This window comes from Ambystoma mexicanum, chromosome 4q, assembly GCF_040938575.1.
Source record: "Ambystoma mexicanum isolate Mex_15411 chromosome 4q, UKY_AmexF1_1, whole genome shotgun sequence".
NCBI classification, from domain to species: domain Eukaryota; kingdom Metazoa; phylum Chordata; class Amphibia; order Caudata; family Ambystomatidae; genus Ambystoma; species Ambystoma mexicanum.
The window spans coordinates 547,053,861-547,630,576 of NC_090928.1; positions in this window are offsets into that span (position 1 = coordinate 547,053,861).

The following is a 576,716-nucleotide window of genomic DNA, read 5'->3' on the forward strand; positions in this document are numbered from 1 at the left end:
TTCCAGAGAATGGGGAAAGCTCGGACAAACAATGATGAGAAGTTCCACACCAAGAGAAGTTGAGAGACAGATGGAGAAAGCTGAAGTTTTCAAGAGACAAAAGACTTTAGAGAATGAACAAACAGAGACAGCACAGACAAGCATGCCTGACCCAATGATGAAGAGGTCAAGCTTAAATCCTGCAACACAATCAAGTGCTAAGATACTGGAAGAATCAATATTGAAGATCATAAACAGAGTCAGAAAGAACCAGAGGTATAAAGAAAGACTTACCGGACTTTCTCCTACTCAAGTAATACCGACGAAAATGCCTGGATCATTGATGAAGATACCTGAGAATCCTCCAGCAAGAAGAAGCTATACAGATGTGTTTAAGGATGTGGTTATAGGTACCTACAGGAAGACCTTAAGAATTAGAAGGAGCATTGTTCCAGCACTGGTGATTCCAAAAGGTGACCTGAATATTGACAGTTTCCCGAAAGCAGATGCTCACATGAGGAATAAGAGAGCTGTGGAATTGATGAGCTGAATGAAGAGAGAAAATGACTTCTCTGCCAAATCAGAAAAAGCCTTTCATGCAATCCCATACATACACAGGTTGTTCAGATTGACCTCATCAGTATTCACGACAATCCTGATGCCAAGAGTTCAGATTGGAGCAAATAGTAAATGGTTGCAGATAACCAGATGGGAATTACTGCAGACCATCAATACAATGATAAAGGGATTCAACGTAATCAAGGAAGAGTTAAGAGTGATTCGACTAATGACTCTACAGAACCGATATGTCCTAGATATGATCACAGCTATGGATGGAGGTGCTTGTGCAAAAATCGGAGAATCATGTTGCACATTTATACCATCTCACAATGATGAAAATGGAACCTTAACAGAAACCATAGTAATGCTGACGAAACTACAGAATCAGATGATTGATGAAGCTGACGACGTTGTTGATGACAGTTGGTTTGGATCACTGTTTTCATGGGTTCCTCAATGGATGGCAAACACATTCAAGATCCTAGGACCCCCATTGGTGATGATATTGCTTGGATGCTGTGTTATCAAGATAATATTTTCTCAGTGCCAGAAAACTACAAAAAAGGCCATAGGGATGAAAATAATGATTGACGTCAAGTTAGGAGGGAAGCCCAAAGACCTGACTGATGAAGAAATAAGAGACTTTGTGAAGGCCAGTATTTTTGTACCAGAAGGAACAAAGTTTCGGCATCCGAAGAAACTTAGACAATATGTGGGAAAATTGATCTATTGCAATCAAAGTGAAGAATGTCAACTTATGACATGGAACAAAGATGAGCAGGATGTTTAAAGGGAGTCATAAAGATATGGACTCCAAAGGAAAATTTCTTCAGACCTAGATGTCCAGATCCAGGGGATGACAGAGAATTGAATGCAAGGAAAGAAGTAAGAGTGGTCGATGAATCGCCCAGAGGGGGGAGTGAAGAGGAAGGGCCAAGTATCAGCCGCACCCCAGCCACCCCCTTCGAAGTGCCAGGAACCTTTGTGCCAAAATATGTGACATATGAAGAACAGATAAACCAGCATAGAGCTGCAATTGGGCTCTGTCCAGTGCCTATCGGAAGAACAGCACCTATTGAAGTACCGGCACCTAAGCAAACCTGGACAGCAAGCTACCGACTGAGAAATCCATACCTAAAGACACAACAAAGGGATGTTTGTCAGAATGGAAATCCCAAAGAAACCAATAAGATACTTAAAGAAGATGACTGGTGACATCACGAGAGATCGGACTGACACACAGAGAGGGAATATGATGACCCAACAATGCTGATAAAGAGACGAAATGCAATGGATAAGTGACATCTTGGGCCTAAGGTGAAACAGGTGATTTCAAGATAAAGAAACTTATGCCATATGCACAATGAAGACATTAAGCCAGTTTAAACATGTACATGCACAGGTAACTGCAAGAAGCAAAGAAATCATGAAAGCTTGCTTATGCTTAATAGTAAAATAGATTGCGGCAAGTGCCAACTATACATATCTACCTCAAAAGCACTTTATAGATAGTGAAAATCCACTGTGCACATGAGCAGAATCGAATCGAGGTTACTAAAGGTCTCAAGAGGAGAGGGTCTCAGCTAACAATCCAAGAATTAAAGACGCAGAGAAATCCTTCAGAAATCCTGCTGAAGGTAACCATGAAAGGGAGCCAAGGTAGTGTCAGACTGGAATATGCTAGCAATGCCTACAATTTAAGAGAAGAATAACAAGAGTCTCCTTTTCAGCAAGGTCGAGATAAGCCGCAGATGGTAAACGACTGACAGAAGTAAATCAAATACACAAAATTGCACGAAGAAGAGGCCTATTTCACGGTGTCCTAGTCACGTGGCAAGGCAGGCCGAAAGGGATGAGACTGTCACGCCGACGCATGGAGCCTTATAGTACCCATCCTCCTTAACTTTCTCAGACCAGAGGCAGACTCATAGCCAAACTACAAGGCAGTAATTGACACAGTGCCACTAAGGTGATGAATGGCTGTAACATATATTGGAGGGAAGCTGGGGTAGAGACTTACTCCCTACACCTGGCCTCATTCTGCATGCTGCTAAGCGCAAATGGAAAAGTATGTGTGGGCTCAATGCCAACCCAATCATAGTGGACCATGTAATCTAGGGTCCTATTGAGAGTAGAGCCAATAGGACGTCGTACTTTTTGTTATGTTTACAGTGGTCAGTTTGAAGGAAGGGCTTAGTTGCCCTACTGACATCATTATCCAATCCGTTCTCCCCGTTACCATATACAGATATAGTACCTATATTAAAGTTACCTTCCTACAACCAATCAAGTTGCATGTTAGGTTTTTAAGATTACACGTCAGTGATGATGAGTTTTTGGTATAAATGATGTTGTTTTTCTGAAATGAGTTGGAATTGAAGCGAGAAGGAAGATCGAGCGGTTGGTGATGTTCATTGAACTCCCCGTTTTCTGTACTTGTCATTAAAAGGACTCCCTTTGCCAAACTATTGAGTTGTCATTATTATTTGATGCGAGAGTATGAATCTGCATCCCCATCTATCTCGAGGGTGCTGCTACTCATCTTAAAGGGCTGTTTGGAGATCCCCAGTCTTATGGGCCAGCTCAGACCATCCAGTTCAAGCTTGAAACATTTCTATGTGCACCAGAACCCCCAGCAGGCTCTCAAAGTGGCCTACAACCTGAAGTGTGGAGAGGATCAGGCACCAAGAGAGTGTGTGCAAGAACTGAAGAGGGCATTTGCCCAAACCTCTAGACGGGTGCGCATTAATAGTAGGGAGTTTATTAATACCTATTTTCATGCCCTCCCAAAATACATTATGATGCAACTGGATAGAGACTTCTACGATGAAAGGACCCTGGATTGGGTATTAGAATAGCCTACTCTGGATCTATGAAGTCCAAAAGCCAGTGGAAAATAAAATGTCCCCCAAAAATCCCAAACCACCCAACACCCCCTTTGCTGCCAAGGTGGCAGAGTTGAAGAACATCCCCATTTTGGACTTAGAAAAGGGGGACCTAAAAATACCCCTCCCGCTGACAAACCAACTGAGAGGCAAAGAAGACCCTCTGACCAGCACAAGTGGGTGGTAGCCAGGCAGGGTACCCCACAAATGTGTCACCTGACTCTGCCACTTACATTAGCCCGAGGTAGAAGGGGAACAGGCCCATCTTGGGTACGTATGGACTCCCGGGGGGGATCCAATCAGGTAAGTACGGCCCAGGAAACTTTCCACAAAACTTCCCTCCAAGCTTCTCACAAAACTTCCCTCAGGAGGGCAGTAATATTCCCCCATCCAGTTTAAGTTTCTTCCCCAGGTACCCTCCAAACCCCAACCATCAGAACAATCCTCCTCTCTCTTACTTTCAGGAGTCTAGACCCCCAAATCAGGGAGAAGGGAGACCAAGGATGGAGGGCTACCAGAGAAACCCTCAATACCCAAGCTACTCTGGGAAAAGGGACAGCTACCCTTCCCGAGAGCAGCAAAGGTTTGATCCTAGACCCCCCATATCAAACAGAGAGGATGTCAAAACTGGAGCGCCAGATCCAGAGCTTGACCCAAGCCCTGAGTAGCATGTTGAGGGCTCAGCAGAACCCTCATATGAACATGGCTGCCCAGAACAGCTCAAACCCAGGGGCTGGCACCCCGTAACAATGACATGGAGAAAGCCCCGACAACCAACATGTTCCAGAGGAGGAGGCCGGGGAAGGTGAATGCAAAGCCCTAGAGGAAACGTCCTTTCTCACTCATTAAATGCACCTAGAAACCTCTGAACCTGAACCAAAATCTCCTTCCCCCCAAAAGAAAACATTTTGTGGAGGAAGTCTGCATCCTCCAGTTTCAAGGGGAAGAATTCATGGAGGATTTAGGAAAGAAAGTCTTCTCTTTCAAGGACAGGGGAATTCCTCCCAAAGAAAAATGGGTCCCAAAAGGTAAGTTGGGGGCTGGCCCAGAACCATCAACCATGTCATCTCGAGGACTTGGAAATAAAAGAGGGATCCTCCCCGCAAACCAGTTCAAGTGACTGTCTCCAGGAAAGGGGGGACAGTACAGAATCAGGGTAAAAAGAGGATTCCCAAATCCCCCAAATCTCAGATGCCAAATTTTCTTTACAGATTCCTGGACTCAGACACAGAAAACTGCCCCAGATCACACCGTGTTAGAGTTCAAAATAAAGAAATTAACCGCCCAGCTGGCCCAAAATGCACATTTCCATTGCCCACTGGAGGAGAAAGAATGCAGGTTTTGTGACCCTGTTAGGGTACAAGGCCAGTGTGCATTTCCAGAGCTGGTGGACACAGGATCCCAAGCCACCCTTCTATCCAAAAAGGCATTTGATCAAATAAAGTCAGGAAGGGGGAGAGTCACCAAATTCCCCTCACACCTCATCCGCGACAACTCCAGAATTTTGATGGAAATGACATTCCCGTCGAGGGGTCTGCAGATCTGGAGATCAAAATTGGGTGATATAGAGTGAGACACCCGGTCATAATCGTCACTACAGAGGGCACACATTGTCTCCTAAGGAATGACCTCCTTCGGAGGTTGTCACCCCTAATAGACTATGTGAACACGGTCCTCTGGACCCAGAATAACCAGCCAATAAAACTGAAACAGAGCACCAACTATGTAAGCTTAAATAGCACATGATATATGGTTGAGCAGCAGTCTGACCAAATTGTATTCCACTTTAGGAACAACCAAATCCCCAACATAACTATAATCTCTGTAGGAGAACAGACTTGTGTTGGGAACTCTTCTCCGTTTTTGAAAATCAACCTTCCTCCCAGGTTCAAGTGGCATTCCACACTGGAAGGAAATACCCGCAAATTTTATAGTGATAGAGAATTTGAAGAAAACCCAAATCCCATGATAAAAGGTGGTGAAAAAACAGCCCAAAGCTTGGCTAATATTAAGAAAAAGGGTGAACAGCTGTTCCTCCCCAATGAGGTAAATGAGGGGGGGAGCATGTTCTCGTCAGAGTATGCCTGAATAATGGAAAGAGCTTCATCAGAGAAGCGTTATTCAGGAAATGCACAAAAGATCACACCATCCCTAATTTAAGTTGAATGATAGTTGGGAAATGGGTCTGGAAACTCCCAATTCTAAACATCTCCTGCCTAGCAGGTGCATGCTAAACATTTCCATTGGTGATAAAAGCATAGAGCATGATTGTTGGGTTGTGCAAGATGTCCCTTCTGCCTTCTACTTAGGCAGTGACATTCTCAATCGATTTGCAATTCATTTAGACTTAATTAATTACAAAAAAATGTCCCGATTGGGGGGTAACCCCATGGGCTTTGATGATCGTGAAAAAGCATTTTGGTCTGCTCAATTGCTGCCGTATGCAGTTGAAGTTCAAACTGAAGAAGAGGTCACCATCCCAGGACTGCTCCGACAATTCACCATCCCCCTAAAGATTAAGAGAGGATGGAAACTCCAAAACCCGGACACTTATGTAAATATTAATTTTCACCTCCAACAGCAGGGGTTGTATTTGAACCCGACACCACTAGTTGACTTAGAACATGACACTATATGAATATTGGTGGATAACAGCGACCCTAGGAGTATCACTCTTGGTGCTAACACCTTCATTGGAATCGCGGTTGATGCCCAACATTTCTCCATTAACATAGGGAATTAAATCATGGGACAGCTCCCCAATGACTACTCCAATAGTAACAAAGACTTACCTCCAGAAAAGATTTTCACCCGGCAAGGGGAGAATTTCTTGGTGTACTCTTCCTGCCCTTACGGGGGGGAAGAGGTGTCCTGCGACATCAGGAAGAATGAGATGGTATTTCAGGTCAACTGTGACTGCCTCTTGTACTTGAAACCTCCTGTCCAGGCCAACACCATCACGAAAGATCTCTCCATGCAACTGGAGGATACAGTGGAAATTGCCAAACCCGAGGTCTGTCCAGGCTCCAGGCAGATGGATGAAGAACTTATCAACCTTGCTGATGCCTGTGAGACCGAGGAGCAAAAGGAGAGGTTGAAACAGGTGTTTCTGGATTTTCAAGAAATCTTTTCTGTGGACTTGTACGACTGTGGTCGCACCGAGATACATTCTACATCCATACCCACGGACCTTGGGATGGGTCCCGTATTCGTGAAGCAGTATTGGTTGCCTCTCGTGTCTATGGAGTCACTCACGCAGATCATTAAGAACTTAGAGCCCTGTGGGATAATTCATCCAGTCCACAGTTACTTTAATAAGCTGGTACTGGGGATGCTAAAACCCAATGGCCAATGCAGACTATGCGCAGACCTTAGGGAGTTAAACAAACGGGTCCACATGTCCCGATGGCTTCTTCCCTACATTTTTCAAGGACTGGCCCAGATCCAAGGGTCAAAGGTGTATACCGCCATTGACCTGACCAATGGTTACTGGACAGTACCCATGGGTATAGTCGACCAGTACAAGCTGGCCTTTACCTTTGGGGGGCAGCAGTACACGTGGACCCGAACTCCCTTTGGATATATAAACTTTGGCAACAAATGTAAAATTTTTCTGCACAAGGCCATACCCGACTTGGGTGAAAGGGGATACCTAGCCTATGTAGATGATGTTCTGATTAAAAGCTCAACCGTGGAGGAATATATAGCAGAAATCTGCTATGTTCTGACCCAGTTGAAGGAAGCCGGAGCGAAACTGTCTTTCAAGAAGGCACAGTAGTGGAAGACCTGTGTGAAAGTCCTAGGGCATGAAATCACCCCTGAGGGTCTCAATCCCCAGGTAAAAAAGGTGGAAGCCTTATTAAAATTGAAAGACCCCACAACTCTGCGTGAATTAAGGAGCCTTCTTCGACTGACTAATTATAGTAGAAAGTTCATAGAGGACTACAAGGAGGTCACAAGACCACTATTCCATCTATTAAATACTGGGGTCAAGTGGGAGTGTGGTCCAGAGCAAGACGAGGCAGTGAAACAACTGAAGAGAAGCTTTTCACAAGCACCATGTTTAGCTTACCCTGTCAAAAACAAAAGTTCTTCTTGGTGACAGGGTTCTCAAATACTTGATTAACAGCAGTATTATACCAGAAACACGAGAAGGTCAACAAAGTCATCTACCATGCAAGTAAGACTTTGTCCTCTATGGAGGAAAAATTCAACGGTTGTGAGAAGGCACTCCTGGCAATGATCTGGGCATTGAAAAATTACCGCCCGTTCATCCAGGGGAGCACATCATTGTCGAGACTGGGCACCAGCCTTTGCAATATCCCCAAAGTGACAGAATCCGGTGGGGAACGGGAGTAATTCCAGAATTACTTCCTGGATTCTGTCCATGCAAGGCGTTCATATGGAGGTCAGATATGGCCAAAACAGGAAGAGTCCTCTTGCGCAAGGTTTGACTGACTTGCATGATTGTGCCCAAGAAAACTGTCTCGAGGATGAAAGGCTAGAACCCCAGACAACATGGAGGCATACCTGATTTCCCTGCACAAAGTCTATGAGGAAGACACGTGCCAGGGGATGCCCACAGTTCATGTGGACGGGTGTTCCTACCATGTTGATAACAACGGGGAAAAGGAACTGGTAGCTGATGCTGGGAATGCCTCGGTGAATGATGCCCTGGAGCCCCTTGCTGGGTACAAGATCGGCCCCTGAAGTAGTCAGGCAGCGGAGTTGATGGTGGTTCATCAGGCCATCCTCACTGCTGTGCAACACCAACTCCACGAACTAGTCATAATCACTGATTCAGATTATGTCAGGAATGGGTTTGTGGTGCACCTGATAAATTGGAAAAACTGAGGCATGCTGTGTGCAAACAACAAACCACTCAAGCATGGCACACTAATACAATCCATTGATGATCTGGTCACCTCTATTGAGATGACCCTCTACTGGAAGAGGAGCAAGGGCCATTCCAGAATAGAGGGACCAGACAAAACCGGCAATGACCTGGCTGACCAGTTGGTCAAAACCAGACCCATTAATGGGGATCTCAGAGATCTAGTCCCTGTTGGTGGAAATCCAGGTCGCTGTTGTCACCAGGTCCCAAACACTTGCTCAAAATGAACTCTCAACAGCCCAGTGGAGTAAGGGGATCCAGATGATGATTTGATTACAGCACAAAAAGGGGATCCGATTATTGGAAAATGTTATCAACACATTGAAGACCCTGTGAATTTTCCTCTGACCGAAACTGATTACATCAGGAAAGAGGATCTCTGGGTGTTTATGAAGTTTCCCAAAATGTTGCAGATCCAAGATGATTTGTTGGTTCGGAGATCCATCTCTGGACGTGATCACTGGGTGGTACCTTCCTCATTCTGAAGCTTGAGGTTAAGTCACACCCATGACACAGCCACAGCCGGTCATCAAGGGTTTCATACAACTTTGGAAATCTTGCGAGGGGTTGCATACTGGCGTCACATGGGTCAGGACCTCGATCAATACTTGAAGGGGTGTCTTGTGTGTGCCTCACACACCGGCACCCCTACAGAAAAGGGGGATGACACTGCCTTGGTCAGATTTACAAGTAGATTTCATCGGGCCTGTGCTTTGCTCCTCTAGAGGGAACAAATACATGTTAACTGTAACATGCTTGGTTACCAAATGGGTGGAATGTCTCCCAGCCCCAAATTGCAAGGCAGAAACAGCATCTGCTTTGATGATCACTTCTTCTCACGTTTCGGCCTTCCCCATAGGATTGAGTTGGACCGAGGAAGTCACTTTACCAGCTAGGTGATGACAAAGATGTGGGAGATACTTGGGGTAAAGAGAAAACTCCATATTGCCTACCACCGAGCCTCTAGTGGGGGAGTTGAGAGGTATAATAAAACAATTGTGGGCATCCTAAAGAAGTTCATGGCGGACTCCGGGCCCAGTTGGGACATCCGACTACCGCTTGTCTTGATGGCCATCAGGTCTACACCATCTTCTGCGACAAAAATGTCTCCATGCATGCTAATGACTGGACGAAAAATGGTGCTACCTCAGCATCTGCTCTACAGAGCGCTAGAGCAGACCCTGATTAAAGCGTTCACGAAATATGAATATATTGAGAATTTGAAAAAACACCTTCAGCATGCTTTTGCGTACGCTCAAAGAAATCTGGAAATATCGGCAGGGGGGATGAAAACCCACTACGATTTAAAGACCTCTAAGAAAGTATATCAAGTAGGAGACATGGTCTACTTGTACAATTTTCAAAGGAACCAGTCCAAGGAGCAGAAGTTCCTTCCCTCTGGGCGGAGCCCCTTTGAAATTGTATATAGAATATCACCTGTTGCCTATAAGAGCTGCAACCCTAAAGGAGAACAAATGGAAGAGAAATGACTGCACATCAATCAGTTGAAGAGCTATCACCCCAGGCAGAACTTGCGACTGATTGAAGAGCCCAGTGAGGGTAGAGCTCAGGAATCCTCCGAAGAGTAAAGGAAAGGAATTGGAACCCGTACAAAGAAAATCATACATTTACAGGGAGTAGAACAATTATTCTTATTTTGAGAAAATAAAGTGTCAATGTAAGGAAAAATGTGTGATTGAAGTATATAAGTAAGGAAAAAAAATGTGTATTTGAAATATATATCTTGTATGTGTCTCTCCTGCTGTTTTGTTGTCCATTTTCACGTCCATACCTGGGAAAATGGTATTAAATGAAATACTTAATCTCTCCGATTTTTTTGGCAGATGCATTAATTCCTTGCCTCTATAGGTGGGAGGAGCGGCCAGAAAGGGGTGGGGCCCAGGATCAACAACCTAACAGAAAAATAAAAATCTGAAGAGAGTGGGGGCAAACCAGTGCACCATTCCATCAGGACCAGGAATAGAGCAGACACACTATGATGGAGAGTCCTATAACCGACCCAGGAGCAGGCATGCTCTAAAGGAGATCCCTGGGACAAACCAAGGCCATCATAAAATTAACACCCCACTCTATCCTAGCTCTTCTCTCTAAATAAAGTTACCAAAGAGCTAGGATGGGGGATTTGGTGGGTTGAAATAGCCCTGAACGCTATACGTAAAGGCCGGAGTAAGTATGAGGGCTCCCCAAAATGAAAGGCCTGTTGTGAACTAACGTGGAAATAAGGCCTTGCAATTTCAGAGCGAAAAGGAGCAAATGTAGGCATCGAAACTTGGAGATGCCTAAACATTTCCATGGCGCTACCTAAAGGAAGAACACGAGAAAACAGTTGCAAAACATCTGAGAAAGCTGAGGCCATATTGTCAGAAACAACGGCATCCAGCATGTTAATAAAAATGACCAGATTGTGTGCAAGCCTGCATAGCAGAATGGAGCTTTTTATTATGACAGAAATCAATGCGTGCAAAAAAATCTGTTTTTCCCTTTATATTAAAAACATAGGGCCTCATCACGACTTTGGCGGTAACCCTTAAATCCGGCGGTCGTGCTATTACCGCTGGATTCAAGGGTCCGCCCAATCAGGACTTCGGCGGATTTCACCCCAGCTCTTGGCTGGGTGGAAATCCACTGAAAATTTGCACTATTACCGCCAATGGGAAATCCGCCGGTGGTAAGAGCACAAATTTTTACCATTGAGCCCAATGGGGAATGGGGCATTCCCGAATGGGCTCAATGGGGAATGGGGAATTACATTACCGCCGAACTCGTGATCCGGCGCTATTGGCGCCAGGGAGTTCGGCGTTAGGGCTAATAACGCCTGCGGTAATACCGCTGGCGTTACCGCCAAAGTCGTGATCAGGCCCATAGTCTTCAAAATGTTTGCAAAAGTGTAATAAAGCAATTGTACGTTTTGTCCATCATGAGCCCATCATGAGAAGAGACAATCATTCGCAGAATCTACATGGAGATTTTGAATTTCTGCCGAGTGAAAGCCATTCACGGCTGGAATTGACAAAGGACATTTCAATGATGCCTTAAAGGGATACTTTGAACTTTCCCATGTATAGCTAAGGTCTTTAAATATACATTATGTTGCCCTTCAGTGATCACTATTTTGCAGTTAACCACTATGCAAGGGTTTTACATGTGAAAACATGCTATTCTAAGAGTTGATTTAAATGTACAATGCTTGCAGCTGAGGCAGGTCGGAATCCAGGTTTCATTTCTTTGCTGTGAATCCCCCAAGTGTGAAACTAGATTCCAAGCTCCATTGTCAGGGGGATGGGTTGAGTTATTCTCCTGCTCCCCAAGTTTTATGACTAAAACCACATAGGCCCTCATAAAAACTGCCCATCAGCCCTTGAAGCTCTGTGCTGATCTAAACAAAAGCCTCCCTCTTGACGTCAGAGCCAAAACCAGATCTCTTCCAAGAATTAGGGTGGAGTCCAGAGTAGTTTCACAACAATTGCACAGAATAGGAGATATGCTGTCTAGGGGATAACCCTGGAAATATTAATTGTACACTATTTATGTTCGAATTTCTGAAATGCTGTTAGTGAGCAGCTTATGATGAGCCAAAAACGATTTTGGTGACACCAACATACCACAAGTTATGAGGAAAAACTTGATTATGGTCTCTGTGTAAATGTGAGAACCATAACAAGTAGTCCGCCCACCAAATGCCATATTTTTCATAGTTAGTATATAGTTATGGCTTAAAGAAGAAAATACTGTAGCTTCACACCAATAGGTTGCACAGACGTCAAACAAGGTTTATGCCATTCCCTGAAATATGAAGTATTACAAAATGCATATGTGTCATAATATGATGTGAAAGGGCATTTGTCATACAGCGAGATTTCCATGTGCAAAAACCAGACCCAGACCCTTGTCTAAGTTAGATGATGGATGCGATATCCTCACTTGGCTTCCCAAAACACGCCCACATTCTCTGGACCTATCGGCCCACAGATGGGAGGGAACCCTAGAACACTGCTCTATCAATTCGGCGAGAACTATGACAGAAATTGTGATGTCTCTTGCCTTATAAATAGGTCACTCCGCCTCAAATCAGAACTCTCCCTACAAGATCTCGAGGTGTGCAGCTGACCGAATTTGGAACCATAATTGCAGAGTGGGGCCTACAGCTTGGAGTGAAGCCAGGAGCTGGAGTAGCTGACTTGGGACAGAGAGAATCCTTGACTGACCCCTGGCTGTCCTGATGCTCCTTGGTGCACCATTCAGTCCTCCTTTGTAAGTATAGACATCCCCAGCAATAGATTAAATAAGCCCTATCTTTTCAGCATTGCCATAGAGATTCCCCCATTGAAGAACCCCCTATCTTCTTTGTTTGTGTAATTCAGTCATTTTCCAGTTGAAATATATTTCACTTGTCTGTGCATTGTGGTCATTGTTCCCAGTGAATACCTTTTGTGTTTGAGTAATTCAGTAATTTTCCCATAGAAAAATATTTCACTTGTCTGTGCATTGTAGTAATTGTTTTCCTTGAAAATCCGGTGTTTGCCCGTGCATTTCTGTCATTTCCCATTGAAGAATCTCCAGTTGCTTGTGTAGATCCCTAGTATATTTGTCAGTAAATCAATTAATTCCCACATTATTTCACGGTATTGAGAGAGTTAGAATTCGAAACTAACTCTCCCTTCCCAGTGTCTTGTGAGTCATTATAAGTATAAAGTTTTCCCCAAAGAATCAAATTCATTGTGAGCTAAAAACGAATTTGTCCATTTGTTTAAAAGGTTTTTTACCAAACAAATGTCTACTTGCATCTGTCATTTTAAACCCAAACCGTTTTTCCTATTGTGAGTAATCCCATTGCCCAGATCCTACCTGGTATGTGCCGCTGTCATGTTAACTGAAAACCGATTTTCCTATGTCAGTTCTCCATTGTTTAAAGTGTGTCTGTCATTTTCAGCCTTAGTAACAGTAACAGTCTAGTCTGTTCTGAAGCCCTATTTGCCTCCTAGTGCGCTTGTGTGCTGTCCCATAGCAGTTGTCCTAATGAAGTAAAAACCCATTTACCTGGTGCAGAAAACGAATTGTCCCATTCATTGCTGTTCCCATATTGTTTCTAAAAACCCCATTTAAAATCCAATTTTAACCTAATGTTCCCAGTTATTGCCACTTCCAGCCCAAGCTGACCCGCCTAGTGGAGGTCTAGGGGGAGGGGGGCTGAAGGTTGCTGGGACTCAAGAATCTTTTGTGTGCGCATGCACTTTCCTGTGGGTTGAATTCATTTACGTGGTGTTTTGAACTGTTGATTGTAGTTGTGAAATCAGTAAAGCAAATCCATGTGCCATCCATGTTTGAGTTGTCCTAGTGTCCCACTTGACTACGAATACTCTGAAGCTTGTGTTGCTACACCGTGGTGGCCCTTTTAACTGTTTATTAAATTTTCCATTAAATCATAAATTAATAAAATCTTCATTGACAACACACTGGCCTGGTTCCTGGTCTATTGAGACAAGGGGTGCTGGTGGAGGATGGGTGCGAGATGGGTTGGACGCCTCCTTACAATGAAGTGGGAGTGTAAAAATTAAAAGCAGGTTTATTGTGCACCTCATTCATTTGCAAGGGAAAGAGATCCCTGACTTGCTTGTGCTGCATAATATCTTGTGACATGAGGTTTTTGAAAGATGGATCTGGTCCTCATGCATCTATATATTGGTATCAGGTATTAATATCGCCACATATATGGTTGCCGTAAATAATATCGCTGGGAAAATGTTGTGGCGATATTATTTGGGTGACCATATATGTGGCGATAGGGGCAACAAAACATTTTTCTTTTTTTTTAAATGCATTTGGGGGTTGTGGGGGTGTCCCCTGCATGTTCCATGCAATAATGTCGCCACAAAAAACGACAATTTTTCGGCGATATTTTTGTATGGCGATATTTTTGTGGCGACATTATTACATGGAACTTATATATTTAGCTTTAAGGTACTGTGTATCTAGACAGAGAATACATCATTTGTCAGAGCTCTTGCAGTTACATATAAGAGGGAGCCTTGTGACGATCTGCTGCTCTGTGATGCAAAACACACTGCACGCTTTAGTTTTTGCATTTCTATGTTAGCCAGATTGCACAAATCATTTCCATCAGCCTTACATACCTGTTGTCTCTTCTTTGCTTCCCCTCTGCCTGGCAGAATAACTGCTTCTTCTCCCAATATATTTACTTTGATCTCTTAGGTGTCGCTTGCGACACCTACAAGCTGAAACTATTGCATTGGAGTACAGGTAGGGAGGAATGACATATGAGGAGGGACACAGAGTCTCTAAGTGTTGTTTGGTTATGTGCCCAACCATTGAGTGCCCATGGTTATGCTAATCCCTACTGCCATTCCCACCGATTCCTGCCTCTGCCCACCCAAAACAACTCCTCATTGGAACTCTTTGAGCTTGCTTAATCAAGTCTTACCATCAGGTTTTGCATTAAAAATGCCTGCCAATGTTTGTTCAAAGAAGTCTTCTGAGAGTCAATAATTTAGGGTGCGATTCATAGAAATTAGCACATTAATCCAGCAAGTGCTGTGTGCCTAGAATGACATTGTGTGAGCCTGCACACAGAATAAAGAATGCGAGCCCTGTGTATTCATAGAATTTGCTTCACAAAGTAACCATAAAGGCAAGTTGCACCCGGAACGCCCCCGACACACCCCCACGCAAAGCAAAAACAGCCAGAACAGCTACCTTTCAGTGCTCCCCCATGTGCAAATACATGCACCCTTCAAACAGTGCGTGGGGTCCCCGCAAGTGGGTCTGCATCTCGGGGACCCTGCGCGGGGTCCCCGTAACTGTTATCGGCACCCCAACAACATGCGTACGATGTATTGTAACTTGAGTAAAACTCTGTGTGCAACCCCCCATAAACCTGCGTAGGGGCACGCCTAAGTATGATCGGATCCCTGGCTGCGTACACGCACCACTAAATCTGACATGAAAATCCACCTCCACGCTGTAATACCTATGCGCAAGTGCACTTACACCTGCCTTTGGGTGGCGGAGAGAGGGAGGGATTTGCGTGGGCATTTCACAGGCGAGAGGGTGCGCGGTCACATCCATGAATACGCTTTGTCATGCGCATTTGTGGGTGTGCTATGGACTGCCTGCGGCCTGTCCCCCATAACGCCTACCTTTTCCCTTGTTCCTTCTCATTTGCCAAGTTTCGCCCCCTACTCAGCCCTCTGCGTAGGCCTCACCCACGCTCTGTGTGGTGTCTCATGCAAAGGCACTCGACCACTCGCGGAGACGTGCCGAAGCTTGCGCAAAGTCCATACAAGTTACGAAAAAGTGCTGCGCAGTTGATTGCATGAATCATCGAACAGGGTTTTGCACGCAGAATGGCGCGCAAAAGCCTGCATTTCCACGCAAATAATTCCATGAATCGAGGCTTTAATTGGAATTCTAACCACCCTACTGGTGTAATAAAAATGTCTTACCTGGCCTGCCTTCAGCAACTCGATTCATGAGCACTCTGCATGTCCTTCACTGAAGTCCTGTTTAAAACAAGCTTTGGCCATGCCAACATTTTTGGCTCGTGCATACGTTTTAAGCTTTTGCCAGGCACTGCTATTAGATGCCCAGGTACTCGCACCATTTTGCAATTGCTACCAACAATGGGTAGCTAATACCACTACAGCTGTGCCTGGTAAGTGTCTTTCCCATGCCTACATATAAGCCCAAACGTTTGGCACTGCCAATGCTTGTTATTTGAAGCAACAGCTTTAAATCCACCAGCTCAGCAAACAATTATTATCGGGTGTGCAAAAGATGGCGAAAAAGTACTGAAAAACAAAATCCGGACTTCAGCAATGCCAGGCCATCCAATTCTCTTGCACTCATTTTATTTTCACTTCTTTTCCCTTGATGAGACATGGCTGTCATCTTGCAATGATACAACTCTCCTGACATTGTTATTGTCTACTTGTGTGTGCCAGCTACAGAGACAATTAAGAAGGGCCGCTGGGGGTGGGGGGGTTGAAGCTACCCACGGAGCCACAAGGTTTATAGGTGCTAGGCAGGAGTGGCCGAGGCGTGACGGATCTCAATGGACGATTACCTGAAGCTGCAAATACACATTCTGGCTCAATCAGCATTTCAGTGACACAGAGGACAAATATTATATATTTGATGGGTTGAGAACCAACAAGCTTCTTCCCTCCCCAGCAATCACAAGGCACATATTTTATCCTCAGGTGGGAATGTCCACTGCTCCTTGACCCGCTTTCCTGCTGCCTCAACCCGGCACAGCTCATGTTCAACTCCTGGGTTGCAGCAAAAACCCCATTGCTTCTAGGCACATGCTCCCCATTACTTAAGCCACTGAAGAGAGGGGGCTGCTGCCATAATGAAGCTACACCAACCAATGCTTACACGTGTGATGCAAGAAACTAATCTGGCTGTCTGTCACAACAAGCCCAAATGTTCTCCAACTCAGGTCGCTGAGCAAAAGGTTAACACATTGGCAACCTTTTGATTGCAATATAACTACATTTTCATTGAGTAATTGTCACAGAGTTATTTCATAGCCCTCCTGTTGTTGACTCTGTCTCACGATTTGTCACACAGTTTTTTTTTTAATTCAATTTTATTAAGTTTTTATAAATACAAGTCACAAATTAGACATGCAATCAAGGAATCACAGTACAAGGTTGGAAATAGTTCCATTTGACACCTACATATAAAACCCTTATATTCTAACAACTTCGAACTGCAGATCTTCAAAATGACTTGCCGTTTTCCTTTTGACAAGAACATGTATGCCAACAAGCCACATGCCTATCCGGTTTTTATGTCGGGATACCGTGAGCGTTATCTCTCTAGCAGAGCTCGTGTGGTTACATACTGTATTAGATTGACTGTTTTGTCAGTTTCCTGCCTGCACTATGATAGCGGAAGCACTGGAGCTTTCAGTTGTTGCATTTATATGTCGGCCAGAGTGTGTGGATTATTTCAATAATCACCACCGCCCACTCACGTTTTCGCTTTATCTCCGCCAAGCTTATCAATTTAAATGGGCTTCTCTCATTGTTTTTAATTAAGGCAACCCATTTCATCCAGCCAACAAAAAGGTGATTATTAGCACTGCCTAAAAGCAAAGCAGTACAAGAGCACTGCTGGGCTTTCCAATGATGATATCCTCCTTTTCTATTAACCAATCAGACCCCAATCTAGCCGTGGTCAGCATCTTGGAATAGTGGGATATTTCTGACAGTATTATTGCATGTCTGTGTTCCATTCAAAGAGCCATTGAAGAAGAGGCGGCCGCACGGAGCAGAGCAGCAAGATGTGTGGGTACTAGGGCAGAGCAAAGAAAACATTCCAATTTTGCTGAAAAGTAGTGTCAGCAAGAGATACTGGCTACAGAGCCACAGCAGGGCCAAGAAGAGCAAGAACAGTGGTGCATGGACAAAATAATTTCACCTCTGAGGTACAGATACATTAGGACGAGGAGCGCTCATCTGCATAGGAGCCAAAGAGCTTCAGTTGCAAGCGCCCAGAAAAGTCTGATTGAGGTCACCTCTAATTTATGGGTGGAAGAGGAATTCCATGCAGTGTGCGATGATCAATCTGTGAGCAAAATGAGGACAGGCCAGGACCAAAAATCCTGTGTATCATCACATTGAAGAGCTCATAGGAAGTGGGAGGACAGACCAGCAGCCATTTGCACTAACAAGACAAAATGGCCCCGGAAGCCTATCGCAAATGATTATTTAATGTGGCAATAGAGGAGGCATCAGTACGAGCAAATGTTTAATCCCTGGGGAAACTACAGCGAGATCTGCTTTCTTCATATGATTTATTTGATGAGAAAATGGTGGCAAAATCGCACCTCCACAACTGCCATAAATAATTTAGCATTGCACACCTATTCCTATTCCCCCGCATCCACCCACCGATACAATAATAATCACCCACTCACCTACTCAAACTTTCTAAACTAAATGCCAGACCGATTGGCTTTTTCTAAATGTGGAGGCATATAATGTTAGCAACTTACTTGCTATACCGCTGTTATTAAAGAACCTCTCCTATTATTTTAAAATACATCATTCCAACGTACACAAAGGTTTTCAATGCAGAAAGAGTCATGCTCAAATTGCAGGCGAGTGAAATCTAAAAATACCTAAACTCTGAACATATTTCAAAGAGTGAAACTTGGATTCCGAGAAGAAACAAAATGCTCTCAATGTGTCCCTTTGGACATCGTGCTTCTATTACAGTGGAACATATCAGAACATCTTTCCTAGAAGATCACAACCAAAACAGCCTCTTAATTTAGTCTAAAGTCTAGTCACCAATTCATGGGAAATACATTGTAAGTGCGTCAGCCGAGCAGGCTACGCGCCCCAAATTCAAGTGACGCAGTTGTGTTGCATTTCAATGAGCTCTTCTCAGTGGTTTGTAAATCAGTGTATCTGTGGTCAGATCAGTTAATTTAAATGTGTAACGTGGTTTCATCGAAATACATGACTAAATGGTAATTTACCACCTTGCAATTTACTTCATGAGATAAAATAGGTATGCATACGTAGAGGGGCAGGGAGTATAGGAAGGTATAAAACGGTGGGGGGTGGTATTGTTAGGGGGTTGTGGGAAAGTATTTTATTCTAATTGTATTCTATTTATTTATTCGATATTTATGATGCGCCTGTACACAACTGTTTCGAGGTGCAACGCGACAGAGGGGGCAAAAACAGTAACAATTTACTCCACCTTGTAACATTGAGATCGCGCAAGTGGAGTAACGAGAAGTGCAGGGGAGAGGGGAAGAGGAGAAGTGCAGGCCAAGACGGGAGGGCCATAAGAAAGTGAGTGCGAGGGGGAGCCAGGGCAGGGCATAGAAGACGGGAAGGATGGACCAAGAGTGAAGTGCGAGGTAAGGGGCTGGAAGGGCTAGAAGGGTGCAGGCCCAGCCAGGATTGTGCGTGTGTAGAGCAAGTGGGAACCCCTCACAAAAAGTTGATTACCACAAAGTAAATTAAAACTATGTAGAACCAACGGAAGCAGGTGCAATGTGTGTGTTTTTGTGCAATTCATCTAGGCTGTGAGCCTGAGTTTGTTTCAGCATACGTAAAACTCCTCTTAAAAAAATGTGTTTTATATATATCTATTTTTTTTCGAATGATTGTGAATTGTTGGAGTGGAGAGTGCAGAGTGCAGTGCACCCAGTGGGTGAATAGAGGTTCAGGGTGGTTCTCCATTAAGATATATGGACAGATACAATTTATCAGTGGGCACCCGGGCACGACCAACTAACAGGGTAATTCATAGAATTTCGCTGAAAAGTGTCGCAAGCGGCTGGCGCAGAGTGTCCGCGTGCGATTGACTGCGCCAGGCACGTGCGCTAAAACCGATTTCCGCGCACAACGTATTCATGGATTTCATGCTCCCAAACCAGCCGTGGCGCAGAGTATCGCAGCGACCCTGCAGCAGCGCCAGTAACGCCCCCAAGAACGCCCTCGCGCAAGGAAAAGCCATCAAAATCGCTAAATCATCGCAAAGGGCTGCGCTAACCCTGGACCAGTTTACAGGGCTGCCAAACAAGGAACGCAAAGCGGGTAACGTGCATATCAGGGGTACGCGTGAAGTCATACACGCGATTAGCCAGGGTACGTGTATTACAGGGGAAAGCGGGAAGTTCAACACGCGATTGGCCAGGGTACGTGTATTACAGGGGTACGCGGGAAGTTTAACACGCGATTAGCCAGGGTAAGTGTATTACAGGGGTACGCGGGAAGTTTAACACGCGATTAGCCAGGGTACGTGTATTACAGGGGTACGCGGGAAGTTTAACACGCGATTGGCCAGGGTACGTGTATTACAGGGGTACGCGGGAAGTTATACACGCGATTAGCCAGGGTACGTGTATTACAGGGGTACGCGGGAAGTTTAACACGCGATTGGCCAGGGTACGTGTATTACAGGGGTACGCGGGAAGTTTAACACGCGATTAGGCAGGGTACGTGTATTACAGGGGTACGCGGGAAGTTTAACACGCGATTGGCCAGGGTACGTGTATTACAGGGGTACGCGGGAAGTTTAACACGCGATTAGCCAGGGTAAGTGTATTACAGGGGTACGTGGGAAGTTTAACACGCGATTAGCCAGGGTACGTGTATTACAGGGTTACGCGGGAAGTTTAACACGCGATTGGCCAGGGTACGTGTATTACAGGGGTACGCGGGAAGTTTAACACGCGATTAGCCAGGGTAAGTGTATTACAGGGGTACGCGGGAAGTTTAACACGCGATTAGCCAGGGTACGTGTATTACAGGGGTACGCGGGAAGTTTAACACGCGATTGGCCAGGGTACGTGTATTACAGGGGTACGCGGGAAGTTCAACACGCGATTGGCCAGGGTACGTGTATTACAGGGGTGCGTGGGAATCATCACACGCGATTAGGCTGGGTGGGTCCTCACAGGTGTTCCCTGTACACCCTCCACGGCCCCTGCAGGCAGCCTACAAAACAGGGGACTACCCTGCACACCTGCTCATGTCCCCCTGCACCCCCACCCCCCAGCAGTGCAGGGGCAGCCTCCACCAGGCCCCCACTCATGTCTCCCACCACCCCCACCCTCCCGCCACCAGGGGCAGCCTCCACCAGGCCCCCACCCATGTCTCCCACCACCCCCACCCCCCCGCCACCAGGGGCACTCTCCACCAAGCCCCCACCCATGTCTCCCACCACCCCCACCAGTGCAGGGGCACCCTCCACCAGGCCCCCACCCATGTCTCCCAACACCCCCACCCACCAGCACTGTGGGGCACGTGGCCAGCAGGCAGTCAGGCAGCAGCAGATGGCAGGTGGGAGCGTGCTCAGGGCTCTGGGGGGCAGTAATTTGGCCTCCTGGCCAGGAGCGTGGTCTCTCGTGTGTGAACGCGTGGACAGCCTGATAGGGAGTGAAATCCCACACGTCAGCAAAGGCCCTTAGCGCGTAAACCCGTCAACAGCATATGCGCGCCTATAGTCACCTGCACGTGCAGGAAATTGTTGCGTGACACGTCCCAGTGTCAAAGCGTGTGATTGGTGAAAATGGATGTACACGTAGAAGTGACAAAGCGTGTGATTGGTGAAAATGGATCTACACGCAGAAGTGACAAAGCGTGTGAATGGTGAAAATGGATCTACACGCAGAAGTGACAAAGCGTGTGATTGGTGAAAATGGATCTACACGCAGGAGTGACAAAGCGTGTGATTGGTGAACGTACACGCCGCGTAAGTGACGCTGTACGTGTGGGCCTGTATATAAGGTACATGTAGAACACCATTTCCTTGTACGTGCTTTTCGTGGAGAGCGAGTGGGTGAATTCTGTACTTCTTGTCGTTTCACACGCGATTTACTTCACAGCGTTTCCAGTTCGTATTCCCTGTTACCTCTGACAGCTTTTTCTCTTTTTTCTCTTTTACTGGTTTACCTGGGCCTGTTCCCTCAAACAGTGTCCCCTTCTACTGTTGTCCTGTCTTCTCAGACAGCGTACACATCTTCTTTTGGCGGGGGTTTAGCCAGCCAAACGCGCTCATTCTTCACGCTCTTTTACCTGGCAGACGGTGAGTCACGCACGTATCCAACTTCTGTGCTTGCCCCGTGTGTAGCCTACCCCTTCAGAGGTCATTCTAGGCTGTGTGTGACACGCATACGTTCATTCTTGTGTTACTGGGTGCCACAGCGTAGTGCAGGTTTTTCTTTCTGCACACGTGGTCTAGGAGGGGTTGCGTGCACGTCATCTCCCTTTTTTGGGCCTCCTGTGCGTTGCGTGACCCGTCATCTTTCCCCAGGGGTTACAATCAGCCGTGCTAGAGCACTAGGGTACAATTACCATCTGGTACCCAACCCCTTTGACCCCCAATTGCCCAGGACAATTGTCTACAGCCACTCCCATACGCACATTAATATCAGTGCCATGGCTGGGAGGCGAGGATTCCGTAAGGGTGGCAAAGGTGGAAGAGCCACAAGTGGTGGCCGTGGTGGATCCGGTAGGGGACGTGGTCGTAACTTGCAGGGTGAGCCTGTCCCCCCATGTGTGGAGGACCAGTCAAGGGCACCCATCATCCCCTCCCCCTCCTCCCCCTCCCCCCCTCCCGTTGAGGCTGAAGTGGCTGACACCATCCATGCTCAGCCCTTGTTGGACCAGCCCATTGTGGCACCAGACCTGGCTGACTCCATGGCTGACTTCCAGGTCAGCAGGGCTACGACACGTGCGCTGGTGCACGTTGATGCCATCATGCCACGTGGATCTGGGGCAGCAAGGTCATCTGCTGCACCAAGGAGGCAGGGCGGAGTGGCTGCAGGGGCAGCTGCGGCTCCATCCACCGCAGCCCTCACACACCCAGCCAGGACAGTGTCGGTCCTAGTCCATGCTGCTGACATTCCCCCTGACACCATCACACTAGAGCCAATGCCTGCACCAACTCCCATGCTGAGTGTGCAATCCCACACTCCTGATACAGAGTCCACCAGGGCTCCTGCCCCTAGTGTCCAGAGCGGCGCAGGACACTCAGGATCACCACCACCTTCCAAGCGGAAGAGGAAGAGTGCTCGTCCGGCACAGGCTGATGCCCCAGACACGGCTAAACAGTCCGGCCCGTCCAGGAAGCCCAGCTTCACGGATGACGAACTGAATGCACTTGTCGAGTATGTGTCCGGACATGACAACGAGATGGTCATTGTTGCAGGATCCAAGACCACACCTGCACAACGCCAGGCACACTGGCAGACCGTTGCGGACATCGTAAGTGCCCTTGGAATCGCGAGGCGCACAGCCAATGATTGCTATAAGCGCTGGAATGACCTAAAGCGCAGGGCAAAGAGTAAGCTGGCCTCAAGTCATGCCGCAACTCTAGTGACTGGAGGTGGGTCTCCAGTAGTAGACATGGAACTCACTCCACATGAGTCAGTCGCTGGGACCTACGTCACGGAGGAACAGATCCAAGGCGTGGGAGATCTGGCTGATAACGAGGCATTGTCCGGTGAGTGCACTTGCATGTGTGTGTCATCCATGTGCATGGTGTGTGTGTGAGGGCTTCTGTTTGGGTGCCAGGTGAGAGTGTGTGCGCCTCAGTCGTATGGGTCAGCCATGTGCTTCATGCAATACTTCCTGCGCAGCTGCATTTGGCCATAGCAGTATCCCTTCTGCCAACAGTAGACATCTAGCACAACTGCACGCCAGTTGCCCTTGAAGTGTCACCTTGACACAACATATTTGCTTATTTTTCACTGTTCATTCAGTCAGTTTGTTTGCATTCCACCACTTTCACTAGGCATGTCGCTGTCCACTAGTCACATGTCTGACATGGGTATGGTAAAGTGGAGTGACTTTGTTACCTGGATATCATTTGTACACACATGTCCCTGTGCAATTTGACCATTTCAGACTGGCAGCTCCAGGTGAAAAATCTGACCTGTTAGAATCAGAAAAGCCATTACATGCGGGAACTGGACTGAATGAATAGGTGCTGCCCTCCTCTCCATCTTCACTCAATAGCAATGGTACATGCCATCTGTGTGATGGCATGTGTGTTTCACCTGCCAATCACAGGCCAATGTGTGATGCCACTGCCAGGCAGCATGCAGAAAATTTGTTCATCTTCCATCTTGGTGTCATCAGTGTGTGCCATTTGCCTGCACTTCATACGCAGTGAGGGTGCATGCATGGGAGGGTTTTAGTCATGTGGGACATGTGTCAATCAAGTACTGGTTCTCTTGCTTCTCAGCCCTCAATGTGTGCCATGGTGCTAATGCCTGTTTCCATTACTTTGTTTTCATGTCTTTGCAGGGGAAGACGCACCTGATACTGCTGGGGTTGTGGAGATGGTGCAGACCCAGGAGGTGTCCCAGGGCCGACCAACCACCAGTGAGGGACGTGGTGTGGTGGTGGGGGAGAACCCACAAGTGCTGCAGGTCGTGCTCTCAAGGGGTGTCTCTGGCTGCACCTCCCCCGAGCTGTACTCAGGTGTTTATTCGGATGAGACCTACGTGCCGTCGCTGGTGAGTGTTCCAGGGAGGGATTCTGTTCTGTCTCACCCACCTGCACCAGGGTCAGTACCCTCCATGGGGATGTCAGTGTTGGCAGCTACGCCTTCGGTGGTTACGGATGCAGGGTCACACTCCGCGACATCTGATCCTGTTCCTGGGCCAGCAGATCAGAGGGGGAATGCAGTCCTGCAGCCTCAGGCAGTGCCGGCACAGCAAGGCGCAGTTCGCCTTGCCCCAGACAGGTGTGGTGCCCGCCGACGTGGTGGCCGTACGCCACCCGGCAATACCGCATGGGAGCAATCCATTTACGGTATGGCTACCCAACAGGCTGCATCATCCGAGATGATGGCTCAGGCCATGGATAGGGTGGCCACTTCCATTGTCCCCCCAGAAAGGCTGATGGAGCGACTAGAGCAGGCAACCGACTCCATCTGCCAGTCACACAGGGAGGACATGTTGGGGTCCAACAGGGACAGGCGGGCGGCACTGGCGACTCTGCAGGAGGCCATCTCCATTGAGTCCCAGGGCCACAGGGAAGCCCTGAGGCAGGAGCTCCTACACCTCAGGACGACTCTTGTTGAGCTTGAGGCTTCAACACACCAAAGGACAGAACAGCAGCTGGAGCGTCTCACCCGTACGCTCTCAGCTGAGATGCAGGCAACGAGGGCGGAGGTCCGGGCATCCCGTGAGTTGTTGCATGGGGACCTCCGCACACTCATCCAGACCTACCACACCCGCATGCTTGCAGCCATGGAGGAGCAGACTAGGGCCTTGCGTGGGCTGCCTCCCTCCGGAGGCAGCTGCACAGGGTGATAATAGCGACAGCAGTGATACTCCCACAATAGGGTAGCCGTGTGGGCCATGAGCCCATGGAGGTGTTTTATCTTCCCAGGATCCACGCAGGTGGGTTCTGGTGTGCATCCTGTCCTCGGACCTCCTGGGTGGCCTCCCCAACCCCCCCGGGCCCATCAATGGCCATTTTTGATTGTTTCTTTTTCATATTTTTATTTTGATTTCTTTTATTCCCAATTTTTTTGGGACGATCTGTTGGCTCCGATCTGTTGGCTCCGATCTGTTGGCTCCGATCTGTTGGCTCCGATCTGTTGGCTCCGATCTGTTGGCTCCGATCTGTTGGCTTCGATGTGTTGGCTTCCGTGGTTCCTGTGGGCATACGCTGCATTGTGGCTGGGCACATGCAGGCTTGTAATGTATTTGGTTCAGATGCTTGGGTTTGAGTCACACACACCCCTCCTGCTTCCCGTTTCCATGGGCTTGCAAAGGGTGTGCCCAAGTGACAGTGAATTACACAGTGACGTTGGACTCCCATGAGCTGTGTGGCCAGTCTGTAGTCAATACTGTGTATACATTCATAGTGCATATTGCTGTTGTGTTGTACACTGCATGTTGCATTGATGTGTAACTCTTCTTCTGTGTCTACCTCCCAATTTGCAGGTCCCTTCCTCAAGTCCACACAAGGACCTCTAGTCTGGCGATGGGGACCATGTTGGCAGCAGTGCACCTACAACTCTACATGGCGCCAACACTGCACAGTTGGTAGTGGTGGGAGTGCAGGCATTTCCAGGTGGTGAGACTACTAATATGTAACATTTTTGATGTCATGTTAATGGTACTACGTGCTCAAGTATGTTGTTGGTCCGGCATTGCTGTGAGCATTTCAGGTGTTGCAGGTTTCTAATAGTGCCACTGTACATAGTGAGAGTGATGTCATGTTGTGGGGATTACTTTGTTTACCTGCAATTAGCATGACATGGCACGGTGTGTCGTGTGGCAGTGCTGGGGTTGGGTTGGCTGACATGGCACTGTCCTCTTGTTGCATTTTGCAAGTGGGTATTCATTTTAGCTGCTTCAATGTGTAACTTCACAAAACTGCATTGGTGGTGTCTGTGTGGGTAGGGATGCACACATTGTGACACTTCCAGGTGAACAATCTCAGGCTGATATGGTATTCACGGTTCATTCTCCAGACATTCAGGATCAGTGTCAGGTTGAGTCATCATTGATTGTCAGATGGAATGTGCCAGGGCAGTGTGCACTCCACAGGGGTGTGATTTCTATGTGAAGTAATTAGCCACTAGCTGTGTACGGGCTGCCTCCCCCCATGCCCTTTCCCCTCCCATGCGCAGAGGCTGTGCATGTGGTTGGGGATGTGGGGCCACCACCATGTCCACGGCCAGGCCCCGGCGTGTTGCAACGTTGTGCAGGACACATGCTGCCACTATGATCCTGCACACTACTGGGGGAGCGTATAACAGCTGCCCGCCAGAACGGTCAAGGGAGCGAAAGCGTGACTTCAGCACTCCGAATGTGCGCTCCACTATGCCCCTGGTTGTAATGTGGGCTGTGTTAAATCTTACCTGGGGTGGCGTGGTGGGGTTCCGAATTGGCGTCATCATGTGGGGGCTGAGAGGGTAGGCACTGTCCCCTGTGGAGGTGGGGATTGGTATCATTGGTGAGGTTGTGACCTTGCTCAGTATCCAACATGCATGCATGTGCAGTGGCATACATACTCACCAAGCAGCCATGTATCGCCATGCCGCCCAACTTCTAGGTCCCGGCTTAGGGTGGACATTCGGTAAATGAAGCTGTCGTGGGTGGAGCCGGGATAGTTTGCATATACTGAGGTGATGATTCCCTTGGCATTACATGCTACCTGCACGTTGATGGAATGCCAGTGCTTGCAGTTCCTATAGATGTGCTCAGATGCCCTGGGGGGACGTAGAGCCACAAGGGTGCAGTCGATGGCACCTAGCACTTTGGGGAATCGTGCCACTGCGTAAAAATCCAGGGCGGCAGCATGCCTTTCTGCAGGTGTTCTGGGCAGGTATATGTGCCTGCGGACTGATGGGCGTGCAGTCATGATGTTCAAGACCTGGTGTAGGCAGCGTGACTGGGTGGCCTGTGACACCCCACCCACTATGGCACTTGTCCGCTGAAATGATCCAGTGGCTAAGAAGTGCAGTACATTGAGGACCTTCTCCAGGGGGCTGAGTGCTTGGGAGCACAGGGTGGGTGATGTGAGGTCATCCTCCCACTCACTCACCAGGTCCAGTATGATGTGTGGTGGAAACCTGTACCTCCCATACACCTGGTCATCAGGCATCCCGAAAAGGCTGGTTCTGGGTGTGAATATTCTGGCCCTGACTATCCTCCTCCTCCTCCTTTGGTAGCCCACTGCCACTGCTGCTAGGAACGGTATGTTCATCCTGGCGTCAGAGCTTGTTATTGTTAAAGTCCGCAATTTATGCTTAGCGCGTGTTCTAGGCGAGCGTGTGACCCGCGCACCCCTGGAATCCAGTTCCCAGTCCAATAGCGTGTGGAAATTCACACGCACCACGGGATACAGCGTGTGACCCGCGCACCCCTGGAATCCAGTTCCCAGTCCAATAGCGTGTGGAAATTCACACGCACCACGGGATACAGCGTGTGACCCGCGCACCCCTGGAATCCAGTTCCCAGTCCAATAGCGTGTGGAAATTCACACGCACCACGGGATACAGCGTGTGACCCGCGCACCCCTGGAATCCAGTTCCCAGTCCAATAGCGTGTGGAAATTCACACGCACCACGGGATACAGCGTGTGACCCGCGCACCCCTGGAATCCAGTTCCCAGTCCAATAGCGTGTGGAAATTCACACGCACCACGGGATACAGCGTGTGACCCGCGCACCCCTGGAATCCAGTTCCCAGTCCAATAGCGTGTGGAAATTCACATGCACCACGGGATACAGCGTGTGACCCGCGCACCCCTGGAATCCAGTTCCCAGTCCAATAGCGTGTGGAAATTCACACGCACCACGGGATACAGCGTGTGACCCGCGCACCCCTGGAATCCAGTTCCCAGTCCAATAGCATGCGGAAATTCACACGCACCACGTGATACAGGTTCGCTGACGTACTTGCGTGTGTAAGTGGCCGCGCACCCATTAAATACACGTACATAGGCCAATCGCGTGTACGCGCACTTTTGTCCAATTACACGCGATGACACTCTGACGTGCAGTATCTCCACGTGTGCCCCGTCATCACGTGCTGAGTGGGGAACACCCGTGCGGGTCACGTCACAGACGCGCTTACGCGCTGAGGGACTCTGGTCCAATAGAATCGCGTATGCGTGCTGACGCGCTTACGCGCTAAGGGCCTTTCCTCGGATTTCACGCTGACGTGCAGGATTTTCACGTGCCAAATCACTCCGTATCAAGCTGGCCACGCGAAAACACACGGAAGCCCACGCTCCTGCCCAGAAGGCCGAGTTACTGCCCCCCAGTGCCCCGAGCAGCCTCCCACGTGCCATCTGCTGCTGCCTGCCTGCCTGCTGCCACCGTGCCCTGCCATTTGGTGCCTGCACATCAGCCATCTGCAGGGGTCCAGTTGCTGTGTCCACCCCTGCTGGAACTGAAGACTCCCGACTGGTATTACATCGCTCCACAGCCCAGCCCCAGGACCCAGTTGCCCACCCACACCTGCCTCTGGGGTTGCCATGTCGGGCACTTCCACATCTGGCACCAGTGGCAACCCCAGGCCAGAGGGGCAGAGGGGCACCAGCTTCACTGTCACCGAAGTTGGTGTCCTGGTGGAGCATGTCCTGGGGCAGTATGATGCCCTCTTTGGATCGTCCCGCGCCAGCAAGGAAGGACGGCAGAGGATCTGGGCCGACTGTGTGGTTGCCATCAACGCGGAGGGGGTGGCAACCCGCGACGTCCTGAAGATCAAGAAGCGCTGGGAGGACTTGAGGTCCAGGACCCTTGTGAAGGCCCGACGCCTCGTGGAGGGGGGCCGGGGCCGCATGAGTTCCATCCAGATGAGGGTCCTGGAACGCGTACGCCCAGCGCTCCACGCCCAGATCCTTGAGAGGGAGGCCCGTCTGGAGTTGAGCGGTAAGTGTCCATGCATTACTGTGTGAGACAGGGCATGTTGCGGTGTGCTGGTTCTATGATACTTGCCTGTATGTGTGCCATAGGCCATGTATGCATGTATGTGTGCAGGGACATCATGGTAATGCATGTGCGACCAGTGATGTGTGATGCACATGGTTGTTGCATGTGTTGAAATGCCGCATGGGGAGCCCTATTCAGATTTTGAACATGAGAGCATGCCAGTCTCTGTACCTGGACATGGGTGGGGGTGAGGGATGGGTGCTGATGCCAGGTACATATATGGTAGCCATGTCTGTGTGCCTGACCTGCGTGTCTGTGACTTGTGCATGCCATGGATGCATGACACATGTGTGTGACAATGCACAGATTCAGTAAAGCAGCCAAATTACCCTTGTAACCGCTGTGTTTGGTGTGTTTGGGGCCAGATGGATGTGACTGAGGTGAAGTGTGTGCATGTGATGGGCATGAGGCATGATGCATGTGAGTTACATATCATTGAATGTTTCAAGAGTCCATTGGACATGCATGGAAATGTCCATGGCATGCACCATGCCTGTTACTGTGTGTGTTTTGCCTGGACTGACCCATGTGTTGTGGAGGGACATGATGGAAGTGTACTTTGACAGTGGTGCTCATCTGCTATTGCTTCCTGTCTAGGGGACCATTGTACAGTGCCCTGATGCTTGTGTTCTTTGTCTCCCTCTACGCAGCGGCTAGTGAAGAAGAGGGCGGAGACGGCGCTGTGGAGCAAGGCGGCGGGGATGCCCCCACGGCTGCAGCGGAAGAGGTGGGTGAGCCCCCACAGGGGCCTGCTACGGTGGGAGACGGTGAGGAGCCATCCAGGTTGGTGGTTTGCACAGAGGAGGAGGAGGCCGCCACTGGGACACACATGGGGCCTGGTGGGGGCATCCCTGCTGGTGCAAGTGGTGCAGTCCAGGGCCAGGGGCAGGAGGCAGCACAGGTCACCGTGGAGGGGCCTGTGCATGTCGCTGTCCCTGACCCTGTGAGTGCACCACCATGCACCAGCAGGGATGCCCCGTCCCAGGCCTGTCCGCAGGTAGAGGGGATGTCCATGTCACCTGACTCCCCTCCACCTGCGGACGTGGGAACCCCTGGCCGTGCGCAGAAGGTCCTGATTGGGGTCGCGATGCGCACGGCTGTGATTCGTGATGCCATGCGTGCTTCCCGGGAGGAGCACGCACGTCATCACGAAGTGCACCGTGCCGACGTGGCCCAATTGGGATCGGCCATGTTCGGGGGTTTCCTGCATGTGTTGGCCAATGTGGCGGCCCTCTCCTCCTCTGTGCAGGCTATCCACCAGTCGTTCTCCTTGCCGTCTTCCAGCCCAGATGCCACCAGGGCCCCCTGTGGACCTGCCCCGACCAATGCAGCCAGCTCGGTGGGGATCCCATCCCTGCCACAGTCGGGAGTCAGAGATCCAGCAGGGGTGGACACCAGACCAACTGGACCCCAGCAGATGGAGGATGTGACGGCATCATCGGGCAGGGCACGTGCACGACGGCGTCGGTGGTTTCCATCAGCATGGATGCCGTCGTGCTGGCACAGGCAGTTGCGTCGGAGGCAGCAGCAGGCTCAACGTGGGAGGCATCATGGCTCGGGGCCATCAACATCAGGGGTGCAGGCATCGGCCGGAGGGCAGGAGAACCCTGGAATGGGAGTGGCTTCCGTGTGGGAGAGGTTGTGCCAGCGGATAGGTGCGGAGCGGCAGCGGGCAGAGGAGGAACGGCTCACGATGGTCAGGGCGGAGGACTCCATGCGGAGGGCGCTGAGGCGGGCTGAGTGCCTCGAGGGTCTTCGCAGGGAGTTTGAGCTGGACACTGCGTTATCCCTGCGGGACCTCGGGGCCAGGGAACATGCCCGCCTCCAAGCCATTGACCAGGAGTTCGATGATGCCCTGGCCCATGACAACAACCAGTGAGCCGTCCGAATAGCCCGCTGCCTTTGTATATAGTTGTATAGTTAGGGTTAGATTTCCTTTGTTTTTTTGATTTTTTTTTGGTTGCGATTGGACAATGCACCACTTTTTTGTATATAGTTCACTTTTTAGTTAGTAGTCAGTTAGGTTTAATTTGGTAGGGCTCATGGACCCAGGATGATCTTCTTAATTGGCTTATTTTAATTTTTCAGAATTTTTTCTTGGACATTCATCTTGTTTTGTTTGATTTGCTTTGTGTTTTTTCTTATTTGCTGTTCAATACATATTATTTTTTTAATCTTCAATGTGTCGTATCATCTCATTGCTTTCAGGCATGTCATGTTGGGTGTTTTGTCATTCACTTGCAGCCATTGTGTGTGACAGACATGTGTTAAATTGCATTATTTACATTGGGGGTGTAACATGTAATTGCCTTTGATATGTGGGTGGGTGTGATAGTTGGTTGGGCCTTTTGGCAGGGGAGGATGGGCATTACGGACATGATTGGGGAATGTTGGGACCCAGGTGCAGGGGGGCATGGATTGGACATGGGTGGGGGCCTGCTGGCAGGTGCCCCACAGTGCTGGGGGGTGGGGGTGGTGGGTGACATGAGTGGGGGCCTGGTGGAGGGTGCCCCTGGTGGCTGGGGGTGGTGGGAGACATGAGTGGGGGCCTGGTGGAGGGTGACCCTGCACTGCTGGGGGGTGGGGGTGGTGGGTGACATGAGTGGGGGCCTGGTGGAGGGTGACCCTGCACTGCTGGGGTGTGGGGGTGGTGGGTGACATGAGTGGGGGCCTGGTGGAGGGTGACCCTGCACTGCTGGGGTGTGGGGGTGGTGGGTGACATGAGTGGGGGCCTGGTGGAGGGTGACCCTGGTGGCTGGGGGGTGGGGGTGGTGGGAGACATGAGTGGGGGCCTGGTGGAGGGTGACCCTGGTGGCTGGGGGGTGGGGGTGGTGGGAGACATGAGTTGGACATGGGTGGGGGCCTGCTGGCAGGTGCCCCACAGTGCTGGGGGGTGGGGGTGGTGGGGGACATGAGTTGGACATGGGTGGGGGCCTGCTGGCAGGTGCCCCACAGTGCTGGGGGGTGGGGGGGGGTGGGGGACATGAGTTGGACATGGGTGGGGGCCTGCTGGCAGGTGCCCCACAGTGCTGGGGTGTGGGGGTGGTGGGTGACATGAGTGGGGGCCTGGTGGAGGGTGACCCTGGTGGCTGGGGGGTGGGGGTGGTGGGAGACATGAGTTGGACATGGGTGGGGGCCTGCTGGCAGGTGCCCCACAGTGCTGGGGGGTGGGGGTGGTGGGAGACATGAGTGGGGGCCTGGTGGAGGGTGACCCTGCACTGCTGGGGGGTGGGGGTGGTGGGTGACATGAGTGGGGGCCTGGTGGAGGGTGCCCCTGGTGGCTGGGGGGTGGGGGTGGTGGGAGACATGAGTGGGGGCCTGGTGGAGGGTGACCCTGCACTGCTGGGGGGTGGGGGTGGTGGGTGACATGAGTGGGGGCCTGGTGGAGGGTGACCCTGCACTGCTGGGGTGTGGGGGTGGTGGGTGACATGAGTGGGGGCCTGGTGGAGGGTGACCCTGCACTGCTGGGGTGTGGGGGTGGTGGGTGACATGAGTGGGGGCCTGGTGGAGGGTGACCCTGCACTGCTGGGGTGTGGGGGTGGTGGGTGACATGAGTGGGGGCCTGGTGGAGGGTGACCCTGGTGGCTGGGTAGACATGAGTGGGGGCCTGGTGGAGGCTGCCCCTGGTGGCTGGGGGGTGGGGGTGGTGGGAGACATGAGTTGGACATGGGTGGGGGCCTGCTGGCAGGTGCCCCACAGTGCTGGGGGGTGGGGGTGGTGGGGGACATGAGTTGGACATGGGTGGGGGCCTGCTGGCAGGTGCCCCACAGTGCTGGGGGGTGGGGGGGGGTGGGGGACATGAGTTGGACATGGGTGGGGGCCTGCTGGCAGGTGCCCCACAGTGCTGGGGTGTGGGGGTGGTGGGTGACATGAGTGGGGGCCTGGTGGAGGGTGACCCTGGTGGCTGGGGGGTGGGGGTGGTGGGAGACATGAGTTGGACATGGGTGGGGCCTGCTGGCAGGTGCCCCACAGTGCTGGGGGGTGGGGGGGGTGGGGGACATGAGTTGGACATGGGTGGGGGCCTGCTGGCAGGTGCCCCACAGTGCTGGGGGGTGGGGGTGCAAGGGGACATGAGTTGGTGTTCATTAGTTCAAGGAGACATGTGCCTTTGCTGGGGGGCATGCCCATGGTGGGTGGGCTGCCTGCGGGACATGACCAGGGATGCAGGGTAGTCCCCTGTGGTGTGGGCTGCCTGCAGGGGCCGTGGAGGGTGTACAGGGTACACCTGGGAGGACCCACACTGTCAAATCACATGTGGAACTTCCCGCGCACCCCTGAAATACACGCGCCCAGGCTGTTCGCGTGTGGAACTTCCCGCGCACCCCTGAAATACACGCGCCCAGGCTGTTCGCGTGTGGAACTTCCCGCGCACCCCTGAAATACACGCGCCCAAGCTGTTCGCGTGTGGAACTTCCCGCGCACCCCTGAAATACACGCGCCCAGGCTGTTCGCGTGTGGAACTTCCCGCGCACCCCTGGAATACACGCGCCCAGGCTGTTCGCGTGTGGAACTTCCCGCGCACCCCTGAAATACACGCGCCCAGGCTGTTCGCGTGTGGAACTTCCCGCGCACCCCTGAAATACACGCGCCCAGGCTATTCGCGTGTGGAACTTCCCGCGCACCCCTGAAATACACGCGCCCAGGCTATTCGCGTGTGGAACTTCCCGCGCACCCCTGAAATACACGCGCCCAGGCTATTCGCGTGTGGAACTTCCCGCGCACCCCTGGAATACACGCGCCCAGGCTATTCGCGTGTGGAACTTCCCGCGCACCCCTGAAATACACGCGCCCAGGCTATTCGCGTGTGGAACTTCCCGCGCACCCCTGAAATACACGCGCCAAGGCTATTCGCGTGTGGAACTTCCCGCGCACCCCTGGAATACACGCGCCTAGGCTATTCGCGTGTGGAACTTCCCGCGCACCCCTGAAATACACGGGCCCAGGCTATTCGCGTGTGGAACTTCCCGTGCACCCCTGAAATACACGCGCCCAGGCTATTCGCGTGTGGAACTTCCCGCGCACCCCTGAAATACACGTAGCCCGCTCCCCCAGACCCGATCGCGTGTGAAACTTCACCCGAACCCCTGTGATGCACGTACCCTGCTGAAATCGCGTGTTAGACTTCCCGCGCACCCCGGTATACACGCACACGTATTTTTTGTCAGCGGGTGTCCGTGTTTGTGGGTACCCCTTTGCAATTCTTTTTTCCTGGAGGGCCACAGTATGGGACATTCATCATGGCAGTATATAGGTGCGATTTGTTGGCGCACCTTTTGGCGCACATTTCTTACAGCCGCAGAGACGCTACCGCCTGCTTTCTTGTGGCGGTCGTGTTTGTGCCTGTGCGCTGGTTTGAGCGTGCGCTTTTTTCCCCTATTCTATTCCATGAATACGTGTTGTAGGCGAGCGTGTGGGCGTTCCGCGCACTTGTGCCCTGTACTTCCCCCGTGACGCCCACGATTTGGCAAGTTGTTCCCCATTCCGAGTGTTACGCCCGTGTTCCGCCTACTTTTGTTGCGTGCGCCGCGCTATGTGCGATTTTCGCTGTGGCCTGTGCGATTTTCGCAGTGACCTGGCGCACGCTGTTAGATGGCCTGTGCGCCAACGTGCGCCGCGCACTTTTTATCGCACATCCGCTGGTTTCTCGCGCACGGCCTTCCATGAATCGACGTGCGCTGCTTTTCGTGCGATTTTCGCAATTGCACTGCGATTTTCGCTATTCCACTGCGAATCGCACGTTTTTGCCCACTTGCGCCGCGCTAATTATTCCATGAATCGGCCTCTAAGTCTTCAGGGATCAAGACTCGGTAGGATAGCTCAGGGGCAACTTGGTTCAAGACAACGTGGAGCAACACAGGTTCGATCCCTGGTTCGGCACGTAGAAACCTCTGGGTATTAAGCGCATTATAAATAACCAATAAAAAAAACATGAAATTAAAAAAACGGATAAGCGTAAAGGAGTAGTGCAAGAGCAAGACTGGCTGTTTTTATGGTGAGGTACAGGAGCTCCAGTTGATGGAGTCGGAAGTGAATGAAGGACGATCTGGAAGAGTGGATGAGAAGGTCCCAAAGCCTTCGAGGGGGCTCATATGGGAACAAACACACCTTCCCCCATGGCGAGACCTTCGAAAGAGTTGGATGCAGTAAAGGGGGTTTCACCATTTGAGAGACTGGTAGAGTGCAGTCACACCTTGAAGATCGACTCAACCTGGAAAAGAAGGTGGCTGCAGCCAGTTGAACAAGACCTTGTATTTGAGGGGCAATGTTTCTTTTCCTTGGAGCCCATGATACTTCAATTTTCATCATGAACAAGAGGTATCCCAAGTCTCTGCTTTTTTTAATGGGATGGGGGTACACAAGTATCGCTGAAATGATAAAACCCAAGTTGGGGCTCATTTATGTTTTTACATTTATTTGTTCGATTTTTTGATATTTCACAGATGCGCTTTGTGGATTCCCACAACAAACACTTTATCATTACCTCCCTTTTGAATGAAACAGTGGAAGGGCGAGCTGCGTAGAGCTGGGCAGAACTGCACCCATCAGGCACTGAGGTCAGCCTTTCTCAGGACGTCAAGGTACTAAGCCGGTGGGTTTCATGTCATTTCATCGCGGCATGTTTTTTTGCAGGGTTTTTTACCGCGATTTATTTTCTCGAAAAAACCCATTGAATTTTTGTAAAATTATTTTTGGGGGTTTCCTTCCACCAACCCCCCCCATTTTCTAAAAAATTCGCTGGGTTTTAAAAAAAAAATATTTGCGGTAAAAAGCCCCACGAAAAAACATCCCACGACGAAAGGACGTCGTACCATTTCACCAACTCCCTTTTTTCCAATCAGTGTTTTGCTGCAGGAGTTTTTCAATTTTGGGGTGGGTGCCCCCCAAACCGCCTTAATTTTTTTTTTCTATTTCCCTTCCCCCAACCCTTTATTTAACCTTTCGCACCACGGCAAAAACATTTCGATGGATATTTTCGGCAAAACACCAGTCGGAAAAACAGGTGTCGGCAAAAGGATGCAATACCAGCTGAAGGTGCTGTTGGCCCACGGGGGACAGCACCATCTTCCTTTGTGGGTCCAATAGCATAGCAATAGACTAGGTTTTGGCTAGACTTTTTCTCCAGGTCATTGACCATACTTGGAACTTGCCTTTACCAGTTCTGTAGTTGTGATTATCCGGGTGCTCATCTACAGCAAAACAGGGAAGGTGATATTCCCAATAAGTATTTCTCTTTTGAGATGCATCTTCAGGATGAATCGCAATGAAGTTAAATATAGCAGTTGTATTCTGTAGAAAAATTGGGGGTTTTGTTTCAGTTGTGTTTCTCTCTGCATGACTTTATGATAGGATATTATATGATAAGTCATGTATAACTCGCCTATACACAAGAGTTGATTATGATCCCCCTTTCATTGTGGTGGTTCGCAGCTAAATGTAAAATGTGGGTCTTGCAATAGGCATAGATTTTGTCACAATACTTTATACATACTTGAAAATGACCATCAAGAGGTGAGCAGCGGGGCCTGCTTCGTGAAAGTGATACTGATAATATTATGATTTTCATTTTGTTGCGAATTTAAGGATTTGTGAAAGCGTTTAGACATGTGTGGTTCTGTCATAATAGATGCGTGTGCACAAATGGCGTGCTCTTGTTAATTGTGAACACATATATCTGATTCATTACTTGCCAGAGAGAGGAGCGGATGTTACCTACATATCTCTCTTTTGAAGACTTTATTGAGTACTCTGGTGTGAATCACTCCATTAAAATATAGTTCCCGGTGTGTATTTCTGTCACAATTGTTAGTCATTGAATTGTACAGAATAGCCCATGCCCACAATTATCTTCTGAAGTGTACATGGGGCTGATTCATGGAATTATTTGCGCCGAAAAACGGAGTTGTGTGCGCCATTCTGCCCGCAAATCCCTGTTTAACAAATGGGGATTTGCGGGCAGAATGACTCACAAATCCCCATTTGTCGGCGCAAAAATTCCATGAATCAGCCCCCAAATCTCTTGGTGAGGATAGTTTTAGAATGCAATAGGTTTCCTTTTTACTTCCTTACTTTTCTTCAATACACTGGTTAGACGTTAAGGTGTATGCTTTCATACCCATAATGCTATGGCACAGCACTGCATTACTCTTCTCTTTGTACTGCCAAGCAGTAACAAAGTATACCACAAAATAAATATGTACAAATATTTTATTTTCAGTGAAAAAAGCTTTAGGTATGACAGAGTTAAGGTGATTTGATTCAACACAACAAAACCCTTGCAATCGAGCGGATGTGGGAAGTGATGACCATATTAACCTGCTAAACACACGATGGGTAGCTAATCAATGCCCTTTTTCTGTATGGGAAAATGAATGGGAGCAGGCAGAAAATAGCTTTTTTTTCTTAATAACTGTTTTAGCTTGTAACACATTTTCCCCAAAATGTACAGTTTGGGGGGCCCGAGACAACATTTTTGGGCAGAACTTTCATTTTAGACAAAGGTTATTAGCAATAGAATTTTAGGAAAGTCTATATACACAGACTTCACCTTAACTACAGGGTGGTGACAGCCGGTCTATATTTATGCCTCGTCCTAGTCCTGCTGGCACAACATATCCCATAGGGCTATATAAAGTCATGGGACCATTTTAAGCAATCTTAGTCCTTCACATTCCATAAGGTCCAGCAGCGGCATCCTTCTCTATCAGTATAAGAAATGTTGAAGACACATCTCCTGGGAAAAATATGTCCAAGGCTACACAGTGGAAGATTGCTTTTAAATGTATTAGCACAGTAATGGAAATTGATATTTTTTTACTTTGAAATCCCAGTAGCACCCGAGGGGGACGGTTTGGCGGGGGAGAGTGGCCTTCCTTATCCTCCAAAAAATCTGGAAAATAACTCAAGAGGGGGAGTTTCCTATAATGTTTATGTGAAATCTATTTGCAACATTTGATGAAAACACGTACACCCCAACATAAACATTATTTTTATTAAAAATGTTTGTGAGTGTGTTTTATTGGTTTATTTAACCAATACAATATTACACAGCCACAGTAGTGGCTGTGTAGTTATGGTTAAGTTGCTGTTTCCATAGGAAGAGCACTTTTTGGGCGGTTTAAAACTTTGCTCCCCCTGGACGAATCGTCACCAAACTTTACAAAAAAAGTATATGGGCCACTCTGAAGCTTGGCTGGAGTGAGGCGTGATGTGCGTCAGATTGTTCGGATGCACCCGACATCTTGGATCCGCCGACAGCGCGGTGGCGAACAGAGGCGAAATGCAGTTATCGGGAGTGTTTTGATGTGTTGGAGTGCTTGGGGAGGTTAAGTGAATAATAGATAGGTGAAATACTGTATTTGTTTAGGCGGCAGGTGCTAATGATGTATTCGCCATGCCTGCGCTGTCTGGGATGTTAGTAATGACTGAAAATGAGGGGTCTCATAAGGATAGTGTTTCCGTCCATGCTGTGCGCAGGCAAGTTGAAACTGTTCTAAGGACACGCGTGGTATAAGCGGACATAAAAATTGAGTACATGCCGTAGTTAAACATTTTGAATCTATCGGTGTGGTACTGAGTTATAAGCTGCCATGGGTGTGATATGCTGCGGTGGTTGTGGCCAGGGCCTAGAGTTTTGGGCACATGGCCATAGGCCGTAGGCCATACACCCAAGACTCTAGGCCCTGGCCACAACCACTGCAGCATATCACACTCATACATCACACCCATAGATTCGAATATCTCCGGCCATACACCCAAAACTCTAGGCTCTGGCCACAACCGACGCAGCATATCACAGCAATGGCTGAAGGCCATGCACCCAAGACCAAATTTATAAGTAGTGAAGTTACAAGCAACAATGGGTGTGATATGCTGTGGTGGTTGTGGCCAGGACCTAGAGTCTTGGGCGCATTGCCGAAGGCCATGTACCCAAGAACAAAGTTATAAGCACTGAAGTTATAAGCCACCATGGGTTTCCTATACTGCAGTGGTTGTGTCCAGGACCTAGAGTCTTGGGTGAATTGCAGAAGGTCATGCACCCAAGACCAAAGTTCTAAGTACTGAAGTTATAAGGCACAATGGGTGTGATATGCTGCAGTGGTTGTGGACAGGACCTACAGTCTTTCTCTGCTTCTGAGAATTACTTCTCAGAAGCATCGGAAATAGCACTGGATGAAGAACTGGCAGAGCACAGACTGTTCCGCAGAATGCAAATGTTCTTTGCATCAGTAATTGCATCGGTACAAACTTATATGAATGCAACGTGGCTGCAGATTACCCACTGGGAGCTGATGGTGAGGATCAACTCTACAGTAAATGGATTCAGCACAATAAAGGAAAAGCTCCGGGCAGTACGGTTGGTGGCGCTCCAGAATAGATATGTTCTGGATGTACTCAGAGCAATGGAAGGAGGAGTTTGCGCAAAAATAGGGAGTTCCTGTTGCACATTCCCACCTAACAATGACAAAGATAATGGCACGCAGACAGAAGTGTTAACTCAGCTATCTCAGAAGCTTGCCAAGATGCAGGAAGAAGCAAAGGGGACTGGAAAAGGACCAGAGCTGAATAGCATAAATATGGTCATGGATGCCGTCATGGCTATCAGACGGGATGAAGGTGATATTGGGAGAACTGATATTGGCCAAGGTGTCATAAATCACCAATGTATCAACTGAAAGGATACGGTAACCAAAAAAGGATACAATTTGGTAGGGCTCTTCCGGATCCTGTCATCAATTAGTAATGCCGAATTTAGTGCTCTCCAAAAACGTGACGCAAATTGTGAGCCCCTGTCAGTGATTATCACTGAAGGTAGACCAAAAAACTGGAATATATGCCGGATGAATAGATCAGCCAGACCAGCAGCTGTTGGTACACCAATACAGGGGATAAAAAGCGCCAATTTTGTAAAGTAGTCCACCACCACCCATATGGTATCGTAGCCTTTATTTCTTGGAAGTTCTACCACAAAATCCATAGATATCATGTCCCATGGTTTTTTAGGAACAGGTAGGGACTGGAGTAAACCCACTCGTTTGCCAGGAGTGTTCTTGCACTGACTGCATACAGAACATGTTGAAACATAATTTATAACATCTTTTGTTATAGACGGCCACCAACACCATCTTTTCAGCAACTCTAGAGTCTTCTTCTGTCCAGGATGGGCGGCAATCAAGGAATCATGACCCCAACTGAGGGCCTTGTTCTGAGTGGTACCAGTTGGTAGATAGAGTACTCCTTGTTTAAAAGGCAAACCATTGTATATATCAATATTCAATTCGTGAATCAATTGTGGATTTAGTTTCACCCACTCCTGTAACTCGTTTTTTAGGGAAGGTTGTGCAGAACAACTACATATCACGTGATCTGCCAACAACTTATTTTGCACCGATGGTTCTTCTGTCACCTCTTCACCGATGCGAGACAAAGCATCCGACTTGACATGTTGTCTGGCAGGGCGATAAGTAATTCGAAAATCGTATTGAGCAAAAAAGACATGCCATCTGGCCTGTCTAGCTGTAAGACATTTCATAGTTTTGAATGCCTGAAGATTTCTATGATCCGAATACACCAGCACCTGATGTTTGGCCCCAAAAAGATGATGTCACCATTCTTGGAAAGCATCCTTGATTGCAAGTAATTCACGCTCAGTGACAGTATAGTTTTGTTCATATGGGGTAAATTTACGTGAGAAGAAAACAACTGGATGCTCCTCCTTAGTTTCTGCACAAACTTGCGAGAGTACAGCTCCTGTAGCGACACTGGAAGTGTTTGCTTCAACGATAAACTGACAATCCGGATCAGGATGATGAAGTACAGGTGCAGTGGTAAATGCTTCCTTTAACCTCTCAAAAGAAGCTTGGGCATTCTGGTTCCAACAGAATGAAACTTTGGAACTAGTTAAAGCTGTCAATGGGGCCACTGTTTTGGAGAAAGAACAAATAAATCTGTGATAGAAATTCGCAAAACCTAGGAATGACTGTAATGACTTGACATTGTGTGGAACAGGCCAATTCAAAATGACCTTCACTTTGGAACGACTCATTTGAACACCTTGATTGGTAATGTCGTAACCCAGAAATTCCACTTCTTGTGTTTTAATGACACATTTCTCGGCTTTAACAAAAAGTTTGTTCTCTCTCAGTCTTTGTAAGACAGCTAACACGTGTTTAACATGTTCTGGAAAAGACGATGAATATATCAAAATGTCATCCAAGTAAATCACCACGAATTGGTCCATCATATCTCTGAAGATATCGTTCATGAAGAACTGAAATGTGGCGGGAGCGTTACAAAGACCAAAAGGCATCACTAAATATTCATAAAGGCCGTACCGCGTCTTAAAAGCAGTCTTCCATTCGTCTCCTTCGTGAATGCGAACCAGATTGTAAGCACCGCGCAAGTCCAATTTAGAGAAATACTTGGAAGTTCCTAATTGATCTAATAGAACATTAATCAGTGGTAAAGGATACTGATTCTTTATGGTGATGTCGTTAATAGCCCTGTAATCAATGCAAGGCCTTAGATCTCCTTCCTTCTTTGGAACAAAGAATAAAGGAGAGGCAGCCGGCGATTGAGATGGCCGTATAAATCCCATATCAAGAGCTTTATCGATGTATTCTTTCAAGACAACATCTTCTTTGGGAGTTAAAGAATAAACTCGACTAGTAGGAATTTTGGCTCCAGGAATTAATTCAATTGGACAATCATACTGCCTATGTGGAGGCAGCTGTTCTGCCTGACCTTTGTCAAACACATCAGCAAAATCTGCATATTCACTTGGTATATGTGTACCGCTCTGATGTACCACACTAATAGTGGAAATTCCCTCAATAGAGGCCAAAATATGTGATTTATTTGACACCACCTGACTGGTAAAGCAATGTTCGCTGCAAAAAACGGAAGGATATTGGATCAATCCCGTAACCCAGTCTACGGCGGGATTATGAAGAGTCAACCAATTAAGTCCCAGTAATATTTTGTATTGAGGAGCCGCAATGACATCGAAGACTATTTCCTCCGAATGACCATTTGATAAAGTCATCTGAATAGGTACAGTCTCCTGAGTTACCATACCAGAAATCAAGACCGATCCATCCACAGTATTAACAGTTTCAGGTTTGTTCTTGTCTATAAGGGGTATAGAAAATTTCTTGGCATATGTGATATCGATGTAATTATTAGTGGCTCCAGGGTCAACCATAGCCTTGGAAACCACGTTTTGATCATCGAAACGTAAAGTCATCTCAACATCTATCGTTGCATGCGCTGGAAATGTAATGGAGTCCGATGTAACACTCGACACAGGGACTCCTGCTACTGTCGAGTTTTGGCGTTTCCCGAAGGCTTATTTGGTTTTTTAGGACATGCCGCCAGTAAATGCTTAGATAAACCGCAATACATACATAAGTTATTTTTCCTTCGGTTCTCTCTTTCTGCTCTAGACAACCGGCCTCTCACCGCACCAATTTGCATTGGTTCAGGATCATTCGAAGAAGCTGCCGGTGTATCAGAACGAACCGGTGCATGAAGGAAAGGTTTTCTCTCTCCTTTGCAGGCAGTTCTTCGGGCATCAATTTGTAAAATTAAATCAAGAAATTCTGAAAAAACCTGTAGGAACCACTGGGACCGTGGACAAGGCATCTTTGAGTTCTTCTGAAAGACCCTTGTAGAAAACAGCCATCTTCTTGTCTTCCGGCCATTGGGTTTCGGCTGTTAATTGGTTGAATAGTGCAATGTAAGCCAACAGAGGTTGAGTGCCTTGTTGTAGATTCAGCAACTCCAGATCTGTGGCTTGAGTAGTGTAGCGCATATCAAAGACTTTGTTCATAGCAGCCAGAAGATCATCGCAATCGTACAACAAGGGGCTATTTGATTCCAATAAAGGATTTGCCCAAGCAGCAGCTGTACCCCCCAAATGGGAAAGCACAAATGCTGCTTTAGTAGTTAGATCGGGAAATGTATTAGGCCAGCAAAGGATATGAAGTCGACACTGATTAACAAAAGTTCTATAGGTTTTAGGATCACCTGTGAACCTTTCCGGGGGAGCCAAGGGAAACTGTGTGGGCATAACCACTTTAAGAGTTTCCTGTGATAATAATGGTGTTGTAGTCCCAGATCCAGATGCAGTGGCTACTGGAACCTGTGCTCCCTGAGGAGTGGCATGCATGGCATCTTGCATAACATCCATTCAATGCCGTAGCATGTCCTGTGCCGTAATCATTTCATTTCTCAAGTCAGCGATTAACTGAGTCAAAACAGTTAAAGGATCCGTACCCTCCATGGCTTCTGATTCTGTCATAAATCACCAATGTATCAACTGAAAGGATACGGTAACCAAAAAAGGATCCTATTTTCACACGACTTGATTGTAGGTAGGTCAAATTAGACCTTCCAAATGATACAACTCTCTGACTGAATGAAACAGGCAGAGAGATGGATCACTGGAAAGGGCGTGGGAAGTGTGTCGGAAGTATGCCTTATGGCAAAACTGAAGTAATCCACAAAAGTTTCTTGAAGAAAACCAGGAGTTGAACAAACGACAAAGGAAGGGAAGATTAGTAAGGGAGACTTATCCCGAACGGCATGAGGCTCTCGCTAGATACCGGGTTGGTGCACCACAGGATAGCGTCCAAAGTACTGTGCACAATCACCTTCCAATAGTTCATGAAATACTTCCTTTCCCACGAAGAACAAAATTAGAATTTCACCTGTTAACTGTCACAGGTACCAAAGGTTCAAAGTAGTTCAGAAAACAACATGCAGGATTGCACGCGATAGCATACACGCAGCAAGGGCCAGCCGCGCTTGCAGACAGCGTCTGTGTGGAGACTTAGCACGCGAACAGGATACATGCAGCTCCAGAATTAGCGTGTGGAGGAAACACGCTCAAAATAGGCCAAAGAAGTTGCTGAAGGGAATGCGAGAGTTTCCACGCTGCTTATATACGCACTGCCGTGATACACGTGACGGAACTAAGTCACGTGAAATTTAACGACGTGAAAAATGCAGACGTCGTTTTCCGGGCAATGCATCGAACAACCTCCATTTTGAGTAGAATGGTCTAGTGGTTCTATGGGCGTAACTCATTTTGTATGGAGAGGTTGTTCCTGGTCCAGAGATATGTCCAGCAGGCATGACACAAGGTGGCAATGTGCGTGGTAAAGATTTGCCTTACTCAGTGCCGAAAGACATAAGAAGAGACGATTGGAATGAAGGTCCTGATGGACGTGAACGTAGGAGGAGCAAAGAAGAAGATAGTGTAGGAAAGAGACAAGCTTAGGGACAGGATAGCAAACTGTCCATTATTCCAACTTGATGCAATGAAATTAGACAATCCATTCAACGTGAAGAACTAACTATGACGGAAAATGGGTGTGCTACAACCGGGAAGAAGTGTGCAGTTATATGCAATGGACCTTTGACGATCATTATTATGGAATAATCAGAGGAATTATGAAAATATGGCAGCCAAGATTAACTTATAGAGATGTGGTCAACAGGTTGACCAAATGGGGGACTGAAGAGAGGGTTCTGAGAGTCCTGAGACAACCCCTCCACACTCTGAAGTTCATGATGAGACGAAAGGCCAGAAATGTTCACAGACACCCATCTTATTTTGGACAGATCCCGAGTGCACCAATGATGGACAAGTATACTGAAAGGTACCCTCTCAGCCAGTCATACAGACTGACTGCAATGCAAATCTTTCCATGTGTGGGAGAAGAGCCCGTGATCGTGGACAGAGAAACCTATATAGACAGCCTCGACTAAACACTGAGAAGCCATGGTACTGACGTCATTAGTGACACCACGGTGTAGCAGCATTAGACGTGAAGAACACTCGCAGTCCTGCACTGCATCACACAAACACACACTCGTATACATGAAGAATATAAGCGCACAGTTCGAAAGCTAGAGGACAGATAGCTAGAGGACGTCTTGGTCCAGGGCCCTCAGGCTAATCTCCTCCTCTTTGTTAGATGCTTTCTGTGCCTTATCAACTTCCTTTCCTCTTCTGCTGTCCCTTCTTATCCCTCTCTGGCTCCTCTGCCACCTCCTTCCTCAGCCACCTCTTTGACACCTGCTAATGCTTCTCTGGGCACCCTGTTGCCTCCCTCCTCTGGCACCCCTCTGGCACTCCCTTCTTCCTCTCCGACTACCCTGTCTTCTCTTTCTTCCTTCTCTGCCCATCCTTGGGCACCTCCAACACTTCTGCACGGTGTATCTCTGGCCTGTACCCCTTCCCGGAAGTCCTTCAAAAGTGGCAACCTGCTCCACATCGCTACTCTCAACTCTCAACTCTCGTTCAGCTGTCAAACACTCCTCTGAAATATGCCATCTCCTGGAAGAGTTTCATTTGGATGTACTCGGTCTCACTGAGACTTGGTTGAAGGGCAGCTCTGTCACAAGTTTTGACACTCTTCTTCATGATGGCTACAAGATCCTCTCTGAATCCAGCACCAAGCATCCCGGCAGTGGTGTATCCTTGATTTTCTCAGAGTGGATACCTACTTCTATCATTCCAATGAAACACTACTCCTCCTTTGAATGCCTGGTCTGCAGGCTCTCCATCTCTCCTGGCCGCTCTCTCACTGTGAGCGGTATCTACAGGCCACCTGGCCAGGTCACCCTCTAGCTCTCTCAGTGGGCTGACCTCTCCTCCTCGCTCCTTGCCTCTACCTCCCAACTTCTCCTCAGAGACTTGAACATCCACCCGTTTGCTACCAGCCCTTCTTCAGTACTCTTTTGCAACCTATGCGATTCTCTCTCTCTCTCTCTTTCTCTCTCTCGCTCTCTATCTCTATTCTTCCCTCTGGCCTGACTCACTCTGCAGGGTATGCCCTGGATGTTCTGATCTCATCAAACCTCCCCTTCTCTAACCCTCTCACCACTCCTCTCTGTTGGAGTGATAACTTTTTCCTTTCTTCCCACTTCTCTTTCTCTTCCCTGCAGGTCAAGCCGACTCTAGCACTTCCCCCTAACTTCTCGGTCATCCAACCCATAAAGCGTGTGTCAGTTGAGGCTTTTGCTGCTACTTTCTCTCCTCCTCCTGCACCTTTGGCTGACTCACACCCTGACACAGCTCTCTCTAACCTTCATCTCTCTATCTCTAACACTCTGGATGCCCTTGCCCCTGTCATGAGGATCTGCTTGAAGCCCAAATCCAAGTGCAACTCTTGGTACGATTCTGACCTCGCTGTCCTTAAACGCAAGTGTAGGGCGGCAGAGAGGAAGTAGAGGGTCTCGGGCGCACCTTCTGACAAACTGGCCTGCTGCCTGCTCCAAAGACAGTACAGACTTTCTGTCCTCTCTAAGAAGAGAGCCTACATCCAAGCCTGCGTCTCTGTGACATCTAACAACTCAGCCAAACTTTTCAAAATCTGCAAGGAGCTGGCCAATCGTTCTGCAGTCTCTACCTCGCCTGTTCCATCCCAGGCCCTCTGCACAGCCCTGGCCTCTCATTTCACTACTAAAACTCAGGACATCCTGTCCGTCCTCTCTTCCTCTACCTCCTCCTCCTCCTCTACCACAAGGGCCCATCTAAGATGTCTCTCCTCCTCCTGTCTCCTCCTTTCCACTGTACACCCCTGATGTTTCTAGACAAGTCCGATCTATGAAAGTCCCATCAAAACAGGTTCTTATCCAGAACTATCAAGGACCACATCAACACACTTGCTCCAGCCTTGGTTGATTTCTGCAATCACTCCTTTGCCACTGGAACATTCCCCTTCCCCTTAAGCACTCTCTTGTGCACCCCATTCTAAAGAAGCCCTCGACCGATCCTTCATTCTCCGGCTAACTATCGCCCGATATCCATCTCTCCTTTCCTGGGCAAACACTTAGAAAAGCTGGCCATCTCCCAGCTTAATCTACATACTGAATCTGTTGGTTGCCTCCATGACCACCAGTCTGGCTTCAGAGTTGCCAGAAGCACGGAAACTACTGTCCTGAACACCCATGAACACTTGCTCTCCAATCTTGATTCTAATCTGCCTTCTGTCCTCAGTCTCCTTGATCTATCCTCTGATTTTGACACGGTAACCATGCCATCCTGCTCAATCATCTCCAGGACAATCTTTGTATAACTGATCAGGTCTGGGCCTGGTTGACCTTCTTTCTCACCGACCAACACTCTCTGGTCCAACTGGGTTCTTTCCTCTCTTCTAACTCTCTCTCTACTTGTGGTGTTCCCCTGGGGTCTAACCTCTCTCCCTGGTTCTTCAACCTGGCACCTCTTGCCCACTGCATCGCTACTTTCTGTTCCAATTTTCAATGTAATGTGAATGACACTCAGCTCTCATTCAGGCTCCCCTCAGTCACCTCTGCTTCTTCTCTCATATCAGACTGTCGGGACGCAATTCAGGAATGGTGTGCCACCAATGATCTCTGCCTTAATGCCAGTAAGACTGAGATCGTCCTCATTGGGACACCCGCTCCCTCCTTTCCTCTCACTCTCTCGCTGGCTGCCCAGTCTGGCCTTCTTCCTGTTTCTTCTTGTGAGCCTAAGAACCTTGGTGTCATCTTCGACTCCACCCTCTCCTTCTCTCCTCACATCTCTGACGTCTCTAAGAAGTCAAACTATCAGCTGTACCCCCTCAGAGGTATTATTCCTTTTCTCACTATCCCCCCCTGATGCTCACTGTCTCCAGGGGTCTGGTCCTCTCTAGGCTGGACTATTGCAACAGCCTCTTTCTAAATCGTCCTGCCTCTGCTCTTCGACCTTTACAACATATCCAGAACAGTACTGCAAGACTTGTCCTTGGCCTCAACGCTAGGGCTCAAATCTCTCCAGCTCTGAAATCTCTTCACTAGCTCCCTCTGGCTGCAAGGATCAACTTCAAAACCCTCTGCATTGTCCACAAGGCTTTCTTGGGTCTGGGACTGCTCTACCTCCAACTTTCTCTTCCAAAGCATCTTCCTTCTGGAGCTCTCTGCTCATCCACCTCCAACTCTCTGAGGGTCAGACACTTCTCCAAGCAGAGAGTTGTGGGCAGACCTATCTCCTCAGCTGGGGCCTCCCCCTGGAACAGCCTCCCTGCCTCTCTCAAACTTGAGCAGAACCACTTCCAGTACTGGAAGCAACTCAAGACATTCCTTTTCACTTCTGCTTTCTCTCTTCCACTCCTCTGCTGATGCACCCATCTGCTCTGCGCACTGGTCACCTGGTCACCCTCTGAACTCATGCCCAGACTCCTGCATGTCCAGCTGCCCTTGCACTGCCTTTGGGCTCCCTAGCACTTAAGGAGCTGTATCTGCAACCCTACAGTTCCTTCTTTCTGCACTTATGAGCAGCCCTCTGGCTGCACTTGTGAGTTAACTACACTTCTCCCTTCCCCTCCCCTCTGGCACTTTTCCCCTTCCCTCTTCCTCGCATGTGCGCAGTCTGAATGACACAAGGCCTAGTTAGATCATTATTTTGACCTCCCTTGTTTCCCCCTCCTTGTCTTGTCACACCTAGAATCACTTGTGTACCTGAGCGTTATAAATGCCACATCATATCATATCATATATATGCTGTCAATGCTTTTTATTATCTTTACACTAGCCAAATGCAGTAATGCAGAACTGCAAAGCACAAGACATCCTGAGAAAGCTTGCTGATGCTTAGAGCCAATAGCCAAGTGGATGCAGGTGTATATATGGAGCTTCATCGAACCACGTATAGCTACACTATAGCGAACATAGTATGATATGGACAATGTAGAAACCACATTATAAGGTTTCAGGAAAATTACAGCAGGCCTCAAGCCAGCAAGTATGAGATAAGGGGAAGCGGATTCAAGTTGCACAGATGAGCAAGACATGCAAAGACAAGCTCACAGCCAAGGTCATAGATATGAGGACACATTCTAATCTCTAGACGACAAGGGGAGCAGCTGAAGGAAAACAGAATAAATCCTCTTACTTGCGAGCTGCAGGGCTCAATTGTGTGGTCTCTAAACATGTAATGCAGCCAGACGGGACAATGGACAGTCTTCTGTGGTGGGAAAGGGGAGCTGATGCGAGAAAGACAGACGTAGACTGCAACAACAAATTCTCATAGGCAAAGGTGGTACACACAAGTTACAATACAGACACAATCGTTCATATCACCTTCGAGAGGTGCACAGCGAATTGAGGACTCAATTGAGTCCCAGGCCTGGTGGCATCAGCTCTACCTAATCACAGCTTAGAATCTCAGGGGTGGATGGCAAGGGGCAAGAACCAATGGTAATCCACTACTCTGCAACAATCTAATAGATAGTTTCTTGGGTATGGGACAGGCCAGCCACCTGACATGTAAGAGCCAGTAGAATAACACCATTAGGTGACCATATAGGTTATAGTGATCTCAATGCTCAATCCCTTTGGCTGTTAGGTTTTGGAGAAGGGCCCAAATGATGATGTAGAAATCCAACAAAACTGGCCTGCGCGCTGTGGAACTGCAGTTTGTACTTGCCGGTGACTGAATCCTCTGTTTGCCCTGTGGAGGGGGTTGGTACCTGGGAGTCACACCCAACAGTAGACTAGCAGGAGAGATATTTCATTTTCACAGAAGAAAAAGCTGTTAGTAATGCTGGAGATTATGTTCATGTTGAGTAATGGGATGATAGAGAGATGTGTTTTCAGTATGGAGGAAGTAAAAGAAACCTATTTTCTGGTGGACAAAGGCTTTCACACAGTCATCAACTCATGGGATAAAATGGCTTCATTGTTTACAGACCTTTCAAGATGGATACTCTGCCATAATCGAGAGATGTTTTGAGACTAGGCGACTTGCTGATCTGGTTGGATCTGAGGGAAGCCTTTCTGATGATCCCTATGGCAAGGGAGCACAGGAAATGTCTTCAGTATTCTTGGCTGGGCATTCATTGTCATCCCAGGTACACCTGTTTGGTCTAATCTCATTCTCTTGGTGTTTCGGTAACTATTAAAATTGGTGGCTGCATTCCTACAAGTACACAGAGTGATTGTTTGTTAGTATATGTGGACAATGTTTTAATCAAGTCCAGGATAAGGGATGGGGATTGATCCCATGTTTTTTGACAACCCATCTTCTCTAACAACCTGGGCTTTGGAGTCAATTAATGTCTGATTTCTAATAGACTACCCAAGTGCCAAGCTTTCTCTTTCACATACTAGGGTCAGGTTAATTTCCAGGGAGATATCCAGTGAACTCCTCAGACCCCAGTCATGTCAGTCAAGCTCTTGGCAAGGAAATGAGGTCTGTTATCTGCCTCAAGTTAAGCATTGTACAGCTTTACCCCACTAAAGGGCACTTCAATGTTTAACAAATAAAATCAGGCTCTGAAAAAAGTGTTATCCCACTCAAATTTGGCTCCACTTTCAAGAGACACAATAGTCAAGTTTCTTAGTGACTGGTGAGTGGAAAACATAGATGCATGGAAGTTGAGGAATTTCCTGTGTTGCAGTGTGACAAAGGTTCAAACTCCTGAGCAAGTCAGCGTGAATGCCTACAGGGTTTATGGGGTCCACTATAACTCCACTGGGATATAAACGAAAGGTGTACAGTTGCAGAGCTCAAACCAGATGCAGTTTTTGTACTTGAATATTTATAACACACTCAGGGTGGACTTAACTGTATAAAGGTGCAGCTGGAAAAAACAGAAGCTGACAAACCAAGTGACTAAAAAGGAGTGCACATACAAAATCCCTGAGTAAAAATAGAGAAAAGGGTCCACCTCTAATCCCATCTTCAAGTTATTTAAAAAGAAAGACCTTCAGTGCCTTCCGAAACAGCAACAGCGCCTCACAGGCCCTAATCTCTATAGAAATAGCATTTCAGAGTCTGGGGTCAAAAATTGCAAACATTCTGTCCCCTCTGCAAATGCATACTGATTGAGGAACCCTCAGCAACAGCTGGTCTTTAGATTTAAGCACTCTGGACAGTTGGTATCTGCAGATATTTTCACTCAGATAGCCTGGGGGCCAGAACATTTAAACATTTAAAAATATAGGGGCCTACTCTAAAGAACCTAGTGTCCCTATGAAGATAACATTTTTACTTTTATCTGACGATTCTCAAATCTATGTCCCCTTCTTTTCTTTTTCTGACCAATTTCATGCTTCTATTTCTGCCATTACTTTCTGGATTCCTGCTTGTTCTTCCTTCTCTTCACCTCATTGCTATCCATCCGCTCCTTCTATTTATTTCCCTTATGACTTTATCTCTCTTATACTCTGATATATTGTTGGTGTAATTTTTCATACCCTCTCTCTTTCTTTTCACATTTCTTGTCTTGGCTTTTCCTGCCGTTATCCACTGTACAACATCCACATGATTTGTCATTATTTTTTCAACTACCAAGATTCTTATTCTTACGCTAATATTTACTTGATTTGATTACTCTTACTGTCTCTTTGTTGGCCCTCTGATGTTGCTCTCTCTTCTGAATTTGATATTCAATTTGATATTTTGTATCCTTTTATTTCTCCCATCTTTTTTCTCTGTTTATCCCTTCCTCACCCGTCTTGATTGGCTTTCTTTTTCTATGTGAGTTCAGTTTCCCTACCTTTGTTTTGTTTGTAAATGTATCCCCCATATCGCTCTTGTGTCTCACTTCATTCCACGCTTACTGTCTCTGTTTCTTCAACTTCTCTTTTATTCGCCATCTCTCACTCTGATGCTCAGTTCAGTTTCTGCTCCTTCTCTCTTCTTGCTGCTCAACTCTGGAATTCCTTTCCCTATTCTCTTCATTCTGCCCTCATTTCTCTACACTCATCTCTTAAAACTCATCTTGACTCATCTTTTTTTTTCTTTTTTTTCTTCAAGTTACATTTATTCAAATAATATAAACATCAACAATAAAATGAATACAGTAAAATGAGTATATAGGATAACACTTTTAAAAGTACATAATATCAGCTCAATTCTCCGAAGGCTATGACAGAAAAAAATAAAAGGTGAAGAGAATAAAATATGAGAAATGCTGACAAAAGGAGATGAAAGAAGAAGAAGAAAAGAGAAAGAGAAATTGAAAAAAGAAATAAATAAACAAAACCCTGGAATATGAGGAATAACTAAACATAAAGATCATTAAATCCTCCCCAGATCATCTCATATTTATGAAGTTGATCTTTAGCATTAAAGGATACCTTCTCTCTCTTAGACAAGAGGGATAAACTTTGCAACCAATCATCAACACAAGGAGATGCGTCGCGTTTCCAAAATGTAAGAATATGTTTCTTAGCAAGAAGAAGGGCTCTATGTCACAAGTCTCTCCCCTTTTCACCTGCTTTTGTTGTTTGCTTGCGACCTTCTGGGATGTCTTCTTTCTCACAGTCTGGGATTTGTACAAACCCGAACGCTGGTCCTCGGATTTCAGCGTGAGGTTCGCTATTCAGTTTCCGGGAGCGTTCAGAAGTCCAGGATGGATACCAGGATGCAATGAAGTTACGCTTGGGGGCAAGGAACGCCGTGACCCGAGCGCGGAAGAATTCCAGGAAGATAGGTAGAGGAATGGGAGGAAGGATGGGGTTTCAAGGAACTGGGAACAAGGATTCAAAAGGGAGCCCCGAACAAACTCCGGCAACACACGTCCGACTACAACAAGCAGTAGCGCTGAGACACGCAGAGACACGCAGAGACACGCAGAGCCGCGGGGGCGTGTCTCTTTTGTAAAGCGTGCAGCATGGAACGTAGAGACTGACCAGGAGCATTCCGTTCTGAGCTGCCATGTTGGAAGGATCACTGCATTCAATCCTCTATGGGTCAGGGACCAGGAGGTCCAGAAGGGATGCAGACGACGGTTCATGACAGTATGCCTCCTCTGAAACCCAGCTCCTCCGGGCTTGCCCGAATGGATAAGATGGAATCTTCGAACCAGCCTGGGGGCATTCATGTTTGACATGGGTTCCCAGGTGCGCTCACTGGGAGGGTATCCTTTCCATTCAACCAAATATTGTAGTTGACCACGTCGGTATCTAGAGTCACAGATTCTGGAAACCTCGTATTCTAGTTGGTCATTTACAATCACAGGGGTAGATCTACGAGCTGTTCGAGATGACTGAATATATGGTTTTAGCAGAGAAGTATGGAATACTGGGTGGATCCTTTTCCAGGATTCTGGTAACGGAAGTCGAAAGGCCACTGGATTGATGATTTCTTGTATAGAAAAGGGACCGTAATACCTGGGAGCCAATTTATTTGGGCGTAGATGTCGAGGAAGGAGCTTCGAGGATAACCAGACTTTATCGCCTACAGAGAAGGAAGGTCCAGGTCTTCTTTTGGAGTCAGCATAACGTTTGACATTTCTTCGGGCCCTTTGTAGATGTTCCTTAACTTCTTTGTGTACTGTAATAAGGGTTTCAATCCAGGAATCTACCGCAGGCACTGGGGTAGGGTGTGGGAGTACAGAGGGTAGAACTGATGGATGGAATCCTTGACTACAGAAGAAGGGACTGGTCTTGATAGCTGAATGATCTGAATTGTTATAAGCGAATTCGGCCACAGGTATTAAGAGTGACCAATCATCCTGGACCTTGGTAGCGAAGCAACAAAGGTATTGTTCAAAAGTTTGGTTTACATGTTCAGTAGACCCATTGGTCTGTGGATGGTAGCCTGAAGACAAGGCACGTTGAATTCCTAGTATACAACATAATTGCTTCCAGAACTGAGATATGTACTGGGGTCCTTGGTCAGAAATGATCTTGGAAGGTAGCCCATGAAGCCGGAATATGTGTTCCAGGAAGATTCCGGCAAGGTCAGATGAGGATGGCAGTTTGAGGTGTAAAATGAGCCATATGAGCAAACAAATCAATAGTGACCATGATAGTCGTGTAGCCCCTGGAGGATGGTGGTAGCACGATAAAATCGGTGGCAATTATTTCCCAGGGTCTTGTTGGTATTGCTGGTTGGAGTAGGAGTCCTGCCGGCTTCCTATTACCATGTTTGTTCTGATTGCAAACTGCACATGTCTGGACATGGATCCTGGTATCATCCTTCATCTTCGGCCACCAAAACTGTCTTTGTATTAGATGGAGGGTGTTGGTAATCCCACAATGTCCCGAATGAAAGGTATCATGGCATAGGCTTGTGATCCTTTGTCTCAGTCCAGGAGTGGGAACGGCCAAGCGATTGTCCTTGAATAGATATCTGTCCTTTGTTGTGAGATTCCATCTATTACTTCTCTTAAACTCCTTCCAGGTTTCAGAGGATCGAGTTTGGCTCCGAATGCTCTCCAGGAGAGTGAGTGCTTGGGCAACAAAGATTGTGTGGGGAAACATCTTTGGTAAGGTCTAATCCTCAAGGGTTTCGTAATCTGGATGTCTGGATAAGGCATCGGCAACAATGTTATGTGTTCCGTGGATGTGATGGATTTGGAACTGGTATTGAGCAAAAAAGAAAGCCCAATGGGCTTGACGACTGTTTCTGCATTCTAGGGATTATAGAACCTGAAGATTCCGATGGTCCGTGCAAACTTGTACTGGGTGTTTAGCTTCCCGGGAGAAGATGACGCCAGTCAGTGAAGGCTTGACGGATGGCTAGTAGTTCCTTTTCCAAAACAGAGTAATGGGTTTCACTGGGAGTTAGAGTACGAGAAAGATAGGTGATGGGGTGTTCTAACTTGTCGTCCAACTCTTGTTTTAGAACTGCCCCAATGGCGTAGTTGGAAGCATCAGTCTCAACAAGAAAGGGTCAATCAATGTCAGGTTGGGCTAGGATGGGGGCTTGTGTGAACTCCGACTTCAAGCGTTGAAAGGCCGTTTCTTGGGTTGGGGTCCACAGGAAGGGGGTATCTTTCTTTAACAGTGAGACGATAGGGTGCACAATCTCTGAAAAGGTTGGTATACATTTCCGATAGAAGTTAGCAAGCCCTAGGAAGGATTGAATCTGTTGCACAGTAGTTGGAGTGGGCCTGGACAAAATGGAGTCTACTTTCGAGGAGTCCATTCCAATTCCTTTTGGACTGAGAACGAATCCGAGGTAGTGAACAGTTGATACATGGAAAAGGCACTTCTCGGGCTTGGCCAGGAGTTTATGCTCACGTAGACGTTGTAAGACTGCCTTCACATGCTCTTCATGTTTTAGATGGTCCTTTGAGTATATCAATATATCGTCTAGATATACGATGATGAAGAGGAACAACATATCAGAGAACACTCGGTCCATGAAACGTTGGAAAACCGCTGGGGCATTAGCAAGTTCGAAGGGCATAACCAGGTATTCAAAAGGGCCAAAGGGGGTTCTAAAGGCTGTTTTCCATTCGTCACCTTCCTTTATACAAATGAGATTGTAGGCACCCCTTAGGTCTAATTTTGTGAAGATTACTGCACCCCTGACTGCTTACAAGATATCCGAGATGAGGGTCAAGGGGTAGCGGTCCTTGAGAGTGCACTGATTAAGGCCACAGTAGTATAAACATGGTCTGAGCTCTTTGGTATCTTTCTTGGGAACAAAGAACAATGAAGCACCCGCTGGGGATTTAGATGGTCGTATGGTGCCATTTTCCAGGTTAGAATCCAGGTATTCCCGGAGGGCCCTTTTTTCAGGTTCTGATAATATAAACATCCTGCCGAAAGGAATCACTGCTGAAGGTTCAGTATCGATGGCACAATCCTCTGGCCTGTGAGGAGGGAGAGCTTGAACTATAGCAGTCGAAAAAACACATCAGAAAAGGCTTGCTAGGCCCTGGGAATCTGGATGATGTTAGAAACGGTGACTGGATTTTGTTGTCTCTCTTGCGGGTCTTCAGAAGGCTTCGGTAAGGTATCTAGGGACAAGCAGTGAGACATACAGTGTTCAGATCCAAGGAACAGGGAGCCTACTGCCCAATTGATGTAAGGGTTATGCCTTTGTAACCAGGGCATTCCAAGAACCATCGGATAATGGGCTGATTTTATAATGTCGAATTTGATCATTTCTCGATGGTGGTTTATAGAGAGTAGAATATCTTTAGTCTGAAGGGTTATGGGTCCTGAAGAAAGAGGTCTGCAATCAATGGCCTCTACCGGTTGCATTGTTACTCGGCTTTCATGTTGAATGTTGTGAGTAGTGACCCAATCATGATCTAGGACTACGCCCATAGCTCCGCAATCTACCAAAGCCAGGATGGGGTAGGATTCTGTCTTGGAAGGCGATAGAAAGGCCTGTAGAACCACAAGATTATTTTGTCCAGGAGAGTTCAAGGCAGGAATGGATGTCAAGCAAACATCTCTCTCCCGACACTGTGCCCCTTATAGGATCGGGAGCTGGCGTTTCCCCAACGCTGTGGAGGAGCAATAGGGAATTCTCTCACAAGGTGTTTATCGGAGGCACAATACATGCACAGACCAGTGTGGATCCGTTGCATCCTTTCTTGTGGGTTAATGGGTCCACGGAAAGCACCTAGTTGCATGGGTTCTGTGTCCGGGGTAGGAGAAACTGTGGGCTCTGATCTAGGCGGATGTTCTGTTGTGGTCTTTTGGAACCTTGATTTAGACTTCTTTTTCTCTGCCCTTCTTTCTTGGATTGGGAAGTCTATTTGTAAGGAAAGGTCCATAAGAGCCTGGAAGGAGCTTGGGCAGGCTACCCTAGCTAACTCATCTTTTATTTCTTCATTCAGACCTATTCGGAAGAGAATGAAGCTAGCTTCTGGCGACCAATCTGCTTCATTCACAAGCTGTTTGAAACGAGTCACATAAGTGAGCATATCCTGCGATCCTTGTTGAAACTCGAGCAGTCTTTCTTGAGCACTGTACACCTGTTCTGGGTGATCAAACATTTCCTTTAGAGCACTCACAAACCCATCATAATCATCCAGGGGAGCGTCGCCTGCATTAACTAGGGGGGCTGCCCAAGTCAATGCATTTCCAGTGAGGTGTGAGATCATAAAGCCCACCTTTGCTCTAGGAGTAGAGAAATAGTAGGGCTTGAAGGTGAAGTGTACTAAACATGAAATAAGGAAGACACAGAGAGTCTTGGAAGAACCATAATACTTGTCCACTATTCCTCCCAATAACACGTTTTCTTTAGTTGCAGAGTCTCGTGACAAAACTAGCTGTTTTAATGCAGCATTCTCAGCCTTGAGGTTCTGTACCTCCGTGGTTAGTTCCTGCATGCCTCGCATGAGGTCTTGAACAGCGGCTTCCATCTCTGTGTCTGTATCATGTTTTAGACGTCTCAATCTGTCACAAGGCTCTCCCCTTCTCACCTGCTTTTGTTGTTTGCTTGCGACCTTCTGGGATGTCTTGTTTCTCACGGTCCGTGATTTGTACATTGTATATTCAGTTTCCGGGAGCGTTCAGAAGTCCAAGATGGATGCCAGGATGCAATGAAGTTACGCTCTGAGGCACGGAACGCCATGACCAGAGCGCAGAAGAATTCCAGGAAGATAGGTAGAGGAATGGGAGGAAGGACGGGGTTTCAAGGAACTGGGAACAAGGACTCAAAAGGGAGCCCCGAACAAACTCCGGCAACATACGTCCGACTACAACAAGCGGTAGCGTTGAGATGCACAGAGCCGCAGGGGCATGTCTCTTTTGTAAAGCGTGCAGCATGGAACGTAGAGACTGACCAGGAGCGTTCCATTCCGAGCGGCCATGTTGGAAGGATCACTGCATTCAATCCCCTATGGGTCAGGGACCAGGAGGTCCAGAAGGGATGCAGGCGACGGTTCATGACACTCTATATATCCAAAACAATTTGCTGTTAGACAATTTAATACTTGAGGGGAATAGGCCTAACACACCAAAAGAGGGCCTTTTGGGAGAGATTGACCCAAAACCAAATCTATTCTCTGAAAAACAGCATCCCCGAATAATTGAATCTTTCTACACAACCACAACATATGGAACGTGGTACCCACATCTTTTTTACAGTTCAAACAAACATCTTCATTACACAGTTTTCAAAAGCCCATCTTCCAGGGGGACCTGTACAGGTAATGATTAATTCTCTGTTGCGTGTACCTTAGATCTAAGTCCATTTTATATGTAATCGGACCTAAGTATACTCGGTTCCATTCAGAATCCGACAATACAGAACCGAAATCTGAATCCCAATTTCCTCTACCACATTGTGCTGCCACTTAGGATGAAGGAGGAGTAACTAATTTGTATAAAGTAGATGCAGATACAGGCATGTTCTTTGAGAGGCAAAAAATTGTAGGCAGATCATGTAGTGCAGCATTCATAGGTGAGAAAAGTACAGCAAAGATGTCTTTCAGAACATTATAACAACCAATTTCATTTGGTTTCAGCTTGTACTTAAAACGCAAAAACTCAAAGTTCACCATATATTGACCATTATGGACTTGACCAATTTTCCAAATATTTACTTTTTGCCATGAAATCCACGAGAGCACATAGTTACCCTGCGTTACGGCCGGGTTCTTCCATAGACTGAAGTCTGCACATAGAAGGTATTCTCATCTCGAATCTCACTACTCCTACACCATTCCTTCACAACCTGCTTTATAAAAGGTGGAGTTCTACCAACCGGCAATCTTTTGTCTGCAAACAGAATAACATCCAGGGGTGTGGGCAAAACAGATTCCTTCTCTACTTTAGTCCAGCCTGCACTACTAGTTTGGTCAGCCAATAACCAATGATGTAGAGTCTGCAATTTAAATGCTGTGTGATACCGTTTTAAGTCTGGATAACCAAAACCACCTAGATGCACCGGTCTCAGAAGGACCTCTTTCGGGATTCTGGCACAACCTTATTCCCCAAACAAATCTATTCAAGGACTTGTCAATATTCAGTAACAGCGTATTTGAGAGTGGCAAAGAGAGCATACTAAATACAGATAGTAGTTTCCGGAGAAGGGACATTTTTACTACATTAACGTTACCCTATACGGTCAATTTTAATTTCTCCAATTTACAGCACATTCTATTTATTTCCTCAATTTTCAGGTGAATATTATTTACAAGCGGAGACTCGATATCTCTGCTGACATGAATGCCCACATACTTATGTCCTGAGTCTGCCCACACCTCACGGCCCACATCAAACAAACCCCTATGACATGAAAGGGATATGGGGAAAATAAGAGTCTTTGTGACAATTATTTTATAATTAGAGAAGCGACCAAATTCCTATAACATCAATAGAAGTTCCGGGTTAACAGGGTTCTGGATCCGAGATTAAGACTAAAAGATCATCCGCGTACAAAAGGACTTTTGAGACATAATCACTGAATGGAATACCATTATGCCTGGGTGATTTCTAAGCATGATGGCAAGAGGTTCAATAAATAAATCAAACAACAATGGAGATACGGGGTAGCCCTGTCGAGTCCCTTTCAGAATCCGGAAGCATTCGGATCAACAACATTAACATTCACAGCCACTTTTGCACCATCATATAGAGCACTAAAGAGTTTAAGGAATTGTGGTCCACAGTTTACTTTAAGCAAAACCTGATGTAAAAAAGCCCAACTTACTCTATCGAAATCCTTTTCCGCATCTATACTGACAGCTTCATATGCTTCTGCAGAATGTCTCTTCAGGTAGATAACATCTAGTAATTCTCGTAAGTTATCATCACTATTTCTTCCACTTATAAAACCTGTCTGATTTTTATGAACTAGTTTTGGGAGCAAGCCATTTGCAGGCCGATTCATGGAATTAATGTGCGCTGAAATTTTCGGCGCAGGCGTGCGAATCGCAGCGCAAGTGCGAAAATCGCATCAAAACCCGCGCACAGCGATTCATCGAAGTCCGTGCGCGTGTAAATCCCAGGATGTGCGCCAAAATTCTGCGTGGCGCACCCTGGCACACACGTCTCCAAACAGCGTGCGCTACGCGCACAGCGAAATCGCACATAGCGCAGCGCACACAACAAAAGTAGGCGGAACAGGGGGCGTGACATGCGGAATGGGGAACAACGCGTGAAAATGTGGGCGTCACGGGGGAAGTACAGGAGGCAAATGCGCGGAACGCCCACACACACGTTCAAAACACGTATTCATGGAATCGAACGGGGCTAACGCGTGCACCAACGAAGACGCGCTAATCCAGAAACACGTACGCCAGCAGAAAGCAGGCGTACGTGGACCCACGAGGCATAAAAGTGCGCGCAAACAACAAACAAGCTCAGACGCCAGGATGAATATACCGTTCGTAGCAGAAGTGGCCTTGGGATACCGCAGGAGGAGGAGGAGGATAGTCAGGCCCAGAATTTTTACACCCAGAACTAGCCTTTTTGGGATGCCTGATGACCAGGTTTATGGGAGGTACAGGTTTCCACCTCACATAATACTCGACCTGGTCAGTGAGTGGGAGGATGACCTCACATCACCCACCCTGTGCTCCCAAGCACTCAGCCCCCTGGAGAAGGTCCTCAATGTACTGCACTTCTTGGCCACTGGATCATTTCAGCAGACAACTGCTATAGTGGGGGGGGGGTGTCACAGGCCACGCAGTCATGCTGCCTACACCAGGTGTTGGCCATCATGACTGCACGCCCATCAGTCCGCAGGCACATATACCTGCCCAGAACACCTGCAGAAAGGTAGGCTGCCATCCAGGATTTTTACGGGGTGGCACAATTCCCCAAAGTGCTAGGTGCCATTGATTGCACCCATGTGGCTCTACGTCCCCCCAGGGCATCTGAGCACATCTACAGAAACCGCAAGCACTGGCATTCCATCAACGTCCAGGTAGTATGTGATGCCAAGGGAATCAGCACTCAGTATATGCCAACTATCCAGGGTCCACCCACGACAGTTTCATTTACAGAATGTCAACCCTAAACCGGGACCTAGAAGCTGGGCAGCATGGCGATACATGGCTGCTTGGTGAGTATAAATGCCTCTGCACATGCATGCATGTCACATACTGAGTAATGTCACAACCCCACTAATGATACCCATCATCACCTCTCCAGGGGACAGTGCCTACCCTCTGAGCACCCAAATGATGACGCCAATTCGGAACCCCACCCGAGGTAAGATATAACACAGCCCATATTGCAACCCGGGGCATAGTGGAGCGCACATTGGGAGTGCTCAAGTCACGCTTTGGCCCACCTTGACCATTCTGGTGGGCAGCTACTATACGCTCCCCCAGTAGTGTGCAGGATCATAGTGGCAGCATGTGTCCTGCACAACGTTGCAACACGACGGGGCCTGCCGGTGGACACGGTGGTGCCCCCACACCCCCAACCACATGCATGCCCGCTGTGCATGGGAAGGGAAAGGGCACGTGGTGAGGCAGCCGTACGCAGCTGGTGGCTAATTACTTCACCTAAAATCACAACCCTGCGGCGGTGTGCACACAGCCCTGGCACATACCAGCTGACAATCAATGATGATGACATAAGGGACAGTCAACTGTCACTACCATACCAGCCTGAGATTGGTCACCTGGATGTGCTACATTGTGTGCATCCCTACCTACTTAAAGACAACCAATGATGTGTGATAAAAAGGCACACATATTCATGCTGCATGAATGACTACCCCCTTGCAAAATACAACATGAAACTAGTGCCATGTCACCCAACCCCTCCCCATCTCAGCTACCCAACACACCATGGCATGTCATGCAATGTGAAAGCAACCAAATGAATGCACAACACATGGCACAAGTGTCACAAAGTGCACTGTCCGAAATGGAAACAGGCCACAGACACTATGTTCCCAGTAATCAATAAGAAACAGCACACATGAACAAATACTTACCAGCAACACAATACAGAAACACAGGATGAAACAGTGGCAAAATATGATAGTACAAAATCAAAGTAGTGCAAGTCTTACAACCTGAATATGCCAGCATATCGACCCCTTCCAACTGTACAGTGTTACTGCCACGCAAATGTCTAAGTGTACTGCATACAACATGAACTCCATCTGCAAAGTAGACGGCCTTGTGAAGACATGAGGAAGGAACCTGCAAATTAGGAGGAAGACATGGATGCACAAGCACATATCAATACACCATGCAGTGTACAAAACAACAACAATATCCACTAGGAATATCTACACAGTATTGACTACAGACTGCCCACACAGCTCATGGGAGCCCAACGTCACTGTGTAATTCACTGTCACTTGGTCACACCCTTTGCAAGCCCATGGAAACGGGAAGCAGGAGGGGTGTGTGTCTCACAAACCCAAGCATCTAACTCAAACTCAGGACAAGCCTGCATGTGCCCTGCCGGAATACAGTGGATGCCCACGGGAGCCACACAAGGCAACACACTTTAAAACAAAAAAAAAACCATGTGGGTGCCAGGGGGTGTGGGGGAGGCCACCCAGGAGGTTTGAGGACAGGGTGCACACCAACACCCACCTGCGTGGATGTTGCGGGAAAATAAAATACTTCCTTGGGCTCATGGCCTGCACGGCTATGCTATTGTGGGAGAACTGCTGTTGCTCTCCTCACCCTCTGCAGCTGCATCAGGAGGTGGTGGCACTATGGGAGGCAGCCCACGAAAAGCCCTAGTATGGTCCTCCATGGCAGCAAGCATGGGGGTCTGGAAGGTCTCATTCTGGAGGATTTATGTGCGGAGATGCCCATGCAGCACCTCACGGGTTGCCTGCATTTCTGCACGCATGGCCTCACGTGATGCCCGGATCTCCTCACATGTTGCCTGCATCTCAGCTGAGAGTGAACGTGTGAGCTGCTCCAGCTGCTGTTCTGCCCTAAAATTAGTGGAAGCCTCAAGGTGAACCAGAGTCTGCCTGAGGGTATGTAGTTCTTCCCTCAGGGCTTCCCTGTGGGCCTGGGACCCTATTGATATTGATTGACGAAGAGTCTCCAGTGCCGCCCGTCGGTCCCTGTTGGACTCCAACATGTCTTCCCTGTGTGATTGGCAAATGGAGTCCGTTGCCTGCTGTTGTTGCTCCATCTGCCTCTCAGGCGGCAGAATGGAAGTGGCCACCCTCTCCATTGCCTGAGCCATCATTTCTACTGATGCTGCCTGTTGGGTTGCAATGCCATACATGGAGTTTTCCCATACAGTATTGCCTGGTGGCGCACGGCCACCGCGTCGACGGGCACCACACCTGTTTGGGGCAAGGCGATCTGCACCTTGCTGGGCTGGCACTGCCTGAGGCGGCAGGACTGCATTCACCCTCTGATCTGCTGGCCCAGGAACAGGATCAGATGCTGTGGAGTGTGACCCTGCATCCATAACCGCCAAAGGCGGACCTACCAACACTGACATCCCCATAGAGGGTTCTACCCCTGGTCCAGGTGGGTTGGACAGAACAGTATCCCTGCCAGAAACACTTACCTGTGAGTGCACATAAGTCTCATCATCCGACTCAGCACCTGAATAGAGGTCTGGGGAGGTGCACCCAGAGGCACCCCTGGATAGTATGGTCTGCACTAACATTGGGTTTTCACCCACCACCACACCATGTCCCCCACTGGTGCCCGGTCGTGCCTGAGATTTCTCCTGGGTCTGCACCATCTCCTCAACCTCAACAGCACCAAGTGCAAAAACATGAAAGACAACAAATGGAAACAGGCATGAGCACCATAACACACACATAGGCCGTGACAAGCCAGAGATCCAGTACATGAATTACACATGTCCCACATGACTATAACCCTGCCATGCATGCACTGTCAAAGAGTTGGAAGTGGAGTCAAAAAGGCAGACACTGGGGAGAGCAATATGGATATGCAACACATTTGCAGCATGTTGGGTAGCACTGGCATCACACATCAGGCTTTGAGTGGCATGTCCAATACACATACATGACACATGCCACCACACAGATGTCATGTAGCATAGCCACGGTAAATTACAAAACTACAGCAATATGTCAGTGAATGAGTAATGTCACACATCCATGTCACATCGACATGATGCGAAGATTGATGCTGAATAGTGTTGCAAAATATGCATGTGCCACACACTGAAACACATCCAGTGTCCAATAACACAGTCATTGTGGGCCGATCAATGGTTGGTCCCTTTGACATCACAAGAAACACCTGTCATCTTCCACATGCAAACAGGCCCTTATGAAAATGTTCTGCAGGCCAAGACTCCATCGGCCTGAATGGTCTAATCATTAACATAACCATGTGAAAATAGTGTCCCAGTGTGGGCTGTGAACAATGACCGAAACATAACACATATGTCGCAATAGTGCAGAAAAATGTCTAGCAAAAAGGGGAGAGTGGAAACGATCTGCCTGAATGAACACTTACAAAATGTGAACTATGTAGTTGCAAGATGACAGTTCAAGGTAAAGTGCACTAATGTGTGCCTAATTGGCAACTGTGGGCAGAAGGGATACAGTCATACCCAAATCCAAGGCACGTGAATGTATGGGAGGAAGCAAATGGGTGACCCATAACACTCAGGAGTACACACCCTCACCTGTCACTGAATCAGAACCCGTCACCCAAACAACATACACATGGATTACACACACACGTGGCCACTCACCGGACAATGCTTCATAATCAGGTAGATCTCCCACACCTTGGATTTGTTCCTCTGTGACGAAGGTCCCAGCAACAGACTCATGTTCAGTGAGTTCGTTGTCCTCTTGTGGAGACCCACCGCCAGTCACCAGAGTAGCGGCATGATTTGAGGCCAGCTTGTTCTTTGCTCTGCGTTTCAGGTCATTCCACCGCTTGTAGCAATCATCAGCTGTGCGCCTCACAAATCCAAGGGCACTTATGCGGTCCGCGATAGTCTGCCAGTGTGCCCTACGTTGACCAGGTGTGGTCTTGCACCCTGCAGTCACCAACATTTCGTGGCTATGTGCCGACACATAGGTCACAAGTGCATCAAGTTCCGGGTCATTAAAGCTAGGCATCCTTGACGTGCCAGAGTGTGTAGCCGTGTCTGGGGTCTCAGCCTGTTGTGCCAGAGCACCCTTCTTCCTCTTCTTTAAAGGTAGAGCGGAGCCAGAGTGGCTTACGCCGCTCTGGTCAGTAGAGGCAGAAGCACCGGTGGACTGGGTAGTAGGAGTGTGGGATTGCACAATGACCATAGGTCTTGGTGCAGGCATTGGTTGCAGGATAATGTTGGCAGGGGGAACTTCAGTTTGATGGACCTGGACCGACACTGTCCTGGCTGGGAGAGTCAGAGCTGGGGCGGATGGAGCTGCATCTGCCCCTGCAGCCTCCCCACCCTGCATACTTGGGGCAGCAGATGACATAGCTGCCTCAGATCCACGTGGCTTGGTGACAACAACTTGCACTGCCACATGTGGCCTAGACTTGCTGACCTGGAAGTCAGCCTCAGAGTCATCCTGTGCCAGGTCAGGTGCCACAATGGGCTGGTCCGACAGGTGCTGAGCTGGGATGGTGTCAGCCACGTTTCCCTCAACCATGGGGGGGCATGGGTGTCCCTGATTGGTCCTCCAAACATGGGGGTATAGGGGTACCCTGCAAATCCCGGCCATGTCCCCTACCACGCCCACCACGTCCACCTCTTGAAGGTCGGCCACCTTTGCCTCCCTTACTGCTTGGTCGCCTCCCAACCATGGCACTGATGTTGTTGTGCATATGGAGTTCAGTAAACTATTGTCCTGGGCAATTGGGGGTCAAAGGGGTGGGGTACTAGATGGAATTCATACCCTAGTGCTCTAACAAGGTTGTCTGTGACCCCTGGGGGAAGATGACGGGTCACGCAATGCACAGGCAGCCCAAAATAAAAAAATAACGTGCATGCAACCCCTCGTAGACCACGTGCCTGAAATAATGAACCCGTACTACGCTGTGGCACCCAGAAAAACAAAAATAAGCGTACGCGTAATACACGCAGCCTACAATGACCTCTGAAGGGGTACACGACACACGGGGCAAGCACTGTTGTTAAATACATGCGCGACTCACCGTCTGCTTGGAAAAAGAACGTGAAAAATACGCACGTGTGCGCGTTGGCTACACCCCGCCAAAAGAAGAATTGTACGCTGTCTGAGGAGACAGGACAAAAGAAGATGTGAACGCTGTTTGAGGAAACAGGCCCAACAAAAAATCAGAAAAGAGCTGTCAGAGGTAACAGGGAGTACGAACTAGAAACGCTGTGAAGTAATCACGTGTGAACCGACAAGAAGTACAGATTTCACCCACTCGCTCTCCACGAAAAGCACATACAAGGAAATGGCATCCTACATGTAGCTTTTAAACCGGCCCACACGTACATGTCACATACGTGTGTACGCGGCCCCTTCCTCCAATTAAACGTGATGACACTCGGACGTGCAGTTTTTCCACGTGTGCTCTGTCATCGCGTGCTATGAGGGAAACGCCCGCGCGCGTAATGTAATTTACGTGCTTACGCGCTAAGGCCCTTTCCTCCAAGTACACGAGCTGACACTCAGACGTGCTTTTTTTGCACGTGTATGATGAACATACACCTGTGTTGAGGGAAACGGCCTTGCGCGTCATACGCGCTAAGGCCCTTTCCTCCAATGGCACAGTGACATGCAGTTTTCTCACGTGCTGAATCAGTATGCACCCGTGTTGTGGGAAACGCCCGCACACGTAATGTCACTTACGCGCTTACGCGCTAAGGGACTTTGGTCCAATGAAAACGCGTACGTGTGCTGACGCGCTTACGTGCTAAGGGCCTTTCCTCCAATTACACGCTGACGTGCAATCTTTTCACGTGCCAAATCACTCCGTATCAAGCTGGCCACGCGAAAACACACGGAAGACCACGCTCCTGCCCAGAAGGCCGATTTACTGCCCCCCAGAGCCCCGAGCATGCTCGCACCTGCCATCTGCTGCTGCCTGACTGCCTGCTGCCCACGTGCCCTTATATTTGCTGCCTGCACGTCTGCCAGGGGTGCAGTTGCTGTGACCACCCCTGCTGGAACCGAAGACTCCTGACTGGGATTCCATCGCTCCACAGCCCAGCCCCAGGACCCAGTTGCCCACCCACTCCTGCCTCTGGGTTGCCATGTCGGGCAGAACACCATCTGGCACCACTGGCAACCCCCAGTCAGAGAGGCAGGGGGCTACCAGCTTCAGTGCTAGGGAAGTTGGTGTCCTGGTGGAGCAAGTCTTGGGGCAGTATAATGCCCTCTTTGGAAGTTTACGCGCCAACTATGAAGGACAGACCAGGATCTGGATGGACATCGTGACTGCTATCAATGCGGAGGGGGTGGCAGTCCGCGACTTACATCATGTCAAGAAGCGCTGGGAGGACTTCAGGTCCAGGACCCTCAACAAGGCCCGGCGCCTCTCGAAGGTAGTGGATACCAAGGGGCGCCGGGGCCAGCTGTCGGACCACCAAATGAGGGTCCTGGAACGCATATTACCAGCGCTCTACGTCCAGATCCTTCAGAGGCAGACCCGTCTGGAGTCGAGCGGTAAGTGTACATGCATGGTGATTGGACGCTGTGCGTGTCGTGGTGTGCCAGTAGTGTGCAGGTTGCACATGTGTTTTTGTTGGGCCATGTAGGGATGTGTATGAACATGGGCGTGAGGCTGTGAAATGTGAGTCCTCTTATGTGTGAGACACATTGATGGTGTATGTGTTGGTAAGCATGCTGGGCAAATGCAGGTGTGGGAGCACACATGTTTGAATTTCTGTGTATGTACATTGGCATGGTTGTGGTATGGATGGTGGTTCATAATGCATGTATCTGCACTGTGTACATGTGCATGTGTGTGTATTTGACTAGTGTGCAACTGTGATGCAACATGGATGCACGTGGCACTGATATGTAGAAGGCTGAATGTCAGATGTGACATGTATGGCGATCTCATCACTGCGACAGTTGGAGGAGATGTAGACATGCATGTAAGTGTGGTGGCGTGTGTGCATGTCTGTCTAGTGCACTCCCAGTGTTTCATGTGATGTCAGGCTCACCTTTGGCTGTACATGCTGTTGTATGTGTATGGATGGTGCTGCCTGGTGCAATATTGCTGTGGAAATGCTTATGTGTGTGAGTAAAAATTACATGTGTGTCGTGGAGTGTGATGCCGTGTCTGAAGTTTGACAATGCCACTCATGTACAACTGTCATGTGTGTATCAGTCCAATGTACAGTGCCCTGATGCCTGTGTTCTATCTCTCCCTGTCTGCAGCCTCGACTGATGAAGAGGGCGGAGAGGGTGCTGTGGAGCACAGCGGCAGGGATCGCACCACCAGCCGGAGATGCAAGGCCCGGCTCCCCTCCCAGATTGTCATCTCGTCGGGAAGTGAGGAGTCTGGTGCCGCGTCCCAGGCCGCAGCTGCCGAGGTTAGGTCCAAGAGACGGAGGTTGGAGGTGGACTCCTCGGCAGCAGAAGGGGCAGCTGAGACCCCACAGGGTCCGACAGAGGAAGATGGCATGGAGTCATCCAGGTTGGTGGGGGGTTTGGTGGAGGAGGAGGCCATGGAAGGGACACACACCGGGTCTGGAGGTGAGGATTGCACTGGTGCTAGTGGTGCAGTGCTGGACCAGGGACAGGAGGCAGCACAGGTTGCCGCGGAGGTGCCTGTGTGCAATCCTGTCCCTGATCCTGTCACTGCATCATCTGGCACCAGCAGGGATGCCTACGTCCAGACCCGTTTTCAGGGAGGGGATGAGCGCACAACAACTGGCCTTCATCTCCCTGCGGACGTGGCTATCCGGGACCATGTTGAGCCTGTCCTGGCCGGGATAGCGTTGCATCAATGGGGCATGCGAGTTGACGTGCTGTCTTTTCGTGAAGAGACTGCACGTCATCTCGGGTGCCTCTTTGACCGCGTTGACCTGCTGGGACGGGTCACCAGTGCTGGATTCCTCTGTGTGCTGGGCTTTCTTGCAACCCCCTCCTCACCTGAACCCCCTACGCACCAGTCGTCCTCCATGCCATCTTCCCACCCATGTATCACCTGGGTACCCTGTGGAGCTGCCTCTGACCCTGCGGCTAGGCTGGTGGAGGACACATCCCTGCCACAGTCGGGAGTCGGACGTCCAGCAGGGGTGGCCACCTCAACAACTGCACCCCAGCCGGAGGAGGATGTGCAGGCAGCAAGAGCCAGGGCACAGGCAGAGGCACAGCAGCAGCAACAAGGTGGGAGCCATGATGGCTCGGGGCCTTCAACATCGGAGGGGCAGGCATCGGCCAGAGGGCAGGAGGACACAGGTCTGGAAGTGTCTTCCGTGTGGCAGCAGTTAGGCCATGCTATAGATGCAGAGCGGCAGCGGGCAGAAGAGGCACGGCTCACAATGGTCAGGGCGGAGAACTCCATGCGTAGGGCTCTGAGGCGGGCCGAGTGCCTCGAGGCAATTTGCAGGGAGTTGGAGGAGAACATGTCGTTGTCGTCTCTGCAAACCCTCGGGCCATGGAAGAGGACCGCCTCCAGGACATTGAGCAGGAGTTCGATGATGCCCTGGCCCGGGACATCCAAAAGTGAGCCGTCGGACTAGCCCGCTGCCATTGTAAATAGTTTTTAGAGTTAGGTTTCCTTTTCCATTTCCTTTTATTTGTGGTCAATGGACAATGCCACACACATTTGTATATAGTTTTATTTTAGGTAGTTTCTTATGTAGGTTTCATTTGTTTGGTTGGGCTCATGGACCCTTTACATCGTTGGACAATGGATTGATTTTATTTTGTAATTTTGCACATGGAATAATGGATTTTTATTTTGGACAATGTATTGTAAATAGTTGGACTATGGATTGATTTCTCTTTTTTATTTTTCATTATGAACATGAAACAATGGATATCTTTTTTTTACCTTTCCTTTGGATTTGCGTTGGTGGAGGGAAAGTTTGGACTGTTTTTCTTTCAAATTTCTTTGGATTGGTTATCATTTTCATTCACTCTTCTTTTTCACATGCTTTTCATTTCATGTTTGATATTTTGGTATGCTTTCATTATTTTATTTATTTATTTATGTACATAATACATTTTCTTATTTTAGTTCCATGTGTGGGATTAGCTCATTGGGTTGATGCATGTGAAAATGTGGGTTTACACAAGCAATGCCAACCAGTGTATGTGTGTGATGGACATGTGTTGATGTACATAGTTGAGTTTTGGTTTGTGTCTTGAGATAGGCATGTCAGTGTGGGGTGGATTGGGAAATCATTGCGTCTCAAGAATGGGGTGGCGTGATGTGGTTTTTTGGTGTAGAAGTGGGCCATGATTGTGCATCTTTATTTCGTGTAGGGGAGACATGAGTGGGACATGAGTGGGGGGCTGCTGGCAGGTGCCCCTGACTGGTGGGGGGTGGGGGTGCAAGGGGACATGAGTGGGGGCCTGCTGGAAGGTGCCCCTGACTGCTGGGGGGTGGGGGTGCAAGGGGACATGAGTGGGGGCCTGCTGGAAGGTGGCCCTGACTGCTGGGGTGTGGGGGTGCAAGGGGACATGGGTGGGGGCCTGCTGCAAGGTGCCCCTGACTGGTGGGGGGGTGGAGGTGCAAGGGGACATGAGTGGGGGCCTGCTGGCAGGTGCCCCTGACTGCTGGGGGGTGGGGGTGCAAGGGGACATGAGTGGGACATGAGTGGGGGGCTGCTGGAAGGTGCCCCTGACTGGTGGGGGGTGAGGGCGCAAGGGGACATGAGTGGGGGCCTGCTGGTAGGTTCCCCTGACTGCTGGGAGATGGGGGTGCAGGGGGACATGAGTTGGTGATTGGTAGTGCATGCTGACATGTGGCTTGGCTGGGGGGCATGCCCATGGTGGATGGGCTGCCTGCAGGACATGAACAGGGGTGCAGGGTCGTCCCCTGTGGTGTGGGCTGCCTGCAGGGGCCAATCGCGTCTGAAACTTCCCACGAACCCCTGTAATACACGTACCCCATTCGCACAGGGCCTTTCACGTGTGAAACTTCCCACTCCCCAGGAATACACGTACCCCACTCGCACAGGGCCAATCGCATGTGAAACTTCCCGCGCACCCCAGGAATACACGTACCCCACTCGCAAAGGGACAATCGCGTGTGATACTTCCCGCGAACCCCAGTAATACACATACCCCACTCGCACAAGCCCTTTCGCGTGTGAAACTTCCTGCGCACCCCAGGAATACACGTACCCCACTCGCACAGGGACAATCGCCTTTGATACTTCCTGCGAACCCCAGTAATACACGTACCCCACTCGCATAGGCCCTTTCGCATGTGAAACTTCCAGCGTACCCCAGGAATACACGTACCCCACTCGCACAGGGCCAATTGCGTGTGAAACTTCCCGTGCACCCCAGGAATACACATACCCCACTCGCACAGGGCCAATCGCATGTGAAACTTCCTGTGCACCCCAGGAATACACGTACCCCACTCGCACAGGCCCTTTCGCGTGTGAAACTTCCTGCGCACCCCAGGAATACACGTACCCCACTCGCACAGGGCCAATTGCGTGTGAAACTTCCCGCGCACCCCAGGAATACACGTACCCCACTCGCACAGGGCCAATCGCATGTGAAACTTCCCGCGCACCCCAGGAATACACGTACCCCACTCGCTCAGGCCTTTTCACGTGTGAAACTTCCCGCGCACCCCAGGAATACACGTACCCCACTCGCACAGGGCCAATCGCGTGTGAAACTTCCCGCGCACCCCAGGAATACACGTACCCCACTCACACAGGGCCAATCGCGTGTGATACTTCCCGCGAACCCCAGTAATACACGTACCCCACTCGCACAGGCCCTTTCACATGTGAAACTTCCCGCGCACCCCAGGAATACACATACCCCACTCGCACAGGGCCAATCGCGTGTGAAACTTCCCGCGCACCCCAGGAATACACGTACCCAACTCGCACAGGGCCAATCGCATGTGAAACTTCCCGTGCACCCCAGGAATACACGTGCCCCAGTTGCACAGGCCCTTTCGCGTGTGAAACTTCCCACGCACCCAGGAATACACGTACCCCACTCGCACAGGGCCAATCGCGTGTGAAACTTCCCGCGCACCCCAGGAATACACGTACCCCACTCGCACAGGGCCAATCATGTGTGATACTTCCCTCGAACCCCAGTAATACACGTACCCCACTCGCACAGGCCCTTTCACATGTGAAACTTCCCCCGCACCCCAGGAATACACGTACCCCACTCGCACAGGGCCAATCGCGTGTGAAACTTCCCGCGCACCCCAGGAATACATGTACCCCACTCGCACAGGGCGAATCGCGTGTTAAACTTCCTGCGCACCCCAGGAATGCACGTACCCCACTCGCACAGGGCCAATCGTGTGTGAAACGTCCTGGAAACCCCAGGAATGCACGTACCCCACTCGCACAGGGCCAATCGCGTGTGATACTTCCCGCGCACCCCAGGAATACAAGTCCCCATTCGCACAGGGCCCTTTCGCGTGCAAAACTTCCCGTGAAGCCCAGTAATACACGTTCCCCGCTTGCCGTGTGCTGTGTGGCAGACCTGTATACTGGTCCAGGGTTATCGCAGCCCTTTGCGCTGGATTGGGGATTTTGATGGCTTTTCCTTGCGCAAGGGGCGTTCTTGGGGTGTAACTGTGCACCACGTCTGGTTTTGGTAGCTAAAATCCATGAATACGCTGTGCGAGGAAATGGATTTTAGCGCACACGGCTGGCGCAGAGATTCGCACGCGCACACTGTGCACTGAATTCTATGAATGACCCCCTTAATCTTCTAGCAAATATTTTTGCTAAAAGCTTCACATCTACATTCAAGAGCGAAATCGGCCGATAGTTTTCGCATAGTGATGGGTTTTTACCTGGTTTCGGGATTACCGTTATTAATGCAGTTTGCATTGAATCAGCAACCTTTTTATTGTACAAGATCTGTATATATAATTGTGCTAGATAAGGTGCCAGAACTTAACTAAAGGTTTTATAAAATTCCAACGGAAATCCACCAAGACCAGGACATTTGCCATTTGACAATGTATTTATTGCAAATTCAATTTCCTACACTGATATTGGTGCATCAAGAGCTAATCTTTCAAGTTCATTTAGACAGGGCATATCAAAAGAACAAAGATAATTGTTAATTTCGGAGTCGGAAGCAGTTTTATCGTCCTTGTATAAGGAAGCATACTATTGTCTAAATTCTTCACACGTTTCCTCATTCTTCCTCTTTATTATTCCTCCCTTATCCACAACGAAATGTACCTGTCTATTATCCTCTCTCTTCTGTATGCGGTTCGACAACAAAGCTCCCGAGTTCTCACCCCGTTCCCAAAAAGCTTGTTGGGAATAAAATAGATGTATCTCTGCCCTATGGTGGAGCTCACAATCCGAGGCTTGCTTTGCCTGGGACAAAGCCAACATGTTCTCTCTGTTAGGGCTACCTTATTAGCATATTTCACTTGCCTTATATTCGTCCTCTAACTTGACCAAGACCTTCTCCCAATGGTGCTTCTTGTATGAAGCAAAACTAATACTTTTACCATGCAATGTTGCCTTCAATGCATCCCAAATTACAGCCATTGAGCCAACTGAATTCAAATTGTCCTTCATAAACAGTGATAGCTCTGTTTCTATATGTTTGACAAATTCTAGATCAGAAAGTAGTTGTACATTCAAATACCATTGTTTCCTAGATGTTGAACCACTTGTAGATTCATCCAGCGGCAACATAATAGCAGCATGGTCTGAAATTACTACATCACTGATCTCAGAATTACAAATATCTCCACACAAACCTCTACTAAAAAGGAAGAAGCCAATACGTGAAGATGAACCATGCACAATAGAATGAAAAGTATATGTTCTACTCTTCTTGCCAAATGTCATGTAAATCCCATTTATCCAGAAATCTTAAGAGACCTTTTCTTGCTTTAGCCTCAGCATAATAATTAGCCTGAGTGGTTTTGTCCATTTTCATATCAATTGTGGTATTAAAGTCTACTCCAACAGCAATTTCTGTACAACTTGGTTGTTCCAAGACTCCATCTAGTATTTCAAAGAAAGCAGCTAGGATATAGAACTGAAAGTGAGTGCGTTGATCCTGAGGGCAGATATGGTACCTTAACATTACAGGTTGAAAATAGATGCATAACAATTCTGTATATTTATTCACTCATCTTCTAACTATTAATATTGTTAAACCATGGGGAATGTGCTTATTCCAATTACTAGTATTATGGGATACCTCACCAGCAGGAATTGCATTCCTGCTTTCAGGAATTACTGTTATATAATCAGCAAGCATTCCATCTCCTTTGCCAGGCTGAAGTTATAATCACCCATTAGCCAGGGGTCACATTCCTTGTCTTGAGCCCTCTGGAGGCTCTGGCTTCTGCTGTCTGGTCTCTAGATCCAACCAGGATCTGAGATACTCCAATATGGAGGGGTTTGGCTTTCTTTTTTCCTTAAAATCTCATCTCTGACAGTGTCTGAGTTACAACCCTCAATATATTTATACAAAGGAAGTTTCTCTTACACACCGTTCACAAACTTCCATCACCTCTTACTTAGCCTCAAATCTAATTCTTTTTTCTTTTGTGAGGTTGTTCATTATTGTGTGTGGTATGGATGTGTTTGTAAGTACAACTGTAACAGAGGTGTGTGAGCATGAGTCTTGTGTACTCTAGGGAAGATTGTATAGTTATATAATTAAATGTTTTTTCTCATTTTGTTGTTCTTGACTGGGCATTTTTCAAATAATAAATGGAATTTGCATAACAAAATCTGGGACTTTATTGAAATATCTGGACTAGTTTCACATGAATGTGAAGAGCACATGGGTCCATGTAATAGGTGATGAAGGTTCTGAAATATGGGTACTATAAGCTTCCTTTGTATAGCTATATGGATTTTCAGCCACCGGGTCCATTATTCCTATGAGGCGACTCTCCTTTTTTATGTTATACCCTTCAGCAGGCTTTCTCCTCTCTCTCTCCCCCTCTTTATTTCTCTCTCTATCTCACTATTTTTCTCTCACTTTCTCTGCCTTGCCTCTCTCTCTTCCATTTCTGCTCTCTCCCATTATCTGAGATATAGCTATCAGCATGAAATGCTTTTTTTAAAAAAATGTCTCTTTCTCTTCCATGTTTGGTCTTCACCACATTTTGAGCTATAGCCCCCATGGGCTTTCAGAGTTACCTATGGGGCACTGATCCTTCCCCATTGTCTCTTTTCTGGGCCCTGGTTCTCTCCCTGTGTCAGTGTCAGTGTCTCTTTCACTCTGAGGCTATGATCTCTCTCTCCCAGGATCTTGCTTCCCCCAAGGTCTGGCTATCCCTCATTTGTAACCCAGAGTGCCCTTCACACCATGTAGGGGTTATGGAGCCCTGGTCTTCACAGTCTTTCCAGGCTCCTGACCACTCTGTAGACAATGTTGCTCCAAAGTGTAATTTGGGGGCCTTTACGGGTTTACATATCGTAGGTGGCTCCCCGCCAGCAAATTTTCTTAATTTTAATGCAGTTTGCAAAATTGCAGGATAAAAGGCAGAGCACACGTATGTACAGCACCTTTTGCCCTGTGAGTAAATGTTTAATTGTAATTGTATCTGTACACGCTGCCTGCCATACCATCATCGCAGGCAGCGTGCACAATGGATCCCAATGGATGCCTATGTGGTCTGCTTACTTTTTGCTGGTGCATAAAGTAGGTGGACACCATCAGCATCTTAAGCATATACGCCGCCATGATAATCCATGTCGAGAGTAAATGCTGGTCCAATACTCTCTGGAACCTACCGCCTGTTCAAGGCCACTACTGCTGTGGTAAATGCACAGCCTGCCAGTTCACAGAAACTACAAAAGTTTTCACACACAAAGACTTCACCTTAACCTTGCGAGATCACACCAATTGCAACACGAAGCAAGTGATCTACAACATTGTATTGAAAGCAGTGAAAACTAGAATTTGCGAGCACCGGTCATGCATAAAGAACAAGGTGCCAGACAAGACGCTAGTTGAACATTACATCAAGAAAAACCACACCAACATGGACATGAAATGGTGTGTCATTCAGAAAGTTAACATCACCAAGAGAGGTGGGGACACTGATAAAACTCTGACCCAACTAGAACAAAAATGGGTCCATAAACTACATACGGTGAAAGAGGGTTTAAACATCACGGTAGAGTGGAAGCATTTTTTATGAAATGATATTGTATTTCCTGCATACTGTTTTTACTTGACTACTACTTCAGAAAACGGCAATTGCCACGTAATTGTGATTGTGTTGTAATTTCTACTTATGCTTTTGTGGTACGAACACAAACCTCAACCCCATCAAGGGCACTTTTATACTCTGTGACCCTCCCAATGGACACTCCATCACTTTGGAAACATGCCCATCACCACTGTCAGACCATGACCAATCACATGTGACATAGGAGACACGTCACAGACATGACCGTTCGCCCACACCTAGTGCCTGTTTCTATGGGCACCATCATGTACATTTTCTACATCCATCTGCGGTGCCAGGTATCAAACGCACCCCTCGGCCGCCGTGATCTCCCATTATTTCTCATTTTCTTTGGGAATAGCTACACGTACTAAACATGGGCACTTGCTTGGGCACCTCCCTAAATGGCTGCCGCATATTTAAATGTGACCGTTAAAATGGTAACGACACACACTCGCAGCCACACTGCCTTTTAGAAGACGGTCCGCCGTATGATCGCACACCGCGGTTCCCTGCTCCCACTGAAGGTAAGCTTTTGCAGCACGCGCTCGAATACACCAACACTGAGGATTGCCATCACGGCTTCATCCGCACAGCATGTCTCACTGGTGAAGCCACCGCTCGCCATGGACTATGCTCATAGAAATCATTTACCATCACTGGACACCAGCCCCACATGTCCTCTCACGAGCAACACTAGTATCGTCCACATACTCCACTTACTCTCAGTGGCTAGATACACTGTCCACCCCTTTTAGAACACACTGTAAGAGCACACTGTACCACCTATTACCACCAGTGGAACCCATGACAACTGTTAAGTCACCGTTAAGGACAATCCTCGTTTGAGCACACAGCACCACCAAACACCACCAGCGGCACAGCGGACCGCAATTTAAGTCCTCATGACATGAGTTTTTATCTCTTTTTGACCCAGAGCAAGGACTCCATTCTTTGGACCGCTCCTTACACCATTACTACGATCTGTTGACTACTCGCCTCAGACCATATAGGTAAGACACTAGACCACACCACGTCTATTGTGCATTGTGGCTAGATACAGCCCCATTGAACATTCCCTTATCTGTTTGAACAGGAATGACCGCGTTTGTTTAAGATGAAGGTTCCATCTGACTGAAGTGTACTTGGACATTTCTATGCCTCAAGCCATTGTGCTTCTCGGACCCAGTAAACACCGGCATCCATTTTGCTCATAGTATGTATCTACATTTCCACTGTTAGACGGTTCGAACAACCCTTTCCTGACGCACTTTCCGTCTGTTTTATTCCAACGGCCACATAGGACACTCCGCTCCCAAGAAACTCTTGTCCTGATGAAGGCCTACACCATTAGAGCTCACCTCGCTCATCACAAAATGGCCGAAACACTGTTGTGTTGACATGTTATATATGTTGTTGTTCAACCCTTGATTGTGCCCACACCTAATGGGATTTGTATCAGATTATGAATCCATTAAACTATCTAGCTTCCTTCCCAAGGAACCTTTAGAGAGTGTTTAAACACTAGAATTTGGCTTTTCAAATATTGACCATTTGAATGATACAACCCAGGTACTATACTCTGTATATCTTAAATATAGAATGTCCTATGTTCCTAAAAATTCAAGTGTATTGTTGACACTTACTGCACTCAAAATAAATTGGAACTGCAGTTTACAGATTTTGTGATAATTCTGTGTCTACCAAAACATATGGTAACAGACCCAGGATTGAGTTGTTCGTTCGTCAACAGGGATATCTCCATGACCTTGCTCACTCGCATTGTTTGATGAGAGTAAATGCTGGACCATTTGTATGGTGGAGAGCAGGGGAGGTGGCGCAAATGCAATTTGTGCTCTGTCCCTCCTCTCTGTCATACAAATGAATGAAAATCAGCCATGGCATAAATGGATGGCGTTGAAGCCTTACACAAGGTTTTATGCCTTCCACTTAAGTTATGGTTCATTTGAACATGAGCTCCTCTAACTCTACTCAGCTCTCCTGGTCTTCCTTCTGGCTCTTGGGTCACAGTTCTTTCGTGTACATCTCCACTTCTATTTGAGCCTCGTTTGTAAGGCCTGATCCAGATGCCTTCTCTCTGGTTTGCTGAGGTGCTCTCGTAGTTTCCTGATGTGACCTGACTGGGAGTAAGGATTTTTAGTTCTGTACATTTATGGAATGGGGACTTGAGAGAGCTGGTGGACATTTTGAATGCAAGCCGTGACTTTTGGGAATTTGTTTGGTAGGCAGCCTGTTTGCCACTCTTCTTGATTTGCTGCTGTCTTTACAGGTAAAGGTGTTTCAGGTTGGGGAGTTTACAATCTCATCGACTTGATGCCCTCTCTTTTCCTGTGAATTTCGAGTTGGTGGTCCCAGTGTGGGCTTAACACAACATCAGTGTTTACTATACATAAGCCTTTCTGCTGAATGGATAGGATAGAGTGGCTTCCACTATGCTGTTCTGGCTTTGTTAAGGGATACTATTTGTTCATGAAGGGAGGGGTAGGATGTGTTTCCCCTCCCTCTGGCTGGTATATTTGGTTGACCTCAGCTCTGTTTTCCATTTTAAGTAATGGAAGGAGGCATGCATGGATATTGCGGGAGTGCTGGGGATTCTCGTTATGCTTGACACAGTCTTGGGATTTCCTATTTTAGGTTGGCTCAGGCAAATGGGTCCTGGTTACTCAAGGTCTCTCAGCAGATAAGGCGGCTGGGTAAACCACTGCAATAACCTACAGGGTTCTCGCCGCTCAGCAGGCTGCTTCTCCTGATCCCCAGGTTCCCTCTTGTGACTAAAGGAGGGGTATTGAACAATGTGACTTCAACACAAATAAGCACGATTCATTACATTATGGTAATAAATGGAGAGGGAGACAGACATGACATTCACTGCTCTTCATACAGAGGGGTGGGAGTTAGCTTCAACTTGACGCATTGCATATCAAGGGGGTGTTAGTTTCCTGTCCCTTGTGTTAGTTATGTGATCAGGCCTCTTCGCAGGCTTCCTTTCTTTAACTCTCATCAGTATGCGCTGCCACCACACAGAACTTTGGCAATAGAACAGGGCGGATCCATGGAGCCTTTGATATTTAATTAGGCTGGCCATGGCAGCAGGAAGGTGTTGCCTTCCCCCTTCTTGAGATGCTTTGATATACCCGTGGCTGTCACATTCCAGCTACATGTGACATGGAGGACTGTACCTGTAGGCAATACCGCCGGCGTTAATAGCGCCGAACATTCCCCATTGGGCCCAATGGGGAATGGGAAATTCCCGAATGGGACCAATGGGGAATGGGGACTTACCGTTCTGCCAAACCTGTGATCTGGCACTAAATGCTCCGGAGGGTTTGGCGGTAGAGCTAATAGCCGGTGTTAGCGCCCAACTCGTGATGAGGCCCTATGTGTTTGTTGTGCGACAAGCATAGGAAAATATGCGTGTATTAGCCCCACACATAGGTTCTGAGGTTGATCTACAACATTTCAAAAAAGCCCAGGCGAGCACACACGTCCTGTGAGGACGGTCAAATTCCTCACAGTTATTATAACCAATAGTTTGTCATTTGCATTTCTTCAGTGCAAAATACATCTCTGTGTTAAAACATAAGACACAAGATGTATGCATGGTGTTAGGCTGCATTCCACAAACTACTCATCTTGCTCCTACAGTATGTCACGTAATCCTTTTACTCAGAAGTCAAACTACAATAAGGGACCGTTAGAGTAAGTGGAACTAAATACATCTTTACTGAACACACATTCTTTGTACTTGTATGTCCAAGAACATTATCAAAACATTCCATTGTTTAGATCGTTAACCAGCCGTCAGCTAGCAGCATTAACAACCATTCTAGGAAGTGAGCTCCACCAATCAGGCAAGCATTTGTATGAATTTAATCGCAATGAAACACATGAAAACACTACTTAATAGTCAACCACACTAAATGACATCCTGATTCTTCCTCTCATTAGCATACTTTGTAGTCAGAAGCTTGATTGTAATACACACCTGTAGGAAATGGTGGCCGTTGACTTCCTCTATTGTAATTACTTCAGTTCCGGTGAAGACCCAAGCACCTCCGAAAAAGCTAGGATTTTAAACATCCGTATATCACCAGTACTGGATATTAGAATTTTGGAAGGTTCTCTTTCCCTGTCTGTGTTTAAACATTGGAATTTTGATGTAAACATAAACCATGACCAATCCCTTTCACCCCTTCACATCTCCTAATGTTATTTTACTGTAGTCATTAAAGGTTTGTTATCCTGTCGTTTGTTATCCTGTCTGAAAGGATGTGTTGTATACGTTATTCTGGATTGATTCTGTATATGTTGCCTAAGCATTTTGAACTATTGGGCGGGTAATCATGGGTTGAGACTGACAGAATGTGATTAATGTATACATGTCCTGGAAACTAAGACATGTACATCCATCGTGTTAAGTAAAAATGTATTAAAGTAAATTAAGGCAGCGTGATTATTTGAGGGTACTCCCTCCACAAACTAGCATTGACTTCTTGACATTGATTACTAGGGCAGAAGAGAATCCAGCCATACTAGTGTTAGCAACACATTTCTACTCTGGAATTGACTTACTATCATGATCCTAATCACTCTAATAATCCCAGGAATTGACAGAATATTTGCACCTCCTGATTTTGTAATATTTATCGACCCATCTGGTGATTCAATCTTTCTGATGAAAGCTTGTTGACAGTAATACAAGACAAGCAGTCAGATGAAAGTGTGGAGTCTGCATGCTATCTCTGAGCTACTGAGTATAACGTCCTCTAGTAATGACACCTTCTGTGAACAGTCATTGATGCCCTTTTCCTTTTAAAGTGGCCTATTGGGCTCATTGGGAGAAAGTAGAACACTACCTATCAGCACCCCTAGAAAAGGGTCCTTTGGCCTACATTCCTGAATATATGAAGGTTTAACAAACCTTTCAAGGACAGAACCAATGAGGAAGTTGGTTTCTCTGGTTAAAGAAGACATATTGTATCGAGCATGTAGGAAGCTAAGAGTCATTCATAAATCTTCTGTTGCACATTCCTTTTGCTATCAACTAGTTAACAATACAAGATATGTCCCTTCCTTACTTTCTCAGCTACAAAGACTCTCATTCTTTCTCCATTGTTCTCCTGACAGGTCTCCTGCTTTTCCCTTCTTCTTGGATTACTGGCTTACACTCTTTCTCCTTTGAATTCGGTATTCACATCAGGCATTTTTCTACTGTTAGAATGTGTCTTCCATCTAATATTTGCTAGCCTCTTTGGGCTGGCTCTCTTTCACTGCTCATCTTCAATTTCATTTTCTCTGCATTGTCTTTACTTATCAACGTGTTCTCGATCTTTATTATCTCTCTTCACTTGTCTCAGTTTACTTTCCACTTTGTTCTGTGTGCTCATCTTCATTATTTTGTGAAACTGTCCTCTTCATCGTGAAACTGAGTCTTGTTTCTGCTCTTTTTCTCTCCTTGCTCTTAAACTTTAGTATTCTCTTCCTTTCTCATTTTGCTCTGCCTCTGATATCTCCTCCTTTTGCTCTTATCTTAAAGAGTATCTTCATTATTCCTTTACATTTTAAGATTGTTACTTTATTCTAATAGCATTCTGTCTATACCGGCATTTTTGTTCCACTGTTGTTATATTATGTATGGTGCCCAGTTGTAAGTGCCTTATTAATTCAAATTAATAAATAGTGTTGTGCAGTTTCTTCGGTCGTAGTCCACTTAACATGGATTAACAATGATACATAGTTTTCATTATAACTACATGTATTGCCCATAAGCCCCAAAGATCAATGTGAAGGAAGAGTTGTCTCTAGAGTCACAGATGACATGAATGCATGCTTGGGGTGCATAGACTCAACCCTAAAAGCTATTCTGTCCCATAGCCATAAACCAGAGAGGAGATGCAAAGATAATGTTATAAATGCATGAGTTGCTTACTGATACACTTAAGAAAACAAATGATAGTCCCCAACTAATAAATATTGGGGGTTTCACAATATATGTATATCTTAATAGAAAATAGCTTTATTTGCGATTTAACTGTGTATCCGGATTAGGCTTTTGAAAATCTTTGCACATGTTTTGCGCCTCTTATTATGATGCTTTTTAAAAGTGCTGCTTTCTACAACCAGAGTGTTACTGGAATAGAGAACACATAAACTCTACATCAGTTCAATTGAGACATTCCACTTTCTGGGTGGGCTGCCTCTTAATTTATTGCTGTAAGAATGGCATATACATTTTAACAAAGTTGTATTTCCCGTTGCACTCTGTTACTTAATTTTAAATGCGGCCAGCCTGATATCTGCCACATGGAAAACCGAAATAAGGCATACAATAAATCTCATCATGAACACTATATTAACTTTGTGAAAACTAAAGATTTCCAGATGTGCCTGGGGCCATCTGCTTTCTTCTTTCTCAAGCGCTATTGTAATGGATAGAGGAGAAAGATGATTATACAAGAACACAGAAATGAAGAAGCTTAATCCCTCATGCATTTTAGGATGGCCATTTTAGAATTATTCTTGTCTCCTATATTTTTTTAGACTAGCACCGAGTTTAAACAATAAGTCTTTGAATTGACATTTTCAGAAACGTTATTTAACAACCATCAGTTGCACATCCGTTTTAATGTAAAGAAGAATACAGACAGCTCATGGTGCTTGTTCAGTCCATTAAACATATCATGGAGCTGTTACATCAATTGTGCTTCTCTCCGTCAGAGGATCAAGTCTTGCCATCCTCTTCTTGAATGCTTTGGAACATGTGCAATCCCAGAAAATCCTATTTCTTTTGAGCAGGATGTAGAATGATTGGTCACCAAATGTAGCCATAAGAAAGACACCACCCGTATAACTAGGCTTTTGTATGCACATTAATTCTCACTCTTAAAAGGTGAATCATCTTTACTGTATAAATTCTGGTACAGGCACAAATGATCACATAGGTTTGGGTTATGATTTGTTTAGCTTCTGATTTATAAAGTGTTATATTTCCCCATATGCATCTGGGTGCTATAAAGACCAACTCTGCATAGCCAAATAGAGATCAGAGCTTTGCTGCAGAAAAACACCCAAACTGTAGCTAGTGTACTATCTGAATGATGAATCTGGAAAGGATCCAGAATGAATGATGCAAAAGTAGGATGTAATGGGAGACAGTTGGTAAGATAGTGAAGGAGTGAGACTGAGGATATGATGCTGGTGGGCTTTATTGGAGTACAACTTGTGTCTGTCTGACAAATACGAGAAAAAGAAAACTTACCTGCTGGTGAGGGAGTTACTATAAATCTGGCGATGAGATGGAGGAGGCCCACTGGCCAGATCCACGAAAACATTGACATTCCCGGAGCATGTTGGGGACTGGTAGTGCACATCAGGGCAGGGAGCATTGAAGTTGAGCTGAGAGGTACCTGTGTGGTCCTCAAAACTGTTATTGTTGGAGGATAAAGAAACCACACCTAAATGAGCCAATGCTAGATGAAAGAACCTCGTGCAAGCCCACCCCACTGCATGATGTTGCCAGGAAACCAAAGGATGCCTCCCTCTCACAGGCAGCCCAGCACGTCGTGTAGGAGTTGCCTTGCTACCACCATGAATACAAGAGGATACTATGGCATGTGGTCAAACAGCCATTTTCTTTTTTTAAAAAAAAGAAGCATTTTAAGAACAAGAGGAATATTTAAGAAAGAGCCCAGTCTGTTGTAAAAAAGGAGAAAAGGGAAAGCAAGGAAAGAAAGAAGAGATACGCCTTTAGATTAGACTGTATTGAACAATCGAGGCACACTTCACAGTTGACACTACATTTGATAGGGGTGCCGGCAGGACACTTGGAAGTATGCTGCAGAACATTTCCCCAACACTGTCCTTTCTTTCATCTCCCAGGGAGTCAACTATGCCTTGGAAAAGGTGGTAGAAGTCCTCCAAGCATTGTGCTAATGATGTATGCAGGGTGAACTATAGCATAGAGAAAAATAGATCACTCTTAGTGACCTGTCTAGGAACTGCTGGAAAAGACACATTTGTTGATCTGCCTGACCTTAACACTGACTTGTCAGAGGAGCTGAATGAATATAAAAAATGCTTCACCAAACTAGATAAACACTACGAAGCAAAAAGGAGTGTCATAGTGGAACGATACAAGTTCGTCAAACGCACCCAATGAGAAGGTGAAATGGTAGAGCAATGTATAACAGCGCTAAGAGACTTGGCCAGAACCTGCAATTTTGGATCCCAAAGAGATGAAAGATTAAGGGATCCATTTATTTTTATTTGTTCATTTTTTTATTAGAACTTAACATGGTTTTCATATCAAGAACCTCTAGCCCTAGTCATTCAATCCATAAGCACTACATAAAACACGTTTCCAATATAAGGAAGAATAAAAACAACAAAAAAGCAAAAAGAAAATCAAAAAGACAAAGCAAGAAGTTAATTGTCTATGTCTTCTTCCAATCTTGTCATTTAGATAAGCTTTTCATTCTAGCTCCTTCATTCACAAAAGTCAGTTTCTCTATCCTTCTCCTTCATGAGCGACATTATCCATTTTCTGAAAGATTACTGTTAAAAATTGCGTCAGTACCAAATTTACTGACACCTTTTGTCCTTCGATTAGGGTCTGCCACCAGTCTGTGATGTGCCAGTTTTGATATTTTTTCCCTATGTCTCCAAGATGGCATTCTCGTTCTTTAGTCGACCCGGGCATCTCAAAATCAAGTGCTTTAGGGATTCAGTTATATCCAGTTAATCAAATAATCTGCATTTTTCCTTTCTCGCCTTTTTACCTCTTCTCTGTAGTATTTCTCCTGACGGTAATGTATTTAGGCAGAAGCGCATGTATATCGATCTTAAGTGCCAGTTTGGGAATAGCCTTAAGTACATTGGCAGGTCATTTCATTTTCTTGGTGAAGCCCAAAAGTCTTCACAATTTTTATACTTCCTTATCTCTTCTTGTGTCTCAATCCAATCTCGCATGAACATTTTCTTCTTAATTCTGTTCGGATTGGCACACAGGGATGCCTCGGTTTCATTTACGTCCAGCAATATATTTTGGCAGATTGTCTGCCATTCTGTGAGTGTTTGATCCGATTCTTCTTTCATTGCTTGTTTGATTGTCTCAAATCCTCCTTTCGGGTCTTCTCCAACATACTTGCAGTAAAACTGCAAGATTTTCCATTCTACCACCACTTTTAAGGAAGACAATGCCAACTCCATTCTGATTATTTGCACTAGTAAAGATTAGTTGCAATGCTAACCTCCAAAATATACCCTCCAGTCTTGACCATAGTTTCACTGGGAGAAAAAAAGATGTTTCCCGAACCATACGACAAGATAGGGACAACTTTCATTCAGTAGAAGTCCACTATTGGAATCAATGTGAATCGAAAATGTGCTTTTATTAGAATATTAGCCTGTCAAGGCAGATTAATACATTTTTCAGCAGTTGTTCTATTCTGGGGGCGTCCCCCTTGTTGTTGTTTATACATACTCCCAGGTACTTAATCGAGGTTACTTCCTGTATTTTTTTACCCTTCAGGAACCAAGTGAAATTACTTCTATTTCATCTATTTGTTGCCTTCATTGTTAAAATCCTTGATTTATCAGGATTGATCACCAGATTATTTGCACTAATATATATATGAAGAGCATCCAACTGATGTTGTAACCCTGTTGGCATCTGGTCTATCAGTACGATGTCATCTGCATAGAGTAGAAGTCCAATTGATGTTCCTGCTGATTTGGATGAAAATGCACACGTTTGCTCAAATGCATCCTCAATATCAGATATAAAAGGATTAAACATCTCCAGTGCCAATGGGAAGCCTTGTTTCAATCCAGTTCTTGTGGTATGTATTCCGATAAATCTCCTCATTTATCACGCCGTACTCTGATACCTGTGTTTGTATAGAGATCTTTGATGTTATCTAAGATCTCCAACGTGCAGTCCCAGTTGGTCAATTTTCCACACAGTTGTGTTCTTCTTATGGTGTCAAAAGCTTTATAAAGGTTAATGAAAGCCACATAGAATTTACTTACTTTGTCCATTACAGCTCTAGCTTTTAGTAAGTTGATCAGGAAGACGTTTAGAGCTGTTCCTCTCTCCTTTACAAAACCTGATTGCCACTGATCTTGGTGGCCTGCGGTTGAACTCCATTTTGTGAGTGCTTTTACCACAATTGCTGCAAAGATCTTCCCACCCACATCTAACAGGGCTATGGGACGATAGTTTACAGGGTTTGTTCTCAGCCCTTTTTTAGAAATTGGGACTATGACTGCCTCCTTCCAGGAGGTCGGGATTTTTTCCACTTCCAAAATGTATTTAAATAACTGATGGAAGAATGTAGCCCATTCCAACCGATGATTCTTCAATATTTCGTATGTTAGCCTGTCCGGATCTGGGGCTCTTGAATTTTTAAGATGTGTGATGATGTACACAATTGTATCAATAGCGATGTCTAAGAGTGTTTTTTTCCTTTGATGTTGCAGGCTTCCTATTCTCAACTCATCCCTCAGGTTCCTGCATTTTTCTGTAGAAAGCTTGCCATGTGGATGCCATTATGGGGTTAGCCATCAATGCTGTTTCCGGTGCCTCCATTTGATTAATAATATTCCACATTTCTGCTGTGTTTTTATTCTTCACCTTAAACAACATTGCTTGAGAGTCTTGGTTCAACATTGTTTTTTTATGGAGAAAGAGCCAATTCCTGTACTTTTGTTTCAGTCTATGGATGTCAGACAACTTGTCTTGTTGGTTCCTCATTTTGGCTTTAGTGATGTTTTTTCTTGGAATTTTCTTTCTCATTGCAATCTCCTTGTCATAAACATGCCGATGGCTCATCGTTAGCTTAGAACCCTCCATCTTTTGGATTGATTTAAAGATGTTTAACAAGGGGACGTAATCAATCCCCTCAAGGTCCTCCTGATTTTTCTTGAAGATGATTAAGTCTATTAAATTGTTGTTCAGCTCAGGTAGCTTGTCGGATCTTATTCTTAATTTGTTTCTTCCTGGATTAATCACCAATCTTGCATTGTATCTTTTAATTTCTTTATTATCCAAGTTGTTAAATGTTATTTTTAGCAAGTTGTGGTTGTTGGTACTACTTACAAAGAGTTAACGTTGTCCAAGAAGTTAGATGAAGTACAAATGTATTCCAAGGTGACAGTGATGCCCCCCCCAACCCCTTGCCAGGTTGGCACACCCGGCATGTCTCCTAGGGTATTCCCATTTAATGTCACACAATCTCTTCCTTTTATCATTCTCTGCCGCCTTGTACCACGTTTTAGTTTTTCTGATGCCACTATTAGATCATAATCTTGATTCTTGTTTGCACCCTCTGGGCATGTACAATTCAAATCACCAGCCATAATGATAAATGGGTCTTTCCAATTTTATCTTTGTTCATCTAATATTGTTACCATTTCGTCTGGTAAATTATTGTTTATTATGTCCATCGGGTTCCAATATATGTTGATTATTGTGATCACTCATTTTTTTACCATTTCCCATCTTTATCTCTGTTTCAAGACTTATCAATTGAATATAAGGGGTTTGATTCCGGCTTTCCAAAAGTGTCCATTTCAGGTTGTTGTGGAGGGCCACTAACTGTCCTGACTTGGGTCTTCCTTTCAAGCCTTTGATTGCGGGGTTAAAGAAGATACCATACCTTTCTATTAGGTGTGCTTCTGTTAACCATAATTCCTGCAGACAAATTACCATGGGTTTAAGGTTTGCTAGATCACCTCGTTTTAATAGATGTTTAAAACCCCTTGTATTCCAACTAATTAAAGTCCATGAATCTTCTAGTGATTGTTCTTGGCATTATTTATGTGTTTTTTTTTCCTCTACCAGTTTTGCCAACCATTTCCATTTTAAGTCATCCCCTTGATTGTCTTTGCGTGTGTTTCTCCTATTTATCTCTTTTTTCGTTTTCCTCACATTTCTATTATCAAATCTGGACCTAGTTTCTGAGTTGTTGTTTTTTCTGTGGTACCCTGTTTCACGGCTGATTCTTTTCTTTTATGGGCTCTTTTCTCCTTTAACTCTTGTCTGGATTCGCACAGGTCAAATCCCATTGGCCTAAGATGGTGCGCTTCTTCTAGTAATAGTTGTTTCACAAGTCTTGAAACGGTGTATAAACATAAGTTGTCTGTCCGTGATTCCTCTGTGAACTCCACTATTGCTAAATCATTCAAGGTTATTAAAGGTAGAGCCGGAATGTGATGTAGTAGTCTAACTAACTCAATCGGTTTAAGATCAGACCGTCGTCGTAGTGTAGGGTCCCTTCTAGATTAAGCCCCTGTAATGGGTTATCTTGATTCCTTGTGTCCAGGACTAGTGAATGGTCCACTTCCTCCTCATCTTCGTTGTTTTTATTTCTTCTTGTTGATTGACCCAGGGTCCCTGACGTTCCTTTTTTTTGTTTATTTGCACTAAGGATTGAAGCTTCCCTTGCATTATCTTTTCTTGTTCTTGGATTCACTTTATCTCTTGGACAATCTTTTGTTAGTTTTGCAACTTTGAAATCCGGGTCATGCGGTTTTGTATTTCAGAGTTCACTAATGTCTGTATGTAATTGCCGTTCTGTTGTCTCTCCGTCATGCATGACCTCAGGATCTGTATCCGATTCTTGGTCCTCACTAGAGTCAGAGTTAGTGTCCACACAAACGTGGTCCCACCCAGGGCCTCTGTTAACTTTTGTGTTGCGTATTTCTTGTGTTTCTTATTTCTGACACCGGGTAGATTGACATGTCCATCAATTCAATCTGGCCCATCGATTGAACTTTAGCAGACCACATCTTTTATCAACTGCCCTTTTTTAAATTCCTTGGCTTTTTCTGGGTCTTTTCTTGTCACTTAAGTCACTTCCTTTGGCATGGTCACATTTTTGATAAAAGTTGTGCTTTTGTTTGACTTTTGTTTAGTCTCTATCATTTGGTTTTTGGGTTTTTTGTTTGACTTTTTATTTGTTTGCATATTTTTGTTCCCTTTGTTCCCCGGGTGCTTGTCCTATTCGGTTGTTGTCCCCTTTTTGTGAAGATTTTACAGATGTTTTCTCCCTCCATGCTGTCCTCTTTCTCTAAGACAACCTCTGTCGTTTCTTGTCGGGGCTCTTTGTCCTTGCCGTTTTGCGGCACCCCACCTGCACAGGCGGTTGCTGCCCTGCAGCCACTACTTGAGTTTTCTCTGGCTTACCTACAGTACCTCCTTTGCTAACTAACTCCTCTAACTCCTTTTAGATGTTTCTAGTTCCTGGTCTTGTCCCAGGTCTACTTGCAGTGCCTGGTTCCGTTGGTTCCCATTCACCTCTTGCTGTGTTTTTTCTTTTACTTGGTCTCTTGGTCCGTAGTTATCCTAGTCCCTTTCACTTATTTGAATTATCGATAGGGGTTGTGTCTTATATAATTCCTCAAATCCCTTCCCAGCTTCATTTTCTGATGGGCAATGTTTTCCCGCCATACTTTTTCTATTAATTTTTTCCTTCATGATTGGTTCCAAAATATCATGTAGTAGTTGGGCCACTCTGGCGGCAGTGTTGTCCATGTTTCCTAGTACAGAGGAAAAGAATCCTTCTACAAATATCATTTTCGAGTGGACCATGGCCAACATTGTTGTTTGATAATTTATTTAGTTTAGCCGCCACTTCTTCATATCACTTCATGAAGGGGGCTAAGAGCGCAGTCATAGGTGGTACAAGTAGAAAGTTGTCTTCCATTTTGTTCTGGTCAAGACTTAGTTCTCTTATGTTCCTTCTATCTCCCATTTCTCCTTTTTCAATTAGCTAATTTAAGGTCATGTTATTCCAATGTTGAGCTACCGTGTTGTCCCTGATTAGACCTGTGTTGTTGGCAATACAATGGCTGCTGAATTTTTCCGGTTGCTCTTTTTCTCTTACACCCCTTTGCAAGTTTTGCGCAGTATTTTTCAGAGTCAAGGGGGTGATTACATGTTGTGGGTTTTCTATCTCTCAATCATTGGTTTCAATGTTTCTAGAAGTCTCTAATAATAATTCATCCAAGATCTCTGACTCTGTTTCTTTCCAAATGTTCCTGTGGAGTGTTCATGTGTGTCGTAAATGTCTTGTTTGCACTATCACGTGCCTCATTTGCATGGAAAACAAACCTCTTAGTCGACATTGAGTCTGTGAGACTTCTCGGTTTCCAGATAGATTGAGATGATCTTGGGAATTCTGCTGGGCACTCATTTGTAGCTTTTGTCCGTTTTTCCTGGTTTCCCTGTTGAGAAAACTTTTGTCTGGACTTTTGGTGTGTTACTGGTCTGTCCTTTCCTTTCCTACTCCTACCTTCCCGGGTGATCGGTCGACACTGTCATGTATATTTTTCCTTTTTGTGGCTATCGCCATTTACTTCGGTGTGGGAGTAAACATTTTTGGTCTAATAGGAGGTATGATTCGTTCCTCCCTAGTACTTAGATGTTTGTTGGTACTTTGCGTAATTTCATTCTCATCGCCGTCCTGAGTCAAGGAGGGTTTTTCATTCTCTATGTGAGTCATACACGGTTCATGTAGTCCCTTGTATCCCTGAGTTGTTCGCTCCGTGTCTGGATTAAGTGGGCTATTCTTTGCGCTTCCTACTGGGTTTATGTCTAGTTGCATGCTACTTGAGTTTTTTTTGTTCTGCTCTGTTGATAAGCCGGTGGCAATGTCTCCTTTAAGATTTAATTCTTCCTCACTCAGGGCAAGGGTATTTATGTACGATTTCATGGACGAGTCGATTGTTACATTAAGTTTTTGAAGGAGCATGCAGCGGGGGCAGAGCAGTCCGTTGCTGGTGCCATGGAAAGGGATAAAAAGCTGTAGTTCTCTCATTAACCTGTAGTTTTTGTCTCCTCTACGCAGTTATCTACTGCAATTTAACAAATGCTCACGGAGAAACAGCAAAACTGATTAGTGATCCTTCACAGAGTACGGCACACCGGACACTCTGCCAACACTCTGCCACGCTTCGCTCAAGCCAAAGTTTTTTTAAGGTGAGCATGCAGTGGGGGCGCAGCAGTCCATTGCTGGTGCCGTGGAAATGGATAAAAGACTGTAATTCTCTCGTCAGCCTGTAGTTTTTGTCTCCTCCACGCAGTTATGTACTGCAAGTCAAACAAATCCTCACGTAGAAACAGCAAAACTGTTTAGTGATCCTTCACAGAGTACGGCACACCAGACACTCTGTCAACACTCCACCACGCTTCGCTCAAGCTGAGGTTTTCAAGGTGAGCGTGCAGGGGTGGCGGACCAGTCTGTTGCCAGTGTTGTGGAAATGGATAAAAGACTGTAGTTCTCTCATCAGCCTGTAGTTTTTGTCTCCTCCACGCAGTTATCTACTGCAAGACAAACAAATCCTCAGATAGAAACAGCAAAACTGTTTAGTGATCCTTCACAGAGTACGGCACACCGGACACTCTGCCAACACTCCGCCACGCTTCACTCAAGCCGAAGTTTTATTAAGGTGAGCATGCAGCGGGGGCGGAGCAGTCCGTTGCTGGTGCTGTGGAAATGGATAAAAGACTGTAGTTCTCTCGTCAGCCTGTAGTTTTTGTCTCCTCCATGCAGTTATCTACTGCAAGTCAAACAAATGCTCACGGAGAAACAGCAAAACTGTTTAGTGATCCTTCACAGAGTACGGCACACCGGACACTCTGACAACACTCTGCCACGCTTCGCTCAAGCGCAAAGTTTTTTTAAGGTGAGCATGCAGTGGGGGCGGAGCAGTCCATTGCTGGTGCCGTGAAAATGGATAAAAGACTGTAATTCTCTCGTCAGCCTGTAGTTTTTGTCTCCTCCATGCAGTTATGTACTGCAAGTCAAACAAATCCTCACGTAGAAACAGCAAAACTGTTTAGTGATCCTTCACAGAGTACGGCACACCAGACACTCTGTCAACACTCCGCCACGCTTTGCTCAAGCCGAGGTTTTCAAGGTGAGCGTGCAGGGGTGGCGGACCAGTCTGTTGCCAGTGTTGTGGAAATGGATAAAAGACTGTAGTTCTCTCATCAGCCTTTAATTTTTGTCTCCTCCACGCAGTTATCTACTGCAAGACAAACGAATCCTCAGATAGAAACAGCAAAACTGTTTAGTGATCCTTCACAGAGTACGACACACCGGACACTCTGCCAACACTCCGCCACGCTTCGCTCAAGCCGAAGTTTTATTAAGGTGAGCATGCAGCGGGGGCGGAGCAGTCCGTTGCTGGTGCTGTGGAAATGGATAAAAGACTGTAGTTCTCTCGTCAGCCTGTAGTTTTTGTCTCCTCCATGCAGTTATCTACTGCAAGTCAAACAAATCCTCACGTAGAAACAGCAAAACTGTTTAGTGATCCTTCACAGAGTACGGCACACCAGACACTCTGCCAACACTATGCCACGCTTCGCTCAAGCCGAGGTTTTTCAAGGTGAGCGTGCAGCGGGGGCGGAGCAGTCTGTTGCCGGCGCTGTGGAAATGGATAAAAGACTGTAGTTCTCTCGTCAGCCTGTAGTTTTTGTCTCCTCCACGCAGTTTTCTACTGCAAGCCAAACAAATCCTCACATAGAAACAGCAAAACTGTTTAGAGATCCTTTACAGAGTACGACACACCGGACACTCTGCCAACACTCCGCCACGCTTCGCTCAAGCTGAAGTTTTATTAAGGTGAGCATGCAGCGGGGGCGGAGCAGTCCGTTGCCGGTGCTGTGGAAATGGATAAAATACTGTAGTTCTCTCGTCAGCCTGTAGTTTTTGTCTCCTCCATGCAGTTATCTACTGCAAGTCAAATTAATCCTCACGTAAAAGAAGCAAAACTGTTTAGAGATCCTTTACAGAGTACGGCACACCGGACACTCTGCTACCACTCTGCCACGTTTTGCTCAAGCTGATGTTTTTTTAAGGTGAGCATGCAGCGGGGGCGGAGCAGTCCGTTGCTGGTGCCGTGGAAATGGATAAAAGACTGTAGTTCTCTCGTCAGCCTGTAGTTTTTGTCTCCTCCACGCAGTTATCTACTGCAAGTCAAACAAATCCCCTTAGGAGCAGTTCTGAAAAAACTGGAAGAGAAAGGACTATTGCTGAGCAAAGACAAGTCCAAAGGACAAAGACCAACTACGGGCCCGTTACGACGGTGCCTTTCCTTCTGAAGATATTTGACAGAGTAGCGTACCTTCAGATACAACAATGTCTGGAAACAAATCATCTCCTTGGCACCCGCCAATCAGTTTTCAGGCCACAACATGACACTGAATCTGCACTGATTGACTTACAAACATAAATTGAGGCACTTACTCCTCCTTCACCTGTGAGCCGCCTTTGACTTGGTGGACCAGGAAGTCCTTTGTAAACACCTTGCCTCAGTGGCTCATTCCTCCAAGCATGCAGTAGCTTGGGTACAATCATTCCTTAACAATAGAACTATGCAAGTCTTTTCCCCCTCAGACTCAGCAGATCCTATCTCCATAACTTGTGGTGTTCCACAAGGATCATGCGTTTCACCCACCATGTACAACATCTTCACGAAGCCATTGTTTGACAAATTGGACAAACTGGGTGTCACCTACACTAACTATGCAGATGACACCCAGATCCTCAAACCCCTTTCGGGGCAATAACATCACTGACACGGCTCTTGTGAACAAAATCTACCTCCTCATTCAGGCATGGATGGCCACACATGGCCTCTGCCTGAATGACGATAAGACTGAACTTCTAATATTAGGAACCTCGGCCAACCTCAAAAAACTTAACAATGATTACTCCTCCTTCAACATTGATGGCAACTCTATCAAGATTGTAAAGGAAGTAAAAATGCATGGATTCTACCGTGACTCTACTCTAGCCATGAGCAAACAAGTCAATTCTTTAGCGTCAGCATATACATGAAAATAAATCAGGGCCTGCAGACCTTATCTATCCTCAACCATCTATCCTCAACCAGCTGCATCATCTTAGCGAATGCCCTCATACTTTCAAGTTTGGATTACTGTAATGCTCTTTACTTGGGGGCTAACAAGTACATCTTAAACAAGATCCAAACGCTACAAAATAATGCCCTAAGAACGGCACTAAATATCCCAAATAAAGATCACATATCTGTGATTAGAAGACAAAACCACTGGCTGATAATCAAGGACAGAATCCTGCTAAAAACAACTTCCCTGACCCACAAATTCCTTAATAATGCTGCACTACGGTACCTCGCCGATCGGATAGCCAAGAAAACAACCACTCGCCTGACTAGGTCTTCCAACTCATGCTGCCTCAGAGTACCACATTTCAATCTAGCCAAATTGAGCGGCAGAAGTTTCCCAGTTATGGCAGCCCAAACATGGAACTCACTCCACTACTCACTCCGGGTTGATCAAACCTACCCTAGCTTCAGACGCAACATACAGAAATGGATCAGAACCAATGACGCTCACCCTAGGACCTAAAGTTAAACAACATACTAAGCCTCTATACTAAGTATCTGTTATCATAAATCCTGCAACTGAAACTACATCCTATATTGCTCTCGACAATGTAATTGTATATATCTGTATGTATATATCCTCAATGTTTACCTGCAATTTATGAACCATGATTTGTGTATTGTGAATATCTCCATCTTTGTACCTGTAATACTATGACTGCAACTCTATGGGCCTCATTACACGGATGGCGGTAAGGATTTACTGGTACCGGTAAAATACCGGTACCAGTTAATCCTTACCGCCTTACTACGAGGTCCCTTTGCGGGTTGGGGGATTTAACGCCTGCTTTTTGCAGGCGTTAAAAACCAACCCGCAAAGGGACCCAGGGAGCTAATTACGGTACCGCAATTTGCCGTACCGTAATTAGCGCCTTCCCCATTCCTATTGAGCCCTATGGGACAAAAATGGGAATGGGGAAGGGCAATGGCGGAAGGGGGAATTACCGCCCCGCCAACCTTGGAATGGGGCGGTAATTCCTCTTTCCGCCAAGGCGGTGCCGGTATTTTACCGGCATGAACCATAGCGCTAATAGCGCCATGGTTCTCCGCCATCCGTGTAATGAGGCCCTATGTATCCCAAGCCTAAAGCCTCCTTGTACTGCTTGCACCCAGTTACCTTTGGGTTTGGTGCGCCATACAAAAAATAATAAACAAACAAACAAACAAACAAACAAACAAACAAACAAGTGCAGTTTCAACAAGATAGTATATTGAATTTGGGTCCTAACATTTTGAAGAAGGGTATTGAGCCAAGAAAGGATCTGGTGAATACAATAAATGGGGTACCTAAACTGAAAAATAAAGACCAATTGTGTACTTTCAAAAGGATGGCCGAATACTGTTCCAAGTTTATAGAAAAATGTGCTGCCAAAGCAATAAACATTAAATTGTTGCTAAAGAGTAAAGCGAAATTTGATAGGAAGGAAGATTACAAAATGGAGTTTACAGCACTGAAGGAAAAATTGGATCTCACCCGATCACTAAAAACATATGATGTTGCCAGTAATAATGGTCTGGGTCCGGTTCCGATGCAAGTAGAAGAAGGGTAAGAATGAGTAGTGGATTTTGGGAACCCAAGGGTGCAGAGAGGAACTATTCAATGATTAAAAAGGAACTGTTAGCAATCAAACGGACGATTGAAACGTTTAGGAGATTTTGATGGTGTACCATGTTTGTAGTCCTGCACCAATCAAAAACCCTTGACAGATTCCACTAGGATTAGAAGATGGGTCATATCACTCCAAAAATATATGTTTGTTCCAGGGAAGGAAATATAACAGCAAATAGTTTGTCTTGTATGAAAGTGACTCAATTGCATGAACATAATGTGTATTGGACAGGGGATGGTTATGAAAGATGAATGGGAGTGTGGTATGAATGAAGATGAAACGCTGCAGAGAGAAAAGAATGGTATTTCATAAGCTGGTACAGTGAGGAAAGAGACATTGGTAGGTATCAATCTTGAGGGATTGTGGTCAGTTAGGGGTGAGCTTCATGCGGTGGGAGACAATGGGGTTTATTACAAGTTTGGTGGTATGCTTCCGGCAAATTCAGCTCGATACCACCAAACAGTAATACTGTTACCACCACTTGGTCTGCCATAATTACTGTCAGATTACAAGTGGCGTTAAGTGTATGGTATTCCCCATTTCATGGAGTCCAGTGGACTCCATGGGGGAATTGCTGGTAATACCGGCATTATTTGGGGCTGGGGTGGCAGAATTACTGGCAGCTCAGAGCTGCAGGAATTCTGGCTACCCCACCACCAAACTTGTATTATGCCGGTGCGGATATGTGCCGGTAAACTTTATTACTGGTATGTTATTTCTGCACTGGCATACATATAATGAGGCCCAATGTGTTGATAGGAGACAGATTGATTCCACCTTCAAATGTTAAGGACAAGGTACTACATGTGGCTCATGAAGGACATCAAGGAATCGCCAAAACCAAAAAACAAATAAGGGCAGATTATTTGTGGCCAGGTTACAATATGCAAGTTGAATGGGCATTACAGAATTGTGTTGAGTGTGAAGAGAGTGAGAAAGGGTTGAAGACCAGAGAGGTGCCGATGACAGAGATGTCTGTGCCACGACTGGGAATGGGTTGGTATGGATATAGTAGGGCCGGTGGAGAGCCATGGGTTTCTCATTTCTTTTTAGCATTAAAAGATATTCTGACAAGGTTGATAGAGGTAGAAACTATTAGAAGTATTACCAACCACACTACAATTACATTTTCTCAAGACTTTTTTAAGAGAGAAGCATATCCTACAACAAAAATTACAGACAATGAAGTGCAGTTTAATTCCATGGATATTAGGAAATATTTGTCTAAAAATAGCCTAATACACAAATGTGGTTCCATCTATCATCCCCAAACTAATGGAATGGTTGACAGATCAAACAAAGTCATAAATTATAGTAACAGGTGGGCATGGGTGAATGGTCAGGACTGGAAACAGGCAGGTCAGGAGAGAGAGTTAATGCTCACACCTTCTAACCTCATTGTTCCACAGGAGTATCTCCTTTTGAGATGAGTAGGGGTAGGAAGCCTAACAGAATGCTATGTCCACCCTGGTTACAGAAAGTGAAATGCGCATATATTTACTGGGATAGTTGCAAAGAAAGGGCCAAGGAGAAGCAAAGAGAAAATAAAAAGATGTATGATGAAAGGAAAAATACAACAAAGATTATTTTAAAGGTGTTAGAGAGGGTGAGGATTAGGCTACTGGTAGCATTGCAAAAGGGATCATTCAAGTGGTCGTAAGCACAAAAGTGTGTCAGCTAATGTATAGGGAAATGTGTACAGAAGATGGAAGAGTGTGGAATTTAAACAGAGTGAGCTTGTGTGTGGGGGAAATAGGCAAGAATGTTAATAATATTTAAATACGTGATAGTGGTTTGGTTACATAAAGAAACCTTACACAATACAAACAAGTAATACCTTATAATACAATAGTTCATTAATAGTTCATAAAATATCACAATGTTGCATTTGAACCAGAAATCATGCAAAATATAATAAATCAAATAATGTATTTTCAATACACAATCCATCAAATTACAAAACTCATTTTCTAGCACAACCTAAAACTTTTCATTAATTATCACTAATGTTCCACTCATGTGTTTATCCCCCTTTTAGGCTCAGAGAATTCTTTGTCATTAACAAAATGTCTCCCGACTTACTAAAATGTCCTTCAAGAAGGCTAAAAGAGCTGCCGAGCATGAAAGTAATCTAACACTCATCAGACTATTCCATAATATTTCTGGGCAAACCGCCTCTGTAGAAACCACAAAGCGAGAGAGGTAAAACAGGCTCCTGGAATTAAGTGCTTCACATTTCAACAGCAAAGTATATAAAGTTTAATTTCTTTCTACTTTAATAACCTGCTAGTATAATTACGTAACCCAATACTAGGACCCATGACCTCAACGGTGGGGTAACAATTGAATCGCAATCTAATTAAGCCATTGCTAAATGATTGTAATAATGACTTGCAAATATAAGACAATGGTTGATTCGTTTGATGGGAATGCTCAGTCCATAATGTTAAACCATTAAACAATAATAAATGATGTAAATGCTGTAAAGACTCTTTCCTACCCAAAGCCGAGAGTCTTTTCTTAATAGTCAGTAGATTCATATCACACAACTATTCTAGTTCCTTCAAGTATTAGTCACATTTCTCTATAAACATGGTTAAGACGGCACTAAGTCTGATCAAAGTAGCTGCAATTTCGTAAGAATGTTTGGTTGTTCACTGTTATGAAACTTGAAGAGTAATTGTGTATTTTGCCATTTATAATATAAGCACCAGGATCGTAGTCCTAATTCTAACCTAATGGCCTCAATTGGACAGTGCAGAGGAAGATCAAAAACCTTTTGCCAAACCGTCCTTTCCATTACATGTAAACTTTGTGTTCATGGATTTAGGAAGTAATTCACAACCATACAGAATTGCTGGAGTGACCTTTGCCCTATAAAACGCCAGCAAAGGTTTTATTTCAACCAAAGCTTTATTAGAGCATGAATATCGACAAGTACAGTAACATTACATTTGCATAGATCGCTTTAAATAAGCTCAGTAGTATCCAACATTTCTAACAGTAATTGCTTCAAACCCCCCTCCCTGATCTAACACTGCCCCCGACTAGTCTAGGGATGACAGAACCCTATGTCCTCCCCTCTTTGGATCCGTCCTCTTCCTCTCGTAACATCCCAAGAGTCCTCAGTCTCTTTGGGATGTATAGGCGGGTATAATCCTTAAGCGCATGGGTAAGAAAGAGCGACCAAACTTTGCTAAATCTCTCCAGCATACCATGTACTATTGCCATCATTTTTTCCACACTATTAGTCTCCTAAATTGCGTAGTACCATTGTAAAATGGATGGTGGGTCCTTCTGCTTCCACTGTTTAGCTATGCAGCGTCTAGCACTCATTAATAGGTTTGCTCACAGAGTTCCAGCTCTCCCTCTCAGCCGATGATCCCCACTCAGCGGAATGTTCAGGGGTGCCATAGCTCTATCCATCTCTATGTCAACTCCAAGTATCCCAACCACCTTTGACTTTACCTCCTACCAGAAATGTTTGAGCTGTGGGCACCCTCACCAGATATGTTCTGCTGTTCCCTCCTCCCCAAAGCCCCTCCAGCACAGTGGTGAGTGTGAGTTGTACATTTTATGGAGTTTCTCTGGGGTGTAGTACCACCTGTGTAGCATTTTATATTGTAGCTCCTGCATCCTATTAAGGCGTTTCCCCATTCCTTATCTGTGAATACCCTTCCCAAAGCGCACTCTCATTTCGTCCTCATTGGCCAATTCTCCCGCCCCCCATTGTCTACAGGTTCTTGTAGATGGCCGATATCGGACACCTATTATTTTCAGCAGATGCCGTCAATTTTTCCCATTTCATCCATTCCCTTGTGTCCCATTCCATTATCGTTGGAGCACCCGTGCAGTGTTTTAACTGCTGATAGACATAGAAGTCCTCCTTCTCCATGTCGTATTCCCTACAACAATTTTCAAATGATTTGAGTTGTGTCCCCTCTTAGAGGTCTCCAAGCTCCCTTGCCCCTCCTGCTATCCACCGTTTGAATTTATGGTAATCCATTCCCGACAGGAAAGCAGGATTACGAAAGATGGTGGTTCATGGCGATGGCCACAGCACCAGCCTGCACTTCTTATTCAAGTGGTCCCAGATCGTCAAGGTGTTCCTTGTGATTGGGTTTTCCAGAAGCCCTTCCGGCCTGTCCTCCTATCTCATCCATGGTATTTTCCAAAGAAATTCTCCTGCCACTGCCTGCTCCATACCTACCCAAAATATTTGGTTATCCTCCCTACCCCACTCTGCCATGGCTCTCAGTTGTGCTGCCTGGGAGTATTTCAGCACATTGGGACAGCCCACACCCTCTGGCATTTACCTCTGTTTCACCCTATACATGGTTTAGTCCCATTCCATGTGAAGCCCATAATGTACTGCTGGATCTCCTTCATCATTTTAAGGGGTAAGATGATCGCCTGGAAGAGTCATATAGCAGATGGGGAAGTATGTTCATTTTCACAATGGCGATCCTTCCAAACTATGACACATACAGCCCCTTCCACCTTGTAAGGTCTGCTTTTATTTGTTTCACTTATGGTGGGTAGTTTGCCCCAACTATCTGTTTTATAGTGCTTGTCAAGTTCACACCCAGATACCTAACAGGGCCCGTCGCCCACCTGGATGGGGTATTGCTCTCTAAACATTCCCACTCTTTCTCCCCAACCGATAGATTTAAGATCTCAGACTTGGAGTAGTTCACTTTGGATCCAGACACCTCAGAGAAGGCCCTTATCGCTCCTATTATTGCTGGCTGTGATGTATCCGGTTTGGTGACCATGAGAACCACATTGTCAGTGAACAAGCTGATTTTGTGGTATGAGTTTTCCCATTTAATCCCCTGCACCTCCCTGTTCTCTCTTATCTGCTGCACAAAGGGCTCCATTACTAGCACGAAGCGTAAGGGGGAGAGTGGACACCCTTGTTTTGTTCACCGGCTGATTGAGAATGGGTTGGTCAGCCCCCATTCACTTTGAACTTGGCTTGGGGATTCTGGTAGTTTGCTTGGACCATTCTCAATTAGTTTGGTCCTAACCCCACCTTGCTCAGTGTTTGGCTCATGTAACCCCAGTTAACAAGATCAAACACCTTCTTAGCATCTAGCTAAGTAGGCAGGTGGGTGTAGAGCCTCCCTCCCTCGCAGCCTTGTCAATTATGTGAATAACCCTCTTTATGTTATCAAATGTGTTCTGCCCCTGGATGGACCCTGACTGATCTTGCGCTATTAGGCTAGGAAGTACCCCTTCTAACCTAGCTGTCAACACCCTTGTATACAGTTTGGCATCTACATTAATAAGTGCTATCGGGTGGTATGAGGAACCCAGGTGCCAGTTCTTTCCTGGCTTCGGGATAAGAGTGATGTGCACCATTTCCATTGATAATGAATACCCCCGCCAGCCCCTTGGATAATAGTTGATTAAATGTTGTGTAGAACGGCGCGGTTAGCCCGTCCTCCCCTCAGACTTTTGTGTGGTTTCAGCCGCACTATCGCCTGTTGCACCTCCTCTCACCTTATGGGCTCCTCTAAATGCTCTCTTTGCTCAAAGGAAAGTTGTGTTCTTGTCCATCTTGCCAAGTATGCTTTCTGCCCTTCCTTATCGGATGGTTCCTCTCTGTATAGATCGGTGAGGAATTTGTGGAGGATCTTGCGTTTATCTCTTTCTGTGCCCACCACTTTGCCCCTTTTATCCTCCAAGGTGGCTATGAATGCCCTCTGTTCTCTGACCCTTAGTTATCTCGTTACACCTTCTCTACCTTATTCCCATGCTCATAAAATGTCTACCTACTCCTCAAGAGGGTGCTCTTCACTGACCTATTAATCAGCAGCTTAAGTTGCCCCCTCGCTTTGGGCCAATTACCTAGCAACCTTTTTTGTAACCCTCTCCTTGTGGGCTGCCTCCTGTTCCTGTATCTCTTTTTCTAGGCCCAGCTCTGCCTCCCTCCTCTTCTCCCGTAACCGCTTTGATGCTTCTATGAGGTGATTCTTAATCTTAAGTTTTAATGCGTCCCATCACTCTCCCAGTGCTCCTCTCTTTTCCGCACCCTCCTCCATGAACCTGCAGATCTCGGCCTCCACCTGCTGTCTTATTTTTTGATCCGTTGGGAGGTATTTTTCCAATCGCCACCCCTTGAGTCCACCCCGGATACCCTCTCCCTCCCACTTCAGTGTAACCGGTACATGGACTGAGATTGTCATGCTCCATTTGTGGACCCTCCTGGCTGCTTGGATTGCACTCTGCGTTGCCATGATGCAATCTATCCGGGAGTATATTTTGTGAGTTAGCAAGTAGAAAGAGTAATCCCTATCCTATGGGCAGTGTGTCTGCCATGTATCTTTAAGACCTGCTGCGTCAATTTTCTCCCTTATCTGTTTAGATATTGTTCCTGTTGCGTGTCCCCTCACCCTGCCAGACCTATCCATAATCGGGTCTGTAGCTAGGTTATAATCTCCGGTCGCTATCAACTCACTCTCCCCAAACCTGCCCAATTCTGCCAGAAATGCCTTCAGAAACCCTTTCTGCCCCTGGTTGTGAGTGTATACAGATGCCCATGTGTACATTTGACATCCCAGCTTCCCCTTTATCAATACAAATCTCCCCTCAGAGTCTCATTTCACCTTGCCCCTTCGATCTTCAGTGACTTGTGGAAGAGAATGTCCACCCCTGCCCTTTTGCTTCCAGCAACTGCATGGTATTGAAGTGGATAATCCCTGTTATAGAGGTTACCTGCCTCCTCCCATCAAATGTGTCTCCTGAAGGCAGACTATGCCTGCTCCCTGTATTTTAATCTCTTGCAGGACCGTAACTCTCTTGTGTGGACTGTTCAGCCCCCTTACATTCGAAGAGTCTAACCTATACATCTGTCCTTACTTGCAAATGCTCCTTCATCATCGGACACTTTTCCCTCCCCGACCAAGTCCTGCTTACTCTGTTGTACCTGGCTACCCTCTAAACTAGTAATGTATCCCAAACTCATAACTATCTTTGGATCCTTCGTCCAGGTTCTCAACGTGAACCCCTTATATGAACATTGTGCAATGCTCACTCCCCCACCCATCTTTGTCCCTTCCCCCCTCCTGCATTAGTCTTTACTTTCCCTATTGGTAGACTTGCAGGCACCCATGATACAGAACCCTCCTGGATCCATCTGTTTACTTCATGCCTACTTCCCCTTTTTTGAGCTCCACCACTGATCGCTATTTTGCTCTGCTTCCGACGCTCCCCCTTGCTTCCTCTCCTCATTGTCCTCCATAGAGTCTCGTGGGCACACGCCCAATGCCCTCAGGGAATCCTCCACCTGAGAGACAGTCTTTTCCTCATTCCCCATGCAAAACTGAAGCCTTGTCAGGAAGAGCCATCAGTAACTCATCTTCTTCTTATTAAGTTCCTCTGTGAGTGCTTTAAACAACCTTCTCCTCGCCAGTGTGGACTGAGATAGTTTGTTGTACAAAAAATGTTGCTTTCCCTCAGCTGAATTTTTCCCTTCCCTCTGGCCGCACTCATGAGCCATGTTTTGTCCTTGAAGCTGTGCATTTTCATTAGAACATCCCGGGGTCTTGCTCCTGGGTCTGCTCTCTGGCTGCCCACTCTATGCCCTCTTTCAATCTCCAGCAAAGGGTTTAATGAAAAGAACCTATACCTGACACTTCTTGCCCACCGCATTGCCGCTCCCTGCCCCAACTTGCAGTGCTATGCAAATGACACTCATCTAATTTTCAGGCTTCCTTCGGCCACCTCTTCTCTGTCTCTCATCTCTGACTGTCTGTCTGATATCCACGAGGGGTGTGCCGCCAATGATCTCTGCCTTAATGCCAGTAAGACTGAGATTATCCTCATCGGCACACCCGCTCCCTCCTTTCCTGTCGCTCTCTGGCCAGCCTCTCCTGGCCATCCTCCTGCTCCTACCTGCGAGGCTAAAAACGTCAGGGTCATCTTGGACTCCACACTCTCCTTCTCTCCTCACATCTCAGACGTCTCTAAGAAGTCACACTACCAGCTGCACCTCATCAGAGGTATTCTACATTCCCCCAGAAGCTCACTGTCTCCAGAGCTCTAGTTCACTCTAGGCTGGACTACTGCAACAGCCTCTTTCTAAATCTGCCTGCATCTACTCTCTGCCCTCTGCAACTCATCCAGAACAGGACTGCGAGACTTGTCCTTGGCCTCAAGCCCAGGGATCGAATCTCTCCAGGACAGAAATCTCTGCACTGGCTCCGAGTGGCTGCGAGGATCAAGTTCAAAACCCTCTGCATTGTCCACAAGGCCTTCTGGGGCCTGCAGCCTCAATGCCTTCAACTCTCTCTTCCTAAATATCTTCCCTTTTGAGCTCTTCGCTCTTCTGCCTCCAACTCCCTTAGGACCAGTCACTTCTCCAAGCAACAATTTGGTGGTAGATCTCTTTCTTCAGCTAGGGCCTCCCTCTGGAACAGCCTCCCTGCCTCCCTGAAACTTGAGGAGAACCATATGTGGTTCCGGAAGCACCTAAAAACATTTCTCTTTGCTTCTGCCTTTTCTCCTTCTCTCCACTGCTGACCTCCTGGCTGAAACTGGATCTGCACTGGTTATCTGGCCACCCTCTGTTCCTGGGCCCAGGTTCCTCCCCTGCCAGTCACACACACATGCACTACCTGCCTGGCAACCCCCGCACTTGGGGACTGTTTCTGTATCCCTACAGTCCCACTATCAGCACTTTACACCTGATGCCTGCACTTAACTTTGCACTTGCCACCTGCTGGCCGTTATCTTACCTAGTGTTATTATTCTATGCCATGTACTGCACTGTCCCTTCCTCCCTCCCCCCACACTTTCCCCTTCCCTCATCCCATGCACTTGAGGGATATGAATGACACCTGGCCTAGTAGGATCGGTGTCTGCCCTCCCTTTGTTCCCCTCCCTTGCCTCGTCGCGCCTTGAATCACTTGTGTATAGGCGCGTTATAAATGCCACATCATATCATATCAAGCAAAACTTTTGTTGAATGACCATCATTTATGTAAGAAATACTTCAATTTTCACATTCATCCTGCTTTTAATATTCTGAATATAGTTGCAAGATAGAAACAGATATCCCAAGTAAATAAGAGAAGGAGAACGCCTAATGGTTTGCACAGCAATTGTCATTTTTAAATTCCTTTCGGACATTATAACAAAGGACAGTAGATTAAGCTGGATTAACCAGCAGCCCATTTGAAGACAATTAAGTAAGGCTCAAATTCAGTATCCTCTGCAAGCCTATGGGAGTGGTATCCATAAGCAGGATATCATCCACATAGGTGAGCCATCCGAGTTCCCAAGTATCAAATCTAGGAGGAAATAGTGATTCTTGATTAGAATTGTGGGGGCAATGTGAAATGTACAAGTTAAATAAAATGGGGCATAAACACATCCTTTGGCGCAATCCAAGATTAACAGTAACATCACATGAAAGGAGTCCCTCTGCATTCAGTCTAACCGTAAGAATATTTTTAGAATGAAATAAAATCAACATAGAAAGTAAACCTTTAGGGATCCCCCAGTCTTTAAGCTTTGCCCACAACCATCCTCTGTCCACTTGATCGAAAGTGGATGAGAGGTCCAAGCTCGATGCATATAGAATACCTTGTTTGTTCATCTTAGCATTACATTGCAAAAGTGAAATTAAAATTCCAATAGTGGTATGTCAATGGGATGGTTGAAAAAGGGATGGACAGTGAAAGAGGGATGGATGGAGCTGATGCAGGTACATGTTATGACTGTTTAGAGAAGGGTGGTGACCGTTTGAGTGGAATGCCATGCAGTAAAAAAAGTCAGATACAATTGGATGATTATCTTGTGTACGGATGAAGGGGAGATGTGTAGTATCTGAATGCTGGATTCGGAAAGGATCCATAATGCATGATGTAAAAGTAGAATGGAATCAGAGACAGTTGGTTCTAGAGCAAAGGAGTAAGAGGGATGATATGATGCTGGTAGGGTTTATTGGAGCATAACCTGTATCTGACAAATAGAAGATGAAGAAAACATACCTGCTAGTGTTGAGGAGTTACTAAAACCAGGTTTGTACCTATTTTGTGGAAGACAATGGGGTAATTCCGAGTCGGGCGGTAGGGGATACCGGGCACCGGTAAGGAGACCGGTGCCGGTAATCCCCTACTGCCCGATTCCGAGGTCCCCTATCGGGAACCGTAAGGGACGTGTGGTTGGAAAACACGTCCCTTACGGGTCCCGCTAAGGGATCAGGGCGCAAATAATGGGCTTGCCAATCGCGAGCCCGTTATTTGCGCCCTCCCCATTCCCATTGAGCCCTATGGGGGCTCAAATGGGAATGGGGAATGGTTGGTTCAATGGGGACTTACCAGTCCCTCCAGGGTAGGAATGGACCGGTAAGTCCCCAACGAACCAAACCGGAGTCAGTACCGGTATGGGAGGCAGCCATGGAGCTAATTGCTCCATGGCTACCACCATACTCGGAATGACCCCCAATATGTTAATCGCAGAAACTGATTTGTCCAAGTTATGCATTCCATAGGTAATTGGAAAGGTAGGAAAACGTATTCCTCCTAAGTGCAAGCCTTTGAAATGGGGGATACATGACAGTTTGGCTCTTTGGATAAACGATCCTTTTTAGGGGCCTATTTTAGAAATGTAATTCTAGTCATAGAAAACCAGGAACCAACTTCTGTAATGTGCAGTGGACCAGGTGTGGAGCCATGAATTATGGTATTCTGACTACAGGAATCCAATGCAACTGGCACAAGGGTTATGAGATATGATCATTTATTCTCAGGAAAGAATAAGACGAGATGACACATTATGGATACGCTGAAGGCAGTTTGTTTGCTGTTTTGGCAGTCAAAAAATGAGGGAGTTTCAGTAATCAAGGTAGCAAGGAACCAACACTTTTACCAGGCAATTCTTTATCCAACAGAGAGTATGCAAACAAAGGGGGGTCTGGGAATCTCTCTACCAGCACAAACACAGCCCAATGACCTGTTCTTGGGTGAATAACCCCTGGGAGAGACTCTACCAAGTCTTTAGCTCACTGTCCTTTTCACAGAGAAGAAATTTCCCCGCATATCAGCCTTTGTCCTGCCCAGGGGCAGTCCAGCGCCGAAATGCTAGGCAATTCTCCTCTGAACAAGAGTACCATCAGTAACCCCATACACTTGTTTCAGCCTTGTTGGGCATCATCAGTGAGGTGAAACTGTTGCCTCTCTAAGAACAGTGAGCAAGGGGTCCACGTCTGGATTGCCCTGTTAACTTAGGGTGAAACCCAAAGTTAATGTATGCAAACAAAGGGGGGTCTGGGAATCTCTCTACCAGCACGAACACAGCCCAATGACCTGTTCTTGGATGAAAAACCCCTGGGAGAGACTCTACCAAGTCTTTAGCTCACTGTCCTTTTCACAGAGAAGAAATTTCCCTGCATATCAGCCTTTGTCCTGCCCAGGGGCAGTCCAGCGCCGAAATGCTAGGCAATTCTCCTCTGAACAAGAGTACCATCAGTAACCCCATACACGTGTTTCAGCCTTGTTGGGCATCATCAGTGAGGTGAAACTGTTGCCTCTCTAAGAACAGTGAGCAAGGGGTCCACGTCTGGATTGCCCTGTTAACTTAGGGTGAAACCCAAAGTTAATGTATGCAAACAAAGGGGGGTCTGGGAATCTCTCTACCAGCACCAACACTGCCCAATGACCTGTTCTTGGGTGACTAACCCCTGGGAGAGACTCTACCAAGTCTTTAGCTCACTGTCCTTTTCACAGAGAAGAAATTTCCCCGCATAACAGCCTTTGTCCTGCCCTGGGGCAGTCCAGCGCCGAAATGCTAGGCAATTCTCCTCTGAACAAGAGTACCATCAGTAACCCCATACACGTGTTTCAGCCTTGTTGGGCATCATCAGTGAGGTGAAACTGTTGCCTCTCTAAGAACAGTGAGCAAGGGGTCCACATCTGGATTGCCATGTTAACTTAGGGTGAAACCCAAAGTTAATGTATGCAAAGAAAGGGGGGTCTGGGAATCTCTCTACCAGCACGAACACAGCCCAATGACCTGTTCTTGGGTGAATAACCCCTGGGATAGACTTTACCAAGTCTTTAGCTCACTGTCCATTTCACAGAGAAGAAATTTCCCCGCATATCAGCCTTTGTCCAGCCCAGGGGCAGTCCAGCGCCAAAATGCTAGGCAATTCTCCTCTGAACAAGAGTACCATCAGTAACCCCATACACGTGTTTCAGCCTTGTTGGGCATCATCAGTGAGGTGAAACTGTTGCCTCTCTAAGAACAGTGAGCAAGGGGTCCACGTCTGGATTGCCCTGTTAACTTAGGGTGAAACCCAAAGTTAATGTATGCAAACAAAGGGGGGTCTGGGAATCTCTCTACCAGCACGAACACAGCCCAATGACCTGTTCTTGGGTGAATAACCCCTGGGAGAGACTCTACCAAGTCTTTAGCTCACTGTCCTTTTCACAGAGAAGAAATTTCCCCGCATATCAGCCTTTGTCCTGCCCAGGGGCAGTCCAGCGCCGAAATGCTAGGCAATTCTCCTCTGAACAAGAGTACCATCAGTAACCCCATACACGTGTTTCAGCCTTGTTGGGCATCATCAGTGAGGTGAAACTGTTGCCTCTCTAAGAACAGTGAGCAAGGGGTCCACGTCTGGATTGCCCTGTTAACTTAGGGTGAAACCCAAAGTTAATGTATGCAAACAAAGGGGGGTCTGGGAATCTCTCTACCAGCACGAACACAGCCCAATGACCTGTTCTTGGGTGAATAACCCCTGGGAGAAACTCTACCAAGTCTTTAGCTCATTGTCCTTTTCACAGAGAAGTAATTTCAAAGTTGAAGAGAGCTAGAAAAAGCAACTTCTCACCAGACGGTTTAGTTGAGGATTTAAGGATAGGTATGAATCTAGTATAAATCCCAACTTAAAAAGCAAAGAAGCCAGAGTAGGACATAGACCAAACTAATCAGGTCACATATTCTGACATCAAAAGCTGGATATCTGGCCTAAAATAAACATTTAATCATTTGAGTGGTTGAAATTTAGTCTGTTTATTTAATGCATTCTTGCACCCTACTCTTCAAAGAAATTCTTGCACATCACTGATGAATACACTCAACCTACTTCTACCCCTCCACAGTCCACCCTCTCTTGTTGCCTCTACCCATCTTTGCTACTCCCACTCCCCCGGTTGCATCGACTGTGTACAGCACTCTAACGCTTCCAAGTTAGGATAGTTCTGTATAAATCCGATATATATATATATATATATATATATATATATATATATATATATATATATATATATATATATATATATATATATATGTATATATATATATATATATCCATGCAAATTCGAAGTGTAAATCTGTGTTCAGACCCTCTTCTCTTCTTAGGAGGATATGGATATTGTTTGTGAAGATAATAGTTAAATAGTAGCAAAGAACAACTAGATCCTGAGGGAATTCTTCTTGGCAATATGGCAATGTTTGATTCAAATGCTAAGGCCACTGAATGTGTCCTACCAGTCAGATAGGATAGTATCCAATTTAACAGGGTTCGTTTACACCAGTTGCGTGGAGATGGTTAAGGAGGATTGCGTAGTGTCAGCGTGGCCAATAGATATAATATGATCAAAGCCATGGCACCATAAACACTCATTCTGTGCCATTTCATACTACTACAAACCCAACCTTAACACTGACTTCAACAATGATATTGATGTAACCTGCCTGATGCTTGAAAAAAGTGTTAAGGTAGGATTTGTAATGGTAATAATGTGGGAATAACATTGATAAGGTACACACGCTCACTGTATACCACTACAAATTCCACCTTGAAACTCAGATGTATAAACACTCACTCCATACCATGGATTTGTAGAGGTATGGAGTGAGTGATTATAATTTTGAGTTTTATGGTTCAGTGAGTGTTTGTACCTTATCTATGCTATTCACACTCTTTGTAGACTTTAACCTCAGATGTATAAACACTCACTCCATACCATGGATTTGTAGAGGTATGGAGTGAGTGATTATAATTTTGAGTTTTATGGTTCAGTGAGTGTTTGTACCTTATCTATGCTATTCACACTCTTTGTAGACTTTAACCGTTTATGAAATTAACCTTAACTCTTTGTCTAAAATTTTTTCATATTAACTTTCAGTATAGTGTATGAGTGTATGTGGTATAAGGGTATGCAGTCTGAGTGTTTGACTATATCAGAGGATGAGAATATAATGTATAAGCTATACGATTTACATTTCTGCAATTTTCATTTTGTATACGTATCATTTTAACATATAAAAAATGTGCACATAATGTACCTTTGATACATGTACATGTGAAGTTTGTGTAAAAAATGACCGTTAATTTAGCGCATGTATTATAGTCCCTCTATATGTAGGCAACTTGCTGGCATAAGTGTGTGTTGAAAATGCATATGTTGAGGTGAGTTTGTACATTAAGAGTGTATTGCGTAAGGCATATGAGTGTTTGTTGTTTAAGGTCTTGTGTATAAATATTTTACAGTTTTTACACAATTGCCATCTCCAATACATTCCATATACATATTAAAAATTTGTCTTGTGAGTAAATGTGGTGTAAATGTATTCACCATAAGTGTGTTTGCTGTAAGTGTGTGTGATATATGTTTGTGTGCCATTAAAGAAGTGTCTGTCGCAAGTGCATGTGTCATCAGCAATGTGCCCTAAGTTTGTGTATTTACTCTTAGAGTGTGTGTTATAAGCGTATGTGTATGGTAAGTGTGCATGTAGTAAGAGCATGTGTGGTAAAAGCGTGTTTTATAACTGGGCACTGTGTGTGTTATAGGAGCGAGTTATGTAAGTGTGGTTCTAACTGCGTGTGTCTAATGTGTGTGTGTCATTTACGCATGTTGTAGGATGTTTTAGTCAGCCAACAACTAGTTGAGGGAATTTTCCACCCACCCAAAATCCACCCACCCAAAATCAGGCACGCAACATTTTTTATTTATTTAATAAAGTTATTTTATGAACCCGAGACATGCCAGTTTAACAGCATAGATTCCCCATAGCATCCCACCCCTTTCATCACAAGAAACGTACAGGTTTGCAGAAAAGGTCTATTTATTAACAATAGAAATATTTAAGTAAATTGAAATATAAACACACTATACATCTATAAAACACCAATGTCAATGGGTACCACATTGAAGAATGATCAATACACTGGTCAATTCAATTGTCAATTCTACACTTACTTGAATATGTACTTTAGTAGAAACACCTCATCAAATGAACATTTGGTTTACTCTTTTGCACATTCACTGTGAGTTGAAGAGTGAATCAGGGTTCAGGATAAGGCTTTCATTTGATGAAAACAAAATTAAATGAGAACATCCCGCCTATCTAAATCTTGCTGTTAATTCGGAATAAATACCTCCTCTTTACCAGATCCATGTGATATTTTTGAAAAATGTTATCTTTTATTTGGTGGTCCCTCCAAGCCCCCTATTTACCTGTGTCTATAACCCCGCCCAAACCCCTTCCCCACCCATTTTACACCTTTACCCCACCCTCAATATGAAGTGATCTTAAAAAATCGGTGGGCCTCATTACACGGATGGCATTAGGGATTTACCTGTACCGGTAAAATACCGGTACCGGTAAATCCCTACCGCCTTACTACGAGGTCCCTTAGCAGGTTGGGGGATTTAATGCCTGCTTTTTGCAGGCGTTAAAATCCAACCCGCTAAGGGACCTCTGAGCTAATTACGGCACCGCAAAATTGCGGTGCCGTAATTAGCGCCTTCCCCATTCCCATAGAGCCCTATGGGGCAGAAATGGGAATGGGGAAGGGCAATGGTGGAAGGGGGATTTACCGCCCCTCCAACCTTGGAATGGGTCGGTAAATCCCCTTTCCACCAAGGCGGTGCCGGTATTTTACCGGCATGAGCCATGGCGCTAATAGCGCCATGGCTCACCGCCTTACGTGTAATGAGGCCCTGTGTGTTTTTGGCATTTTTTTAGAGAAGTGTTCTTTTAACTTAAAATATCTCCAACTGTCTGCATGGGTTTTTATTCCTGTGGCTTTCTTCCTGGGTGGTGATGGATTGGGGTCCCAGATGACATTGTCATCGCAGCTGCTACTGTTGTCATGGTTAGACATGTTGAAATGTCCAACGAGGGAGGAAAATGTAAAACAACAAAAACGACAACACTAAAAAGACAATGGGCCTCATTACGAGCATGGTGGTAGCCTTGATTGCCCATTCGCGGGTGGCTGTATTGCCGGGCTCCCGATACCCATTCTGCCCCATAGGGCAGAATGGGGGTGGGGAGCATGGTTGCACCAGCACCGTTGATTGTGGTGCCGGTGCAATCACCAATTCTGCTCGCGGGTGCCACACAGCCCGCCAGGTAAGACCTGGCAGGCTGTCAGGAACGTGCAAGCAGAACTCGTAATGCAGCGGGACGGTATGAACGGTGCCGGTGCCTTACCGGCACCGTTCATACCATCACCGCCAGGTTCCTAATGAGGCCCACTTTCACAAAAAATGAAAACATTTTTTAAAAAAAGAAAAAAGTAAATAAAAAATAGACAAAAAGAACAAATCACAAGACAAGGGAAAAGAGTATTAGGTTAAAAGTGGGTAAAAAGGAGGAGCAATTAAAGGGCTAAAGCGCCAAAGTTCTTGCAGTTTCTTGGTAAACCTTTGACTAACAAGCACCAGTAGCAATGATCAATATAACCTTATTTATGTTGTGGGTGGGGTGATTATTCACAGCTATATCTGCCGTGCACCCTGATTGGTCACTTTTCAGACATGTGGATTTCGTCATACGTATGGGCATAGCCACGTCAATAAACCACAATGTGTGATTGGAACGTTTTTTTGATGCGGATAGTAGTGACATGTAGGCGTGCAGCCGCAGTGTGTGTCACACGGGATGGACGTAGCCGCGTCTATACAAAGCAATGGGTGATTGGTCTGTTTATTGATGTGGCCACGAGCCATGTGTAGGCATGAAACCGCAGCGCATTATATGATTGGCTGGAACTACAGGCCAACGATAGTTAGCTGCGTCGACGAAGACTGATGTCCTTTTGGGTAATTTCGTTGCACGACATGGGCATAGCGGCGTCAATACACTGCAGCATGTGATTGGGTCATTAGTTGACGTGGATAGGTGTGCGACCGCAGCCCATGATCCGACTGGCTGTCAAAAACAGGCACAAAGCTGCATAGCAGTGTCAACGTAGCTTTCAAAGTGATTGGGCACATTTTCTCATTGACTCAGGCAATTGGTAAATAATTTAGGCACGCACACACGCCATTGCGCTTGGGCATACCTCTGTGTATGGAAAACACATTCCAGTTGGCTATTCCCCAAGCACTTCCTTCCTGTTTTCTGTCATTGCTTTAAGCAAGCCCCCTTTCCCTACTACTAAAGTATTGGTCCTGTCCGAGCCGTTGGAGTTGGTTACACTAGTGGTGGATGGGCCTTGGCTGTTTCCCCCACAAAAACTATTGTAACGCGGTATTTGGTAATGAAGATGCAACAAGCAGGTCCCCCAGAGGCTACGCGGCTTAAAAGCAGAATCTGTAATTGCAGGTGGGCTGTTCCAGTAGAGCCTAGGGACTACCGCAGGGCACAGAGTTATTTACAGGTATTTGGTATAAACAACATTGAAGACGGGCCACTAGTCTGAGTCCCCTACATATAAATCTCCTTTGAAGAACTTGAGACCGCAATTGGCAAGAGGGTGCCTTTGGTTGTTTGGCTCCTCTGGGGTTGTGAAGGGATAGGCTTGGGGATGCTTCCATCGTTGGCAGTAGCATATGCCGGGAAATAAGTAGGAAGTGACCCTGGCAAGGTGCCACCAACCTTCAACCTCCAAAGATAACCGTCTGCAAAAATACTGGACCGGGGGGACTCACGATCACTTCTCCAATACAGATTTATCAACAGGCTCTCGAAGTGGGGATACAGAAATCAACATGGAGATGGCGAGCTCCAAAGAAGATCTAGAGAGGTGCTTTCAAGACTTCCAAGGGAAATGTACTGCCTCTTTCCAGTCCCAGTTTACTGCTTTCACTACAGAAATTAAACAAATGATGATGGAATTCAAGAAAGATCTTACAGCGTTGGGGGAAGAACAGACTCAAATGAGCAAGCAATACAAGAACTTATCCAGGATAATAAACAGTCAGATGAAACCTTGGGACATTTGGCTAGAACTGCACATAACCTGGAAACACATTGCGAAGGCCTGGAGAATAGGTTCCAGAGGTTGAATGTATGCATCAGGAATCTTCCGGAAATGGTCAGAGACCCAGATCTACGGGAAGTGATCACAAGTATATTCATGGATTTACTGGGGGAAGACGGAACCTGGAGCTACCTTTGGACAGTGTTCACAGAACAGGCCAGAAGACACAGGTTCCAGGGGTGTGCCGAAGGGATGTGCAGGTGGCATGTACACAATACTCCCAGAAGGACCAGATCTTCAGAGCAGCCAGGAAGGTGGATCTGATAACATATAATGGGGAAAAAATTCAGTTCTATCAAGATCTCTCACAAATGACTCTTCAAAAGTGCAGGGATATGCATTTCGTAGTGAAGACGCTACAAGCAAGCAATATAAAATACAAATGGACCTTCCCCTTTGCTTTGGTTTTCGCAATCGATGGTAAACAACACAGGATTACCACATTGGAAGAGGGAGTTTCCTTACTCCAGCTAGAAGAGGAGAATCACTTATGGCAGGCAGGGGCAGAAAGTTCACCCCCTAGCCGGGCGATGAGATATTCAGAATGGTCAAGTGGGGATCGCAGGAGCAGACACGGCAGGAACTTATTCAAGGACTCAAGGAGTGTTCACCTTCAAGGCCCACCAGCTAAAGACAATGTAAAGGGGATCAGAAATGCCTGCAAGACGTGCAAATGGACTTTTGTGACAACTGCTCTTTACACATGGAGACAGAGCGCATCCTTTGGAATTTAATAGAGGAGTTTAGTTCGGGGCTATAGGATGCTCCACAGTGGATCCTGGGTGAGCATGGTGTTTCACCACAGAAGGCCAGGCCCGGAGGACAGACTAGGTATGATGGTTCATTCTCAGGGTGGGAGGGCGAAGTTGGGGTTTGAGAGGGAAGTTGGGGAAGTTGGGGGGATGGGTTGTGCAGGGTTTGGGAGGGCCTCCTTTGGGAAGTGTGGTGGATGTTCTCTGCACAGGGTCAAAGAAGAGGGGTTTATTCCAATGAATCTAGTGGGTATGGTCCAAAGTATGGTGAGCAAACCACTATGGCCTGGTTTTCAAATGCTTAATGCTTAATATTCAGCGGTTGAATACCCCAGATAAAAGCCAGAAGTTGGATGGGTTTCTGTCCCACCATAGGCCTGATCTATTGGATCTTCAAGAAACCCATATCAACCAGCAGGATAAACTTAGGTTTCGATTGTGGCACTACCCACAAATATTCCAAGCAAATACACAAGGGAAAGTGGTGGGGGGTTATATCGTTCAGAACTGGGACTCACGCCAAAATCATTAACACACGGGCGGAAAAGGGTGGCATGTACCTTTTTATATCCCTGAAAATCGGGGTGACCACACTTACAGTAGCCACAATATATGCCCCCAACATAGGACAAGAGGGATTTCTGAAATCTACCCTTACAGACTTGGAAAGGTTCACCTCTGGGGAAAGGCTGGGTGAATTTAACTTAGCGTGGGACCCACGGCAGGATAGAAGTTCCGTCATTCAGTATAGGCATCTCCCCCCTTCTCAGGGACTCAAACAAAAAAATGACCAATTAGCACTAAGCAATGTGAGGCTTTTACTTAAAAACAATATTTCCACTTCTCATATGTACACAGGTCCTTCTCACGGATTGACTATATATGGTCCTCCACCACCCTTCTAGGCAATGTGAGACAAATTGAGACACACCCGATTGCATTAACGGATCATGCTCCGATTTCACTAGTAATTGATCTCCCACAAACAAAGCGAGGGATGTGGTCCTGGAAGTTCTCCTGGGAACTAATGATGTGTCCGGGCATTAGGGATAAAATAGAGGGGAACATTAGAGAATTGTTCACTACCCATTCCACTGCGGAGGTAGCAGAGCATGAAGTATGGGATGCTTTTAACGCTACTTTTAGGGGGAATTGATTGCAGAAGGGGCTCTTCAACAAAAACAGAAGCAGGTTCTAGGGAGAGCTGAAGCAGATCATGGGTAAAATGGTAACGGACACGGGGCAGCAATCAGAACGGCTCTCAGTAACATCTAGGGTAAATTGAATCTACTGCAGACGAAAAGGGCAGAGAAAGGTTTGCTCTATACAAAACAAAGATACTATGTGCAGGCCAACAAAGCTGATCGCCTAGTAGCCAGACAATTCAGACAGAAAGCCACTTCTCAAGTGATTCAGGGCATCAAAGATTCCGGGGGAATGTTAATTACAGCAACCTCCCCAAATCGCATCACATTTCCATGCCTTCTATTCCTCCCTCTACAAAACAGATTGCCCAGACACCAAGTTACAAAGGGAATATATATCATTAGACCAATTACTGCAACTGGCAATGGCTGAAAGAGATAAGCTTGAGGTTGTTATAATGCAGGAAGAGGTGTCAGAAGTTAGTAGAGACCTTCCATTAAACAAAGCTCCAGGCCCGGATGGGTACCCATCGATATTCTATAAAACATCCCGAAATGTTCTAGCGCTGCAATTAACTAAACTATTTAATCTCTTTGGCGATTCTCGGTGTATATCCCCTATGATGGAAGAAGTTTAAATTGTCTTTTTCCCGAAACTCAATAAAGATCTGACAAACTGTTGGTCATATCACCCTATTCCTCTGATAAACATAGATGCCAAGATTTACACAATAATATTGGCTGATTGGTTAGAAGATGTCTTCCCTTCTTTGGTTCACTCGGACTAGTCGGGGTTCATAAAACACTGACAAACCAATGACAAAATAAGGCGAGCCTACCATTTGTTGTAAAAGTTGAAAAAAAATGACTCCCGGCAGTGTTCCCATCACTTGATGCGGAAAAAGCATTTGACCGTGTTGAATTGTCCTTCCTTTTCCGTACTCTAGAGGTGATGGGGTTTGACCCACGATTTCTGGATAAACTCTGGGTGAATTATAACATTCCGGAAGTTAGAATCCTCATCAACGCTCAATTGACTTCACTGATTTCACTATATCGAGGCTCTAAACAAGGCTGTTCTTTGTCACCCTTTCTCTATGCCCTTCACCTCAAACCCTTACTAGCCTCAATTAGAGACGCAGATTCCATTCATGGGATTCCATTCGAGGGTGATACACACAAGGTCATGGCTTATGCTGATGACATGTTGCTTTTAGTTACAGACCCGGAGGTCTCATTATCAGCAGTCATGAGAGAGCTGGAAGTATTTGGTAAAGTGGCAGGGCTGAAAAGAAATATTACGAAATCAGAGGTATTAAATTATCCCTGTCACCTGCGGAGCTAGAGAAGGTGAAAAAGAACTCAAAATGTACATGGGCACAAGGAAATATTAAATTGTTAGGGGTGAATCGTACACATTCAATGCATGATTTATATAAGGCTAATTTTCCCCTGCTATTAGATGACATTAAGCGTCAGTTAGCCAAATGGGGTCCACTCTCGTCATGGCTAGAGAGGATTCATTCAGTTAAAATGGAGGTTCTTTCCAAATGTGTTAAATTTGTTTCAAGCTTTGTTTCCGCTTTAATGCCCCGTTTTATTGCATACCACATAGATTAATAACTGCGTATATTTGGAATAAGCATTACGGACGTTAATGATCCTGATGAGTAAAGGGGGACTGGGTCCCCCATATTTAATTAAATATTATCAAGCAGCCAACTTGCAGGTATTACGAGATTGGATGGCAGCTAGCTCGGAAAAAAGATGGGTACAGATGGAAAAGGTGGTGGGAGGCCCATATTTGGTGGAGATAATGTGGTTGCCAAAGCAAGATAAGCCCCAGAACATGCACGAAAGCTAGATCACGAATTTGGTGAAAGCAGTTGGGCTGCACTAAACTGTGAGACTTGTTCCAGGGGGCAGATCGCAATTCATTTGATCGATGCAAAAGAGATTTAGGCCTCACTGGGTGCAATATTATCAGGTCCATTACTGGATAATGGCCCCCTGAACAGGAAGGTTGCCACTAGGCTGTTACTCCCTTTTGAGAAATGTTGACTATCAAACCCAGGGGATAGGCCTCGCATTTCTAATATATATAAGCTGCTACATGATAAGGTTCCCATTGGACAACTGGGATATCAACATAAATGGCAACGGATGCTGGGGGCCCTGTATCACAGGATGAATGGGAAAGATTCTGGGGGACATACCTAAGCTCTCCCATTCACTACAGATAAGGGAATTTTGGTATAAGATTATGATGCTGTGGCATTATTCCCCAGATAAGTTGTGTAAGATTAAAGTGGTGGCCTCGGGCAGATGCTGGTGGGGGTGCGGAAGCAAATGAGACTGGATCCATGTTTGTCAAAGCTGCCCGAAGTTGAAAGAGTATTGGGTGATGATTGATACTTATATGGCAAGCATGTTTGACACCCAACCCCAGAGGCTACTCAAAGATTGCTTGCTAAGTGTTGCCATGAAGGAACATCGACGGTGGCCCAGATACAAGTGCAAAACCTGTACTATTCTGCAAATTGCGGCCCTTCTGGTGGTGGCCCAAAAATGGAAAGCTAAAGAACCACCGCTAGTCCAAGATTGGTTTGTAAAAACGTGGAACTTTGTGTCATTGGAATGGATCACTTACGCTATGCGGGGAGACCAATCTAAATTTACAAGTGACTGGGAGCTGATTTTGAAGTTTCTTCATGAGGAGTCTAATAAACGCCTTTGCCGCCACACACTTAGAATACTGGGCATTACGTGAACTGGTGCTGTCCTGGAATTATCGACTGTGCAATGGGGGGGAAGTTGGGTTGGTTGTGGGGGGACAAGGGGAGAGCGGGCTGGGAGAGGCTGAGCTGGTTGGGGGAGTTGTTTTTTTTCTTTTTATGCATAACTTAAAATGCCAATAAAAAAAAGAATACTTCTTTTCAAGTTGATATGCGTCCTTTTTTTGGCCACCGACACACTTTTGAAGCTAATGACAATGTTATATAAACTACTATAAAACAAACAAAAAATGTCCACTGTGTAATGACACAATACAGTGCACGACATTTCTGAAAATGTCTATACTGCAAATAGCAGATCTTTCAACATTGCACAAACTAAAACTTAAACTAGGCTATTTTCATTTTTGAATTGAGTTGGAATACTGTTTTAAAATGATGTGTATGTCCTTATTCTGGTCAGCGACACACATAACAAGTAAAACACAATAGGCCTCATTACGAGTTGGGCGGTATCCCCAGCGGTATTACCGCCGAAGCTATTAGCATTACTGCCAAAACCCCTGGTGCTATTAGCACCGGATCACGGGTTTGGCAGAACGGTAAGTCTGCATTCCACATTGGGCCCATTTGGGAATTCCCCATTCCCCATTGAATTTTCGGCGCCGGTGGTATTAGCATGGCGGTAATAGAACCAAAAATCATCAAAATCACGACGGATTTGCCCCAAGCTCAGAGCTGGGGTAAATCTTGCCAAGCCTGTGATTTGGCGGACCCTTAAATGCGGCGGCAATAGCATTACCACTGCATTTAAGGGTTACCGCCAAACTCATGATGAGGCAGAATATGTTAAATCTTTCCCTAAAACTCATGTTAGTAGTTAGATATCATTTATTTCAGAAACATTGTACTTCTTCTTTTTGTATCTACATGTTACTGTTTACTTGTTTCATATGTAAACAGTCATGAACTTCTACACTCCCTAACACTCAAAGTAATGTACATGGAACCACTTATGTAACCTAGTACTTATAGGGAACACTTCTACATATTTAAATATACACTGTTTTACATAATGAAACAGAAGTTGAAGATTGCAGAATGTTTTTTCTTCTAATTTATGTAATCTTCAGAATGTTATCGCTACATTTGTTTCATACTAATTTTAAAATATATCCTAGTAACAATCTATCTTCTACTTTACATAAAACACTATTCTTCAATTTTAAAGTTTTATTCTGCATGTTTATATTTACAAAGAATAAAAAACAAATATTTTAAAACATTGGTTCTAACAACATTAAGTAAGCATTCTTTAAACTCTTTGGCAATCTAGTTTGGTGTGTGACTATAAAGTCATTACAGACAAGCCAATCTACTTCTGTACACACCCATGTTGTGAAATATCCACAGTGAATGGATGCCCCCTCATGAAATAATATTGCACACATCTTACAAAATTCATTACTTATGTGTTAATTTTTCTACCATCTTCACTGTATCTTTGAAACATAATCAATAGATACTTATAAAAACTAGATTTTGCATTGTAGATTGTACATTACAACTACAGTTAGTGCATTGTTAATTTCCACTTGCTATAGCTACTACATTTCCGGTGGACACTGCTGAATGTGGACTGTGTGGTTTTTCATCTACAGATATTTTTAAGAAATTACATTTCCACACATAGTGGCTTGTCTGCTGCAGAAGCTTTTTCTTGAACCAGTGGTGCAATTTGAAACAACATACACAAAGCTGCATCAGAATAACATTCAACTCCTATTTCATTACTAAATCTACAATAGGAGTATGTCATACTGGAATGACTTTCCATCTCTGTCAGATTGTCTTGTTTTTTACTCTTAAAAGGAATGATTTTATTTGAATGTAGTTTCACCAATTCCTTATGTTTCCTGGCTCAGTGCTTAGTAGGCACAGATATAAGATTCAGGTGAGGAGCATACATTACACATAACATATTATATTCTTCAATGCAAGAAGTGTAAGCAGTCACTTTTCTTTCATCAAAGTTTATTAAAAATAAACCTTCAATATTTTTAACACGTGGCAGAGCTACATATGACATTCCTTCTTTGAACACTGTATGAGCAATGTCAATAAGGGCTGATTCTAAAGCCAAGCCATGTGATTTATGAACAGTAATTGCATATGCAGAGCACAATGGAAATTGGGCTCTTTTCACAAAGGCATCCTTAAAAAACATGAAACGTGCAGAGGTCCAAGAAATCAAATGAGTTTCTTCTACACAATCAAACTTAACTTCAACATGTTCAAAATTTGTACTGTGAGTAAAAGTGTGAAATGCAATCACTCTTCTGATTGCTCCTTTATCCAACTCTAATGGCATAACATGACCATCTAAAACATGACACGATTTTACCTCCACAATATTTTGCTTCTCTGACAGCAGCATTGTAATATTGAACTTGTTACACAGCAAAGCAACTAAAAACATGTTTCTTTCCTGAAGAGTCAACATGACATCAGACGCAGTGCAATCTGCATGAAACGTGTGAAATCAGTATTCCCTTTAAGACTGCTTTCATATTCTCCTCAAGAACACTTATACACATGTCATTAAGCATTTCTGCATACTCTAAGTCAGCAGATTGCCTCATATTAATTGGAAATTCCGTGAATTCAAAACAATCCAAAGGTTAAAATGATCAATACTTCCTATAGTTTCTTTACTATCCTTACATTGCAGCATCTTGAAAACTGGTTTTCACACAAGTTCATTATTACAAGTGTCCAAAAACAAGTACATGTTTACCTCCAGACAAAACGTTGTAGTCAGTCTTCAAAACCTCTTGCATTCACAAGTGAATAAAAGCTGGCATCAAGTTAGACACCATGCTTACTTTATCTACAATCAAGGTATTCAATGTTCTTAGAACCTTTCCTACTTCTTGTGCTGCACTTGACACACGGTTTTGATACTCTAGTTTGTTGTCATGCTCCACTGCTAGCATCAACAGTTGGTGTAAAGTAACACCTCCTACAATGAATGTTGCTAAACCTGTTGGAACAGTTGCAATACATAACAAAGTACAATCAGTTACATTTTGGATCATAGCTCTTATTCCATGAATTAAAAAAAGATGTCCTTGTTCCTGCTTGTCCACTAACATACATCAATAGAGGTTTCTATTAGACACAAGAACATTCATGCTTGTCATGCTATTAACCATGGAAGGACCTATCTTTGATTTTATAATAAACTTATTTTTTCTCTATATTAGGTTTATTAACTATTTCATCATACTTTGCACCTGCAGCTTTAGTTTGTTGCATTGCACCTTCTACTTCTTCCATGGCAACCTCTACATCAGTTTGAATAATTGGCTCACCAAGGACATTTTGACTTCCTGCTGCAGAATCTGCTGCCCTCAGGAGTCTCTTTTGCCACTTCAGCTGTCAAACGTTCTTCTTGACATAGTTCTTTCTCCAGTAACTTTCTCCATTAACTGCAATTACAGCTCACATTTTGGATATTTAATTAGGCTTTTTTTTTTTTAGCAAAAAGTGATTCTTCTAATATTTCTAAACTTCCAAGCAAATCAGTCTCTGCCTGCCTTGGGAAGAACAACTCAAAAGACAGAAATGAAATAATTCCTTTTTCTCTGCAGTTTGGCATGTGGTTGAGGAGACTTGCCTTCTGATACCTCACTAAACAACCAGTACATCCATCAACTTTAAACCATCCTCTGCCACTGTTTGCTTCAATATTTTGATATGATTAGTGTTGTGATACGTATAATTATTATAATTATAATTGTCCTATTATAATGTGCTTAGTACCAGATTGTTTTTTAAGCATGGGATTGTGATTCGAGCCCATGTTGCGTTGCCTTGCTTCCAAGACAAATGCGTTGCCCCTGATCTATCCCCCGTCACCATCATATAAACCATTATCCTCCAACTCTAGAGATCGATTTGGATAATATGTATCAATCAAGTTGGTTTTCAAAATCTCTGTACTGTCAGGCCCTGTTTCAACTAACTGCGGAATTTCACTCAAAGGCTTCAGTACCCGATTTTTAGTACTAGGGGGGCTCAGACGAAAGCTTTGACGCTTCTGACTAAGACTTTCATCTGCTGATAAGTCTGCTCATACTTCAGCTCCATTGCTCGTTTCAGCTTTTGTTATGTATGCTGTAACATAAGGAGCAACAGCTGTAATATCATCAGCAATACACTGTACATCAGTATTTGTGTTCCAAATCTGAACAATGACAGGATTGAAATCATTAATTAATTGTTATTTCTTATCTTTGATGGGTATTGATGGGTATTGATGGGTATTGCTTGGTGACTTACCAGTAACATTGTGTCGAACAGATGACATCAAACTATTCACTCAACCAAATGGTGTAACAGGCCTCAGAAAGCCAAATCTGCACTGAGTGTAGTACTTGTCTTTACTTTAGTTTTTTCTCTGAAAGTACTTACCACATGAGTGCCTTTGAATCTTTCCACCTTCTTCCGTAGATCACATGCTGAGCAGGAATGGAATAAGTAACAGGTTTTTCTATAAACTCCACCAGCACACAGCCATCACTTTCTTTACCAAACTGAGGAACATCTTCAATCCACAACAGCATATGTATATGTGGAGCCCCATGTGCCTGGTACTCTTTCCTCCAAAAGAAATGTTCCACAGTTCCTAGTGGACCATATTCCTTATTACATATAAAGTGTAACATGGCTAGAAATTTGTGATGGAAGAACTGTGATACATTTACAGGGTCCATAGAACACAATTCTCCTAGTGTCATGTGTTCTATGTCTTCTTTTCTGTGGATTGCTTTCACAAATACACTCTGCAAGATCATCCCAACCAACTTAAAGTCACAAACCAAGTTGGAGAGCCCAAGTTTCTGATCATGCATCTAACCTCTGAGTGTCTCCTTTTCCAATATTCCTTGGTTCCTCTCCTTGTGGCAAGAATTTTTCTTTCACCTGTTGTAGCATATCATATGCAGAAAGAATTCAAAATCTTGTTCCGTCTGAGGTATATGAGCAACAGCATAACTTAATGTTGATTATTCACTTTCATATAATAAGTGAAAAATATATTCTACATTGGTGAGGAATCGAGAAACTTCAGAATACATTCATGTACAACAATATTCTGAAGAAGAAATTAGAAACTTCCGATCATCCAATCTGCCTCCTTTTCGAGTAGGAAAAAGCATATGGAAACAACAAACTTCTAACGTCTGTTCCCAGACACTGATTTGTGAAACTTTCATTGCTTTCATTTGATGCAATTCTAAACCCTCGCCCATGACTTCACTTGAGTGTGGAGGATGAATAGTGTAATGTTCATACAAACTATTCCCTTTTGCAACAGATAGACATTGGAACTGACCTTCACAGCTGTTGTTTGTTGTCATGGCTACAGTATGCCAGGTAATACAAAAGCTTTTTGGGGTTTCAGGTCGAAAGCACCAGGTAAATGTTTTCTGAAAAAATGTGAAGTAAAGTGAAGCAGCTGAATTCACAGTCGCTAAGGCCGCATAGTTTGCATTTCAGCTTTTCTGCAGTAATCTATCTAATGCCCTTGCTTCTTTTTCTATAGTTATGGCCTGGCAAATCCCAGAGTTTGTGCATAATCTGTCACTTCATATGTGCATCCTGTATCATGAATTCTTAGACTATGAAACAAATGGTCACTATGATCTATAACATTATTTCGTGTTTCAGTCAGGCATAGCATCTTAAAAATGTCCTGATCCAACCACAAATGCATCAGAAACTGACAAGTTCAGTTGCCACCCATTGAAACTTTACTTTGCTCATCTTATTTACACTACATGAGTTGCTCAACACCATACCAGGTTACTCCAGCACTCAAAGTCAAGTTCAACATGGGGCATTATTTAATAATAGTGCAGCACTTGCTCTCTAATCTAATCATTGTATTATGTATCTCAGCTATGCTCAAATTCCTCACCAACAATATATATGAAATTGAGTCTAGCATTTCTGTCACAGATTTGAAAGTATATTCCACCAATGCATTTCATCCAGAACACTACGGCTAGTATTGTTTTCAGCACCATGTCATGCACATGAGACCAATCTATGTGCTAGACACAACAAAATGTTCATACTCATTCATAGAGAATAAACAGCAACCATATTTGGCACGTTCACAATCTGTTTGAAAATTGTGTGCTTGGAAATTACAGTGACCCACTTTGGTAGCATACTGTAAAATAGCATATGTTGTTAAACAATGCACAGACATAGGAAGCAGTAAAAATGAATGGGGTTGTATAGTAACTCCTATCATCAAACAAGTACAATACCTCTACCCTTGAAAAATATTGCACCTGTGTATGTGCTTTGTAGTTGGATGTCAAACTCTTCCCTCTAACCCTATATTAGTGACTCTTCATTGTGTCAGAGTTGTGGAAGTCCTTGAGTTTGGCCTTAAATATGACAAGTCCCATGATGGATTACACCTGCTAATTTATATGGAAAGTCTATCAACATTGGTAGGTTCCCAGTACACATACATTCTCTTGAAAAGTGGTTAGACAATTATACATTGAGGTTATGGCTACAGTATGCCAGGTACTTCAAAACCCTTTTGGGATTTCTGGCCAAATGCACCAGGTAAATGACATCTAAGAAATTATGAACCAAAGTGAAGGAGGTGAAAGCAGAGTGGCTCATGCCTCATACTTTGTATTTGAGCTTTTCATCAGTAATCCATCAAATACCCTTGCCTCCATGTGTATACGTATGACATTAAAAATCCCATTGTTTGTCAATATAGTTCACTTCATATGTGCATGCTTTATCATAAATTCTTAAGTTGAAAAATAAATGTTCACTGTAGCCCATAAGATCAGCACACTTTTCATTCAGAAAAATGTACTCTACCAATCACACATGCATCACAACTTGACCAACTCAGTGCTCACCCATTGAAAGTCTACTTTGCTCATCTTATTTATGCTATATGATATATACAATACCATACCAGATTATTACAGCACTCAGACCAGAGCTTTATATCGGGCATTTGTTAACAATGCAGCACTTGCTACATAATGTCTGATCCATGGTACAACATTTTGAGGTGGTTATCATTTGGGTTATACATTAAATGCTTCTTCAAGTGAGGATATTCATTTGATTTACATGGTTGAGCTGAACCTGAAAGACATAGTGAATACCTGTGCCTTAGTAGGTAATGTCTATGCAGCAGAAATGGTGAGGAATCTGCTTTCAAACTCTATGGGTAATTCGACTACAAGGTAACATTGAATACGTGCTAGCATCCAATTTCGCCCCACATTTCAAAGAATAAAAGATCCATTCTCAACCATATATCTCAGGCATGGTGGGCTCATATGCAGGCAATTCTTCTTAAAATTATTCTACTCATAGTGTTCTAGATGCAATACAGTGATGCACCATACTTTCAAATCTGTCACAGAAATGCTAGACTCAATTTCACATGCATGTATTTTTGGTGATGAAACTGAGCATAGCTGAGATACATACAATAACAATTAGATTAGAGAGCAAATGCAGCACTGTTAAAAGATGCCCCATGTATAACTCTTTCCTTAGATGACTTATTCATTTCTTTTACCAAAGAGAAATGAAACGGTGCTCCCTGTCAAAAATATTTCTCCACAATTTGACTATAAACCTCTCATTTCAAAAACACCCTCTAAAATAATGGGATAGAATCAGAAAAACATTCCGAGTCAATGCTTTGAAAGCACATAATCAATGACCCTCATCATCACTATTATTCTCATTCTCAAAATTATCAAAATCTCCACAGTCTTCTGAAAATGAAATTCCTCACCTTCAGAAATTGGCTCAACTTTTCAAATATCCAATGAAACAATTGAAATAGCCCCAGAAGTAGCACAATATCTTAAAACCACACCTCACTCTCAAGTAATAAACATTCCCTATATAGAAAACCTCTTAAAATTATGATGCAATATAATATGTTGTTTTATTGGCAGATATAAACATCACTCAAAAAAGTACTTTGTCTGATAGGTTCAAAAGTAGAACAGCATCTGAGGTACTTGACATCCTATTGGCAAGTGCCGACCAAACAAACAATAAACAACCAATTAGAAACGAAATACAAGATATTCCACCTTCTCTCCTTATGTAATCTTCCTCCATTGCTTATTCTAATATCGGAGGTGACAAGCAGTTTTTTTTCTATCACAGTACAATGGAAAACTACATGGAATGGCTGCCGGTCAATTATCCTATAGATGAAGAAATTAAAAAAGAAGATGCTCAAGAGAAGGAACCAGAAGAAAATACACAACATTCAGGATGTTGTCCATTCTTTATATTCATGTGCAATGTGACTAACAAATATCAGTCACCAAACTTATATAGTGTATCTAACTACTTTTAAATGTGTATGCAACCAACAACATGTTTTAAGTGTATTATCATATCTTTAATTGTTTATAAATATTTCAAATATTTTTAAACTGATGAAGAAGTCATTCAAGTATCACGAAGTATCACAAAGAATTCAACAAGAAGCACCTCAAGAACTTCCCATGAAACTAATCATGGATACATTAAAAGAAATAAAATAACTATTTGTTAAAAAAGAAGTACAATAAATTAAAAAGGACATTGAAAATGTAAGACAAATCGTGGACATTAATAATCCACATAATTGGGCTAAAGGAGACGATGTGTTCAAAGTAAAAGAAAAAGGAAACCCACAACCACATTTCCCCCAAATAAACCTTTTTTTAATAAACTTTGTTTGCATACTTATTTAACTGTTTAAAGTATGTACAGGTATATGCATTATTAATTTATTAATGAATAAAAACTATTACAAATATAACAATAACTGTTTACAAAATCTTCAATCAATATATCTTAAAATAATTCACACGACGACTGCCCACACATATATGTATACATTTTTTGTTAAAGACATTTCTATAGCTGAGGCTACGCAACAAATGTTAGCTGCGTCTGCACAGGTGGATGTGGGATAGATGTGGGTAAACAACCCCAGTCGTTGCTGTTCCTACACGCGATCCCGAATAGACCACGCACACCCCTTTTCTATGTAGTCGTGGCTATATGATATGATGTGGCATTTATAACACGCCTGTACACAAGTGTTTCTAGGCGCGACAAGACAGGTAAGAGGAAACAAGGGAGGATAAAATAACAATCTTATTAGGCCTTGTGTCATTCAGATTGTGAAAGTGTGGGGAATAGGGAAGGGGAGAAGTGCCATGGGGGAGGGGAATGGGGCAAGTGCAGTTAACTCACAAGTGCAGCTAGCGGGTGGCTCATGAATGCAGAGAGAAGGGACTGTAGGGTTGCAGATACAGACCATTAAGTGCTGGGGAGCCCGAGGCAGTGCGAGGGCAACTGGACATGCAGGAGCCTGGACCCGAGTTCATAGGGTGACCAGGTGACCAGTGCGCAGAGCAGTCAGGTGCATCAGCAGGGGAGAGGAAGAGAGGAAGCAGAAGCTAAAAGGATGGTCTCGAGTTGCTTCCGGAACCGGAGGTGGTTCTGCTTAAGTTTGAGACAGGCAGGGAGGCTGTTCCAGAGGAAGGCCCCAGCCGAGGAGATAGATCTGCCCGCCAACTCTCTGCTTGTAGAAGAGTCTGATCCTCTGAGTGTTGGAGGTGGATGAGCGGAGACCTCAAGAAGGAAGATGTTTTGGAAGAGAAGGTTGGGGTTAGAGCAGTCCCAGGCCCCAGAAAGGCTTGTGGACAATGCAAAGGGTCTTGAAGTTGATCCTTGCAGCCAAAGGGAGCCAGCAAAGAGATTTTAGTGCTGGAGAGATACAATCCCTGTGCTTGAGGCCAAGGACAAGTTTCGCAGTCCTGTTCTGGATAAGTTGTAAAGGTCGAAGAGTAGCGGCAGGAAGATTTAGAAAGAGGCTGTTGGAATAGTCCAGCCTAGAGAGGACCAGAGCTCTGGAGACAGTGAGCATCTGGTGGAAAGTGAGAAAAGGAAGAATACCTCTGAGGAGGTGCAGCTGATAGTTTGACTCCTTAGAGACGTCGGAGATGTGAGTAGAGAAGGAGAGGGCGGAGTTAAAAGATGACACCAAGTTTTTTAGCCTCACAGGAAGGAGCAGGAAGAGGGCCCAGAGAGGAAAGGAGGGTGTCCCAATGAGGAGGATCTCAGTCTTACTGGCATTAAGGCAGAGATCATTGGTGGTACACCATTCCTGAATTGGAGACAGACAGTCTAGTAGGAGAGAAGAAGCAGAGGTTGCTAAGGGGAGCCTGAAAGAGAGCTGAGTATCATCAGCATAACATTGAAAATTTGAGCAGAACGCAGCGATGTGGTGGGCAATCGGTGCCCGGTAGTGCTTGAAGAGCCAGGGAGAGAGGTTAGACCCCTGGGGAACACCACAAGTAGAGATAGTTATAGAAGAGAGGAAAGACCCCACTTGGACCTGAGAGGTTTGGTCGGTGAGACAGGAGGTCAACCAGGCAAGGGCCTGATCAGTAATACCAAGGTTGTCCCGGAGACGATTGAGCGGGATGGCATGGTTGACCATGCCAAAGGCAGAGGATAGATCAAGGAGTATGAGGACAGAAGGGATATTGGGGTCAGGATTGGAGAGCAAGCCTTCATGTGTGTTCAAGAGAGCAGTTTCCACGCTTCTGGCAGCTCTGCAGCCAGATTGGTGGTCATGGAGGCAACCAACAGATTCAGTATGTAGATTAAGCTGGGAGATGGCCAGCTTTTCCAAGAGTTTTCCCAGGAAAAAAGGGATGAGATTGGGCATTAGTTAGCCAGAGAGGAAGGATCGGATGAGGACTTCTTTAGAAGGGGGTGCACAAGAGAATGCTTAAGGGGAGAGGGGAAGGTTGCAGTGGCAAAGGAGTGATTGCAGAAATCGGTCAAGGCTGGAGCAAGAGTGTTCATGTGGTTCTTGATAGCTCTTGATGAGCAAGGGGGAACCTGCTTTGATGAGACTTTCATAGATCACACTTGTCTAGAAACATTGTCAGGGGTGACGAGGGAAAAGGAGGAGAAAGGAAGACGAGAGACAGCCTCAGATGGGCCAGGAGCGGTAGAGGAGGATTAAGAGGAGGTAGTGGAAGAGAAGGTGGACAGGATATCCTGAGTTTTAGTAGAGAAATAAGAGGACAAGGCCATGCAGAGGGCCTGGGAGTGAACAGGAGAGGTAGAGACTGCAGCAGGATTGGCCAGCTCCTTGCAGATTTTGAAAAGTTTGTCCGAGTTGTTAGATGCCGCAGAGATGAGGGCTTGAATGTAGGCTTTCTTTTAGAGAGGACAGGGAGTCTGCACTACCTTTGGAGCAGGCGACAGGCCAGTTTGTCAGGGGGTGCACCCAAGGGCCTCCAATTCCTCTCTGCCACCCTACACTTGCATTTAAGGGCGGCGAGGTCAGAATGTTAGAGATAGAGAGAGAGAGAGAGAGAGAGAGAGAGAGAGAGAGAGAGACTTTTAATTTACATAGCTCGTGCTCTAGCAGCAATGGATGTACTGTAAATCTTTTCACATGCACTCATATGTACAGCATAGAGCTACGCAACTGAGATAGTAGTGTTTTGTTCACTTTGGACACTTGGTGTCATGTCAGGTGGTGCCCTGCGAATATATAAGAGGTGTATCCAGTATCTTAGCCCCTTCACCTTTACTGCGACGGGGGTAGAAAACATGACCTTGTAGGGCCCATGGACCCTGGGGTTGTTCCATTTTTGCACAAAACAGCTGACATAGACTAGTTCCCCCAGCAACAGTGGTTGACCGGGTGCAGCGTCAGTTTGTGGGGCAGTTGATGTTTGTGTGTTTTCTGTGTTTGGTAGAGACATTTTTTTAGCATTGCATCTTATTGCACATGTCAGTTGGGACAGGTACGGTTTGAATTTCTCCCCCAGGATTGCTGATGTTCTGTGAACATTTGATGCTCTCCTCACAGGTGATGGGGTGTCTGCATGCGCCAGACGGTCCCTATTTTGTAGGGGGACAGGTGGTGGTCCTTACTAGGCTGTGTGAGCAGATGGAACAGGACCAGGGGTAGGCAATACACCCAATTATTTTTTAGTGTGTTGCATACATTTCAGAGTTTGCTCTTGAGGAGGCCATTGATTTGTTTCACCATCCCATTCACTTGTGGGTGGTAAATGGAACACATATGATGTTTGATCCCTAAAAGGGCTGTTATTTCTTTGAAAAGCTAATTGAAAAAATGGGTGTCATTATCTGATCTTAAACCGTCACACACTCCCCAGCAGGGGAAGACCTCTCTGACGAGGAATTTTGCAGCACACTTGGCATCTGAGAGGGCACATCCACCAGCTTCAACCCATCTCGATAATGAACACACCACCACAATCAAATATCATGCCCCATTGCATCATTCTCCTATGTCTGGATAGCCAATGTGCAGCTCACGGAATGGACCCATGGGGCGGGGCAACGTCCCTCTTAGTGTTCTTATTGTCATGCCTGTACTAAACACTTGACAGGTTGTACATTGGGCCACCATCGTTGAGAGGTGCTGCTGTAGATGATTTGGGATAAACCAATCTTCTTGAATGTCTGCTGCAATGTGTTGCTTAGAGCTACGGGATGGGTAATGTAAGCTTCCCTGTACTCTGTTGTCTCCATAAGAGATCGGTGGGTGCTTGCATGCACCCTAGGTTGAGCCATATTTCCTGTTCTTCTGGTGGTGCCGTTCGCTGCAGCTCGGTTATTTGTGCAATAGGGAGAGATGTGCATTCATCTGTGTCTTGCCTGGCCTTTACTGTGGTTATAACGTATTTAGCAGAGGATGGCATTGAGAGATATGCTGCAGCTTTTGCTGCCGCGTCGACGGCTGCTTTTCCTAATATTTCATCTGTGTTATGGGTATGTGCTGTGCATTTGATGACCGCCACCACCAAAGGTTCTGCTAGTGTGGAAATTAGCGTGTTGAGCAGGGGGGCATGTTGCACTGGTGACAAAGAAAAAAAAGAAGATTCAACATTGGAACCCTCCCGTTGCCTGCGCACAATCCAAATGCTGGTCAGGCCAGCTAATCTTGTTTTGGAAGACTTAGCATTGTATAGATTAAAGTAAACATGTTAGGCAAAAAAGGATTTCATGACAAGAGAATATTTTTTATAGAAAAATATATATTCTTTGATTTACAGGCAAGAAGTAAATGTACACAGTAAAGCAAAGATGTAAATCCGTTCTCTGTGGCTGACGCTTTTCAAGGAATCTTTCCTCTTCTTCAAGAGCCTAAACGGACTGTAGAAAAGATATTACATAAGCAAGTTGTGTCAAAACAAATAACGACAAGTGAATATTCCTAACAACAATGCAATGTGTATGGAAAACATAATCATCATTCTTCATAGAAAATCCAAAGTTATTAACAATGGTAACTGTACATATGTATACATGCAGACTCTCCAACATTGTTTAAAATTGGTGGTGTTTACGAGTTGCACAGTGGGTCTCATTACGAATGTGACAGTAAAGTGACAATGGTGCCGGTATTGCTACGGGTACCGTTGTTACCGTGCCGCCACATTACGAGGTCTGCTCGCGGGTGCGGCTCTGCACGCCTGGTCAAACCAGGCATGCAGAGCGGCAACCGCAAGCAGAACTCGTGATTGCACCAGCACCGTTATCAACGGTGCGGCGGCCATGCTCTCCACCCCCATTGTGCCCTATTGGGCAGAATGGGGATCAGGAGCCCGGCCATACCGGCACCCGTGAATGGGCAATTACCGGCCCATTCAACTCGTAATGGGCCGGTAATGAACCGGTGTCGGTAGCGAGTTTGGCGGTAGCTGTGCCCTTAATAAGGGCACGGCTACCGTCAAACTCGTAATGATGCCCATTCTCTACCGAACTCCTTAACACTGAGTCAACATCATGGAAATGTGTATGCTCAATGGCAATTGGTAACAACAGTCACCAAAAGTGATCCTATGGAGCAGGGTCCTAGATACAAATCATCTCATCAAGTGTTTTGCCAAGAGTAAAACACAGAACCATCGTGGTTAAATCCATCAAAGAGACTATCACAAAGTCAAAAAAGAGGACTACCTTATGTAGAGTGTTGGCTAGAAACACTCTTGTTTTAAATCCAGATACGGTGGGCGTAGAAAAAGACCATAACAATTGCTTGTACTTCTCATCCAGTTTGAGGTAGCACCTACAAAGAAAATTCACTGGGTTTGAGTAACTTAGAGACAGAGAAGTCAAATATAAAAATCAAATACAGTGGATAAGAAAAGAGTTCAAGTGGGACAGGCACGCATAAATAAGAATCAGATGATCAGATCGAAAAAAAGTAGAGTGAAGAAAAAGCAATACACATATAAACGTAAGAAAAACGTTTGTATAGTTAATGCTGGAAAATATGAATAACGATCTATAGATTCTAGAACACTGGGCAGCGGTAAATACGCTTACCTCAAAATTGATATAGCGCCACGAGGATTCAAATCCAGTTTAAAACAAGGAAACTGGTGGTGGAGCAAGATGGCGTCTGGAGGACGTTAAGTCACTGAGTTCTAGTGAAGAAAGTAATACAGGGGGAACCAGATGTATATTACATGGCCACGGTAGTGGCCATGTAGTTATGGTTAAGTTGCTGTTTCCATGGGAAGAACACTTTTTGGGAGGCTTATAACTTCGCTCTCCCTGGACGGATCCTCACCAAACTTTGCAAACAATGTATTTGGGTCACTCTGATTTTTTTGCAAAGTTTGGTGAGGATTCGTCCAGGGGGGGCAAAGTTATAGGGGGGTCCCAAAACTTTTTTTTTCCCATAGACTGAATGGGAAACAAATGTTGCTCGCATCTACAGCCCAAACCGCTGGATGGATTTTCACCAAATTTGGACCAGGAGCAGCGGCTTGGTCCCGAAACCGTGCTTTTGCAAATTTGGTGAAAATCCGTCCAGTAGTTTTTTTTTAAAATGACCAAAAAGTAGGTAAAAAAAATTAGTGATATCTGTGTTCGGTCCGCGGACGGACTTCCATGTTCGCTCCGCGGACAGTGTCCTGATTGGCCAATCGGCTTGCGTGATGTTCGCGGACATGCAACGCGTTCGCTGATTGGAAGGCGTGGAGCGTGAAGCGTGTCAGATTTTCGGTAGCGCCCGCCATCTTGGATTCGAGGTCGTCCGCGGACAGCGCATTGAAACTTTGTTCAAAATTTGTATTTAGTAGAGTGTGTTGGTGTGTAGGAGTGTTTGGGGAGAGTGGGAGTGTATGAGATAGGATGAAAGTTGTGTTTTTTATGTGTTAGATGTTCTTTTTGTGTTCGATTTGTCTGCGGACATCACGGGTGTTCTGAAATGTTCTAAATAAACTGAATGGGGAGTGTTCTGAGGACTCAATATGTGTCCGTTTTGTTCGCAAGCAAACTGAAACTGTTCTAAGAACACTCGCAGTGTCCTGAAATGTTCGCAAATGAACAAAATGGGGGTGTCCTGAGGACGTTGTCCATATTGTTCGTTGTCAAGTTGAATATCTTCTAAGAACACTCGCGGTGTCCTGAATTGTTTGCAAATACACAAAATGGGGGTGTTCTGAAGATGTTGTCGAACACTTGCTGTGTCCTGAAATGTTCGCAAATATGAATGGGGTTGTGGCTGACAAGTTGAATGTGTTCTAAGAACACTCACGGTGTCCTGAAATGTTCGCAAATAAACAAAATGGGGGTGTCCTGAGGACGCTGTCCTTATTGTTCTCTGTCAAGTTGAATGTGTTCTTAGAACACTCATGGTGTCCTGAAATGTTTGCAAATAAACGAAATGGGGGTGTTCTGAGGACACTGTCCGTATTGTTCGTTGTCAAGTTGAATGTGTTCTAAGAACACTCGGAGTGTCCTGAAATGTTCGCAAATAAACAAGATGGTGGTGTTCTGAAGACGCTTCTAAGAACACTTGCGGTGTCCGGGGAATGTTCATAGGGGGTGTCCTGAGGACCCTGTCCGTATTGTTCTCTGTCAAGTTGAGTGTGTTCTAAGAACACTCGCGGTGTCCTGAAATGTTCGCAAATAAACAAAATGGGGGTGTTCTGAAGATGTTTCTAAGAACACTACCGGTGTCCTGGAATGTTCGTAGGGGGTGTCCTGAAGGCGTAGTCCGTATTGTTCGCTGGCAAGTTGAATGTGTTCTAAGAACACTCGCAGTGTCCTGAAATGTTCGCAAATAAACAAAATGGGGGTGTCCTGAGGACACTGTCCGTATTGTTCTCTGTCAAGTTGAATGTGTTCTAAGAACACTCGCGGTGTCCTGAAATGTTTGCAAATAAACAAAATGGGGGTGCCCTGAGGACACTGTCCGTATTGTTCATTGTCAAGTTGAAAGTGTTCTAAGAACTATCGCGGTGTCCTGAAATGTTCGCAAATAAACAAATTGGGGGTGTCCTGAGGACGCTGTCCGTATTGTTCTCTGTCAAGTTGAATGTGTTCTAAGAACACTCGCGGTGTCCTGAAATGTTCGCAAATAAACAAAATGGGGGTGTCCTGAGGACACTGTCCGTATTGTTCATTGTCAAGTTGAAAGTGTTCTAAGAACTATCGCGTTGTTCTGAAATGTTTGTAGGGGGTGTCCTGAAAACGCTGTCCGTATTGTTTACTGGCAAGTTGAAAGTGTTCTAAGAACACTCGTAATGTCCGCGGACATTAAAAGTTTCCATAGACCATAGTTGAAATGTTTGACTCTATGGATGTGATATGCTGCGGTGGTTGTTGCCAGGGCATAGAGTCTTGGGTGCATGGCCATTTGGCCATCACATTCATATTTGCTTATAACTTTGGGTGAAAAACAAATGTACAAGGAACAAAGGTATTAGATACTATGGATGTGATATGCTGCTATGGTTCTCCTTATTAATGTATACTTACTGTTTGGTCTAGTAACGGGAGTCCATGTTTTTCTTGTTAATTTCTGTGATAAAAGAAAATAGCATGTTAGTATTAGTATTTTGTAATGACTTATTACATTGTATAATCAATATACTTTTTTTTTTGGACCCTCATATTTAGTAGATTACAAATCAGAGTACTGTGCAATTTGCTCAGTTTCTATATTTGTTGCTAAAATCATTGGGTCTGTGGGAGAAAAAGCCTTTTTCTGTTATGCTACAGTTTACGTGTTTGTTTGTTTTCAGTGTTCACTTGTTGTTTCTGGCAAATGCTTAATACTTTGGCTTGTTGTATTTTTTTTGGAGCAGTAACATATTATTTATTTGTTTTGATATTATACAATTTTGGAGCAGTTAGATACCAATTGGCGTATTCTAACTGTCTATTTTTTTTATATATTTTAGTGGTATTGATTTATCTATTTGGATATTGTTAAATTTTGGGACAGTTAGATACCAATTGGCGTATTCTAACTGTGTATTTTTTGGTCTAATTTAGTGGTATTCATTTATCTGATTAGTTGTTGTAGAATTGTTGAGCAGTTAGATAGCTTTTGGAGTATTCTAACAGATTATATTTTTTTAACACAAGTTTACTTAGGGTTTAAATACAGTTTAGTTATCAAATTTTGGTTTTAAGAACATCAAATAAGCGTTTGTAAGATTTGCTGGTAATCTCTGCTTTAGAGTAATGGTACTATCATTACATTCAAACCATCCACATTTCTTTTTTATATAAGCAGTGTAGTGCCCTGAATTGGTTGTGGCGCCTGCGTGGTAGATTATACCTATTGTTGTGAAGGTTTTCTTACCAAGTGATATTTGACCATGTGTGAATCCAGTCAGCTTGCAGTTGTTTTTGGTACGATCTGCATTGTAACGTAGAAGCATTAGTATTATGTATTTACTATGTGTTGTATTACTAACGTGGAGCGATTATCTGAATTGCAGGTAGAGCATAATCTACTATGATTTGCATTTTGTACAAGTCGCTGAAATGGAATGGATTCACAATTTGGTATTGATATATATATGAAGCGTTCATTGGGGATTTCCTCTTGTGTCACATTGTTGCAGAGAGTGCATGTATGTTTCCACATGTATGAAATCTGCAAGATTTCAATTATAGGTATCTTTTTGTTTTCCAGTACTTGTAGTAAGTACATTAGAAATTCTTGTGGATCTTCCTGTGAATTTATAGTGAATTTCACCATTCCAGCACAGTAGTCCAATTGTTGTCTTATTCCAAAAACACTATACGTGTTGTCAGGATTGTTTGCTGCATTTCTGTGAAGTACTAACATTTGCAAACACAATGGGTTTGTACTGTGTAAGTAAATGTTGTCAACAATTGGTGGTAATTGAACTAGAATATTCATTGCTACATTTGCATAGCAACTTACACCAACTATATTTGAGAATTTAAATGGTCCAGGTAGTTCTGTATCTAACTACTTTTTTTTGGAGTTTGTCTTCCTTCTTTAAAGAAGTACTTGGTTTACTTTCCCTAATTGATTCTTTTTTGCTTGTGGTACTTGATGAAGTATTAGTTTCTTTTACTCTCTTTGGAGGATTAGCAGTGACATCCTGTTGCATTTCTGTTTGATTTATTTTTCTTTTATAACGTTTTACTTTTTGTGGAACAGAATATGTGTTTAGGTGGGGGGTGTATAGTGAGCGAAGTCTATTGTATTCTAAAATGCAAGGAATATCAGCGTTTATTTTACTTGCATCAAAGTTAATTAGAAATAGACCGTCAAGTGTACGTAAGCGTGATAGTGCTACATAACTCGTGGCTTCTTTAAAGACTGTGTTACCAATATCTATCATTGCTTTGTCTAGGGTAAGACCTTGTGATTTATGAATCGTGACTGCGTATGTAAGAGTTAGAGAAAACTGTTCTCTGCGTACATACATATCTTTGAAGAGAAGGAATCTAGCTGTTGAGCGTCCTATCCTTTTTACTTCTGAAAGTTTGTCAAAGAGTATATTGACAAACTGAATTTTGTTGTCGCGTGTATGTACGTTTAAGCATTACTCTGCAATTTAAGGATAATTTTAATATCTTTTCTAAGCCTGCTGTGTTTGAGATTGATTTTTCTAAACTATTTAGTCTTGTTGTGGCTTGGTCACACATGGGTAGTGTCATACCATGTACATCTAGTTTGTCTGTGGCGCTAATTTCATTGATTGGTTGCATTTCTTTACTTAGCATGATTTCATTAAATTTGAAACAGCTTGCAAGAGTTGGCATTAAGGCCATACAATTGACATTTTTGTGGGCTAATTGTTCCACAACATCTGTAGCACATGCATTATCGCCATAAAGTGCATCAATATGCCAGGTTTTCAATATTGCTTCTGCTTCTTTAGAAAGTATACCAACTCTGATACTTTTTAAAATGTTGGCATAAGTGAGATCTGCAGATTGCTGCATGTTTTCTGTTAATTCTCTGTATTGGAAATGTTGCCAAAGGTTGACATTTCCAATACTGCCAACAGTTTTATGGCAGAGTTTGTGTCCTAATGTTTTAAAAATAGGCTCACCTTTTACTGGTGTTAATTGAAGCAGATCTCCAAAAACAATAATGTGTTTTCCTGCAAGGAGCTCTTCATAGTCTGTTTTGAGTACTTCTTGTAATCTGAGGTGAATCAAAGCTAACATTATTAATAAGTGTGCAACTCCATCACATAAAGTTGCTAGTTCTCTTTCAAAGAGTAGGTGGAATATGTATTCCACATTTTGTCTAAATCTGGGATCTTCAGAATACATCCGTAATGAGCGGTATTCTGAAGCTGATATTTGAATAGGTCTATCATCATACCTTCCCCCTTTGCCAGTAGGAAAGAGTAGAGGAAAAGCACGTGCTTCTATACTTTTTTCCCATATGCTGATTGGCGATCCTTTTGTGTGACGCATTTGGTAAGTTTCCAGTGCATCTTCTACGGTGTCATTACAGTGCAAAGGATGAATTGTATAATGGTCTAAGGTATTTGATTTTGTAGCAGGATCTAGTAGCTCAAATTGACCAACTTCTTGTGTTTCTTGAATTATTTCAGTTGTATCTTTCAAGTTTTCTTCAATATTAATTTCTTTGTAATATTCATTATTCTCTTTAAGATATTGGAAGGCTTGTCTAACTTTATATAAATCTACCAGCTGTTGCCATAATTTTTTATCTTTTGTAGGTACTCCATTTACTAAGATGATTAAAGATTGCTGCATTGGACGTTGCCCTCCTAGAGTATGCACATTTTCTTTTAGATCTAATGGTAAATAAACTACTTATCCACGAATGCCTTTTACCAATTCAGAAGGAGGTAATTTTGCTGTTTTTGGTTGAAGGCGTATTATTGCTTGAAATGGGTGTACTGTTTGAATTATGATGCTCTCATATAAATTGTTGTAGAGGTTTTGGTACTGGGTTTAATTCCACATTATTTGTGATAGCACGTGAAGGAGTTTGGTTGTTGTCAAGTTTTGTAGTGCAGTAACTGCAAAGTATTAAGGGCTCAGTTATTTCATATTTGTTTTCTGCTACAAGTTAGAGATCTAATTCAAACCATTTAGAATCTTCATTGTCTTCTATTTTGTATGATAGATCTACATATTTTGTGTTACTTTTATAAAATGTTCTACGGCAACATACACATACATGGTTTGGTACTTCAGCTGATGTACTTTATAATTTTAGTATTTCTTTTTTGTATGTGTTTAGCAAAAAATTGCCATGTGTAGAATTGTTGCTTAATTGGTTTAAAGCTATTTCATCCTGTAAATGGCTTTCACTTCCAAAATATTTTTTCTGGATATAGTGAATTTCTTCAAGTGGGTCTTTTGCTGTACCATGTAGAAGGATGTTATTTAACTTTGCTAGTGCTAAAACAGGACTTTTAGCATAGTACAGTTTATAGACTAGATTTCTTATAGTTGAATGATGTGTTGATATCCTTTTGATATCATGGAAAGTGGTTTTACAAGTAGGTCCTGTAATGCAGGCCAATGAATGTCCTTGTAGTCCTGTGTACTTGCGCACTGGACAGGTATCCAAATTTTGCAGTAATTTAATTTTGATTTTGTCTTTGTTTTTTACATATGTATTGAGGAATTGGCGTAAAGATTTGAAACATTGTTTGGGAATGTTACACATTGACGTGCATGGCCATTTGTACACTAGACGTTCTGATTCAGTTGAATGGAGGGGTAACTCTAAGTTTTCAGGGCATATTTTTGTAAGGAGTACTTCTTGTTCCATTATGGTATTATTCACTTTTTCATAACCTCGACCACTGCTATGTATGGCAATTGTATTTGTTTGCTTTTGTTTGTACGCTTCTTCATTAAAATATGGTTCTGTGATCGTAGTGTGATTCCATTCACCTCCGCAGATACTTAAGAAGTTCTTTCTGTTGACATTTCACTTATTGAGAAGTCTTTTTTTGTAATTTAGTTATTAGTTTTGTTAGTGGTTTCATTTTGTTTAACAGTAAAACAAATAACTTTCTTTTCAGAAGAATTGCACTGTCCATCAACGCTTCTAAGATTAATTTCCTACGATAGGTTTTAAGCATTGAACCTGATTTCTCTCCTGTTTTTATAAGATTTTGAAGGACTTTGTGACGGTACATTTTGGCTAAAATACTTTTCTTGGTATGCTTACTTTGCACTATATTAAAATTTGAAGAAGTAGTTTTATCTGTAGTGATAGCTGATTTTCTGTTAATTGTTTTTTGGTTTGTTTTACATTTTGATAGAGTAGGCAAAGTTTTTGTACTTGAAACTTCTTGTGTTTCACTAAATGACTGTATTAGCTGTTTCGTTTCAACTTTTTTTACAAAGTCTGCTAGAGATGGATGCTTATGTTGGCCACTTTTATTTTCATGTGCTCTGCTTTTGCGTTGCTTTCTACGGATTTGACTTTTGGTAGGCATTCTTTAGGGTCTGTTGAAAAAAATAAAGAAGATATGGATTGGGGTGTTCTAGAATGTATGTGTGCTGTGTGCATGAGTGTTTGAGTAAGATGATAAAGATGTATGTAATGGTGTGTGATTGTGCATTGGGAACTACAACTAGTAGGGATAGGTATTCTTGAATTTATGTGTTACTAAACTGGGGTTCATATGACAAAAAAAGTAAGCTAGTGGTGTGGAAAAGTGCAAATAGTAAATCTAATGTATACAATTAAAACAGTTGTTTGTTCTATAATATGAAAATTGTAGCGGTTCAGTTGGGTAATTTGTGTGTCGAAAAATAGAAATTTGTGGGCCATTCTGGCTGTAAATCGCTGTTTAAGACATGGTGATTTTTGGACAAAATTGTACACAATCTCTATTTTTAGGCACCAAAATAGCTGTATTAATGTTATAGTATGTTTGATTAATAATACAAATATTATGGTGATATTCTACTTACTTTTTTCTTAAATTATCAGGTAACTTCTTAGTTCTTCTTTGTTCTTCGAATTCGGCTGCTTCTTTTCAGTAGACTGGTCTTCACTGCAATTGTAAAAGCTTCAAATTAGTAACTTTGTTTGTATATAGCGCTGTTTTTAATTTAGATATTGTTTTTTTTAATTGAAATCCTCAGTGCCTTCTTTAAAACCATTAAACTAATTTATTTACATAAGATACATTGCATCAGTTCAGTACATATGATATGTTCTTAATGAACAAATTGTATTGAATGACTAACTGTAGAAAAAAAATACCTTTACTATGTCTTGTGAAATTTATAATATACCAGTGAATATATCTATTTCTGTAAGTAAGCTGTTCTAGGTAATAGCGCCTCAATGTCATGTCTAAATTAAAGTAATTAAGTAAATAAATAAATAAAAACAAAAAAATATGAAATTGTATAAGTATTTTTTTAAAGATTTAAACATAGATTGTGCTTGCATGCAATTTTGTTTGAATATATGTAGTCTATATATTTCATTTAAAAAATGTTAGTTTAACATGATTTGAGTGTGTGTGTATAAAGAAAGTAAATAGTATAAAGGTTTATAAGTGATAGTTGATTTTAGGATATTGAAAAAAATACATTAAAATCATTTTACAGATTACACAAGCTAAAAGTATGTTTGAACATGTGTTCATCTACTGTACAGAAAATATGCATACCTGAAGTTTGTGTTCATGCATATGGATATGCATGGAGCTGCAAGTAGAAATCTTGGAGACTTGTACAGTATTTCTGGTAGATGGTGCTTGCCAATGATATGACACTTGTACTCAGAGAGATTCACAGTACATTTGCAGTGCTGATCTACGATGATGCAGTTAGATCTAGAGGTCTTGAATGTGATTGGTGCACGGTCATGAGGGAATGGCAGAGAGAGTGAAGTGGAAATGGTAGAAGGGCTGTTCATATTACGATATGTCCGCGGACATGGCGGTAGTTCGCAGACATCGGGAGTTACGTCCGGGGATTTTTGGGTTCAGAAGTCATGCAAATGAGAATAAGCACTGAAAGGGATTGGTCAGGAAAGTTTAGTGGGTGTGTTGTGCCAGGAGAGAGTTTTTCAGATACTCTTTTTGCTGAGAGAAAAAAAGATAGCTATGGCTGTGTGTTTCAGAAAACAGATTGTTTGGATTTTGGGAGAATCGTGGATACATTGGTTGAAGGTGCATGCAGAAAGCTGTGGAGTAGCTGTAGATCTTCGATTCCCACATGTGGAAGTACACTGGCATGGAGTACGTGGAATGAAGTGGTTGGACTTGCTACCTCTCTGTGCTACTTTGGAGACAGAGCAACATCCAGACATAATTGTAATTCATTGTGGAGGAAACAGTTTAGGACATGTGACTGGAACTTTTTTGCAATTTGCTATGAAAGAAGGACTTGGGAAGGTCATGGACATGTTTCCTATTTCTCAAGTGATGTTTTCACGGATTGCGAAGAGACAAATGTGGCTTCGTTCTTCTTCATTTGGTCCACAAGTGGAAAAAGCAAGGCGCAATGTTAATAAGGCTGTTTGTGACTTTCTAAGAGATTTTGGCATGTCCTCTTTTCACAATGAAAATATTATGTTTCGTAGTACATACATTTTTCGCAGAGATGGAGTCCATCTTACTTATGCTGGCAATCAGATTTTTCTGAGAAATGGTCAAAATGCATTGTGACCTTTTTTGGAATTACAACAACCATTTTGAAGTAGGTGTTAAGCATTTATAATTTTGACCTACAAACACCACCCAAAGCCTCTTTTCAGAGCCACCACTTCTTCCCAGAGAAAATTGCAATGTTTGTGATGGGGTAGCAACCCAATTTTTTAAATGTTTGTGAACTGTCCGCGGACTTCTAAAAAATACAAAGGGCCCTGCTTCATTTATTTTCACTTCTATTTTTTAACTGTGAAAGGCGGCTCTGAAAAGAGCCTTATTTTTTTGGGGATTTTTGATATTTTGTATTTTTTTTGGTTTTTTATACACGACACACTAGGAGAGGGGGGGACACCAACCACAGGGATAAGAAAGGGCGAGCTGAGAGAGGAAGATGTAGAGTGGGTTTTATTTGGGTAGTGAGAAGATCTTCTCGTGCTCTGAGTCGATAGTCTCAAAAGCACTACGAAGTCACTCCCCCTTGCAGAGTACTGTGTCACAGTACATACATACAACTGTGACCCTCGAAAGGTAAGGGTCATCAGCATTCTGTATGGTCTGTGAGGCAGCTTGAGGAAGACGCTGTCCCACAGAGGTGGTCCTTGTGCTGACAGGATCAGAAACAGAGGATGAAGTAGAGGAAATCAACCTGCGACGTTCTTCGCAAGGTAGAACCCTGCGAATAGCCCCAGAGTGAAATGACCTCAGGTGTCGCTTCATAGTAGTGGTCCCAAAGCTGTACTTACCATGCTTCCCACGACTGAGTATCATTTTGCACTCATTGCAGGTAACACGGTTTGCACGAGCCTTAGGAACAACACCATGAATGGTAAATAACCGCCACACCCAAGACACACGTCTAGTGCGGGTAGTAGGGTTTTCCTCTACCTCATTCTCATCATCCTCTTCTTCCTCCTCCGCATCCTCACTCCTGTTCCCCTCTTCAGGCCCTTGGGGAAGTGGTGGTGGTGGAGGGGTTGGGGGTGGTGCTGAAGCAGGTGCAGCACCAGGTGGCAGTTCTGCAGCCAGGGATGCCATCTCGATGGTGTAATCAGCAAGTTGCTGGAGAAATAGCTGTGCTCTGAAGAATAGCTAGAAACACAATGAGAATAAGATATAGGGCGTGGTCTTTTATAGGGGTGCTTGTGCGCGGTTCGCAGACATGCGCGCTGTCCGCGGACAGATGGAACACAAAAAAAAGTTTGAAAAGTTTCAAAAGGTATGTAGAAACTCAGGATTACTATGTGGGACTTGTGCCATGGTGAGATTTTATTGAAAAATATTATGGATTAATTGAAAATGTACTTTTAATTTGTTCGGGGACCCGAACAGTGTCCTCATTCAGAACACACGATCAGCGTGGGCGCAGTCATATGATCCGTTCGCGAACAAGTCCGCGAAGGAAGCGCATGTCCGCAGGACACCAAATGCACAGAGATTGGCTAGCGCATGCGTGTTGATGTTCTATGGACACTGTTCGGGTCCTGAACTAATTAACATTGCGTCACACGTGAAACGAACATTTCAGGACACTGCGTGTGTTCTTAGAACAGTTTAAATTTGCTAGCGAACAGTAAGGACAGATATACTGTTCTTCAGGACATGTTCAATTTCGTTTATGTACAAACATTTCAGGACACCAATTGTTTTCTTAGAACATTTTCAAGTTGCTAGCGAACAGTACGGACAGGTATAGTGTTCTTTAAGACACCTCCATTTTCGTTTAATTACGAACAATTCAGGACACCGTGTGTGTTCTTAGAACAGTTTGAACTTGCTAGCGAACACTACGGACAGATATAGTGTTCTTTAGGACACTTTAATTTTTTTTTTTTACAAACATTTCAGGACACCGCGTGTGTTCTTAGAATAGTTTCATCTTGCTAGCGAACAGTACGAACAGGTATAGTGTTCTTCAGGACACCTCCATTTTTGTTTATTTACGAACATTTCAGGACACCGTGTGTGTTCTTAGAACAGTTTCAACTTGGTAGCGCACAGTACGGACAGGTATAGTGTTCTTCAGGACACCTCCATTTTCGTTTATTTACGAACATTTTAGAACACCTGCACTGTCCGCGGACACATACATTGTTTTTTTAAAAAAAATGAAACTATTTACAACACAATATAAAAATTAAACTTTATTTAACATATATTAATAATTTATGACAGAGAAGGTGAGGCAGAAACAGAAACAAAAACAGGAGAATTAGGGGTTTCATCATGATTGTTATTAGGTGAAGAAGGGATGGAAGTCTCATCAAAACGTTTTGGGTTATGGAGAGGGTTTGGGGATAATTGACTGGGATATGGTGAGGGGGGACAAGTACATGTGGGGCAATGGTATGACGTTTTTGTTTTAAAATGATCTTCAACAAAAGTTTTCAAATTATTAAAATTGGTCAACAATAAATCAATTTTTTCTTTTATGCTGTCAAGCGTGTTTTCCATAACAGCTTCTTCAGAGGTAGTTTCTATTTTGTTATGCTCTGTACAAAAAGAATATGTATATGTTAAATGTATACAAAATAATAATAATTAAATGGTTTATATTATAAAGTGTTTACCATTAGTTTCACTATCTTGTGACATTTCTTCATGTGGGAAATGTTCCTCCATTCCAGAGTACTAGACATTTCTATGAGAGCAAAAAAAAAAAGATAATATATTTTTTTATCTAATACAGAAAGTTTATAAATATATGAATAAAATTAAGTGCACTTACTATTTCAGGTAAAATATGTCCTGTGTACTCAGTGGGTCTTCTCTTCTTCTCAGTTCTGTTGTGTTTGTGAGGTTATTATGTTGGAAGCCAATTTATTTTCTTGTGGTATGTTCCATTTTAGAACATAGTGTATTTAAATGAATGGTTAGTGTGTTGTATATATGGGTTACATTTCTTATGTATTAGTACATATAATGTGCTTTGTGCTTTTTTTTGAATTTGTTAAATGTTCCTATGTTATGATATAATAATCAAACATACCCCCCCAGAGTTTTTTAGGTAGTGGTACTGTTCTTCGAACATGTCCGCGAACATTAAATGAGTTTGCGGACATCAAGTACAGTAGAAGAGATTCAGTCAGTTCCATATGATATGTATATAAAGTGAAAGTCATTATTGTTAAGTTGCACTACTAAAAACCTACGAAATTCAATGAAAAAACTTTGTTAAAGGGACGTTATGGTTAAGTTGCACTACTAAAAACCTATGAAATTCAGTGAAAAAACTTTGTTAAAGGGACGTTATGGTTAAGTTGCGCTACTAAAAACCTATGAAATTCAGTGAAAAAATGTTGTCAAAGGGACGTTATGGTTCCAAGTAAAACCGAAAAACCCTTGAAATTCGCCAGTTATGGTAAGCTAAGCAACCATAACTCACGCCACCACCGTGCACTGCTAAGATTAACACCCAGGACATCAAAGATGACATCACAAATGTAATTGATGACATCACTGATGACATCACATGTGTATGTACTTTTCATGAAATATGTGTACAAGGGATTCTTATTATAATGTTGCGAAAAAAGTGTCAAGGATCATTGCAATAAATATCATACCCTAATTAGTGCATTGAACGATGCATTGACATAAAAAGCTTTCTGTTATGGGGTTCTATCTAGTATACTAAACATAGCATTGTGTGCAGCGTACAAGATGAAGGTATAATATTCGTAATGTTAATATGTTGAATAATGAAATGATAATTGTTTTCTTAATAGATTTTTGTGTACTTTGAAATATGTAATAAGTAGCTAATAAAACCCATGTATTATATAATTGCTTTACTATAGACAAAACACAAAGACACAAGAACACATACCAATATGGGTATATACAGGCAAAGTGAAGTTAGCAAAAAAGCACAAGTAGTAGCAGAAACAATTCATAACTTGACTGATTATTTTCATGCAAATAAATGATTGCTCTGTTTCAAAGCTGCTATTTACCCTATGTATATGTATCACTTGATGTGATTGGACCCACAGGGAAAGTACAGCCATAAAAAAAAACAACAGAACTATCAGGAAGTGCTCATAAGTCTATTGATTATCTTTATGCACAAAAAGGATTGCTGTCTTTCAAGCTTGTGTCTTCCCGTATTTATATGTTTCATATGATGTGACTGGACTCTAAGGGAATTACTGTAAGAACCTACTTGAAGGATACGTCTACCTATAAAATAACATTTTTAGTTTTTGACTGTTACTGAAGAAAACCATGTGGCCTAGACAGGTCAGCAAAAGAAAAAAGAGCGAGCCATACATGTGATGTCATCAGTGATGTCATCAATGACATTTGTGTTGTCATCTTTGATATCCTGGGTGTTAGTCCTAGCAGTGCACAGTGGTGGCGCGAGTTATGGTTGCTTAGCTTACCATAACTGGCGTATTTCAAGGGTTTTTCGGTTTTACTTGGAACCACAACGTCCCTTTGACAAAGTTTTCTCACTGAATTTCATAGGTTTTTAGTAGCGCAACTTAACCATAACGTCCCTTTAACAAAGTTTTTTCACTGAATATATATATATATATCAATACATGCACAAGTCTGCAGATGGATGGATCATTTAAAGTGTCTAAAGAATTAGTATAAAACCTACCTCTAGTTGAATAGTCACATGGTCACAGAGAAATATATAATCTGGACGAGATCAATCCCTTTATGTGGGGTGAATCACTGAAGGTCCACAATCGCGTGGTGGCAGTGGATTGGATAACTCGGTGAAGCTGTCACTATAGGAAAGATAGAGGCAACATGAATTCAGACACAGAACTTTAGAGAGGGTCACTAGTGTCTGAGGTCAGGGGGAAGCAACATATCTGCAGGCGCGGTAAAGCAAAAGTGAAATTAGGTTTGCATGTGCTAATGAGTGTCTGAATCCATAGAAACGCTGAGCACCATTTTAGAATGGTTAAATGGTACGACGGGGACTAGAAATGAAAAGGGACTGAGAGGCCCCTGGTGCCTCTCCCAAGAATGTGGCCATTTTGAAATATGATATGAAGCATTACAAAAAGTAATCACGAGCTCGCCCATGGTCTCGGGAATAGTTTAAGAAAAAAAGTGTAGAAATGACGACCGAAAAAAAAACAGAACGCTGTGGGCTGAATAGCTAAATGCAAAAATATTAAATATGGGCCAGGAACCCCATGGAATGTAATATATGCGTTAACATAGATGCCAAGCTGTCAAAAGAAGCCACATAGTCTAAGGCTCAAGGTGATGAGGAGAAAAGAGTAGTATTAATAGAAATGAGAAAGAGTGATTAAGAGAAAAAGAGATGGAAGGAAAATATGTGCAACCGCGGCTTGGTATGCAGTGTAACTATGGCATCCCAATAAGATGTGCAAATGTTCAGTGGGTGGTAAAAAAACAGGTTATACCAAGATGACTCACGTGTTTCTAGGATGCAGATTGATACAATACATAATCTTGACATAACGAGAGCTAAATTACGTATGATGGACCAAGTCAAAGGATTGCATCAGAAAGGCTCACATTTGTACAGTGCCTACAGTGGTCAGTTAGCTCAAAAAAAAATTTCTAGGATGCAGATTGATACAATACATAATCATGATCTAATAAAAGCTAAATAATGTATGCTGTACCAAGTTGAAAGATTACATCAGAAAAGACTCACATGTGTACAGTAGTTCAGTTAGCACAAAAACATAATTACAAGGTGATAAATATTTCATTGTATTTTAAGTCTTACAACAAACATATCTGGTGAATGCTGATTGATTCTCATGCGGTGAAATAGATATTCAAATATATTCTCAGATATACAACAGCCTGGTATGATGACGTATCAATAGATACATAAACAATAAATGATGTTAAACCAATGGTCACTGTAGCAAGTTAAATGTGGCAAAATGAAATAAAATGTTGCCACTGGGCAACTAGTTCAGGTATGAGCTATAGGTACTAACCAAGTGAGAAAGCAACTAAGAGAGAGTTAACCCATACTGTGTATTATTTACAGTGATACAGTCCTGCCTATCTCTTACATAAGAAATCACAAAAATCAATTTCAAGAACATTCTCCGTTCAAGCCCTTTGGTTGAACGGTATCCAACATATGGATCGACTGGAGCTCCCTTTGAAGGAGAAGGGAGTGATAGTTACCTCCCCTTTGTGGACATTCAACGACCTCAATAATCTGAAACTTGATTTGGGCTATTGTGTGATGTTGTTCTACAAAGTGTCTGGCCACTGGTGAGTGCTGGTTTTTGCACCGTATGTTCGATTTGTGCTCTGTCCACCTTTCTTTTGCAGGTCTTGTTGTCTGACCAATGTACAGTTTTCCACAAGGACATTTAATCATGTAAATCACTCCTGAGGTCATGCAGGTTGAGTAATGTCTAAGGTTGATCTTCTTACCAGTATGTGGGTGAGAGACCACATTGTCCTTGATAAAATGTGCCCTTCTTTTGTGTAGTTGTTTCTCCTTCAATGGTTTCTCGTCTCTTACCGTTTTATCTCTAAGGTTTCTCCCTCTCTTGAAACACAACATTGTAGCTTTTGGGAACAATCTAAGACGTATGGGATAATTGTGAAGGATGTTCCAGTGTTTTTTTATGGTTTTGCTAATTTGGAAGGTTTGCAGGAAAACTTTGAGATGAACAGGAGAGGAGTCTCTTTCTCCTGGACCTTAGGTTTCATAAATTGTACTCTTGTAACCTCTGAGGATCTTGCCCTTGCTTCACTAAGGATATTGTCCAGGTAACCCCTTTTGCTAAATGTATACACAATTGCAGAAAATTCAATGTCAAGACCTTCTGGATCAGATATAATTCGTTTTAATCTTAGTATCTGGCTATATGGTAAAATCTTCAACATGGCCCTAGGGTGGAAACTGGAATAGTGAAGACAATTGTTAGCATCAGTAGGTTTGTGATAAACTGAGGTGATAATTTACCATTGTTGATTTCAGGGCTCACATCCAGAAAGTGAAGTGTGGGTCTTCCAATCTCCATAGTGAATTTTATCCTCGGATGGACTGCATTAAAGGAATGGTTCGCCCAAAAATGTTTATTTAAAAAATAGATAGGCAACATAAAATAAAACGATTGGCGTTTTTTTTTTTCGAAGTCCCTATGTAAAATTTTGAGCAATTCAAGCTCAAAAATTGAAAAAGCAAGCACATGGGCGCATCCATTTTGTGAAATGGCTGCCCGCCTGTGCTGGCTTTTGCGGCACTAATGAAGGAAAAGCAAGCCAGCTGTAATAAACAAAAGCTACCACTGGTATCCGGGACTTGGAGGACGCGGACCAGAGACTACAGGCAGAAAAGCTGCAGCTGCATCTCGGTAAGTGCTATTTTTTAAATAAAAATAAACCTAGCTGCGTTATTTTTTTTTAAGTTTTCCGGGCTGGAGGAGCCAGCGTACAGCACCAATGAAGGAAAAGACACCCAGTGGTAGCTTTTGTTTACTACAGCTGGCTGGCTTTTCCTTCATTAGTGCCACAAAAGCCAAAGCGAGCACAGCAGCGAGCATCCATTTCACAAAATGGATGCCCCCATGTGCTATCTTTGAGCTTGAATTGCTCAAAATTTTACATAGGGACTTCGAAGAAAAAAACGCCAATCGTTTTTTTTTATGTTGCCTATGTATTTTTTAACTACAAATTTTTGGGCGAACCATTCCTTTAAGGTAAATCAGGAAAGATGACAGTCTTCCTCAGTCCCACACCAAATTCTGAAGATATCATTGATATATTGTTTCTAAATGAAAATATTTTGAGACCAAACAAGTTGGTCAAGTACATGGTCCTTTTCAAATTTAAAGAGCCAGTTGCTCTCACTGCGCTTGCAAATCGTCTCTAGTGCACTGTGTAGTGCTAAAAAACATGTGCTAGACCACCTTGGTCAGTGCATGTGTTAGCTGCCGTGCAGATGAAGGGTATATCTAATTTTAATTGGTCTTCTCTGTATTGGCAGGTGCAGGTTTAAAAACAAGAAAGAGCTTTCTTCAATGGGTTTCTCTCTTGAGGTTGTTCACCTAAATGATGAAAGGGACCACTAGGTATGTGGTCTGGGGGTCCTTTATCGGAACGAGTTGGACCTGTGCAGATGGTGCTATGCACTAGGTCTAGTCGTTCTGTAGCCGACCGGTTTCTGTGGAGCACTGTGGGTGTGCTACATTCATCAGGGCTAGGTAGGGGGAAGCTAGATGTGTGCCCACTGTAATTCATCTACAATGGCGTAGTCTGCAATACTTGTAGATCTCTCCCTCTAGGGATGACAGGAGGGAGGGGAGAGAGATAAAGCATGGATAAATATCCAATTCTACACCTCAACTGTAGCTAGTTACCAGAACACTGCATAGTGAAAGTAATAAACAATGAACCAGAGGCTTACCTTCTCCATGTGGTGTAAATGCTCTCCACTGGGGGGGGGGGGGGTTGAGGCAGCCCGGAACCTGGTGGCCAAATAACAGTAATTACTGTCATGTATCGATGCCAGCGTGCATCTTGAAAGCGACAATGCTCTTAATGCAACTATAAATAGTGATAACCAAATTGTGTTAATAACACTCTCAAGGTGCACGCATAGCCACTTTCTAGTGGTTCTAGAAAGTACATTTACAACATGGAAATATCCCCTCAGAGGTGCGAGGGTCCGCGTGCCTGCCTGGCGCTGTCTGGCCTTGGCCGCGGCCTCTGCTGTGGGTAACTCGTGGTGATTGGTTCTGCCAATGCACTTGTGGTTGCCAGTTGCCTCTTCCTTTGTTCTTCGCTTTTCCTTGACCTTTTGGAAAGAAATTGCAACAGTTGAAATGTGATATATATCATCACATGCCCATGCAACAAGCGATATGTAAGCATGACTACACGCCCGATAAAAACACGTCTTGCGGAGCACAGATCCTGCATACGTACGAAGAAGATCATAGCACCCATGGTGGAACATTTTGTGGCATTAAAACACACCCCTTCAGATTTCACATGGACAATAATCAAGAAAATGGCCACTCCAACAAGAGGAGGGAATATACACAACCTGCTCTTCAGACGAGAACAACTTTGGATTTTTCGCCTCCAAACTGATAAGTCTGGACTTAATGAAGCCACCAGCTGGCAAACACTGGCCATGCTGTAACTCCAGTCACATTGAGCCCATGTGTTGTCCCACAGAACTATGAATCTACCAATTGTATGTGGAACTATGGGGAGAATGTTTGAATTCCTTTGCTCCCCATACCAAACTATCAGTACCTTTGTTCCAACTGGTACACTGGGTACACTTGTTGACAATTGCTGCTAAACCCTGTGCACACAGGGTGTTGGCGGGCACACTGGTGGACTCAGCCCGGAGTGCGTACCCGTTTTTGCACCAAGCGCACCAACTGGCATGTTTGACTTTGATACATCACTCAACGTTGTGGACTTCCACTCACATACATATGGGGGGGCCCACACACCATGGCGCCTGGCTCGCGGCCCGCGACGCCTGGCCCCGTGATGGCCGCCTCCTCCCGCATGGGGGCGGCCATCTTGGAGTCGGGCGCACGTGACCGCGCTACCCAGGGCGCCACGGTTACAATAAAAGTAGGATGATGCGGGCCGTGGCGAACCAACACTACGCGCGTGGCCCGCAGGACCACCCGAGACCCTTGCTCCAGGTAAGCGGCCCCACCGGGGCTCCCGCGGCTAGCCACTCCCCCACACATGGGGTCGAGAGGCAGGCAAGCGGACCATCGCACCTCTGAGGGGATATTTCCATGTTGCAAATGTACTTTCTAGAACCAAGCTGCAACGCGCTATGCGTGCACCTTGACAGTGTTATTAACACAATTTGGTTATCACTAATTATAATTGCATTAAGAGCATTGTCGCTTTCAAGATGCACGCTGGCATCGATACATGACAGTAATTACTGTTATTTGGCCCCCAGGTTCCTGGCTGCCTCAACCCCGCCCGTGGAGAGCATTTACACCACATGGAGAGGGTAAGCCTCTGGTTCATTGTTTATTACTTTCACTATGCAGTGTTCTGGTAACTAGCTAAAGTTGAGGTGTAGAATTGGATATTTATCCGTGCTTTATCTCTCTCCCCTCCCTCCTCTCATCCCTACAGGGAGAGATCTACAAGTATTGCAGACTACGCTGCTGTATACGAATTACAGTGGGTACACATCTATCTGCCCCCTACCTAGCCCTGATGAATGTGGCACACCCGCAGTGCTCCACAGAAACCGGTCGGCTACAGAACGACTAGACCTAGTGCATAGCACCATCTGCACAGGTCCAACTCGTTCCGATAAAGGACCCCCAGACCACATACCTAGGGGTCCCTTTCATCTTTTAGGTGAACAACCTCCAGAGAGAAACCCATTGAAGAAAGCTCTTTCTTGTTTTTACACCTGCACCTGCCAATACAGAGAAGACCAATTAAAATTAGATATACCCTTCATCTGCACGGCAGCTAACACATGCACTGACCAAGGTGGTCTAGCATGTGTTTTTTAGCACTACACCGTGCACCAGAGACGATTTGCAAGCGCAGTGAGAGCAACTGGCTCTTTGAAATCCGTCCCAGTCGAAAGAACTGTGTTTCTTTAGTTTGACTACGAGTTTGGGCAACACACAGTTCGATACCCCTGAAACAGTCCTCTTTGTTTTGCTTAGTCCTTTTCAAATTAAAACATGAAAGCATTGACATGCGAAGGTGCCATGGAAGACCCCATAGAAGTGCCCGATGCTTGCAAATAGTAGTTCCCTTGAAAACGGAAATAACTGTTGTATGATATGATATGATATTTTATTCGTAACGCGCTCATATAAAAGTGTTACAGAGCACGACAATGCTCTAGAGTATCAGGTTAAGCAATTCTAGGACAAATTGGCCGTTGCCTCTGAGGCCAGATGTGTTTAGTAGAAGCCATTCGATTGACTCTAAACCCTCATCATGGGGAATGGATGTGTACAAACTACACACGTATAAACTGAATAGGATGCAATCGGAGCTCAATGCTGTAATGTCCTTTAAGCAGTTGAGGAAGTCTGTTGTATCTTTAAGATATGTTGAAGAGTTCTGGATCTGGGGTTGTAACAGTTTGTCTACGTAAATTGCAAGGGGATCAAAAATACTCTTGGTACCAGCAACTATTGGTCTGAGGGGAGGATTCAATCTGTCCTTATGAATCTTGGGAAGACCATAGAAGACAGGAGTAATGGGATGTTTATTGAGTAAAAACTCATAGGTTTTATTATCTAGGGCCTTTTCCACCATCCCAGTGATTAAAGTCCTAATCGCAACAAGGGGGTCCCTGTCCAATATGATGTATCTGTTGTCATCAATAAGTAGATCTAAACATTTTTTGATGTAGAAGGGGGTGTCAATAATAATGATGGCTCCCTCTTTGTCTGCAGGTTTAATAGTTAAGTCTTCATCCTTAGCCAAATTCTCAATATGTTCAAGTTGACTGTTCTTAATATTCAGAGGGGTGTTCCTTTGATAGTTGATCATACTTAGATCTGCAAGTACAATTTTCTCAAAAAGGTTCAAAACAGAGTTCTGAACCTGAGGGTCGAAAACACTTTTGGGACGCATTTGTAATGTGTCAACAATTGGAGTCTGTGATTCCGTAAGGGGTTGTGATTCAAAGAAAATCTTGAGCCTGACTTTCCTAAGGAGTCTATGGAGACAAACCTTTTCATCAAAGAGGGATGTGTTGCATGTGGAAACAAAGCACAATCCTCTGTTGAGTGTGTCTAGTTGGCCGCTTGTGAGTGTTTTACAAGAAATGTTGATAACTAAAGTCTCACAATTTACTTGTTCTTTTTCTTTGTTTGTTTTTTTGCCTCTCCTGGCTTTTCTCTTATACCTAAAAAATCCCCGGTTTTAACGGGTTCACTGGATAACTCTGATGTTGGATCAATTGTTAGGTTAAACTCACCCACTATACTCTGGTCATTGGGTTGTTGTGGTCCTGACTTCTGAATAGGTCCCCCAATACTGCTGTTGCTACTATTACCTGAATTGGATGAACCTGTTTGTTGTGGTATCCCTCTGTTAGATTTCTCTGATGATAAAACTCCTGCCAATTGTACGCAATGGGCCTCATTAGGACTCCGGTGCTAAACCATGGTGCTATTAGCACCATGGTCCATGCCGGAGTCTGCCATGGCGGAATGGGGAATTACCACCCCATTCCGAGGTTGGTGGGGCGGTAATTCCCCATGCCGCCATGGCTCTTCCCCATTCCCATTTTTGCCCCATAAGGCTCAATGGGAATGGGGAAGGCGGTAATTCCGGTACCGCAAATTGCAGTATCGTAATTAGCACCAAGGTCCCTTTGCGGGTCCCTATTTTAACGGCTGATAAAACCAGCCGTTAAGGTCTGGTCCCGCAAAGGGACCTCGTAATTAGGTGCTAAGTGTTTAACGGCGCCGCAGCCTTTTACGGCGCCATTAAACACTTAGCGCCTGGGTCATAATGAGGCCCAATGTCGTTAAGATAACCAAACGTGTCGCGTTTTAACTTTTGGAGCTTTCTCTGTTCAATGTCAGATTTACAACTAGATAGTTTGGTGTTGATTTCTTCAAGTAGATCAGTGAGCTCCTGAGCTGATTTGAACTTAGATAGTTGAGATTTGAGGGTTGTGATGTCAGTGTCAATAGTGGTAAGTGGCTTAGAGAGTTCCTCTATTGTTAAAAGAATGAGATCTAATGAGCACGTGTTAAGGATCTGATCCCACTTTGAAACAAAAACTTTGTTCTCATTACATAAGGTGGGTTTTAGATAGACCCTGAGACCTCTGGGAATTTTCTGGGTTTTATAGTATTCTACAAGCGTATATGCATGGAGTTGCTGAGAAATCTCACGTCGTATGAGTTTCTCTAGTTTATATATAAGCTTGTCTGGATAGTCTTGACTTTGGAGAGCTTTATCAGTAGCTTTAATTAGAGACAGAATACGATTTGCTTCCTCAGTACTGAAGGCTAACGTAGTAGCGTGTTTGTCAGTAAGTTTGTTAATTCTCGAAAATGACATTATGATAGAACTGATGTTTTAGTGGGTGCTACCAATAATGTGTGCCACACTAGCGAGCTAGTGAACAAAACAAGTGAAAGAGATAGTGGTGCACTTCGAATGATTATTGTTTGGATTCTTAAATGACTTAGGAATTAAAGGAAAAATGTAAAGATGTGGGGAGGAGCTGTGATCTTGGCACAAAATCACCACATAATAAACAGAAAAAAAGAACTTTCAATATTGGAATCCTCCCGTCCCCTGCACACTATCCAAATGCTGGTTAGGCCAGCTAATCTTGTTTTGGAAGACTTAGAATTGCATAGATTTAAGTAAACATGTTAGAAAAAAAGTATTTCATGACAGTGTTAAGAGCTATTCCTCATAGAAAGCCAACATGTGTTTGCCTTTACTCACTCTGGCCTTCAGCATGTATGGATCAATGCATAGACACACCTTGCCTATGAGATGGACCATCCTAAATACTACACTTAGTTCTAACAATGTATTTCTACCAAACCTGAACCTTCAAGTAACCTCTCATTACTAAAACCGTTCAGCAGGAGTGATAATAAGACTTGTGCAGACAATGGATGTGTTGATAGTGAACATAGGAGCATAGAGAAGCTTGGAGTGTGGGACAGAGTGAACTAAGCAGACAGAGAATGGAATATTTATCAAGGAGACATTCGGGAGGGGAGGCTGGGGGGGTTAGAAATGTAGATGGGTCCATAACACGTTCACAATTAACCACTGCAGGTGAATGCTTAGGAGAAGTACTCCTGGCCTCTACCACTCAACTCCTCCTCCTCGGTGACCTAAATATACATTTAGACTCTCCTTGCTCCGCCTCTGTACTCTTCCGTGACCTCTGCAACTCCCTCTCCCTGTCCATCCTCCCCTCTGGCCCGACTCACTCTGCAGGGCACACACTCGATGTCTTGATCTCCTCTGACCTCCCCCTATCATCCCTCTGACCACTCCTCTCTCCTGGAGCGATCACTCCCTCCCTCCTGCCATCTCATCTCTCCCTCTCTTCCCCCCAAGGCAAGCCTACCCCAACATTGCCACCTACCTTCTCAGACATCCGGCCCATAATGCGTGTGTCAGTTGAGGCTTTTGCCGCCACTTTCTCTCCCCCCCGCCACCTTTGGCTGTCTCTCATCCTGACAAAGCCCTGCCTCTGCTCTACTCTTCAATTTCTGGTACACTTGATGTTCTTGCCCCTGTCATGAGGATCCGTTTGAAGTCCAAAGCCAAGTGCAATTCCTGGTATGACTCTGACCTAGCTACACTTAAACTTAAGTGTAGGGCAGCTGAGAGGAAATGGAGGACTTCCTGTTCATCTTCTGACAAACTGGCCTGTCGCCTGCTACAAAGGCAATACCGACTCTCTGTCCTCACCAAGAAGAGAGTCCACATTCAAGCTCGTGTCTCTGCGGCATATAACAACTCGGCCGAACTCTTAAAAATCTGCAAGGAGCTGGCCAACCCTGCTGCAGTCTCTACCCCTCCTGTTTCCTCCCAGGCTCTTTGCAATGCCCTTGCCTCTCACTTCATTTCAAAAACCCAGGACATCTTGTCCACCCAGGTTCATCCCTGTTCCTCTAAAACCATCAATGACCACATTGACACCCTCGCTCCGGCCCTTGCTGATTTTTGCAACCACTCCTTTGCCTCTGGATCCTTCCCCTCCCCTCTGAAGCACTCCTTTGTGCATCCTCTTCTCAAGAAACCCACAGCTGATCCTTCTTGTCCAGCTAACTATCGCCCAATTTCCATTACTCCCTTTCTTGGCACACTCCTGGAAAAGTTGGCCACCTCTCAGCTTAACCTTCATTCCAATTCTGTTGGCTGTCTCCATGACCACCAGTCTGGCTTCAGAGTTGCCAGAAGCACGGATACTGCTCTCCTAAACATCCGTGAAGATCTGCTCACCAACCTTGACTCTAACATTCCCTCTGTCCTCATCCTCCTCGATCTCTCTTCTGCCTTCAACACGGTCAACCATACCATCCTGCTCAACCGTCTCCGTGAAAACTTGGGTATCACAGATCAGGCTCTGGCCTGGCTGACCTCTTTCCTCTCAGATCGACCCTCCCAGGTCCAACTTGGGTCCTTCCTTTCATCTATCTTCCTCTCTACCTGTGGTGTTTCCCAGGGGTCTAACCTCTCGCCCTGGCTTTTCAACCAATACCTGGCAACTCTCGCCCACTGCATTACCATTTTCTGTTCAAATTTCCAGTGCTACGCTGACAACACTCAACTCATTTTCAGGCTGCCCTCTGCCACCTCCTCTCCCTCTCTCATCTCTGATTGCCTAACTGCCATTCAAGATTGGTGTGCCGCCAATGATCTTTGTCTGAATGCCAGCAAGACGGAAATCCTCCTCATCGGCACACCTTCACCATCCTTTCCCCTCACTCTCTGGCCAGCCTCCCTTGGCCCTCCTCCTACCCCCACCTGCGAGGCTAAGAACCTCGGGGGTATCTTTGACTCCGCCCTTTCCTTCTCCGCCCACATCTCTGAGGTCTCTAAAAAGTCAAATTTCCGACTGCACCTCCTCAGAGGTACTCTGCCTTTCCTCTCCTTCCTCCAGAAGCTCATGGTATCTCAAGCTCTGGTTCTCTCTAGCTTGGACTATTGTAACAGCCTCTTTCTAAATCTACCTGCCTCTACTCTCCGCCCTCTGCAACTAATCCAGAAACAGGACTGCAAGATTTGTCCTTGGCTTCAAGCCCTGGGATCGTATCTCTCCAGCTCTGAAATCTTTTCACTGGCTCCCAGTGGATGCAAGGATTACATTAAAAACCCTCTGCATTGTCCACAAGGCTTTCTGGGGCCTGGGTCCAAAATACCTTCAGCTATCCCTACACAAATACCTCCCCTCTCAAGCTCTTCGCTCCTCTACCTCCAACTCACTCAGGGTCAGTCGTTTTTCTAAGAAACGAGCTGGAGGTAGATCTCTGTCTTTGGCTGGGGCCTCCCTCTGGAACAGCCTCCCTGCCACTCTAAAACTTGAGGAGAACCATCTCCGGTTCTGGAAGCACCTCAAGACCTTCCTCTTTTCTTCTGCCTTCGCTCCCCCTCTCCCCTGCTGATCTGTTCTCTCTTGGCACCGTGCACCTGGCCACCCTCTGTCTTTTGGGCCCAGGTACCTGCTCATCCTGTCACCCTCCAGCACTACCTCCGGGCCACCCCTTGCATTGGGGTCTGTGTCTGTACCCATACATCCCCCCCTTTTCTTCCTGCACTTATAGGACCTACCCTGTCTGCTGCCTTAAACCTAGCACTTGCAAATTGCTGGCTGCATTACCACTGTTTGTTGCCTTTATTATTTATTTATTGTTATTTATCTGTTTCTCCTCTGCTTCGCAGTTTCCACCTCTCCCCACTTCCATGCACTTTTCCCCTCCCCCCTATCCCATGCACTTGCATGTTCTCAATGTCACTGGGCCTAGTAAGATCGCTGTTTTGTTCTCCCCTGTTCCCCTCCCTTGCCTTGTCGTGCTCTGAAACACTTGTGTACGAGCGCGATAGAAATAAAATATCAATCAATCAATCAATGTCGTTGATGATTTCAGCAGCATCTCACAAGCAGTCTTAACGAATCTCATACTGAACATCACTATTTCAGGTCAAAAGATCAAATGGGACATTTCCTGAGGAAAAATGCAAGCTTACCTGAATGACCAGCTGATATTGATTCATGATTACGTTCAGACACACGTCCTGGCCAGAGGTGCTGAATAAAGATTCTGGAGTCCCGGCAGTGTTCTAGCCCTGAATAAACACTGGGCAGTTTAACAACTGGACCTGTGACAATGCAACAATGAGGTGCTCCTTCAACATGTATAAGCTGGTTTGAGGAACATAGGCTCCAACATCTCGGATAACGGCAGGAATCTGGGCCAGACATACATGGCTATGGCTGGTGCATCGTGACGTCTCCGAAATCCATGCTCAGTGAGGAACTGATCGCTATGTGGTGAGAATTCCCGAAGTGAAGGAAGTCTTGTGGCTCAGAACTGGAAATGGCTGGACATTGTGCCAAAACAACACCTGCAAATTCAGTGTATGGAGAATGTAAAGCCACATATTGCCAATTGAAGGCCTTGCGCTTCATTACGAACCTGGCGGTACGCTGAAAACGGTCCCGCTAAGCTTACCGGCACTGTTGTCACCGTACCGCCATACTACGAGTTGTGCTCGCGGGTCTCGCTCTGCTAGCCAGGTCGGTCCTGGCGGGCATTGCGGCACCCGCGAGCACAACTCGTGGATGCACCGCCCCGTTATGAGCGGTGCCGGTGCATCTGAGCTCCCCATTCCCATTCAGCTCTATGGGGCCAAATGGGTATAGGGAGGCCCTTATTACCGGCACCCGCGAATGGGCAATTACTGGGTCCCTCAAACTCAATATTACCCGGTAATTGCCCATTCGCGGGTGCCAGTAAAATCACGGGTTTGGCGGCAGCCGTGCCTGTCTTACAGGCACGGCTGCCGCCAAACTCATAATGAGGCCCCATATCTGTTGGAAGGGGACTGCCAAATATAGCTCAAATGTTCCTCAAGAATGATGGCTGCATGCATCAAAAGGAAATGTTAGAAATTGATGAGTGAAAGTATAAAATGCATTGAAACACAAGGTTACGTTTACCTGGCCCTCTATTATCCCTCATTGCTTCCAGAATGTGTTAAAAACTTTGCCAAACATGCAAAGACTATCGGAAAGTAAGAAAGAACTGTGTGTGATCAAAGCCACCTCTAAATGTGAAAGAAATGCCTTTGAATTAGCATGTCACCCAGTGGCCCTGTGTACGATACCCATATTCAATTATGGAAATTACAAATAAAAATAAATGGTCATAGTTAATTAGAGCAGTGACTGCCATTGGACTCACTTTTCCAGTTTGCTAATGGTGCTGCTGTTATAAAAGCCTTGAGAACTCTTTGTATACCAATAATGAAACAATGCTTCCAATTAAGCTTTATAGAAATAGCCCGAAGTGCAGTACCAGGAGTTATGAGTTTTAAAAACCACATTTACGGCCTGAACGCAGTGAGAGTGTTTAACATGGTCCTCAAGGCCCATGACTCCGAGTACAGCCCGAGGGCGTCTTCTTTAAAGCTATGTCCCAGGGTAGAGGGGGGTAAAAAAAATGCAATCTGACTGGAGTGGTTGCAAGAAACTGGCTAGTTTCCAGCACCCATGTACAATGTAATGTGGAGGGAGGGAGGAGGTTTAAATCCCAGCCAGGTTGCAAGTGGCGGCAGTTAAAGTGGAGACCAGAACATATCTGCCAGGTGCGGCCTGGCAAAACTTGTGTACAAGATCTGGGTAAGGTAAGGGGGGTAAGGGAATTAATTGTGCCCACCCTGCATCTGTCAGGTGTGGACTGGGAGAGGTGGGGAGCGATGCTGGTAGCAGGGCACTCAGAGTGGCACTCCCGTGAGACAGGGAACCCACTTTGAGACCCCTCCCGCTCTGCACGCCGCTCCCGTGAATAGACGGAGCACTGTGCCGAGAGGCCTGCAGAGCTGGAGAAAGAGCTTTTGGCAGACGAGTGTGCCAGTGACGTGCTGACAGTCGTGTTGCTGCTCTGGCTTCAGTGCTTTCAGCCTGGTGCTCCCTCTCAACATGAGAGCTCAGAGCCCTGATGCCAGCGGAATGATGCACCCTCCCCCAAATTGTCCAATTTCCAAGCCATACAACATTTCTGACCCTTACTGGCTTGTATGACCTGGAAATTGGCCAATGGAGGACATGATGTTACTTAATAGTGTAGACATTATTATTTCTGATACTAACAGTGAAGTCAGTGAAGATGACAACATATTGATTGAGATGCAAAGGGTAATGAAGATTATTATTCTTGATGAACCTGTCTTCATATTCTTAATGAAATTGTTCTTATTTAAGTTGGAGAAAAAAAACACAAATGCACCCACACTCTCTCTAGTTATGCAATAACATAGTAATGAAGTTTCAAATTACACAATTTGTTTTAGGGAATAAAGGTACGATGAGACCCGGGAGGAGTTTTCTGAATAAAGACAAACAATGAGGAAATAGAATATTTATGTAGGTTGTGCCAAAAGCACAAAGGGGGAATTGTCATAGGTAACCGTATTTTATTTCTGATGAGCTGCTTTTGTACATGAGACATGGGCCCTCATTACGACCCTGGCGTTAAGGGATTACTGGTACCGGTAAGGGTACCGGTACCGGTAATCCCTTAACGCCTGGTTACGAGGTCCCTTTGCGGGTCCTGACCTTAACGGCTGGTCTGTACCAGCCGTTAAAGTAAGGACCCACAAAGGGACCTTGAAGGTGAAAGGGGTACCGTAATTACTGCCTTCCCCATTCCCATTGAGCCCTATGGGGTAAAAATGGGAATGGGGAAGGGCCAATGGTAAATGGGGAATTACCGCCCCGCCAACCTTGGAATGGGGCGGTAATTCCCCATGTCAGCATGGCGGATCCCGTAAATTACCGACGTTAACCATGGCGCTAATAGCGCCATTGGTTAATGCCAGGGTCTTAATGAGGGCCATGGACAGAGCAGAACTGCAGACATTACTGGCCAGTGACTGGTTGGATGCAAATCAGAGCCCATAACAGGGTGGTTACGCCCAGCGACATGCCCATAATGTCACATGAAACTATGCTTAGCTGTCTGGGAAATGGAATCAGAGTCACATGGACACTATGGGCCTCATTACGACCCTGGCGGTAAGTTACCGCCAGGGCCGTGACTTTACCGCCATGGTGCTAACTACGTTAACGCCATGGCGGTAAGGGGATTTACCGCCCCATTCCGACCTTGGCGGGGCGGTAAATCCCCAATCCCCATTTACCCTTCCCCATTCCCATTTTTGCCCCATAGGGCATAATGGGAGTGGGGAAGGCGTTAATTACGCCACCGTAAATTACGGTGGCGTAATTAACACCAAGTTCCCTTACCGCCATGGTTTTTTACACCCGCTAAAAGCAGGTGTAAATACCGCCATGGCGGAAAGGGAACTCGTAATTGGCGGTAAGGGGTCGGCGCAGCTAACGCTGGCGCTAACCCCTTACCGCCAGGGTCGTAATGAGGCCCATATGTATATGGTCAGTTCTTGTTACATGTATTCCAAATATCCGCTGGTGGCAGTGGTTTTACCATGTGGTTGAGCTATGGTGGCATAAAGCAATGCTCAGCCATATCAAAGGATGCTCTGTTAGGAAATTCATTGTTAGTGTAACTGACTAAATGTATCATAGTGGCTCTTCTGCATAAGGTTTATTGTATAACACTCTATAAGGCCTTGTGTTTCTGTCCTTGGGGGACACACTTCTGGCGCCTGGATTCTATGCCAGTTGCCCTGTCAATTTCTGCAGAGCTGTATGGTGATAGATGTGGGTTTCTACATCATAAAACCAACCGATTCCTATGTCAAAGTCAAACCAAACTGCCCACCACTGTGTGTTCTGTATACGGGAATCAATTGAAATACAACCTGAGTTCCTCAAATGTAATGTCATTCTTGTCCTTTGCAACATCAGACCACATTCTTCCAACTGCATAAACGATGATAGTTGTTTTGTTACTTCACTTGGCAGGGTACTAGCTGTTGTGACACACTTAATGTAATGCCTACAGTAAATATTATTTCCAAGAAAGATCATACATTACCCATATCAGATAGTTTGGCTGTCCATGCTATGGTTCCAGTTTCCTATGGGTCAATTTGCATCCCACGAATAGAAAGACATGCTTGGCCAAAGAACTGTATCTCCATCTTATTGTCTATGGACATGTCTTTCTTCCGAATAACGCCATTGTTTTAGAGTGTTTGGCAATCATTGCCAAGTGCAATAGAAATTCCCCAGGAATTACCACCGAACTGATAATGAGCACCACTATATGGAAATCTGGACTGCAGAATACCACTAGGGGTAGCAAGTTGTGGGGTTAGGCTTCACAAACATGACTTCAAAATAATACTTAAACCAGGCAAGGAATTTAATCCAGCAGTTATAGTATCAAGCCGTGTGTTAGAAACAAAGATGGCACACGTGTCATTGACAGAGGAATCCATCAACGTAATCACTGAAGCAATGCCAAAGAGACCCGTTTCTCTGTACTGGTAGTCGACCACACAAAAAGCATTCTACTTCATGCAAAATACTGGAACCACATTTGATACAAAGGTTGATACAAATACTTAACTGTGGCAGGCTTCAGGAAGGTACAGACTAGGTGCATCCGCTGGTCTTAAAGAATGATCAGGAAGCATTCAACATGGTCATTCCTAAAAGACTGCAACCAAATATTGAAATCACTCATGACTCAAGAGAGCTATCATAGAATGTAAGCAACCAAAAGCCAAAGAAGGAACACTATTCGGTGCCGTTTACAAGGCAATCAGCCTCATTACGAGTGTGCCAGAAAGATTCACAAGTCCGGCGGCAGCTTGCCGGTTTTTCTGACACGGCTACCGCCAGACTTGTGATGAGGACCAATATGTGGTAATGAACAGTAAGGGTCTGCCATTTATAACAATCTACTAGCAAACCCGAAATACCATATCTGCTACTCATGTCAGGACAATAAGAAGGGGTGTGACAGAATGTGTCCATTGATTACTTTGGACCGTCAACATATGACAAACATCAATTGGACCATTATTTGAATTTTTTATTACAGCATGAAATTCTTCCCATGGTTGCAAGTGCTGTTATTCCCCATTTTCTCTTGTTGCAGCATACCATCCTTGGCCCAGGCTTAGTAGGTTCTATGTGAAAATGTCCCTGGGAAATGTCGCCAGGTAGGTGATTTGTTTCCCTGCACGCCGAAAAGCCTTCCCCCACTTATTTGGATGGGTATTAATTACTATTCTAACTCCAGTCCTAGAATATTTGGGGAAAGTTATTCATTTTCGTGGGAGTGCAAATATGGGGACATGTCACCCCCAGGCGACTCTTTCCCAGACAACTTTATCACTGGATACTGCTTGATAGCCACAGAGTTAACATTCTGGAGTTTGATCTAAGGTACAAAATATAGAGATGCCCATAAAAATAACGAACTGACATTCCAGGATTGCTTGTGTATGTCTCATGCATCCAACATTATAATACCCATGACATTTCAATTTTCCAAATGTGCCTTGAAAATGCAACCCAAATATCACAGTATTTAAGGACACAGCCTCCTCTTCTACGTTTCACCTAACAGGACTGATATGAACCCATGTTATCACAAAGCATTCTTCCATCATTACATCATTCCCTTCATTTCTTTGTAGCATCTATTTCCCACGTTCCCAACCTCGTAACTTCCCCTTGCCCATTTTCCATTCTCCAGAAGACTGAGGTCTGGTTACCTCCACAGAGAAGCCTATTTCCTCTTAAACTATTCCAATTGTGATTTGGAGCAGCTTAAAAAACTGTTACTGTAACATAACTTAACATTTCAATCATCTTAAACAAAAACCAGCCCTTTTTTCCAAGGAAGATTAATTCACCCTCTTCACCCGACACGTGACGATTGCTCATTAGAAAATAACACTGCTGTGGCCTCAATTCAATGGCTTTGTTGTGAGGTTTTGCATGAATGAAAAGTGTCCTTCAGATCTGATGCTGCACCAAAATCCTTTTAGAAAGCCACCTCAAATGCCAGCAGCTTTTCCTGAAGGTCATGAACGTACCTGGGCCCGAGGAACCAACAACTTCAAGAAAGTGCGGCTGATGATGGTTAAGAGAGCGGAAGCACAGAAGAAGTGGTAGCCAACCAGATACCAACGTGCACCACCTGATGTCCCATAAAATTGATTGAAAAGGTCTAGGACTAATATGTGGGGAAGGTGTACAGTAATCCATGAAACCTGTGGATGGGACAACAGCCTGGTGCAGTTCTTTTCTACTCCTTGGATTGTCCGTATCACATGCTCATTGCTCCAGCGGCGAGGAGAGTTTAAGCACAAACTGACACTGTGAAGCTTAGGCTCAGATGTGTGGAAACAGGATACGCCAATCCTTCAGATTCAAAGTGCAATGCAGTACAGGGTGAACAGTCTATCAAGTTCACTGCATCCATGTCTCTTTTTTTAAAGTGCTTTCGCTTCATGAGGTCTACAAGCATATCAGTATTTCCACCATTTCTATGACCAGGCTTGAAAACTGTATCAAGAGTACATCTCTGTAAGCCAACTTGAGCTGTGCAGAAGAGCATCCAGCATGGAAGGAGTGCGGGTTGAACCATGGGGGAAAGCCCTGTTTTCTAGGTGGGGAAATAGAGTTCTCCCATCTTCCTAGGCTTCCATGTCCAACTCTGCTAATACCAATATACTATGGATTGGTTGCAGCTGGAGAATGTGTAACATGGACCTAAGGGTTTTCCCAGAACTGATCCCAGCAAGCGCACCTGAACAAATCCATTAAGAGTTTGAGCAGTGCTTCCCCTTAGAGGTTTTCTAATATTATGGGCTGAAATCATGCATTTCGTAGCAAACCTTTTTAAAAAATTGCATGATAATATAGAATGTGCACTCCGGTCTGCAGGGCCACGTGACACACTCCCATAGCTGCCAGGTCAGCAGCTGTATACACGAGCATTTTGAAACACATATTGATGCTGGCAGTTCCCATCGAAACACCATGAGGTCTCCCTCAACAATAAATGCCAACATTGCCCCTCTTTCAGTAGGTTCTGCCCAAATTAGATCATAGAGCCTGTCACCCTTTTATGCTTTTTGTGTCCAAAGAAAGTAATGAGATTGGTTACTAAAATACATGCCAGTATTGCTACTTTTAAACACATTTCCATGCATCTAGTACACAAAGGGCCTCATTACACGGTAGGTGGTAAACCATGGCCCTATTACCGGTACCACCTTGGAGGAAAGGGGAATTACTGCCCTATTCCAAGGTTGGGAAGGCGGTAATTCCTCCTTCCTCCATTGCCCTTCCCCATTCCCATTTTTGCCCCATAGGGCATAATGGGAATGGGGAAGGCGCTAATTACGGTACCACCAATTGCGGTACCGTAATTAGCACCCCGGTTCCTTTGCGGGTTTGTTTTTTAACGCCTGCTAAAAGCAGGCGTTAATGTACCAACCCGCAAAGGGACCTCGTAGTAAGGCGGTAAGGGTTTACCGGTACCGGTAAAATACCGGTCACGGTAAACCCTTACCGCCTACCGTGTAATGAGGCTCAAAGAAATCATGAGGCCTGTCTCAACAATATATGCCTGTGCTTCCCAACTTTCATGCTACCAGTGCCCAAACCAAATCCTGCATTATGTCTAAATATATTCCCACACTGTCCCTAGCTCTGCATCATGTTACACTCAGTGACCAAAGATTGCACTGTTGTCCCAAATACACATAAACACACACATATGTACACACATAAATGAATGCAAGCATGCATGCAAACACATGTTTTTAAACAAAAAATAGTCCATGGGCGCCCCTCTGTGAGAACGAACACGGCCCAATGACCTGTTCTTTGGGATGGTACCCACTCGAGAATCTGCAGCCACACTTTAGCTCACTGTAGCTTTCACAGAAGGGAAATACCCATTTGCATATCAGTCTTTGTCCCGCCCACATGGGCATTCCAGCACCAAAATGCTATGGCAATTCCCTCCTGAACAAGAGTACCAACAGCAACCCCATACACGTGTTTCAGCCTAAGTTTCCTAGGGTCATCCAGACGTGGACCTCTTGCTCACTGTGCTCCGAGAGGCACAGCTCCACCTCACTGATGAGGCCCAACAAGGTTGAAATATGTGTATGGGGTTGCTGTTGGTACTCTTGTTCAGAAGAGAATTGCCATAGCATTTCGGTGCTGGTATGCCCATGTGGGAAACCCCTGCATTATTTTAAAGGGAGCGGGGGACACCCCCACAACACTTGCTCCCAGAAACCCCAAATATTATCCCCAATAAAAATATTGCCTATTGCTGTTCCTGATGACCATATATACTGCAATATTTTTGTTGGGGATAATATTACGTGATACCGACAAAGGACAGTGCTTTGCCAAAGGTGATTCCTACATTTTGCGTCTAGCATGACAACATTGGAAAGGTATATAGCATGCTGTGGCCAACCATGTTGATTCTAGTGGAGAGGTCTGGAGGATTAGGTTGCAAGCATGGCAACTAGGGTGTATTCACTCTTCTGCAAGGACAGAAGCCAGGCTAGAAGTCGCTAACGGTATGGTGGTGTTAAAGGTGCTGTGAGGGTTGAGTTGTCACTGATGCTGCTGGAATCTTTGCTAAGCAGTGAAGGCTGGAGACTGGCCTTGTTTGTGAAGGATGTCTGGTCTAGATTTTTAGAAACAGTCTTACTATGCCATTTTTAAGGTCTTTTTCGGATTTCACTGACTGATAGGCAGACATGTCTGAAACTTTCCATGATTACTGCTGAGCAGACTGGCCCAGATTGTTGATTCTCAATTGCAAAAATCAGTATCTTGCACAGATGGTGTAAAGTGGCAGATGCCTTTGGCAATTCATACAGTGGAGACCTCTGTGGATTTTCAGGGGTACCTGAGCTGCTGGGGGTGCTTTACCTATTGTGCAGCAATTGAGTATGGTAATGTTAATGTTTATTTATAAAACGCCTATACACAAGGCAGTGTTTGAAAGCACTAATTTCAGCTGGTAGAACGCTAGCCATGGAGGAGGCCATTTTGCCACAAGCAGATGTAATGAGGTCAACACATAGTCAATATGAAAGGGAGTGGTGGGAGAGTCAAATGACTGATGGGTTCACTTGTGGAAATCCAGAAGTTCCTTACATTAGATTTCTGCTTCCATGATGCAGGTTGAAAAGTATTCTTTGTGAGCAGGCAGTTTTATTTTTGTAGCCACAATAGCGGATGCGAGAAGTCAGATGGGCTTGAGGTAGCCTGATTTAACTAGCATCTTTTGGTATGACATAGCATGTATTTATTCATGATATCTGTACCAGACGGTTCCAGTGTTTATGATGGATGGGGTATTTTTTGGCTCAGACTCCCTTTGTATGATAAAGCAGACAAAGGTTTGGTCAGAGTAAGAGAGAAACTGGCAGTATGTAAATTATCAGGATGCAGAAGGAAAAAAGGGTTTTGTGTTTTTGGTCTCGAGTCAAAAGCCATAGCATTTCAGAGACTTGATACATTATTCTTGAAAGCATAAGAGTGCGGTCAACATTCCAGACCAGGAGCACATGTCCTTAAAGTGGCTGGAGCATAAGAATTTGGTGGGTTTTGCATTTGAATAATCCTGCTTGCCAGAAGGCGATCTCCACTTCAGAGGAACTGCTTTAATTGCCAGTAGATATTACAACTTTTGTTGTTTTGAGATTTAAATAATTCAGAGCTTCTTGACGTGATCAATCTTTCATAATTCCTATGGCCAACAGTTCCATGTGCCTGAGTAGTACTAGACAAAATGGAGCAAAGGTTATCAGTAAAACAACTGCCCACAACAAAGCAAGTGGGTCAACGATGCCTATGCTAACTATTCACTCTTGATAACTTTTGAGTAGCTTTACCCTTTGTTGGCTGCAAAGACGGCTGAAAACATTAGCTGTAAGAAACCTTGAGACAATGGCCCTGATTCACAGAACGTTTTCCTATGGGATTGTGCCATTATAAAACACTTCCATGAATCAGGCCCTATATATGTTACTTTTAAGAAGAGTCCTTTGCACACTTCTGGAAGGGATTTTCAATCTGCAGCCATCAATAACGAATAAGAAAGAGAGGGTTATGGGTGTTCCTGGACTGGCAGAACATTGACAGCAAAAACCCATGGAAGTTAAGAGGCGGTTCAACGTTTTCAAATTCTAGTGAGAAGAGAACCTTAAAGTAGTTGAATTGTGACAATCATCTCTTTTACTTCAAGTGAAGTGAATGAGCCAATGTGTTTCAGAGACTATAGCATTCAAACAGTTACCCACGGATATCACCTGGGTTCCCCATGAATTTATAGCATTTGGTTCATGGTCTGATGATGATAATGGCGAGGCTAGTAAAATAGCACACTCAGTCAATTGTCTGGCGTTTTACTTCCCCAGACTTGTGTGGCCCCATGGGGATGCATGCTGGGGTACTGCAGCTTTAAATGTGTATAGGGTCCACTCCTGCACCTACCCGCACATTCAGAGCTGTTAGCGCATACTCCAGGGGGTGCTATGCTTCTGTGTGCATGTGCGGGAACCAGGAAGCTCTCCCTGCTTACTGGTTCTTGGTCATGTTGGACGGGAGCAGGAGAGCTGTCACGGGATCCTGATCTCCTGATGGTGGCGGAGTGGATTTTGGACCATGACTGCAGGTAAAAAAAAATTCTATGTGAATATGTGCGTGGCTGCGTGTGTAGGGATGAGTGTATGTTTGGGTGTGCGTCTGAATGAAAGAGTGTATGTTGCGTGGGTGCGCGTGTGAATGTGCATGTGTATTAATGCTGAATGAATGAGTGTGGTTGGTTGCATGCCAAATGCACCCCCCCCCTGCCCCTTCCCCTGCGCCTCCAAATCAGAGGCCCACCCAACAGCGCAGGGAGCGGGCTTCTGATTTGGGGGCAGGGGTGCATTTTTTACTGGGCATCATCGTTAAAGCAAACATAATTGTTGTTACGTGGCTAGACGGGACTACATTGCTGCAGCCAGCGTGGTTACGTGTTCTTCCTGTGCATGGCATATTTCACTGGGCATGAAGGATAAACTAAACATGATGACATTTCTTATTTACACTGGGCTACGTTGGTGCATCTAATCTGGATATATTTTCTAACTGGAGCCTGGCATGTTTTACTGGCAATGCCATGTATTTTTGCAGACTGCATAGACACGCATGGCCACAGCATATATTGTGGACAAAGTCATCATGAAAATGAGTTGGAACATGCTCTGTGGAGGAATTGATTCTAATAGAGTTTTACATGTGTTACCCTACAAAACCAAATCTAAAATGTGTGGATGTTGACTCAATTTCCCACAGAAAGTATGTTGCAAAATGCACCATTTTAACCCATTATTTTGAAGGTGTTCTCAGTGGAAAACCCTGAAATCTACTTGGTTGGTCAGACTCCCTCGCTATGCTCGGTCTCTTGGGCTTTTCCGTGGGAAAGTTTTATACCCGTCCAATTAAAATCTTCCCCAGTTGCCACTGGTGAAAACAACACATATTTTTGTATCACTTAGAAGCGGGAGAAATCTAGTACGATGCACAGTTTAAAGGTGTAATATATCATTTTCTTATTTTTATGATGATGCTTATTAGTATTACATGTTTTCGCAAAAATTGTGCTTTTTCTGAGCTGATGCAATTGGGGTGTGGCTGGCATCGTGAAGTTTCTTGAGCTCCTTACAACTTAATGAACGTTTCTCTTGGAAGCAAGACAATGCGGCACAACCATACCTGCCTACACTTCCTAAAGAAAAACCTGGAGGATGGCCCCATCGGACGCTCCCACCCCCCTTTCCCAGAGCCAGCCTGCCCACACACACCCCCCACCTTTTATTTGTTTAAACAAAAATCAACGCTCTCTGTATTCAACCGAGCGTGAAAGGAATAGATTCACGGTTAAGCCACAAGCGCTAAAAACATGTACGATGTTGACTCGAATGATGCTTTATTGTGGTGGGGGGGCTGGATTTTATTACGCACAATCAGGCCTGTATTCTGACAGAGGGTTGTAGAGGTGCACAAATGGACGCACTTGCTGTGTCTTACTTAACAAAATGCCTGCACTGTAAACCCAATCTACTTGTTTGTGCAGTTCCCACTGAGAGTGCAAGCAGGATGGGTAAATCCCGGAGATTCCAGCGTAAAAACCCAGAGTCTCCGGGATAAACGCAGAGATTAGGCAGGTATGGATGCAGCACAGGTTTGAATCCCGACCCCGCACTTAGGAAGCACTCGCTGGTATTGAGCGCGTTATAAATGAGCAATAAAATAACACTTTGGGATCTTATGTGTTTTGGAAGTTGTGTTTTGCACGCATTGAAGCACTGCTGTAGTCATAGCCGGTGGCAAGGTTTGCGTTGCCCCATGTGAGGGGAACCCCGCCCCCAGCACCTTTACAATAGGCCAGAATGGAGGACAGTGGGCTAAAATGGGGCCCACTGCAGGCGACACCCCATGACAGCTGCCTAGGGCTGCCTTTATGCGGCACTAGCGCCGGTTGTTTTCTGAGTATGACTTTGCTAAAGCAAGTCCTCTGCACACATTCCTTTTAAACAGTGATTAGTGGACCTGCATGGTGTTGAAAATCACACGATCCATTAGCCCATTGAATTACCAGCGAAAGTTTGATTTTTGTTCCGAATATATGGCGCACTCCAGGAAACCCCATATCTAATCTTTCGAAAGGTGAGATATTTGTGATTTAATTTTGTACGCGACCCAGACATGCAAGGCACCCTCTTGGCGGCTTCTTGTCTCGCTTTCAGCCCCGTGGAGAACGTGCATCCTGCCCTCGCCGGGAAACCGGCATCAGCGTTGCTGTTTAGATGCAGGGCACCTTGAATGCTCATTGTAAAGTGCAGCGAGCGTCACAAACAGGGGCAATTAGATCCTTTGTCAAACAAGGGAGGAAACGAACATAGAAGAGGTGCCCTCGACCTATTTCGATGAGATAGTTGACACGTTTCTTCAAGCAGGCGTTTCCTGCCACTGGGCATTCTTCTGAACAAACGCTGCGCCCCAAGACAAACACGTCTGAAACCAGACAATTAGCATCTCATTAGAGCGGCCTTCACGTAATAACCAAAGGCCCTGCTCTGATGGCTATTGTTTTGGGATGCTGGATTCCGGAAGATCTACACAAGTCTTTGGGCCTCATTACGAGTATGGAGGTAGCCATGGTGCTACTAGTGCCATGGCTGCCTCCATACCGGGCTCCAATACCGAGGTCTGTGAATGGGGAATTACAGGGTCATTCCGACCTTGGAGGGCTCGGTAATTCCTCATGCACAGAACCATTCCCCATTCCCATTTGAGTCCCATAGGGCTCAATGGGAACAGGGATGGAGCAATTAACAGGCCCGTTATTAGCTCCTTGGTCCCCTCGCGGGACCCGGAGAGAACGTTTGGTTTTACCAGACATTTGTTTTGGGTCCCGCTAGGGCACCTCGTAATCAGGCATCCCGTAATGAACGGTGCCGGACCTGTACCGGCACCGTTCTTTACAGGACCGCCAGGGTCGTAATGAGGCCCTTTGTGTAACGTAATGTGTGAACAGGAAAAGTGTGTCACACGGTATAAGGTCACCAATGCATTGTATGACACTGAAGATAGGGGTAGGTGATTTTACCTACATTTAAAGCCAAATGCTGGGAAGCAAAGGTTTTTGAATATAAGATGTAGGGGGTCATTCCGAGTTTGGAGGTAGCCATGGTGCTATTAGCACAATGGCTGCCTCCAAACCCGGGTCTGGGCCCGGTCTGGCTGAATGGGGATTTACCGGGTCATTCCGACCTTGGGGGACCCGGTAAGTCCCCATTCAGTAAACCATTCCCCATTCCCATTTGAGCCCCCATAGGGCTATTAGGGAATGGGGAAGGCGCTAATTATGGGCCAGCAAATAGCAGGCCTGTTATTAGCGCCCTGGCCCCTTAGCGGGACTTGCAAAGGACGTGTGGTCAGACCACACGTCCTTTGCGGGTCCAGCTAAGGGACCTCGGAATAGGGCATTAAGGGTTTACCGGCACTGGCATCCTTACCGGTGCTGGTAAACTCTTACCGCCCAACTCGGAAAGAAGCCCATAGTTCAGAATTTGGTCGCATTAAATGCAATTACGTTCACATCACCTAGTGTCAAACTAAAGAAGCCACTCATCTTTATGAGGGAAGGAGCACAGAAGTTGTGACGCAATGACTACTACTCTGCTGGAGTACCGAGATGAGTACTAACTAAAGCCCCTATTCGGCTCCACACGACTAATAAACCAGCAGGGATCACAGTCATGAAGGTGAAACAAGTAGGGGTGTACCGAATAGTACATTTACTATTCAGCCAAATACCGAATAGTTAGCCAAAATATTCAATATTTAACTCTTAGAAGTTTCTGTTCAGGGACCATTTCTGTGTTGTCGCGCACACGTATTGTGTGTTCATGTATGTGTGTACAGGAGCTAATAGGTAGGCCGTGGTGTGTGCTTTGATTATGATTACATCTGAGATAAGTGAATTGAGGCAGTAATCCCAGAACGTTTTAGTTTTAAGTATGAATCCTTCTTTGTGAGCAAGTGGCTGATGTGGAAGAACCAGTGTTGAAAGGCAGAAAGGTGCTAACACTTCTGTGTTCCCCAATGGAAGTGACGGTCAGGCGGGCTCTGCAAACGTAGCTTGTAAGGTGAGTTCTGTAAGCCCCCTAAATGTAATATATGAAAGTATATATTGCTGTCTTATTAGACTGCCGACTAGCAATATTGGTAGATGCTTGGGGCCCCCTTGAGTCTCAAGGCCTCTTCCATTTGAAAGTGCTGAAAGGCCCTGACGCCGTCACTGATTATATGCCATGTTTTGCTTGACCTCAAAATGGAAACATCTTTTGGTGCGCATCACTTTACCTTACTGTGCCTTGATTTCTAACTATGCACGTTTGGATGCCATGCTTCGTGTCCTGATCGCGCCCCTATATTTGCAATACCCTGGAACCTTGGTCCTTCACCACAACCCCTTCTATGCACACCAGCGCACGTGATAAGATAATTACTGCCCTAGCTAGTACACCTGTTCGCCACAATTTGTGCTGCTGATTCTTGGGCCAGCCTAAAGCTGTGCCAAACACAAAATAAATATCGATATGTCCGTTTTCATGTGGATTTCTGGATTAAATTATGTGGCAGGAACCGGGCACACGATCCGCAGACATTACGGAATGCTGCATGGTGGCTGTGTTACTTGTGTGCCCCGTTAGAGAGATTGCCTACCAATTAATGTGTTTGAAACGTAACTACGTCACGAGATAGTGTTGACTATTGCTTGCAAACCAACAGCATCCCGGTTACAGCTGTGCCCATAACAGCGAATGTGTCTATCCACTCGCCGTACTTGCCTCCCCACGTCCGTCCATTTAGCTACATATGGACGTTTTAAATGTGTGAGATACTTTTAAGCACAACACGTTGAAATGTAATCTGCAGTTAATCAGATTTTAACATGGTGCGTGCAATATAAAAATACAAATTTCACGTTTTGTACACAGTATTAAAAGGTGGACACTTACCTGATGCCGCCTCGATGACCATCTTTCCTCGATCCTCTTCTGGTCGTCTTCTCCCGGTAGCGGTGCTGTTCCAATGCTTCCGGGTATTTGTCCCTGCAGCAGCCAGTAAACCAACTGCTTACTGGCTGCTGTTGCTTTCCCACGGTTTTACTTTCTAGGATTGGCTATCATCTCTCACACCGAGAGAAGATAGCTAATCATAGAAAGAGGGCTAAAAAAACCCACTTTTTTTTTTGTTGCTTTGGCTTCGAGTAAATATTCCAGAAACATTCGGCCGAAGCCGAATAAGTGTTTTTCTGCTGAAATTCGGCCGAATACTTACTCGAAGCCGAAGTTCGGTACACCCCTAGAAACAAGGCACAACATGAATGGCAGAACCGGCCTCAGCTCTGACAGTGCCCAGGGCAGAGGACAGAGGTGGACTGGCCTATGGGGAACTCTGGAGATTTCCCAGTGGGCTTCTGCACCCTGGGCCTCTTTTGTGTGGTATTTCCAAATGTTCTCTTAGGAAAACCATTGGGCTTGCTGAAAATGTGTCATACGGGGCCACTTTGAACATTATTTCCAGGGCCTCTTTTGGTCCCAAGTAATTATTTCCAGGGCCTCTTTTAGTACCCAGTCCACCCCTGGCAGAGGAGTAGACAAGGTGGGGCGTGAGTGAGCAAAGCACTCCCAAAATCTGTAAATGACCACTCAGCATTCAGCACTGTTTGGGCATTTACAGATGTCACAGCTGAGCAGCAGGGGTCGCTCTCGGTCTCCTGTGCTCCGTGTTTGTCAGGAACCAGGGAACTCTCCCTGCCTCCCAGTGCTGGACAATGACACATAGGCCACCCCAGTCAATGGGAGCGCACCTCTTCCCATGCAAACTGGATGTGACCCCTGCGAATCGGAGGCTGACCCACCCATTGTTGGAACAAAGATGTCTGACGCTGGTGGCAGTCCGTGGTTAATTTTCCCAGATTGTGGTCATGTGCATGCTGGTAACATATTTTGGGTGCACCACTGTCATAGAAGTGGTTTAAAGTGGAATTGATATACAGTGTGGGCTTTGGAAAAGAAGCATCACAAAAGAAATTGCGCCATTTTAAAACTATTATGTTGAACATTTCCTTTGATCGGAGGCCAACTGCCAGCTCTGCCCCTCTAAACGCTGCTTCTCAGAACTCCTCCCCTCCTCCAAACTTCACCCCCAGCCCTTGTGGGACCCCCCTCCAAATGCTTTCCATTTCCACCACTGCTGGTTCCTATATGCATGGAGTGCAGACGCTGGAAGCCTTTCGGAGCAGCTGAGGAGGTGGTGTTGTGTCAAGGCTCAAGGGAATCAGCTAAAATAACAACAAACATTTTTGTTTGTGTGTATGTAAGGGTGGACTGGTCCATAGGGAACTCGGTTACGGTCTAGAATGTTCACCCAACTTATGAATTCAAGGTTATCTTTAGACCCAGGCCAAAGGAAGAACATATCAATATATCTGTTCCAGTCATATATGCCTGAAAAGATTAGATATGGCATATATGTATGTGGTTTTAAATCAATAAACGTATACATTGGCAATACTGGGTGCCATTGTGGTATCCATACCAGTTCCTCCTATTTGATGGTAAAACTGTTTGAGAGGGCTATTTTAGTACAAAAAACGAATTCCTTAGATGCCTCTCTGGGGGCGGGGTTTCTTGTCCAAGGTTCTGAGACAATCCTCATGGTTTCTAATTCAGGAATGTTAGTATAGAGTGACTCAATATCCATAGTCACCAGGAGCAAGTCCTGCGTGTCTATTTGTAAGTTCTCTTGTCTAGTTATTCATTTGAGTGGTGTCTTTTATTGTATGGATTTATATAGCGCCCTTTGCCCAGTTGTATGTCCTCAAAGCGCTTTATGGTTGGAAGGCCCTAAGTGACCGCAGTCCATGTGTAGGAGGTCTTAATTAAAAGATGCATGTGGGCATTTTTGCCGCTTTTGGACTGTGCTGACTAGGTTCCAGGAGGACGCCCAGAGGTCTGGCACATGGGTGGGCGCTGTTGGTGGTTTAGGAGAGTGCCAGTGCTGAAAATACGATGTGTGCCAAGCTAGATAACATTTATTTTGTTGATTGTCGCTAATGGCAGAGGTGTTGAGATGTGTCGGAGGGTTTGTGTGCTGCTAGACAGGAATATCATAGCCATAGCTCCATTCTAAGGTGTATGGATCGGTGGCTGTACTTGGGGCCTGTGTCCAGATGTAGTGTATGGTATATGTACCGCACGCTTGGATGGAGTTCGACTGCAGTCTCTGTCCAATGGTGTTTGGAAGGCCCAAAAGGAAGAAGGAAAAAACACTTTTCGATGGCATATTAACTCTGAAATATTGGAGTGGTGGATACCTACCCCTATTTGGGCATACGAACCATGAATAATCCCCCAAAGGGTTTCTACTATGAAATGGTAGAGTCCAAAGTAACTAAGAAATGGAACATCTTAAGAAAATATATGTTAAGTAGGGGCGGATATTCGATAGAAGGATATCTTCAAGTTTATAAAAGTTGCATTATCCCTGGGGCACTTTATGCACTGGTATCAGTGTAGGGAAAATATATTGATTCCCCGTTTGTTAAGGAACTTATCCTTACCCCAAAGTGGGGCTCTGAGGAATCTGGGCTTTGAAGTTGAATCCAGAATGTTCATGGAGCTGGCTCACTCGGAGTTGAAAGGCAACCAACCTAAGGAAAATATCCCTTTAGGACATTTGGTTGGGCAATGAGAGGGCTGTAGTGCAACCCAAATCAGAAAATGCACAGGAAACTGATATTGATTGGGCTGCAGTAATCTCGACCCTGTGGCAGAAACTGGTTCCATAAGCAGGGAATGGGAGACGGCAGAAATATTGATCTCTGTGTGAAGACATGGAACACTAGAGGAAACCAAAACTTAATTCGTAACCCTACCTGTCTCCGGTACTTTAGAGAGGGCAATATCGTCTGCCTACAGGAGACATGGATGACCTCTACCCCTATCTTGGTTGGTTACCGGACCTATGATCAATTAGCCAATAGAAATGTGGGAGGTAGACCATCAGGGGGTCTCCTGACGGCTGTTGGAAATACCGTAGGTTTTAGTGGAACTATCTTAGTGGACCTTCCTTTTGGGGCACTGGGGGTAGATCTTATCGCTGGTGATGGTGCCCTAAGGTTGTTAGTAATACATATCTATTGGCATAGTGGAATGTCACCTGTGGAGGTATTTGTACTACATGTGTGTAGTGTAATAACTGAATGGGCCCTTGAAAATGAGAATGGTCCAATTCTAGTAGCTGGAGATCTGAATGCAGACTGTGAATTCGAATATTACCCATGGTAAAAATGCAATATGGACATGGAACAAAGGGGTCAATCTAAAAAAAAAACAATTGGGAAAATCTTGGTATGTGGGGTTGGGAAATGCTGGCCTCTTACCTTTGGTGGGTAAACTGCCTGGCATACCTGGCGGCGAAGAGAGAGCTCCTCAATGTTAGATTATATTTTCCTTGATGATTACTTAAGGAATAGATGGACTTCAATGATTGGAGTGATCGTGCTATTCTAACTGCTCACTTTGATTATATACTGCATCTCCAGGTGGCAGTCAGCATGTCTGGAAATGCTGTCTGGAAATGCTGTCAGATGGACCCCCACTAATATTGATGCTTTAAACTAAACCAAACTTTATGGACCTCACTTAACAAAACCACTTTGGAACGGAAGCTGAACAACTTTAATGCACCTGAGATTAAATCCCTGATTGACTCTGCGGTTAGGGGTATAGGGCCACGACCAAACAGAAGAGTGCCTAGTTCACGACACACATCTATGGTTTTAACCAGGAACTAGCCCCTGCTAAAACCTGCGTGAGAAAGGAGACACAGAGAATTAAGAACCTAAAACTTGACGAGGCATTGCAGAATAACAGCATAGGCTGATTAAACAAAAATATAGAAACTTTTGCAAAGCCATAAAAAATAGTCTCTTACAACGAGATGCTGAACTCATGCTACAGATTCTGACAAGGGTTCATGTGGGTGCATTTTGGTCAATTGTGAATGGCCAAGATATCAATCATGCCATTTCACAACTGAATCCGATTTCAGAATAAGAATGGCTAGAGTTCTTTGGTAACAGATTTGGGGCCAAGTCTATATCCGGGGAGGAAGGGGGAATTTAGGAGACAGCCTGGTCAATTGTATTAGGGACAGATGGGTGCCCACCCATGAGATCAATACAGTTATAGATCTGATCTTAAAGTGTAAAAGGTTGGGTGCCCCAGGGCCCAACGGCTTTACAAATAAAACATTTAAATCAGACCCAAACCTTTGGGCTAACCTACTTTTCTATGGGCCTCAACACGAGTTGGGCGGTAACGCCAGTGCTATTAGCGCCGGATCACGGGTTTGGCAGAAGGGTTATTGCCCATTCCCCATTGGGCCCATTCGGGAATTCCTCATTCCCCATTGGGCCCAATGGGGAAAATTCGCGCTATTACCGCCGGCGGATTTCCCGCCAGTGGTAATCGTGCCGAAAATCAGCAATTTTGCCGCGGATTTCCCCCCAGCTAAGAGCTGGGGGGAAATCCGCCAAAGCTATGATCTGGAGGACCCTTAAATGCGGCGGTAATAGCGCTACCGCCGCATTTAAGGGTTACCGCCAGACTCGTGATAAGGCCCTATATATTTAAGGAGATTCTTATGACTGGGATTTGCCCTCCATCTTGGAGCACAGCTCATGTTATCCCAATCTTCAAGTGAGGTAACAGGTCAGTTCCAAAGAAATATCGACCTATTTCTTCGGTCGACGCAGATTGTAAAATCTTCTCTGCACTACTGCTATCACATTTGGAAGACTGGGAAAAGCGATTTCATCTGCTCAGCATATTCCAGACAGGCTTCTGCAAGGGCCATTCCACAAATATCAGTGGAATTGCTGTGAAATGCATTCTGGATGCTGCATGGAGGAGGGCGAAGGGTTATACTTTCATGGCGTCGATCGACCTCTCTGCGGCATTCGATTGCGTTGATCGCAGTAAACTGTGGAACAAACTGGCCCTATGGGGATTACCAAGGGGACTTTTCAGTCTTGTCGAGGGTGTCTATAAGAATGCTGGTATTCGGGTTCGACCTAGCCAGAAAGGTGATATATCAACTAGAATTCAAACGCACTTTGGGGTGAGACAAGGTTGTGTACCGGCACCCTGGATCTTTAATCAATATCTGTCAGATGTGGCAGAAAGTTTGACTAAAGAGGGGTTGTTGTCCCCAAGATTAGGCCTAAGTAAAATCGTATGGTTGGCCTATGGGGACGACTTTTAGTTGTTTGATTGTTCCAGGGTGGGTTTGTAGTGCCTTTTGGAAACTTTTGCAAAATATGCGAAAGAAAACAGCCTTGTTATTAACCTGAATAAAATTAAAATCCATGCATTCACAAAGGCACAAGATAAGAACCTGCACCCTACCTGGAGCTTGGAGGGAAGTAGGGTGGGCATTTCCCCTAGTGCCACTTATTTGGGCTACCATGTTGGCACACACAAGGGTGCTAACACTCAGTTGGAAATTGTCACGAACAAAGCTAAGCGTTTGGAAAATCAGATATTGAAAATTGAGCGTAAATATGGCAGATTCTCTATAAAACCAGTTCTTATGTTCTTTGAGGGGAAGATAGTCCCTAAACTGCTATATGGAGTAGAACTGTGTACTGATGTAATATTGAACAAGCTGAATCAAATAGAAGGTGGTATCTGGAGACGGAGCATCGGTATTCCCAACGCCGTGCCCCTAACTGCTATTCGTTATGAGTTGGGTTACATCTCAGTCTGGGTTCGCGTACAGTGGAGGATGCTCACTCTATATGCTAAAATTAAGGTGCCTACCATAAAAACCTTATGTGAGCTGGTAGGGTATAACATTAACACCTCTGGGTCTCTGCTGCAATTTAGTCATAACTGTTAGAATATTCTTCGAAGTATAGATTCAAACCTGGAAACTTTAATTAACAACCCGATGTTAACTGATAAAAGGTTGTTAGATAAGATTTGGATCTTTGCGATAAAAACCTTCGATTCATAAAGTTCTATGAGTTAACTATCACATGAGCATAAGAAACTAGGATCGATCCCTCTCCAAAACCCTATCTCTTTTTCCAAATTGACACCATCGTGGTTTGCTGCTGAGGTTACGCTGGAATATCCTTCCAACTAACGAGATTCTATTAAGAAGGAACCAAATAGTTAAAAAAGCAAGCCTCTGTAGGTCCTGGCACTTAGAATTTGACACTGGCACTAAACATCTTGTTCTGAACTGTGTAGAGTTGAATGATCTGAGGAGCTCTATTCTGGGTACATTGAAGGATTCTTATTCTTGGTACTCCATGGACATAGGGCCTCATTACATGGACGGCGGTAAGGGTTAACGGTCACCGTTAATGGCAACGGTGACCGTTAACCCTTACCGCCGTACTACGAGGTCCCTTTGCGGGTTGGAGGATTTAACGCCTGCTTCTTGCAGGCGTTAAAATCCAACCCGCTTAGGGACCTCGGAGCTAATTACGGCAACCGTAATTTACGGTGCCGTAATTAGCGCCTTCCCCATCCCCATTATGCCCTATGGGGCAAAAATGGGAATGGGGAAGGGCAATGGCGGAAAGGGGATTTACCGCCCCTCCAACCTTGGAATGCGGCGGTAAATCCCCTTTCCGCCCAGGCGGTGCCGGTATTTTACCGGCATGAGCCATGGCGCTAATAGCGCCATGGCTCACCGCCTACCATGTAATGAGGCCCATAGTCTGGAAACGCTGCCTAAATGTTCAAAACACGCAAGAAGGTCTGGCACGCTCAGGCTTCCTTAAGGGAATTAAACTAAACTGATTTAGAGAGTTCTTGGGAAAATCATACCATACTGTCTCAAGTACCTCCTTTTTTTCTGGTTTTATGGACTACTATGTGCATATATTTAACATTATTTATTTTACCTATGATGTAGATAGGAATTATATTTCTCTTTTAGCTAGGTTGATTTTTGTTAATTTCTGATGTTTGTCTTTGATTATCTTTATGTAAAATATTTTCTAAGGTTTATCTATTTTTTAAGATTTGGAAAGGCTTGAATACACCAATTACAATTAAAAAATATGCATCATTTGGGGGAACTTGAAGGAAAGCTGTGGAGACCTCTGCTGGGCCTTCCAGAGTCCACCCTGATAGAGGCTGTAAGGTGTGAATTGGGACTAACTTTGTTGGAAACTTTGTGGAAAATACGGTGTTGTAAACTCTACCCCCTCTACCTCGGAGTCCACGCTTACCAACTGAATAAACTTCAAAGGGCCCAAAACGCTGCAGCCAAACTGCTACTCACGCTTGGCCCGAGAGGCCACATCTCCCCAGCCCTTAAGACTCTGCACTGGCTTCCAGTGGCCCGAAGTGTGACTTTCAAAACCTTGTGCATTTCTCATCGAGCATTGCATAAAACCAGACCTCAATATCTTCAAGACAAGCTAAAACCCTATCACCCTCCACATCCTCTAAGATCAAGCTCAGCCGGCCTCCTAGTCATACCTAAAACAAACTCAGTCAGATTAGGCGGATCATCATTCTCAGCTTTGGCCCCCACGCTTTGGAACGCACTCCCACCCCACATCCGCCTAACTGAAGATCTATGTCCTTCCGCAAACTACTGAAAACTTGGCTCTTCCCCTAAAACTAACCCGTACGCAAACTAACCAAAACAGAATAACAGCAGCTCAATGACACCAATCCAACAAACTACTAGATCCTGAATAACAATAAGATAAATAACAATACAACATCAAGATCCATGTGAGAAATCGACAACTAATAACCGCTAATGTAAACTATAAGGACAGACAGAATAGAACGAGTAAAGTAGACTAAAGCAGTGAAGTGGATAAAAAGAATAAACTGTACGGAAACAGTAATGAAGTTTAAATTAATGAAATGGATGTAATGAGTGCAATGGACAAAATGAAAAAACGAACGAAATGAATAAAGAGAAGAGGATGGAAAGATGAATACAAGAGACTGATGAGTACACAGACTGATGATTCCGACTGTATGAGTACATGGCATAAATGGAAAGTACAGAATAGAAGATTCAAGTACATGAGAGGAGAGCAGTGCATGAAATAGATAGAGAGCACGGAACAGATCCAGTGCGTATGACAAGTGACATGGCCTGAATCGATAATGCATGATGAACGAACGAAGAAACGAAGTGAATGGAGCAGATGAAATTGTTAGAATGGATGAAGCGCGTGGAACGGATTAGCGAGCTGAACGGATGAACGCGTTGAGCAGATGAGTGCGTAGATTGGATAAGTGTATAGAACGGATGAGTGTATAGAATGGACGAGTGTGTAGAGTGGATGAGTGTGTAGAGCGCAGGAGTGTGTAGAGCGCAGGAGTATAGAGCGGATGAGTATAGAGCGGATGAGTATAGAGCGGATGAGCATGTAGAACGCAGGAGCAGATGAATGTGCTGACCGGATGAGTGTATAGAGCGGATGAGTGTATAGAGCGGATGAGTGTATAGAGCGGATGAGTATAGAGCGGATGAGCATGTAGAACGCAGGAGCAGATGAATGTGCTGACCGCATGAGTGTATAGAGCGGATGAGTGTATAGAGCGGATGAGTGTATAGAGCGGTTGAGTGTGTATGAGCGAACAACTGTAGAACTGATGAGTGCATAAAGCAGATGAGTTCGTGGAAAGAACGACTGCGCGGAGCATGATGGGTGTGCGGAGCATGATGGGTGCGCAGAGCATGATGGGTGCGCAGCGCATGATGGTAGCGCAGAGCATGATGGGTGCGCACAGCATTATGGGGTGTGCAGAGCGGAGGAGTGCACAAGGAACGGAGGAGTGTGTAGAGCAGACGAGTGTATAGAGCAGACAATTGTGTAAGAGGAGGGGTGCGTAAGAGGAGGGGTGCATAAGAGGAGGGGTGCGTAAGAGGAGGGGTGCGTAAGAGAGGAGGGGTGCATAGAGCGAGTGGATGCGTAGAGCGGGTGTATGCGTAGAGCGTGCGAGGGCATAAAGCGGACTAGTCAATAGAAAAGACAAGTGCATAGGGCGCATGAATGCATAATGCGGATGAGTTGCGTAGAGGGGATTAGTTGCATAGAGGGGATGAGTTGCGTAGAAGGGGTGAGTTGTGTAGAGGGGGTGAGTTGCGTAGAGGGGGTGAATTGCATAGAGGGGGTGAGTTGTGTAGACGGGGTGAGTTGAGTAGAGTTGGTGAGTTGTGTAGAGGGGATGAGTTGCATAGAGCAGACAGAGCGGGTGAAGTATGTGGATGGAATGGGTGACGTATATGGATGGATGTTTATATGTGAGAGCATGTCTGTAAGTGCAAACATGAATGAATGCAGTGTGAATGGTGTACATGTGTGAGTGTGTGTGGGTGGAAGAGAATGCAGTGTGATGGTTCTGGGTGCTCCTATGAATGACAGACAAGTTGTATAGGTGCGCGACTGGTGGGTGAATGTGTATGAATGTGTATGAATGTGTATGTATATATCTGTGTGTGTGTGTATCTGTGTGCATGTGTATCTATGAGTATGTGTATGTGTATGTGTGTGTGTAGCTCTGTATCTGTGTATGTCAGTGCCTGTGTGTGTGTGTGTCTGTGTGTGTGTATCTGTGTATGTGAGGGTGGGTCCCAGGGAGGGACATTGCAGTATGACATTTTCTTTATAGGGGCATGCCTTGTTTTATTGGCATTTTTGGGCAAAGCAAAGCAAACTTGGGTGTTGTTACGTGACAGAGGTGTTGGGTTGGGTAGGATACTTCAATGGGGCTGACTGTGTCCTACTGTGCCATGGAAGTTTGTGCTCACATTAAGGGCAAAGCCAACATAATGAGAATTCTTACATGGAGGAGATGGCATGTTTACTTACTGACATTTTTAGTTTGGCTATTACGTGTCCCTTCAGCACCATCAATAAGCCAAAACTATTGCGTTACAGTGTAGACAGGCATACATGACAAATGAGGAGGGACACAAAGATTGTAGGTGTTGTTCGGTTCTTCGCCCACCCATCGACTGCCCATGGCAATGTAAATCCTTATTGCCATTCCCACCCAGTTCCTGCCCCTCACTGACCAAAGCACCGCCTCATGTGAACTCTTTGAGCTTGCTTTAATCAAGCCTTATCATCAAACTTTGCACTCAAAATACTTGCCTGTGTTTTTTCAAAGCAGTCTTCTGAGAGTTAATCACTTAATTGGAGTTGTAAACACGCTACTCATGTAATTCAAATGTCTTAACCAGGTCTCCCTTCGGCCACTCTATTTATAATCACTGCATGTCCTGTGCCCCTGTTAAATACAAGCAATGGCAAAGCCAACCGTTTTGGCTTGTTTATAAGTATCATGCATTTTCCAGGCACTGCTATTAGATGCCCAGGAACTCGCACCATCTTGCATCTGCTACCATCAACAGCAAGTTAATACCATTATGGCACTGCCTGGCAAGTGCCTTTCCCATGCCTACACAAAAGTCCAAACTGTTGTCATTGCAATTGCTTGTTTTTACTGGTATTAAGGTCAAAGGCAACACAATAAGTGTTCTTACAAGAGGGGGCATTTGGGCAGCCAGCAAGGCCTGCAAGGCAATGTTTTCTCACTGTGGCATGGCATTTTGCTACTGGCATTAGACATCAAATACAACATATTGAGTGTTCTTATATGAGGGTGGAATTTGAGCAGCCAGAGAGGACAGGTTTTCCTACGATGGCCTGGCCTTTCTTTACTGTTATTAATGCATAGCCAACAGAGGTATGTTATTATGTAGAAATACTGACATATATTGGTAGAGCCAGCATGACTATGTTTTGCTATAGTATCATTACTGGCATTATGGTAAAACCAAACATGACTATTTTCTTGAGTGGGGAATGCTGCCATATATAGGTGTGCCAGAATGAACATGTTTGGGCACAATTAGTATGAACATGTTTTTTACACTTACAGATTAGTAGCATACAATGAGCAAGGGCATTATGAAACTGCATTGGAAAATGCTCCTGTGTACTGTTGGTAACTTGGCATCTAATGGAATCTTTCCTGTCCTACCCTACTAAACCAATTGTAAACTGTGTGGCTTTTTACCTAATTTATGGTGGAAACCGTAATGTAAAACGCATCATTTTAACCGATAGTTTAAAACAATTCTTGGGGAGAATGGCCCTGGATCCCTCTTGATTGGTTTGCTCTCCCACACCACATTTGGTGACTCCTGCTAATTCAGCCAGGGACGGAACAGGCCCCCTTCCCGCTACGGGCTCCCATTGGGGTGGGCTCTATCACATTATCTCCAGGGCCACTTGTTACATAATCCTCTGTATGCTTCTGCATGCCCCATGAGTGTCAGAACATTGAACTTTTACACAGAGGATACATTTTAACAATAGCAGCCACGAGAAAGATGTAGTCAGATGCAGCGCACAGATAAGTAGCCACATTAAAAAGGCATAATACCCCAGCATAGAGAGAATACTCAGATTGGCGATCTCACTAAATGTAAAAGTGATCAAGCATGTACATAGATTGTATGGATTGTGGATATAAATTATAAGCTTTGGATTTCAAGTGGCATTGTTATTAGTCAGCAAAGAAACACATTACTTGGTGGTGTGCAATATATCAAGGGTCACCATTATTTTATTCATTGCAACACCGTAGCCAGTTAAACCATGAGTGAGACTTTTTTTAAGAGCATCCCCTCAGAACTTAATTAATTGCTCGTAGGGGCTGACGATTTTCAAACATTTACAGACTGGCAATTGTGACAGGTTAGGTAAAACAATATTAAATGAATTGTCCAGGATTACACATGTTGGTTAAGAGATGAAGATGAGATGTGAGTCTAATCTGCTATTTCTGCACTTGACCGCATTGTTGCACAGTTCTTATCATAGAGCAAGATGCAATTATTTGAGAATGTTTCACTTTCATGAACTAAAATAATACCCTATTGTTTAAAGAACGGACTAGAAAAATACACAAATAACATGGTAACCCAACATGACAAAGTCTAAAAGCAAAACTTTATAGAAGCATTTTATGTAATAGGGCAACGATTATAGCTCCATTTTCACTATCACAAAGGCATAAGTATAAAAACACCACAATATTAAGTGATGTCAACTAAAAAAGTTTCATCTGGTATTTTCAATTGTATTTTAAAGCTTTGATCAACACACAGAATTGAGGACTGTTATTTATGATGTGCAGATGTACCTTTGAAATTTTATAAGAAAGTAGACTGTTTTTTTGCCAAATGTGCAGGCCTGAAAATATGCTCACCAGAGGCCTGTGATATTTGTTCGTCTCTATTCTCTTTAAAACCCATTCTACTCAAATGACCTACATAAAAAGAAAAATCAGGCAAAATGATAGATAACACTACCAGTAAGTGAGATAGCAAACCGTTTCACGCAACACAGCACAGTTCTATACAGTGACATAGATGATTTGTCCAGGATCACTGTATAGTCCGCTGGCAAAGCCCGGATATCATCTTCAACGCTTATGTTCTAGTGTCTCGAATTTGACTATCTAATTGCCTCTCCCTACTCGCAATGTATGCTCCTCATTGGGGGGATGGATGCCAGTTTTAACAATCCTCATCTGGAGGATCAATGCTATAGACCAGGGGTGCACAACTGATTTTGACAGAGGGCCGAAAGTACCTTACATGAGGGCTATAGTGGGCCGAAAAGTAAATGTGGGCGGGGCGGTAGGTGGGGCGTGGCAGGAGGCTTTTTAAACCCCCAATTTGTACTAAACACATGGAAAAAGAATGTTTTTGAGGGATAACGATTTTTATTTGCATTTCAAACTTACAATTTGTACTACACATTTTCCATTGTTATAATTTATTTCTATTTAGTTATTGTATCTCGCCTGTTTAATTAACTTATATATATTTTATTGACCCTAGATTGGACATGCCATTATTTTGGACAGCTACAGTTTGCTTTTTGGGCTGCCCAAGAGGAGTATGGCCTTTGTTGAGTCAGGTTTCCTCAAAAAGCCAAAGATGAACATTTCCTAACTGTGCCTGTTTTAGCTTTATTATTGGGTTCACTCTCGGAGTGCAACACTATGCCCCATGTCCCTCACTCCCAACCAAACGCTATGCCCCATGGCCCCTTTACACCCAACCAAACATTATGCCCCATGGCACCCTCACCCCCAACTAAACACTATGCCCCATGGCCCCCTCACCCCCAACCAAACACTATAACCCAGGGCCCATTTACCCCCAACCAAACACTATGCCCCATGGCCCCCTCACCCCCAACCAAACACTATGCCCAATGGCCCCCTCACCCCCAACCAAACACTATGCCCCAGTTTCCCTTTACCCCCAACCAAACACTATGCCCCATGGCCCCCTCACCCCCAACCAAACACTATGCCCCATGGCCCCCTCACCCCCAACCAAACTTTATGCCCCAGGGTCCCCTTACCCCCAACCAAACACTATGCCCCATGGCCCCCTCACCCCCAACCAAACACTATGCCCCATGTCCCTCACCCCAACCAAACACTATGCCCCATGGCCCCCTTACACCCAACCAAACATTATGGCCCACGGCACCCTCACCCCAACCAAACATTATGCCCCATGGCACCCTCACCCCCAACCAAACACTATGCCCCATGGCCCCCTCACCCCCAACCAAACACTATGCCCCATGGCCCCCTCACCCCCAACCAAACACTATGCCCCAGGGCCCCCTCACCCCTAACCAAACACTATGCCCCATGTCCCTCACCCCCAAACAAACACTATGCCCCAGGGCCCCCTTACCCCCAACCAAACACTATGCCCCATGTCCCTCACCCCCAACCAAACACTATGCCCCAAGGCCCCCTTACCCCCAACCAAACACTATGCCCCATGACCCCCTCGCACCCAACCAAACACTATGCCCCATGGCCCCCTCACCCCCAACCAAACACTATGCCCCAACTCAGCAAACACACAAACATGCACCCATAAAGACCTGAACCCCCCACCCCCCAACTCCAAACCCCCCACTCCCCACCTCAGCACACACACTCTCAAGCATGCACCCATACATACCTGAACCCCCCACCCCCGACTCAACACACACACAAACATGCACCCATACAGACCCGAACCCCCCCGTCCCCCCAACTCCAATCCCCCGACCCACCAACTCAGCACACACACTCTCAAGCATGCACCCATACAGACCCGAACCCCCCAGCCCCCGACTCAGCACACACACAAACATGCACCCATACAGACCCGAACCCCCCACCCCCCCAAATCAGCACACTCTCAAACAAGCACCCATACAGACCCGAACCCCCCACCTCCCCAACTCCAAACTCCCCACCCCCAAATCAGCACACACAAACCAGCACCCATACAGACCCGAACCCCCACCCCCCAACTCAGCACACACACAAACATGCACCCATACAGACCCGAACCCCCCACCCCCCAACTCCAAACCCCCCACCCCCCAAATCAGCACACACACACACACACAAGCACCCATACAGACCTGAACCCCCACCCCCCAACTCAGCAGACTCTCAAACATACAAACATACAGACCCAAACCCCCACCCCCCAACTCAGAACACACACACTCAAGCATGCACCCATACAGACCCGAAACCCACCCCCCAAATCAGCACACACACAGACCCGAACCCCCCACCCCCCAACTCAGCACACAAAAAACATTAATATCAAAACATTCATACACATCCGACACAGATCCGACACCCCACACCCCGCATCTCAACATACACACAAAATACATTGAAATCCAAACATTCATACACATCCGACACCCCCCCACCCCAGCATCTCTACATACACACAAAATACATTCAAATCCAAACATTCATACACATCCGACACACATCCAACCCCTGCATCTCAACATACACACAAAATACATTCAAATCCAAACATTCATACACATCCGACACACATCCGACCCCCGCATCTCAACATACACACAAAATACATTCAAATCCAAACATTCATACACATCCAACACCCCCCACCCCCGCATCTCTACATACACACAAAATACATTCAAGTCCAAACATTCATACACATCCGACACACATCCAACCCCCGCATCTCAACATACACACAAAATACATTCAAATCCAAACATTCATACACCTCCGACACACATCCGACCCCCTCATCGCAACATACACACACAAACATAAAGCAAAACAGACCCGACACACAAACACAAACAGACCACTTACCGGAGACGTGCTGGAAGGCAGGCAGGTAAGCGGCAGGTAAGCTGGAACGCTGGAATCGTACTACGGCTGGCGTGGTCCAAGGCTGAAATGCCTTCCGGCATCAAGCCTTATGGACCTCGCCAGCCGTAGTGCTGGCCCTCCATTGGTGCAGCACACAAGCATTACGTGGCTCGTAGGAGCGATGTGGTGCATGTGTGCTGAGCCAATGAGGGCCAGTGTTTTGTCCGGCCCGGAAGACAACAAAGACTTTCCTAATGGAGGGCGGCCGTGGGCCGCCCTCCATTAGGAAAGTCTTTGTGCCTCGCGGGCCGGACAAAAGAGCATGGCGGGCCGCAACTGGCCCGCGGGCCGTATGTTGTGCACCCATGCTATAGACCAACACCAGACTGATGCTATGTTACTTTTTATAATTAGCTCTAACTGATACAGTTATATTGCTGTACAGCACACAGTAAGTGTTAATATCACAAAAGTATATATACACGCAATTGGCCTTGCTGGAATTTGGTACTGTGATCTGGCATATAAACACACATCTCTGTAATGAGTTCTTAACAAATTCAGCTATCCGTTGAGCAATCATGACACTCAAATGTATCAATGTGCATTTCAACTTTTGGTATGACACGTGATCTACATATTCTCCACAGAAGGGTGAAAACACTGAAGGAGTTGTGCTATTGTGAATGGATAAACTGTGTGTACCATAGTAAACCCAAAACATTATATGATGTATTCATCAGAGCAGAATGTAATTGTCAGCATCAGCCTGGCTGCAGGTTTGGCACCTCAACTGTGCACCATCAAATATCTTGGTATGTGTTATTTCAGTTTTGTAAAGCAATGGGCACTGACCGCTTTCAATCAGGCAGCCATGTGTGTCCCACACCCCCACAGGATGGGTGTCCAGGGCACGTGTCACTTTTGCCCCCCCCCCCCCATAAAGAAATCTCAGTATTTTCGCCAAATTAGAAAAAAATTGGGTAGCTGTACAAATATTTATTTTTTTGTTTTAATTTAAATCCCTCCAGCAGTTTTTAAAAACATTGATGGAGAAGGGGCTGTCCCCAGTCCAAAAAACGTTTTATGGGGCATTGCAACACTGAGGCTTTTCAGAAATAACAAGCTGACATTTCATTTAGCTTCATGAGAGTTATTCCTGCAGCAAACCTGGAGAAAGAGGGTAATTGGGCAAGTTCAGGAACTAATTGAACAGTTGGAGGAAGGCGGGGGACATAATAATGGGAGGGGTGCATATGTAGAGTGGAAGTGTGGATGGGGAATACTTTTCAATTCTCAAGCAGTTAGACATTACCACAGTAAATACATGTAAGCGATATTCAATCAACCCTACAGCTAAGTCAATGCCTAGTCTGGGATGCTGAGGAAAACCCTTATTGATGTATTTTTATGTCCAGTTCAGTACTCTGGATGACAACCCTTGTATAACACACCCCTCTCAGAATCCCCCTGACCCAACTGAGCCAAGAAGTAGGTTTGTTTTGCAGATTAAAAGGTTTATTTGGACAATTCAACAATATATATCCATCACACTTTTATAATATATTAATATCTGATAGTACACTGAGACATATGATGTGGATCCACAATGGGTAATGTTACAGTGGTACACTTGATTACTTAGGAGTAGTATAGAGGATGAGGTAGCTGAAAATGCTTTATGGTTTCAAGGAAATGCAATGAGGAATAAAATGCAGTACAGAAATACTTGATATGATTTTAGCAAAAGATAAGATAATCAATTTTTCTCTGGCAATTCACCCCCCCTCCCCTATGCAATGTAAGAAATGGAAGGAGATGGAAAGAGGAGCACACAGTTCTCAGGAATGCAATCAAATGCAAAACAAAATTCAGTTCCCCCCCAGCAAGCTTAGAGGAAACAGGTAGGAGTTTGAAACACAGGCCCAAAATGCTTTTTAAATGTGATGGCAATGGATGGGAAAATGTGCCAACTGATTTTAATTCCCTCTAGAGATTCAGGGTGAGTGGGAGATGCGTGTTGGTATTAGTTCAGGCTCACTTTAGCAATGCTCTATGAGCTATTACCAAGTTGCAAACAGATTTTAACAAAAGAAAGAATGGAGCTGCTATTTTGACAAGTGGAGAAATTGAGCCAAAATCGCAAATTGCAGTAAATTTCGCGAGTGCGTAAATTGGGATTGCGGAAAAAGGATTAGGAAGTCGGTTCTAGGTTCATTGGAAAGCCTAGAATCACAACTTTAAAATGAAAGTTAAATTTCGTTCCTAGTCCAAACGGTTCCAGAGATACGGACAATTTAATAAAGGTAGATTTTCAGATTTAAAGTAAAACTCAAAATGACAGGTGACAGCTTGCAGCTGCAGAATTGACAGGTGACAGTTGTGCAGCTTTAAAAATGACAGATGACACGATTTCTAGGAGGCTGTTCTACTTAGGTTAAAATAGTTTGGATTAGATTATTTTAACTAAGAGATTGGGTTCTGCACAGTTCTGGCGGTACTCACAATATATTTTGGGCAGGAATGGGCCTCGCCACGGATCTGGTCAGGTTTTGGACCGGACTCCAGTTCTGGTCTCGGCACTTCACAGCGATCTGGGTCTCTGGTTCTGCTCACAGCGGTCTGGGTCAGCTCTCTGGATACAGCGGCCCGGTCTCTGGCAATTGTTCTTGGCAAAGAATTCAAACAGCTCGCCCGGCTGTGGAATAGTTTGCAAATGATTTTAAGGATGCTGAGGCCTGCTGAGAAGAGTTCTCAGTTTGTGGGTTTAGGCCCTTGCTTTAAGTTCTGAAGTAAAGTTCTGGTCTTTGGAGATTGATGGATGTGAAGTCTGGAGTCTCCCGGCAGAGCGTCCCGCAGAAAATGGAATTGAATCTCCCTACCTGTCCCAGCAGTCTCTTTTTATGTGTTTTGGAAGTGGGTGTGTGCGTGGCATAACTGAGCCTGCCCCTCTCTACTTGTCATTGACCCAATTCTCCCCTCTCCCATGATTGGGGAATTGGGTTGTGAGTCAGAGTGATGAGGTCTGTTTATGGTCAGAGGAACCTCCCCTTGTCAAATTGCACACAAATCTATTTCTGATCCAAATACATATTTATCTATGTACCATTTCTCTCATATTGTAGGTCCAGTTAACATATTTTCTGTAGCACCAAACCATCCGATCCCTGTCTTTGTACGATGTTGTGTCCACTGATGACAGAATTCTTCCCTTTTCATCCAGATAACGACCTCTAAACCTTTCCAGATTTTACACAAATGTGCACCAGGTATATGGGTTTCAGATGATAAAGTGTCAGATTTTTAACATGCAGACATTTGGAGTAACAACCTTTTTTTCCGCTACTATCCCCAGGAACGTACCACAGGGTCCTAACACCTCTTAAAATGTGCACCGTAAAATCACAAGAATAATGATATTAATTATATAATTTTGAGCAGTCCGCACTATGCGTTATCTATCTTTTTAAAATTATGCTCTGGTCAAAAAGGGGTGTGGCTTCCCACATCACAGGGTGGAATAACTGGTTTATCCACTTCCCCCAAGCTCAGCTGCTAGCAGAGGCACTGCCCCTCCCAGTTTCCCCCAAGAGGAAGCCACTTTACGGCCCCCCCAATATAACATTTGCCTGAGCCAAAGAAGGCCCATTGTTCAATTTCCTGCAGTCCCCAGCTGCCACTCCCCTTTCAATCAACAGGGCCATGTGACCTCATTTATGTGGGGCAGCAGAATGCAGCCAGGCCTGGGAACACAGCTGTCGATCCAGTTTCAACTCCTGTCAGGGGTAGTTGTCAGGCAGAATCCAGTTTCATTACGCCAGGTTTCAGCTAAATGTCACTTTTTGTTCCCAGTTTTCTACATTCAAATCAAACTGACAATTTTTACACTTGCAGCTAGAATGCTGATTCTCAGTTCAAAACGATGACATTTCAACAGTTACAAACTATGTGACACTCAAAAGTAGGTCCCTCATTTAATTTAAACATTTCGATTTTAGTGGTTTTCAGTTCAGTTTAACTTAAGCTGCTGACCTCCACAGCTCAGCCAGTTTTGTTATGAACATGGTTTTGGGCTCTTTTTCTTTCCAGATTTTGCATGTACACAAAACTTCATTCTGCCAAATGCCTGCTGGTGTTCAGTGAGATTTTTGAATATCCTGCAATGTTTGAAAATAGGCATTTTGAGCTTGCATTCAGAGAAATCAAGGTGATTTCAAAGGGCTTTTTAAGCTAACAGGCACTGCTGTTTTTCCTTTGGCACACATTCCACTCATGGCACCCCAGGCCCATCATGCTCGCACTGGTGGGTGGGAGGTTAGGCAACCATTTTGTTGTGCGCACAAACTGCATGGTTCTCCTATTCTGGCGTGAATGTGGGCGGTGATAGCTCATCCGCACATCCACCCTGTCTATTGATATAGTTTGTTCTGGGATAGAATAATGGGCGGCGACAGCTCATCCCCACATCTACCCAGTCTATTGATTCAACATGGGTCAAAACCCTTGACAAATCCCCCTGCCTGACTGCGCTTTGAGTCAAGTCGAGGGGAAGTCGGGTGCAAAGGAGGTTTTGAGCCGTTGCGCTGGTATGTCCGCATTATCTACTTTCAATTCTGTAGATGGCACAGTTCAGCATCTTTTCCTCCACCCAGTTGGATCGATCGGTTCTCCTCGCCGGTCCTGATGGGAATATTGGGTGGTACCCTGGGCCCCTCGGGTCTCTGCTCCCGGTCCCCGGATCGTCCTCCTTGGCCAGTCTCCAGGTTTCTTTCTCCTAGGACGACAAAGGAAAGCGGCAATACCTATTCGTAGACATTTCTTCCCCACCATTGATATAGTGGGGTGGCATATACATTTTATAGTCAAAACATTTGCGTTCTTATTTTAACAAAAAACAAGATACAATTATAAGACATTCTTTTTTCCAAATCATAATATTTTAGAGACTATATGTGGGATATTTTAGGGTTGGAATTGAATTACTCTGGAGCGGTCCCCTCTGGTATTGCAGAGGACTCCTCCAGTTGTTGCAGAGTGTGCCTGGGATGGCAACACTTTAGCTGATTTATATGTACCCACTTGTCTTCCCCCTCTGCCGAACTGCCTTTGGGGATGCGGATCTTGAATGCAACAGGGGAGATCTTGTCTATAATTTCAAACAGTCCCTTCCATGTAGGCAAGAATTTTCGCAGTTTGGCCTGGTTCCTTTGGAAATTATATAGATAGACCCGATCACCCACCTTATATTCCTTTCGGGTAGTTTTCAAATCATAGTGGGTCTTCATGCTCTCGGCTGATCTTTCTAGATTCTGCTGAGCATACACAAAAACATGTTGAAGGTGTTTCCTTAAATTCTCCACATACTCATGAGTTGTGGAGGCATTTATAAGTGTCTGCTCTTGGGTCCTGTAGAGCAAATGCTGGGGAAGCACCATCTTGCGCCCCGTCATCAACTCAAATGGTGACATTTTGGTTGCAGATGAAGGGGTAGATCTGATGGCCATTAGGACCAGAGGTAATCGGATATCCCAACTTGGCCCAGATTCTTTCACAAACTTTTTTAATATGCTCACAATTGTCCGGTTGTAGCGTTCTACTGCACCAGAAGAAGCTGGCCTGTAAGCAATGTGTAGCTTCCTTTTCACCCCCAGTATCTCCCACATCTTTGTCATTACTTCACTGGTGAAGTGGCTACCCCTTTCTGACTCAATCCTTTGAGGTAGACCAAACCGAGATAAGATGTGGTTAATCATCAGGGCAGCTGCTGTTTCTGCCTTGCAGTTTGGGGCTGGGAGACATTCTACCCACTTGGTAAACAAGCATGTAACGGTCAACATGTACTTGTTTCCTCTAGACGAGCGGATTACAGGGCCTACAAAGTCGGTTTGCAAATCTGACCATGGCAGTGTCATCCCCCTCTTTTGGAGAGGCGCACGGTGTGTGAGGGATGATGGCTGAAATTGTGCACACACAAGACACCCCTTCAAGTATTGGTCGAGGTCTTGCCCCATGTGTGGCCAATATGCAACCTCTCTTAAGATTTCCAGTGTTGGGTGAAACCCCCTATGACCGGCGGTGGCCGCATCCTGGGCATGACTTAACATCAGGCTTTGGAATGAGGTAGGAACCACCCACTGATCATGGCCAGCTTGGGATTTCCTTACCAAAAAACTGTCTTGGATTCCGAACCTTTTTGGACATTTCATCAACACTCTAAGGTCCTCCTTCCCAATGTAATCGGTATCCGTCAGAGGAAAGTTCTCAGGGTCCTCAATGTGTTGGTAAAACTTACCAATTATTCGATCCCCCTTCTAAGCTGTAATCAAATCAACATCAGGGGTCTCCTTACTCCATTGTGCAGTTGAAAGATCATTGTGAGCATTGGTCTGGGACCTAGTGATGGCAGTGACCTGGATTTCCCCCAACAGGGACTCTGTTTCTATTAGATCTCCTAGGATGGCCCCGGTTTTGGCCAGCTGATCAGCTAAGTCACTTCCAGTTTTGTCTGGTCCCTCTACTTTGGAATGACCTTTGATCTTTTTCCAGTATATGGTCATCCCATTCGATGTGACCAGATCATCTATATTTTGGATTAACTTCCCATGTTTCAGGGGTTTGTTATTAGCACATAACATGCCTCTGGTTTTCCAATTAACCAGGTGCTCCACGAACCCGTTCCGTACATAATCCGAATCTGTGATTATAACCAGTTCGTGGAGTTGATGTTGGACAGCAGTGAGGATGGCCTGATGCACAGCCATCAATTTTGCCACCTGACTACTTCGGGGACCAATTTTGTATCCAGCGGAGCGTCCTGGAAACTCCCTCACCCATGCATTCCCTACGCCGGCCACCAGTTCTTTCTCCCCGTTGTTGTCAACATGGTAAGAGCATCCATCCACATAGACAGTGGGCATTCCCTCACACTTGTCTTCTTCAAAGACTTTGTGTGGGGAATTAAGGTATGCCTCCATGTTGTCCTTGGTTTTTAGACTTTCGTCCTCGAGACAGTTTTCACTGGCACAATCATGCAAGTCAGCCAGACCTTGCGTGAGGGGACTCTTCTTGTTTTGGCCATATCTGACCTCTACAGGAAAGCCTTGCATTGACAGAATCCGGGAAGTAATTCGGGAATTACTCACATTCCCGGCCCGGATTCTGTCACTTTGGAGATATTGCAGAGGCTGGTGTGGAGTCTCCACTATGATGTGTTCCCCCTGGATAAACAGGCGGTAATTCTTCAATGCACATACCGTTGTCAGGAGTGCCTTCTCACAAACTTTGAATTTTTCCTCCACAGAGGATAAAGTTTTGCTTGCATAGGAGATTACTTTATTGACCTTGTCATGCTTTTGGTATAATACTGCCGTCAAGCACGTATTAGAGAACCCTGTCTCCAGGAAGAATTCCTTATTTCTGACAGGGTAAGCTAGGCAAGGCGCTGTTGAGAGGCTTCTCTTGAGTTGTCTTACTGCCTCGGATTGTTCTGGACCCCATTCCCACTTGACCCCCCCTTCAAGAGATGAATCAGGGGTCTAGTGATCTCTGCGTAGCCTTCAATTAACTTTCTGCTGTAATTAGTCAGTCCAAGGAGGCTCCTTAGTTCCCGCAGAGTTGTGGGATCCTTCAGTTTCTGAAGTGCTTCCACTTTCTTTTCCTGGGGACAGAGACCCTGAGGAGTAATCTCATGCCCTAAGAAATTAACACGGGTTCTACACCACTGTGCTTTCTGAAAGGAAAGTTTTTCTCCGGCGGCCCTCAACTGTGTCAGAACATAACGGATCTCCGCTATGTGTTCCTCCACCGATGAACTTTTGATGAGGACATCATCTACATAAGCCAGGTTACCCCTCGCACCCAGGTCGGGCATGGCCTTATGTAGGAAAATGTTGAGGTATCCGAAGGGAGTCCGGGTCCATGTGTACTGCTGGCCCCCAAAGGTAAAAGCCAGTTTGTATCTGTCCTCCCTACTGACAGGCACGGTCCAGTATCCATTGGTCAGGTCTATTGATGTGAATACCTGTGACCCCTGAATCTGGGCCAGCCCTTGGTCAATGTAGGGCAGAGGCCATCGGGAAGTATGGACCCGTTTGTTGAGCTCCCTAAGGTCGGCGTAGAGTCTCCACTGGCCGTTTGGCTTCAATATTCCCAGCACCGGATTATTGAAGGTACTGTGTACTGGACAGATTATTCCCCGGGACTCAAGGTTCTTAATTATTTCAGTAAGGGACTCCATGGATGCGAGAGGCAAACGATGTTGCTTCACAAACACTGGAGTCATTCCAGGGTCCGTGGGAATTGTTGTGGTGTGGATGTCGGTGCGACCACAGTCATATGAGTCTACCGCAAAGAGATCTTGGAAATCCAAGAAAACTTGTTTCAACTTTTGCTTCTGTTCCAGAGTCACACAGGCCTCAGCTAGGTTGACTCTCTCTTCCACCATCTGCCTGAAGCCTGGAAAGACTTCTGGTTTGGCTATCTCAGCGGCCTCCTCCAGCTGGGTGGAGAAGTCCCTGGTCAGAGTGCTGATTTGGACTGGAGGCTTCAGGTGGGAAAGGCAGCCCTCATGGACCTGGGAAATCACCTCATCCCTCCTGAGGTCACAAGTCACATCTTCCTTACCATAAGGGCAAGAAGTGTACACCAGGATGTTCCCCCCATGCCGGGTGAAAATCCTGTCTGGTGTTGTATTGTCATCACTGTCACTGTCAAAACAGTCCTTGGGGATTGGTCCTAAAAGTTCATTTCCTGGATCAATGGAAAAATGTCAGTCATCAACCGCCATTCCAATAATGGTGCCTGCGGCTAGAGTAATACTCTTTAAGTCGCTGTTATCCACCTCTATTGGAATGGTGTCATGTTCTATGTTGACTAATGGTGTTGGGTTTACCCACAACTCTTGCTATTGGAGAGAAGCACTTAGATGAATATAAGCATCAGGGTTTTTCAATTTTTGTCCTCTTTTACCTTTCACTTCCAGGGAGAATTGTCGGGTCCTTTCTGGGATGGTGACTTCCTCTTTAAGCTGAACTTCAACTGCATAAGGTAGCAATTGAGCTGACCTAAATGCTTTTTCTTGATCATCAAAGCCCGTGGGATTATCCACTAATCGGGACCAAGCTTTGAAGTTTATTAGGTCCAAACTAATGGCGAAGCGATTGAGAATGTCACTGCCTAAGTAAAAGGCGGCAGTGTCGCCTTTTACGACCCAACAATTATGGACTATGCTCTTGTTGCCAATGGAGATTTTGAGCATACACCTGCTTGGCAGGAGATGTTTTGAATTGGGGGCTTCCAGGTCCATTTCCCATGTGTCAGTTTGAATGTGGGAATGGCTGGATCTATTGGGAGTTGGCGAAACATGGCTTCGCTGATGAAGCTCTTACCGTTGTTCACACACACTCGGGCGAGAACAGAGTCCTTCCCATCATTTAACTGAACAGGGATGAACAACTGCTCTCCAATTTGCTGAATATCAGCCAGGCTCTGAGATGATTTCACCTCTTTCTGGACTGTAGGAGTGGGAGTGTCTGATTGTGGATTGGTAAGGAATTTCACAGTGTTTCCTTCCAGTGTGGAATACCACCTTAAACTGGAAGGAAGGTTGATTTTCAGAAATAGAGAGGACCCCCCATCACCAGTCCATTGTCCTACTGCTATTACTGTCACATCTGGAATCTGGCTATTCTGGAAGTGAAATTCGACTTGGTCAGATTTTTGTTCAACCATGTGGCAGGTGCCATTTAAACTAACATGGTTGACACTCTGTTTTAATTTTATTGGTCGGCTAGTCTGGGTCCAGAGGACCTTGTTTACGCAATCTATTAGGGGTGACAACCTTCTCAGGAGGTTGTTCCCTAGTAAACAAGGGGTGCCCTCTGGAGTCACTACTATGACCGGGTGTTTCACCTTGTGTCGCCCAATTTTGATGTCCAAATCTGCAGTCCCCTCGACAGGAATTTCCTTCCCGTCAAAGTTCTGCAGTTGTCCAGGAAGAGAGGTGAGAGGAATACGGTAATTCTCCCTCCTTCCTGTATTTAGTTCATCAAAGGCCCTTTTGGACAGAAGGGTAGCTTGGGATCCAGTGTCCACCAGTGCCAAAATTGTACCCTGCCCCTGTACTTGTACCGGGGCATAATATCTTCCCTCCTTCTCCTCAAGGGGGCACAGATAATGCACATTTTTGGACAACTGGTGGGCTAACTTTCTGGTTTTATACATTGCTAGCGAAGAGATTTGGGCAGAATTCTGTGAAGAGCCTGGGGAATCTGAAAGGAAAAGTTGGCAACTGGAGATCAGAGCCATTGTGGGTTCCCCTGGTTCCGGTTCTGGGCCGCCCCCCCCTTTTTGGAGGCAGTCACCAGGATGGGTTTGAACCAGGGGATTTCGGTATTGTGGGTTCTGGGGTGAGATGATGGGCGGCGGTAGCTCAGTCTCCATATCTCCCCAGTCTGGATTAGAATCCCTTGGGATCCATTTTTCTTTGGGAGGAGTTCCCCCATCTCTAAAGGAGAAGATCCTTTTCCCAGGATCCTCTGAGGATTCCTCTCCCTCAAATTGGAAGAACTGTACCTCCTCAACAAACTGGGCCTGTTTGGGTACTTTGTTCCTCCTACCCCCCTCTGCTCCTTTGGAGGCAGACTTTCAGGGGCATGAGATTTTGTTTCCGGTTCCTGGTTTTCCAGGGGCTGTTTACAAGTTGGGAAGGAAGCTTCCTCCAAGGCTTTACACCCCCCTTCCCCTTGTGCCTCCTCCCTGGGAACCGGTGGGTTATCGGGGTGCTGCCCCCGTCATTGTTCTGGAGCACCAGGCCCAGAGTTTGGGGCATTCTGCGGTGGCATGCTCATCTGAGGGTTCTGTTGAGCCCTCAGTATGTGACCCAGATGCCGTGCCATATTTTGGACCTGGCGCTCAAGTTGTGAAACCCGCTCAGGCTGATACGGGGCTCTATTTTCTCCCCTGAGCTGATCCCGGGAAGGGTAGCTATCCCTTCTCTGGTAGTACCCCTGGTTGGGAAGATTTTGGTACACCTCCACCCTTGGCCTCCCCTCTCCCAGATTAGGTTGTCTGGGCTCAGGGAATTGGGGAAAGAAGGATGGATGATTTTGGGGCTGGAAATTGGGTGGATACCTTGGGAAAAAGTTCTGCCCAGGATTTGGTGAATTTCTGCCCTCCTGGGGAAAGTTAGGAGGGAAGTTCCCTGGGTCAGGTGCTTGGCTGGATCCCCCCCTTGGGCTGGAGGAGTCCACACATAACCCATGATTGGTCGGTTTCCCTTGTAGCGGGGACTTACATAGTCAGGGGGGAGTGGGGGACCCCATTTGTGGGACTACCTCCTCGACTCCCTGTCTGTGACTGGCCCGAGGGCCTTCTGGGCTGTGAATTATTTGGTGCAGGCAGGTTTTTGGGCTCCCCCATCTCCAAATCTAAAATGGGGGCAACCTTTACCTCTGCCACCTTGGCAGCAGCAGGGGTGCTGTTGGTTTTGGGGTTTTTCGGCGCGTTATTTTTATTTACAATGGGCTTCTGCACCTCATAGATCCGGGTATCCTGTTCAATGACCCAGTCTAAAGATCTTTTCTCATGAAAATCTCTCACGAGCTGGGTCATTATGTATTTGGGTAAGGCATGGAAAAACGTATTGATAAATTCTCTACTATCCGTGCGCACCCTTCTGGTGGTCTTCGCAAAAGCACGCTTTAATTCTTGCACAAACACTTGTCGGGCCTGATCCTCCCCACATTGCAAATTGTAGGCTGCCTTGCGAGCCTCTTGAGGATTTCTGTGCCCAGAAAAATGTTTCAAGATTGCCGCCCTGTATGTGGACCACCTTGAATGGTTTTGATCCTCCAGCCCTGCAAAGAAACTGGAGTATTCTGGTGAGAAGGTCCATTTGACGTACTGGATGCAGCCACTGCTGTCCTTCAAATGGAAAGTCTCCATCATTTGCTCATAGAGCTCCAAGTGTTCCCAAACAGAATACTTGGCGTTCTTATGATAAGGCGTGATGACACTCCTTATTGCCTTTATTTGTTTCAATGGGTCCTTAAGCAAGGCTCTTTTTGCCTTATTGGCCTTTTTGGTTCGGGTCACCCTCGTCCATTCATCCTCTGATTTCGAAGCACTGCTCCCAGAGGTGCCCGTCTGATCTTCCAGGTTTTCCCGGATTCTGCGAGCCTGGGAATGGCTGGCAGAATGTGGGGACCTGGTCTCCTGTGTCCTGTAACGCTCAGAGGAGTCTTCAGATCCCTCCTTGCTGCCAGGATTTGATGGGTGTCCCCTCTTCTGACCTAGCTGGGCAGAGGTTTTCAGGATGCCCTTAATGGGCCTACTCTCCTGGGGTTCCCCACTAAATTGCACTGTGCTTGGGTGCCCATACCTGGATGCCCGCCCCTCCATTCCTGGGTGGTACTGGCCTATGAGCCCAATACTTTTGGCTGGATAGTAATCTGCCATTCCTGTGGCCCTGTGCTCATGCGCGCCAGGGGACATGGGGGTGGCAGAGTCCAGGGACTGGGAGAGATGAAGGCCTCTGGTACCAGGGCTCCTGAGGTTATGCTCAGGCGAACCTCGTCTCTATCAGCCCCTGCTCCCTGTTGCAATGCAAGAGCCTGCGCTTTCAGTTCCTCAGTTAAGGCCTTACTAGACTCTATCCGTCTCTCCTGCATGGCTACCTGTTGCTGGAGCCTATCATTGTGCTGACAGAGAGCCTCATTTTCTCTCTGTGCCTCCTGATTGGTCCTGGAGTACTGGGACAGTCTCTGCTGCAGGAGGGTTACCTCCTCAGTCCCATCCCTACTGGCCTGCTCCTTTCTTGCCAGAGCCTCCTCCACCCTCCTGATGTGATCTAGCAAGCCCACCCAGCCCCTGGAGGGCCAAGTGATTTTCTTCAGTTTTTCTTTTTAAATGGCAGACTCCTGGCCTAAGGTATCCCTTTCCTGACCAAGAGCCTGCATTTGTGACGCCAGGTCGTCCCTCTGCCTTTGAAAGGCACCAGCTTTCTGGCGTTCTTCATCAAACTCTGCCTGGGTATCCAGGTCTTTCAAAATCAATTTATTGCTTTCCTCTTTATCTCTGTCTAGTTGGATTTGCAGGGTGGCTACCTGCTCTGTGCATGCCCTGTTGAAATTGATCTGTTGCTCCAGCTTTTTCTGACTCTGCAGTAAGGAGTCCAAACTGTCTTGGTGCTCCTTCTGCAAAGCCAGAATTCTGGTATCCTGGTCTGTCTTTTCCTGTTGCAGTATATCCATGTCCTCTTTTATTTTACTGATATACTGCCTACTATCATTTTCTGACTCCTGGCTCCTCTGCAGCCTCTGCTCAGAAGAGACCAGGTCAGATTGGGCCTTTTCTAACACCATCTGTTGCCTATTTGCCAGATCTTGGCCTTCAGCACATTTGTCCTGCATGGCTCCCATATATAGATACAAATATGCCGCTATCCTGGCAATCTTATTGTGTTTATCTTTGGCCTTAGAGGCCATATATAATTCACTCAGGGCCACATGTAATGGACCCTGATCTCTCCATATATCTGACCCTGTTTCAGTGACCTGTTGCGCGATTGCCTGCAACCAGACCGTTTGGTCCTGATGAGTCCACTCACCTCTCACAAATAGCTTATGTAAGAAGCGCTCTCTGGCTATTTTCATATCTACCAAGGTCGTCATTGTGGAATTTGAGTACCTTCCTGACAAAGAAGTTTGTATTTTATTTCGCAAAACAGACCATGCAGGGTTGTTTGCTGAAAGGCTGGGCACTTACCCCATCCACATTCTTTGTTATGAGTGTCTTGGTGGAGTGAATGGCCTGAATGGCTGTGAGCCTGACTGGCTGCCTGCCTGCTTGAATGCCCTTCTGTATGATTGGTTGACTGAGCTTGGCTCAGCCTGATTGAATGGGGACCAGATGTGTATAACAGGGGACCTCTGATTTACTAATTTGTTCAGAAGCTGAAGTCGAAGCCGTAGCAAGAAGAAGCTATTCCTTGAAGTCCAGCTGGAGGAGAAGTCGGCTGCTACATTTTCTTTGTGTAATCCAAAAGCTGCCATGTTCTTCCAATGACTGATCCAGAGAAGAGCTGCGAAGGAGACCTCTGCCTGAGCTACGAGGGACCATTGTGAAACCTGCTACTCTTCATCCTAAGTGCCCCGGAAGCCAGTCCTGTGTGCCTGCTGTCCGGGGATGGGGTCTTTGTGAGCCCTGAAAAGAAGTGCTCAGACATCTTGAGACAAAGAAGTCCCCCAGCGTCCGAAGGAGCGTTCGTGACCACTGGAAGCCTGTTGCTGTCTACCTCCCAGCAGAGGGGGTACCCTGGCATAGGGCTGCTGGACACCTGGAGCTGCGAAAGTTCCAAACTGCCTACAAATACTTCAAGCAACATCCTTGCCATTATCACTGACCACTTTTTCCCACCGAAAAGGTCCACGGTCGCTGGGTGCCAAGGAAGGTAGGTTTCCCATCATCAAAATCCAACAAAGACATCCCGAGGGTCCAGGCTTGGTGAGGGTCTGTGATATACTCCAGTGGTTGAGTCCAGTTCACCAGAAGCCATCCAGAGGTCCGTGCTGTGGCATAGAAGAACAGAAAGGTGGAACACCACGATATTCTGAAACCTGACACCAAAAGTGACCTATGCACCGGTCATCACCAGAAGTCATCAATGGGTTCCAGGAATCCTACTCTCATCTGCCAAGCCTTTAAGGAGCCCACAGCAAGTTTCATCTTCCTAGGATTTCTACGGTCGGAGGAATCATCGACCAAGGGAGAGCACTGCAAAGAGCCAAATTGCTGCACTTCAAAAAGACTTTGGTTCCATTTTTCTTCTTGGACTCAGCATCCCAGTGGCTCCTTTTTCCAAGGGGGGGAGGGGGTTCCATCCTCAAAGGGAATCATAGAGTGAAACTGAGAAACTCTGCCACTTCGCCTGCTGCCAAGGCACCAAAGGTCATGCGATGAGGAAGAGCATATTCTAGCCTCAGGAGTTATCCAGGCGTCTCATATAGTATTCAGTGATTTTAACTAAACAAATTACAGAGAATACTTAACAACACAAATTTTACAACGGAACAATATTGAATTTTTTATTAAAATGTATATGATGGTGGGGTAAGAGGTTAAAACAGGTGGGGAGGGGTTTGGGGTAGGTTGAAAACCATAGGGGAACAGGGGTTTGGAGGGAATCCTCCCAAAATAAAAATAAAAAAAGCATTTGATCTTTTTTGTTATAAAATTTTCCTTATTACAGCATTCTTTGTAATTTAATTCGTTAAAATCACTTGTAACCATCCAAGATTTGTCTTGGATCCTATTCTGCTGCAGCCTCTCAGGTACTTTGGAGTGGTAGAACCTTTAAGAAGAAAGCAGAGGATTATTGAACATTTTTGGACTGAGCTGTAGAAGACAAGATACGTTGCTCCCTAACTTTTCCATTATAGGTTGCCCAGGTGGGGGCATCCTCACACAGAATTGTGCATCTAGTCTAAAGAAAGTATTCTGCCATAGTTCATAACTAATCCACCTTTCTTCCCTATTCTATACCGTTACACCTCACTTAAGAAGTCACATGCCTATTTAAAGGTGTCTGCAGTTGGTGCATTTATCACTGAATGTAAGTATTGTGTGGTACCACATATAGTGTATATATTTGCCATTCTTTGAATAGTATTGCCAAAGTGCAAAGTGTAATTATTTATATGTATATATTTTGGTAGCGACCTTATTTTATATAAAAAAGCTGTGTTATCACTTACAATAGTGAATGGACATTCCTTAATGGGTGCTTGGGGTTCAATGCACTTAAGAACCTGCCTGCATCATCTCCTGAGAGCGTAAGTCTTGGTTGCACGTCCATTCTACCATATTGTTATTGTTATTTGGCATTTATATAGTGCTTTAGATGTCATTGGTATGATCTCAAAGCGCTTGCAGGTTGAACTCTCTTGGGGACCGTAGTCCAGGTCAGTTGAGAGAGTAGCGTAGCATAGGGTGCTTGGGTGTGCTCAGTATGTGAGCAGCTGATGGCATTGCCTGATGGTAGCCGCATCCTAACATTAGGTGCAGTGGTATTTAGAGATCAGTTGAATGTTTGCAGTCTGATGGTTGGTCTCCAAGACTGCATTCTGGTGGCATTAGGCCTGTGTAGGACGTTTATGTGAGCAGCTACGCCAATTTTCCCATGGAGTATAGCTGCATTCTAGCAGGATGTTGAGGTGTTCATGGAGTACTGTTCGTATGTGAGCAGCTAGACTGAAATTGATCGAGGGGTCTAGCTGTGCTCTATTGTGTGCTGGAGTAAAGTAGAGAGTGAGCATAGTGGTAGGAGAGGTGAGTGTTTGGCGTGGTTGTTTTATTCTTACAAGCCCACTGTTCCAGGATTACATTCTGGATCTGGATGATCTGGTAGTGGTTGTCCTCTTGCTTCGCGGTAGCTACACTCTGAGGTAGATTCACAGCTAGGAGCAAAGTAAGATATGTTTGCCCGGTCCTAGGGTCATTATTCTTAGGCTCAGCACTATGCATCTCGGGAGCACGGTTTCCGGGTCACTGGTGGTGAATTATGGTGGGTTGCAGGATAGGATTATGCAGTATAGTTAGTTATAGGGCAGGAGCTATCTCATGCCAATGAAATCACATCAAGCTCATTTTCCCAGCCTCGGGTTGTGGTTAAGGGTGGGTTGCAGGGTAGATTTAGGCAAGATATTTGGTTGCAAGACAGGAGTTATTTCATTTTGCACCAACGTAGTCACATCAAGGCAGTGACGTTAAATGACAGGCTGGATGGAGGCAGTGTAGCGTCTGGGTGTTCTAGCACTTAGGAGGGATCGTATCTTAGTATGTAGTTGAGACAAGGTACGGAGTGAAAGGGTATTATTAGCTTGATTATGTGAGAGGTTGCTAGGCCTGTGTAGTAGACTCAGGAAGCCGAGAGTCTGTAATTACATATCTTAGCGCCAGCAGGACGCTAAGGTTGCCATCTGTGGTATCCATTTCCTAATTCTGTCTTGGTGACCTATTGGTCACCTTCTGTGGTCTCTTTGCTCGGTATTTCCTCAAGCATTTGTCCTCAGGCTGTAATTACTTTCCAATGTCATGTCATTGAAGTCGCGGTCCATGATGTTTGTAAGTGATTTCAATCCGGCACATGCCCAAGTCACGCCCAGCGTGTAGTGCACAATTGAAACCCTTATTTATTATATCTATAAGTTCAATATGTTGAACGATATACCACTCATATCATACCCTTCTCCTGGAACACCCCCGGTCACACTGAACCAGGAATCAGGCTAGTTTTGAAAGGTAAATATTTATTATGTATTTAGAATTTAATCACAATATATTTTAATAGGTAAACAACAATCAACAATGGGGTGACGGAACACTGAATAGTATCTTTAATGCACTAGGAATCAAATAATGAGCACAAAAACAATTGCAGCACAGAAAAGAATACTTTTGAGTTGGTTTGGTATAGATGGCGCTATTATTAGGGATTCCCCCTGTAAAACCCCTCAACCCCCCAATAGGCAGTTAAATAGATGTGAGGAGAGAGCAGGTATTCAGGAATAGTACATATCAAAAAGAATATCACTCCCACCTTCCCCCTTCAAACACAAGAGAAAAACGGAATTGACATTTCAGCTGCAGGATGGCTTTGAAATTGTCTTTAGAATTGACTGGGCAAAATAAACAAATGTGGACAAAAATGTTTAAATGATCATAAATTCCTATGGGAGCCACTTTTCCTTATGTGATATTCACTATAATGGGTGAATTGCACTGTTATGCACTGCGGTTTTGGATTCTATTGATAGCTATGGATGTTAGATACAAGTAGGAGTTGGAATTTCGCTTCTATCATAAAAACTGAGAAAGTTAAAAAGGTTTTAGTAAAAGACATTTTGTAAAATAGATGCGAGAATGGAAAACAGAAATTCGGTTTTTAGTTTGACAGATAGGTTTTCTTATGCTATATTGAAGACTACAAAAAGGAGAATGCCACACAGGAAGGTCATTCACGGCTGCTCATAACAATTCATGTGTGATACTCTAGTTTCCGTTTGGTTTGGGAATTACTTTTCTTAATCAATCAATAAGACGTTAGGGTTTAGGAACACAGATGAGAAAAGAGTCAGCGCAAAGATAGTTCTAGCAATAATATGGTTCTGAATTAAAAATGGGATGGGTTTGAGATTGGTATCATACAATGCAGATATATTAGGGTCACTGTTCTTCCTATTAATACTCACAGAATAAGTTATTAAATTGGACCGTCGTTCTGGTCATGGATTGGATCTGGTCTAGGAAGAACAGCACATCAGGCATAGGATTGGATCAGCTAGGCCGGTCCCCGGATTTGCACAGGATCTGTCTTTCATATTTGTGGATATTTCAATCAGCTGGATAGTGAATTCCTCAGGCAAGCATTGTGGAAGCAAGCCAGAGAATTTCAGGATACTGGTTCAGAAGGCCTTCTCACACCACAGCGCTTCACTGGGTTGCAAGAATAAGTTTGAGGATTAGGCCTGGCAGAAATCAATAGTTCTCTACTGCTTTGCAAGAGTGTTGACATCTGGATCTGGAAGGATATTAAAGCTGGATGTAGAATGCTTTGCCGGATCAGGAAGTGAGTGCATCAGTGAGTCGCTATGTGTTGTCAGCTGTCTCTATTTATCCTTTAAAATGACAGCACAATATGGGAGTATTGGCTGGCTTAACTAAGCCTGCCCCTGCAAGCTGGGATTGGATCAAAACCTAATCTCCGCCTTGCACCTAAGTGATTGGATTAAGGCCAGATGATGTCACATTTTATGGTTTGCTTTACAGTTCTTAGAAACCTCCCTTTAGCTACTAGTACCAAAATCGGATTTCATCCTAAATACATATTCTACATTGGTCACCTTTACACAAATCACACACAAAGATGCCATATTTTATGTAGTAGCTGCTCATCAAAATCCAGCAGTTGTGGGATCTTGTTTCATCTTTCTACAGAATTTTGTCCTTTTCGCCATGAACACCTTTTCCAAATGTTCTGCCAATTACCACAAATGTGCGAGTTCAACATGGGGATGTGTGTGTACATTTTCACAATTCTAGTATTAACACATTTCACATAAAACCACATATATTGCCATTCCTGTCCCGGACATGTTAAACGGTTCTGCTGCCTCTTAAAACGTGCAGCCAAAAATTAGACTAACAGATATGTCCTTGGTATATTTTTCACCACTTTGAATCACAAGTTATGAGTCTTTAAACATTGTTCTTTGTTCATGCTTAACAGCAAATGGTCCTGCCCCTTTGTCTCTTCCTGCAGTCCAAGAACAGCCCCATTCCTTTGGGAGTTCCTTCCAGGAGCAGTTTACGACCCCTTTCACACCTCCCTTTCCTGCGCTGAAGCTCTGCCATTGTTCCTTCTTTTTCTGGAGACAAAAGTCTGGGCTAACCCGCAATTAGTATCTCCCAGTGAATTTCTGCTGAGAGGATTTTCAGCTCCCTCTGGGAGAAACCTGCTTTTCCAGTTCTTGCAGCTCAGCCAGGCTAATTTATTCTTAATTAAAATCCAGCAAAACCAAGCTTATTGCATCAAATCACATACATACATTACTTTCTTAGCTTTCATTCTGTGGGATCAAAAACACAACTAAGATCTGTGTTCCTTTTAGCAACCATCCTTTTTATGTTTGCTAAGCCGACAGACTTTTAGTTTAATACTTGGAAGTTTCATCAGGGGCTCCTCTGACAGCTGTCATCCACAGGTAGCCCAAGGTACTGCACACAGATTTTGCCAGGGGCTGTCAGTTTACAGACAATCCAGTTTTTCTGAAGAAATGTTTTGCTCTTCACATTTAGGACTTTGTAGGTTCGCAATGCTTCTTAAGATTACATGAATTTTAGCGCCAAGCAAGATTTTGGATGTGGAGAAGTGTTGTGTTATAGGCATTTTGGAGTTTTTAGCACCAAAGCAAATGTCGTTTGTAGGCACATTTTTGAGTTTTAATTGCAAAGTACTGCTTCTCCCTCTGCACTCTGTTTGCTGGTTACGGAGCCCACTGGCACATTTTTCTGCAGTGTGTGCTTTATCCCACCACATATGCAACATGGGTGGCAGGTTGTGTAGTCTTGGTTGTGTAAAATGTGTGGAAGGAGTGAGTTCCAGAGAGTTGGAGTAAATGTTGAGAAGGCAGACCCTCCAATGCTAGCTGATTTGGAGGCTGGAGTCACTAGTAAGAGGGCAGTGTTTGATTTTAGGGTGTGTGATGGGAGGTATGGTTTAATTTTCTCTTGCAGGTACGTTGGGCCGGTCTTGTGCACTGCTCAGTGGGTAATGCCTAGGGTTTGGAAAGTGGCCCTTCGTCCGACCGGGAGCCAGTGAAGGGTGCGGAGAGCGGGGTAAATGTGATCCCTGTGTCCCAGAGCAAGAAGGAGTTTGCTGGTCACGGTGCACACTGGCACATTTTTCTGCAGTGTGTGCTCTATCCCACCACATATGCACCATGGGTGGCAGGTTGTGCATCCATTCTTTTTGTGTGTTGCAGGACGCATTTTTTGTAGGTTTTTGACACGCACAAGAGTTTTGCCGCCATTGTTGCTGCTTCTTGCACCATAACTAGCAGGGTGATGCTGCATAGCATAGCGGAGTGGGTCAATGCATCCCACAGAGCCCCCCCTCCTGACTTGGTTTTGACCTCCCATCAAGGGGAAGTCGGGAGATTGGGATGTTCTTTTCTGTCTATGTGGAGAAATTCAGTCACTTCTCCCTTCAGTGCTTGAGGCGACCCGCTCTCCTTGCTGGTTCTGGTGGGGACTATTGCTGGTTCTGGTTCGGAGTATGGAGTGGCACGCCGGGCTCCTTAGGTCTTTCCTCCCGGTCCCCGAGTGATCGTCCTTGGTGATTCTTGGGATGATTCTTAGTTCAAATGCTAGAAAATAGAACATGGCATGGTTATGGAAATGTTCCCACTACTGTGTCCACAAGACATCTGGGAATGTCAGCAGTGGGAAAGACACTTGCATTGATTAGAATTGGCAATATTCCCCATCTATGTTCCCTAATGGTCTTAACACTCTTCTCACACATAAACATTCATAATTCATTTATGTCTCCGGATTTTCCCCCTCTGGGTTTCCGGTCAGCTCCTCTATTTATTGCAAAGTATGCCTGGGATGGCAACTCTTTAGCTGGTTTATGTGGATCCACTTGTCTTCCCCTTCTCTCAAACTGCCCTTGGGGATGCGGATTCAGTAGGTGACTGGTGAAATTCTGTCCACATTTTCAAAAGGAACCTGGCATGTTGGGAGGAATTTGCGCTCTTTGGCTTGGTTCCTTTGGAAATTGTACAAGTAGACCCGGTCTCCTACTTGATATTCCTTTTTAGTTGTCTTAAGGTCATAGTGAGTCTTCATACTGTCTGCAAATCTTTCTAGATTCCCCTGAGCATAGGCAAAAGCATGTTAAAGGTGTTGTCTTAGATTCTCAACATACTAATGAGTTGTGGAGGCATTTATCAAGGTCTGTTCTTGGGTTCTGTGGAGCAGATGCTGGGGTAGCACCATCCTTCATCCAGTCATCAGCTCAAATGGAGACATTTTTGTTGCAGAAGAAGGGGTAGATCTGATGGCCATCAGAACAAGGGGTAATCGAATATCCCAACTTGGCCCAGAATCTGCCACAAACTTTTTTAATATGCTCACAATAGCATTATTGTACCTCTCAACTCAACCACGAGAGGACAGCCGGTAAGCAATGTGTAGTTTCCTTTTGACCCCAAGTATCTCCCACATCTTTGTCATCACTTCGCTAGCGAAGTGGCTACCTCAGTCTGACTCAATCCTTTGGGGTAGTCCAAAACGCGAGAGGATGTGATTGATCATCAGGGCAGCTGCTGTTTCTGCCTTGCAATTTGGGGCCAGGAGAATTTCCACCCATTTAGTGAACAAACATGTTACGGTCCACATGTACGTGTTCCTCCTAGAGGAGCGAATCATGGGCCCGATAAAATCGACTTGCAAATCTGACCAAGGCAGTGTCATCGCCCTCTTTTGGAGGGGAAAACGATGTCTGAGCAATGTTGGCTGAAATTGTGCACACACAAGACACCCCTTCAAGTATTGGTCAAGGTCCTACCCCATGTGTGGCCAGTATGTAACCTCTCGCAAGATTTCTAATGTGGCCGCATCATGGGTGTGACTAAGCATCAGGCTTTGAAATGAGGTAGGGACAACCCACTGGTCCTGGCCAGATATCGATCTCCTCACCAGCAAACCGTCTTGGATTCAGGACATTTTTGGACACTTCATCAACACTCTGAGGTCCTCTTTCCCAATGTAATAGGTATCCGTCAGGGAAAGTTCTCAGGGTCTTCAATGTGTTGATAAAACGTATCTATTATTGGATCCCCTTTTGAGCCGTAATCAAATCAGCACTTGGGGTCTCCTTACTCAATTGTGCAGGTGAGAGTTCATTGTGAGCATTTGTCTGGGACCTACTGATAGCTGTGACCTGGATTTCCCCCAACAGCGACTCGATCTCAAGTAGATCCCCTTGGATGGCTCCGGTTTTGGCCATTTGATCAGCTAGGTCATTTCCAGTTTTGTCTGGTCCCTCCACTTTAGAATGACCCTTAATCTTTTTCCAGTAGATGGTCATCCCATTCGAGGTGACCATATCATCAATATTTTGTATTAAGTTTCCGTGTTTTAATGGTTTATTATTAGCACATAGAATGCCCCTGGTTTTCCAGTTAACCAGGTGCTCCACAAACCCGTTCCATACATACTCTGAATCAGTGATTATGACCAGTTCGTGGAGTTGGTGTTGGACAGCAGTGAGGATGGCTTGATGCACAGCCATCAGCTCTGCCACTTGACTACTTCAGGGACCGATTTCGTACCCAGCGGAAGGTTCTGGGGCATCATCCAACCATGCAATCCCTACGCTGGCCACAAGTTCCTCTTCCCTGTTGTTGTCAACATGGTAGGAGCACCCATCCACATAGACAGAGGGCATTCCCTCACACGTGTCTTCTTCATAGACTTTGTGTGGGGAATTAAGGTATGCCTCCATGTTGTCCTTGATTTTAAGACTTTCATCCTCGAGATAGTTTTCTCTAGCACTATAATGCAAGTCAGTCAGACCTTGTGTGATGTGACTCTTCTTGTTTTAGCCATATCTGACCTCCACAGGAAAGCCTTGAATTGACAGAATCCAGGAAGTAATTCAGGAATTCCTCACATTTCTGGCCCGGATTCTGTCACTTTGAAGATATTGCAGAGGCTGTTGTGGAGTCTGCACTATGATGTGTTCCCCCTGGATAAACGGGCGGTAATTCTTCAATGCCCACACCGTTGCCAGGAGTGCCTTCTCACAATCGTTGAATTTTTCCTCCATGGAGGATAAAGTCTTACTTGCATAGGAGATTACTTTATTTACCTTGTCATGCTTTTAATATAATACTGCAGTCAAGCATGCATTTGAGAACTCTGTCACCAAGAAGAACTACTTGTTTTTGACAGGGTGAGCTAGGCAAGGCGCTTGTGAGAGGCTTCTTTTGAGTTGTCTTATTGCCTCGGCTTGTTCTGGACCCCACTATCACTTGACCCCCCCTTCAACAGATGGATCAGGAGTCTTGTGATTTCTGCATTGTCCTCAATGAACTTTCTGATGTAATTAGTTAGTCCAAGGAGGCTCCTTAGTTCCTGCAAAGTTGTGAGGTATTTTATTTTCTGGAGTGCTTCTACTTTCTTTTCCTGGGGACAGGGACCCTCAGGAGTTATCTCATGCCCCAAGAAATTGACACGGGTCCTGCACCACTGTGCCTTTTGGAAAGAGAGTTTTGCTCAGGCAGTAATCAACTGTGCCAGAACAACATAACGGATCTCTGCAATGTGTTCCTCCACAGTTGAGCTTTTGATTAGAACATCATCTACATAGGCCAGGCTACCCCTTTCACCCAAGTCGGGCATGGCCTTATGCAGAAAGATGTTAAATTAATTGCCAGAGTTGATGTATCCGAAGGGAGTCTGGGTCCAAGTGTACTGCTGCCCCCAAAGGTAAAGGCCAGCTTGTATTGGTCCTCCCTACTGACAGGTACAGTCCAGTATACGTTGGTCAGGTCAATGGCAGTGTATACCTTTAACCCCTGGATCTCGGCCAGCCCTTAGTCAATGTAGGAAAGAGGCCATCGGGAAGTATGGACCCGTTTGTTGAGCTCCCTTAGGTCAGCACAGAGTCTCCACTGGCCGTTTGGTTTCAAAATCCCCACCTCCGGATTATTGAGGGTGCTGTGGACTGGACGAATTATCCCACGGGACTCAAGGTTCTTAATTATTTCAGTAAGGGACTCCAATGATGTGAAAGGCAAGCAATATTGCTTCACAAACACTGTAGGTATGCCAGGGTCCGTGGGAATTGTTGTTGTGTGGATGTCGGTACAACCACAGCCATATGAGTCCACCGAAAAAGAGATCTTGAAAATCTAAGAAAACTTGTTTACATTTTTGCTTTTGCTCCAGAGTCTCACAGGCATCAGCTAGGTTGACTCTCTCTTCATCCATCTGCCTGAAGCCCAGAAAGACTTCTGGTTTGGCTATCTCAGCGGCCTCCTCCAGCTGGGTGGAGAAGTCCCTGGTCATAGTACTGACTTGGACTTATGGCTTCAGGTGGGGAAGGCAGTCCTGGTGGACTTGAAAGATCACCTCATCCCTCCTGAAGTCAGAGGTCACATCTTCCTTACCATAAGGGCAGCGGGAGTAAACCAGGAACTTCCCCACATGCCGGGTGAAGATCCTGTCTGGCGTTGTGTCATCGTCGCTATCACTGTCAAAACAGTCCTTGGAGATTGATCCTAACAGTTCGTTACCTAAATCTGTGGAAACATGTCGGTCATCAACCGCCATTCCAATAATGGTGCCTGCGCCCAGAGTGATACTCTTTAGGTTGCTGTTATCCACCTCTATTGAAACGGTGTAGTGTTCTATGTTGACTAGTGGTGTTGGGTTAACCCAAACCCTTGCTGTTGGAAATGAGCATTAAGATGAACATAGGCATCAGGATTTTTCAGTTTCTGTGCTCTTTTAATTTTGACTTCCAGTGAGAATTATCGGGTCCATTCTGGGATGGTGACTTCCTCTCCAATCTGAATTTCAACTGCATATGGCAGCAGTTGAGCTGACCGAAATGCTTTCTCTGGGTCATTAAAGTCCATGGGATTACCCGCTAATCGGGACCATGCTTTGAAGTTTATTAGGTCCAAACTAATGGCAAAGCGATTGAGAATGTCACTGCCTAAATAAAATGCAGCAGGGACATCTTGCATGACCCAACAATTATGGACTATGCTCTTGTTGCGTATGGAGATTTTGAGCATACACCTGCTAGGCAGGAGATGTTTTAATTGGGTGTTTCCAGGTCCTTTTCCCATTTGTCTAAAAGTTTAAATGTGGGAATGGTTGGATCTTTTGGGAGTTTTTCGGAACATGGCTTCGCTGATGAAGCTCTTACCGTTGTTCACACACACTCGGGCGAGAACAGAGTCCTTCCCCTCATTTAACTGAATAGGGATGAACAACTGCTCTCCAATTATCTGAATGTCAACCAAGCTTTGAGCTGGTTTCTCATAATTTTGGACTACGGGAGTGGGATTTTCTGATTGCGAATTTGTATAGAATTTCACAGTGTTCCCTTCCAGTGTGGAAAGCCAGTTAAGACTGGAAGGAAGGTTGATTTTCAGAAATAGAGAGGACTTCCCATCACCAGTTTGTTGTCCTACTGCAATTACTGTCATGTCAGGGATTTGGTTATTTTGGAAATGGAATTCAATTTGGTCAGGTTTTTGCTCAACCATGTGGAATGTGCCATTTAAACTAACATGGTTGACACTATGTTTTAATTTTATTGGTCGGTTAGTTTGGGTTCAGAGGACCTTGTTTACACAATCTATGAGGGGAGACAATCTACGCAGGATGTCATTCCCTAGTAAACATGGTGTGCCCTCTGGAGTCCCAACTATGACCGGGTGCTTCACGTTATGTCACCCAATTCTAATGTCTAAATCCGCAGTCCCCTTGACAGGAATTTCATTCCCATCGAAGTTCTGCAGTTGTCCAGGAAGAGGGGTGAGAGGGATTTGGTATTTCTCCCCCCTTCCCGAATTTAACTGATAAAAGGCTCTTTTTGACAGAAGGGTGGCTTGGGATCCAGTGTCCACCAGTGCCAAAAAATACATTGCCCCTGTATTTGGACTGGGACATAAAATCTTCCCTCCTTTTCCTCAAGGGGCCAAAGATAATGCACATTTTTGGCCAATTGGTGGGTTAATTTCTTTGCTCTGGATTCTGATAGAGGGGTGAGTTGGGCAGAATTTTGTTTGGGATCTTGGGAATCTGTAAGAAAAAGGTGACAGTTCGATATGGGGGAAGATTTGGGCTCCCCTGGTTCTGATTCTGGGCTGTCCCCCCCTTTTTGGAGGCAGTCACCAGGATTGGTTTGAACCAGGTGATTTTCTTGCTGGTCATTCTGGGGTTTAATATTGGGCGATTTTAACTCGGTCACCACATCTACCCAGTCTTGATCAGGATCTCTTGGGACCCATTTGTCCTTGGGAGGAGTTCCCCATCCCTGAAGGAGAAGATCCTTTTCCCAGAATCCTCTGATGACCCCTCTCTTTCAAATTGGAAGATTTGAACCTCCTCCTCAAAATGGGCCTTTTTAGGGTCTTTATTTCTCCTTCCCGCCTTCTGTTCCTTAGGTTGCAGACTTTTGGGGGCAGGAGATTTTGGTTCCGGTTCCTGGGTTTCCAGGGGCTTTCCACAAGTGGGGAAGGCAGCTTCCTCTAAGGCTTTACACGTCCCTTCCCCCTTTGACTCCTCCCTGGGAACCGGTGGGTTGTCAGGGTTCTCTCCCCGTCAATGCTCTGGAGCACCAGACCCTTGATTTGAGGAGTTCTGAGTCACCATGTTCAGATGAGGGTTTTGCTGTGCTCTCAGCATGCGACCCAGATCCTTTGGCAAGTTCTGGACCTGGCGCTCTCGTTCGGACACCCGCTCTGGCTGGTACGGGGTCCTCTGGTCTACCCTTAGTTGATCATGGGAAGGATAACTGTCCCCTCTCCCATAATACCCTTGGTTGGGATAGTTTTGATACCCCTCCACCCTTGGCCTCCCCTCTCCCGGATCGGTCTGTCTGGGCTCAGGAAGGTGGGGAAAGAAAAAAAGGTTGTTTTGGGGGTTGGTGTTTGGCGGGTACTGGGGAAAGTAACTCAACCCGGGATTTGGGGGATTACTGCCCTCTTGGGGAAAGTTAGGAGAGAAGTTTCCTGGGTTGGCTACTGCCTGGTTGGGTCCCCCCTTGGTCTGGGGGAGTCCACACATAGCCCAGGATGGGTCTATTGCCCTTGTAACGGGGGCTGATGTATTCAGGGGAGTTAGGGGTCCCATTTGTGGGGTTGCCTCCCTGATTCCCTGTTTGGGATTGGCCCGAGGGCCTTCTGGGTCTTTGATTGGTAGGATTTTGCACAGGAATGTTTTAGGCCCCCCCCCCATCTCCAGATCTAAAATGGGGGCAACCTTCACCTCCACCACCATAGCAGCAGCAGGGGTGTTGGTTGGTTTTGGGCTTTTATTGGCACTTTTATTTTCTACTGGATTCTGCACTTCGTAGATGCAAGTTGCTTGTTCAATGACCCAGTCTAGTGATCTTTTCTCATGAAAGTCCCTCATCAGCTGGGTCATAATGTATTTAGGGAGGGCATGAAAGAAGGTATTGATAAATTCCCTACTGTCTGTGCGCACACTCCTGGTGGTCTGTGCAAAGGCACGTTTCAGCTCTTGGACAAATTCTTGTGGGCCTGGTCTTCCCCACATTTCAGATTGTAGGCCACCTTGCGGGCCTCTTGAGGGTTTCTGTGTATTGAGAAATGCTTTAAGATGGCCGCCCTCTAGGTGGACCATCTGGAATGGTTCTGATCCTCCAGCCCCGCAAAGAAGCTGGAGTATTCAGGTGAAAATGTCCACTTGACACACTGAATATAGCTTTGGCTGTCCTTCAGGTGGAAAGTCTCCATCATTTGCTCAAACAATTTGAGGTGCTCCCAAACTGAATATTTGGCATTTTTATGGTAGGGCTTTTTGATGCCCCTAATAGCCTTGATTTGCTTCAGGGGATCTTTCAGTAGGGCCTTCTTAATTTTGTTGTCCTTTTTAGTTCTGGTCACCCTGGCCCACTCATTCTCTGACTCAGAGGAACTGCTACCGGGTGTGTCCATCTGATCCTCTAGGCTCTCCCTGATTCTGCAGGCTTGGGAATGGCTGGCAGAATGTGGGGCCTAGTCCCTTGAAACCTGTGGCGCTCAGAAGAGTCTTCCTTGCTCCCAGGATTTGCTGAGTACCCCCCACTCTGTCCTAGCTGGGAAGATGTTTTTAATATGCTCTTTGTGGGCCTAGTCTCATGGAATTCCCCACCAAATGTGACCGACTGATCTCTTGGTAGGTGATATTTTTGAGGATCCAGTTCTCTGATTCTCCCCTCACTGGAGTCTCCCTGATCAGAGAGGCTGGGTCTAATATTTGGGAACCTGTACATAGATGCCCGCCCATCCATTTCTGGGAGGTGCTTATCTGTCAGTCCCATATCTCCCATTATGTTGAAGTCTACCATCCCCGTGACCCTTGGTTCATATGGGCCAGTGGACATGAGGGTGGCAGAGTCCATGGAACTGAAGGGATTGAAGTCCCTGATGCCAGGGGTCCTGAGGCTATGCTCAAGGGTTTCTCTTTCCCATCTTGCCTCATCTCTTTCCACCCCTACTCCCTGATGACATGCACATATCTAACCCTTTTGTTCCTCTATTAAGGCCTTACAGGTCTCTATGATTTGTTCTTGCATGGCTATCTGTTTGTGGAGCCTGTCATTTCTTTCACAGAGAGCCTCGTTGTCTCTCTGTGCTTCCTGCCTGCATTGGGAGTATTGGGCCAATTTCTGCTGCAGGAGACTCACCTCATGAGTTTGGTCCTTATTAGTCTGAATGCTCTTTGCCCAAGCATCCTCCACCAGCCTGGTGTGCTCTAACAGCTTTTCATAATCAGTTTTGATTTCCCAAAATTCCTGATGGGCCAGCTTACTTTCCTCCAACTTTGTTTTTAAATGGCTGACTTCCTGGCCTAAGGCATCCCTCTCCTGACTTAGAGTCGCCCTCTGCTCAGCCAGGTCATCCCTCTGTTTTTTAAAGGCACCAGCTTTCTGGCGCTCCTCATCAAACTCTGCTTGGGATTCTAGGTCTTTGATAATTCATTTATTATTTTCCTCTTTTAAGGATTCTAGGCGGTTTTGCAGGGTGACTATCTGTTCGGCACAGACTATTATAATTCAGTTGCTGCTCCAGCTTTTGTTGACTCTGTTGTAGAGAATCCAACCTATCTTGGCACTCTTTTTGCATTGTCTGTACCTGGGCATCTTGCTCTACATTCTTTTGCAGTAGGAGAGCCAGATCTTCTTGGAGTTTGGTGGCATACTGCCTAGCCTCTGTTTCAGATTCTTTGCTATCTTGGAGCCTTTGCTCTGCAGAGTCCAGATTGCTCTGTATTTTCTGCAGTGCTTCGCCTTGCCTCTTGGTCAAATCTACATGGTCTGCGTACTTTTCCTCTATGACTCCTATGTGGAGGTACAGGTAGGCTGCTATTTTGGCAATTTTGCATTGCTCCGCTTTTATTTTGGGGGTTATATACAATTCGCTAAGTGCTTGATGTAATGGACCCTTGTCCTGTCAGGTATCAAGGTTGATTTCAGTGATATGCTGTTTTATTCCCTGCAGCCATACCTGTTCGTCCTGTTCTGGCCATTCACCCCTGACAAACAATTTGTGCAGACAGTGTTCCCTAGCAATATTAATTTCCACTGGGGTCGCCATTCCGGAAATATTAATTTCCTTCTGACTTTCTCAGGGTTCTCTTATTTTTGCAAACAGGCCCAATATCTTTGAGTATTTCTTTTGAGGGGTGCTTGTACAGTGTAGCACAGTATGGTAACCCAACAAGGTGCATGTACCCCATCAGCTAGCACGCTGTGTTAGACTGTCACGAGTGGTATGTTAAATTCAGGATCCCGGACGAGCCCCCAAGCTGTAAGTGATTTCAATCCGGCACACACCCAAGTCACTCCCATCGTGTAGTGCACAATTGAAATCTGTATTTATTTTATCTAAAAGTTCAATATTCTGAACGATATGCCACTCATATCACACCCTTCTCCTGGAACCCCCCCTCCCCGGTCACACTGAACCAGGAATCAGGCTAGTTTGCAAAGGTAAATATTTATTATGAATTTAGAATTTAATCACAAGATATTTTAATATGTAAACAACAATCACCAATGGGGTGACGGAACACTGAATAGTATCTTTAATGCACCAGGTATCAAATAATGAGCACAAAAATAATTGCAGCACAGAAAAGAATACATTTGAGTTGGTTTGGTATAGATGGCACTATTGTTAGGGGTTCCCCCTGTAACACCCCTCAAACCCCCAATAAGTAATTTTATAGATGTCAGGAGAGAGCAGGTATTCAGGAATAGCACAAATCAAACAGAATATCACTACCACCTTCCCTCTTCAAACACAAGAGAAAAACGACATTGACTTTTCAGCTGTCAGCATGGCTTTGAAATTGCCTTTAGAATTGACTGGGCAAAAACACCAAATGTGGTGCACATTTTTTAAATTATCATAAATTCCTATGTGAGTTGCTTTGAACAGTTGCACACAATCACAAACAGTGATTTAGTCAAAAGAAACCATTTAAAATCTCAAAGTCCAAGTTGGAAGCAGTTGAAAGCTAATTCACATGTGTAAAAACCTTTCAGAATTTCAATGCACGGCAAACTTTTCCATATGCTATATTCACTATAATGGGTGAATCACGCTGTTATGCACTGTGGTTCTATGGATAACTAAGGATGGTAGATACAAGTAGGAGTTGACATTTCGCTTCTATCATATAAACTGAGGAAGTTATAGAGGTTTTAGTAAAAGACGTTTTTGTAAAATAGGAGCAAGAATGGAAAACAGAAATTAGGGGTTAGAAATGACAGATAGGTTTTCTTATGCTATATTAAAGACTTCAAAAAGGAGAATGCCACACAGGAAGGTCATTCATGGCCGCTCATAACAATTCATGTGTGATACTCTAGTTTCCGTTTGGTTGGGAATTACTTTTCTTAATCAATCAATAAGAAGTTGGGGTTTAGGAACACAGATGAGAAAAGAGTCAGTGCAAAGATAGTTCTGGCAATACTATGGTTCTGAATTAAAAATGGGATGGGTTTGAGACAGGGATCATACAATGCAGATATATTAGGGTCACTTTTCTTCCTATTAATACTCACAGAATAAGTTATTAAATTGGACTGTCAGTTCTGGTCATGGATTGGATCTGTTCTATGAAGAACAGCAGCACATCAGGCACGGGATTGGATCAGCTAGTCCGGTCCCTGGATTTGCACAGGATCTGTCCGTCTTATTTGTGGCTATTTCAATCAGCTGGATAGCGAATTCCTCAGGCAAGCCTTGTGGTAGCAAGCCAGAGAATTTCAGTATACTGGTTCAAAGGGCCTTCTAACACCACAGCGCTTCACTGAGTTGCAAGAATAAGTTTGAGGATTAGGCCTTGCAGAAATCAATAGTTCTCTACTGCTTTGCAAGAGTCTTGGCATCTGGCTCAGGAAGGATGTTAAAGGTGGATGTAGAATGCTGGATCAGAGTGCTTCGCCGGAATCGGGAAGTGAGTGGATCAGTGAGCCCCTATGTGTTGTCAGCTGTCTCTATTTATCCTTTAAAATGTCATCACAAAATGGGAGTATGGGCCAGCTTAACTAAGCTTGCCCCTGCACGCTGGGATTGGATCAAAACCTAATCTCCACCTTGCGCCTAAGTGATTGGATTAAGGCCGTATGATTTCACATTTTATGGTTTGCTTTACAGTTCTTAGAAACCTCCCTTTAGCTACTATTTCCAAAATCGGATTTCATCCTAAATACATATTTCTACATTGGTCACCTTTGCACAAATCACGCACAAAGATGCCATATTTTATGTAGTAGTTGCTCATCAAAAGCAAGCAGCTGTGGGATCTTGTTTCACCTTTTTACAGATTTATGTCCTTTTTGCCATGAACACCTTTTCCAAATTTTCTGCAAATTACCACAAATGTGCACGTTCAACATGGGGATGTGTGTGTAAATTTTCACAATTCTAGTATTGACACATTTCACATAAAACCACATATATTGCCATTCCTGTCCAGAACATGTTACACGGTTCTGCTGCCTCTTAAAACGTGCAGCCAAAAATTAGACTAACAGATATGTCCTCAGTATATTTTTCACAACTTTGAATCACAAGTTATGAGTCTTTAATAATTGTTCTTTGTTCATGCTTAACAGCAAATGGTCCTTCCCCTTTATCTCTCCCTGCAGTCCAGGAACAGACCCCTTCCTTTGGGAGTTCCTTCCAGGAGCAGTTTACGACCCCTTTCACACCTCTGTGTCCTGAGCTGAAGCTCTGCCATTGTTCCTTCTCTTTCTGTAGACAAAAGTCTGGGATAACCCGCAATTAGTATCTCCCAGTGAGTTTCTACTGAGAGGATTTTCAGCTCCCGCTGGGAGAAACCGGCTTTTCCAGTTCTTGGAGCTCAGCCAGGCTAATCTATTCTTAATTAAAATCCAGCAAAACCAAACTTATTGCATCAAATCACGTAAATACATTACTTTCTTAGCTTTCAATCTGTGGGATCAAAAACACAACTAAGATCTGTGTTCCTTTTAGCAACCATCCTTTTTATGTTTGCTAAGTCGGCAGACTTTTAGTTTAATACTTTGAAGTTTCATCAGGGGCTCCTGTGACATCTGTCATCTACAGGTAGCCCAAGGTACTGCACACAGATTTTGACAGGGGCCGTCAGTTTACAGACAATCCAGTTTTTCTGAAGAAATGTTTTGCTCTTCACATTTAGGACTTTGTATGTTCGCAATGCTTCATAAGATTACATGAATTTTAGTGCCGAGCAAGATTTTGGATGTGGATAGTGTTGTGTTATAAGCATTTTGGAGTTTTTAGCACCAAAGCAAATGTCATTTGTAGGCACATTTTTGAGTTTCAATTGCAAAGTGCTGCTTCTCCCTCTGCACTCTGTTTGCTGGTCACGGAGCCCACTGGCACATTTTTCTGCAGTGTGTGCTTTATCCCACCACATATGCAACATGGGTGACAGGTTGTGTAGTCTTGGTTGTGTCAAATGTGTGGATGGAGTGAGTTCCACAGAGTTGGAGTAAATGTTGAGAAGGCAGACCCTCCAATGCTGGCTGATTTGGAGGCTGGAGTCACTAGTAAGAGGGTAGTGCTTGATTTTAGGGTGTGTGATGGGAGGTATGGTTTAATTTTCTCTTGTAGGTACGTTGGGCCGGTCTTGTGCACTGCTCAGTGGGTAATGCCTAGGCTTTGGAAAGTGGCCCTTCGTCCGACCGGGAGCCAGTGAAGGGTGCGGAGAGCGGGGCAAATGTGATCCCTGTGTCCCAGAGCAAGAAGGAGTTTGGCGGCAGCCATTTGGGCTCTTTGGAGTTTGTTAAGTTGTTATGCCAGTGCTGCCAGGTATTACGAATTGGCACAGTCCAGTCTCGACATAACAATGGACATAATAGCGGCGAGTCTGTTGGGATAGATGAGGTAATGGAAAATGCGTCTTAGGAGTCTAAGGTGGCAGTGACAGGATTTCGATACATTATTGATCTGACGGGAGAGGGTTAGGCCTGAGTCCATAGTGCAGCCAATGTTTTTGACTATTTTTGCTATTTTGGAGTGAGTGTGGGAGGTGTCAAGCAAGGTGGGCCGTGCGAGTGGTTGCGGGAGAAGTACAGTATTGCCGCACCCCGTGTTCTCAGTTTTATGTGGGTTCAGAAGGAGGTGGTTTCTTGTCATCCATCAGTCAATATCACTGAGGCAAGCTTCAAGGTTGGGACGTGGGTTGGAGCTTGTTTTGGGAATTCCTAGGATAATCTGGGTATTGTCAGCATAGTTGTAGCAGGTGAGGTTGTGTGCGTGGAAGATTCCTGGTAGAGTGGTCAGATGAGAGGTTGAAAAAAAAAGCAGAGGGGCAGGTGCTTTGGGGTACTCCAGTATTCACGGTGCGAGCGGTTGATACAAAAGGCAGGAGGAAAGTGATTTGCTTCCTGTTGTTGAGGAAGGAGGCAATCTATTTGAGTGCCGAGCCTCCTATTCCTACGGAGCGGGCATGGTCAAGGAGGATAGAATGGTTAACGGTGTAAACGGCTGCTGAGATATCAAGGCGAATCAGTGTTGCACAACCCTCTGAGTCTGCTGCGACCTTCAGATCATCCCAGATCGAGATCAGATTGGTTTCTGTTCCATGTTTCGGCCTGAAGCCTGATTGAGCGGGGTCGAGTAGTTTGTTGGATTCTACAAAGCAGTTGAGCTGATAATATGCAGCACGGTCAATGAGTTTCATGAGAAATCGGGTTTTGGAGATCGGCCTGTAAATCTTAGTGTGAAGGGGGTCGAGAGATGCCTTTTTTAGAAGCGGTTTGACATGCGCTATTTTAAAGTCCTCTGAAAAGATGCCAGAGGTGAGGGAGTGGTTTAGTATGGACCTTGCTTGTTCTCCTGCGCACGTAGAGGAGAATATTTCTTTCAGAATAGAGGTGGGACAGGGGTCAAGGGAGGATCATGAGAGTCTGCTGCCGGATAGTAGATCTAGGAACTTGTCTCTCAAGATGGGGTGGAAAGAATCGAAGGCTGGCATTGAGGTAGTCAGGGCAATGGAATCAGGAGGGGCAGGTGTGGGGCGGGAATGAGGGTGGAGAGTTTGTTATTAAGTGTTGCCGTCCTGTCTAGTGGTGTGTTTTAGAAATGCAGCGAGAGGTAGTCGCAGAGCGTTTGCCTGTGTGTGGTTTGGGCAGAGGTGCAGGTGAGTTTCACGAATTCATAGAGGATCTTGTGGATTTCTTTGCTGATGCTGCAACAGTTCAGGATTTGTTTATTGTAATAGGCCTTTTTGGCCTTTCGGATCTCAGATTTATAATTACGGTGGTGGTGGGCGAACATGGATCTACTGAGAGTGGATTTAGATGTTCGCCATTTGTGCTCAAGAACGAACATATAGAGAATCTTGGCTGGGGTTGCTCTGTGCCTTTTTTTGTTATTTTTTTTGTACATGGTTCAATACAAAAGTAGAACCTGTACAAAAATCTATTTACAACAAAATCAATTAAAACAAAACTTCATTTAGCAAATTTCATAAATCAAAAGTACACAATACAAAACAAAAGAGTTCTGATGACAGAAGAATTAAATCAATTGATGTCATATAGTACTAGTTCCTTTTCTATATATTTGCAGAAGGAAACTAGGACATATATTAGAGGCTTGTGATTTCCTTGCATCATTCTTGCCCATAAAGAATTGAGGCAGTCATCATAATCTATATTTACAAATTTCATCAATAAAATCGTTCTCTTGGTTTTAAAATAAGGACAGAATAAAATCAAGTGTTTCAGTGTCTCCTTTGGTTCTGTGCAAGTTGGAAAACGACATTTTTCACAAATTATTACATCATTCGCTTTGTTCCAATATTTGGTCCTTTCACGTGTATGATATAAATTAAATTTGAACCATAAGAAGGCCCTTCTAAAATGATTGCAGGGAAAAAAGTCAATATAGTGATATCTAGGGACACGTTTTTTTGTTTGAGCAGAGTATTCCTTATGCATTTTGTATTTCTCTATTTGTTCGAGAGTTATTCACCAATCTTTCTCAAAATATTTTTTCTTGGCGTACCCTGGACGAAAATGGACATCATCAACTGTAAGACTAGCATCAATCAATATTGCTTGCATACTAGACTGACATTCGGTAATTGAAAGGATGTTAGTCATTTCAAGGTTAGAATTCATATCAATGTAAAGGCAATTAGTAGGCGGAAGCATATTCTTGCATAATTTATTAGCTATATGAATTTCCTACACGTGGATAAAGTAACTAGCCCCAATGTATGTCTCATTATAGAGTTAGGTACAGACATAGGAAAATACATAGCAGATTTTAACAGGGTTCTTTGCAAGCGATCTAAAAATATACTCATATCGCAAAGACAAATGTCAAGAGAGTATAATAATACACTTTCAATCTTGAGCGTAAGAAAGTCAATCAAGGGTACTAGCGAAAATGTACAATATTTTGTGTAAATCATTTTCAATTGAGAGAGTAAAGGTCTGCTCTTACGCTGTAATAGACCGATCCAAGCATTGATCGAGGTTTCTTCTGATAGGTAATAAACGAGATGGTATCCGGTCATATTTTCGAATACACATTTTTGAAACACCATTATGTCGAAAACATTTTGGCGAATCATTTTTTTCGAATATCTTTTTTTTATTTTAGATGTTTTTTTTGTTTTGTTTGGTAAGTAAAAAAAAGTGTTAAAAACGGTGGTTTGGGGGAACCCTCCCATTTTAAACATTAAATAATAAAAAAAAATCAAACATTTTTTTTTTCGCCAAAATTGCGTCGACATAATGGCATTCGAAGATATGCCATTCGAAAATATCGCTGTAAACCAAACGAGATAGATCGTATTTGTGATCAAGGGGATCAAGGTCTTCATGAGCTGCCACTGATAGCCTCTATTCTTATTAGGGGACCCACATTTCATAATGGATGTTTTGGTGGGTTTCGGAGATAGATTATGCGTGCTTGCAAATTCCTCAAACAGCTGTAGTTTTACTTAAAGACTTACCAGAGTGGGGTGAAAGATGATGATATCATCAGCAAATGCAAGCCATTGGAGGCGTAGGATGGCAAGTTTTACTGAAAATAATTTTTTAGTACTCCAAGTGTAATCTATGTCAGACATATAATGGTTGAAAAATGTGGCTTTGAGATTGCAACCCTGCTTTAGACCTAAATAGGTCATTATAGGGATGGTAGTTCCCCCATCAGCTGAGATCTTTATCTTATTGTTTGTGTGTAGTTTAATGAACCAGTATAGTAAAACTGGCGGAATTCCCATTTTTGACATTTTTGCCCAAAGGAGGTTACGAACTACATTATCAAATGTTGACGACATATCAATTAGTGCAGTGTAAACAGGATAAAATTGTTTAGGTTTCGCACCAGCTATTACATGTGCCATTATTGTGGCATTTAGTGAAGTACTCATACCTTTGCGAAAGCCAGTTTGATATTTCGAATAGAGACCTTGGCCTCAATTAATTTTTCCAGATCGTGCTGGAGCAGGATTGAAAAAAGCTTCGCTTCAGTGTCAATCAGCGAGATGGGCCAATATTTCACCGGTAGGGAGGGATCCACTTTCTTAAAAATTTGAATAATGTTTGAAGTCAACCAAGAGGAAGGAATTTTCCCGATCTAATTATGGTCTGAAATTTCGTTTTTAGAATTAGAGCCCACAAGTCTGGATCGGTCTTGTACACACATGGGGGAAGCGCATCAGGCCCTGCTGATTTTGAATAGGTCAGTTTAGATATAGCCCATTTAATGTCGTCGAGCGACCAGTAAAACCAGTGCATCTTGCTATAACATAAAGACACTTCAGGTTTCTTCCTGAACCTATTAGGAAGCAGAAATTTAGATGCAATATAGTCACACCATATGTGTTCTGAGATACAATTTCGCATTGACAATGATAGCTGGCTGTCGGCACTTTTTATGGTACACCAGATGGTTCTAGTGGTGTCCAGTCAAAGGATCGAAAACAAAACTGTTTTTTTTTGGCTTCCGTATAGGCAAAAACTGTGGTTTTTTCGGGTGGAGCCCCCCAAAAAAATAAAAAATAAAAATTTGACCTTTTTTTCAGTCCTTTTGACTCGAAAGTATTGTCATTCGATCCCTTGTATTCGATCCTTTCACCTACAACCGTTTCTAGTATCATGTCTAGATATTACTCTTATTAGGGAGCAATTAGTTTTATTATACTTCATAATGCAAGCGTGTCTTAATTTCTGTTTATACGTAAGCAGAATATGCCTGCACAGAAATTGATAGGTCGCCGAGTCAGCAATTTTGATTCTCAGTTGCCTAAGCGCTTTATTTTTTTCGCGTTTTAAGATCTTGCAAGTAGGATCAAAATGTTGAGGATGTGTCTTATTCTGATACTTAGAGCTAAAATGAACCAAACCCCTTTTTCTTATTGTTGAACATTGCTCTGCCATGTCCGTGATCGATTTGGTTTTCTCATATTTAATCATATTTATGGGCCTCATTACGACCCTTGCGCTCCCGGAATGAAGGGGTTTGGTACGGGACGGCCCCCCTCATTCCAGGAGCACGTATTACGAGGTTCCCTTCACGGGACCCGGATGAGACGTCTGGTAAAAGCAGACGTGTTTTCTGAGTCCCGCGAGGGGAAGAGGGAGGTAACGACGGGACACTTATAATGTGCCCGTTGTTACCTCCATCCCCATTCCCATTGAGCCCTATGGGGACTCAATTGGGAATGTGGAATGGTTCCTGCAAGGAGGACTTATCGGGTCCTCCTATGTCGGAATGACCCAGTAAGTCCCTATTGCAGGAACCCGGTAAAGAAGCCCGGTTTGGAGGCAGCCATGGAGCTAGTATCTCCATGGCTGCCTCCAAACTTGTAATGAGGCCCAATATGTATTGAGACATAGTCAACAAATTGTTTACAGAGTCCAGAGCTCCATCTAAGCAATAATTGGTGGCGATGTACTTCAGGAAAAGCTAGAGAAGGATCTAGATGTAATAAGGAACATTCTAATTTCAGTGAGGTGGATAATTGAGCGTGGTCCCCATGGAGTATCGGACTGATCAATAAAGGAGTGGCAAGAGCTAAGATGTTGTGCGTTAGAAATATAATGTCAATCATCGAGACGTTAGAGCCATAATTCCATGTAATTTCAGGGCTCATGTCTCTTATTTCTACCATATCCATATCCCAGTTCTGAAAGTATGATTTCCACTGGGCCCCCCCTCTCATGCGGGAGGATGGATTAGACTTTTTGTCCCCTATCGCAAATCTTTTTCCAAAATCAGAATTGAAGTCACCTCCAATTATTATATCAAGAGCTCGATGTTCATTCAATAGAGTTTCAAGACACTTATCAATTTCATCAAATATATCAATGATTAACGCATTGACAGGGTTCCAATATACAGTAATTATAAGAATGGTACGATGTTTAATCCTATTCGTGGTCAACAGTATGCCCAAAAGGTTGGAAGCCTCCCACACAAGTTTGGTTTGTACTTTCAGGGAGTTCTTAACCGCAATAGCAAGTCCGCCAGAAGGACATCCCTGAATGAGTCGTGCGGCAGGCGAGCAGTACGTAGTGTAGCCAGGCAAGAGAAGGGCATTAAGTTTCATAGTTTCCTGCAAGAGTATTATTCAAGGAAGGCTGACAGGAGAAAGCATATTAAACCATTTAATTAACTTATGGAAACCACATGAATTCCAGGAAAGAATCTTAATTCCGTTAACTTGCAATGGCTATATCGTGCATGGTGATGCTTTAAGAGTTAGAATTGAGTTTAACATTGGTTCCAGCCAGGGGAAACCATTAGTATTAGCTACTAAATTCAATAATTAATGAACTGCAGGATTGCCGTCTCTAGCAACATTGCAGGCTTGAGAATACGTGTCAAGATTGGCAGCAGCAAGCGGACAAGAATGTGAGAGAAACTCCTACGCAGAGGCCTCGTCAGCAAAAGTCGTTAAAATTAATCCTTGATCTTTAATTTCAGCACGACTGAACCAAAGGAATTTCATAATCGACTCTGAAGTGAGATAACATATGGCCCTGTAATTGTTTTTGCTTGCGATACTCTCAATAATCACGTGACCGCATTGTGTCTGAAGAAAGGCGCGATGCGGGTAGGCCATTATTCTTGTACAGCTTTGGTTACGTTGCATCCGCGTAGTATTTCATTATTTTCTATGCTTTTCTTCTTTTTTATTTTTCTGGTGTTATGTATTCTATAATTCCTCAATGACCACCATTAGGTCATACAAATACTTGGTTTGCCCAATAGGGCCCTCAATACCTTGATTGCAGAGTTATTTTTGACCTACCCGCATCGCGCCTTTCTTCAGACACGATGCGGTCACATGGTTATTTAAATAACCGTTTCCTTAGCAACGCCACAACACAGCGATGCACAGCGGCGATCGGACGGCTTTTCAGACGGCCGCGCTGCTTACACAGGTACTCCTGCGTTCTGGTACGATTGCTTTTGGCAATATTAACTTCCTCGAATCCATTCAGGCAACTGATTAATTTAACCTTTATGTTTCCAGAATGCCACTTGTTCATTGTCCTCTAATGGACTGCATGTGCTTTTGAAATCAACATGCCTGTTATTGCAAAAGCTATCATTGGCTACACACCATTGTAGAGGTACTTTTTGACCCTTTATTTTCTTAGCACCAACCTATTTTCGTTTTCTGTTCACTCACTGCATTTTCCCTGTTGTTTTTTCACCAAAATGCACTTCTACGTTATTTTCAACATCCCTTCACCCTGGTATGTGTTTTGAATTTTCATTTTATGGTCATTTTTGATGGTTTTGTTTCTCCTTTTTTGCATTTGTATTTGTGTGATTTCATTACATTATTATGTTATTACATTTTTACCATTTAGACTTGCCCTGACGAAGGAGTTCTTATACTCCGAAATGCATTGGCATATAAAGTCGATACTCACCAAGAGATGTGTAGCCGCATCCTCACTTAGATTACATTAGTGTTCGGTTGTCATTACCTGTTTGTTGATAAATCCTTATTCAACACATCTCAAACTTGGATTCTCTCTGAGCATTATTTTGAAGTTCGATATAAGTAGTTACTTTGAACACAGTAACATTTTGGAAGAAGATTTTACTAATTGCATAACCCAGATTGGGTACAACGGAGAGCGGCTGCGTGACTAAGTCGGCCAAACTTAGTCTTTTGCTCCAGTCTCAACGCTAGGGAAAGAATTAGGTGCCATAAGATTGGAAAACGTTTCCACAGAAATTGCGCCCTCGTGTATGGCTTTTCTCAATATTTCCAAAGTATCAGCACGATTATTGTTAGGGTGATTACTGATTGGAACTTCAGGAAGAGCCTTACTTGTCCCTGGACCGTGTAAATTGATTATTTAAGTTAGAAATCAGAGGACAAGTCAAGATCCCCAACTGGCTTGTTGCATTGCCGGTTGTTAGATGGGCATGATCATTAGATAGGACCCTGACTTTACTCCCTCCATTGACTACAATTGGTCTTTTGTTATCAAGTGGGACAGAAGGCTTATCAATAGCCGGAACAGCGAGAGGATCGTCCAAACATGCTTCACTATAGGATGGATGCACCGTTCGTGTTTATGCCAAACTGCGAGGGATCAGTGGTTGCGCGGCTCCTTCCACACACAGGAAAGTAACTGTTGAAGTTTGATTTCAGTGCTTTTATGGGCGGGTCACACCCTTGGATTTTCAAATCAGCACTTTTTGAAGCCCCATTAGAACTGAGGAGGAGTTTCTTAGGGGGTTTGGAAACGGGGATATTATTCAAAGTTGAAATATGAATATTCTCCACTAAATCAATTACTGAAGCTTTTTTACTTTTAGAAAGTGCAGATACACAGGAATTAATCTTTGGAATAGAAATTAAAGCTTTCTGGCTCTCTTTGGTCAGTTGGTTTAGATCTATGTGGTCTTCATCAGTAATTTCTGCTGAGAGTACTGGATTAGAAACAGCAGGGGCCTCGCTAGCCAAGGCCCGTGTGTTATCGAGGTTCATCGTGGTCTTTTTGCCGTTTAGGAGTGTAATCACGGGATAAGAAATAACCAACCTCATGCCTTGAGAAAAACCTAAGGTTGAAACACGTGGTGGCACTGAAAGTACAACAAGCAGCTTAAAAACTCAGCCTGAAGAAATTTTACACTAAGATGCATGTCACACAAGTGACAAATATTATCTGACAAAACGTGCAATTGGCCTTCTGGCACAATAAACACATATTCTCAAAACCCAACAATGGTGTCAACTATCATTGATGAGTGAACCTCGAGCACTAAAAATTGAAATAGGTGAACACCGGATCCAGCGCCACTGTACAACAGGGTTCCAATCCCCCCAGAAAAGTATACCTTTGCTAAACTGGGACTGCAGGAGCCCTGTCCCTTGGAACCCTATACACAGGCAGCAGGAAAGATAACAACAAGCAGAAAAATATCTATCACTTATGGATAAATCGAAGTGCATATGCTGGCACAGAGATCCACAGTTCCGTTAAGCTCCAAATGCGCAACTTAACATATAACCTTAAACACGGACCTGGAAGTCACTCTATGCCGGGTGCCATCACATTTCCGAATCCTTTTATGAAAGGCCTTTTTAGTCAAGTTCTTACTCCACATTAGCACCCTGAGTGTGGTGCAAGCCAATCAAGCTGCCGAGGATGGTTTGATGACAATAACAATTTACCATTCACGTCTCCACAAAGTGCACTTATAGCAGGATAATGGCGGGCTAATTGCTCTGCTCAGGCCCTTAACTTGGGTGGCCTTGCTGTTACCAGCAGGGTCAGACGGCGGTGACAGGTTATGTCACCTCAGAATTCGCCAAATCCAATATAGGCCCATTAAATAATGAGCAGTAACACCCTTCAAGTATTAGGTATTGAGTGAGGCGCCATTTTATTTTTCTAGATAGTCAATAATTGTTTGCCTGAATCACGTTGGAGAACACTTGGCCAATAAACAATTACAACTTACTCCGAAAAAAAGACACTTGCACAAGAGTGCTGTTTCCGATGTACTTTCAAGGGTACACACAAGACCTACACAAGGACATTGCCCAGGATCAAGACAGCGACGTGTGCGTCTGCAGAATGACACATGATAGAAAGAATCCACAAGCGCAGAAGTACTTGACCTGCGCGATAAGTATTTTATCTTAGACGTCACCGAACAATTCACTTCACTCCTTCAGAACAGGTCGTGCTCTGTGTGACGGCTTGTTATCTTGCAGCACCGAGTTCTTTTAAACAACTGAGTGCTTGTTTTGCAAGAGCGTGGAAAACAAAACCTGCCGAACAGCACCGAGCCACAAAAACAACTCAAAAAATAGTCTGTTGACACAAAATGGCCATGCTCAGGAGGGAAAAGAAAACACGAGGCATAATTGTGTCTAGTGTGTTCGCCGGTGACGTCCTGAGATGAACATTCATCGTCGCAGTTAATCCAGGAATATCAGCGCTCCTGTAATTACAGGCGCACAAAGGCTACCCATTATTTGTTTTCTTAGCAACACAGATTTTTCCATTATCTGGCACTGCCTTGACGATTACATAGGTGGCACAAAGAGAGAGAATGCACGTGAATTCTTGCAAAGGAGGGGAGGTGAGGAGGGGACTCTAACCCAACAAAGATAGCAACAGAATGCATGAATGAACAAAGGAGGACCTACATTCCCCAAGTTTTAACCAGAACGATGGCATGAACGATCTCTTTATTTGATCCCCGCAAGGCCGCACAATGCGCCTATAATTTGGCAGTGCACCACAGAGTGGATCAAACATGTGAGAGACCTGCCACACACTGAAGGGCCTATCCTACTGAACAGAAAGCCTGTGTGCTCTGCGAGCACTGATGGCTGGTCACAAGACGGGAGCTGAAGCAGGACATAATACGTTGTTTTTCTCCTCAGCCCGAAATACCCGGTCATTCTCTTTCCCGCATTTTTTCGACCCTCTGCCCCCTCCTTGCTCATTTATGTTCTTCTGCTGATCTCTTAGGGGACTAGACTCTGGGAGTGCATGCTCTAATGAATGCAGGCAAGTAGCAGTCTGGAAACCGATTCAAGCAGGGCCATGATAAAGGCGACACCAAGCCTCCAGGCCAGCCATTTTTCACACTACTCGAACCCCACCACGGCCAGTGAACTGCAGATCTATTTCGAACTTTGTCCACATATGGAGAAAAAAAATGCAAATACATGAATGGGTATCAAGAAGAATCAGAACCCGTGCATCACAGCTACTGCCTTGATTATGTTGTGCGAAATAGCTGTGACTTGCTGGGTTCCTTGTAAGAACGATGGGCACGATTGCGGCTATGCATGAAACATTTCAAATTCAAATATAAAAAAAGAAAAAATAGAAGCAAAACACAAGGTTAGGTCACAGGGCCATTATAATAAGGATATGTCGTGATTTTACCGACCATGTTTTTTCCATTTTTTTTAATCAAAACAATTCCATTGAAAAACACAGATTTTTAAAAATATACATATGGGGGGTGGTAAGTGGTTAAAACGGGTGGGAAGGCGTTTGGGGGTGGAGTTTAAAATCAAATGGAAACGAGGTGTTTGGGGGTGAACTCCTAAATATAAAAAAAATACAAAATGTGGTGATTTTATTCGTTAACACATGATCGAAAACATGTTTTCGGGAAAATCACAGTGAACCCATTATACGTTGTAACACTGCCACAGGCACATAAGCAATGCTGCCCAATGAATAACTCGTTATTGGAAACAACATGCTGGGAAAAGGTGCCGGAAAGCAAATGAATGAATATGCCACACAAACACTGTCCTTACCCATTGATCCTTACTCACTTGTGTACCCTGTTTCTCTCTTACCCAATTGTCATTCATCTATCTCTCCCCACAAACTTTGATGCCCTACTGCCATTCTCTTCCAGTATGCCATTCATGCCCTTGTACACTCAAGTAAGGGTTTAAGCAACGTTTCAAAGCAGACCTGAGTTTTAATTATCCAGCCCCAACCTTTTCCATTGTAATGCCCCTACCCAATACACCCTGATGCAGACATCAGCATTCTTAGGTGAGAAACCTGATTAAGCACTTAGTGAGACCAAAGGTTTCATCCTGCATATAATGTCCCAGGTAGTGCATATGTATTTAAAGGCCCTACAGCATGGTTATCCAACTCCGGGCCTTGAGGGTCACAATCCTGATGGGTTTTCACGCTATCCCTCATTAATATTCATGAGGAAAACTGTGCCTACATTTAGGGTCATTGTATGCACATTTATCTTATAAATATTAATAAGGGGTATCCTGAAAACCCAGCATGGATCCGTGCCTGAGTCCTGGAGTTGGACAACCCTGCCCTAGAGTTTGGAGATACATTCAGGTCAAACTAATCCCTTTGGGAAATATAATTCAGGAAGTAGGGGCCTACCTTAGCCCATGAGTGTCCTGCCACCCATGCTACCCAAGCCCATGAGTGCCCTGCCACCTGTGCTACCTAAGCCCATCAGTGCCCTGCCACCCGTGCTATCCAAGTCTGTGAGTGCTCTGCCACCTGCTCTGTGTCTTGAAAGACCTGCAATCCCAGACCGGAATACATGATCACTACTTCTCCCTTCTCAGAAACCCTAAGATTATACAACCTGAGCTCTAGCACATCCCGGCACCCCGTTGATCTCCAACAGCTCTCTGACCCTATCACAATCAACCTCAGACTGCTTAGGCTACCGAGTCGGACCTCGCAACCACCACCACCCGAACACCTTCCCCCTACCATGGGTCCACATGCCAACCCATCGCCTCCTACTGCCCAGAACAAAACACTTTTTTGCGCCCTTATAAACATCAGATCCCTGGTAGCCATGCTATAGAAGCTCAAGACCTCATCATCAACAACCAAATAGACCTACTAGCCATCACAGAATCTTGGCTACATAGTGCCTCGGGCCCTATGGTGGGCTTGGGTAGCTCATGTGGCAGGGCACTCATGGGCTTTGGTAGCACGGGAGGCATTGCCATTCCCCCCACCTTCCCGATCCACATAACCAACTGTTCCTTGACTATAGCGCACTGTTGCATCTATAGTTAAGCCCCCATATACTTGAACCATTGGATCACAAAGAAACAACACCGTTGCTCACTCTGCTCCTCTGACCAGCTTACCCTAGCTGTTCCTCATTTTAAACTAGCTAGAGCAGGAGGGTTTCGTTTCAGCACCACAGCCCCTGTCCTGTGGAACTCCTTACCTACACACTTAAGAAATTAGCCCTCCTAATCAGCATTCAAGCGACTATGAAAACTTGGTTATTCAATAAGTATGACGAACACTTTAACCATGAACTTTCTCTCATTTTGCCCATACTACTTCTTACTAACCAGTGTGGTCTGGAGTGGACCTTTCAGGACTAGTGTGATGCCATTAGTTCTAGATCATGGCTAAATGGAAGACAACTATCAACATGGCAGAAAATAATGTTTTTATCTTCCTTATAAGGCATCATAATCTACATGTGGCATCAGCCCACATGATTTTCCACCCACTCCAACTTGGAGTGCTGACCTCATCTGACTAGGTGACTAACTATTTGCTCTACTAGGACCTGTCTGTGGTTGAAGAGTCTCTTCATGGACATGCCTATCCTGCTACATGGGGTGGATGTAGCAAGATCGCTTCCACCAATCGTGTGCTCTGGCCTCAGTATATTCATTTTGAAGTAATTGGGCATATTCTGAGAACTTTAGTTCTGCTAGAGAACATGAGGGGAAAGGCTCAATTAAGAAGAAGAGATTCAAAATTGGCCCAGAGAAGGGGGTGCCATTGTGTATGTTGTGGACCCTCAATAGGAATAGATTCATTTTAGGAGCCACATGATTTGGACGTTTTATCCTGATCTCCTATTTGTCCCGGGTTTTGGGGTGGCTTTGCTTTGAGAAGAGAAGCCAAAGCCAAAGACACCGAACACTAGAATTTATGGTACACCACTGACCTCTGCCTTTACACACACAGAAAAGAGTAGCTGAAGCTGCTTGGCAAAAGACCCTACCACTACACACAAAGCATCTTTCTCTGACATCATCACTAAATACAAGCAAAGTATTCACACAGCTAAAGACACCACCTACAGCAACAGAATCACAAACGCACAGTTCAGTGCATGAGAACTATTCGTTATCCTGCGTGAACTAGAAGCCTCCATCCTTCCCCCATCGCTAGTGGTAAAAGACAACACGTGGTGCATTAATATCCAAGACACTTTCGCGGGGAAAATCATGCAGTTCCAAGCCAAAATCACCACTAAGTGCTCCTGCACTACAGCAGCCGACCCACTACCTCTTCAACTAGAAACAAACACAAACACCCCCGCTTCCAATTTCATCCCATTTAATCCCGACCTGGCCACCACAATCAATGGCATCAAACTGTCCTGATGTAAAGGAGACACCTGCCCAGCATCCCTCAGAAAAGACTGTGCTGAGCCTCTCCTCCAACTAATCTCGGCCATCACAAAATATTGCTTTGCAACACGCTATGTTTCAACCACCCTTAAGAAATCTTGTATCTCACGCCTACTCAAAAAGCCCTTCCTAGACCCAACAATCCCCACGAATTACCAGCCCTTCACTACAGTTCACTTCTATCTGAAAACGAATGATAGAGTGTCCTACCTCTAGATTCGAGACTTCCACAAATCCAACCAAATTCTAGGCACCCGGCAAAGAGGCTTCTGCCCCAGACATGGCACGTGGAAGCTCTCCTGAACCCCAAAAAACAGCTGGATGATGCAATTGATGCTGAAAAGCTCTCCCTCCTTCTCCTTCCTGCCCTGTGCTAAACCCTTCCTTCAGTCTAACACCCCGCACTTACTCTCCCACTTTTATGCAATCTCGCCGTGCCCAAGCTAATTCCTGTCCAAGCCTGCAAGCAACTGAAGCCCACAAAGGTGCACTTGCGCCCTGTCACCTACCAGCCCATAAACCTATGAGTGCCCTGCCTCCCGCACAACCCAAGCCCATGAGTGCCCTGCCACCTGCGCTACCCAAGCCCACTAGTGCCCTGCCTCCTGCGCTACCTCAGCCCATGAGTGCCCTGCCTCCTGCATTACCTAAGCACATGAATGCCCTGCCACCCATTCTACCGAAGCCCATGAGTGTCCTGCCACCCATGCTACCCAAGTCCACGAGTGCCCAGCCTCCTGCGCTACGTAGACCCATGAGTGCCCTGCCACCTGCACTACCTAAGCCCATCAGCGCCCTGCCACCCTTGCTATCCAAGTCTGTGAGTGCCCTGGCACGTGCTCTGTGCCTTGAAAGACCTGCAACCCCAGACCGGAACACATGATCACTACTTCAATCCCTCAGAAACCCTAGGATTATACAACCTGAGCTCCAGAACATCCCGGCACCCCGTTGATCCCCAACAGCTCTCCTACCCTATCACAGTTAACCTCAGACTGCTTAGACTATCAAGCCGGTCCTCGCAACCACCACCACCTGAACACCTTCCTCCTTCCATGCATCCACACGCCAACCCATCGCCTCCTACTGCCCAGAACAAACCACTTTATTGCACCCTTATCAACATCAGATGCCTGGACGCCCATGATATAGAAGCTCATGACCTCATCATCAACAACCAAATTGACCTACTAGCCATCGCAGAATCTTGGCTACATAGTGCCTCAGGCCCTATGGTGGGTTTGGGTAGCTCTGGTGGCAGGGCACTAATGGGCTTTGGTAGTACGGGAGGCATTGCCATTCCCCTCGACTACCCGATCCACAGACCCAACTGTACTTTGACTATAGAGCACCATTGCATCTACAATGAAGCCCTTGTATACTTGAACCATTGGATCACAAAGAAACAACACTGTTGTTAACTCTGCTCCTCTGACCAGCTTACCCTAGATGTTCCATGTTTTAAACTAGCCAGAGCAGGAGAGGTTCTGAAGAGTGAAAAAGGGATGATCCCTTCCCACGATTCTCATCCAGACCATGGCCTAGGACGTCACAACTCAAGCACCCACCGCGAGAGGAATTCGACCCACTCACAGCCAACAAAGACATCAAAATCCACTGTGGCCACGCCTCACACAACCAAGGAGGATGGCCATCAATCAAACTATGTGCCGGAACCTCAGATGGAGCTGACATCGACCGTATGGATCAACTCTATTAGACAGCAACCACTAATACCGCCATCGTTAGAGATGCCATGATGACATAGCCAGCGGACAAAAACACACGTGCCACCAAGCACATAGTCATAAACACACCAATCCATACGAAGAACATACTAAGCACTATGACATAGAGGACGACTTACACACACACATGCATCGTTGTTATGTTTCACATAGGCCGGCTACAGCACAGCAGAAACGCAAGACGCCAGAAGAGCTTGTGTACATGTTTGCAGACGCTTCCTCGCCACTAAAAACCATGAAGATGTAACCACTGTATATGGACTAATGCATATGAATCTCCATCGCCCCTCACAGCCCCTATATTATGGACGATGTACCACCACCCATGGGCCAGGCCGTGGTAGGCCGCAAAACTAGAGTGTCCAGGCCGGAGCAGTTCAGATGAAGCTGCAAGGTGCTGATCGTGCAGAACAAGGCCCCGACAAGAGCCCCCAGCCAAGGCCGCAATGTTGCAATCTACATGCTGCGCTCCCCGAGCCAAGGTTACACCTGCCACTGCTAAACGCTTCCTGAGCCGAAATACAAATCAAATGCACATAATTCTGCTCCAGCAACGGTCCCGCAACACGTGACCAGGCCAGCCTGATATAATGCCAAACTCCAGGGACCAGAGAACCGCTGGGGACTCACGTCTGCGACACAGACTGCAACACTGAAGTGACAAATCGGACACCAATAGCGATGGGAAAGACATGCACACCAGCTAATAGTCAGACCTGTCCATTGTCTGCCACTGACACATAGTTATATTTTATTTGCCAGCACCAGGTACATCGCGAGCTGGGAACATCGATGGTCCCAGGCTTGGGGGCTCGCGAGTGAACCAATCCGAATATGAGGGGCATACAGATGACGCCATTATAGCTTAGCCAATCGCTAATCGTCCCCATGTAACATTTCACTTCTAGCGATTATCAGGGATGACCCAAGAGTGCCACCTGACCCTTTCTCATCCACTAACTATCTTTCCTATATGTATCTATACCAACCCCACCACTTGGAGAGCCAATCCAATGTGGCGTTAGGTTTGGGGGCTAGCTCTCCCAGGTGACGTACATAACTGTGTCATACAGCTAGAAAAAGGGCCTGCAAGCCCGCCAAGAGCGAGTGGTCTCTCGGATGCCTATGACCTGTGAGCCCATCTCTGCCTGTTTTGTGTAATAAACAGCAGTAACTCGTTGCACTTGTGTGTGCTTCATACTCTGTTGGGACGCGGGAGGAGTTGGGGCCTCCTCAACCCCGCAGGTGTGCGGACGGCCCTGCCGGCCCCTGGGAAAAACACCCAGACAAGTTGGAGGCACTGCTGAGATCTGCTGAGACTGGATGAGATCACAGCGAGGCCGCTTGCATCAAGGTGGCCCGGCAACACGGCCCCCTCTGCCATTACCCCCTTGGGAGGACTACAGGACCATTGCAGAACTGCAAGATGACCGGACAGTGCAATCCGGAGATTGGCCGTCGGGAGCCGAATTGAGAAGTATCACGCCCGCAGTTGGCGAGTGTCCAGACGTGGTCCAGACGAGGGGAGGCGGCGAGCTGATTGGGAGGGGTGCCCACAGTCGAGCGGCACCAGCAGGCGAGAACTTGATGTGAGTATGGCACACACAACCAGCAATACAATGTTGTGTGGGAGGTGGGAGGAACGGTAAACGGGGTGGCGGGTGGCTATTACAGGGTGTTAAGAAAAGATTTTGTCCATCGAGTGATGATCGGTGTGTAAGGTGTAGCGGGGACTGGCACGAGGGCCATCCCCGCTAGTGTTACATGTTGGCTGGGTGGGGCTTCAAGCTCCCACGTGTGACTAGCGGATCGCGCCGAGTGGTCGAGATCATGGACATCTGTATAAGTGGATGTGGCATTCCTATGAGTTGGCGTTGTAGGTCAATGAATAGATGGAGATTCCTATTGATCGAGTTTTTTAACTCTGTGAATAGATGATGTATTCCTGCAGGAGGTAGTTAGATTGTTTCTCAGTGCGGAAGATAATTGGCTGGTTAAGCTCCCCTGGAGAGGGGGCGTATTACACGCAAGGTGACGCAGCGTGCACTGTCCAATTATAATAACGTAGAAAATTGATGGATACTCCACTCCAGGCATGGTGGGAAGACAGCTGTGGGGATAACGGGGAACACGTTTGTAAAATATGGTGCGCATTTATTCTTTGTTGTAATTGTACATACCAGAGATTCTTTGATGTAGTTGGTGACGTCACCAATAGGGCTTGTATAGGATACTGAGCTATTCTTCCTCCAAGAGTGATTGGGGATCGGGGCATGAATACGCGGTAAAGGAGGGGTGAAGTGGGAGAGGCGGCCATGCATGGAGAATGCCAGCATGTGCCCAACAACGAGGGTGGGAGGGAGAGCAGAAGAGCGTACACTGTGCAGACAGTAAGGATGGAGGAGAAGGAGAGGGAGTTAAAAGTGTGTTGCAGGTGCGCCAAGTAGTGGCGGCACAGGAAAGGCAGGGCAGCTCAGAAGCAAGCTATGCGGGGCATGAAGCCGCAGGGGGCTGGTGTGCCATGGGTCGAAGGGGGCCCTAGCTCCGGAAGGAGAAGCATAAAAGAAGGTGACACTGCTGTAGGAATAACGAGGGCGGCGGCGCTCAGAACAAAAGCATTGTAATAAAAATTGTTTTCCTTGCAGTGGAAAATCAGAAGACCCCAGTTTACGGGGCCAGGTAACGGTGGGGCTGAAAAAGTAAAGTTTTAAAGATGTCTACATATTATGGGATAGAGGCAGGGTATAGGTCCAGCACCTTAACAACACCACTCCAACATATCTGCGCAACACTAACACTGCACAGAGACAAAACAGTAAAGCACAGCATCAAATGGACACAAGGGTCAGATAACAAAATAAGGATACCATGGCCACCCAACGGCAGTTTTGATATGACCACCCAACATTCACTACTAGCGTATTTACATAACACATACAAGGGGAAGAAGTTGGCGAGCCACCTAGAAGTTTTTGACCTCTGGAAAATGTTGCAGGGGTGTGCACTAGGGGTACCAGGGATGTTCACACTGCAGGGAGTACAAGAAGAAAAGGTGAGTGGAGAGGGCGGGTGCAGAGAGCCCAGGAAAACACCCAGTGCTGAGGAGAGTGAGGAAGAATCAGAAGAATTGTTCGCGGTCGCAGAGGTGAATAAGGAAAGTGAGGAAGTGACATCCACAAATAAAGAGATAAAGAAAGAAACAGAGGGGCTATATCTGTTGAAAGAGTTGAGGGAAGCAACACGAGCACAACTAACAGCAGCTGAGGGATATTCCAACCCTGCATACAGCCCACCACCCAACGCGCCAGCAGACAGTTACCAAACGGGGGTGAGCGCCAGGAGTGCAGCGGATATGAAACAAACACAGGTAGGCACCGGAGGCGGAAAAAGGGTGCAGCTAGACTTAGCAAGCATAGGACCAGATGAATGGATAGCAGCACAGGTGCTTCTGAAGCTGCGAGGGACCTTAACTGGGGAGGAGGAAGAAGCGGTAAAGAAGGCGAGTAAAGAAGAGACAGAATACAGATAGAAGGGGTGCGAGGTATGCTAGAGGCAAGGTTAGCAGAATTGAGGGAAACACGGAGCGCGCTGATCGAACAGTTTGAGCAGGAAGAGCAGAAAAGGAGGGAGAGGGGGAAGGGAAGCAAGGGGGACAAGGCAGGGGTAAAACAGCAAGAGGAAGAACAGAAGAAACAAGACGAAGACTGCATAAGGGCGATCGCAGAAAGGGTGGCACCATGGAGCAGCGGGAGGCTAGGTGAAAAGAAGAGGAGCGAGAAGAAAATAACAGAGAAAGGGGAAAATGGTGGAAGAAGATTATATCAGAAAGCGCACGAAAATATGAAGAGGGGAGGGTTATAGAAAGTATACTGGCAAAAAAGGGTGGAATATGGGGCAACAAAGAGGAAGAAGAGAAGATACTAGGACAGATGAGTGATGCAATAATGAATGAGCTTTGTAGAGTGCGAACGGAAGTAGGTGGTGAAGCAGGTAAGCAAAACAATACAGCGCAAGGAGAGATACGCAAGGAACGCAGGGCCAAGATTCGTGTTTCCGCCAAAACATACACGAGTAGCAATAATGGAGTAGCGACAACACCGCAGGAAGGGGGCACAGAAACAAAAGGTGAGTACACAGACATAGGGCCTCATTACGAGTTGGGTGCAAAGGGATACCGGGCACCGGTAAGGACACTGGTGGCGGTAATCCCTTTGCGCCCTATTCTGAGGTCCCTTAGCGGGTCCCTTCCTTAACGCCTGGTTTTACCAGGTGTTAAGGACGGGACCCGTTAAGGGACTTTAGAGCTAATAACGGTACCGCAATTTGCGCTACCGTTATTAGCGCCTTCCCATTGAGCCCTATGGAGCTCAAATGGGAAAGTGGAATGGCTTTTTCAATGGGGACTTACCGGTCCCGCAAAGGTCGGAATAGACCGGTAAGTCCCCATTGAACGAGGGTGGACTCGTACCGGTATTGGAGGTAGTCATGGCGCTAATAGTGCCATGATTACCTCCAAACTCGGAATGAGGCCCATAGACTTAGGGACCGTTACAGTAGCAGGAAAATGCCAAGGCCCAGGATTGACAATTTCAGATGAGTTCTGCAGTGAGGAAGAGGAGGGATTGTGTGGAGGACGAAGAGATGGAAGCAGGTAGGGGTTAAGCAAATTATACATAACACGCACAGACTGCGGGTCATCGTGGAAATGTGAGATGCGGGAAGAAGAAAACACAAAGAAGGAAAAGAAAAGGCAACTAAAAGGGAGAACGCCACGGCCACTGACACCGCCAGCGCAGCACACGCCATATGTTAATAGACTCAGAGACCTCCCAGGACGCTGAATGGAGGAGCTAACTGATACACACAGGGAGGGTCACGGGGGTCAGCAGAGAAGGAACAAAAGCATAGGAGGTGATAGAGTAACACAACACATTACTGATTTTATTGAACAACTTTCTGACACGGAAGAGGACAGCAAATACATTCACACATCCCCAAACAGACGTATGCCAGGGGAAGTAAAGGAGTACACTCTAATACCATTACTAGAGAGTGGGGGAGCAAGGCCACAATATGTCCCATGGAAACATGCAGACAAGGAAAACATCAAATGCAGACTCCCATCGCTGAGCGGAGGGGCCGGAAAATGGATATATGAAATGGAAAAACAAACTGCAGGGCAAAAGCTGGCGGTTGGAGATGTAAAGGGGTTGCTAATATCAATATCGGGTGACGCAGCAGATGACATTTGGAAGAGGGTGGGATTCCCAGGAGTAACTATAAGTGACATATCACATGATGGGGCGCCATTCGCAAATTGCAGACACGCAGGCGCTGAGGTTGCAGTACCCAGACACTTCAGACATAGGAGCAATAACGTCGCGCAAAATTCATGAGAATGAAGATCCTGTTGATTGCATCCAGGAAATTCAGGATAAGTGGCCCCTCGAAACGCGGGAACCGTGGGACAAAACACTAGCAATTATTTACCATATATTGATTCAAGGTCTCCCAGAGCAAGTACAGAGACAATTAAAGAAATTAGTAGGGATGGAAGCTAAGGCATGGCCCGAGATACAGCTCACAATAGCGCATTGTAGACTATGGCAAGAAAAGATGAAACAGAAGGAAGAAGATAGAAAGGCAGAGGAAGCGAAACTGGTCCAAAGGGAACTGTCCAAATATGCCATGGAAGTTGCACTGATCACGGGCCCCACACCTGCCACACTGACACAAGACACTACACAGCAACAAACAGCATCACTACAGCAGGCACAAATGACGGCATTCGGCACAGAAAATGGCACCACCCCCACCATACACAGCACAACACCCAACACAAATGGGAGGTGAATACACCCAAATTGGAAATGGGTACACGAACAACTACAGGGGGAGGGAGGATACATGAGAGGGCGGGGATTAGGGCCAGCAGTAACACTGCAAGGGGGAGGGTTCCGAGGACAGAACCAATACAGGCAGCAGGGATACTACGACAGTACTGGTGGGATATCCATGGCAAGCTCAGGAACCATCAACGTGCTGGACATGCGGCATGATAGGACACATGGCACGCACATGCAGAGTAAAACTGACACAAGCAGGTTGGGGAGAGCAAGGGCAACAGGCTTACAATGGGGGACAACAATTGTACCAACAACAACAGCTGCAGCAGGGGACAGAAACACTAATAAAACAGCAAGCACCACCACCACCGCCTCAGCAACCACTACAAACATACACACAACCACAGCAGCAACCACAACAAACAGCAACGGCACAACAACAACACGTCCAGGCAGCACAACAGCTCACACAAATACAAGACAACAAATTACTACCCACAGACACGCCAATACAACATACGCAACTGGGGAGGGTGACAATACTGGGTCACAACCCATACACAGGAGTGGACAGTCACTGTATCCACAATACGACAGCCCACAGACGTCTTTGATGTGTCCCATCCTATCGGTAACACCTAACCCTGCGGAGGAACCACGCATAAAGGTGGCGATAGGTGACAAGACATTTTCCTTCCTAGTTGACACAGGGGCCACTAGGTCCTGTATTAGAGAGGGGAAGTTCAACTTTTCAAGCGAAGCTATGCACACTCAAGGATTCTCTGTGGCTCGAGGACTGGATCCTTTCACTGATGACAGCTCCTTATCTGTTGGAGATCACGACCTGTCTCTACCACTGCTATACTCAAAGCAGTCACCAGTAAACATACTAGGGCGAGACATAATGAGCAGGTTGAACATGACTATATCCTTTCCCGATAAGGGAATAGTGTGCTCCACACCAGGTATCAACATGCTCACAGCACGACACATACTTCAGGCTTACTGTGGCAAAACAGTAGCGAGGGTAGAGCCAGTTGATGGGGACCTCTTCCAATATGGCACGGACATGGCACTAGCATGGCTACCAGGAATTGAGGGCGCAGTGTGGAGCAGACCAGCAGCTTACCTTTTCAGACCAGAAACACTGACAAGTGAAGGAGAAGGGGCTATATTATCAGTAAACATAGAAAGCATTGTGGCAACCACAGACTACATTGCAGTTCACGCACAGGATAGGGAGGGGAAAGCATGGAGAGCAGTAATAGCACTGGCAGAAGGATGCAGGCTAACACAGGTGTCAGATGAGGAACTGTTCTCAGACGAAGCAGGAGACGGGGAAATGGTGTTCCAAATGAACGTCTACATTTGGATAAGAGTGACATACAAGGAGGGTAGCACAAAAAATAGCAATGGCACTAGAAGCACCTGCCACTACCCAGGTACCCTTCTACGAGGAAGATTTAGCTGCAGTAACCGCCTCTTTATGGACCACTAGTCCATATGACGTAGGCTGCATAAAGAGCATTGGAGGAGTAAAAATAAAGCTAAAGAAAAGTGCAATGCTGCCCATGGTAAACAGTATCCACTATCCAAAGAAGCTGATGAAGGGATCTATGAAACAATAACTGCCCTAGTGGATAGAGGGATATTGGTACCATCAGAATCACCATGCAACACTGATGTGTATCCAGTGTGCAAGGCAAAAGGAGGGTCATGGCGTTTTATACAAGATTTGAGGCCCCTAAACCATATTGTAGAGGCAGAATACCCCATAGCAGCTAACCCAGCTACTATACTGTGCGGGATACCAGCAGAGGCGTCACATTTCACTGTGATCGACCTCAAGAACGCCTTCTTCTCAATACCTCTACACCCTGATTCACAAGACTTAACAAGTTTCACATACCACAACACAAAGTGGAAACACACTAGACCACCACAAGGGTACTGCAAGTCACCGTCGCTCTTTAACAGAGTAATACAAATGGACCTGGGAAACATTGAAATGGAAAGCACAGTACTACAATATGTAGATGACATCATCATCTGCAGCACCACCGAGGAGAAGTGCAGAAGGGACTCTGTAAAGATGCTCACTCTACTGGCTGAGAAAGGATACAAGGTTCACAAGGGGAAGCTACAGTACTGTCAAGAACAGGTGCTCTATATTGGGCACATTATTTCACAAAAGGAAGGAACATTGCACCACAAAGGGCACAAGCAATAACAAACACACAACAGCCGCAGACAATAAGAGAATTGCAGCAGTTTTTGGGCCTTTGCAACTACTGCAGGGCATGGGTCTTTGACTACAGCCCATACATAGGACCATTGCCCGAGGCTCTTGGAGAAGCACAGAGGAGAGAAAAGAAGTTGGAATGGACAAGAGAAATGACAGAGTCATTCAATGAGTTAAAACACGCCATCTCAACTGCACCAGTATTAGCTACCCCCAACTATGAAGAACAATTATACATATTTTCACATTGTGATACTGCAGTGATGAAAGCAGTACCGACACGAAAAACAAGCATGGGACATAATCTAGTGGCATTTTACAGTGGCCATTTAGATCCTGTAATGATGGGTCATTTCCTGTGAGAACAGAGCCTAGCCGCAGCAGCATTTGCGGTACAAAAATCCTCCTCAACAACAATGGGATGCCCCACAACACTATACGTGGAGCACGCTCTCTTTGCAATACTAAATAAGCCAAAATCCATACTGACCACACAAAGAGCTACAGGTTACGAGATAATACTGTTCAGACCGGAGCTCAAAATAGTAAGATGCCTTAATATTAACCCAGCACAATTTATAGCAGAAGTAGTGGAAGATGGAGAGTATGCACATGACTGCACACAGGCTATTGAAATGTAATCAAGCACCAGGAAGGTGGAAGTAAATGCCCTAGAGGGGGGAGAGATCATGTACATAGATGGGTCATCAACAACTGACCAAGGCGATGGGATAAGAAGAACAGGAGCAGCAGTAGTACGTTTGAGGGAAGACTGGTCCTACGTGTACAATTACCACAACATTATTCAGCGCAAGCAGCGGGGCTAGTAGCACTCATCTTAGCCTTAGAAGAAAGCAATGAGAAAAGAGTAACTATATATTCTGACAGTGCATATGTCACATCAACAGTACACTCAGGACTAATGAAATGGCAAAGAAGGGGATTCAGAAGAGCAGACGGTACCCCGGTACAACATGCTCTCCTACTGGCTGAACTAATTGAAGTAATTAATTACCCAGAAGAGGTAGCATTGATAAAATGTCAGGCTCACACTAACGGGGATGCCCCAATATCAAGAGGTAACGAAACAGCAGTTGCACATGTGAAACATGCTGCGTATTTTGGTGAGACATGGGCACTCCCATAAAAACAAAAAAATAAGGCGGGTAGATAGATGTTGATGAAGGATGTGTACACACACATCCCAGAGACACAGATCATGGAATTACAGGCAGCAGCACCAATGGCAGAAAAGGAACTATGGCTTAAAAGAGGATGCACCATGTCCCCCACAGATGCATTATGGCAACAGAATAATACCGGAAAGGTTGTGATGCCCCTGGCACTATTGAAAACAGCCATGACCCAATTACACTGTCCCGCACATACAGGGAAAGAAGTAATTGCTGCACGAATAAAATAATCATGGTCCTGTCCAGAGCTAAACTCACAAGTTGCAAATTTCATTAGCAACTGCCTCACATGCCAGCAATTTACGGCTGGCCACATACTACAATTGATCAAAGGTACAATACCCCGGCCTGAAGGACCCTTCATGCACTTACACATTGACTACATTGACATGACAAGGCTACAGATACATGATTGTAGTAGTATGCCCATTTTCAAGGTGGATCGAGGCTGGTCCCTGCTCCCATGCAGACGCGTTCACAGCAGCCAAATTTCTGGTGAGGGAGGTCTTCCCAAGGTGGGGGGTATGCAAAGTATTACAGTCAGACAATTGCCCACACTTTGCCAATGAACTGTTCCAGCACTTAACTGCCCTCTTGGGAATAAAACATAAGTTTGCATGCGCATATCACCCACAAGCAAGCAGCGTCTGCGAGCACCTCAATGGCCTCCTAAAAGAAGAAATAGCAAAGATCCAACAAATAACAAAAAAGAGTTGGCTATACTGCCTCCCTTTGGCCTTATTTGAGTTGAGAAATAGGCCAAGGTCGGATCACCACCTCACACCCCACGAGGTGGTGACCGGACATCAAATACACCTCCCACTAACACCACCATCAAGGGCCACAACTGACTGTCATGCCACAAGTACTGTTTTTGGTGAAGAAATGCATGAGTATGTCTCTTCCTTGGTTACTAGTGCTGCTTTTATCTCTCAACAGATCGAACGACACAGGGCGGGTCAAAGAACAATCAGCAAAGAGAAGCAACCAACAAGGAACAAGAACAACCAGTACAGTGGACAGTAAAAGAAGGAGACCAGGTTCTCCTACAGAACTTCTGCAGAAGTTGGAACAACCCTTGATTTACAGGTCCGTACTTGGTGGACAAAGTAGCCCCTAGAGCGGCGAAACTGATGGGAAAGTATGTGTGGACACACATCCACGACATTAAGCACTACAAAGCACAGCGCCACCCTCACCTCAGCAAAGGGGCCAACGCTTCAGCAACGACAGCTGACAACAACAACGAAAAAGTGCAGACAGTAGATACCCCAAAGGACATAACCGACCAATCACCCATATCCCACCCTATGATCACGAGATCCCAAACAAAAGCATATGAGCTAGCCAAAAATTAACTCCCACGACCACCAATTGATTAAGAACATTGTCAAACAGCTTGCAAAATACACCACACTGTGTAAACACATGCATGTTTTCTTCTCTTTTTGTCTCGCACATGCAGGTATTGCGTATTGCTACTGTGTATATAAGAAAGATAAGAAACATACGTCATTGCCCAGGAGTAAATGCTACCCGTGGACGATAACACCCCAGAAGCACTATCACACCAGTTATATACATTATAAAAAGGCCAAAATACTTGAGAAGAAGAAGAATACGCATATATTATAATGCATTCCTTATGATAATCGTTCAATCATTTCCACATCTCCATGCAGCACTACCCACCCTAAGAGATAGGACGGTAAGGAAAGCGTGGGAGCAGCTCCCTGCCTGGGCATTGAACGATTATTTGATAAGCAGGGCTTGACTAAAAGATACTAACAAAATAACGCATACTTTCAGAGATTTTCAGGCGGGCACCTATATCATCTAAAGTAAAGAACCTGCAAGACTGCAGCAAAGGTAAGAGAGATATGCCAGTGGTATTAGCAACTGTAATAAAAATGTTAGGGATATTCTTTACCACTGGTCTGATTACTGCCGCTGTCTGGTAGGCCTACTGTGATTTTTATGTGATAGCATCTCCCTCTTCTAACACCTCCCCTAGCATGGCTGCAACGAGCACAGCGTCAGGTGGTACAAGTAGTACGGGGCCCAACATAAAGAGGGATTAGCTTAGTGTTTCTATTGATGTACATGGGTGGACACATATCTTACAGAATCATCACACGTCTCTAACAACATGTGGTACAAGCACATGTCCAAGATTGGCAAGGATACAACTAAGGACAACTGCTATGTGTGCTCGTTGATCCCATACGCCATGAGCACCTCAAGAATGTTTGTAGCAACTGAAGTACCTGCAACAACTGCCAAATGCTTGTTGTATCTAGCAGTGTTCCAAACACGTGGGCGATTCCAAGGGAAAAGAGCTACACTAAGATGGAAATCAAGGTCAATGTACCCCTATGAAGATAACTTCATTAAAACACAACCAATGTATGATGAATCATGGCAACTGACCAAAGGGTTCAATTACATAACAGAGGGACCCAACAAAGGAGAGACAGAACCAGTTACACTGAATTACCTACCATGCGAGTGGTACACAAAAGAAGTTGCTGGAGAACCAGGGTGCTGGGAAAGGCCTCTAATATTAATATATGGTAATGTATACACCAAAGATGGATGGGTGGACGGAGTTGTGGGAAGCAAAATATTGACTTTGGCAAAGTCTCCGGTGATGACGGTGCAAGTAGAAAATGACAAATGCTACAACGAATGACCAAAGAGTGCAGCACTGGTGACATGGTTAGATAAAGAGGAGGAACCTATAACAATACTTCCACTCACTGCGCCCACACTGTGTTACCAGCATGATTGAGAAGTAGATGTTGGAGTAAATGAAGGTTGCAAGAGAACAATAAAGATTCCTGAGGGGGGTGCAGGAACAGCAATTCTGATGGATCACTATTGGGCCTGTGGGTCGAAGGCATACCACAGCCCGCCACCGTTGTGGAATGGAGTGTGCACAATGGTACACATCAACGTACCATCACTGATAGTACCACAGAAAAAACGTTAACATGGAGAACTTCCCTAAAATGGATGAAGGGAATAAAAGGAAGAAATGGTCACTAAAGATGGGAGGAGGAAAGAAACTGAATTACACTGCCCATCTATCAAGAGTAAAAAGACAAGGAGAACCACTGACATGGAACTACCTGTGGGGGAAAGTCATATACTGCCCTAAGTGACATCCCACCAGCACATAGACTATTTAGCAGAGCCGCTATGTTCTTTTCATCCATCATACATCAAGGGGTGCAGGCATATGCAAATGCGAAGTGGCTTCATATCACTAGGTGGGAACTAATGATGACAAAAAATTCAGCGGTTAACGGATTCAACGCAATAAAGGAAGAACTAAGGGCGATCAGGATGGTGGCCCTATTGAACAGATATGTGCTGGATTGCCTAACAGCAATGGAAGGAGGGGTTTGCGCAAAAATTGGACGTTCATGTTGCATGTTTATTCCTGCCAACGACAAGGACAACAGCACGCTATCTGAGGCAGTGTCACAGCTGGCCAAGATGCACGCCAAGATTGAAGAAAGATGGCAGTTGGTTCTCTTACATCTGGTCCTGGATGCCATCTTGGTTCTCAGATGGTCTTGAAGTTATGGCAGGATGCATAATATTAGGGATGGCGTTTGTGACAGGGATAAAAGTATGGAAGGAAAGGTCCAAACATACTGCTGAAGAAATTATTGGTATGCACGTCCTAATGCCAGCTGAAGATGACAAACATACAAACGCCATCATTAAGGAACGTGAACAGCTGCGCCAGCAGATAGTAGAAGCAGACTTGTACCCTCCATCAATAAAGTTTGAGAACCCAAGGAACCCGAAAAGCTACGTTGGGAAATGGGTTTATTGCAAACCCGGTGGCGGATGTGTTTATATGTATTGGTCATTTGAAGATCATGTGGACCGGTACGGGCACCTGGCCGGAATAACGAAGGTATGGCGAGTACGAGAAGGCAAGAGAGTGGATAATTTTGTGGTTGACAAGTCGACCAGAGGGGGCACTGAAGAGGGAAAATGGGACGATCCCTTCCCCCGATTCTCACCCAGACCATGGACTAGGACGTCACGACCAAAGCACCCACTCACAGCCACTCCAGACGTCAAGACCCACTGTGGCCACGCCCCACACAATCAAAGAGGCTGCCCATCAATCAAACCCCGTGCCGCCACCTCAGACCTCAGATGGAACCGACATCGTCCGTATGGATCAACTCGATTAGACAGCAACCACTAGTACCGCCATCATTAGAGATGCCATGACGACATAGCCAGCGAACAAGAACACACGTGCCACCAAGCACATAGTCATACACACACCAATCCACAAGAAGAACATACTCAGCGCTATGACGTAGAGGACCACTTGCACACACACATGCATCGTTGTTATGTTTCAAATAGGCCGGCTACAGCACCGTAGAAACGCAAGACGCCAGAAGAGCTCGTGTACATGCTTGCAGACGCTTCCTCACCACTAAAAACCATGAAGATGTAACCACTGTATATGGACTAATGCATATGAATCTCTATCGCCCCTCGCGACCCCTATATTATGGACGATGTACTGCCAACCATGAGCCAGGCCATGGTAGGCCGCAAAACTAGAGTGTCCAGGCCGGAGCAGTTCAGATGAAGCTGCAAGGTGCTGATCGCACAGAACAAGGCCCTGACAAGAGCCCCCAGCCAAGGCCACAATGTTGCAATCTACATGCCACGCTCCCCGCGCCAATGTTACACCTTCCACTGCTAAACGCTTTCCGAGCCAAAATACAAATCAAATGCTCATAATTCTGCTCCAGCCACGGTCCTGCAACACATGACCAGGCCAGCCTGATCTGATGCCAAGCTCCAGGGACCAGAGAAGCGCTTGGGTCTCACGTCTGGGACACAGACTGCAACAATGAAGTGACAAATCGGCAAATCGGACACCAATAGCGATGGGAAAGACATGCACACCAGCTAACAGTCAGACCTGTCCATTGTCTGCCACTGACACATAGGCATACTTTGTTGCCAGCACAAGGTACATCTTGAGCTGGGAACAACGATAGTCCCAGGCTTGGGGGCACACGAGTGAACCAAGCAGACTACAAGGGGCACACCACTGACGCCATTATAGCTTAGCCAATCGCTAATCGTCCCCATGTAACATTTAACTTGTAGCGATTATCAGGGATGACCCAACAGTACCACCTGACCCTTTCTCAACCACTAACTATCTTTCCTATATGTATTTATACTAACCCCACCACTCGGAGAGCCAATCGATGGTGGCGTTAGGTTTGGGGGCTAGCTTTCCCAGGTGACGTACATAACCGCGTCATACAGCTAGAAAAACGGCCTGCGAGCCCACCAAGAGCGAGTGGTCTCTCGGATGCCTATGACCCCATCCCTGTCTGTTTTGTGTAATAAACAGCAGTAACTCGTTGCTCTTGTGTGTGCCTCATACTCTGTTGGGACGTGGGAGGAGTTGGGGCCTCCCCAACCCCAGAGGTCCGAGGACGGCCCTGCCGGCCCCCGGAAAAACACCCCGTAAATTTGTTTCAGAACCACAGCCCCTGCCCTGTTGAACTCCTTACCTCCTCACTTAAGGAATGAGCCCTCCTACTCAACATACAAGCGACTGTTGAAAACCTGGTTATTCAATAAGTATAACTAACACTTTAACCATGAACTTTCTCTTACTTTGCTCATACTACTTCTTACTAACTTAATGATCTGTAACGTTTTTACTCTGTTACTACCTTGTACAAATGCTGTGATAGCTGTAGGCCTTGGGATTACACAAATGTTAAAATACAAATAAATTAATTCCATCTACAAAACCATTCAAACATGGATGGCCCTGCACAGCCTCTGTTTGAACATAGAAAAGATAAAACTACTGCTGATACGAGTCCCAGGGCGCCTTGGAAAATGTATTAACAATTCAAATCCTTCACCATTGATGGCCATAACATCCCTGACACCCTCGCAGAAAAAAAACTGGGATCCAACCTGGATGCCACCCTTAACATGTCACGGCAGGCCAACCACATTGCCTCAACTTCAGCGTATGCCACAAAGCTTATCAACGTCAGTAAGACATTCCTCTACACAGAAAATCACCTTACTGTCACCCAAGCACTTATTGGCTCCAAGTTGGATTATTGTAACTCATTACCTTGTGGCACCTAGGCAAAAAACTGAAATAAACTGCAAGTTACACAGAAGAGAGCCCTACCGGCAGCTCCCTTCATTGGTTCCCGGTTAGAGGGAGAATAAAATTCAAGACCCTCTCCGTCACCCACCAGTGCCTATCCAGCCACGCACCCACATACCTCACCCGGAAGATGAAAAGACACGCCCCCATGAGATCTCAGCCCTCTGCCTACAAAAATTGCCTGACTAAATGAAGATAAAACCGCGAAAGAGCCAGAGGCTCCAGCTACTCAGTCTGCATGGATACCCTCTGGAACAACCTTCTCCCACACACCTGCGTGCTGAACCACCCTACTCTGTGTTCAGAAAGAAAATGAAAATGTACCTCCAGGGACGTAATTTCACCAAAATGCCATGGTTAGCGGAAGTGACCTCACACAACCCTTGATCACTGGAATTTGTGGTAGACCGTAGGGATTCCCACAGCGACCGCCCCTACCACATGAGGACTGGACGTAGAATCCCCGGCAAAATACATACCATTGAGAGGGTTCATTACTGTGTATTAAAGAATTTAGAGCAGCGCAGGGAAATCAGCATACTCAAATAGCATCCCGTACTCATTACCTCATACATGCAAACAAACATTCTGAACAGCATGCCATGGAGATAGGAAAGATAGACACATTACAACAAAGCATTAATTGTGGCACAATGAAATCAACCACCACTTTATGTGCTGTGGTCAAACATTTATACACTGTACACAAGCTTTTAGGCACAAGGATATTGTCAAGTGACCGAGGACACCGAGATGGAATGTCTTGTGATGATCATAACTGAGACAGTGGCAGAAAAATACATGCTATAACTGCAACTTGCAAAAAGAAAAATACATAGGGCCTCATTACACGGTAGGTGGTAAGGGAATAACAGTACCGGTAAGCGATTACCGGTACCGCTAAATTCCCTATCTAATTACGACCCTGACTTGCCGTTATTAGCGCAACCGGTAAGTACGGTGCCACTAATAGCGGCAAGTCCGTGGGCACGCGACCCCCAGGTCGGAAATAGCGGCATGGCGCTAATAGCATCCCATCACAAGCTAGGCGGACATGGCAATAGCAGCATGGGAAAGACCCCAAAAACCCCTTACCTGCCACAGGTGGACACATCCAGCACAGGTGGAGGCGATGGAGACTGTGGCAGCAGAAAAGAGCACACCACACCCCTTCCCACACCCCTTCGCACACAAAAATGCTTCCAATACTGCCAGCATTACATGGGCTAGAGGACATGATTGCAGTGCGGCAGCACCAACAACAGGCAGCACAGAGGAGACGCAGGAGGAGGAGGAAAAGGAGTAGGGCAAGACAGGTGCAGCAAGCACCACCAGGGCGCCCAGAAATACCACAGAGCCAGCCACCAATCTCCAGGATCCAAGCCAGTCCATTGAACCAGACACCTGAGCACATACAAACCCTGTACCGTCTGCACTGGGATACCATCACCATCATCGTGGATAAGATACATGACGACAGCGTGAGACTCATAAACATCAGAACTGCAATCCCCCCTCTAGTGCAGGTGTTGACTGTGCTCCACTCCCTGGCCACAGGCTCGCAGCAGCATAATGTGTGGCAGATGCATGGCATCACACATACCAGTATTCCCATGCACGCCGAACCAGGTACACAATGCCCTCCTGAAGCTTGGACATGAACACATATTCCTGCCACGGACTGCCCAGGAGATTGCAAACACCAAATTATGCATCTATTCACTTGCAACCATCCCAAGTAACATCGGGCCAGCAACTGTACCCATGTAGAATTGGTGGTACCACATCACAATGAAGTAGTCCACAGAAACAGAAAATATTTTCACCCAATCATTTTCCAAATGGCATGTGATGCAAATAAAACAATCACACATTGTTGCGCCAGACATCCCGGATCAACGCATGATTCAATGGTCCTGCAGAACTCAACCATACCAAGCAACATGGAGCGACAAGCTGGCCAACGATTGTGGCAACTTGGTGAGTAGCAGGCCATGCACAGGGTGGTGTGATTGGGGGGGAGAGAACGATACACCAACTGTGAATTGTCTGGCGTACGTGGGGCAAATGGTCATACAGATGTACTTCAATGTCCATTGGGGACTTCACAATGTACTTGATAAGACCCCGCATGGAATGCGAAGCTGCACAACATTGCATACATTCCAACATTTCAAAGATGACACATCTGTCCACACCCACATTTCACATCATGCCACACCACATAATACACAAATCATCATCTTGCCCTCAGGACAGTCATACAGAATTTGGGCAGCACAACATCATTGCCGCAATGTGCCCTAGAATGCATGCAAAGGAATCACCCCTAGCCATGGCACCTGACCACAAACCCATAGCACCACTGAAGTGATGCCCCGCAGCACAGCAACATGGATGTAGGGATGGCTGCACACTGGCATAGCGGTACAAAATTTGCCTGGGCCCAAGGACACCTGAGGCCTGGCCTCAGCCAGGACATTTCCATTACTTGCGGAGGCATGTTTCGGGCATGTCGACTTGCATGGTTGAGCCCAGCTTTGTACATTGCAGTCACGCAGATTGTCTGCATGCATGCTGTCAGTTGTGACTTCCAATCACAATGCAAAGAAGACATGTGTGACATGTACAGTCCACAGCAGGGTGGCCGGTAACAGGTACCCATTCTTCACCCCATACAGGCAAAGCCGCCTATCCCCTGAAGAGGTAGCACCTAACCTCTGTATGGAACCCACAGAACCAGCAAGAAGAGGACAACAACATTGCACATACCCGTACCTGCGTCGTGATGGAGCAGGCATTCGGCCTCTACAACACACAGCTCCGGTGCCTAAGCGTGCCAGGTGAGGCTCTCCTGTACGGCCATGACAAAGTGCCGAAGATAACCATGGCATGTGTGATGCCGGACTAAATTTTCATCAGACGGAATGTGCCTATGCCACCTGACATGCAAGCGCCAGATGAGGTTGATGTGGATGGTGATGAGGATGGGTCAAAAGGCCCACAAGGACATGCAAGTGGCAATGTCCAGGAGGGGCACGATGTGCGTCAGCATCTGATGTATCAGATTCCATGACATCCAAGGTACAACTATCATGGATGCAGATGGGTATTACTGCCCTGATGCATGTGGTCAGTCCCACAAAGAACCATCTCCCCAATACAGTACACACACACAATGATGAATACCAAGCCTGTGTTTCAACTTTTCAACAATGTATTGTGGACAAAAGAAAAAAATTAAGTGCATGGCCCCAACTGTGCAAACGACTTTACCCCCCTCGCCCCACAACACTCCCAAGAACACCCTTACCCCCCTCCCCCCACAACACTCCCAAGAACACCCTTACCCCCCTACCCCCACAACACTCCCAAGAACACCCTTACCCCCCTCCCCCCACAAAACCCCCATGTGAGCCTCATGGTGTGTACGTGTCCTTCTCCACATGTGCCACCTAATCCTTGCTGGCCCTAATTGTCAGTGCCTCCTCCGCCATTTGGTGGTTGGGATGTGGTGCGCCTCAGGTTGTGCAGAGACCGGCGTAGGGGGCAAGTTTGCCGGGAACTCCCAGAGGAGGTGGTGCCAGGTTCATCCTGTGTTGTGAGTGGCCATCGGCGCTCAATCGCATCCGCTATACGGATCATGGCCTGCCTGAGTTGGGCCATTTCATTGCAGATCCTGTTGGTGCATGCCTCCATGCCCTCCCTTGTCTGCTGTGCATACAAACTGAGGTCCACCCTCAGACGGCCTGCCTCAGCCACATGCTGCCCTACTAGCCCAGTGATCTCTGCCTGCCTCTGGATGATGGATGAGAGGTCATGTTGCATGCTAGGTGCTGGTGGGATGACTGCTGCGCCTTGATCCATGGCACTGGCAACAGGTGAGAATACCTGGGGGCTCCATGCCCCCCTTCCAGGGTGGGGGTGGGTGATCCTCCATGGCTACCCGGACCTGATGACAACCTTGGGTTTGCCAGAATGGAGCGTGTTGGTCTGGGGGTCTGGCTTTGATCCACAATGCCATGTGCTTCCTCCTCGTCCGAAAGTGGGGCAGTGGCTGCTGCCTCACCAGTTGAACTGGTGGCAGCAGAGTGCGTGCCCTCCATGCTGGTTTCACTTGCAGGGAGACACACTACCATGGGTGCTACGATGGCAGCAGGCATGGCCTCAGGCTGCGTGGAACTGGTGCTCCTGCTGCCTTTGTCCCTCTGGTCATGGTCACTCCTCTCGGTTCCCCTTGAGGCTGTGGCGGTGTCCCCTGTGGCATCTCACCTGGGTTTTTTGGTGGATTTTCTGTGTGTGATCCTGTAGGGGTGAGAAATGGGGATATTCATCATTTATGATTCGACCTGCCTTATGCTGAATGCTTACGTCATGCCGCTCTATGCATTTGGGCCTCTTTATTGTGGATTCAGGTAATGGGGATGTTGGGTGGGTCATGCATGAATTGGTCTGTGTTGCACGTGTATGTGGTGATGAATGCATGTATGTATGTGGCTGGATGCATGGCATTAATATGGACACATATTTGGGGGGCCCCTCACACTTCACTCTGCATTTTTTGATGTATACACTCACCTCCATCGGACGAAGTGGCCACGCCATGCTCCATTTCTCCAACACCCTCTATGGATTCCACTCCAATTGTGGATGCACAGGTCTCCTCCCACTCACAGAGTTTAATAGGCGATTTGCTGCCTCCTCCTGTGCCCATAGCCAGGTTGCGGTTTGCTGCCAGTATGTTCCTGACACGGAGCCGGAGGTCATCCCACCTCTTACGACAGTCTTTAACTGTGCGGGTGGTGGTGCCCACCACACTGACCTTGTTGGCAACCTCTGCCCAGATTGCCTTCTTCTTGAGGATGGTCTCCCGCCACATGTCGTTGCTGAAGACCACATGTGCATTTGCCGCTAGTGTCTCGGTCAGCATTATGAGCTCCTCATTGCAGAATTTTTCCTTACGTTGCCGCTCTGTAGATTTTTTTTATGGCCTTGGGCATCTTTAGGCTGTCCTGGAAGGATTTTTGTCCGAGTTTCCTTGGGCATCTTTAGGCTGTCCTGAAAGGATTTTTGTCTGAGTTTCCTGGATGCGGAGGATGGCAATGGATTGTGTTTTTAAAGATGGCCGCCGTGCTCTTTCCTGTTCCTGTGCGATGACGCTATTTCCGCTTCTGCGTTTTTACGGTGACCACTAATAGCAGTGACCGCAATTTGCATGCAGTAAGAAGGCGAAGGTGCTATTAGCAATTTGGTCGAATCCGTTAATGGACTTTTTGGGGGCTTTTACGACATGGCGGTAGGAGGATTACCGGCATGGAGCCATGCTCGTGTCCGCGTACTCGTAATAGTCCGCAATTTGCGGGCTCTTGCGAGGGCGGAGACGCAAATAACGCCATGCCGGTAAATGCCTTTTTATACCTCACAACGTGTAATGAGGGCCATAGTCCGAAATGGATGGTTATTCTACTCTAAATGCTTTTTGGAAGTTTGTCTGCCTTGTGAATTTGAGGTGATTAAAACAGACTAAATTAGTGACTCACCCCCTGAAGTGTGCCTGAAATAAACCTTTAGGGAGTTTAACAATTATTGTATAGAATTCCAGAAAGACAAATTATTTGTTATTCCTATTCTTTCTTATTTAGGGTCACTGCTCAAAGTGTTATACATATGAACCCTTTGTTTTTTTTTTACGAGGCAAGAACAAGAAAGCCTGCCGCTCCAGAAACAAAGAGCCACATGATGCCTGCCATGGCCCAGGAGCTTCCATTTAATATATATAAATATATATTTTAATTTTTTTAGGGGTAGTAAGGGAGATCACAGGGGAAGCAAGGGAGACCTCAGGGGTTGCAGGTGTGACCCCTGGTGACCCAAAATGACTTCCCTGTGTACCTCTTCAACTAACTATTGCACTTAGCACTCACAGTCTCACATCTTCTATATTGTAACTAGCACCTAGATGCCCACGGGTTTTGCACACTGCTATAAATGTACAAATAAATAAAATAGGTGAGGATTCACCAGGGGATACCAGGTAGGCAATGATATGATAGGTTATTTATAAGGCGCTTAATACCCAGAGGTCCATAAGCGCGGACCCAGGGATCAAACTTGTGTTGCTCCATGTCGTCTTGCTTCCAAGACAAGCACATTGCCCCTGAGCTATCCTTCTGAGACAATCATATGGACCAGAGTGCGGGGAGAGCACTTTTTATATGTGTGCAGCTGTGGTAGAGGTGTGAGGAACATGGTACAATTAGGAGACAAGGACACATCTGCATTGGTCAGGTGGCCAGATGCTCATCTGAAATGTCGAGTGAGGTGGAGACAGGTGACAGATTGTTTGAGGTGGGCAGAGCTTGACTGAATTTGTGGGGGAGGGGGCTTTGAAGCACAGGGTTAGCCTGCCAGGGATACCTGGCTTTGAAAGGCTTTGCAAAGCAAACAGTTTATTATGTCACTTTCTCCTTTTGCTTATGATGAATTTTGGACAGAGAGTACTATTAGGGAACCTCTTTAGTGTCCTGTCCTCACACAAGTTAAATATGGCAAGTGCTTCTGGCAGGAAAACATCTCTGAGCTAATATGGCAGAAATAATCAAGAGCTTTTATGTAGCAGAGCAGAAGGAAAATGGTAGGATTCTCCAGATCCTGGAAAGGAATGCTTGTATCTGGGCACATGGTGCAGTATGGGAGCAAGGGAACCTGAATGTTGAAGGGTTAGGTGTGGGCCTCATTTGTGGGCTGTAGCGCAATGTCGTTTAGGAGGACCTGGATGCCACATTGTTCTCAGTGTGTCAATTAAAAATGTGGGCTCAATGTTTTTTGCATATGTAAAACTTTGATGAGCGAATTTGGAGTAACCTCGCGGACCGCAGGAATTACAGCGAAGAGCGAGCAATTGGAAGGATGTTTTAGCAGGAAAGATGCGGTACATTTACATAGCTTTTTCTAAAAGTGCTGATAAGTTTGGAAGGTTTTATCATCCTCAGATACATTTGTTTTGGAGTGTAGGAACGTAGAATGCAGATCTGGATGTAGGTGGTGTTAACATGAACTTATATGATCTTTGATTGATTGATCTCTCTGGCACCCAGATAGATGTACTTTTTCCATTCAAGGAGAGCGACGTGGAGCAGGATCCATACTGTGAGGGACAGGAGTGAGGGGGAGAACGCCTGAGTAGCTCCTTAGCAAAGACCAAGTTTTTAAAAGGAGGTGCCTAGGAGTCGAGAGTCGTTAGGCATATGTTTTGTTTCTGATCTACTCAGGCGTAGTGATTGAGCACATAGAAAGCGTACAACTCCAAAGGAACCGGGAAGGATTTTATTCAACTCATCATTGCCTAATTTAATGTGATATCAGCTGTTCCAGGCATAACTTATATTTAGAATTTACTCTTACACCAACATGGGCTGCTTATGATCATCATAGTTTTGGTACAGCTGTGAATAGCCTACACTCAACCCCTGTGCTGCAGAGACTCGTCTGTCGCTGCAGTTGCTAAATGGGCACCTGTGACCTCTGAACCTGCTCTGTGCCACTGGTAGGGCAGGCACTCAAGATCAGGAGACTGATCCTGCAAGGCAGAAGTACACATTATGCTTTTCACATAGAACTTATGAAAGGGGAATCTAATAAACAGAGTTCCCTTTCATAACAATGAAACAAAAAGCCAGGGCTTTCACACCCTTGGGAGATGACAATTCATCACAATGCATGCATACATATGTGTTTTTTGGGTTAGTTTGGAGTTTGCATCAGGAACATAATGTATAGATGTAATGATGGCATATATTTAGTATTTGACATGGTATAGGACTAAATTATCGAGTTAAAATTACCGACCCCACCAAAAGACCTAAAAAGCATACCACCAAAAGTTTGAACTGCTAAAAGTTCAAACATTTAGTGGTATGTATGTTTTGGTGGGGTCGGTAAAAAAGAAAAGAAATAGGCTGCAGGGGCTGCAGGGGTGTCCCCCGCAACACCCTGCTCACCATGCTTTACAGAATAGTGAGTGGGGGCTGCGGGGGATACCCCTGCAGCTGAACCGGGAAAAATAAAACTGACCTTTTAAATGCGGTCATTTCCGTCGTGGGAAATTTACCCGCGGTTCAATCACATAGATCCTGTGACATCAAAGTGATATACAGGGGCACATTAGGCATGACAATGGTTTACATTGGCAATGCTAGCTTGTATTTTGGCCACCACTTTATCAAGTTGTTTTACAATGGAAATGCTGGCATATATTTTAGGGAGAGATTCATGAAAGGAATTTACAGTGGCAATGCTCACATATATTGTGGGAGCAGATTCATGAAAGTGATGTACAGTGGCAGTACTGACATATTGGGGATGCCCCAACAAATTGATTTAAAGGGAGACAGAGAGAAAGAGAGTGAGAGAGAGAGAGAGAGAGAGAGAGAGAGAGAGAGGAAGGGTACAAGGAGGAAAATGAATAGAGGATTAAAATGAAGAAAGTTGGCTGCCAGTGATAATTGGATGTCTTGCAGACAGTCACAGAGAGAGAAAGGAAAGAAAAGAATCAGAGAAGGATAATAATTTGATATTTATGTTGCACTTTGATCCAAAGCGCTTTACATAGCACATATTTACATACATTATTATCCAATCAATTTTGGTACTCACTTTATCCACCTCAGAAGGAAGAAAGGCTGAGTCAACCTTGACGGGATTTGCACCTGCGACCTGCAGATCAAACACTGAACACAGCAACGAGTGCTTGTCCCACTGAGCTATCATAGAGAGAAAGAAGCAAGACAGATTTGAGAGCAATCTGCGTAGCAATGATAAGAAAAATCATAAACTGCAATGATAGAGGAGAGTGGGATGGTATAAGAGAAAAAAGAGGGGTCCAAGGACAGAGCCTTGATTTACACCAATGGAAGGGCAATAGTTGGGGAAGTAACGTCAGCCCAATTAGAATGAAAACAACTGAGTGCTGTGTTTTGGAGACCTCTGTGTGAGAGAGTGGAAAGAAGAACTGAGTGATCAACAATATTGAATGCTGCTGAAAGATCAAGTAAATTCAAAAGAGGATGGTTTAGTACAAGGAACAAAAATAAGAGGATTTGTCGCATATAGCAGTGCTGTCTCAGTTGTCTCAGTTGAATGTTTAGGACAGAAACCAGATTGATGAGGGGCAGTGAACAATACTGATTAAGATATGCAGAGACCTAAAAATAGACAAGTTGTTCTAAATGTTTAGAGTTAAATGGAAGAAGAGAGCTAGAGCAATAATTACAGAGGAGCGAGGGATCAAGTGTCATTTTGTTAAGACATGGAAGAATATGAGCAAGTTTGAAGTTGACAGGAATGTTTGCAGAGGATAGAGAGTTGTTACAGAGAGTAGATTTTGGGAATAAGTGCAAACAAGATAGGATCAAAAAGCAGAGCAGTGGGATGAGCACAAGTTAAGTATTTAGAGAAATCTGACTTAGAGAAGGGAGAAGGCAGTCATAGTAGACAGAGAAGATATTTGAGTTACAGTAGATTTAGATAAATGGGTATTAAGAAAAGAGGTATAAATATGAGAAACATTTGAGGTGAAATATTTAGCAAGAGCAGAAGTAGTAAGAAAGGAGGAGAGTGGAGGAATAGGGAGGAACAAGAATATGGCTAAGGGGCTGGAAAAAGTGACAATGTTGATGAGGAAAAAGTGAGAAGACGATTAGCTAGTATTGTCTTTTAGGAGATAATAATAATGAGTCATAAGAAATGTGACGAGAAAACAGAATGCCAAGATCATGTAGAGATTGATTCTTCTTCCATCACTATTTAGCTTGACACAGGGATTGTGGGAAGAGCAGAGAGCAGGGGATATCCAAGATTGAGGCAGTCTGTGAGTAGGTGAAATGGTAGAAAGATGGTAGAGTAGGTCGAGAGTTGAACATAAGGAAGTATAAAGTGCAGATGAAGATAAATCAACTGTAAGATTACAGAATTGGTCAAGCTAAGGAAGGGGCGGTAATAGAAAAGAAATAAAGAGAAGAGGATCTACAAGTCAAGTTTGTGGCGGGGAGGGAATGAGGAAGAAGGAGGAAGAAAATAGAAGGAAAGCATGATCAGAGGAGTATACTGAAGTAGCCAAAACAGGAGAGAAAAAAGGACTAATGGAGAAAATAAGATCAATGGATGAAGCAGATGAGTGAGAAGGTGGAGTAGAAATGTGAGTACGGTGATAAGAGCAAAGCAAAGAGAGCGGTGGATTGGAAGCATCAGTAGATGAGAGGTGGAGATTAAAGTCCCCAAGAAGAATGAAAGGAAAATCATGTGGCATTCAAAAGTAGAGGATCATGATAGATTAGACAGAGAAGGAGAGAGAAGCTATGATGAGTGATTAACAATACCCACACTGCTGCCCCATGTGCCAAGGCAGGGAGTATTCAAGAAAGAAGTGCAGAAAAAAGTAAGTACAGCAAGGACCACAGAATAAGCAGGAGTTAGCCAAGTTTCTGTAAAGCAAATATATTGCACATTAAGATGGAGAAATAGGTCAAGAATTGAGTGAGTCTTGTTGCAGATTTAACATACGTTCCATAGGACAGCAGAGTGAGTAGGTAATGTTTGAGATATGAAAGAATGGAAGGTGGAATAGGTACGATTATTGATGTAATCAAAGAATGTGATATACAGTGGTAACACTGGCTTATGTTGTGGGCACAGCTTCAAGAATGTGATTATTAGTGGAAATGCTGGCTTATAGTGTCAGTGGAAATTCATGAACAGGGGTTACGTTGGCAATCTTGGCATCCAATGTGGGGCAACTTGAAAAAGTGAACTACAGTGTAAATGATGCCTATTCTCTGGCCTTAGCTTTATAAATATGATATACAGTGGCAATGCCAGCATATATTGTGTTCACAGCATCATGCATTTGACATGCAGTGACAATACTGGAATCAAAATGCTAGCATACATTACGGGTACCGAATCATGAAAGCAATGTAAAATGGCAATACTGTCATATATTGTGGATGCAGGCATCATGATAATTTTGCAAAATGTTCTTGTGTACAGTTGGTGACCTGCTACCTATTGGATCTATTGTAAATTGAATGGCTTTTACCCCATTTTATGAGGTAGGTGTTAAGCCATGAACACAAAATAATCACAAGCTGTCACTGACCTCTAATTGTTTACAAAGCAGGTGCCTCCCGCCCCCCGCACCACAGGAGACACCCATCTTCCATGGTATCAAATGCTTTCTCTGCCACTATCGAAGGAATGCAGACCTCATAAAGTATATCTGAAGAAGCAAGCAGAAAGTTGAATGTGGCGGGCTGCAGAGAAAAGGTAGCGGCAAAGACTTTGGATGAATGCATGCTTGTGATTGCGAGCTGAGCTTATTCTAACTTTGTTGAACTTTCACAGAAGTACTGGAACACAGAGTCAGAAAACAGACCAAATGTAAATTGTCTGAATGTTCTGCAAGGTACAACATACTTCAATGTATTGATTAAATTAAATTTCTGCTGAGACCAAAGAAGTGTATTAGCAAAAAAGTGATTGGTGGACGGTTTTGAAAGAATCTGAACCACAAGCACCGCTCTGGGCAACCTTCCACACCACCATTTTTTAGTCTCTCTGTGCCATTACAAAATAGGCCAACAATACGCAAAACAGTCAGGTACTGTCACCAATGATAGCAGCCCACCCCGAACCGCTAGACAAAGTCCCCTCAGCATGGACACACAAGCAACCCCAGACATGTTTAGGCCTTCTTGAACCAAAGAACTCAGCTTGGGAAACTGACCTTATGCTGACTAAAGAAAGAACACGATGGGGTGCACACTTCCCTTCACCTGACAGGGCCAGTGGAGCTACATACATTCAAGAATCCCCTGCCCAATAGGAGACCTTTCTGCCTGGAGACTACAAGGATCCCACATTAGACTCTAAGATCACTGGAAATCAATGGAGACCTAGGCCTGTGGTTGTACTCCAAGACTGTCACCACTAACAGCTCTCTGTGATGGCCTCTACTATACTCATGGGTGATACCAACATCCCAAATATGTTTAAATCACACCAACTGTTCCTGAGATCCGCAATACTGACCACTCCCTCTAGTCCCCTTACACAGTCACCTAGCTCACCTCTAAGGAAACTCTCTTGGCCTTAAATGCCTCTCTTCCTTTACTTATCTGCCCACACCCTCCATTGACCCCTCTCCCTCCTTACTACAATTGTCTTTCTATGTTTGTTTCCCCTGGAGGCCACCTGCCCTACAACTCCTCTATTGCTAAATGGATAGTTTAAGCCTGTCTCTCTAGTGCCTTACCTAGCAGAAGACAGGCATCCCTGCCAAGAACTCTCTCATTATTGAACAGATAATTCCTGGCTTAACTCAGCACTTGCCTCTCCTTTGAAGCACACTATGCCAATTTCACCATCACAGGATCCTGATCCCACCTCCAAAAAAATGGATTGCCCCGATATTTAACAAATGTGGATGGCCGTGGAGCTGCAAATACGTTACTGGTGGAATGCTGCCTATTCAACACTTCCTTCCTCCTTCAAGCAATCCATTCCTGCATTCTCCACTTCCAAATCTACAAACTATAGCAGCCTACTTCATCTCTCAGTTCCCAGCCAGTCGAGCTCTCCTGTACCCTCAAAGCTGTGCTTCCTCCATCTACAATAATTCTCTTTCTTCTCATGACTTGGTCTCCCACTTCTTGTTCAAAATGTCTGATTTAAGAAATACTTGCCTGCCTTTCTTTCCCTTCATATTCCTTCCTCATGAGCCCTTCCTCATGTTACCTCACTCTGTTCTGTCTGCACTCTTGTCCTCCAACAACCCCAACTGACCTGGCACCCTCCCTCCAGGCCAGGTTGCCAACATACCGTGTACTGCAGTATACCTTTGTGCACCTAAGCCTAGGAATTGGCAGCCTTTACCTGCTTCTTTATCTCTGTTCCTCTCTTTAACCTATTGTTTACCTATGGGATCTTCCCAGTCTGCCCCAATGTGGCTATCATCCTTTCAAACTGACAAGATTCAACTGCTATCTCTGCAAATCTCAGCCAGCTACCTTCTCATCACTACTCTATAATTCTGGAGCCTGTGGTGTTCAACCTTTCTACCTGAAGCTTGACAAACTATGCGACCCTCCAATCTGCGTTCTGCCACAAGCACTCCACTAAAACATCAATCAACTATGTCTTCAACCTCTTCACATCTGTTCATCACTTGACAACTTCTCCAGCCTTATCCTTCACAATCTTTCTTTTCTGCTCTCTCTCTCTCTCTCTAGATGACCTTGGTTTCCACAAAACTGGTCTCACCTGGATAGTGTCTTGCCTCTCTTATTATTCTTCCTCCATCTCCCCGAAACACTGGCAAATTCTCTGCCTCCTCATAGCCCAGCAGGAGTTCATGAAGAGTCTGTTATTGGACCTTTACATTTTTCTCATTATACCTCCTCAATGAGTTAGATTATTGCCTCATTCATCCTCTTCTACCACTCATTCACAGATGACATTTAAATGCTCTTCTCCATTCCCTCTTCACACCTAACTTGTCCTTGCATATCCTTAGTGTCTTTTTACCATCCACCACAAAAGGGCGCTTCAATAATTAATGTTCAACTTTTCGCAAACAGAGGCCATCTGCCTCACAGCTGCTAATGCATTGCAAATACATCTCTGCTGGTTGTCATGAGCAATGGTTCTCCATGCCGCACCAATAACTCAGCAAATTCCTTGCTCTTATCTTCAAGACCATGAGATGCCCCTCTAGTCAAGCCACTTCTGTATCCCACTTCTCCCCAACTCAAGTGAGTCTCTTCTATCCAAAACCCTGTTAAATTATACAAACCTAGAACTGCTACAATCAGTGGCTTAGATGACCATACGGAACTAGTTGATTCCATTGAAACCTAATATTACACTTATGCCTCATGCCTAGATTTGGAGCAGAATAACCTTTGGGATGAGCACCTCAATGAGGCTGCAAGCTGTTGAAAGAGGAGATCTGGGACAGTCTGGCAACTTCAGCACACGCGCTCTGGAATGATCTAGATGAGAGTAAATACATGGAGGCAAGTAATTGCATTCATGCTGGAATGGCTTTGGGCCTAACTGTGAATGGTTCCTTTGGCAGTGTGATGCTGTGCAACAAGCCTAGGACCACTGCACTGCTTAACCTATACCTTTGCCTGACAACATCCTATCCCAAATAGTAGTATTTACAGGTGGACCAATCTCTCCTGAAACCATCCTCTTCCTCTGTGATCATGAGGAGCGGTCTGTGCCAAAGGTCATGTAAAATCACACCACCCTCCTCCTTTATGGGCGTCAGGTGACATTTTCTATTTTTAAATATGATCCCTTTATGTGGCAGTCCTTCAGCCATGTTTTTTCACTTGGTGTTCCACTTTGGTTTGATTAGTGCTGGCACACTGCAGGATTATCTTCCCATCAAATTTAAATGTATAATGTTGCCTTTTGATGCAACACAAAATTGGCATGTACAATCCAACACTATTGTGATTAGCCCATTCAAAACATCTTTCTTGGAAGCAGTACAGTAGAGTGCCTTAGTAAGTTCACATAGACACACAGTGGCGTAGAAGATGCATAAAATCTGGAGGGGACAGGGGACACCTTGGGGACTTCACTTTTTTAATTTATTTATTCTGTTTTAGTCAAAGAACTCTACTTTTCACAAAATTAAAATAGCAGTACGTGTTAAATTACATATATCATCACTGTATAAAACAAGAGAAAAGTAGAAAAGAAAACAGAAGAACATTGAGAAAAAGAAAAGCAGTTCAGAGTATAAAATCCTTTAATTTGGCATCTCACTTCAGAAGGCTCAGTTCACGTAAAAATGTTTACCATTTTGCAGGTCAAAAGGCTTTCATGGCTTGAGCATGGCTGGTCCCAAAATGATTTGGTGTCCACCCACCATTCCTTGTCCACAAATCTCACAAACCTTTTAACCCTCTTAACGGGGACTTTGCTGCAGACATAAACCACATGCATGTTTTGGTCAGCTTTTCTCCCCCAACTGTTACGTTCACCTGGCTCCCACAGGGGCGTCGGTCAGACCCGGACAGCTGCGGTCTCCACCCACGTGATGCGTAGTGCAGCGATGACTGACTGGATCTGCCCTCCTAATCTTGTCTGCTTAACCCATAGAAATATTCTCCTGCAAGTGGAGAGATGGATTTAGCCACTTGTGGATGCAATTGATGGCACCCCCACAGTCGTCCCCAACTAATCACCTCCGAAATGCCCTCACAGCAATCTCACCTTATATTCTTGAAAGATGAGCTCTCCATCCTGCGTGGATTTGCAGGGGCGCGTCGATTCCAGTTACTTCACTGGTTTGAAGCTCGGGAGAGTTCCGGAGAGTATTGACTCTGAGGTTCCTGGTGAGGACCAGTAAGTATTAAGTTCATAGAATTCAATATGTCTGATGTTCACTCTTGTTCCCTCTTCCTTTCTTGTCTTGCAGCTGGCTCGTGAAAAGATGCTCTTGTGGCAGCTGGTGGCACTCAGGTAAGAGTCTGTATTATCGGCGCTGTCCGGTAAATGTTGCACGAGGAAAATGTGTTGTTTTGTCTCTCTTTACAGATGCAGCACGTGAAAATATGGAGAGTCACAAAAGGATGCCTCCGGTGGTAAATCAGGTAAGTCTATGGTGGTAAGAATTATATTTGTTGGTTCCCTCGGCTCACCTTGTGGTTTTCCTTTGTCTCCTAGGTGCCGAAGTTCGGCGAAGAAATGATGGAGGCAGCGCCGACCCAAAGGATGCTGTGAAGACTGGTGAGTATGGCGCGGCGCTGCAGCTGGAGGTGCGGTGCGTGCAGAAATGATGTTCTTTGCAGCTCCGGAGACAAGATGGATCCAGAATCAGGCGTGGAATAGAAATAAGTTTGTTTTCTAACCTTGTCCCTTTCTTTCCTCTTTGTTTTAGGAGCTCCGGATTCGAGGCGGGCGTGGCAGAAGACTGGATGCAGGCTGCAGGCACGGTGAGTGTTACGCTGCTGGATGCAGAATAACGCGAAGCGTGTGTTGCTGGTTGGGTGTGGTTTAAATAGCCTCAAAAGTAGTCCCAGGTAAGAAGTCCCTAGAACCACACCTGAGTAAAAAATAGTCCCTGTAGAAAAATAGTCCCTTTCAGGCTTCATGTTGGATTGGAGTCATTTGCAGTATGGTCTGCCTGAGATAAGTAATGACTATGAGCCTGGCGCCTTTGGCTCCAGGACTGATTCCTACTATGAGCCTGGTGCCTAAGGCGCCAGGACTGAACCCAGATAGCCCCTAGCCAGGGCTGCTGAGATTTTACTAAATGTCTAGATGCCTGCTCCCGGGGCTGATGGGCTTGGTCCGGATGCCATAGGGAAGGATTAGTAAACAATCCAACTGTACAGAAAATGTATGGGATAATAGATTATAATTTATTTGAGTAATAAGTAAAAGAGTTACAGGCTCCAAAATGCAGTGTAATGGAAATGGAAATTATTTTAATCTTGAACACTGACGCCAACATTGAAAACCCCCTAGCAAAGGAGGATTGCAGGGCATGTTGTGGTGGTCAGATAAATCAACTTTTTTCATGTGGAGGCAATGGTGTTGTGTTTTTACCACTTTTGCCTTGGTAACTAGGGTGGCCAACCATCCCGTATTTTTCATGACTGTCCCGATTTAATATGTTGTGTCCGACAAATGTCCTGGCTTGTGCCATCAGGATGAAAGCCTTCCCTCTCACTCACACTCTCTTGTGACATTTGAAGATCAGGGCAGTAGAGCAGCTCAACGATATGTGAAACATCTCTTAGCACAATTGGAGGCTAACTGAAGTTGAGAAAGCAGTGACCAATGCATTTCGGTGCAACTAAGCACCATCTTCAGGGCTGTACATTTTACTGCATATATCATCATAAGTTTGTCGAAGTGTATTTAAGGAATATTCATTCAAAGAAATATATATATATATTGTTTCAAAACAGGATAGGAACATCCATGTTCAAACAGAATAATAAACATACCAGTACGTGCCAATAGTGTGCAAACTGGATGTCATCAACGTTGCAGGGTTGGAAAAAAGGAGAAATTATAAAAATTACAATCAATCTTAATATCCCGAAGATACCATTCCAATCTATTCCTATAAGCATGTGGATGTATCTATGAGGATCCTACCTATATCTACTCCTTTTTGTCCGACATGCGCCACGTGTTGTTCATATCTTCGAATGCCGACAAAACTCAGGCATTGAAATGGAAGCGGCACCTATATTTAGTAAATATGTCAGTAAATCTGCGAGCTATCTGTTGCTATTCATTGTGTCTAAGTACGCTGCAGAGTCTTACCTCTCCGACTCCGAGCCGTTCATCTGTGAGTGAAACAGCGAGGACACGCGGCATCACTTTGTTTTTGAATGTTGTCATGGTGATACTGCGAGGGGTCGCGCTCCTGCAGTGCTGCAGGAGTACGTACACCTCGCGTCCCACCCTCCCATAGCAATGGGAGGGTGGGACTGTTCCCATGACAACGCCTCTGTGGGGAGATATGCGAAGAAGTGTCTACGGCTAGCCAACAAAATGTAAATAGTAGTTCTACTTGTGCTGATCTCTGTTTAAGGGATCAGGTGGATGTGCATGAAAACTGATTCATATTCACTCCAACAATATACCAAACATGCTGCATTTCATAGTGATTCTTATCGGCTCTCACAATATGGCAAAGAAACTCGCTGTCACGTGTATAGGCATTATGCGCTTAGACAATGATCTCAAAATATATAATAAATGGCATTAACAGTTAATTCGAGAGCTGTTAAAGGAATAAAGGGTCCTCAGTATTTCTTTGTATTGCAAATACAATACTGCAGTCTACGCATATTTCATTTGAATCTCGTAGGTTTGGTTTTGCAAATGTCATACTGTATTCTTCACATGTTTCAGTCATCCAATTGGCATTCTGCAATGTAGACATGCTTTAGATAATGACTTTTAAATAGGCATTCAGTTCTGGTCTCGCACTCTCTTATAAAACATGAAACCTGCCTTTCTTCATCACTTGGTCTATTCTGAGTCAATAAATGGCCATTTTAAGGTGATTGATTTTATAGATAGCACATGTAGTTGATCTCCTCATTCAATCCTTTGGGTAGCAGTGAGCTCATTCTGTCTATCCAGAATGTTCCCCTTTGGTCTAGTATTTTCTGGATATTTTCATATGGATCTCTTTTTTTCACAACTTCCAAAATCATAAACTTTATTTTTGCCAGGTTATGCTTTTTTTCTTGCCAGTGTCTGGCTACTGCTGAATTCCCATTATGGTTGCGTATGCATGATCTGTGTTTGTTCCACCTGGTTTTGGCCACCCTCTGAGATTGTCCTATATAGTACAGGCCACATGGACATCCAATTGCATAAATGATACTTTGTGAATCACAGGTGGCATAGCTTTTAAGTCTAATTATTTCTCCTGTATGTGGATGGCTAACTGATTCCCCCTTCTGGATGTATCCACAGTTACTGCAATTTAGGCAAGGGTAAGTTCCAGTTCTGTCTGCACTTTTCTTTTTCTGTGGAGGTCTTGTGTTTACAAGCCTGTCCTTAAGGTTCTGACTCTGTTGATAAGCAAATGTGGGAAAGTCTTTGAAGAGATGTTCAACTCTCTGGTCACATGTAACTGTCTTCCAGTTTCTCTTAATGATTTCTTTTATTCGGTTACTTTGTCTCAAATATCTTGATAAATAAACCAGGGGTGGTGTTATATCTGCTTTATCTTTAGGCTTAAATAGATCTTCTCTCTTTTGAGTTTCTGCTTGCACCTCTGCTGTCTTTACTTCTTCTGTCGAGTATCTTCGATCAATGAACTTTTTGCCCATCTCAGCGACCTCATTTTCGTAATCTGCTGTGTCATTAATGATCTTTTTCACCCGTAGCATTTGACTATATGGTAAGTTTTTGATGAAACTGGGTTGATGAAAACGTGCAGGGTGATTCATGGAATTAATGTGCGCTGAAAATTTCCATGCAAGCATGCGAAAGCGTGCGAATCGCAGCGCAAGTGCGAAAATTGCAGCGAAACCCGCGCACAGTCCGCGCGCGTGTAAATCCATGGATGTGCGCTAAAATCCTGCGTGGCGCACGCTGGCGCACACGTCTTCAAATAGCGAAAGCGCACATAGCGCAGCACACACAACAAAAGTAGGCGTAACACAGGGCGTAACACGCGGAATGGGGAACAACGCCTGAAAATGTGGGCGTCATGGGGGAAGTACAGGAGGCAAATGTGTGGAACGCCCACACGCGCACCCACAACACATATTCATGGAATCGAATTGGGCTAACTCGTGTGCCAAAAAAGACGCGCTAATCCAGAAACACGTACACCAGCAGGAAGCAGGCATACGTGGACCCACGCAGCATAAACGTGCACGCAAACAACAAACAAGCTCAGATGCTAAGATGAATATACCGTTCCTCGCAGCAGTGGTCGTGGGATACCGCAGGAGGAGGAGGAGGATAGTCAGGGCCAGAATTTTTACACCCAGAACCAGCCTTTTTGGGATGCCTGATGACCAGGTGTATGGGAGGTACAGGTTTCCACCTCACATAATACTCGACCTGGTGAGTGAGTGGGAGGATGACCTCACATCACCCACCCTGTGCTCCCAAGCCCTGAGCCCCTTGGAAAAGGTGCTCAATGTACTGCACTTCTTGGCCACTGGTTCATTTCAGCGGACAAGTGCCATAGTGGGGGGGGGGGTGTCACAGGCCATGCAGTCACGCTGCCTGCACCAGGTGTTGGCCATCATGACTGCACGCCCATCAGTCCGCAGGCACATATACCTGCCCAGAACACCTGCAGAAAGGCAGGCTGTCATCCAGGATTTTTACAGGGTGGCACACTTCCCCAAAGTGCTAGGTGCCATTGACTGCACCCATGTGGCTCTACGTCCTCCCAGGGCAACTGAGCACATCTACAGAAACCGCAAGCACTGGCATTCCATCAACGTGTAGGTAGTATGTGATGCCAAGGGAATCATCACCTCAGTATATGCCAACTATCCAGGGTCCACCCATGACAGTTTCATTTACAGAATGTCAACCCTAAACCGGGACCTAGAAGCTGGGCGGCATGGCGATACATGGTTGCTTGTTGAGTATAAATGCCCCTGCACATGCATGCATGTCAGATACTGAGTAATGTCACACCCCCACTAATGATACCCATCATCACCTCCCCAGGGGACAGTGCCTACCCTCTGAGCACCCACATGATGACGGCAATTCGGAACCCCACAACACCACCCGAGGTAAGATACAACACAGCCCATATTGCAACCCGGGGCATAGTGGAGCGCACATTCGGAGTGCTCAAGTCACGCTTTCGCTCCTTTGACCGCTCTGGTGGGCAGCTGCTATACGTGTCCCTAGTAGTGTGCAGGATCATAGTGGTAGATGTGTCCTGCACAACATTGCAACACGCCGGGGCCTGCCGGTGGACATGGTGGTGCCCCCACATCCCCAACCACAAGCACGGCCGCTGCGCATGGGAGGGGAAAGGGCATCTGGTGAGGCAGTCCGTATGTAGCTGGTGGCTAATTACTTCACCTAAAAGCACACCCCTGTAGAGTACACACAGCCCTGGCACATACCAGCTGACAATCAATGATGATGACATAAGGGACAGTCAACTGTCACAACCATACCACCCTGAGATTGGTCACCTGGAAGTGTTACATTGTGTGCATCCCTACCTACCCAAAGACAACCAATGATGTGTCACAAAAAGACACACATTTATGCTGCAAGAATGACTACCCCCTTGCAAAATACAACATGAAAATAGCGCCATATCACCCAACCCCTCCCCGTCTCCGCCACCAAACACACCATGGCATGTCCTGCAATGTGAAAGCAACAAAGGAATGCACAACACATGACACAAGTGTCACAAAGTGCACTGTCCCAAATGGAAACAGGCCACAGACAATATGCTCCCAGCCCAGTAATCAATAACAAACAGCACACATGACCAAATACTTACCAGCAACACAATACAGCAACACAGCATGAAACATTGCCAAAATACGACAGTACAAACTCAAAGTAATGTAATTCATACAACCTCAATAAGCCAGCACATCGACCACTTCCAACTCCAGAGTGTTGCTGTAAGGCAAATGTGTCAGTGTACTGCATACAAAATGAACTGCATCTGCAAAGGAGACGGCCTTGTGAAGACATGAAGAAGGTACCTGCGGATAAGGAGGAAGACATGGATGCACAAGCACATATCAATACACCATGCAGTGTTCAATACACAAACAAACCCCACTAGGGATGTACACACAGGTATGACTACAGACTGCCCACACAGCTCATGGGAGCCCAATGTCACTGTGTAAGTCACTGTCACTTGGTCACACCCTTTGCAAGCTGATGGAAATGGGAAGCAGGAGGGGTGTGTGTGTCAGGAACCCAAGCATCTAACCCAAACACAGGACAAGCCTGCATGTGCCCAGCCGGAATACACAGTGGATGCCCACGGGAGCCACACAAGGCAACACACTGTAAAAAAATTTAAAAAATAAGTAAAATCAAAAATGGCCATTTGGGGGACAGGGGGGGAGGCCACACAGGAGGTCTGAGGACAGGGCGCACACCAACACCTACCTGTGTGGATGTTGTGAAAAAAAAACACCTCCATTGGCTCATGGCCTGCACGGCTATGCTACTGTGGGAGAAGTGCTGCTGTTGCTCTCATCACCCTCTGCTGCTGCATCAGGAGGTGGTGGTGCTATGGGGGGCAGCTCACGCAAAGCCCTGGTATGGTCCTCGATGGCAGAAATCATGCGGGTGTAGAAGATCTCGTTCTGGAGGATGATAGTACGGAGATCCCCATGCAGCACCTGATGGGTTGCCTGCATTTCTGCACGCATGGCCTCCTGTGATGCCCGGATCTCCTCCCGAGTTGCCTGCAGCTCGGCTGAGAGCGAACGTGTGAACCGCTCCAGCTGCTGTTCTGTCTCAAATTTGTGGAAGCCTCAAGTTCAACAAGAGTCTCCCTGAGGTTATGGAGTTCTACTCTCAGGGCTTCCCTGTGGCCCTGTGACTCTATAGAAATGGCTTCCCGCAGAGTCTCCAGTGCCGCCGGTGCCGCCGGTCGGTCCCTGTTGGATGCCAACATGTCTTCCCTGTGAATTGCAAAAGGAGTCTGTTGCCTGCTGTTGTTGCTCCATCTGCCTTTCAGGGGGGATAATGGAAGTGGTCACCCTCTCCATTGCCTGAGCCATCATTTCAACTGATGCTGCCTGCTGGGTTGCCATACCGTACATGGAGTTTTCCCATACAGTATTGCCCGGTGGCGTACGGCCACCTCATCGGCGGGCACCACACCTGCTCGGGGCAAGGCGATCTGCACCTTGCTGTGCTGGCACTGCCTGAGGCTGCAGGACTGCATTCCCCCTCTGATCTGCTGGCCCAGGAACAGGATCAGATGTTGTGGAGTGTGACCCTGCATCCGTAACCGCCAAAGGCGGACTTACCAACACTGACATCCCCATAGAGGGTTCTACCCCGGGTGCAGGTGGGTTGGACAGAACAGAATCTCTTCCAGAAACACTCACCTGCGTCGGCACATAAGTCTCATCATCCGATTCAGCACCTGACTAGAGGTCTGGGGAGGTGCACCCAGAGACACCCCTGGACAGTATGGTCTGCAGTAAGATTGGGTTTTTACCCACCACTACACCACGTCCCCCACTGGTGCCCGGTCATGCCTGAGATTCCTCCTGGGCCTCCATTGGCTCATGGCCTGCACGGCTACGCTACTGTGGGAGAAGTGCTGCTGTCGCTCTCATCACCCTCTGCTGCTGCATCAGGAGGTGGTGGTGCTATGGGAGGCAGCCCACGCAAAGCCCTGGTATGGTCCTCCATGGCAGCAAGCATGCGGGTGTGGAAGGTCTCGTTCTGGAGGATGATAGTACGGAGATCCCCATGCAGCACCTGACGGGTTGCCTGCATTTCTGCACGCATGGCCTCCTGTGATGCCCGGATCTCCTCCCGATTTGCCTGCAGCTCGGCTGAGAGCGAACGTGTGAGACGCTCCAGCTGCTGTTCTGTCTCAAATTTGTGGAAGCCTCAAGTTCAACAAGAGTCTCCCTGAGGTTATGGAGTTCTACTCTCAGGGCTTCCCTGTGGCCCTGTGACTCTATAGAAATGGCTTCCCGCAGAGTCTCCAGTGCCGCCGGTCGGTCCCTGTTGGATGCCAACATGTCTTCCCTGTGAATTGCAAATGGAGTCTGTTGCCTGCTGTTGTTGCTCCATCTGCCTTTCAGGGGGGATAATGGAAGTGGTCACCCTCTCCATTGCCTGAGCCATCATTTCAACTGATGCTGCCTGTTGGGTTGCCATACCGTACATGGAGTTTTCCCATACAGTATTGCCCGGTGGCATACGGCCACCTCATCGGCGGGCACCACACCTGCTCGGGGCAAGGCGATCTGCACCTTGCTGTGCTGGCACTGCCTGAGGCTGCAGGACTGCATTCCCTCTCTGATCTGCTGGCCCAGGAACAGGATCAGATGTTGTGGAGTGTGACCCTGCATCCGTAACCGCCAAAGGCGGACTTACCAACACTGACATCCCCATAGAGGGTTCTACCCAGGGTGCAGGTGGGTTGGACAGAACAGAATCTCTGCCAGAAACACTCACCTGCGTCGGCACATAAGTCTCATCATCCGATTCAGCATCTGACTAGAGGTCTGGGGAGGTGCACCCAGAGACACCCCTTGACAGTATGGTCTGCAGTAAGATTGGGTTTTCACCCACCACTACACCACGTCCCCCACTGGTGCCCGGTCATGCCTGAGATTCCTCCTGGGTCTGCACCATCTCCTCAACCTCAACAGCATCAAGTGTGTCATCACCTGCAAAAACATAAAAGACAAAAAATGGAAACAGGCATTAGCACCATAGCACACACATAGGCCTGACAAGTCAGAGATCCAGTATATGATTTACACATGTCCCACATGACTATAACCCTGGCATGCATGCACTGTCACTCAGTTGGAAGGGGAGGCAAAAAGCAGACACTGATGACACCAAGATGGAAAAGCAACACATTTGCTGCATGCTGGGTAGCACTGGCATCATACATTAGCCTGTGAGTGGCATGTCCAATACACATACATGACACATGCCAGCACACAGATGACAAGTACAGCCATATGTCAGTGAATGAGTACTGTCAGCCATCCATGTGAGATGGACATGATGAGCTGAAAAATTCTACATGGTATGACAAAATACACATGTTCCACTCACTGCAACACATCCAGTGTACATGAATACAGTGATTGCAGGCAGATGTACACATCAATGGTTGGTCACTTAAACTTCACAGGAAACAACTATCATGTACCACATACAAACAGGCACCAAAAATCAATGTGAGCAGGCCAATACTCAATCAGCCTGAATGGTCTAATAATTCACATAACAAGGTAACAAATGTGGGCCAATGTGGGGTGTAATCAATGACAGAAGCATGTCACATATGTGACAATAGGGCTGAAAAATGTGTTGCAAAAGTGGGAGAATTAAAACAATCAGCCTGAATGAACACTGAAAAATTCTGAACAATGTTGTTGCAAGTTGACAGTTCAAGGGCAACTGCGGTAATGTGGCGCTAAATGGCTACTGTGGGCAGAAGGGATACTGTCATACCCAAATCCAAGGCCAGTGAACGTTTTGGAGGAAGCACATGGGTGACCCATACCACTCAGGTGCATACACCCTCACCTGGCACTCAATCAGAACCCGTCACCCACACAACATACACATGGATTACACACACATGCACGGGCACTCACCGGACAATGCCTCGTAATCTGGTAGGTCTCCCACACCTTGGATCTGTTCCTCTGTGATGAAGGTTCCAGCAACAGACTCATGTTCAGTGAGTTGGTTGTCCTCTTGTGGAGACCCACCGCCAGTCACCAAAGTAGAAGCATGATTTGAGGCCAGCTTGTTCTTTTCTCTGCGTTTCAGGTCATTCCACCGCTTGTAGCAATCATCAGCTGAGCTCCTCACAAATCCAAGGGCACTAATGATGTCCGCGATGGTCTGCCAGTGTGCCTTACATTGACCAGGTGTGGTCTTGCACCCTGCAGTCACCACCATTTTGCGGCTATGTGCCGACAGATAGGCCACTAGTGCATCAAGTTCGGCGTCATTAAAGCTAGGCTTCCTTGATGTGCCGGAGTGTGTAGCCGTGTCTGGGGTCTCAGCCTGTAGTGCCAGAGCACCCTTCTTCCTCTTTTTAAAAGGTGGTGCGGATCCTGAGTGGCTTACGCCGCTCTGGTCAGTAGGGGCAGAAGCGCCGGTGGACTGGGCACTAGGAGTGTGCAAATGCACAATGACTATAGGTCTTGGTGCAGGCATTGGCTGCAGGGTGATGTTGGCAGGGACAACGTCTGTTTGATGGACCGGGGCCGACACTGTCCCAGCTGGGAGACTCAGAGTTGGGGTGGATAGAGCTGCAGCTGCCCCTAAAGCCTCCCCACCCTGCCTACTTGGGGCAGCAGATGACATAGCTGCCCCAGATCCACATGGCCTGGTGACACCAACTTGCACCGCCACATGTGGCGTAGACTTGCTGACCTGGAAGTCAGCCTGGGAGTCATCCTGTGCCGGTTCAGGTGCCACAATGGGCTGGTCCAACAAGGGCTGAGCTGGGATGGTGTCAGCTACGTTTCCCACAACCATGGGGGGGCGCATGGGCATCCCTGATTGCTCCTCCACACATGGGGGTCTAGGGACACCCTGCAAATCCTGGCCACGTCCCCTACCGTGCCCACCACGCCCACCTTTTGGAGGTCGGCCACCTTTGCCTCCCTTACCGCTTGGTCGCCTCCCAACCATGGCACTGATGTTGTTGTGCGTATGGGAGTAGCAGTAAACGATTGTACTGGGCAATTGGGGGTGAAAGGGATAGGGTACTAGATGGAATTCATACCGTAGTGCTCTAGCAAGGCTCTCTGTGACCCCTGGGGGAAGATGACGGGTCACGCAATGCACAGGCACCCCAAAAACAAAAAATAACATGCACGCAACCCCTCGTAGACCACGTGCGTGGAAAAATGAACCTGCACTACGCTGTGGCACCCAGAAACACAAAAATAAGCGTACGCGTGTTACACGCAGCCTACAATGACCTCTGAAGGGGTACGCGATACACGGGGCAAGCACAGTTGGTAAATACGTGCGCGACTCACCGTCTGCCTGGGAAAAGAACGTGAAAAAGACGCACGTGGGCAACACCCCCGCCAAAAGAAGAATTGTACGCTGTCTGAGGAGACAGGACAAAAGAAGTGAACGCTGTTTGAGGAAACAGGCCCAAAAAAAAAATGAACGCTGTCAGAGGTAACAGGGAGTACGAACTTGAAACGCTGTGAAGTAATCGCATGTGAACCGACAAGAAGTACAGAATTCACCCACTCGCTCTCCATGAAAAGCACGTACAAGGAAATGGCGTCCTACACGTACCTTTTAACCTGGCCCACATGTACAACTTCACTTACGCGTGTACGCGCAAAGGCCCTTTCCTACAATTACACGAGCTGACACTCGGACGTGCAGTTTTTGCACGTGTACGATGAACATGCACCCGTGTTGAGGGAAACGCCCTTGCGCGTCACGTCACAGACGTGTAGGCCCTTTCCTCGGATTGCACGCATTCACACGCAGACGTGTATTTTTTTCACGCGCACTGAACCACTATGCCCACGTCATGAGGGAAACGCCCGCGCGTGTAACGTCACAGATGCGCTTACGCGCTAAGGGCCTTTACTCGAATTACATGTAGACGTGCAAGAATTTTCACATGCCAAATGACTCCGTATAAAGCTGGCCACGCAACAACACATGGAAGACCATGCTCCTGCCCAGAAGGCCGAATTACTCCCCCCGAGAACCCCAAGCATGCTCCCACCTGCCATCTGCTGCTTCCTGCCTGCCTGCTGCCCATGTGCCCTGCTATTTGGTGCCTGCACGTCAGCTAGGCTTCCAGTTGCTGTGTCCACACCTGCTGGAACAGAAGACTCCCGACTGGGATACCATCGCTCCACAGCCCAGCCTCAGTACCCAGTTGCCCACCCACGCCTGCCTCGGGGATCGCCATGTCGGGGCAAACACCATCTGAGACCACTGGCGACCCCCAGCCAGAGAGGCAGAGGGCCACCAGCTTCAGTGTGAAGGAAGTTGGTGTCCTGGTGGAGCATGTCCTGGGGCATTTTGATGCCCTCTTCAGAACATCACGCGCCAACAAGGAAGGACAAGAGAGGATCTGGGACGACGTAGTGGTTGCCATCAACATGGAAGGGGTGGCAACTCGTGACATCAAACACGTCAAGAAGCGCTGGGAGGACTTCAGGTCCAATACCCTCTACAAGGCCCGGCGCCTCACGGAGGGGGGCCGGGTCAGCATGAGTGACATCCAGATGAGGGTCCTGGAAGCGTATGCCCAGCGCTCCACGCCCAGATCCTTCGGAGGAAGACCCGTCTGGAGTTGAGCGGTAAGTGGCCAAGCATTGGTGTGTGAGACAGGGCATGTTGCAGTGTACTGGTGGTCTGATACTTGCCTGTATGCGTGACATAGGCCATGTATGGATGTGTGTGTGCAGGGACATCATGGTCATGCATGTGAGACCAGTAATGTGTGAACCACATGGTTGGTACATGTGTTACAATGCAACATGGGGAGCTGTATGCCAAATGCACACATGAAAGCATGCCAGTCTCTGTTACTGGACCTGGAGGGGGTGTGAGGGATGAGTGCTGCTGTCATGTACATGTATGGTGCACATATGTGTGTGTCTGAGAAGTGTGTGTGTGACTTTGAAACGCCATAGATGCATGATACATGTCTGTGATGATGTGTACATTCACTCATGCAGTGTGGTCACCATAGTATGCACTGTGTCTATCCACTGTGTCTGTGGTGTACAAGCCATGATGCATGACCCTCCGGTGATGTGTGTGCATGGGATCAGTGTGAGCCATGATGCATGTGAGTTTGAAGGCGCCATTTTCGTTAATAGAGGCCCTTGTACATGGTTGCCGATGTTGATTGCAGGCGCCGTGCCTGTTTCTGCATGTGTGTTGCATGCATTCACCCATGTGTCGTGGAGGGACAGGATGGAAGTGATGTTTGACAGTGCCACTTATATGTTATTGCTTCCTGTCTAGGGGAATATTGTACTGTACTCTGATGCTTGTGTTCTATGTCTCCCTCTACGCAGTGTCAAGTGAAGAAGCGGGCGGAGACGGCGCTGTGGAGCCAAGCAGCGGGGATGCCTTCACCGGGCGGCGACGCAAGGCCCAGCCACCCTCCCAGGACTTGCCATCTTCCGGGAGCGAGGGGGCTGGTGCCGCATCTGCCACTACGGCTGTGGCGGAAGGGCCGGGTGAGCCTCCACAGGGGCTTGCAATGGCGGAAGACGGTGTGGAGACATCCAGGTTGGTGGTCTCCACAGAGGAGGAGGAGCCCGCTACTGAGCCGCACATGGGGCCCGGTTGGGGTAGTACCACTGGTGCAAGTGGTGCAGTCCAGGGCCAGGGTCAGGAGGCAGCACAGGTTACCGTGGATGTGCCTGTGCATTTCGCTGTCCTTGACCCTGTGACTGCACCACCATGCACCAGCAGGGATGCCTCGTCCCAGGCCCATACGCAGGTAGGGGAGAGTGCCATGTCATCTGTCTCTCCACTACCTGCGGACGAGGGGTCCGATGAATGTATGGGTTCCATCCTGATTGGTGTCGCGTTGTGCACGCATGACATTCGTGATGACGTGCGTTCTACCTGGGCGGAGAATGCACGCCATCATGAACAGCAGCGTTGCGACGTGGCACTGTTGGGAGGGGCCCTGGTCGCTTGGTTCCTACATGTGACGCGCACTCTGGCGGACCTCTCCTCCTCTATGGAGAGTATGCACCAGTCGTTCTCCCTGTCGTCTTCCAGCCCAGATTCCACCAGGGCCCCCTGTGGACCTGGCCTGACCAACACAGCCAGCTTGGTGGAGATCCCATCCCTGCCACAGTCGGGAGATGGCGGTCCAGCAGGGGTGGACACCACAACTGGAGACCAGCTGATGGAGGATGTGCAGGCATCATCGGACAGGGCACATGGACAGCAGCAGCAGCATGAGCAGGCTCTAGGTGGGAGCAACGATGGCTCGGGGCCATCGACATCAGGGGGGCCGGCATCGGCCAGAGGGCAGGAGGACCCTGGAATGGGTGTGTCTTCCGTGTGGCTGCGGTTGGGCCAGCGTATAGGTGCGGAGCGGCGGCGGGCGGAAGAAGAGCGGCTCACCATGGTCAGGGCGGAGTTCTCCATGCGTCGGGCGTTGAGGTGGGCAGAGTGCCTCGAGGCAACTCGCAGGGAGTTGGAACAGGCCATGAGTGCCTCCCTGCGATATCTCAGAGCCAGAACAGAGGCCCGCCTCCAGCAAATAGACATGGAGTTCGATGATGCCCTGGCCGAAAACATCACTGAGTGAGCCGCAGGACTTGCCCGTCGCCATTGTAAATAGTTTATAGTGTTAGGTTTCCTTTTTTTTTATTTTGGGCCTTTTGGACTATGCCCCACACTTTTGTATATAGTTTTTCTGTTAGGTAGGTTATTAGATAGGTTTAATTTGTTTCGTTGGGCTCATGGACCCTTGAAAATTGGATTGTACATAGTTGGATGTTGGATTTATTTGGACATTTTAATTTCATTTCACCATGGATCAATGGATTTACCTTTTTGCGTTTCATTTGGATTTGGTTTGATGGACAGAGAATTTTGGCCATTTCTCTTTTGGATTACTTGGTTTTTTTTGAGGAATTATATTTTTTTATTTGGACATGCATTTCATTTCATTTTTGCCATTATTTTATGCTTTAAGTACTTTCAATTGGTTTTCTTGTTAATACATTTTGATCTTTTACTTCAATGTGTGGGATTCACTCATTGGGTTCATGCATGTTGACATGTGGGTTTACTCAATCAATGGCAACCTATGTGTGTGTGTGTGTGTGTGTGTGTGTGTGTGTGTGTGTGTGTGTGTGTGTGTGTGTGTGTGTGTGTGAGATGGACATGTGTTGATGTACATAGTTGACTTTTGGTTTGTGTCATGAGATGGGCATGTCACTGCTGGGTGGGTGAGTGGGTGGGGGGACATGAGTGGGACATGAGTGGGGGCCTGCTAGCAGGTGACCCTCACTGATGGGGGTGGGGGTGCAGGGGGACATGAGTGGGACATGAGTGGGGGCCTGCTGGCAGGTGACCCTCACTGCTGGGGGGTGGGGGTGCAGGGGGACATGAGTGGGGGCCTGCTGGCAGGTGACCCTCACTGATGGGGGTGGGGGTGCTGGGGGACATGAGTGGGGGCCAGCTGGCAGGTGACCCTCACTGCTGGGGGGTGAGGGTGCAGAGGTACATGAGTGGGACATGAGTGGGGGCCTGCTGGCAGGTGACCCTCACTGATGGGGGTGGGGGTGCAGGGGGACATGAGTGGGACATGAGTGGGGGCCTGCTGGCAGGTGACCCTCACTGATGGGGGGTGGGGGTGCAGGGGGACATGAGTGGGACATGAGTGGGGGCCTGCTGGCAGGTGACCCTCACTGATGGGGGGTGGGGGTGCAGGGGACATGAGTGGGGGCCTGCTGGCAGGTGATACTCACTGCTGGGGGTGCAGGGGGACATGAGTGGGACATGAGTGGGGGCCTGCTGGCAGGTGACCGTCAATGATGGGGGGTGGGGGTGCTGGGGGACATGGGTGGGGGCCTGCTGGCAGGTGACCCTCACTGCTGGGGGGTGGGGGTACAAGGGGACATGAGTGGGACATGAGTGGGGGCCTGCTGGCAGGTACCCATCACTGCTGGGGGGTGGGGGTGCTGGCAGACATGAGTTGGTGGTCACTAGTGCAAGGTGATATGTGGCCTGGCTGGGGGCATGCCCATTGTGGATGGACTGCCTGTGGGACATGACAAGGGGTGCTGGGTAGTCCCCTGTGGTGTGGTTTGCCTGCATGGTCCGTGGAGGGGTTAGAGGGCACACCTGTGAGAACCCACACTGCCAATTGATGTGTGGGACTCCCCGCGCACCCCCCTGGATACACGTACCCCGCTCTGACAGCAAAAGCACGTGTGGAACTTCCCCCATACCGCGTTATCCACGTAACCCGCTCGCACAGGGCCAATCGTGTGTGAAACTTCCCACGCACCCCAGTAATCCACATACCCCACTCGCACAGGGCCAATCACGTGTTAAACTTCCAGCGCACCCCAGAAATCCACGTACCCCGCTCGCACAGGGCCAATCATGTGTGAAACTTCCTGCGCACCCCAGTAATCCACGTACCTCACTCGCACAGGGCCGATCACATGTGAAACTTCCCATACACCCCAGTGATCCACGTACCCTGCACACACAGGGCCAATCACGTGTTGAACTTCCCGCGCACCCTAGTTATCCACGTACCCCGCTCGCACAGGGCCAATCTCGTGTGAAACTTCCCGCGCACACCAATAATCCACGTACCCCGCTCGCAAAGGCCCAATCGCATGTGAGACTTCCCGTGCACCCCAGTTATCCATGTACCCCGCTCGCACAGGCCCAATCACGTGTGAAACTTCCCACGCACCCCAGTTATCCACATACCCCGCTCGCACAGGGCCAAACGCGTGTGAAAATTCCCGCGCACCACAGTAATCCACGTACCCTGCTCACACAGGCCCAATCGCGTGTGAGACTTCCCACGCACCCCATTTATCCACGTACCCCACTCGCACAGGCCCAATCGTGTGTGAAACTTCCAGCGCACCCCAGTTATCCACGTACCCCGCTCGCACAGGCCCAATCGCGTGTGAAACTTCCTATGCACCCCAGTAATCCACGTACCCCGCTCGCACAGGCCCAATCGCGTGTGAGACTACCCGCACAGCGGGGTACATGTATTCAGAGGGGTGCGCGGGGAGTTTTACAGGCGCTTTCGAGGTTGTGAGCCTGCACGCCATGTATGGGATTTGTGCGCTGTATATGGCGCACGGGGAGTAGTTGGGGGCGTAACTGGCACTGCTGCAGGGTCACTGCGCCACTCTGCGCCACAGCTGGTTTTGGATGCTGGTTTTGGATGTTAAAATCCATGAATACGCTGTGCGCAGAAATGGATTTTAGCGCACGCGGCTGGCGCAGGAAGTTGCACGTGCACACTGTGTGCCAGCCGCGTGTGCGACTTGTGCACATAATTCTATGAATTACCCCCTGTGAAGAAGATTATTTAGATCTGTGCTCTTACGGAATATGGTTGTTTTGTACTCTGTATCTTTCGTGGTGATTTTGACATCAAAAAATGTATGGTCTTCTGTGAATATTCATGTGTAAATTGAATCCTTGGGTCTATTGCATTGAAATATCCTAGGAATTCTAACAGTTGTGCTTCCGTGTTTATCCAGACTCCGGAAATGTTGTCTATATACCTGATCCAGATAGCCAGCTCTTGTTTCCAAATCGGATGCTGTAGGACGTGTTCTGTTTCGAATTTATGCATGAAAGCATTTGCAAAGGATGGAGCCATGGTTGCCCCCATGGCGGTGCATGCAACTTGCAGATAATATTGTTCTTTAAAGCGGAATTATGAGTTCTCTCCTATGAATTCTAGTAATGCTAAGATAAATTCTTTTTGAGCTGGTATCTCCCCTTCCTGTAACAATATCCATTCCACTGCTTCTCTTCCCAAATTGTGAGGAATTGATATATAAAGACTTTTAACATCTATTGTAAACATGATATGGTTGGGATTGAATTGTGCTCTGTTTAAGTATTTCAGAAAATGAGTTGAGTCTTTTATGTAGGTGCTGGTTTTTTAATCGATGGCTGAAGAAAGAAGTCTATATACTTTCCTAATGGCTCAAGAATGCTGTTGATGCCCGCCACTATTGGTCTTCCTGGTGGTTTACACAGATCTTTATGCACTTTAGGGAATGTGTAGAAATGGGGTATTTGTTAGGATGTACAGTGCATCCATGTTTATATGCTAATTTACAAGTGTCTAACATTTCCTACACTGTGTCTGCTGTCACCTAGTAACCATAGAACACAGAACTGCATCTTATGGTGAGGGTTCTACTGTGGGCCAGTGAGGGAGCAGGGCCCTAGTGGGACGGTTGCGTCCCTCCTGTTGGGGGTCGTCTTATGTTATGAGCTGAACCTTATCTCCAATAAAGGTTCCCATCATTTATCTACCGGACCTCTCAAGCCTGCTCATTTGACATAACATTTGGCGACAAGGATTTCGAGCGGGCCCTGAGGACGACCCCCGGCACAGCTGAAGAGTCTGGACGTGAGCCAGCTGCGGAGTGAGGCCTGGCAAACCTGGAGAGGGCCCCTGTTTGAGCATAATTGACGGACCAGCACAGACCCAGCAGCCTTGTGTGGAGCACTGGCTGGGCGGCCTCCGCAAGTGCTTTGGGAGATCCCGAAGGCCTTTTCGTGGTCTGCTCCCGCGGAAGGTGAATGCCCTGCAGTTTATTGGGTCCCCGGGCTGAGACAGCGGAGCTAGGGTTGACGTGTTGGTGTACTGTACTTTGCGTACATTGCCGCCCTGCACCCAGAGAGGGGCGAGTGAAACAGCTGAGAGACAGTTGGCGTTCCAGCGCCATTTAAGTGAGTAAACCTCTGAACGCTCGGCGTGCTCGCACGCAAGACAGCTGCTTACCTTGCACGCGCCTTGTTTCCTCGCGCGTCCCCGAGGTCGCCATTCCCCCTGGTCCTTGTGCGACTCTGTGCATCCCTGTGATGTCATCGCGCATTCAAGGAAAGCACCTAAAGGTGTGGCGGCCATTTTGTTTGGCCGCCGTTTCCATAGTGATCTGCTCCGATCCGCTCAGCTGATCAGTGATACGGCAGTTTGTTGACAATATTACACGCCGCAATTGTTTTGAGGGGAAGGAGCGCAGAGTCCCGGAGTGGCAACTGTTGACTCCTGTGTTCAGATGCTCCTTGGTGAGTACATTGGAAATGCACTGGGGGAGCTAACATTGAACTCAGCATTGCAGGACTGATAATGAGTGGGAAATCTAGCTGAGTGAAACCACAGTGCTGGTAGCTATTACAAATTCACTTTATATCTGCAATATTTGGAGTGAAACATGGTGAATGTGCCTGCACCTGTATTTTTTCTTGCAGTTCCAGGTGATCCCAGGGTTAGATGGGTGGACTGGAAAGAGGGATTCAACAAGTATGCGTTGGCGGTGTTTGGAGCTAACTACTCCAATGAGCGCAAGGAGGAACTGTTATTTCACTGTTTGGGAACTGCAGGCCAAGAGGTCTTAAAAAGATTGCCAGAACCCTCTGATATTGTAGATGCTGGTCCATATGAAAAGACATTAGCAAAATTGGACAGGCATTTTAGAGTGGAGGAGAACATCATATTGGAAAGATATAAATTCGCCACGAGGGAGCAAAAGAATGGTGAAAGTATTGAGGATTTTGTCACCGCTCTGAGGGGTCTAGCGGTAAAATGCAAATTTACACACTGTCAGGATGTGCATCTAAGAGACCAATTAATGATTAAATGTTCCAATGACAGTATTAGGAAGGAACTATGGAAAGAGAGGAATCCCACTTTGGATCGAGCAATTGAGATAGCGAAAACGGTGGAACATACCGACAAGTGCATTAAGGTTCTTCAGTCAGATACTGTGAACAATGGTGAAAAAAGGTGAAGAGAATAGACCTGCAGCCGGCAGGGGGTGGTGTTACCACAGTGGGATTTGTATCGAGTATACAATTTAGAGTGCTTTTCTACACTTTAGGATAACTAACCACAAAGCTTAGCACTAAAAAGCAACTTGCAAAAACATGTCTACTATGGAAGTGTACAGTCAAGAATCCTTGTCAGGTGAAAATACTGAGAGTTTACTAGCTCTCTGTAGGCAAGAGAATCTTTCTGTAAGAGGCAAGAAGTTAGAACTGATAGCGAGATTGCTGGAAAACCAAAGTCCGGGTACTGGTTCAGAGGAACCAACTTCTCCAGCAAATGTAGATAACAGTGATGGCGTTGCTCTAAATCATAATTCTGATGATAGTGATGAAGAGGCTGAAGAGGAAGGAGAGGCTAACGAAACTGTCTCCCCTGCTCCTCTACCTGCCTTACCAGCTGTACCTACGGGGCCCATACCAGGTCCCACATGTAAGCCTGCTTATTTTGAACTTGAAAAAATGAAGCTCGAATTAGAATACAAACGGTTCTTGGCTCATTCTGAAAGAAACCAAGAGCTCGAGTTCAGACGGATGAATGCCCAGGCTGAGCAGAAGCAAGCTGAGTTAAGGCTCAGGGAAATAGATCTTAATCACGAGTTAGAGATGAAAAAGTTGTCTGTGGAAAGTGCTTCTCTCTCCTCTGGTTCCTCTAGGAGCTCCAGTCCCAAAAGACCCCGGATGCCGAAGGAATTAGTGGGTATGTATGAACCGAGATTGGATGTGTTGGATTGGTTAAAACTGTTTGAGTACAATCATGGGCTCCAGGACATCACCGGGAATGATTTACTTCCCTGGTTGTTCTCTAGGCTCCCCCCTGTTGCGACTGATGTGGTAATGGAGCTGGGGGAGGCGGATAAGACGGATTACGAAAGTGTGAAACTAGCTTTGATAGCTAGATTTGGGAAGACCCCCTTCCCAGTATCTTAAGAGGTTTAGAACCCTCAAAAAGCATGATGGTACCCCTTGGGCTACCTGGCTGAGTGAAGGGTTGAAAAACTTAGAGGGATGGATTAAGGGTTACAAAGTGAACACTTATGAGGGTATGAAGAATCTTTATATGTTGGAGTCGATTTATGATGCCTGTTCTCCTGAGCTCAGAGAGCACTTGGCTGATTCGAAGGAATTGGATTCCCGGAAGCTAGCTAAGGCTGCTGACTTATGGGTGGCCAACAGGGCTACTCATAAGGATTCTGGGGCAACTCAGAAAAAGGATGAGGGAAAACAGCCTAAAAAAGACTCAAAAGAGAATTCGAATAACTCAAATTCCAAAGAGGGCCCCAAACAAAACCAGAAGGGTAAGCCACAAGGAAAACTGTAGCAGAATAGTGTGTCTTCTGGTGCCAAACCGGAAGGAGGCCAGAACAAGCCACCATTCCAGAAAGCATTCGGTAAATGCTTTGTTTGTGGCTCGACTGACCACGTGAAAGGAGATCCCAGATGTAAGGGTAAACCTTCAGGGGTCCAGCTTGTCTCCTTAGCCTTCGCACCAGAGGAGGAAGTCCAAATGGCAAGTGGAAACTTTCTACTGCTAACTGATGAACCTAAAGAGTATTATAAGGACAGTGTCCAGGTGAATGGTCAGGAGACTACTGCCATTAGGGACACTGGGGCCAGCATAACTGTGGTGGATAAATCATTTTTTCAGGCTGAGGATGTTTCTAAGGCACCCAAACGCCTCACCAAGTTAGCTGGAGGGCCTGTGCAGATGCTTCCCCAATTACCAGTTCTCATCCAGTGTAATGACATGACTGTGAAGATACCTGTCAGCATACAGAGTGAGGTACCAGGACGCGTACTGTTGGGTAACGATTTGAAAACTCTCAGAGTTGTATCGCATACTCCCAGACCTCCTAGTAAACGGTTACAGGAGCTAACCAGACCTGCAAGAGAGAGGACCATGCGCGGTACTCTCCAGGAGATGATGAAGAAAGAGATCACTCCTGCTCCACTGGAATTGTCGGCCGCTGTCTCAAAGAAATCAGAAGTGAAAGGGAAACCTAAGACTTCTACCCGGAAACCAGCAGCCAGCATTTCGGTCGCGCCAACAAGGACTTCCCCGCGGTTGTCCAAAGTTACACCCGTAACTCCACCTCCAGCTGAGGCTGAGAGGGAGGTACAACCCTGTGTGGTAGAGTTAGACTCTGAGGAAGAGCTAATGGAAGGCCAGGAACTCATTGGAGATCTGGATCCTGTTGACGATCCTGAGCTGCAGTCTTTACTGGCAGAAGGTGGACCCAGCAGGGCAGACTTCAGTAAGGGGCAGAGAGAATGTCCAACTCTGGAAGGTCTTCGCCATCAGGCAGAAGCTCAGGCTGAAGGGCAAGAGCCTGGGAAATACAGGTTGCACTGGGAAGATGGCCTCTTCTACAGTGAACCGACCGAGTCTGCACCTGGAGACTACAAGTGGCTTGTAGTAGCCCAAGAGAATAGACCACAGTTCTTGCAGTTAGCCCACGAGATTCCTTTGGCTGGTCACTTGAGTTTCAAGAAGACTAAGGAAAGGCTCTCTCTCTACTTCTATTGGCCGGAGATGGGGGCCGAAGTGGAAAAACACTGCAGGAGCTGCCACACCTGCCAGACCTCTGGTAAGGTTGGCTCCAAGAATGTGGCACCTTTAGTGCCTCTCCCAGTTGTGGGAGTCCCATTTGAGAGAGTAGGGATTGACATTGTTGGTCCCCTTGATCCTCCAACCTCCTCAGGCCATGCTACTAGGTATCCTGAGGCAATTCCTATGAGGACTGTTACAGCTCCGGCTGTGGCTAAGGCCCTCCTTGGTATTTTTACCAGGGTCGGGTTTTCTAAGGAAGTAATCTCTGACAGGGGGTCAAACTTTATGTCCACTACATGAAAGCCATGTGGAAAACCTGTGGAGTTACTTACAAGTTCTCAACAGCTTAACACCCACAAACCAAGGGGTTGGTAGAACGGTTCAACCGAACCATGAAGAGCATGATAGGTGCTTTAGAGGAACCCCTTAAGCGTAAGTGGGACCTTCTACTGCCATGCCTTCTATTTCCTTATAGAGAAGTCCCTCAGGAGGGAGTAGGTTATTCTCCCTTCGAGCTTCTCTATGGTCATCCCTTCAGAGGTCCATTGGCCCTGATTAAGGAGGGGTTGGAGAGTGCTCCTTCCCCCAAGCCAGTCAGAGTGACTGACTATGTGATAGGTCTCCGGAGGAGAATGTCACACATGATGACAGAAGCAAGCGATAACTTGAAAGCTGGACAAGCATTGGTCAAGCACTGGCACAATCAAAAGGCTAACATGGTTGAGTTCGCTCAAGACCAGCTCGTTCTCGTTATGATCCCAACAAGGCAGAGGGACTTGCAAGACAAATGGATGGGACCCTTCAGAGTTGTGGGTAAACTCGGAGAGGTCAACTATCTGGTGGACTTGGGCAATCCCAAGGAGGCTCCGACAGACTTCCACACCAACCGACTCAAAGCGTATGTATCCCGACCTGATGTAGGAGCGTTGCTTCTAGCATCATCCGAGGAAGAAGAAGAGAGTGAAGCTCTTCCGGATCTCCTCAGAGGCTTACCTTTAGACGAAAAAATTGAAGGAGTAAATCTCTCCTCCAATCTGACACCCGAGCAGCAAGTAGAGTGCAAATCTATGTTGAATCAGTTTGCCTCTCTGTTCTCGCTTTCATCAGGCTTGTCCCCTTGGGGCCAGCATGACATACTCACTGGTGACTGTCAGCCAGTCAAAAGCAGAGGATACCGAATGTCAGAAAACGTACGAACCCACATCAAAGGTGAGGTCAGCAAGATGCTTGATCTCGGGGTAATAGAGCCCTCTACTAGTCCATGGTCTAGCCCAGTTGTGTTAGTACCAAAGGCCGGATTTAAAGAGCTTAGATTCTGCGTGGATTATAGAGCTCTTAATGCAGTCACCAAGACTGATGCGCACCCTTTGCCAAAAACAGATGAGTTGGTGGATAAACTTGGCGCCGCCAAGTTCCTCAGCACATTTGACTTGACATCAGGCTATTGGCAAATAGCCCTGACAAACCATGCCAAGGAGAAAACTGCATTTTCTACCCCCGTTGGCTTATACCAGTTTAAGGTAATGCCTTTCGGATTGAAGAATGCACCTGCTAAATTTCAACGGATGGTAAACCAGGTTCTGAATGGTATGGAGGACTTCTGCATGGCACACTTGGATGACATAGCAGTGTTCAGCAATTCCTGGGAAGACCATGTAACCCACCTGAGAGATGTTTTGCAGTCTCTTGGACGAGCCAATCTGACCATAAAGACGAGTAAATGCCAAATTGGACAGAGTAAGGTAGTCCATCTTGGACATGAGGTAGGAGGTGGAGAAATAAGGCCTTTGCTGAGTAAGATTGAAGCTGTGCAAAATTGGACAACACCTACTACTCAAACCCAAGTGAGAGCCTTCCTAGGCCTCACTGGGTATTACAGGAATTTCATAGAGAACTATGGGACCATAGCTTCTCCACTGAATGTCATCTCCTCGCCCAAATTTCCTAAAAAGGTTAGATGGAACGAGGAGTGCAATCAGGCTTTTGAAAACCTGAAAAAGGCTCTTTGCCAAGCCCCAGTACTCAGAGCTCCTGATTACCGCCAACACTTCATTGTGCAGACAGATGCTTCAAATGTAGGAATAGGTGCCGTACTCAGTCAACTGGATGGGAAAGGTAGGGAGCACCCCGTTTGCTTCATCAGCCGCAAGCTCAAGGATCCTGAAACAAGGTGGGCAACAATCGAAAGAGAGTGCTTTGCTATCGTGTGGGCTCTGAAGAAGTTTAGGCCGTAATTGTATGGTTCTACTTTTGTCATTCAGACTGACCACCAACCCTTGAGATGGTTAATGCAAATGAAAGGGGAAAACCCAAAACTATTGAGATGGTCGATCTGCCTGCAAGGGTTTGATTTCACCATTGAGCACAGGTCAGGGTGTCACCACCAAAATGCTGATGGTCTCTCTAGGATGTATGTCATCGACTAGAGGTATGAGATTCATCCAGGAGTGGATTAAATCCTCCTGTCCCTTAGTCTGGGGGGGCGAGTGTTAGGGAGAATTCTCTGTTTAGGCTGAATTTCCTAATCTAGTGAGTCCCCCAGCAGCTTTGCTGGATTTCTGGAGTTTGTTTTTTTCATCCTGCCAAGAGTGAGACTCTTTTTCGCCCACTCTTGGACATGAATGTGTGTAATTCCTTTGAATGTCAATGTGTTTTTTGGGCTATGGGGTCTTTTACTCCATAGGGTCTCATATGTTTTGCTTTGTGTGTTACATCGCACCCGCCGTGCCGTAGCACTGGGGCATCCTAGCGGACCTCCATCATAGACTCCATACCCGGGGACTGACTACTGTCTCCCTGGGCATGTAAAGTCACCATTGGCTTTACTAGACCTAAATTTACTAACAGTACTAGTACAAACCATCCTATTGTGGACGTACTAGTAGGGGTAATTCGATTACTCCTGGGTCTGTTATTCGAGGGGGCACTGTCCCATCCCCCCTCGTCGAGTTTTGGCTGGTGGCAGTGGAAACTACTTGTTATATTCGACCCCGAATATAACCCTATGGGATTCTTCCCATTGTTGGAGATTAATACTTTTTCTCGTTAATCTCTAACATACCACCGGTTTACTTATCTTAAATAAGTCTATCGGATGGTATTTTCTGCCAGAAGTCGGTTTTTAAAATGGCGTCTGTGTTCGTCTCTGTGACACCTAAACCAAAGGTTGAGCCCTTTGTTCCACTTTTGGCGGGCTTCTGTACAGAGACCCTCCAAAGTGGTGCCATTCTGTCTGGGTTACCACAGGGGTGTGGGAGGGGGTTTAGGCACCCTGGACTGAGTTGCCTTGCCAACTCCGGTCGCACTCTGGTGTGATTGGCCCAAGTGGTGAGCCTCCCCGCTCACCACTTAGCGTGTTTTGATTGACAGCTAGGCTGAATGAATGGGGGTTTTCTGCATAAAAGCAGGGCTTTTGGGACTGGATCTTCAGAAGTCGCCACAGGACCTAAGAATCCAACAAGGGTAAAGCTGAGCCGACCTGTAACGGCGACACCTCCGGTGGAGCCCGGCTGAACCGACTCACCACTTCCCGACGACAGAGGAGATCTCGCTGCCGGAGAGTCTCTTCCCCTGACTGGTGGGAACAACCAGTCACCTTTGCTTTTTCTTCGCTCCAGGACGCAGTGGTCGAATTGCCCGTGCAGAGCACCTCGGCAACCGGATAGCCACTACCCCTGTACCGCGACCAAAAGGTGGTGCCTTGTGACAGAGCACTCCGCGGCTGGTCTCTTCCCTGGTGGTGCACTGAACCTCAACTTTCCTTCGACGACGAGATCATCTCTTCTCTTGGCAAAGACCCGACGTGCATCCACCACGAGGAACAACTGCCCCCGCCGGAGCTGTCTCTCCACAAACAAGGTACCGTGTCCGCCTGGCTTCACTTTCTGCCGGATCGAGTGAGGTGTCTTAATCCTCGCCTTTCCATTGGGTCGCCTCCAAGCGAGAACGGTGATGGAACGAACGTTCCAGTATAGGTTAACTCCCCACAGTGTCACAGGTGTGACTCCATTCGAGATCTTGAGAGGAAGAAAACCAACTACCGAATTATGTCCAGGTTGGATGGGCAAGTCAAAAATGGTGGGTGTGGATCTAGAGAGTGTGAAAAGGAAAATTTTTGAATCTGGAATTAGATCCAAGGAGAGGTATGATCAGAAGAATTGTTGTAGGGAATTAAAGGTCAAAGAGGGTGATTGGATTAAAGTCAAACTCCCCAACAAAGTTCGTAAAGGAGCCTCATTGTTTTCTGAACCCAAACAAGTTGTGAAGGATTTGGGTTTGTCAGTGTTGGTTAAGGGAGGAGGTATTTGGAATAAGGAAAGGGTGGCTCTGTTATATCAATCTTAATATTTCAGTTGGTTGCATGCAGGAACCTTCACATGCAAGGACTTTGCCAATCATTTGACGGGATACCTTATTACTGGATTCCATATGTATTGTTCTCTATGTAGATAGGATGTGCAGTGCATCCATGTTTATATGCTAATTCACAAGTGTGTAACATTTACTTTACAGGTTACAATGTTGGTGGGTATCACCCACAAAGTTGCTTATTGTGTTTAAGGAGGAGCGGTGTTAGGATGTACAGTGCATCCATGTTTATATGCTAATTTACAAGTGTCTAACATTTCCTACACTGTGTCTGCTGTCACCTAGTAACCATAGAACACAGAACTGCATCTTATGGTGAGGGTTCTACTGTGGGCCAGTGAGGGAGCAGGACCCTAGTGGGACGGTTGTGTCCCTCCTGGTGGGGGTCGTCTTATGTTATGAGCTGAACCTTATCTCCAATAAAGGTTCCCATCATTTATCTACTGAACGTCTCAAGCCTGCTCATTTGACATAACAGTATTCATGGGAGTTATTGGTCAGAAACTTCTTTGTGTTGTGATTAATCCATTTTAACTCTTCTGCTTTCTCTAATAGTTCTTCAAGGTTAGTTTTAATCTCGCTTGTTGGATCTAAATCTAGTTTTTCCTATGTGTTAATTTCATTAATTTGTCTTTCACACTCCTGTTCATAGTCAACAGTGTTAAGTAACTAATCCTCTGCCTTTATCTGCTGATCTTATAGTGACAGATTCGTCGCTGCATAGGTTGTTGATAAGTTGCAGTTCATGTGGTTTCATATTGCGACGTCCTGTGGGATGTTTTTACCCATGCATCCAAGCCCTACCATAAAACTGTGCAGTACTGGCATGGAAAACATCACGATGGCCTAAACTCCCCAGAGAGTGCACAGGGAAAACATGAAGAATAGGCTGCCACCCATTTTTGCCTATGTTGTGAGCAGAGGAGGGCACTGCCTAAAACCACCATTGGGCTACACACACAGGAGCCTGAAACCATTGGGAATGGCAATGCTGATTGCCAAAAAAAGCAACTCAGAACTGTGGGGAATTAATTTTCTTAATCCCAAAAATGGTTGCATTACCAGTACTCACCACTATCAGAAAGCCGGCGTTTTAAAACTACCAGACTTTTGTGTAAAACTGAACAAACGAAACAAAACCAGACCAAGGAAAGACTTGCTAAGAGGTGGAAGAATGCAAAACTATATTCTGAAATGACTTGAAGGAAGTAATTATTTAATGTATAGGTACAAATTGTCAGTTTAATTTTAATGTAGAAAACTGGGAACAAAAAGTGACATTTAGCTGAAACCTGGCTTAGTGAAACTGGATTCTGCCTGACAACTACCCCCGACAGGAGAAACCTGTTCAGCCACTCTTCCCAGGCCTAGCTGCATCCTGCTGCCCCTTGCCAAAAGGAGTTGTCACCTCTCTGATTAGATTAGGGGTGGAGCACACGGGAACTGGAAAGAACAGAACAATGCAACTTCCTTGACTCAGGCAAATGTTATATTGGGGGCGTCGTAAAATAGCTTCCTCTTGGGAGAAACTGGGGGGCAGCTGTGCCTCTGTGAACAAGCTGGCTTGGGGGAAGTGGATAAACCAGTTATTCCACCATGTGATGTGGGAAGCCACACCCCTTTTTGACCAGAGCATAATTTTAAAAAGATAGATAACTCATAGTGCGGACTTGTCAGAATTATATAAGTAATATCATTATTTTTGTGATTTTTCTGTGAACATTTTAAGAGGCGTTAGGATCCTGTGGTGTATTCTGGGGGGTTGCTAGCGGAAAATAGGGTCTCACTCCAAATGTATGCATGTTAAAAATCTGACACTTTATCATCTGTAACCCATATCCCTGGTGCACATTTGTGTAAAATCTGGAAAGGTTTAGAGGTTGTTATCTGGATGAAAAGGGGAGAATTCTGTCATCAGTGGACACAACATCATACAAAGACAGGGATCGGATGGTTTGGCGCTACAGAAAATATGTTAACTGGACCTATAATATTAGAAAAATGGTACATAGATAAATATGTATTTGGGTCAGAAATAGATTTGTGTGCAATCTGACAAGGGGAGGTTCCTCTGACCATAAAACCTACAGCATCACTCTGACTCACATTTCCTTCCCCCAATCAAGGGAGAGAGGAGGAATTGGCCAATGATAAGTGAGAGGGGCAGGTTTAGTTATGACCAACACAGACACCCACTTTCTAAAACACATAAAAAGAGACTGCTGGGACAGGTAGAGAGATTCAATTCCATTTGCTGCGGAGCATGCTGAGCGATGACTTCACATCCAGAGATCCAACACTTAGACTTCCAAGCTAAACAGAGACTACAGAACTTTGAACCAAGAAGGCCCACTGCAAGCAAAAGTATTTGTCAGCAGGCCTCAAATCATTTGCAAACTATTCCACAGCCGGGCGAGCTGTCTGAATTATTTTGCCAAGAACTCTTGCCAGTACCCAGAAAGCAGTGTTACATCCAGAATCCACTTGATCCGGACCGGAAAGCAGAGCAGTATCCAGAACCAGAGGCCGCTGAATCCAGAGAGGCTAGACCAGCAGAGCAGAGCTGACCCAGATCGCTGTGAGCAGAACCGGTGCCTGATTGACCCGCCGAGCAGACAGAACCGCAGCCGGACGTGTTGACCAGATCCATGATGAGGCCTAGTTCAAATTTATATTGTGAGTACCTAGCAGAACTGTGCAGAACCAATCTCTTAGTTAAAATAATCTAATCCAAACTATTTTAACCTAAGTAGAACAGCCTCCTAGAAATCGTGTCATCTGTCATTTGTAAAGCTGCACAACTGTCACCTGTCAATTCTGAAGCTGCAAGCTGTCACCTGTCATTTTGAGTTTTACTTTAAATCCGAAAATCTACCTCTATTTAATCGTCCGTATCTCTGGAACCGTTTGGGCTAGGAACGAGATTTAACTTTCCTCTGAAAGCTTAGAAGCTTTCCAACAAACCTAGAACCGACCTCCTAGTCCTTATACTTTTACCGCAATCGCGAGACACGCACTCACGAAATTTACCGCGATTTGCGATTTTCCTCAATTTCTCCACTTGTCAAAATAGCAGCTCCATTCTTTCTTTTGTTAAAATCCGTTTGCAACTTGGTAATATCTCATAAAGCATTGCTAAAGTGAGCCTGAACTAATACCAACACGCATCTCCCACTCACCCTGAATCTCTAGAGGGAATTAAAATCAGTTGGCACATTTTCCCATCGATTGCCATCACATTTAAAAAGCATTTTGGGCCTGTGTTTCAAATTCCTACCTGTTTCGTCTAAGCTTGCTCAGGGGGAACTGAATTTCGTATTGAATTTGATTGCATTCCTGAGAACTGTGTGCTCCTCTTTCCATCTCCTTCCATTTCTTACATTGCATAGTGGAGGGGGGTGAATTGTCAGAGAAAAAGTAATTATCTTATCTTTTGCTAAAATCATATCAAGTATTTCTGTACTGCATTTTATTCCTCATTGCTTTTTCCTTGAAATCATAAAAGTATTTTTGCTACTTTATCCATCCTATACTAACTCCTCATTGATTGTAAAGAAGTGTGCTAGTGCCAGATTACCCATTTAATTCTCAAATAAACCTTTTAATTTGTAAAACAAACCTACTTCTTGTAGATTTCTAAGAGGGGTGTGTTATACAAGGGTGGTCTAAGAGGGATTCTAAGAGGGGGGTGTTATACAAGAGTGGTCATCCAGAGTGCTGAACCAGACATAAAAATACATTAATAAGGGTTTTCCTCAGCATCCCATACTAGGCATTGACTTGGCTGTAGTGTTGATTGAATATCGCTTACAAAAGTGGGGGCTCGAGCCGGGATATTCTGGGTTAGATTTACCATTTGTGCAGATTAATACAGTGTGCCAACTGACCAGATACACATATCCGGTTAGATCACCACGCTGTTTTACACTGTGAAAGCATCCCTCAAAGGAACGCTCTAAGGAAACGGTCTGTTTTGCAAAATAAAATACAAACTTCTGTAAGTCAGGAAGGAACTCAAATTCCAGATTGATGACCTTGCTATATATGAAAATAGCCAGAGAGCACTTCTTACATAAGCTATTTGTGAGAGGTGAGTGGACTCATCAGGACCAAACGGTCTGGTTGCAGGCAATCGCGCAACAGGTCACTGAAACAGGGTCGGATACATGGAGAGATCAGGGTCCATTACATGTGGCCCTGAGTGAATTATACATGGCTCCTAACATTAAAGATGAACACGACAAGATGGTTAGGATAGCGGCATATTTGTATCTATATATGGGAGCCATGCAGGACAAATGTGCTGAAGGCCAAGATCTGGCAAGTAGGCAACAGCTGGCGTTAGAAAAGGCCCAATCTGACCTGATCTCTTCTGAGCAGAGGCTGCAGAGGAGCCAGGAGTCAGAAAATGATAGTAGGCAGTATATCATTAAAATAAAAGAGGACATGGATAGACTGCAACAGGAGAAGGCTGACCAGGATACCAGATTTCTGACCTTGCAGAAGGAGTACCAAGAAGGTTTGGACTCCCTACTGCAGAGCCAGAAAAAGCTGCAGCAACAATTAGATTTCAATAGGGCATGTGCTGAACAGGTAGTCACCCTGCAAAGCCACCTAGATAGGGAAAAAGAGGAAAGCAATAAATTGATTCTGAAGGACCTGGATACCCAGGCAGAGTTTGATCAGGAGCGCCAGAAAGCTAGTGCCTTCCAAAGGCAAAGGGACGACCTGGCGGCACAGATGCAGGCTCTTAGTCAGGAAAGGGATACCTTAGGCCATGAAGTCTGCCACTTAAAAAGGAAAATGGAAGAAAATCACCTAGCCCTCCAGGGACTGGGTGACCTCCAAAAAGAACACCAGAACTTGTTAGAGCACACAAGGAGGGTGGAGGAGGCTCTGGCAAGAAAGGAGCAGGCTAGTAGGGATGGGACTGAGGAGGTAACCCTCCTGCAGCAAAGACTGGCCCAGTACTCCAGGACCAATCAGGAGGCACAGAGAGAAAATGAGGCTCTCTGTCAGCACAATGATAGGCTCCAGCAACAGGAAGCCATGCAGGAGAGACTGATAGAGTCTAGTAAGGCCTTAACTGAGGAACTGAAAGTGCAGGCTCTTACATTGCAACAGGAAGCAGGGGCAGATAGGTTCGCTGGGAAAGAGAAACTCCTGAGCATAACCTCAGGAGCCCTAGTACCAGAGGCTTTCATTGCTCCCAGTCCCTGGACTCTGCCACCCCCATGTCCCCTCGCGCACATAAGCCCAGGGCCACGGGGATGGCAGATTACTGTCCAGCTAGAAGTATGGGGCTCATAGGCCAGTACCTCCTAGGAATGGATGGGCGGGTATCCGGGTATGGGCACCAAAGCACAGTGCAATTTAGTGGGGAACCCCAGGAGAGTAGGCCCATTAAGGGCATCCTGAAAACCACTGCCCAGTTAGGTCAGTGGGGGGATACCCAGCAAATCCTGGTAGCAAGGAGGGATCTGAAAACTCCTCTGAGTGTCACAGGACACAGGAGACCAGGTCCCCACATTCTGCCAGCCATTCCCAGGCTCGCAGAATCTGGGAAAACCTGGAAGATCAGACGGGCACCCCTGGGAGCAGTGCTTCTGAGTCAGAGGATGAATGGACCAGGGTTACCCGAACCAAAAAGGCCAATAAGGCAAAAAGGGCCTTGCTTAAGGACCCATTGAAACAAATAAAGGCAATCAGGAGTGTCATCACTCCTTATCATAAGAACGCCAAGTATTCCGTTTGGGAACACTTGGAGGTCTATGAGCAAATGATGGAGACTTTCCATTTGAAGGACAGCAGTAGCTGCATCATGTACGTCATATGGACATTCTCCCCAGAATACTCCAGTTTCTTTGCGGGGCTGGAGGATCAAAACCATTCAAGGTGGTCCACATACAGGGCGGCCATCTTGAAACATTTTTCTGTGCACAGAAATCCTCAAGAGGCTCACAAGGCAGCCTACAATTTGCAATGTGGGGAGGATCAGGCCCCACAAGAGTTTGTGCAAGAATTAAAGCGTGCTTTTGCGCAGACCACCAGAAGGGTGCGCACGGATAGCAGAGAATTTATCAATACGTTTTTCCATGCCTTACCCAAATACATAATGACCCAGCTCGTGAGAGATTTTCATGAGAAAAGATCTTTAGACTGGGTCAGTGAACAGGCTACCCAGATCTATGAGGTGCAGAAGCCTATCGAAAATAAAAATGACGTGCCGAAAAACCCCAAAACCAACAGCACCCCTGCTGCTGCCAAGGTGGCAGAGGTAAAGGTTGCCCCCGTTTTAGATTTGGAGATGGGGGGGCCTAAAAACCTGCCTGCACCAAATAATTCACAGCCCAGCGGGCCCTCGGGCCAGTCACAGACAGGGAGTCGAGGAGGTAGTCCCACAAATGGGGTCCCCCGCCCCCCTGACTATGTAAGTCCCCGCTACAAGGGAAACCGACCAATCCTGGGTTATGTGTGGACTCCTCCAGCCCAAGGGGGGGATCCAGCCAAGCACCTGACCCGGAAAACTTCCCTCCTAACTTCCCCCAGGAGGGCAGAAATTCACCAAATCCTGGGCAGAACTTTTTCCCCAGGTATCCACCCAATTTCCAGCCCCAAAATCATCCATCCTTCTTTCCCCAATTCCCTGAGCCCAGACAACCTAATCCGGGAAAGTGGAGGCCAAGGGTAGAGGGGTACCAAAATCTTCCCAACCAGGGGTACTACCAGAGAAGGGATAGCTACCCTTCAAGGGATCAGCCCAGGGGAGAAAATAGAGCCCCGTGTCAGCCTGAGCGGGTTTCACAACTTGAGCGCCAGGTCCAAAATATGGCACGAGATCTGGGTCACATACTGAGGGCTCAACAGAACCCTCAGATGAGCATGCCACCGCAGAATGCCCCAAACTCTGGACCTGGTGCTCCAGAACAATGATGGGGGCAGCACCCCGATAACCCACCGGTTCCCAGGGAGGAGGCACAAGGGGAAGGGGGGTGTAAAGCCTTGGAGGAAGCTTCCTTCCCAACTTGTAAACAGCCCCTGGAAAACCAGGAACCGGAAACAAAATCTCCTGCCCCTGAAAGTCTGCCACCCAAGGAGCAGAGAGGAGGTAGGAGAAACAAAGTACCCAAACAGACCCAGTGTGTGGAGGAGGTACATATCTTCCAATTTGAGGGAGAGGGATCCTCAGAGGATCCTGGGGAAAGGATCTTCTTTAGAGATGGGGGAACTCCTCCCAAGGAAAAATGGGTCCCAAGGGACGCCAATTCAGACTGGGGAGATGTGGAGACTGAGCTACCGCCGCCCATCATCTCATCCCAGAACCCACAATACCGAAATTCCCTGGTTCAAACCCATCCTGGTGACTGCCTCCAAAAAGGGGGGGTGGCCCAGAACCGGAACCAGGGGAACCCACAATGGCTCTGATCTCCAGTTGCCAACTTTTTCTTTCAGATTCCCAAGACTCTCCACAGAATTCTGCCCAAATCTCTTCTCTCGCCATGTCCAAAACCAGAAAGTTAGCCCACCAGTTGTCCAAAAATGTGCATTATCTGTGTCCCCTTGAGGAGAAGGAGGGAAGATACTATGCCCCGGTACAAGTACAGGGGCAGGGTACAATTTTGGCACTGGTGGACACTGGATCCCAAGCTACCCTTCTGTCCAAAAGGGCCTTTGAGGAACTAAATGCAGGAAGGTGGGAGAATTACCGTATTCCTCTCACCTCTCTTCCTGGACAACTGCAGAACTTTGACGGGAAGGAAATTCCTGTCGAGGCGACTGTAGATTTGGACATCAAAATCGGGCGACACAAGGTGAAACACCCGGTCATAGTAGTGACTCCAGAGGGCACCCCTTGTTTACTAGGGAATGACCTCCTGAGAAGGTTGTCACCCCTAATAGATTGCGTAAACAAGGTCCTCTGGACCCAGACTAGTCAACCATGTTAGTTTAAACAGCACCTGCCACATGGTTGAACAAAAATCTGACCAAGTAGAATTTCACTTCCAGAACAACCAAACTCCAGACGTGACAGTAATAGCAGTAGGACAACAGACTGGTGATTGGGGGTCCTCTCTATTTCTGAAAATCAACCTTGCCTTCCAGTTTAAGGTGGTATTCTACACTGGAAGGAAACACTCTGAAATTCTTCACCAATCCACAATCAGAAACTCCCACTCCTATAGTCCAGAAAGATGTGAAATCAGCTCAGAGCCTGGCTGATATTCAGCAAATTGGAGATCAGTTGTTCATCCCTGTTCAGTTAAATGATGGGAAGGACTCTGTTCTCGCTCGAGTGTGTGTGAACAACGGTAAGAGCTTCATCAGCGAAGCCATGTTCCGCCAACTCCCACAAGATCCAGCCATTCCCACATTCAAACTGATAGACAAATGGGAAATGGACCTGGAAGCACCTAATTCCAAACATCTCCTGCCAAGCAGGTGTATGCTCAAAATCTCCATTGGCAACAAGAGCATAGTCCATAATTGTTGGGTCGTGCAAGGTGTCACTGCCGCCTTTTACTTAGGCAGTGACATTCTCAATCGCTTTGCCATTAGTTTGGACCTAACAAACTTCAAAGCTTGGTCCCGATTAGCGGATAATCCCATGGGTTTTGAGGATCCAGAAAAAGCTTTTAGGTCAGCTCAATTGCTACCTTATGCAGTTGAAATTCAGATCAAAGAGGAAGTCACCATCCCAGAAAGGACCCGACAATTCTCCCTGGGAGTGAAAGCTAAAAGAGGACAAAAATGCAAAACCGTGATGCTTATATTCATCTAAATGTTTCTCTCCAACAGCAAGGGTTAGGGGTAAACCCAACACCATTAGTCAACATAGAACATGTCACCATTCCAATAGAGGTGGATAACAGCGACTTACAGAGTATTACTCTAGCCGCAGGCACCACTATTGGAATGGCGGTTGATGACCGACATTTCTCCATTGATTTAGGAATTTAACTGTTAGGACCAATCCCCAAGGACTGTTTTGACAGTGACAGTGAGGACAATACAACACCAGACAGGATTTTTACCCGGCATGGGGGGATCTTCCTGGTGTACACTTCTTGCCCTTATGGTAAGGAAGATGTGACTTGTGACTTCAGGAGGGATGAGGTGATTTTCCAGGTCCATGAGGGCTGACTTTCCCACCTGAAGCCTCCAGTCCAAATCAGCACTCTGACCAGGGACTTCTCCACCCAGCTGGTGGAGGCTGCTGAGATAGCCAAACCAGAAATCTTTCCAGGCTTCAGGCAGATGGTGGAAGAGAGAGTCAACCTAGCTGATGCCTGTGTGACTCTGGAACAGAAGCAAAAGTTGAAACAAGTTTTCTTGGATTTCCAAGATATCTTTGCGGTAGACTCATATGACCGTGGTTGCACCGACATCCACACCACAACAATTCCCACGGACCCTGGAATGACTCCAGTGTTTGTGAAGCAATATCGCTTGCCTCTCGCATCCATGGAGTCCCTTACTGAAATAATTAAGAACCTTGAGTCCCGGGGAATAATCCGTTCAGTCCACAGCACTTTCAATAATCTGGTGCTGGGAATATTGAAACCAAACGGCCAGTGGAGACTCTGCGCCGACCTTAGGGAGCTCAACAAACGGGTCCATACTTCCCGATGGCCTCTTCCATACATTGACCAAGGGCTGGCCCAGATCCAGGGGTCACAGGTATTCACTGCAATAGACCTGACCAATGGGTACTGGACCGTGCCTGTCAGTAGGGAGGACCAATACAAACTGGCTTTTACCTTTGGGTTCCAGCAGTACACATGGACCCGGACTCCCTTCGGATACCTCAACTCCGGCAATGAATTCAACATTTTCTTACATAATGCCATGCCCGACCTGGGTGCAAGGGGTAACCTGGCTTATGTAGATGATGTCCTCATCAAAAGTTCATCTGTGGAGGAACACATAGCGGAGATCCGTTATGTTCTGACACAGTTGAGGGCCGCCGGAGCAAAACTTTCCTTCCAGAAAGCACAGTGGTGTAGAACCAGTGTTAATTTCTTGGGGCATGAGATTACTCCTCAGGGCCTCTGTCCCCAAGAAAAGAAAGTGGAAGCACTTCAGGAGCTGAAAGACCCCACAACTCTGCAGGAACTAAGGAGCCTCCTTGAACTGACTAATTACAGCAGAAAGTTCATTGAAGGCTATGCAGAGATCACTAGACCCCTGATTCATCTCTTGAAGGGGGGTCAAGTGGTAATGGGGTCCAGAACAATCCAAGGCGGTAAGACAACTCAAAAGAAGCTTCTCACAAGCGCCTTGCCTAGCTTACCCTGTCAGAAACAAGGAGTTCTTCCTGGAGAAGGGGTTCTCGAATACATGCTTGATTGCAGTATTATACCAAAAGCATGACAAGGTCAATAAAGTAATCTCCTATGCGAGCAAAACTTTATCCTCTGTGGAGGAAAAATTCAACGATTGTGAGAAGGCACTCCTGGCAACGGTGTGGGCATTGAAGAATTACCGCCCGTTTATCCAGGGGCTAACTCCTCATTGATTGTAAAGAAGTGTGCTAGTGCCAGATTACCCATTTAATTCTCAAATAAACCTTTTAATTTGTAAAACAAACCTACTTCTTGTAGATTTCTAAGAGGGGGGTGTTATACAAGGGTGGTCTAAGAGGGATTCTAAGAGGGGGGTGTTATACAAGAGTGGTCATCCAGAGTGCTGAACCAGACATAAAAATACATTAATAAGGGTTTTCCTCAGCATCCCATACTAGGCATTGACTTGGCTGTAGTGTTGATTGAATATCGCTTACAAAAGTGGGGGCTCGAGCCGGGATATTCTGGGTTAGATTTACCATTTGTGCAGATTAATACAGTGTGCCAACTGACCAGATACACATATCCGGTTAGATCACCACGCTGTTTTACACTGTGAAAGCATCCCTCAAATGAACGCTCTAAGGAAACGGTCTGTTTTGCAAAATAAAATACAAACTTCTGTAAGTCAGGAAGGAACTCAAATTCCAGAATGATGACCTTGCTATATATGAAAATAGCCAGAGAGCACTTCTTACATAAGCTATTTGTGAGAGGTGAGTGGACTCATCAGGACCAAACGGTCTGGTTGCAGGCAATCGCGCAACAGGTCACTGAAACAGGGTCGGATACATGGAGAGATCAGGGTCCATTACATGTGGCCCTGAGTGAATTATACATGGCTCCTAACGTTAAAGATGAACACGACAAGATGGTTAGGATAGCGGCATATTTGTATCTATATATGGGAGCCATGCAGGACAAATGTGCTGAAGGCCAAGATCTGGCAAGTAGGCAACAGCTGGCGTTAGAAAAGGCCCAATCTGACCTGATCTCTTCTGAGCAGAGGCTGCAGAGGAGCCAGGAGTCAGAAAATGATAGTAGGCAGTATATCATTAAAATAAAAGAGGACATGGATAGACTGCAACAGGAGAAGGCTGACCAGGATACCAGATTTCTGACCTTGCAGAAGGAGTACCAAGAAGGTTTGGACTCCCTACTGCAGAGCCAGAAAAAGCTGCAGCAACAATTAGATTTCAATAGGGCATGTGCTGAACAGGTAGTCACCCTGCAAAGCCACCTAGATAGGGAAAAAGAGGAAAGCAATAAATTGATTCTGAAGGACCTGGATACCCAGGCAGAGTTTGATCAGGAGCGCCAGAAAGCTAGTGCCTTCCAAAGGCAAAGGGACGACCTGGCGGCACAGATGCAGGCTCTTAGTCAGGAAAGGGATACCTTAGGCCATGAAGTCTGCCACTTAAAAAGGAAAATGGAAGAAAATCACCTAGCCCTCCAGGGACTGGGTGACCTCCAAAAAGAACACCAGAACTTGTTAGAGCACACAAGGAGGGTGGAGGAGGCTCTGGCAAGAAAGGAGCAGGCTAGTAGGGATGGGACTGAGGAGGTAACCCTCCTGCAGCAAAGACTGGCCCAGTACTCCAGGACCAATCAGGAGGCACAGAGAGAAAATGAGGCTATCTGTCAGCACAATGATAGGCTCCAGCAACAGGTAGCCATGCAGGAGAGACTGATAGAGTCTAGTAAGGCCTTAACTGAGGAACTGAAAGTGCAGGCTCTTACATTGCAACAGGAAGCAGGGGCAGATAGGTTCGCTGGGAAAGAGAAACTCCTGAGCATAACCTCAGGAGCCCTAGTACCAGAGGCTTTCATTGCTCCCAGTCCCTGGACTCTGCCACCCCCATGTCCCCTCGCGCACATAAGCCCAGGGCCACGGGGATGGCAGATTACTGTCCAGCTAGAAGTATGGGGCTCATAGGCCAGTACCTCCTAGGAATGGATGGGCGGGTATCCGGGTATGGGCACCAAAGCACAGTGCAATTTAGTGGGGAACCCCAGGAGAGTAGGCCCATTAAGGGCATCCTGAAAACCACTGTCCAGTTAGGTCAGTGGGGGGATACCCAGCAAATCCTGGTAGCAAGGAGGGATCTGAAAACTCCTCTGAGTGTCACAGGACACAGGAGACCAGGTCCCCACATTCTGCCAGCCATTCCCAGGCTCGCAGAATCTGGGAAAACCTGGAAGATCAGACGGGCACCCCTGGGAGCAGTGCTTCTGAGTCAGAGGATGAATGGACCAGGGTTACCCGAACCAAAAAGGCCAATAAGGCAAAAAGGGCCTTGCTTAAGGACCCATTGAAACAAATAAAGGCAATCAGGAGTGTCATCACTCCTTATCATAAGAACGCCAAGTATTCCGTTTGGGAACACTTGGAGGTCTATGAGCAAATGATGGAGACTTTCCATTTGAAGGACAGCAGTAGCTGCATCATGTACGTCATATGGACATTCTCCCCAGAATACTCCAGTTTCTTTGCGGGGCTGGAGGATCAAAACCATTCAAGGTGGTCCACATACAGGGCGGCCATCTTGAAACATTTTTCTGTGCACAGAAATCCTCAAGAGGCTCACAAGGCAGCCTACAATTTGCAATGTGGGGAGGATCAGGCCCCACAAGAGTTTGTGCAAGAATTAAAGCGTGCTTTTGCGCAGACCACCAGAAGGGTGCGCACGGATAGCAGAGAATTTATCAATGCGTTTTTCCATGCCTTACCCAAATACATAAAGACCCAGCTCGTGAGAGATTTTCATGAGAAAAGATCTTTAGACTGGGTCATTGAACAGGCTACCCAGATCTATGAGGTGCAGAAGCCTATCGAAAATAAAAATGACGCGCCGAAAAACCCCAAAACCAACAGCACCCCTGCTGCTGCCAAGGTGGCAGAGGTAAAGGTTGCCCCCGTTTTAGATTTGGGGATGGGGGGGCCTAAAAACCTGCCTGCACCAAATAATTCACAGCCCAGCGGGCCCTCGGGCCAGTCACAGACAGGGAGTCGAGGAGGTAGTCCCACAAATGGGGTCCCCCGCCCCCCTGACTATGTAAGTCCCCGCTACAAGGGAAACCGACCAATCCTGGGTTATGTGTGGACTCCTCCAGCCCAAGGGGGGGATCCAGCCAAGCACCTGACCCGGGAAACTTCCCTCCTAACTTCCCCCAGGAGGGCAGAAATTCACCAAATCCTGGGCAGAACTTTTTCCCCAGGTATCCACCCAATTTCCAGCCCCAAAATCATCCATCCTTCTTTACCCAAGTCCCTGAGCCCAGACAACCTAATCCAGGAGAGTGGAGGCCAAGGGTAGAGGGGTACCAAAATCTTCCCAACCAGGGGTACTACCAGAGAAGGGATAGCTACCCTTCCCGGGATCAGCCCAGGGGAGAAAATAGAGCCCCGTGTCAGCCTGAGCGGGTTTCACAACTTGAGCGCCAGGTCCAAAATATGGCACGAGATCTGGGTCACATACTGAGGGCTCAACAGAACCCTCAGATGAGCATGCCACCGCAGAATGCCCCAAACTCTGGACCTGGTGCTCCAGAACAATGATGGGGGCAGCACCCCGATAACCCACCGGTTCCCAGGGAGGAGGCACAAGGGGAAGGGGGGTGTAAAGCCTTGGAGGAAGCTTCCTTCCCAACTTGTAAACAGCCCCTGGAAAACCAGGAACCGGAAACAAAATCTCCTGCCCCTGAAAGTCTGCCACCCAAGGAGCAGAGAGGAGGTAGGAGAAACAAAGTACCCAAACAGACCCAGTGTGTGGAGGAGGTACATATCTTCCAATTTGAGGGAGAGGGATCCTCAGAGGATCCTGGGGAAAGGATCTTCTTTAGATATGGGGGAACTCCTCCCAAGGAAAAATGGGTCCCAAGGGACACCAATTCAGACTGGGGAGATGTGGAGACTGAGCTACCGCCGCCCATCATCTCATCCCAGAACCCACAATACCGAAATCCCCTGGTTCAAACCCATCCTGGTGACTGCCTCCAAAAAGGGGGGGGTGGCCCAGAACCGGAACCAGGGGAACCCACAATGGCTCTGATCTCCAGTTGCCAACTTTTTCTTTCAGATTCCCAAGACTCTCCACAGAATTCTGCCCAAATCTCTTCTCTCGCCATGTCCAAAACCAGAAAGTTAGCCCACCAGTTGTCCAAAAATGTGCATTATCTGTGTCCCCTTGAGGAGAAGGAGGGAAGATACTATGCCCCGGTACAAGTACAGGGGCAGGGTACAATTTTGGCACTGGTGGACACTGGATCCCAAGCTACCCTTCTGTCCAAAAGGGCCTTTGAGGAACTAAATGCAGGAAGGTGGGAGAATTACCGTATTCCTCTCACCTCTCTTCCTGGACAACTGCAGAACTTTGACGGGAAGGAAATTCCTGTCGAGGCGACTGTAGATTTGGACATCAAAATCGGGCGACACAAGGTGAAACACCCGGTCATAGTAGTGACTCCAGAGGGCACCCCTTGTTTACTAGGGAATGACCTCCTGAGAAGGTTGTCACCCCTAATAGATTGCGTAAACAAGGTCCTCTGGACCCAGACTAGCCAACCAATAAAATTAAAACAGAGTGTCAACCATGTTAGTTTAAACAGCACCTGCCACATGGTTGAACAAAAATCTGACCAAGTAGAATTTCACTTCCAGAACAACCAAACTCCAGACGTGACAGTAATAGCAGTAGGACAACAGACTGGTGATTGGGGGTCCTCTCTATTTCTGAAAATCAACCTTGCCTTCCAGTTTAAGGTGGTATTCTACACTGGAAGGAAACACTCTGAAATTCTTCACCAATCCACAATCAGAAACTCCCACTCCTATAGTCCAGAAAGATGTGAAATCAGCTCAGAGCCTGGCTGATATTCAGCAAATTGGAGATCAGTTGTTCATCCCTGTTCAGTTAAATGATGGGAAGGACTCTGTTCTCGCTCGAGTGTGTGTGAACAACGGTAAGAGCTTCATCAGCGAAGCCATGTTCCGCCAACTCCCACAAGATCCAGCCATTCCCACATTCAAACTGATAGACAAATGGGAAATGGACCTGGAAGCACCTAATTCCAAACATCTCCTGCCAAGCAGGTGTATGCTCAAAATCTCCATTGGCAACAAGAGCATAGTCCATAATTGTTGGGTCGTGCAAGATGTCACTGCCGCCTTTTACTTAGGCAGTGACATTCTCAATCGCTTTGCCATTAGTTTGGACCTAACAAACTTCAAAGCTTGGTCCCGATTAGCGGATAATCCCATGGGTTTTGAGGATCCAGAAAAAGCTTTTAGGTCAGCTCAATTGCTACCTTATGCAGTTGAAATTCAGATCAAAGAGGAAGTCACCATCCCAGAAAGGACCCGACAATTCTCCCTGGGAGTGAAAGCTAAAAGAGGACAAAAATGCAAAACCGTGATGCTTATATTCATCTAAATGTTTCTCTCCAACAGCAAGGGTTAGGGGTAAACCCAACACCATTAGTCAACATAGAACATGACACCATTCCAATAGAGGTGGATAACAGCGACTTACAGAGTATTACTCTAGCCGCAGGCACCACTATTGGAATGGCGGTTGATGACCGACATTTCTCCATTGATTTAGGAATTTAACTGTTAGGACCAATCCCCAAGGACTGTTTTGACAGTGACAGTGAGGACAATACAACACCAGACAGGATTTTTACCCGGCATGGGGGGATCTTCCTGGTGTACACTTCTTGCCCTTATGGTAAGGAAGATGTGACTTGTGACTTCCGGAGGGATGAGGTGATTTTCCAGGTCCATGAGGGCTGACTTTCCCACCTGAAGCCTCCAGTCCAAATCAGCACTCTGACCAGGGACTTCTCCACCCAGCTGGTGGAGGCTGCTGAGATAGCCAAACCAGAAGTCTTTCCAGGCTTCAGGCAGAAGGTGGAAGAGAGAGTCAACCTAGCTGATGCCTGTGTGACTCTGGAACAGAAGCAAAAGTTGAAACAAGTTTTCTTGTATTTCCAAGATATCTTTGCGGTAGACTCATATGACCGTGGTTGCACCGACATCCACACCACAACAATTCCCACGGACCCTGGAATGACTCCAGTGTTTGTGAAGCAATATCGCTTGCCTCTCGCATCCATGGAGTCCCTTACTGAAATAATTAAGAACCTTGAGTCCCGGGGAATAATCCGTTCAGTCCACAGCACTTTCAATAATCTGGTGCTGGGAATATTGAAACCAAACGGCCAGTGGAGACTCTGCGCCGACCTTAGGGAGCTCAACAAACGGGTCCATACTTCCCGATGGCCTCTTCCATACATTGACCAAGGGCTGGCCCAGATCCAGGGGTCACAGGTATTCACTGCAATAGACCTGACCAATGGGTACTGGACCGTGCCTGTCAGTAGGGAGGACCAATACAAACTGGCTTTTACCTTTGGGTTCCAGCAGTACACATGGACCCGGACTCCCTTCGGATACCTCAACTCCGGCAATGAATTCAACATTTTCTTACATAATGCCATGCCCGACCTGGGTGCAAGGGGTAACCTGGCTTATGTAGATGATGTCCTCATCAAAAGTTCATCTGTGGAGGAACACATAGCGGAGATCCGTTATGTTCTGACACAGTTGAGGGCCGCCGGAGCAAAACTTTCCTTCCAGAAAGCACAGTGGTGTAGAACCAGTGTTAATTTCTTGGGGCATGAGATTACTCCTCAGGGCCTCTGTCCCCAAGAAAAGAAAGTGGAAGCACTTCAGAAGCTGAAAGACCCCACAACTCTGCAGGAACTAAGGAGCCTCCTTGGACTGACTAATTACAGCAGAAAGTTCATTGAAGGCTACGCAGAGATCACTAGACCCCTGATTCATCTCTTGAAGGGGGCCAAGTGGTAATGGGGTCCAGAACAATCCAAGGCGGTAAGACAACTCAAAAGAAGCCTCTCACAAGCGCCTTGCCTAGCTTACCCTGTCAGAAACAAGGAGTTCTTCCTGGAGACGGGGTTCTCGAATACATGCTTGATGGCAGTATTATACCAAAAGCATGACAAGGTCAATAAAGTAATCTCCTATGCGAGCAAAACTTTATCCTCTGTGGAGGAAAAATTCAACGATTGTGAGAAGGCACTCCTGGCAACGGTGTGGGCATTGAAGAATTACCGCCCGTTTATCCAGGGGGAACACATCATAGTGGAGACTCCACACCAGCCTCTGCAATATCTCCAAAGTGACAGAATCCGGGCCGGAAATGTGAGTAATTCCCGAATTACTTCCTGGATTCTGCCAATGCAAGACTTTCCTGTGGAGGTCAGATATGGCCAAAACAAGAAGAGTCCCCTCGTGCAAGGTCTGGCTGACTTGCATGATTGTGCCAGAGAAAACAGTCTCGAGGACGAAAGTCTAAAAATCAGGGACAACATGGAGGCATACCTTAATTCCCCACACAAAGTCTTTGAAGAAGACAAGTGTGAGGGAATGCCCACTGTCTATGTGGATGGATGCTCTTACCATGTTGACAACAACGGGGAGAAAGAACTGGTGGCCGGCATAGGGAATGCATGGGTGAAGGAGTTTCCAGAACCCTCCGCTGGATTCAAAATTGGTCTCCGAAGTAGTCAGGTCACAGAATTGATGGCTGTGCATCAGGCCATCCTCACTGCTGTCCAACATCAACTCCACAAACTGGTCATAATCACAGATTCGTATTATGTACGGAACGGGTTCGTGGAGCACCTGGTTAACTGGAAAACCAGAGGCATGTTATGCGCTAATAACAAACCCTTGAAACATGGGAAGTTAATCCAAAATATTGATGATCTGGTCACATCGAATGGGATGACCATCTACTGGAAAAAGATCAAGGGTCATTCCAAAGTAGAGGGACCAGACAAAACTGGAAATGACTTAGCTGATCAGCTGGCCAAAACCGGGGCCATCCAAGGGGATCTAATAGAAATAGAGTCCCTATTGGGGGAAATCCAGGTCACTGCTATCACTAGGTTCCAGACAAATGCTCACAATGATCTTTCAACTGCACAATGGAGTAAGGAGACCCCTGATGCTGATTTAATTACAGCTCAGAAGGGGGATCCAATTATTGGTATGTTTTACCAACACCTTGAGGACCCTGAGAACTTTCCCCTGACGGATACCGATTACATTGGGAAAGAGGACCTAAGAGTGTTGATGAAATGTCCAAAAATGTTCCGAATCCAAGACGGTTTGTTGGTAAGGAAATCCCAAGCTGGCCATGATCAGTGGGTGGTTCCTACCTCATTCCGAAGCCTGATGTTAAGTCACGCCCATGATGCGGCCACCGCCAGTCATAGGGGGTTTCACACAACACTGGAAATCTTAAGAGAGGTTGCATACTGGCCACACATGGGGCAGGACCTCAACCAATACTTGAAGGGGTGTCTTGTGTGTGCACAATATCAGCCATCATCCCTCACACACCGTGCGCCTCTCCAAAAGAGGGGGATGACACTGCCATGGTCAGATTTGCAAATCGACTTTGTAGGCCCTGTGATTCGCTCGACTAGAGGAAACAAGTACATGTTGACCGTTACATGCTTGTTTACCAAGTGGGTGAAATGTCTCCCGGCCCCAAATTGCAAGGCAGAAACAGCAGCTGCCCTGATGATTAACCACATCTTTTCCCGTTTTGGTCTACCTCAAAGGATTGAGTCAGACAGAGGTAGCCACTTCACCAGTGAAGTAATGACAAAGATGTGGGAGAACCTGGGGGTCAAAAGAAAGCTACATATTGCTTACCGGCCAGCTTCTTCTGGCGAAGTAGAGAGATACAACCGAACCATTATGAGCATCTTAAAAAAGCTTGTGGCAGATTCTGGGCCAAGTTGGGATATCTGATTACCTCTGGTCCTAATGGCCATCAGATCTACCCCTTCATCTGCAACTAAAATGTCACCATTTGAGTTGATGACTGGATGCAAGATGGTGCTTCCCCAGCATTTGCTCTACAGAACCCAAGAGCAAACGTTGATAAATGCCTCCAGAACTCATGAGTATGTGGAGAATTTAAGGAAACACCTTCAGCATGCTTTTGCCTATGCTCAGCGGAATCTAGAAAGATCAGCCGAGAGCATGAAGACTCACTATGATTTAAAAACTACCCGAAAGGAATATAAGGTGGGTGATTGGGTCTATCTATACAATTTCCAAAGGAACCAGGCCAAACAGCGAAAATTCTTGCCTACATGAATGGGACCGTTTGAAATTATAGACAAGATCTCCCCTGTTGCCCATAAGATCTGCACCCCCAAAGGCAGTCTGGCGGAAGGGGAAGACAAGTGGGTACATATAAATCAGCTAAAGTGTTGCCATCCCAGGCACACTCTGCAACAACTGGAGGAATCCACTGGAATCCCAGAGGGGGCCGCTCCAGAGTAATTCAGTTCCAACTCTAAAATATTCCACATATAGCATATAAAATTCTGTGATCCTTATATATATATATGTTCTTGTCTCCTAATTAAAAAAAAAAGAAAATGTATATGTTCATATCTTCTGATTCATAAGATGTATATGTTCGCCACACCATTAATAGTGGTGAAGAAATGTCTACGAATAGGTATTGCCGCTTTGCTTTATCATCCTAGGAGAAATGAAACCATGGAGACTGACCAAGGAGGACGACCGGGGACCGGGAGCAGAGACCCGAGGGGCCCGGGGTACCGCCCAATCCTCCCATCAGGACCAGCAAGGAGAACTGATTGATCGACTGGAGGGAGGAAAAGATGCTGAACTCTGCCATCCATGGAATTGGAAGAAGAGGAGGCGAACATCCCAGATCTTGCGAGTTCCATCAGTGAAAGGACAGAATGGCCATCACAAGAGGGGGGGCTTGTGGGATGTCTTTACCCATGCATCCAAGCCCTACCATAAAACTGTGCAGTACTGGCATGGAAAACATCATGATAGCCAGAACTCCCCAGAGAGTGCACAGGGAAAACATGAAGAATAGGCTGCCACCCATTTTTGCCTATGTTGTGAGCACAGGAGGGCACTGCCTAAAACCACCATTGGGCTACACACACAGTAGCCTGAAACCATTGGGAATGGCAATGCTGATTGCCAAAAAAAGCAACTCAGAATGGTGGGGAATTAATTTTCTTAATCCCAAAAATGGTTGCATTACCAGTACTCACCACTATCAGAAAGCCGGTGTTTTAAAACCACCAGACTTTTGTGTAAAACTGAACAAATGAAACAAAACCAGACCAAGGAAAGACTTGCTAAGAGGTGGAAGAATGTAAAACTATATTCTGAAATGACTTGAAGGAAGTAATTATTTAATGTATAGGTACAAATTGTCAGTTTGATTTGAATGTAGAAAATTGGGAACAAAAAGTGACATTTAGCTGAAACCTGGCTTAATGAAACTGGATTCTGCCTGACAACTACCCCCGACAGGAGCAACCTGTTCAGCCACTCTTCCCAGGCCTAGCTGCATCCTGCTGCCCCTTGCCAAAAGGAGTTGTCACCTCTCTGATTAGATTAGGGGTGGAGCACACGGGATCTGGAAAGAACAGAACAATGCAACTTCCTTGACTCAGGCAAATGTTATATTCGGGGCGTCGTAAAATAGCTTCCTCTTGGGAGAAACTGGGGGGCAGCTGTGCCTCTGTGAACAAGCTGGCTTGGGGGAAGTGGATAAACCAGTTATTCCACCATGTGATGTGGGAAGCCACACCCCTTTTTGACCAGAGCATGATTTTAAAAAGATAGATAACTCATAGTGCGGACTTGTCAGAATTATATAAGTAATACCATTATTTTTGTGATTTTTCTGTGAACATTTTAAGAGGTGTTAGGACCCTGTGGTGTATTGTGGGGGGTTGCTAGCGGAAAATAGGGTCTCACTCCAAAAATCAGACACTTTTTCATCTGTAACCCATATCCCTGCTGCACATTTGTGTAAAATCTGGAAAGGTTTAGAGGTCGTTATCTGGATGAAAAGGGGAGAATTCTGTCATCAGTGGACACGACATCGTACAAAGACAGGGATCAGATGGTTTGGTGCTACAGAAAATATGTTAACTGGACCTATAATATTAGAAAAATGGTACATAGATAAATATGTATTTGGGTCAGAAATAGATTTGTGTGCAATCTGACAAGGGGAGGTTCCTCTGACCATAAAACCTACAGCATCACTCTGACTCACATTTCCTTCCCCCAATCAAGGGAGAGAGGAGGAATTGGCCAATGATAAGTGAGAGGGGCAGGTTTAGTTATGACCAACAAAACACATAAAAAGAGACTGCTGGGACAGGTAGAGAGATTCAATTCCATTTGCTGCGGAGCATGCTGACCAACAACTTCACATCCAGAGATCCAACACTTAGACTTCCAAGCTAAACAGAGACTACAGAACTTTGAACCAAGAAGGCCCACTGCAAGCAAAAATATTTGTCAGCAGGCCTCAAATCATTTGCAAACTATTCCACAGCCGGGCGAGCTGTCTGAATTCTTTTGCCAAGAACTTTTGCCAGTAACCAGAAAGCAGTGTTACATCCAGAATCCACTTGATCCGGACCAGAAAGCAGAGCAGTATCCAGAACCAGAGGCCGCTGAATCCAGAGAGGCTAGACCAGCAGAGCAGAGCTGACCCAGATCGCTGTGAGCAGAACCGGTGCCTGATTGACCCGCCGAGCAGACAGAACCGCAGCCGGACGTGTTGACCAGATCCGTGACGAGGCCTAGTTCAAATTTATATTGTGAGTACCTAGCAGAACTGTGCAGAACCAATCTCTTAGTTAAAATAATCTAATCCAAACTATTTTAACCTAAGTAGAACAGCCTCCTAGAAATCGTGTCATCTGTCATTTGTAAAGCTGCAAAACTGTCACCTGTCAATTCTGAAGCTGCAAGCTGTCACCTGTCATTTGAGTTTTACTTTAAATCCGAAAATCTACCTTTATTTAATCGTCCGTATCTCTGGAACCGTTTGGGCTAGGAACGAGACACGCACTCGCGAAATTTACTGCGATTTGCGATTTTGGCTCAATTTCTCCACTTGTCAAAATAGCAGCTCCATTCTTTCTTTTGTTAAAATCCGTTTGCAACTTGGTAATAGCTCATAGAGCATTGCTAAAGTGAGCCTGAACTAATACCAACATGCATCTCCCACTCACCCTGAATCTCTAGAGGGAATTAAAATCAGTTGGCACATTTTCCCATCCATTGCCATCACATTTAAAAAGCATTTTGGGCCTGTGTCTCAAACCTCTACCTTTTTCCTCTATGCTTGCTGGGGGGGAACTGAATTTCGTATTGAATTTGATTACATTCCTGAGAACTGTGTGCTCCTCTTTCCATCTCCTTCCATTTCTTATATTGCATAGGGGAGGGGGGTGAATTGTCAGAGAAAAAGTGATTAACTTATCTTTTGCTAAAATGATATCAAGTATTTCTGTACTGCATTTTATTCCTCATTGCTTTTCCCTTGAAATCATAAAAGTATTTTTGCTACTTTATCCATCCTATACTAACTCCTCATTGATTGTAAAGAAGTGTGCTAGTGCCAGATTACCCATTGTTGATCAACATCATATGTCTAAGTTTACTATCAGATATTAATTTATTATAAAGTGTGATATATATCTATTGTTTAAATTCTCAAATACACCTTTTAATTTGCAAAACAAACCTACTTCTTGGCTCAGTGGTGTCACGGGGATTCTAAGAGGGGGTGCTATACAAGGGTGGTCATCCAGAGTACTGAACCAGACATAAAAATACATTAATAAGGGTTTTCCTCAGCATCCCAGACTAGGCATTGACTTGGCTGTAGTGTTGATTGAATATCGCTTACAGTCCTGACTGTTTGAATTTTATCTTTTCAAGAACTCTCGTGACCTGCTTCCGAAAAATATCCACTGACGGAATTGTGATCAGTGGAGTGAAGTTACTTTTGCTTCTGAATTCTCTGAAGCCGGAATTGTCTGTTCTTTCTCTATGTTCATTCTCTAGTTCACTAAAGAATACATTCATTTTCTGTACCAATTTGTACAATTCTATCTTTGTGTCAAACAGATTACTGTTGTATGTAGGGACAAAACTCAGCCCTTTTTGTAAGGTTTGTTTTTCTTTCTCTGTCAAAAGCCAGGAAGAGAGGTTAATTACTAAGTTTTCTTCTGTTGTAGCATCATTTCAGTCCTTCTCTTTGTTTTTCTCTTCCCCCTTCTTGTTCTCCTCTGCCTCTTTCTAAAAAAAGGCGATGTTCCTTTGGTGCTGCTGTTGTTTCTGCCCTTGAAGTGCTGGGGGTGTTTTCTTGTTCTTGATTTTCTCATTCCCTCTCTGTATCGGTTCCAGAACTTGACGTCTCACTAGTGTTGTTTTCTTTGGTTTTTCTCATTGGAGGTCCATATTTGTCCATCCAGCTATAGACTTCATCATTCAAATAATCACGTGTCTCTTTTAAATTTTCTGATTTTCTTTGATTCTAATTCGGTTTTGTATCCAACTAATTTGGTGTTAATATCTTCTAGGAATGCATCTACTTCCTCTCTGTTCAGGGTTGTTACTAGTTCTTTCTCTATCTCTTGGATTTAGATGTTTAGATCCTTGAGGTTATTGACAAGTTCTTGAATGGTAAGAAGAATTAAGTCTAGAGAGCACGTATTCAAAATATCTTCCCACATTTTGACAAATTCTTTGCTTTCTTTGCACAAGGTAGGACGCAGCTGTATACGTAGTCCTCTGGGTATCCGTTGGCTTCTGTGGTATTTCCCAAAGGTGATTACGTGTAGCTTCCGGCTGATAAAGTTAAAACCATACTTATTTGTAATGCTGACTATGCAATTTAAGTACTTTTCAAAGTATGTCAATAACAAATATTATTTAAACACATGAAACCTAAAAAACTATTTACAGCTTTGAAAATATTAAGGGGCACCAACAAATCAGTTTCACCACTTAACCAACATGTGTTATCTTGGGCACGTGTTCACCACTTAACCAGCGTGTGTGATCTTGGGCAAATTACCTAATCTTTGCCTTATCTACAGTCCCTGGAATGGATTCAGTTCACAACTTATGCTATTGTTTATCTTGTCATAAAGCCCCCTCATGGTTTACTTAACCATAAAGTTGCACCACAGGTAATAATACTGACCATTCTTATATCTCACACCACATACATTGTTTCTTTGTTTCCTCATGGTAACTACTTGGTATGTCACTTCCCATGGTACTCCTACGTATGAAAGACTGGAGACACTTCTTGAAGTGGCCTTTTCTGTGATGTCAATATCTAAATTAGGAGGTTTGTGTTTACTTTGGCGTACAGGCCTTGGAGATCCCTGTATCAGTCATGGATAGGAATGTAACCAGTCTGTGCCCTGTATGCACATTGGTTCCACAGACTTTTTAGTGCTGTGTGTTTGTTAACATGACATTTACCACAAATGTTTTAACAAAACATTCGATGAGGATTGTAGATGGGCATGAATGGCAACATTCCCTCTGGCAGATCCTGGAGCAAGCACCTGCTACAGTGGCCCTGGCAGCAACAGCAGCCAAGACCTGCAACAGGGCCGCCTGCTATCCCCAGCATCAAGCACCTCTCACAGTACCCCCTGCTAGCCCCAGCAGCCAGCACCCATCACAGTGTCCCGGGCAGCAACAACAATAGCACCTGCCACAGTGCCCCCTGGCAGCTTCAGCAGCCATCACCGATCACCATGCCCCTGGAAGCTCCATCCTCCAGAAACTGACACAGTGCTCTCTGGCAGCTCCAGCAGCTAGCGCCTGACAGTGCCCACTGCCACCTTCATCAGCCAGTGCCTGCCACAGCGCCCCTTGAATGTCCAGCATCCATTGCCTGACACAGTGCCCTCTGGCAGCAACTGCAGCCAAGACCTGCCACCGTGCACACTGGCAATTCCTGGAGAAAACACAAGACCAAAGTGCCCCCTGCCAGAAACAGCAGCCAAGACCTGCCAAAGTGTTCTATGACAGCGCCAGCAGCCAGCACCCGTCACAGTGCCCCCTAGTATTCCCCGGGAGCCAGCACCCATCAGAGTGCCCCCCTACTATTCCCCAGGAGCCAGCATCTGCCACAGTGCCCCCTGGCAGCAACAGCAGTCAGCACCTGACACAGTAGCTCTAGCAGCTCCAGCAGCCAAAACCTGCCACGGTGCTCCCTGGCAGCTCAGCACCCAAGGCCTGCCAAAGAGCCCCTAGCAGCTTCAGCTGCCAAGACTTGCCACAGTGCCCCATGGCAGCAACAGCATCCAGCACCTGCCACAGTGCCCTCTGTTAGCTCTGCAGCCAAGAACAGCCACAGTGCCCCTGGCAGCACCAGCAGCCAAGACCTGCCACAGTGCCATCGGCAGATCCAATAGCCAAGAGCTGCCACAGTACCCCGTGGCAGCAACAGTAGCCAGCACCTGCCACAGTGCTCTCAATAGCTCCAGCAGCCAAGACCTGCCACAAGTGAAGGGCTGCTTACTTTCATTGGACATTCTCTTTGAAGATGCAGAGGAGCTAGCGAGTGATGAAACAAGTTTATGCAAAGCCAGTTGGTATGACTTTCTGAATGTGTATGTTGGGGATTCTCAGTGATATAAAGGCATGGAAGGGGCACAGGGGTTACCGTGCTGAATACCTCCCCACAGAAGAAACAGTGGGAGTAAGCTAAACGAGCACTGTGGGAACAAGGAACCCTGGGGAACATGGGCAATGGGAGGGCTGCCTAGAGCACTGGCAAAGCTGATGGGGCACAGGAGGGCACATGGCGTTCCCATGACAATGCAACAGGTACTGGAGGTGCAAAGACTGCTGTGGTACAAGGGCACTGGATATACAAGAAACACTGTGAAGCCAAGAGCACAGGGGTGGAATAGGAGAAGCAACTGTACTGGAGGGCACAAGGGGCACTGGGGGAGCAATGGGCAAAGGGGGATCTTGACTTACCTTAGGTAGCTCTTAGCTGTCGAGTCTTTGTCTCTCTATCCCTCCTCGATAACGCCGTCAGCTGAGGCCGGCACAGCCTTCAAGTTCTCAGCCAGCACGACGAGAGCATGTGCCTATGCCTGGTTCAGGATGCTCCCTTCGTTCTGGAAGAAAATGCAGGGTGAGGCTGCGCAGAAGTGCACAGTGCAGGGGCACGTGCATTTGTTCCCCGGCGGCCCAAGCACATTCCAAAATTGCAGGCGCGCGGCATGCATGAGCGAGCTGCGAGCAAATAAATATACCTTTAGCCTGCAGACAGTCTGCAGAAGAGCTTTTACATTTGCACGCAGTGATGGCAGCAGCAGCCTACAGATGTTTGCAACTGCAGACAGTGCAGTGCACTGAACTAGGTGTGTGCACAACCCAACCCAACAAACACTTTTAGTCTGGTGGGGTATAAATGAAGAACACTGCCCCAGTGCCTGCCCACTAATGAAGGACACTGCCTGAGTGCCTGCCCATTAATGAAGAACACTGCCCAAGTGCCTGCCCACTAATGAAGAACACTGCCCCAATACCTGCCCACTAATGAACGAACACTGCCCCAATGCCTGTCCACTAATGAAGAACACTGCCACAGTGCCTGCCCACTAATGAAGAACACGGCCCAAACTCCTGCCCACTAATGAAGAACACTGCCATAATGCCTGCCCTCTAATGAAGAACACTGCCCCAAAGCCTGCCCACTAATGAAGAGCACTGCCCCTATGACTGCCCACCAGTGCTTAAAGTGGGCCAGGGCCTGACGGGGCCGGGCCCCGGCAGTCTCCAAAAAGTGAGACTGAGCCGGGGCCCTGCCGGGGCCCCCTGATCCCACCAAGCCACGGCGGGTGCATCTCCCGCCACGGACACGACGGGAGATGAGCCGCCGGCCGCCCATCAAGAGGTCAGGCATGGCAGAGTCAGGCAAGTCTGTGACTGACAGATTTGCCAGCCAGTCACAGCTTGAGCGATGCTGTGACTGGCTGACACTTCTGCCAGTCACAGCTGCCTGCTGCAGTGCTGCCGGAAGAGCACCTTGGAAACTAACTTCCTCTGGCAACCCCTTGCGAGGGTTACCAGAGGAAGTTAGAGTCCGGGAGGGTTCGACATATTTTACCTGCATTGCCACTGGATTCTGCAACGACGACCACCATCCGAGGCACGCACGCACGCATTTTCTTTCATTTATTTTCCTTTTTAACAAACAGCAGAAAATTTGGAACGGAGAAAATAAATGAAAGAAAATGCGTGCAAGCCTCGCGCGCATTTTCTTTCATTTATTGTCCTTGTTCCAAACATTCTGCTCTTTGTTCTCTCGCACAACATTGTTCTCTCGCACAATGCGAGGGAACAAACAGCAGAATGTTTGGAACAAGGAAAATAAATGAAAGAAAATGCGTGCGAACATTTATTTTCTTTGTTCCAAACTTTCTACTGTTTGTTCCCTCGCATGCGAGAAGGATCGCATACTTGCCAACATTCTGTGACCAAAAAGATGTGTACGATTTTTCAAGTTTCAAAAATAATAATTCCCATAACAATGACATCACAGGGAAATACAAAACATGCAAACAGCACAACATGGAAAGATGTTGAAATGTAAAAATTGAATAATTGTGAATGGTAACTTAACACCAAATTGTCAGCAGATGCTGTGTGATGGTGTTACACTCTGCCACTTGCTTTCACTGGTGGTTCACCTAAGAGTTGTCCCGGCAAGAGTGCTGGTCAGAGTCAAGTAGCGGTCAGTTCAGTGGATTGGTCTGAGTCCAATTAAAGTAATCACCTACCAGTCCACTGTATAGACAGACCAATGTGTTGCATGCTTTGTCCTGAAGCCTGCCTTAGAGTCACAAAAATTCCATGCCACCACTGTAAAAAGCAGTAGGATCTGTCACTGAAGTCTGTAGGCGGTAGGCCCCGCCCACTAATTAGCCCACGCCCATCATGTCTTAGGCCTCGCCCCCAAATGAGGGCCCCCCTCAGTTTCTTACCCCACTTAAAGCACTGCTGCCCACTAATAAAGAACACTGCCCCAGTGCCTGCCCACTAATGAAGAACACTGCACCAATGTCTGCCCACTAATGAGGAACACTGTCACAATGCCTACCGACTAATGAAGAACACTGCCCCAATGCCTGCCCACTAATGTAGAGATTGGACCAGATGCCAACGGATGGGGTCCATGTGAGTATTTCATCATGGAAGGAGCTCCTTGTGGGGCACTGAGTGGACCCAGCCTGTGGACCTGACCTTCTGATTAGACTTCTGTTGCAGATGGTCCTATTTCCCTGTTTTTGACTTAGTCCTCATAGGAACCCAGGCAAATTGCAGTCGCTTTGCTGTCACTGGAACGGTGGAGGCTCTTTTTCATGGGCTGCAATTTTGCAGCTTTTCCATCTAATCTTCCCCATTACCTTGTGTTATTTTTTCTTTTTCAGCGTGTGGATCATGTACCTCTTGAGTGTGTCTTGCCTTTCATCCACGCTGCCGAAGGTGAGGCGAGGGATACCACTTGGGTCAGTTGGAAAGCCTCAGCAATAACACTCTCCCTGAAAAGTTGGGATTTTGTACAGGGAGGAGGATGGGTAGTCCCTACTCAGGAGCTCACTTTCCCCGTGTGTCCTCTTCCAATGTATACATTAAATAGATTCATAAAAAGATTATCCTCTGTATTCAGTTTGGCTTCAGAGATAAACCAACATACACTTTTATACTGGGGGGGAAAAATGCCATTCTATCCCCCCATTTAAAATTGTGGGGGGGGGATTTGTCCCTCCTGTGCCCCCCATGTCCTACACCCATGCGGACACAAACTTGTGTATCATGCTATTTGCACTGCACTGTTCCTGCATCCAAATCATTAAGTGACTGTGGGCCAAATACACAATACATGCATGCCCATTCAACTTATTACAAATAAGAATAAAACAATTTATTAAGAGCAAAGCTTTGGAAGAGGTAGCCCCGAACAGGTTGAATGCAAGAGACCCCATGTTAATCAGACCGTCCCAGACGAGATAGAGAAAAGACTTAGACATGTTTAACCCATGTTACATGACCACCAATAACCACAAAGAAACGTTGTAACCATTAGCTTCAAAGTATTTAATTAGTGAAATATTTCTGGTAAAGTAACCCCTACTGTACAGGTCACACAATTCCGAGATGACTTGCAAAATCCTTATATTGCACAATGTTAGGTGGGGGGGGGGGATATTCCATATACTTCACGGTCACAGCAGCATCATCTTTAACAGTTGGGGCCTGATTCAAAAAGTACTTTTTCCAACGGGATTGCGCCATTATAAAATGCTCCTGTGAATCAGGCCCTTGTCGATGATGTGTTACATGAATGTAGAATCTAAAGATGAAAAAAGAAACCAATATATGACTTGCAGTGTGATATCAACAACATATTTTCACCATTTCAATACAAAAAACATTTAAAAGCTAGCAATGTGATTTGGAATAAGTGATATCGTACACACATATTCCACGCCTAAGCCCAGTGGTATACTAAATAAATATATAACCATGGATGTCTTCAAATTCATCAAGCAATGATCGTGAATTGACAAACCAATGAATTCAAAAGAAATGAATCTGAAGAGCTTTCATTGCTTTCAATAGGTGCTTTAGTAGCAGTCGAAATTCTGTCATGCCATTCACACAGAGTGCTAACTCTGGAGCAGTCACTAGGATGTCAGAACTCAACTGTAATAAGAGTAGTGTTGTCAATCCTAGAATATTACCGATGTTGCAGGCTTCCATGTATTATAGGGACTATAGTTCTAATGGTTTGTGCATTTAAGGCTCTTGTTAGGGGCATCCATGTACCTTTTGGTCACTTACGAGGGTTACAGCCTGCAGGCTGAGATGATGAAAGTTTGGGACCTTAACGTGTCTAGACTGCCAGCTTGTGCAGAACCAGGTGTTATGCATAATGTTACTATGACATAAGTCATTTATAACGCGCCTGTACACAAGCGTTTCTAGGTGCGACAAGACAAGGAGGGGGAAACAGAAGGAGGAGTACACATTGATATTACTAAGCCTTGTGTCACTCAGATCATGCAAGTGCTGGGATGAGGGATTGGAGAAATGCCGGGCGGTGGGGGAGAGAAGTGCAGGTAGCACAATAAGTGCTGCCTGAGGGTGGCTCATAAGTGCAGAGAGAAGGGACTGTAGGGTTTAGAAACAGACCCTTAAGTGCTGGGGGAGCCCGGAGGCAGTGCGAGGGCAGCTGGACATGCAGGAGTCTGGGCCCGAGTTCAGTGGGTGGCCAGGGGACCAGTACATAGAGCAGTCAGGGACAACAGCAGGGGAGAGGAAGAGAGAAAGCGGAAGCAAAGAGGAATGTCTTGAGTTGTTTCCGGAACCAGAGGTGGTTCTGCTCAAGTTTGAGAGAGGCAGGAAGGCTGTTCCAGAGGGAGGCCCCAACTGAGGAAAGAGACATGTCACCCACTCTCTGCTTGGAGAAGGGTCTGACTCTCAGAGAGTTGGAGGTGGGTGAGCGGAGAGCTTGAGAAGGAAGATGTTTAGAAAGAGAAAGTTGGACGTAATGTATGCCCCAAAAAACCTTGTGGACGATGCAACAGGTCTTGAACTTGATCCTTGCAGCCACAGGGAGCCAGTTTCAGAGCTGGAGAGATACGATCCCTGTGCTTGAGGCCAAGGACAAGTCTTGCAGTCCTGTTCTGGATATGTTGTAAAGGTCGGAGAGTAAACACAGGCAGATTTTGAAAGAGGCTGTTGAAATAGTCCAACCTAGAGAGGACCAGTGCTCTGGAGACAGTGAGCTTCTGGGGGAAAGTAAGAAAAGGCAGAATACCTCAGAGGAGGTGCAGCTGATAGTGTGACTTCTTATAGATGTCAGAGATGTGAGGAGAGAAGGAGAGGGTAGAGTTGAAGATGACACCAAGGTTCTTAGCCTCACAGGAAGGAGCAGGAAGATGGCACAGGGTCGGTGACCAGAGAAAGAGAGAGAGAGGAAAGGAGGGAGCAGGTGTCCTGATTAGGAGGATCTCGGTCTTACTGGCATTAAGGCGGATATCATTGGTGGCACATCATTCCTGAATTGTGGCCAGACAGTCTAGTATGAGAAAAGTAGAAGAGTTGGCTGAGGGGAGCCTGAAGGAGAGCTGGGTTTCATCCGCATAACTCTGAAAGTTAGAGCAGAATGTAGCGATGCAGTTGGCAACAGGTGCCAGGTAGCGGTTGAAAAGCCAGGGTGAAAGGTTACACCCTTGGGGAACACCACAAGTAGAGAGAAAGATAGAACAGAGGAAAGAACCCAGTTGGACCAGAGAGGGTCGGTCAGGGAGAAAGGAGGTCAACCAGGCCAGTGCCTGACCAGTGATAGCCTGGTTGGTTGTCACAGAGGATAGATCAAAGAGAATGAGGACAGAATGAAGATTAGAGTCAAGATTACAGAACAAGTCTTCACAGGTGTTCAGGAGAGCAATTTCCATGCTTCTGGCAGCTCTGAAGCCGGACTGGTGGTCCTAGAGACAACCAACAGATTCAGTATGCAGATTTAGCTGGGAGATGGACAGCTTTTCCAGGAGTTTGCCCAGGAAAGGAGTGATGGAGATTGGGCGATAGTTAGCCAGAGAGGAAGGATAGGCAGAGGGCTTCCTTAAAATGGGGTGTACACTGGAGTGCTTAAGGGGGAGAGGAAGGTTCTAGTGGCAAAGGAGTGATTGCAGAAATCGGCCAATGCTACAGCAAGGGAGTCAATGTGGTCTGTGCTGGTTCTGGATGAGTAGGGGAGAACCTGCTTTGACAAGACTTTCATAGATAAGACTTGTCTAGAAACATTGTCAGCGATGACCAGGGAAAAGGAGGAGGAGAAACAGCTGAAGAGGGGCCAGGGGTGGTAGAAGAAGAGGAAGAGGAGGTAGAGGAAGAGAGAGTGGGAGGGACTGCCAGAGTTTTAGTGGTGAAATGGGAAGCCAGGGCTGTGCAGAGGGCATGGGAGGGAACAGGAGTGGTAGAGACTGCAACAGGATTGGCCAGCTCCTTGCAGATTTTCAAATGTTCAGCTGAGTTGTTAGATCCCACAGAGACGCGGGCTTGGGTGTAGGCTATTTTCTTAGAGAGAACACAGAGTTTGTACTGCTTTTGGAGCAGACAGCAGGCCAGTTTGTCAGAGGGTGCATCTGATGCCCTTAACTTCATCTCAGCCACCCTACACTTGTATTTAAGGGTGACAAGGTTGGACTTGGATGTGGGCTTCAAATGGATCCTCATGACACGGCAAGGACGTTGAGTGTTACAGATAGATAGATGAAGGTTAGATAGGGCTGTGTCAGAGTGTGAGTCAGCCAAAGGTTTAGGAGGAGGAGAGAAAGTAGCAGTGAACGTCACAACGGACTCACGCTTCATGAGCCAGAGGACCCAGGTAGGTGGCAGTGATGGGACCAGCGTGACCTGAGGGGTAGAGAGAGAGAGATGGAAGGAAAGGAGAAAGTGGTCACTCCAAGAGAGAAGAGTGGTGAGAGGGTTAGAGAGAGGTATGTCTGAGGAGATCAGAACATCCAGGGTGTGCCCTGCAGTGAGTCGGCCATAGGGAAGAATAGAGAGAGAGAGAGAGAGAGTTGCAGAAGTTGCGAAAGAGCCCGGAAATCAGGGCTAGTAGCATCCAGGTGGATGTTCAGGTCTCTAAGGAGGAGAGGTTGAGAGGTAGAGGCAAGTAGGGAGGAGGGAAGGTCAGCCCACTCAGAGAGGAAGAGGGTGACCTGACCAGGCAGTCTGTAGATAGTGGCCACAGTGAGGGAGAGGCCACGAAAGATAGAGAGCCCACAGAACAGGCATTCAAGGAGGAGCAGTCCTGCATTGGAATGACAGAAGCAGGAATCCATTTAGGGACAATCAAGGCTATACCCCCACCGGGACAGTTGGCTCTGAGTTCAGATAGGATCTTGTACCAATCGGGAAAGAGAGTTTCAAAATGTATGATATAGCTTGCCATAAACAGAGTCTCTGTGAGACTGAATACATCTAACTCAAGTTCTTTCAGGAGATGGCAAGTGTCAGAGGAATGTTTGACACCAGAGTGAGAGTTGAGAGTTGTGATGTGAAACTGGTTGTCACCTTTGAAGCACGTTCGTGCAGGGGTATAGGCCAGAGGTACGCCCTACAGAAGTGTAGAAGGAGCCAGAGGGTGGGCAGAGGATGAAGGAAGAGATGGCAGGGTAGTTAGAGAGTAAGTAGTGAGTGCTAGAGAAGTGGCAGAGAAAGGAGGCAACAGGGTAGCCAAAGAAGCAGTAGAGGGTGCCATAGAGGTGGCTGAAGAAGGAGGAGGCAGAGGAGCAGAGGGTGCTGGAGAGGTGGTGGAGGAAGGAGTAGGCAGAGGAACTAGAGAGGCATAAGTAGGGATAGCAGGAGATGAAAGGAAGTTGATAAGGTGCAGGAAGCGTCTATTAAAATGAAGGAAATTGGCCTGAGGGCCCTGGATCAAGATAGTGTCATTTAAGTAGACATTATGATGTTCTTAGAGGAGTTGAAGGGGGCCAGGAGAGCCTTGCACTGGGTGCCGCCATTAATGGGAAAATAGGAAAAAGGAGAGAGAACGGAGACCATATGGGGGGCCCATAGGCCTGGAGAGAGAACAACAAAGAGGATGTTTGTAAGGGTCTGTCTGGAGTAAGCACTGGTGTAGGTATCAGCGATAGGGAGGCCTGGGTTGGAGTCCAGAATGTCCCTTTTGAGCTTCTTCCTGCCAGACGTAGTGAGAGGGATAGGATAGTCGATAAAATAGCAGTTAGAGAAGATAGGGGAGGCAGAGAGCAAGAGGGGGAGGAGACCAAGCCGGGGGATGGGGTTTAGCACTGGTTGCAGACAGCAGGGAGGCAGAAGGGGTTGACACAACAGGGAGGGGAGCACAACACAAAACAAGAAACACTTCCTACGAAATCAGATGCAATACAGAACGATCAACAAAGTACAATACACAACAAGGAACCAAGAAGTAAAGAATGCAGGCAATACAATACAATGTAATGCCAAAATAGTAGAGAACAATACAATGTCAATACGCTCAACAAAGTACAATACTATCAACAAAGCGCAGTACAAAACATGGAACTTAGAAGTAAAGAATGCAGGCAATGCAATGCAAAACCATAGAATACAACACAATGTCAATACAGTAGAGAATAAAACAGCGACATTGTCAAAGTACAGTACAAAAACCCAACCCACCAAGGCACAGTGTACAACTGAAGAACCTAGAAGTAGATGAATACAGGGAATGCAAAGATACAGTAGTGAAACAAAACAATGGATTGGTCAGGGAAATACCATGCAAGGGGCAGTAACAAAACAATAGGTCAGAAAGCGAAGGTGTGAAAGATGTGAGAGGAAGGTTTGGAAACGCTGGGAATGGAGGCGTGGACATGATGCGGGGTCCTAGGATGTGAGGGAGCGCATGCAGTCTAAGTTGCGAGGGAGCACACGCAGCCTAAGTTATGGTGCAGCCTGATGTGAGGGAGCACATGCGGCATAATATGTGGTGTGGCCAGATGCAAGGGAGTACACGCAGCCTGAGATGCAGGGAGCGCATATGGCCTGAGTTGAGAGGGAGCACATCTGACCTAAGGAGCGCACAGGGACTAAATTGTGAGGGAGCGCAAGTGGTCTAAGTGTGATGCAGTCTGATGCGAGGGAGCGCACGCAGCTTGAGAAGCAGGGAGCGCATGCAGCTCAAGTTGCGAGGGAATGCACATAGTCAGGGGAGAAGCGAGCGCATGGGGGGTGCAGGAACCAATTGCAGGGGGAATGCATGTGCAGAGGAAGAGGGGCGAAAGGTCAGAGGGTGGTGCGTCGAGTGTAGCAGTGCTAACGCTCCCGCACATTCTTAGCTTGTAGATGCTGAAAGGAGGGTGAAGTCGTCCATGCTCACAATCTGTGCCGCTAACCCAATCCCGCCAAACACCTGCGTCGCTGAACACTGCAGCCTTGTCCTGTGAGGACTTTGCCACAGCGGGCCCGAACCTCTGTTCTTAAGGGCTCAGAAGCGTGGACGTAGCATAGCATGCTACATGCATTCAGACAGCATCTCCTGCACACCTGCGTTGCTCAACACTGCAGTCTTGTCCTATGAGGGCTTTTCCACAGAGGGTCTGAACCTCAGTTCTTAAAGGCTCGGAAGCATGGACGTAGTGTAGCATGCTACATGTAATCGGGGAGCATCTCCTGCACACCTGCGCTGCTCAACACTGCAGTCTTGTCCTACGAGGGCTTTTCCACAGAGGGTCTGAACCTCAGTTCTTAAAGACTTGGAAGCATGAACATAGTGTAGCGTGCTACATGTAATTCGACAGCATCTCCTGCACACCTGCATTGCACACCACCGCAGACTTGTCCTGCGAGTGCTTTGCCGCAGAGGGTCCGAAACTCAGTTCTTAAAGGCTCGGAAGCGTGGACTTAGCCTATCGTGCTACATGTAATTGGGCCGCGTACCCTGCGCACCTGCATTGCTCAACACTGCAGACTTGTCCGGTGAGGGCTTTGCAGCAGAGGATCCGAACCTTGGTTCTAAAGTCTCAGACGTGTGGATGTAGCGTAGCATGCTATGTGTAATTGGTCAGCATCTCCTGCGCACCTCAGTCGCTCAACACCACGGCCTTGTCCTGCGAGAGCTTTGCCGCAGAGGGTTCCGAGCCTCGGTTCTTAAAGGCTTGGAAGCGTGGATGTCGCATAGCGTGCTACATGTAATCAGGCCACGTCTTCTGCACACCTGCATTGCTCAACACTTTGCCCTTGTCCTGCAAGTCCTTTGCTGCAGAGGGCCCAAACCTCAGTTTTTAAAGGCTTGAAAGTGTTGACATTGCATAGCATGCTGCATGTAATCAGGCAGTGTCTCTTGCGCTCCTGCATCGCTCAACACCACGGCCTTGTCCTGCAGGGCTTTGCCACAGATGATCCGAACCTCAGTCCTTAAAGGCTCGGAATCAGGGACGTAGCACATTGTGCTATGTGTAATTGGGCAGCTGCGTCGCAAAACACTGCAGCCTTGTCCTGCGAGGGCTTTGCCGCAGAGGGTCTGAACCTCAGTTCTTAAAGGGTCGGAAGCGTGGACGTAGCGTAGCATGCTACTTGTAATTGGGCAGCGTCTTCTGTGCACCTGCATCACTCAACACAGTGGCCTTGTCCTGCGACGATACATAGCATTTTGAATGAAATTCTTTGCTCAACTTGAAGCCAGGATACAAATTTTAAGGAGTGAGTTGTATAACACTGTTTCTTTTAATTCAGACCAAATTTGCTTTTTAGCTTTATGAGTTTTGGAATCTGTTTCTTGGGGAGCCTGACATAAATGGAATTGCAATAATGTAGGCAAGACGGAGTGAGGCTCCTAATGAGTTCCCCTCAATGGTTGGATGTTTCAGAGAAAAAGATGGTGGTTTATGCCTTTAGCAACCACAGTGACATGGATGTCTAAGGAAAGAGTCAAGTCAAAATTAATGACCAGTTTTCTCCTTCTCAGTTGTTCAGTTGGGAAGGTAAGTGTTATGGTGGCAAGGGAGGGGACACATCAGAGTGACTTCCCACATAAAGCATCTCTGCCTTCAAACCATTTAAAAAATAATTCTCTACTTCATCCCAAATAAAAGTTGTTGAGGCAGGTGTAGATTATGGAAAGGTTACCACATACATTCTTTGACCTAATGGGTATCTGGGTATTGTCCACAAACATTTGAAATATATATCTGCCATTGTCTAGGAACTGGGTCAATGAGTGTCGGTAAGGGGGAGATGGATGATGCTACTTGATTGGGAATTGCCTACCTGGGCTTGTTGACTTCAGACTTTTTTCCATTCCAGTGCCATTTCAGAGTTTTCTGCCAATGTGTGCATTGTAAGAGTAGAATCAGATTGTCAGCTGTTTCATATGCTACGACAATGGTACAGAAAGATTAATGCACTTGGTAGATCTTCGTTAAGAGCTGTTAGAATGTATTCCCAGATATCAATGGGGATTTATTACATTCCTCTAAACGATCCTAACTATTCTTGCCTGTTGTGCAGGGGTAAATTGCCTCAAAGAATTCCTGTTAAAGAATACAAGGTTTAAGATTGGGCAGTAGTTTTCGAGGCCCATATGACATGCTGTTTTGTGGAGCAGGATTACAATGGAATGCTACGGGGGGGTGGGGTGGCAGACACCTTGTCATATAGGAGGCAGCTCTGTGATGGCCAATAACATTGTGTCGAGAAATGCCTTGATTTCTGACACTGTGTATGGATTCATCCATGGATTACATTTCAAAATTGCAAAGGTTACCACCAGCATGTATCCGGAGCTCATTATACAAAAGGACACAAAGGAAATATGTTCCCAAGGAGCACACTTCTCCACATTCATGGAGATTGTGTTGTAGATCTTCAACATTTTTGAAGCAAAACGTTCCAGCAAATCTTCCCAATATTCTGCTGAGCCTGCTGGGTTTTCCTTCAGTCTAATAATTCCCAGTGCATTTGAAAGAGCTTAGATGTTATGTTTTCTACATTCTGGTTATGATTTGTTAAGTAAGGAGGGCAGGAGCCCAGCCTCTCGAGAGCCCAGGAGTGGCTCCCACAACCCACAGCCCAGCCGTGCCTCGGATTGCCTCTGCACCGTGGACTCCACAAGGGTGAGGCTTCCACTAGCTGGACTGGACCAGCAATCTATCGGTATGCGCACTAAGCATACTTACCCTGATTTCATTTCTTGCCTCGAAAGGCACCGCTTTGCAGGCACCGCCTGACCTCATCCATTTTCTTCCGCCTGACTCCAAGATGGCGGGCGCATCGCGGCACCAGAGCGAGGCTCTGGCCGCGTGGCCTCGTTGTTAGACAACCAAAGCTCTTTTATATTTCTTCTTCCGCCGTCAGTCGGAAACGCCGGCCACCGACGAGGGCCCACACAAAGGCCCCTGTTTGCCCCCTGTTCACTCCATGGTGCTCCAAGAAGCAGAATAGGAGCTACGGCCTACCTTGCTCTACAACTCGCGGATACACTAGCGCAAGGCACCACAACTTATAAGGTAACTTTGCAAAGGATGGTCACTCTCTAACTTTTTGCGAACATTATTGTCAACAATCACAAAGACTCTGCCTAGTCTCGCTCTAATTAATGTTCATATCTACCGATTCTACATCACGCGTGTGACACGTGTTAGATCTGACCTGCTTGCTAAACTGTATCTTTGCCTAAGTACTAAATCTGTGTTAGAGTTGCACTATGTTCTCATGATTTCCGGCCAGACTTACACCCATTGTCGTATTGTTCACTCAGCTTTTAGACACGTTCAAATCTATATGTATCTAGACATGCTGCCTGCTCTCGAGCCCAGTCATATCTAGTCATACTGTTCAATCTTGAATTTAGATGTCGCCTAGTTTTACCTAGACATGCTGCCTGCTCTCGAGCCCAGTCATATTTAGTCATACTGTTCAATCTTGAATTTAGATGTCGCCTAGTTTTACCTAGGCATGCTGCCTGCTCTCGAGTCTAGTCATATCGAGTCATACTGTTCAAACTTGATTCCAGGAGTATTAAGCCAACTTGTTTTATCTCAAACTCTTAGATCTTTGACCTATTGCCTCATCAAATAGACAAGCACTAAGCCTGCTAGTACGACACAATTTTAGATAGCAACCTAGTGCTCTACCTCACTGTGCAGCCTCTTTCCTAGGCTCAGGGGGCTAGCACATGCTGCCCTACTAGCACCTATTCAGTCAAGAACTCACTTTAAACAGTATTTAGAATGTGTCTACCTACCATAAGTTTACACGCCTTCGCCCCCATCCTCCTAAACCTCGCTACTTATTGTAAGATGGCACCACAAGTGTCCAACATGCCCCTTCCTTCTATGCTCACCAACCAGATTCCACCCCATACAGACTCAGCCTACCTTTAGCTACCACCCAGTCTCCCTCATACTACCACAGACAGGAACCTAGGACTCAGAGCTAGACTAGCCAAAATCTATGAGCCACTGGCCCGCTCGCTGCCTACCCTACACAAATCCTCAAAGCAGTTGCCCCAACTTAGCCCCAACACTAAAACCTCCAACTCATATCTTAACCTCACTTCCAGTCCCATACTCACACACCCCTGCCAGAGTACACCTGGACTAACTCAAGATAAACGCCACACAAGCACCATTGAAAATACAACTACCACCATAAAGATAGTCAGCCTTAAAATCAAGGGAGCCCTGATCAACGCCAGATCCTTAGTAGCACATGCCATAGAAATAGCAGACTTGATCCTTAAAGACGACTTAGACTTCCTCGCTATTACCGAGACCTGGTTACACCCTGCAGCAGGCCCTATGATCATGCTAGCAGTCCCAGACAAGTACACTAACCTGAGGCAAGATCGCCCTAATTCCAGAGGAGGAGGTGTCGCCATTATAATAATTAATAATAATAATAATAATTTGGCACTTATATAGCGCTACGAACCCTCAGGTATCTGAGCACTGCTTATTATTACCCACGGTGTGTGGTGCTCATTTATCGACCTCGGAAGGATGAAAGGCTGAGTTTGGCCCCGCCGGGATTCGAATCTGCGTTTGCAGGCTCTGCACGGATGTCAAAGCGAGCGATCTACTCGCTGTGCCACTTGACCGGCTATTATACATAAACTCAGCCTACCTATGAGACTTGCTACACCCACCAATGTCCAATCCTGTGAAAACTTATCAGTCAAAGTTCCACTCAATAATACTCAAACCCTCACCATCCACCTGATTTACCGTCCACCAGGTCGATGAAGACCTCAACGCCATTCTAACTAGCAATCTCAAAACCTCATCTCAAGTCCTCACCTTGGGGGACTTTAACCTAGGCTATAACGACCCAGCAGACCCAATATCTAATTCTATAGTCACCAACCTTGCTGAACTAGGCTTCGTGCAAAGAAGCATGGCCCCCACTCACTCGAAAGGTAGAATACTTGATTGGGTGGCTGAACACAATTGTGTAGCAAACATCACCAATATCTCACCTCTAATCTGGACCGACCATCACCTAGTCTCGTTCTGGTTAACTACCGACAGACCTACACCTCCACCCATCACAACAGCACCACCCACTCTCACCAGAAACAAGAAAAACATCACAGCAGAAAGACTCATCCCAAACCTACTCCCCAAACTTGATACACTCTTGGACAACACAAACCCAGAGATCCTAGTTGAGGAATATAACAAAGCCATGGCCACAGCACTGGACCTCATCGCCCCTCTCAAACTCAGACCGAGCAAATAGAAATCACACCTTAACAAATGGTATACACCATTCCTCAAAAACTTGAGGCAACAAAAGAGAAATTGCGAGTCTACATGGAAAAAATGTCCCTCAGCTGCTAACAAACTCAATCTATCCAAAATAACTGCACTCTATAAAAAAGAAATATACATGGCCAAACGAACTTCCTTTGACTCTCGCATATCGTCAGTCAAGTCCAATATGAAAGAACTCTTTTCCATTCTCAAAGAAGTTGAAACCCCCATACTACCCCTTGAGACCTGCACCAAAGATAAAAACTAGTGCTCAGAAATTCAGAATGCCCTGGCCAACAAGATCAAGACCCTTCAATCCAAAATCTCTAGCAAGAAAGCTACCTTAAAAGACCTGCCCCCTCCCAAAAAACCGGACAAGTGCACAACCACAGACCCCACCCGTTTCAAATTTTCCTAAGTCAATACTCTCGATGTAGAAAAAATCATCTTGTCCTTGAAACCTTCTAATTGCCAGGGAGCCCTCTGCCCAGCACAGCTCATCAAAGACGCTGCTCGCGATCTCTCACCCTTCATCACGAAACTGATCAATGCCTCTTTCACCACTGGCTCCGTCCCCACTAATCTAAAACAATCCTGGGTACTTCCTTTACTAAAAAAAACCTACCCTCAACCCAGCCATACCTACCAATTACCGACCCATAACGACTGTTCCCTTCCTACTAAAAATCCTAGACAAGGTCTCCTACGTTCAAATACAGAAGCACCTGGAAGAACACAACCTCTTAGGATCCAGACAATCAGGGTTCCGCTCTCAACATGGAACTGAGACTGCACTCATCGACCTGAAAGCTCAGATTGATACACTCAGGGACAAAGGACAAGTTGCCTTGCTCCTCCTCCTTGACCTCTCTGCAGCTTTCGATTTGGTCGACCACTCTGTCCTATGCTCACATCTCCACACAGCAGCACACTTCTCTCCTGAGGCCATTTCATGGATCACCTCATTCCTTAACGGAAGAACTATGAGGGTCTTCTCCCCCACAGCTGCAGCAGACCCCATACCTATCACCTGCGGTGTACCACAGGGCTCTTGCGTCTCCCCTACATTGTACAACATATTTACCAAGCCCCTTTTCGATGATCTGGATCATCTCTGTATCACCTAAACTAATTATGCAGATGATACTCAGATCCTCCTTCCGCTTTCTGGAGATTATGGAACGGATTTGGCCTTGCTAAATAGGGTGTACATCATCATCCAGGCATGGATGGCCACTCATGGACTATGCCTGAATGATGAGAAAACGGAGCTTATCATTATGGGTACAACGCACAGTCTAATGAAACTTAGTCCGGCCTACAACTCCTTCAAGACAGATAGGAACAACATAAAGGTTGGACAGGAGGTTAAAACATTGGGTTTCTACTTAGACTCTAACCTCTCCTTCAAAAGACAACTGAGCTCACTGGCATCTTCATCTGCATATACGTACAAATTAATCCGTGCAGCTAAACCTTTTCTGTCAGACACTAGCTGTCTCACACTTGCTAGAGCCCTTATACTATCCTGCCTTGACTATTGTAACGCCCTTTACCTGGGAACCTCCAAGGCTACCACTAGCAAGTTACAAACTCTCCAGAACAATGCCCTGAGGGCAGCCTTAGGCATCCCCAGAAGAGAGCACATCTCAGGACTCAGCCTACTGAACTACTGGCTCCCCACCAGAGATAAAATTCTCCTAAAGACGGCTTCACTTACTTACAAATCCCTCAACAACGCCGCCCCGATCTACTTGATTAACAGATTCCATAGACAAGCTTCCGCGAGACCCCTCAGAACTGCTTACAAAGACTGCCTGTCTGTCCCAAACTACAAACTTGCCACCATAGGAGGTTACAGTTTCCCGGTAAAAGCAGCCAAATTATGGAACTCTTTTCCTCCCAACCTCAGAGTAGACATGCCCTACCTGAACTTCTGCTCTAAGGACTACCAGTTTTCTTGGTTGAAACTGAAGGACTACCAAGACAACTAAGTGCCAAGTCTATCCTGATGCGATCCCCACACTGTGTAACTTCGTGTGCCACTTTTTACATTTGTATACACCCTATATATTGCTTGCTTTCCTCTGCTGCTTTGTACATTCTCCCGTTGCTAATTTGTACTTTTGACACCTTGTAACCAAGCTTCGCATATTCTTGTAAATGCTGCGCCCTGATACCCCTGGGTACAATTGCACATTATAAATAATAAACTAAACTAAACTAAAATAAACTAAGCTCTCCTGCCCCTTCTGACTTCACAGTGGAAATGTCTTATTTGGATCTTACATATAAGGATTTCCCCCTTGAAGAGAGACATTTTTGCCATCTGGAAGCAATGGCGCAGCCAGAGTATTTCAGGTTGCTGAGGTAATCATTTAAACATATTTAAAAATAGTGCACCCCCATTTTGAACTATGCCGCAGCATAGGTTGCACCACATTTGAGTTTTGCCTCTATATATTTTTAACATTGCTATTTAATTTAGCCACACTAGAGCTGCAAGTAGCTGCTTTTGAATTTAGCCATACTAGAATTGTAACCTTCTGCTTTTGAATGCAGCTGTGCTTGAATTGCAACCCACTGCTTTTGAATTTATCCACACTAGAATTGTACTGAGTTAGTTAAGGCTGCTTTTAAATTAAGCCACATTAGAATTGCACCACACTGTTTTTGTATTTAGCCACACTCGAATTGTACTCATTGCATTTGAATTTAGCCACACTAGAATTGTGCTGAGTTAGTTAATGCTGCTTCTGACTTCAGCTGCACTAGAATTGCAAGATGCTGCTTATGAATTTAGCCACACTACAATTGAAATCCTCTGCTTTCGAATTTAGCCACAATAGAACCATAGTGATTTGGCATCCGTTGCTTTTGAAGCTAGCCACATTTGAATTGTACTGATTTATTTGTTTAGATGTAGTTTAGATGTGCCACTCTGCAAAGTAAACACCAGGATCAAAGCAAACACAGGACAATGTAGAAGGAAGAACAGACAATAAAACTACTCAGCACCCAAAGATCACCTGAAATTAACTAACCACCCCTTCCCATCTCCACAGCCTCACACCTCTCACACATGCCCAAAGAGCTAGTGAAACCTACCAAAAAATGTGCAAACTGCACCCCCCCTCTAATCATACTACATACCCAATACCTGCAAACAACAAACAACTCACACACTGGACGCCACCCTTATGGAAACAAGTCCAGTGCACACAACAAAGCACATCCAGAAAGCTCTCACGTACATACACGTACACCAGTTCCTCCTGGTGCTGCACTCATCAACAGATGATCACAACCTCTATCATATCCCTCTCGCCCTCACTAACCAACCCTACCCAATATTCTTACAAAGTCACATGAGAGCCTGGAGGCCATGCAAAGGGCAGCAGTGCATGGTATAAATCAACATAACCTAACATATTTTGCTGATTTGCCATTTAGCTTCTTCTTTTTCCATTGCCCATTTTCCAAAAGGTCTGGTGTAGATATGATATTTGATAAAAAAAGATTGAAGGAGTTGTCATCAGGGTTTTGTCCAGTACAGGCATCAATACAATATTAGTGAAATCTTATATGTAAATCAGCTTGGGCTATATTCTTAATTGGGCTGACCGAGAAAGAGAACGAGTTTGATGGTTTGTTGAGCCCAAGGAGTGGGCGTTGTTTGAACACCTTAACATGTGCAGATAACATTGAGCAGTGGGTCCTTGTGAGGTGTTGTTTCGCCAAGTTATTTGTTACTTGTCTAAAGATGGCACTATTACCAAAAGGTTTCTCAGTGCGCAACCAAGTTGTTGGTGATTTTCCTATATGTATTTGCTTGTATGCATGTAGATAAGGCTTAGAGTTTGACTAACCTTTTGAGTGGAAAGGTTAAGCAGACTGAACTTTCCTTAGAGAAGTATTCTTTTGCCTTTAAATTGTGAGTGTTGGGCTATGTCAAGGATTTAATCAAATAAGGAATGATTGTATCCAGGTTTGGTGAAATGTTCAAAAGATTTGCCCGTCATCAGTGTTAGGTCAATACACCGAAAGTTATTTGAATGTACTAAAGCCACCCCTTTGCCACATCTGGCTGCTCTCCTTTTGACCTTTGTTTTGAGTGGTGGCAGCAATAGGTTGTCCATGGTTAAAAGTGACCTATCAGAGAACCTAATCTCTGTGATGCTGGAAAAGTGAGTCCTTTGCAGATCGATAATGTCATGAAGATGTGTTTGGATGGTGATGGGGTCTATTTTGAAAAAATGGTGTCAGAAGTATGTGGGGTTAGTTGCGTTGGAGGTCATGATTTCCATGCAGGATATACAGAAATGTACTGTAATCAATTGGATGAGAGTGGTGTAGGGCCCTGCTGGTGTTTTTGTATGGTGAGTTCCAAAGTTTGAGAAGAGCTTCAGAGCTTCCGTGAAGTGTGAAGTGAATGATGTTGCAGACTTTGAATGATGTTGAGAATGGCTCTAGCGTATTTATACAGGTAGACATTCCATAAATGTGCTTCAGAAGGTTTTGCCGGTGTTATCCCTGCAGGTTTGTGATCATACTGCATTTCCCAACGCAAGGAAAACAACTTTCTTCCAGAGTTGTTACTTGAAGTATAAATTAAGATCTAGGTTGATGGCATCAGTCTGCAGTGGGAAAGTCAACATGTGGTGTTTAGTTGAAGTCCTAGATTCAAGCTGCTGCACTGTGTAGTCACCTGGCATTGTGAGTTTGGTGATACTCTGTAGGTTAGGGTCCCCTTTTGTGGTTGGAAGGTGGGAATCTCCTGATGGTGTAAGATTGTGGGGAGGTTATTTTGGTTATTGATCAGTTAGCATATTTGCCGAAAAGGTGGCCAAAGCTTGTCACATTAGTCTCAGTAGGTATTAAGATCATTCTAGTGTTAACGAGCCTAATGGAGCATTGAAATGGCCTTTCAAAGTCCAACTAAACACCCCTTTGTCTCAGACATGTTAGAGATAACGGAAAGAAGTTGGAAAAGGTTTCTATCCATATTGTGACATCATAGTCATACAACCTGGCTTGGTTGTAAAATATGTTGTTCTCCAATTGAAAGCCTGATCTGCCACCAATGTTTTTGGATTGCTGCACATAAATGATGTGTTCAGTCTTGTCTTGGAATTTTTGGATGCTAACTGTGAAACAACAAGTCGATCTTGACTGCAGATTTGAGATTTTGCAACCGTGATGGTGGTGTTGGTTGCATTGTCGAATTTCTAATTTGTAGCAGGGAAGTGGTTGAGGTTGACAAATGTTTAAGATGCCTGATGGGGGAAAAGTAGAGCTTTTCTGGGTTGTGTGAGTAGAATTGGGTGAAAAAGGCATTGGAATAACGACCAGAAAGCAGGTGGACTAGTGGGAAGGCCTAAGCTGGAGAAGGCGTGATGAACAATATGACTGTCACTGTCTGAGCGGGTTACACCTGTGAGTGGTCAAACATATCCTTTGTAGCAAGAGAAACTAACTGGCAACATGGTTGTAACAAGGTTGGAAACTGTTACCTCAAATTAAGTTGGTGCATCTCTTGGAGGTGAGCTGTGTCTTCTGTGAAGGTTTAGTTCTTATGGTGTCCACCCAAGTTAAAAGTTTAAAATGTAGGCAGTGTGGTCAATAGTTCTTTTAAAAAAAATAGGGCTATAGCTGCTCTTCTGTATATTGCTATGGTAGATGGAAAAATGTGTTAAAGTAGAGGTAAACAAGTGTTGTTTGATTGTGAAGTATAGTAAATAGGTAAATAATAGGTTTCCTCAGTTATGGTATGCTGTCTCACAGGAGCTTTAAAATTGTTCATTGTAAATGGCACGGTTTACAAGTATGGGACTTAGTTGCACATTTGGCAAGCTTGCCATGTTAAATACTGATTGACAAAGCAGGAGTCTTTTTTACCATGTGTGTGGTGCAGCTTTGAGAAAATCACTCAACGGATATGGTGAACGGAATGTGAAAAGGGGGACTAACCAAACAGTTGGCCTAGATTGCTGGAGAGTAGTCATTTATTTGTATAATGCTCAAAATGGGGAGTAACTGAAACTAAGTTGCTCCAGTCATTTCTGAGGATCACAACTGGGCTGACAGCCATGATCCACTCCTGGATTAAATGCTGAGGATGGGGGAACTGAGGTGAGGTCATTTTTACCTCAATTACTTAGCTGTTATACTTAACTATTTCCTCAAATAACATATGCAGTTTTATCTGTTACAATTTGACAGACAACACACCACTGAACTATTAAAGACTGTACTCATACATGTGGGAGACATACCCTGAGCCTTTTACAAAGCAAGCAATTTAGACATTTCTATTTCAGATCTGTACATGAGTTCTCTTCTGCGTTTGTTACAGTTAAGCTGCCAAATTGAAGAGTAACTCACCTTTTGGGTTAGCACAGTTTCATGAAGTCAGGTGGACTCCACCTAGGATGGATCTCATGAACTCAGTTCACAAGGTTTATTCAGGATTGTGTACAGTACTGGCCAACTCAACAAGGGTCAGACTAGCAAAGGAGTTTATCCGAAAGTCTCCCAGGCCTCTCCCCAGTGTCATCCACTGTTTCTTGTACAAAGTTGCTCTGTAGAACATTGTCACGGTGGGTGTGTGCTCTTATCGTGGTGGCTACTGGGTGAAGAGCTTTTCCGAAATTCCTCAATTATTTTGTTGCAGCAAGATATTATTCTGACAGATAGAGGAAGACAATTCAAGCCTATCTGTTGTCTGGGAGAAGCTGGAGGAGGAACGCACATGTGGAAGAACACTGAGGAGGTTTGACGGAAGACAGTTCAAAGGCTAGGGACACAGTTTAGTGCACAATGAACAGGTACAAGTGAGTAGTGGCTCAGCAAAAAGAAGAGTAACACTGGGTAAGGAGGCTATAGATTCAGGACCTTACGGAAGGGATGTGAAGCAGATCCCTGTTTAGCACTTAAATATCCAGCAGACTGCCCCACCTCTAGGAGATGCTGTTAACCTACATAAGAAAGATATGTAAATTCTGAGTTTAAATTCTCTTCTCTTTAAAGGCCAGCAGTGGCTGCATGAGCCATGTGGTGGTTACCTTTCTCAAACCCCCAGTGTTGTAGGGGGTCAGTGGATCCTCTTTATACCATCTCCAGGCCGCACATCATGTTGCGGGCAGTGGGGCCAAGCCACCCTAGTCTCCCAAACACACAACTTAAGGGGTAAGCAGGAAACATTGTCACACCAATCTTTTGGAGTGTTCACATCTGCCCATTAGATATTCAGGGGGCTTTGTGCCTCAGTGTAATGGAACATTATTGTAGGTAAACTGGGGTTGAGTTTGAGCTGGCTTCATGAAATTAATTCTTCCAATTGATTGGGTCAGATGCATAGTCACTTTTGTGTGTCTTTATTGTCACATTTAGGTTTGAAAATAATGTGGGTGTCATATGCATATCATGTCAGGTTGTGTTTACATATGATTCGCATCAGCTGAACTATGCTGAGGATTTGGATGTGAGGATGGATCATTACAGCATATCAAAGGTGCCAGTGTTTGGTGCTGATTAGGAACGTGGAACTTGTGTGATCTCTGTCCTATGGACTAAGGCAGTCATCTGGAGTGCTGGGCTGGTAAAATCAACTTTTCCTGTATTTATGTAACGATTTTGATGCTGATATGCATTCTTCAGCAGGTTATCCCAGATTGACAATTGCTTCCTATTGGCCCCATATATGGTATCTTTCTGTGTGCTTGCAGATCTGGTAACATACTATCCATTGCTGTACTTTAGCAATGTGGACAATGTTGCATATATATGGCTAGAGTTTGGTTTCTCCTAGATGTATGTGTGACAGATTTCCATCTGCTAGGAGGAATCTCCCAGATGTTTTGGAAATGTGGGAGCTCTAGTAAATCTAAAGAAAATTATATATGCTAAACAGACTTGCTTTCAGGCAGTGCTCTGTGTTTTAGACACTGGTGTTGGTGGGTTTTTACCCAGATTGGCTCATCAGACATTGGGTGTATAATTGAACGCACCAACATGTGTACACTTTCTGATTGCCATCAGTAATTGGCATGAAAGCAGTGGGTAGGCCACACATTACATAACATTTCTAGAACCAAAGTTATATAAGGGCCCAATTCATAGAATGCAGTGCAGAAGTAGCACAAACGCTGTGCGACGAGAAGGAGCGTGCACTACGTGTGCACCAGCTGTGGCCCAAACCATTATTTGCGTGGCACACGTATTCATGGATTTTCTGAGGCATCAGTAGCCATGGCGCAATGAACATAAAGCAGCGCCAGTAATGCCCCAACACGCCCTGTGCGCAGGACAAAGGCAGTGAAATGCCTATTATGGCGCAAGGCCCTGCGCCATTCGTGGGTCAGCACACAGCCCCCCCATCGTAATTGCGTGAAAAATCAGAGCGTTCCCTGGTGGCACCATCCATATCACATGGAAAGGGCTGCGCGTACACTGTCCGCACCCCAGCGTAATCGTGTACCCCGCTCGCACCACCCAAATTGCGTGGAAAGGGCCGCGTGTACCCCGTCCACACCCCAGCATAATCGCGTACCCTGCTCGCAACAGCAAAATCACGTGGGAAGGCCCGCGTGTACCCCATCCGCACACCAGTGAAATCGCGTACCCCGCTCGCACCAGCCAAATCTCGTGTGAAGGCCCACGCGTACCCCGTCCGCACCAGCCAAATCTCGTGTGAAGGCCCACGCGTACCCCGTCCGCACGCCAGCGTAATCACACCACATGCCCCTCTTCAACCGTGACCATACCCCGCAGGCAGCCCACACCACATGTGACCCCTATCAACTGTGGCCATACCTGGCAGGCAGCCCACACCACATGGCCCCCCAACACCTGTGAAAATACACCACAGGCAGCCTACACCCCGTCCGCACCCCAGCGTAATCACGTACCCTGCTCACACCATCGAAATCCTGTTGGAAGGGCTGAATGTACCCCGTCCGCACCCCAACGTAATTGCGTCCCCCACTCGCACCAGCCAAATCGTGTGGGAAGGCCCACACGTGCCCTGCGATACATGACCAACTCGCTGGAAACAGCCACCACCTCACAGGACAGGCATACGCCAGCAGTGGACCCTACCCCACAGCCAGCCCACACCACATGGGACCCCCACCATCACCTGTGAACATACCCCGCAGGCAGCCCACACCACATGGCCCCCCGTCAACCATGAACATAACCCGCAGGCAGCCCACACCACATGGGACCCCCATCACCTTGAACATACCCTGCAGGCAGCCCACACCACTTGGGAGCTCCATCAACCGTGACAATACCCGGCAGGCAGTCCACACCACATGGGACCCCCACCATCACCTGTGAACATACCCCACAGGCAGCATCACCACATGGGACCCCCACCATCACCTGTGAACATACCCGCAGGCAGCCCACACCACATGGCCCCCCATCAGCTGTGAACATACCCCACAGGTAGCCCACACCACATGGCCCCCCGTCAACCGTGACCATACCCCGCAGGCAGCGCACACCACATGGGAGCCCCATCAACCGTGACAATACCCGGCAGGCAGTCCACACCACATGGCCCCCCATCACCAATGAACATACACCGCAGGTAGCCCACACCACATGGGGCCCCCATCACCTGTGAACATACCCCGCAGGCAGCCCACACCACATGGGACCCCCATCACCCATGAACATACCCTGCAGGCAGCCCACACCACTTGGGACCCCCACCATCACCTGTGAACATGCCCCACAGGCAGCCCACACCACATGGGACACTCACCATCACCTGTGAACATACCCGCAGGCAGCCCACACCACATGGCCCCCCATCAGCTGTGAACATACCCCACAGGCAGCCCACACCACATGGCCCCCCATCAACCGTGACCATACCCCGCAGGCAGCGCACACCACATGGGAGCCCCATCAACCGTGACAATACCCGGCAGACAGTCCACACCACATGGCCCCCCATCACCAATGAACATACACCGCAGGTAGCCCACACCACATGGGACCTCCACCATCACCTCTGAACATACCACACAGGCAGCCCGCACCACATGGCCCCCCATCACCTGTGAACATACCCTGCAGGCAGCCCAAACCACATGGCCCCCCCATCAACTGCGACCATACCCTGCAAGCAGCCCACACCACAATGGACCCCCGTCAACCATGACCATACCCGGCAAGCAGCCCTGACCACATCGCCCCCCATCACCTGTGAACATACCCCGCAGGCAGCCCACACCACATGGCCCCCCCATGACCTGTGAACATACCCTGCAGGCAGACCAAACCACATGGCCCCCCATCTACTGTGACCATACACCGCAGGTAGCCCACACCACATGGGGTCCCCATCACCTGTGAACATACCCCGCAGTCAGCCCACGCCACATGGGACCCCCATCATCTGTGAACATACCCCACAGGTAGCCCATACCACATGGCCCTCTCCATCAATTGTGAACATACCCCCTGGGCAACCCACACCACATGGGACCCCCGTCAACCGTGACCATACGCCGCAGGCAGCCCACACCACATGGGACCCCCACCATCACCTGTGAACATACACCGTAGGCAGCCCACACCACATGAGACCCCCATCACGTGTGAACATACCCCGCAGGCAGCCCATACCACATGGCCCCCTGATCAACTGTGAACATACCCCCGCAGGCAGCCCACAGCACATGGCCCCCCCATCACCCGTGATCATACCCTGCAGGCAGGCCCTGCCTCATGTCCCCACCCCCCACCTGTGATGGCAACCTGCTGGCAGGCCCCACCTCATGTCCCACCCCCCACCCCAAAACACATTGGACCAACATACAATCATGCACACTAAAATGCCACCACACACTGCACCCCCCTGCTGCACCTTACCACACATCCATTGGTCATGCTCCCTAGTACATGCCCCATGGCATGTGAATCCTAATATCATACATGCATGCATGTGTGCACACACATGAACAACATTGGTGAACATCAGGGACACGCAAATGAGTCATGGAGGAGTGAAACATGCACCAAACCATTGAGACCAGACACCACTTAGATTTCAATGCCAAAAAATATATTAGAAAACATGTATCTAAGTCACACACAGTAAAAACATCAAATTAAACCTGCATGAACGAAATCAAAAACCAAAAGAAAGCCCAAATCAATGTGATGTAAAATATTAAACACTCAAAAATGTGGTCTATGTCCATTAACGTATGTACAAATGAAATCACATAACATGAGAAAACCATTCCTTCATGGTGAAAAAAACTGTTCAAATAAAATCCAAATATATACAAAGATCCAGGGTCCATGGTCTCAAAACATGTAGAAACATCCTTAAAATCCTATCCAAAAATAACTATATACAAAATGCAGAGCAAAGTCCAGGAACCCCCAAAAAAATGAAAGAAATAATGAAACCTACTCCTAAAGAACTATATACAAAGGCAGCAGGCTAGTCCACTTCCTCACCATGTTCATAGTTTCCGCCAGGGCATCATCGAGCACTGCGTTCACTTCCACTAAGCGGGCCTCTGCTTCCCCCTCGAGGGCTTGCAGGGACTCCTCCATGCTCCTCTCGAACTCCCTGTAAGTCTCCTTGAGGACCTCTGCCCGCCTCTCTGCCCGACAAAGTGAATTCTCCGCCCTGGCCATGGTGTGTCGCACCTCCTGTGCCTGCTGCCACTCTGCCCCGATTTGCTGGCCCAAACGCTCCAACACGGAAGACATCCTTTTCGTAAGGACCACGTTTGCCTCCTGCCCAATGGCTGATACCTGCCCCTCTGATGATGAATGCCCCGAGTTCTGTTGCCCCCTCCCCTGAGCCTGCTGCTGCCAAAATGCCCGGTGCCTGCGCCACAAGGACAGCCTCCGGGATCATGACACCACCCGGGGCCGTCGTGCATGTGACCTGCTGCTTGGCGCCTGCACTTCCTCCATTGCCATATCTCCTGTTGCAGCAGTGACCACCTCTGCTGATCCTCCTTCGACTCCCGACTGTGGCAGGGATGTGATATCCACCAGAGTGGCTGCCGGGGTTGGGACAGGTACACAGGGGGCCCTGGTGGTATCTGGGCCAGAAGACAGCAGGGAGGATGACTGGCGCACAGAGGAGGCAGAGGAGGAGGGGGTTGCAGCAGTGGCCAGCACATGTACACAATTTGTGACCAGGAACTGAGGTAGTCAGTTCATGAGGCAACAGACCTCAGTGTGATGATGTGCAAGCCCCCGATTGGAAGCCTGCATATCATCACGAATGGTGCCTGTATGCCTCGCGATACCGGCTAGCAACGGTTCCACCATGTCATGAATTAACAACATCCGCAGGTAGTGGTAGATCCGTTTGCATGGATACATCTGCCACCTGCGGATATGTCCGGCCTGAGGCATGCCCGTAGGTGCATACTGGTGCAGTCACAGTTTCAGGGACAAGATCAGTCACAGGCCCCTCCACTGTGACCTGCACTGCCTCCAGCCCCTGATCGTGGACTGCACCAGTCACACCTATTCATCACCCCTGCCGGGCCCCATGTGATGTGGCCTCCTCCTCTTCCACCACCACCACCAACATGGATGACTCCCCACTGTCTTCAGCATCGGATTGCCCCTGTGTAGGCTCACCTGTCCCTCCCACTGCCGAGGATCCCACAACCAACTTCACCCTCTAGGGCCTCCCCTCAGCAGTTCCCGCCGTTGTTGCGGACGCGGCACCAGTGTCCTCAGTCCCGGAAGATGACGGTACCTGGGAGGATGACTGGGCCCTGCGTCTGTGCCTGGTGGAGGTATCCCTGCTGCGGTGCTCCACAGCGCCTTCTCCGCCCTCTTCTTCCATCGTCGCTGTGAATAGGGAAACATAGAACACAAACATCAGGCTACTGAACATATGTGTGTATGTGTGTTTGTCACAATGCAAATGTACATCAGTGACACTGTCAAAGGTCACAACCATCATCACCCACCACTACACACAGGGAAGTGCCATTCACACACATTCACAAACATGTTTGTCATTCACAACAGACATTCACATCCTTGGACAAGGCACCGACACAAGATCATAATTGTGTATTCAGCTCACACACATCATGGGACATACACATCTCATTCACAGACATTACCGGACAGTCATGAGGCAGGCCATGGAGCTATCACGTCACAGTGCACTCGAGGTCAAATTGGTAGCCTGAGGCAATCACAAATCAAGAACTCAAGTAACATACAACCCGGAGTGTTGGTCAGTCACACACTCACTGCTCAGACACACACACATGTACACCATGCATGTCCAGGATGGTGACATAAGCACCCATTTGTCACACCTCTCGCATGCCCCAGTCCAGACACAGGTATGCAAACATGTGCGTGTTGTTACATGCCGGTGCGCATCCCGCATTGCAACACAGACACCATTGATGTGGGACATGCTTGAATGGACTCACATGCCTCACTGTCAGGGACATGCACACAGACATCTGTACAGGGGGCATGCAGACATAAGGCCAAGGTGCACACTTTAGCCACACATCAACATGCATATGCACTATGGTGGACAAGAACACATGAACACTAACCAGTTGACTCCAGATGGAGCACCAACTCCAAGACCTGGGGGTACAGCGCTGGGTAGAAGCACTCCAGGACCCTCATCTCGTCAGTGGTCAACCGGCCCCGGTGCCTCGCTCGATCATCGATCAGTGCTTGTCGAAATGTTGGTAGTTGCGGGGTGCCGCCCCCTCCACATTGATAGCACCCATGATGTCCACGCAGATCTTCTTCTGTCCTTCTCTGCTGACTTGCGATGGGCCATGGAAGTGTGCCTCATGATTCGCCAGGACTTGCTCCACCAGGATGCCACCTTCCGTTGGTGAGAAGCTGACAGCCCTCTGCCTCTTTGCCGGGGGGGGGTTGCCACTTGCTTCAGATGGTGTTGTGTCAGACATGGCAACCCCTGAGGCAGGTGTGGGTGGGCAAGGTGGTATGGCAGTCGGAAGTCTTCAGGATCAGCAGAGGTGGTCACAGCAGATGGCTCGTAGGTGGCAGCTCGGGGCAGTTGTAGGCAGGTAAATTGGCTGATATGCAGGAGCGTGGGTCTTCCATGTTACTCGCGTAGCCTGCCTGAAACAGAGTGACTCCACATGTGAGGAAACAGTGCGTTAGCGCGGAATCAGAGGAAAGGCCTAAGCATGTAAGTTACGTGACATGCGATGAACGTTGGGCGTTGGCGTTCAGGATCGGGATAAAGGTGTGCGTAGGACAACATGACAATGTACGTGCATTTTGTGGCAGACGGACGCGTGAGCTTCGGAGTATTTTGGGGTCCCACGCAAATTGTTCACTACTGCTCGAGTGCGTACTTCTTCTTTTGGCGGGGGAATTGCCTACGAGCATGTAATTTATTTTTCTTTCTACAAGGCAGAAGGTGAATCGCGCAGGCATTTTTTATACTGTGGTTGCCCCTTTGTGTCGAGTACCCCATTTTTGAGGTCATAGTACCCTACGTGTTCCTCGCGTATGCATTTTATGTGTTGCTGGGTGCCACAGCTTACCACGGGACATTTTTTCTACACACGTGGGCTACCGAGGGGTTGCGTATATGTCTATTTTTATTTTTAGGGTGCCTGAGTGTTGCATGACCCGTTATCTTTTCACCAGGGGTTACATAGAGCCTTGCTGGAGCACAGTGGTACGTTTTCCATCACGTACCCTGCCCCCTCACTCCAATTGCCCCAGACAATTGTTAGCTGCACCTCCCATTGCGCTAGTCCATCAGTGCCATGACTGGGAGGGCAACAAGTGGGAATGGAGGCAAAGGTGGGTGACCTGGCAGAGGTGGCCAAGGTGACCGAGCTGGCTGAGGTGGCCGTGGTGGTCGAGATGGCTTAGGTGGATGTGGTGGGAAAGATGTCTGAGGTGTCCAGGCCTGTGCAGGGAGAGCTATTCCCCGCAGCGAACAGGGTCTGGGAGATGCAGCTGATGGTCATATCCCGAGCAGCCAGGGCCACACACCAGCAGTGTCATCTGCTGTCCAGGGCAGCCAGGGTGTGGAAACTGCAGGGGCAGCTGTGGCTACCACCACCCAGGCCCAGGGTCACCCAGCCCGGACTGTAGTGGTTCCGGCACAGGGCCAGAATGACTCAATGGCCAATTTCCATGTCCTGAAGGCCAAGACACATGCAGTGCAAGGGCCTGGCACTGGCACACAGGGATCCAGAGCAGTGTTGACATCTGCTGTACACACCGGCCAGGGTCAGGAAGCTGCAGGGGCAGCTGTAGCATACGCCACCCTGGCTCAGGGTCACCCAACCAGGACTGGATTAGACCCGGCCCAGTGTGACTCAGGGGCCAATTCCCTTGTCACTAAGGCCAAGACACTTGCGGCGCAGGGTCCTGGCAACAGCACCCAGCTACCGATACCTGCAAGCAGACCATCTATCGATACATTAGTGGCTGATGCCATAGGCCAGTCCGCCACTACTCCAGTCCCTACTGACCCGAGCGGTAAAAGCCATTCAGGGTCTGCATCACCTCGCAAGAAGCAGAAGCATGCTTCAGCGGTACAGGCTGCGACCCCAGACACGGTACAGGAGTCCCACACATCGAGAAAGAGTAGTTTTCGTGATCAGGAACTGGACATGCTCATGGACTATGTGTTGGAACATGGCCGTGACATGCTCATGGACTATGTGTTGGAACATGGCCGTGACATGCTGGTGCAGGCAGGGAGCACACATACGTGATTTTGTTGTAGTGGAGCAGATCCAAGGCGTGGGAGACCTGCCAATATATGAGTCAATGTCCGGTGAGTGGTGATGCGTGTGTGTCCAGGCCATGTGTATGTTGATTGGGTGATGTGTTTTGATTGTCTGCCAATTCAGACTACATTGATATGACTGACATGTGTGAACCATGTGATGTTGGACCGATACGTGTTTGTTGTCATGCAGACTGCATACAAAGCATGTGCTGCACACAGAGACAATCCTCATCACCACACCTGCTCCCTCCTTCCATGACACTCTCTGTCCAGCCTCCCTTGGCCCTATTCCTGCTCCAACCTGAGGTGGTGGATAACCTGTGATGATCTTCCACTCAACACTCGCCTTCTATCGTCACATGTCTGACATCTCTGAGAGGTCACCCTGCCAGCTGCTCCTGCTCAGAGGAATTCTTCCTTTCCTCTCCTGCACCCAGCAACTCACTGTCTCCAGAAGACTGGTTATTCCTATGGTGGACTCCTGCAACAGGCTTTACCAGGATTTCTATGATTCTACTCTCTTCCCTCTGCAACTCAGCCAGACCTGGACTGTGCGAAAAGAACTTTAGGCTTGGTGCCAGGTATCTCCCTAGTACTGTGAGGAAGGCACAGGCTCACAGTGGCTACGAGTGTTCATTTATGACCCTGTGCATTCTCAACAAGGACCTATGGGTCTTGGACCTGCATTTCATTTAACTCCATCTCCAGTATTTACTTCCTTCTCATGGTCTTTGATCATCCCTTTCCTACTCCCTCAGGGTCAGTTGCTCCTCATGGCAATTTGTTTGTGGTTATCATCTTTGTTGAGCTTTGACCTCCCTCTGGTACAGCCTCCCTGCCTCTATGTAACTGGAGTTGTAGCTTCTTCGGGTCTGGAGGCACTTCTGATGCTTCCTCATGTGTTGTCCTTTCTGTCCTCCTCTCCCCTGCTGTAGTCCCAGATGACTGAGAGAATGCACTTGTCACCTGCCCCCACTGTGAGCTATGACACGGTCCTCTGAGCCACCATTTCAACCCATGCACTGCCTCCCAGACATCCCCTGCAATTGGGGGTCGGAGGGGGGTTACTGTATCCCTACAACCCATTACCAACACTTTGCACATGATGACTGCACTTACCCTCACACTGCCATCAGGCCCAAACATTGACATTACTGGTTACGAGTTTTCAGTCATAGTTGAGCCCTTTCCCATGTACTGCACTGCACCCTCACACTTCAAAACCCTGCTCTCACCTTCAAAATGGATATTCACTTGTGTGATGTCAATGTAACCTACCATTATGGAATCAGTGTGCCTGCCTTCACTGTATTACACCACCATAGCGTCATTGCACCCTGAGACATGTGTTTTTTCTAATTGTGATTTGCATGGAATATCATCTGACATGCATTGTACATGGCTGATGGACAGTAGTCTTCTACTTATCTCAGGCTGGTTGACAGTCCGGGCATGGCTATGCTACGTGCCATCTGTGAATTATCATCAGTCATGTTTGTTGAAGGACTATGCCAGTCACATGCTTGTGTGTGAAGCAGGTGCTATGCACCATGCAGTATATGTGTTATGTTGCCCTTTGATACACATCCAGGTCTGCTTTAATGCCACCCTTCACTTTCATTGACACTGCATGTGTGCCTGAGTTTGTGCCATGTGTGACATGGCAGGTTTATGTGTTGGCTGACAACATTGTGATTCCTATGTGTGTGGCCAATGCTATTTACATGTGTACTCATGTTTTTTTTTTATTTTGTGCAGGTGATGAGGCACTGGATGCAATGGATGAGGACGAGTAGGAGGAGGAGATGGTGGAGGAGGAAATGTATTCTGAGCTACAACAGGCATCAGTGGAGGACGTGCTGTGGTAGCCCATGACAGTCCATTGGTGCTACAAACCATCCTGGCCAGGGGTATGTCTGAGTACACCTCTGAGGAAGTGTATGCCTCTTGTGCTGAATCGGACATGGAAGCCTCATTGCTGTCGCAGGTGAGTGATTCTACACTGGATGCTGTTCTGTCCCAAACACCTGCAGGGGGGTAGACCCCTCACAGGGCCAGTCAGTGTTGGAATGTCCGTCTGTGGTGGTTACGGCTGCAGGGTCATTCTCCACAGTATTGGCTTCTGATCCTGTGGCAGCTGATCAAGGGTTGAATGCAGCCCTGCAGCCACAGGCAGCACCAGCGCAGCAAGGGCCATGTATCCTTGGGTCCGGCAGGTGTGGGGTATGGCAATGCGGTGGCCAGGTGCCAGCCGGGAATACTGTGTGTGAGCAATCCATATATGCTGTTGCACAACAACAGGGGGCATCATGTGAGATGTTTGCTCAGGGCATGGAGAGGGTGGTCAATTCCATGCTCTCCCCCGAAAGACAGATAGAGCTCCAGCAGCAGGCATTGCAGTCCACATGCCGCTCACACAGGCTGGACACGTTGGCCAGCAACAGGAGCCGACAGGCTGAACTCGGGGCTCTGTGCACAGCCATAGTTTCTGAGGCTGAGGCCCACAGGGCAGCCCTGAGGGAAGAGAATACCTCTCTCAGATCTACTCTGGGTGCACTCGAGTTATCCCGCAGTAGACAGGCAGAACAGCAGATGGAGCAGTTGATGCACAACATCTCTGTCGAACTACGTGCAACCCGTGAGTTCTTGCAAGTGGAAATCCGTGCATCCCTTGAGGTCTTGCAAGGGAACTCTGTGCATTCCGTGAGATGGTGCATGAAGACATCCGGACCATCATGCTGCAGAATCAAACTTATCAGGCTGTTACATTTTCTACACGGAATGCCGGCGCCGGCTCATCCGCGGCCTTTACACGAAGAACAGCACACTCACAGGCTCCCTTCTGAAATCGATACAGGTTGCCATGGCGCTTGTTTACACGCCGGCGTGTCTCGTGTCAGCTGACACCTTGCAGGCATGAGGAATGCGCACCAAAACCATGCCCCCCTGTACTTTAAAAGCACCGCTACTCGTACAGCTCACTGCTGCTAATTGTAGCATTACTCTCCTTGCGGTTACGCTCCGTATTCCCTTCTGACATCCAGTCAGTGCTCTATTTGATCTTCTGGTTCCCGATGCTTGGCTATTCTATTTGGACTGCATTTGGATACTCCTTTGATTTTGGTTACGCCCGCTCCATTACTGACCCGGACTCCTTCACGGACTGCCTGCCTTTTTCCTCAGTGACTTCCTGGTGCTATGGCTCACTAAGGTACTCTATTTGGTTGTCCTCTGTACTCGTCCACGGTCTCTTTGTTGTTTTCCTGAGGCCATTTTCACCTGCAATTATTCTGAACTGTTCATACTAGAGAACCCCTCTCTGCTGGGTTCCACCGTTAGCCCTTATATTTACTTTTGAACTTGGTTGCTGCATCTTTTGGGACTTCAGCATTCTACAGTGAATCACTTGCCAAGTGCATATTGACGCTTTCCGGTACATGCAGCAACCCGTCACTAGTGCGACCCTTGTGCCGCTCGGGTTACTCTCCTGTACTAACCTTCCTTTTTTTATTTTATCCTTTCGTTGTTTCCCTTGAGGAAGCCTGAATCTTAGAATTCAGGGGATGTCGGGTTACCAGAGGCTGTCTTGTGAATATCTGTGGAAACTACCTTCTCCAAGGTCGCCTATCTACAGGCAGTGATCGATTTCCGGAGTGGTGAGTAACACAGGCCTGCATGCTCGCTGCCATTGAGGAACAGACCAGGGCTATACGTGATCAGCCTCCCTTACCACGCACACCCCCTAATGCTACAGGGTGATGACAGCATTAACACCTCTCCCACTCAATACTAGCCGTGCAGGCTATGAACCCATGGAGGGATTTCTTTTTTCATTCTCATCATCCATGCATGTGGGTGTTGAGGTGCACCCTGCACCTCCTCCCTCCTGGGTGGACCCCTCCCCCCAGTACACCATCAGAAATTTTGATCTTTTAAAACTTTTTGTGTCCTTTTATTGTGTCCATTGTGCATTCATGTGACAGTGTGTTGCTTTGTGTGGCATCAGAAAGCATCCACTGTGTGTTCCGGCTGGGCCCATACAAGCGTGTCTCATGTTGGTACCGTCCATGTTTGTACCTTAGGGTGCAGACACATATGCTACTCCTGCTTCCCCTTTCCATGGGCTTGCAAGGAGGGCAGCGTCTTAAAGTACCTTACCCAGAGGCACTCGGCTTCCATTATTTCTGTGGCCAGTCTGAAGTCCAACCTGTGTATACACCCCTAGTGGGGAATCATGATGGTTTGTCCAGTGCATGGTTTGGATACATTTTTGTTTGGACATTGATAAATGTCCTTTCTTCATGTTACATCTTCATGTATTACCTTGCCTGTCTCCATTATTGTTGGCCTTCCTGCTGTATGCATTCCCCTGCCCCCTTTAGTTAGCAGAGACACACCCAAGATAGAAGGGGTCCATGTGGCAGTTTGATCACATTGAGGCACTTCTGCTATTGTGATTGATCACTGTCTGATATTGTCACTGTTGGGTCCTGTGTTTATGATATGTTATGCTGGACAATGGATGTTCCTGTGTACAATTTTATTTTGATGTGTGAGAGTGAGTTATTTCGTACCTAGTTCTGTTGATCGGAGTGCACTTTGTGACAGTAGTGTTATGTGTTGGGCATTTATTTGTCAATTTTGACATTTCATGCCATGGCATGGTGTGGCAACCGGGTGACATGAAGTTTGGGAGGGTTTAGGTGATATACCAGCATTTAGAGGTGTACTTTTGCATGGGGTTAGTGTCATACTTCTTCTTCAATGTGTGCCTTTTGGTAACACGAGATTGGGTTAGTTTAAGTAGTTAGGGATGCACACAATGTAGCACTTCCAAGGACACATTCTCAGGGTGGTAAAGTTGGGATTGTTGATTGTCCCTTTGTCATCATCGATTGTCACCTGGAATGTGCCAGGCGTGTGTGCACTCCGCAGGGGTTGGATTTTAGGTGAAAAATTGGGCCACAAGCTGGGTAAGGGCTGCCTCGCCCTTTCCCCTTCCATGCGCAGCGGGCGTCCACCGGTACGCCACGCCGTGTTGCAACGTTGTGCAGGACACATGCTGCCACAATGATCCTGCACACTACTTGTGGGGCATATAGTAGCTGTCCACCAGAGTGGTCAAAGGAGCGGAAGCGTGACTTTAGCACTCCGAATGTGAGCGCTCCTATGGCCCTAGTTGCAATATGGGATGCATTGTATTTTACCTGGGGTGGCGTGGTGGGGTTCCGTATTGGCATCATCATGTAGGTTCTCAGAGGGTAGGCACTGTCCCCTGGGGAGGTGAGAATGGTTGTCATTAGTTGGCTTTGTCTATATGTCTGTGTCTAACATCCATGCATGCACATGGCCATTTGTACTCACCGATGAACCATGTGTTGCCATGCCTCCCAGCTTCCAGGTGCCGGTGTAGGGGTGAGATTCTGAATATGAAACTTTCATGGGTGGACCCTGGATAGTTGGCATATACAGAGTAATGATTCCCTTGGCATCACATACAACCTGCACATTGATGGAATGCCAGTGCTTGCGATTGCGATAGATGTGCTCTGTGGCCCTAGGTGGACGTAGGGCCACATGGGTGCAATCGATGGCACTAAGCACTTTGGGGAAGTGCGCCACCCCATAAAAGTCTTGGACCACGGCCTGCCTTTCTGCGGGTGTTCTGGCCATGAATATGTGCATTCGGACAGAGGAGTGTGCAGTCACGATTGCCAACAACTGGTGTAGGCAGCGTGAATGCGTGGGCTGTGAAACACCCCCAACTATGGCAGTTGTCAGCTGAAATGACCCAGTGGCCAAAAAATGCAGTACACTGAGCACCTTTTCCAAGGGTCTCAGTAATTGGGAGCACAGGGTGGGTGATGTAAGGTAATCCTCCCACTCAGTGAAACGTCTAAGATGATATGAGGTGGAAACCTATACCTGCCATAGACCTGGTGATCAGGCATCCCAAAAAGGCTGGTCCTGGGTAAAAAAAATGTGGGCCCTGGCTATCCTTCTCCTCCTCCTGCGGTGTCCCATGATCACCGCTGCGAGAAATGGTACATTAATCGTAGCTGTATACGCGCGTTTATTTTTCGTGCCCACTTTTATGCATTGTTTTGGGTGCGTGGTGACGCTTACGCTAGCTTTCGTGTGGCAGACGTGTTTCTGGGTTTGTGCGTCTTTTGCCTCACGCCAGGGAGCCCTGTTTGATTCCATGAATACGTGTTGTTAGCGCGTGTGTGGGCGTTGCGAGAATTGTATTGTGGCACTCCCCACGTAACGCCCACATTTATGCTTGTTGTTCCCCATTCCACGTGTGCAGCCCCCTTTTTAGGTGACTGCGCAAGGTGTTGCCATGTCGCTGTGACGTGTTGATCCCACGCCGATTCCGCGTGCGTCTCAGGTAAGCCACGCGTAATGTGTTCCATAAATCGGTTAACGCTTTCGCGTGCAAGTTCCCCTTTTTACGTGCAGATCTTTCCATTAATCGGGCCCTAAATGTTGCATTAGCCTTTTTTGGAATTCAAATTGGAATTCCTTTGAAAGTAAACAAATAGTCCAATTGTTAACTGTTTGCACCTGTAGGCCTGGTGGCAGTTTAATTAAACAAATATAAAGCTACATTTGGTTTTATGTGGTGGCCTATGAGGAAATTATGCAATTTATTTGTCTGTTGGCATCCTGTGGCTCCCGCAATGGTCGGCACTTTTGTGTATCTCTGTCTTTGACAGGGGACTTCTCCACCATGAGATGGTGGGCATGGGTGGGCATGGGTGGGCCCAACCCAGCTGCTTCTTTGCGCTTTGGTAAGGAAGGTTTTAATCCTCCCCAGGGGAAGAGGACATGCCTTCTGGGCTATGTGGTAGTTGATGCTAAAAAGGAAGCACAAAGAGAATGTCACTCCAGGGGTATGATGACTGGAGTTTCATTGAACAGCCAAACATGAGGGGGAAGTATAGGGGAGCCCAGGTGGAGGCCAGTCCTCATAGGATGGTTCCTTTCATCTTCGATTTGTGTCGGCATTCCTCCGTCCTGTATCCCTTCCAATGTCCTGCAGACAAGGCACTCCCAGAGGTCCAAACCTCTTGTTACGGCAGCCGAAAATGGCCCATTACAGACCTTGATATTACCAACCCACTCTGGAAAAATGACTGACTGTATATGGTTGTGAGAACCCCCCTTAATTGTATCATCTTTGGACTCGAGAAGAAGAAGAGTTTTACTGGAATGTTATTTGGGGGTACAATCTGCTGGAGGTCCTCGGCCATTGGGGTGAGGATAACGTTTTCCAATTCGGAAGTCAGAGGTTGCACCACTTCAGAAGAACATTTGAATTGACCTGTCGTTGGTCACAACCTGCCTGCAGCCTAGACACCGAAGACTCTGTGACACAGAAGGACTCACCCTTCCCCAGAGATCCAGTGCAGGGTTTCACACACACTGCTTCTTGGAAATCCTGCTTAGTCTTGGAAAGCCGGAACCCAGGACTCTGCCTACTTATGCAGCACAACTGCAAAGTGTCCTTTGCAAACATCCTGGCTGGGAAGGGCAGAAGATGGGTTCACCTTTCCTCATTGAATCAGGCAATAGTTGCACAGAACTCCAAGGACAACAGTTATCTAACAGTGTTTTAGCCCCGAGTCACATCGGTCGCATGCACCATCACTCTCCACAGCTTTGTTTGTCATTTTAAGGGTCTCTCTAGTTACCGCCAGGTTCATTATGAACCTCAAGAAGTTGGATCTCCAGTAATTATTCGGAAATTTTAGAAAATACCTAGGTTACTGACCTAATGGTCTATCAAGAGGTAACATATCATCAAAACCTTTCTTATCCACAAACAGAGATCTTGTTACAATCCAATCATTCTCTGCAATCTTTTTCTTCACTTTTACTGGATTTTCAATTAATTCCCTTTCTGTCGAATTGCAAAGTTTGAACTGTTGCATGACATCTCGTTTAAGTAGTTCAAAAAGCGGTTGGTATTTAATTCCATTAGATGCTTAATAACGTCATATAAAGAGTTTTTTATTGGAACTATGATGAGCCTATATAGGGCCATTCTTTTCCATTCCACTTGAGAGGCTGGCAATTGAATGCCCAGATCATACCGCAACGTTGGTAAAGAGGGTGGCAGGTTTAGAACTTTTTTCCACAATCCAGTTTTATCATATGATATGATATGATAAGTTATTTATAACGTGCTTAATACCCAGAGGTTTCTAAGCCGGACCCGGGATTGAACCTGCGTTGCTCCGTGTCGTCTTGCTTCCAAGCCCAGCACGTTGCTGCTGAGCTATCCTCCCGAGACAAACCAAGCTTATGATCAAAAGAGCACTGTACCTGAAAGGCGGTATAGGTACAGAAGATGGATATGCATGACTGGAGGAAAAGGGTGGAAGTAATGCAGGAGGGTTGTCAGTGCTTCAGTAGTAAGTTTCAGCTAAGAGTTCTTTCCAACATGTTAAGACTCCTACTTAGGTGCAAGAGAGCAGGAGCCAATGTTATTTGATGCAGCATTTTCGTGCAGATCAGGAAACTCGCTTTCCCCTTCTGTTCTATTTTCTTTCACTGTTTAGATTCCAGCCTGATGTTGATGTTGCTTCCTCTAGTTTGTTGGCCTCCCGAGGTGGTAACATTTTTACCCAGACATGCAAATACATTGGTCATCACAGCCTTAATGGCGCTGCTAGGTGATTTGAAGATGCTTGGATAGGAGGCAAATAATGTTCCTCGAGGGTGAGTTTAATGTAGTGTAATGTAACAGAATTAATGTTGGCATGTGATGAGGTATGACGAATACTTGGTGAATGGTTTCATTTTGTGCAGTAGAGATAGTTAGTATCAAACTGTCTGCATTTTATGGTGATGTGAGCCTTGAATAAGAGTCCATGGTCAAAGCTGAAAACCAGAATTTTCACATAGAGTATCAGCTGAGTGTAGCAGCCAATGGAGCACCATTTGTGTTAGCCATTCTTGGACAAAGACTTGCTTGGTAGAATTAATTCAGGTTTCATAGGGTTAAACTGAGTGGCGCGAGTTCCTTTCCTGAGTTGGATTTCATGACTGAGGCATGTTGTATCTGTCTTCTCAGTTATTGGCCTTAAGGAAGATTGATAGTTAAATTTGGGTAATGAATTCGAACTTTCTCTATTTTATGGTGCCACATGATCTCATGGTCTCTGGAAGAGGTTACAATCAGTTTTTGACAGACTTGCCAATGGGTCTGCTATTGTTGGGTGCTTCTGATATGGTTGTGTGCAGTAGTTTGTTTTGGCACATGTGTGAATGTGCTACTCTGAGAAACATCAGGGTGGGGATATCTCCATGTTGTTGGATTTTTCTCAACTTCTTTCTCTTGTTGATGTGTGGAAAATGTGCTGTCTGTGAGTGCGTTCTAAACTGTGATGGTCTTGAATGTGTAACATTGCATTTCCAAAGTGTCATGAGTGTAGACAAAGGCCCTCATTCCGAGTTTGGTGGTAGTCATGGCGCTATTTGCATCATGACTGCCACCAATAACGGTACCGTGTCCGGTTTGGTGCAATGGGGACGTACCAGTCTAGTGATACCTTGGCGTGACCGGTAAGTCCCCATTCACCAAACCATTCCCCATTCCCATTTGAGCCCACTTAGGGCTCAATGGGAATGGGGAGGGCGCAAATAACGGGCTGGCGTATGTCAAGCCTGTTATTTGCGCCCAGGTCCCTTAACGGGTCCCGTCCATAACGCCAGGTCAGACCAGGCGTTAAGGAAGGGACACGCTAAGGGACCTCGTAGTAGGGCGGTGAGGGCCAAAGACTTTTATGGTTAAGAATGTTGAGTAGGATTCTGAGATTTGTTGAAGCCTTTTGGGTGGAATCGAGAATAATGAGGTCTTCTTTTAGTCTGTTTAGTTAGCTGTTCTTTAAGAAGCAGTCAGGTTTTTCATGACTTCGATTGACAGTGGCAGTAGCGTAGTGTATGGTAGAGCTTGATGTGTATGGCAGCATAGTCTATCCAGTCCTTAGTAAAGGGTAGAGGGCATCTAATACATGTGAATATTCGGTCAACTTCATATCTGTAGTAAGCAATATATATATATATATATATATATATATATATATATATATATATATATATATATATATATATATATATGTATATATATATATATATATATATATATATATATATATATATATATATATATATCTGGGCTGGTTATAAGCAGTTTCGTACAGCTCTAAAGGTTTTCTGGAAATTGCATAATTTTCCATCGTCAAAGCTATTTATATTTATTGATGTCAATATTAACTGTATTCAAGCCTCCCCTGCAGAGATCAAGGCTATGAGCCTGAATAAGAAGGGCATTTTCACTGCATTCACTAAGCTCTTCATCATAATTCATGCAAACATTAAACCATGCTATAAAGGAATTTAGAATGCTTGTGTGTGTCTTGCTGAGTCGCTACTGTTAAACATAACCACTGCTTCTCATTTCCATTACTCAAAGCCCTGCAGTCTAACACCAACAACACACTTCTGAAAAATGAGTGTGACATGTAAGAATATCAGAGATATAAACAAACATTTGCATTTTCCATTGAATCACTTGGTATACACTAGGAATCTGATAATAGTCTAAAGTGTTACAAGTATTTTTTAGCACACCAGTATAAGAAAAAGATACATATTTATAAAACAGAAATATCTGCCTTTCTACAGTGGGAACACCTTGTACATGTTTAACTATCCACAGCTGGAACAGCATAGAATGTTCCTAAGAATAGATGGATTAGAAGTAAATATATTTTCAGAATAAGGCTTTACTGATAAGATGTGATTGAGTGGTGTATGCATGTGTGTGTAAATCTCACCTTCTGATCTCAGATGAGTTAACTCCCCATTTTTTCATAGTTGTTAAAACAAGGCATGGACGTAATTTATTGGGCAATGGAGTAGCCGGGGTCCCCGCCACATCATGTCTGGGGGTGCGCAGCCCAGTCCTCACCCATCAGTGTGAAGGCTGGGCCACAGCTTTCAGCGCAAGAACGAAACGCTCAGTAGGGGTTGGAGCTGACTGTGACATGTGTCACATGCCACATTCAGCTCCAACCCCTTCTCCTCTGACTTCATCACAGCTCATATACAGGAACCAGGAAGCTCTCCCAGCTTCCTGGTTCATGTTTGTGAGCAGCACGTAGGAGCCGAGGGTGGCTTTGAGTGACGGAACTGAAAAATTGCTTTTTTTGTATGTGATGTGTATTTTGCATGTATGAACTGCATATCAGATGTATGCATGTGATGTGGGTCAGTGAGTGGTGGGTGAATGAGAAAAAATGTGATAGTGTGTGTATGAATTTTCTGGGTGGGTGCATGTCTGTGTGGAGAATGTAGTGAGAGTGGATGTAAGAGAAGGTGTATGAGTGAGTGACTGGTGGGTGCATTAGTATGAATGTGATATAGTGTGTTTGCATATTTTGGGTGGGTGTGTGCCTGTGTAGAGAATGTAGTGAGAGTGGATGTAAGAGAAGGTGTATGAGTGAGTGACTGGTGGGTGCATTAGTATGAATGTGATAGTGTGTTTCAATGTTCTGGGTGGGTACATGTCTGTGTGGAGAATACAGTGTGAGTGGACGTGAGAGAAGGTGTATGGGTCAGTGAGTGGTGGGTAAATGAGTAGGAATGTGAAAGTGTGTGTTTGAATGTTCTGGGTGGGTGGGATTTCTTTCCTGTGTGGAAAATGCAGTGCAAGTGGGCATGAGAGGTTTATGGGTGAGTGAATGGTGGGTGAGTGAGTAGGAATGTGAGTATGTGTGTGGTGTATATATGTTCAGGGTGGGTGGGTGCCAGTGTGAGTGTATGTGAGAGAAGGTTTATGGGTGAGTGATTGGTGAGTGAATGAGTATGAACGTGATTGTGTGTGTGAATGTTCTGCATTGGTGGGTGCATGCTTGTGTGGTGAATGCAGTGTGAATGAATGTCAGAGGGGATGAATGGGTGGGTGAAAGGGGATGTGTGTGCGTGTGTGTGTGTGTGTGTGTGTGTGTGTGTGTGTGTGTAAGGCCCTGGGAAACTGGGTATCACTAGAACATTTTTGACACATCTTTTATTGACTTTGCATGTTTTACTGGTTTTTTTAAGCAACACCAAGTTCATGTGTGTCATTGCCTGGCTAGACTGGCATTCTGGTACATCCAGTCTATCCATTGCTTACTGTGGGATGACATTTATTACTCAGCATCTTTGATAAAGCAAGCAAGATGAGCAGTATTACCTCGCTAGACTGACATTTTGGTGAAGCGGCCTGTATATTTGTTACTTCAGCATGATCTTTTATTAACTGAGCATATATGATGAAGCAAGTATGATAAGTGTTCTTTTGGGTCCATACTGGCTTACATTGGAACCCATTTGTCATGTTTTCTTATTGTAACATGTCACTTCTAATGGCCAAACCAAATGGAATATTTTCTTATGTAGGAATATTGGCATAGCCATTTTTGTGCCTAGTTCCAGTAATGATACTATAAACAACATCTCAAAGCAACCATGAGTACGTTCTTACTATACTAGCATATGTTGGTGGAGCCAGCATGGAAATGTATGGGCACAGTGCATTGGAAAATGTGCTTGTGCACGTTTGGTGACTTGCATCTACTGTACCTTTTTCATGAGTTACCCTACACCCTACAAAACCGATTTCAAACTGTCTGACCTTTTACCCAAATCTACACAGAAAGTGTGCTGTGTAATGCACCATTTTAACCAATTATTCAAAACATTTTCTCATGGGGGGGGAAGAATCCCCCCGGAGCCCCCAAACCTATTTTTGTTAGTTAAAAAAGATTGAAGAAGACTCATGTATCTAAGCCTAGGAAATTAAGATGTTGTTCGTCCGTGGGTTGTGGGGGACATGTGGTTGCTTGTCACATATCTTAAAGATAAATGAACACAGCAACAGATGACTTCAGTTTACACCCACACAATAGGTTTCTTCTACTGTAGTGATAGCTGACTCACAGATACGTTTATGACCAGGGAATTTTGTTGATACTTAATCCTGGTCAATCATTTAATTTTCAGGTCTTGCTCGTGCAGCATTTTGCTCCTGGGTAAATAGACAGTGCACGACTCCCAGGTCAGTGCTTTTTTGGCTTGTTTAACACATCATTGCCACAGATAACAAGTACTTCTTTGTCCATTGATCTATAGATGTTTCATACACTAGCTGTAGCCTGTGTTAGAGATTTTGGTTACCCTATTACAAGTGCTTAGTTATGTATGTTTTACATATAGGACCCACATCGAATCTGGAAAATTACATTCCCCAAATGTGTGATCGTGGACAAATCACGCCTCCCTATGTGCCTTGGTTCTTATAGCTGGCTGAAATGAGAGTGCCTGGAAACACGGGTGTTAGACACATCTGAAGGTTGGTATCGTCACTTCTCGTGATGTCACTTAGGGTTGGGTCAAATTACATCACTTCCTGTGATTTCATCAGAGGTCAAGGGTCACACTACCTCTAGCATTTTGGTGAAATGACGTCCCTGAAACAAGGGCCAATTTGAGAAACCGTATTTGTCTACAACAATGTTCTATGTAAAGGACACTCGACAAAACTACGGTAAACATTGCAACAAATATAAATTATACTATGCATATCTGTCAATGTGCTGTGCAATTGTTGCTATATGTATACCTGTTACATGCTTTGACCTACAGAAGTTTAGAGCTTGGAAAGATTAAAATTCAATGTTTTACACACATAACCTTGTGAGGTAGAAATACTCATGAGGCCGGAACAACACAAGTAGATACAGGGCAGTTGACAATCAGTATTGGCCCTGCGTACATAGACATATTTACAGTCCAGTCCCACACCCACACACACACATCAGCCACTTCTGAGTAGTGAATGATGAGTGGCAGTGTCGAAGTATTTGTTATACTTCTTAACTTCTGTTCAACTACTGGGGTGAGTAGGCTGAGTCCCAGATTATTTGTTACTCTTCTTAATTTTTGTTCGACTACAGGGACAAGTAGGCTAAGTGCCATAGTATTCTTTACTCTTCTTAACTTCTGACAAAGTACTGCAACGAGTAGTGTGGCCACACTCTCTATTGCCATGATCCCTCCTGGGTGTGCCGCCGTCCACGTTACCTTCTTTCACGGGTTAGGGCAATGATCGGCCTCTTCTTAGGAGTCTGACATTCCACGACTTCCAAACAACTTTCTTATTCCGTTAGCGCCTTGCTTCTGCCACGGCTCTGTGGTTTCCAGGTTTGAACAGTCTCAGCACAGTTGTCAGACACTGTGGTCAACCCCTCCAGGGTCACGCCACTGCTCTTGCTCTCTTCTTCTTGGGTTTTCCTTCCCCTCTGCTCGACAACCTCGGTCTTCATCGAGGACTCTGGCCAGCAGCACCTTCTTCCTTCCTCCCAAAAGATGTTTGGTCATTTCCACAGTCCAGCCACAACTTCGTTGATTTGAAGCTCCCGGGCTCCTTTCCTATCTGATTCTAAGAGGAGTCCTTCCTCTGTATTTATCATGGCTTGCTGGGTCCTGCCCAGTGAAGGGTTGTAGTCCCTCCTCTCTGCCTTCTGCATCCCCAATCCAGTCTTCTTCATCACAGTATTGGGAGTAATCATTATTACTCTTTAACCAATCCTCTTCTTGAAAGCCCTTGTGAAGGCTTGTTTTTCAAAAGAAAACTCGAAATCTGTATGACAATAACACGCAATGGTCTGACTTGATGGCCCTGTCATGATGTTAGAGAACGTGGTGTTAGGATGTTCCTCTATGAAATGGGAGTCCCTGTCCCACTGGGGAGAGATTCCCCTGTGAGGTCCCGCTTACCACCCCTGCGGGGATTCATGTTTAACAGGCTGCTTAGCAGGCAATAATCCCCTAGTTTGATTATTGGTTAGCAGGCTAGCCTCACAAGGAAAGGCTCCTCCCTGGGGAGAAGTGATTCAATCCCACCAATCATCACGCATGGTACTGTTTTTCGGCACAACGTCCATATATTCTTGTTGCCCCTCCTACTTTTTGGCCAGTATAAATGATTAAATCAAATCACAGAGAAAGGAGTAGAGGAAACCATGAGAAGTATTTCAATTGTTTTAGCTGTAATCTTATTTCATCCATGGCTGTAGATTGCTTTTATGTTATTTTTGGTTAACTTCCTATAGAAGCCATGGACATATTGAGAGTATTAACCCTTTCAAAGAAATTGTTTTTTCCGGAAGATGGCTTGTATTTACTTGTCCCCTGGCTTGCCATTCCATAACATCACAATTGTGAGTATGATTGTCGGTACTACTGGGCTAAAATGGCTGCACACACATTGCTGAATGGTTGTAGGTCGTTTTAATATTTTAGAAGAGAAACGAAGAGTTGGATGCTTGGTATCGACCCAACTACTTTATTGCTAATTTTGAGAAATGTATATTGTTTGACTATTCTAATTTTTAATGGTCACATATTATCTCTACAAAAGAATAAATATGTTCTGATCATAATGTGTTTATTTTTAAATTAGGCTACAGTAGTATCACACACACATTATTTGTCTGAAAATCAGGACTGCTGCTGATAAATGGAAAGCTGAGAAGTATGACAAATGCATGAACATCCATATTCACAGTACTTGTCATAGAGAATTGTAATATCTGTTGACACTCAATGCCCTTTGTGCCTGCTGATGAGACGTGTTGTCTCATCAACTGTCCACTGATCTATCTATTTCTTATTCCATCATTGATATGTCCAAGAGCCGCTGATTGCACCTTTCCACTTACTCCATGGTGTGGAACTGCCCACGTGCAAGGATTTGGATGATCTGAGCATATTGTAAATTATTTGTGTGTGTTAATGCTTATCTATGCATATATGTGGCTATAGATATATGTTATTGGATTGTGAAGTGGTTGGGTAGGGGTCTTTGGATGCAGAACAGTTTTCACAACCAAGGTTTTAATGCCACATCAGCCTATTCCTCAGTGAATTGGCCTCTGGTTTATATTTTTCTGTGTTTTATTTTGTTGCTTTTGTTTACCTTTTGACAAATGAATAAAAAAATCAACTAAAATGGGCAATGTAGGATCAAAGCTTATGTTCACGTTAGGAAGTATTTTTCCTCAAAGCTTGGGGGATGAGCGAGTTCTGTGATGTGCTGTCTGATAATGTACAGGATTAGATTTTGCAGCTGTCAAAACTGTGTAGTTTGGGAGCCCCTTGGCACCCAGCACCACTTGTTAGTTCTCTCCTAATAACACACTTTTTAGTTACTTTAGTCATGAAAATCATGTTTTTTATTGAAGTGCGAGTTACTGTTTGGGCTGCCTTTTCTAATTTCTTTGCCTTTGAATTCTGGGTTGGGTTATGCAAAATGAAACAAAACCCTAATGTTACCAATATTATTTTGAATCTTATGTATCCTTGGAGAAAGAGCACTCTTCAATTCCTTCTCTCCACAGTTGTAGAGGTTAACCTGGTGCGTGATGCATACAGCTTGGGCATGCATATAACTGGCTATGTTTGTGGTGTGGAATTGGTTGAACATATTTTAAAACCTTGGGTGCAGGAATCATGTTTGCTTTTGTAATGTAGGTACAGCAGTAAAGAAAACTCTCAGAAGCCATAAGCACAGAAGCTGCCCTCCTGAACATCCTTGAAGACCTGCTCTCCAACCTTGATTCTAATCTCCCCTCTGTCCTCATCCTTCTTGATCTCTTTTCTGCCTTTGACAGAGTCAACCATGCCATCCTGCTAAACCGGCTCTGTGATAACCTGGGTGTCACTGATCAGGCTCTGGCCTGGCTGACTTTTTTCTTCTCTGACTGACCCTCCCCGGTCCAACTTGGGTCCTTCCTCTCCTCTATCTCTCTCTCTCCACCTGTGGTGTTCCTCAGGGGTCTAAACTTTCTCCCTGGTTTTTCAACCAATACCTGGCACCTCTCGTCCAGCACATTGCTACTCTCTGCTCCAACTTCCAGTGCTACGCAGATGATATCTAGCTCGCTTTCAGGATTCCCTCTACCGCCTCTTCTCCTTCTCTCATTCCGAATTATCTGTCTGCAATCCAGGAGTGATGCACTGACAATAATCTCTGCCTGAATGCCAGTAAGACGGAGATCCTCCTCATCGCTACACCTGCACCCCTCTTTCCCACTAATCTCTGGCTGGCCTCCCTTGGCCCTCTTCCTGCTCCCACCAGTGAAGCTAAGAACATCAGGGTTATCTTCGACTCTACCCTCTCCTTCTCTCCTCATATTTCTGATGTCTCTAAGAAGTCAAACTACCAACTGCACCTCCTCAGAGGTATTCTTCCTTTCCTCTCCTTCCCCCAGAAGCTCATTGTCTTCAGAGCTCTGGTTCTCTAGGATTGACTACTGTAACAGCCTCTTCTTAAATCTGCCCGCCTCTACTCTCCGTCCTCTGCAACTCATCCAGAACACAACTGCAAGTCTTGTCCTTGGTCTCAAGCCCAGGGATTGTATCTCTCGAGCACTGAAATCTCGCCATTGGCTCCCAGTGGCTGCAGGGATCATGTTTAAGACCCTTTGCATTGTCCACAAGGCATCTGGGGCCTAGGATGAAAATATCTCCAGCTCTCTCTTCGGAAGTATCTTCCTACTCGAGCTCTTCACTCCTCCACCTCCATCTCCTTGAGGGTCAGTTGTTTTCCCAAGCAACGAGTTGGGGGAGATCCCTATCTTCAGCATCCCTGCCTCTCTGAAACTTGAGCAGAACCATCTCTGGTTCCAGAAGCAGCTCAAGACTTTCCTCTGTGCTTCTGCACTGGTTACCTGGCTACCCTCTGAATCATGGGACCAGGTCTATGCCCTCCCACTTGCTCACCTGCACTGCCTCCTGGTAGCCCTGCACTTAGGGCTATATCTGGAACCCTACAGTCACCCTACCTGCACTTATCTAACACTTGTTGTCTGCACTTAACCCCTGCACTCCCACCTGCTGGCCGCACTTCCTGTTCCTTTCCGATATTTTGATCCTATGTCTTGCACTTGCTCCTCCTCCCCTTCCCTTTGCACTTTCCCCTGCGCTTGTGCCATCTCAATGTCACTTGGCCTAGTAAGATCGTTGTCTTGTCCTCCCATTGTCCCCCTCCCTTGCCACGTCACACCTTGAAACACTTGTGTATAGGCGCGCTATAAATGCATATCATAACTCCCATGAAACCCCAGTTCCATGTGTTCATTTAGAATTAGATTTCAATTACTTTATTAACGATGGTGGCAGAAGCCAATCACAAAGGCACCTCATTGCACATTTCAATTTAGTATTTCTAAGGCCTCCAGAGATCCCAAATTGCTAGAAAAAGCCTAATCATGGTGAAACTACCAATGTCCTTCAATTTTAGCTATTAATCACAAAGCACATGTGATCTGTACTGTATTCATACTTTCATTGACATAACTGTAAGGAGGTTTCTCCAAAATACTTGTAATTCATATTTGGGATTTAATGAATTCTTGGGACAGTTTTCTGAATTTTCTAGGGGCATTAACCTCAGTTTTGGTTCTCTTTCAAAGGCCCAGGACTGGTAGGGACATAAACTGCTGCATGCAGTTACGGCAGCTGTTTTCTTCCCTTCACCCTCTCCACATTCTCCCCAAAACACTCTCAGGTTATCTGGATCTCTCTTGTAAAGGCCTCTGAAATCAACCTCAACTCGAGAGCTATTTCCGTTTCAGTACCAATCAGATATTCCTCTATCAGACAGGCTCTCTTCCTTTTCTGTTTTCCTGAAAACACTCTCTCCTTCCTCTGTGTTTGGGCTCAAATACCTAGCACACTCCACCCATGCAGCAGCATTGAATGCAGCATTTTGAGATTTGACAGAGCCTGTGATAGGTTTCCTTCACCTCCTTCTTGCGTTTTTTGCCCATTGAACTCTTTGTGTCATAAGGAGGTTTGCCAGCTCTGAGTTAGTCCTATCTTCACCAATGAGGAATCAAATTGGACTGAAGTATTATGTGTTCTTATAAGTCGTTATATGGATGTTATTAATACAGAAATATGTTCAGACATTGTAATATTTCATTATTTCTGCACCAGATGTATGTTTGTTTTCTTGAATTCAGATATGTATCTTGTTTTTGATTCAGACCAGATGTTCCATGGTTGTAGATGAAAATTGATATCCCATGGCCAATTCAAATGCAACCTTTTTGTTACACATTGTAAAGCTGACATTCTGCCTTTCGATCCGAATTGGTTTATATTTTTGTGAGGGCTAATTCAATACCATGTAACCATCTGCTGTCTTTAAGCAAAGGACCTTTTTAATTGGCTGCTTTAAACAAACAGATGGGCAATTTTCTTAGAGTCTATTGCTCTGCAAGGTCAGGGGTTGATGACCTTCCCTGGGCCCCTGCTTCTAAGAATGAACTTACTGACCCACCAGACATTGGTGTTGTTGACCTTTCAGCCAGCCTACAAATGCAACCCCATGAACTAGGGCTACATTCCCAACACAAAGCTTACATTTAGTGTATCTTTTTGCAATTTTGGAAACAATGCCTTTGTCTTCAAGCAAACAGGGATGTGCCATTAGCCTTTTAAATGCCTTGATTAAAGGGGTGCATCATGGATCTGGCCATTCCTGGCTTAGAAAGGGCTGACCTCTGAATAAACATATAACTTCAAGTTAACCAAACTTTGCAGATTAGGTTCACAGGATATAAAAGTTACAAGAGATGTCTGTTCTCCCATGTAATAGAAATATGCCATTTTCATAATCTTTACACATTGTGGCAATCTGGCAATATGTGTGTTCTGTTAAAAAAAATATACTACACCACTCATGTGATTTGTAATAATGTTCTGTGCATCGTTACCTTATAGAATACTAAAATTCAAGTTGTCTAATTTTGTATGTTACATTTCACATGACAGCATGCATTCATACGCTGCCTTGCACTTCCCAATTGTATTTTCAGTATAATCTACAACACAGCACGTGTTCTCTGCTGATCTGGTATTGTTATGTTTAACATTAATTAGTTGATATTTCATAGTGAAGCCATTCTGAGTTTGCTTTATTTAATGGACAGCATTATATTGATTCAAATAAATCATGCATCACCAATTCCTAACAACCTACTTATCCTCAACATAGGGCCCCTTCTTCCACAAAGCTCATGGTTTCCTGCCCCTGGTTGCCGTGAATATGTTTCTTCTGACTGGTCTCCTTCCTCCTTACGCCTCCTCCTTCTGCCATTGGCTGAATAAGTCCCCTGTTTCCTTCCTATTTCATCCGTCTAAAGGATGTACTCCTCCTTTTCCTCAAACTTGATCTCAACAGCTGATCTTGCTCCCCCCAATTTGCACCTCCTTCACCTCTGTATGTTGCAACCTCTTGCCCACCTTCTGATGTTACCACCTTCACCATATCAGCCTCACCTCCTGATGTTACTATCTCTTCCTCTGTAGCACCTTAACCTTCTGATATTTCCATCGCCTCCTCCTCTGTACAGCATGTACGTCCTGATGTACCCACCTCCTCTTCCACTCTACCAGCCTCAGCTCCTGTCACGTCCTCTGCCTCTCTGTCACTGACACATTCTGATGTTGCCAGCACCTACTCTGAACCACCTACACCTTTTGATGTTACCCCCACTTTCTTTTCTTTCTTCTACCCCTCTTGTTTCCAACACCTCCATGATGCTCCCCATGTAGCTCGTCAATTCTCTCCAACCACCTGCCACCACTCCCTCCAAAAATTCACACTGACTGTCGTCTCTATTTTATATAGTGCTCTCTTTCCTCCCCCTTGGTTGGACTCTTCATATCTTCATCTGTTTTCTGTGATGGGGGGCTCTTTGTGGTTGTATTTCCTTTCCAGGTTTGCATGTGCTCACTTTTGGTTGAAAGGGCCAAATCTTTATCAGAAATGACAGCCGGCGTGGGATTCACGTCCCCATTCTTGTCACTGCCTTGCACTTTGGAACTCTTAGGTTTTCAGTTTCACCAGCATGTGCATGGTCTGTTAGAAAATGTTTTGGTAAGTTCTTAACTTCCTCTGAATGTGAATAGAATATTGGTTCATGGTCAACTTGTGACATTGGCAAGCAAATAATCGTATGGCAGGTGATGAACAGGTAAGATTGCATTGAAGGCTTCAGGAGCACATGAAGCATCTCCCTGGGGCTCGTGCAGAGCATCCCTGTTACAACAGATTTACCAGTAACAGCAGCAGGAGAACTTCTAAAAGTACTGAGTGCTTGAAACCTACTGCTTTTGAAACAGTGTTTCATTTTCACTGTCTGGGTATTTTGGTCTTCCTTGAGGAGCCTTCATGCTCTCTCCATTCGAGTGGGGATCCACAGAAGACTGCCACCTACCATTCATTTGGGGCCAAGGGAGGGTAACCTGTACCTGGAGCACTGAGTCTACCAACTGGTGGTCACCAAAGCCAGGTATGGGACCTTGTCACAAACATTATTAAAGAATGGGGGCAGATTGAAGCCTGGTGTGCCACTTTGCAGTAAGAGGCAGAGAGGTTTGTTTTTTTGTTTGTTTTATTTATTTCTATAGCGCACCGTAACCCGGAGGTATCTGGCCGCATTCAAAGGTTACATACGTATAATAAAAAACAGTATTTACAGGAGTAAGAATAGTAATTACATAATTGTCGTAGGTCCGGGTTGTAGGTATAGTGGTAGAGGCATGGTAGAGGGAAGTAATAAAATTAATACTACTTGGTAAGCCATTTGATGGAGTTGCTTCTGAAGTTAGCAAATGGGTTGGCTTTTTTTAAGGATAGTGGTAGTGAGTTCCACAGCTGGGCAGCCATGACTGGGAAGCTGATCCCACCGGATGTTTGTAGTTTGTATCTTGGGACTATTAAGCCGAGAGTATGAGTTGATCTGGTGGCTCGGGTAGAAGGATTTAATTTAAACTTTTCTGTTAGGTACTTGGAGGCTGCATGATTTACTGCTTTATATGTGAGGGACACAGTTTTGAGTTGAGTCTTGTCCTTGATTGACAGCCATTTATATTGTCTGCTTGTTTTGGATATGTGAGCTCTCTTTGAGATGCTCAGGGCTGATCTGAGAGCATTGTTTTGCAAGGTTTGTAGTTTGTTGAGCACATATTTGCTGGCTCTCAAATAGAGACAATTGCAATAATTCAGTTTGGACAGTATTAAAGCTCTGGCGAGTGTAATACAGCTTTCCTTAGAGAGCAGGGGTTTGCATGCCCTGATTAGTTTCCCGGTATATGCCGTGGCTGATGCTGTGGCGTTCATCTGTTTATGTAGATTTAAGGTCGCGTCGAGATAGAAAGCTAGGGTTTTTACCTCTTTGGCCACTGGGATCTTGTTTCCATCGATGTTGAAGGAGGTGTAGTTTGAGCTCAGTTTTTTTAGGTTAGTTGTGGAGCCTACAATCAAAAATTCTGTTTTGTCATCATTCAGGCAGAGGCTGTGTGTGGCCATCCATGCCTGAATGATAGATACATTTGGTTAACTAGTGCTACATCATCCTCATAATTGCCCGACAATTGAAGGAGGATCTGGGTGTCATCTGTGTAGTTTGTGTAGGTGACACCCAGATGATCCCGTTTATCGAACAAGGGCTTAGTGAAGATGTTGTACATAGTGGGTGATACACAAGAGCCTTGGGGGACCCCACATGTGATGGGAATAGGGTTGGCTGCTGCTGACGGGGAGAAGACTCTCATAGTCCTATTATTTAAGAAAGATTGAATCCAGGTAAAGGCATTCTGGGAGAAGTGTGCTGCAGATGCTAGGTGGCTGCATAGTACTTTATGGTCAACTAAGTCGAATGCCGCCAATAGGTCCAGTAATAGTAGTAAGGCCATTTTCCCATTGTCCTTCAGTTCATCAATCTGAGCCGTTTCGGTCCCATGTTGCGGTCTAAAACCTGATTGGGGAGTCCCAAGGAGGTGGTTAATCTCTAAATATTCTTAGATCTGTAGATAGCCTACTCTGTCCAGAATCTTTAATAAGAAAGGGACTGTCGTAATTGGCCTTTTGAGAGAGTTCATGCGTGAGATGCATGGGTACGTGTGGGGCAGAATGATAAGAGATAGATAATGTGCGGTGCCTCCTCAGCTGTGCTGTAATCAAGTAATAAAATAGCATAATAGAACAGTGCTGTATGTTTTGCCGGTAGGTGGATATGGGTTTATCATAACATGGAACGCTGGTAAAATAGCACTGCTATTATTACCAAGGTTACAGATCCTACAGTAGGTATTCTCTCTTAGGCATCAATATTTAAAATATTGGTCAGAAAATGATGCATCTTTTGACCCAATACAGCAATGTTTGTCTAAGTGTCTGGTCTCTGGTTTGTGACCAAGGCAGTTGCATGCAGATAGAAAAAGAACTGACCATGTGGAAGAAATTACCTAAACTGACTTTTATGTTGCTTTGGTAACAGTACAAAGGGAAATAGAACTAGATATGCTGAGAGGGGTGTTGAACCTTGTGTATTCTAGAATGGCACATTGTGATTTTCACTTTGAAGCTGAGTGCATTGTGATGTATGGGGACACGTTTCTCTGTGCTTCATTTTTATGTCATTGTTTTTGAAGTGGTGAGAGCGCTCCCCTTGGAAGCCAACAAAGATGGGTTAGACTCTCACCTCCTCCAGTCCCTTTTGGAACTGGCCTCTTTTTAAATATTGTATTGTATTGTATTTTATTTATATAGCGCTCCTAGCCCTGAGGCATCTGGTCACTTTTCTTACAGTTACATATTATACATTTTAAACAATTGCATTTTACAGCTTAACGAACATGTGTATCTAGTTAGACAATTTACCAAAATAGTATTTACATTTGCATATATATACATTTACATGATAGCAGCAGCTGCACAGGTGTGAGTATTCAGGAGGGGCATAGTGAGAGGTATGTATCAGCTAAAGGGCCCGTGGAGGTTAGTCTTCATTGGTGCAGAGCCAGGATTTGATGGACTTTTGGAATTTGTGGTGGGAGGGTTCTAGTCTGATGCTGGGCGGTAAGGTGTCCCAGGTTTTAGCTGCAAGTACCGGGAGGCTCCTAGCCCCTGCTTTTTGGATCCTAAATCTAGGTATGATGAGGCAGTTGGATTGAAAAAGATCTGGTCAGGTGGAACTGGGGTGCACTGTTTGAACTTCAAACATAGGTACCTAGGTGCTTAGTTATGTAGACATTTGAAAGTAAGAGAGAGAGTCTTGTATTTAATTCTTTGGTTGATTGAGAGCCATCACACACTTTGTCTCAGCTCTGAGATGTGGAGTTTTCTCTGGAAGCTAGGTACTGCTCTGAGCGCATTATTTTGATAAATCTGCGGTTTTCTTAGATTATGTTTGTTAGTACCTAGATATAAGGCATTACAGAAATCCAGCTTGGTTAGTAAGAGGGCCCTAGCTAGGGTGATGCAGTTGTCGGATGTCAGAAAGGGTCAGCAAGCATTGATGAGCTCACAGGTGTATGCAGTGGTAGATGCAGTAGCGTTCATTTGTCTGTTTAGGGAGAGTGTTGAGTCAATGTACATGCCTAAGGTTTTGACATCCTTTGAAATCTTAATGATATTGCCATCAATAATGAATGTGTTAAAGTGACTGTCAAGTCTGCTCAGTTTGGCTGGAGTTCCTACAAAGAGTACCTCAGTCTTGTCATGTAAGCACAGACTGTGTTGTACCATCCATGCTTGGATGATACTGTAGATGTCATTAAGTCTTTTTGAGTCTGTAGTATGGTTGCTTGAGATGGGGATAAGAATCGGCGTAGTTTGTGTACACAATACCCATAAAGTCCCATAAAGTCTATCTTGTCGAATAGAGGCTTTGTAAATATATTATAAAGTGTAGCGAGACACAAGAGCCTTGTGGGACCCCACAGGTGACAGCAACAGGTGCCGCAGATGCTGTTGGGCCAAAGACTTTAGTAGTTCTATTGTTAAGGAATTACTGTATCCATGTGGTGGCGTCATTGGAGAAATGGGCTGCTGATAGGAGGTGACTGCAAAGAGTTTTCTGGTCCACAAGGTCATAGGCAGCTGATAGGTCTAGTAAAAGAAGGAGGGCGAGTTTGCCTTCGTATTTTATGGTTTCTATCTGGGTTACAAGATCTATTAAGGTTGTTTCAGTGCCATGTTTCAGCCGGAAGCCTGATTGGCGAAGGCCCAGTAGAAATTTGCTCTACAGGTGCTGCTGGATCTGCAGGTGGGCTGCTCTGTCAATAATTTTAAGCAAGAAGGGCTCTGTGGCAATTGGTCTGTAGTTTGTTGGGGTATTTGGGTCAAGGGATGGTTTCTTGAGGAGGGGCATGAGTCATGCATCTTTGAGGTTTGTGGGTACTGTGGTTGAGGAGAATGAGGCATAGATCTGTTGGGTGTAGCCTAGTTCAGCGATACAGTTGCTAATGGTTAAGGCATTGTCTTCTTTAGTGTCATATAGTCCCAAGTTGAAATCTCCTAGGAGTAGTATTTGTGAGGCAGGTTTAGTGTTGTTAGTAAGGAGTAACGATATGTCTTCCACAAATGAGGAGAGCGGGCCCGGGGGTCTGTAGACCAGGTGAGCTGTTATGGTTTAAGTAGGCGATAAGGATAGTTTGATTGAGAGGAGTTCTCCCAATGGGAGTGTTTGGGTGGGGGCTTGCCTGAGGCCTAGTGATGATTTTGCGATGAGGGCAACGCCACCACCTTTGGCTGATGTTCTATCTTGCCTGATGAATGTATACTGATCAGGGATAGCTAGTGATAGTAGGGGGCCAGAGGTAGGTTGGAGCCAGGTCTCTGTGATAGCTAGGAAGCCTAGGTAATTGGTCAGTATAAGGTCATTGATATCAAGTGCATGGGCTGTGAGTGACCTAGCATTGATGAGACCTCCTTTGATAGCGATATTATTTTCCATCGGTAGTTTAGTATTGTTCATTCGGTAGTATAGCAAGTTGTTCACATTGTTGGGCTTTTCTCTAGCAGTTACTGGTAATGGAGTAGGACGTGTTGGACTACTGGGAGGCTTCTTTTAAGGAGCCTGTGGCCAAGTCTCAGGTTTGTGATTGCCGTAGGGCAAGGTATGTTAGGTGCGGGTTTGAGGGCGTAATGTTTTATCCATTGATCTGGTGTTAGTACTAGATCATTTGTTGGTCTCAGTGCTGTCGCCAATATGGTTTTATTAACCTGGTGGTTAAAGTCTGGTAAGAAGGCCATAGGTCTAATCATGTCTGAGCATCGTAGATTTAAGGCCATGTACAATGGGCGATTCTGCTTGGTATCAGAGTGAAGGAAATGCCAATCTGGAATATTAGGTATCCCAGGCGTAATGTTGCCATGAGCCAGGCTTTCCATAGTCTTTCGCGTAAGCGTGACTAGGTTAGATAGTATGCTGATAAAGTTTAAGCAGCGTTGGATCATGTCTGGATCAGACAGTTTAGGGCTAGTATACGATGACGAGGAGGATGCTAGTAGGTAGGGCAGCTGTGCTAAATGGATTGATCACAGCAGCATTTTAGCATAACAGTGGACACTTCTTTACAACACAAAGTAAGTGTGCATGCAATTTGAATTGAGGTGAGCGTGGACGTGCAGTGCTTGGAAATAGGCAGCAGTTGTAGTTTGCTTGACTAATTAGGGCAGAGAGAGGTCATTGTGTGTAACACTCAGAAGCAGTAATGTAGGCAAATGGAATGGTGGCGTGCAGGCGGAGTAACGGCTTTAGTGTGAGGAAGATAGGTCAGTATTGCTGTCAGGAGGACTAGCAGAACTATAGCAGGGTGCAACTGCAGCGAGTGGTAGACAAGATCAGCATTACTGTATAGCGGCTTCGCAGTGCTATAGCAAATAAAGTTGCAACGTTGGCAGTTAAATTCAGTGTTACTGGTAACAGGGCTAGCATCACTATATCAAAGTCAATCAGCAGTATATGGCAGACAAGTTCTAGTGGTAAAGGACTAGCAGCACTAATACAAAGACAATCAACAACATTTGGCAGACAAATTAAATGGTCAAAGTACTGGCACCACTATTACAATGTCGATATACAACATATGGCAGACAAGTTATACTGGTTAAGGACTAGCAGCACTATAGCAATGTCAGTCTACAAACATATAGCAGACAAGTTCGGCATTGTTGGAGAGAGAAATATATTTATGTGCTTTTGTTTTTACATCTTCAAACAATCAAAATACAAAAAGAAATACAAAAAATAAACATAAACCTACTAATAAATAATGAACAGAAAGAAATGCAGTACAGGCTTATAGCTTATTTATGCTTGGAGCAGCAGCTAGCATTGTGGCTTGGTTGGCCGAGGGGTTCTGTTCACTCACTTGCTAGCTGGAGATAGTTTTAAATATTAGGTTAAGGTGGCTTTGTAGTAAAACACCACTCAAATGGAGACAGTAATCTCCTTCAGAGTGCTGTAAACATCCTTTGGCCTCTTGCAACATGTTTGCACCTTGCACATTTTCACGTGGGTTCCAATTGTTGTGCCATGGAGCAAGGTACTGTAGGGCTGATGTTACCATAAATGTAATACTTAGCAGCCTTATGGCTGGGGGAGAAGAGGGGTGTGAGGGGATGGTATCTTGAGCTAAATGTAACCCCCCCATTTCAGCATGGGAGTTTATCTAAATAGAAAGAAGGGGGATTCATACGTGAACGTTCAGTTCTGTTTTTATGTCTGCTGGCTTTATCTCTTCATTGGCCCGGAGGGAGGACTTGGTATGAGCCGCCCGCCCGGAGGGGGATTGGCAGGCGATTCTGAGAAAAATCCAGTCACTGTCTCCCCGCACTGGAGAACAGGTGGACAGGACCATGGTTGTAGATAACGGCAGCCCAGAGTGGGCTTAGGGAGAAAGAGCAAGAGGAGCGTCCTGAGTAGCATGCAGGGCGTTCAGGACCTACGTGCCTACAATGTCCACGAAGGTCAGCATCGTGCCGGGCCGCGCTCTCCCCTATTCCAGGGTCAAGGCAGCGTGCACTAGATTGCGGTGTGCAGCTTAACTCGGGCTGGAAGTGCCTGTGGGTTCGAGCAGTCTATGGGTCAGTCGTAGCTGAGAATAGTGTACCCGTCCCCTCACAGTGAAAGGAGGTAGGAGAGGAAAAGTATACTGTGCCGGCGGCTTAGTAGCCACTCGCTGGAACTGTAAAAGCATTGTGTGTTTCCCGACTCTTGCAGCCCCTTTGGTGTATTATGTCAATTTCTTGTTTACTTCATAACTGAAGAGAAACGTCAGCGAGTGTAACAGGTATAGGAAATAGCAAGGTATTGTGAAGACTTCAGTCCGCAACAGGCTCCCGGTTGGGCTGAGTTACAGAGTGGGTTAGAATAGACTTGTCGGTCAGTGGCACAGGTATATGCCATCTCGGTCTTACTGCGGTTCAGTGGAAGAGAGATTGCCAGCTAAGAGCTTTGCGCCCAGGCATCCCGCCTGACTTGGCGCCTCTGATCAGGTCACTGAACTCCCCATCCGTGGGGTTCGTTCCTCTCAGGGTTTCAAGGGATATCCGGGAGACAATAAGGCCCATATCGACCGGGAACCAATAAGGGCTCTAAATAGAGACAATGGCACCTCAATAGGGGGCCTAGATGTTCGCCAGCATGAGGGGACTGTCATAATATAACAAGTGTTTATTTAACAAATGTGACCAAATCATGCTCGCATATGCTATTTATGAAGTAACAAGTGCTTATTTAACAAATGTGACCAAATTACGCTCATAGGTGTTGCTCAAGACGTAGAAAGTGTTTATCTAGCTAACGTGACCAAATCACGCTTGCATATGCCATTCATGAAGTAAAAAGTGTTTATTTAACAAATGTGACAAAATCACGCACGCATATGCCATTTATGAAGTAACAAGTTTTTATTTAACAAATGTGACCAAGGTATGCTCACAGATGTTGCTCATGACGTAGCAAGTTTTTATCTAGCTAACGTGACCAAATCCCGCTTGCATATGCCATTCATGAAGTAAAAAGTGTTCATTTAACAAATGTGACAAAATCATGCACGCATATGCCACTTATAAAATAGCAAGTGTTTATTTAACAAATGTGACGATGGTACGCTCACAGGTGGGCCCATGTGTGCCAAAGCACACCATGAAGTGAAAGAGGCCTAAATGGTGTAATGTGTAATACAACGCTCACCCATGGTCCCCAAGAAGTAAAGTAGGGTTTGTTATTTAAGTGGCAAGTCTTTCCAGCAAGTACCTCGCAAGTAGTAAAAAAGGGGTTGGGCAGGTACCATATTAGAGTGATCCCTATTATCATTGCAACACAGGTGTGAAAGAGTGATGGGGTTATTATGATTGACATATTATGTGCTCGCCAAACTTTCTACCAGTAATGTAAAGTGTTAGGGTCCGGACATGTGTATGTTTAAGTGCTAGCACAAGTTATTATTGGTTGCAAATCAAATGGTTACTTGCCAAATGTACTACAGTATGTGCTGTGGTTTCTCCCATCTAAAGGGAGCTCCTTTATGAGTTTAGTACAAATGAAACTGTTGTTAAGTCATTAGCTATCCCACTGTAAGCAGCTTTGCAGTGGGATCCTATTGCAAAGGGTATTGCTATCCTCCAATTTCTTAATGGGATAAATGTGAATTACACCCAGAGGAGACCACATTAAGAATGTAAATGAAATATTTTAAGACTGTTCCCCCATTTTAATACTGTGTAAGATATCCACTATATGACCTGCGAATCCTGAATTATGTGTATTGTTCTTTGGCATGGTTATATAAAGAAGGACTTGTAATCCATTCAAATCTAATCAGGCATTGACTGTTTATTTCACCTGGAGCAAAACAGTGGGGCTGGACAGCCACAAAGCATGTATTACGCCCCCCCCCCCCGGGGTTCGCATTCGCACATGTGTGCGGTAAGGTGTATTATCCCTCTCTCAGGACTCCTACAGGTAGCAACTCTCACCTTTCCCCTGTTCCCCTTGGGAGAACCACCTAACACTTTTGGAGGCACTGCTGAGATCCCAGGGGGGCCAGTTACCGTATAGGAAAACCACTGTGTACTCTCTCCTGTTTACCAAACAGGGGAGCTTGGTCATATATTGGTAGTAATTACCTGTAAACCAGTGATACTCAAGAGAAAAAACGAGAATGGCGCATAATTATGTGTTACACTGGGTAAAAGCTGAGGGCCTTAGCCCAGAGACTTCTGTCATAATAGGTGAGGTCCCGTTACACATTACAGCCGATGAGATCCTAGCGAACACTGGTGCCTTAGAATCCATCACGGATAAACTACAAAGCATAGGCCGTATACCTGGCCAAGATAATAAATGTTAAATGCTATGTTGTGGTGCAGGTTCTCTTTCAGGTAAACCATTGCCCGCGCAAATCCAAAGCAGAAAACCTTAAATCACCTGCCCGGTTTGGAAATTAAACTCATGGCCCGGGATTCCTCAGAGAGCAGAGTTTCCCTCCACCACTAAAGATGCCATAGTCATTGCAGCAGGGGTGGCTGGAGCTGTTAAAGTAACTATGGAGAGACAAGCCCTGCAACCAGTACTCAGTGAACAAGGAGCCTACACATGACTATGGCCCTTTTCAGATGAACGGCTAGTGCCCAAACGAGAAGAAAGCTATGAAGTATGGGCCGATCTCACTCAGCTCATGCTCCAGGTTTGGAAAGTGTCAGACCAAGAAAAGAGAAGGTGGGTGATAGAAGCCTTACGAGGTACTGCATTACAGACGGTACAGTCCTTGTGCACATAAAACAATGACCGCACCTCCATGCAAGTGATAGATGCACTAGAATGAGCGTTTAGCACCGCTGAACCAGGGGAGGATTTGCTGAAGATGTTCCATGCCGCTTCATTGAAGCAGGGGGAGAAGTTATCTGAATTTGTAATACGAATTGAAAAGATATTGCGTTTGACCCACCAGTGAGGAGGAGTAGAGACTTCCCAGTTGAACCGTTGTCATTTGAAGCAGTTACTTCGAGGGGCCAAAGATGCTACCACACCTATCCTCTAGTTGGGGCTACAGGAGAAGCTAGACACCCCGCCGCCTATGAGATATTGTTAAGATTAATAAGGGCGCTGGAGGAAGAAACAAGTGATGTCAATGTCCAGAGCCATCCTGTGCAAGGGGTGACTCGGGCGCTAAATCCTACCTTGGCCCAACAGAGCCAGATTGAAGAGTTGCAATGATTAATTAAGGATTTGAAGGCCTACTAATAAGCGAAAGTTCCAATGCGGAGCCTCAGTGAGGCAGTGAGGTGTTCCCCCATCACGTGAAAGAGAACACCAGACTTTTCGAAGGGCACAAGAGCCACAAGAACATGTTGCCTCCTCTGCTCCATTGCCCCCATGGAATTTCTGCCATAGATGTGGAGATGACACACACTACACCCAGCTTTGTGACCAAGAAGAGAACTATGCCCAAGTAGGCCAGTTTGAATGCATGAAACTTCAGCTCGAACAATGTCAGGAAATGCACAGGAGGTTGTAGTGGGGGAGTAGCTAGAACCTCGACCACGGGAATAAGCTCCATTGAAACCCAGAACCACAAATCTGTCAGAATTTGGCATTCTAAATTACCTACCACTAAGTACCCCATCAAGGCTCAGGGGGCTCCCACAGCTAGTCCAGGAGCTCTGCAACTTTAAGAAAGGGATATGAGCAACATGCCACAAACTCTGACCCCAAGAAAAAAAAAATCCCTGAGGCATTCCTACTGGCCTCATTGGCCCCACAATGACCATCCCTGTATATCTGGAAGAGCGAAGAACTATTACACTACTGGACAGTGGATCACAGGTCACCATAGTGTACAAGCCATACTATTACCAACATATGTCCCACTTGCTGCTGGAGCCTTTGGAGGGGTTAAATCTAATGGGAGTCGGAGAGGCGACCTGCCGGTATCTAGGGTATGTCAGAGTAAAGATCCACTTGAATCAGGATGTGGCTGGAGTGAGTACAACATTTTCTACGCTAGCGTTGATCTGCACCACCAAGAACCCGAAACCAGAGGTCCCCCTGGTTATGGGCACCAACTCCGCTTTGTATGGTACACTCGCCAAGATGTGCATGGAGATGGCCAGGCCCACGTGTACACACTCATTGAACATGCATCCAGCTTGCCAACAGGCACATCTCAAGCATAGTCAAGAAAAGAAAAACACCAACTGATGGACCAGTGGGAGATGTGGCCACCATCAACCATAGTCAGCTGGACATAATGCCAGGTCAGACGATGATGGTACTGGGCCAAGTACAGCTTCAAGAGGCCTAGCGGTGCTGGAGACTGGTGATGGAGGTGCCAGAAGGAGATGAACTGCTGAGACGACTGATGGTCCAGCAAACTTTAGTTAGTGATACTGGGATGTGGGTGACTCACATTTGAGTCCCTATCACTAACATCACTGTAAAAACAGTACACCCCCCAGGGGGGCGGACAATCACCCAAATGCACTTTGCTGAGTCGATGGCATAGGCAGCGGGAACCAGGGGCCTATACCCTCCTTTGGATAGAAGTGCCATATACTTTGGTGACTCACCATTGTCTGACAGAGAAAAGGATCATCTACGAGAGCAATTGACCCTGCGGACCGATGTGTTTTCGACCAGGGACTGGGACTTGGGAGAATCCAAGGGAGTGCAACACCAAATACAATTGAATAATACCACCCCTTTTCGGGAAAGGTCACAAAGACTAGCTCCAGCTGATGTGGAGGACGTGAAGCGCTACCTTGAAGAGCTATTGCAAGCAGGGGTTATGCAGGAGTCGAGGAGCCCATACGCGTCACCAATTGTGATGGCCAGGAAAAGGAACAACGATGTGCATCTATGCATTGACTACCAACGATTGAACAGCAGGACAGTGCCCAATCAATACACTAATCCCAGGGTGGATGAGGCCCTGGATTGTTTAGTTGGGAGCAAGTGGTTCTTGGTTTTGGACCTAAGGAGTGGATATTACCAGTTTCCCATGCAACCTGAGGATAAAGAGAAGACAGCTTTCCTATGCCCCTTGCGGTTTTAGCTCTACACTCGTATGCCTCAAGGTACATCCGGGGCTCCTGCCACATGTCAATGCCTGATGGAGAAGGCAGTAGGGGATATGAATTTACTTGAAGTACTAGTCTCCCTAGACGATGGGATTGTATTTGGGAGGACTCTAGAAGAGCATCATCAATGGCTACTGAAAGTTTTGGACCATCTGCAACACCAAGGGCTAAAAGTTTCCTTGGGAAAATGCCAGTTGTGCTGCACCAGTGTGAAATACATTGGCCATGTGGTGTCCGAGGAAGGAGTGAGAGTGGATCCTGCTAAGATGGAATCCCTTGACACTTGGCCCCCCGGCCGCATAATCTATGAGAACTGAGAAGCTTCTTGGGTTTCTGTAATCACTACTGCAGGTTCGTGCCCAGGTTCTGCGCGCTATAACTAGCATGGACTTCTGGGAAGTGAACGGACACTCGAACTAGTATGCAGTTGATTTTACTGGCCACGCTTGGGCCCCGAAGTAGAGGAATACTGCCACACTTTTGCATGATGCATCGCTAGAAAACATTGAGCCATCCTGTGGCTGCCCTACAACATCTACAGAGCTCTGCACCCATGGACTTAGTTTGTATGGACTTCCTGAGCCTTAAAATTGATAATAATGGGATTCAGAACATTCTAGTTGTGACCGACCACTTTACCCGCTATGACCAGGTGTATCACACCAGGGATCAGAAAGCGACACCAATAGCAAACGTACTCTGGGAAAAAAAAATTTGTGCATTACGGATGGCCGGCTTGGTTGCACTCTGACCAAGGGCAAGACTTTGAATCCAAAATAATTAAAGAACTCATGCTGTAGATAGGGGTGAAAAAGACGAGGACATCTCCCTACCATCCTCAAGGGGATGCTCAATCGTACCTTATTAAGCATGCTGGGGACCCTAAGAGGCAAAGAAAAGATGAAGTGCAGCCAAAATATGTCTACACTAGTCCATATCTATAACTGAGTTTGCAAAGGTAGCGGGCGCCCCTCACTCGACAGAACAAGGCCTGATAACCTGTTCAGTGGTTATTAACCACTTGAGAGTTTGCAGCCACTGCTTTTACTCACTGTGCCTTTCACAGATGGGAAATATCCATTTGCATATCAGTCTTTGTCCTGCCCAGGGGCAGTCCAGCACCGAAATGCAATGGCAATTCCACCCTGAACGAGAGTACCACCAGCAACCCCATACACGTGTTTCACCCTTGTTGGGGATCATCAGTGAGGTGAAGCTGATGCCTCTCTAAGCACAGTGAGAGGGCGACCACGTCTGGTTGCCCCCAGGAGACCTAGGGTTACCAATCCCAGGTTCCTTGAAATTTAGTTTGCAAAGGTAGCGGGCGCCCCTCTCTCGACAGAACAAGGCCTGATAACCTGTTCAGTGGTTATTAACCACTTGAGAGTTTGCAGCCACTGCTTTTACTCACTGTGCTTTTCACAGATGGGAAATATCCATTTGCATATCAGTCTTTGCCCTGCCCAGGGGCAGTCCAGCACCGGAATGCAATGGCAAGTCCACCCTGAACGAGAGTACCACCAGAAACCCCATACACGTGTTTCACCCTTGTTGGGGATCATCATTGAGGTGAAGCTGATGCCTCTCTAAGCACAGTGAGAGGGAGACCACGTCTGGTTGCCCCCAGGAGACCTAGGGTTACCAATCCCAGGTTCCTTGAAATTTAGTTTGCAAAGGTAGCGGGCGCCCCTCTCTCGACAGAACAAGGCCTGATAACCTGTTCAGTGGTTATTTACCACTTGAGAGTTTGCAGCCACTGCTTTTACTCACTGTGCCTTTCACAGATGGGAAATATCCTTTTGCATATCAGTCTTTGTCCTGCCCAGGGGCAGTCCAGCACCGAAATGCAATGGCAATTCCACCCTGAACGAGAGTACCACCAGCAACCCCATAAACGTGTTTCACCCTTGTTGGGAATCATCAGTGAGGTGAAGCTGATGCCTCTCTAAGCACAGTGAGAGGGAGACCACGTATGGTTGCCCCCAGGAGACCTAGGGTTACCAATCCCAGGTTCCTTGAAATTTAGTTTGCAAAGGTAGCGGGCACCCCTCTCTCGACAGAACAAGGCCTGATAACCTGTTCAGTGGTTATTAACCACTTGAGAGTTTGCAGCCACTGCTTTTACTCACTGTGCCTTTCACAGATGGGAAATATCTATTTGCATATCAGTCTTTGTCCTGCCCAGGGGCAGTCCAGCACCGAAATGCAATGGCAATTCCACTCTGAACGAGAGTACCACCAGCAACCCCATACACGTGTTTCACCCTTGTTGGGGATCATCAGTGAGGTGAAGCTGATGCCTCTCTAAGCACAGTGAGAGGGAGACCACGTCTGTTTGCCCCCAGGAGACCTAGGTTTACCAATCCCACGTTCCTTGCAATTTAGTTTGCAAAGGTAGCGGGCGCCCCTCTCTCGACAGAACAAGGCCTGATAACCTGTTCAGTGGTTATTAACCACTTGAGAGTTTGCAGCCACTGCTTTTACTCACTGTGCCTTTCACAGATGGGAAATATCCATTTGCATATCAGTCTTTGTCCTGCCCAGGGGCAGTCCAGCACCGAAATGCAATGGCAATTCCACCCTGAACGAGAGTACCACCAGCAACCCCATACACGTGTTTCACCCTTGTTGGGGATCATCAGTGAGGTGAAGCTGATGCCTCTCTAAGCACAGTGAGAGGGAGACCACGTCTGGTTGCCCCCAGGAGACCTAGGGTTACCAATCCCAGGTTCCTTGAAATTTAGTTTGCAAAGGTAGCGGGCGCCCCTCTCTCGACAGAACAAGGCCTGATAACCTGTTCAGTGGTTATTAACCACTTGAGAGTTTGCAGCCACTGCTTTTACTCACTGTGCCTTTCACAGATGGGAAATATCCATTTGCATATCAGTCTTTGTCCTGCCCAGGGGCAGTCCAGCACCGAAATGCAATGGCAATTCCACCCTGAACGAGAGTACCACCAGCAACCCCATACACGTGTTTCACCCTTGTTGGGGATCATCAGTGAGGTGAAGCTGATGCCTCTCTAAGCACAGTGAGAGGGAGACCACGTCTGGTTGCCCCCAGGAGACCTAGGGTTACCAATCCCAGGTTCCTTGAAATTTAGTTTGCAAAGGTAGCGGGCACCCCTCTCTCGACAGAACAAGGCCTGATAACCTGCTCAGTGGTTATTAACCACTTGAGAGTTTGCAGCCACTGCTTTTACTCACTGTGCCTTTCACAGATGGGATTGGTTGGAATTGCCATTGCATTTCGGTGCTGGACTGCCCCTGGGCAGGACAAAGACTGATATGCAAATGAATATTTCCCATCTGTGAAAGGCACAGTGAGTAAAAGCAGTGGCTGCGAACTCTCAAGTGGTTAATAACCACTGAACAGGTTATCAGGCCTTGTTCTGTCGAGAGAGGGGCGCCCGCTACCTTTGCAAACTAAATTTCAAGGAACCTGGGATTGGTAACCCTAGGTCTCCTGGGGGCAACCAGACGTGGTCTCCCTCTCACTGTGCTTAGAGAGGCATCAGCTTCACCTCACTGATGATCCCCAACAAGGGTGAAACACGTGTATGGGGTTGCTGGTGGTACTCTCGTTCAGGTTGGAATTGCCATTGCATTTCGGTGCTGGACTGCCCCTGGGCAGGACAAAGACTGATATGCAAATGGATATTTCCCATCTGTGAAAGGCATAGTGAGTAAAAGCAGTGGCTGCGAACTCTCAAGTGGTTAATAACCACTGACCAGGTTATCAGGCCTTGTTCTGTCAAGAGAGGGGCGCCCGCTACCTTTGCAAACTACATATCTATAACTGCGCCAGGAATGATAGCACTGGGTTCACCCCGTATCAACTAATGTTTGTAAGGGATGCATAATTACCCATAGACTTCAGTTTTGGGACCTCCTCTTCGGACGGGACGGGCAGTACAAATTACAGAAAGTATGTCAGAGACCTTCAGAAACAATTGTCAAAAGCTTTCCAGCTGGCGCAAGCTGCAGCAGATAATAATGCACAACAAAATTAGCGAAGGTATCATGATAGAGTCAGGTTTCACCACTTGCAACCCGGCGACCGAGTGCTCATCAAAAGTTTAGGGAAGAAAGGGCAAAACAAACTGGGAGACTGACCGAGAGACAGTTGACTGGATTGCCAGTGTTCTGACTGAGAAAAGACAGCCCCAGAGGGATGTAAAAACCCTCCAATGCGATCGCCTCTTGCCTATAGGGGATGATGTCGCGATAGATTCAAATGCTCATGAAACCCCTCTTTCCCCCAGTAAGAGGAGCACTCGAGCTACAGCATTGGACAGAAGCCATGGGGAAGCCTTGCTCACCGATAGACCAAATACTGTTCCGTCTGTGGCCTGCAATGCCAAAGACAAGAAAACAGTGGAGAATTAAGGTCCTAAACTTTCTGAGTTATCACCTGAGCCCTCCGACTCGCCATCCAAGCTAATAGCCAAGGAGGGAGAGGATATTTCTGAAGAATTAGAGATGGCCTATTGGATTGGATCAGAGGTTTCAACTCCAGCTCTCTTCAAACAAACTGAGAACCGGGGAGAACTATCCACAGATCGTGTCCTAGAATTCTTCCCAATACCCTCTGTGGAACAATTGCCACAGATCAGCTCTGAGGCTGAGGTTGAGCCACCTGAGTCAATAGAACTCCCTGAGGATACATTTGAACTTCATCCAGAGGGACCTTGTGAACTGCGGTGGTCTCAACGAGAAGTAAGGCCGGTGAGAATGCTGAGTTAGGATGTGCCAGGAGAACAGTTGGAAGCTATCAGAAGAAGATTTCAGGCATCCTATACTACTTGTACAGTGTTATTAAATAATCTAAGGTGTTGTGCACAACTTTGGTGGAATGTACCACTGTTGTGGAATGATAAATGTTATATGCTATTGTAGGTGTCCAAAGAGGAGGAAAGGGAGAAGGGAGAAGGGTTTTGAAGGACCAGGGGGAGAGTGTAAAACCGAACCCATTTCAGCGTGGGAGTTTATATATATAGAAAGAAGGGGTATTCGTAAGCAAATGTTCCGTCCTGTTTTTATGTCTGCAGACCTTATCTCTTTCTTGGCCCGTGGGAGAACTTGGTATGAGCCACCCGCAAGGGGATTGGGAGCGTAGATGAGGCGATTCTGACAAAAATCATGTCACTGTCTCCCAGCACTGGAGAACAGGTGGATAGGACCATGGTTGTAGATAACGGCAGCCCAGCGTGGGCTGAAAGAGAGAGAGAGAGAGAGAGAGAGGGGCATCCTGAATAGCACGCAGGGTATCCAGGACCTCTGTGCCTACAAGGTCCACGGAGGGCAGCACCGTGGAGGGTTGCGCTCTTCCAGGGTTGAGGCAGCATGCACTGGATTGCAGTGTGCAGCCCAGCTCGGACTGGTAGTGCACGAGGGTTCGAGCAGTCTATGGGTCAGTCGTAGTTGACGGTAGTGTTCCAGTCCCCTCACAGTGACAAGAGGTAGGAGAGGAAAAGTATACTGAGCCGGCGGCTTAGTAGCCGCCCGCTAGAACTGTAAAAGCAGTGTGTGTTTCCCAGCTCTTGCAGCCGCTTTGGTGTATTATGTCAATTTTTTGTTTGCTTCATAACTGATGAGAAACATCAGCGAATGTAACGGGTATAGGAAATAGCAAGGTATTGTGGAGACTTCAGTCCGCAACAGGCTCCCGGTTGGGCTGAGTTAGAGAGTGGGGGTTAACTTAAAATAGACTGGTGGGTCAGTGGCGCAGGTATAGGCCCTCTCGGTCTTACTGCGGTTCAGTGGAAGAGAGACTGGACGTGCAGCTCTTGTCAGCTAAAAGCTCACCCCCACGCATCCCACCTGACTTGGTGCCCCAGATCGGGTCACTGAAGTCATCATCCGTGGGGTTTGTTCCTCTCAGGGTTTCCAGGGATATCCAGGAGACAATAAGGCCCATATCGACGGGGACCCAAAAGGGGCTCTAAATAGGGACTACGGCACTTCAGGAGGGGGCCTAGATGTTCATCGGTATATGATGGACTGTCATGAAATAACAAGTGTTTATTTAACAAATGTGACCAAATCACACTCACATATACCATTTATGAAGTAAAAAGTGTTTATTAAACAAATGTGACCAAGGTATGCTCACAGGTGTTGCTCATGACGTAGAAATTGTTTATCTAACTAACATGTCCAAATCACGCTCGCATATGCCACTTATGAAATAGCAAGTGTTTATTTTACAAATGTGACCAAATCAAGCTTGCATATGTCATTTATGAACTAGCAAGTGTTTATTTTACAAATGTGACCAAATCACGCTCGCATATGCCATTTATGAAGTAACAAGTGTTCATTTAACAAATGTGACCAAATCACGCTTGCATATGTCATTTATGAAGTAACAAGTGTTTATTTAAGAAATCTGACCAAATCACACTCGCATATGCCACTTATGAAATAACATGTGTTTATTGAACAAATGTGACCAAGGTACACTCACAGGTGTTGCTCATGACGTAGAAAGTTTTTATCTAGCTAACGTGACCAAATTACGCTCGCATATGCCACTTATGAAATAACAAGTGTTTATTTAACAAATGAGACCAAGGTACGCTCACAGGTGGGCCCATGTGGCCTAAAGCACCCCATGAAGTGAAAGAGGGCTAAATGGTGTAATGTGTAATACCATGCTCACCCATGTTCCCCAAGAAGTAAAGAAGGGTTAGTTATTTAAGTGGCAAATATTTCCAGCAATTACCTCGCAAGTAGTAAAAAAAGGAGTTGGCCAGGTACCATATTATAGTGATCCCACTTATCATTGCAACACAGATGTGAAAGAGTGTTGGGGTTATTATGATTGACATATTATGCGCTCGTCAAACAGGCTACCAGTAATATAAAGTGTTAGGGTTGGACACGTGTATGATTAAGTGCCAGCACAAGCTATTATTGGTTGCAAAGCAGATGGTTACTTGCCAGATGTACTACAGAATGTGCTGGGGTTTCTCCCATCTAAAGGGAGCCCCTTTATGAGTTTAGTACAAAGGAAATTGTAGTTCAGTCATTAGTTATCTCACTGTAAGCAGCTTTGCAGTGGGATCCTATTCCGAAGGGTATTGCTATCCTCCAGTGTCATACTGGAATAAATGTGAAGTACACCCAGAGGAGACCAAATTAGGAATGTAAATAAAATATTATAAGACTGTTTCCCCATCTTAATACTGTGTAAAGTATCCACTATATGACCTGCAAATCCAGAATCGTGTGTATTGTTCTTTGAGATGGTTATATAAAGAAGGAGTTCTACTCCATTCAAATCTTATCAGGCTGTGACTGTTTATTTGACCTGGAGCAAAACACAGGGCAGCTGCCCAGTGAGGCTGTACAGCCCATAAAGCAAGTATTAGACCATCTCCCCTTTGTTCGCATTTGTACATGTGTGCGGTTTAGTTTAGTTTAGTTTATTATTTATAATGCGCCGAAAAGCCCAAGGGTAACAAGGCGCAGCAGATACAAGAATTTGCAAGACTTATTTACAGACAGTAATATATGTACAGGTATGAATACAGTAATAATATCAATCAGCGGTAAATATAACATATGTACAGTTAGCAGTTGTGTATCCAGGATGTGGGCCAGGAAGTTCTAGATGATGGCTGTCTTCAGCCAGGATTTGAGCTTTGAGCGAAAGTTTTGGTAGGGTAGGTCCATTCTAAGAGTGAGTGGTAGGGAGTTCCAAAGCTTGGCTGCTTTCACTGGCAAGCTATTCCCACCTATAGTTGCACGTTTGTAAGAAGGGACGGATAGGCAGTCTCTGTAAGCTAACCTCGTCGGTCTTATGGATGTTAGTCTGTGAAATCTGTTAATCAGATAGGTAGGGGCTGCATTATTAATGGACTTATGGGTGAGTGAGGCAGTTTTTAAGGAGATTTTATCTATAATGGGGGTCCAGTTTTGTTGTTTGCTATATGTAGTGATGTGGTCTCTTCTTGAGATGCCCAGGGCCGCTCTAAGTGTGTTATTCTGGAGAGTTTGTAATTTGCCAGTGACGGCTTTGGATGACCCAAGGTAGAGGGCGTTGCAATAGTCCAAGCGGGAGAGTATAAGGGCTCTGGCCAGGGTCAGACAACTGGCCTCGGATAAAAAAGGTTTAGCTGTCCGGATCAATTTACAAGTATAGGACGTGGAGGAGGCTAGTGAGTTCACTTGTCTGTTAAAATTGAAGTTAGAGTCCAAGTAAAAGCCCAGTGTTTTGACTTCATGTCCAACCCTGATAGTATTACCATCAATTATAAATGATGAGTATGCCGGGCTCAGGTTCTTTAGGCTAGTTTTAGTACCCAGTGTGATGAGTTCCGTTTTATCATCATTCAGGCATAGACCGTGAGTGGCCATCCATGCCTGGATGATGATGTAGACCCTATTCACCAAGGCCAAATCCTTTGCATAATCTCCAGAAAGCGGAAGGAGGATCTGGGTATCATCTGCATAGTTAGTGTAGGTGATACCGAGATGATCCAGATCATCGAAAAGGGGCTTGGTAAATATGTTGTACAGTGTCGGGGAGACACAGGAACCCTGAGGCACACCTCAGGTGATGGGTATAGGGTCTGCCGCGTCTGTCGGCGAGAAGACCCTCATAGTTCTGCCATCAAGGAAGGATCTGATCCAAGTAATAGCCTCGGGGGAAAAATGGGCAGCCAAGTGGAGATGGGAACAGAGGACAGCGTGGTCGACCAGGTCGAATGCTGCGGAAAGGTCAAGGAGGAGGAGTAAAGCTACTTGACCATTGTCTTTGAGCAGATCAATCTGTGTTTTAAGGTCGATGAGAGCTGTTTCGGTCCCATGTTGGGGTCGGAAGCCTGATTGTCTGGCTCCTAGCAAGTGGTGATCCTCCAGGTGCTTCTGTATTTGTACATAGGCGACCTTATCCAGAATTTTCAGAAGGAATGGTACTGTTGTTATAGGCCTATAGTTAGTTGGTATTGCTGGGTCGAGGGTGTTTTTTTTTAGTAGGGGCAGTACCCAGGATTGTTTTAGATTAGTTGGGATGGAACCGGTGGAGAAGGAAGCATTGATTAATTTAGTGATAAAAGGGGAAAGGTCACGGGCAGCGTCTTTTATGAGCTGTGCTGGGCATAAGTCTCCTTGGCAGTTAGATGGCTTTAATGACATGATGATTTTTTCCACTTCAAGTATGGTCACTTTAGTGAAGTTAAATCGTAAATGTTCAGTTGTGGACCGTTTCTCAGGTTTAGGCAGGGCAGGATTGTTCAAGGAGGCTTTTTTACAAGATATTTTCTTTTGTAGCGTGGCGATTTTGTTAGCTAGGGCAAGTTGGATGTTGGTACACCAGTTCTTGTCTTTTATACAGGTGTCTATGGGTGCTATGGGGGTTTCTACTTCTTTTAGAATTGAGAATAGTTCCTTTGTATTTGAACTGGCTTGGGAGATGCGAGAGTCAAAGGAGGTATGTTTAGCAAGGAAGATTTATTTTTTGTACAGGGCCGCTAATTTGGTAAATTTAAGTTTGTTGGCTGCTGATGGGTCTTTTTTCCAGATAGATTCGCAGTGTCTTTTTTGTTGTCTTAAGTTTTTGAGGAGAGGTGTGTACCAGTTGTTAAGGTGGGTTTTGGACTTGCTTGGCCTGAGTTTGAGAGGGGCAATTAAGTCCAGGGAGGAAGACATGATTTTGTTGTATTCCTCAACCAAGGTTTCAGGATCCAAGTTGTCATGCAGTGAGTTCAGTGTAGGAAGTAGGTTGGGGATAAGTCTCTCCACTGTGATACTCTTTTTGTTTCTGGTAAGAGTAGGGGGTGCCCTACACGGTAATATGGGTGGAGGTCTAGTAGTGGACAATACAAATGATACCAGGTGGTGGTCAGTCCAGGCTAAGGGTGAGATGTCAGTAACGCTGGCTAGGCAATTATAGTCAGCTATCCAGTCTAGTATTCTGCCTTTGTCATGGGTTGGTTTTAGGCTTCTTTGAGTAAATCCTAGTTCGGTGAGGGTGTTCAATGTGGTGATGGCGGCTTGGTCTTCAGGGTCATTAAAGCCCATATTGAAGTCACCGAGGGTGAGCATTTGAGTGGCGTTTTTTAAGTTGGTGGATAGGATGGTGTTAAGATCCTCATCGAAGGTGCCTAGAGGACCTGGGGGGCGATAGATCAAATGGACATTGAGGGTTTGAGTATTTGTGATGGGGATTTTAGCTGAGAGTAGTTCGCAAGATGGGGCATTAGTGGGGGTAGCTAATCTTATTGGAAGGCTACATTTGTGAATGATGGCGACACCGCCTCCTCTGGAATTGGGTCGGTCTTGTCTCAAGATGGTGTAATTTTCTGGGATAGCTAGCATCAACATAGGTCCTGCTGCCGGGTGGAGCCAGGTCTCTGTGATGGCGAGGAGATCCGGATCTTCATTGATCAGTAGGTCTGCGATTTCAGTTGCGTGGGCTACTAGTGATCTGGCGTTAATTAGAGCTCCCTTAATTTGGGGGCTTACTATAGGTGCAGTAGGGGCTGACAGTTTCTGAGGGGGTTTAGTGTTTTTCTGGATGATGGGCGAGTTAAGGTCTTTAGTGGGATGGCTCAGAGATCTTTTGGGTCTGTAGTTGTCAAGGCTAGTGAGGGTGGATTTAGATCTTTTATTAGTAGGCATGGAGCGGGCAAGAGGCTCGTGAATTTTGGCGAGTCTAGCTCTGAGTTTTATGTTCCTGACTACAGTGGGGCACGGGAGACTGAACATAGATACTGGAGGAGCCTCAGTTGTTGTGGGCATTAACTTGCTTGAAGTCGTGTACATGGTGGTGGGGGGTTGGGGTGGCATGTTGGATAGAGTAAAGGTAATTAAGAGGAATATGGGGCTGGCAAGGTAGTTGCTAGGCAGGGGAGGCATACTGGTTAGTGGCAGGAGTGCGTGAGGGGGACCTTAGGCACAACACAGTATTGAATGTCTGAGAGCGACCTTAGGCACAATACAGTTTAAATGGTCTGAAAAGCGACCTTAAATGTACAACACGATGTAAATGGTCTGAATACGACCTTAAGGCACAACACAAATTAAATGGTCTGAAAGCGACCTTAAGGCACAACACAATTTAAATGGTCTGAAAGCGACCTTAAATGCACAACATGATTCAAATGGTCTGAAAGCGACCTTAAGGCACAACACAATTTAAATGGTCTGAAAGCGACCTTAAATGCACAACATGATTCAAATGGTCTGAAAGCGACCTTAAATGCTCAACATGATTCAAATGGTCTGAAGGGGACCTTAAGGCACAACACAATTTAAATGGTCAGAAAGCGTCCTTAATGCACAACGTGATTCAAATGGTCTGAAAGCGACCTTAAAAGCACAACACGGTTTTAAAATGGTCTGAAAGCGATTTTAAGGTACAACACACTATTGAATGTTTGACAGTGATCTTAAGGCGCAGCATGGTTCGGAATGGTCAGAGAGCGACCCTACGGGCACGACATGCTGGTAAACACAAGGCTGTATCTAGGATTGGCCAGCCAGGCAGGCTGTAGAGTGATGATGAGTTAGTGCAGGGGACGTCACAGTAGCTTGCTAGTGCAGTAAACTGTATTACAGAGTTACCTTGGTGGTCAGGTGTGGGAGAGGCAGGGGTTCTGGCAGACGGCAGAGTAGGCAGGTAACAGGCATGGAAGCAGGAGATGGCCTAGGTAGCTATGGGCCTAGGGTGAAGTGGGCCGGCTTATAGGGCACAATACAATTCTAGACTGGTCTGTGGGCGACTATGGAACACAGTATATTTGTGGTTTATCGTGAGGTACAGCACCAGGCATAGCATGGATCATAACAATGCAAAAGTACAACATAGGACAATGGGTGTCTGAGCCAGGGCAAGGGGCATAGCACGTGACAGGGGTGACAGGGGGCACTACTGTAGCTAGTTATAGCATAGCAGTTTGACAATAACAGTACTCACGTGGAGTAAGGTCCAGTATATGATCACTCATCCGTGTTCAGTGTCTTAAAAGGTTTTTACCTTAATGCAGAGTTTGCCTCTGAACTTTGCGTGGGGAATCAGGGGTCCATCAGTAGCGGTAGCTCCCCGGAGCGAACAGGGGCAAACAGGGCAGACGGCCTTATGTTGGCCTTGGGTGGCCGCCGGCTTCCGCCTGCCGGCGGATGTGTGGCCTTAAAGGCAGCCTACACACCGTTGCTAGGCAGCGTGTGATGCCAAGCCTCGCTTTCAGACCCCCATCGACGTGGGAGAGGGCAGGAGCCCCCCACCACCGTCCAGGACCGCAGGACGTCCAGGATTCTAACGGAGACACCCGACGCGACGGAGGCGGCGTGATCCCCTCACAGGATCCGCAGAGGCACCCCCCTGCTTTTGGCTATCTGCTCCCACTGGGCACCCCAGCACAGAAGCCCCTACTGCCTCCTGCACCCCCGAGAAACCGCGCCGACATTACTTTTTAAAAAAAAAGAAAAAAAGAAAAACAAAATGTCGGGCGCGATGCGGCCCGAAAGCGAGGCTTGGCATCACACGCTGCCTAGCAACGGTGTGTAAGCTGCCTTTAAGGCCACACATCCGCCGGCAGGCGGAAGCCGGCGGCCACCCAAGGCCAACATAAGGCCGTCTGCCCTGTTTGCCCCCTCAGACCCCCATCGACGTGGGAGAGGGCAGGAGCCCCCCACCACCGTCCAGGACCGCAGGACGTCCAGGATTCTAACGGAGACCCCCGACGCGACGGAGGCGGCGTGATCCCCTCACAGGATCCGCAGAGGCACCCCCCTGCTTTTAGCTATGTATATGTATTATTTCTCTTTCTCTCTTTCAGGACTTCTACAGGTAGCTACTCTCGCCATTCCCCTTTTTCCCTTGGGAAAACCACCTTACACTTAGAATTACTCTTGAAAGTGGTAATCGATTGGGGGTACATCGAGAAGTGTACTGTGCATTAGGCTGTTTATTTCTGTGCGTTTATATTATGCCCTATGCATTCAATACATAATGGAAAAGGAAGGGTTACATTAAAAGGATAAACAATAAATAAAAAACAAGTGCTTGTTTTCCACACTAAAAAATCAGACCGTACAAAAGGACAAGGGAAAAATAAAAAGCTTTATATGAAATAAATACTAAATAAATGACAACGATATACTGAGCACAGTAAACAATCTACAGTAAGGTGGATTGAACCCTGATACCAAGTTGTTTAAGGCATTCGCCCAGTTGATAAGGTTCACACTAGGTTTGAACGCCAGTCCCCAATGTTACAGGGGTGCACTAGGTAGGAATTCAAACCTTTTGCAATCAATATTACAGAGAGCAGCTGGCATCTGAAAGCACATGTGTTTGAAAGGGCGCCTACACCACACACTCCTCGCACTTACAGTGAATCTGTGCCAGGCCAATACCTAGAGGTCCCGTTGTTTCTATTCTTTTCCATTCTATTGTATTTTTATATAGCGCCAACATTCCCGCAGGCATCAGGGCACTCACAGAACCGTACAAATCAAGATAGCACAGGGTCGTATAGTAACTTCAAACTTCTTAATCTCCTCCCCATCAAACAGGTGAGTCTTCAGTGCCTTCTTAAACTGTGCAACTGGAAGCTGTCTGAGTGACTGTAGCAATGCATTCCAAGTCCTTGCAGCTCATAAGTTAAAACTGGGACCCCCAAACCTTTCTAATAGAAAGCAAGGGTGTATCAGTAAATCCTCTTTGTTAGATCGCAGAATGATATGATATGATAGGTAATTTATAACCTGCTTAATACCCAGAGGTTTCTAAGCGCGGACCCAGGGATCAAACCTGTGTTGCTCCATGTCGTCTTGCTTCCAAGGTGAGCACGTTGGCACTGAGCCACCTTAGACACAGTATGCGTCAGAAAGGCAGCCTCCTAATCTGTGAGCTGAGGTAAATGGGGGTGTCACCAGCTAGGTATTAGTAAACTGAGTTTAGTGCGTTAAAGTGAATTCTCTCTCAGACAGGGAGCCAGTCCAGTTCTGTGCAGGGAGCCAGTGCAGCTCTCAGCGTGGTCTCAATGCATCATACCACATAGGCTCTAACTACAGCATTCTGAATGGTCTGGAGCCTTCTTATATTATCTGACCAAGGGCGCGATAGATGTAAACTATTCTTTAAAGTATGAAACTGGGAAGATGTCTCCCTTACAGGGCGTGGGTTTAATTTTGGCCACTATTTCCGAGACTTCACTAACTGTGACCGAATTAAAGGCAAATGTGTTAACAACATCTGAAATACATGTCTAGTTTTGGCTGATTTTCTTGATGAACCAATTGTGAATTTTCTGACATCAAGCATCATCAATAGTCACACGAGAGTCAGGGACAGTGTCCTTGAGCTCATTCAGAATTATGAACAACTCTCTGGAGCTGGATTTTGCTCCCATGAGATCCGTTCCTCTAGTTTTTCTTTTTTGGCTTTAAGGATAGTTCTTTGGTAGCTCTTGGTTCCCTCCTGGTATATTGTAATGGTAGAGTCTGAGGGGTGTTACCTCCAGCTTCTCTCTGCCATGCGCTTAAGTTTTCTGGTTGCTATTATTTCCAGAAAGAACCATTGGTCCTCATCACAAGGTTGGCGGAATGGGTTTACCGGCACCGGTAAAGGTGCCGGTGCCGGTAAACCCATTCCGCCCTACCACGAGGTCTCTTTGCGGGACCCGCAATGGGCACCTGGAAAAACCAGGAATCCATTCCGGGTCCCGCGAGGACACCAGGTAGCTAACAACGGGCCCGTCATTAACGGGTCCATTGTTAGCTCCATCCCCATTCCCATTGAGCCCTATGGGGGCTCGAATGGGAATGGGGATGGACCGGGTCCGGGTTCCTCAGACAGGGAATTACCGGGTCCGCCAAGGTTGCGATGGCCCTGTAAGTCCTCATTTGAGGAACCCGGGCCCAGAATGCAGTAAGGAGGCGGCATGGTTACCTGCAACCTCCTGATGAGGGCCATTGACTTATGGTTGGTTTAGAAATAAGTGTGTAATAAAGACGGATCTCTCTCAGGTAAGTTCCTTTATGGGTCTTTATTGTCTCAACATAGAAGTTAGTACATAGGAGAATAGACACCGGCTTCTCCCACCCGGCAGGCATTCACCAACTGACAACCTCCGAACGCACAGACGTCCACACGTAACATTCCAACCTGCAAGGAGCGAGTGCTTTCCATTAATTTTATGACCATTGGATACAACAAAGTGTTAGTTTATTGGTGCTAGTTTTGCAAAGGCCTCATTCAAAGTGGTATGAAGATGTGCAGCGTATAATTCCAAGGAAACATGCTCATCCAAGGAGGCTAACTGAGGGCAGACAATGGTGTGGAATGTCTCATGTGAGACATTGTGGGTACTTCTCAGAAGGGTAGGTTTAGGGATTGCACGCTCATTTTTCCTTGGTATGCTGGGAACTAGGATACCAAACTGTATGGTATAATGATCTGACCAACAACAAGTTTGAACAACCAGAGGAGACATAACTTGAATTCTGGATAATAACCAGTCTAAAATGTTACCCCCTTTATGTGTGGGCACAGTTACATGTTGTTTTATTCCGATACTCTTGAGAAGATTTAACAGTGTACCAGCTTCATGATCCACAGGGTCAAGTGCCCATACATAGAAATCTCCAAGACCTAATAACAGAGCTTGAGATTTAGTATGGGATCCTAAGAACACAAGTAACTGCTCTTCAAAAAGAGTGGTGGCAAATTGAGGACGATAGAGGGTGAAAATACTAAGTGTTGATGTGGAATTCAGAGTCAATTTCACCAACATGGACTCACAGGTATCAAGTGCTGGTGAACTAAATCGAACAACATTAAAGCATTCCCTGAAGATTATGGGCACCCTCCCACCCCTCTGTCCCACTTGCTCTACACGCAGAGCCTTGTAGCCTATGGGTGTGGCTAGTTGAACGGAGTGTAAATTGGCTTCCTGTAGCCAGGTTTCCGTCATAATAGCAAGATTCAACTTTACAAAATGAATATAATGAAGCCACATCTGCAGCATGGCATACCAATGATTGAGTGGTTAGCAACATTGCCTTTAGGGCAGTGGGAGTGTCAATTTGCAACAGGCAACAATCCTGATCACCCCTTGATTCTTTACATTAGTAAATCCCTTTGTTGATGCATTACCTATGTCTTGAAAGGTCGGCCATACTTGCACCCCTTAAATACATTGGGGTACCCCTAATGATGCTCAAACCAGAGAAAATGCACCCCTCTAGGGAATTAGGGACATGAGTCTATCTTTCAAGAGATAACAAACTTTAATCTTTACAAAGATGAGGATTGGAGGGATTGACAATTCCGACCAGCATTCTGTCTTCATTGGCTAGATCCTCCAGACTAATGGCAAGCAAGCGCATTTATACTCTTCAACTTGGTAAGTGGATACCAGCATAGCTCATCCAAAACTGTTCTTCTTGCCATACAAGGAATGCTGTAGTCTCCAGTGTTGCATGGCCATGTTTACATTTAGACAAACCTACTTTAACATGCTGCTGCCTCTGCAGGAATACATTTTAGCTCGTGTTTAGCATCATTTGCTATGTTATAAACATTCATACATAAACACACATTCCCACCATTCTCTCAGCACTTAACTCCATATAATTATATTTGATCTGGTCCAGTAATTCTCATAAAACCCTTATTTTTACATAATGTTGCATTGTGTGCATGAGCACGTACATTCTCCTATGCTTAGCCTACATGGGCTTTTGATGGACAGGAACAGCTCCTCAGCCACTGTGTGCTCTGCCAGACTGCCTGTAGTCTACGTTTAGCACAGGCTGCATTCACTGTGTGCTTTGAGCAAAGTTAACTACCCTTTAACAGTTTTACCAATATATTCAGCTAAATATTTATGTGTGCCTTATATTTAAATCCCACCTATCTTTATTTAGTGACCCTCCTCTCCCCTGGACTCTTGTAGTTCTTAGAAAGCATTTAACAGAAGTCTTGCCCAATTCTAAAGTGCTTGAAAAACTTGGGAATGAAGAAAAGCACTAGGCTCCTTCCCAACAACCACCCCTTTCGTTACTTCTGCAGTAACAAACTCATCCCCATCCAACATATCTACAACCCCAGAAATATTAGTTTTTGAGAATCGCTGTTTATTGTATGGCAAGGTGTTTTAGATCCCCCAATTGATACCATCATCTTTGCACTTTTAGGGACTATAGGAACACATCATCGGAGACTCCATTGGCATGTGCAGAAGAGAACCAAGAAGAACATGATCACAGGAATCAGTATTTTTACTGCTGCCTCCAGCCATGACGAGACCTAATCAAAGGCAAGCGATAGCCAATCTGTGTTCTGCACTCCACCTTCTTTCTTCATCTGAACACCTAGATTGTACACCACTTTGATGACGTGGGATAGTGACCCATTCTCAGCATCCTCCGGGTGTAGAAAAGTGCAGTAGCTGCTTGTACCCCAGAAGCCAAAAAAGATGAAAAGTAAAGTCTCTGCTGAGCTAAAAAAGAGCACTGTGGAAGACTCCTTTGAGACAGTTTGAGCTCTTCTTTCTTCCCCGCCGTTGAAATCGTCCTTTTTCTGGAAGCATACCAAATTCTTGTGTGATCCTCAAGCTTCTTTCTGCTTCTTTAGGTGCTAGAGTGGCTGTTGGCACCTCAACAGGCATTTCTTCTCCCTTCAGGTGTTCTTCCAGGATTACTAGTTTCACTGAGTGCAGGGTGGCCAGTGAACACTTGCCCCTCCAAGATGGTAGGAGTTGCAGGTAGGCTTGTCGGCCACAAACCCAGTAATAATCCATCACCGCTGCTGTACCTTTCGTCATACCAGGGATCACAAGTTTGTGGTTGCGCTGTGTGTTTGTGCCACCAGGAACTGTTCCTTCATTGCTAAAACAAAGTTCAAGGTTTGTGGCTCTATGTATTCGCACTGGCTTCTTCATTGTTGCAATTCGTGTCAGCCTTGTGATGTGTTGGCACCATATTTGCGCACACATAGTCTCAATTTGGGATATTGCTTCTCCACGGTACTCAATCAGCCCATCTGCCAGGCACATCACTGTGTTGCCCTGCCATTTGTCATTGTCATTTGAGTAACTTCCCAAGGAGAAATATGGTCCTTGTAGAGACTGGCGGTATTTTGTGTTGTCATTGCATAACGCTGGGTCTAGTTCAATGCTCCTCAACTGCACACTATGTGCCTGGAATGTGCCCTTTATCCCTTATAGTACAAGATATCCCGGGAATTATGCCTCTGTAATTGGTAATGGATGTGGAACTAAAAACTTTGGAGCCCCTGATGTGTGCGGGATAAGTGCACACAGGTAACAGCTTTCATTGATTTCCTTTCTGCAATGCACTTATCAGAGTACCAGCTATTCAATGTTTCTAAATGCTGGATGTCAGAAATAGCATCAAAGCCCAACCCCTTATATAAACCATACGTCATTCATACTTCCCGTTTCATTTGTCTAAGAAAGCTTGTAGGGGTGGCTGGCAAAAAGTGAGACATCTTGTGATTGTGTTTTTGTTTCATAGATATATTTATACTAGCATTATTTTCCAACTGTCCACCCCCCCCCCCCCCTTTTATATGGCCACCCCATATAACAAAGGTACTTTCATCCACTCCAACAACCGCGACCAGTGTCATACAAAACAACATAGTATTAAAAAGGGGCACTACATAATTTCTAAAACAAATGTAATGTATTTTAACTTTATCCCTACATAACAGAGAGGTCAGTCAGCCATCTTTGCTTATTCCTGGAGAGGAGAGAAAAGGTGGAGAGAGAAAGAGGGAGAGAGAGGGAGAGAGAACGAGGGAGAGAGAGAGAGAGAGAGAGAGAGAGAGGGAAAGAGGGCAACCCTTTTTCCACCAGTGCCGACTGGGTCCTGGACCTTCCAAAAAAAATTGACAAAAGAAAAAACAAGACAAAATGAAAAAAACATTAAAAAAGAAAGAAAAAAGAAAAAAGCAGGCGTGTGCCATTGCGCACCACCATGGCATGGATCCTCAAAAATGTTTCTTCTTTGGCTGTTCCTTTACTAAACTTTGCCTTGTCTCAGGTGCTCTTCGGACATCCGAGAGATGCACCTAATATCTAACCCTTTCATACGGATGGTGAGAGGAGTACAGAATACCACCTCATATGGACCTTTAAACCTGGGGCTGATCTATTCCCCAGATAATAATGGTCCAGTTGTAATATGGGCAATGCTGTGTATGGAACCATGGTCTTGCTTTCTACCGGGATAGTCACTCTTTCTCCCCCCCCCTTTACCACACACCACTACCGCCCCTGTGTGCTTCTGTCCCATCCTCTGGTCAATTATTTATGACCCATCAACATATAATATGTCTCCTTCCGTCAATGCATGAGCCGTTCATCAGAGTGGGAAAATAAATAAAACTCCTAAATATAATCTGGAGTCGCTAAAACAGGGGCCATGCAAAAAGTTTAAGTCCTCAAATTGTCTAGTCATTTTGTCAGTCCATTCAAATGTACTTTTAAGTCTTCTGTCCTTCCCTGAGACTTTGTAATAGTGGCCTTGTGTAGACTACGTAGTCTAGGATCCATGCCCTACAATATTTACATAAGCCCAAAAAACTGCTACATTTCCTTCACAGCACTGGGCCTAGTTGTGTTGAGTACTGCCGCCGCCCTATCTGATATATTTTAATGAGTAGTCCCAAGTATAGTCCCTCCTGTTGGCAGTATTGTTGGTTCTTTGTATCTGTCCTGTACCCTTTGTGAGCCAGCAATTACAATAATGCACCAGAACCCCTCCTGCACTGATGTTCCTTTTCACTCCATAGCACCCAATCATCCACATACTGGATGATTTGTGCTAAACACCTTACTTCAATGTAATCTTGTACTGGGGTCACAACTCGCAGTAACCCAACATCATGTGGATTAACAGTCCATAATTCTTCTGGCACATATCACATGTACTCCTCAAAAAATAAAAACATCTGAGTTACTACTGCCATCAGGTGGCACTGAACATCCCTATACTGCACCATGATATCACAGGGGATGCAGATTTCCAAAATCTCTGCATTGTGTCCACAGTCCTGAAATAACTCTTCATCAGTCATTTTCTTTAAATACACTGTTGGGTCTATATATAATATTGTGCGCCACTCACACCCAACATGGCCTGTTCCAATTAGGACTGCTCTTTTGTCTGATACTACTAGTCCTTATAAATCTAATGACAATATTGTCCCTGCCAGCATCTCGTGTGGCACCATGGGTCGTAAAATAAAATCTATAGGTACTTGCCAACACTTTGTCACAATTTGAGGCACTGCATTTACCAATACCATAATACCATTAAAATAAATATATCTAGGACCACAGGAACCCCATGGACTACTGACTCCCTTGCTATTGAATTGATTTTTACCATTGCTTGGGTTACACACATCCATGGCATGGAACACACTACCCCTTGATCTGTGAATAATACAGTTATCTTTATTGTACTGAGCAGAACCCTACCCAACAAGTTCATAGGGGAACTCTCTGAATATAACAAGGGGGCTCGTACTACCTCCCCTCCCACTTTTATATAGAGCTCCTCAGTGTATGGAACTGCAGAAATAGCACCAGAGAATCCCTGCATGTAAAGAGTTTTACCTGATAATGGAAGTTACCCTCCATGATGCATGAGTTGGTTGCACCTGAATCTACCAAAATTATAAATTGCCTGTTTCCTATTTCCTCCCCCACCAAGGGCTCTTCTTCAGGGTGTGCAGTTATCAATAGGATTGGACATGCGAGTGCTTTCTGTGGGCTGTCCTAATCAGAATATGTATTTGTCCTGGGCAATGAAAAAGAGCTGCCCCCATCATTGTAACTCCTTGGAATGGGGCGCCTGTTCCCCCTGCCATTCTGTTAAACAGTGTTCACTCACCCTGCTGTAGTTGGTGCCCTTACCTGTCAGCTCCATAGGGGAACTCATTTTGACCCCCTCGCCCAAATTGCTGTTGTCTTCTTCCTTGAGGCCCTTCAAATCCCTGCCTTGGAGGTGATGGCCCATAATTAAATCTCATTTTATTTAGTGTCTTCTGGACCTCTTTTGGTAGTCCCCTCTTTACAATAAAATAGAGAAATGGTACTATCTCAACTCTCCACATTTCTTGTAACTTAAGAATAAACCTAACTGGGTCCTCATCATCACCCATTGTGCACTGCAGTAAAGAATGTAAGTCAGGGCTATCTGGGTACATCCTTCATAGGGCAGCCCATACCCTTGCCTTTACCTCATTAAAGGCTGCTCAATCATGTTCTTTATCTGCAAGACTTACCCCCAGCCCTTGCCCATATGTCCCCAGCCTGGTCCCCAATTATGGTGACCAGTAAACTCTTAAACTCTCCTACTGCTAAGGCTACCCCTGCTGTTTGTTTTTCAAATTCATAGATCCATTTACTAGCTCTAGCTATAAACTGGGGGAGAGCTTTAATCAAATTATTTTTTTCCATTTGAAGCCATGGCACATACTGCGTTATCCCTACTCCTTTATGTATTAGAGGCCTCTGCATATCTGTTTTGTTTTTTACCCCTTTAGTATTGTTCTGATCTTGAACTACCATGATTAAATCTGGTCTATTTCTTGATCTGTCCCTCCTCATTGCTTCTTGTGGCAGGGACGGGCTTCTCACTGCCTCCTCTCCTTGATCTCCTTCTTGCTCTGCCTCTTCATTATTTCTACCACCTTGATCTTCCTATCCATTTTCCCTTGCTTGTTCTACTTCTTGTCCAAAGACCGTCCATACCCACTGCCCATCATCTTTTTAAACACAAACATTTCTTATTGCCCCAGGGTTCAATCTAAACAACAAATCTCCTGACTTCCATTCCCCTATTTTCTGTACCGGTACCCTTATTATTGGTGATACTTCTACAGGTTCTTGTGACCTGACCAACCTTTCCTGCAATGCTCTTAACTCGGTGTCTATGTCTACTTGTGGACCCTCTTGGTACACCAATACTGCAGGCATATTAGAGCTTGCGGATGGGTTATATGGAGGTGCAAAAGCTCTTGACCCCCCGACTCCCCTAGTTGCTAATCCTGATAATCCTGTTTACCCTCTCCCTTCCTCTGGAGGCTTATAGACTGGGTTTGTATACCCTACTGCAGGTTTAGGCTTTACAGGGTACATCCCCTTACATTGGATCTCTTTTTCACCTTCACAATCTTCCATATCCTCAACTAATTGCCAGAGATCTAGAATCTCTTCTCTTTTTTGGGACTTGTTCCGTTCATATTTTGTTGCTACAAAGATCGAAATTTTTTCTAGCATGTTTCTGTTATGGGAGCCCTGTTCTAGCCAGGAGCAGGACCTTCCCCCTTCCTTTGTTTCTACTATCAATTGTTTATTTATTCTGTCACAACAAAGTGGTAGAACCCTATGCATGTGTTTTATTGGAATGTCTTCCTCCATAATGTTGCGCTCGTCCCTAAAGCTTCACTTGAACCCTACTGCTATGCTGCACATGCTTCAAACAAATAGATCAACCCACTTTTCCCCCACCCCCTTACTTTTTCTCACTTTGATTTCACCCACACACACCACGACTCATCCACCTTCCTTCCTTTTTTACCACAAAAGACAGCAAGAGAAAATATGCACAAAATAATTGACTACCATCCAGGCCCATTCCTTATACCGATCCACTACTGTTTTTCCTTATATCCTTTGTAATATCACCTATTGCTTTTATCGTCATAAGAATAATAATGTGTGGTACTGCCTTCTCAACCTGTTATGGCTGATGATCCCTTACCTCCCAGTCCTTATAAGCTGGGGATCCCTTACCTTCCCTTTCCATTATAAAAAGTAGAAACACAGAAATATGTGACAATTTCAATACATAACCCACTTCTTATGCTATCCCTACATATTATCCCCACCAAAAATATCGCCATACATATGGTTGTTTGTTTCGCCAGAGGCAATATTTTTGGGGGGGATCATTTGTGGGAGCAAGGGTTGCGGGGGTGTCCCCCGCACATTTAAAAATAATGCAGGACTTGCGGGGCTGTCCCCGCAGGGTCCATGGCTCAATATTGCCACAAAAATATGGCAATATAAAACATGGAAGCCTTCTTATCATACTCAATCACCAATAATACATCACCAAAGGTCCTATTCAATAATACATCACCAAATCCTATTCCATCTATTCCATTGACCTCATACATTCTCCACATCACCAAATATTTCATTCTCATCACCATATCTTACATACATGTTCCCATTTTGTTATCACTTGCAAGAGTATACTCACATGGATGTTGTTCACTCGAGTTTCCTCCGTTAAGAAGCTGACCTGTCGTTCTGGCGCCACGCTCTGCTTCAGTGAACAGAGAGGATGGGGGTCATTACGAGTTTGGAGGTAGCAATGGTGCTATTAGCGCCATGGCTGCCTCCAAACCCGGGTCCGGGTCTGGTCTGGCTGAATGGGGACTTACCGGGTCATTCCGACCTTGGAGGAACCGGTAAGTCCCCATTCAGTAAACCATTCCCCATTCCCATTTGAGCCCCCGTAGGGCTCAATGGGAATGGGGAAGGCGCTAATAATGGGCCCGCAAATTGCAGCCCCGTTATTAGCTCCAAGGTCCCTTAACGGGACCCACTAAGGGACCACGGAATAGGGCAGTAAGGGTTTACTGGCACCGGCATCCTTACTGGTGCCCGTAATCCCTTACCGCCCAACTCGGAATGACCCCCAATTTGTTTTAAAATGGCTCCTACTAAAGTCGCTCAATATACACGTGTTTGTTTTATTTAGGTGACCGGTCACTATAGTTGGGCAAGGCTGACTTGGCCTGCGGCTTTGCAAAGTCAGGTGGAAGACTGAGGTCACGTGGGGGTCACCACTAAAAGGTCGGCCATACTTGTGCCCCTTAAATACATTGGGGTACCCCTGATCACGGCACGCCCACACCAGTGTGGTGATTGCTGATATAATTCTGTACAAGGACTTCCAGTCTGGCTTTAAGATTGCACTACATTTGCATGATTAAATCACTGCATGACATCCTATTGTCTAATGTGAGTATTCATTTATAATCCTGATATGTATATATACTTACCAAGTGATTCTGTGAGTCGACACTCTGGAGAAGAGATACTACAGCACGGCATCCACACCGCACACAAACTGCCACAAACCGGCTCAGATGCGCTGCATTGCATTGAATGGCAAGGAGCCACCTACTGGTGAAAGGATAAACATTGTCTCAAAGGCTCTGCATGATGTGTATTGTAGATGTATTGAGGTTGCAATAGTGCCAAAATGTGTGGACAGTGGGACCAATTTTTCCAGTTTACAAAATTATATGTAAAATGATAGTCCAACATTAATTTTAAAATGTGTTTGCGACTTTTTATCCACTTGGCACCACATCTAAACGGTATGCATACAGCATCACTCTGTTGTCACTTAATTAATAATATGTGTAATCACTGTGCATGTGCCTGACCTAAGTGCTAATATTTATAGACACAGTTACTGTTCCAGTGATCAAGAGATGGGGCGTTCAGCAGACACAAATCTTCCTCCTACTGTCCTGGATCATGTGCTCCACTCACCCAGAATTCAGGGCTTTATTTTTAAATTATTCATGAAGCACAGGATATGTTTGCTTGCTTTCTAAAACTGCTGCCTCTTCTGGCAGGGACATCTGTCAAGCTTGCCCTGGCTTAACCCAGTCTTTTACCTGAAAGATTCAAGGGGTCTAGTGGAGTGTATCCTTGTACCCCCCGCCCCCACTCTCTCGGTGGCCATGAGTATCTGGAAATAAACTGCAGTATGTAGGGTGAGAAAACGAGCAGAATGAGAAACATCATCAGCTATCAATCAAAACATAATTATTGATTTACCAATGATTAAGTATGAATATTGATTTCCCAAGTAGAAATCATTGTGCCATGATGATGATTTTATTGTAGCTTGTAGGTTTTAGACGTGCCGCATTTTGGTTCTCCTAAATTCTTAACTACAATTTAACTATGTTAGTTGATTGAGTTACAGTGATTGATTCCTTTTCCGTTAATCAGTCACATGTGTATCTTAAATTTTCAAGTTGTATCTTAAATTTTCAAGTTGTGAGTGAGGAAAAATACCTATTTCCATATTGTTTATAAATATCTTACTCTGTAAATTTGTTGTGCACTAAATTGAGGGCTTTAATTATAATTCTGTGTTTTACATCGAGTAGCCTTCCCTTCCACCCTCTTTCGTTTTACCTCCCTTACTTCAATGTGGATCCTCTATGTCTCTGACAGTAAACGCTACCTCCTTTGACCTTGATATGGTGAATTGATGGAAATAATAGGTCGTTCCAAACTAGGCCTTACCAGCCATAGTATGCTCCCTTACTGCATTTAAGTGTGCGAGCTCACGTCGATCCTCCCCTGCTTGTGCACAGCTCCCACCTTACCTAAGGAAGCTGGTGAGGGAAGGGATGGGGTAACTCCTGGCAGTGTGGCAGCATTCCTGTAGATGTGTAGGCAATATATACATGATGCCACAGACTGAAGTCTCACTCTGGGTTGACTCCCAACCCCAGTGGTGCTGAGGTGTGAAGCTGCCCACTGCAGTGTTGTGGCTCGACAAATTCCCATGCCCCAGGCCTGATTATGGGTTATCCTACAGGGGATTCCTTCAATCCTGCCACACCTCAAACACCTGTAAAGTGCAATCCTTTGCATGCTAGTTCCACAAATATGTTTTTAAACTTTTTTTGACATGACAGCATACTTTTTCTACAATGCAGAAAATGAGTCACGTTTATTGTGCAAAGGTTTCAGTGGTTACTCCTTTTGTATGCTAAGCTCTGTGTATGTCTGCATCCATGCAGAACTTTGAAGCTGAATATTTTAAAGAATATGAACCATAGGGCACTTTCTTTGCAGTAGCATTTTAAGACTGTCACTCTTAAACAACTGTGAAAACTACATATCAAAAATAGGAATTTACAAGAGTGCAATGAAGCAACTATATGAGAGATCAAATATTCGAGAGGAACATACCCTTTGAAATGCAATGGCCAAATTACACTATTGGGCACAGAAACAAATACAACATGTCTTGACTCCTCTGTAAGAGTATGGAGGAGCAGAATGCAGACGTCTGTGGAGTGGCATGGAAGAGGCGATCAGGAGCGGTACGGCTTGTGTTGATCCTATGAATTTCCAGTTTGAGGAACGTGTACAGTATTCAATCACATACTTCCAGCTAGGAAGGTGAAAGACCATGTTGGCATACCCCTGGCTGTTGGTCCAAAGGTTTTGGGCTTTACTTAAAATTGGTGGTACCACGTGAGAAATGCCATTGCATTTGATGGTAGCTGACTGTGTCCGACCATCCACCTAGGCAGCAGTAACCTGAATACAATAGATGGGTTGTGCAGTTGTGGAAGATGCGGCGTGGAAAGTTTGTCAAGAGAAATGTAAGACTCCTGCACAGGGAGAGGAGGGAAGGAGGAGGAAATGAACTCACATTACGCAAAGGCACCAGGTGGTCAGAGCTGGAGTAGGGAAAAGGGGGTTGAAGGATAGTGCATCAATCGGGGGCTCTGACCTCACCATCTTCCTCACTCTGTAGCCCCATGTGTAATACCACCCACATGTATCCACTCTCCAGACGAAGTTGATAGGGTTTGTATATTACTATTCCTTGCCTTAAGAAGCTCATAACATCCTGACATGTGCCCTCGTTCCTTCTTAGGAATTATTTGGACTTCATATCCCACCATGTGGGCAGTCTTCTCACTGAGCCAAGTTTCTCTTAAGGATACCCAGTGACTTCATTGTAGAACATTGAGGGCACATATTTTTCAGTGCCAAATTTTCACTGCAATGAAATTTACCAAACAGACATTAATGAAAACACTAAAACAGATAGTGAGTTTGCAAAATGGGATATGTATTGGGAAGAGGTGAGAAGTGGGCAGTTAAGGGGCTGATCTGGGGACTTCCAGATGTTGAAGCTGCATGCATTATGCAAAATTGCAAAATAAATTGTGGAAAGAATTTATAGAACCCTGCTGTTCAATGGAAACTACAAGGCCAAATGGTTAAAAAGATCTTATATATCCTGTTTCACACATAGCTCCTTGGCCCAGTGGCAGGAGAATTGGAGAAGGAATTTTGCAGATGCAAAGATCCATCTATGTGCCTGAAAGGCTTATTGTCCCATACCGTTGTTTTGCTTGAAGGATGCTACTACTATAGCTAATCCTCTGGGGGAGCCAAATCATACACAAGGCCCATCAGATCATTAGAATTATTGTGGCTGAGGACATGTACCATACCCAACTTGAGTTGATACCTGACCTCAGTACCATCTGTCTCTCTGCCCTAAGCTTAAGAACCTGTGCTACGCCCCTATCCTTGTTATTTTTGTTCTGGTAATGCCGTTTAATTGTGAGCTGCAGTCTGATTTTAACTTAAAAATATATTGCAATTAGTTAGGCAATTTACGTGTATCAGACTTATTAGATTGAATAATTCAAATGAGGCAAGTAAGAAAGAACCAAACTAAATGTATATCAAGTTTCCTTTGTCACTCACACAAGTAATAAGTGCATTATATTTCAACCATCAAAACATACCATATACCATATATCATTATCCGATGCTGCCAACATGTACCAATTGGGGCAGGTGCATATGTTTCACCCAAATGAGGGCTTTATCAAATGCAGTAGCTCATAAGTACCATCCAATTAAATAGCGGCGCTATGTTGAAAGATACTGAGTAAAACAAGATTTTTGTCACTCTAAGGATACATTTTCCAAGAGACTGGATGGATACTGACGATGTAAATCAATCAAATACAGAATCGATTGATCTCAAGTTCACAGATTCAGGGATAAATATTCAATGTGAATTATCAAGCTATTGAAGACTTATATATAGATATTGTGATTGATGTTGATATTTATATATTGATGATTTATGTAAACCAATTCCTCTAATACAATTACCATGTATAAATACATTTAATTGGATGGTACTTATGAGCTATCGCCTTCATAAAGCCTGCATTTGGTGAAGTATATGCACATGCCCCAATTGGTTCATGTTATCACCATGGAACAATACATGCTATAGTGTATCTTTTGATGGTTGAAATATAGTGCATGTATTATTTGTTTGAGTGACACATGAAGCTTAGGATCAAAATAAATTGAGCTTTGATCGTTCTTACTTTCCTGATTTGAATTATTCATTCCAATAAGTGACATCCATAAACATTGCTTAATTAATTGTAATATATTTTGAACTTCTAAGTGGACTATCTAGTGGATAACAGTCATTATTAGGCATCTGTAGCAGGTCTTAAACACTTTCTTAGGGAACCATTTCATTAAAAGATTGCACAATTGAATCATGGGTAGGTGCCCTGCTTAATATTCACTCTTTTCTAATAAAGTAATGTTTTTATTTGTACCTGTTGGTTAAACATGTAAATGGCCTTTCATGTACCTCACTAGAACCAATGTATCCTCTTTACCATGAAAAACAACTATATGTTGATTCTTAAGTGCTTTTGAAACAATGAAATGAGTGAACCAACACAAGGCATGAGAAAATCCACTTTGGTGGAGTTTCGTTAGTGCATGTAAAACTCATGAAATCTTTATTTCTTGAAACCCTGCCAAACCCTTATTTGAAACTAAGTGTGTGCCTGAAGATTATGTTACGCTTTAGGGGTTGCCTTACTCCTATCATGCATACCATAACATACCTCTTTGTTACACAATGAGCAACTGAAAGAGGAGATAACAAATGAGATTGATAATTTCATTGCAATAAATAAAACAGAAGAAGTTTCTATTTCCTTCGTCTGGGAAGCCCTGAAGTGTTATATGAGTGGATACCTAATGGCAAAGTCTGGTTGATTCAGGAGAGAGAAAGAAAAAGAGATGAAATGGCTAACTAAGAAAGCAAAACATCTTGAGCAAAGCTATGCTAATAGCAATGATCAGTCGATATGTGTGGAATTGAGAAAAAAGAAATTTTAACTGAATAAGATCATTTCTGATAAATCAGAATACGCATTGTTCTGGAGAAAAATCAATTATTTTGAGAACAGAGAAAAAGCCGGTAGGCTACTAGCATACAGACTGAAATTAACAAAAATTTAGAGGACCAGTGCGGCAATGAGAGATAGTATAGACAATCTGTTGCTTAGACACATAATAGATTCAAAGAATTCTATAAACACGTACATGAATCAGAATCAAACAATGACTCAGAGTCCATTGCTTCCTTTTTCTACAGAATTCAAGTACCTAGGCTGTCAGAGAAGTCCGCAACATCGCTGGAGTCTGCAATCACTGTGGAAGACATACAAGGTGCAATCCTGGGTTTACAAACCAACAAATCACCTGGAATAGATGGTCTCCCTATGGAAATTTACCCGGTGCTGCCAGAAAGTGCTCTCCTATTACTACGTGATGTGTACTGTGCATCATTCGATAACAGATTGCTGCCTTCCACCATGAGACACGTACTAGTAACCATTTAACTAAAAAAAGATAAATCTCCAACAAGATGCTAGAGCTACAGGCCAATCAGTCTAATAAACACAGATTGAAAGCTGCTAGCCAAAATATTAGTGAAAAGGTTCTACATAAGTTGATAGATGAAAATCAAGTTGGCTTTATTAAAGGAAGATCTGTGGCGGACAAAATGCAAAAATTACTTTTGACCATTGAGGACGATAGCAAATTGGACACTCCAGTTGCAACAATCTCAAATGACGCCGAGAGGCCTTTGATAGGATTGAATGGTTCTACCTGTTTGAAAATTTGAGGATGATGATATTTGGGCCTAACTTTCTAGGTCGGGTAGGCCTTCTGTATGCAAGTCCGACTGCAAGTGTACTCACAAATCAAAAAAGTCTCAGAGGTATTCGAGTTGAGAAGAGGGACGAAGCAAGGTTGCCTGCTTTCTCCGTTATTGTTCAGTCTTGCAATGGAACCTCTAGCAATAATGCTCAGGGAGAATGAAAATATTATCGGAATTGGTAGCATTGGATGTTCTGGAAAAATCTGGCTTTATGCAGATGACCTCTTGGTGGTTATGCGGGAACCTGAACGGAGTATGTCCTACTTGATGCAAGACATACGGATATACTCTGTGGTCTCTGAATACAAGGTCAACTGGAGTAAATCAGAGGTCCTTCCAGTCTCCAGGCAGTGCATACGTCATCTCTTTGATAACATGGACTTTACATGGGGTGCAGATAAGATAAAATAAGATAAAATACCCAGAATTTGGATCAGCCCTGAGATAAGGTCACTGCCGAAGATACATTTCGATCATCTATTGTCAAAGTTGAGGGCAGACATTGATTGTTGATCGCTCCTAAGGCTTTCTTTATGGGGTAAATTAGTAAATTAGATTAAGATGAACATGGCACCGAGGGTCAATTATGTCCTGTCCATGCTCCCATTGAAAACATGCAAATTGATCTTCAAGGAACTTGATGGTTTAATGCAAGTATTCCTATGGGCTGGCAAGCAGCTTAGGATTGCCTTGAGAAAGATGCAGTTACCTCTAAAACAGGGGGCTATGAACTTAACTAATTTTTCTGAGTACTACCTGGAATTTTCAATTAGGCATTTGACTTGTATGTTGGAGACTGAACCGAACAGATGGGCTGAGGTGGAATCTAATTGTGTATTCCAGCTGGAACCACAGACCTTATTATCGACAGCAGCAAAGGCGTGCCGACAACTAAGCCTCTTACTACCTTTTTACGTGAATGCTGGAAATCCTTATCCAAATGCATGGAGTGCAACCTTTTTATCTACCCAGATGCATCGATCTGCTGGCTGAATCCATCTCTAACCAGACAAGAGAAGGTGCTATTTTGGGCATCCTGGTACCTAAGTGGAATTAGATAAACCAAAGACCTCTTGGAGAATGGTTCATGGATATCATTCACTCAACTAAAGAGGAATTTTGGATTGCAGGATTGCAGTTATGCCGACTACAGACTACTGAGAGGCTTAATATCTGCCAAGCTTAAACTAGAGCGTGACAACAGTGAACAGAATGCAGCCTGCCTTACATTGGAACTTTGTTCTTGAGCAAATCATCCAGCTGCCACTGTATATAACATCCTTGCATCAAAAAGGAAGGGGGTCTCTGAACTTGCAATCGTCTGGGCCGACAAACTGAATGAAGAGGTTTGTCCTGAGTGGTGGCAGAGATGTTGCAACAATGTTCGATTCTGGGATAAGAACTACGCAAACCAAGCAGCTTGTTAGCTCCTACTGGTCACCAGTAAGGATGTTTAAAAGAGGACTCTCAGATACTGACAGGTTTTGGATGTGTAACCAATCAGTGGATACTCTGAGTCACTACTGTGTGAAAATCAGAGCTTTCTGGGAAGAAGTTTGTGAGCGGATGGGTCTGGTACTCCAATGTTTGATCCCGAGAATGGCCACACTTTTGATTCTCTGTGATGTCACCCCCTAGACTAGCCTATCATTCCCAGAGAAAATATGGGTTATAAGGGGATATATGCTCACAAAAAGAATGATCTTGTGTGCATGGAAATCCCCCAACCGCTTCAACATCAATGATTGGGTAGAAAATCTGCTAACTGTGTCAACGTAAGAAAAAGCAATGTTTAAGTATAAAGATGAATCTGAAAAATGTGATGTTCTTTGGGGTCTGTTTTTAGAATCTTATGGTTAATTGTCACTTTAATCACTTGCTGCATGAATAATGTATTGCTTATATGATGCCCCATTATATGAACTGGGTATTCTCATTACATTGCTGTTTTTACTTATGTACACTGCGGGATGGATATTTGATGGAGCATTGATAGAATACGTTTTTAGGGTTGAATATGTGTGTGTGTTTTTTTGTTGTTTTGCTCATGTCTTTCTTTCTTTTTTCGTGCTTTTCGCTAATACCGCTGTACATATATAGTTGACATATTAAGTTTGCCAGATTTTATGGTAAATTTGTTTTGTTTGTGCTCTTTTGTACTATTTTAAACACTTATTCTTCAATGGCGATAAAATAAAAACATTTAATCAACATACCATAACATAACAGGTGTATTTGCAGAGCACACATTCACCCCAGAGGGCTATCTTGGTTCTATTGGCATAAAACAGATGTTTATTGTTAACCAACTCAACGGTACTCGTGCACCTTGCACTTTGTTTTCTGCTCCTGTTCCCAGTTTCATTATTTAAGAAAGATCACTGCTCAAAGCCAAAGTTATACCTCAGGACTGTGTTACTTGTCATGTCTACCCCCATTGAAAACTTGGTCATTTTCGGGTTCGCCTTCACATTACTTTGGAAAGGTCCCTGTCCCTTTAGTAGCTCACATCTCCAGTTTGTGCTATGCTTCATGATCTCCTTTCAGTTATTGTACATTTGTGCATGTACTGTTCACCATTGTTGTGTTTGTATTTTGAATTTCTATTTGGGTTTATATAGCACAGAGCGATCTGGGAAGCAATAGAGTGAGTAGTGTGCAAGTAATTTTGGGTAGACACAGGTCAGTGAAAGCAGGGTTTACAGGTCATAGTATCTTGGATATTCTGCATGACAGGGGTGGTATATATCTAGAAGCAATGTTCCCTTTAATTATTTTTCTCTAAGTGCGGAACTGGTCACCTTTCATGCGCATCTTATTTTCCAGGTGCGCCATTGACACACAAGGTAATCCACTTTGTGACCATGCATAGTTAGTGAGCTACCATCTCCGAAGAGAGTTTGGAAAGGAATTGCCCCTTCCAAACCACTGCAATTCATTACTAATCTAACACATTTTCCCAAACAAGAAAAGAAAATATTTTATATGTGATTATAAAGAGAACTCACCAACCAGTTCAAGACCTCAAGATGTGCCACTGTAGCTAGTAAAAGTACTCCTGTGCAGAGAGAAATGTGTGCTTTATGTCACTGGAAAAACACTCATGTATATTACAAAAATCCAAATATTGCATTTCATAACTGATGTGGCTATCAAAAATCAGAACAGATATAATATTTGCAGATGGAATGAAGGAAACTAAATGCAATGTGTCAGAAAACATGCCAATAGGAGTTCATGTGCCACTTTAATGAAGTAATTCAAGGGCCATGGGAGAACATGCCTCTCATAATTAGTGTAAAGATGATAATTGCATCAGGATAACTGCACCACAGAATATGATGATCAAAACTTCCTCTCTTCTACTTACTATCCACATTATGTTGTCCTGATAGTTACCTTTGATTTACCCAAACTCGGCCTTACAGCTTAGAGACCTAGCCACCATCCATTTTTAATCCCTAAAAACAGAAACATATGCCCAATACAAAGGGGAAACAATGAACACATGATCAGTGATCAGCAGAGCAGTGGCATAGGAAGGAACTCTAATAATATTTCGGACCGATCTCAAGACGAATTGTAAGGGAAAAGAACATCTTTTAATACGCATAAAGTATTCCTGTTGGCAAAGCTAATTATTATTTTACTTCCTGAAAAATCATTTCACTCTAAGTAGGAAGCAAATTCCTATCAGAGCCTTGCTTGTAACCTTGACATAGGAATAAAAATGACTGGGCACATACAGCCTGTAGTTTTGCCCACCCCTCCTCACCACAGCCTAGACAAAATTCAACAAGAGACTTACTGAAGTTTCTTATAGAGCCCTGTTGAAGTAAATCACATATGTATTCCTTTTAGGTTAATAGCATCAATACTCAGAGGTACAACAGCTTGAGAGCCTTCTTCTGTAACTAGGGGTCCCTCTTTCATTCATTGTATCAGTTAAACATGATTAAGGGGGATGCTGCAGTCAGTAAATGCAGAACACATGTTCAAGTTGAAATGCCCTCAGCAGCTGAGCATAGAAAGAAACAGAAGGTGCAGTTATCTAGACTGCTACTAGAGTTCCATTTCCTTCAGCAAACAAACACATTTTCTACACTGTACTGTACTGCCAACACAACTGACTTGGTTTTTTAAAGTTACTGATTTGTTCATCATCCACAAGGAGTGTTCTCCTGTACCTTTTCACCCATACCTTTCCCCAGCTCCTCTGCTCGCCTCCAATACTAGTTGACAGGGCACTGTAAAACATGAGATTGCAGCAGTGAAACACTCACTGGGATATTTGCATACCCATAATACTTTGCAAGAAACACATATTAAGTGCCTCACTGTGATATTACACGCATTTTAAGAAAATGTTATGAATATGCAGGTAGACCATTATTTTGCAGAGCATACAAGAATGTTGCAACTTATTCCACACTTATATTGTTGGGTAGTTTTGTACAACTGATAAGTGAAATCGTTTTTGTATAGCACAAAGTTACAATATAATTTGTTAAGGTCTATGCCCAATGCAACTCTGAACACTTAGAAAGGATGCAGATGTTGTGAAATACATTCTACGGTTCGAATATCCATTGCCCTAATCCTATATACAAGTAATACCTGGCATACCCCATGCCTATTATCCCTTACAGACCAAGTAAGTGATATTGCAATGTTACTCTCCACTTATAGGGAAATGTCAGCAACGCTAAAGTAGGAGACACTAAGCATGACATTGGTCTACTCAAAATTCTTAGAGAGCAAATTGATATTTGAATTTTATAATGGATTAACATGCAAGGGACCACTTGGGTGACATATGTACTAATAATAGGAAACATGGGATGAGGTTACACATCCAAGTAGCCTGTTTACCTACAGTTATTATTCAATATTTGAGATGGTAATTAGGTTACATAGTGTGGGCAATGCTTTTATTATTAATATTAATAGTGTATTCATTGAGCACAAACCTGGCTTTGGGAATCACCAGAGTGAGGGGAAACAGAGACAAGGCAGTGGGAGCTAAAAGGGGAGGGCAACAGCAGGCCCATTTGCAGCAAGAGATCTACAAGCAACCAGGGGAGGAGAAAGTGTGGGGCAGATCACAGAGTCTCAGTTATGATAGGGAGTATAGGGTGTGTGGACCAATGTGTTACGGAGGAGCCATTCCTTAAAGAGGAAAGTCATGAGCTCTTTCCTGGACTGTAGCAGCAATGGGGTAAGTCGGATGTTGATGGTAGGAGATTCCATAGTCTAGGAGCATAGTCAGAGAAGGCTGTTCTTTTGTGTTTTCCTTCCTGCATGTTAGGCAGAAACCTGTGCAGTTCCCTCTAGGACCACTGCAAAAGATTTAGGACTACAGGTGTTTGGCAGTAAACCCACTTGGTAGCAGTCTGCACCACACAGATTCACTGTTGGTAGCTGTGGCTGAGCAGTCAGACGTCTCTCAAGAAGAGTTAAGCAGTATGTGGAGTATACAAGATAGGGCAATTCTTCACAGTAAGACAAGCAAACACGCAACGAGGCTCAGTGTAAAGATATTAAGGTATTTATTTATAACAAAACATCTATCAAAAAAACTATGGCACTATCACGGCAAACAAATCAAACACATTTACTCTACGAAGAAGAAACGATCAATCCCCCTAGCAATTTTTCGGCAAGTCTAGGTTTTAACGGCACCACTTATTTACAGACAGAGGTGTATGCCTCAACCTAGATGGCACTCTAATATTAGGACGGGAGAGAAAAAAAGGCAGGTTATGAAAGCACACAGTTCAATACTTCACGGGAAAAATGCAAGGCAAGAAGGCAAGAATCACAATAGATCATAAAGTTCAGAGGCCAGGCCCACTCGGAGAGAGGCAAGGCGATATGTCCCAAAAGTCTCCAGTGGAAATGCGTTCGAGTCTTTGTGGCAAATTGTTATCGGCAGATTGAACCAGTTCAGAACAATACATGAGAAAGCTTGGAGGCGACCCAACGGAAAAGAGAGGATTAAGACACCTCACTCGAACCGATCGAAAGGGAAGCCAGGCGGACACGGTACCTTGTTGTGGAGGGCAGCTCCGGTGAGGGCAGTTGTTCCTGGTGGTGGATGCACGTCGGGTCTTTGCCAAGAGTAGAGATGTTCTCGTCGTCGAAGAAAAGTGAAGTCCGGTGCACCACCAGGGAAGAGACCAGCCGCGGAGTGCTCCATCACAAGGCACCACCTTTTGATCGCAGTACAGGGGTAGTGGCTATCCGGTTGCCTAGGTGCGCTGCACGGGCAATTCAACCACTGCGTCCTGAGGCGAATAAAAAGCAAAGGGGACTGGTTGTTCCCACCAGTCAGGGAAAGAGACTCTCCGGCAGGGAGATCTCCTCTGTCGTCGGGAAGTGGTGAGTCGGTTCCGCAGGGCTCCACCGGAGGTGTCGTTGTGCAGGTCGGCTCAGCGTTACCCTCGTCGGATTCTTAGGTCCTGTGGTGACTTCTGAAGATCCAGTCCCAAAAGCCCTGCTTTTATGCAGAAAACCCCCATTCATTCAGCCTAGCTGTCAATCAACACATGCTAAGTGGTGAGCGGGGAGGCTCACCACTTGGGCCAATCACTCCAGAGTGCGACCGGAGTTGGCAAGGCAACTCGGTCCAGGGTGCCTAAACCCCCTCCCACACCCCTGTGGTAACCCAGACAGAATGGCACCACTTTGGAGGGTCTCTGTACAGAGCCCGCCAAAAGTGGAACAAAGGGCTCAACCTTTGGTTTAGGAGTCACAGAGATGAACACAGACGCCATTTTAAAAACCGAGTTCTGGCAGAAAATACCATCCGATAAACTTATTTACGATAAGTAGACCGGTGGTGCGTTAGAGATTAACGAGGAAAAGTATTTATCTCCAACAATGGGATGAATCCCATAGGGTTATGTTCGGGGTCGAACATAGCAAGTAGTTTCCACTGCCACCAGCCAAAACTCGACGAGGGAGGACGGGACAGTGCCCCCTTGAGTAACAGATCCAGGAGTAATCGAATTACCCCTACTAGTACGGCCCCAATAAGATGGTTTGTACTAGTTCTGTTAGTAAATTTAGGTCTAGTAAAGCCAATGGTGACTTTACATGCCCAGGGAGACAGTAGTCAGTCCCCGGGTATGGAGTCTATGGTGGGTGTCTGCTAAGACGCCCCAGTGCTACGGCACGTAGGGTGCGGTGTAACACACATAGAAAAACATATGAGACCCTATGGAGTAAAAGACCCCATAGCCCATAGAACACATTGACATTCAAGGGAATTACACACATACATGTCCAAGAGCGGGAGAAAAGAGTCCCACTCTTGGCAGGATGGAAAAAAACAAACTCCAGAAATCCAGCAAAGCTGCTGGGGGACTCACTAGATTAGGAAATTCAGCCTAAACAGAGAATTCTCCCTAACACTGCACCGTCGCAGTTAAAGCCTTCATATTACTTTACTTCTGATGGAAGGCCTGTGTTTCTCAGTGAGGTAGCTTGGTGACTTCAGTGTGACAGCCTTATACATGATGTAACAGAATTTGAAGATGATATAGGCTTGCAGCGGGATCCAGTGCAGTTAGATGAGGCTCAGGGTTGAACTTCTATAGTCCTTTCATGAGTCATGCTGCAACATGCAGGACACATCTCAGGGATGCTAGTGGAGTCACTGGACGGCCTTCCAAAAAGGAACTTTTTATAAGGCACAATGAACAACAGAAGTTCTAGTACTTGAACACTATTTGAATTAGAACAAACATAAAATAAGTGGATGTAGGTGCATGTCTGGTAACCTTTTTCAGAGCCAAGAGAGGAAGAGTCAAGGTTATTTGGTAATATCTAAATATGTTTTGGGGTAGAGGTTAGAGTAAGCACATGGTAGACTAAAGCATATGATGTATGGGTAGGGAGGGAACAGTAGTTGGTTGATGTGTGATAGCATATCTTAGATTTTTCTATTCATGGTGACACTTTTTCATATTAGTTTTTACCTCTTGTGGCTGCATTCTGTTTCTAGGTTTTTAAGGTCACGCTTGGAAGGTAGGGTAATGTAAATGAGCTACAGCAGAATTTCATGACTAGTTAGTTATTTTAGGAGAATGCAAATGTCAGGTAATTGATGTGGCTTGTGCCTTATTAAATCTTTTTGCATAGGTGAGAATTGCCTGTGTGCGCTACTAAAATTCTTCTGAGCGGCACCCAGAAGGGCAAGCGCACATGCGCACAGCTTAGAGGGAACATTGCCTAGAAGTAGTAGTTCCTTCTCCAACTGCAAGAGTGTTGGTGCGGTCCTGACTGTGACATGGATGGTGTTGGAGTAGGTTGTAGCATAGCGAGAGTAGTCCCATTATGTGTTTTGTCTTTTATGTGCCAATTTAGTCTTGAATGTTGGTATAGTCAGACTCCCAGCGAGCATGTCCCACCTGTGGCCAGGCGGTTGGTGGCTTTGTAGGATGGTATTCGGGCAGGAGTTGCCTTAAATGTGGTGAAGGCTGTTTTGAACGGTATCCATTGCTAGGATGCATAGCCATTCTCTTAGGATGGGGCGATGTGGTCAAATTACTTAGTTCCTCTTACAAGGCATGAAATGGCCCATTGAAAGGCCCCGAGGGGGGCAGTTGTGTAGCTGAGATGACATTGTGGCGAGCTTTGCTCCCATTGAGGTGCAAGATTAGTAGCACATGGATCATGTTTCTAGAATTCTCTCAGGAAGGGTGTTATTTGCCAGAGGAGTTCTAATTGATAGCAGGCGGTACAGACTTTTTTGATGATGTGTTTCTGGAAGGAGAGATTAGTGTTAATAATTAACTTGAGTGATTTCACACATGGGGACAACAGAAGTGTGAGTCCATTGAGGTGCATGTCATAAAGCCATGCCTTTATGACCTCCTGTCCAGTTTTTGGGAGAGATCCCTGTCCAAGGGGTGCCTCACGAATGTGTTAAATTCAGTGTATTTCCCTCATCTGATTGCACCATCAGAACGTTCTCACTCTCATTTCATGTATCTAAGCTAGTGCCCCACCGAATGCTGGGGTTCTGCCTCAATGTATTGTTATAGTCTATACATCTTCAACTTCAAATTACACCCTGATTGTTTAGTGGTCACCATTTCAATTGCTTTCTCAATGCAAGAATCCAGCCCAATGCAGCAGTTCGATCACATGAGTATCTGCTATTGTATGTATCACCCTATTCCCATTACATCACTAGGTGGCCTTCTTTCCCATTTTTCCCATTTCATTTTTTTAAGAACGAATATCATGGACAAACCAGGGTCGTCCGTATGCATCAATGGAGAACCTCTGGATATCCATCAATAGTGGGCAGTCAAAAAGAGTGGGAGATGACCCTGAGTCTCTGGAAGAAGTTAAGAGCTGTAGAATGGCCTCTTGATTCGAACATCACTATTATAATACAAAGGACACGGCTAGACTGCAGCCTTTTAAAGAGCCGCTTAACCCAGCCAGCCAGCCAAGCACAAGTATTGCAATTTTATAAGTTAAAGTTGAAAAAAACAAAAACAAAAAAAACAGACAGTACTTCAAACATTCCCAATGTTTTTGGCATAAATATCTATGTTTTACTTGAGGCTGAGTATTAACTGGATGGAGTGTTGCTTATGGTAGGTATAGCAGCGAAATGTTTCATAAGTTTCCTACTGTACGTTTGCAAAATCCAGCACACAGCAAATGAAAAGGAAAAAAACAAGGAATAGAAAAAAGACAGTATTAACATGGAAATCAGAACAAAAGGCTCAGCACCCAAGGGTAAAAATAACAACAAATTGAAATCTATCCAGGTGAACGAATTTGGTTTCAAAGTAAAACAGACCATTTCCTTCTCCCTGCATTTACCGACCAAAGGACCCCGTGCACAGATGTGTGTTGAGATCCGATGTGATCAAAGAATGTATGAAACAACAGCGGGTAATAATTGAAATCTGTCTCCCTGCGGAGAGAAAGGTCATCCCGCAGAAATAGACCGAAATGTCCCCACCTCGGGTAGCGCGCGCTTGCTCTGGGATGCCATGGAAATTCGACCCCTCGAAAAGCTTCATAACACGAGAAAGGCAACGCTGATGCGTTTATCTTGGCTCGAGCGGCTTTATGAGCTACTTCCTACGCATGGAGATTTGAAGGGATGGTATTGCATTATATTTCCAAATATTACAGTTAAATGTGGTCTACCTACTGTTACAAAGCGGCGCCTGTGTAAATGATGGCTCACCTCTGGCCGGCTGTTAATGTCCTGCAAGGAGCAGCGCTTTATCTCTCCACTGCTTCGGGAGTGTTCATTGCTATGAGCACAATTGTATTTCAACAGAGGAGCGGGTCATGCATGGTCCATGTCATGTCCATTTAATGAACATTGCACTGGTAACAATAATTTCAGACATGTTGTGTTTCGTTTGAGACACCCACAAGCAGGGACGTCATTTCACCAAAATGCCAGGGGTAGCTGAAGTGACATCACACGACCCTTGACCCCCAATGACACCACAGCAAGTGATGTCGTTTGACCCCACCCCACATCACATAGCATTGTACACTACGAAAAATATGGTTACGATATCGCTATAATGTGATGTACATTTCATACAAGAATGGATCGCCATAGGTATTGATAAGATCAGTCTGTACAGGCCCATATTACCAAATGACTGTGAATGCAGGCAGACGTCCATGACCAAATGATAATGATGTTATTATGTAGCACGTACGCTTAAGCACTTTATATTGAAAAAATATACACCCAATATCACCCAACCTGTGTTGGTACTCATTTATCAACCTCAGAAGGATGAAAGGCTGAGTTGAAGTGTTTAAGAACAGACTAAATCAGTGACACACCCCCTGAAGTGTGCCTGAAATAAACTCATAATGAGTCTAGCAATTATTGTATATAATTCGCGAAAGACATATTATTTGGTATTCCTATTCTTTCTTATTTAGGGTCAGTGCTGAAAATGTTGGACTTGTGGCACTCCTGATCTTATTTTCTTCTTTTTTTTTAAGGGGCCTGAACAAGAAAGCCAGCCACTCCAGAAGTAAAGAGCCACATGGTGGCCACAGCCCAGGAGCTTGCATTACAAAAAAAAAGGTCTCAAGGGAGACCACAGAGGTCGCAAGTTGTGACCTCTGGCGACCCCTAAATGACGTCCCTGCCCATGACTTAACTATTGCAATAGAGTGCAGATAGGGAGGGATGGCAAATGAGGAGAGACACTGAGGAATGACATATGAGGAGGGACGCACAGGGCCTCATTACACGGATGGCGGAGAACCATGGTGCTATTAGCGCCATGGTTCATGCCGGTAAAATACCGGCACCGCCTTGGCGGAAAGGGGAATTACCGCCCCATTCCAAGGTTGGCGGGGCGGTAATTCCCCCTTCCACCATTGCCCTTCCCCATTCCCATTTTTGCCCCATAGGGCATAATGGGAATGGGGAAGGCGCTAATTACGGTACCGCAAATTGCGGTACCGTAATTAGCTCCCTGGGTCCCTTTGCGGGTTGGTTTTTAACGCCTGCAAAAAGCAGGCGTTAAATCCCCCAACCCGCAAAGGGACCTCGTAGTAAGGCGGTAATGATTTACCGTGTAATGAGGCCCACAGTCTATAGTTGCTGTTTGGTTATCACCCACCCATTGACTGCTTATCACCATGCTAAAACCTATGGCCATTCTCAGCCAGTTTGTACCCTTCCCTGCCCAAAACTCCTCCTAATCAAGCCTTACCATCAGACTTTGCACTAAAAGTGCCTTCCAGGGTTTTTGATATGATATGTTATTCATAACACGCTTAATAGCAAGAGGTTTCTAAGCGCGGACCCCCACCCGTTCAAAGCAGTCTTCTGACAATTACTTAATTGGAGTTGTAAACATGCTGTTCATGTCATAAAAATGTCTTACTAGACCTGACTTCGGCCACTCAATGTATACGCACTCTGCCTGTCCTCCACTGAAGGCCTGTTAAAAACAACCATTGGCAAAGCCAACAGTTTGGCTTGTGTTTACATATTAGGCACACCAGGCATAGCTACTAATGCCCAGGTACTTGCACCATTTTGCACCCACTACTAGTGCCACTACAGCAGTGCCTGGTAAGTGCCTTTCCTGTGCCAGTCCAAACTGTTGGTATTGGCAATGCTGATTTAATTTCTGGAATTGAACAGCAGATTTCATACCCTGAAGACAGTTGCTTCTCTGCTTCTCGTTAGGCTGCATGTTTGGAAAGAGGTATATACCAGAGATTATGGACTAATTCTGATTGGCTGAAAGGTGGTCTATAATGGAATCCGCGTGGAGCAATAATGACCAGTGCAATGTTTGAGACGTTGAGTTTTCTCTACTTATGAAAAATGTATTCATTGAAGGGCAGCAATGTTTCAAAAAGGGCATAAGAATGTATGCTTCTTAGATACATAATTAAAATGGCATTTCATTCCACTGGGTGCAATTATGCACACTAAGGTGTAGTTGGGTTCTTTCAGGCATTTAAATGTAAAATTCAAATTCACAAACAAGATGCACATTCAAAATTGTGGAACATGCAAGCATTCCTCTGCACCTGTTTTGAACAGGCACAGGAGAATGCTCAGTGTGTGCAGCATTTCATAGTTCGGATTGCACTAGTATGAATGTGTGCTCTCTTGATTTGTTGTTTTAACCATGACAGGCCCTTCAACAACTTTCATGGTGAAAGTCCTCTCATGCACCTGACACTTATGCAACGACACCCCCTTTGTGAGTTTGGTTATCTACAAGTTTCTCAGAATCATGAAATGTATGTATTTTATACATTTGTGTAGCGCCCAAACCCAAAGGTATACTGGAGCTTGTACATAATAGGGAGGAAGTCAGAGTCAATAGTACAAGATCAACACATCGCAGAAAAGGTCAAGATTAGTCGTATTTGTAAAATGGAGCTATGCAGAGGCAAGAGTCTAGGCGAAGTACCGGTTTAGTCATATTTGTCAAGCAGCCAGGTTTTTAGGAGTTTTCTGAAGGCAAGGTGAGAAGATTAATTTCTAATGTGGTCTGGGAGTGAGTTCCACAGAGCAGGTGCTGTGACACAAAAGCTGGTGCCACTAGCTCTTTTACAGTTGAATCTAGGAATTTGGAGGACGAGTCTGCATGAAGAGCGGAGCAGGCACATAACTGTTGTAGCCGAAATGTGGGGGATGAGGTAGGAAGGGGGGGTTCTGGTACTGGCAGTGGTGCATGATGGCTAAGGTTTGAATTCGATTTGCGCTTTATTATGTAGGGGGTGTCCAGTTAAAGTTACAAAATCAAAAGGATCGAATGGCAAAGGTGAGAGTGCATTCGACCGAAAACAAAACGATTGCATTTCTTTTTAAAATGTATATTTTTTTTGTTGATTTAGTATAGGTAAAACAAGGTGTTTTCACACAGAAAACGGGGGATTATGGAGAAGACCCTCCCAAAAAATTAAAAAAAAAAAAAAAAATGTGATCCTTTTTTTCGGTCGAATTGACTCGACCCTTTTGTCATTCGACCCTTTTGAGTTGAAACTTTAACCTATAACCTATGTAGGCAAAGTAGCCAATGTGAGCTCTGTGCTTGAGTATCCAGATTCTTTGTGAATCAGAACCAATGCTTTATTATGAGAAATGTCCCTGGCAGTGAACATCTAAATACTCTGCCAAGCATAAAAAGAAAAAGCAGGTAATTATCCACAAACACGCAGGTGATGACAGGGGTACGGAGGGCGATCATCGATTTTGGGCATGGATAGGTGAGAGTGCATTCGACCGAAAACAAAACGATTGCATTTCTTTTTAAAATGTATATTTTTTTTGTTGATTTAGTATAGGTAAAACAAGGTGTTTTCACACAGAAAACGGGGGATTATGGAGAAGACCCTCCCAAAAAATTTAAAAAAAAAAAAAAATGTGATCCTTTTTTCGGTCGAATTGACTCGACCCTTTTGTCATTCGACCCTTTTGAGTTGAAACTTTAACCTATAACCTATGTAGGCAAAGTAGCCAATGTGAGCTCTGTGCTTGAGTATCCAGATTCTTTGTGAATCAGAACCAATGCTTTATTATGAGAAATGTCCCTGTCGGTGAACATCTAAATACTCTGCCAAGCATAAAAAGAAAAAGCAGGTAATTATCCACAAACACGCAGGTGATGACAGGGGTACGGAGGGCGATAATCGATTTTGGGCATGGATAGGACCTGTGTTGACTTCTGCAAAGTGGTTTGATTGCCAGGGTGTAAGGTACAATCAGACATTGACATTTTACAAGATCACATGTAGTTTGGATAAGCCCACGTCTTTACCTACCCTGGTTATAGTGCATCAACCCAACGGTTTATCAGCACATGTAAAGCGTTGATGTCTAGGACCCTTCTTTTGTCATTATTGTCCAATGCTACAGCCATGAATGAAACAAGAAAGGCAGACAACTTTCTACCCTTTATCTGATTTGCCATCAATCATGTCTGCTTTTCCCGGCCAAGTTTTTAAATATATCATCCAAGGCGTGCTTACCTTACAGTGAACTGCTGCCAAAGAATATTTGCTATCAGCATGAGTCAGGACTCTAACACCTGTTCTCATTGTGCCATTTTGTGTTTTGGCATCCATTTTAAAACATATCTCAGTCTGTTTGGCATCACTACCAAACGGTGAGTCGATATTTACTGTTAAACATATCTCATTTTCTATCTAGTTCCCAGAATACGTTTTTACATACTCATGATTTGTGAGTAATACTGGAGACACTCTTCACTTCCTCAGTCATTCTGACCCAGAAAAAATGTTTCGCCACACATGCACTTTTACCTAAAAATAAAAGCGCTATAATTCTGATTTCTGCAATACTGGAACCATTGAGCTGCCTATCATGTTATCTGTGCTCAGGTTGAGGGGGAAAGGGGTCTAGTACCCTTATACAATGCTATCATGGATACAGACAGAGTGAGGACAAGCCCCTGGAATCAGCCCCTATTAGGCAACAGTATTTATATTATGTCTCACAGTGCATGATATGCCTTATTGAGGCCTTCCCTTTGCATATTAATTTTGTGGATCCACCATCCCTCTTTATCGTTAAGTGATGCGTTTACTTTGGATATGTTGGTGACCACCTAAAGTACCCACCACCGTATATCATCCTGTGAGTGCTGGTGGTGTGCAAAGTGGGGAACCATGGGGCTGCAGTGTCCTGCACATGAATTTGGACCGAGGTTCAATGATTCTTTTGTGGATTGGTCTAGTGGTTTGCCCCACATATCTAGGGCCACAAGGGAATTGCACACAATGCACAACATTGGCTGTCTTGCAATTAGAAGGATGTTTCCGGTGCCACACCCCGCCCTTGATGTCAAAGCTTGGCATTTCGCTGTAAATTTACATGCACTTCATGTGCTGCAAGGGAAATTAGCAGTTATTGGTCTCATGTTTCACATTATACTCCTACAGTAGAGTCTCGGAAGCATGAGTTAATTGGGTAGTCTTTCAGATTTTTTCAATCTTTTTAGTGCCATCAGCGGTATTTGTTCACTGGATAGGGCTGTCTGGACCAACAGCCAGAATTTCTTGATCGTAGACTTAATCTTCGTAGCTTGGTGATTATAAGTATGTAGGCATACCAATCTATCTTCTGGTGGTTTCCTGGCTTTTGGTATGAGCAGTACCTCTCTTGGGGTACAGCTCGGGCTCTTCTGTGCATGTCTACTTTGTCCAAAACAACACTACTTTTACGGTACTAGCTAGTAGGCCCAGATGGATTGATCTTGGAGGGAATGATCTGGCGTTTATCCGAGATTCCGGATCACTCATTCTGGATTGACGATTCTGAAAAACCTTCTCCTTTGACTGCTGCAGACTGGCACATTCCCTTGCTAATGCTGCCACTGCATTACCTCGGGCTTTGTAGCTGCCGAATAGAGCAGAGCAGTGTCAATGATCGTTCTAGTGAGGGAGAAAGACAGAAATAGAATGGCTAGTGGGTGAGATTGAGGGAAGCAGAAGGGGAGACAATGAGATGGGGCACAGGTTGAGTGGCCTGGCATGCAAGGAATCCCAGCGTGTGTGTGTGTGTGTGTGTGTGTGTGTGTGTGCGCGCTGCCATGTTCCTTTGATTGTTCTTTACCATGTGTGGTTCTCGCAGCTACAAGTGATGTTTTGTGGAAGATGTTTCCCAAGCACTTTGGTCAATACTCTCTCATATCAATGGCAGTTGAGGACTTCAACCTTTTCTTATTGGTTTGCCCCTAATATTACCATCCACACCACACGGAATGCCTACAGTACGATGTTATATTTCATACTCGGCATATTCTACCTCAAAGAAGCAATTTCATTTAATGTGTTGCTAGATGCAGGCCTTCTCCTCATTTGGAAGGAACATAAGGACATGGTCGCACTGATCAGAAACATTGCAATCTTTTCGATAACAGGAAAATATGATGCTGAAAATCCGAAAGGTTATTAAATGAGGGCAAGGGCTTGGATGTTTAGTGTTTACTGTGGCACAGGTACAGCAACAGGTGTGTGTGTGTTTTACTCTCCTACTTGATAGTAGTGTTATTCTGGTAGTGGGAAGTGGCAGCACTGCAACAGGCATGCGTGTTTTATACTATAACGTGTTGTTAGTCAGTTTCTTAGTGGGGGGACTGGTGGCTCTGCCATCCTAACAGTACAGTTAAGTGCTATTTTCTTGAAGTAGATGATGTGTTATGCTGCATAGTACTTGTGTGCTGTGTGATAGCTTTGATAGCTTTGTTGTGCTGATTCTGTGTGGCTCTGGACTGAGAATATCTTGCTGAGTTTTGGATGTGCGATCTCTCCTAATTGTTCTCACTTGCACTATTCCCTGAACCCAAGGCAGCACCCGCAAGTCTGCCCTCATCCGAGTACCCCACTGACCAGTGGCACAACCCCCTTACCCAAGGCAACACTCGAAGGCTGCTCTCGTCCCAGTACCCCCACTGACCTGGGCCCAGATCACTGAACCCAAGGCAGCACCCGCAGGTCCACCCTCATCCCAGTACCCCCACTGACCTGTGTCCCAACCCCTGAACCCAAGGCAGCACCCATAAGTCTGCGCTCGTCCCAGTACTACCACTGACCTGTGCCCCAATCCCCGAACCCAAGGCAGCACTCGCAAGTCTGCCCTCGTCTCAGTACCCCCACTGACCTGTGCTCCAACCCTCAAACACAAGCCAGCACCCACAAGTCCACCCTCATCCCAGTACCCCCACTAACCTCTGTCCCATCCCCAAACCCAAGGCAGCACCCGCAAGTCTGCTGTGATCCAAGCACCCTCACTGACCTGTTCCCCAACCCCCAAACCCAAGGCAGCACTCACAAGTCCCCCCTCATCCCAGTACCCCCAATGACCTGTGCCTAAACCCGAAACTGAGGCAGCACCCGCAAGTCCACCCTCATCCCAGTACCCACACTAACCTCTGTCCCAATCCTGAACCCAAGGCAGCACCTGCAAGTCTGCCCTGATCCCAGTACCCTCACTGACCTGTACCCCAACACCCAAACCCAAGGAAGCACCCACAAGTCAGCCCTCGTCCCAGTCCAATATGGAGCACCAACCTACTTAAAATCCTCTGGCCTGGGTCTGCCATCGAGCTCACCTGCCAGACATCCTCCTTCAACATGAACACTTAGGAGCCGTGCTGTTGAATCCAGGACCGTAGCCTCTTCCATGGCTCCCTGTTGGATTACACTCAGCTGCACCTCAACAGCCAACCATACTGTTACAGCAGCTACCCTTTGGTCCCTGGCTGTACATGTGACATTGAGCACATTTGATGTGCGTAGGCCAGTGATCCACAGTGAGGCCACACCCCTCCTCAACATCCCCAATGCCAATGAATGAAGTGTGAGCAGATCCACATTGACAAGCAAGTGCAAAAGGGACACCAAAACATTAGTGGACCAGAAAGGAACACACCGTACAATATACTGGACCGCGACCAATATACTGGACCGCGAGTAGTGAAAAGTTGAATGAGCTGTCACCAGATACAAAAAACATCTAAAACATGTGGAACATGTGGCAAGACACATGAAGACATGAGAACCCATTCCTAATGAGAGACCCCAAAAAACCACCATGAAACATCTCACTCACACCATATGCATCCCCACGTTGACAGCATTAGACACACACAGAAAAGTCAGTCAAGCAACACTGGCACACTGACACCAAACATGCAGTGCAGCTAAACAAGGAATGGCATCAGACAACCATCCTTTGCCACCTCCAGCCATCTGATGGCCCCTCCCCTAAATGTGAAACACATGTCCACATGTCCAAGTTAATCAAAGCGAGGCCACCATGGCAACCACAAAAAAGCCATAACATAACTTAAAATCCATTAACAGATTCACAAAAGAAGTTCCTTTTCAACCACAACATACATGTATCGCACACCCATGAACACCATGTACACAATTGGCCACCATGCCTGTACTGCAAAGCACGGAAGTAGGCAAGCAACAGATATGCATGAAAAAGATGTGAAACATGTGAATCCCAAAACATGTCACCTCCCCACAGCTACAATAAATCACATATGTTCATTGAACATGGGTGCAACATACTAAATATTGCACAGACAAAGCATGCACACCTGTCCCCCAGCAAACCACACAGAAACAAGAAGGCCCACAGAGTGTGTCCCTAACCCACATGACAGCCATAGGACATACTGACTTGGAGAACATGGCTAAACAAAAGATGCACATGGACGAAGAGACAGCAAGCAGCATGGTAGAATCATGAAATTGAAATGTATTGGATACAAATTTTGAACAAAAATGGGAATGGAAAAGTTGTCCATGGAAAAATAAATAAGTAAAAAGGAAACCTACAACTAAAGAACTATTTACACGAGTCAGTGGTCTAGTCCAAAGTGTTCTCAGGCAATGCCTCAGCCAAGGCTGATTCCCCCTCCACCTCCTCTGCTTGCAGACGTGCCGTTGTTGTTACCTGGAGGGCTTGGATGGCTTGCCTCATCTGAGATTCTATCTCTGCCACTGCCCTGAAAGACTCCCCCAGGGTGTCAGCCCGCACCAACCTCTCTTCCACCTTGGTCCTGGCTATTGCTGCATCATGTGCCTACTACCTCCCCACCTACTGCTGCCTCACATAGTCCACCTGGGCCGACACCAGAGCCTCCTGGCGCCGTTGTGCCTCCAGCCTCACTTATGACATGTTTGTGCCTGCATTCCTACTACTACTGGCAATACCCTACAGGATTTGCCTCCTGGGCAGGCTCAGTGACCACCTTATCAGCCATTGTATGGACTTCCACCTGTCTCAACCAGACTGGACAATGGTGGGATAGGTGCACAGGAAGCCATGGTGCTAACTGGCATTGAGGCCTCAGTGGAGGATGACTGAGGTGGAGATGAAGAGGAGGAGGTCATTGCAGTGGCCAGACCAGAGAGACCACAAGAATTAAGTGCTTGTGCCAATTGTGCCAAGAGGTGTCCCATCTTCATGTGTTGCTCTACAAGCAGCTCATGAGATCCTTGCACAGCATCACACATAGAAGCCTGCTGCCTCAAGGCACCCATCAGCAGGGGCAGCACCTCATCCCGGATGGCCACATCGGATGGAAATGCGGCCTTGGTCTGGGTGAAGGGATCATTGAAAGTGGGAAGTGCTGCTGCGGATGGCCCTGGCACAGGAGGTTGTACTGGCCCCTTCAGAGTGCACTTCCTCTTGTCACAAGGCCAGGTGTGCAGCCTGCAACCCCCCCCAATGGCGCCCCTACCTGACACCATGGGCAGGGCTGCAATGGCCTCCTCTACCTTCATCAACCCAGATATCTCCAGAGAGATCTCCATGGTTTAGGGCCCCTGTATGGCATCATCACCACTACCATGTCCTACAACTCCTGAGGTGTCCACCACAATGATGGAATTCCGGGACTTACACTCAGCAGCATTGCCCGATGTATGGGACGCTCCCCCAGGCTCATCGCCCTGAGAAGAGTTGGACACAGCTGGGCATCACTGGGGTCTGAGCCTGGTCTGGAGGCCTTGTCCCTGGGTTTCAGCTTCACAGCACAGCTTGCGTCCTCTTCGCCAGCTGCAGCAATTGAAAAGGGGACAAAGAACATGAGCATCAATCAACAGTGCCAATGCATATGTAGTATACACAATAGTAACAGAAGTATGCAGTCAGCATGAGTCAACCATCAACTGCCAAACACACACAGGGACATGGGCTGCAATTAGAATGAAAACAGTTACACAAGTGTAGGAAAAATGACGAGTCTCATTGACTAGACATGGACATGTGAACACAGCACATTGACATGTGGCCACATACACATGGCAACAACTCCTTCCACCTCACAATATCAATTCTGCAGTGACACAAGTGTATCCTGTAGGTAGGGCCATGGGAAGGACACCCAGCCACATGTGTCCGTAGCACCATAGGCACATCTCCATCCAACCACACCTAGCAACGTGTACCCCTGACAGTCCGAAATGAAACCATGCAACATGTACATGCACCCATTGCTGAGGATCAAAGAGGAATGATGTTGCTCCAAACCCCAACAAATGCCATGATGACATGTCAGGTACGGCCCCTCATTCAGTGGCCTGACAGATCATGAGGGTCTCCAGGATAGTCAAATGCACTAAATTGACATTAATGCACAGCCATACGCATGTGTCAGTCTCAGCTGCTAAGTGGGGATGATGCAATCGTCATTTGCAATTGAGCAACTTATAGGGGAGGCATGCATTAATGTACCTCAGATGCCTGCAACATCTCGATCTGACAACTGTTCATATTTGAGGCCTTGCTGTCAGCATCTCACATAGCATGAACATAAGTAATCTTTCTCACTAAGAACTGACAGAGCATAACCCTGTACCTGTCCAGTTCACAGATGTGTGCCATCACATACATCCAGCTTTGGCATGAGGCTGCATGCCAGTTACACATTTTGCAACACACATGTACTGTAAAGAGCAGACTTGCTCAAATCATGCATACACATGCAGGACATACTCACTCGGTAGCCAGGTTCATCCTGTGGGTACTCACCAGCCGATTGGATCCGTGCCTGCAGGTCAGGGTGAATGAGTGACAACCGATGGCCTGCATGGTGCACCCCCATGGTAGCACTTTCCTCAAGACCGCCTTCACCCGGCTCCGTATTCTGAGGTCAAAACAGCGCTTCCTGGCATGGTTCACGGTGTGAACTGCCACCCCACCACGTTGATGGCATCTGTGATTTCCACCCAGATCTTCAGACGACCATCCCAAGCTGCTCTTGTGGGTTGAAGAGGGCATTGCAAGGGGTCAGGACCTGATCCTCCTGGACGCCAATTTATACTGCAGTGAAGTTGATATCCCTCAGCCTCGCCTTCGGGGTGCTGGTCAATGTACTGGACATGGCTCCCCTTGAGGCTGGTGGGGAGAAGCTGGCTCCTGGTGATGTGTGTTGGTAGCTGTGGTGGCAGAACAGAGGGGTGGAAGTCCCAAAATGGCAGGTGAGGTGGTCACCGAGCCTGACAGGTGAACCACAGGAGAACAAGCTATCGGGGAAGAGCAGGAACTCCAAGGCAGTTCTGGAGGTTAGCAGCCAGTCATACTCTACAAGGCAGCAGAAGGAGATGGTGAGGTTTAGAGGCAATATCGTGCAGAATGAGGCAAGAAATGACAAGAGGCAGGAGGAACAGGTGTCTCCCATGCAGCCATGAGGCAGCAGTGTGAACTTTAGAGGAAGGGGCCTAATTTATGCATCACATTCAGCTTAGGTGGTGCAATGTGCATTTCCAGGCTTGCACAGAGACATTAAGGGGAACAATGCAAATTTCCTGGTGTGTGCGGGGACAGAGACTATTACAGGGTGCCAGGAAGAGGCAGCACTGCACAAAGAGGTAGAGCTCAAAGAGAAGGGGTCACCAAGGAAGAAGCACTTTTCAAATGAGCAGTTGACAATCCTCACTGATTATGTTGATGAACACCAGGTCAACCTCTAACCTTGGGCTGGCAGTACCCTTCCTGTGACCCAGTGGTCGAGGATATGGAAGGAGATCTCAGACCAATCCAATGCTTGTGGTGTGAAGAGGTGCACTGCAGAAGAGGTCCAATGGCCACCTGTGATTGGGCTCTGATCCTCCTGTTTAGCCCAATCAGGGCCACCGGGAGGTGGGAGCCAGCACCAGAAACTAAGGCCCACAGCAAAGGCCCCTGTCTTCCCCCTGTCCACTACCGGAATGCTGCACACTGTCCCACACCCCTCCCTGGCCCTCTGTGATGTCTGTTGTGCCCCAACACCCTCCCTGGCCCTCTATGATGCTTGTTGTGCCCCCCACCCCCTCCCTGCCCCCCGAGATGCTTATTGTGCCCCCTCCCTGCCCCTCATGATGCTCATTGTGCCCCCACCCCTCCCTGGCCCACTGTGAAGTCTGTTGTGCCCCTCACCCCTCCCTTGCCCCCCGTGATGCTCACAGTGCCCTCTACCACCTCCCTGTCCCCCTGTAATGTCTGTTGTGCCCCCACCTCCCCCTTACCCCCTGTGATGTCCCTGTGCCCCCACCCCCTTCCTGGTCCCCTGGGATGTCCATTTGCCCCCCCTATTCTCTAGCTCCTCATCTTGCTTGGTCCCCCACCCTGCTTGCCTGATCTCTCTTTCCTGCCTTCACCTCCCACTATCCCTTCTTCCACCCCCCCCCCCTCCATAACCACCGCTGGAGTTGTCTGGATTCACTATGGTTTCATCATCACTGACCTGTTGCCATCATTTCAATTTGACTTTGTGGACAAATTGACTTTTGTTGCTTCACCTTATAAACTCTCATGCTGGACCTCCCCTGGATCTCGTACTCAGGGTGGCCCTGAACCATGCTGGGCCCATCGTCATCTTGAATTCTTGCTCACATTTTCTGTTCCCTGCAACATTATGTGTTTTACTGACCTCTGCAACTGTATTCCCTCTCCCCGCTGCTTCTTTGCTCTTTTTCACAGTTTTATTCTCTGCTCTTTGCTCCTCTCCCTTCTCCCTCCCTCCCTTCTTGTTTCTATGCACTTACTCTATCTGAATTGTCCCGGACCTAGTATGATAGCATGAAATATTTGTTTCCTCCCCCTTCCCTTTCTTGTTCCCCCACGCCCCCAGCACTATCTGAAATGTCGTCAGGCCTAGTATGATAGTCGCTTTTTTTGTTCTTCTCCTTCTCCCTTACTCCAACCCCCCACCTATTGTTAAATTCTGGCACTACCTCAATTGTCATCAGGCATAATAATGTAGCTGCTTGTCTGTCTCATTCTCCATCCCACCCCTCTCCCCTCCTTATCATTGCCAATATCTCATATCAATGTCTCCTGGCATGTTTGATAGCAGCGTGTCTGTTTCTCCCCCTCATTTTTTTCCTCCTCCCTCTCCCCCTCCAGCACTATCTGAAATGTCTTCAGGCTTAGTATGATAGTCGCTTGTTTTGTTCTTCTCCTTCTCCCTTTACTCCAACCCTCTACTCCCCCCACCTATTGTTAAATTATGGCACTACCTCAATTGTCGTCAGGCATAGTAATGTAGCCGCTTGTCTGTCTCATTCTCCTTTCCACCCCCTCCCCTCCTTTCACTGTCAAAAGCTCTTGCACTATCTGAAATGTCGCCAGCTGATTACGATAGTTAATTTCACATTGTGAATTGTATCAAGGACTTGTAAGAATGTCACTGTATTCTCCCTTGTTCCCTCCCTGCCTTGAAGCACTTTGAAACACATTGGCCCTCATTACGACCCTGGCGGAAAGCAACTGACCTGACCGCCATAGCGTAAATAGCGTTTCCGCCATGGCACGACAGAGTAAAGTGCGGCTAATTCTGACCCATCGGGCACGAGCACTACGCCTTGGCGGAAGTGCAAAGTCCGCGATGGCGGAAATGTCCCCAAAACGCCCCTCACCGCCGTCGTACGGCGACCTAGGTGCAATTTCGCCACCGGACATAGCGGTCACCGTAAAGAGCGGCAATCGGAAATTACGGTGACCGTAAATATACGGAAACGGAAGCAAAAACATGGTCCCGGAACGGGAAACAGCATGCCGTACACCTATAAAATCAGAACATTCACACAACCATTAAAAACACTACCCTGAGAGACATCCCAACCCGTCATCCACCCTAGTGAAACCAAAACAATGGGAAAAGTAGCGAAAAAAGCGTGCGACCGCAAGCGGCAGGTCCACTTCTCACGTGAGGAACTCACGGTGCTCACAGAGACCCTCCAGGAGAATGCTGCCGTCGTCTTCTCGACGCAAATGACCAGGACGGCACTTGCGAACAAGAAGGCCATATGGGCCGTGGTGGCACAGCGGGTAAGTGCGGTGGGGACCGCACCCCGCAACCCACAGCAATGCAGAAAGCGATGGGACGACTTGCGGATACGCGTACGGAGCATACTATCCGCCAACCGTAACATTGCCACAGCTACCGGTGGAGGATCGGAATCACCCATCAAGCTGACCCCCTGGGAAGAAATCTGTGCCTCCACCATTGGAATGGAGACCATAGAGGGAGTCGGAGGGATGGAGAAAGGAGTGCAAACATCCGAAGAATCAGGTAGGTGGCCCAAATAAAACTATGCTAAAACCACAATGTTCAATCATGTGAAGTACCATGTGTCCACATAGTGCAACAGAAACACATGTCCAGGAGAACGTCCACTCACATTGGCCTGATAGCGGACATTAAAAGTCAAATTAAATAAATAAATAATTAAAATTCCTAAAAACACCCTCTACACGTGCAGCAGGCACCCCCTAACTGCAGGCTGCAATACAACTGCACCCTCAATCCACACAAAAATGAAACCACCTCCAAGGCCCTGACCCAAATCACCCTCAGGTACCACCCCAATGCATGTGATACATTGCCATTCCAATTTCCACAGACCCATTAATAACGCTCGCCCTCCTTTACTCCACCACAGGGTCCGATTCAAACGACGAGCTCCAGGACACCCCTACCAGCACACCTGCAAAGAGGGCCAAGACCAACGGCCAAAGACCCTCCACCTCAGCTGCACGCATCAAGACACGGCAGCAGCACAAATCAAGTGGCAGCACACAGGAGGGGACTTCAACAGGCACCCCAGCAGCCAGCATGGCCACAACACCACCACCACCACAGGCCCCCCCAATGGATGCCACAGAAGGCACTGCTTCTGGTGGCAGCAGCACCATAGGTGACACTGCATTAATGGCAGCATGCTCCGACACAGAAAACGGTGATGTCGATGTACGATCCATCCATGACCTGTCTCAATCCCCCTGTTTGTTTCATCCCGTACAACATGAGGATACCACGCAGGGGCACTCACAAGACGACGACTGGCCATCCCCCACAAGCCCTGTGTCAAGGCAACATGAGGTGATCAGCCCCTCTGTGACACCACCGCAAATGGCCATGGCCCAGCAGAGGCAACAGTCCCTCGACCAGGTGATCGTGCAACAGCAGCAACTGGCCACGCTCCTCAAGGACCATGCTGATGAATGTGGGGGTACCAAGGCAGCCATAGAAACATGTACAGAGACACTAAGGGCAGAAATGGAGAGAAGCACCGAGAGCCTGAGAGAACAAATGGAGAGAAGCACCGAGAGCCTGAGAGTACAAATGGAGAGAAGCACCGAGAGCCTGAGGGGGGAACTGCATGCGACGTCCAAAGACGTATGTGCTGAACTTGCCGCTGTGCGCCGTGTGCTCACTGAGCTCTCACAAACCCCTAGGGACATGCATGGACTTGAGCAGGCAGAGACATCATCCGTTGCAAGTTCCGTCCAGGGCAGCCCCCAACGTAGATCTGGGAGGAACCTGCGCTCCACAGGCAGGGGTGCCCCTGATACCCGGAGAGGGGGCTTGCAATAGCGTCTGCCCACTGATAATGAGCATCCTTGGACACTGGTGTTCGGGGGGGAGGTAGGAGGGTGGAAGGGGTGTGTTGGGCTTACTTGGGTGGCGGGTCGATGGGGTGTGTAACACAATTTCACATTTGCTATAAACATTTCACAATCATCCAATGAGATGTGTGGACATTGATCTTTGTGTACGAGGCCATCATAGGCGTACAGTTCATATTGTGCATGTTCCAGACTCACACAGTGCCACAACTCCTGTGTCCATGTATCAACCACCAGGCGTGAGTGCTAGAAGCATGAATCTATGATAATCTGACGAATTTCACGGCCCTCCTGTGCCTCGCGGACTCCTTGAGGTCCTGCCACATCCCCACCCACATCATGACCATATTCTGGTGCTTGCAGTTCTGCGTCAGGGGGCATGGGCACATTTCTACGTATGCACATGTTGTGTAGCATGACACATGCCATGACCATCTTAGCAACCTTCTCATGGCGGTACAGGAGTGCCCCGCCAGACCTGCTGAGGCAGCGGAAACGACCCTTCAGTAGGCCGAATGCCTGTTCTATGACTACACGGGTACGTGAGTGGGCATGGTTGTAGTCCTCCTCATGCTGGTCCTGTGGGTTCCGGAGTGGTGTAAGGAGCCATCTCTTCAGTGGATACCCGGCATCACCTGTATGTGGACAATAAAGGATATTTGAGGAATGACATTGCTACGTAAGCACCCCCCCCCTTCCTGGCAGGTCATTGCCGCATCACATACCCCACATTATCATGCATGAAATGAGACTCACCGAGTAGCCAGGATCTGTTCCCTGCATGTCGCTCCATGTAGCGTGGTATTGTAGAGTTCCGTAATACCATGGAATCATGGGTTGATCCAGGAAATCGAGCACAACAATGTGTAATGATCCTGTTTGAGTCACACACCATTTGTACATTAAGAGAATGATATTGTTTTCGGTTGCGGTACTGGGCCTCCATGGCATGTGGGACAACCAATTCCACATGGGTGCAGTCGATGGCACCAATGCAACCCGGTATGCCGGCAAGTGCATGGAATCCCACTTTTGTGTCCCTAATTTCCTGGTCCGAACGTGGTAGAGAGATGTAGTCGTCTGTGTGCTTCATGAGGGCATCGAGCACTTGCAATAGTGTCCGTGACAACAGTGGCTGTGAAATGCCATGCAACTGTCCGACTGTGTGCTGGTAGGTGCCTGTGGCCAGGAAGTGGAGTACAGACACCATCTTCAGTAGGGGTGGGATGGCGGTTGGGCTATCTATCATGCTGACAAGGTCAGCGTGTGTCATGTCCACAATGGCGGTTATGGTGTCCCGGTCCAAACGGTAGAGGGTGTGGATCTGCTCATCAGTGAGGTTGAACGGATGTGCTCGGAGGCGTGGGATTGCGGGCTGCCTGCGTGGTGGTAGTGGCTGTGCTGGTGGGCCTTGCTGGCCCTGCCTTGCCCTCCTCCTCCTCCTGCGTCTCCTCTGTGCGGCCGGTTGTTGTAGTAGTTGGTGTTCGTCTTCTTCTTGAAGTTGGAGTACTTGCAGTGCTATCAGGTCCCCCAGGGCCAACATCGCAAGTCCTGCCGGTAGCATTTTGGAGTGGGTGTGGTTGTGGGAGGGGGTTGGGTGTGCAATTTATGTGTTTCCAAGCTGTATAGCCTCCACCTGTGGTGATTCATTCCACCTGTGCAAGCTGCAATCCCCTTTGGGCGAGCACGTCCTGCACACAACGCTGCAAATCGGCGCATGGCATCTTGCTATTGCAATCATGTATTTCATCCCGATGGCAGTGAGATCTTGCTTCATATGTTAAATCTGCTATGCTCCCATTGTTTCACATACTATCTTTGCAGTCGGGAACATACTTGTGAAGGGTCCGTGGAATGTAGTACTCGATTAACGGTGGACCCTCATGCAGCGCTGTACCGCGGTTCACCGACGGGCGGGGCGTCCCATTTGTGAGTGTAGCCAGTTGCCATTTTCACACACTGCCGCACTAAATGGATGGATTTGTGATTTCAAGCGGTCACAGATGCCTTTTCGACGCGATGTTGCAAATGAGGAATTCGAAGGACAGCGCTTTCGGTTTCCAGCTAGCGGCGAGGAGACGCCCACAGGTCTGACTGCAGATAGAAAGTTCTATTGTTTAATGTCCTTGGGACAGGGGCCATGCCGAGAATGCAATGATTGATATGAATAGTATGGGATACGCAATAGCGTAGTGGAGGATAAGGCAGGACGTTCCCAAATACATGTTACTTCACAACACTAGAATTCCGGCCTGGAGCATAGTGGATTTTGCAGACTGCATTTAGCACAGATTCAATGGAAATTTCTAATGTTATGTGAGTAAATAATCAGGTGTTTTTATACTGGGATGAGGGAATGATGTATGGATGCATGGACAGATGATTTAATAGAGAGTCTGCCATGTACATGGCTTTTTGGAATCTATCAACTTCCTCTGCGCTATGTGATGCAGGGCTGCCATAGTGGGACCATCGTCTATCTGCCCTTGTTGAACCCTCCCTGTCTCGACGCGCCTTCAAACACTTGTGTCTATGCACGTTACTAATCCCATCGAATGGATTCTGTTTTAACAGACGCATGCACACAAACACTCGTTTGTAATAGTGTTTTCACCTCGATTTATATGGTTATGATTCGCAAGTGATTATTGGGTGCGAATAATCCTTTTGAGTGGGCTAGCATGCATATGGCTGTGGATTTAGTGTGATCTTTGAAGTGAGTAATTCAAATGGAGTTCAGATGCCCATACTATTCTTTTTCGTTTCATTTGGGTGACAGGTATCTCCTCCCCTTTTGCCGCTGCCATCTGTATGCCACTCCTGCAGATGGCTTTTACTCCCGACACCTGCTGCTTCGTGTTAATCAGTGGAGCACCATTACGATCTTATGGGACGATCGCCAATGGCCCACATGCCCTTACGCAGTACTAGTGGCTAGGAGCAACATTTCGAGCTTTCAGCTGGACTAGTGCCTACCTAATGGGACGGCCCTGCGGTTCTAGGCGCTTCCATGTTGCCTTTTTGAACGTGGATGTAGCCCCTGTGCACCATGGAGGAACAGGGCGTCACACAAGAAGAAGCTGGTCATTTATTGCGGATGCAGCCCACAATTATGAGATATGATTTGGAGTTCATGACCTAATAGCTGTGTGGCCCGGGTGATTTTGTTGTGCATTAAATTTTGATTATGATATTGACCTTGTAGCGTTATTCTTTGCAAGTTATGTAGCATATTCCTATTTGTGGAGCGATGTATTGTGAGGAGATCTGCTTTGGGTTCGGCCTTCTGAGCATAGTTGCGTGGTACTGTACTGGGCGCGTTTGCCTACGAAGGCCAGTAAGGTCAGGGATAGGGGCTGCCATTATGACTGTTTTAATGATGTCATGCTCATGGGAGGGGGATTGGCTTTTGTGTAACAGATGCCGGTCAGCCAGGTGGATTGGTGGAATGATGTGATTTTCAGAATATGGCTGGTCACAGGTGCCTGTGTTTGCGTGCGTTTCTTGGAGGGAGACTGAGGTCATGTCCATTGGAATGGCTTATGTATTCGTGCCATCTGTGCCCTGCTGCTCCCATTGGCCCCTCTTGAGATGTGCCTGGCTGCTCAGTCACTCTGCCAACTTGTGTGGTACATGCTTATGCTGCTGGTTGGTTTGTTTACTGGCAGGAGTACAGGGCTGGTGCAGTCTCACTCAGGATACTGCTTTGTATGTTTCCTTGCACTGGTGTCAAGCGATGGGGGGCCTGTTTTTGTTTGTCTCAGTTTTCAGTTCATGTTGCTGTACTTGGAGCTTCACATGCCTGTGCTGCATCAGTACGGCAATGGTGCCATGGCTAATATGGATGGCCACTCACAAGGCACTTGGAGCCCCTACATTCATTTGTTCGTTGGCATGCATGGGTGACTTGTACATTTCACTGGTTGCATTGTTTGACTTCATTGCACCTACGAGGAGTTGTGCAATGTGGCCAAGGAGTGGTGTACAGGCACTCAGTAAGGCCTTTTACGGTTGGTTTGCGATGCCGTACTTCTCACCATGGCGGAATGGTACTTTCCGCCATGCTTGATGGCGTTAGGTACATGTCCGCTAGGGTCAGAATTCCCGTACCGTTGCGCCATGGTGGTAATTACGGTTTCGCAGTGCGCGCGTGCGCGTACTTGGTGAAGTTAGCGTTGGCGTTCACTACGGTGTCGCTAATGGCATCGTACTTTACGGTGACGGGTCATAATCGCAACGGGCGGTATTCGATGGCGGTATTGCATTTCCGCCATCGTTTTTCGATTTCCGCCAGGGTCGTAATGAGGGCCATTGTGTACAGGCACTATATAAATAAACAATCAATTAAATTCAAGACGATAGGGGACCTCATGGGATGGACCAAGGAAAAGCTTGGCAGCAATGTGGCATCTGCCCAGGCTATTGGAGGCGGATCACCACATATGGACGAGTTGACTCTATTTGAAGAGGTCACCAGCGAGCAGGTGGTTGGCATGGGAAGCATGGAGACCAATGTAGGCACATCAGGTGAGTGCCATGTGTGCATATCATATGTACTACCATCTACGCATGACAGGCTGTCAAATGTTGTGGTACAGTTGGCTGGCATCCACCTCGCCCATCAATGGGTACTGCAGTAATGCTACTATTGTCACTTCCATCACATGTTGTGCATTCCAGGAGGTGGATGCTTTATGTCCGTGTGTGGTTTACATTTATCTCACAGTACGCATCACTGTTTACAGAATGCTACTGCTTACGCCAATACACCTTTGTGTGGCATTGGCATGCAAGACATCTCATTGGACATGCATACAGTGTAATACGTGTGGATAGTTCATTGTGAACTCAAATCATCTCTCACACAGAATTACGCTAAGGTGTAGATAATGTCAGAGTCATCCATTCACTGGCCCTCGCCGCCAGTGGAAATAGATGAGCTTCAATGTCATTGCTAAAACACAGTAGGGTGTGATTCAGACAGAAGTTGCAGTGGCTGGCCAAGAGATGTTTGAGTGATGTTCATTCCACATTTGGAGTGTCAATGGTTCAATGGCCATGCAAGTGCACACTGTTCATGCCCACGTCACACTCTCCTCACATATGGTCGAGATGCATGTGTGCATGGCTAACCACATATCTGGAATTACTAATAATACTAATTATTATTATTATTATTATTATTATTATTATTATTATTATTATTATTATTATTAATTTTATTATTAATTTTATTATTATATTTATTGAGTGCGGACCTAGCTTTGAGAAGCAATGGAGTGCCTTACAGAGGTATACAATAGTACAGATGCATAACAGAGCACTTTTCAGAGGCAACAACAGCACAGATATACAGTGGGGGGTGGGATACAGAAGGGCACAGAGGAGGGGTACATTTGTACCAGGTGGCAGGGAGGAGAGGGGCTGGCGGTGTCTAGCAAGTCAGGTGGTTCGAGGGGCGATGTGATGGCCTAGTTGCTGAGGAGGAGAGACTCCTTGAAAAGGTGGGTCTTGAGCTCTTTTCTGAATTGTAGGAGAGTGGGGGCGAGTCTGGTGCTGATGGGGAGGCGCTTCCATAGTCTTGTGGTGCAGACACAGAAGGCTTGTTTTCTGGTCCTTTCCTTTTTGCAGCAGCAGATTTCAAGTCTGCACGTGTCCTCGCTTCTGGTGGCGCATTGCCCACCGGAGATGCTTAGTTTCGCCACAAGGTAGCTGGGTGTCTTGAGGGCGAGTGCCTTATTGGTGATGCAGCAAGACTTGAAGCAGATTCAAGCCTGCAGTGGGAGCCAGTGAATGTCAATAAGGGCAGGGGTGATGTGGTCATATATGCATAGGCCCTTGAAGAGGCGTGCGGCTGCATGCATGACACTTCTCAGTGGCATAAGGGAGGATGACGGGAGGCCTTTGAGGAGTGCATTGTCCCCATGTAGGGGAATAGGGCCAGTGATTGAACAGTGGATCTAAAGCTGTCTGGAGGGAAGAATGGTTTGACTTTCCACAGTAGGGAGAGCTGATACCAAGCTGTCTAACTGTTCTTAGCTATTTGTGTCTTGAAGGAGAGGTGTTTGTCAATGTGGAACCTGAGTTAGTTGGCACAGGAGGTGAGCTTGGATGTGAAGACCTCAGAGTTCATGGTTGATAGTCAGGCCTGTATGTCTGGGTGTTCAGTTTTGTTGGTGAGAAGTAGGAATTTGGTCTTGGAAGGGCTTAGCTTCAAGTATGCACTGGACATCCATGACTGTCAGCGAGCGGCAGGTTTTGGGCCTATAGATGTCTTTGATGGAGTCGATCTTGAGGTATATCTTTGTGTTGTTGGTGTATTGGTGTATGTGGGTGTTGTGTGTGGCTGGGAGGGCTCCCAGCAGCTCCATGTTTAAATTTAAGATCATTGGGGAGAGGATGGATGGAACCCTGTGGGACTCCACAGGTGATGGGTAGCATTGGCGATCTAGAGGAGTGCATCTGAACAAACTGCTAGTGGGTGGTGAGATAGGACTTAAACCAGAGAAGGACAAGGTTATTGTTCCCCATGCGCCAATGCAGGGTGTCTACAGTGTCGAAAGCGGCTGAGAGGTTGTGTAGAACTAGGAGGCACAGGGGGGCATCGTCAAAAATGTTGAGGGCGTCACTGACCACCTATATGGTTGCTGTCTCCATGCTGCATCTGAGACTGAACGTGGATTGGTAGATTTGGAGAAGATTGCTGGTGTTGATATGTTGCTGCAGTTGTGTGTCTACCACTTTCTCGATGATCTTACCTAGGAATGAAAGATGGGCGATGGGGCAATAGTCACATAGGTTGTTGCGATCTAGAGTGGGTTTCATTAGTAGAGGGAGGATTTTCCTGGTTTTAGGGTAGATGGGAAGGTGCCTTGAGTTAGGGAGCTGTTGGTGATCTCCAGGTAGCGAAGGAGAACTTCTGCAGGGAGGTGCTTGAGGATGCTTGCTGGGCGGATGTTGTCTGTTTACGATGTGGCTTTGAGGGCAGCCAGGTTTTCTACCAGGTCCTCTGTTGAGAGTGCTTGAATGTTGTCCAGGGTGTGGAGATTTCACCAGGAGGGACGTGAGGTGGGTTTTCGGATGCAGAGCTGGTGTATATGCGCTTGCAAATTTTGCTGATTTTGTCATTGAAGATGATGTTGATGGCAGTGGATGTTTCGATTGATTGTGGTATGGCAGAGTCGGGTAGTGGGTTGATGCAGTGCTTGACCACTTGGAAGAGGGCTCTGCTTTTGTTGTCGGCTTCTGCTATGGTATTATGATAATATTAGGCCTTGGCTGTGTTGATTACTTGTCAGCGTGTTGCTTGGAGTTCCTTGAGGAATAGGGCAATGTGGTGATGGGAGTGATGGAGCTTATGGCAACGCATGGAAACACATATGCGTGCATGCAGGCTTGCTCAGCAGAAGTTGAGGTGACAATTCCATATGTAGACAGGGTTAGAGTAGAGTAAGGGCTCAGAAATGATGCACGGACCTCCTCCATCCAGTGGTAGAACTTTCACTCTTGTATATGTCTGTATGTACGTATGTTCTCCTACTCCTCAAAATCATGGCACGATTCTGGGCCTAATATGCACCAACATAATTGCACAGGCCATCGAAGGTCAGTCACCTGTGCCTTTCAAGTTAAAGTGTTCCCAGTTTCAATGTGTGATGTATGTGTGGCTGGACCTATTGGGTCTCATTGCATATTAATTGACATTTGCATGTTCCAGCAGGAAGTTATGCCTCTGTGTATTGCTGACTGTCTTTGTACAGGTAATAACGGAGAGGAGGAGGACATAGAGGAGGAGGAGGAGGGTGAGGCACAACCAACCATCCATGGAGCCCAGGGTGCTGGGTCTGGCAAGACTCCCCTTGTGCTGCTGATCATCATCCTCGGGCATGATGAATCTTCAGATGATGCTGGATGCTGCCAAATCTGATGTGGAATGCATACTGAGACACATGGTGGAGGGTCCACCACTGGGTAGTCTGGATACCATGAAGCTCTTTGAGTTCCTTGAGACTGCTTCGTCTGGAGAGGAGAGCCAGGAGACCCGGGGCCGACAGTGGGAAGCCCTGGGTCAATGGTGGATTCAGTATCTGCAAGAATGCCTTTGTCCATAATGGAACCAGCAGCGGAGGCTGGTGTCAATAGGATGGTTGCAGACCACAAACAATGAGACAGTGCACTCACTGTGACGGAGCCAGACTTCAGCATCTAGGCTTGGTAGGTCCTGCACACGTGGTGGACGTGTGCCTGCCGAACACTCCGAGTGGGCAGGGGAGTTGCTGCATACAAGTGCCCAATGAGCGAGGTCCTGCAGGAGATGGCCAGGGACATTCATCCCCTGACTAAAAATGTCATCTAATCAACTGCTACACACATTTACAAACTCTGCCTATTGTGACAGGAGGGGAAAGAGGACATGCAACAACTGAGGCAAGCAATTCGTGAGGATGATTTGCCTCTTAGGCAATCCCTGTATGATGCATTCTTGGCCTGCAGGGACCTCCAGCAGAAGGTGAAGGATACCTTTAGGGAAACACTGCAAGCAAAGATGTTGGCCTCAAGGGAATCCCAACATCAAGATGCAGAATCCCACAGTAAATGCCTACAGGCAGAGATGTTGGCTTTTGGGAATCACACTGTCAAGACATGGATACCTTGAGGCAGTATCTGCATGATGAAATGTTTGCCACAAGGGGCATCCTCCAGTCTCTCAACATGCAGTTGGAGTCATCAAGCGTCAGCATGCATAATGACTGTTTGGACACTCATGACATACATCACCAGGACCTTGTAACTGATTAGGATCTTGTAACTGATGTCATCTGCAGCTTGAGGGGCTCTGAGGGCTCGCTCTTACCATCAACAAAACTGCGGATGCTACATGCAGATAAGCCCTGTTGGGCTTGAGGCCAATACTACCTTCTTCACCATTACTGCGACAAGGGACCAAAAGCCCTTTTATGATGGCCGCTGCCTTTGCCATGTTTTATTCCACTCAGGCTGGCAACCCAGATCGCCTGCCTACACATCCAGACGATTGGATGCCTGGTTCCCTCTAACTGCTCCACTTATGGGAGCCGGAAGGTAAAGAGGGTCCCCACTAAGGCCCAACACCAAGGCCTTCTCCTGCCTGTCCCCAAATGTCATCTGCAGCTTAAGGGGCTCTGAGGCCTCGCTCTTACCATCAACAAAACTGCAGATGCTGCATCCAGGCAAGCCCTGTTAGGCTTGAGGGCAATAGCACATCTTCACCATTGCTGCAACCAAAATCCCTTTTAAAATGGCTGCCAACTTTACCGTGTTTTATTTCACCCAGGCCGGCAACCCTGATCTCCTTCCTCCACATCCAGGTGATTGGATGCCTGGTTCCATCTAAATGCTCCACCTATGTGAGCCGGCCCCCACTAAGACCCAACACCAAGGACTTCTGTCTGATATGTTTAGCTGTGGCCGGTGTGCAGGCCATACCCTCTCCACCTATCGAGCCATTTCCCTTTTCACTCTTCAAGGCTCTCTCATGTCATACCAGCAAGAAAGCCTTTGTGGTAAGCGTGATTGATGACAATTTGTTGTATTGACTGCCCTTTCTTTGTTCCTCTATTGCAGCCCCCTGCACCATGAGGTATGGCCTGACCAGTCTGTTGGTAACTGCTGCGGCCACTTCAGTAGATTGCATTCTATCTGTCTGACCACATGGCGCATTGGCTTTCCATTTCAACCCGCCGCTGACTCCTCCATTTACTATCTGCACCAAACTATGTACTTTTTGTGGCCCCATGCTAATCACAGCAATGCTACACCATTGCCACTTGCTTCCTGCATTGTTTCTATATGCCCCACAACTGTACATGGCGGCACATGACCTGTACCTTTACTCAAGGCCTGACTCCAGCATGAGCGATGATGCTCCTGGCGCAGCAGTACTCTGAAATGCAGTCCTCTGTTCTGTCCACCCTATGCCTCCCACTTTACCACAAGGCTATCTGCCCTTCTACATAACGCTCACACATTAGGTATGCCATGCCACTCTATGCTAACCAAACCCATTGTGTACATTGTGCCTCGCGTTCATCAGAATGGTCTCTTTCAACAAGCTAACAATGTGCATGCTTTGGCACTGGCTATCATCTATGCAACAACAAACTGTGCCCCATACTGCTCCTCTCTGTCCGGATCCATTTGCTAATATGGCGAGTGCACTAGGTGCTTCTAGCAAAAAAAAAGTTTGGTCCTACATTTACCTATATGTCTTACATAGTTGATGTAGCCTCCTCTCCATGAAGTGAGGAAGTCCAATGTTGCACTTTATCTATTTTGTCTTGCATAGTTGATGTAGCCCCCTGTCCTTGAGGCGAGGCAGTCCAATGTTGCATTTTACCTATTTGTGTTGCATAGTTGATGTAGCCCCCTCTCAAGCAAGCCAGGAGCCCCAGGTGAAGCAGAGAGCCGGAGTTCTCTTGCACACTGCAGGAGCAGTGCCTGCCTGAAGTGCACAACATTCCCTGGTAAGCCTATGGGACTCGCATACGCTTTGCGGGGGTAAGCTTCAATCAAATCTGATGAAACACGGCGATATGCGTTTGCAGCCATATCCTTAGCCCACTATTCTTTCTACATTCATATTTTGACAACGCAGCCTGAACAGGCTGATTTGTTTATTTTCGTAAATCGTTTGCTTGTTGGCCTCCATCGTGCTCCATGAGGCAAGAAACTGCTTAAGATGGCCGCTGCATTAATGTGCTGAGGCACCACCCTCTATCTAGAATCCACTCTCCCAGCCCTGGCACCGGATTGTTGTCCTCCTGCAACATCACCCCCAATCACAAGCCAGCAGGCGTGAGCCGGCACATCGAACGAAGGCACAGGACAAAGATGTCTGTCGGGCTGGAGAGGCGAGCATACTACGTCCCAAAAACTATGATCTCCATCCAATCTGCTACCGTCAACGTGTAAGTACGCTGTGTCATCCGTACCTGAAAATCAAAAATCTATGTCAGTACCGTAACTACCCACTTATACTACACAGACTTATCTTGTTAGGTGCACCTTACCGATCTAACCATTCAACAAGCCACCTCTTCTTACGATAACTGTTATATTGGCATAATTATTTTGTCACCTCCCCAATATTGCCACTGCACTTTATGCCTCGCCACTACAAATGTCAACTGAGACTTGGCCCATTGACATAGGGCACCAAACATTTTCGCACAAGCAAACGCTTAGCATTTATGACCTATTACTCAACGAACTGTGATGCAAATAAACACTAACTTGGCGAACATGTGCAGCTCCCAATTGTGAACCTCATTATCTTAATCGAATAACTATGCTTATCGCAACGTGGATTGCCACTGTACTAGACATGAAATGCGATTTCTTGCCACAGTATTAGGAGTGGAATGAGATTTATTGCCACAGCACTATGATTGAAATGTGATTTCTTGCCACAGTATTAGGAGTGGAATGAGATTTATTGCCACACTATTAGGAGTGGAATGAGATTTATTGCCACAGTACTATGATTGAAATGTGATTTCTTGCCACAGTATTAGGAGTGGAATGAGATTTATTGCCACAGCACTATGATTGAAATGTGATTTCTTGCCACAGTATTAGGAGTGGAATGAGATTTATTGCCACAGCACTATGATTGCAATGTAATTTCTTGCCACAGTATTAGGAGTGGAATGAGATTTATTGCCACAGCACTATGATTGAAATGTGATTTCTTGCCACAGTATTAGGAGTGGAATGAGATTTATTGCCACACTATTAGGAGTGGAATGAGATTTATTGCCACAGCACTATGATTGAAATGTGATTTCTTGCCACAGTATTAGGAGTGGAATGAGATTTATTGCCACAGCACTATGATTGAAATGTAATTTCTTGCCACAGTATTAGGAGTAAAATGAGATTTATTGCCACACTATTAGGAGTGGAATGAGATTTATTGCCACAGTGCTATGATTGAAATGTGATTTCTTGCCACAGTATTAGGAGTGGAATGAGATTTATTGCCACAGCACTATGATGAAATGTGATTTCTTGCCACAGTGTTAGGAGTGGAATGAGATTTATTGTTATAGTATTAGGCTTGGAATGCAATTTATTGATATAATATCATGACTCAAATGTAACTTCTTGCCATAATAATAGACTTGAAATGCGATTTATTGACATGCCGTCTAACATGATTTCAGCCCTAGTAGCTATGTTATCTCTACAGCTAATGCTCAGATGTGCTAGCTATATTACTATCCTTGCACTCAACCTAATTGCACACTTGTTAAATGTTCTCTGTCAATATACTCATGGATTCTAACTTCACAGATGTTCCACCATAGGCCTCACTATGACTTTGACTCTTCCTCTTTCAAATGATATTAGACCCACCCTATTCTTGCCACCATGGCGCAGCTTTGGTCACACCCACCCTCAAAAATTGCCACTATTGACTCCCATCACTGAGAGTATCAATCATTATTCTGATTTAATCTGCTCAAAAGCAATATCATCCACAACACCTACCACTATATCACCTACGAATCGCACATACCACTCAGACTATCCTCAGGGATCTAGCTTCCCTGCAATCACCACATTACCATGCCCAATAGCCATGAGAAATTACAAATTGAGTTCAAGATTCACAGACATACATCCCTTAGAAGGTATTACTATTACCTATCCACTCCCCATAAGGAACTTTAGACTGGGATCTAGATTTTCCTGCAATTACTTATCTCAACTACCTAACAAAACTATGCCTACAATGGGCACCAAACCTAACTCTACGGCAAACAAACGACAAGCTAAGAACCAGAAGCCGAAAGCACCTATACCTATCACAACCACCATTGAAGCTGGACTTATTAATGCTAGGTCGCTCCAAGTACATGCGTTGGATTTAGCAGACATTATAACACTGCATGTTTTAGACTTCATTGCCATCACAGAAACTTGGCTCAATACAGCCTCAGGTCCCAAACTATCCCTAGCCATTCCAGATATTTACTCCATCATTCGTTCAGATAGGCAAGGCAACACCTCAAAAGGAGGAGGAACTGCCATCATTCACAAAACTGCACTTGATATAAGGATGATTAATAAATTAAAATCACCTTTTGCGGAACTACTGTCTGTGAAGATAGCTACATCCACCACATCAACTATCACCTTACACCTAATCTACTGGCCCCCAGAACCAACCTCCACATTCGAAAATTACACATCACACCTACTATCCACAAATACTAAAAGCATCTCCAAAGCCATCATCTTAGGGGACTTCAATTTAGGCCTTCACAACCCAAAAAATACCAAAGCCACCTCCCTTAAAGACACCATATCTGAGCTAGGTTTCTTACATCGTATAAATTATCCTACACACAACAAAGGCAGAGTAGTAGATTGGCTAGCAGACCACAACTGCAACATCAACATACTCTCTAACTCTCTGTGTGCATGGACTGATCATCACTTAATCACCTTTACTATGAACAAATCAGCACTGTCTTCACTACAAACACAAACGCCTACTACGCTGGCAAGAAGTAAATGCAACCTCACACTAGAGAACCTACTGCTGTTGCTTAAACCTATCACCCATCCTGATAGGCAGCATCCTGACCCATCTATCCTAGTGGACATCGACAATGACACCATACTTAATGCCATCAATGCCCTCGCGCCTCTTAAATTCCAAAAATCTAAACCATGAGCGCATATTAATAAATGGTATACCCCTCAACTCAAGTCCCTAAGGAAAGAAAAAAGAACAACAGAATCCTCCTGGAGAACTCACCCAACTATCTCGAACAATGCCGACTTTATAGCCGCCTCACTCACCTACAAAAAACAGCTATCTTCCATGCCAAAAAAGATAATTTCAATAATCGCATAGCTAAAGCCACATCGAGCACTAAAGAGTTATTTAATATACTCAAAGAACTCGAAACTCCATCCCCTGAACCGGACACCTGCACCAAAGATACTTCTTGGTGTACGAGCATCCAGAAGGCGCTCCAAGACAAAATTAGCTTACTCTTAAATAAAATCCAATTAAAGAAAAGTCTCATTGATACTGACACCTACCAAATCACTGAAAGAAGAAAAACCTAGGCAAACTTGCCTGCGGTGTGGGCCGCACACCCTTAAGTCCCAATTGGGTTTCAAAGAAAGTATAATGTTTTGTGGATTCACATCAACGAATCATTAGTTATTTGAACTTGGTGATTTATTTAAAGTAACTGTAAACAATAGCTTTTCTGATGGGCAACACAGCCCTAAATGGCCAATGCATTTCGGACTCATCAGTCCGTCATCGGGGCCTATCTAATCAAACAAATTAAAGCCAAACATTTAATATCAGTAAATATTAGACAAATCAAATAAGAGAAATGATAATTCAAAACCAATATCAAGAAAAAATCAAAAACAAGAAACATCACATGTTATAGCGCATAGAAAATCAACAGGGTCCCACATACACAGAGACGTGAACATAACAAAAACAAAAAAGGGGGGGAGAGAGTCAACTCACTGATATTTACCATTAAGCATTACATTATTAAGCTTCTTGTTATTAGGCTATGTCTGAGCACTGCCCCGTGTGTTCTTCCATAATAAATGCACCTTAAATGTCAACTGTAATGTTAGCCAGTCATTGCTGTGGTGTCTGATATTAATAGTGCTCCAGCTAGGCAGATGCCATGTGGGTTTATACATAAATTACTTAAAACAGGTTCAAAACCCCGTATTTAATTCCATGGTAAACCCGTGAATACTACGTGCAAAATGCTATTGTGTCAAAATTCAGAAAAGTGGCTGACCTTAGCCAGTAGATAAATGGCGTATCCAAACTTAAAGGGTTTGCCTTTCCACAAGCGGCTCAACCGCTCTGCGTGAATTCACAAGTTAGCCTGTTACGAAAAATGACATTAATTAAAGCGTGTTGTCAGCCCGCTTGCATTTGCCACCGTAATCATTACATCTATGAAAAGCGTCTGAGTGATGATCTACCATGATACTCCTACCTTGTGTGGAATGCTTCAGCACAGGATACGTGTCTCTCTGAGTCACGATTCTGTGTCAAACAACTTTGCTAAGTAGACGTGCAGTCATGGTCAAAGTGAGGCTGCGGTCACCACGGTAATGCCTCATGCAAGATGGTGGCCTTTCCGTGTGTTTTCCACCATCTTGATTGGGGCGAATGTGAAGTGAAAGCATGGATATCAATGTTACTTGTTCACCAGCTAATGCAGCTATGTGTAGTATGACTCTGCTAGGTACAAATTGATCGTGTATTGTGCATACTTCAGTCGTTCACTTATTTGACCGTGTATGATTCTAGAAACGGTCTTCCCTAAAAATATACTTCAAGTGAAAACAGAGTTCAGTTCACAGCAGAAATAGGGGATCCTAACATCCATTACCTTGACGTTGAAGTGAAAGTAAATCAACAACAGATAACGACTTCACTGTACACCAAGCCCACCAACAGGAACAACTTGCTACATCGGATGAGTTTTCATCCCCAGAATACGTTATGGAATCTACCATATGGGTAGATGCTACGACTGAAAAGGATCATCAGTGACCCAGAGGAACTTCACCATGAGTTACAGAAATTAGACAATAAGTTATCATGTCGAGGATACCATCGAGAGGAGTTGGACGAAGCATCATCTAAAGTGACAGCCAGAACCAGAGCTAGCACATTGGAAGAGAAACCCAAAAGAGAAACCCCAACAATAGTATATGTGTCTAAATTTTCAACTCAGAGTGCACGCATAAAGAAATGTATCACTAAACACTGGGCAATACTCACCAGCGATGAACGGACAACAGCTTTATTCCCAAAAAAAACAGTATTTGCATATCAACGCTCGAACAACTTACGAGATTTATTTGTCAACACAAGAGACACTGCAGATAATAAACAAAAACAGAAAAGACAAGGCACCTACCCATGCTTGAACTGCAATAATTGCAATAGCATCATAAAAGGTAGTACAGTATCACATCCTCACACAGGAGAAAAAATCCCTCTTAAAGATTTTGGGACATGCGACTCTGAGAACTACATATACTGCATAAGCTGTCCTTGTGGCTTATGTTACTTGGGAGAAACAGGTAGGAAGCTTAAAACTAGGATGAGCGAACACAAGTCATGCATACGTAACAAAAATCCAAACTCAGCCGTGGCAAGAAACTTCAATCAAAAGCAGCATACAGCGGCTCAGTTAAGGTTCCAAGTATTGGAAGTACTGAGTAACCAACTACCAGGCATAGACCCACGAAAGAGACGCCAACAAAGAGAGGCGTACTGGATAGATCGGCAGGACAGCTTATCACCCAGGGGAATGAACGAAGAGTTCGATTTGAATTGCTTTCTATGAACTGTTCCCTATAAGTTGATCGAAGTAACCAACGGTTCTCTATGTACTGGTTTTTATGAGTTTATTGGTTCAATACACAATTTAAAAAAAAGGGGTTTGTTTGACCTCACCAGCGCATGTTGCGCATTATGACTGTGTTGAAAGCTATCCTGCGGTTGTTATTCCAGTTTCTGATCACTATAACTATCTTTATTCTTATTCAAACAGTGGATTGCATATGCAGGTTTTGCCACATTGCATAGCATTGCTCAAATGACCAAGTCAAAGTAGTGTATTATTATTTTCATTATTATTTTTATTTAGATTTATTGTTTACGATTGTTATGATTTTGCATTTAGTTACATTTTTTATTGTCCTTGTTTTGACTGTCACCTTGAACTCTCTCTTTGTTTTCACTTGAAGTATATTTTTAGGGAAGACCGTTTCTAGAATCATACACGGTCAAATAAGTGAACGACTGAAGTGTGCACAATACACGATCAATTTGTACCTAGCAGAGTCATACTACACATAGTTGCATTAGCTGGTGAACAAGTAACATTGATATCCATGCTTTCACTTTACATTCGCCCCAACCAAGATGGTGGAATACACACGGACAGGCTACCATCTTGCATGAGGCATTACAGTGGTAACCGCAGCCTCACTTTGAGCATGACTGCACGTCTACTTAGCAAAGTTGCTTGACACAGAATCGTGACTCAGCGAGACACGTATCCTGTGCTGAAGCATTCCACACAAGGTAGGAGTCTCATGATAGATCATCACTCAGACGCTTTTCATAGATGTAATGATTACGGTGGCAAATGCAAGTGGGCTGACAACACGCTTTAATTAATGTCATTTTTCATAACAGGTTAACTTGTGAATTCACGCATAGCGGTTGAGCCGCTTGTGGAAAGGCAAACCCTTTAAGTTTGAATACGCCATTTATCTACTGGCTAAGGTCAGCCACTTTTCTGAATTTTGACACAATAGCATTTTGCACGTAGTATTCACGGGTTTACCATGGAATTAAATACGGGGTTTTGAACCTGTTTTAAGTAATTTATGTATAAACCCACATGGCATCTGCCTAGCTGGAGCACTATTAATATCAGACACCACAGCAATGACTGGCTAACATTACAGTTGACATGTAAGGTGCATTTATTATGGAAGAACACACAGGAAGTTGAGCAGTGCTCAGACATAGCCTAATAACAAGAAGCTTAATAATGTAATGCTTAATGGTAAATATCAGTGAGTTGACTCTCTTTTTCCTCTCCTCCCCCCTTTTTTGTTTTTGTTATGTTCACGTCTCTGTGTATTTGGGATCCTGTTGATTTTCTATGCGCTATAACATGTGATGTTTCTTGTTTTTGATTTTTTCTTGATATTGGTTTTGAATTATCATTTCTCTTACTTGATTGGTCTAATTGTTACTGATATTAAATGTTTGGCTTTAATTTGTTTGATTAGATAGGCCCCGATGAAGGACTGTAGAGTCCGAAATGCATTGGCCATTTAGGGCTGTATTGCCCATCAGAAAAGCTATTGTTTACAGTTACTTTAAATAAATCACCAAGTTCAAATAACTAATGATTCGTTGTATAAAACATTATACTTTCTTTGAAACCCAATTGGGACTTAAGGGTGTGCGGCCCACACCTCAGGCAAGTTTGCCTAGGTCTTTCTTCTTTCAGTTCACTCAAAACGTGCTGACGCATGGTAGCATGATTTAGTGGGCTGCACCCCAAAACACAGTAGTATATTTATATACCTGAATTTGAAATAAGCAGCAACAAAGCGGTGCCCGCTCCAGTTTCTTGTGTCTCTCCACCTACCAAATCACACCACCTGAACCAGTATAGAACATACCACAATTTAACTTCAAACCTTTATCCATCAAAGAAGTTGAATCTATTATGCTCAAACTTAAACCGTCGAATGCCAGGGTTACACCTGCCCTGCCCCGCTCATCAAAGAAGCAGTCACGGAACTTGCACCCTTCATTACTTCGTTCATTAACGCCTCCTTGAACACAAACACTGTACCGAACACTCTTAAAGATGGTTGGGTACTTCCCTTACTAAAGAAAACCTCCATTGACCCAAATAACCCATCCAACTATAGACCTATCACCAGAGTCCCCTTCCTGCTGAAAATTCTAGACCGAGCAGCATATCTCCAGATACAACAACATCTGGAATCTAACAATCTGCTAGGTCTAAGACAATCAGGCTTCAGACCTAGACATGTGACTGAGACAGCACTTATTAATTTGAAATCCCAAATTCAGATCCTAAAAGACAAAGGTAAATCTGCCCTACTTCTACTTCTCGACCTTTCTGCAGCATTTGACTTGGTAAACCACAATATCTTGTGTCAACACCTGTCAACTGCTGCACACTTCTCGGACCAAGCTAGTGCATGGATTTAATCCTTCCCTAGTAATAGGTCAATGAGAGTCTTTGCTCCTACTGCCTCCTCACCAACTTCTCCGGTAACCTGTGGAGTACCACAGGGATTCTGTGTCTCCCCTACTCTCTACAATGTGTTCACTAAACCCCTCTTTGATATACTGGACCATCTGGGTGTCATCTACACTAATTATCCAGATGATACCCAGATAGTCATATCTATCACTGGCGACCACATGGTAGACAGTAAGACCCTCAATGACATCTACAGCACTATTCAAATCTGGATGGCTAAGCACGGTCTGTGCTGAAACAACGAAAAGACTGAGCTACTTCTCCTAGGTTCTTCCACTAAACTAAAGAAATTAGGGCCTGTGCTCTCATCTTTTAATATTGATGGAAACATCATAAAAGTAGTAAAGGACGTAAAAACACTAGGAATTTACATTGACTCTGCCCTCACCTTTACAAGACTAACTAATGCCTTAGCTTCATCCACAGCTCTGACTTGCAAACTCATCACAGCCTGCCGACATTACCTGTCACAGACAAACTGCACCTCAATAGCAAGAGCATTAGTGTTATCTAAACTTGACTATTGTAATGCACTGTATCTGGGCACATCTCAACAGAATATTAACAAAATGCAAATAATGCAAAATAATGCTATCAGAGTGCCCTGTAACATTCCCAGAAAGGATCACATTACACCTACTAGGCAAACCATAAAGTGGCTCAACATCAAACAAAGGATACATCTGAAGTCACTATCACTTACACATAAATGCCTCCGCAACCAGGCCCCTGCCTACCTAGTGGACACCTTTTCACGACACAACCCCATGTGTCCCACTAGAACAGCCCAAGCACATTGTGTCACTATTCCACGCTTCAAACAACAACAGGCAGGCAGAGTCAGTTTCCCAGTCCTTGCGGCTAAGAAATGGAACAACCTACCTATCCACATTAGAGAAGATCCTTCATTCACATAATTACGCCTAAAGATAAAAAAACTGGTTCTATCTTCAGGGCAACACCCTGTCTAAGTAATGTACCTATTTCACCCTTACCCCACCACTCTTCTGACCATCATGTATATATGATGCCCCGTTCTCTAGATCTATTCCTCCTATACACTGTCCATACTACTCTCATCTGCAATCGACCATTTCCAATGCACTGATTGCTGATCACATATTTAATCTATGTAGATCTATCCTCCTAATCGCTAAGACATTGAGGTTACCTGCAATCACTGCCCTCATAGTATGAACAGCTGTGTATATATGTTAGACCTGTTACTTGTAACTTGTAACTCGTTTATGTTACAGGTATAACCTATCCGTGTGTTTAACCTATCTGTGTGTATCTTGTAAGATTAGCGCCCAGTTGCCTCAGGGATGACTGTGCTTTACAATTAAAATAAATAAATAAATGAGGTGAGGCAGTCCAATGTTTCACTTTACCTATTTTGTATTGCATATTTGATGTAGCCCCCTCTCTATGAGGTGAGGCAGTCCAATGTTGCATTTAACCTATTTGTCTTACATAGTTGATGTAGCTCCCTGCTCCATAAATTTGAGGCTTTCTCAAATGGTGAACCCACACCAATGACGTTTCTTCATTCTGGCCTTGTGCTCGGTTGAACCTGTTCACTTGCACTTAATCCACTCCTCTCCTCTGTCCCACCCTAGCATTACTCCTTGCTCCCCATCCTGCACACCCTCATTTCTGCTACTGCACTTGCACCTTTCCTAATTGTCTCACTATCTATTAGGAATGTTACTGTTTGTTTTCTCACCCTGCTCATCCCTTCCCTATACCCCCCCTTCCTGTTACTGCACTTGCACAATCAGAACTGTCTCTAGACCTAGTAGGAACAATGCCGTATGTCTTCTTCCCTGTCTCTCCCCATCCTTCACTTCCCCTCCTTCCCCTTCCCCTGCAGAATTGTACTATACTTGCACAATCCAAATGTCTCAATACCTAGTAGGAACGTCATTGTTTTTGTTTTTTCTAGCCTGTACCTTACGCTACCTTCCCCTTCATTTTTTGACATTTTTGCCCACGAACCTGCCCAAAGTGGACTATTTTTGTTTTTCTATTTGAATTGTTGCCCCCTTCCAAGTTTGACTATATTTTATTTTTGTCCTCGTCCAGGGTGGACTGCATTTGTTTTTTACCCCCATCCCAGATGGACTATATTTTATTTTTGTCCCCATCCAGGGTGAACTGTATTTGTTTTTTACCCCCCGTCCCAGGTGGACTATACTTTATTTTGGTCCTCGTCCAGGGTGGACTGTGTAATCATTATTTCTCCATTAGGTCAAGGCCATCGCCCTCTCGAGGGCATTTCAATCTGGTGGACTGGACATACAGCCATGCTCAGTGGAGTCAACTGACGTGGTGTTGTGGACTGCTACTGCCTCCCACATACAGGAGCACATTCCATTCCACATTGATGTGTATATGTGCAGTCTGTATGACTGACTCCTTTAGATAGTACAAACATATGTCGTATGTTATTTCAGGTATCTTGCCTCATCCAGTGCCCAACACCCGGAGAGAATCCTCCAGCATCCTATTTCCATCAAGTCGCTATTCTCTCTGCCAGACACTTGCCCTAGTAGCACCATTGCAAAGGCCCAGTGTTAGACGGAGGTGGTGAGGGATTCTCAGCACCACAGCTGTAACAGCAGTTAAGGATGCCCACTGTGAATTTTATTCATGGCTGGTGAAATATGCACCCCAATAGTGGCATGATGTGGCAAAAGTAGGGTTTGCATGGATGATGTGATTTGGTGATGTTTGTGTGTGTGCGTGCATGTCTCCTTGATCTATACATGTGCTTTGGGTTGCTGGTTGCACATCCATGACTTGTTTTTTGACATTCTCCCAGGATGTTCCTGCGCACATGCTTTTGGTGAGGGCTGACGCAGTAGCTTAATTTCGTGTTTGTCATTCCATTTACACTCCTGATATGTCAGCCTTGCATGCCGTCTCCTGCCATGTGTCATGTCCAGTAGCCACTCCATAATCAGGGGTGGACTGGCCTATTGGGTACTCTGACAATTTCATGATAGGCCTCTGCACCCTGGGCCTCGTTTGTGTGTTTTTTCCACACGTTCCATGGCCACTTTTGCGTTCCAGTCTACCCCTGTCCATGCTGCATGGGCATGCACAACATCTGACTGTCTCATTCACCATAGGTGGATGATCCCGTTGACATATATGCATGTGTGTGGTGTGTGTAGTGCAGGAGTCGGATGCCAGTATGTCCTTCTCATGTATCACTTGTCATGTTGCTGGTGTGTTCCCATTAATATGGTCACGGACTGTTGAGGGGGGAAGGGTGTGTTACCTTATCTTTTTATTTATATTTGTGTATCCTGTGGTTGGCTAGTTTGATTTCTGGTATTTCTGCAGAGCATATTGATTATTGGACTGGGACATGTTGAGGCTATCAGAGACATGTATGTGGATGGGGTGGGTGGGCAGCTGTTGATTTTTCCATTGTAGAAGCACGCACATGACAGTGGTGTTTGTAGGGGAGTAGGTCCATCCGCAATGTGGTGGAGGGAGACATCATGAAGATGGCAGTTAGGTGAACCCTTTCTTGCACCTGTTGCATGCCACTCAGGGGAGCACAGGGTATGGTGACATTGTGCCTGGGGATGGCTTCACTATGTGTAAGAGTTTGTGCCTGTGACAAGGATATCTTTATTTCCAATTGCTTTGACTGTGTTGGTGGTTTGTGCACTTGATGCGATGTATGTCAATGGGGCGGCATTGTAGTTTCCGTCTTATGGGGCACACGCAGTTTGCCTCTCACAGGCGCACATTCTCAGGGTGTTGTTATATGTATGCTAGATTGGCACGATTGCATCATTGAAGGGCATCAGGGATGTGGCTTCACTGTGTGTGCTTCACATGGGTTACAGTTCAGGTGAAGTATGTTTGTACAACCTGATTGCGTGTGTCCTGTCCCCATGCCATTTAGCCTACTAAGGGAATGGGTGGTGCCTGTGGATAATGGTGGTGGCCCTCCTGCAGCTCTACTGCTATGCCATGATGTGTGGCAATATTGTTCACGACCAAATATGAGGTCAGACTTTAGCCAGGCATAGGAGACCCACAATCATTGTCTCCTCCATTTGCACTTTCATCCTGTGTTTTATGTACCTAATCACTTGGGACATTTCACTTATGAACAAGTTGTCTGTTAATGTATAAGTGGATGGTTTACATCTTACGACATCTGTAAACATGTTACATTGGATTTCTAATATAACCATGTGTTTGTTCACTACAATGGTCATCATGTATTGTTGTGTATATGTAAAAACTTAGATATTTTGCAAAAGAAAATGCATCAGCCAAATAATAAAAAGCTGAAATTTTCATATGAGTAAGAGATATGTGTTTATCAGCAGCATGCATGTTGTTTCCAACAATGGTTGCCCCAGCTGTATGGGCACCCATTAGGGTCTAAAAGCTAGTTTGCACTTGAATTACTGTTTGCATCCTTGTGATTCATAGAGGGCAGGACATCCCCCTTGTTATAGCAATATTGTGCAGGACACAACATGCCACGATGATTTTGCATACTACAGGGGGTGGATATAGCAATATGCCACCTGAGTAGTCAGGGGAGCAGAAGCATGACTTGAGCACTCTGAATGTGCACTCCACTATGCCCCAAGTGGCTATGTGTTCTATGTTGTAGCTTGTCTCACCTGGGGTGGTTGTATTCCATACGGGTGTCAACAGGAATGGTGCAAGGGAGTAGGAACTGTCCCCTGCACAGGTGGAAATGGTTGTTGTTTGCATTTATTGTCCTTACGTGCGTTCATGTGCATCATGTTGCTGCTTGTGTGTGCATGACGGTTGAAACTCACCCGCCAGCCAGGCGTTTCCAAAGGTTCCCGATGCAAGGGCCTGGTATATGGGGGAAAGGCAATAGATGTAGCTGTCATGTGTGCATGCTGAGTAATTGACATTGACATGCACAATTTGTCCCTTCGCATCACAGATCACCTGTGCATTCCTGGAATGCCAATGTTTCCTATTGCGATAGATGTGCTCCGTTTCTCAAAGGGTGCCGGCTACAGTGCTACATGTGTTTGTGTGCAGTCGGCTCCCAGGACACATGGAAAGTGTGCAACTGCATAGAATTGATGGCACACTCTCTTCTTTGCCTGCAATGTGCAAGGCATGTGAATATGCCTATGCACACATACCAGGATGCAGCGCAATACCTGTGGAGGCACCTCGATTGTTTGGGCTATGATATGCCCCTGATATTGGCTGTGGTGGGCTGGAATGATCCAGGAGCAGGACGTGTAAGGCTGGTAGTACTTTCACTAGGGGTGTCACTGCCTGCGAGCACATGGTTGGTGATGTCCGGGCATTCACCTATTTCCTGACGAGGACTAGAATGACATGAGGCGGGACGGGAATCGGTATCTTCCACATACGTCCTCATCTCGCATCTGTAAGGAAGGTATGTTATTAAACCGTAAAACAGATACAATTGATCACAGTTCAAGGGTGTTTATTGAACTACGATTGGGTTGAAAAACGGCTATCTAAACATAAATCTAAAGAAGGGAGCAAACTACGACCATCTAATAATAATGCTGCAGTCCTAGTGGTGTCTTGTCAAAATAAAAGGGACTATACTAATAAGCCTATTACCAGTTCTTACTTCTAAGTACAAATAGTGTGGGAAACAATTTTATGCAAAAGAAAATTGTTCAAGAAATAATATGTCAGGACTTTCAAGCAGTTGTCTTCACTTCCCCACGTTTCCCGCAAGGGCCAAGGCAGCACACTCGAGCTTAGCACAGTCTCTGATTTCTCTAGCATGAGGGTGCAGTTCAAAACTTCAACATCATGGCCTTCTGTTCCAAATTCTCTTTGCCATTCAAAGACTCTTTTTAAGAGGGCCTGACACAATATGATAAACAACAAACTTCATTTCTCTTTAGGGTTTCACATGTACAAATTCTCGGGTGATTTTCTGTTCAACCTGGGTCCCCCTCCACTGGGCTCTGACCCCCTTCTTAGGATTTTACATGTACAAATTCTCGGGTGATTTTCTGTTCACCCACTTTGACACAAAGCTTTCAATTGATTGATTGAACACCCATGTGGTGCCGGACCACACTGTCAAAGTTCGTTTCAAAGTTCAATCACTCATTAGCAGTTCCATTCTACTTGCGTCTTTTATCACACGTATTTCGTACAATGTTCATTCCAGTGCTCGCAATACAACGTTGCTGTTTGCAACTTTGGCTTCAACACAGACCAGTCTTGTATCGGTCTCCCCAACTCACTGGGTGTGTTGATTTCACTGACGCTGCTTTGTTGTTGGAGCCAAGGACAGACCCACAGTGGCTGGTAATTCTCCACGCCTTCATTCTTGATGCAGGAGGGCCCCGGGTATCTCTGACATACAATGCAGGATTCTTCCGTCTGTTTTCAGGTCTTACCCTTTCCAATCTCGAGAACTCATGAAAGCAACAGTTCCACCTTTACACCAGAACACTCCAGTAAATACAAATAGCGACAGAAAGAAAGGGACTTGAACTACAGGCTGAGGTTTGATTGAAGGGGAGAAGAGATGAAGTCTGGGTGGAAGGGCATCCATCGAATACCACTGAACTTCTAAATGTTAAACGGACACATTCCTGTTACCCGAGTATTGGAACCCAGGATCCCCCCCCTCCCCCCTGTGATCAGCGTAATCGAGTCCGAGAGTGAGCATTCAGTGCATGTGTAGGGGCAAGTGCAACAGGGATTTCTTTCTTCATGCTCTCTTGCATAAGCCTATGCCTAGCTCTGCTAGTCTCTTGACTAGCTGGATGCAGCTTACTTTATCATGGCTCAGTTATGTACACTGCCCTTACCAGAGTGGCACGCCGCTTGTCTTCCATGCCAGTGAGCAATGCTCAGTGTGATGTGCGTATTTTTCATTTATCAACTGTTCTTGGTTAGTGCCCAGTCAGGAATAGAAAAGAATGTGTGACATGGGGTCAGTCTGCAAAAGAAATACGTATAAGCCTGCGTGTTTACCTCCCTTTTCGTGCTCTGACTGTCTGAACACATTTTACATTCCCTCCATTATTGGGTCAACAGGAGACTGTTTTTGCTTGGCAGTGTCTCGGTAAATAATGTTCTTACTAAACTACAGTGTGTGTTGGAGGGAACATTCTGTTCTGAACTTCGGCGTTCAAAAGAAAATTGGATTAGTGACTTCATTTTCTTACAATGATAAAAAAAAAAGAAGGAACACTCTCCGGTTAAATAATTCCTGATTTAATAACGAGTAACTTATCGGGCAAGGCATGACAACTGCTTCATGACGTGGGTCATCTCATGCTGGTTGATAATTATATCGCTTAACGGCGCTTTATCCATCTGCGTTACGAAAACAGCACCGTCGCATGGGCAAGTAGGAACGAAGTGTAACGTTAATACAGCAACACATTGCAGCCTAGTTTATCAACCTGCCCGGTAGCAAATTACTGAAGCAATGGGTCTATTTCTGTTGTGGCAGCACTTCGAGCAGGCTGCATTCCCATTATCCATTTTAATCATGTAATATTGCACCCATACATCAGGTGGCAAAATGCAGGCAGCAGCTCAGCAGCGAGCATCATTCCCGGGAAATCAATACGTCGATTGACAGTTGTACGCAGTTAGTATATGTTTCATGTGATCGTTTTAAACGCAACTTTGATTGGCACAAGTATTAGGTAGTCTCGGTATAAATTATGTTCAGGGGTGATTGGTGAATTGTTTAATTCGAGGTGCGTAAATATTTCCCACAAATATGCCAGAGAGACCGAGGGAGCCCGAAACAACCATAGGGTGTTCGGAGGGGGGGAGTTCCACCTGAGACATTTTTGTTTATATTGGGTTACAATGGTGCATTATAGAGGACATTTTCTGTGAAAAAGTGGATAAAAAGCCAAACAGTTTGCAATTGGTCTTGTAGAGTAACTCCAATCCAATAATGTAATCGCTGCAAGTCACCAACAGTGCAATTGAGCAATTCCCAACACTTTTTCACGAGGCCTTTGCCCACAATATATACCACACTGGCTGTGGCCATACATTTCCATGCTGGCTGCACAATATATGCCAGAATTCCTAAATAATAACATGTTCATGTTTGCTCTGCACATAATGGCAGTTATGATACTATAAGAAACCATGTCCACACTGGCTCGGTCAATAGAGTAAAAAAGGGCATCCCTGAGTAAACAAACATTGACTATGCCAATAGTTTGGGAGTTTTCTGTTGTTATTTGCATGTTGCATTTATAGGCGTGTGTGCGCAAGGAGGAGAGTGCAAGGTTTTAAAGGATGATGCGATAAGGGTTGCAGAACGAGAAGGGGAATAGAGCAAGGTAGGAAGCCATTGATAAAGGGCGCCATTGATGATGAGCAAGAGGAAATATGAGCGATAACGGGTCAGAGTGAGAGGGTAAGAAATAGACTGTGAAGGGGATAGGGAGAGGCGGTAATGTGGATGAGGAATAGAGGGGTAGAGTGTGGTAACGTGGGTGGGGGAATAAAGGGTCTAGGGTGGGTGGAGCTAGATAGAGGGGGTACGGTGCATAGTGGGCGTAAAGAGAGAATGGGTAGAGTTCAGTAGAGAAAAAGGTGTAGGATGGGTGTTTTCATAACAGTGGGTGTAGGACCCGCGATGAAGTAACAATACAGGGTGTAGGGTGGGTGGAGCTAGAAAGAGGGGGTGCGGTGCATAGTGGGCGTAAAGAGAGAATGGGTAGAGTTCAGTAGAGAAAAAGGTGTAGGATGGGTGTTTTCATAATGGTGGGTGTAGATCCCGCAATGAAGTAACAAAACGCCCTATTGCTTGGTGGGTTTATCCTGCCTCACTACATTGCATGGTCAGTCAATGGCTGGGTAAATAACCAAACAACACCTAAAAGCTTTGTGTCGCACTCCCTCCTCATCCCCATTTCCCTCTTAGCTGAGCGCCAGTGCAATAGTTTAGGCATGTAGAAGGAAAGCACAATCAAAAAGCTGCAGGCAAATGAAAGGTATGCGTGCCCTGGAGTGTTGAATAAAACCCTGTGTGGGAGTTATGAGTGAACTACAAATTAGCAACTTTTAGGGATCCTGAGAAATGGACACACACCTTACCGCACCCATGTGCGAATATGAGACTTTCTGGGACTGTGGATCAAGGCCACCACCATGGGTGTGCAATCCTACAACAGATCTCTATATTAGCTGGTCATACATGGAGATGACTACACTTGAAATAAAGCTCTACACTCATGAGTTTCTCTGCAACAATAGCAGGCTTTATATCTTTGGCATTAATAAATATAACAAGAGATGGCATCAATGTATTGGCGGTGGATGGGTCTTGTTTATATCTTAGGCAACACATAAATAAATAAATAAATAAATAAATAAATAAATAAATAACATCAATACATCAATACATCACTAATAAATGGTTGGCGGTTATACCTCTGGCCTAAATACATAATAAATATAATCAATAGATGACCACTACATGGTTGGTGTTTATACCTCAGGACTAAATAAATAAATAAATGGCAGCAATACATGACCAATAAACGGTTAGCATTTGTACCTTTGTCCTAAATACATAAATAAATAAATAAAAAGCATCAATACATGACCAATAAATGGTTGTTGTTTGTACCTCTGGCCTAAATACATAAATAATTAAATACATAAGTAAATAAATAAATAAATAAATAAATAGCATCAGTACATGAATACTTGATGGGTGGTGGTCATGTGTTAGGCATACATAAATAAATACCTATCATTCATATCCTTGAGTCAAAATCCAGAATAGTTGCCTGAAACTCCTACAAATGATATAGCGCCTCCTTATTTCATCAGCAAAGGCCCTGTTAACAGATGCCTTGGGGAATAAATACATATTAGTGAGTTCATAAATTAGATGCCCTTTTTTAAACTCTGAGTTTACCCGTGCATGGGCAAACCCAAACTTCGAGCTTAAAAATAATTTCCTAATCCTTAACATTTGATTAAATAGTAACAGTGTTACACCTCAGTTCTAGACACAGGGTCTCTGGCTTACACCTGAAATTCCTTTATGCAAGTCATTTCATCCTATGCCACCTCACCTCCTACTTCCCAGGAGAGATTTAGCCGGAGGCAACAAAATACTAGACATAATCACCGTTTTAGTGAGTGTTACATTTCATTTAAATGATGTAGTACATGAACCATATACACTAATATTGTCAAGTTGGTACCAGATTGGACACGGTCAATAACTGAAACCCAGAACCCCACAATTCATTTCATTGACTGGCCTAATGATTCTGACAACTGCATGGCTTACACAGTAGAATGCACGTTGTCCCTGATGGAGCACTTTTGCCACTCCAGACATTTGTGTAGCATTAAAACTTTGAAAGTGATTAAAACCCTCTGGAGTGCCCCATGGTAGCTGCAGTCTACTGCACCTGCAGAGAGTCACATACAGAACAAACACAACAAACCACGAACGAACCCACAAACCGCAGCAGACTTTCCGAAATCTAGGATGGTCCACGCCTAAACCGCCTAACCTCCTGAAGGGCACTGAGCCTAATAAGAGCTCACCAAAGGTGCCTGAGGTAGTTTGGTCCACACTACTGTTAGTTGTACTGATGGCATGGAAATCCAGCCAGAAACCTACTGTGAAGCACCGAAAGACACAATGGTGGGAGTGTTACGATTTCTTCTCTGCAATGTATGCTGAGTCACTTATTCACAATCCTCGGCGCAGGAATAAACCTACCCCAACCCTCCTGTACTGCATGGAAAACCCTATCAGGGAGGGGATGGCAGTGCAATAAGAGAGAGTGAAAAATAGTCAAAGGGGAATGGCCAAGAAAGGGGCAAGAGTTGTATGTTCCTTCAAAGGAAACTGGGAGAATGAAAGCTTTGTTGACAGGAAATCCTCTCTAAGAAGTAACTCCCGTAATATTCTCTGTAAACACTACGAACAAGGAGAAAAGAATCATTGAACCTCACCTAGTTCTCCTTCCAAGCACAGTGCCCAGCTGTAAGTGACACGGGTTCAAATGCTGATCCAGCACTAGAACTGCCCGGCTAACACAGGTGGCCAAAAGAAACACTGAGTCACAACGGAACGAAACGTCAGCTCGGGAAAGGAGTGATGCATAAAAAATGATGAGCCCACATCACAGGACCAAGCAACACTAGTGTCTTGCTATGGAGGCGCTCTTCCTGTATTCCGGCTTCACACACTGCTCTCCTGAAAATAGCACTGCTCATACAACATTTAATAAGGATATAGAAATAATACCCTACTTTTCATTAAAACCTCCACAATTCGGAATAGACCGTGTATGACGAATGTTAAACTTTAGTGTCTCTAAACAGGCATAACTTAAACGAGCCAAATCAGACCTCTGCTTTCGGATGAATGAAACAGACTTCTATGTGGTCCTGCTTTCTGACTCCGACGTCTCCCCTCCTACCTTGAAAGGGCCTTTGTACCACAAGAAGACGCGGCTCCAGGGCAAAGCTGCCACAAGGGAGTTACACAATGTTACATTGGGTACAATCCTTCCTAGCCAACCGTACGATGAGAGTATTCTCGCCCTCAGCATCTGCAGACCCAATCCAAATTACCTGTGGTGTTCCACAGGGATCATGTGTCTCACCTACAATGTATAACATCTTTACCAAGCCACTCTTCGACAAATTGGATAGACTGGGTGTCACCTACACTAATTATGCAGATGATACCCAGATCCTCATACCCCTTTTGGGCAATTTCGACGCAGGCACGGCTTTGGTAAACAAGATATACCTTCTCATTCAGGCATGGATGGCATCACATGGCCTCTGCCTGAATGATGATAAAACAGAGATCCTGATTCTGGGATCGGGCACTAACCTAAAAAAACTTAGCCCCAGCTACGCCTCATTCAATATTGATGGCAATGTAATTGAGGCAGTAACTGAGGTAAAAACTTTGGATTTTACCTAGACTCTACCTTATCACTAAAAAAACAAGTCAGTGCCATGGCATCCTCAACCGCATATTCCTGCAAACTTATTACGTTCTGCAGACCCTTCCTTTCCAAAGCCAGCTGCATCATGCTTGCCAATGCACTAATAATGTCCAAACTAGACTACTGCAACATCCTATATACAGGGGCTAGCAAATACATCATAGATAAAATGCAAACATTACAAAATAATGCTCTCAGAGTAGCTCTGAACATACCCAGTAGAGAACACATCTCCAGCATCAGAAGAGACCAGCATTGACTAATAATGAGTGATAGGATCCTTCTTAAAACAGTATCCCTCACTTTTAAATGCCTGAACAATGCAGCACCCCCTTATCTCTCAGACAGAATGATCAGAAGAATGTTGATCCACCCTACGAGATCATCTAACTCCCAGTGCTTAGAAATTCCTAGATTCAAACTGTCCAAATCTGGTGGAGTTAGCTTCCCAGGTAAAGTTGCTCTATCATGGAATGCTCTCCCCCAAGCCTTCAGAATGGAACAACCATACCTTAGATTCAGACACAATATGTTAAACTGGCTTCGAGCCAATGGCATCTAACACTTGCTTGTTTTTGTTGAACTCATATGTGCACCAGACTACCGGATTACTCTTTGTCTCTTATCATTTATCTATTGTAATAATCTACGGTATTGACCTTTGCACTTGTCCTTTGTCTGTTACCTTGTCCCCCTGGCATTCCCTAACATTTTTACTGTACCTATACCATGCTGTAACTAAGCTTCAAGTATACATGTAACTGCTGCGCCCAGGTACCTAAGGGTTTGGGGCGCATTACCAAATAAACAAACACCCTTGACCTGAGGGTCCGCAGTTAACGTGGCAGACCAAACACCTGCTGCAATTAGCTCCTACACCCTGATAGAGACACCCAGGCTGGGCTAACACCAGGTTGGAACATCCTGGCAACGGCTTCTGCAATCTATTCAAGGAGATTGAAACAACTCGCTTGCCCCTGTCTCTCATGCACTTTCTCCCCTTGTTTTCACACGCCAAACTGACCCCTTGGGAACTTCCAACCATCCACCTTAGGGGAGCCCTCCTGCCAGCTGAGGTAAAATCCCTTCAGTACCAACCCTGCCCCCCTCTAGAATGGGAGAAACCAACACCCTCCATTTTGTACTATGAGCGTCAGGCCCTCCTAGAAAGTGGCAAAATGGAGGGCAAGGCGGCTTAGTGAATAAACAATGGAGAAGGAAAACAATCAACATAAAACAAATATCCAGAGGGTCTAGTAACACCACATAAGAAAACCGCAACCATTGCTACTAGCGTATTATTTTCACTGCTTCACTATAAGACATGTAATACAATTTTCAGTTTACATTTCTTTCATTTACATTTGTTTATTTATTTATGGTGTATACCCCACCCCAGAATTTCTTTCACTAGTTACAAAATGAAGGGCTACACTAACCCCCTGTCACACAGAAACCCTTGTCCCTAAGGGTTTAAATTTACCCTGCAGGCACCACGTATAAATTCTCATCACACATCATGGAACAATTCGTCATGGTTGAACAAAAGAATCAGGCTTGGGATAGAATGAAAGAGAAACTTGTACAGGTATTCCACATCTGATAGTTTATTTTTGTTCCCGAGAAGAATCATATCTCAACATCTTAACTGGTGGGATTTCCCGGTGAGATTTCCTAAGTTCACTGATTGTTTCCAAATAGGATTTGCACTCTGATTCTGTGTCTCCCACTGCTGCGAGAGGTCTGCTGCCCATTGTTACAGAGGCTGAACTCTGCCTATGATCCCCTGGCAGTGGAAAGAAAGGTTCTGGGTCAAGAGTAGCAGGTGCCTCTCTCCTGCCTTCAGGATGCACTGCATGACCTAAGGGTCATGGAAGCGGGTTTTCACTTTTGTGCCAGCATGCCACATAAGTCTCTTCTGGTTCACCCCGGTTCTCTTCTTCGGCTTCTCCTTCCCTATCCTTTTCCTTCCTATTTGGGGTGGAGACTACAGGCGGTACAGTACTCACCTTTGGGGGTGCGAGACATCCTCCGGGAGTGGCCCTGCTTGCCTAGTTCTGGTGATCCTCTTACTGGGGGAAAGAGGAACTTTGCCAGCAGCTGGATCCATCTTCACATCATCCCCTATGGGTAGGTGGTGATTACGTTGGATAATTTTCCCCTATCAAGGTTTCCCTTCTTCTCTCAGCGCCACTACGGGAAGTCCTGTTAACTGGTGCTCAATAATATAGGGCTGTGACTCCCAATGATCCCCCAAATTTTTACGTCCTCTTTTTCCTAAACCTCTTATGAGCACCCGATCACCAGGCTGCAGGTTATGGAACCTGAAGTTTCCATCATACCTTCCCTTGTTTTCTCTAGCATTTTGTCAGCAGCAGCTTGGGGCAGCTGGAAAGCTTGATTCAGTTTATTTTGAAGGTATGTAACATACGTCTGGTAGTTTTCCTCACCAGTACCATCTGCAGAGACCCCAAAACTCAAGTCTATGGGCAACCAGGCATCTCTCCCGAACACCAGCTGATAGGGGGTGAAACCAGGGCTCTCATTTTTTGTACAATTGTAAGTGTGAACCAATGCTGACACTGTGAACCAATGCTGACACAATGCTACACTAACCACATGCTGAATCCACTGGGATTTTTCTTTGGCAGTCAGGGTGCCCAGCATGCTCAGTAACGTACGATTGAAATGTTCACCGTGTGCAAAACCTTGAGGGTGATAAAGGGAGGTTCTTGTCTTCCTTAACCCAATCAAGTGCATAAGTTCTTTAATCAGCTTGAATTCAAAGTCAGGCCCTTGATCTGAATGCAGGTGTACTGGCCAGCAATAATGTACAAATATATTTTCCCACAGCACTTTGGCTATCGTAGTGACTTTTTGGTCTTTCGCCTTTTGTTCATTCATTGGATATGCTTGGGCATACCGTGTAAAATGGTCGGTCAACACTAGAACATTTTGAGTCCTGCTGCTGTCTAGTTCAAGGCTCAAGAAATCAAAACGGACTAAATCCATAGGTCCAGAGCTCTGTTGGTGTTGAAGTGCTGTTGCTAGACGGATGAGCATCTTCCTGGCGATGCACCAGGAACATGTTCGTCAGTATTCTCAGGGCCCAATCGTGGCCATTAGAAATGACTTCGAGTCAATTCCAGCATGTGTTCCCTTCCCAGATGCCCATGCTGATCATGAAGGGCTTGCAGTGCCACGGAATGGAGCGAGCGATGAAGCAGGAGCCTGTGGATAAGTTGCCCTTGGACTTCGCTCTCTTTAAACAACACTCCACCTTTCACCACCAGAGTCTTTCATTCTTTCCTGTAACTCGGTCACCCTGTCATGGTGATATTATCCGGTGTTCCTTCCACTACATTTCCCTTTGCTTTGAGTACTTCACATATCTCGGAATCCTTCAGTTGTGCATGTCTTAACTCAGTCCTGGTCATATCGGGCAGTTCAGGAGCCATCAGACGGGTGACATCACAATAACTCACATGAAAACCATTAGCCGGAACTCCAAGGCAGTCGATGAGCCTAGTAGATTCAGCCGATCGGAGAGTTTCATTCAGGCAATTGGCCCTCACAGTAGCCACAGATGCCATCTTGGAGTATATAGGTCCCTCTCTCTCCCTGGAAGGTGATCTTCGTGATAGAGCATCAGTGTCAATTTTGTTAACTCCATGGTGGTACTCTAACTGGAAATGGTAAGCTGACATGGTCGCCAGCCAGCGATGACCCATGGCATCCAATTTTGCAGATCTGAGAATGTAGGTCTGCGGATTGTTGTCAGTCTTAACGGTAAATGATGCTCCATAGAGGTAATCATGCAGCTTTCTGGTCACCGCCCACTTGAGAGCCAGGAATTTCAGCTTGTGGGCAGGATAGTGTATCTCTGATTGGATTAATCGGCGGCTGGCGAATTCCACAGGTCTGACAGCGCCCTGCTGCTCCTTGTAGCTGGCATCTACATGCATAATATAAGGCAGTTGCGGAACTGCATAAGCCAGAACAGGCTTATGAGAGGGTCTGCATCAGCTGGGAAAATGCTCGGTTCTACTTGTCACTCCATCTTAGCCCAAAATATTCTTTGGGGTGGTATAGGGTTTTGCAATGGGTTCCACCACCAGGCGCTGTCTTCTCTAGAGCCAGATAGCCCTTGGTCAGTTCTGTAAGCGGCAGGCTATGTTAGCAAAACCAGGCATGAATCTTCGATAATAGATGCATAATCCCAGGAAACTCTATCTCCTGTAGGTTCTGTGGTCTGTGCCAGGTCCTGAGAGCTTTCATCTTGGCGGGGTCCAAACTTACCCCTACTACTGATACCACGTGGCCGATGTACTTCACGCTGGTTCAGCAAAATTGACACTTTTCTAGGGATACCTTCAGACCTTGCTGCTCGATATAAGACCTTTAGTAGTCTTTGGTGATGCTCATTCAGGGTCTTTCCAAAAACAATCACTTCATCAAGGTAGACAAGAACCTCTAATAAATTCATATCAGCCACAGTTCTTTCCATCAGTCACTGAAAAGTGTCTGGAACTCCCTATATCCCTTGTTTGTGGCATACGAGTGAATTGGTAAAACCCTAAGGGGCAGATGAAAGCAGTCTTCTCCTTGTCTTCTCGCAGCATGAGAATTTGGTAGTATCTACTCCATAGATCCAGGATGGAGAACCACTTGCTTCCAACCAGACAATCAAGAGCTTCGTCCACTTGCGGCGTGGTATATTGGTCGGGAACCGTTCTGCTGTTTAGGCGCTTGTAATCAATGCAAAGCCTCAGATCATTCTTCTTCTTCCGAGCTACCACTATAGGCGAGGCATAAGGGCTTCGGGACTCTTGAATGATGCCTGCAGTTAACAATATCTCAAGATGTCGCTGAACATCCTCCACATCTGCAGGCGCTAGTCTCTGTGACTTCTCTCGGAAAAGGGGGTCGTCATTCAGCTGATGTGGTGATCCACTCCCGAGCTTCACCCAGATCACAATCACTTGTGGAAAAAACATCTGCCCGCATTGCCAACTAGTCTCGAAGATGGTCTTTCTCACATCCTGACAAGGGCGAGTCGCCAAAGTTTATCTTCTGAACATCAAAAGGAAGATAGATGCTTTGTGTGACATTAGTCTGGGTCACTGAGTCAGCAAGGTAGAACTGTGCAATCCTCAGGCCTCCATGCAAATGTATAATCTTGTCAGTAATGTTGATGATAGGTACTCTGATGATTTTCAGCCCTTTGCCATTGTCACTTATTAGAGTGCGTTGCGCTTGCAGTCCTCCAGACATTTCTTCACCCTCCCTTGTAGGGTTTTCCATGCACTACAGGAGGTTTGGGGTAGATTTCTTCCCGCGCTGAGGATTGCAAATAAGTAAGTCAGCATACATAGCAGAGAAGAAATCGTAAAAATCCCAGCATTGGGCCTCATTACGACCCAGGCGGTAAGGGGTTTACGGCAGCGTAAACAGCGCCGACCCTTACCGCCTGAGTACGAGGTCCCTTAGCGCCATGGAGGTTTTAACACCTGCTTTTAGCAGGTGTTAAAATCCATGGCGCTAAGGGACCATGGAGTTAATTACGCCACCGTAATTTACGGTGGCGTAATTAATGCCTTACCCACTCCCATTATGCCCTATGGGGCAAAAATGGGAATGGGGAAGGGTAAATGGGGATTGGGGACTTACTGCCCCGCCAAACTCGGAATGGGGCGGTAAGTCCGCCAACCACCATGGCGTAAACGTAGTTTACGCCATGGTGGTAAAGTCACGGCCCAGGCGGTAACTTACCGCCTGGGTCGTAATGAGGCCCATTGTGTTTTTCAGTGCTTCACAGTAAGTTTCTGGCTGGATTTCTGTGCCTGTTATGTTCTTTGAGGCTTATGTAGTCAGGCACCATCACCGTCTTGCCAGGTGGTATGTCAGCTTGAAGGTGATTGATGGTGGTCACGTCTCCCATGTGTCCTTCAGGTCGATCATGCTTCTCCATTCTTCTCTTGAGGTAGGCCTGTTGGCAGGAAGAAAGGACCTTCAGCGTTCTGGCAAACTGTGGGCCGGCCATCTCAGTACACAGCTTGGCTAATGTACCAAACAGGGCTGAGTTGGTACCCATGACCAGGGGGATTTCCGGATTTTGGTTCTTCGTGGTGCACACCAACAACAAGGTGTTCAATGTAGTGTTCACTCCAGCTACTTCTTGTGTTAGATGGATTTTTTACCCGGGCGTAGCCCAGGTATCTGGATGCAGCATTGCCAACACACATCAGATTCAGTTCTTCTAGAGGTTTTAACGGTAGGTGCGATATATGCTGATTATAGTACAGCTCGTACACAATGGTGACCTGCTATCCTTTAGTGCTACTGTTCTTTGCCCCTCTAGATCTACTAGAACGGTCATGGTGGGCCTAATGTGGCCAAATGGGATGCCACAGTGCGTAGGTGCTTGTATCCTCAGCCTGGAACAGTTTCCTGGCAGTTCAGCCTTGGGGTGGCAGAGCACTTGAACCTGACGGAGATGGTCAGCGGTTGGAACTACCTGAGCATTATTTGGTTGATCGATGAGCTGAGATCCTGGATTTGACTTCTGTGTTGAATTGTCTGTGTTGACTCTAGTGGAGCTCACGCCTGATGATGAGGTTCTAGCTGCTCCTCCTCTAGAGCATCCTGAGCATTTTCCGACATAGCCCTTGCGGAAGTGGGTTCAAGTGCCTCAAACCAAGCCGCTACTCGGGCATAATTTGTGTCTCTGTCACACAGGCGAGTGAAATGATCATCAGCTCCACATCGATGACAGAATCTCCATGTTGGTAAATGTGTAGTAGGCTGTAATGAGAATTCTCTGGGCTCTTGTGCATGTCGATAAGCCTGATTCTCCCGTTCCGGGGATGGTGTATAGGAGAATTACAACCATAGAACAGCATATGGCATTTTGTGTCTTGACCAGGTATACGCCCCACACTTTTTACTTTCCCAGTGAGGGGTTCCAAGGAGCCAGTCATAGCCAGCACTTCATCAGTGGTGATATGTAAGTGGACCTCTACCACTATGAAACTGACCTCAGGGCTGAGTCCTTCAATGTGTATCCAGTGTAACACATATTCATGCACCATTTTGATTAAGGCTAAGAAACCACCAAAATATTGTACAGTGCCCCTGTCTGGTGAACAGGACATCCTTGAAAGTACTGTTTGCTGTCTCTACCTGCTGCTCGAGTTTCTGCTGCTACTGCTAATTATATTATCAGCGTTATCTGACAACGTTTTCCTGGGACTCGACCAGCTTCATCGGCTGGAGGAATTACTTTGCAGTGACACTCGCTTGCTTCTACCGCTTTAAGAAAAGCTCCTGACTGAAGTTGATCCCGCCCCTCAATCTGTGGGTGGGCGGCATAAATATTGCTGCTCCTGCGCATTCGCGCGCGCACCGCGGAAGTACTTGAAAGTACTGTTTGCTGTCTCTACCTGCTGCTCGAGTTTCTGCTGCTACTGCTAATTATATTATCAGCGTTATCTGACAACGTTTTCCTGGGACTCGACCAGCTTCATCGGCTGGAGGAATTACTTTGCAGTGACACTCGCTTGCTTCTACCGCTTTAAGAAAAGTAAGCTTAAGCTACCTTATTCCGACCTGAACTACCCTAAGACACAGAAAGACACTGAAAGACACGGAAAGTCACGGAGACTTCCCTTATTTTGCACTCTACCATTGCATATCGATCTCACACAGTGTCCCTTTTTTGTGTCTCTAGGCTCCTGACTGAAGTTGATCCCGCCCCTCAATCTGTGGGTGGGCGGCATAAATATTGCTGCTCCTGCGCATTCGCGCGCGCACCGCGGAAGTACTTGAAAGTACTGTTTGCTGTTCGCGGCGCGCGGCGAAGCGCCGGAGCGTCCCTAATTTGGTTTCTACTTTCGGGGAATCACCATAAGTAAGTCGGCCTTTCAATTATTCAAGCCCGAAAGATTTGTAAAAAAACAATCTTATTCCTTTGGGCGTATTAGTTCCTTACCTATCAAACATGAGACATATGTACACATTGAGCACTGGAATGCCACTGCTTCCTAATGTTTGGAGAATCGAACGCGAACATGAACAAACAAAAACGAGTGAAACCCTTGCTAATACCAACACTGCTCCTAGCATTGCTCCTGCATGCTCTACACCCAGATTAGTACCTGGGAGCAGAAGGCGTGCTAGCAAGAAGGATCCTGTTGGTAACACACCAGATATTCGATCCTTTTGTTTTCCTGTTGTTCCCACTAGTACTGGTACTGCCTTTCAAACAGCCATACCGATTGTCAACACTATTAGTGGTTTGTTTGATGATAAAATCAATGAAGGTTTTGATGAAGACGCTGTGATAGAAATAACAGGATGTGACATCTCCTTATCAGACAGCACCGTTTTGAGAGGGGAATCTAGACCCCATACCAGTGTTGCTATGGGTAGCTGTTCTTCTTCCTCCCATAATGATGTGCCAATGACAATTGACTTAGTAGACTCCAAGATTGATACTTCCAATCATGTGTTAGAGGAAAAATTATCTTTTTCACCTAACATCTCTGCAATTACCTACCAGAATCAATGTGTGTCATCCTCCTCATTTATAAATCCTACACCCCGTAGGCAAACTGAATCACAAAGTCATCCAGTGCAAGAGGGTGTGTCTAGGGCAGTCATCATATCGTTTGAAGCTATGCAAACGACAATGAACATCCTGCTTAAACTATTTGACACTTTGAATGATAAAATAAAGACCCAAACTGATTTACTTAACTTAGTGGTATCTTGGCAAACCAAACAAGATGCTGCATTTGTAATGCATAATGTCGTAACAACCACTGATCCGAAAGCAATAAAACACCCAACAATGGCTGCTAAGGCTGCATTGGCTGTTTCTGAAGTGAATGCTGAACTCTGCCCTGATACTAGTTTATGGACTCCAGTACTCCCCTGCTTTCCAAACATCATCGTTGACCAAGTTAGTAATGCTACAGTAGACTTGGTCCTACTGGATAAACAAGGGAATAAGACCCTTCCAAATACAGAAGTTAGTGATGTTTACACTATCTTTTCTAAAAAGGAACATCCTACAAAGCTAACAAGCCCTAAAAAATTACCAAACAGAGCGATTAAAAAATCTAAAAACATCAAGGGCGCCAAACAGCCAATGACTGCCGCTTCCAAGCAGTTCATTAAACAACTTAGAGTACCTAATACAAGTACTCAAGCAGCTTCTTCTGCTGTAGCAAAAAAATATCAGTTATTAGCACAAACTCGTAAACAACAAACTATTGTAGCTTCACTTTTCAAACAGAAAGCAACTCATTACGAGCCTCTTGATGAATTAATTAAGGCAGTAGATTCTCACGCAAGTTTGCACAAAGAAACCACACCAAAAGCAGCCCCAGCGTCTTCAACAGCTGAACAGTTGAGTCACCTGGCAAATAACTCAATGAACAATGCTGTAATTCGCCGCGATGAGATTAGGAAAGCAGTGGACGCTTACATGGCTCAATGCCCAGCTCAAAGAAACCTCACAACCCCTGCATTCACAAACACACCCATTTTGTCCCTGACATCTTGTGAGTCGCAAGCTATGAATGATCGTCCAGATAAGGGTGGTGTTGGAAAATCTACAAACACTAATTTCAAAAATACCAAATCTCCATGTTCTGGTGCTCACATGGATGGCAAGCTTTTTGCCTCCAACTGTAAGGAAAAACATGAATCGGAAATAGCTCAAATGGTTAAAGCACTTCTGCCAACACAAAATAATGGTGAAACAGGTACTCGGACATCGATATTATCGAACCATAACACGTCTACTTTTCAAGAAACATTACAACCCAAACCCAGTCATCCTAATCTAGGATCACTGGTATTGAGTTGTCGTCCAAATCCATACCCTCAATACACACTAAACCGTCAAAGTATTTTAGAAATATTCTTTGACATAGATTCCCTGAACGATGTAACTAGTTATGACATTGAACAAGTTGAATTCATGTTGTCCAAACAACAGAGCATAGTCAGACTATGGTTTCGATCAAGAGTAATCAAAAATTTAGTTTGGCAGGCTAGGGAGGTCCTATTTTCCATGGGCTTTCTGGTAATGTGTGAATCGCAAATAGAGACCGAGTACAGTCCCTCTGCCAAAGAAAATGTTAAAAAGAATGTTACTTGGTGCAGTGATGTTGACAATCATGAGTCGAACCGTGCCATAAGTCAGAAATGTAAATGCCATTGTAAAATCAATGAAAGTTAACTAGAGCATGAGAATGGGAAAGCTGTTATATCTCTTGTTTCCTGGAACACACGTGGTTTTGGTCATCTATTAGGAAACAATGATAGTTCACTTTTGGAGTTTGATATCGTAATGTTACAGGAAACCTGGATTACAAAACCAATTTTATGGGACAATCACGAACTCCATACCACGTTAGCTCTTAAAAATCAAAGAGGCCGCCCCATGTGTGGTTTGTTGACTGCCATCAAAAGCAGTGCAAACATAACCATTATATACAAATATTCTCCGAATCCTCTTTCTCAATTAACTATTGCATCTATCAACTCCGTTTTGTATGCTCTGGTTAACCTTTATTGGAATCCTCTTAAAATTGATGATTCAGAATTTGTTTTTGCTGTATCAACATTACTGGATTATTTAACTGCTGTACCTAAAATATCACATATTATTGTAGCAGGCGATTTAAATCTTCACTGTGTTACAAAATTGAAAGTATCTGAGCAAAATCGGAGAATCCTATGGAACCATCTCATGAAATCAAGAGGTTTCCTGATGATGAATGGGTTAGGACCTAAAGATCAACCTCCACAAAACACATGGTCGCAAGGAGGTAGCAGTGGAATCATTGACTATATTTATGTTAATGACACACTATCCCTGCTCTCACCTGAATTTAAAATTACTCAAACTCAAAATAGCGATCATAACTTGCTATGCTTGCAATGGATGGTACCTTATTGACAACTACCGATCAGTGAAATAAAATGGGATCATTCTTTAACGACAAATAACGGTGCCAATAGAGTACGGTGGACAACAGACACCATTACTCAATTTGGTATGATGTTGGAATCTGCCTTTGACAGCACTCAAAGTAGCATCGCTTCGAGCTCAGCGTATTATGATATTCTACAAAAGATGACTCAAACTTACAACAAGCCGAGACCCTATAAGACGCGATTCCATGTGTTCGATGGTAAAATCAAGGATAAGAAAGCATCTTTTAGGAAAGCAAAGCGAGAAGCTATGCTTCTACCAATATGTGTTCGCTTTCAAAAACTAAAACAGTTAAAAACGAACTACAAAAATTGGATTCGGCATCATAAAGCTCAGATGCTACAAACAGATGGAGAACACATGTTGGAACTTATAAAAGATAAGAACACCTCGGACATATGGAAAGCCATAAATGATTCATCTTTAATTTCACAACACTGTATACAAATTCAACAGGTCTCTGAATCCACATGGGTCGAATACTTTCAGAAAATTCTTGCGTCTCCTAATCAAGATACCCAAGTATTCACCCAAACTAAGGCCAATCCTTTTTTTCTTAAAATAGATAGAACTGATATTCTGTATTACATTCAAACAATAAGCGCTTCAAGAGCACCAGGGCCTGATGGGTTGTCTAATTACATCTTCAAACAAAACCCAGAATTGTGGTCTAATATTCTATTTTCTTTATTTCAGCAAATCAATTCTTCTCAAATCGTACCTAGCTCCTGGAAACACTCCATCATAGTTCCATTGTACAAAAAAGGCAACCGAGAGAAACCTGAAAGTTATAGACCCATTGCGCTGCTTGATGCGCCGGGCAAAATATACTCCAGGATTGTTCTAAAAGAACTAAACACATGGATGAATTTAGTTAACATGCGTGACCCTTTCCAAACTGGGTTTGTTTCAGGTCTTGGCACGACACCGAACATGCTTGTCCTCAATCTGCTAAGAACCAAATATATTAATCGTAACCAAAGTCTTTTTATGGCATTTGTGGACTTTCGTGGTGCCTTTGATTCTGTTGACAGAAGTCTGTTATTTTGTAAACTTAGAAGGTACGGTTGTCCTCATTCATTATTACGAATTATTGAAGAACTTCATTCGGATACAACGATTCAGATTAGACTATCTACAGAAGGATTATTGTCCAGGCGAATAAAATCGGAAAGAGGCGTTAAACAAGGTTGCATCTTAGCCTCAACGCTCTTCAATCTGTTCCTTTTAGATCTAGGAACGGATTTTGAGGAAATAGAAAGTGATGCTCCTAAATTAGGATCCCAAAGAATCCAATGGATCCTCTATGCTGATGATTTAGTATTGGTATCCCAAACTCCTAGAGGCCTCCAGAACTTGATTCAATGTCTTGAAAACTATAGCAGAGCGAATAATTTGATAATTAACACAGAAAAAACGCAGGTGTTGATCTGTCAAAAAAACAATGTTAAGGAAAAATTTAAACGATGTAAATGGATACTAAACAATGAAAACCTTTGCTTAGTTAACACTTACAAATATCTAGGTTTACACTTTGCTGGAAGCCCGATGCCTCTGCTACAACCGTCCATCCTAAAAGCAAAAATTCAATCTTTAGCCTCACAAGCCTCTATTATCCTGCGAAAATATGGGAAATTCACAACTAATCATGTGTTGCTTTTTTATAAACAAAAAGTAATTCCCATAATAGCTTATGGGGCCGATTCACAATTACCACAATCAAGAAAATATTGGGATAAGTATGAAGGCACATTTTGGAAGTCGGTATTCAAATTACCAAATTGTACACCGATGGCATTGTTGAGACTAGAAATGGGCTCTAATTCGATTTATTGTCATGTCCTATGGAAAATGTGTTGTTTTTTTAGAAAGTGTCTGATAGGTGTCTCCCAGAAAAATGTGTTGAACACTATTGCGCACTACTTGCTAACTTCTGTTGACAGATTTCCAAAAGTTTGGCTCCAATATGTGATTAACATACTCACTGAAGCTAATATTTCCTTGCAAATGCTAATTTCAAATCCAACTAAAGCGAAGAAAACATTGTTCCTATATGATTGGATTTTGACCCAAGATCTGTGTAAAAACCTGGTTGATTTTTCTTGGATTATTTTTCATCCCAAAAAATTGGGTATAATGGAAAAGTATTTACAAAAATGTCCCTCTCATTTTGTACGAGCCCAGATGCTAAGAATGCGCTTAAATCTTCATCCTACATATGAAATTCTGTCCAGACGCGATAAGAACCTAAGCAAATGGTGTCGGTTTTGTAAGGATAATAACTGTATTGAAACCCTTAAACACCTAGTAGTGTCATGTTCTGCATTAGAGACACTACGGCAAATATATTTTAAAAATTCTCTACAGCTCTATTGCTTTCACACTGAGGAAGAAATTTGGGGCCTAGTAACTAATAGTGAACGCTTAGCGATTTTAACTGCTTTAGTTAAATTTATATCTACTATCCTCTATTAATATGGAATGTTGTAAGTATAAAGAGGTGTAATATATTTTTCTTTGTTTATGTGTTGAAGATGAAATGTAATGAATTTTAAATTGTTATGTATTGATAGACTCAAAATAATCCTTCCTCTATCTTTCTTTCTTATGTTGTTTTACATTAAATATTTGAAAGGTTGAATATCAGCCAAACAAATAAAAAAAAAAAAAATAAAAATAAAAAAAAAAAGACATCCTTCTAAGCCAAGTGAATGCCACCATATCTCAGCAGTGCCTCCAAAATGTAAGGCGTGCGTACCCTGGACTGTTGAAGAGTGTGGGAGATATGAGTGAACTACAAATTAGCAACCTATAGGGATCCTGAGAAATTGACACACACCTTACCGCACCCATGTGCGAATATGAGACTTTGGGGGACATAATCTGGGACTGTGCCTCAAGGCCACCACCATGGGTGTGCAACGCTATAACAGATCTCTATATTAGCAGGTCATACATGGAGGTGACTACCTCGGGCCTAAACACATAAATAAATAAATAAATAAATAAATAAATAAATAAATAGATCAGTACATGAATACTTGATGGGTGGTGGTCATGTGTTATGCATAAATAAATAACTACCATCCATAACACTCTTATTGTTCATATCCTTGAGTCAAAATCCAGAATAGTTGCCTGGAACTCCTACAAATGACATAGGGCTTCCTTATTTAATCAGCAAAGGCCCTGTTAACCGATGATTTTGGGAACCAATACATATTAGTGAGTTCATAAGTTAGATTCCCTTTTTTAAACTCTGAGTTTACCAGTGCATCAGCAAACCCAAACCTCCAGCTTTAAATTAATTTTAACATTTGATTAAATAGTAACAGTGCTACACCTCAGTTCTAGGTACAGGGCCTTTGGCTTACGCCTGCAATTTGGCTATGCAAGTAATTTCATCCTATTTCACCTCACATCCTACTTCCCAGGAGAGATTAAGTCTGTTGTCAGGCAGGATGATTTCCAAGGAGCTCCTAATGACCTTTAAACGGGCATGCATTTTCCTGCGTTTCTCAAAATATGCGAGGGTCCTGCAGCCTCTCTGGTTCAGCGACGAAGGAGTCGACCGGGTGCTGGGCTGGCATAGCCAACCATCCTCTGGCTACCAATTTGTTGGGACAAACGCCCCGGTAGATTTGAGGGCCACTAGGAGTTTGCGAACTCATGGAAGGCCCAACACCTTCCCCCAAAAGGAACGCAGACCCAGTCAGACAGCAAGTTCAAACTGTGATTTATTATAGCAAAACCAACAGGGATCAGCACAAGAATAGAAAAAATCTGAGGACCACTCAACGTCTCCTGCCTCGCAGGCCAGTTTTGTCCTAAAGTTGCATTATAGTGACATCACATCCTAGGCCCCTCTCCACAAAAACCTATTGCACCACTGGATTGGGTAATGAGTAATAGTCCACCTATAGTGGACACGATACATGGTAATCTACTGTCTCTCGCATGTCAGGTGGCTGGCCTTGTTCATCCCCAAATTGCTATCTCTAACAATGCTGCAGTGTGAGGGTCTTACCATTGGTCATGCCCAATGGCTACTCACACCTAAGAGCATGAACTGTGATTGGCTAGAGCTGACCTCCCTATGCCTGGGAAAGGCAAAGTAACTTGTGTGTACCACCTTAGACTATGAGAGTGCGCGTTCATCTTGTGTGACACTTGTCTCACATTGTAGCATCTTTGTTGCAAGCTTCTGTCCAGTGGCATGGGATCAACTCCCTTTCCCAGAGCTGATTTTGGTCCATTGTCTGAGTCGGCTGGGTCACGTGTTCGGAGACCATGATTTGGAGCTCTGCCGCTCTGAATTATGAAGATGTATTTGCATTTATTGCAGCTGGTGTTACTGTCATTCAGGGAATGGAATGTCACTCGTATCTAGCGACCTTGGCAGCAGGTCCTGTCTCACACGTTTGGTTTGGTCTGGTCCAGCCTGAATTCAACTAAGCTCAGCTCTTGCTGAGAGGCTTGTGGCCTGCGGTAATCTTCCTGAACCATTATACGGTTCCTACAGTGCTCATGCTATCCTATGTTCTCCAAATGTTAGTCATACTTGGCTCTGTCAGGTCCCTTAGGTACTCCTGCAGTTCCATAAGGTTATTTGCATATAAGCCTCTGCAAGCTTCTCTCTGGATCTCTTCTTGCGGTTTCTGCGTTGCTGCAATAAGCTAATGTCAAAATAATAAAAGCAATGACAGCATGTATATGTATCTGTCCTTTAACTATAGAACTGTATGCTTGGGTTCTCCATGTATTCCAATGTGTGTTTGTGTACTGATGTGAGGAATACACGTGTGTTTCATGTCTAATGCTGCTAAGTTGTGGTGTCTCTAATGACGTCAGTAACGTGGCTTTTTGGTGCTTTAATCAATACTGTCAATTGTGGTCTCTTTAGTTGCGGCCTGGGGCTCCTCATCCACTCTTGGATAGACTTTTACCACACCTGGCCTGTAGGGCTGGCTGAAGGGGTACCTTTCCACATACTTATCGATAATTGAGTCACTAGTAATTGATCCTCCGAAATAGTATGGGCATTCACAGTATCTCCTGGCCTTCCTCCATGTCATGTGCCTTATAGGAGGGTGATAAGGGGGCCATTTTCCCCATCTCTCTTCAATATATACTCTTTACTGTGATACTTGTCCACCATATTGAATTGTCATGTGACCTCAGGATGTGACACAAACGTGTGCTTTCTGGCTCATTTTATAGAGGAAAATGTACTGAAACAGAAAATATATGGTTTTCCTATACTATTACTACAGCAGTTTGAGAAGAAACAGCTACAAATCAGAGAAAATAGCATGGCACTGAGTGTTTTCCAATGGGCACTAATAGGGTTAAGAGTCAACAGGACATCAGATGGACTGCAATCTGCATGATACATGTTAGAAATCAGTCTTCCCTTTAAGACTGCTTTCACATTTCTCCTCAAGAACACCCGTACAAATCTCATTAAGCATTTCATATTGCATATTGCCTCATATTAGTGTAAGTTTCTGGAAGTCAAAACAATTCCAAAGGTTAAAATGACCAATACTTCCTATACTTTTTTGACTATCCTTAGATTTCAGCATTTTGAAAAAAGGTTGACCTTTCACAGGAGTTAATTGTAACAAACCTCCAAAACGTGTATGTTTACCTCCAAGCAAATCATTCTAGTCAGTTTTCAAAACCTCTTGCACTTGCAAGTGAATGAAAGCTAGCATCAAGTTAGACACCATACTTACTTCATATACAAAGTATTTAATTTTCCAAGAACTTTTCCTACTTCGTGTGATGCACTTGATACACGTTTTCGATTCTCTAGTTTGTTGTCATGCTCCACTAGTATCATGCACAGTTGATGTAAAGTAACATATCCTTCATTGAATGCGGCTAAATGTGTTGGCGCAGTTACAATAGATGACAAAGCGCAATACATTACAATTTATGTCCTAGCTCCTATTGCATGAATTACATTTTGTTTACCTGTTTGCTTGTACACTAACATACAACCATACAGGTATGTATTGCCCACAAGCACATTCATGCTTGTCATGAAAGAACCTATCTTTAATTTTATAATAAATGTATTTTTACTCTACATTACGTTTACTATTTCATCACAATTCACATCTGCAACTTTAGTTTATTGCATTGCACTTTCTACTTCTTCCATGGAAAGCTCAACATCAGTTTGAATAATTGTCTCACCAAGCACATTTTGACTTCCTGCTACAGAATCTTAACTTCCCCCAGGAGTCTCTTTAGCCAATTTAGCTGCCAAAGGTTCTTCTTGCCATAGTTCTTTCTCAAGTAACTCCAAGTACTGCTCAAATTTTGGATATGTAATTAAGCTTTTTTTGTTGTTGAAAAAAATGATTCTTCAAAAGTTCCAAAACTTCCAAAACATTCCAAAACATAAAATAAGGCTTTGGCTGTCATGAACAAATGGGCAAATAGGTGCTGCCATACATAACATTATTAGAAAGCCAGGAGAGAAATACTTGCATAATTTTCTTTTCATATGAAAACCTTTATTAATGATCACTTCCACTTTTTTATTTTGCAAAAAACGCTTTAGCACATATCTAGATTTTGGTTTCACACTTCTCCAATGATTTGTAAAAACTCGAGAGTGGTACATTTTGGTATATATATCTTTATTCCTCTGTTTCAAATTAATAGCACATTTGCTATCCTTTCTTCTATAAATCTTTTTTCTACTAGCTATTAACAGATTTGATCATTTTTTTTCTTTTCTTAATTTCACTGAAACATTTTTGGTTCCATTAGTTTTTTCAGTTGGCACATCTCCAATTTGAAATTGCAGATTTTTCAAAGTATTATCAACTTCAGGTACTGTTGTATTATCTACAGTATTTGTATCTATAGATTTAAGAACACTACTTTTTAAAATAATGTACTTCGAAACTTCACTTCCCTGAACACAAATCTTTCATATGGCACATTATATTTTCTTGAGGGCATCTCACAAAAAATCTGTAAAAAAAGAAATTGGGATGGTTAAAGTCAGTCATTGTGTTTCTTTATATTTTCAATACATAACATGAATTCTTCTTTACATAACATTTATTCAGTATATTTAGGTTTGCAATTTAATGCACTTTATAGGTAATGCTGGGAAACTAGGGTTTTCCATATTTAATGTCAGTATTTTCTGAAGAGGGTTCAAACACTAGCACATGTTATGCTATAGTTATGCATCCCTTATCATGATTTCAAAGGCTCTTCAACAAATGGTCACTATCACTTATACAATTACCTCAGGTTTCATGCAGTCTTAGCATCTTGAAAATGTACTGTTCCAACCACAAATGCATCACAAACTGGGAAAAACAGTTACCATGCATTCAAACTCTACTTTGCTCATGTTATTTACACTACATGCAATCATTCACACACTTTCTCCAACCATATGAGGCTAATCTACAAACATTATGCCAGCCTACTTAACAAAACACATTCCTTCACCAGCAATTTGAAAGAAGGGCACATGCTCTTCGCTCTCTACATCAATTGATCACTATAAACTAAAGGTGCAAACTGGGCATTTTAGGCCTAAGCACAGTAAACATGTCAGAAATTAACATCATTTCTTAATTCACATTAAAAAAAGAAAGTGTTGCACAATATTCTGTTACACATCTTTGCAGGGTGTGGGCCAGAGACAATGTGGAGAGAGTCAGGCCTTAAGTATATGGCAAGCCCTGATGTATATGTCCAGGCCTTTAATGTGTAAGCGTGATTACTGTGATGTATAGCCACCAGGGAATCCTGCCACATCAGTACCAACCTACCATTAATGCATTTCTGCTGTGTCCTTAATTCACAAGGAAGATGATAAAATATGAGAGCTGCAAGATAATGCACTGCTACTTAATTACTCCACTCAACTTCACTTTTCACTCCTTACAAGCCAGCTACTTAATAACTGCAGGTCAACACCAGGCAGACAGCATTCTGTATACTTCTGGTCACATAACTGGGTCCTGTCACACCCTTGCTCCTCTAACCACCCATTTAATCAGTCCTTTTTAGGCGTCCTTATCGAAGAACATACAAAGGCAAACACCTGACCTGTTTGCACCTATTCCAGCATCATATGACAAATGGTCTGACCTGCTATTGTTTATTTCACCTACAAGCTAATCACTACTACTGATACTCAACGAAAGATATCGACATGCATGTCCTCCTTCCACTACCCATCCCCACTCTCACTAGGGTTTGAATGGCCAAGTGCCCTGGGAATCCCTAGAAAGCTACCCTAGCAAACCTCATGTTTGATACCCTTGCCCCATCCCACCAAACATTTCTTTAGTAATACCTGACATACTGTAACCATAACTTCAGAGTACAATACCCAAACCAATTCTAAAGAGAAGACATGTTCACTAGAAACGTACCAATTGAAATTAACTTTCCCTGTAACATGGCAGAATCCATATATCGGCCACAAATGAAAAACATTTCCCACATCAAAACCAAGTTATCATTTATCAGCTACACTCCATCATACGATTTGTCATATTTTTTCCCCTTGTTGCATTCTAACCAGAATTCTAATGCTATTATTTTTTTATGTCATTCTGTGATATGACGGCATACTCTGTGATATATACCACAAATAGCACATCTTCTAAAACTACCCCTCAGTCTCAAGCAATACAAATGTACTATGTAGAAACACTCTTAATACAATGATACAATACAATCTACTGTTTTACTGGCATATAATAACACCACTCAAAAATAAATTATCTGATAGGTTTAACAATTTAACAGTATCTGAGTTACTTGATATCCTATTGACAGCAACCCAACACATAACCAACAACCAATCAGAAAGTAAATATACACATTCCACCTTCTCTCCTCATATACTTCCTCCATTGCTAATTCAAATATTTCAAGTGACAAACAGTATTTCTTTATACCACACTAAAATGGAAAACAACATGCTATGGCTGGAGGACAATATCCTTACAGAGGAAGAAATTAAAAAAGAAGACGCTGAAGAAAATGAACCAGAAGAAACTACACCACATTCAGGATTTTGTAAGTCCATCCTTTATATTAAATGAGACAAACAATAATATTTTAAGGAACAAATATCACTCACCAAACACACATACTTTATTTACCTACTATCAAATGTCTATACAACCAACACAACTATTTTTAAAGTGTATTATTTCTTCCATTGTTTAAAAATATTTCAAATATTTTCAAACAGATGAAGAAGTCATTCAAATATCATGACAAATCAAACAGGAAGCACCACAAGAACTACCCACAAAACTAATTATGGATTCATTAAAAAAATGAAAACAAATATTAATTAATGTTAAAAAAGAAGTACAATTAAAAAGGAAATTGAACGTTTAAGACAAATCATGGACAGTAAAAATCCAGATAATTGGGCTAAAGAAGAACAATGTGTTCCAACTAAAAGAAATAGAACCCCACAGCCACCCCCAAATAAATGTTTTTTCAACAAACTGCATATTTATTTACCTTTTTCAAGTATGTAAAGTTATATGTATTATTAATAAATAAAAAGTATTTCAAATGTTACAATAACCGTAGCTCCGCAACAGGATTGTATGTTTTTTGAAGTAACTGAGCATAGAATATGAACAAAGGAGACAGTAAAAAGAATACATTAAAAGAGTTACGTAAATCACATTATAACTCCTCATGCATAGCCATGGATAGAGTTCATTTACTTCTTATCTAGCATGGTTACAATATTAAACCTTGAGGGGCAAGTCACATAGATTTTTTAAATAAATATATACATAATAAAAGTCCTAGAAAGGACTCTTTCAGGTATAAACAGCATACTTTTTTCCACATTGCGGCTTTTAGCTGCAGGTATGGACCAATGAACCGCAGTTATCACCCTCCCCAGTCATTGCTGCAGTTAACCGTGCCTCCAATATACAACGGTCCATTAGGCATACTGTAGCGCGGTTATTCATCTATGTAAAAAATATCCTTCTATCTGTAAAAAAAAAAAAGAAAACATAATCAGTTAAACAACACACACACTTTAAGAAACACATTTGTTTGACCCTCCAAAAAATCCAACTTGGAAAAAAACCATAAAAAAGCTAGGTGCGAGAAGTGATTGTGCATAATCAAACTGCACACATTAAAAGTGCCGCCACCAACAACCAGAGGCTTGAAAGACCTGCAGCACTCCATTTCAAGAATCATCAAAAATGCGAGAGAGTTTCAAAAAGAAGGCTTTTCAAAAATTGTCTACAAATGTGCTGCTCACATCTCCAGCAGAACCACTATGTTTTGAATATAGGTTGAACTTTCACGGAAGTTAACTGTCCAACATCTGGTGTAAATCCACTGGGATGATGAGAACGATACAGCTACAACACAATACAAAAATAAAAAATAAAAAAGGGTTAAAATGAACTTACAAAACACCATCAAGTGTACTACCTCACAGACATTTCAAAATAGCTAAAAGAGCTGCATAGCTGAAACTGAATTACAATTACAATAAATACAATCAAATAAATCTTCAACCTCACTAACATGAATACACAAACTAAATGTCCACATGTAAATATGTAGCACCTAGCTCCTAGTAGCACCATTTGATACCAGACTAACTTTACGGCTAGTACCAGCACCTATCTTCTCCACTATGTTATTATCACATCCTTTCTAGTCTCTCCAGCCTACAGCATTCCTAGCCTGTATATTGCCACCACACTAAGTTAACCTAAGTCAACCTGGACTCCATCACCACATAGTCCACCATATTGCCTGGCGCCTACCCATTAGAACCCAGCCATGATCTAAACTCTGATTACCATCACATGTTTACTTCGTGGCTTATGTACACCCCCCGCTAACACCATGGCAGCACCCTTATGCAGTCTAAATGTATCCATGACATCTAAATCACCCTCTGCCCAGAATGTCTCACTTACCACCTTCCTACCACAATTATATATAACCTGCATGAAGCCAAACAACCATAACATTCTCTGCCCCACTTATCAGCTAACAACCCCAAGTCAAAAGATAACTGTTATCAAGACTGACTATATGCACCCATCATTAGACTGCCTGTGGATCCCACATACGGCCAACAAGCCCACACTTAGCCAGCCATGCACTACTAAATGGAGAAACCATAGATTAGGTTCAAGACTTACCAAGCCCTCCACCACACACACACAAAAGGGCACACCCAATTACTGCCTAAGCAATCCACCCACAAACCACCTAAATCCAAACCTACCCCCAACTCAACATGCTCAAATAGCGCACCAAGTGCCCCAATGACTATCAGCAAAGACCTTACTAAATCCACAATCAAGGAAAACCACAAAATCAAAGGAGTCCTGATCAACGCTAGATCCCTTGTGGCCCATGCAATCTAAATCGCTGATATCATAACATGAAACCAACTAGACTACCTAGTTGTCACTGAAACTTGGCTCCACAAAGCAGCTCGACCCACCCTTACTATAGCTATCCCAGCTAATTTTACCATCATTAGGAAAGACAGACAAACCTCCAAAGGAGACACCCTACTTGGTGACTTTAACTTGGGTCTCAATGACCCTAAAGACCCGAACGCCACTATTCTAGCAAACACTATTGCTGAGGCTGGCCTTACCATCAGGAACACTGAACCCACTCACACTAAAGGTTGCATCCTGGACTGGTTAGCAGATATCAATTGCACCTCCTGCATCACTGCCACTGAACCTTGTGTCTGGACAGATCCCTTTCTAATCTCATTCACTGTGCAAGACAGCCCCCCTAACAAATGTAGCTAAGCCTTTGGCTCTGCAAGCCCTAACCAGATGTAAAAAGAACATAATGATCGCTAACCTCCTACCTCTGATTCAACCCATCACTAATCCCACCCACCTCTCTATTGACCATACAGAACTGGTTGATCTATGTAATAACAAAAAAGACAGGCAGAATCTACTTGGAAAAAAGACCCGTCATCCTAGAACAAAAATATCCTCACCTCCCTCGCAGCCAGATACAAAAAAGAAATTATACAAACAAAAAAAGAAACCTTCAATGAAAGAATCAAAAAAGCTAGCTCAAGTACCAGAGAAATCTTCTCGATACTCAGAGAATTAGAATCTCCAATTGCCCCTAACGACTCATGCACCAAAAGCAAAATTTGGTGCACTAATATACAAAATACCCTATGCAACAAAATCGGCATGCTCCAAGATGAAATACTAGCCAAAACAATTTTGCTTCATAAAATCATTCTTACAACCCAAGATCCAATCTTGCAAGAACTCGCTAACAACCAAACCAAACCACCTACTCAATTTAGATTCAGGTCAATCTCAACTAGTGAGTCCGAAATCTTCATTAGATCACTCAAGCCCTTCCGGGTCTTGGGGTTACTTGCCCAGCACCCATTATTAAGGAAGCCGCAAAGGACCTACCCCCTTTTGTCACCTCTTTCATTAACTCCTCATTTAAATCTTGCTCCATTCCCACCAATCTCAAAGATGCTTGGGTACTACCCCTCCTAAAAAAACAACTTGGTCCCCAGTGTCCCGACCAACTATAGGCCAATTACAACAGTTCCATTTCTCCTCAAAATCTTAGACAGAGCCGCTTATCTCCAGATCCAATTCTATCTGGAGGTCAATAACTATTAGGTACCCGACAATCTGGTTTCCGGCCAAGACATGGAACAGAGACAGCCCTCCTCTATCTTAAAAAACAACTGGTTGACCGAAAAGACAGAGGAGAAATCTCCATTCTCCTACTCTTAGACCTCTCTGCTGCATTTGACTTGGTTGACCATAAAGTCCTATGCAACCACCTCAAATCAAAGAGGCGTCATCATGGATAAACTCTTCCCTCGACAACAGGACCATAAATGTCTTTTCGCCCTCCTCATCTGCAGATCCAGTGCCCATCACCTGCGGCGTACCGCAGGGGTCCTGCATCTCCCCCACTTTGTATAATATTTTTACGAAGCTCCACTTCGATATACTCGACAATCTGGTTGTCTCATACACTAATTATGCTGAGGACACCCAGATCCTCATCCCTATTCAGGGTGACTATGACAATACATTCTACCAAATTATACAAACTTGGATGGCTACCCACAGTCTATGTCTTAATGACAAAAAGACTGAAATCCTAATCATAGGGCCCACCAATAGACTGAGCAAACTCCCTTACCAATACAACTCCATCGCCATTGACAGCATCCAGATTAAAGTTGCTAAGGAAGTAAAAACTTTAGGTCTTTACCTAGACTCAGCACTCAACCTCAACAAGCAAGTAAATGCCACAGCCTCGGCAACAAGCTACACGTGCAAACTGATCTACGCATGCAAACCATTTCTGACTACCGATAGCTGCATCACAGTTGCACAAGCTCTAATCCTATCTATATTGGATTACTGCGACTCATTATACGTTGGCACTAGTAAGCACAACATCAACAAACTCCAAACCCTCCAAAATAATGCTCCAAGAACTGGCTTAGGCATTCACAAAGGACACCATATCTTGGACGAAAGAAGATCAATCAAGCTCAAAACACATAATCTGACCCACAACTACCTTAATAATAAGGCACCCATTTACCTCTCAGAGAGATTCACCAAACATACCTCAGAACAACCTATCAGAAAGGCATACTCCAACAGTATCTGAATCCCCAACTTTAAACTTAAAAAAACAGGAGGATCCAGCTTTCCAGTTTTGTCAGCACATCTCTGGAACTCATTACCAGACTACTTAAGACGTGGGTGCACAACATACAGCCCGCGGGCCAGTTGCGGCCTGCCATGTCGTTTTGTCCGGCCCGCCAGCAACAAAGACTTTCCTAATGGAGGGCGGCCCGCAAGCAGCATCGGCCGCCCTCCATTAGGAAGTCTTTGTTGGCTTCCGGGCGGGACAAAACACTGGCCCTCATTGGTTCAGTGCACACGAACCACGCAGCTCCTACGAGCCACGTAGTGCGTGTGTGCTGCACCAATGGAGGGCCAGCACTACGGCTGGCGTGGCCAGTAAGGCTTGATGCCGGAAGGCATTTCAGCCTTGTCACGCCCACGCCAGCCATAGTGCCAGAAGCCTCGCCAGCGTTCCAGCACATCTGGGTAAGTACATGGTGGGGGGGGGCTGTATGTTTGTGTGTGTGTGTGTTTGTCTCGGGTCCGTCCTGACTGTGTTTTTTGTTTTTGTATGTATGTTGAGATGCGGAGGTGGGGAGGGTGTGTCGGGTGTGTATGGGTGTGTTTGTATTTGTATGTCTGCAGTGTATGTTGAGATGCGGGGGTGGGGGGTGTGTTGGGTCTGCTTGAATGTGTTTTTGTGCAAGTGCAGCGTGTGTTGAGATGCAGAGGGGCTGTGTGTGTCGGGTCTGCCTGAATGTGTTTGTGTGCAAGTGGATTGTGTGTTGAAATGCAGAGGGGGGGTCGGGTCGGGAGTTTGTTTGGTGAGTTGTGGGGTGGGGGCTCAGGTCTGTATGGGTGCATGGTGTATGCTTGTGAGTTTGTGTGATGAGTTGGGGGTGGGGGTTCGGGTCTGTATGGGTGCATGGTGTATGCTTGTGGGTTTGTGTGCTGAGTTGGGGGTGGGGGGTTTGGGTCTGTATGGGTGCGTGGTGTATGCTTGTGGGTTTGTGTGCTGAGTTGGGGGTGGAGGGTTCGGGTCTGTATGGGTGCATGGTGTATGCTTGTGGGTTTGTGTGCTGAGTTGGAGTGGGGGGGGTTCGGGTCTGTATGGGTGCATGGTGTATGCTTGTGGGTTTGTGTGCTGAGTTGTGGGTGGGGGGGTTCGGGTCTGTATGGGTGCATGGTGTATGCTTGTGGGTTTGTGTGCTGAGTTGGGGGTGGGGGGTTCGGGTCTGTATGGTGCATGGTGTATACTTGTGAGTTTGTATGGTGAGTTGTGGGTGGGGGGGTTCGGGTCTATATGAGTGCATGGTGTATGCTTGTGGGTTTGTGTGCTGAGTTGGGGGTGGGGGGTTCGGGTCTGTATGGGTGCATGGTGTATACTTGTGAGTTTGTATGGTGCGTTGGGGGTGGGGGTTCCGGGTCTGTATGGGTGCATGGTGTATGCTTGTGGGTTTGTGTGATGAGTTGGGGGTGGGGGGTTCGGGTCTGTATGGGTGCATGGTGTATGCTTGTGGGTTTGTTTGCTGAGTTGGCGGTGGGGGGTTCAGGTCTGTATGGGTGCATGGTGTATGCTTGTTAGTTTGTATGCAGGGCTGGGGGCTTGGGGCCTGTATGAGTATGTATGCATGGTACATGCTTGGTGGCATGGGGCATAGTCTTTGCTTGAGCGGTGGGTGTCGTGGGGCATAGTATTTGCATGAGGGGTGGGTGTCTTGGGGCATAGTGTTTGCATGAGGGGTGGGTGTCATGGGGCATAGTGTTTGCATGAGGGGTGGGTGTCATGGGGCATAGTGTTTGCATGAGGGGTGGGTGTCATGGGGCATAGTGTTTGCATGAGGGGTGGGTGTCTTGGGGCATAGTGTTTGCATGAGGGGTGGGTGTCATGGGGCATAGTGTTTGCATGAGGGGTGGGTGTCATGGGGCATAGTGTTTGGTCGGGGAGTGGGGGCTATGGGGCATAGTGTTTGCATGAGGGGTGGGGGCCATGGGGCATAGTGTTTGCATGAGGGGTGGGTGTCTTGGGGCCTAGTGTTCGCATGAGGGGTGGGGGGCATGGGGCATAGTGTTTGGTTGGGGGGTGGGGGCCATGGGGCATAGTGTTTGGTTGGGGGGGTGTCATGGGGCATAGTGTTTGTTTGGGGGGGTGTCATGGGACATAGTGTTTGCCTGAGGGGTGAGGGCTATGGGGCATAGTGTTTAATAAAAATTAGGGGTTGAAAAAGCCTCCTGCCACGCCACGCCCCACCGCGCCTACCGCCCCACCCACATTTACTTTTCGGCCCACTATAGCCATCATGTAGGGTACTTTCAGCCCTCTGTCAAAATCAGTTGTGCACCCCTGCCTTAAGAGCACTACCCTCCTTCCCCTCCTTCGAGACTAGCGTTAAACTATGGCTACATGCCAATGAATATTAACGTCAACCACTTGAACTGTAAATATTGTATCTACTGTATGTACATTCTTGTACCTACACACTCATATATGCCTGTAAAGGACCACTTTACCCTGTTTTATACTGTATTATACTGTATCTCTATGTCCAGATGTACTGTAACCTAATACTTACCTGTAAACTAAACATCTGCAAGCGCCCAGATGCCCGAGGGCCAGGCGTGCTATATGAATAAATAAACAATACAAACAATACAAAAAATGTCATTGATTGAGAAATCTAATTTTCTAGGTCTATGTTAGTAATAGTAAAAAGATACATTACAACATACTTGACACACGATGTGAGCAAATAAAAGGGTGAAACTGCAGAAAGTTTTAGCTTTTATACTTTCCAAAATGAATACCAAAAAAAGAGGACTATATAAACATAAAAGTACTAAAATGGATGACACACTTTCACAGAAAGCTATATTTCCCCACACAGCATCTTTAATAGCCGCAGCTATTAGACACTGCTGCAGATCTTGCTTTGTATTCATGACTACCTGTACATTTTTATGCAATCCAAAAATCAAACTAAGCCAGCCTCCAAAACTTCAAATGAAATAAGAGAACACCTAAGCAGATAAAATAACACACACAAATAAAAAAAATTCTGTGCTGTATTATCCACATAACAATATGATTACTGCACAGAAAATTAATATTTAAAGACACAACTATAAATGTAACTACGCCTATGGGTACAAACAATGAAATGACGGAAACCGGTGACATGCCTATACACATGCTTTATACAGACATGGTTATACAAAAGTCCTTCGTGGATGTTTGCTGTTGGCCGTGGCTATATGCAAAAACTACAAATTAAAAAATATATTACCACTCACCCAAACTCCAAATAAGTGTCTGAACACACATACCAGCTCCACTCCACTCCCTATGCTCCTCCTCCACTCCCCTGGTCTCTCCCAATCTCTGCAAAAACTCAATGCATCTATGATGTTACTCCACCCAAAATGTTGGAGAGATGTGTGTGGCTACAGCACGTCCAAAAACACACAACATGCCATTTGCTCTAATGTATCTGCGGTGCACAGGGGTCCACATCTACCCACAGGTATCAACGCAGCACACTGAGTGGCTGCTGGATAGCCACGGATAATTACAACAGTACCATCAACTAATTACAAACTCACACATCATAGATACCCTGCTCATGAAAACTACTTGAAATTCAAACTAGGAATAATTTTCCTGAAAACAGAGAAAGACTGCAGATATCATGGCTGTTTTGAAAAATGTGTGGCTGATTGGAGCCTGCTCTTTATTAACAGGTATCTTGGTTCGAGAAATTTTACAATTAAATGGTTTGGATTGCAGGGAATGCATTGGTTCCAGGTTTTTCCAAAATTGTTCGGTCTGAGAAGTACAGGGTAACCAGATGCCATACCAATTAATTGTGGAGGCAATGATTTGGGGAATGTACAAGGTGTGTTCCTTCTTTAATGATGAAACTACACATGGGACAACTACTGGAACTATTTCCTCGCACCATCTTTATCTTTCCCAATTTGACTCAGAGGCAAAGATGGAGATGGACCACCACATTTAATTGTAAAATTGAGAAATCATGGAGTAATGTTAATAAAGTAGTTTCAGCATTCATGAGAGACCATAACCAATTATGGATTTCAAACAACATACAGTTCTAAATGGCCAATTTCTATAGACATGATGGAGTACACCTAACCGATGAAGGAAATGCAGTGTTCCTTCATAACATCAAAACAGTACTCCAAGTGTGCTAAAATTCTACACTCAGTGTACCCCAAAATAGTCCTTTTAAGGGCAACTTATCACATATAAGTACACAAATACAATACAATAATAATGAAAAAGTGTGTTATATTATACCCATGGCTATAGTTCTTTGACTGTTTTTATAATCATGGTCATACATTGTAAGTTAAAAGAGGGAGGCTCACCTCAGATATTAAAATACAATAGAACTTAAAATATCAAAACAGTACATGTAGTAAATTCATGGCCAGGTCCATGTCCTAAATTGTTAATACAGTATTCAAAGTTTTCATGAGCTATCTTATAAATAATGTTATATCTAATTCCATTATCAATGTAATCAGTTATATACAATGTAATTAGTATTGTACCAGTTATGGCATCAGTGATGTTATTTGTAATGTTATCAGTGTTCTCATACAACATATAATTAGTGATGTCATCAGTTATGTGATCTGTGATATTATCATTGTGGTCATAGGCGGCGCAACATTAAGGTGGCTTTAGCTGAATTTCAGGGGCTTTGTTGCACTAAGTTCCCACCTTGAGGTCCCTTCAACTAACTTTTTTCCCTTGAATTCTGAAGGTTTTGTACCAATGTATTGCTCACGTTAACGTCCCCGCAACTAAAGTGTTTTCCTTGAATTTCAAGAGTTTTGTTATTCCATACATAATTGATATCAATAATGCAGACAATTGGGCTAATGAAAACAATACATCATGTCTACAAAGTAAAATAAAAAGAAACTGTGCAACCAGATTCCCCCCAAATAAACCAGTTCATAACAAACTTCGTTTGCATATGTACTTAACATTTTAAAGTGTTTACATTTATATGTAATGTTGATTAATAGAATGTTAATAAAGTGTTACTGTAACTGTGTACAAAGACTACACTCAATATATCGTAAAACAAATCTTTACAAGACTACTGCCCATATATATATATATATCTACACCAGATAAAATAACAAAAAATGAAAAAGTACAAAGCACAAGACAAAGGGCAAAGGTATAGGGAGAAGAAACATAAAAAAGAATGGATAAATCAAGGTACTGCTTTCAAAAGTTCTTGAAGGCTTACAAAGAGGTTCACCCACCAAGAGACAAAAAGCAAACCGAAAACAGGAACGGGGTGCTTGGGAGAGGGCTATAACTGCGGTTTTGCGATATAGTGAACCAGAATTTGTGAGTGTCATGATGCCTACCCCCGGGCATCCGGATCGAGTCCATCAGCCCCGGGAGCAGGCATCCAGATACTCATTAAAACCCCAACAGACCCGGATGGGGGCTGTTTGGATTCGGTCCTGGTGCCTTAGGCACCAGGCTCCTCATAGAAATCAGTCCTTGCACCATAGGCGCCAGGCTCATAGACTGTACTTACCTTATGCAGACCATGCTGCAAATGAGTCCAAGCCAACGTGAGGCCTGGATGGGACTATTTTATTACAGGGACTATTTTTTACTCGGGTGTGGTTCTGGGGAACTTCTTACCTGGGACTACTTTGCAGGCTATTTAAACCACGCCCGAACAGCAGCTCATGCTTCGTGTTATTCTGCATCCAGCAGCGTAACGCTCACCGTGTCTCCAAGTCAGCATCCAGTCTTCTGCCACGCCTGCCTCGAATCCGGAGCTCCTAGACAAAAGGGAAAGAAAGGAGAAGAGGTTAGATCACGGACATTATTTGATTCCTTACCTGATTCCGGACCCAGCACATCTCCGAGCCTGGAAAGGACATTATTTCAGCACGCGTCGCTTTGCCAGCAGCAGCGCCGCGTTATACTCACCAGTCCACCGCATCTTTCAACTCGGCGCTGCCTCCATCATTTTCTTCGTCGAAACCCAGCACCTGGGGGGAAAACAAAAGGAATAACAAGGTGAGCCGAGAAAACTGACAAAGACAATCTCTTTGCCACCATAGGCTTGCCTGCTTTAACACTGGAGGTATTATCCTTTAATTCACCGCATCTTTCTATGCCGCAGCTATAAAGGGAGAGAAAACAGCAAGTTAAACTCATGCAACTTTTACCAGGCAGTGTTTGGTAATACAGACTCTTACCTGAACGCCATCAGCTGCCTCCAGGCAATATTCTTTTGGACCCAGCTGCAACCTAACGAGGGAATGGAACAAGAGTGAACATCGGACATATTGAACTCTTTGAACTTTATAGAAACTGGAGTCAATATTCCTCCGGAACTCCTCCCGTACCTTCAAACCAGTGAAGTAACTGGTATCTACGCGCCCCTACATGCCATGCAGGATGGAGAGCTCATCATTTAAAAACATTAGGTGAGGTTACCAAGAGGGGATATCGGAGGTGATTAGTGGGGAGAACGAGAACAGTTGGGGGTGCCATCACTAAAGTCCACGGGTGGCTAAATCCCTTTCTCCACTTGCAGGAGAATACTTCTAGGAGTCCAGCAGACAAGATGGGCTAGTCCAGACTGTCATCTCTTCACTATGCATCACGTTGGTGGAGACCGCAGCTGTCCGGGTCCGATCGACGACCCTGTGGAAACCAGGTGAGCGTAACAGAACACGAAGCCTATCTACAAATCCCCACCCGGGCGTAATGGAGACCTCAGAAACCGACCAACTAGCCCAATTGTTAGGAGAACTTAGGACAGAAGTGCACTCCGCGTGCCAAGAAACTAATGCCCTCAGGAAAGAACTGATTGTGTCAAAGGAGCGCACTGATGATCTTGCCAGACAACTGCTGCAAAACCAAGCCGGGCAAACACCACTACCTGGACTTGGGGGCGAACGCTTTGCTGGGGACCCGAAAAGGTTTACCGTGTTCATGAACCAATGCCACTTGCACTTTTTATGCAGACCAGGAGCTTTTCCAAACAACCAAGCCAAAGTAGCCTTTGTACTGTCATACCTTAGTGGCAGCGCAGCGGATTGGTCAATTCCATTAGTCAACCAGGATGACCCTCTTCTTCTGGATTTTCAGAGTTTTCAATTGAGCATGGAAAGACTATTTGCCAGACATTCACAGGGACAGGCCCTGGATAACGAACTTCTATCCCTACAACAAGGAAACCAGGACCTGCTAACTTATATCGCAACCTTCAATAGGTTGGTGGTGGAAACCGGATGGCCAGAGGTAAAGCGAATTACATTATTTCATTGTGGACTTCGGGGTGAACTCAAAGATGTTTTGGCCCAAGTTGTGAACCCACCTCAGGATTGCGCAGAACATATAGACTTATATATTAAGTATTATATATTAAGTCCAGCTAGACCACCGACTTCAGAATAGAAAAGCTGATCGAGCTAAGTTCGAGAATCGGGTATTGGTTAAATTCAATGTTACTCCCAAAGGAACAGATGCATCACAACCAATGCAGATCGGGGGTTAAGGGACCCTTAACTCAAAAAGAAAGAGAAAGGAGACGACGGATGCAGTTGTGTCTGTACTGTGGGGCCTCAGGACATTTTCTACGGGATTGCCCTATAAAACCATCCAAGAAAGTAGTCGGAGTTGCTGATATAAATCAAACAGAGCCTGATTCGGGAAACAACCACGCCCGACAAGCGTAGAGGTCCGCTTGCCGAGCTTAAAGAAGGACACTCAGACCTCGCACTTAATCATACCAATGGTCCTTATTGATCCAAGGCAGCCATCATGTATGCACGCAATTAGGGCATACATTGATAGCGGGGCCGTAGGAAACCATGTGAACACAAATTGGCTTCTAGGATGAATCTACCTCTCTGCAAAAAGACCACTTCGGATGTTATCACCACAGTCGATGGAACTGAAATTGCCTCTGGGCCTGTAACTCATTCCACCACAGAGATGACACTGTTGGGTCAAGATGGGCATCAAGAGACTATTGTGTTTGGCTTAATCAAAGCCCCACAGTTCCAAATAATACTGGGGATACCTTGGTTGGAAACACATAATCCTTGTATTGATTGGCGAGAGAAGAGAGTAACCTTCCCGGAGTGTGCACACACCTGTTACCCGGAAAAAACCTTTAACAAAAGCCTGGCCACAGTCGCTAATCCAGTCATGCAGTTACCTCAGGAATATCAAGGATTCCAGGATGTTTTCCAAAAAGAACAGGCAAACACCTTACCACCTCATAGATCATACGATTGTCAAATCGACCTCATACCCGGTGCACAACCTCCATGCAGTAGGATCTACGCCCTTACGGAACCCGAAAACCATCACCTACGACAATACTTGGACCAATACCTTGCTAATGGCTTCATTCTTCCATCTAAGTCCCCTGCATCTTCAGCTTTATTCTTCGTGCCCAAAAAGGAAGGTGACCTCAGAACGTGCATAGACTACCGCGCATTAAACCAGATCACAGTGAAGAACCGATATCCATTGCCTCTGATCCTCGAACTACTAGACCAAGTAAAGGATGCTTGCATCTACACTAAATTAGATCTCCGAGGGGCATATCATCTGGTACGTGTAAAGAAGGGCGACGAATGGAAGACCGCTTTTCGCACCAAGTACGGATTATTCGAATATCAGGTGATGCCCTTCGGGTTGTGCAACGCACCAGCAGCCTTCCGGTATTTTATGAACAATGTCCTTCGTAAACTCATTGACGTCTGTGTTGTCGTATACATAGACGATATTCTAGTGTACTCCTCCTCAGAATCAGACCATGTTAAGCACGTTCGTGCAGTCCTTGAGAAACTACGCCAGCACAAGTTATATGCAAAATTGGAAAAATGTTTTTTTCATGCTACAGAAGTTGAATTCTTTGGATTTATCCTGACTCCAAAAGGTGGACACAATTCTCAAGTGGCCATCACCCAGTTCAGTTAAAGGGGTGCAAAGCATGCTTGGATTTGCTAAATTCTACCGCAGATTTACTCCTAACTTCTCATATGTTGTACACCCAATCACAGCTCTTTTGCAAAAAAACAAACGCTTCTTGTGGACCGAAGAGGCTGAAAAAGGCTTCCATGAACTGAAATTGAAATTCACGTCGGCACCTGTCTTAAAGCATCCACGCCCTGAGCTCCCATACATAGTTGAAACCGATGCATCCAGTTTAGCCATGGGGGCTGTCCTGTCCCAGAAGGATCCGGAAACCGGTCAACTTCATCCAGTAGCATTTGGACCAGAAAATTCTCGGCCCCCGAATTAAACTATGCAGTTACCGATAAAGAGTTGTTAGCCATCAAATCCGCCTTCAAGGCTTGGCGGCATTATCGTCTCGGTGCCAGGCATACCATTATGTAATCACTGATCACAGGTACTTGCAGTATTTAAAAACAGCCAAGGCCCAATCATCGCGTCAACTTCGATGGGCCTTATTCCTTGCCAAGTTCGATTTCGTGATCACTCATCGACCAGGTTGTAAGAATGGTAAGGCAGACGCTTTATCCCGAATTGGGATGGGAGAAGCATATTCGAACCCGGAACCGGTGCCTATAATTCCTGAACAAAGAATTCTTGGGATAACTACTCTACAGACCTTAGAAGATATTAATTTAAAGGTCCAACAACTTTTCGATTCAGCAGCCCTGCAGGACTGGGTTAAAAAGGGCACAGATTATTCAGTTGTCAATGACCTACCTTACTATCAAGGGCGTCTATTTCTACCACGCAAGGAACTACAAGAACAAATCATCTCCAATTACCATGAAGCTCTGATGGAAGGGCACCCTGGTATTGCAAAAACTGAAGCTAAAATTAAAAGACAATTCTGGTGGCCCACCTGGTGAAAAGATGTAAAGTCATTTGTACTGTCTTGTGGCATCTGCGCCCAGAACAAAAGTCAAAAGAAGAAACCAGCTGATCTTTTACAACCTTTAGATATTCCACCCACACCATGGGACACTTTGTCTTTAGACTTTATTACAGATCTACCGCCATGTAATGGATTCAACACCATTCTAGTTATTGTGGATCTTTTTTCCAAGTTGGCCCACTTTATTCCTTTAAAAGGATTAACTTCTGCTTCAATCTTGGCCAAGGAATTTCTCGAAAATATTGTTCGAATACATGGATTTCCTTCCCGTGTTGATCTCTGACCGAGGTTGTCAGTTCATTTCGCAATTTTGGCAGAAGTGTTGTCAATTGGCACAAATCGACGTAAGGTTATCAACCAGTCATCATCCCCAAACCGATGGTCAGACGGAGAGAACCAACCAGACTCTTGAACAATACCTACGTTGTATGCTCCACCAAACCGAAATTAATCGGAAGGACATTTTATGGATTTCTGAATACGCATACAATAACTCTGTACATTCAGGAACCGGACAAAGCCCCTTTTACACCATATATGGACATCATTCTCGAACCTCAGAACTCGATTCGCCCCAGCATTTAGAAATGCCGCCAGTAACTCATCTGCATTCTACTATTACACAAGCTTTAAAAGAGTCACCAAAACATTTGAAACAAGCAAAAGAGAAATACAAGAAAAATGCTGATCAACATAGAAGTGAGACCCCACCATATCGAATCGGAGACCAAGTTTTGCTGGCTACAAGACATATACCTCTGAAAGGAACTCACACTTTTAATCCTAGATATTTGGGACCTTACACCATTAAGGCCATTATCAACCCGTTGGCCGTCAAATTAGAATTACCCTCTAATATGCAGATTCATCCTGTCTTTCATGTTTCACTTCTAAAACCAGTTCCACCCGGACAAGATTAACCAAACCACCTAACCCCATCCTAATAGATGGAGAACATGAATTCGAGGTAAAATACATCGTGGACTCTGAAATGGTTAAATCAAGACTTTTTTATTTAATCGACTGGAAGGGTTACGGACCACAAGAAAGGTCATGGGAACCTAGTGACCACGTTCATGCTCCTTGATTGGTGAAAAAATTCCATCGGGACTTCCCAGACAAACCAGGGCCAAGGGGAAGAACAACTTTAGGAGGGGCGTTGGGGGGGAGTGCTGTCATGATGCCTACCCCCGGGCATCCGGATCGAGTCTATCAGCCCCGGGAGCAGGCATCCAGATACTCATTAAAACCCCAACAGCCCCGGCTGGGGGCTGTTTGGATTCAGTCCTGGCACCTCCAGCGCCAGGCTCATCATAGAAATGAGTCCTGGCACCATAGGCGCCAGGCTCATAGACTTTACTTACCTTATGCAGACCATGCTGCAAATGAGTCCAAGCCAACGTGAGGCCTGGATGTGACTATTTAATTACAGGGACTATTTTTTACTCGGGTGTGGTTAAACCACGCCCGAACAGCAGCTCATGCTTTGTGTTATTCTGCATCCAGCAGCGTAACGCTCACCGTGTCTGCAAGTCAGCATCCAGTCTTCTGCCATGCCCGCCTCGAATCCGGAGCTCCTAGACAAAAGGAAAAGAAAGGAGAAGAGGTTAGATCACAGACATTATTTGATTCCTTACCTGATTCTGGACCCAGCACATCTTCCAGCCTGGAAAGGACATTATTTCAGCACGCGTCGCTTCGCCAGCAGCAGCGCCGCGTTATACTCACCAGTCCACCGCATCTTTCAACTCGGCACTGCCTCCATCATTTTCTTCGTCGAAACCCAGCACCTGGGGTAAAACAAAAGGAATAACAAGGTGAGCCGAGAAAACCGACAAAGACAATCTCTTTGCCACCATAGGCTTACCTGCTTTACCACCAGAGGTATAATCCTTTAATTCACTGCATCTTTCTATGCCGCACCTATAAAGGGAGAGAAAACAGCAAGTTAAACTCATGCAACTTTTACCGGACAGTGTTTGGTAATACAGACTCTTACCTGAACGCCATCAGCTGCCTCCAGGCAATATTCTTTTGGACCCAGCTGCAACCTAACGAGGGAATGGAACAAGAGTGAACATCAGACATATTGAACTCTTTGAACTTTATAGACACTGGAGTCAATATTCCTCTGGAACTCCTCCAGTACCTTCAAACCAGTGAAGTAACTGGTATCTACGTGCCCCTGCATGCCATGCAGGATGGAGAGCTCATCATTTAAAAACATAAGGTGAGGTTACCAAGAGGGGATATCGGAGGTGATTAGTGGGGAGAACGAGAAAAGTTGGGGGGGCCATCACTTAAGTCCACGGGTGGCTAAATCCCTTTCTTACACTTGAAGGAGAATACTTCTACGAGTCCAGCAGACAAGATTAGGCGGGCCAGTCCAGACTGTCATCTCTTCACTACGCATCACGTTGGTGGAGACCGCAGCTGTCCGGGTCTGATCGACGCCCCTGTGGGAACCAGGTGAGCGTAACAGTGAGCCCAAATGCAATGACGTGTTTGCGCCTAAATTATTAACCAATCGCCTAAATCAACAAGAAGACGCACCTGCACATAGCCCTAGTCACGTCGAGGAAAGGCCCAAACACTTTGAAAGCTGCAGTGATGTAGATGCGTGGCTTCGTGCTTGTTTGTAACAGGTAATCGGATCATGTAACTGTTTTTCGTTTCCACTATATCTTAAATGTGTTAATTTTTCCAATGTTATCCTAGTAGACAGTTTAAGGTACAATTAGTACCCAGCAAGGGAAAATTGAATTGTTTCAAACAATCTGATTGGCCCTCACTGGGTCCTTAGCATCCAGACAAGGCACCGGTCACCACTACATCCCTTGGTGTTTGTTCTGTTAGTGGCTGCCATGGAAACAGAGAAAGGACTACATGTACTTCCTTCTCCCTTTCCATAGCGGCTATTTTTTTTTTCCTCCATCTTTTTAATGGCCATCATGGAAAGGGAGAAGAGACTATATGAAGTCCCTTCTCCCATTCCATGGTGGCCATCTTCTTTGTTTCATTTTTTTACTGTTTTAAATGGCCACCATCAAAAGGCTGAACAGACTTCATATCACAATCCATGGTGGACATCTTTTTTTTTCTTTTTTCATTTGCTAAATGCCAAAGTGTCTTCAACCAAATAAAGACACTATTAGTACCCTGGGATGAAGTGGATGAAGACTTCTGCCAGATGCATTGCATCAGAAAGAAAAGATCCTGGGAAGGCCTCTCGCTCATCTAAGTGGTACTGCTGGAGATAACAGCAGCACATCTGTAGACACTTCATGAAAAGCATCCTGTGTGAACCTCTCTAGAATTTCTAATAACTTTTCAAATAAAGAGTTCCAGTGCTGCCAGTGTTTGAAGACTCTGGCTGTTGCTAGGAGCACCTTTAATGGGTGGAGGTTGATTATCCACAACCACCGCTCACAGCTACAGTGAACATATAAGACCACAGAGCATCCCTTGCAATTTCAAATACACATCATCCACATCATCCCAGAAGACTCACACCAAATGATTTATCACGATTGTTGTTCCCAAGCTTTCTGATGGAACAATCGAAGGGCCATGCCTTAGTGTTTTCTTGCACAATGTTAGACATATTCAAATGTCCAACTGGTGATGAAAATATAAAATAACAAAAATGACAGCTCTAAAAAGACAATGCCACAAAAAATGAAGCCACCTCTCTGAACCTCTCTAGCATTTCTAATGACTCTATAAATAGAGTGTTCCAGTGCTGCAGATGTTTGAAAACTGTGGCTCTTGCTAGCAGCACCTTTAATGGATGGAGTTTGATTCTGCACAACCACTGCTCACAGCTACATTGAAGATATAAGACCGCAAATAAGCAAGAACATGCTGCAGCCCAGTATGGTCCAGATCATCTCATGAAATTTCCAATACACCTCATCCACATCATCCCAGGACACTCATACCAAATGATTTATCATAACTGATGTTCCAAAGCTTTCTGATAGAAAATCAGAAGGGGAACATCTTACTGTTTCCTTGCACAATGTTAGACATGTTTAAATGACCAACTGGTGAGCAAAACATCAAATAAAAAAAATTACAACTCTAAAAATACAATGCCACGAAATATGAAGCCTCCTTTCTGAACCTCTCTAGCATTTCTAATGACTCTTCAAATAGAGTGTTCCATTGCTGCCAAGGTTTGAAGACTTTGGCTGTTGCTATCAGCACCTTTATGGGTAGAGGTTGATTATGCACAACCACTTCTCACAGCTACAGTGAAGATATAAAACCACATACAAGCCAAAAAAGGCTGCAGCCCAGTATGGTCCAGATCATCTCATGCAATTTCCATTAGGCATCATCCACATCATTTCAGAAGACTCGCACCAGATGCTTTATCATGATTGATGTTCCCAAGCATTCTTAGGGAAAATTACAAGAGCCACATTTTAGTATTTTCTTGAACAATGTTAGACATGTTTAAAAGTCCAGCTGGTAAGGAAAACATAAAATAACAAACAATGACAACTCTAAAAAGACAATGTCACAAAAAATGAAGCCCCCACTCTTACCCTCTCTAGCATTTCTAATAACTCTTGTAATATAGTGTTAATGTGCTGCCAGAGTTTGAAGACTTTGGCTGTTGCTGTCAGCCCCTTTAATGGGTAGAGGATAATTCTGCACAACCACCTCTCACAGCTACAATGAAGATATAAAACCATATATAGGCCAAAAAAGGATGCAGCCCAGTATGGGCCAGACCATTTTGTGCAATTTCCAATACGCATCATGCACATCATCCCAGGAGACTTGCACCAGATGATTTATCATGACTGATGTTCCCAAGATTTCTGACGGAACATTAGAAGGACCACGTCTTACTATTTCCTTGCACAATGTTAGACATGTTCAAATGTCCAACTAGTGAGGAAATTACCAGATTGAAAAAATGACAACTCTAAAAAGACAATGCCACAAAAAGTAAGCCTCCTCTCTGAACCTCTGTAGCGTTTATAATGACTCTTCTAATAGACTCAAATAGTACTGCAGGTGTTTGAAGACTTTGGCTGTTGCTGGCAGTACATTTAATGGGTGGAGGTTCTTTCCTCACAATAAGTACTCATAACTACAGTGAAGAAATAAGATCACATTTACGGCAAAAGAATCTGCAGCCCGAGTAAAATCATTATTGAGGTATTAACTTGTCCCAATCCTTACTTTCACCATCTCCCACAGCTACCCATTGGTGGCACAGATCACAGATAACTCTCATAACTTAGACATTTTCAGAAGGTAAAACTGGAACATGTGGAGTTGATACTGCTGCAAGTTGAGGGTTCATTAACTGTTGGTGGCATCACACTGGTGGAATCACCTTCTGGATGTGGTACCAATGTTCATGCATGCAACATATCAGCCCCAAGCATTTTTATTTTGGGATACACATACAATTTCCAATACACATCATCCACATCATCCCAGGAGACTCACACCACGTGAAAAAACATTACAAGGGCCATGTCTACTGTTTTCTTGCGCAATGTGCACTGAACATCCTGCACCTCCCCTTTAAAGCATGGCCTATAATCTGTGCATACGAATCTACTGTAAAGAGCATCACAACTGCTGCTGTTCTCCAACCAAATAAACACACTATTACTACTCCAGTATAATGAGCCACAGTCCTAATAGAAAAAGCCTAAAGACAAGGGGGCATTCCTGCATCAGATAATGCCCCACTGTCTTTATTAAAGCCCTCACATTGGTCAGACCTGTAACTATCAGCATGCTTAATATTCACATTAACTTCATGGAAGAACCCGTGTGCCCTGAAAACTGGCATTCAAAGCTGTCATTATTTCTACATCAGGTAGCAGTAGAGTAACAATAACATTAAAGAAAATCAGTGTGTTTCCTATTTTAAATGGGTACACATGGAAACCTCTAATGAACCATCACAACATTTTACAACCTCTAATTTGTGTACTAAAATTGGATTGCTAAGCACACACTGCACATGCATTTATTAGGGCAATTTGCATCAGACAATCCATTCAATTTCTATTTTACATAGTAGCACAACTAATAAGATTCCTATATTCTTTATGAATATATAAAACCAATCACACATATTTTTCATGAAATTAAACACTAGTTTCACTAAACAAATGAAGACAATGCATTTTCTTTTATAGATAACCACACAGTAACACACTTCAGCTAACCAAATCTTTTTTAAAGCACACCTTTTCAAATCACACCACATCAACAACAAAGAATCTTTTTAAAACAAACACATTTTCATATCACCCCAAAAAGCACTTTGACACATGTGAATACTGGAGAGGGGGTCTGTACTTCTTCTCTCTATATGGTAGAGGAGAGGCACAGAGGACCCCAGCCAAGATTCTCTATGAGGTAGCAATGGACGAGCAATCAAGGCCTAGTTTTTCAGGAGGTGATGCTGGCTGGTTCTTAGATACAGTGTAGTCCCCAAGCCCCCACAAAGGAATGTCCACACACTGTATTAGTTAAAACACCGTCTTTATATAATTAATATTCAAGGTTATGTACACTATAACTCACTTTGTGCTCAGAAAATCTACAATGGCAAATATATACAGTTCTAAGGTGGTACCACAATTATTATCAGATCTCATTAAAGTGCATCAACTATACTCTGGTCAAATGTCACACAGATCAAGGAACACATGTAACCAACAATAGATACAGGAAGAAAGCAGTTGGTTAGAACAATTGGCAGAATATTGATCCCTAACAACTAGCCACAATTCTGTGTGGAGTTCCCCCCACCTGGACAACCTGGAAATAAAGATATATCGTACAAGCCCAGTTCATATATTGTTCAAAAGAGTCTTATTTCCATCTAAAATAGGTCTACAACCCCAATGTACCTGGAATAGCAGATTTTGTCATTGGGTCGTCGACAAATCCTTCTTGAGCGGCTCCCTTTAAGGCAGGAGCCACGGATCGTCGAGATCTCACGAGGAAAAAGGGGTGAACGATGACAGCGAGCGGCAGCTTTATTCCTAGTGTTTTTTTGGCGACGATGGAGCGTTGGCATCCTGCAAGGAAGAGGCATGTGGGGCACCTCGATGACGATAGTTCTGGACCGCAAAGAGATTGTGAAGAACTGTGGCCCAGCAAGGGCGTCGAGTCGTCTAGCGTCTCTACGGTCGTCAGGTGGCGGGAAACCCACCGGCGGATGCTCCTCAGTGCGTAGGCGGCCTCGACTTTCTCCAGTGGGACAAAACGGTCGACGGTGCAGGCAAGAGAGTCCTTCAGTCAAATGTTACTTAGGCAAAGGGAGCACGGTGGCTCCGGTCGGCGACGGGGTCGTCGACGATGATGGACAACAATGTCCGGGCGCTTCTACTTGTGATTCTGTGAAAGTGCCCCTCTCCGGTCGGCAGCCTGTCGTAGGTCTGTCTACCAGAGAGCTTTGGCAAAGATCAGCTGGTGCATGATGGTCTCTCGTAGCTCGACAAGAGGGTGCCTTACCAGGTCCTCTCTGGGTCAGTCCTTGGAGACACAGCAGCTTTCAGATTGATGAAGTAGAGCAGCATCAATACTTCTCTTCCAGTAGGGCTTCAAGGTTAAGCTTCAGTTTCAACTCCAGTTTCTCTTCAGTTTATGAACACAAATTCTAGCAGTGAGAGGCCCCAGATATACTAGTTGATCTCCTACTCATTCTGCTGGGTCACACTCAGGCAACCAACCAGGGCATTCATGCAGGCAGGCATCCAACCAGGTGCATAGTGCATTCAGGCAAATCACTTCTCTCCAGACACTCACAACAATTTATGTGTATTGGGACAAGTACCCAGCCATTCAACATTCCACACTGCATTCATACCAGTTTCGGGCAAGGACTGTTTCAGTCATTGTGTCAAACACCAGATACTAGACATCCACAACACAGAATGCGTATTTGTCACACACTCTGTTCACCCAGGGACCCACCCACAGGGTGTACCCACAACATACAATCAATGAGAAGGCTCCAGCCTGTCTGGCCTGGACTTCAAAACAACACCCTACATGGAACTTCCACCCAACAGCCAGTCAGGGGGAAGGGACAGAGTCAGGGCTTCCCAGGACTTTGGGAAAACAATGTGACAGGTATTAGAAAGCAAGAGGCCACAGGGGCCATCTTGTTTCCTATCAGGAATCAACTGATTCCAATGGCAGGGCCTGGGCATCCCAAAATGGAGGATACTCAGAGCACCTGTCAAATTCAGCCTGGAGCTGCCACCAGCCCATACCCTGTTCTGTGGGCCACACACAGGTGCCCAAAAACATACACTAGGGGCACAGGGTTGTACCCCCACCCATGGGTGCCATAAGGGTATCCCATGGGTCTGTACACCAAACCAAAAGAGAGAGCTGCACGGAAAACACAACAGAACACAAGATAAAAGGCAGTAAAGGACAAGGATAAGGAGGCCCTGTCCCTCCGATAGATTTCCAGCATCGCAACACACACCATGAGTGATTATAAAAGCATTGTAGATGAAATCACATGTCTACTGCTCTGTCATCATTCTTTTTATTTTGAGTGCAGGAAGTATACTTAATGATTCTATATCATGCACCTCACATAAATGTATTTTATTTCCTAATAAACAACTTCCAAAAATTATTCCCCTCCATTTTCTACATATACAGCAGGACCACTTAATTGTTAACAAATACAGTAAAAACACATAAAAACACAGAGCTCCATTATCAACATATTATCAAATAAAACTTTCAACGAAACAACGAAAAACAACTGATGAAGACCAATCATATTTTATCGCAGGTAACATGAACTGCACAGTGTGAGTTCTGCAGTCAAAATGAGAATAGTAGACAAAATGGGGAGTTTCATACTTTCCAAAATCAAAACTAGAAAAAGAGCACTATATTCTAAGAAAAGGAATAAAATGGCCGACCTTTATTGACTGCAACCTATCACAAAGAAGTACACATCCACAACATTAACACCAGCCAATTAGAAACACTGAAACACATATAAAACCCTGCTCAGCATCACTAGTTGCCGCAGATATTTAAAGTGAATACAAAGCTTACTTGTAGCTGCGGCTAGACATATATTTTCTACAAAGTAAAAAACAAACTAAGCCAAACTTAAAAACTTCAAATAAAACAAGACAACACCTAAGCACAGAAAATATCACACAGGTACAATTCTGTGCTATAACATCCACATAACAATATGATTATTGCGCGGAAAATGTTTGTTTATATATACGTGGCTATAAATATAACCGTGCCTATGGACACAACAAATAAAAAGACGAGAAGCATTGATGCGCCTACTGTTAAGGATTTCAATGAGGCGATACACACCTTAGTCTCGGCCAAGTATGCAGCACGCAACTGAAATGCTTATGATTATGTTAGATTCAATATTCTGATGGTACACCACTCATATCACACCCCCTTTTCAAATACCCCGGGTCACAATGGACCATGAACCAGGCTGATTGGTAAAATATAATATATATATTTTTTTTTAATTTCAAAAGGAATCATTCACCAATGGGGTGATAAGAACAATAGAAATGTAAGCAATGCACTTAGTTAACCTTCTATTGACACATCTACAAATCACCAGGGAATAGGAGCACTTTTTGATTTTAGGTAAAATAGCATTTAAGTTAGAATTTCCCCCTGCAAGGTTCCCTTAACCCACAAATAATCAATGCTGAGTGGATCAACAGAAGCAGCAAGTAATCAGGAATGACAAATTGAAAACAGAATTGAGATCCGACTTTCCCTCCGCAAACAAGAGAGAAGAATGGACTTCAAACCCTGGCAATGCTAAAAATGACACTCGGAAATGGGTGAATAAATGAATGAATGTGTGTAAAAACCTTGAAACAAATGTTATTCCTCACTACAGCAACCATGTAGAATGAGAGGCAGGTTTTAAAACATGTTTGCAGCAAATGACACATTGGAAAATTAGCAAACTTTTGCAATTCCCGCCTGCAATTATCAAAATAGTTTTTAATGAAAACGGGTGTTGGGGTGTAGCTATATATCATAGGTACAATATGGAGGTGAAATTAGGTCTCTAGCTGGAAAATTGTGTGAGTTATGCAAGATCTAGTGAGGTTCGTTTTTAGGAAAATAGAGCAGTGAAAAACAGAAAAGCAGCTTTAAAATGGATTGCAAATTTTACTTAAACTGGATTTAATGACTAAGAAAAAGAGAATGCCACCAGTGAATCTCCACAGTTATGTGGCCGTTGTAACCCTTCACATGGTGTACCCGTTTCTTTTTTTGGAAATTAATTTACTTAATCAAAATTGCTAATAGCTTAGGTTCTATGCGAAACGAAAATGAAGAGAAAATTGGCGCTGACACTAGTAATCATAGGCAGGGTTTCACAGATAATGCTGACAATTTTAACAAGATATCAGGGTCAGAATAGGGTAGGTTAGAGATTGGGATGAAACAAAGCAAGGCAAGGTATACTATGAATTACTATGGGTTCCTGTTGATACTCACAGTCCGCTTTTTAGTTTTTGGATTTTGGACCGTCAGCGCTCTGGTCACCGCACGGATCTGGTCTAACAAAGGACACCCAACAAAATCAGCGGGACAGGATCAGCTGAGCATGGACTGGTTACCGGCTAGCACTTCTGTTCACTGGATAAGATAGGGAATCAGGTTAGCAGGATGGCAGCAGCATGCAGTCAGTGGAAACAAGCCAATCTGGATCTGGATGCCAAAAGTACCACAGTTTCTCCTTGTTAATGAGAAATGTCAGTGATTTTCAGAATTTGAAGCCTTGCTGAAGCAGGATCAGCAATGCTTGGGCTTTGCAATGGGCCCTGGAGTAAGATCAGCAATGCTTGGCCTTGTAGTTGGGATCTGGAGTCTGGATAGATGACAGGTACAGGAACGCATAGCAGGAAATCTGGAAGAGTGTGTGTTCTTGTGTGTTGTCAGGGGCTCTTATTTCTAATTCCTGGTGACAGCATCACAGTATATGACTCGGGCAGGCTTTACTACAAACTCCTCTATCAACCGGATTGTGCAAGCATAGTAGTCTCCACCTAGCTCTCTGCTGGTTGTATTTCAGGAAAATGATGTCAGGTTTATGGGGTGAGTTTTACAGTGTCCAGAAACCTCACATAGTCACTGGAACTAAAATCTAATTTTGCCACAAACATATATTTACACAATTGCAACCTCTTAGCAAATCAGATACACAGGTCACATACTTTATGCATCAAATTGCCTTCCAAACCTCCATTCCGTGAGGCCTTGTTTTGCTCTTTTACCAGTTTTTCAATGGGATTTATATTACTCAAAATTCTACAACTTTATACAAGGGTAGGGATGGGTGTACAAAATATTACATTTGCAATGTGGATGCTTTTCTTGTAATCCAACATATATCACCATTTCTGTCCACAAGGTTTTCATACATTCTATCAAGTTTTAAAATAAAGATCACAAATTCACATTTACACTGTGAAAATTCCACATTTCTACAAAGTTCTGCTGCTGAGGTACAAGTCTTTAAAGTTTCCTTATGAAATAGTCTTTAGAAACAAATGAGAGTCACTGGATCATTTTATTTTTCTTTTCAGCTGACACTAACTGGCATTTCCTTCTGCCAGATTGAAGTTGTATGGTCTCTCAAACTATAGCTTCCTTCCCTGGAAGTTTCATTGTCCTAGGTTCCAGCAGAGACAAAGGTCTGTCCATCCTATAATTATCAGGGGGTTGCCAGGATCTGCTGAGAGAGATAACCCTCCCTTTTGGCAGAAAACCTGTTTTTCAACTTTGCAACTCCAGCCACCCTGGTTTTAAAATCCTTCATTTTCTGATCCTAAATCCAGAATTAAACAAGTCTGTTGCATAAATAACACATGTGATCTAGTCTCACCAGTAACAAACCCCTTCATATTGCTAAAGACTGTGAATCTTTCATTTATCAGTGTACTATTTCAAAACACAGGCATTCGTTTTTCTTTCTTTTGCAAAAGCCCATTTTTTACACGTGGTGCAAAGCTAACATTTCTTTAATTCGGTTTTGGCAGCTTCATCAGATTTCCACACTGTCTCTGCAGCCAAAGTCATTTTTCTTGAAGACAGGAGTTTTATCTGAACACTGATATATGAAACTGATCAGGCTCAGATAGTTGGAGTTCCTTTGAACTACTGTTGTTTGCTACATTATTAAGAAAGTAAATGTGCATTCCCGTTTGAGTGAAAATAAAGATCCTTGTTGTTTTCTTTCAAAGCTAACTTGACAGGGCATGTTATCCAGGAATTATGCCTGGTTTTGCTGAGGCACAATGAATTCCCCTGGGCACAGCAGGGCCTTTTCAATCACCGTAGTTTCAGAATGAATGGATGGAATTGGCATCAAACAGCATTTTAAAGGGTGAAAAAGGTTTCATTTTGAAGGCCTGAAGTATGTTTGGCAGGATGATGCAGCCATCTTTTTGGTTGTTGCAAAAACACAGTTTTGAGGTACTCGCGCGCACAGGAGTCAGCGCAGCCATTTTGCTGTTTCCTTGCGCAAATGCAGCTTAGTGATGTGAGGGAAGGCCGTTGAGTGGGTCAATATATCCCACACATCCCCCCCTGACTTCTCCTGGGCTTCCACGTTAAGGGGGAGTCGGGCCAGTGGGATTTCTCCATGGGGAACAGCAGGATCCGGCAGGTATGAGTCCCTCTTCCATCAGAGAATGGTGTATCCTGCTCTTCTTGTTGTCTCTGGACGGAACATGGAATGACATCCCTGCTTTCTCTGGGATCTTTCTTTCATAGTGTAGAGCGACACATCCAGATCTCCTTTGGTTTCTCCGTTCCAGGTTGCCAGGGAGGTCCTCCTTGGTCATTAGATAGGCGCAACCAGTACAAATCTATTAGAGAGAACACAAACCTGTTACAACAATTTCCCACTAACTGCCCACCAATTGCGTTAACAGCAGTGGGATACACAGGCATTTAATAATAACACTTGATAATGAAGAATACTCCCTATTACATAATCATATCTATAACTCCTATCGGCTACCTTCTGGTTCTTCTTTTCCTTATTCTCAGGTTTCCGATGTCTCCTCTGTTTGATTCTCTGTGGGTTCCTCAATTTGTTGTAAAGTGTGCCTAGGGTGACAACTCTTTAGCTGATTAATATGGACCCATTTCTCTTCTGTCAATTTGCCTTTGGGAATTGCGGATTCTGTAGGTGACAAGTGAGATTTTGTCTACAATTTCAAAAGGTCCTTGCCAGCTAGGCAAAAATGTGCGCTCTCTGGTCTGGTTCCTTTGAAAATTGTACAAGTAGACTCTTTCTCCTCCTAGGTATTCCTTTTTGGTTGTTTTTAGATACTGAGTCTTCATCCCCTCTGCAGATCTTTCTATATTGCACTGAGCATACGCAAAATCATGCTGAAGGTGTTTTCTTAGGTTCTCAACATACTCATGAGTTGTGGAGGCGTTAATCAGTGTCTGCTCCTGTGTTCTATAGAGCAGATGCTGAGGTAGCACCATCCTTCATCCAGTCATCAGCTCAAATGGAGACATCTTAGTTGCAGAAGAAGGCGTAGATCTGATGGCCATCAGGACAAGCTGTAATCAGATGTCCCAACTAGGCCCAGAATCTGCCACAAACTTGTTTTAAATACTCACAATGGTTTTATTGTTCCTCTCACCTCCACCACTAGAGGACAGCAGTATGCAATGTGACGTTTCCTTTTTACCCCAAGTATCTCCCATATCTTTGTCATCACTACCTCGGTCTGACTCAATCCTTTGGGGTAGGCCAAAACGCGAGACAATGTGATTTATCATCAGGGCAGCTGCTGTTTCTGCCTTGCAATTTGGGGCCGTGGACATTCCACCCATTTGGTAAACAAGCATGTTACGGTTAACATGTACTTGTTCCCCCTAGAGGAGAGAATCACGGGCCCAATGAAATCTACTTGCAAATCTGACCAAGGCAGTGTCATCCCCCTCTTCTGGAGGGGAGCTCGGTGTGTGAGTGAAGTTGGCACCCCTTCAAGTATTCGTCGAGGTCCTGCCACATGTGTGGCCTGTATGTAACGTCTCGCAAGATTTTTAAAGTAGTTTGAAACCCCTGATGACGGGCTGTGGCCGCATCATGGGCGTGACTTAGTGTCAGGCTTCGGAATGAGATAGGGACCACCCACTGGTCACAGCCAGATATGGATCTCCTTACCGACAAACCATCTTGGATTCGGAACATTTTTGGACATTTCATCAACACCCTGAGGTCCTCTTTCCCAATGTAATCAGTATCCGTCAGGGGAAAGTTCTCTGAGTCCTCAATGTGTTGATAAAACTTACCAATAATCAGATACCCTTTTTGTGCCACGATTAAATCAGCATCTGGGGTCTCCTTACTAATTGGGCAATTGAGAATTCATTGTGAGCATTTGTCTGGGACCTAGTGATAGCAATGACCTGGATTTCCCCCAACAGGGACTCAATCTCGAGGAGCTCCCCCTGGATGGCTCCAGTTTTGGCCAGCTGATCAGCTAGGTCGTTTCCTGTTTTGTCTGGCCCCTCTATTCTGGATTAACCCTTGATCTTCTTCCAATAGATGGTCATCCCACTAGAGGTGACCAGATCCTCAATATTTTGGATGAGCTTGCCATGTTTGAGCGGTTTATTATTAGCACTGGTTTTCCAATTAATCAGGTGCTCCATGAACCCGTTCTGGACATAATCTGAATCAGTGATTATGACCAGTTCATCGAGTTGGTGTTGGACAGCAGTAAGTATGGCTTGATGAACTGCTATCAACTCCTTCACTTGACTACTACGGGGACCGATTTTGTACCCAGCGTAGGGTTCCGGGGCATCATTCACCCAAGCATTCCCAATGATGGCCACTAGTTCCTTTTCCCCCGTTGTTGTCAACATGGTAGGAGCACCCGTCCACATAAACTGTGGGCATTCCCTTTCACTTGTCTTCTTCATAGACTTTGTGTGGGGAATTCAGGTATGCCTCCATGTTGTCCTGGATTTTAAGACTTTCGTCCTTGAGACAGTTTTCTCTGGCACAATCATGCAAGTCAGCCAGACCTTGCGTGAGGGGACTCTTTGGCCATATCTGACCTCCACAGGAAAGCCTTGCATGGACAGAATCCAGGAAGTAATTCTGGGATTACTCACATTTCCGGCCCGGATTCTGTGACTTTGGAAATATTGCAACGGCTGGTGTGGAGTCTCCACTATGATGTGTTCCCCTGGATGAATGGGCAGTAATTTTTCAATGCCCACAATGTTGCCAGGAGTGCCTTCTCACAATCGTTGAATTTTTCCTCCACAGAAGATAAAGTCTTGCTTGCATAGGAGATTACTTTGATGTATCCGAAGGGAGTCTGGGTCCAGATGTACTGCTGCCCCCCGAAGGTAAAGGCCAGCTTGTATTGGTCTTCCCTACTGACAGGCGCAGTGCAGTACCCATTGGTCAGGTCAATGGCAGTGTATACCTTTGACCCCTGGATCTGGGCCAGCCCCTTGTCAATGTAGCGGAGAGGCCATCGGGACATGTGGACCTGTTTGTTTAGCTCCCTAAGGTCAGCACAGAGTCTCCAATGGCCGTTGGGTTTTAAAATCCCTAGTACCAGATTATTAAAGATGCTGTGGACTGGACGAATTATCCCACGGGACTCAATATTTTTTAATATTTCTGTGAGGGACTCCAGGGATGCGAGAGGCAAGCGGTATTGCTTCACAAACACTGGAGTCATTCCAGGGTCCGTGGGAATATTAGTTGTATGGATTTCAGTGCGACCACAGTCATACGAGTCCACCACAAATAGATCATGAAAATCTAAGAAAACTTATTTCAACTTTTGCCTTTGCTCCAGAGTTTCACAGGCATCAGCTAGGTTGACCTCCTCTTCAACCATTTGCCTGAAGCCTGGAAAGACTTCCGGTTTGGCTATCACTGCGGCCTCCTCCAGCTTGGTGTAGAGGTCCTTAGTTAGAGTATTGATCTGGACAGAGAGTTTCAGGTAGGCGAGGCTGTCATTCGATCACCTCCTCCTGCCTGATGTCACAAGTCACCTCTTCCTCCCCATAAGGGCAGGAAGAGTACACCAGGAAATTCCCCCCTTGCCGGGTGAAAATCCTGTCTGGTGGTAAGTCATTGTCACTATCACGGTCAAAATAGTCATTGGCGATTGGTCCTATCAGTTAATTACCTAAATCCATCGGAAAATATCGGTCATCAATCGCCATTCCAATAATGGTGCCTGCACCAAGAGTGATACTCCTAAGGTTGCTTTTATCCATCAATATTGGAATGGTGTTGTGTTCTACAATAACTGATGGTGTTGGGTTTACCCCCAACCCCTGCTGTTGGACACCTGCATTGAGGTGTACGTATGCGTCAGGATTTTGCAGTTTCTGTCCCCTTTTAATTTTGAATTCAAGTGGGAACAGAAGTGTCCATTCTGGGATGGTGACCTCCTCTCCAATTTGAACTTCAGCTTCATACGGCAGCAAATGGGCTGACCGAAATGCTTTTTCTGAATCATCAAAGTCCATGGGATTAGCCCCTAGTCGGGACTAGGCTTTGTAATTCATCAGGTCCAAATTAATGGCAAACCGATTGAGAATGTCACTGTCTAAATCAAGGTTGTCCAACATACGGCCCGCGGGCCACAATGCGGCCCTCCAAGCCATTTCATGTGGCCTGTGAGGCTATACAGAAAACATTGAACAAATAAAGAAATAAACTGGGCCGTGGCAGAGGACTGTTACTGCCTCTGGTGCCCCCTAAAAAGGGGCTGGGGGCACCAGAGGCAGTAACAGGCCCCAGCCCGGTTTATTTATTTATTTGCCCAATGTTTGTCGGGTCCATGGAACCGATTAATTTATTTATTTTTGCAATGTTGGGTCCGACCAACATTGCAGAAATAAATAAATTAATCGGGTCCAGGGACCCAACAAACATTGAACAAATAAATAAATAAACTGGGCCGGTTTCAGGGGCGCCGAGTACGCGGATGCTCTGTCCCCCCGCTCCCCTCCAGGCCGGAGAGAAGAGACGCAGTATGGAGGGCCTTTTGATCCATCCATACTGTGACTCTCTCTGGCGCCCCGGGTGAAAGCCGGGTTAAAAACAATGTTTAAAAATTGAGGGACGGATGTAAAGCAAGAGGCTCTTGTTTTCCATCTGTCCCTCAATTTCTAAAAATCGTTTTGGTTTGGGTATACTTCTACATCTGTGTGCACGGATGTAGAAGTACACCCAACCCAAAACGATTTTTAGAAGTTGAGGAACAAATGCAAAGCAAGTCTGTCCCTCAATTTCTGAAAATCGTTTTGGGTTGGGTGTATTTGTACATCTGTGCACCCCTCATGGCAAGAAGGGTGCACAGATGTAGAGGTACACCCAACCCAAGACAATTTTTAGAAATGGTGGCACAGATGCAAAGCAAGTCTGTCTCTCAATTTCAAAAAATCTTTTTGGGTCGGGTGTATTTGTACATCTGTGCACCCCTCTTGGCAAGAAGGGTGCACAGATGTAGAGGTACACCCAACCCAAAACGATTTTTAGAAATGTAGGCACAGATGCAAAGCAAGTCTGTCCCTCAATTTCCACAAATCTTTTTGGCTTGGATGTATTTGTAAATCTGTGCACCCCTCTTGCTAAGGGGTGTGCACAGGTGTAGAAGTACTCCCAACCCACAACGATTTTTAGAAATGGGGGCACAGATGCAAAGCAAGTCTGTCCCTCAATTTTTAAAAATCTTTTTGGGTTGGATGTATTTGTACATCTGTGCACCCCTCTTCGCAAGAGGGGTGCACAGATGTAGAGGTACACCCAACCTAAAACGATTTTTAGAAATCGAGACACTTTGTACATCTGTGCACCCCTCTTGTATCGCATCTGTGGGGGGAGGTGGCAGGGAGAGGGCAAATGAGTCTGTTTTCATGTTTCTGAGTGTCTATGTGGTGAGGGTGAATGCTATGCTATGGGCGAGGAATGGAGGCATTGAGGGAGGTAACTCCCCTGAATTCTAAGGAAGGTTACAGCGTGGGAGAGGGTGGGAGTGTGGGGTGAGGTGGGATCACCTTCTTGGGGGTTTACCAAGGTGGGTGGGCAGTACAATATGATAATTCGGCATTTTGACCACACAAATCGGCCTAAATAAACCGGTCTGTTTTGTATTTGTTCTTCAAAATGCAGAATTATCATATAGAACCCAGTATGGATCTTGCCACACTGTTGACCTTGTTCAGTATAATATCATTCAACGGGACAGTACTTGCAGGGCCTAATGGTGCAGAGCTAATGGGCTTTTGTATTTTTAAAGAGACAGTAACAAGACTTCTCAGCAGGGCTGTGTAATCTATTTTCTACTAGAGCTGCCATATTTGAAATGGGGCAATGCTGGTATTCCTCAGTTAGCTTGCTAAACAGGGCTTCTATAATTATAATACTATGCTTTTGTTGAGGCAATGTTAGCTCATCTTAGTGGGGCTGCTATACTTTTGATGGGACAATATCAGCACTTCTCAGTTGAGCTGCTACACTCTTATTGACAAGGCCCTAGCACTTCTCAGCAGATTTATTTATTTGTATTGGTTATTTATAATGCGCATAATATACCCAGAGGGATCGAACCTGTGTTGCTCCATGTTGTCTTGCTTCCAAGGCGAGCACATTGCCCCTGAGCTATACTCCTGAGACTCTGAAGATCTGAAGTACATTTAATGATACAGAACCAGAACTATTGAGCAAGTCTAGCATCGTCATCATCATCAGAATAAATCAACATCGTTGTGGTTATACAAGAGCTAATATATTTAAAGGGATGGAATTACTCAGAATGTTGCAGCACTATTCAATAACCCAAAGTGCTTAAGCATAGCTAATGTGAAAATACGACACTTCTCACCATTGGGACAGTACTGCCTTGGCCAGAGTTTCACACTGAAGAAGTGAGCAAGTGATCTGGGGTATGCAGCCCACAAACATGCATGGGATTCCCATGCACCGCTTGCGAGATTTGCACCAAATTAGTGAGATTGTGCTCCAAGGTAGGAGGCACACGCACAGTCTTTGCTCTGAGGTTTGACACACTCACAGGATTGGATGGCATTTCGTTCTCCCATCCTAGTTGTGTTGCTCTGCCTTTTGAGGGCTACTACAACCTGGATGATTATAGAGGGGTGGAGTAGGGGCAGTATTGGCCTACTGGAATGCAACTGGAAGGCTTAAACCTCCTTCTTACTTGACTTTAGTATATGCAGTACATGCTAGTCAATGTTTCCACTGTTCTGCAACCCCCTACTCCCTCGCACCAAGTCAGCGACTACGTGCAAGTGCGATCATATAAGTGCTGGTGATGTCACTTCCTATATTTGGGCACCCCTGGGAAATTCATAAGTCGGCTCCCCTGCCCGATTTATTTATTTGTTCAATGTTTGTCGGTTCCGTGGACACGATTAATTTATTTATTTCTGCAATGTTGGGTCCGACCAATAAACTGGGCCGTGGCAGAGGTCTTTTACTGCCTCTGGTGCCCCCTGGAGTTGGATTATGCTTCTTTCATTACCACAGAAGTAATGAATGTGTATTACAGAGATAAGCTGGCATATGTATTGGGCACACTGCACATGCTCAGGCAGCATCAATCATGCTTTGTAGAGGACAATGCTGGCCTAAATTGGGAACAGCCAGCATAGACGTGTTGCTACAAGGCATATTTTGGGCACAACCAGCATGCCAATGTGTTACATCAGTGACAGTGCTGTTTTACACTGTGGACACATTAATCATTAAAATGTGTTGTGTTCTACAATGTTCTTGTCTGCTGTTGGTGACATGGAATGTACATATTCCCCTTTAGAACTGATTGTAAACCTATGGCTTTTTGGTCACTTTTCCTGCTGTAAAATGCACAATTTCAGCCCCATATTTGGAAAAAAACCTTGGGGGGCCCCCCCAACCTCTCCCTAGATCGTTATAGCTCCCTCGCTACGCTTTATGCACCCTTTTATTTCAGAGAAATATCAACACATACACGCTGGAAGAAATCACAAGAAACTAACCTTTGATCTCTGCCCTAAAACCAAAAGCTATCTTTGGGACTGCATGGCTATGTCTGTGATGCTATTGTTTCAAAGGTCACACACCATCGCTTTTGAATATACTGCTTTGGGTGAGGGTGTTCACTTTTGGCTCACCAGCCCACCGGGTGACAAAAAGTTAATGCTTCGGCCCCACATTCAAAAAGGTTGGACAAGCCTGGTCTAAATAGAATGCAGCAGGGACATCTCGCACGACCCAACAATTATGTACTATGCTTTTGTTTCCGATAGAGATTTTGAGCATACACCTGCTAGGCAGGAGATGTTTGGAATTGGGAGTTTCCAGGCCCATTTGCCACTTATTGATCAACTTAAAGGTGGGAATGGCTGGATCTTTTGGGAGCTGTCGGAACATGGCTTCGCTGATGAAGCTCTTACCATTGCTCACACACACTCGGGCAAGAACAGATTCCTTCCCCTCATTTAAATGAATAGGGATGAATAACTGTTATCTAATTTTCTGAATATCAGCTAAACTTTGAGCTGGTTTCTCATCACATTTGGCTATGGAATTGGGATTTTCAGATTGTTCATTGGCATATCATTTCAGATTATTTCCTTCCAGTGTGGAATGCCACTTGAGACTGGAAGGAATGTTGGTTTTCAGGGATGGAGAGGAGTTCCCATCACCAGTTTGTTGCCCTACAGCAATTACTGTCACGTCAGGTACCTGGTTATTCTGGAAATTAAACTCAATATGATCAGATTTTTGTTCAACCATGTGGCATGTGCCATTTAAACTAACATGGTTGACACTCTGTTTCAATTTTATTGGCCTGTTAGTCTGAGTCCAGAGGACCTTGTTCACACAGTCTATTAAGGGAGACAACTTTTGCAGGATGTCCTTCCCTAGTAGACAGGGTGTGCCCTCTGGAGTTACGGCTATGACAGGGTATTTCACCTTATGTCACCCAATTTTAATTTCCAAATCTGCAGTCCCCTTGACAGGAATTTAATTCCCATTGAAGTTCTGGAGTTGCCCAGGAAGAGGGGTGAGAGGGACCTTGTATCTCTCCCCCTTCCTGAATTTAGCTGCTCAAAGGCCCTTTTTGACAGAAGAGTGGCTTGTGATCCTGTGTCCACCAGTGCTGGAATTGCACAATGCCCTTGCACTTGGATGGAGGCGTAGAATCTACATTCTTTCTCCTTCAATGGGCAAAGGTAATGGCCATTCTGGGCAAGCTGTGTAGTCAATTTCCTTATTTTTGATTCCGACACAGGGGTAGTTTGGGCATAAGTCTGTGTAGGAGTTTGGGAATCTGAAAGAAATATTTTGTACTCAGAGATTCGAGGAGTTTCGGGCTCTTCCTTTTCTGATTCTGGACTGCCCCCCCACCCCTTTGTAGGCAGTCACCAGAATTGCTTTGGGTAGTTTGGAAACCCCCTTTTTAGATTATGGGCCTCATCACGACCTTGACGGTAGCCATGCCGTTATCGCGTCCGGATTCCCAGAATGGGGAATTACTGGGCCATTCCGAGTTTGGAGTGCCCGGTAATTCCTCCCTCCAGGAACCCGGGCCCGGACCTTCCCCATTCCCATTTCAGCCCCCATAGGGCTGAATGGGAATGGGAGAGGGAGCCGATTACGAGTGGGCCATTGTTTGCTCCATCTTCCCCTCGCGGGACCTGGTAAGGCCGCCTGATTTTAACAGGCGTCCTTACCGGGTCCCACGAGGGGACCTCATAATGTGGCGGAACGGGTTTAATGGGTCCGCCTCCTTTTGCGGAGCCCGTTAACCCATTCCGCCAGGGTCGTAATGAGGCCCTATGTCTTCTTGATGCTCATTTTGGGGTTCTAGGATCATGATTCAGAATCAGTCCCCACTCCCATCCTGTCTTCATTTGAATCCCTTGGGACCCATTTTTCTTTGGGTGCAGTCTCCCCTTCCCTGAAGGAGAAGATATTTTTCTCAGAATCCTTTAAGGATTCCTCTCCTTCAAATTGGAGGATACTAACCTCCTCCACAAACTGGGTCTTTTTGGGTTCTTTAATTCTCCTACCCGTCTTCTGTTCCTTGGGTGGCAGGTTTTTGGGGGCAGGAGATTTCGGTTCTGGTTCCCGGGTGTCCAGGGGCTTTTCACGAGTGAGGAAGGAAGCTTCCTCTAGCCCTTAACACCCCCATTCCCCTGTGCAACCTCCTCTGGAACCAGTGAGCTGTCAGGGTTCTCGCCCCGTCATTGTTCTGGGGTGGCAGATCCTTGGTTTGTGGGGTTCTGAGTCGCCATGTTGGTCTGAGGTTTCTGATGGACCCTCAACATGCGACCCAGATCCTGGGTTAGGTTCTGTGCCTGGCACTCCAGTTGGGTCACCCGTTCCGGGTGGTATGGGGGTCTCCGGTCAACCCTAGGTGGATCACAGGAAGGATTACTATCCCTTCTCCCATAGTACCCTGCATATGGCGAATTCTGGTAGCCCTCCACCCTCGGCCTCCTCTCTCCCGGATTGGGTTGTCTGGATTCCTGAAAGTGGGGAATGAAAGGAGGGTTGTCCTGCTGGTTGGGGTTTTGTGAGTATTGGGGAAAGAGGCTTAACCCAGCATTTGGGGAATTCCTGCCCTTCTGAGGGAAGTTAGAAGCGAAGTTTCCTTGGGCAGCACTTCCCTGATCGGATCCCCCCCATGGGCCAGAGGAGTCCAGACATACCCCAGGATGGGTCTGTTGCCCTTGTATCGGGGGCTGATTTAATCAGAGGAGTTAGGGGTCCCATTAGTGATATTACACCCCTTACTACCACCTTTCTGTGACTGGCCAGAAGACCTTCTGGGTCTGGGATTCTGCTGACTTTGTGCAGGTGTATTTTTATGCTCCCCCATCTGTAAGTCCAAAATGGGGGCAACCTTCACCTATGCCACCTTAGCAGCAGCAGGGGTGTTGGCTGGTTTGTGGTTTTTACTCAAATCTTTATTTTCTGCAGGTTTCTGGACCTCATAGATGCGGGTCGCTGTTACCACATCACTTACCTGGGGCAGGGGGCGCCCCTGTAGGTCCCGGCGCACCCCATCCTGGCGCTTCTATCCCCAATACCGGCTGGGGGGACCGCGGCCTTTTGCAGCACTCGTCGCTTCCGGGTTTCCCGTGTCTCTGGATTCGCGCATGCACGGAAGGCCGTGTTTCGCCCTTCGCGCATGCGTCGTCCACAGAGTGCTTGGGAAGCCGCAAGATTGCTTCCCAAGCCTCGTTCTGGGCACGGCAGCACCCGCGAACAGCACGGCTTGCGTTCCAAGCCTCCCGGGCGCTGCGGCCCTATTTAAGGGCCTGTGTCTTGAAACTCACCGCGTCTCAACGCAGTTTGTTTCCGGATCGCGTCCTCGCCCCCGCAGCTCCCTGCTGCTGCACCTGCCTACTCTAGCCTGGTTTCTTTCTTCCTTCCTGGTCTTCCCTGCTGGTTTCCTTGGGTCTTGGTCCTTCTCCTCTTTGGTTTCCCCTGGGTTCCCATCTTAGGCAGTCTTGGGTCCAGTCCTGTCCTGTTCCTCTCAGCCATTGCTTCTGGCCCTGTCCTGCCTTTTGCCTGCTGCCATTTCCAGGAGCCTTTGCAGCACTCAGTTGTGGACTATCATCCCTGTCCTGCCTTTTGTCTGCTGCCATTTCCAGGAGCCTTTGCAGCACTCAGTTGTGGACTATCATCCCTGTCCTGCCTTTTGCCTGCTGCCATTTCCAGGAGCCTTTGCAGCTCACTGCTGTGGACAATCATCCCTGCTCTGCCTTTTGCCTGCTGCCATTTCCTGGAGCATAGCAGCCCTCAACTGTGGACAATCATCTCAAACCTCAACCTTTGCCATCTACCATTTCTTGGAGTCATTGGTGAAGTATTCATCTGTGCACAATCTTCACTGTATCAAGAACCGCCTTACCTGACAGTGCTTGCACTGTCCCGACGTCACAAAAATCAGGGAAGTGCGCATTTGTGGCGTTGGTTCACTCCTGTCCCTGTTGATTCCAGGGTGAGGGTTGTACCGGTTTCTCGCGTCACACCTTCTGCATTCATCAGTCGGACAACCTGGCGACCTCACCACGATCTACTACCGGATGTTCAGGTATTCAGCGCCCACGAGACGCCTTCCTTAACAGTCGCCTGCTCTATGACCCAGTCCTCGTTCTTTTCTCATGAAAGTCCCTCACCAGCTGGGTCATAATATACTTGGGGAGGGCATGAAAGAAGTTGGTCACAAATTCCCTGCTATCTTTATGTACCCTCCTAGTTATCTGTGCAAAGGCGACTTGAGCTCCTGTACAAATTCTCGTGGGGCCTGATCTTCCCCGCACTGCAGATTGTAGGCTGCTTTGTGAGCCTCCTGGGGGCTCCTGTGGGAGGTAAAATGTTTCAAGATGGCTGCCCTGAAGGTGGACCATCTTGAATGGTTCCGGTCCTCCAGTCCAGCAAAGAAACTGGAGTATTCAGGGAAAAATGTCAATTTTACATACTCGATACAATTTTGGCTGTCTTTCATATGGAAAGTGTCCATCATCTGCTCATAGAGCTTCAGGTGTTCCCAAACAGAATATTTCGCATTTCTTTGGTAGGGGCTTTTGACACTCCTAAGGGCCTTAATCAGCCTAATGGGGTCTTTGATCATAACTCACTTGAGTTTGTTTGCCTTCTTTGGCTTAGCCACTCGAGTCCATTCGCTCTCAGACTCAGAGGCGCTACTAGTTGAGGTCCCCTCTTGATCATCTAGGCCCTGCTGGATTTTGTGAGCTTGAGAGGGACTCCCAGAATGGTGGGGTCTAGTTTCTCCACTCCTATGGGACAGCGGAGAGTAGTCTTCTGACTCCTCCTTACTCCCAGGGTTGGCAGAGTATTCCCCCCACTGCCCTAATTGGGTAGAGGTCTTCCGGATGCTCTTTTTGGGCCTCATCTCATTGGATTTTCCATTAAATTGGACCAACTGGTGCATTGGAAAATAATATTTCAGTTGATCTAATTCCCTGACCCTCCCCTCATAGGAGACTTCTCTGTCAGAGACATCAGCCTGAATGTTTGGGTATCTATACTGGGACACCCTTCCATTTATTCCTGTGGGGTGCTGACTTGTCAGTTCCATCATGCTGGGTCTATTGAATTCTGCTGGCCTCATGGTTTCTGGCTCCTGTGAACCGGTAGACATGAAGCTGGCAGTGTTCACAGTATTAAATGGGTTGGAGTCCCTTAGTATAGAGGTCCTTATACTATCCGAGGTTACCTTGTCCCTCTCTACCTGTTCGGGATCTCTCCAGATAAGATTAAATATAGCGTCCTCTTGCTCCAACCTGGCTAGTTTCTCCTTTTCAGCCTCTGCTTCTAGATGAGAAGCAAAGATCTGAGCTTTTTGTTGATCTATCAAAGCTTTACTGGCCTCTATGACCCGATCTTCTGCTGCCACTTGTTTGTTGAGCCCATCATTCTTTTCACAGAGAGCCTCATTGTCTCTCTGCGCTTCCTTTATGGTCTGGGAATACTGGGACAATTTCTGCTGCAGGAGACTCACCTCCTGAGTTTTAGCGTCTTTGGTCTGGGTGTTCTCTTCCAGAGCACCCTCTACCCGTCTGGCGTGCTCCAGCAGATTCGCATACTCTGTCTTTAGCTCATTGAGTTTCTGGAGGGCTAATTCACTCCCCTGTAACTCTATTTTCAATTTGCTGATTTTCCTGGCTGAGGGCATCATTCTCTTGATTTAGGGTGCCTCTCTGTTCAGCCAGGTCATCCCTTTGTTGCCTAATGATATTGAATTTCTAGTGCTCTTCATCAAATTCTGCTTGAGAGTGGAGTTCTCTCATGATTCATTTATTATTTTCCTCTTTCAATTTGTCTATCTGGTCTTGTAGGGTAACCATCTGCTCAGTGCAGGCTCTATTAAAATGTATTTGTTGATTTAACTTCAACCTTGTTCTTACACTCCTCTTTCAATTTCTCTGATTGGGTCTCTCGATCTGTATTGTGCTGTTGGAGAGCCAAATCCTCTTTTAATTTTATGATATAGTTTGCAGATTCTACCTCCAACTCTTGGCTCTTTTGAACTGTTTGTTCCACGAAATTTAAATCAATCTGGATTTTATTTAACAGTTCAGATTGATTCTGTGCTAGATTTACGTTTTCCTCCTGCCTTTCCCGCATCGCTCTCGTGTGGAGGTACAGGTAGGCCATGATTCTGGCAATTTTGCTCTGTTTCTCTTTAATTTTTGGGGCATGTATAGCTTGCTCAGAGCTTGGTGTAAGAGGCCACCGTCCTGCTATGTATCCAGGTCCATGGCGGTGACCTGTTGGGTTATGTCTTGTAGCCAGACTTTCTCATCCTGTTCTGGCCACTCATCTCTGATAAATAGCTTGTGCAGGTGGTGTTCCCTAGCCATATTGATCTCTACTGGAACAACCATATTGGAAATGTTATTTTTGTATTAATTATTTTGGGGTTGATTTAATTTTGCTTTTATAGATAGGCCTAGTACTTGGAGTATTTGCTTTTGGGAGGTGCTTGTACAGTGTGACCCAGTATCCACCCCGCACAAGGTATTACTACCCTATCGGTTAGTCTGCTGTGTTGGACTGTGATGGGTATTAACCAAATCAATCCCCGGCAAAAGCTCCCAAACTTGTTAAGGATTTCAATCAGGCGACGCACACGGTATCCGGTCATTGTATTGACAACCAAAGCATCGACAGCCAAACCATCTAAAAAAAACCATCTAAAAAAAAGCATCTAAAAAAGCATCTACTGCATTGTTTTAGATGTAAGGGTTTTGATGGTATGGCATTAGATGCTTTGGTTGTCGATTGAATGACTATAAACCGACACACACCTTATGTCTCGGCCTAGCATGCAGTGCGTGACTGAAATTCTCATTGTTATGTTAGATTCAATATTGAGATGGTACACCATTCATATCACACCCCCTTTTCAAATACCCCGGTCAAAATGGCCCATGAACCAGGCTGGTTGGTAAAATATCATATTTATTTATTTTAAAATTCAAAAGACATCATACACATATTTTATATGGGGCAGCAATCACCAATGGGGTGATAAGAACAATAGGAATGTAAGCAATGCACTTAGTTAACCTTCTATTGACACATCTACAAATCACCAGGGAATAGGAGAACTTTTTGATTTTAGGTAAAATAGCACTTAAGTTAGATTTTCCCGCTGCAAGGTTCCCTCAACCCACAAATAATCAATGCTGAGTGGATCAACAGAAGCAGCAGGTAATCAGGATTGACAAATTGAAAACCGAATTGAGATCCGACTTTCCCTCCCCAAACAAGAGAGAAGAATGGACTTTAAACCCTGGCAATGCTAAAAATGACACTCGGAAATGGATGAATAAATGAATGAATGTGTGTAAAAACCTTGAAACAAATGTTTTTCCCCACTACAGCAACCATGTAGAAGAACATGTATAAACAAGAGCATACAGTTCAAAAATGAGTGGCAGGTTTTAAAAAATGTTTGCAGCAAATGACACATTGGAAAATTAGCAAACCTTTGCAATTGAAGTTCCTTTTTAGGAAAATACAACAGTGAAAAACAGAAAAGTGGCTTTAAAATGGATTGCAAATTTTACTTAAACTGGATTTAATGACTTAGAAAAAGAGAATGCCACCAGTGAATCTCCACAGTTACACAGCCGTTGTAACCCTTCACATGGTGTACCCCGTTTCCTTTTTGGGAAATTAATTTATTTAATCACAATCACTAATGGCTTAGGTTCTATGTAAAATGAAAATGAAGAGAAAATCGGCGCTGACACTAGGAATCAAAGGCAGGGTTTCACAGATAATGCTGACAATTTTAACAGGATATCGGGGTCAGAATAGGATAGCTCAGAGATTGGGATAGGATAAAGCAAGGCAAGGTATACTATGCATTACTATGGGTTCCTATTGCTACTCTCAGTCAACTTTTTAGTTTTTGGATTTTAAACAGTCAGCGCTCTGGTCACCACACAGATCTGGTCTAACAAAGGATAGCCGGGCAAAATCAGTGGGACAGGATCAGCTGGACATGGACTGCAACCGGATAGCACTTCTGGTCACTGGATACGATAGGGCATCAGGGTAGCAGGATGGCAGCAGCTTTCAGTGAGTGGCAGCAAGCCAATCAAGATGCCAAAAGTACCACAGTTTTCACCTTGTTAATGGGAAATTTCAGTGGTTTTCAGAATTTGAGGCCTTGCTGAAGCAGCATCAGCAATGCTTGGGTTTTGCAATGGGCCCTGGCATAAGATCAGCAATGTTTGGCCTTGTAGTTGGGATCTGGAGTCTGGATAGATGACAGGTACAGGAACACAGCACAGGAAATCAGGAAGAGTATGTGTTCTTCTGTGTTGTCAGGGGCTCTTATTTATAATGCCTGGTGACATCATCACAGTATATGACTGGGGCATGGTTTAGTACACATGCCTCTATCAACCGGATTGTGCAAAGGTAGTAGTGTGCGCCTAGCTCTCTGCTGGTTGGATTTCAGGACAATTATGTCAGGTTTATGGGGTGAGTTTTACAGTGTCCAGAAAACCTCCCATAGTCACTGGAACTAAAATCTAACTTTGCCAAAAACATATATTTACACAATTGCAACCTCTTAGCAAATCAGATACACAGGTCACATATCTTATGCTTCACATTTCCATCCAACCTCCATTCCGTGAGGCCTTGTTTTGCTCTTTTACCAGTTTTTCCACATTTTTCAATGGGATTTACATTACTCAAAATTCTACAACTTTATAGAAGGGCGGGGATTGTCATTAGGTATGTGTGTACAACATATTACATTTGCAATGTGGATGCTTTTCTTGTAATCCAACACATATCACTATTTCTGTCCACCAGGTGTCAATACATTGTACCAAGTTTTAAAATAAAGATCACAAATTCACATTTACACTGTGAAAATTCCACATTTCTACAAAGTTCTGCTGCTGAGGTACAAGTCTTTAAAGTTTCCTTATGAAATAGTCTTTAGAAACAAATGCGAGTCACTGGATCATGTTTTTTTCTTTTCAGCTGACACCAACTGGCATTTCCTTCAAAGGAGGTAGGGGGGTTTCTCAGTCTGATTGAAGTTGTATGGTCTCTTACACTTCAGCTTCCTTCCCTGGGAGTTTCATTGTCCTAGGTCCCAGCAGAGTTGAAGGTCTGTCCCGCCCTATAATTATCAGGGGGTTGCCAGGATCTGCTGAGAGAGATAGCCCTCCCTTTTGGAAGAAAACCTGTTTTTCAACTTTGCAACTCCAGCCACCCTGGTTTTAAAATCCTTCATGTTCTGATCCTAAATCCAGAATTAAACAAGCCTGTTGCATAAATAACACATGTGATATAGTCTCACCAGTAACAAACCCCTTCATTTTGCTAAAGACTGTGAAGCTTTCATTTATCAGTGTACTATTTTAAAACACAGGCATTTGTTTTTCTTTCCTTTGCAAAAACCCATTTTTTAAAAGTGGTGCAAAGCTAACATTTCTTTAATTCGGTTTTGGCAGCTTCATCAGATTTCCACTATGTCTCTGCAGCCAAAGTAATTTTTCTTGAAGACAGGAGTTTTATCTGAACACTGATATATGAAAGTGACCGGGCTCAGATAGTTGGAGTTCCTTTGAACCACTGGTGTTTGCTACATTATTAAGAAAGTAAACGCGCACTCCCATGTGAGTGAAAATAAAGATCCTTGTTGAATTCTTTCAAAACTAACTTGACAGGGACATCCAGGAATTATGCCCAGTTTTGCTGAGGCACAATGAATTCTCCTGGGCACGGGAGGGCCTTTTCAATCACCGTGGTTTCAGAATGAATGGATGGAATTGGCGTCAAACAACATTTTAAAGTGTGAACAAGGTTTCATTTTGAAGGGGAATATTGAGTTTTCAGAAAAGCAATGCTGCTGTGAAAAGAGAAACAGAATATCGAGGCTGAGTACCCCAAAAAGAAATACACCAAACGCAGGTTTCAAAGTACTTTATTCTCTATCAAATACAATTACAAAAACAGTGCAAAGTAAGATAGCTATCGGCCCTCAGAACAACACAACAAACTCCAGCGTGGTTCAGTGTGTTCAGTGAGAGACTGTACATTAGAATGCATTCACTTTTTATACATTTTGTGAGCGGTATGGCCAACCCCTCTTCGGGTTTATATTCTGCTTTATGTGTTACCTTTTCTAGGGTTCGTTGCCGTGTCTAAAATAACCGCTTCTAACTGGTTAGTTCTTTATTGCATGTAACAATAAGCGTATGCATTAACTGTGTATTCTAAGTTTCGTATTGCAGGTATTCTTAAACAGTTATAAAATATAGTAAAACAGATGTTCTTTGTCCAATGTGTAAATACATTTTCATAATACATTCTCGTGGATTGGTTTCATTTCGCGAGTAATCCTTTTACACATAGGTCAACGTAGGACGAGGTCTCAGTTCATGACCTCAACAAGTAGCCTGCAGGCAGATTACACATTAGCGATGTACAGAGGTCAAGACGGCCATGTTGTATTTTGCAATGACATCGTCTACCATTTTAGCTCCCAGGGTGACTTTTCCACATAAATCCTAAAATGGCGGTTATACAAAATGGCGGCCTACATAGATTAAAGGTCAGGACCTTATAACACAGATCTCGCAAATGACTTTCGAGCAGCTTGGCTTAGGCCAATATCAATATATTTGTTACAATAGGAGGCACAATATACTTTTTATTCCGACAAACCCTCCTGTTGGCCTATGCCAAGTGCTAAAAAGCTATTTTGGGTCTCCCTATGAATAACTCCATACATCAGTATCCATGTACCCTGAATCACTATCTGAAATATCTATTGCCATTAGGTCTTTTACTAATATATCTTTTAACACATATTTGTTGGAAGTTTTATCTGAGGCATACACCTCATGTCCTATCGAATTTATCGCTTGTGCACAACACCCCCCTAGCATCGAACACATACCAGGCAGACACTGAATACAGCAACAAAGAAACAACAGCACTCCTAAAATAGTTAATAAAACCGAAAGTACCTTCCAACCCCAAGATCGCAAGAAGTCCCGGAACCAAGCACTTAGATCCCAGTTTCCCTCGGGAACATGCACTTCGGAACCAAGGACGTGCATATTTTGTTTTGCCTTAAAGATAGTTGGGGAGGAATCTGGGTCAAAAACACAGGAAGCGGACCCCACTAATTTACATACTCAACCACGCTCAGCTAGAATGACATCTAATGCCATTTGATTTTGGAGTGCTAATAATCTTATTGCTTTCTGCTCTAATGTCATATTGTAGAGTACATCTGTGGTCCGGTTGATGGTTCTCTCCAGGACTCTCGCTAGTTTTCTAATATCTTCTGAATTCGCTCTCTGCCCCCAAAATGGCACAACTGATTTTGCTATGTCTCCCAATACTTGTGCCGGGGTATCACCATTCTCATCCCGTCGTGGACGAGCCTTTGAAACGTCTTTAGTACTCGCTATAAACACCCCAGGTAACAGGATCCCTAAATAACAGGTCCCTTGCCATCCCTGGGCAACCATGGAAACGCTATATTAACGCAAACAAAATAGACATGTTCGCCTACATACAAAGGTCTGTCTTCCCCAGTAAAATTTGCAACGTTGGCACACCTTTAAAATCTCCCATTGACCGAGTGCCATTCCTCTGTATACAGAAAGAAACTGAATCGGGGCTATGGTTAACAGTGTAAGAAGGAGGCACGGCATCCTTACTGCCTATCGGAGCCATTTTGAAGGAAATCAAAAATTGAAAAGGACGAGACAGTCTATCAGAAGGCCTAATAGGAGCAACATTCGGTCTACTCCTATTCGAAAAAAGAGTGCATCCCAGGGGAGTCAAAACACGTTTCTCAAAACTATTCAAATTGGTGCCATCGAAGTTCCCTGAGACGTTTCCATTCCATTGGCCAAAGAACAGTGCTCTAAGAGAAGCATAGCAAGCAGTTGTCAATGGTAAAGGATGAATATACCAACCTAGCCCCTTATCCCCGTGTTGCGGTGAATGTGAACAGACCCAACAATTGGATCTGTTAAAAATGGCATGTGTAGCGTTCATTATAAGCAGAAAAGTATTATTATGATACCTTTGTCTCTGCTGGGAATCTCTAGGGGACAAAGTATGCGAATGCACAAAAGGTGTATGAACAGTGGGTACATTTACAGTCGGTATCGAAAACTCTAAAGTATAAGCTTCTTCTAAATACCAAAGGCCTACAATAGTGCCTATTATAAAACCAAATATTACTACAAAAACAAAGCAGTACGTTTTCGGGGCCCAGGCATTTTGTCCATTGTCCCGGTTGGTCACCCCCTTATTTACAAGCCCAATACGAGCGGCGGCGATAGCAGGCATTGCAGTCTTCAGACGGAAACCCCAATGTTCGTTGCTGGCGACCCCCCAGTCGCGCGATTTCTGTTTCCTTCCAGAAACCCTAGCCAACAGAATCCCCCTTCTCAAATTTGGGCAAAAGTAAGCCCTCGATGATTCTTCTCCTTCCTCGAATGCACAGTCGAACCGTGCCGTATGTCTATTTTCTTGGACGCAAGTGATATCTGATTTTTCCTGGTTCTGATTGATCCGGAAGTAATGTGTCGTCACTTCCCGTTGGAAGCAACGTATCCAGAACAAACGAAGGGTCTGTGTTTGAAACAGCCGCTCCCGGGTGCAACATCGGTGGAGAGTGTGGAAACAAAATGGCAGCTTCCCCAGGCCTCTCGGGCTTAGAGATATTCTCTGTCACACTCTCTGTGCTGTTTACTGCTTTGGGATCATTGGTTGCAGTATCAGCAAGGGGTTCTGCTTCTTCTGTAACGTGTGGCACAGGGTGAGGAAGTTTCTTGATGTGTGACGCGTGGATCCAATTCTTCCGGCCAGCTACCCGCACCCCGGTTTGGGTGACCAACAGGACCTGGAATGGCCCACACCAGGGAGGCGCGAGGCAGGAGGAGTGCTCAAATGACTTAGCAAGCACCCAGCTACCAGGTCGTATGCCGTGGCCCGGGTTGTCGTACCACACAGGTAAGGCCTCTCGTACCTGCTGGTAAATCAAATACAGGTTTTTAGTCAATTGGCTACAATAATCGGAAAGTAATACATTTTCAATATCTCTTAACTTTCGACATTCTGGCAAATTCCAGATATTGGCAGGTCTCCCATTACCACCTCTTTGCTTCTTCTACTGTGGCATCGGCTTGGATATCCCATACAGACCCCACTCCCTCATCCATTACATTAGCTTTTTCAGTTTTCATTGAAACATACATCTCCGTAAGGAGATCAATGGCAGTTTGTCTGGCTATTTGATCAGCGAAAGCATTCCCTTTTCCAATGTTATCTATAATCTTGCAATGTGCTGCACATTTTACAACTGCTAACTGGGTAGGGAGCGCAAGTGCTGAGAGAAGTCACACTATTAGGGTACCATGTTGGATCTTGGTGCCATGCGAGGTTAGAAATCCTCTTTCCGACCAAAGTCTCCCAAAGTTGTGAACCACCCCAAAGGCATACTGACTATCAGTGTATATATTTACTTCAAGCCCTTCGGAAAGTTCACAAGCTCGGGTTAAGGCTATAATCTCTGTGGCCTGCGCAGAATTATGTGTAATTCTCTTAGTTTCCACAACCGTACTTACAGTAGTAATTTCATAAGCGGCTGTGGATGTACCATCCCGAAGTTTAAAGCAGGAGCCGTTACAAAACAGCTCTCCTTGCAGATTATCCAAAGGGGTATCTTTCAAATCAATCCTGCCCTTTGTTTCTTGTTTTGTCGTGTACAAACAATCATGTGACTCTTCGTCACCCCAAGTAATATCTTGCGGGAAAGGGAGGAGTTCAGCCGGATTAAGAACACAACACCTCCTAATTTGAATGTGAGGGGCAAACAAGATCAATTCGTATCTCGTCAACCGTGCGGAAGTGAGGTGTTGCGTTTGAGTTCAGTTCAATAGAACATCTACAGAGTGAGGCACCATCAGGGTTAAATCATGGCCTAGGACCATTCCCTCACTCTGTTTTACAGGCGCAGCAGCAGCAGCGACAGCGCGCAAACATCTTGGCAAAGCGCATGCTACAGGATCAAGGGCGGAGGAATAGTAACCGCACGGCCTATTCTTCCCTCAATGCTCCTGCGTTAATACAGCCAAAGCGCATCCATCACGTTCATGCACAAACAATACAACGGCCTTTTCATAGTTTGGTGTGCCCAAAACTGGTGCAGAGCATAATGCAGTCTTAAGCAAGTGAAACAATTGCTGGTGTTCCGAAGTCCATGGCAACGGCGAAGAAATGCCCTACTTCGTCAAGGCCAACATCGGTTTTATCACTAGTGAAACATTTGGGATCCATAACCTACAGTAAGAAGCCATACCTATCAAGGCCCTAACTTCCTTCTGCGTATTTGGGACAGACATTCCAGAAATGTGTTTTATTCTTTCAGGTGTCAATCTTCTTCCCTCCTTTGACAGGAGATAGCCTAAATAGGCGACGTCCTGGCAACAATATTGAAATTTCTTAAGCGAAGCTTTGTGACCATGCTTTGTGACCATGCTTAGCTAGATGAATAAGTAGTAACACAGTGCCCTCCTTACAGGCAGTCTCAGAGTCTGCAACCAAAAGCAAATCGTCAACGTACTGAAACAAAGTTAAAGTAGAGGGCAATTCAGGGGTATCGAGTTGCTCTTTCAAAGCCCTACTATAAATACTAGGACTCTCTGTGTACCCTTGAGGTGCACAAGTAAATGTAAACGAGGGTCCCCCTAAGGTGAAGGCGAACAAATATCTATTATCCTTGTGTATAGGAATACTGAAGAACGCATTCTTTAGGTCCACAAACCTAAAGTAAGTAGCTGTAGCTGGAATCATTGTTAAGATCGTTGTCACATCAGGCACAATTGGAAACTGCGGTGCCACGACTTTATTAATGGCACGTAAATCAATTATAAAACGGAATGGAATTACATTATCACCTTTCTTGTACACGGGTAAAATCGGACTATTACACAAAATTCCTGAGATTTCTTCAATCACACCACGGTGCACAAAATCAGAGACAATACATTTCAAAGCTCGCTCGCCCTCAACCAAAATCTTATACTGGGGAATACGTGGAAGCTCAATTCCATGTTTCAAAACTATCTTAATGGGCTCAATCTGCAAAACACTGACATCATTGTCATCGACAGCCCATAAGCTTTCTGGTACATCAATGAATTCTGGAGGCAAAATTCTAGTCAGAAATTGCGAGGTAGAAGATTGCTGCGGTGAAATTGTCAAGCGTACTCCATCAGAAGAACAGTAAATAACTGCATTTAATTCGTTTAACAAGTTCAATCCCAGCAAATTTTTCCCACAATCTGAGGTCAATAGGAAAGGTCACTGGTCCGTAAAAGGACCCAAAGAAATAGGTACTGGCATAGAGACCGGACAAATAACAGGAGTACTGGAAAACCCTACAGAAACATTGGTTTGCCCTGACAGTGGAACGTTTGGAACCCGTGAACGATCAATGGAACACTTCTGCGCTCCAGTGTCTATCAAAAACGGATGTTTCCTATTTCCCACTATCATTACAATGCAGGGACTTTTCTGATTGATGGGAATAGGTGTAGGTTCCAAACCCTGTTCCAGGCAATCCTAACGAAACAGAATATTGTCAAAAGGAAGCTCTTCAGACAAATATGTAGCGGTAGGATGATCGAATATGTTCCTAGTATCCACACTCGGGGTCTGATTGTCCTGCGAAAAAGGTTGCTGAGGGTCCTGTGTGAACTGACCTCTACCAGGGCGCCCTATGCCCGGGCGACCTCTAGATCGCCTACGCATGTTATTAGTCGACCTCTGTTGAAGGACGAGGCAATGACCCTCTCGTCGACAATAAGCACGTTGATTAATATTCACAAGACCCAAGGGCACATTCCCCTGTGGGACATACTGCCCTCTAACCTGAGAATTACCCCCTCTGGGGCCTCTAACAATTTGCTGCAATAACACCTTTGTCTTTAAACCACCTTTCAGTTTTTCAATCTTATCTTTTTCATTGTTGACACGATTTTCATAATACTGAGCCATATGCAGTACTTCTGATTGCGATTTCGCCTGCCAAGCGCTCTCAGAGGACATAATCTGTGACTGGATGTCAGGCAGCAATCCACGTACAAATGTATCCACAAATAACCTTTTCCCAGACTCTGTGCCTAAGTCTTGTCCACTGAAATCCGAAAATACCTGTTCGAACCGGTTAAAGAACTCGTTAGCACTCTCAGACTTTCCTTGTACACAGGCCGTAAGCTTGTCCCATATAATTCTTTTCGGGAATTATGGTTTTTAATTTTGCAATGATTCTATCAGGCAAGGTTAATATCACCTGCTGTGGTCTTTCACCAGCTGGCCTTTCCCCATCGAATTTAGTTAAATTTGCCCATGTATCTCCCAGGTCGGGTACATCGTCAATAGTTCTAACTTGTTTCCATAAATCTACGGGCAGGAGTACTGGAAACCACAAATCAATGTCACCCAAGGTGAACACTGAGGATAGCAAAACGGATTCCATCTCTTTATAGAACCCTGTCGGATTTTTCCTAATATCAGGAATAGACTGTCTAATGGTGTTCACTTCCTGTCGTGAAAAGGGGACATGAACAAACTGTGATACATAGTGTGCGGGAATTTCCACAGCGGCTATTCCTCGTGCAGCATCAGCCGCAACCTCAACCTTCGGGACAAATGTCAGAGGTACCTCTCTCATAGGCAACTGAGATGTAGGCAACTCCGAACGCTTACTAAGCAACAGAGCCAAATCGAGCGCTAAAGCAGTCGTAGAAGTGTCAGACGAAAAAGCTCTCTTATAAATACTCAATAAGTCTGTGGGACAACTAATCTTCCTCTTTACACATTCATCTTGCAGGTACTCTATCATTACCTGTATCACTTTTCTCTGCATTTCCAACGTATATTGACATATACCTCAACTGGAGTTATCGATATGTCTGAAATCCATCTACTCGTATTTTTCTTACAAATTTGCATTTCCTCCGATATCGGTTTACGACACAGAAGGTACCGTTTCTGTACATACATACTTTCCTCTTCATCATCCTCATTCCGTATCCTTTCTAACTCCTTTCTATATTCAAATAACCTTTCGACATGCTCATTTACCTTCTCCACAGTATCTCTGGAAAGTGCTAAAGTATTTAGATCCCTTAACCCTTGCGGAACATCAGTATTATTTAATCTTCCCCACATTATACATAACTGAATCCCCAAACCTTCAATAAAAACATTTTTCTCAGGGAAATTATCCGTATTAGAAAGTGTGGAAAAAACACTAGCCTGATCATCCTTCTCCATACAATGTTTAGCCCATGCAATTAACTCACATTTCTTCTCCGGTGGTACAGTACCACGAGTGACGACCTTCGAGCCTGCACCATGATCGATTACAAGCAGCCCAAGACCACTTGGAAGAGAGGAAATAGGTAAATTCGATGGAGGAGCTATAACAGGTGCAACAGGAAGAGGCAGAGGAGCAGGCGAAGGAACAACAGTCAAAGGAATAGGAACAATAGGTTGAGCAGGAAGAATAGGAATAACAGCAGGAAAAGGTACCACGGCAGGAAAAGGAGCATCCAGAGGTGGCGCAGACACACCAGGCCTTCCTTCATTTAATATTTTCTCAAAAAACTCACCAGAATCACAGAGATATTTGGAAGGATAGATTTTCTGAACACCAAGTGAAAAAGCCCTTTCCATATTTTTAGCCTTCTCAGCCTGTTTATCCTCCTCATATAATAATGCTTTTTCGGCAACCGTCTTACGACGGCGCGCATGTTTTTCTCTATTCTTAAGCTATTGTAACTCCTCTTTTTTCCAATTCTGTAAAACATCAAATGCTGCAGGTCTAGCCTTTTTCTTTAACAATACTGACTCCAAATATTCAATGCGAGGGATCTCAAAACTACCATTGATTGGCCACTGAAGTTCGGAGGTATGTCTGGTTTGTCAGTGCCAAATATCATTAAATACTATACTTCCAATGCCATGCTTACAGTACATAGTACATGCCGGCGACCCCTCCTGTGGTGCCAGACGGCTTAATTCCAAAGATTGTCTATCACTGCGGCATAATGCCCTAAAGCAGGTAGACAATTTCCCAGGCATATCTCAAATTCTTGGTGTTACCTGGTCAATAATTGTGTCTGCAGATACAATGCGCCAAAATTCAAATTACCAGGGTTAAATTAAGAATCGGGTCACGATTCACCTGGCCAAACCTAAGGAGGACCGATCGGTACTTCTAAGAATCTTAGCTAACTAATCTTACCTTGCATTTGGTGATTCCTGCAAATCTGCCCACCTCGATGAGTGGACCCTCGTCAAGCTGCCGTCTCAGACCACAGGCTAGTCATCCAGGGATCGGATCGTGCAGCGCTGCTGAGGTGTCGCATCTCATCCAGGGGCCCCTTTTGTACACCGTCCGATCCTGGTCCGATAGCAAGTGTCAACCTTCAACAATCCGGCATCAATTTTGAGGGTCCCTATTCGGGCGCCAACTGTGAAAAGAGAAACAGAATATCGAGGCTGAGTACCCCAAAAGGAAATACACCAAGCGCAGGTTTCAAAGGAACATACAAAGTACTTTATTCTCTATCAAATACAATTACAAAAACAGTGCAAAGTCAGATAGCTATCGGCCCTCAGTACAACACAACGAACTCCAGCGTGGTTCAGTGTGTTCAGTGAGAGACTGTACATTAGAATGCACTTGCTTCTTATACATTTTGTGAGCGGTATGGCCAACCCCTCTTTGGGTTAATATTCTACTTTATGTATTACCTATTCTAGGGTTCGTTGCCGTGTCTAAAATAACCACTTCTAACTGGTTTGTTCTTTATTACATGTAACAATAAGCGTATGCATTAACTGTGTATTCTAAGTTTCGTATTGCAGGTCTTCTTAAACAGTTATAAAATATAGTAAAACAGACTACCCTGCTCCACCGCTGTTGCAAAGGCAGGCAGGTTTGGGGCCTCTAGGGGTTTTTAAGTTTTTTGAAGGGGGTTACTATGACTCCCTGTCCTTGAAGGGATAAATTAAATTCCCTGATCTGTTCCCGGTTTTCTGATTGGGAGACAAGGGCATTGTAGGAGATGTAGTCCATCTGAGGATGGTTAATCTTCCCTGTCTTATGTGACAGGACTGGGTATTTTGCCAGGTTTATACTCTCCTCGTGTCCAATTATGCTTCCTGGATCTGGTGCAAGTTTTGTTTCTGTTTCTGAGGGGCATGGTGGAAAATGTATTTTTACCATTACTGGTTTGTCTAGGCGCCAAGCTCCCTGAGTCTCCTGGCTCATGGTCACGAGACGAAGGTCCAGGCATGGGATTTCATTGCAATGGATAAGCAGGAGGACCAAGCTTGGGAAATACTAATACATATAATTATTGACGCATGTGTATTCTCAACAGGTATTTCCTTCAATACCATCCCCTTATAAAATGAGTTAAGAGCTAAAAAATTGCTACTCCACGTTGGGCAAAATGGCAAATGAAACATTCAAAGGCCACAGGCTGCGTCAGACTGGAAAGGGTGCAAGGGACCAAGCCTCCCTCCCCCCACATGCTGGCTATGCTGGTCGTTCCATGTGCCAGAGCTGCAATATGCTAAACAAGTATTAAAAAGGCAAAATTCTTTAGATTGTAGCCTGCCTTGAAGGATTAGAGTGCTGCAATCTTCTGTGTGGATGGGGACACTCGCCTTGCTTTCAGCAATTTCACAGATGCACCGAGGTATCCCCACACATGGGCCTCCATAGTGAGTAAATGAGAGGGAGAAGACCCTAAACCGCAGATGCATTTTAATTTTGGCAGGAGGCAATGTATGCATTTAAATGGCAGTTTCTTTGACTTTGTATGGTAATGTTGGCATCACATCAGCCCATTCACTATTGGTCTGTTACAATCCTGACCAGTTTATCATGACTCCTGTAAGGATATATATGGGGTTTTATTGTTAGCATACAACATGCAGCATGGAAATGCAGCCATGCCCAGTTTTTCAAATTGCAGACGTTATTTTAGTAACAGCCAGCAGACAAAGTTGTCAGAACACAACAAATTTTTTTTAGCACGGTGTGCTGCCATTTCTAAATAAAGAGGTCAAGAGTTTTCAAACTGCATTAGAAATACATAACTGATTAACCTTGTACTAACTCCATTACTAATATACTAATTTCAACCCATGACATTTTAATGCAGCTTACTGTGCGAAAGGAAATGCATTCTATGTTCTATGTTCATAGTTTAAAATTCATTTTTCCATGAAGAGATGCACACTCAGTTTATGTGAGCATTTTTTTCCTCTTGTGGAGAGCAGAAATATGCACTAGCAGGATAGAAAAACAGAAACAGTTGCGTTGCAACTGAAATCTTCATTGTCTTGAAAAACGAAAGCTGGTATAGGGCACATTCTTGTTCTGATTGGTAGGGGTTGTAGGTGGATAACCCAGGTCATCAGAGGGCTGCCTTAGAATTTTCTTAAGGAATGAACAGGAGGGAGGATTCAGTTCATGCAGGGCAGAGAGACGGACGGTGCTACAGCTGATGAACTCCAGGTGGGTGCGAGCGCTAGCTACGAATCTAGACAGCTGGCAGCTCCCCACACATGCGAAGGAGTTTGGCACTGGGTCTGCAAAAACAGTGAGGGGACTCCAGATATCACTGACCTTGGTGAGTTAGTGCCAAGTGAGGAAAGCTGTACAAATGTGAGTTAATACAATGTATTGGTAGTGCAGGGAGTTTAGTAAAAAGAAAAATACTGTATGTTTATTTCTCTCTATGTTCAAAGGGCTTAAAACTAAATTCGTTTTTGCAACATGCCTGTTTGTTTCTGTTTTCTTTTATATTTTGCAGGTGATGCTGTAATAATCATGTGGTAAGATGTACTGCTGTTTAAAATTGTCATTTAATACAGAGTGTACCAAAATAAAGACTGAGACTTTGATGTCATTAATGCATCTGTGAATCATTTCTATATAGGGGAATCACATAGGTAATGTTTATGACAGAGCGGTAGTGCATTGCCAATTTACCACTGTATGTAAAATAACAAGCAAGGGAAAGTGAATAAATATCTGCAAGGTAGGATGGTGTGTCTAAGTGTTGTGAATGATTCCTGATTCATGGAATGTTTTCCTATGGCATTGTGCCATTATAAAACACTTCCATGAATCAGGCCCAGAGTGTCAGATTAGACACATAGATTACTGGATGTACATAAGCCAGTAGTACCAGCCACAAACCATAGGTGGCATTCTGAATAAACTCATTGGGTTCTCTGAAATGTCATAAGTCTGGAGGCTCTCTACAGGCGACTAAAAGACATTCTAATAGAAAGGAAAGGTTTATTTTATGATGGGGTTGTAGTATATAAAAAACTATGCTCACCACTATACCACAAAAATAATGTAATTCTGAAAATACCACAAAGTAAGATACCATTAAAATTACCACCAACCCAAGCTAATAATAAATAATCACCAAAATAGAGTAATACCAAACTATCTCTAAATGTAAGGCCAGTTTACTGCCAATTTACCACCAAAATATTTCGGTAATAAAAATACCGCCAAATCCCAAATTTACTCCAATAAGACAAATCCTCTTACAAGAATGGTGCGTTGGCTGGGAAAGTGACTGTAGAGCATCTTCTGGGCGTGGCAAGTGCGTTCAACACTACCATGCATGCATTAAAGGGAACTCATTTTGTGAGAGCTGTATGACACTGAAAGTGAATCTTAGAATGTCTCAAATTGATGCCACATTCCCAGAGTTGGTGAAATATTTGGAGGCAAAATTATATGCACATGGAACATGGTCATCAAATAATGCCACAGAGTGGCATGACCGTATCTATGGGGAAGTTCAGAAAGAACCATTGGACATCATTTTTGAAGAGGGTAGCATAATTTAAGTTTGTCTTTTGAGATTATTAAATGCTACTGATAGACCTGCAGAGAAAGATTGTCTGATACGGCTATTTGCCAAAACATGGTTCATTTTAAATAAGTCTCTGCGAATTCAAGAAAATGATGCCAAGCTAATTAGCAGACTGAAAGTCGAATTAGATGGAGCTAGTGAACAGGAGAAAAAGTTAAGAGCAGAACTGGAGGTATGTCAAAAGGACATGCAATCAAAGTATAAAGAATTTGACACTCAATTGTCTCAAAGGAGAAAACAATTTGAGGACAGTGAGCAGGAATTAAAACACTTGAAAGGATTGATAGGTCACATTAGACAAGATAAAGATGAGGCTATTTTAGAAATATAAGTTTTACAAAAAGAGAATTTAGAGAAAGAAGGCGAGCTTCAGAATGTTGAACAAGAGATAGTTAAAATGTTTCAAGAAAGAGACAAGCGAGACAACGAGTTTAATGAATGTCAAATGCAAATGAGTGCTATGCAAAATGTGATTAATAAGATGGGTGATGAAAACAATTACTTGCGTAAGGAGGCAGATCGACTCCTTAAAAAGTGCAAGGATTTGGAACAGCATATATGCATTTCCGGGTCCGAGGACAAGCGACAGGGCACCACATTCAATGGGATTGAGGTGAATTCCATTTCTACATGGGGAGATAGCGTCCCAGTGGCTGTGCCGGTGTCTGAGCTTGGTTGCAGCACCTTTGGGGGGGTTTGACACACCCATTGGGGGTTGCCACCAATCCCATACACCTAAGACAAGGGTTGAACCACAAAGTAGTGCAATCCCAAATATAACACCAAGTAGTCCTATCAAGATAATGAAGTCAATCAAGGCCCTGATCAAACCGTTAAAAAAAGAAGGGGAGTGCTGTATAGAGGACCACTTAGAAGTGGTGCACAATATATTTAAAGCCCTACACATACCTAAGGAACAATACAGACAATATTTTCACTTAACTCTGGATGCCCCCACAGAGAGCATCATCAGGGGATTAAATGAACAGCAGAATATGTCATGGGCAGAATTTGAAAAAGAGATTAGGTGTCATTTTTCTCCATTCCAGTCATTACAGGAGGCAAAGAAAGTTGCATACACGATTACAGCTGGGCCAAATACGTCCCCTCGCCAATTTCTTCAACATTTAAAAAGGGCTTTTTCTCTTTTTGATGTATCTTTTGATCCCAATTCCAATGAGTTTAAAACTGCCTATTTTTATGGTTTGCAGAAAGACATTGGGCCTCAGTGCGAGGTAGGTTGTAAGGGATTACTGGCACCGGGTAAGGACACCGGTGCCGGTAATCTCTTACCACCCTCTTCCGAGGTCCCTTAGGGGGTCCCTTCCTTTTTGCCTGTTTTTACCATGCATTATGGATGGGACCCGTTAAGGGACTTCAGAGCTAATAATGGTGAGCTAATAACGGTACCGCAAATTGCGATACCGTTATTAGCTCCATCCCCATTCCCATTGAGCCCTATGGGGGCTCGAATGGGGAATGGTTCCCGGAATGGGGACTTACGGGGTCCTCCAAGGTTGGAATGACCCGGTAAGTCCCTATTTCGGGAACCCAGACCTGGAATGCGGTAAGGGGGTAGCCATGGTGCTAATAGCACCATGGCTATCTCCTACCTCATAATGAGGCCCATTATATCACAGTTAGTCCGCAAATCTGATCGTGAGAAGTCTCTTGATTGGATTGTGCACCAAAGTACAAAACTATATGAAGTGCTCTATTGTTAGGGTAGAGACAGTGATAAAATGAAAGAAACATGAACAAAATCTAAAGAGTCCTTGGCAACACTAATGGAGATCAGGTCAGCTAAAATGTCACTTGAGTCCGCTCAGAGTCCAAGCAAAAATAATGTGACACCCGAACAGAGGGGTACTCCACAGAGGTTGCTGCCCTCTGCACCAATGTTTCAGTCACATGATCCTAGTAATAGGGAGAGTTACATTAGCCCTTGGTACCTAAGAGACAGACCCGGGGCAGGATATCGATCCGATATGTCAGGCATGAACAATAATCAGAGACAAAATAAAGTTCAAAGACATGATAGTCCCTACCAGACATTGGGGACACAGAGCAGATTTGACCCCAACACCATGATATATGGTAACCAGGACAGAGCCCGGTATGTGGATCGATTTACTGAAAATGGGAATCAGCATAGGGGACAGTACTCACATAATGAGAGACAGGACACGAGACAGCTCCACGTCAATACAATTGATCACTGCCACCAGGGGATTACAACCAAAGAATAGGTACACCCCACTCCCCGCCCCACATGAATCAAGAGTTCAGAAACAATTCAAATAGGAATCATTCTCCTGAGAGATATCGGAATAGATTTAACCACGGGGAGAATAACCAATATCGGCATAGGCTGCAAAGAGAAGATTCTAGAGAAATGGAAAGATTCCAGTGTCTTGAGGCCCAAGTAAAAATGTTGGCTGAACACATAGAAAAACTCTGCACAGCTCAAAAACAGTCATCAAATGAAGGGGCAGAAGGTCATAGGAGTGACCTGGTGGCTTCCTTCCGATAATAAGTGACTAAATATTCATAACACCTACAATGATAAAAAGAGAGATTACCCTTATCCGGTTTTGTTAATGACCCTGAACTGTTTAATGATTTAAAAACGAAAATACCTGCACATGAACATGAGGCAGAAATTGCAAACACTTCTGAAAAAGAGGTTTGGTTTAATCTAGCGTTGAATCAAACGTTGGAAATTTGTACAAATGAAAAAGGAAAACGAGAAGAACAGGAAATTCCAAAGGAAAAAAGAAACAGATTTAAAAAAGACAACCCATGCACAGATAAAATAATTGACGAGGGAGTAGATGTGAATGTTAGAGCACCCTCCCTATACAATCAAGATGCTAATAAAATACAGGCAGGAAGAATAACTACTAAAAAGGAGGGTACAGATCAGTCACCTGAAGCGTTCTTCGAGCCACATATTTTTGTAGAAATAAAAAAGACTGGTGTTATGTCAAATACCAACAAATGCCCAGAATTAGAAAATGACAACTTATCAGGTGATGCTTATGCGCATTCCCAGTTGGAGAATGGCGGCGTGAACTATGATGATCCCCGGATGGAAGGGCGAACAGTGGCCACACTCTAAATGATCTCTGAACATTGGGAGATGAGTAAGGTTTCTCAAACGGAAATGGACAGAAAGGAGGGTAAATGTGCTTTCATTTACCGATGTGCTTAGCCAAGAGTAAGAAGAGTCTAAGAAAAGTGAGTCCTGAAATCAGTAAAAATTCACACTTTTTTTTTATAGGAAGTTGAAGACAGATATTATGCTCCCATTACTGTGGAAGATAAGTGCAATACATTTGCAATGATTGACACAGGCACAACGGCCACAATCATGTCCAAAGAATTGGTAAAAAGTATCAATGAAGAGGGATCTCCACAGAATCAGATCAAAGTGAGACAGTGTGAAGGCCCAGTACATAATTGTAACGGTGAGGAGGTGCCTATAGAAGGTGTCACTGAGTTGACAAAAAGATAGGAAAACACAGAATGAAACAGGAAGTATTGATTCACATCTATTTATGAAGTTCCATTCTTGATGGGAACAGATTGCCTGAAAAGACTGTCTCCTGTCATTGATGGGGTAAATGGCGTTCTGTGGTCTTAACCAAAAAATCATTAAGGTCTAAGAAAAGCAAGTCACAAAACAGCAGCGTAAATGAATGCCATACTGTTGCAAAATCAAATGATGCAGTGGAAGTGTACCTCCAGAATAGCTGTGTACCTAGTGTCACTGTTATTTTGATGTGTCAGGACAAAATGCAAAGTGAAAAAGAAAAACATTCTGTGCAAATGTATTTGGATCCTAGGAAGAAATGGCAAACTGAAATAGATGAACACACTTTGCACTTCTATTTAAAAGAGAAGAAGTGCAAACAGAGCACCATCCCTAAAGCAGACACAGAAAAACACATCACCACTCTTGCTGAAACACATATGGAAGACGAGCAGCCATGGATTCATATTGGTATAAATGGACATTCCAAAATGATAAAAGCCATTTTGGCACTTGAACAGGAAAGGAGTTTTATTAATGAGAGACTACTGCAGAAAATAATGGAAAAGGAGGAGATTCCGAAATTTAGAATGAAAAACCAATACATCTCTGAATAGGACAATCCAGATTTGGAAAATCGAATTGCAGGAAGGTGTATGCTAAAGATTAATTTTGGACAAAAAACCATGTACCACAATGTGTGGATAGTGAGTGGAACACAAAATGATTTGTATTTGGGCAATGATATCATGCACAGGATGTGCATGGTGTTAGATTCCCTTAACCAAAAAATATGGTCGCGGCTAGGCGGGTCTGCGCCCATATTTGAAGACAAAAGAAAGGCTTATCATTGTGCACAATTGGTGCCATATGCAATTGAACTACAAGTGAAGAAGGTTATTACTATTCCTGCATTCACCAGGCAGGTTGCTATAACACTAAAGCACAAGAATGAACAGCAAATGATGGATTCTGATGCATTTGTGTGCTTGAATGAATACATGAAACAGCAAGGGCTGGATTATGAATATACCCCATTGATAGATGTTGGGGAGGGGTCCATAATAATGGTGGATAATAGTGGATGTCAAGATATTCATTTAGAAGAGAATTTCTTACTAGGAATGGCCATAAAAAAATCACATTATACTGCAGATTTCAATAATATGGTGATTGGAAATATACCTGTGAGATACGTAGATGCACAAGGTGTGTTGCCAGAATATCTGGATTCTCAACCCAAATGGGTGTTCAAATTTCAATCCATGTACCTGTATGATTCCAAGGAGACAGTATGCTGTAAAAAGGAGAAGTGTATAGTATTTGACTTAAATGAAAATGAAACAGGAAATCAGCACATTGAAATGGAGGCTGATATGCCAAAATATTTAAAAGTGGCAGCTTTGCAGAGAGATATAGCCACACAGTTGGAAGAAAGAACAGAGATTCCTCCATTGGAGGATTTCCCGGAATTTTCAAAAATGGTAGAGGAGCAGATTCTGTTAGCAGATGCCTGTGATAGCGAAGAGGATACGAATTAATTGAGAAAAATATTTATGGAATTTAAGGACGTTTTTGCCAAAGACACATATGATTGCGGTCTAACTGATTTACATGTTGCCACATTACTAGAGGGGTAAGGTAGAAATCCAGTATTTGTGCGCAATATGGATTCCCACTGGCATGCTTAGAGTCATTGGCAGAGATAATTAAAAACTTGGAGTCTAGGGGAATTATCAGACCTATTAATTGTACCTTCAACACTCCCAGGGTGTATTAAAGCCAAATCATCAATGGCGTCTGTGTGCAGACCTGAGGGAATTAAATGAAAGAGTGCCAGTGTCTAGATGGCTGCTGCCATTCATTGATCAAAGCCTTGCTCAGGTGCATAGGTCAAAGGTATTTACCACATTAGATCTTACATCTGGGTAATGGTGTGTGCCATTGGCAGAGGACATTCAAAATTTATTTGCATTTTCATTTGATAAAATGCAATATGCTTGGTCTAGAACACCATTTGGGTATGTTAATAGTCAGAGCAAATTTGGCATATTTTTGAGAAATCTATGCCAGATGCAGTGGAAAGAGAAACCATAGTCTATGAAGATGATGTCCTGATAAAAAATGAAAACTTGAAAAGTCATATTGATGAAATTAGACCAATTGCAAAAGGTGGGTGCCAAAGTATCTTTACAGACAGCCCAATGGTGCAAGAAAAAGGTGAATTTCCTAGGCCATGAGGTACCTGAACATGGGTTAAATCCGTAAAAAAAAAGGTGGAGGCCATACAGAAATTGAAAGACCCTAAAAACATAAAAGGTTTAAAAAGTTTATTAGGAATGATGGGATATAACAGAAAATGTATTGAAAATTATGCTGAAATCAGTCAACCATTGACTAAACTATTGAAGCTGAATACACCCTGGAAATGGGAAAAGGAAGCAATATGAGGCAGTTGCTAAATTGAAAGAATGCCTCATAAAGGCACCATGCTTGGCCTATCCCATAAACAACAAAGATTTCTTTATATAAATAGGATTCACTGAGCATTGTATGTCAGCAGTATTATCTCAAAAACATGATTTGAACCACAAAAGATTGCTTATGCGAGTAAAGCATTCTCTCAGGTTGAAATTAAATTCAGTGAATGTGAAAAGGCTCTTCCGACCACTGTATGGGCGTTACAACATTTTCATCCCATTGTCCAAAGGGAGAAGCTGATCATTGAGGCAAATCATCAACCACTGCAGTGTTTACAGAGTAAAAGGGTTAGATCAGGCAATCTAGCACAGTCCAGAATTACTTCATGGATATTGGCATTGCAGGGCTATCCTGTAGAAGTGAGATATGGCCAGAATAAAAAGAGCCCAATTGCTCAAGGGTTGGCAGATCTACATGATTGTGCAGCTGAATGTGTATCAGATGAAGTAGAGGTGGAGTCCAATTTGCAGGAGTTTGAACAATCACCACACAAGGAATGACCAACTGTACATGTCGATGGATGTGCTTTTCACATTGAAAATGACAGCAATAAACAGTTGGTGTCAGGGATAGGAAATGTCTGGTTGAGATGTGAGGGCATTCCTAGTATAGGAATGAGAATTGGGGCTAGGAGTAGTCAGGTAGCAGAGTTGGCAGCCATTTATAAAGCAATTACTACTGCAGTTGACAACAAATTTAGTGAAATTGTCCTAGTGACTGATTCTGATTATGCACAAAATAGCTTTGAAGAATATCTGCATGGCTTGAAAGCAAGAGGCATGCTTATCTATAACTAAAAGCCCTTCAAACATGGGAAAATGATACAAGCTATAGACAAATTAGTGTTAGAGAATGATTTAACAGTATACTGGAGAAAAATTTGTGGACATTTGAAAACTCCAGGAGAGGATAAGGAGGGAAATGACAAAGCAGATCAATGGGCCAAGATTGGGGCTGCTATGGGAGAATTGTTGCCCATTGAACACTTAATTGGTGAAATACAAATAGATGCAGTTACACGCTCTAAAGCTCCAAAAGAAATTGAACAATCCGTAGTGCAATGTGATACACCAGATCAGGATCTGATTAAGGCACAAAAAGATGTCCCAGTATTGCCCCCTGTGACTGTCTTTTTTTAATATAATGGTTTTGTAGCTATTATAATTATTTGATGGACCCAAAAAAAATCCTTTAACTGAAAATGATTGCACAGGAAAAGAAGAGATAAGAGTGTTATTAAAAAAAATAAACAAATTAAAATACAGGATGGTCTGATGATCAGGGAATCTATAACCGGGCAGATACAGTGAGTGGTACCTCTTTCATTCAGAGGGCTAATGTTACACCATGCACATGATGCAATAACTGCAGGCCAAGAGGTTAAAAAAAAAAACTTTACAGATACTGAAATATTATGCTTACTGGCCACACATGTCCCAAGATTTGGAATTATATACCAGGGGGTGTCTGGTATGTGCACAATTTAAACCTGCTTTACCAATGCATAGAGCTCCATTGATAAAAAGAGGTTTAACTCTTCCATGGTCGGATTTACAAATTGACTATGTAGGACCTGTAAAGAGATTGAGTAGGGGAAACCGTTATGTTTTGACAGTGGTATGTTTGATGTTGAAATGGGTAGCATGTATTCCTGCACCAGATTGTAGTGCGCAAACAGCAGCTACATTGCTGGTAAATCACATATGTTCAAGATTTGGGTTACCACAAGAATAGAGTTAGACAGAGGAAGGCATTTCATGAGCACCTTAATGAGCAAGACGTGGCAGATATTGGGGTAAAAAGGGAATTGCATATCGCATATCAGCCCGTCTCTTCTGGGAATGTTGATCATTGCAACAGATGTGTTTGTGGAGATACTAAAGAAGTTTGTAGCAGAGGCAGGTTCTACTTGGGATTTACGATTACCTTTATTATTTATGGCCATTAGATCGACTCCTCCTAAAGCGACAGGTATCAGTCCTCATGAGGTGTCGACAGGAAGGAAAATGGTACTGCCATAACATTTATTATAAAGGACACATGAACAGACATTTGTGAGTGCATCTACAGTTCATGAATATGTCGAAGAACTGAGAAAACATTTACAACATACATTTGCATTTGTGCAGCGAAATTTGGAAAGGGCTGCTGATAGTGCAAAGTCATATTACGATAAAAAGACATCTGTGAAAGAGTATAAAATAGGTGATCGGGTATATAAGTTTCATTTTAGGAAAGGTAAATATACAAACTCAAAATTTCTTGCGGCATGGCAAGGTCCCTTTGAAATAGTGGATAAAGTGTCCCCGGTAGTCTATAAAATATTAAAGACAGAGGGTGAAATGGTGACAGAACAATTTGTTCACGTTAGCCAAATTAAGCCCTGTCATCCAAAACATGAAGTCAGAAGACTTGAGCAGGTAGAGACAGGTTAAGTGTACCAATTCAGTTGACTATTTCATAATGCATGTAAGCTAATGATAGAGTGGGATATGTCTCATGCCATGAGAAACCGTATATATGGTTTAATGTGGAGATAAATGGAAATGAAAGTACCACATTTGGAAAAAGTGTGGTAATATCCATTGATGGAAGGTGCTGAATCAGGTTAACTTACTATGGTACAATATGCTAAAATAATTTGCATGTAAATTGTTGTGATGTATAATAATGTAAAATATAAATATTATTGTTTTCTCTCTAAGATGTGCTTAGTTGCAGGTATTTGGAAGTAAAAGATCATAATATTTTGGCTCATATTTTTGTTCTTTGCGAAGTAGTAGAAAGGGTAAAATTGGTATTGTGTTATGTACTTAATCTGTTCCTTTTCTATTTGATTTAGAAACAACTAACTGACATATTGGTAGGGGTCAGAGATCGCAGGAACGGAGAATGCGTGAGGTGATGGATTCCTGGAGTCCACGGGAGGAAGCACAAGTAAAGCCTCCGGACCGAAGTATGGAGGTGAAGACAAAGAGACTGGGATGCCAAAAGAGGTGATTTCTGTAAAAAAAATGCCCAAGAGCGCCAGGATGAAAGAATTCCACCAAAGGGATGGTGTAATGGAAATTTGGTGATCAGGACATCTCAGAGGTGCGGTCATGAAGATGGTGAATGCCATCAATGGAACTGTAGTGAGTTGAGCTTAATTACTTAATTCTGCAGCGTTGCTGGTGGAGCATAGTATTATCCTATGTGACTGAAAATGGGAGTAATGGAGACTCACAAGTTTGTTATTTTATTTAATTGTTTAGTTAGTTATGTTAGCCAATTTTGTTATCTATTTATTTTATTGTTTTGTTGTCATATATAAGAAATGTTGAGTTCACACATATATAAAGACTATGATTGAAAAGACATTTAAACATACGTGTACACTTCGGTTGGAAATATAGATGTACAATATTTCGTTATATATGCACATGCACATGTGTGTGAGGACTAATGGGCCCATTTGGGATCTATTTTAATTTTGTCATGATTAGGCAATGGTTTGTTATGAAATGTTTAAATATTCATTTTAATAAGATGCTATTATTTCAATCGTGGTTTATCCAATAACAATGGAAAAAGAGAGATGTACATTTTAAAAGGTTTCCTCTAATTATGGGTTTGTTAGCCAGAATTGTCAGAAAAAGGAGGGAATATGTAAGATATATATATATATATATATATATATATATATATATATATATATATATATATATATATATATATATATATGGGATTGTATTGCCATCATACAACATGCAGCATGGAAATGCAGCTAGAGCCAGTTTTTCAAATTTCAGACATTATTTAAGTAACAGCCAGCAGGCAAAGTTGTCAGAACACAACAAAAAAACATTTTAACACAGTGTGCTGCCATTTCAAAATAAAGAGGTGAAGAGTTTTCAAACTGCATTAGAAATACATAGCTGATTAACCTTGTACTAACTCCATTACTAATATACTCATTTCAACCCATTTCAACCCATAACATTATAATGCAGCTTACTGTGCACAAGGAAATGCATTCTATGTTCTACGTTCATAGTTTGAAATTCATTTTTCAATGAAGAGATGCACACTCAGTTTAACTGAAATCTTCATTGTCTTGAAAAACGAAGGCTGGTATAGGGCACATCCTTGTTCTGATTGGTAGGGGTAGTAGGTGGATAACCCACGTCAACAGAGGGCTGCCTTAGAATTTTCTTAAGGAATGAACAGGAGGGAGGATTCAGTTCATGCTGGGCAGAGAGACGGACGGTGCTACAGCTGGTGAACTCCAGGTGGGTGTGAGCGCTAGCTACGAATCTAGACAGCTGGCAGCTCCCCACACATGCGAAGGAGTTTGGCACTGGGTCTGCAAAAACAGTGAGTTCGTACAGGGACTTCAGATATCACTGACCTTGGTGAGTTAGTGCCAAGTGAGGAAAGCTGTACAAATGTGAGTTGATACAATGTATTGGTAGTGCAGGGAGTTTAGGAAAAAGAAAAATACTGTATGTTTATTTTTCTCTATGTTCAACGTGCTTAAAACTCAATTCGTTTTTGCAACATGCCTGTTTGTTTCTGTTCTCTTTTATATTTTGCAGGTGATGCTGTAATAATCATGTGGTAAGATGTATTGCTGTTTATCATTGTCATTTAATACAGAATGTATCAAAACAAAGACTGAGACTTTGGTGTCACTCATACATCTGTGAATAATTTCTATATAGGGGAATCACATAGGTGATGTTTATACCAGAGTAGTAGAGCATTTGCCAATTTACCACTGTATGTAAAATAACAAGCATGGGAAAGTGAATATATATCTGCAAAGTAGGAAGGTGTGTAAGTGTTATGAATGATTCCTTCTTTGCATGCTGAAAAGAAAGAGTGTCAGATTAGACACATAGATTACTGGATGTACATAAGCCAGTATTACCAGCCACAAACCATAGATGGCGTTCTGAATAAACAAATTGGGTTCTCTGAAATGTCATAAGTCTGGGGGCTATCTACGGGCTACTAAAAGACATTCTAATAGAAAGGAAAGGTTTGTTTTTATGATGGGGCTGTAGTATATGAAAAACTATGCTCCCCACTATAGCACAAAAATAAGGTAATTCTGAAAATACCACAAAGTAAGATACCAGTAAAATTACCACCAACCCAAGCTAATAATAAATAATCACCAAAATAGAGTAATACCAAACTATCTCTAAATGTAAGGCCAGTTTACAGCCAATTTACCACCAAAATATTACGGTAATAAAAATACTGCCAAATCCCAAATTTACCCCAATTAGACAAATCCTCTAACACTCGTACTTGCCAATTTAATAAGGGCCCATATTAGGGTCCATGTTTCTGAGGTAAAAATAAGCACATTTTCAGCAGAAAATCCTCATAAAATACCACTGCTGCATACCGATGGAATACCACTGATGGTATTTGATCGGCTGTGATCGGCTACCCACTATTCTTGACTGGGTAGCCGATCACAGCTGTCAAGTCAACATTAGCTCCATCACTCCGACTCCTTGGTCAGACCACCACCTCATTCACTCCCTCATCCCAGCCGCATCTAAAACCAAAAAGCCTAACCCCATCCCCCCAGCCCTGGCAAGAAGCACCAAAAATCTCACTAAAGATAAGATCATACCACACCTCAGCACCCTCACAACAGATCTCAAGTCCTCCGACCCGTCAGTGTTAGCAGATATCTACAAAAGCACCATAAGCACTGCCATTGACACCATCGCCCCTCTACAGAATAAAAAAGCCAAAATAGTGAAACAATCAAACACATGGTTCTCTTCTGAACTCAAAGAACTCCGCTCCCAGAAAAGAAAAGCATTGAATACCTGGCAGAAATTCCCCTCCCCAGCCACCCTATCCTCCTACAAAAAAATCACCTGCCAATACAAAAAAGATATAATTTCAGCCAAGTCAGTCTCCTACAATGAAAGAATTGCGAATGCTAGCTCCGAATCCAAAGAACTCTTCGCCATCTTCAAATAACTCACCATACCAGCTACCAAATCACAAGATATTGTTAAAGACCAAACCTGGTGCAACTCTATACAATTTGCCTTATTGAATAAAATTGAACGCCTACAAGTAAAAATCAAGGAGCACCACATAAACCTATCACAGCATCTCAAATCTACCTGCCCAGCCCAGAGCCCCCTCCGCCAAATCCCCCACAACCACCTTAAAATTCAGGGAAGTAACCAAACTGGAAGTTATTGAGATAATGAACAAGATCAAAACTTCTAATTGTAAAGAGGACCCATGCCCAGCCAGTCTAATCAAAGACTGCGCTGTAACGCTTGCCCCCTTCCTCAAATCCTTCATTAATGCGCCCTTCAACACCAGCACAGTTCCAGACAGCCTCAAAGAAGCCTGGGTAGGCCCTCTTCTAAAAAAACCTACTCTTGACCCAGAAGTGGCTAATAATTACAGGCCCATCACCACTGTGTCTTTCCTGCTCAAGATCCTGGATAAAGTTGCCTACATGCAAATCCAGGAATATCTTGAAACCAACCATATCCTAGGAAAAAGACAGTCAGGCTTCCGACCAGGTCACGGGACAGAGTCAGCCCTACTCGACCTAAAAATACAACTTGGTGACATCATCGACAAAGGCAAACCGGCACTCCTTCCCCTACTGGATCTGTCCGCCGCCTTTGACCTTGTTAACCATGATATCCTAGGCATGCACCTAAAAAATGAAGCACACTTCTCCCCAGAAGCTATCATATGGATGGGCTCATTTCTAAAAGGGAGACTCATGAAGGTCTTCTCAGACACTGCCTCAGCAACCCCTTCCATCATCCACTGCAGCGTCCCCCAGGGCTCCTGTACTGCCCCCACTCTCTACAATATATTTACCCTTCCACTCTTCAATGATCTCGACTGTCGCAACATTGTGTACACCAATTACGCAGATGACACACAGGTACTACTCCCCCTAACCGGGACCTATGAGGAAGAGCCCTAACCAAAATCTACACAGTCATCCAAACCTGGATGGCTGCCAACGGCCTCTGCCTAAATGGGGATAAAACTGAGATCCTCATAGTAGGGACCAGCGACACTCTCAACAAACTCCCCCCACAATACAAATCCTTCAACAACGACAACTCCACCATCACAGTCTCCAAGTCTGTCAAAATCCTAGGTGTCCACCTAGATGCCACACTATCCATGACCCGCATGGTCAACGCATAGCCTCCTCCTCAGCACTCACCACCAAGGTGATCAACTTGACTACTGTAATGCCCTTTTCATAGGCACCTTTGTCAACAACCTAAAAAAACTCAAAATCACACAAAACAACGCGCTCCGGGCAGCGCTAACCATCCCCAAAAGAGAACACATCTCCCAAGCAAGGAAAGATGCCCACTGGCTACCAGGAAAGGAACGCATACTCTTCAAAGCCATGGCCATCACACATAGATGCCTCACACTAGATGCTCCACCCTATCTCGCAGAAAGAATCACACTCAACGCCTCTATCAGACCTACTAGAGCCCACTGGGCCAACCAGATATATGTTCCCACATTCAAAAGATCCAGAGCTGGAGGATCCAGCTTCCAACACCTCGCACCCAAAAACTGGAATGCCCTGCCAACTTCACTAAGGAATGAAAAATCATACACCACCTTTCGCAAAAACCTAAACACCTTTCTAATCTGCTAACGCTCAGACATGTACAATTATGCCTGCACTGTATGTAACCACAGCAAAGCATAACTCGCTGACCCTCCCTATTTAGTACCTTCTATGGATGTACTATTGCAACCAACTGTTACTTTATTCCTATGTCTAAGATGAAGTCTGCTGTAACAGCGCCACTATGCCTCAGGGCAGCCTCTGTGCGCTTTATAAATGCAAATAAATAAATTTGAGCAACACCTGAATTGGACGGAAAGTTAAATAAGCAGTATTTGCTAAATACTGTGCATTTTACTGTTCCCACCCAACTCTGAATGACCCATAATCCTGTGTTTATTTTATTTTTCTTGTCAAGAACACTGTTATATGACAAACAAGAGACACATATACAAATCAACAACATATTCATATATATCGATACATAGTCAAATGAGAACAGATACATCTCTCCACAAATAGTTTACACAGGTACAAATGCACTGAAACACATTACCATAGTCATATAAACTGAAACATAAACACACACACTCACAGACACAAACACACCCACACAATAATCCTTCCTTTGAAAACCCTAATAAATATGATAGGTCACTCTTACTTCCTCTCCATTACCAGATGCCAGGCGTACTCCCCATGCAGTTCCATCTGATTCCACAAATTGAAATATGCAGCCTAATTTCAAAGAAAGTGCTGAAAGTTAATTACAAGGAATAGAAAGTGAAGAGGCCTTCAGGATGCATTGCAATGCAAGGACACTGGATGGCGATGGGTAAGAGAAATAGAGTAAATGAGACAGAGGTAGAAATCTGCAAAAGTAGGTAAGCAGATTGAGTAACTGTTGCTGGGATCTGCACCTATCATACATGAATCAGCACCTGACTGTGGAACTGGCTCAATCCCTTTGTTTTTTCTGAAAAAGTGATACATATTTGCTTAATGACCATATGTTTCAATTAGGAATTATCTTATATTTTGTCAGGTTGGTTTATCATGTGACTTTGTTCTCTGGCAGCCAGACTTATTGAACAGTGAACTAGTTTAGCCCTTGTATGACTGCATTAAAGAAACATTTTGTAGGTTCTAATGTTGAAGATGTAATAGGAAAAGATGAAGTCTTCTCTGCTCTCTAACTTGGAAACTGTGGAACTAGAAAGCCAGTGCTCAAATCCCAGCCTTCCATGCTTCACTCATGTGATCCTGAGCAAAACACTTTGCATCTCTATGTCTTCTTTACCTTAACTTTCTATAGAGCAAGTCTCACTCATATGGGTTTGTAATGTATAGTTTCAAACCACAAATAATTGTAATATTAATCATTTATATAATGCATACTAGGTGGGAAGCAGGATGGCAAGCGTGAGGGTTTTATATTGTGAGGGTAAGTGGACAGGGTGCCAGGTATGGGGAGGTAAGAAACCGGGTATGAGTCTTTTGCTGTTCTAGCACGTGTTTGGCTTTTTCGAATCTACCAATGACTTCTCTAGTTTTACCACCTCTTTACATTAGCCTAAAATTAAAAATGGGATGGAATGAGATGAGATGGGAGGAGAAATATCCTGCTGTCAAATTGCATACCAGGAGACGAGAACTTCTTGGCTAAAATCCCAGCTTTCCTATTTCAGCAAATTATGTTATGCCGGTGAAATCATTTTACTACATTTGGTAAGTAAGGGAGGCTCCCTAGGTCGGAGGCCTCTAAGAAACCAGAATTACAACTGAAAGATAAATTGCACAAAAGGGCACTAATGTTAAAAACGTCTGCAATATCACTTGAGATTATGTCGGTGGAGAAGAGGTTTGTTTTTATTTTGTTTTGGAAGTTCGGGCCTCTGCACTGTGGGCTTCGGCCACTCCACCATGGGCCAGAACATTGTGCTTGCCCCCCAGGTCAAAGGTTGCCAGTCCTCCCATGGTGCCAGGGGTCGGTCAATAATAGATTACTTTTTTAAACCACATGAAAGCCACATATAGAATGGAAAGTGGCCATTATCCTCGGGTTCGTCCTTTTTTCAAGTGGAACAGAAAAAATAATAATAACTAACGTAGCTGTAAGTCAAATAGGAATAAGATATAAGATATGCTGGGAAACCTTATTAAAAGCCTGGTAAAATATATCCTGAAAGATCTGACATATTGGGATGTCATTCATTCGACTTGGGAGAGGCAGTAGTAGCTACTAAATGTGACACTTAAACATTAATATCAGGACCCAAATTTGTCAAAGAGGTAAAGAAGAGAGAAACCTATAATGAAAAGGAGTGGTTTGGCAAACAATTGTAAACAGCCAAGATACGATCTTTGAATTGCTCTGAAAAGGGCTTAAAGTGACACGGGCGAAATAGACATGAAGCAAAAGCAATACAATTTAGCAAGAGACAGGAGGAAAGATAAATTAAAGGAACACATTTGGGATAATATCTTAGCAGCATCCAGCAACCATAGTTCTCGTAATTTGTGGAAACTGATTGCCAAAGTATCAGTGATAATTTGAAACATAATGTATAAATGAATGCCCCATCCCTTGAATAGGTGAGGTATCCTGGTGGGGTCTTTGCAGAGAATACATCAAGGATAACAAAAATGTCAATAGGTTGTTTTGTATCACTTGGTTATCATCCTACCACCCTTTCCCTCTCTGAGGTAAACCGGGGAATTAAATTGGAAAAGTCGAATAAAAGCTCCAGGCTAGAACCGATCGCTGTGGATCTTTTTAAATTGACACCACCATTGCAGGGAATTTTATTAAGACTACTCTTCAAAGCAATTTTTCCATTAAGTTGACATAAGGCAATACTCATTCCACTGTATAAATGGTGATACGCCATCGCCAACATATTAATGTCTGATATCAATATTGGATGGTTCCTCTAAGATTTCTGGCTGTGTGCTTCATATGCATTTAATGGAGTGGTTGAATAAGTAGAACATAATGGCTAAAACACAGCCAGGGTTTGCAGAAGAGGCAGGTATAATCAGCTAGGCACTACATTTAGCCAGTAAAATAGCTCAGCGGGATGAGCGCTTGTGGCTGTGATCTGAGCGTGATGTGCAGCTCGCAGGTTCGAATCCCGGCAAGGCCAACTCAGCCTTTCATTCTTCTGAGGTCAATAAATGAGTACCAATTTCGGTTGGGTGATATTGTATGTAAATATATGCTCTGTAAAGCGCTTTGGATTAAGGCACTATATAAATAACTTATCATTATCATTTATGTTTTATAATGCCAACGTGTGTATTGCTCTGCTCTGCAAAGAAAATGTATATATGGCCTTTATGAACGTGGCCACAACCTTCATTCTGGTGGACAGGATAATTGTTTGGTGTGTTAAAATCTGAATAGTGTTTGATCTGTTAAAACCGCTAATCACGTAAATTGACTGTACAGATGTAATGCTGAGGTACAACATTCATTTTCAATGCACAAAACCATTTGAGATGCATAAAGGTTTGCAACAAGGGTGTGCATTGGCTCCCATACTTTTCAATAGCTACAGCAATACATTGCAGAGTCTGGAGAAAATTCTGCCTGATGTGTGTGGTCAGGGAAAGTACACAAAGAAAGTTAAAACTTTTTAAATGGACACAGTCCCACTAACTAATGTATCATCATTTATTTAATTGAGGATTATCTTTTCTCCCAACTCCAGAGGATTACACCCAATATAAAACAGGCCCTCCTCATGGCTCACTCATTAGAAGGCAAAACAGGTTTATTGAATTATTTATAAAAAAATACACCTGTAGCTATTCTCATGTAGATTCATAAATCAAAAACACTTGAACAAGGACTATATGGTTCAGATATGTGTGCATGTGAGTCACCAATCCAGCTTCAAATCATCGAAAATAAATGTTTCCATCAGATTTTGGTTCTACCAATTGAATTAGATAGTGATCGTATCAGGAAGGCATTTGTAATGGCGCTGGTACTTCTCTGGACTGTAAACTGGACAAAACCACAGGCCAAACTAACGAGAAATATATTTAATCATCTCTAAACTTGCAATCATTATTTAAAGCTACCATGGCTAGCCCATGTGAAGTGCAATTCCACAACCATTGTGGAAAACAAATATTTAGAGAGATTAACACTAGAGTACAACTGACATACTCGCCAATTGGTGAGTTGCACTTTCCTAAATTTACTGACTGCAAAAGTATTTTACATGAACGATGTGATGTGCAGGGGGATCCAGCGCTCAATACAGCGACTGTTCCCTCTGCACCTCACCGCTCACCTCTAAAAAAGGTTTCTGATTAGTGACAATAGACTTTGTTTTGTCCTTATTTCACAGCATTCTTATTGAATCTCACCCACATGGGCAGCAAGCCTTTATTAAATGGGAAACCAACTTTCAGGTTAGTTTATCTGAATTGAGCCACCTCAATAATATTATTTGTTAACCAGAGGTTTAAGTTTAATAATGGAGATAAAATATTTATGTTTTACAGAAAATACCAAGCCAATCCAATTTTCAAAAAACCTGAAGAAGGGCTTGCTTAGCCCGAGACACGTAGTTTAAAGATAGGAGATCTAACTGGAAAACCTATCACGATTATTGGACTTCTTCTCATGAGACAGTTTGAAACATATGACAATAATATGTGAATGAGATGTCCACTGTGAATTTACAAATGAGTAAATGTACAACCAAAAGTGCTACCAAGAAAGTTTTGATTTTTTGATATATGCTTTTGAACAAATCATAAAAGTATGGCAAATGAGAATAAATGTTTTTGCAAAAAGGTTAATTTTTTTATGTATGATATCGATATAAATTGAATGTATAATTTTGAAGAAGTATATTATTGAATTAAGTGAAAATATAAACAGTTTATTTGCTCCTCGTTGTGCCCTAGTTTGTCCAACGAGGTTTTTCGTTGCACCACATATCTTTTCATATGTTCAGTAGAGGTAGCACTCTACTAACTGGGAGCACCTTGAATCGAAATCTAACAATTATTGAAGTGATATATTATGACATTGAACTGGTAAATATTGAGTGCGCCTTCACACATCCAGTCTCCATAATTGATAGAAGTGCCTGTTCTTTATCTTTAGTAAAGCAACACATTTGAAACTGTGAGAGCAAATAACATTTCAAACTTGTTTTTACAACAATATAGCACTTTACAGAGGCAGACATTAATCCTGATCTTGAAAGAAAGACAATTCCTACAGTGTAGACCCACCTTTTTGTGCATGTTATTAATGGATTACAACATTTTGACTTGGTCTTTGAATACCTTCTTAGGAAGAGCATTTATTAAAAGGTAAACATTGCTACGATCAGAGGTTATTTCAATAGAAGCTAGAATGAATGTTTGATGAAATTACTGCGCAATTAGATAATATGAAATTCCATATATACCCATACTAGCAGTACCCACCCAGCAATGCCCGGGTCTGTAGCTAACATTTACATGGGGTCTGCTATAGCCCTGTGTATGTTATTTGATGTTCTAATTTCCTATTTTAAAAAAATCGCAAAATCGGCAATCCCTCAAAATTGCCTGTACTGATAGCACAGGGCCGGATTCCCGATCAACCTCTGTGCAGGGTATATGGGTGGGGTTGGTCAAAATTCACCACTGCCAGTACACCCAATACTGGTATGCCGACCTTGTGTCGTAACTTTCTAATTTTTAATAAGTCGCAAAATCGGCAATCTTCCAAAATCACCTGTACTGATAGCGCAGGGCCGTACCTAGCCCTGTGCAGGGCGAATGGGTGGGGTTGGTCAGATTTGACTATCACCATTACACCCCAGACTGGTATGCTGACCTCAGGCCAAAATGTCAACCCAATAACTGTTATGGGTCTGGAGTCAACCCCAAACATACAAACATACGTTCACAAATCTGATAGCATTGGGCTGGACCGCGCCCAGTGCAAAGCGAATGGGTGCAGTTGGTCAGATTTCACTATTGCCAGTACAACCCAGCATGGTATGCCGACCTCGGAGCAAAACATGAGCCCACCAACGCTGGAGCCAACAATCAAAAAGTCATCAATCTCCCGAAATCGTCCATACTGATACGGGCCCCGCCTTTGCACAGTGAATGGTTGGGGTTGGTCCAATTTCACTATCACTAGTACACCTCAGACTGGTATGCTGACCATGGGACAAAGCTTTAGCCCAGAAACTGTTATGGGCCTGGAGCCAAACCCGAAAATACAAACAAACTTTTACAAATACATATATTCAGTAAAATAACTTTGTAATAGGGACATCATGATTAAGTTGCATTAAGAAAAACCTATCAAATTCAGTGACATTTTTTTTTAATGGGATGTTATGGTTACAAGTAAAACTGAAACCCCCCAGAAATCACCAGTTATAGTAAGCTAAGCAACCATAACACGCACCACCACCATGCACTGCCAAGACTAACACCCAGCACATCAAAGATGACATCACAAATGCTAACATATTAAACTTCCACACACCAACTGCCAATTAAAAATATGCTACAATCTTTTCCATCAGCTTTTCTTTTCCAAAAAATTTACACACAGTGCTGCTATAAATACACATCTGCATTTTTTTTACTTTCATGAAAATGCTCTTAAAAAGAAACATTTTTAAACTGTTAGCATTTTCCATTTTTCCATCCATATAAATGTCACACTTTCAACCTCAGTCATTACATCCCTTACACTGCCACCATCCTCCACCTGCTCACACATATGTGCACACTGCCAAAGTATTTATATACAACACTTCACATTACATATAAAGAACTCTTCTTTCGCATCCTCTAATATAAGACACCAAACACTGCTGCAACAACAATCCACCATTGCATTACCACAAGGCCAAAGTTTCATGTTCTTTGAAGACACTGCAACATATTACAAATACATTACACCACAAACACAGCACTTCTTTCATTAGAATCAGCAGCACAAAAAATAACCTAGATATGGCACCCATTTTTCCCCTGTTCCTTCTAATGCGCCAAACAGCACTAATCATACTCCAATTGTTTTAACAACATAGATAACACTTTAGTATATCACCCATAACACAACTTTATTAACTCTTTTTTCCAACAACTACTCCTACCTTCATAAATAACACCCTCACTTACCAAAAGTACTTCACCATTACCACATACACCCACTAACTTTCTTTTACAATTACAGGAAAGAAGAACATTGCCAAACACAGCTAACGAAAAAAAAGAACACTCTTCACGTCCTACAAAGTAAGTACATCAATATAGCATGTACATATTTCCAATTGTAACTATGTACTTTCACTATATATTAGCCTAGGGTATTCTTTTCAAATCAAGATTTCTTTCACTCTTACTCATTAATTTGAAACATTTACAGTCTTTCTATTCCCACCTAAACAACACCAATACAACCACTGTTTCCCCCAAAACATCATAATGTCCATGCGTATTCACTCGCACCACCACTCCTTTACTCACTAACCAAAGGCAATCACACCTGTACAGACTCTAACTCTTACAACCGTCCCAACTACACCTATCATACCACTAAACAATCACACAACACTGTATTCATCTCTACAATCACACCCAAACACCTACCCAAAATACATGCATATACATTCTACAAATTTCAAACCCAGACTTTCTTTTTTCCAACAGATAGAACAGAATACCTACTAAAAAGCAACTCCATAGAAAACAAAGAACAGATAGAACAGATAAGAATAAAAGCAACCCATATAGTCAGCCACCTCTAAAACAATTTATAGAAAACATTAAACCAAAACAGCTAGTTACCTCCATCAACAAAACCAAACCAGCGACCACTAAAAAAAGTAAGGCCCTCTTCCAAAAACTAAAAGTAACAGAAATGTGCAAACAAAAGCAAACATACCAATGAACCTAACATTATATCTATGAATGTTAACGTAGCCACAGTAAAGCATTACAAAAAAATAATTTTGCAAGAAATATTCCACCGTAGAGTTCTTCACAATCTTATAAAGACAATCTTATAAAGATCTACACTTAAAAACTACAGCAGAAGACTAATCCTTGAAGATCTAATTGACAGCACATTTGTACTAAAGAGAACATTGTTTATATAAACAGAATAAAACCACTAACTAAATTAATAAATAAATTACAAAAAGTATTTCTAAACATGCAAACTGATAAATTTTCAAACTTTTGTGAATGTGAAGGGATTCACACAACCAGCACAGAACCATGTTTCAATGAAAAGGCTTATAAATAATAACTAATAAACACATAATTGCCATAGACAGTAATGGCCAAGGGTGTGCAATAGTAGGAGACTCCATTATGTCAAAAGAAACCCTTATAGAAAAAACATTCACAACAAACTTTGGAACAAATATTCCTTTCGCCCCAAACAAACCATCCAGTATATAATGGACATGCAGCTCAATGTGTAATGTACGCCAACAAGACTTTACATCTTTACAATTCCTCAATCACTAAGTGAAACTAAAAGACAAAAAGACAAACGTAAAATGAAAACTTTAAAAACCATGTACTCTTGTCCAGTGTACATCAACACTGAACTTTAAGGACATTCATTAGCCTGCATTTCAGGAACTGCTTGCAAAGGCACCTTCCATCACATCAAAATGTTAGTAAAACACCATTCCATATACAGAAGCTTGTGCATAGACTGTACAATGCAAAAGGTATTGCACTAGAACAGCAAAATTTAAATACCGAACTCCTTTGTGAAATAGAGCACTTAGAAAAGTCGGTAAATTTGGAAAAAATTAGCAACAACCTCACAAACATCAACCTCCTAACAAACACATACAAAAAAGAAATAGCTAAGGTTCAAAACACAACTGAAATACCAGACCAAATATGTGTCTGTTGTCACAGAACTTATTTTTAAAAAGAACACATAAATCGTAGATATGGCCTTCAAAATAGAGGACAAAGAGGAATCCCAATAGTTCCAATTAGCTTGATATCTAACAGCAGAAAATAAATACAAACTAACTGACCCCTCAATAGTTTGTACATACTACAATACAAAGCTTCACAATAACCAAAAGCCATCACATGTTATCACTAATAAATATTCCCACTTCCAAAGGATCTCCAACAACATAACCTGTATGAGAGCATTATAATCCAAACAATATAATATTCAAGCTATAAGATGCCTTCAACCAAAAACAGCAAAATTGCCTCTATATGCGTTACTAAAAGGCATCCGTGGCAAGGTAATGCATGTGCCATCAGATCATAAAGAAAATGTAGAAACTCTCTGAGTACAACAGCCAATAGATCAATCTTTGATTGTACTAGTTAACTGTGTACCAACAAAAGACACATAAAATTGGCAACTAGTCAACTTAAAGAAAGTTAGACAAGACCTACAATATCTGAAAGAAAACAATGAATTCTACAAAGATATAAACATAGAGGAAAACCTAAGAGAAACCAACCAAGTAATTCAAGATTCACCAGCAAATGAGCAATTTGAACATGTAGATCCTGTTACTGCAGCCAACATTTTATACCAGTATACAATTCACCCACTAAACTTCAAAGACACTATTGAAGATGCATTAGAAACATATCAAATGCTTCAAGCCAAAGTATCCCCAATGGCCATATGGAAAAAAAGTATAGAAGCACATTATTTTCCTCTACTTCTTCCTACTGGAAAAGGAGGAAGATATGATGAGAGATCTACACAAATTAGTGCATCAGAATATCACTCTTTACGAATGTATTCTGAAGACCCCAGATGCATACAAAATGTATAATATATTTTTCACCTCCTGTTCGAAAGTGAACTAGCAATTCTATGTTATGGAGTTGCACACACATTAAAAACAGCCTCTATTGTTTTTAAACATGTCCACTACCCAGTGGCTTTAAAAGATAAAAGACAAAGATGAAGTTTTGCAGTCAATTATCACAAATCTATTGGCAAACATGCGTGATACAAAAGAATACTGGCTCCGACAGCATGCTGATGTACATTGTATACTAAGTTTTGCAGAGTATGCATGGGATGACTTGCATGACTTCTTACACACTGCAAACCAAAAAGTAAATATGGAATAGATATAAAAGCACCAGGAGAACTCTGTTCTCTTGACCCTGTCAATGTATCAAGGTACTTTCACCATCGCTTCATTGCCATGCAGCACTTTATGTGCAATACAACTACCCTTCCACTCTAAGAAGTACAACACTTCTTTTGGAGAAAAGAATATCAATCAGCGGAGCTCCCAAATTGGCTCCCAAATTGGGCCATGACAGTGATGCCACTGTTTTACAGTTTATTGAAAAATATATTACCTGCGGTATCCCTTCAGAAACCCCACATAGTGACCTATGTGCGCACATCTTACGCTTCCAAAAACATAAGTGTGGCAAATAATGGCGACGTAAATATAAAAACAAAGGTAAATATTATACCAAATGTCGTTTTGGCTTCCCTAGACCAGTTTGCAAAAGTAAATAGTGTGATGTCTTCTGTTAGACACAGTGGAACAGGCACATCCCTAAAAACATATACTTTAAAAGGGATAAAGCATCCAAATACATCAATGATTACAATTCAATCATTGCTCTCTTGTGGAATGCAAATATAGACATATACTGGCCCGGGAGGATAGCACAGCGGCAGAGTGCGCGTCTTGGAAGCAAGGCGACACAAAGCAACAACAGGTTCGATCCCCGGGTCCGCGCTTAGAAACCTCTGAGTGTTTAAGCGCGTTATAAATATGTGACAAAGAAAAAACACAATTACACAACTAAGAAAAACTAACAATTCCTGTAACAGCGCCTCGATGCCTGCGGGCTGTGTGAGCGCTTTATAAATGTAAAAATAAATAAATAAATAAATAAATAAATAAACTACATTGCAGAAGTTCCACTGCAGTTGCAAGATATGTCATAAAGCTGAAAAAACAGAGCTAAAAGACCTCTCGGATGACATATAATCTGACAAAACACTGTCACAAATATTGTACAACTTCGATATAAAAATGCTCTCCCATAGAGAATGTGGGTGCAACAAAGCTGCAAAACATTTAAAAGGTACAGCCTTATATGGCAAATCTGAGCACCTTGTCTGGCTAAACCTTGGTCAAGATTCTTCTTGAAAATGATTACTAAAATCCTACAAAGAGATAGAAACAATAGCCACAAATGATCCCAACAGCCAGGACATTTTTAATAACTATTTAATTGACACATACTACCGAAATAGAAGTATTGCTTTGGAAAACAGGTGCCTGTAGACATAGCCCAATACTACTGGCAAATATTAATTCTCAACTTGTGAAGGGGGGCTTGTGAAACTTACCAAACCCAGCCTATGTAATCATATAAAGTTATAATGTGAATCTCTGCAACATAGAAAACTTTATTCATGGCTCCACTGAAACTTGTTAAACCTTGGAGAAAAGAAGAAGAATTCTTCGTTGACTATTACTCATTTGAATCTGCATTCAAAGCAAATGAAAGCAGTTTGACAAATGTCAATTTCAAACAATTCGAAGAAATGTTGGACAATGAATACCAGAAATGTAAGCTCAAGTAGATACAAACACTCTTCCGGGCAGTCAACCTGCCATTACAGGAAGCCAAGAACCGCTTGGAGAACCACTCATTCTAAATGAAGCAGAAATAGACATGAATGAGGTAGGAAATACCATGTATCAATATAAACAATCTAAGGAAGACTTGTCAGTGATACAATCACAGCTACACGATCAACACCATTTATGTAGAAGTCACTGAAGAAATTGAACATGGTTTTAAACATGGAACTAAAATGTGTAGCTGTAAAAATTATAACCCTCTGCTCCTGTATATAAGTGGTGAAGCTGGTTCTGGAAAATCATTCTTAATTAAAATAATCAGCACATTTCTACAAAATTTAACAAACAACAACCTTTCAGCTGTTGTAACAGCCCCCACAGGTTTAGCTGCCTACAACACAGGAGATATAACTTTACACCCACTACTGCTCATCCCAGTAGAATGCCAAAACAAATTAGAATACTACAAATTAGCAGCAGAAGCTGCTACTGAAGTACGCCGAATTCTGAAACAAATGAAAGTGCTCCTGATAGATGAATTAAACCTGGTTTCTAACCTCATGTTGGCTTTAATTCACCTCAGAAAGCAAGTCCTAAAAACTGATTACAAAAAACTGTTTTGAGCAAATCACATTATTGTTTTCGGAAACCTCCTAGAGTTAACACCAGTAAAAGGGCAATCTATTTTCAAAACATTAGGACACAGACAATACCAATGACACACTCGGCAGCATTGGAAATGTACATTTCTGGAAACATTTTCACTACAGAAAACTAACTCAAAACATGCATCAGTCTGCAGACCTCACCTATGCTAGCTAACATTTTAATAAGCATTCGAACTGATCTGCTTACTAAAGATGCAAAATCCATCTTAAATACTTGGCTAATCCATGAGCTATATCGGTGAAACACATCTGCTCCAGATGTCATGGAACAAATCAACTCAACAAAATTTAAAATGCATGTCCTTAATGCCAACCCTTGCAAGCTGTAGTCAATTCAACAAGGCAATATTGAAAAGAGAAATGCAACCCATACTGCATATCGGCTCCACAGACAAGCTAGAAGTGCACAACATGACACTCCCTATGTGTCAAAAAGGAACAGTACAACTAAATAACTTAGAACAATGCATCTCCAACACAGCTGGAATAGAACATGTATTAACTCTGTGTGTAAACTTGCAAAGTAATTCTAAAATGTAACCTTGATGTAGAACAAGGTTTAGGCAATGGAGCAATTGGTACAGTTGTTGGCCTCCAGCAATATCCACATGACAATAACATTCAGTTTGTCAACATCCACTCTAACAAACTTGCAGAAGTTAAATAAGCAGCACAATAGCACGTTTCCTTCTTTTCAAAGACATGCACGTACGCAGAGGACAATTTTATATATCTCTTGGATATGCTATAACTATTCAGAAATTGCAAGATCTAACCCTAGATCACACATTGATTGACATTTGCATCACATTCTTTAAAGAAGGTGTGAGTTACATAGCACTTTCACGTCTGCGTACATTCAATGGTCTATTCCTAGTTAACTTTGATGCAAACAAAGGCAAAGCTGATATTCCTTGCATTCTAGAATACAAGAGGCTACGTGCACTATACACCCCATCTACATATGTACCCTGTACCTAAAAAAAGAAAACCCCTTAAAAAGAAAACTAATACAAACAGAACCTATAACAGATCTCCCAACAATACTGCTAAAGAAACAAAGACCAATTGCTTCTCCATCAAAGAATACAACCACCAAACTGTCTAGTGTAAATTCAACTGCACGTCGATCAGAAGACAAAGACATAAATATCTTTCTCAAAAAAGAACTGCAGGCCCATCAAAGGATACAGAGGCACAACTCCTTGGTCCATTTAAATTCAGCAACACAACTGGAGTAAATTGATATGCAAATGTAACTATCAATCTTCTCTTCTAATTGCCATCAATTGTTCACAACATTTTCTTAAACGGCTTGCACCAATTGTGTTTTCAAATGCTCGTCCTTTACAGAAATGCCACAAATCATCCTCACAGCACTTACGGTGTCTCAGGTTTAAGGCAAGAATTGGACTACAATACAGGAATGGTAAAATGCACCATACATACACAGAAAGATCCACAAGATCTCCTTATGTACTTACTACAAGTACTAGAAAGCAAAAACATCCCTATAAATGAAATCTTCCAGATTTCATACATGTGGAAACATACAGGTACTCTGCAATCATTTTTCACAAGAGCACATCCCTAATGAACCATGTGTGTATGCATCCATGCCAAATTCTGAATGCATTCAATTTCACCATCTTCTGCAGAATACAAATCATGGCATATTATGCCCTTTTTTAATTCAGACAATCGTTCTAACAAATAAATGCACATGGCCAATATGTGATACTAATGCTTCTAATGTACAATGCAGACGGTACTCAAAATAACTAAGCTCACTAGCTTTACTCACGGCCAAGTGTCATTTGG